The 576716-nt window shown below is 33.7% G+C and overlaps 2 protein-coding genes across 2 annotated transcripts; one reads left to right on the forward strand and one right to left on the reverse strand.

Annotated features, from left to right (window-relative positions):
• The first annotated feature begins 211939 nt into the window (after positions 1-211939).
• LOC149423637 (neurotrimin-like) lies at positions 211940-442814 on the forward strand. The gene is made up of 9 exons (XM_089631694.1): positions 211940-212245; positions 212374-212485; positions 223550-224270; positions 344496-344743; positions 383432-383560; positions 393776-393869; positions 436376-436503; positions 441323-441491; positions 442280-442814. The coding sequence occupies exons 3-9, from the start codon at positions 224198-224200 to the stop codon at positions 442381-442383; spliced, it is 945 nt and encodes a 314-aa protein (XP_089487820.1). The 5' UTR covers positions 211940-212245; positions 212374-212485; positions 223550-224197; the 3' UTR covers positions 442384-442814.
• Positions 442815-483857: 41043 nt separating this feature from the next.
• LOC149423638 (uncharacterized) lies at positions 483858-485970 on the reverse strand. The gene is made up of 5 exons (XM_089632273.1): positions 485800-485970; positions 485453-485654; positions 485283-485363; positions 485032-485106; positions 483858-484222 (listed from the first exon to the last, which is right to left on the reverse strand). Exons 1-5 carry the CDS (start codon positions 485968-485970, stop codon positions 483858-483860), a joined length of 894 nt encoding a protein of 297 aa, XP_089488399.1.
• Between the last annotated feature and the right edge of the window lie 90746 nt (positions 485971-576716).

Genomic DNA, 576716 nt, shown 5'->3' on the forward strand with positions numbered 1-576716 from the left:
ATTGCAGATATAACACTTTTTATTTCGAATATTGACGGTTTTTTTGTAGAGTTAAGATAACGCTCATATCGTAAGAACAAATAATGTTTAATCACTTCTGAGACAGTAGGTAACACTTGAGAGTTCATTTCAGTTGGTGCCCCGAATATTGGACATAAAATTTTGCTTCTCGTGTAATTTGCATTCATTTTCACAACAATTATATGTGTTAAAATTTAATCGGAGAAGGATTCTAACACGTCTACGGTCAGCGGTAGCCGAAACGAAACAATAGGAGCAAGTCGCATCTAGTTTCTGCGACGAAACAATAGGAGCGAAATTATCCCCCCCACCTCCACAGCGCTCACAAACTCACTAGTTTAACAGCAATTTATGCATTTTTTTTTATGAAACATGTAATGTTCAATAAGGAAAATGCAATTGAAAGTAATAGATATTATTTTATATTTTTGAGACTGTACTCAGATTTTGGGAAAAAAAGGCTAAATTTACGTTTTTTACGTTACGAAATCGCTAGGTTGTTGAATGAAGACATAAGTTTAGATTTTTTTAAGTATTTTTACGAGAATATGAATGACATGAAGCATCTTTTGGCAGCTATTACAATACCGAGATTTGATTTTTGCAATGTCGCTCCATGCTAATGGGCAAGGCCTGAAAAATATTCCTCCAGCTACCCTGAACGGTGTGAACTTGAAGGTGACCGAAGGAACTAAATACCTTGGGCACATAATCACCAGTAATCTGATGGACGATGATGATATTGATAGACAAAGGAGAGCTCTCAGCGTTAAAGCAAACATGCTCAGCAGAAGATTTCGCCTTTGTAGTACCGCAGTAAAAAGGACGCTCTTCCTTTCCTTCTGCGCAACGTTGTACACGTGTGAACTATGGGTAAACTACAAAAAGAGTAGTATAGAAAGACTACGGGTCCAGTACAACAACGCCTTCCGCACAATGTTTTGTCTCCCCAGATACTGCAGCGCTTCCCGTATGTTCACGGAGGGGCGAGTTCCCGGATATGCAGCCCTTATTAGATCCAGGGTGGCAGGAATGAGGGAAAGGATAAGAAGCTCTGGAAATATCCTCACTATGGAAGCCCGCCTCACTCCATCCTCCAGCATTGACGCACACTGGAGAAAAATACTAGCGCCTAACATAGTCACGGCTCCCTAAAGGCTTCAACTTTCTATTATTCTATTATTTTATCATTTTATTCTATTTTATTCTCAATTTATTCTGTTTTCTTTTCTTTGATTTTCTGTTCTATCTTTTTGTTTTTGATTATATATTTTATTGTATCTCTATATGGAATGTGTGGGACTGCACTAACCTCCCCACATACCGGAATAAACACTTTATTATTATTATTATTATGAAAAAATTCAACTAAGTCTTAAATACAATAAATAAATAATAAATAACTTTCTGTAATCCATAAACGTGATATTCTTAAGGCAATTTGCTATATTTTGGCAAACAAACTCGAAACGCCGCTTTTTTTTCCAACTGCCAATTTTTTAGTCCTATTTTAAGTGTGGAGATTGATATGATGTTCGGATTCGGCCTTAAATGGAGTTTTTCCATTTTTCCATGGATGAAAGTTATAAAATAACCATGAAAAGAACAGCTGACTTTCACTAAGCTGTGATTATTAATTTTTGGTTTACTGTGCAACAACTCGCATCCTCTTTATTTAACCAACGTTTGGGTATCAGTTTTAACAGTATTATTTTTTTAATAAGAAATTAATGTTTATAAGACAAGGTTTTTAGGCATAGCACAAGGGTTAATATGTGGTCCAGAGCTCCAGCTTTTGTAAAGCTCAGTGGTCCAGACCATCTGACCGGAAATCAGAAGGTGCGGGTCCAATTCCCGTCGGCGGCATTTATTTTTACTATGGAGATATTTTCATTTTGTATGGATATTTCAGGCGAGTAATTAATGCTTATAATAATTTCTTAGTTTTAACATTATTCACCATCAGGGCATAATATGTTTGTGATTGATAATGTATATTATAACGCCGTCTGAAACGTTGGCTAAAGAAAAACGAAGTGTAAAATTTAAAATTATACCGGTGACCCATTACTTATTTAATTTAATATAAGAAAAAGGTACTGAGGGGATAGAAAAAATTGATAAAACAATAAAAGTTTTGATTGGTGTCGCGAATTTTTCCATTCCACTGTACTAGTTGGCGATTGAAGGTGTTGCTGGTATAAGATCTTTGCAACACACTCGAATGACCAGTCATAAAACTATGTCAAATGTTATTATAATATATGGGATAAATAATAATCAGTGCTTCTGGAACATAAGACAAACCCAGATTGGAATATAGAAGAAGTTGGGTCCACCAAGTACGTCAACAATCTGCTTCACTGGTAAGATTAATGTAAAGAATACTGAATTCACAAATTGTATTCCGCGGTCTCCTTTATATAACACATCAATTCGTCCCCGCCGAAGTATCACTTTTCACTGATTTATTGAAAAGCAATTTATGACATCTTCTCGTAACAATTATTCCGGTCATGGTGACATTTTAAGGGTGGGTACATTGGGTAGGTAGGACAATTACAGGACTTAATACTGGGGCTTCTTATCCATCAAGTCTTTGAATATACACGTCTACACAGTCCTATACGTACTGAGCGAAAATAAATAATAATATAATAACAGTAATTCCAAAAATAATAAGAAAAACAACGGAAAATTATGTCACTATGGAAGAAAATATTAGCGATACTTATACCAAAATTTGAAAGAGAAAAATCAGAAAGAGGTACGGTCACATCTAGGATTTGAACTCAGGACCCTTGCCTTGCCAGGGTGCTCTACTAACTTAGCTTATGGGGCCCTATCTCCTTCATTCATATTTGACTTCGAATAAGAACTACCAAAACTATCTTCATTTTCTCACCGCATATTTTTCAAAAATTAAATATTACAATTTGAGGTTTTACTCACTATTCCCAAAATAAACTAAATTATTATTATTTGACATCTCCGTTCAGTCATTTTGATTTTGGGAAGATTTGTAATTCTGGGCGTTTGTAGGCCTAGTGAAAAGTCTTGAGATGTGACGTTGCACAATAACAGAGTCAAAGACATTATAGTCACTATTTTATACACTAAACTACCTGGTGTTACGTAATTCGATAGTACCCTTAGTGTACTGTATCAGTCTATGTATCTGGGTATAAACTTGCTTGTACATCATATTATCAGTTTGCCTGATCGGTCCCACGTGGCACTTTACAGATTTATGTCAAAAAGTTCGACATAAAGCCTCTATAGGTAGAGCGTAGAGCCTTCCACAACCACCTGTTCTGCCGCCCTTAAGGATTCGACATTTTTATTCCTGCCATAAAAGTCTAGGAGGTGTTTTACGGTTTTCATCGGGCACAACCCTTAACCACTTTTTTACTTAAGCGGCAACTTTATACCAGGGTCCTGATATAAATTACCGATCTCCTTTACGTTAACTTTAGAGGAGCAATGAAGAATCTATTTTGGGTACGTTTTTATTTCACCTAATGAGGTAACTTACAACTTGTTTTTTCCTTGTAATTTTATTTTATTCACTTAAACAAATTATTTGTAGCCAAATTTATAAATAAAAAGATGGATGAAAGATGCAACTTTTATCATTTATAAAGAATTTACTCGTAGGTTTTAAACATATACTATTACTTCTTTAAATATGGCAAACTTATTAAGGAAACAATGTTGATAAATAATTGACATATTTCCAGGTTAATTTTCAAGTTCTACAAATGTTCTATTGTAGTTCCGTTATTATATCTTTATGGGCCAGTTGCTTCACAAAACTTGAATAAAACTTTCAGAGAACTTTTCAGAGAATCTTCAAATTCTGTGAATCAACTGGCCATTAAATTTATCCACTTTTATTATTGAAAAACAACCAACCCCCCACCATTCTTCCTACCCTCACCAGCTCATCCTCCTCCTACTATATTCTCAGGGCTATATATGTAATTTAGTTTAAAGTGAACCACGAAAAAGTAAGCATTACTTACGAAATTGGTTATTTTGAAACAATAAAGTATTGGATAAAACTTAGTTTTTATTATTTTTTATATTTTATGATTATGTGTTTTGTAAGAAATCACGCTTATGCGTCCGAAAGGGATAATAACTGATTTTTGTTCAAGATGGAGTCAAATATACAAATATAACGTGCACATATTTTCAAATAATTGATCCTCATATTTTTGAATTATCGGAAACGAAATATGTGGAAATCTAACAAGCATGGACTTTTAATTCAATTTAGAAAATCGTCTAAAATGAGCATTTTCGAGTAAGCTCATCCAACGAAAAATAGCAACAGCAAGTTATTTTGTTATTAAACGCAAGGCAAAATTGTGAACAAAAAGTGAAAATGATTATTGTCTTCATTTTGTACGTAGGGAAGAAATTCAAGGAAAGGGAGAAAATGATAGGTACCTGGAATTGGTCTACAAGTGAAATAAAACAACAATGATTTATTTAAATTATTCCAATCGACCGGTTTCGCTGAACAGAAGCATCATCGGAGTAAAAAATAAACCTAAACAGTTTAATTTTGTACACATCAATTTTCACACATCAATCGAAACCCATCTGTCGTAAGAAATTAAAAGAACTCGTGGTTATAAACAATGTTATTATTTCTTTAATAATTGTGTAATAAATTTGCGGCATTTTAATTATATGAAAATAAAATACTTTGCATTCAACACTATTTAATCATCATGTTTCGAAACCAATCGTTCCTTATTTATTATTATTTAATAATTGTTTTCAATAAACCCTTAAAAAATGTCCAAGTTCTCCTTATCACCATGTCAGTTGATGCTTTGTTTCTCCAGATATGTTATTATAATCCATTAGTCTACATAATTATCTTTCGATTTTTCCCATGTCTTTTGTACTTGTGTAAATGTATTTTATGATTTCTCTGTGTTTGTTATATATATCATGTTGTCTCCCTTTTTTTTATAAGCTCACACTTTGTACTTCTTGTCTAGTAATAATTTGTACCCAAAATATATTTGAGTAAAGCGAAACCAGTCGGTTCTAAAAATTATTAAAATCTCGTGGTTTTAAAACAAAAAGTATTTTATTTTATTTTATTAAATATGTCAAACAACAAAGTGATTGCTTTCTACAAAAATATTATTGTCTTATTTCATTAATATGCTAAACCACAAAGGGACTGCTTTCCACCAAGATATGGTAAGTGCATAAGTAGTCAAATTGTTTTTTTAAACCCAAGCAAAAAGCACAATTCATGCTTTTGGTCATGTGACGTCACTTAGTGTGCCAATGATATTTCAGAGTGCTACACATAGAAGTTTTCTAGAAGATATTAGATTTAAAACGTTTTCATATAAAATCTTCCAGAGAAGAAAACCCTAGAATCAAATTTTATTCATTCCTTTTCTCCAGTTTTTCAGGCAACATGGTTCCCGGAGTCACGTTGATATATAATCGCAGTTATCTCTGCACTCCAACAAAGGAGTCATATCTTTGGAAGTGCATAAAACTAGATGTTCTCTACTTCAATTTTTCAGTCAGAACTTTACCCGGAGAGTATCATAACCGAGGGGTAACAGTCGCCTTGCGGATTCCGCAAGATGGGCTGTTGATAAACATGCGATATTTGAAAAACTTTCACAACTTTTGCGATGAGATAAATCTATTAAATCGATATTTTTTATCGAAACTGCTATCATTTTCCAGCATGATAACTCTTCACTTATCAACAGAAATATTAATGCCGACGATTTTATTGATGTCAATAAATATTGAAAAACTGTTTGAAGTTATTTATTTGTTAATGATATTATGTAATTTTAATGGTAACTAAAGTTTTTGGCATCAAAAATGTTTATCTTACCTTTTATTGACTTTTACGGGTTGTTTCATAGAATTTGAAGAATTTACTTCAAAGATAAAGTTCTGTGAAAGTCTTATTTAAGTTCTGGTATTATCAAGAACTGTAAAACAACAAGCCAATGTTGAAATAATAATAGAACTTGAATAGAATTTGAATTTTTTTTTCAAATTTCGTGAATTGTTCAAATTCTGTGAAACAACCCCTCCAAAGAGTTTATTTACTTGCGTCAACAAGCTTTTTGGAAAATTAATTTGATTTGAAAGTATATTTTTTAATGTAAAGAACGAACATGTCTAAATAGTTTAAAAGAAAATCGCTATTCGGCGTCTATCTGTTTGTTCGCTTAGTTCTTCTGAACTACGCAACGGATTTTGGCAGGGTTTTCACAATCGTTTAAAGAATTCTTTCTAAAAGGTTTATATTTGCAAAACATGCGTTTTATATTTGTAGAAAGTAGAGAAAAGTCGATGTTGGTAATCAAGTCGTAAACCAATATTTTCTAAAGCTGACAAAGCCTTATGATATACATCAAAATAATAGACTACTGAATTGTATATCTTAAAAAGGCCCACAGAACAGTTCGTTATGGTATATGTCTATCTCCTAAGGATAACCCCCAGCCATGCCAGGTGTATATCAGCTTGTATTTTATAAACATTTATTGTTCAGTGACAGTAGTTAAAATTGTATGACGAGGAATCCATTTATTTATTTTTTTAAAAACTCTTTCACGGGTCTGTGCTAGTACTAAGTGAACAATTTATTGCCACTGCAAAAACCCGTCAATGCATTTAGACCGACTTTTTTCACATTGGATTGGTGGAAATTTATTAGAGATTTATATTGGAGATCAAAAAAAGAATTTTAGTTCAAAATAAATTCGGCCAAACGGAGCGGACTGCTCCATTTACACCTGCACATGGCCGGCCCTGAGACATAGTCACAATCGAAATTAATACTTTTTAATTATTACTAGTCCTGTCATAACCAATACAATGGCTGGTTTCATAATAATAACTATGGAACTTAACTTTTTGATGGACGTAATATGCATGTTACCCAATTACCGTCTCTTTAATTAACCAGTATTACACAGACAATAATTGCCAAAATGCGAAAACAATAGACTGCAATATCAATATTTCGCTTCGTGCGCGAAGTGACCCACTTTTCGACCGTTTTATTTCATTAAAATAGATGCAGCAGTCGAGCATTGTAAGGCCAATGATAATGGTGCATTTACAAGCTGTGTCTCGGCCATTGTACCGCGGAAAGCATAGCCGCATGTCTTTACAGTCTTCTCGGTCCCGCCTATTTTATTGCTATGGCAATATCGCTAACAAAAGACTCCAACTTTACTTCCACCCTTTGCTGAGCTAGCAGCCTACTTTTACTCGGTTGATGAGAACCCTATTTTTAAGAGCATTTATAAAATGTCAGCTCTGGCTAGGTAATTCAACAATTCAATTCAATTAATTTTCTCTTTCATGATAAAATGTTAACTTAAAACTAACAACTTAACTAACCATCACGCCGTTTCCACGCAAGGGATGGCAGAGAGGACACACACTCGTTGCCTCATTCACAATCATACATCCTCTCATACATAGTCTTCTATTATTCTGACTCTTGACATAGCCCGACTCAAGTATCTGATTCACTTGGTCGTGCCCGACTTCTGGTACCATTCATATTTGCATCATATATTCTCCTTACACTCCTTTCTTCGCTCATTTATTCTACATACCCAAACCATCTAAGCGTCCCTTTCTTGATCTTAATCATTACGCTTCCATAAGCTTGCACTCTTTGCTTGATCTCCACATTTCTCACAAGATCATACATGGTTTTACCACACATGCGCCTCAGGGATCTCATTTCTACAGCATTCAGTCTACTTTAATTCATTCTCTGGCAGTTCCATGCCTTACTTCCATACATCAGGGTAGGTACGAGCACTCCGTCTGGACTGCTAACTTTGCTTCTTTAAAAAATTTTTGGACACCTTATTCCGCATGGGCTGGAACAACAATATATTTTTTTAAATATTAATTTTGTTATTATTTTTATAATATACTAATTAATCGATATATTAACCATCCATTAATTGTACAAAGTTTCTCATTTAAATATTCTACACATTTAGGAATGTAGATGTACAAAAAAGTCACCATCCTCTTAATAAACGCCTTCCATAGGATAACATAATTTTTTTTGATTGACGATATTACGATTTATTTATTTCCAAGTTCAAGTTTACTATTCGGTACTCGACTCTATGCATAATAAAATTTGATTTTTTATACGTGAGGTATGATATACTTCGGCGTAATCTCGTAGGTTTAATTTATATTTTTAGATTCTGTTAGATTTTATTTTATTTTTCGCCTTTGTTGTTTACTTTTTCGTTCACTTTTTTTTTTTGGTTAAATTGTATTACTTTTTGACCTCCGTGGTCTAGGGGTAAGGCTCTCGACTAGCAAGTTGGATGTCACGAGTGCGAATCATTTGTGTTATTTCACAAATAGGTCAGTTTAAAATAATGTTAATTAATATCCATAGTGGAAGATACTCGCAGTATTGCCCTAGTGTAAGACCACAATTCAGAATTGAAACGTGGCTTGATATGGCTTTGGCCGTGATTGGTGACCACATCTAAATAGCCAGGTGATTCCCCACCTTCCTCACCGTATCTCCTTTCCCTCCCTACTATCTTCAGCCTCACATACCCCAATCGGGGTTACCATAGTCTCACTGGCTCCAGACGGTTGGTAGCAGTTCGCACTCATGTGAGTCTCATTTAAAAAAAGTATTTACAATAGTTCAGTGACACAAAAACTTTAAAATAATGTAAAAGTCTGCATGTAGGCCGTATAAAATTATGTAGGGCATGTAATAAATAAATAAATATTGGCTATATAAATATATCGTGCCTCGAAGCGATTTTATCATGAAAACTGCCCTAAGGAAATAATTCAAACATCATTATCGGATATATTTACTGATAAAATTTTTAATGGTCGTGCATTATTATTAAAAAATGTTTGTTTTTGGAATAAATATTTGGATGACAATTTTGTATATGGAACAATACTAATCAAGTGGTGATGATTACAACGGCAGAAATTATAAGCACTTGATGTCATTCAAATAAGTTTAAATTTAGAAACCACGCAATCCATCGTCTTCCTTAGCTAATTGCTGATTATTTCCTATATATTCCTGGATTATCTTTTTGATAATCTTGTATTTATTGTTCTTCGTTACTTCTTTTCATACTATGTAGAACTTTGCATTTTATAAGTTAATTAATTGATTAACGGTTTTGCAATCCGGACCCAACACCTTCAAGATGAAGTCAACCGTCTTCAACAAAGAATTTTTTTCGATTGCATTGGGAATATGTACTTTTTTTAATGTAATAAGTCATGTATTTGAATTTTTTAAATAAATTTAACACCTAAAAGCTGGATGAATTAAATAAGTATAGTAATTTTAATGCAGAAGGAAAAAAATCATACCTACAGCTTTGTCACTCGACACTCCACACAACGCAGATGCGCTGTTGCCAATTAGCAAGTAAGTTAATAAATAATTTAACATTGATAGGAAGGCCCATTTGATTTCATACACTTAATTTTGCTCTTTTGACAGCCTAACAATTTATTTGTCTGGTCAATAGATCCCAATGGAAAGTTACAGTTACCACCTAAGATATACGGTATGACGCGAAGAAAGAAGGAACAGATAAAATATAGACGGTGTAATAAGTATAAGTACAGTTGTTGGTAGTGATCAAAAAAGAAAGAGACACTCGTACACACAAAAGGGCCATTTACATCCTACGTTCGTGTCGTAAATACATCAGACACAAGCGTTCACTATTTCTATTTTATTTTATTTAAACGCCCAAAGAGATTATAAATACAATGCAAAAAAAAATAGATAATATATAAGAGTTAAATAAATGGTTCCATGATAACTCAACACAGTGACAATTCAACAAACTTTTAAAAAGTGATATAAAGTGATAATAAACTATGAAAAATATTTTTTTTATCCTAACCTAACCAACTTAACCCAGTTAATAAAGTTTTTGTTTCATCACTTTCGATGACATTATATAACTTTTTAATGATGTGATGATTTATCCGATCACCAAATAAATAAAGGTAATGAAAATTATAAATTCAGGGGCATATGATCACAAGGGCATAGCTACAAATAATGGTGTTTTGGGTTAAGCTTGGTTTTGGTAATGCCAAAATCATATTTATTAGAGACAAGAAACTCTATATTGTATATAAAGCCGTTTAAGAGATAAATTTGGTCTTATTTGTGTTTATCTCAAAACCATATTTTTGTAGGCCCCCTTCTTCCTAATCCCTCGAATAGGTAAGTTATATGAAAATAGAAAACCTGCCAACATCCTTCAAATCCACTATAATATTAATAAAACCTATAAAATTGTTGTTAACAATAATTTATACTAGTTAAAAACATTTCGCACATACGGCGCGCATTTGAAGTTTGTCAAGTTCAAATTAGCTGACGTTTACCTGGCGTTGCCCGGAGACTTTTCTCTACTTTCTGTAAATATAATATGCCTACAATAAAATATAAATAAACCGTCTGGAAGAAATTTTGGAGTTTGTAGTGACAAACGCCCAAATACTTCAAACAAATTACTATGGTTAATTCGTTAAAGATGCTCACAATTCACACATTGACAGAACCGCGAAAATGGAGCATTACAAGATGACAACAAATATAAAATGCGTTAAAAATCTAATAAATAATACGGTAGGTATTATTTCAAGACTCAACTTCTTTTTCGCTGAATTCAGTTCCTACTATATATTGTTACTATCAACCGGGTGTCCACTGTCCATAGTGTCCATGGTCACCACGTCCTTAGAAAGAAATTAATGCTGAATAAATAACACACACTTTGTCATCTAGGGATCTCATTTCAAAATAATTAAGAATTTTAAATTAAATTTTATCTTTCAAAACAATTAAATAATTATAATTAGTACTTTTAAAAGTGCTTAGGTACTTTGATCCATTTGCTAAAAATATATCTTGAAAATGAATCTCGGAAAATAATAAACTCCTTTCAGCAGATGTTAATGTTTTCAATATATTAACTTCTTGAGAATTTGCAATGTTTTTCGCAGTTTATTTCAGTTTTTAATTTCCCTATTTCAGTTCCTTCATCTAATGATGAACGGAACTTATAAGTCGAGAAGATGGAACGAATCCTATACTGGAATTCACATCCTATGATATGTATATTCTGAACCAGAATGATAATATATCGGGATCTCTAACAACGATGCATATTTGTTATGCGTTGTCATACAATATGAATATGAAACGAGGACGGGACAGACATGTTTTGCCAGAGAAAATTGCGTGTTTTATTTTTCCTTTATTTATATTGTTCGATAGCAAACTCACTTTTGTGTATCATATTAATAACATTATCAATAAGGCTCTTAAGACTCTTGGATTTGTTTTGAGAATTTCAAAAGACTTCAATAATTTAGGCACATTTATCATGTTGTACAAAACCCTTGTTAGATGCCAACTAGAGTATAACTCTACATTATGGTCTCCCTTTTACAATATTCATTCCGATAATATTGAAAAGATTCAACATAAGTTCTTGAAGTATATAAACTATAAATTGCATATTCCTGTAGAAAACATTGATTATAACTACTTACTAGATAAATTGTCCCTATTAAAACTTTCTGAAAGAAGAATAAACACAGATTTAATAGTACTACATAAAATACTTCATTACAAAATTGATTGTCCTGAGTTACTCCAATTAATCAGCATCCACATACCCAAGAGATCTTGCCGAAATTTACTACCCTTTTATTTTTACAACACCAGGACACTGTCTTATTAAAATTCCCCAATTCCAAGACTTCACAGTCTCGGAAATAAATACTCTGATCTGGGAGATATATTTCATCTTAAAAATAATCAATATAAATATTGTTTATTTCAATTCTTTTATAGATCTATTTTTTTATTTTTATTTTGAATATCTATTTATGTGAGACTTGTGATGTTTTGAATATTCACAAAAATAAACGATAAATAATAAACGAACGTGCTCAAAAAAATTCTTTGTTTAGACAACGACGGAAGATTTATTGACAGACAGGCCTGGAGTAAACAGATTCCCACGGGAAAGGAGAGACCGGAGGGACAGTCGAGTTTTGAACTTGGGTGCATTGACAGCCCCGAGAAAGGGATACAAATCAGAAGTGTTGTTTGAAATTACAGTTAATTATTGAATTCAAATGGTATTAGAGAATATTGTGGAATATTGAATTAAAGTGAAAGATTATTGATCCGGTGTTTGTGTGAAGTGAAAGTGGTTCGACTCAGTGAGAGAACAATTAATAATAATGACAATAATAATAATTGGATAATTTGTAGAGCGCCGTTTTGTAAAAACCCACCTCAGGGGCGCCAGGTGTTGTGCAATCGCGATTGTGTTATAAAGTTGTGTTGATTTAAACGTGATTTCGTATACAGTTCGAACTATATTTCTTGTCTTAAAAACATGAAAATAATAAAATAATGATTGCGTTTTTAAAACAGAGTGACCGTATATAAAGGCAGCAAGTTTTTAATCGGGCTAGGTTATTGATTTGGCGAGATGGCATTCTATCCACGGAGACCGAAAACCAGAGAATCAAATAGATTATTAACTGTGGGTTCGAATCCTAACAGATTAGGGAGGTACAATTTTATTTACAGGAATATTTAATTACCCTTTTATAAGCGTAGGGAGGAGGTCGAAAATTAAAGTGATTTAGCTATATAGTGTAACCAGGTAAGCTTCACGCTGAGAATGAGAGGTGCTTAACTGGGTGAGTTTTTTATATTATTTATTAAATTTCAGAGGACCTTTTTAAAAGACGGATACAACCGAGGTACAGGAACTAAGTTTACGACACCTGCCGCCCAAATAATGTTATCATTAACAGGGAGGTGCTAGGCGAACCGTCAATCAGCTGTGAGCGAGAGACGAGTCAACGACCTTTTCATATATAGGACAAGGCGCGGTGTACAGTCAGTCAAAGGGGAAGTTTTGCTAGCGTATGCCGTCCCAAATTGAAAGCGATCGGATGCAACCAGACGGAACAAAATGAAAACTTTTCTTCTGTTATTTGACTTTCTAATTTAATACTTTTCATCTATTGTTTGACTTTCTAAGTTACGAATTGGGATGCACAAAAACAAATCTAAAGTCAAAAGAGGGAGATGGTAATCTCCGAAATAAAACTACCAACCGAACAACTTTTCTCAACAGGTACCTTTCGAGAGGTAGGCAGCCTCTTTAAATTAAATGCAAAAATCAAACCAATTATCCGTTTATACCTACCTGAGAGGATAGGTATTCAGTAGGAGTTACCCATACCTAATACACGAGGATGCTAGTAACCTCATAAAATAATTACTAGAACCGAATATTAAAATACAGACAGTCCTCATCCTAAATTTGGCATTTCGAGTAGACCTTACATATATCTCACATGATAATTGGCTGAATGGGTAGGCACACAACCTATCGTTAAAAAGCGGGCTAAATGTCGACAAGATCGTCGTGTGTTATCTATGTATTGACCTAGAAAGGGATGTAAATCCCCGACGGCGTGGGAGTTACAACGTTTTCTAGAGGTGGCACGTAACTTAGGACCTTGCGTGTCACATTTTCGCGACTAGATTCGTGACAAGGGATGTCATGGTTTTCCCCTTCTACACTCAGTAAAGTAGATTTTCCTGGAGGTGTTTGAGATTGGGGCAATTCTGAAATTGGTGATGAGACCTGGTTTTCTTTATTCTGGCGTGAAGGTTGCCGATTTGGAACAAGGGGAGACCCGGCCGGTTGTGATATCCAGACACGCAGATATCGATCGCCTTGCTCAAATTATCATCCATCAGTTTTGTTTGGTAAGAGGAGGAGTCAATCTTAGCTTGAAAAAAAATTCATTTCCTTTCCTCTCCTTCCCCTCCCAAAATATATACATGGATGGCGCCGACAACTAACACCATAAACTTATCGTATGTATATCACATATATAAAATCTAACACTTTATTATATTCACATTACCCTACGATAGGTAGAATCGAGTAGCTAGTGGGGGGGGGAGCAGGCGACTTAGAAGATAAGGTTTATAAAATGGTTTTAAAACACAGCGGTAATGGATTCAACTCACTCTATCTCAAAAGAACCAAGGGATACCACACATACATAAATAACTAGGTTTCTAAACCGAGAAACAAAAAACCAACACAACGTTCGGTGAAGCCTTTTTATACTGAACCGTCACGTGAAATGAGTACGTTCAAGGTCGTACGTCACGTAGACAAACTAGGATGTACACTCTTGAAGGGGTGTGTAATAAAGAAAAGACGGCAGGGAGGACCTTCCCTCCCCGGATATATATATAACCAAAGCCTTATGGAAAAGTTACCTACGGGACTTAAGGAAAATTATCGTAGAAAGAAGAGAAGGAAAAGTTTGAAGTAGAAAGGGCAGATCATTACAGACTTCTTATCATTTTTACTAATGTATCTTATTTTATTATATGCTTTTGTTGTAACATTTAATATTTTTTCTTTTTTCGTTGTATTATATTTCCTTTATTGTTTTAATTTTGTAGAATCTATAATAACTGTGATACTCTACTATTAAACTTTGTAGTGTGTAAAAGCCCATTAGGGCGTGTAATAATAATAAATAAAAACTAGGATGACAAACGCGTTTCATACATTTTTGGTGTCATTGTTATTGTGTATTAATGCTTGAAACGTTCGTAAAAAACCGTGTAACAAAAACGGATCAATAATGTTCTCTAGATATGAATACGTTAAAAATGGAAAATAATTCGATACGATATCTTGTAAAATTTTCGTATTGAAACAGATGTGGCTTCAATTTTGAATCCCCCCAAATTATAACATATATATCCGTGACACAACAAAGCGAAAAAAATAAAATTCTTTTCATATTTTCTTAGAGGCTGGCTAACAGAACATCACGTTTATAGTCGAAACATTCCAAAACTATTATGGATTACGACATATTTTTAACATCTGTTGTAACATATTTTTAATCTGATGTTTTTATTTATAAAATAATTTTCCAAATAGCTTTCAATTGTTATTTATAAATCATAATCTCCAGTAAATTATGTGAAGTAATTTGATAGAATTAAAATAAGTTGTTTGTTTATTTTCAATATTTGAAAAACAATAAAGGTTTTTCATTTTTATTTTTTTTAATACTTCCAAAATATAAAAGTTTTTTACTCATAGATGAATAAAATTTATATAAATTTATCATAAGCGATGTAATTGATAAATACAACTGACATAAACGCATAAAAAAACGTGTACCTACGAAAAAAAAATCGAATAATAGAGGTACATAATATAAGTAATGTAAAAATGACAATATAATTTTACGGTGACCGGATAAATCATCAAAATGATAACTCATTACATCTTTAAAAAGTTATATAAAGTCATAGAAAGTGATGAAACAAAAACTTTTTTAACTGGGTTAAGTAGGTTAGGTTAGGTTAGGTTGAATTTTTTTTTATTCGTTTTTAATGACTTTATATCATTTTTTAAATGTGTGTTGAATTATCATGGAACCCAACTTTACACCTTCAGACATCGAACCAACTCTCATTAGCACATACAGAGACATTTTCACCAAGCAAGTCAGATCTACTAGATGAACAAAATAAATAAGTTATTTTATTAAATATTGCAAAATTGATGCACTAAATCTATAAACAACATAGTAGTATTATTTGCATCCAAAAAAATTAAATCTCTTTTAGTCTGAGATTTGAATAAATAATAAATAAACGAATAAATAAAGACATCCAATAATAAAGGAGCACTTTAAAGGACAAATGTCCTCTTCGAATATATTATCCATTTTCTCGAAATGATCATATTACCGAAAAGTGTACAACGAAAACGCAAAACCGTCCGATTGAGCATATTATGTAGGTAGTTAACAAATTTATGAATTGGCAAAAGGTATTTTCAGGGTACAATACCCTTTGGCAACGGTCCCGTAGATCCGATCCAGGAAATATATATCCGGAAGGTGACACTGTATTGTCTTGGGTGGAAAAAGTAGCCCTCTTCGACCGGGAATAAAATGTAATTCACGCCCAGTGAGGGGGTGAAACAACCCTTATTTAACGCACCGGTTCACAGGCAAGTATAAATGGCTTTTCGAAACCTACCACACAATATTGCTTTCTCAATTTTTCGGATACTTCTCTACGATATTCGTTTTTTTCAAATAATTATTGATTTCTCTTTACGAGAACAGATATATACAAGTACCTTATGCTCTTAACTCCGTTGCCACCATTGATTTAGTTTATTTTCAAATGGAGTTAGGTCACACGACTAAATTTTCTTGTATATTAAATGGGTTTGTTTGCTTTCGCAATTAAACATAAATTAAATATTTTTATTTAGGCCAAAACACTTTAAAAACAATTACTTGACTAGAGATAGACACAAGATTTTATAATTCGTATAGATACAATGTCCAACTCAACATAAATATTTTGAAAACAAATTAATAATGAAAGTACCAGCATCACCAATAGAGATGTGTTTTATGCTGTTAACTTGAGTTTCGTAAAATAACAAAATTATAAAATTTGATTTATTTAATTTAAAATGAAATAAAGGTATGTGAATTCAATACAATAATAATAAAAAGAAGGTATATCATATAAAATGTGATTAAATTTCTTGCCTTTGTACTAAAAAGACAGGACAAGATTTGCTACGATTCGTTCACTACGTACGGTACCAACTATTTAGAAACAGATGTTCATAATCAGTTAATCATTCACCCATTGTTTCTATCGATGAATTTATACGAATAACCTGATAATAATCTCGTACTACCATTCATAGCAAGCGGAAATTATTGCTTGTATCATGATGGAGGACTGAGCCAGCCGAGGAATCAAACTCACAACTCCTGGGTGGGACACAGACGCGATACCAAATAAGCCACTGACCGGCGAACATTTTACCTGGATAAACACAAGCCGCGTGTAATCAAAACGAGTGCCCCACAAAAACAAAGCAGATTATTTAGTTATGTATTCACGCTAAAGTACCTTTAAATAAAGTATAAAACATTTCTACAAACAAATGATTACAAAACACTTGTTCAGTGTAAACATACTAATTAGATAACTTTATTATGGTACTGAAATGTGCCTGATTATACATTACATTAGAGTATCGTTAGATTGAGTATAGCTATATGATCATGCATTGGTTTTTTGAGTAGGTACTATATATTGAGTACGTTTTACGAATACCATATTATGAGTACCGTCATATGAGTATGTAACATGAGTACCATGTTATGACTAGGTACTTATTATGAGAACCATATTATTATTTTTTTTTAAATTGCCGACAACCCGGGCGTTTATTGAAATAACATAATCATGTACAAACAAGTAAGTAACCCGCCTCACTAGAAGATTTCTGTTCTGAGGCGGGTACATATATATGCTTACACATACACATACATACATACGTACGCATATATTTATATGTTATGATTACGAATTATAAGTACCGTATTATGAGTAGGTAATCTGAGTGCCATATAATGAGTACATATTATTATGAATACTATATTATGAGTACGTATTGTGAGTACCGTATTATGAGTACGTGTTATGAGTACCATATTATAAGTACGTATTATGAGTATCATATTGTGAGTACGTATTATGAGTATCGTTTTATGAGTACCATATTATGATTACGTATTGTGAGTACCGTATTATGAGCACGTATTATGAGTACCATAGCGCTGTGCAGTACCTACTTTGCAGTGAGCAACGCTTTATTATTATTTGTCGAAGGTCGCACCCGCGGCTGAACCCCTCTTAAGTTACCTAATCGCTGGTGGCAATGAAACATTAAAGAACTGCAATACTTCCGTGGTTTGAGTTTCTTGTGGCACGAATATACCAATTAAAAGGAAATGGCGTTTCAAATGAGTTTAAAAGAGAGTTATGAGTTGTGACAAATAACGTTGCACACGAACCAATAATTTATTATAGTATCAGTATTTTCTAAAAGTTTTTCACTAGGTGTTAATTATTTTGATATAATGACATAATATTTATTATTTACGCCCGTCGGATTTTTATAGTAGTTTTATTGCAAAATAATATAAAAAATATGAGAGGAATAAAATGAAATAACGTTAAACATAATACAAAAAAAAATAGAGAAAAGTGTATTATTACTTGCCCGGATTAAATAACAAAAATTGATATAGAAGAAAATGTTAGTTGTAAGTTAAATATTTACATAAAAAAGTAAGTTACAGATTATATAATATAATAAAGTTGGCAAAACATATGTAGTATACACACCCTTTAAGGTTATAAAGGCTGTAAAAAAAAATCCTTTTCAAAAATACAATTAAGCATCACAGAATAATATCACGTTATTTGTTAAAAAAAAAAACAACCTAAAAAAAAAAATATATATATTTTTTTTTTAAATTTATTTACATAATACATAATATAAGTATTTGATGTACCCCCATAAATAAGCAGGGCTTGTGTTTATGGGGGGTGTTGTTATATTGGTTTATATTTGATATGATTCAGTTCAACTGTTCGGAATACTTTTTAAGGTGGCTTTTGAATTCGTTTATATTTGTATTCATGTTTCTAATTTTTTCTGGTAATGAGTTAAAAAATTTAACTCCGAGATATTCATGGTTGAATATAATTAATTATTAACTAATATAATTCCGTAATTTTGTTCGTACGCTAACCTCGTGCGCCACGCAATTTTTTTGATTATTTTTATGACTGTAACATAGGGGTATAAAATATAAGTACATATATAATTTTTTTTAAATCAAAAATATAATAATAACTGTGCAACAGTGTCGGTGTTCGGTATTATATATATATATATATATATATATATATATATATTAATTTTTGCTGGATTTCTTATTCTTTCAGTTAATATCAAAGAACATAAAACAGTCCAGTGGCTCACTTGTAACTCATGAGCCTCCAACAAAAACGACAATGACATAAATAGGCTGTCCTTCAGAAGGAAATGAGCCATACATTTCAGAGAGAGTTTTGGTAATCTGAAAGCGGATGGAATTCGGAGACAACAGAACATTGAATTGTAATATACTAGCTTGGTACTTATATTATTACAAAATAAGTTTTCATATCGTGTAATGTAACACCTTTTGAAATGATATGTATAATGTATATTGAACACATCTTGGAAAAAGCCCGCAAAAAAATTCTACGCATCACAAAACCATTTAATAAACCTTGTACACTTGAACTACTATACATGTTTATAATCTCGAATTAGCATATGTCATTTGGAATCCTTTAATTTAATATATATATTATATTAAATTAATACCAGTGTCACAAATTGATGACTTTGGTGTAATATTCAATAGTAACTTGACATTTGTTGCATACATTAACGATATAACTAATAAGGATTCAAATAATTGGCTTCCTTTGTAAAATTTAAATTGATGTTAAGTTCTTAGATTATATGAGATCCCTCTATACATTCTTCATTAGTCAGAAGTCAAGTGGAATATAATTCAACTATTGGTACTCTTTGTATAGAGTTTAGTACAAATTTCTTAGGTAAATTTTCAAATTTTTTCGGTCATAAATTTTAAGCTTAAAATTCCAATTAAATACATTAATTGTGTCAGTTTGATGAATCAATTGCATCTAATAACGCTGTCTCACGGGAGAATTTTGTCAGACCTTATACAGAGCCATTAACAACTTAATTGATAACCCCTCCATCATCGCCACTATTATATACCATATGCCGACTAGAAACACAAGAAAAAATATAGTATTCGTCTGCAATACATACACAACCAATTCACTAACCAATAGGATACTTGATCTGGGCAACAAGTTTAAGTGTAATATTGACATATTTATTGACTTCATTTATAGAACTAAGCGTAATCTATACCAGCACTTTGGTGAATCTTACAGATTATAGCCTTTTTAATGTAGTTTTAGTGAATTATCTTATATGAAACATCGTTCTTGGTTCTATATTATTTTATGTTACTCTCACATGTTTTACTAATATTGTTTCATATTCAGTTTATCAGTTTAATGTTATTTCATGGTTTAAAAATTCTTGTAAAAACTTTGTGTACAATTTTCGACAGCACACAAGGTATATTGTGTTCTTAAAATCCATATTAAAGCCCGGCTGGGCGTAAAACCAAATAAAATAAAATGAATTACTGCTTATCATATCGGTGAAAATTTTTTGCCTTAGTTACGCTTCAATAAAACTCTTAGGTATATTTAAAAAAAGTTACAAAAAACATGTAACTGTGCAAACTATAATTCTGTTGGGTTATTCTAGTGAATTTCATATCAATGCAACACAGCATCTGTTTTGTGTCTGGACCTTCCAATAAATTGGTTCCTTCCTTTTCCTGGGAGCCGCCGAGATAATGCGACGTCATTTAAAGTTTGGATAAGAGATGAGAATCTTGTTTGCTTCTTCTAGTTAAAGCTTATCGTATTAATTCGCTAGTCGCTAGCCTCCGTCTGAAAAATTAACCACTCTCTGGTTTTGCTGCGTAAAAGTGGATAAGAAAAACGGTTTGTTATTTATATTTTTAATTGGTTACCTGATAGCGGTGAGCCACATAGTAAACACTCTGTTAGAAAACCAAAAGAAGAAATAATTTTTTTTATAAACCGGGGACATTATTTACTTTTATTTTTTTTTGTAGTTCCACAGCCGAGCTGTTGAACTTAAGAACGAATCGTAGAAGCGACCCGTTCTCATGTGACAAATGTCAACTGTGTACAAATGTTGGGCGCGCGTTTGGCGTGTATCCCGACTACGCACCGGTGCCGAAGGGATCATTGACGCTAGTTCCTCAGAGCATCTTCCATTGTAATACCGATAGAACAAGGACAGCATACCTACCTGACGCCTGTGCTCTAAAGATTGCAGTCCGTTTGTTAAGATTGGGGAATCTATCAAACGGACCGCCCGTTTTTGCACAGAGTCAAGGGTTTTTTTCAGGTATTTAGGGGCTCCGGACCAGAGATGGCTGCCAAATTCGACAGTAGGGCGCACTTGCGATTTGTACAGGGTCAGCAGTTGTGTATTATTAAAGTATCTGCGGGCCCTGTACAGTACGCCCAGCTTCTGAGAGGCCAACTTTACTCTGGCTTCGATGGAGCCCCCGTACCTGAGCTGGTCACTTATAGTTTTTTTTTTTTTTTTTTTTTTTTATTACATTTATTATATAAGTACATTTTTGTGTGTTTGTTACAATATAAGATAAAATATTTCAGGACCCCTCTTCCATAGAAGCATTAGCTTGTGGCTGGAAGAGGAGTGTACATTGTTTTATTGCAATAACTAAGTAATTAAAAATCATTTAATTTTTTAAACTTATTTAAATGAAGTGAGTTATTTTTCATGAAGTGAGTTATTCTAAAGATTAATTCAATTGGAAACATTTTTATTTTTTGTGAGTTTGTCTTTAAAATATTTTTTTACAGTGTTTATTATTTTGATGTTATCATTAATGTTTCTAATTTCTTCAGGTAGTCGATTGAAAAAAATTCTTGCCCGGTAAGTGTAATAATTTTGTGCAAAGGAAGTGTTTAATTTTGGGCATGGAAAAATATATTTAAGTCTAGTACGGTTTTCAGTTAGAAATTGATACTTGTCTTTTTCTTTTATGATTTGAATTAGTGCATTTTTAATATAAAGATCTTTAAATGAAGGCACTTGAAATTCTTCGAATAATCGATCCGTTGGGTAATCGGAAGGTTTTCGTAATATTATTTCAATTATTAACCTTTGTACCACTTCTATTGGAGTAAGGTTAGTTTTGTATGTGGATCCCCAACTAATGATACCATATTGTAGCGTTGATTGGACCAAGGCATAATATATTAAATATAGGTTTTTTAAAGACAAAAAATTTCTGATTCTTAAAAATACATATATCAGTTTTCTGATTTTTTTTACAATTTGACATATTTGTTCCTTCCAATTCAAATTTTTATCGATAATTACTCCTAGATATTTGATTGTGTTTGTGTTTTTTAGTATTGTGCAGTTTTGGAGACAGTAATTTTTATTATGTATTTTGGAATTGTCATGAATGATAATGTTAAAATTTTTAGGGATGTCTTTTGTGTGTATTGCAAATGGAATTACATATGTTTTATCGCTATTTAGTGATAGCAAATTAATGTCGAAGAAATTCTTAAGAGTATTTATGTCTTCAGTGGCTTTAAGTATTACGTTTTCCCAAGTTTTTTCGCTTATTATTAGAACTGTGTCGTCGGCATACGAAGTAATTTGGCCATGTAGTGGTTGAAAGAAAATGTCGTTAACATATATGGTGAAAAGAATTGGTCCAAGCACTGTACCTTGCGGGATTCCAAAGTCAGAATGTTCTTTATCGCTATTGACATTATTTATTTTTACGACTTGTGGTCGATTTTTTAGGTAGTTTGAAATCCATTTAATCGCATTGTCTTTTATGCCTATATTATTCATTTTTTTTAGTAGAATCTTATGCGATATGCTATCAAAGGCTTTCCTTAGATCAATAAATATACCTGCACATTTTTTACTTTTATCTAAAGATTCGTAAATGTATGAAGTTACGTTAGCAATAGCATCTTGTGTGCTGAGAGATTTTATAAATCCAAACTGGTTTTTGTGTAGTATTTTATTATTATCTAGGAAATTGACTAATTGTTTTTTTACTATTTTTTCAAAGATTTTTCCTATATTTGAAATTAAACAGATTGGTCGATAATTTGTTACTTGATGTGGATCTCCAGATTTGTAAATAGGTGAGATTATTGTATTTTTGTAGTTCGTTGGAAATATTCCTTTTGTTAAACTTAGGTTTATTAAATGAGTGATTGGTTTTATTAAATAAGGTTTCATAGATTTTAACATATGTGCCGTAATAGAATCAAAACCGGGAGACGAACCTACTTTCATATTATCTATTATTTTTATGATTTCACATTCTGTTGTCGTTTCAAACGTTGAGAGTATATTACGTTCCTGTAAGTTTTCATTATTATGATTTTCCGGGATAAAAGATTTTTGGATATTTTTCGCAAGATTTTTTCCGACATTAGCAAAAAAAGAGTTAAATATGTTTGCACATTGTTTAGGTTGCATATTGGCATCTATAATTTTGTTATCATGCTCAATATATTTTACGTTTTGTGTTTTTTTTGTATTGTCAATAGCCAAATTAACTGCTTTCCACATTTGTTTTTGGTTATTTTCTGAGGATAATATTTTATTTTTAAAAAAATCTTCTTTACTTTTTTTAATATAGGCTGTTAATTTATTTTTATATTTTTTATATAAAATATATGCATTTTCATTTTGGGGATTTTTTAAAGTTGTCTTGTAAAGTTTTTCTTTGTTTCTAATAGATATTATAAGTCCTTGTGTAATCCAAGGCTTTAAACATCTTAATTTAGATTTTATGTGTGTTGTTGTTTCATTTGTTGAATTTTTAATGTGTTGCGACAGGGTATTTTCAAAGTTAGTCGAACATGTTTCAGTGTCATTACTGTTTAAAACATTGTTCCAATCCTCTTTTTTTAGCTTTTCAGTGAGAATGGTCATATTAATGGTGGATTTTTTAGTTATTATATTATGTTTTTTTTGTTTAATATTGTTATTATATAGAAGTAAGCATGAATGATGGTCAGTTATGTTCGTTTTCCAAACAATTGATTTTAGTTTGTGAAGATTTTTAATATTTACGTTTGTCCAGATATGATCTAAGCAGGATGGAGTATGTTCTTTTATTTCTCTTGTGTTTTTATTTATGCAAGATATGAAGTTTTGTTCAGTCATACAGTTAATGTATTCATTTTTGCAACCATTTTCAATTTTGTCATTAATGTTTAAGTTAAAATCACCTACAATGAAACAAAGCTTATTTTTAAATTTCGATAATATGCATTTAAGGTCATTAATAAACGTAATTATATTCGAGCCGTGCGTTCTATAGATAGCTATTAGATGGTACATTGATTTGCCGAGTGTTGAGAAATGTATTTCGATGCAGTTAACTAAATGTATTGGGTGTTCAATTATTTTAATAATACTAAATTTATTACTTGCAAATATTACTATTCCACTATTTTTATTGATATCAATTTTGGTAGAAATATAATTGTATTCGGGTAAGCAATAAGAAGGTGACTCAGCATTTGTAAATGTTTCGGATAATACTATGAAGTCCGGTTTTTTTATTAAATTATTTATTTTTAGAGTTAGCTCTTCAAAATTTTTTTGAACACTACGAATATTTAGGTGCATAATAATTATATCACTGTTGTTTTTAGAAATAATTTTGTTACATGAATCAGTGGATATGCATTCATATTCTTGAATTTTAATATTTTTTTCTAATTCATTATTTATGAAATCATCTGAAATCATCATGAAATATTGTGTTACAGATGAATGAGTGTGCAAATAAATATGTTCGGAAGTATATTTTGTTAGTAATTAAGAACTCGTTTCTATTAATAACGTCATAGTTGGGCGGAACAATAATAATCATATACTTATAAATAATAATGTAACTCGACTGTGAGTTGTTAGTACTTAAGTAGATACTGCAAATTTGAACAGGCGCTATTAAACAGGGTGTCGACATTGATATGCTGTAAACAAAGTATAGTTGAGATATTAATTTCTTACTTGTTTTTTTTAATGAATATAGCATTTTAATTATAGTCAATTTTCTGGTAAGCAGATTCTGTCATTTTCTTGACGTAGTGGCACTTGCTGTCATTCGCTCGATGGTTAGAATTTATTTTCCCATTTCTTTTTTTATTAAAGGCTAGACAATTGTAGCACTTTGGTGTTTGATTTTTATTTGGGCAGTTCGCTAGAATGTGTTCTTCGGCGCAGTGGAGACATTTGGGTTTTTCTGTTTTCTTTCGGCACTTGTTGGCAGTATGTTCGAACCACAGGCAGTGGTAGCATTGGGACAATGGGTTGGAGTCCTCTACGTGAACCCGCATAAATCCCAGGTTTATTCTTCCTTTTTCGATTAATAGTTTTCTCATTTGACCGGTTGTTTCTAGGATGTAGTTGGATAGTTGATCGCTTCTTTTGTTTTTTATTTTTGCCATTATTTTGGGCATGTGTTTGCTGTCTTCTTTGGTAAGTTGATAAATGTCTTCATTTTGTTCTATAAAATCTTCGTTAAAATCTTGAATGTTGTAGTCTTTATGTATTCCTTTGATGATAACGTTCGGTTTACGTTTTTTTATTTCTGATGCAGATATGCTGTTATTTTCTTTTTTGTTTATTTCTTTCATAATTTTATCAGCGTCTTCTTTTTTGGGGCAAGTGATGATAACATTGTTATTAATTGTTTTTTTTATTCCAGAAACTTCAACTCCCAATTTCCCGACTCTAATTTGTTTTTGTATGTTTATTTTTATTTGGTCAGTGTTTTCATTATTATTCGAAATTATCTTAATTGTATGCAGCTCTTCTTTTGGCAAGTTTGATTTTCCTTTTTCAATTACGCTAGCGTACGTTTTTTTGTCGTCCGCCGTTGATTGTTGCGGGGGTTGAGAGACAATTTTTTCATATGTCATTTATTTACCCTCAATTATTCCAACCTTGGTACCAACGTCAATCATTTTGCTTGAAAGGGTAGATAATTTTGTCAAAAGTTTAGCCATTTGGTCTTTAGTAATTTTGAGAGATGGATCCGTAATGGCATTATGGATGCCGTCAATGAGTTCTTTTGCTTCATTAATAGATATGAGGGCGTTGTCGTTAGTATTCATGTTGTTGTGTGTGACAGCCCTGCTTGAGTACACAATGTAATTTATTTGATGCGGTAGTATATTTGCATTATGTTGTGCGCACCGTTACACCGATACATGCGAGGTAGGTACTGTGAACTGTGATTGTATGTATCCAAAATGAAATGTTATTATCACTTGTTCTGTCACTGTCACTGAAGATTTTAATTTCACTTTAAAATATTTAAATATTGTTCGGTTTTAACCAACTATTAATCTTGTTTATTAGTTGTCCCTCAAGGGACTACTTTCGATTTAAATATATGCTTTAAGCGGACTTTTTACCGGGTTTAGTACAAATTTAACACGAAGCAAAGACAACGTGTGTCTTCCGATCATCCGATTCCGATTGTGAATTGAAAATGATTGAGATTGTGAAAGTTATACCAAGCAATGATTGTGAAAGTTATACCAAACAATGATTGTGAAAGTTATACCAAGCACATCAATGGAAGGCCTGTTTGGAAGATTGCTTCCGTTGAAGGAGACTAGATTATCATTTGGATCCCTTTTAGACGTAATCAGACAGGATTGGTTCTTTGAAACATTAAATTCGACGAGATTATTTTTACCCCAGGAGGAAATACTCTCGAGATAACCGTCCATTCTCTGCTTCAAAGCCCTCCGAGCCGTTGGAGTTAGTTGCGCGAGTTGTTTGCGCGCGTTTGGCGTTTTTTCCCCTCTGTGCACTGTCGTCGAAGCGATCAATAATGCTAATTCTTTAGAGCATCTTCAATTGAAATAACAGTAAATCAAGGACTGAATTCCCACCTTTCAACATGAGATTACTGGGTTAGTCTTACTTTCTGCTGCTTTCTTATCTCATCCTCTTTTAACGTCGTTCCTTCACGCAAGGTCAAATATATAGATAAATAATACATTTTAATAAATGAAAAGTATTTTTTTAATACATGTTAATTAAAAACTTAACGCATTCCTGCTCAAAACAGTTCAATTAAAATATAATATTAATAAAGCTGTCCGACCATATCATGTCTTTGTGTCCGACAGAAGATTGGTTATCGGATGAATTTTTTTATTTTTAAAATCATTAATTTCCTTATTGACAGCCCCGCACTACTGCAAATGATTTCATTTCATGTTCCTAATAGAGTCACGCGAACTAAAAATATTTTTTCTGCAATAATAATTCCAATAACAATTCGTTTACAAACTCTCCTATACACCACACATAGATAGAACAAAGCTTTCGTAACCAATATGCAGGCAGAAGTAATAAATAATTTTAATTTCACCGATAAACTTACAAAAAAGCACGTGAAATGTAGTAATAATATAGTGATAAACAGTTATTTGTTTACATTTTGTTTTCTATGGCCGAATTTTTATTTCTTTATTTGGATAGCCTCATGTACATAATTTAAATAGCACCGATAATATATATAAATAAGCCTTACAGACGCTTATTTAAACAGCTTACATTTTGTTTTATATGTCCTCATGAATAATATATCAATGAGCCTCATAGGTATTTTTATAACAGCACCGAAAGGACATACAAAAAAGCATGTCACATGCTTTTTAGATTATTATTTATTCATTAATTATTATTTAGTTTTCTATAGCCTCTTTTTTAAATTTTATATATATAAATATATATATTATAAAAAACATCTCATATTTAAAAAAAAAGTGATTAATTAAATGCATTTTGTTTTCCACAGCCTCATCGTAATTTTATTTTATTTGAGTGATGTTATATGTCATGTCATGAATATGTTACGCTTTACAATTATGTTTTATTTATAGAAAAAGGTTTATTCTGTGTATTCAAAGGACTTGTACCGTAAAATAAATAAATAAAAATCAGCTTTGCAACACAACAATACTAATACTAATGTGACAACTAATTACATTGCCTGTTCTACAAAGGTTGTTAAAAATCAATTAACATCATGTCATAATGCATAAAAGGTGTTTTTTGTAACAAAAATTTTTTGGCGTAGAATAAATTATTGATATAACGACAATATTCAATAAACAGGATGTTCGGGGGTAAAGTGCGCTAACTTTGAGGGGTGATTGTAGAAGTACAAAAATTAAAAAAAAAAATTCAAAATTCCAATGTTTTTAAGTATTTTTAGATAAAAAAGTGGTTCTGTTTTATATGGAAAAATAAATATTCTTCTATGGAAAAAAAATGTACCAGAAAATAACATTGGAATTACGAAAAAAGCTATTTATCTGTTTTACTTTTACCATAATTTCACCTTTAAGTTAGTACACTTTACCCCCGGACACCCTGTATTATGTTGATACTGAGTAGGTACCTAGACGTTGACCAACTCAATTATACGAAAAGCTGAAACAGCATCATTAACGGTATAGTGCGTACGAAAAATACTGTGTTGTTGTTATCAATTCGAATATCCGTGGATGCTTTCTAACAAACATCCATTTTAATTTGACGAGTTTTTCTTCGGAGTTGAATCATTGCGATAGTTTGGCACAAATTTAGTTCACATTCCAAGTGGCGGTAATAATCATGCCGGGGAGTCGTGCGCGGCGGGAATGTGAAAAATCGTAAGTGGTATGTATTTAGATCGCAGGTGTGAGTTGAAAGCAAAGTGAGGTTTTGACTCCCGATTCAGTCTCAGACAGCTGCTGCTAATTTGAAAAAGCCAGAGTGACAGTGGTTCCATAATTATTAATCTAATTTATAACATCTACTTCCTCGCATCTTTTTCGCCAAATACTTCCAAAGTTCCAAAATTTTGTTATTTATTGTGACTGAAGAGATATACAATAGAAAGTTATTATGGACTTATGCGTATGCCCGAACTGTGAATAATTATACTTCAGGTAACATTTCTTTTTTTTTTTTCTTTAAATTATAACTTTGTCACTAATACAATGGCGTTACAAAATAGTGAATTTTTTTAATTTTTTATTTCAACTCCTATGAAGAAAACTAGCTCTTGATTTTGGTGTCGAACTAAATAATATCAAATGGCATTAAAATATAGATATTGTTTGGAATGTAGTTAGTTACTGCTTTTTGTTGATGCAGAAGGTTTCCCTTGCTAAGAGATCGCTGAAAATTGTTCAGCATCCGTGTTTTATATAGTGCTTACCTTCTTATTTCACGAAATGTGCGTAACTTCTACCGTTTAGCCGGAATTTGCAATTATTATAGCATTTTAAACCGATTAATTTTTAAAAGTGAAGCTAGAACGAAGATTTCTCAATGCAGTCGAAGATTTTATACCTGACTCAAGTGTCAAGTGGTGTTGGGATTTACGGGACCTTTTCAACCGAGGATGTCTGCATGGAGGACAGATAAGCCATATTTTGTTTAAAGTTTTTGTCTTTGTTTTTATTTTCTGTTTTTGTTTATGTATTTTGTTACAGATGACACTCATAAACTTCACTTTGACTTTGGTTCAAGATTTTGCTTATGATAGCCTGCGATAAGCGAGCCCTAAGGGTCTGAGACAGAGGTGTGAAATCGTCGGATCACGACAATAGAAAGAATGTATTGGAGCCAGGAAGGAGTCTGAAAGGGTCGAGAGGATGCACTAGGTGGCATGAAAGGCTGGGAGGTGACTGGAGAGACTAAGGTAAACTAGGATGAGGTGATTTTGCACAGCGGTGCTGCCAAGGTCTGTTATCTATGTGAGGATATTGTGTCGGCGCTCTTTATTGGCAGCAGACACATGTCAGCGCTATATTAGCGGCGGACACATGCCTGAACGGATGACGAGCCTCGTGCTGGCACAGTTGGTGGACGGGGTAGTCTCTCTCCCTGCAGCAGCTGGTACAGTTCCTTCGCTACCTAGGACTCTTGCAGCAGAGTCTCCATCTTCTGTCTTCGTCGAGCGTCACAGCGGTGCTGCCAAGGTTTGTTGTCTATGTGAGGATGTTGTGTCAGCGCTCTTTATTGGCAGCAGATACATGTCAGCGCTATATTGGCGGCAGACACATGCCTGAACGGATGACGAACCTCGTGCTGGCACAGTTGGTCTAAATAACAAATGTAGATCCTAGGAAATAAATTGTACAGCGCCCTTGAGGTGATTTTTCACAAAAACGGCGCTATACAAATGATCCAATTATTATTATTATTATACCAACTCTGTATTAGAGACTCTTATATTATAAGACTACTGTTTTATTTAAAATCTATCATTGAAAAAGAAAATAATACTAACAAATCTAACGAAACACGAAACAGAACAAGACACGATAACGTGTCGATAACGGTCACATCAAAGAATCAAACCGAGGATCCCTTGTCTTACCGGGACAGCGTCTTAACCACTCGACCATTGGGACCTAGTTATTAAATCACATATTTCAAATTCAGAATTAACAATATTATCTGGCAACAATTTTTTTCTCAAATTTTAGGAAGTACCTTTTTGAATGATCACAACCTTATAATAAATTGATTTCTAATCTAGATAGTGTCTCACATAAACATATCTGATTTTTATTTATATAGAAAAATATTAAAAAAATATATATTTTTTATTGTCTTTTCATTTTCTGTGTCTTGTTCTGTTTCATGTTTCGTTTAGATTTGTTAGTATTATCTTATTCTTCAATGATATACGACATTGATGGGTATAACCTTCAACATTTAAAGAAAATTTGTTCAAATAAAAATTAAACATTAAAAATTTCGTTAAAAATGGGACTGCAGGGCGGACGCTTCCTGATAAACTTTTAATAAATACTGTTATCGTGTACCTGCTTTTGACTAAAAAATACAACTGCGAAATGCTAAATTGTTATAATTTTTATGAATACTTGTTCCCATTTAGAGAGAATTTATTGGCAATTTACTTGAAGTTCGTCAGGAAACCTATCAATTCATTCCTAACAGCCTACAATCCCGTTTATAACCGCATAACGAAAAATAGGAAGAGATTCTCGATAAATAATCTTTATTTTTACCATACTAATTTTTTTAATATTTAACATAAAAGATATGTATATATTATATAAAAAAAATAAAATACTCTATTATCTTTGGTAAGTTTTCTCCGTGTGTTATGTGGAAATTATCGGAATTTTGATGAATATATATACAATATTTGGATATATACCTTAAAAAAAACGTCTGCGCGGCTTTCTCCATAATGAACATTAATTTGATTTTTTTTAATATAGTAGAGCTACTTTATTTATTTGGTTTTTAAATTGGAAAATAAAGCCCATTAGAGAATTTAATTTTCCACGATTTTAGAGAGTTTTTTTTTGTGAGAAAAAGTAGTTTTTTGTTTCAGAATTTATAATTAATATCCGACTTATTTGTGATCCAACGTGAATCAGTCGCTTGAAACCCAATAAAATAGAATTTTAATAACGTATAGTTCATTATATTTTCATTGTAAAAAAGCTAAATTATTTTTATAGTAATTATCATTAAATCACAAATAATTGCTAAACTTGCCTCTCAATATTTAAAAAATTGATTTCTTCAATTGCCCATAATTTATAATTTGAAACGCAAATAAAATAAAGTAGCACATATCCGTAGTATATTTTGACTACACCCTTTGATTTAAAAAGTATATAAATCAGTTTGGTTCGTATTTTGGCGTCAAATCAATATTTAAGTTTTGTATGATAAAGGCCGCGAAACCGTACCCCTTAATGTACACAGGTGTACCCTAATGAGACAGATGTATCCTAGTGAGACAGATGTCGATAAATACAAGTAATAAACTTTATATTAATAGATAAATAAATAAATTAAGTATTTTGTTTTAATGTATTTTCATTTGTTGGCCGGTCTAGGGCCCATGAGTCAAAAGGTCTAACACGAATTTCCTTAATCGGTTGTGTTCTTCTTGAAATGATTAAATCAGTGTAACATAATACGTTGATTATTTTAAACTGGTTACAGATAATGTATGGGGATATGGATTTTAAATTAGTTAAAATTATTAAATACTTTTGTATTGAAAAAGTACACTCGAATTAGACGATAGCTAATTTAAATAAGGATTGTTCCTAAGCGGAAGCTTAGCAAAAGATTTCTCATTTCCAATACACCCTTTTTGGAACACTTATTTGGCGCTATGCCAAAATATTAGGAAAAATGCGGTGGAAGTAAAACCCTAAATATTAGGTAAATACAAAGAAATTATTTCCGGTAAACAAGTATCTACTTTTTGTAATAACTTATTTTTTAATATTCATTTAGATATTCGTTTTGTGGTTAAGATCTACATTTTTATTAAAATATATCTATTTAAATTTCACTTAAGTTTTGAGAGTGAATTTATTGAAATCTTAGAACCGGAAATTAACTCGGTTTCCGACATCCGATTGAGCTGAAACTCAAATGTTAGACTCACTGTCGATGAAAGTAAAATCTATCACTTTTGGTGATTATCACAAACACACACACGGACATGTACCTTTCTGTAATGATTTCAGAGAAATCGGATGACCTTACTGCGGTTAATATACGAAATAAACGTCAGTCCTAAACGTTCGGCATTTAGCGAGGTTATTAGTGCGTTTGACTCCAGTCCATGGAAAGGAAGGAACAAATCTCATTCAAACCAATTTTTTAGTTTAAAAGGACATATTAAAATAGGCGTAAAGAACTGCTTTTTTAACGGGTTGATTAGTTGACCATAAGGTTATCTTCTATATTGTTAGGTTAAAAAAACAAATTTCCAGTTCACTCGAGTTTTTCATTCTATTTCCTTCTTCTACACACTGTCAAACTTTCGAAAGACATGGATTCTGCACTACGTTTTTAAGTTTTCCAATGAATAGTTTACCGAAGAACGTGTCTCTTTGTTAGAAAGAGTTCCGCTAACTCAAAGTTCCACATATTACTTGAAGAAACGTCACCCACAAAAGCGAAGGCATTTACGAACAATATTGACATCCACAAGGGATACATTATTCTATCTAAGTCTAAATTATGAGTGCGTGACGTTAAGGAATCCTTCTAAAAAAATTATGCACTTAAATCAAGTTTAATTATGAACTTTTTTTTCAAGAGTGATAAAAAAACCGTTCGTTTTGTGAAACAATAAATATTTGTAATTAAAAAAACCGTTTATGTGGTGAAACAATATTAGATGTACATCGCTCTTAAAATATTCAAGACCAATTTCCAATTGAAGTAACAACATTCACAAGGACCTCTTTCGTGATAAACATGATTGCTCATTCTTATTTTTTTATTAAAAATTTCAGTCCATTCGTCGATAACCAATCTATATAGATAATCTCCATTCGATATTTAATTTGAAATCAAGTTTTGCTTTTTAACGTTTGCATGCAGTGGAATTCGAAAAGTTCACAAAATATTTACATCGATTCCACAAAAAAGTTACCTGTATAAAAATATTGTTTGAATTACCAACACAATTTTTAATGGATTCAAAAAACAGGATGGTTTATTTACGCTTCAGTGAGGGACCATCATTATTTGATAAAAATGAATATGTATTAATTAACAAATTTTGTAAATGTTAAAATCAAAGAATAAAGAAGAACAAAAGAAATGTATTTTGGACGTTCGTGATTCAAGTATTTGCCAATTCATGGAGATCTACCATGTCAGGCGAGTGTCAGTAAGACAGAGCACTGGGTAATTGGGCTATACGCAACATGTGTTTCCAAAATTATTTGAAAATCGTATTTTTTTTAAATTATGAAAAGCACTTCTACTTTTCCTATTTATTCCATGGTTAAAAATGATTAATTAAATTGCCTCATGAGAATTCAGTACGTTTCTTCGAAGTACCATCCTCCACTCAGTTGGTAATTATATTGACATCTTGCATGGGCGCCGAGGCAGCCGTTTTAATTAACGTTTAATTGAAACTATCAATATACGGGCGTATATTACGATTTGTATAAACATGAATTCCACAAATTGGAGACTGCGCATGACGTATAGAACTTGTATAAAACTTGACCATGGAATATTAAGAAATATGTCAGCTCTGAATAAATCATAATTATTTCACGACCTTTTTTGAAAGTCCACATATTAATATCGATAATGTATTACGTGGTTGTCTATAAAAACACCATTTTTTTCATTTTAATACCGCACAAGAGTTCCAACTGCTCCCAACCGTATAGAGCCAGTGAAGCCATGGCATCCCCAATTGGTAGTGAGGAAGGGAAAGAGATGGGAAAGATGAAGTTGGAAGAGTACCTGGCTATTTAGATCCGGTCACCAAACACGGCTTAAGCCATTTCAAGCAACGTTACAATTCTGAATGATACTGAGAGTATACGCCACTCTGGTACGTGTCGCAAATATCTTATATATTTTTTAATTGAATAAATTGTGAAATGACACAAATGAATTAAATAAAATTTACTTTGGCATGCCGGGATTTGAACTCGCGGCCTTCGGCTTTGGCTAGATAGTCTTACCTCTCGACAACGGAAGCCGTCAAATGGAAAACTTTAGATATAATAAGTTTCATTTTCCCCTAACATGAATTTATGAATAAAACGTAAAAACAATTAATAATCGTATCTATTTGGTGAATATTCTGTAATTAAGGATGAGTGTGCAATTTTAAAAAATTTTTAAACAATAAAAAAATATAGTTTTTCCATAATTATTCGTTTTTAGCTATATTTTTTAATTTTTTTTTGCTATCTGAAAGCTCATAATCTTATGAAGAAAATATTGAAGAATTTGTCACGAAAATCAAAATAAAAAACTTCTTTAAGAAAGAATTATCGTGATCGTCATCTCCCTTGATGATGGACCCTGTAACGCTGTCCGAATTTTCGGCTAAAAAAATAATTGTGATAGCAAGAATACTGATAAGAGTCCTACGATGTAAAAAAGTTACCATTAAGTGTCAATAAGGCGTTTAAATAAAACGGAAATTGGCAACAACAATACCTTCACTTTCTTGTCAAAAGATGATGTGCTCTATCGATGAAATGACAAGGTGGTTAAATCACCAATATGCTCATACCAAAAGCATACCATTTTCATATTTAGATTGTAGAATTATCTTCGTCTAGAATCAAATTGGATGCAGTCTTTATTGTCTTATTCCTTTTCATTACGAATTAATTAATATTAATAATCGTTTCGTATAAATTCTTGTCCTCGGCCCCCATGATTCTGTGGCGGTACACTTTGACAAATTATACATAATATTAGAGGCGTAGGAGTATGTAGTCTTGGAAGAATTATATAACAAAATTAATATGTGTGACTAACTCCATCTATGATGTATCTATAAACTAAATAAACGTCAGTCGATTTCCACCAACCTTGGAGTTTTATTAGGTTATAGGCCCAGAGCGATAACTCGCGTTAAATCAGCGTTAAATCAAAGTTTTCCTGCGTAAAATACTATTTAGTTGGACAATCAGTGACCAGTATATCATATACTCTATAAAAACAGTGTAAATCGCCGCAATAATAACTGTTTTTGTGATCGACAATCTGTTACCGCGTTCTCGGTGTGCGTTTATTTCAACATGGCGGGAAGTTACATAGTGAATGTACCTAAATTGAAGGGACGTGAAAATTATGATGAGTGGGCTTTTGCAGCTGAACATTTTTTGATGTTGGATGGTGTGGATATTCACAAGCCAGAATCATCTGATTGTACAAGTCTGGATGATAAAAAGGCAAAATCTAAACTTATTATGACGATTGATTCTTCAATTTATGTTCACATCAAAAATAAGCAAACAGTACAAGATGTATGGAAGCGTTTGAAGGCCCTATATGATGATTGTGGCTTCACTCGTCGCATCAGTCTACTTCGTCAGCTAATATCTATTCGACTAGAAGACTCCGAGTCAATGGGTGCCTATGTAACGCAAATGGTTGATACCGCACAGAAACTTAAAGGTACCGGCTTCCAGATCACTGATGAGTGGATCGGGTCATTATTACTGGCGGGGCTAACAGACAGGTTTGCTCCTTTAGTAATGGCCATAGAGCATAGTGGATTGCACATCAGCACGGATGTTATAAAGTCGAAATTGTTGGACATGAGTTCGGAAGTTGGCAGCTCTGGAACAAATAGTGCTTTTTTGTCAAAAGGTTGGCAGCTCCGAAATAGCAAGAAAAATGGCAACACTGCTTATACATCAAAGTCGAAAGAGTCACCGCCGCCATCTTTGAATTCTGTCAAAACAATACGCTGTTACAAATGTAAGAAACTCGGACATTATATGAATAAGTGCTATAATAATTCACAGCATAAAAGTGAAAGTAATGCATTTAGTGCGATATTTTTGAATGGAACATTCAAAGATTCCGATTGGTACGTAGATTCGGGTGCAAGTTCACACATGATTACTGATAAGAATTGTTTACAAAATGTGTCGTACAGACACAAAGTAAAAGAAATAGTAGTTGCAAATCAAAACAAAATACCAGTTATATGCTCAGGAAACACGATGATTACGACCGTAGTGGACAGTTCGGAGTTTGATATCCCTGTAAAACATGTTTTATGTGTGCCTAACCTGTCAACTAATTTGTTATCAGTAAGTCAGCTGATTCAAAGTGGAAACAAGGTTAACTTTGAATCGGAAGTTTGCTATATACGCAATCGACAGAATGTGCTGGTAGGAAAAGCAAATCTAGTAAATGGAGTGTACAGATTAAATATTAAGTCAGAAAATTTGTTTGCGTGCTCAGCGACAAATGTGACAAGTGAAATATGGCATCGACGGTTGGGACACATTAACAGTAAAACTTTAAATGCTATGAAGGATGGCGCTGTGGAAGGAATTTTATACCCGGATAAGGCTGACTTTGATAAGTTTAACTGCATCACATGTTGTGAAGGGAAGCAGTCGAGATTGCCATTTTCACCCAAAGGGTCAAGGTGTGAAAATGCATCAGGATTACAAAAAACACCTTATGAGCTATGGAGTGGTAAAAAACCAGATCTCGGTCATATTCGGATATTCGGCAGTCCTGTGATGGTCCACGTTCCGAAAGCAAAGAGGACTAAATGGGACAGAAAGGCTGAAGAACATATCCTGATTGGTTACCCAGAGAACATTAAGGGTTACAGGCTTTACAACCCGAAGACCAATCGTATTATGACCAGCAGAGATGTTGTAGTGATGGAAAATATTAATGACAGTTCATCAACAAATATTTTCGTAGAAGAAAAACAGCAACCAGATTACACAGGAGACAGTCAGTTGAATAGCACATATATCAAAGAAGATGATGTGAATGATGTTACATATGTTCCTGCTGAATCGACAAGTGAGTCAGATGACAGTCTTTATGAGACTTTGTCCCCGGTGTGGTTTAGTGGTTATGACGCCTGATTAGTGATAATGACACTTGGGAGCTAGTGGACAGGCCAAAGGACGGCACAGTGGTAAAAAAAAAAAATAATAATAAGTGGGTTCTTAAAAAGAAATATAACAGTGATGGTGAAGTGCGTTTCAGAGCAAGACTTGTTGCAAAAGGTTTTTCTCAGAAGAAGGGTATAGATTTTACCGAAACCTTCTCACCAGTGTTAAGATATTCCACTCTTAGATTATTGTTTGCCTTGAGTGTACTGTAACTTGATCCCAATATGAACCACCTTGATGTACCAACAGCATTCTTAAATGGTTTTCTTAAGGAAAATGTTTTTACAGAAATACCAGAATACTCTCATTTTGTTGATTGTAAAAATAAAGTATTGAAATTAAAAAGAGCCATTTATGGTCTCAAACAGTCTGCTAGGAGTTGGAATATTAGAGTAGAAGAATGTTTATTGAACTTAGGATATAAAAAATCCAAATATGAACCTTGTCTTTTCATAAAAGGTAATAATAATGTTAAAATATTTGTTGCATTATTTGTGGATGATTTCTTTGTATTTTATAATTCAGAAAATTATTATGAACAGTTAAAGAATGAACTTATCGATAAATTTAAGATAAAAGATTTAGGTGAGATTAAACAGTGTCTAGGAATGAGAGTGAATGCTCAAAAAGATTGTATTACTGTTGATCAAGAGCTTTTTGTAAACAATATTTTAAATAAGTTCAATATGTCAGATTGTCATACTTCAGATACCCCTATGGAAGTTAATTTAAAGTTAGAGAAAGATGTAAATAAAAGTGATGATATTATAAAATATCCATACCAACAGTTAATAGGGAGTCTTATGTACTTATCTGTGTTGACAAGACCAGACATTGCTTACAGCGTAAGTTATCTAAGTCAGTATAATAGCTGTTATAATGAAACTCATTGGAAACATTTAAAAAGATTGTTAAAATATCTACAAAAAACCAAAAGCTATGCTTTAGTTTATAAGAAAAGTGATTATTCTTTACATGGTTTTGTAGATGCTGATTGGGCATCATGTACCTTAGATAGAAGGTCATATACTGGGTTCTGTTTCATAATGTCAGGATGTGTTATATCTTATGAATCTAGAAAGCAAAGAACAGTTGCCTTGTCTAGTACAGAAGCAGAATATATGGCTCTATCCGAAGCTTGCAAAGAGGCTATTTACTTAAATAACTTATTATCTGATATGATAGAAAAACATAAAAATACACCGGTATGTTTATATAGTGACAGTCAAAGTTCTATTAATTTGTCTGTTAATCCACTGTTTCATAAACGCACCAAGCACATTGATGCACGACATCACTTTGTCAGAGAATGTGTATTTGATAATAAAGTTAAGCTTGAATATGTGTCAACTTCCAATATGCCAGCTGACTTGTTAACAAAAGTCTTTGTTCGAATAAACATCAAAAATTTTTAAGTTCAATGGGCATATCGGAAATTTAAATCCATTTTCATAATATTGTTTTGTTAGAATGGTATTTAGTTTATTTTGTTACGAGAGGGTGTTAGAATTATATAACAAAATTAATATGTGTGACTAACTCCATCTATGATGTATCTATAAACTAAATAAACGTCAGTCGATTTCCACCAACCTTGGAGTTTTATTAGAATTTATGCGCAACAAAGTTGGACAATTAATGTCTAATTGATTAACTGTCTAACTGACTGCCTACTAAAAGGTACATTATCATTAATTATAATAATATAAAAATGCAGCATCTACCAGCGTGCATCAGAAGAATTTGAGCAAATGATAGGTTAAGATGAAACATCATGAATGTAATTTTTTGATGCGAAATTGGAGTATAAAAAACGTAAGGTGAAGGGATGGGTAAAAAATGTTCGCTAAAATAATTTTGCTCAACGAAAACATATTAAGTATTGTGTAATTGTAATTACACAAATTGTAACTGTTCCATTTTTGATCATGTTCCTGGTAAAGTTTTCTAAACACATCTCTTATACTTGTGCTTCTCTTTGTGTTACCTATTTTCACTGCTTAAATTTGATAATAATGTATTTGACGAAGAAAAGTTTCTCCCGAAACCCGTTGATAGTTATTTGTAAATAAATGGTTAAAATAAACCATTACATCATTTAAAATAAAAAGAAGGGTAATACTTAATTAAAAAGGTGAATTTTTGTAAGCCCAGCTTTATAAAAATACACCTGACGCGTGTTTTATAAAGCTGGAAAAATTTATTCACTGAGTTTTAATGCTGCTACTCTACTAACCCAATATAATATCAGATAACCATGCGAAAGGTTGCAGTACACAATACAATTACCAGATATTATATTTTTTATAAAATTTTTTCTCCTGCTTAGAATGGAAAAGCTCTTTTTTCGGCTCAACGTATATACTGCTTAAATTCTCAGTTGAGTGCCGTTTGAATCATTTTACAATAATTCTAGTTGAGGAGACAAAGCCATCCAGAAGTAGCGGCGGCAGTTTCACAGGATATTGAAGGTGTAATCGTCCGATTAACAGCTCTTTTGCGGATCAATTTGAATATTTTTGATATCGATCCTCAGGATGAACCTTTATGGCCATATTCTTTAAGGCTTTTATTCGAAGGATCTAAACGGCAAGGGAACTTGCACGATTTAAAATTCATATTCATTGTTTCTCAGTTGGTTCGACTAACATTTGTTTTAAATTGTAAATTCTAGTTTCTTTTGTTTTATTTATTTTACAAAGCATTGTTTCGAGCTTTATTTACTTCCCGTAATTTAGTTAAAAGCATTTTGTTTGCGCTCCGCTTAAATCGAAGTAGGAAAAATTATTCATAAGTTTTAATCAATATCATGTTCCCATAGAAACCACTTCTAACTGGGTGGTAGGTATATTTTAGAATATATATTAAATGTAATTTTACCTTGATCTAGGTTAAATTAATATTTTTTCACTTAAAATGTGTTTAGTAGTTTTACTTAGTAAAGATGGTAAAATCACAATTTTCCCCCTTTATACAATACCTTGAAATAAGAAGCATTTGAAAGCTTCCGTACCGGGGGATTAACTGGTTATATGTTTTTTCAAGTCCCAATACAAGTATTATAAATTTTCCCTTGCTTCTATAGAAAAAATATGTTTTAAGGTGATAGTGATGTCAATTTACTGATATTACCATTTAAATTTCCGAAAACACTAAACACAATAATTTAATTTAACATCAGATGGGTGAAATTTTACATTTCCAGGAAAAAGTTAATTGATCCTAATACATTTGGCGCCTGGAAGTAATTTAGCCCTTTGTTCTACAATTTAAATTGAATTCAATAAATTCGTTAAACTGTTACAATTCCAGGACGCCACTTGAATAATTATCACGGAATTTAGTACGATTGCTTCTAAATTCAAACATTAATTTTAGTAAATCTAATTTACGATACTTTACTGAAATTGTGATTGAACTTATTGTGTTTAAATTTTTGTCAGGATTCGTTGGGACGTGATTTTACATTTTCCAAAATATATGATTATATTTAGCTGAATCATTTAATCAAGCTAGATTTTTTAGTCACGATACTGTGAAGCAGTGAGCTAATTACATAATATGTTAGTAATTTACCTAATTCATTTATTTAATGGTTAATATTAATTTCAATCTTTTTTTACATATATTGCAAAATATTTGAACTAAAAATGAACAAAAAGCCAACACAAAGCCTTTGTGTATACGAAGTGTTACGTTGATGCATTTGCCAACGTGAAATTTAATTAAAAACTATTTTTTGAAAATATTGCTTTTGGTAAAAAGTGTGAATTACATTTATAAACAAAAGATAAATATTCTCTTTGTTTGAACTGCACTCTATAAATATTCTGAATTATTTGGAAAAAAAGTCTATGAAAAAAATGGGGTTAAGTAAGGGCCAATAGCAATAAGTATAAGATATATTAATTTTCTCAGTAAAAAAATAGAGTTTCACAAAATAAACAAAACGATTAGTTTAAGATAATAGGTAGGTAACTGACTAATCAAATCTAGAGACAATAATAACTCGTATGTAAACCTTAAGCTAGATGAAATCATACTCGTGGATACATAAACATAAATTGATAGACTTGCCCCGAAATCCGGGTGTCATTTTAACGAGCAGGAAGCAAATCACGTGACCGTATTTTTGGCACCAGGCGGGTTCGAGAAAGCTTTGAATAATCTATGACATCAGTCGTACATTCAACGCTGAAGAGTGCACATTGAAATAACCAGACCCTGCGCATCAAACTTAAGTTTGCTAAATGAATGGAAAGGCATGCAGCGCAGTCCATTCTGGGACTTTTCTGCGCAGAATAGGAATGTTCTTGAAAACGGTGAGGGGGTAATTTATAATACATTTATCTCTAATCAAATAGTGCAACAAAATATCCAGTTTTTGAAAAAAGCAGATGTATTGCTTATCCAATTTTGGATTTGTAGTTAAGATTTATATGCAGTCAAGTAAAAACGACTAGTAATTCGTAAGCAGAGTGTTATTTTCATGGACCAAATTGTGAAATTACAATGCGAGTTGCCTGTATACTGTCAGATTCATTCACATAAAGGGAGACGGTCACGCCCACTCCACGTTCCTCGCATCTTGGTTTATTCCACTGTTTTTAATGGACTATTCTATCAATATGGTAGTCTATGGGTGTGTAGTATAATATACGGCCATATACCTGATAATTTAAATCAAACATTAGTAAAAAAAATTCGTCAAGAACTCATTCTTTTTAAATTTCGTTGAGACAAAATAAGTTTAAAATTTTGCCCTCCAATCGCAGCGATGCACAGTGTTTCGTTTCATACAAGCTAGACGGCAAAAACTCTTTTATAATTTTAAAGTGTTTGGAACCCTCTTGTGGGGAGTATTTAATCTGAATGTATTGAAAATTTGGGTTGAAAATGATTAATTTAATTTTTTTCTTAAAAAAAAAAAAAACTCGGAAAAAAATCTTTTAAATAATTAATAACAGTATTAATACCGTATTTGAGGTTTTTAAAGAAAACAAATTTAAAAAGTTAAGAATATGTCTATTTTGAGAATAATAAAAATGTAAAAGCACAGTCAAAAAATATAATACAAATCACGAAACAATTGCGAAAGTATAAATAAATGATAAAAAATAGCCAAAAAATAATCAAAACAATCATTATTACTAATCTAGGAAAACAATTTTAGTCATATTTAGCAACAGAACTTAATAAAAACAAGCATTAGTTGCAGAAAGTACAGTCAGAAAATAAAATAATAATATCAAAAGTTATGTAAGAACAGTAACGAAACAAAAAATGATTACTTATCTAATAAAGTGCTATTTGAGTCATTTGCGGCGAGAGAAATTAACTGCACATAAACATCTTTAATTTTTTTAAGACAGAGTACAGAACCAATAGATTTGTGAGAAAGTGCTTAAACATAATGCTTATTGAAAGTAGATGCTATCTGAGTTATGTTCAGAGGAATCATCAGAATAATGTTCAGAGGAGTCATCAGATCGCAAACATTGTGTTCTTGACTCGGAATTGGGTGGAACAAGTAAATTTAATACTTCAGAGGGAAGTGAGCTCGATTTTTTTCTTGGAACCTCTCTAAAACTATTTATTATTGGATCTGATGTAATTAAACATGGTTAACATATCTCTGTTTGTTGATGTTCGGTCGATTTTTCTGGTGTGCAATTACCTAAATCTTCTACAGTCTTTATTTCGCGCCTCTTGCGCCTCTTCTGACAGCTGCCCAATAGGTACAATGCACGAACTAATCGCATCAAATGAATGGTATAATAGTTTATGAACAGTTGGTGGCATGGTATACTAATCATATAGGTTAAGATATAACTCCTTAGCGTCATGCACATACTGTTCAAAATGTTCGATGTTAATGCTATACCCAGAAGCTATTGTACTCAAAATTATGCAAAACCTCTTGATGAGCCCCGCATCTACACCCGTTATCTCGGCACTCTTTTCGTGCTCTCGAAAAAACCAGTGTTTGTGTTGCCAAACCCAGGTTTTGGCTTATCTACAATTAATCTCATTTCACTTTAAAACCGTTCCTGTAATTTTTTTCTAGTACTTAAAATTAGTTTATTTGCATCCCCTCTGACTTGCCAGAGTTGTATTCGGTAAGCGATATGCAAAAAACATTCAAAAGTTTTTATCCAGGCATGCAATGTAGATAAGCCGAAGGAATAAAATTATTGTCGTGGAACTCTATTGATAACCGTAGTATTCATTTCACTGGGTTTGGCACCACAAATATAACACGACATAGTCGACTTGTTTCCAGTCATTACATTGCAAATTTTGCCATCTACCCTAGTTAATAACATTTTAAATTTTACATTCAAATCTACATCTACAATGTTAATTCTAAAATTTATCAAATCCGAGAATCTGCGAGCCACTTTTTGGTTATATTCAAAGATATTAACTGTACTTGGCTTTTCAAATTTTTTTCACTGCTTGCACTGAGATTTTGACGTTCAAATTTACTTAAAATATGATTATATATTCCCTGAAACCTTGCTTTCTTGGGTAAACTTCTCCGCGTCTCGAACAATTCCTGCCTGGAAATCTGGTATGTGGTGCCTGTGAAATGACAAATTATGGTTGGTGAGCATTAATGAGCAAAAATATCGAAACTGATTTGAATAGAAAATTAATTGTTCAATCTACAAAAAAAAAATCACGGAACCTTATTGATACTTTATCCGAAAAAAATTCTCGAGAAATTAGAAATTCAATATTTTTAAACCAAAAAAAAATACACAAGTTCAAAATTATTTTTTTAAATAACTGTAATGTTTTATATTAAAATTTTACAATAATAAAATACTACATACCTTCCAAAGTAGTTTCCATTTTTTTTAGAACCAAAACACATTATTTTAAGCACATAAACAACCTTACAGCTCGCGCGACAAGATGCGAATAAAAGCAACTGATAATTCATTAATTAATTTACCTAACTTTGGGGCTTTGGTATGAGTCAATCCGTGCATTAATTACCCCAATTAAAAAAGAATTTGTCCCATTAACTACCTGTTAATACCCCCATGACGTAATTTTTCAAGAATTCCAAAGTGACTTTTTTCCGTCTAGCTGTATGAAACGAAACACAGTGCGATGTGCCGTATACTTTTCATATTTTCACATCTTCTGAGCATAAAGTTGTCAAAGTGACGTCCGCATAGTATTTTACAATTTAGCCCGTCGTCCCACGGGTTAGTAAGCAAACGACATAAACCAAATGCTGTAAGACCCTGCGCAGAAAAATTACAAACTGAACTGCTCTCCAGACAGTTGTTTTACTTTAACGAACTTACTTTTTTGCTCAGGGTCTTACAGCACTCGGTTTATTTGATTGCTTACCAACCCGTGGAACGTCGGCCCAAGTCGCAATGACAACGAAGTCTAAACCATTAGTTTGTTTGTGAAAGCGCGATTAAAAAGTTCATGAATTTAGCTTTAGCATTCTAGGATGATTAGCAAATATATTTTAATTTTAATTTTATTAATTTCAACGCCCTGGTGGGCTTTTACATAACAGTTTTTTACAAAACATAACATACAGAAACATTTTTAAATGGAAAAACATAGACTATAAAAATAAAAATAAAAGTAAACATAATATTAAAGGTAGGTAGGTGAATAGATAAGTTAAGGTAGAGTTAATTCATTGCAATAAAAGAGAAATAAACTAGTAGATATGTTAACAATTACAAAATTACATGTGAATAGCTAAATGTGATACATGACAAAATTTATTTATTTATTTGTTTGTTTGTTCACGCCTTGACGGCTTTTACATGCAAGATAAATCATACAGGAGCATTATAACAAGTATATAGCATCATAAGAAGTATAACATAGTAAATAAAATAATAAGCTGAGCATGAAAGACATAAGCAGGCACAACACAGGTAGGTGTTAGTATACGATAAGTAAATTGTATATTGTATAAAGGAGTTCAACCCGCAAATACTTATTTGGGCTCAGGCTACAGTACATTCAGCAATTATAATTGTCACAATATTACACAAAACATAATCACAAACATACTCGAAGCAAACCGGTTGGCAATTAAAAATTAATATTAAAGTTTTTTGGCATTGTGCTGTGAAAAATCTTCCAATTATTCTTCTGCTTAGTAATATTATAATACGAAAAAAACAAATAACTTCCTATTCTATTCTATATTATTACAAATTCCTATGTAACATGTTAAAACACATGCAACATTTTTTTATAACTCGGTCACGGTCAATGTATTTCGATTATTTGATTTATATTTTTACAAAATCGGATTGATTTAAAGCTTTGTTTTATTATAATTTTAAATAAACCGTGAAATACTAAAAATCGGCAATAAGAGCCTAGTTTATTTTCACTACCCTAAAATGAATGCCTCGTGTATAATTTTGGAGGCAGGTATGGGTACTGCCGCCCCGGTAACCATTTATTGGATAACCGTTTATACGTTTTGTGACTTAACTGGGGTGACCGGGTTTATGAGGTGAGGTTTGTCTAGGTCTTGGCGGTGGATGCATTTGCCCACTTACTGCGTGGCAGGATAGATCGAAAGAGACGAGAGAAGAGGAAAACTTTTGACATCTCCAGCATAATTGATTATTGATATTGATAACATTGATTGTAACTACTTACTAGATAAATTGTCCCTGTTAAAACTTTCTGAAAGAAGAATAAACACAGACTTAATAGTATTACATAAAATACTTCATTACAAAATTGACTGTCCTGAGTTACTCCAATTAATCAGCATCCACATACCCAAAAGATCTTGCCGAAATTTACTACCCTTTTATTTTTACAACATCAGGACACTGTCTTATCAAAATTCCCCGATTCCAAGACTTCACAGTCTCGGAAATAAATACTCTAATCTGGGAGATATATTTCACCTTAAAAATAATCAATATAAATATTGTTTATTTCAATTCTTTTATATATCCAGATACAAATAGACATCTATAATTTCCGCAATATATATTTTTATTTTTTTGGATATCTATTTATGTGAGACTTCTTATCATTTTTACTAATGTATCTTATTTTATTATATGCTTTTGTTGTAACGTTAAATATTTTTTCTTTTTTCGTTGTATTATGTTTCCTTTATTGTTTTAATTTTGTAGAATTTATAATAACTGTGATACTCAACTATTAAACACTGTAGTATGTAAAAGCCCATTAGGGCGTGTAATAAATAAATAAATAAATAACTCTCTCGACTCATCTCGAGTCAAAATGACACGCTATAAAATGATGAAGAGGTCGCATCGATTGCACAAAGCGCAAAAAAAAATTATGCTAAAGCATTTAAAAACCGCAAAAAATATTAATTTGTACACCCTGTTCTTCGCTCATGCCGTGAAAATTAGGCGGGTGGTTATTCAAAATAATCTAAGACAAAATGCTAATAAAGTATTAAAAACCAATTCTAATGACCAAAGTAAAATTGTAAAAAGAATTGTCCAGTGTAATTATAGCTTTGCCTTTGCGAACAATTCACGTATTCGAATAATAAAATGGACACACTTTCAATCTTAAAGCGATGCACTACGTCGTGTAATATTTTAAATTGAGCCGCTATCAATAACAACCCTTACGTAGATGGCGATAAGGTTTAAATTCCCGCTTAACACCATCCACCTGTTTTGATTATTGCAAGAAAAAAACATGGTCAAAAAGTGCCTTTTATTTAATTTTGGTGGAAGTTCAGGAATAAATATTTAAAAAAATTTTGATCATTTTATAAATAACATAATTTGCCACATTATACAATAAAATCATTATCAAAAACAATGATGGTTTCGTAAGAAGGAGATTTTGAACTTTAAAGCAGTTTTTATAGACCTTATACATTATTTTTTTCTGGGCTTATAAAAAGACTTATCTAAAAAATACTCGATTATTTAAAAAGCCAAGATCTATTCTATTCGCAGTATTTAATTAAAACATCTTAAACATTTCTAGACGACCAAATTTTCAAACCAAAAGCACATGATTTTGCATTACTACGTATGGTATCGCCGTAAATAGAACCGCTGACCGAGTGGGAAGAAATAATAATTATAAAGTGGTGTTCATTGGAACGCTTTGTTAACCAGACAAAAATGGGAAATTTATCGTTATATTTTCATTTGGGCACTAATGAAAAAAAAATTCAACAATTTTTTTTTCTCATGAATTACGTTTACAACTAAAAGTTTCACGGTATGAGCGTGGAACACGTTATAGATCAAAGGTTTAAATATTATAGAATTCACTCTTTATTTCGACTAACCTAGAAAAAAAAACTCCTACAACGAAATTTTAAAAGATTAGATTTTTCACAAATGTGTCATCAGTATGCCGACGACAGAACTTTCAGAATTTTTATAAAATAATATATTCTCCTAGTATTTTAAAAAACATGTTTACCTGTGTCATGACTATGCTGACGACAGAACTTTTAGAATTTTTATAAAATAGTATAAAATAATATATTCTCCTGGTATTTCAAAAAACATGTTTACCTGGGTAGGTACTTCAAAAGCGTAATTCATGAAGTACCTACCCAGCTAAACATGTTCTTTGAAATATGTTTACATGTGTAGGTACAACAAAAGCGAATAAACAACTTAATATCTGTGTACACTTTAACACATTTTTACTTTTTTGTTAAGAGTGACAAGAAAAAGAAGATTTCAGAGCCTCTTATTTCGGACAATCCTTATGTCATCTCATGTGGTAGGTACCGCTTAAGAATAAATTATCTGCCTGGAGATGACTTTTGTAGTAGGCATAACTATCGCAAGGTAAATATATTAATTAAAACTGCTAGATTCGTTCTATTTGTATTTCTCGGTAGTACACGCTTCACCATTCGCTAGCTTTAACAAAGGGATTTCCTCGACTAATGAATTTCTGTAAATCTGAGGATAATTTCAGGATTAAATCGCTGGGCTGAAAATCTTCTGACCGGTGGTCCTCTGAGGGGTGGGGAGTGGGCCAGGGTGGGTGGGTTGGGTGAGGAGCGATAGGGTGGTTTGTGGGCGGCTTGTTTAATGGGCGGATTGTTCCGCCCTGGCCGGTCAACCGTGCAATTAGCGATGGGCGGCGAGGGCGGGCCGGCACAGAGAGGATAATAGATATACGGGATGTTTTTCAAACGAGAGCATGATCAGAATCTGCAACTGAGTTCAATTTTCTCACGTTCCTGAGAATTAACTGGACTGCATTCCAGGACCATTCATTTCTGAGTGTGAACACTCCGATGACTCCAACATCCACGTTAATATTAAACGGAATTTAAAAAATATATCTTTACTAGATATTTATTACATATTTGATCAAATGAATTGGACGAATAAATATTTGTTTCATGTTTATGTGTTGTATACTTAGTTCCACATACAACATATCTAAATATTTAGAATCTTCATTGTAAATGTCGGCGTTGTGCTGACTTTACAAGTTGTGTCCTACCTACCACGTTTTTATTATGTTTTATATTGTGATTAAATTAATTAAGTAGAACAACAACAAAGGCACGTTTTTGTTGAAACCGGTTGGTATTTTCAATAAGTGCTAAATGTTACGGTGTTTCATATCAAGAACATTTACTTTTCTGTGTTAAATAATATCTAGGTAAGCGCTAATTTTATAAACACTATCATATCATTTAAATGAAATAATAAAGTCCTCCATATATTTATAATTTTAATTTATTCTATAAGAAAGAAATAAAACCTATTTTTAAATTAATTACCTATAATGAAAACGAAGTCGTGCCATCGAAGTGATCATATCTCAAAAGGGCGCGTCATAAATTGACCATGTATAGATATTTTTAATTTATACATTTATTTCTAATAATTGCTTAATACTAAAGCTTTGCCCGAATTATATGAACAACCAATTATTTTGACCGACCATATTGTAAAGGCCCAAGATAACGAGAATATATTTCATAAAAATGAATTTCGTAAAATAAAAACCGCAAAAGGAATTTACGACTAACTAAATTTGCTCATTTAAAATTTGAAAAAGAAAAAAAAATCAAATTAATTTTCAATCTTCCTGTAGGTACATAAAATCAGTGCCTTAATATCGTATAGGTACCAGATGTTTTTAAGAGGAATCGAAAGAGAGAAAATTGTAAAAACTCCGCAAGGGTAGAAAAGACACAACGATTTAATTGGGGAACCTAGGGGTGAATTGATGATCTAATGAACTAATTTTATCGGTAGCGAAGGGATCACAGATTCAATCAACCATTTTATATTAATCTACATCTAGTAGGCTTTCTTGAAATAATCGCCAGGTTTTCTTTATTTTATGCGTTTGGTTGGAAAAAAGTACAAATCACTGCAGAAAGAAAAAGCACTTCGTCCATCATTGGTAATAAGATACATGAAGCTTAATATTGTTTGGCTACACACTATTATCAAGATTTAGTCAACTCTTGTTACAGAATAAAGGAAACAATAAAAAAAATACAGACCGAACGAATTAATGGCAGAAAGTCAGTCATTTTAATTTGAGTTATTACACAACAAGAATAACGAATGAAGGTTTGGATTGAATAATTTCAAGTTAACCAAATAAGCAGAGCAGTCTTGATCTAATTCCGACAAGGTTATTAAAACATTGTTCATTTTCTAAGCTCCGTTCATATTTCACTTTTTCAATATATCTCTTAGCACTGATGACTTCCCTGAACCACTCGTCAAATCAATAAGACTGTAAGCACTGTTTTATTCGCCTAAGATAACTCAAGTCTGTCCTAAAAAACCTTCCTACAGAGGGAACAAGATTTCTGAAACGGAATTTATGCCAGCCTTAATGCAGTGGCGCGGCTCATAACCGTGGTCTCTAAAGTTTCTCTCGGAACACCTTTGTAACCATCACTGCCTCAAGTGCCCTGAACGAATCCATTACAAATTATACTGGATGGTGTTTAAATCTATCATGAAATGACCACAACTTACATATCTGAACCACGCGTCCCGGATAACACTGGCCTGAAACAGTCAACTCTTAGATGAGCAACTTTATCTCCTATACACTATCTCCTATCCTATCCTCCTATCACCCGCCATAACACAGGGACATCCCTAGCATGGCGGTTGAATTATCAAAAATATGTATAAATGTTCAACAAGTTCTTATAATAAATAAATAAAAATAAATAAATAAAAAAATTTAGGCAGACTGATGAAGCCTAAGCGCAAGTCAAATACTAAATTTAGAGATCGCGCTTTTGAAATAACGTATCGAGTGTAGTATTGCGGGCCGAAGGCTTGGAATAAACTCCTCCGGAACTAAAATGCACAACAAGCCCAACAGAATTCAGGTCAACATTAAAATTTTATTTTTTTAGGCTTACCCTTAAATTAAGCATATCTGCCTGAGTGAAGCATTCTTGAATTACTAATCACACTTTTCTTATTGGATTTACATTATTCGGAGCCTTGCTCCTTAATCGGTATCATACCGAGGAAAGAATTTTATTTAGGAAGATAACTTGTACTGTTGTACCGCCCTACATAAAATTTGCTTTTCCTCTCACAAGCACTAAAAAAAAAACATTAATATATATATTTATAATAAATACCGGAAATATATGTAATAAGTACAATGCATTTGATCAATGAACCCGATGCTGCGGTAGAATGTACGTGTATTGTAATTAATTTATATTTTGTACAAGCCGATAATATACAGGACCACCTAACTTAACCTAACCAAACCTAACCTAACCTAACCTAACCTAACCGAACCTAACCTAACCTAACCTAACCTAACATAACCTAACCTAACCTAACCTTACAATGGTTACTGTTTTCCACGGTCCGAAATCAACGGAAAGCGTGGGAGTTTCGAAATAGGCACCATCCTGAACTATTACATAAAAATGCCTTGCCAGACAATATTAGGGAAATAAGCCTGTTTCCCGACACATTTGGAGGGCAGAACTGGAACTTAATATTAAATTACTTTAGGCCGTACAACACTTTGAGCACATCCGCATAGTTAAGCAGAAATTTCTCGAATCTGGTCACATGCATATGGAAGCAGATTCAATGCATAGTAGCATAGAAAATGTTAAGAAAAACTCTGCTGTGTATACTAAGAATGAACGAGCAAGATCAGAAAAAAACGCAGAATTGACCAGTTGCCGTTAGCCCATCAAAAGTTAAAGAGAAAAATGTTCAAACTTTACGAATTCATCGATGTGAAAGACCTCGCTAGCAAATTTATGATATATAGAACAAAGGACGACCAAGGTAACCAAGTTAAATGGTTTAAAATAAAAAAGTATACCCCAACTCAGTTGGGCAGTGTTGTGAGGCGGGTAAGAAAGGAGCTATAGGAAGAGATTTATAAATGTGGGTCTTGAACAGGTCCGGATTACATAAAGGAGGAAAAACAGATGCCATTAGCTCGTTCAACATACGAGCCGACTTACAAAAAAAAGAGTGGAAGAAACGGTCCGTTCTCATGAATCCAACATCAACTGTGAACTCGTGTCTGTCGAGTTGAAGCACGTGAACCGATGCACAGGGGATCAATACTGCTAGCTCCTTAGAGTATGCTTTATGAAAATACCTGTATAACAGACTCAGCATGCCCACATTACATCTTTGAATTACAGTTGATATTCAATCATATGGACCGCCCTCCTTTGCACAGAATCAAGTAGGTTTATCAAGTATTGTAAAGCTCCAGCCCAGCGGTGGCTGCAAAATTCAATTATTGGGCCTACTGTAGATTTGTATAGCTAGCCTTATACAAGATGCCCAGTTTCTTGGAAGCCAGATTAATAAATTGCTGAAAACGGTTTCATCTTATTGTGCAATCCTTTTTTCCGAGACCTTTCTTCAATATCGTCTTAAAACTTTATGGAATTGAAGTCAGGACAGTTTTCTGGACATTTCTATACATTATTAAGCTGGATTATATGTACTATTATAGTTGCGCTGAGCATTCACATGTACTTTATTTTTTAGGTTATAATCATCGTTAATAGGTACGTACCTAATTGAAATGAATTACATTGTTATTTTCGACGATAAATGGTTATACCTGAAGTCTTGTTAGCACGCCGGTAGTAGTTGTTGTTACGTGAAGTACCCGTCCACGTCAAAGGGAAGATTAATAAAACTGTCAGCGGAACTCGAGTAGTGAGCCGCCGCGCCCGGAGTGCAGAAGCTTACGCTGCGCTGATTTGAACTTAAGTGCGAGGATATTTTGACGCGGATAAACCGTCCCGACACCTCCACTTGACGGGGGTGTTTTGGTACGTCGAAATGTAGCCTTATTTGAAACGGGCCGTATCTGGTAATTTTGGAAAACTGTTTTCGTATTATTATCCTGAATATTGCAACAAAAAACCTACCCAAAATTCAGCCTAAATTGGATTACATACATATTTTAAATCAGCTCTTCTTAAATAAATGCAATAATCACGTAATACCATCGCCATACTAAAATTAAAAATGATTTATCGGCGTATTGTTTGATGTTGTATTTTCGTGTCATTGATGCCAGCCCTCTATTAATTAGGCTTTAGTTGCTACAAATCTATGGATGAACACGATAAATCTGAGGATAATTGCCGCAAATCTATGGGCAAGTACCACAACTCTATGGATGAAATCCACAAATCAATGGATGAATGCCACAATCCTATGGATCGATGCAATAAATCTATTGATGAGTGCCACAAATATTAAGAAATGAAGTAAAATATTAACAGGTAAAAAGATTCAATGGCGAAAAGTCAGTCATTTCAATTTGTGACGTGTGTTAAAATAATGGGGCTTTTATTGTGTTATACCTCTAGGGATGACAGTATTTGAATTGTTTCAAGTCTTAAGATGCCAAAATGTGGTTTTCAGCTAAAAATAACTAATTTAAAAATTAAAATAGAATCTGGTTTCTTTGAGATTTGCTGATTTTCAAGGAACAAGGTTCTATCTTGTTTTTTTTTTAATTTGAAATGAATGAAGCACGAAAGTAAAATCTAAATGTTTTTTTTTGTATTTGATTGGGTCCCTGCTAAAGCTTGCTATATTTTTAAAATTATACCAACTCAGCAACATTTACGACACTGATCTTCTGTATTAGACTAGGTGTTTTCAATATCAGATTTGTGTGTATTTCTGGCAGAAAAACTATCACGTGCATATTTCACTCAAGTTAAAAGGTACTGGATGACTGGAAAATTTACAAAGAAAAGGATGAACATCAAGAGAGTTTGAATTATTGTACGTACTTCTGCAGAAATGATAAGAAAATATGATTGTGAAAGTTATCCTGATGAGTAATAATTTAGTTCATTAAGCCTTGAATCTATTTACTTGAACAATAGTAACAAAGAGATTGAACGATAATGGACCTGATGAAATTGACCACGCTTTAATAACATCTACCGGATCTAGGTCTTTTTTGTCATCAAGGCAATTCATATGAAGAGACAAGTTTGTTTTTATATCTACAAAGAATGTACAGATCTAAACATTTACTGGAAAGGTTGTCGTCATTGGATATATATATATATAACATCTTGAAGGTGACAAATATCAAAGATCTCTCACATGAGAGTTGGGCCTCCTACATTGAAGATATCGTATTCACACAATTGTTTGACAATGCTGATGTTAACGTAAAAATAGTAGGTGGCCTAAACACATTTCATGCCATGGAAAGAACTAAGTGCATGGTGCATCACTCCACCTTACAAAGTTAAAACAACTTTAAACGTAGCTCATCCGCGGTGTGAACGTTTTGGGAATCAAAAAACATCTGATGACGATGCTACGTGAGTGGTTTGAAAAATATAACTATATATTTATAATATTGTAAAAATATTCTGTCAAATTACCCATCTTGTAACTCATCAAATACATATTTTTTTCTTTCTTTTTGAAATATTTTGTGTGCATGGAGTATTACTTTATGTTTGCGATTACTCTATGTTTCTTTCCCTCAAATGTAAATCGTTAACCTCGATACAAGCTTAGTCCTAGTGAGATTGATTTTTATGAGAAAAACATGACTTATAATAATAACATTTGGCTAATTTATATAGCACCGTTTTCGTGAGAAATCACTTCAAAGGCGCTGTACAAATATATTTCTTAAATAGTTAATACTAGAACTACTGACTTATCTGTAAGAATTATATCTAGTGACTTACGACTAAGGCGTATAACTACAATCTTAACGTATGTTTATATAAGTCTTGTTAAATCTGATATAAGTCAGCAATGTTACACATCGTTTTAAAGCTCATTACATTTGACAAGAGTTTTGAATAAAATATTTTATCATTTTCCTTCGGACAAAAAAAATATAACATTCTCATATTATCGAACTATTGGAGATAGCAAAAAGTTTTATACGAAATGTTTTTGGTCGTTTTATAAACAGTTCATAATGAAGTTTTTTTTTTCTTATTTATTTTTTAGCTTAGGAGATATAATGGCTTTAGTAGAACCCTACAATATCAATATTTGAGGGGGCAAAGGGTGGAAGCAAGCGGGAACTTTTGTGAAAATACCCCCTGCATTTTATATACACCACATTTTTTAACTTTTCTGTATAGAAAGCGGTCTGTGCAAATGCATTCAAAATGGTTGAGTTAAATTCTAACAAATTACTTATCTTAATATACGAAAATTCAGTCTGCTTATGTTCGTGCTCACAAAACTCGAGAAGTAGTTCACCGATATCGCTGAAAATTTAGAAGTTTGATATTATTAGTGCCAGGTGATGTTAGATGATATTTATTTAGAGATGTTCAAATGGTATAAGAAGTCGGTGATGGTGACGCCCGGGGCAATATTTCTGTACCGTAATGAGATACGGAGTTAAAACATTGTGGTATACAGTAGTGAACGGTGGAAGAAGTCGGTGATGGTGACGCCCGGGGCAATATCTCTGCACCGTAATGAGATACGGAGTTAAAACACTGTGGTATACAGTAGTGAACGGTGGAAGAAGTCGGTGATGGTGACGCCCGGGGCAATATCTCTGCACCGTAATGAGATACGGAGTTAAAACATTGTGGTATACAGTAGTGAACGGTGGAAGAAGTCGGTGATGGTGACGCCCGGGGCAATATCTCTGCACCGTAATGAGATACGGAGTTAAAACATTGTGGTATACAGTAGTGAACGGTGGAAGAAGTCGGTGATGGTGACGCCCGGGGCAATATCTCTGCACCGTAATGAGATACGGAGTTAAAACATTGTGGTATACAGTAGTGAACGGTGGAAGAAATCGGTGATGGTGACGCCCGGGGCAATATATCTGCACCGTAATGAGATACGGAGTTAAAACATTGTGGTATACAGTAGTGAACGGTGGAAGAAGTCGGTGATGGTGACGCCCGGGGCAATATCTCTGCACCGTAATGAGATACGGAGTTAAAACATTGTGGTATACAGTAGTGAACGGTGGAAGAAGTCGGTGATGGTGACGCCCGGGGCAATATCTCTGCACCGTAATGAGATACGGAGTTAAAACATTGTGGTATACAGTAGTGAACGGTGGAAGAAGCCGGTGATGGTGACGCCCGGGGCAATATCTCTGCACCGTAATGAGATACGGAGTTAAAACATTGTGGTATACAGTAGTGAACGGTGGAAAAAGTCGGTGATGGTGACGCCCGGGCAATATCTCTGCACCGTAATGAGATACGGAGTTAAAACATTGTGGTATACAGTAGTGAACGGTGGAAGAAGTCGGTGATGGTGACGCCCAGGGCAATATCTCTGCACCGTAATGAGATACGGAGTTAAAACACTGTGGTATACAGTAGTGAACGGTGGAAGAAGTCGGCGATGGTGACGCCCGGGGCAATATCTCTGCACCGTAATGAGATACGGAGTTAAAACATTGTGGTATACAGTAGTGAACGGTGGAAGAAGTCGGTGATGGTGACGCCCGGGGCAATATCTCTGCACCGTAATGAGATACGGAGTTAAAACATTGTGGTATACAGTAGTGAACGGTGGAAGAAATCGGTGATGGTGACGCCCGGGGCAATATATCTGCACCGTAATGAGATACGGAGTTAAAACATTGTGGTATACAGTAGTGAACGGTGGAAGAAGTCGGTGATGGTGACGCCCGGGGCAATATCTCTGCACCGTAATGAGATACGGAGTTAAAACATTGTGGTATACAGTAGTGAACGGTGGAAGAAGTCGGTGATGGTGACGCCCGGGGCAATATCTCTGCACCGTAATGAGATACGGAGTTAAAACATTGTGGTATACAGTAGTGAACGGTGGAAGAAGCCGGTGATGGTGACGCCCGGGGCAATATCTCTGCACCGTAATGAGATACGGAGTTAAAACATTGTGGTATACAGTAGTGAACGGTGGAAAAAGTCGGTGATGGTGACGCCCGGGCAATATCTCTGCACCGTAATGAGATACGGAGTTAAAACATTGTGGTATACAGTAGTGAACGGTGGAAGAAGTCGGTGATGGTGACGCCCAGGGCAATATCTCTGCACCGTAATGAGATACGGAGTTAAAACACTGTGGTATACAGTAGTGAACGGTGGAAGAAGTCGGCGATGGTGACGCCCGGGGCAATATCTCTGCACCGTAATGAGATACGGAGTTAAAACATTGTGGTATACAGTAGTGAACGGTGGAAGAAGTCGGTGATGGTGACGCCCGGGGCAATATCTCTGCACCGTAATGAGATACGGAGTTAAAACATTGTGGTATACAGTAGTGAACGGTGGAAGAAGTCGGTGATGGTGACGCCCGGGGCAATATCTCTGCACCGTAATGAGATACGGAGTTAAAACATTGTGCTATACAGTAGTGAACGGTGGAAGAAGTCGGTGATGGTGACGCCCGGGGCAATATCTCTGCACCGTAATGAGATACGGAGTTAAAACATTGTGGTATACAGTAGTGAACGGTGGAAGAAGTCGGTGATGGTGACGCCCGGGGCAATATCTCTGCACCGTAATGAGATACGGAGTTAAAACATTGTGGTATACAGTAGTGAACGGTGGAAGAAATCGGTGATGGTGACGCCCGGGGCAATATATCTGCACCGTAATGAGATACGGAGTTAAAACATTGTGGTATACAGTAGTGAACGGTGGAAGAAGTCGGTGATGGTGACGCCCGGGGCAATATCTCTGCACCGTAATGAGATACGGAGTTAAAACATTGTTCTATACAGTAGTGAACGGTGGAAGAAGTCGGTGATGGTGACGCCCGGGGCAATATCTCTGCACCGTAATGAGATACGGAGTTAAAACATTGTGGTATACAGTAGTGAACGGTGGAAGAAGCCGGTGATGGTGACGCCCGGGGCAATATCTCTGCACCGTAATGAGATACGGAGTTAAAACATTGTGGTATACAGTAGTGAACGGTGGAAAAAGTCGGTGATGGTGACGCCCGGGCAATATCTCTGCACCGTAATGAGATACGGAGTTAAAACATTGTGGTATACAGTAGTGAACGGTGGAAGAAGTCGGTGATGGTGACGCCCAGGGCAATATCTCTGCACCGTAATGAGATACGGAGTTAAAACACTGTGGTATACAGTAGTGAACGGTGGAAGAAGTCGGCGATGGTGACGCCCGGGGCAATATCTCTGCACCGTAATGAGATACGGAGTTAAAACATTGTGGTATACAGTAGTGAACGGTGGAAGAAGTCGGTGATGGTGACGCCCGGGGCAATATCTCTGCACCGTAATGAGATACGGAGTTAAAACATTGTGGTATACAGTAGTGAACGGTGGAAGAAGTCGGTGATGGTGACGCCCGGGGCAATATCTCTGCACCGTAATGAGATACGGAGTTAAAACATTGTGGTATACAGTAGTGAACGGTGGAAGAAGTCGGTGATGGTGACGCCCGGGGCAATATCTCTGCACCGTAATGAGATACGGAGTTAAAACATTGTGGTATACAGTAGTGAACGGTGGAAGAAGTCGGTGATGGTGACGCCCGGGGCAATATCTCTGCACCGTAATGAGATACGGAGTTAAAACATTGTTCTATACAGTAGTGAACGGTGGAAGAAGTCGGTGATGGTGACGCCCGGGGCAATATCTCTGCACCGTAATGAGATACGGAGTTAAAACATTGTGGTATACAGTAGTGAACGGTGGAAGAAGTCGGTGATGGTGACGCCCGGGGCAATATCTCTGCACCGTAATGAGATACGGAGTTAAAACATTGTGGTATACAGTAGTGAACGGTGGAAGAAGTCGGTGATGGTGACGCCCGGGGCAATATCTCTGCACCGTAATGAGATACGGAGTTAAAACATTGTGGTATACAGTAGTGAACGGTGGAAGAAGTCGGTGATGGTGACGCCCGGGGCAATATCTCTGCACCGTAATGAGATACGGAGTTAAAACATTGTGGTATACAGTAGTGAACGGTGGAAGAAGTCGGTGATGGTGACGCCCGGGGCAATATCTCTGCACCGTAATGAGATACGGAGTTAAAACATTGTGGTATACAGTAGTGAACGGTGGAAGAAGTCGGTGATGGTGACGCTCGGGGCAATATCTCTGCACCGTAATGAGATACGGAGTTAAAACATTGTGGTATACAGTAGTGAACGGTGGAAGAAGTCGGCGGTGCCCGAGATAGACGTTAGCGATAGCGTATTATTGCGAGGGATCCTCTATAATATATGCATATGTATTTCTTGACATAATACCGAATTATAAGGATAAAAACTAAATGATTATGTTTTTCTGATTTCTGAAATAAATAAATATTGTAATATAGTAAACGCCCAGTTTAATCCCAGTAATTATTTTATCTCGGCCATTTGTACATCAAAGTTTACAAATGTCCAACTTATATTTTCTTTTGATTAATATGGCTCCTTCAATCCAGTTTGAATCTACTAATTTCCGGCAGCGAAATATATAGTTAACAATTCTCGAATGTGTAAATTCTCCCACAAAATGAACTAGTCAATTGGAAGGCTCTAAAATCCGATGGTGGTTCGTTAGCGTTGTGGGATGAATTTATGGAGGACTTGAATATTGTTTTGTGGAAAACAATATCCCCGGCGGGGTTCATTTGATCAGAATACCTAAAGAGATTGGCGCAGAATTGGCGGCAAATGACGCATATCAATCAAGTTACTGGCTTCTACTAAATCATTCTCTCGGGAAGATGCCTCGGTTACTGTTGGAAATTAAAAAAAATACTAGTTCTCAAAATACATTTTTTTATGTTCACAATTTTTTCTCAGTGCTTGCATTTTATTATAAACGCTATTTTATTAAAAAGGATCGATGTGTTTCAAAATTTCAATTTTTTTCTTCAGGATAAACGTATAGTGAAAATTAAAAAATTAAAAATGTACAAACAAGTAAAGACAAATAAGTACTAGACAAAAATATTACAATAAGCTTAAGATATTATTATGAAACCATCAAATTAGAAAAACTACAACATTTTTTTATAATCAATAAGGTAATATACTGTGAACATTTTTGTTACTATTCTGAAACCATAAGCTTAATAAATATAAAATGAAAGTAAAACATATTTCACATGCTTAAAAAGTGCGTATTTTGTCACTGGAAACTTGCTGTGGATGGTCAATTAATTATTTACAATGAGCCCCTACATTATATTTCAGCCATTACAAACTGGTGAAGTAAAGCTATTAACATCAAATATTTAAACGACAACACTGTGATGTATAATACATATACTAGATGAACCCTCACAAACAAATAATGTTCCAATTAGACCAATAGAGGTATTTTTCACGCCAACATAGAATTTTGTTGAATTCTGCTGCAAACTTATTTTGTGCAATTATGTATACTCGGCGCATTAACAGAAAGTGATGTTTATGAAAAACTATCAGTAAAGAACATCAAATTAAGATGGTTAAAGACATAATGTTCGAGTGTCTAGGTCTAGAACAGTGGAAAAGAACCTGCGGCCCGCGAGGCTTTTTAGTGCGGCCTGCGAGCATTTTCGGTGCGGCCTGCTGACCACCAAAAAATAATATTAAAAAAAAAACATCAGAATGCGAGAGCCGTTTTCTTTAATTTAGTTTTAGATGCAATTTAAAAACATTACAAAATCCAGAGAAAGGTGTAACATAACTAACAGGTACTTATGTCTTCATCAACCTTACTCGAAAGCAGTTTAAACACAAATAACAAGGCTTTTTAAGCTATTATTATTTTACTAATAATAAATTAAATATGTACTACGTTTAAAAACTCTAATTAAAGACTATGTGCCGTTGAAATTGGAGGAAACAATTTGTGTATTATGGGAATAGTTTTAATAATTATAGGACGTGCACAAAGATTTGTATTTAAATTAAAACTAGATTTGTGTTCAGAATGTAAAGATAAAATAACAGTTGTGTGACTCTATCTGCAGACGCATTTTGAAAAAAACCACTGTCGTGTTCAAAGTGCAATTAAAACCTTGATGCAGACTATGTGCTACAATAATAAGAGGAAACCATCTTCGCGTTCTGAGTGTAGATTATATTAAAGTTAAAGTTGGGAACTCGCACTAACTCCTTAGTTAAAACCAGTTTTGTGATCAGAATGTGACACAAAACTCCAGTTGTGGATTACCTGCTGACGGATTTTGAAGAAAAAAATGATCGTGTTCGAACACAGTTGAAAATTTATTTCAAAAATTGGAGGAAAGTTTTTTGTGTGCTGGGTGTACTTTTAAATAAAATTGGGAACTCGCACACGGTAACTATTACGCAGAAATATTTTTTTTAAGTCCCCTGCCAACAAAATCTAAATGCGGTCCACGAGTGACACTACGAACATTCAAATCGACCCCGGCGGTGAAAAGTATAGACTGCCAAAAGGGTTTTCTCGAAAAACGTCAGTAGAATCCTATTATGGAACCAAAATAAATTTATTGCGTACTAATGCTAATTAGTTACGTTGCTTTTATTTTTATGAGACAAAAAAACCTCAGTCGTTACGGTTTAAAAGGAGAAATATAAATATAATATTATTATAACGACACGTGAGGCGCACTAAGGAAGGTGTTTTTATAAATATTTTGTAAACTGATGCCGGTCATGAAGAGGCCTGCAATAACTAAACGAACAAAACGAATGCATTTTTATAGAGCACTAACTCACCGCCTCTGCATTACGGAAAATAGTGTTTTTCCGAAAAGTATTTTAATGTTCAAAATCTGTCAACGTTAGAGGACCAAAACACATTATTTTATTAATACTGTTTACTCCGATGCCCGAAACAGATATTTTTTATTTTATTCTATATTGTTTCCTTGAGTTGGTTTTGCTTTTGATTTGGTGTTATCATAATTGGCAATAAAATTGTTTTTTCTTCAGTATCAGTTTCTTGGTTACGTGTCCATCGCCAAATATTTTCATTTAAAGAGTATTTTATTGGATATTTCTATTTTAAGTATGTGAAATTAATTTTTTAATTTTTATTTTAGTTACATGAAAGTAGTTTTGCATTTAAGAAGAAGAATTTTCTTCTTTAGTTTATATATGTTTATTCTTGTTTGGCTATCTTAAAATAATATGATAATTTCGACTATTTCTCGTTACGTAACGGGTCTCGTAACGTGTTCATGCATCGAACATCCTTGCGAACAACATAGCGAACATAACAGGTAATAGATAACAGGTAACATATAGCAGGTAATAGATAACAGGCAACAGATAACAGGTAACAGATAGCAGGTAACAGATAACAGGTAACAGATAACAGGTATCAGGTAACAGATAACTACGTAACACTTTCAACAAACAAACCGTAATCTGATTTTTCTGGAAATCTAGGTTAATAAATTTCGTATATATTTATTTTTCCCGGTAGGAATTCATCGACACTAGAACCTTCTAAAGTTGGTACCGGGAAAGACTAAATGACAGAGTAGGTTATTCTAAAACTTGAGCCAATCCTTAAATCTTTTCGTAATCCTATACTTAACCATATTAATTATTATAATTCGCTAGGCTTCTGAGATGGAAACTCCTTTCCGAGAAAATTGTAATTTTAAAGCCTTCCGTTTCAGGGTAGTGTTATTATAAAAATAAAGTATGAATTAAAACCATTCTGTTTTTAACTCATTTTTTTCTCACAATATAAAATAAATTTAAATAAATATCTTGAACACCACTCCAGGTGTATCCATTTCAGTGGCACTCTCCAAACACTTCTGTTCGCTAACACATAAAAAGCAGTGAACCATCACGAAACATGGATAAATGAAAAAATAGAGACATCATAAGAAAATACGACGTATAAGACGTCTCAGGATATTATAAGCTTCTACATCACCAAGTCAGAAGCTTTCTCTTTTCTTATGAATATTGGATTAGGGAAAATTTATGCTAATTGCTTAATCCTACTTGGTCCATAATAAATAGCCTGCTAAAACAACGCGGTGTGTGGGTGTCTCTTAACAAGTATGTGCAAACGAACATAGGAAGAGCGCACGTAATATAATAGGCAGTGTATTCGGATTTCGAAATACATTTCGGTTTAGCTTCACAAATAATAATACAATTTAATTTTTTCTTTTGGTACTTGTAAGACATTAGAAAATATGGTATTTCTGAATTTTCTAATAAACTAATAAAAAAACAAAACACATAGAGGGTTAAAATAATATAAGACATTAATAAAATAATTAAAACACTTTGTTTTTACCACGATAATCTTTATTTTATATATAAAGTCAACATGTTTCGAGAACGATGTTCTCTTCATCAGGACAATTAATGTACTAAAAACTAAATTGTCAAGTATATAGAGACAGGTGTGGGTAGAAAAGGAAGTAGTGTGGGGGGGGGTTGAGGGGAGGTGTGAGAGGTGGAAAGCAGAGGCGGTTCCTTGGTACGTGCATTTGTGCATTGCACTGCTTGTCTTCAATCTCCTCATAACAAATTACAACGACATCTGTGCCCCAGTGATCGATGTAAGAAATTTGTAATTCCCGTCAGGTCATTATTTGAGCTATCTTCTAGTAAAAAAATCCCGCGCAAGAGCAAGCGGTCGTGCATACCCCGATATGCACAGAACCAACTTTTACCATACTACTAAAACAGCATCGGGCGGTATCAAGACAGCCCGAAGTAGCCGAAACGGTGACATGAGCGAGGCAGATTACACTCTTAACGTCAAATTACGTATTAGAGCAGTGCAGATACATAACCCATCCGTGCATTATCGAAGTGCTTTGACGGCGAATGAATTTTGCATCACTTTGATCATGCGTAATACAATGCGTTTGGAATGGATTCGCTTAGAAATACTAATGTTCAATGTTAACGCAACAACATTAACACATTGGAACTCGTTTGCGGTGAAATCAAACGGTTTCGCTATATTTCCAACGATGAATTGAGTGTCCTTTATTTTCAAGATAATTTTGTATTATTTAATCAGTTATTTTACAAATATAACTTAGAAGATAAAATGAATTGCAGTAGGTGTTCCCATTTATTAATTTGCTCCACCTAAATTACAGACTAGGTACATTTTAAAAGTGAAATGCACTGCTGGTAATTATAGTAACGGGCCGCGTCTGGTGGAAAGGGGAGGTGCTTAGAAGATCAAAGACAAAAAATTACAATGGAAATATGTTTAAGACAGGGTTATTCACAAAATTAGTTTGATTATTAATAATATTTAAATTTCTATTGACATTTTTCCTAATTTCTGATATTTCTAAAAGGTTTAAATGAATACCACTAACATTAGTGTGTAAAATTTTAAAACCAGTATTTATGTCAAATGAATGGTTCAATTCAATTAGATGGTTAGCAAATTCCGAATAATTATTGCTATTTAGACATCTCAAATGTTCCTTAATCCTTGTTTCAAAATTTCTGCAAGTTTTACCTATGTAAAAATGGTTACAATCATTGCAATTCAATTGGTAAACTCCGGATTTTTTCATTTTTAAGTTTTTTTCCTTGTTATTTAGAATATAATTTTTCAATTTATTATTCGTATAACATTCGTATAATAATGACTTTAAATAAAAAATAAAGATTATCGTGGTAAAAACAAAGTGTTTTATTTATTTTATTAATAAAATGGTGCCACAAAGTGAATTTGCAAAATTTGAAGAAGTAATATAAGATAATTAAAAAAATAAGGAACTTCAGTGAAAAACATTCTTTCTTTTAAAAAATAAATTCATGTTGATCAACAAATATTGATTCCGAATTACATATTTTTATACGTATAATTTATGTATCGTTATTTAAAAACTAATAAAATATAATCACATTAAAACAAACTGTTTGATTGGCATGTCAGAGGCCAAGAATACATGTCCGATTTTGCTTTCCAAATATCTGATCAGACTCTCGGATCGGATGAACCAACAACACGTCCAATTCTCGTGTCAATTTTTTTTTAATCTCAAGGGTTTCCGATATATCCAGCAAAATACTACAATCATCACAAAATACAATCTATGGCGAAACTTGTTTATTTATTCATTTAAAAGTCACTCATAGGCCAAGTCCTATGTTTACCACTCATGGTACTTCTTTAACCTTACGTTACACAGTCATTGATTCTTATTTAATAAACAAAATTAATTTTTCACGGCCTCCGTGGTCGAGGTAAGGCTCGAGGAAAAAAAAATAGTTTATTAAATTGTGTTATTTTACAACTTACTTACATAGGTACGTATAAAAATACATTTGCGGCACGTTCCAGTGGAAGATACTCTTAGTATGGTCCTGCCCACCATTAAGAATTGTAAATTTGCTTGAAATGGCTTTGGCGGTGTTTGGTGACCAGATCTGAATAGCATGCAACTTCGTAAATTTTAATCTTTTTAGTTAAAATTTGTAATAAATCAGTCGTTAGTGTTAATATCATTTTTTTATACCTGGCTGTAAAGCTTTTTGTTACTCTTTTAGTTTCCAAACATAATTAAAAAAATGGAAATGCTCATAACAAAACAAAAAGTTTTATGAGTTCTCTACTTGATGTAGATTCATCAATTTCCTGTGTGTACTGTTAGTATCCGAACACCGTGTATAAATGACTAGTTATTTGAGTCCTCCTTTGATTTAATTTAATTTTAAGGAATTTAAGTTTTCTATGAGGTTTTGTTATTTTTTAAGTCGTCTGCTGTAGAACCATTAAGCTAACTTGTATTTTGTACCCACTCAATCAAATCTTTCATTTTATTCAAATCTGGAGAGTACTGAAAAGTTTTGCTTCAAAATATTTGTTATTTCTTTGACAAAAGTTGGATTAAATGTAGACTTGTTTGGTTAGTCTGGTATCTCCTTTTAGATATCTCTTGTGTAATGAATGCCGGGTTTATTAGGGGTTTGATGTTTTTGAACTGTTTTATGAGAATATTCTTAGAATAACTTTGTTCTGAGAATATTCGAAACGTCAAAACATTTGAAGATCCTTTTTGAGGACATTCTTAAGAATACTTTTTTGTTTGGTCTTTGTAATGCCTTTTTAGGTTATATTTAACTGCCTTATTAAATTTGTTGTGACAGATGCCCGTCTGAAAATTTCATATTACAGACGAAAATGTCTTAATCGGATGACATATATTTTTTTTTAAATAAGACTTTTGTAAGTTTTTTACACAGGCTATTTATGTGTAAGACATTCAATATTTCAATCCATTTTTTCTCTGAGACATTAAAAGCATTCTATTTTTGTTTTAGTGTGAAAATTAGATCAACATTTCTTTGGCCTATTCAGTTTATTACAAATGTGATAAAGATATGATTGGTTTATCAATAATTATTTTTATTTTTATTTATATGCTAGTCACACCTCAAGACTACTTGAATTTTTTTGTCAGCTTCTTTATCAACAATTTAACAGTACATACCAATCATTAGTAAACCCAACTGAAAATGTAATTTGTCGTACAAGATCGTACAAGAGAGCCGTATATGGAAGAAAATTGAAACATAATATAATGGGTACGTCAATATTTTTTTTTTATAAAATTCATTATATTATATGCAAGGAAGCTTTTGACTGTCACCCTAGGAAGGTTTCCTGTTTTAGGATAGTCAAATTCACAGGATTCAAATTATCCTAGAGGAATAAAAGATTTAAGAATAGAGAAAATAAGTATGTTAAAGCAAAGATACAACTAGGCGTTCGTGATAAATAATTATCAGATGGCATTTTTTAGGTATATTTCGGAATCAGTCCTGCCTAGATCTAGTAACCATTTTGTTATTTTTGGACCGCAGGATGATAATTCACACAGTTTCAGTTGTGAGGGGATTTTTTATATATTTTAGGACCGAGATATGAGAATAGTTTTTGATAGTCACTCTGTTACTTGTTGGAACGAAAAGGTCATTTCTTCCCTTACTTCTACTTTGGTGTTTGTGTTCTGCTGTTTTCATTTTGTTTTTATTTTTATGAAAATGGATAACTTTTTTTGTAACACTGTCGGACATCTAGTACATTAAATTCCTCGAAGAGAGCGTCGCTTGAATATCTGAAAGGTTTTTTTTTTTTTTTTTTTTTTTTTTTCCTTTATTTTTTCCCAATTTACATATTTCACAATACAAGTTTTTTAATAATATGAAAGGGAACCCACTAAGGCGCAGCCTGTGCGTGGGTAATATAATTTAATACATTAGATTTTTGTACCTAAAAATATATAACAGTAAAAATAAAATAAAAAACAGTAAGCATAATAAAGAAAAACGGTAGGATTATAATTAAAGTTATTCTAAAAGATTGTGCAAGAGGAGCATATTAAAAATAAATCAAAGTAAAAATAAAGATTGTAAGATAATATATATGAATTAAAAGAACACAAAATAAAATAATAATAACTATACAGAAACAAAATAGAAAAAATTAAATGAATAATGCTTCAACATTTGCATTGTACAGCCACAACTTTAATTCTTTTTGGTATTGCGCTAGTTTAGTTGTTATTTGAATTTTTTTTGGTAGTAGATTAAAAGTGCGAGGTCCAATAAAGCTACTGTGAGTTTGCATTAGTTTGGTATTGGTTTGTGGGGTATAAAATACATGATTTCTTCTAAAGTTGATTTTGGTTTCATATTTTTGAAATTTATTTTGGTTTTTCATGACGTATTTCAGGCTTTGAAGTAAAAATAGTTTACGGAGATTGAATAGTTGAGATTCCTTGTACAATTGATCAGTCGAAAATGTCCTCTTTTTATTATATATAACCTTGATAATATGATTTTGTACTATTTGTAGTGGTTTTATAAATGTATCTAGTGCGCCACCCCATCCTAATATACCGTACATAATTGAGGATTGCACTAGAGAAAAATAAATCATTTTCAATTTGTCAACATTGAGTACTTCCTTAAGTCTATAAAATATGTACGTCAGATATCTTAATTTAGAAACGGTGTTATTAATTTGTGGTTGCCAGTTTAAATTTGTGTCAATATATATACCCAAATATTTGATCTTTTCAATTTTTCCAATTTCAAAGCAAGAGGTGCATGTTACTTTATTACAGTTAGCATTATGTAGTCTAATTTTAAGGTTATTGGGAGGTTTGTTTTTACTGTTTTTATAAAAAGTTAGGTAAAATGTTTTACTATAGTTTAAGAAAAGTCTATTACAAGTTAGCCATGATAAGACATATGAAATACATTTTGTTGCATTTAAAAAAGTTTCAGGCCAGGATTTTCCATTTACTATTATTGCTGTATCATCAGCGTAAGATACAATTTTACCAGGGATTACAACATTACATAAATCATTAATATATATTAGAAACAGAATTGGGCCAAGCACAGTCCCCTGTGGTACTCCATTTTTTATCACTGTTTCTGTGCTATAAAAGTTCCCTATTTTTGTTTTTTGTAATCTGTCTTTGAGATAGTGAGTGAGAATTTTTAGTGCATCTTTTTTGAAACCTATTTGATTAATTTTCTTTATGAGTAGATTGTGATTTACAGTATCAAACTCTTTTCTTAAGTCTAAAAATATAGCTAGACTTTTTTTATTTTGATCAACAGATGTGTATAAATTTTTTGTCAGATCGAATATTGCATCTTCAGTGCTTAATTTACTTCTGAAGCCATATTGATTTTCGGACAGAATATTGTTTTGTTCTAGGTATTTCATAACTCTATTTTTGATACATTTTTCAAATATTTTTGAAAGGTTTGAAACTAAGGAGATAGGTCTGTAATTGTCTAATATGTGCGTGTCACCCGATTTGTGAACTGGTATTATAGTGGAGATTTTAAATTGTTCTGGGAAATACCCTTCTTTTAGGGATATATTATAAATATGTTGCAAAGGAGTTAAAATATATTGTTTTATTTTTTTTAGTGTATTACCTGATAAATTATCAATTCCTGAAGAATTTGTTGGTTTTAGGCTGTCAATGTGTTTTTCAATTTCATTAGTTGTGATAGGTGTAAAATAATCTAATGAGTTAATTGAATTGTTTGTTGGTACCAAAAGCAGAGATGAGTCAACGGGCGCTGTATTAGCAATATTACTGGATGATTCAAGTACTTGGTCTACGACATTTGTGAAGAAGTTGTTAAAGTTATTTGCAATGTCAGATTTGTCAGTTATAATATTGTTATTTATTTTAATCTCCTTAACCTCAGTTGATGCTATTCTTTTTTTATTCGTTATTTCGTTAATAATATTCCACGTTTTTTTGGTATCATTATTTGCATTATCAATTTGTTCACCATAGTATTTTTTTTACAACTTCTTATTAACCTATTTAGTAAATTTCTATACAGTAAATATTTTGTTTTCATGAAGGAAATTGTTCTGACATTGTTTTTTTGACAGGCTCTTTGATAATTTAGCATCTCTCTATATAGTTTATCTCTTTGTTTAATGGAGACTATTATTCCTACAGTTATCCAAGGTTTAATTTTTTTATATTTTCTCTTAGATATAACAATTTTATTAGTACTTTTTGAAATATATTCTTGGAGAGTTTTATAAAACGATTCTAATGCTGAATATGGGTTTGAAATTGATAGAATTTGATCCCAATTTTCCAAAAGAAGTAGATTATTTAATGTGAGGTAATTAATATTATTTTTTTCAACTGTTTCAGAATTTTTTTTTGAATTTGCAGTTAAGATGTTGTGTCCGTAAAATGTTGGGTAATGATCAGTAATGTTTGTTATTAGAGTTGAAGATGTTGTTTTAAAGTGTTTGTGTGATTTAACAAATATGTGATCTAGAGTCGTGGAGTTATTCAAATTTTCTCTAGTTGGTGAGTTTATGTAAGACTGATATCCAGCACACGACAAACAATCTAAGTACTCATTTATACAGTTTGTTCTTTTGTTATTTTCATTTATATTTATATTGATATCACCGGTTAATATTGCGAAGTTGAAGTTATTTCTGTGAGTCATTTTTAAAAGCGAATTAAGTTCGTTATTGAAGAGAGTTTCATTTAGTGAAGGTGATCTATAGATAGCTATTAGCAAATAATTATAATTGTTATGGTTAAATGTTAATTTAATAGCATTTGCTGTTTTAAAATCTAAAATCTCGAAAGCAGTTTTCATGAGACAATTATTCATAAATACCGTGACTCCATCGTGTCCAGTATGTTTGCATTTAGATGAAATGGTTATATATCCTGGCAGGTTATAGGGTATTACCTCTTTCATCTGTGTCTCTGTTAATATAATAATACTAGGAGAAAAATCTAGACTTTCGATTAGGACACAGAGTTCATCAAAGTGCTTTCTTAAACTCCGTATGTTCATATTTAGAACTGAAAAATTAACATTTTTAAAATGATTATTAAGTTCACTTGTGTTTTTACATATAAAGTTTTCATGCAAAAAATTTTCATCAGACATTTTGAACAATGATGAAGTATTTATACATGTATTATGGTCACTTGTTTGTTTATTCGGAGGGAATATCTTCCGGCTGCCTTATGTGGATGATCGGGGCTAATTCATCTTTTCTCATCATTATGTTACCATTTTTTGCCCAGATAAACTTGTAGCCTAGTCTTGATGATTTCGCCAGAAATAGGAGGTGTTTATTATTTTGTGACAATTGTTCATTAATGTAAACAATGTTTTTATAATCTTCAGAAAAATTTATATTTTTTGGGTACAAAGTACCATATTTTCTTTTCTGGGTTATAATATTGTCCTTACTTTCTTTGTTTTGAAAGGAAACTACTATCCCTGGATTTTTACTTAATGGGTTTCTGTTTTTAATTCTATATGTGTTTGTTATTTTAGGTAATTCAGTTTCGCATTTTATTGTTTCCAATATATTGTGAACTATTTTAGGTAAGTTTTCATTCTCTTTGAAAGGAACACCTTGTATTTCAATATTTTTTTGTTTTTGAAATTGTTCCATTTTGTTCAATTGCATTTTGATTTCCTTATTATCTGATTGTAATTGTTTAATTAAATTATCTTTGATTTTATTTTTTTCTTCGTATTCGTCAATTTTATTACAACAGAATTCCACAGACTTTTTAAGTTCTCTGAGTTCATTTTTCAGTTGTTCGTTAAAAGATTTCATTAACTGTTCTGATAAGTCCTCAAATTTTTTTTCCATAAATTTCATCATTTTGTTAGTGTGATAGTCTTCTTCCGAATCGCTAGATGGCGCCTTTTTTGTGGTTTTCTTTTGCCTGTTCATCTTAATGTGTTTTTGGCGTATTGCACCTAGATGGCGTTGTAATTTATGTAGAAGGTTGGTGTCCTAAAATCGACTTATTTTAAAATAAAAAAGCCGTTAGGTTACGGGAGGGAGCGAACTCTGTTCCCTTGGGACTGCGCTTGAAGCAAGTGACGTTTGCCGCTCTAAACCGCTTAGCCACCACCGATATAGCGGGAGCTGCGATTATACTGTTATATTAGTGCTGTGAGTCTTAGAAATGTTAGGTATTCTGATTTTGAGTGGTTATTACAGGCAACAACACTGTACAAGCTCACTTCACAGATTTTAAAATCACTTAAAAATGTATATAACGATGCCGTTATTATTTAAATAAAGTAAAGAAGTTCACTACTGTTACACAGTTATGCGATTATCAATGTCTTTTTTATTAAATTCGATGTATAAACTATTAATTTTGAATATTATTTGCGGAGCGATTTTTGGCGTGCACACTTGGGTATTAGGTACGTTGGTTTCTTCTCAATAACACGTAAAATAGATTTTTGTGCCTTCAATAACGGGTTTAATGTTGTTATTCCTGTACCTCCTCACCCAATGCAATCGTAGGTTATGATTGAGTTACACAGCCCGTAGTATAATTTTTTTTATCTTGTATTTTTAAAATTTACCGTAATGAAATAAATATGTGGATCAGTGTGCGCACTTTTTTAGCAAAATATTCAATCTGGTTCTTATTTGGGGAAATTATTAACGGTAACGCCTAAATACTTAATAAATGTAACACACTCGAAGGCTTCACACTTACATGGAGAGTTATTATTTCTAAAGTTACAGTTTATTTTATGTATCCTAAGGTGGTGAGGTGTTTGGGGTTGCTCTGCAACAGTAGAACTGAATTTTAGGTATTTGGTTGTTGATACGTTAAATGTAAGCAAATTGCTGTCCAGCCATTGTTTCACTCTGTTTATACCAGTGTTAGCAGAGTGGTGTGTTCCTTCCGATCGTCTCCTTAAAACAATATAACAGTATCATCTGCGAACTTAATAATTTTCCCACCTATATGTTGTTTACACAGTTCGTTAATATATATAACGAAGAGAAGAGGACCTAGCGTACTTCCTTGTGGCACTGCAAAATTATTTTCTAGTGAAGTGCTAATAGCCACATTAATTCTAGTTTGTTGAATCGTTTAGAAATATTACTCAGTATCCATTGAAAAGCTTTTCCCGTTATTTCTATATTTCTCAGTCTTTGTGGGACTATTTTATAAGATATTGTGTCGTTTTATGTTTAGATGTAACAAGGCCGTTACTAATACATGGAGTGAGTTTTACTTTATTGTGTGAAATGTGTTTTATTATTGTGTGTTTCGTTATGTATGTATTGATTTCATCAATCAAATGGCTAAGCGCATAGTTAACTTCAGTTTCTTTATAAATATGTTCCAAATTTTTTGTAATTCAAATTTCAAATGCATCATAATCGAAAATTAATTTGTATTTTATTTTCTGTTTTTTAGGTGCTGAGTTTATACTGGTTGCAATGGTGTAGTGGTCAGTAATTATAGTTTGAATTACAAAGGCTTTTGAACTTTTTATGTTGCTGTTATATATATATGATACAGACACGAGATTAAATTACCTGGTACCCTTGTTGGATAATTAATATTGGAAATAAAGTTACTTTCCGCTATAAAATATAAATAGTCATCACACTGTCTATGTATTACTTCTCCGATTGTATTTATATTCATGTTCCCAATTAGCACGTAATGTGGATAGTCCTTAGATTTTTAGTCTCTACAATGATATGTTGCAGAAAGCTAGGATACCTTAATACTCATTTATGCTGATTTTTAAAAAATTATATTGATTTATGTGTATTTCTTGAACTACGTAATTGAATGTTGTCACATAATGGGTTTCCACGGAATCGAACCGCGTAAGGAAATGAAATATACAATTTTTTAAGATTACCGAGCTAGGTAAAGCAGGTTCCGTGTCTATAGTTCGTTTGTATGAAGAGAGAACAGCATGTGTGAAAATAGGACAAAGGGGTTTCTTGGAAATAAAACAATATTATTATGGTGCAACAAAATGCCTTCAAGAAGACCTATATTACAGCACTTGAATCTACGCGTAGGAAAAGTTTAAATATTTTTGTGGACGGTTAAAAGAATGAAAAGTGTTGTTAAATTTATGAGAAGAGATCAAAGATAGAAATAAATAGAATAAAACATGGAACGATACCGCAGGGCGAGGATTTTGTAGACATACAGGGTGGCGGCAGAGGAAAAAATGATTTGAAATATACTAGTACTTAATTTTTGGTGGCAAGCACTATCAAAACACTGTTTTGCAAAGCAAATCTCGAATTCCAAGAGGAGAAGCGAAACAACCTATCCTCGCGAAAGCTAAAAACCAAGAGAGCCTCTGCCCTCCGTCGGAGCTGGGGACTGGGGCCTCGCCCCGCCTCCCCTAATAATGGTCAACGCCCCCAGGGAGTTACCATATGAAAATATTTAAATATACAAAGTATATAATATAAATTTATTAAATATACAACTTGATTTTAAGAAAATATTGCGGGATTGAATGTTTTAATTGTAAGAAAGTTCATTTCATAACAATGTGTTTTCGATAAAACTACCACGCAGCTATCTTAATTAATATGTGATGTTGTATGGTATTCATAATAGCCTGAAATTTGTTTGGCGATATAGGATTCACTTAATCTGCATTCAGTGAATATAAGTGCATAAAACTTTTAACAGATTTTATTTCATCTAAAAAATTAAGAAAATGATCAAAACTTTCCATAGTTCTAATTTTCTGATGAACAATATTTTTGTTATTTAGTCCCCAATCAAATTGCTTAGTTTTATTATTATCTTCAAAGATGATTTCATTACTCGGCTTTATAATAATATCGATTTCATCATGTTCGTTTATTACCACTAGAATTAGAGTTTATAATTAGTTATTTACTGGATAAAGTTTTAAAATATAGAGATGTATAGATTACAACAATACATGAGTTGTTATTCAGTATGATTTCCTGAAAATTTGATTGCAGTATTTCTGATTCTTTCTTCGCTCATTCGCTCTACATGCCCAAACCATCTATGCGTACCTTTCTTGATTTTACTCATTATGCTTACATCCGCCTTGCACTTTTTGCAGATCTCCACATTCCTCACACGATCATAAATGGTTTTACCATACATACGCCTCAGGGATCTCATTTCAACAGCATTCAATCTACTTTCATCCTTTCTTTGCCAGTTCCATGCCTTATTTCCATACATCAGGGTAGGTACCAGCACTCCATCGTGGACTGCTAACTTCGCTTCTTTGGGATAATTTTTTGTAAGCGCCAACTGTGTTCAGTCCTCCATTAATGGAGTTACCTGCATTTAAAATATAAGCCATTTATAAGATGATATAATGATAGAAGTTGGTTTTCCGTACATTTAGAATAGAAGTATACAACGTAACTTTGATTTATTGTTAAATGGATGTTATTTATATTGTTACTAGTGTTATGACACATATAAAAACAGGCGATGATAAAAATAAATACAAAATTATCTACTATTTTCTTCAAGGATATTACATAAACAAAATAGATAAGATCAAGTTTATCGCTGCATGTTAAAACAAAATAAACAATTATAACAATACGTGTAATATTAAAATTTGTATTAATTTTTTTTCCAAATTTTATATTTTGAGATAATTGTATCAAGTGTTATCCTTAGATGAAAATTAAGCAGCAGATGTTGTAAATAGTTTGTGAGTTGGACATACCTTGTATCATTAGTCATATTGTACCCGACTAAATGTCGTGGGCACACAGACTGTAAAAATAGGGGTTAGTCACACGCCGCAAACGACTTTGTAAATGCAAATAAATAGACGGCTATATAGACGACTTTTGTGCAAAATGCAAAATCAGTGAAAGATCGCCTTTAAAAAGGCGGTTAAGTATTTTTTTTTTTTTAACAAATTCAATTTATTCAATAAATAAATTTACAATGTGAAATTTATTGAAGAAATTTGTTCCTAAGTATTTGTAGTTTTGCTGACCCAAAGTTTTTTTACAAATCGGAATTGGTAACATGTATTTTTGCCTGAGATTTGCTATGTTTTTGAATGGTACGGTTTTGTTTAGGATATCATCTTTGTAAACTTGTAAGGTTGCGTGATACAGGAAAAGAGTATTTAATTTTCTGATTTTAAATTCTTTGAAAATGAGTTCAGATGAATATAAAAATGATTTCTTTAATATTATTTTAATTATTAGTTTTTGCGCAATGTAAAGAGGTTGTGTGTGAGTTTTATAGGCGCCCCCCCATCCTATTATACTATATTGGATTATGGATTGACAGAATGCGAAGTACGTCATTCTCAGTAGTTCTTTATTTAGAATATGTCTCAAGCAGCTAAAAATTAAGGTTAATTTTCGTACTCTGTTTTTGAGAATGGTTATATGTGGTATCCATTTTAGGCATTGGTCAATAGTGATCCCTAGATATTTGGTTGAAGTTTTAATTTCAATATTAGTACATAGTAAGTTACAGTGGTGTTGTTGAGTGCTTGGTGCAGAGTGAATTCGAATGTTTATTTCATGCGGCGTATTTGGTTTGTTTATGAAAAATGGTACGTAGTGTGTTTTTTTAGAGTTTAACGTTAGTAGGTTATTGTCAAACCATGTTTTCAATTCATTGATGTCTGAATTAGCCTTTTTGTTCAGTTCTAACCATGTGTTTGCTTTTAGAAGAAGCACTGTGTCATCTGCATATGAGACAATTTCCCCGTATTTAGCAACTTCAAATATATCATTTACATATAATATGAACAAAAGTGGTCCTAAAACTGTGCCTTGTGGTATCGAGAAGTTATTACTTTCGGAATCACTTAATTCATTTAACAATTTTACTTGCTGTGGTCTATTTTCCAAAAAAGCTTATAATCCAGGATAGGACCGTTCCATTTATTCCTATTAATTTTATTTTTTTTATTAAGTTAGTGTGTGAAATACTATCAAATGCTTTTTTAAGGTCAATAAATATTCCAATGCATTTTTCATTTGAGTCTAGGGCGGTATATATAAAATTAGTTATTTTTGCAATAGCATCGTGGGTGCTGGTATTTTTTTTGAACCCATACTGTTTAGAATTAATAATTTTATGTTGTTCTAGGAAGGACCAGATTTGATTTTTTACAATTTTTTCGAATATTTTTGATATATTTGATAAAAGGGATATAGGGCGGTAATTTTGTGGGTCGTTTGGACAGTCAGCTTTATAAATCGGTGTTATTATTGTTCTTTTGTAGTTATCAGGAAATACACCTTTTATAAGGCTTGTATTTATTATATGCGTTAGGGGGTAAATTAGATATTGTTTCATTGTTTTTAATACGTTTACATCTACGAGTATGTTGTCATAACCGGGTGTGGAACCCCCCCTTAAATCATCGATAATTTTTCCGACATCAGTTTCTGTTATTTTGTTGAAATTATTATATTGGTGTTGGGAAGCGTGGGGATTCTTTTTATTACTGTTGGGACATGTTTTGATGGCGTTAGCCAGATTTTTTCCGACATTTGCAAAATAGTTGCTTAGAATATTACAGCATTTTTTGGTGTCAAGTTGGACATTATACGTTTTTTTCCCATCTGAAATTTCGGATACACAACTGTTGTTGCGGCGTGATTGGACTGTAATTGCGGTATTTGTGATATTGTTTGATTGACTTACCAATATCTCCAAACTGTCGGCACCTTCCACTTTGCTCTGCTTTAATCACCGGTGGGGTAATTGTTAGTATTGGAGGAGGTCAAGGAAAGGGAATAGTGATATTGGATTTTCGAAATGGTTCAATGCGTTATATATTGCTATTTTTATGCACTATTCACGGCGTTCTTTGCGGTATAACAGCGCGGCGCGGTGGTTTTAATAACTCAAGATAGGTTATGCGGAAAGCGGTTGTACTTGCGGGCGGCGCGATATTTTAACAACTGACTCATGTAGGTGAAAGGCGCGGAACGCGGGTGGGAAACAACTCGAACCAAATACTATGCAACAATAACTGGCCCGAGCATGCCCCCCGCCTTGACCAATGGTCAAAGTAACTAATACAACAAAGAAAAAAAATGAAAAACAAAAACACGTTATGAAAGGATTCAATAAACAATACTGAACCCGCGGTAGAACTAAATTCTAAATTAACTAAATCTAAGATAACGTTAAAGTTATTGTGTAGGCAGGGGACAGAGTTTAACGACTGCCCTGCGATATGTTCCGGAGTTAGTCTTAACGTCCGCAACGCGGATCACCCCATCTACGCCGGGGTGGACGTTTACCACTACGCCAATAGGCCATTGTAGTGGTGCGATATTGTCACTCTTAATTATTACCACGGTGCCTTTCGTTATTGGATTCGAATTTGTATTCCATTTCTGACGCGATTGCAGCGTGTTCAGATACTCCATTCGCCATCGATTCCAGAAAGTCTGGACGAGACGATCGACAAGATGTTTTCGTTGCAGCAAATTTACTGGCGCATCTGACAAATCAGCAGCGGGTAAAGATTGTAATGGAGTGAGCGTTAAAAAATGCGCGGGTGTTAAAGGCAATGGAGCCGAAACATCGGTAACGCTGAGCACTGATAATGGGCGTGAATTTAGAATAGCTTCAATCTGATGAAGAACCGTTTGCATCTCTTCGTACGTGAGAAGAGATGTACCCACAACTTTATTTAAGTAACATTTAATGCACTTAATGTTACTCTCCCAGATCCCACCGAAGTGGGGTGCTTGTGGAGGATTCATCTTCCACTCGATACGGTTTTCCAACAAATTTTCTGAGAATTCTTTCTTGTAGTCCGGTGACTCTAAAAGTTCGAATAAAGCCTTCAAATGCGATTTAGCTCCTACGAAATTTGTCCCATTATCAGAATACATTACATTTACAGGCCCCCGACGGGATAGAAAACGTTTGAACGCGTTGAGAAAGACTTCAGTCGAGAGGTCTGAAGCGAGTTCAATGTGAACCGCGCGGGTCACCAGACAGATAAATAAGCAAATGTATGCCTTTTGGCTTCTAACACCCCGACGTCTATGCGGGATTATTTGAAGCGGCCCAGCGTAGTCGACCCCCGTGTGCAGAAAGGCCTTAGCTTCGCGGACACGGCAAGCGGGTAAATCTCCCATTATTGGGAATTGCGGTTTGGGATTGACTTTAAAGCATGTATTGCACTGATGCACGCGTTTCCGAATCAAATTGCGCGAAGAAAGTATCCAAAACCTTTGCCTCAACAGAGACATAAGTAAGGTGGGTCCCGTATGCAAGTTCTTAGTGTGGTAATAATCTACTATTAAATCAACTATATGATCATGAGCGGGTAATAAAATAGGATGACGACTATCAAATTCGAGTTCGGCGTTTCTCAATCTGCCTCCTACTCTTAGGAGACCGTCCTGAATAAATGGATTTAATTTAGCAAGAACTTGCCGTACTTTCTTGCCGTCGTTCACTGACTTCATATCATCGGAAAAATGTACTTGCTGAACTGCCTTTATAATAGCGATTTCTGCAATGTCAATATGGCTTAACTCAAATTTACGCGGCAATTTCCTAATGAAGCGAAACACGTAAATGACAATTCAAATCAATTTCGACCACGAATGAATGCGAGAAGCCAATGTGCATAATAAAGGTGACACGATTGTCTTGAGGCGATTATCGGTTTTAGGTTTCATTTCGGGTGGATCAGCTACACGAGAGCACAAGCCAAAAGTAGTTGGCTGTTCATACTGATTGGGTTTCAATTCCGGTAACTGTTCTGAATTTGCGTGCTCAAATGGTGAAATAGGCCACTCGAAATGCGGCTGGCAAAGCCATTTTGGACCATTCCACCAAATGTCATTTGCTATCAATTGCGATGGTAGCATACCTCTTGACAGGCAGTCGCTAGGGTTATCAGCACCTGCGACATGATAAAAATGACTACTGTTTAAATTTTCGTGTATTTTTGCTACACGATTGGCAACAAAGGTTTGCCAGCGGTGAGGTGATGAATGAATCCAACTTAAAGTTACAGTCGAATCAGAAAAGGCAAATGTTGAATGAATAGTAAACCTAGCGGAGTAATTATCAATTACCCTTTTTAACAGGTGCGATAACAATAATGCAGCGCATAATTCTAGGCGTGCTAAGGAGACGATTTTTAGCGGCGCTACCTTTGATTTTGCGCAAACTAATTGAACCTTAATTCGGTTATCAGGAGTGGTCACATGAGCGTATACCACTCCTCCATATGCTTTTTCGCTGGCATCCGCAAATCCAACAAGTATTAACGTGCATCCTTCCGTGACTCCTATATGACGTGGAATACGAATCGACGATATTGACGGCAATTCCGCGTTGAACTGCTGCCACTGTTGTGATATCCTTGCGGGTGGGATTTCGTCCCAATCGATTTTCAAATTCCACAGATCCTTTATTAGAAGCTTGGCTTGTACAATTATAGGTGCTACCAGACCCATCACGTCAAAGAGTCTAGCGACAGATGATAAAATATTGCGTTTCGTACAAGTTCGATTGTCTGGAGTAACTTCAAATGCGAAAATGTCATCCGAAGGATGCCATCGTAGCCCAAGGATTTTTAGCGATGCATCATTATCGAAAGTTACACTTTGCGACAGGCGAAGTTCCAATGGAACGTTTTCTAAAACTGTGCTGGAATTGGATGCCCACTTAGCGAGTTGAAAACCTCCTGACTGGAAGAGCTCAATCAACTCTTCAGCCGCGCGGATAGCTTCTTGCTCATTTAAAGCAGAGCTAGCGATGTCGTCTACATAAACATCTCTATTAATAATATCCTTTGCAAGAGGGAAGCGAGCGCCTTCATCTAACATTAATTGTTTGATTGCTCGAAGGGCTAAGAACGGACTACATTTAAGACCGAATGTTACGCGATTGTATTGGTAAGCCTGAAGCGGCTTTTGCGGATCGAATCTATATAAAATTCGTTGATAACGACGATCTTCTTTGCGAACATTTATACATAAATACATTTGACGAACGTCTGCAGATATTGCGATAGGAAAAAGGCGTAAATTCAGAAGAATGCAAAATAAATCATTCTGTAGGCTTGGTCCCGCGTGTAAAATATCGTTCAAAGATAAACCAGTTTTTGTCTTTGTGCTTGCGTCCAGAACCACTCTCACATTTGTTGTCATTTTATCTTCACGCCTAACTGCGTGATGCGGGATGTAGTATGCGTTTTCTGACGGTAAGGCTTCCACCTGGGACAGATAACCTTTATGAATATGTTCTCTTATCACTTCATCATAAAGCGGTTTTAGTTCTGGCAGATGATTAAATTTTCTTTCTAGTGCATAAAACCGATTTTGCGCAGCTTGCAATGAATCACCTAAGTCACAAGGGTTGCTTTTGAATGGCAAAGCCACTTCATAAGAACCGTCCTCGAGGCGAGTTGTGGTGCCTTTAAAAATGTCTTCAGCTTCTTTTTCTTCGAGGCTGTGAACTGGTTCCGAACCAATATCTTCGATTTCCCAGAATTTTTGCATTAAGTTCTCAATTTCGTTCGTAGCGCAGAAAGTGAATGCGGTGTTTGGTTGAGAATTTACTGGGGCGTCACCCATAAAAACATAACCTAATGTGGTTTGAATCGCGACTGGAAAACCGGGGGTGATTATCTTATTTGGTAGCAACAGGTGAGAGAACAGACTGACGCCAATTAGCAAATCGATTGGGCCTGGCATTGCCCAGGTGTCGTCTGCCAGCGGAACATTTATAAATTTATATGACGTCAAGTCCACCTTGCAAGTAGGTAAATGAGCGGTAATTTTTTCTAAAACTAGAGCGGTTATGGAGTATTTGAAGTAGGGATCAATCCTAGATTGAATTGTCAATGTGACACTTCCTCTTATTGATTGCGTTTTGCCACCTAAACCCTGGACTGCGAAGCGCGTTCCTGAACTGACTGTCAGGCCTAATTTTTCACAACATTGTGAAGTTATATAATGCTTTTGTGAGCCTGGGTCTAGAAGACAGCGGACGGTATTCTCTTCACCGTTTCGATCAACAGTGTTAACTTTGGCGGTAGCAAGAACTTCAGTGGTTGCCCCTTGTCGCGTGGTTGCTGACATAGTACATATCGGCGGTTCTGCATCGTTAGGTTGAGTTTCTCCATTGGATGTGGAGGCGTTTGCTTGACTGGGTTTATCAAAATGAAGAAAAGTATGGTGCTTGCCATGACACTTATGACAAGTGCCTTTTGATTTACATTTTGTAGATGTATGTTGCGGGCTCAAGCAATTAAAACACAAAGATTTTTCCTTTGCGAAGGAAAACCTTTCCTTTGGTGATAATTTTAAAAATTGTGTACAAGTGTACAGTTGCGTGTGGTTCTCATTTTGACAATAAAGGCATTTTGATTGCGTACTCGTGTAAGTATGATGTGTGCGGAGTTGAGCTGTGCGACCAGTTCCACCGGAACTGGTTGAATGTGTGTTGGCGGTGTTAGGTCCACGAGTTGTTGAAGTTCGTTGCAGAATTTTGACCTGATCTTGCACAAACGACACCAATTGCTTGCAGGTGGGAATCTCAATTTCTCGAACTGAGAGCTCAAATGCTTGTGCAGTTTGCGACTCTAACTTCTGCAAAGCGCATTGTAGTAATATAAAATCCGAAAGGTCTTCTATTCCCAATTGTTTTAGTGCGGCGATAGATGCTGAATATTTTTCTATAAAAATTGTCAGATTGTTTGCGTTGTGAGCTACGGTTTTTGAATGAAATATGTTATTCAGATAATAAGTGGCAAGAGATCGCTTATCTTGATATTTATTGACTAGCGTATCCCAGATTATTTTATATGTGTCTCCAGTTGGCACTAAACCTGACGTAACATTTTTCGCGGTTCCAGTTAATTTTCCAATTAAATATTGTACGCGTTGCGAATCAGATAGTTGTGAATTTAAATGAACATTTGTTTTGAATGTTTCATAAAATATGTGCCAATTTTCCATCCGTCCATCAAACGTAGGTAATTCTATAGCGGGTAACTTAATAAAATTATTATTATTAGTCGTAGCAGCACACGCAGATGTAGATGTTTGCGGTTTTGTAGCTAAATTTGGTTTTAAATTATTTCGTGCGCGAATAATACGTGTGTATAATTCTTCAAACTGTTCCCAGCTTGAATAATCTGGTTCAGAATTCGGGTCTGACGTAAGAGTATTCTCGTTAATTTGATCAATAATTAATTCAAATTTATTTTTAATTTCTAAAATACTTTCAGATTCAGACATAAATGAGCGTGACGCGTCGAAATTGATTGGCAAATTATTTGCAAGCAAAACTAAATTTTGAACCCTTTTTAGAATAATATCTCTTTTACCTTTTAGTAAAACTAATTGTCTTTTTAGTTTGTCTTCCATTTTTAGAATTATTTGCAAACTAAAAGTTTGATTATTTATAAAATAATGCGCAAGAAACACAAGTGTACTGGGCGACAATTTGTAGCGACGAATTATAGTGGAGAAGTAATTTATCAAATAATTAAATATATTGGCCGATACCTCAAAGCGATGTTTACGTACGTACTTAGGTTGGCATTAATACACATAGACGAATATATATTACGCTGTAATATCTTTGCGATTTGCACTGAATAAATTTGCTACAACAACATCGATAAATAATTTAATTACCCAAAATATCAAAGAGTACCTATACCTAGGCATGTAATTTCAAATAGCGGACGAGTGTTGCTAACTGAATCCTTGCACAAATGAATGCGATTGAATAGGAACAAAACTACATTTAAATAATGCGGCTCAAATGACCAAATGTAATTGTCTATTTAAATAATGCGGCTCGAAGTGACCAAATGTTGCGGCGTGATTGGACTGTAATTGCGGTATTTGTGATATTGTTTGATTGACTTACCAATATCTCCAAACTGTCGGCACCTTCCACTTTGCTCTGCTTTAATCACCGGTGGGGTAATTGTTAGTATTGGAGGAGGTCAAGGAAAGGGAATAGTGATATTGGATTTTCGAAATGGTTCAATGCGTTATATATTGCTATTTTTATGCACTTTTCACGGCGTTCTTTGCGGTATAACAGCGCGGCGCGGTGGTTTTAATAACTCAAGATAGGTTATGCGGAAAGCGGTTGTACTTGCGGGCGGCGCGATATTTTAACAACTGACTCATGTAGGTGAAAGGCGCGGAACGCGGGTGGGAAACAACTCGAACCAAATACTATGCAACAATAACTTGCCCGAGCAACTGTTCTTTCTATTCTTATTTATTATTTCGTTTATTAGTCCATATTTTTTTATTATTGTTTTTAGCATCTAGAATTAATTGGGAGAAGTACCTGTTTTTCGTTTTTCGAATTAAAGTTGTTAATATGTTTTTATATTTTTTATAATAAGAAATAATTGATTTTTTAGCAGTCGGTTGATTAGCTAATTTGTAAAGTTTGTTTTTTTTTCTAACTGCTTTCACTAATCCGATAGTGATCCAGGGTTTTATTTTCTTTGTTTTAGAGTTTTGATGCAGATTTTTAATTTCAGAGGCATTTAAAATGTGTTCTGATAATTTTTTTTCAAATAATGATGCACATTGATTGGCGCACTTACTGTTTATTATTTCAGTCCATTTTTCGGTTATGAGTGATTTTTCTAATAGTTGGTAGTTCAATGTGGTTTTAGTGGTACTTGATTTAGGTAGGTTTTTTGGTTTATTTTTTGTTTCATAGTTAAAAAGGGTTGCGTGATGATCAGTTATATTTATCTTCCAGGTTGAGGATTTGATATTTTTTATATAATTTAGGTTTACATTACACCAAATATGGTCTAGACAAGATGGCGTTTGATTTGGTACTTCACGGGTATAGTTGTTGATGCACGATTTGAAGTTAAGATGAGTCATCATGTTCAAGAAGTTATTTTTTTCTATAGAATTATGGTTATTAGAAATATTTATGTTAAAATCACCACATATAATCGTAAAAATCTTTGTTAAATTATTCAGGTATAGATAAAGTTCGTTTGTAAAATTCGTTATGTTTGATTTGTGTGTGCGGTATATTGTAATGATTCTATAAATAGAATTTTTAAATTTAATATCTATTTTTAAACAGTTGACAAATTCAATATTTACTTCTTCTGTGTTTATCACTTCACAATCGTCACGTACAAACATAATTATTCCACTATTTTTGTTTATAGATTTTTTAGTTGCTATTCCTCGGTAGTTGGGTAGCGCACTTATGTATTGATCGCTGTTGGAGTGTGTTTCAGTTAACCCTATGCACACCGGTGATGTATTTAAATTATTAATATTTATTAATAATTCATCTAGATTTCTTGAGATACTTCTTATATTCATATTCAGCACTAAAAAAGTAGAATCCCTATTTTGACACCATTTGTTAATTTCGGTAACGTTTTCGCATATTTCTTCTGTAATGTTGTAGTTTTGGTCAATTCTTTTTGCAATGTAATCATCCATGTTAGTTGTAGTTGATTCGTTCCTTTGCAAATTGTAACATTTTTATGCGTTTTTTGCATTCTTCATTGTTTGCTTTATGATTTGTTGGAAAAGAACTTTTTTTCAAAAGATTGTTATTTGTGCAGTTTATGCACTTTGGGACTTCATTTTTGTTTTTACAGTCTCTAATGCCGTGATATCCAGCGCAATGAGGGCAAATAGGTTTTTCATTTATTCTTAGACAGCGCGTGGCTGTGTGGCCGTATTTTTGGCAGTGGAAACACTGCATTAGTGGGTTGCAGTCTTCCACCTTTATTTGGGAGAAACCCAGGTTTACTTTTTGTTTTTTTATTAGTAAATTTCTAATGTCTCCAGTGCATTCGATAATAATGTTTTTTTGTTTATATTTTTTTATGTTGATTGTTCCTTTAATTTTAATTTTTTCTTCCATATATATTGTTTTTATGTCTTCGTTTTGTAGGATTAAGTCATTCATAAATTCTCCATTATTATAATTCTCGTCGATTCCTTTGAAAATCATACAAGGACTTTTCTTTTTTAAATCGCCCACGTTTATTCCTTCTAGGTTCATTTTTTCTATTTCGTTTTTTGTCTTGATCCTATCTTCTTCTTTATTAAGGTTAATTATAAGTTGGTTTTTCGATGTTTTTCTGATGCTAGCAATACCAACGCCAGTGTTTGATATCTTTACGTTCTTAGTTATTATTTCCTTGATGTCTTCTTTTTCGTTTATTGAGCTTATAATAATGGGATATAAAACCGGAGATTTGTGTTGCGCGCTAACTTCAGCGTATGTTTTTACATTTTGATTTGTTGTGATTATTTTTTCTAATTTTTGACTGTAATTTTCATTATTAATAATTATTTGGTCTTGCAATTGAATTATTTTATTTTGTAGTTTTAATTGTTCACATTTTATTGCTTCTTCCAGCTTTTTAATATTGTTTTCCAAACTTTGTTTTATTTTCGAGTCTTTTACAGTTGTTATTTTATTAATATCGATTCTTATGTTTTCTATTAATTCCTCCATATTTATATTTTTATTAAATTAACACTGTAGTAACATCTATTGGCTTACTTCTAGTTTTTGAAAGATATTGCTCGGTAGATGACTGATTACGCTTGGTCCATTTGTCGATGGATGGTGTAGTACGACAGTATTTAAATAATTATTTTAATTTATTACGAATGATTTATGAATTTTCTAAGTTTCGCTTTTTTATATTGTTGTTGAATGTATCAGAATATAATTTAAAATCACATGAATTTGCCTTGAGAATCACTTTTTGCGTCTATTTAATATATGAAACACTATTTGACACTAGATAATGTTCTTGATCAGTTTTACGTAGTTAGATAAAGTTTTTAATTGATATTTTATTTTATTTATGTTGAATTTATCAGGGAAACACTGTTTTGTTCACTTCTACTGTTGTTTTTTTGTTTTTGCACTATTTTAAACTGAAATAATGGTGTTGATGTATGTCAGGGTCGTAAGCCTCGTGGTTCCCGCTGGAGTCTAGTCGATGCAGGATACTTCAGTAAATGTTGGAGAAAGGCCAATAAAATCAGAACTTGGCAGAAAGGGGCTGCGGCAGGTAGCTGGTAGATGCGAAGGTCCGAGGCGATGGCGACCCAATGGAGAAAGAGACTTTAAAATTTAAAATTGCTGCTTTTTGTCAAAGTTGCGACTCGACAACGGCACATAAAAAAAGGTCGGCCAAGGTCCGGCGGCCCGTTTATGGCTTCTCATTGGTCTTATTTCCATAGCCTTTGGAGCGTACGAGCCAGCCTCGGACTACCCACACTTTATAATCGCTACCCGCCATCCAATTGTTTATTGTTTATTTTTTACAAGTTAGATTTTTTTACATTTAAGGAATTTGTCAATCTTAAAGCAAGGTACACAATGCAGGATTCCGTGAATGTGGACAATTTCAAATAGTTTATTAATGTCACATCCACGGATTAACATTATACACAAAACAATATTTATTTATTTCTTCAAATATAAAATAGTAGCGACAGATATAAAAAAAAAAACAATATAAAACTGATTCGTAAATTATAATGCACAAGCGTCCGATATACATATTAATTGACGTTTTTCTCGATCGAGATCCAGGACATTGGTTTTTGTAATAATTTTGGAGGTATCAGTTTGTCTCAGTAACATGCGACCTGAAGTCGACCAGGCGTGTTTTAAATTGTTAACTCTTGCATTTTTGTTTGTTTGAGATAATAGAAATTTTCCTTTTGGTGTAAATGTTCGGATACATAAATTCTTCTGGCTTCTTACGCTAGCCCAAGGTCAACTGTGTTTAGTTTATTAGTATTGATTGTAGTAGATTTCTTGTTATTCTTTATTTTGTCCAGGAATATATCGCGAGCTTCAATGCTGTTGAACGTCGCTATAATGGACCTGAGATTTTTTTCTGAAAATGTTGGTGCCAATCTGTAGATTTTTGTTATTTCAGACTTTAATGTAATGGTGTGGCGGCACCTTCGTAGTTCATAGTTTAGGATATTTTTTCCAGTACTTCCATATTATTTTCAGTGTTGCATATTTGACTTTAGTACTCTAGTCGATCAATTTTCTCATCTTATTAAAAATAGTGTTTTGTAGGACAGAATTATACCTATTTATTTCCATTATATCAGTATTGACTCGTTTCTGTGAAGTTTCAATATCGACTATGCGCTTTTTTAATTCATCGTGTTGATCCGATAAAAATTGAATTTATGATTTATTTGTTTTGCGAGATGATTGATTCATATTTTTGGGTTTATGAGTAAAGATTTTGTTCCACAAATTCTATTACAGCTGTTTTAAAATAAGAAAGTTCCTTTATAAATAATTCAGAAGAGAGAAGAACTTGTTTTTGATTTACGCCATCTGTGGTTGAAGTTGGAGATTTTTCAGTGTCGCTTGACTGAGAGTAGTTACAAAAATAGTTACAAAGCAAATTCTTTGGAAGCAGCACGGTATATTGAAGCACTTAGAAGCAAGAATAGATTTCTTTACAATCAAACGAAATTTTTAAATAAAAAATATATATCTTACATTTGTTAAAAGTACTTCGGGACGATCAAAACATATTTAATATAAACTTTTTAATCATATTTTGCCTGTGAGGCGTAAGAATGAACATTTTTCTATATTACAAGTAACAAAACATATGAAATAACAATAACTAGGTACCTTTTGAGTTTATGGTAACAAAGTGGTCGTATTGCAGAATTCCAAGAGGCCTGAAAACCTCTCTTAACATTTCACGGCGTTCGTGTATTTTTTAAATTTCTCTGGGTAGAAAGGGGTATCGAACATTTTTATCATTTTTACCTACACTCTCTACCATCTACATTGAATACATTTTCACCAAAATTTTGCCTTGAACTAAACCTAAATTCCAATTTTTGCAAACTCTTTCAAATTTCCTAAGCATCTCTGACAAAAAATGTTGACGATACCCCTAATGCAACGCTTGTCCACAGGGCCTATATCATCTATCAAAATAAAATAATTATGTAATGATGGGGAATGGGGGATTAGGGTTGAAACTAAGGTAACAAAGGTTTGTTCTCCGTATGCACTTAACCACGTGAACAATAAAATGATCTAAAAGATGTAACTTTTACTTTTTTTTTTAAATATATAAAAATACGTCGAAAGGACTTTAGTAGGTAATCAATAAGAATCTGTTATTTTCGTTGTGATGTTTCGTCGTAATGAAATACGCAGAATCGGTTATTTAGTGCATATTAGGGAGGCACTGCGTTTGCTGTTTAAGCCCCTGAATACCCAATTTCTCCCGATATTTAAGTTAACTTATTAACTCTTCATTTGAAATTGAAAAAAAAACGCAAAGTAAGCTCCGGAAATTATTGAGAACACGTTTTGTTCTTGTAACGTATGCAATTTTAGGTAGGTACATTCCAATGTTTAAAAGGAAACGGTAGAGCTGAGATCTCATCTCAAGATTGTGGGAATAATTTCCTGTCAAGTAAGTTAGGTGATCATAAATAAAAAAGTGAATTCTTAATGGAAAATATATTGAAACATCAAAAGTTATAACTAAGGAGTACAGATAATAAACATGTAACCATAGAAATAAATATAGGCACATACCCGATGGACTCTTGAATTAAACTAAACTAACTTAACGTGAAACGAAAGAACGAAAACGGATGGCGAACGAAGACTTGCTCTCGGCAGCGGGGAACGGACCCGAGTCGAAAGCCAGGACATCCTTCTCTTGGTGGCAGCGGGAGGACAGCAACTCCCTCAATGGACGCCTGCAGGGGCATCAGGCCTGCAGCACGTGGTAGTCGACCAGACTCTTCAACGGAGCCAAGACAGCAATCCGTTTTCTTAGTGGCAGCGGGAGGACAGCAACTCCCTCAATGGACGCCTGCAGGGGCATCAGGCCTGCAACACGTGGTAGTCGACCAGGCTCTTCAACGGAGCCAAGACAGCAATCCGTTTTCTTAGTGGCAGCGGGACACTCCGCCGAGAACAACCAGCCACAGCCAAGACCAAACCAATCTCGGTTTCAAGTCCGAAACACGAGCACTCCGACATGACCATCGGCCAACACTCAATAAAAGCGGGATTCCATATTCCCCACTAAAATAATAACAAACACGAACTGTACGTGAATGGATAAACACCCCGCGCCTTTTTTAAAAGAAATTATAACTCCTATTCACATGATTAACTCAGATTCAAGCCCCTTTAAAGGAGAGTCACTGGATCCACCGACCCATCGGCCTAATGGGCCGAGGAGGAAGTGACCATAAACAAAACTGTCCTTCCTTCCTTCAAAATATTGCCAAAGTTCGAAAAAAATACCCATAGACAAAATAAACCCAATTAAGCAAGAACTTCTCTTGTCACAAATATTTATGTGACAATTCCCCCCTTCCCACAAAATGTTTGCCCTCAAACATGAACAACTAAGACCACTAATAAACTAAACTATGAGTCCATCAGGTATCTAGAAAAATGAAAACATAAACAATAATTAGTAGTTAAAATAACAACTTAGAATTAAGTTTCTTAAAAACTAAATTTCTTAAAAATAAATTTCTTAATAATAAAGAAAAAAAAACAAGATCACTTTTCCTTGCACAGGATGTGACATTCTGTTATTTAATACGTTTTAGGCATGAAAAAAATCACCATGAATCTTTAAATGTAACTAAAGCGTTTGTTTTTAGCATTTGAGATTTTTCCTCTATTTCAAACGAGTCTTGTTTTATTAAATATTTTCATCATATTCGCTAAATTATTATCGTTTTTTGAAATTTGCGCGCTCTTTCTAACATTCGTATTTACATATCTCCCCTTTAAACCATCTTTGAACGCTTACTACGGGGCCTTAAGTACCTATTCCGAAAACTGTTATATTTCTACATTAATTAATAAAAATTCTATACCGTCGCGTCATCTAGGTAAAATGAAAAAATAAATCAAGGTAACTAAAATTAAAAAAAATTAAATCAAACACTATCCAGTATTATTATAATTTTTAAAGCTTTATGATTTGAAAACAAAATGGTTACTACCTGACATTATTTGCATTGGATATCGACTGAATTTCCAAATACAACTAATTTTTTTTTTTTGTGGAATGTGGTGCTACTTCTGCGCAAATTTTATATTACTTGATAGTCACCCAGTTATTTCAGCTTAATTTTCTTTCCCATACATTTTACCTGCATTGGCCCGCATTTAACAATATTGAAGGTGAATTATCATGCAACGAAAATAACAGATTCTTATTGATTACCTACTAAAGTCCTTTAGACGTATTTTTTTTATATTTAAAAAAAAGAGTAAAAGTTACATCTTTTACATCATTTTAATGTTTGCGTGGTTAAGTGCATACAGAGAACAAAACAAAATAATTAAAAATTTAGATAACAATGAAAAACATAAAAAATGGACGTAATAGGTGGTAGTTATCCATTTAATCGTAAAGTATAATTAAGAGAAAGATTATTAAATTAATTAATAAAATATATTTAATTTAAATTAAATATTCACGGCAGTTTTCAAAAATACATAATAATAAAATATGTAAGTAGATTATACGCGTGAACAATTATGGTACTGAGGACGCTTTTTTAACTATCCACATATTACTCAAGAATCAGCAAAACAGATATAGAATGACAACATCATGTGGAAGATAACCATTTGAAATTGAATCGTTGTCTGATATGGCTTTAGTCATTTTTGGTGATCAGAACTGAATCACCACCTTCCTCTCCCAACCTTTTTACCTTCCCAATGTTATGTTTGCACAAAGCTTGCAAGAGCTAACTGCAAAGTTAAGTATATGCTCACGCGTTGCCGGAATTCGATCATACACCCAGAGCGTGTAAACACACTAGTATATACGCATCTCGGCATGTCTACAATCGGGTGAACACCAATACATACACGTACATCCGCGATGTCTCCGACCTGATATTGGTCACGTAGGCCTATAAGTACCTACAACCAATCATATGGCTAAGATGCAAAACGTGTCCTTATAAGGGCATGGGGCACGCGCCAAAGAGTGGGACAAGCCCCCCCCCGCGAGCGACCAACGCAGGTCAAGTACTCGCGGCCAGCTACCCACGCTTCAGTTCCCTGGGAAGCGCGTGGATTGCAACATGCTGTGTTGGTTCCGAGTTAACTTTTGCCGCTCAAATCTGTGACGCCGTAAAAATGGACCGGCGGAATTGTTTCACCTTGCGTGTCGCCTCTCGAGTACCAGTTCTCCACTTCAAAGGGATCCCCAGAATCACCAGCACCATTACATTATAGAGCTGTGTCCTGTCTCCATCGGCCGCTGGCCACCAGCCCCATACGTTGTAGAGCTGTGTCATGTCTCCCTCTGCCTGAGGCCCACCAGCACGTAACATTATATAATTGGGTCATGTCTCCTCCGTCCGGGCCACATGCTGTCTACGGCCCAGACACCTCTGCTCACCACAGCCGGGTCGTGAAGTACCCCTTTGGCGAACCGACCCGTGCTCCAGCTCTTCCTCGCCTGTTGATGCCGGCCGCCCTTCCTACCGTCCACGCCAGGCTGAGAACAGTGAACTCATAGACCCCTGCCTCAGTCCTGGGCGTCTGCCGCTCCAGCCTGTTTGTGTGGAGCCCCTTGGCCCTCCAATCAGTGCCCCCGCCCTGCTCCATCGTCTCTGCGCCTCCAGCCGCCGCTCTGGCGTCCTTTGTCGTCCAGCGTGGCGTGCCCACGTGGCAACCCTTCGGCTTCCATCCAGCACCCTGCCATGGCACCAGCCCTGGCACCTGCTGACCGTCTCACCGCATCCACCGTAAAGTACACGTGAGCTAATATTATACCTTTGTCAATCAGAGCCCTTAGAGTCAATAGATTGCTAGAAACAAGTCAGGCCTTAAAGAGCTATGTACCTTTTGTAGATCTGTTTGATAACCTGTATTACCTGTATTACCTGTACAATAAAAACTCATATCAAGAGACTTGTTTCATTTGGGAAATTGACTATATATAATCCACACCCTGGAGATTGGAGTACAAGCTCAGCTTGTGTACTCGCCCATAGCATATTACTTGGCTTAAATGCTAATGTAACAACTTATAACTATAAGTTACGTTAATAAGCTCTAATGTAACACTGGCGCCACAACTGGATAGTCAATTACCCGATGGAATGTGTCTTTTCTTGTAATGTGTTACTGTAATATTCTTGTCTATTAATGTTTTTTTCCACAGCTGTGTGTTATAATTCATTTCTGATTCGGGAGTGTTTGTTCCGTCGACCGGTACACATACGTAGTAATACGCGCTTTGTCCGCCGGGTTACGCATGTACGTAATGCGCAGTTCCAATTTCTAAATACGCAATAAACAAATACGAGAAATTACGGCGTAATAAACATTAAATGTGGTTGTTTCCAAGAGATAGAGGTGTTATTTCAATTTTGAAATGCAATTTAATTGTTTCATATAGAAATGATTCTTTTTGTCAGGTTAAGCTTTGCTTATCTGTTTCATTATAATAAGTTGAAATAATTCAAATACTATAAAGAACTTCCAAGTGTCAATTTGCGATAGGATTAAATACAGTTATTGTTTATTTCACATTCTTTAATAAATATCGTATTGGTTGTTTTTAAATTAAGATCCATAGACTTTACCGGTCGTTCCCATTATTAAACCATGGATCCTCACAATATTGGTAGAATTTTAAATTTTGAAAAAGCGACGGCGTCATCAATAAAAAAATGGTTAATAGAAAGAGGGATTGTTCCAAAAAGGGCCGTGTCATCTCTAAGAGAACAATGTGTGGCATATAATGCATCTCTTAATTTGAACACAGAAACTCCAATTATTTCCTTAAGTTCGCCAGAAGTTAGTACGACACCTAAAACAAGCAGTTCCGGTTCCCACGATGTGATAAACCCGATTGTGGTGCACCATAACGTTGATAGAACCAATTTAAGATACGTCGAGAAGAAAATCAGTAATTTAACGAACTGGAAAATTTCTTTTGATGGCAATACGGACGTTCGTGTTTTTTTGGATAGAGTTACTGAGTTACAATATGCCAGAGGCGTGGATTGGGAAGACCTAGCTAGAGGGTTCATTGACTTGCTGACCGGTTCCGCTTTATTATTTTACAGGAAAATTTTTAAGACTAACCTGAAATGGGAAGAAATTAAGATAGCTTTTTTAAAAAGATTTGAAAACCCGTCATTCCAAATAACTGAGAAGTCGAAGTTATTTAATTTAAGTCAGAAAGTTCATGAGAGGGCGTCAGACTACATTTTGGAGGCATTAGCGATAAATTCTAAACTAAATATACCTCTTCCGGAATCGGAACTTCTATCATTAATCACAAAAGGTCTCCTGCCGGTATATGCGCAATTAAAAATCGGTCGTGAAATCTCTAATGTTACGGAATTGCAGTCGTTATGTGACGAGATGGACAAGATTAAATTCAATTCCGTCTCGAGTTATGTTGAGACCGATACTGCCTCGGGCTCTAAAATTCTCGAAGGTGATTCCAGAATTAAATCTAAATTACACCAGTACAAACAGTTATATAATGTATCTGTTAGACAATATGTAAATTTAATGTCGTCTTTGAATAATAAATTAACATCTCCATTGTCCGAGGAAGACTTGGCTTTAACAGTTAAAAATGGTTTATTACACAAATATAATAAACTTTTCTCGTACAATGCACCTAGCTCTTGTAACGATTTAGTTAAAAGTTGTGAGCTCATGGATGAAACTCATCATGATAATTCTCAACTACGTAACAAAAATAGATTGTTTGGCCAGAATAAAAACTCTCAGTTAGCAATGATTACACAAAGGTCGACTGACTTAGCTAACCGTGCTTGTTTCAGATGCAATCAAAATGGCCATTTTGCAAAATATTGTAATGCAGTTAGCAATAGTAGTGTCCCGCGCCGTAGCCCGCGATGGAAAAAGCCGGATGACAACAGAGCAAATGTTATGCCGGATTTGTCAAAACCACCCCCGTTTCAATGTAATAGGAATCAAAAAAACTGGTAGACGGTCATTCTAATTCAAAGCCATCTTTAAACACTAGGAAAAAAGAATGGAATGACTGGCTAAATTATGTAAAATTATTTTCGTATACTGATTCCCTAGAAGCGTGGAATGTAACTTGCAGCGGTGATGGTCGCCCGCATGTAACATTTTATGTCAATAATCGGGTGTTATCAGGTTTATTAGATTCGGGAGCATCATTGTCTTGTATTGGAGGCGATTTACACAAACATTTCTCTTCTTATACGTTGTCACCCTGCAACTTGTTAATTACAACGGCAGATAACAAGAGACAGGAAGTGTTGGGAAAAATATCACTTCCAATAACTTATAATGGTATATCACAAACTATAGAGTTCGTAATAATTCCCTCACTGGGTCAAAAAATCATTTTAGGTATCGATTTCTGGAAGAAATTTAACATTGCTCCGAATTTATTCACGTCGGAACAAAATATTTCGTACACTTCTATCTCAGAGGTTAATGTTGTAAAATCTAAAAACGATCTTACACCGGAACAAATGAAATCACTTAGTGATGTAATGGAGGAATTTCAATCCATATCTTTTGCTAAACGCGGTTTGGGTAAAACGAATTTAATCGAACATGTTATTGAAACCGAAGGTTTACCAATTAAACAACGCTATTACCCCTTATCTCCTGTGAGGTTGAAGCAGCTAGAAAACGAAGTTGACAAAATGTTAGAATTAGGCGTGATCGTAAAAAGTAAATCTCCTTGGTCAAATCCAGTGATACTGGTACCCAAGAAGGATGGAACTGCAAGGTTTTGCCTTGATAGTAGACGTCTTAATATGGCTACCAAAGCCCAGGTTTACCCACTTCCAAATGTGCATCGTATTTTGGACAATCTTCGTCATGCAAATTTCATAACATCGCTAGACTTACTTAAAGCCTTCTGGCAGATTCCATTACACATGTCGTCACGCGAAAAAACCAGTTTTGTAGTACCAGGTAGAGGTACATTTATGTTTGTAAGACTTCCTTTTGGTTTACGAAATGCTCCAAGTGAGTTACAACGTCTGGTAGACACTCTTTTCGGTCCAGAATTTGAACCAAACCTTTTTGCATATTTAGATGACTTAATTATTATTTCGCAAACTTTTGAAGAACACATTGAACTTCTTAAAAAAGTATGTGGTATACTTAAGAATGCGGGATTAACATTAAATATAGAGAAATCTGAATTTTGTAAATCAAGACTAAAATACTTAGGTTTTGTTATAGACAGGGAAGGTCTCCGCACAGACCCGGCGAAAATTGAAACTATTAAGAATTTTCCCCGTCCTCAGAATACAAAACAGGTGAAATCATTCTTAGGTTTATGTAGTTATTACAGACGTTTTATTGACAATTTTTCAAACATTGCCGCACCTTTAACTCATATAACTGGGGGTAAGAAGAACCTACCTAATTATACATGGAATGATGAAGTAGAAAAGTCATTTTCCACCTTGAAGAATGCATTGATCTCGGCACCGGTATTAAGTTGTCCTGATTTTAAATTACCTTTTATAATACAATGCGATAGCTCAAATTTTGCAATCGGAGCATGTCTCTCTCAACAGTTCGAAGACGCAGAACACCCTGTAGCATATTACTCGAGAGTATTATCAAAAGCGGAAAAAAATTATAGCACCACAGAGCGCGAATTATTAGCCATTCTTGACGCCGTGTACAACTTTCGTTCATACGTCGAAGGGTCGAAGTTCACAGTAGTCACAGACCACTCGAGTTTAAGGTGGTTGATGTCACTAGAAAATCCTTCAGGAAGACTTGCCAGATGGGCAACTCGTTTGTCTCAATTCGATTTTAATATTATTCACCGTAAAGGTTCTCTGCATATAGTACCGGACGCACTTTCACGTATAGAAATTACTCAGCTAGACTCATTATTAAGCGCGCCTAATACTAAAGACAAATGGTACACAGAACTTTATAAAAAATGCGTTGATACCCCACAAAATTGTCCTAACTTCCTGATAGAAGAAAATAAGTTGTTTAAACATTGCAAAGCTGATTTTTCTTTACAAGAAGATTACGAATGGAAATTAGTGTCCCCTGTAGAAGACCGGCAAGCTATAATATCGGATTGTCATGATTCTTCCACGTCAATACATCCAGGCGTGTTTAAAACCTTTAAAAAATTATCATTAAGAAATTTTTGGCCCGGTATGTATAATGATGTGAAGAAGTTAGTGTCTCATTGTAATACTTGTAAGGCTTATAAACATTCAACGAAACCAGCTTTAGGGTACATGTCGCATCCCAAGAACGTCGACCGACCAATGCAGAGTTTAAGCATAGATTTGATAGGTCCATACCCGAAGGGTTATGACGGTAACTTTCACATTCTAAGTGTGGTAGACGTTTTCACTAAATACTGTTGGTTATTCCCACTACGCCATGCTACGGCTAAAGCCATAATAGAAGTTTTAGAATATAATATTTTCTTACCAATCTCTGTCCCTAGAACACTGATAATGGACAACGGTCGACAGTTCATATCAAACACCTTTAAAGCCTTCTTATCTCAGTACGGCGTCCCAGATATTTATTACAACACATTCTATACGCCTATGAATAATGTAGTGGAACGCTATAACCAAACAATCGGTACTACATTGGCTATTCTAGTAGGCAATGATCACCGTCAGTGGTCAAAACACGTCAAAACGGTTCAAGCGGCGATAAACAATACTGTCAATCTTACGACTGGTTTCACCCCATTTTTTCTTATGCACGGGTTCGAGAAGACAGTACACGGAACTTCACATTGGCGTATCTCGTCTGGTAGTCGAAATGACGAACAACCAGATACAGTAACAGAATACGCGGAAAAATTACAAGAACTAATAGCTATTTATGACAAAGTGAGTGATTCTATGGCGGAAGCATATAAACAGAGTGCCGCTCGGTACAATACAAGACACAAGTTGGCTTCTTACGGAATTGGTGACATCGTATGGAGACGTAACTTTGCACAATCGAAAGCTGGGACGTACTTCTCAAATAAACTAGCGCCTCGTTTTGTAGAAAATCGGGTGAAACAAAAAATCTCTAGCACGGTGTACCAGCTAGAAGATTTAAACGGAAAAACTGTAGGAAGGTTTCACATTAAAGACATAATAAAACTAGGTAACAATGTCACTTAATACGTGTCACTAATCGGGTTGAATTTGTTGTTATATTACAAAAAATAAAATCATTGAACAGAATAAAAACTCGCAACAAAAAATATCACACAGAAAATAAATTGTTGGTAGAAAATATAAAACACGCTACGAGCAGTAACTAGAGATATCTTAATAAGTCACGTCTATTAAAAATACCGACAAAGGATCCATTCCCGCGTCGCAATGAACGATATTTACGCATAATAATAATAAATATGAATTCGTCAAAGGTCGCCGCTTTCATGTTGATACGTATATTTCATTCTCGCACCCAGTTTAATGCGATATATTATGTAAACTATAATACATATTTCGTGCATTTTTAATAATATTATTTGAATAAACAAGGGGCTATGTGTCATTCAATGTTTATAACTCAAAGACGTCATGAATCTTTGAGTACATTTATTTTGGCTGACATAGTAGCCACTCTGTTTATTTTATTATGTTTCTGTGAGATTCTGACTAGCTAGCAGACATCTTATAGAAATACAATATAAATTTTTTTTTTCTCTCTCTTTTCACCTCTCTCTTCCATAACTATAACTCGTTTTAAAGTAATAATAACAATAAATCGAAACTCAGACACCTTTATCACAGTAAGTGAGTATTGTGTTATAGAAGATATAAGTTGTAGTTATGAAGTATCTACATAAGTTATATAAAATTATATTTAAAAATATACATTTTTGTATATATTTCGTTACGAAACACGACACGTTACATTGATTGAGGGTTAAATTCAAGAACCTTAAGTTTTAGTGGAATTTTTTTTATTATAGTAAGGAAAAAACCGCCTTAAGCATTCAATATCCTGCCCGGGACCGAAAAATAAACTTAATTTATATTTCGTGGAATTATTGTACTAAGAATATATACCAATTTTTAGTACAAATTAAGGTTATATTTGTATATATAATCTTCTTTTCGTTGACAGGAAACGGCGTAAGAAATGTCCTGTACTTTTGAAGTGATGATTTCGTTCTTCATCACTTAAAGTTATCAGTGGTAGATTAGGAACCCATTTTGTAAATATAACTCAAATATCTTGTGTTATAAATTGTATAGTTCAAATGAGAAACCCCGTATGTGGTTTTTGTTCAGACATTCTCTTATATAGAAAATTATGTCAAATGTTTTTGTATTTAATTGGTTACATACCAATTATTTGTTTTTTTTTCTGGAATTTTTTTTCTTTTCTCCTTCTTGCGCAGTGAATACGTGTCGTTATTTTTAAGGAAGTCAATCTCTAGAAATCGGATTATGTAGTTCTCGATTTTTAAATTAAAAAGACTCGAATAAGTCTTATATAACAGAGATTGAATTATCACACACAGTAGTTGTTGAGTGGTATGTAATATGTTTGTAAATTATAATTGTGTAAATTGTTCCCTAACTAATTATTAATTGGTTATGGGTTGTGTATTGTAATTTCTTGTAAACACGTAATTGATTGCCTCGGTATCAATATGGTAAAAAACCAGCGTGTAAAGTCCTTCATAAAGATGAGACGAAATAAATTGTGTTTTTGTATTATATGCTACACCATGTCAATTATGGTGTGAATTTTTTTTGTTGTAAACACGTATTTGATTACCTCGGTATCAATAAAAAGAAATAACGTGTAAAGTCCTTCATAAAGTTGAGACGAAATAAAATTGTGTAATTGTATTATATGTTATGCCATGTCAATTATGGTGTAAATTTTTTTAGTTGTAAACACGTATTTGATTGCCTCGGTATCAATAAAAAAAAACCAGCGTGTAAAGTCCTTCATAAAGTTGAGACGAAATAAAATTGTGTAATTGTAATATGTGTTACGCCATGTCAAGTGTGGTGTGTATGTTCTCATAGGAAGATGAATTATAATATATACCCGGTAAGAAGAAATAGTTTTTGTAAAGATAACGTAATTATGTCTTAGATTTGGAAATCTAAAATTGTTGGTCATTAAGGACAAATGGTGGTTGCATATTTATGTCATTTTGGGACATTATTGAATCTTAACCAATGAATTGGGTTAATAATTGCACTTAAGGTCATTTTGGGTTTTGTCTGGTCATTTGGTGAGAACACTTTATGAGTGTTCTGAAAATTTTGTCGAACGTTTTCGTTACGACGTGCTGGTGTTTCTTGTTAACACCTGGTACAGCGCTGTACGGTTTATAGGAAATAAATCGTTAAATGTCATAGGATAATATTAGCCTTATAATTAATTACATGGTAGGTCTTGGTAGCGTTGACCTGTATAATCAATATGCGATACGAGAGGATTGGTCTATATGCCTAAGAATTATTAGCAACCAGACAAACCATGACTAAATGAGAATATATTGTTAAAATCTTGAGTAGAATTTTTGTTGTTTTCCGTTTTTCAAAATTATCAATGGATAATAAGAAATAACATAACATGTGTATTGATACTTGTGTTGTATAGTGTCAAGAATTTCATTGTTAAAGACGCAAATATGGGTTGATTTCGATCAATCGCATGATATAATCAGCGTACACATTCCATAACAGGAATTTTGTGTATAAAAAAAACATGTCTAGTTTAAGAATTTCATTGTAAAAAACGCGAAATATGGGTTGATTTTGGTCAATCGCATAAGCGTATAATATTCTCTAACCAGAATATCATTTTGTATAACATTGTACAATTGTGAACATTGTTAATTGTTCTTCTTTTGTGGTTTGATGGAAAGGTAGGCCTGGTGGTAAATTGTGTACATCCATTCGGTAATACCACATTGTATGCTACATTGGTTGTTTTGGTATTGTCTTTTTTTTAAGAAAAAAAAAAGGAAGCCAGGTGTATTCTTTTTGTTTGGAAAGAAGGTGATGTGTAGTCTTTTCTGTTTGGAAAAATCGTATGTATTCTTTTCTGTTTGGGAAGAAGGCCATGTGTTTTCTTTTGTTTGGAAAAAAGTTGTGTATGTAAATCATAGCGTGTTTTGTATCGCGCCTTGGAGATCATTTCTGCAATTATTTTTGAAAGAGGTTTGGCAACCCTTGTTCAGTGTACTTGTTATGATTGTTCAACTTGGCTCTCAGGTAGTTAAATTTTTGTTTTGGCTCGTTAGGGAGTGTTTAAATCTTTGTGAAATGAGGTAGCTTTGTACCTCTCGTACGGCAAACAAGAGGACGTTGCCCTGCTTCAGCCACGTTGCCTGGGATCTTGTTTCATCGACAAGGAGGGTAGTGTTATGTTTGCACAAAGCTTGCAAGAGCTAACTGCAAAGTTAAGTATATGCTCACGCGTTGCCGGAATTCGATCATACACCCAGAGCGTGTAAACACACTAGTATATACGCATCTCGGCATGTCTACAATCGGGTGAACACCAATACATACACGTACATCCGCGATGTCTCCGACCTGATATTGGTCACGTAGGCCTATAAGTACCTACAACCAATCATATGGCTAAGATGCAAAACGTGTCCTTATAAGGGCATGGGGCACGCGCCAAAGAGTGGGACAAGCCCCCCCCCGCGAGCGACCAACGCAGGTCAAGTACTCGCGGCCAGCTACCCACGCTTCAGTTCCCTGGGAAGCGCGTGGATTGCAACATGCTGTGTTGGTTCCGAGTTAACTTTTGCCGCTCAAATCTGTGACGCCGTAAAAATGGACCGGCGGAATTGTTTCACCTTGCGTGTCGCCTCTCGAGTACCAGTTCTCCACTTCAAAGGGATCCCCAGAATCACCAGCACCATTACATTATAGAGCTGTGTCCTGTCTCCATCGGCCGCTGGCCACCAGCCCCATACGTTGTAGAGCTGTGTCATGTCTCCCTCTGCCTGAGGCCCACCAGCACGTAACATTATATAATTGGGTCATGTCTCCTCCGTCCGGGCCACATGCTGTCTACGGCCCAGACACCTCTGCTCACCACAGCCGGGTCGTGAAGTACCCCTTTGGCGAACCGACCCGTGCTCCAGCTCTTCCTCGCCTGTTGATGCCGGCCGCCCTTCCTACCGTCCACGCCAGGCTGAGAACAGTGAACTCATAGACCCCTGCCTCAGTCCTGGGCGTCTGCCGCTCCAGCCTGTTTGTGTGGAGCCCCTTGGCCCTCCAATCAGTGCCCCCGCCCTGCTCCATCGTCTCTGCGCCTCCAGCCGCCGCTCTGGCGTCCTTTGTCGTCCAGCGTGGCGTGCCCACGTGGCAACCCTTCGGCTTCCATCCAGCACCCTGCCATGGCACCAGCCCTGGCACCTGCTGACCGTCTCACCGCATCCACCGTAAAGTACACGTGAGCTAATATTATACCTTTGTCAATCAGAGCCCTTAGAGTCAATAGATTGCTAGAAACAAGTCAGGCCTTAAAGAGCTATGTACCTTTTGTAGATCTGTTTGATAACCTGTATTACCTGTATTACCTGTACAATAAAAACTCATATCAAGAGACTTGTTTCATTTGGGAAATTGACTATATATAATCCACACCCTGGAGATTGGAGTACAAGCTCAGCTTGTGTACTCGCCCATAGCATATTACTTGGCTTAAATGCTAATGTAACAACTTATAACTATAAGTTACGTTAATAAGCTCTAATGTAACACCAACTACCATAAACCCAATAAAATACCTTAATTTGGGATGTCATAGTTTCTCCAGAACCTGATGGTCGGGAGCGGTTGGGATTCTTGTGTGGTAATTACCTTAAAAATTCAGAAATAAAATCATATATTTTTTATTAAACTTTAATTTTACATCTTGATTAATCGCCTTAATTTATAATACGATATACATTTAATATAGTATTATAGTTTGAATTTACAGCTCTAAAGATGCCCAAAGCTCATATTTCATAGACTTCATGCTATTTTGATTCACAAATGAATGAAATATGTTTAACATGTTTAAATATGTTTATATGTTGTTGGAATTTTAATTTTCTTAACCCACAACCTTTGGACTCAGCCTTGCAACATACCCCAATTGGAGATGCCGTAGTCTCACTGGCTCCAAACGGTTGGGAACAGTTGGAACTTTTGTGCGGTATTCAGATGTTTTAAAATTTATGAGACGATATATGAATGTCAATGAACTAAGGAGTTTGTGCCAAGACAGAGTGTTTTGGTGGTTTATCCGCTCTGCTTACCTCTGCGGGAAACGACATAATTGTTAGTTACTCAGTTAGTTTATTATTCATGAAAACAAAATCGGACGGCACATGGATGGATGGATTAAAAATAAAATGATCCACAAGTCTCAACTAAATAAACAATGATTATTAAGGGGGTTGGGAGGGTGAAAGGGGATAAGCGAGGTGAATGTGTTGTAAACGTAAGCCCCTCTTGTTACCAAACTATTTAATAATGAAGCTTTACGGTCCCAGAAATATTAGGCCCAGTCGTAAAGCAGAGGCGGCCCGAACTCGGAAATCAATTAAGAGGGACTTTTTCATTACGCAGGTGAGCCGGCCGTAAAGTTGGTAATGGCCGGCTGACTTAGCCGTTAATGGCCGCGCAAGTATCAAAGTCGCTTTAATATCTGATCTGCATAATCAACGGTAATTATTATGTGGTAGGGCGGACACGCGAGAATTGGAAGTCAGTCATTTACTTTCACACTGAATTTTATTTTGCTTCTGAACGATGTATGATGTAAAAACAATAATTGCTATAAGACAACATAGATATTAACAGAGGATAAAATTTTAGATAAAAATATAGATAAAAACATACAAGTTTTTTTAAATGTTTTCACAACATTTTTTTTTATAACTGCATGGAGAAAACTAAGTATTGCTAATTTATTAAAAGTCTCTTCAAATCACAGGTTATCCCGTCAAATGCAAATAGTTTCATTGACCTAGACCTGTTCAAATTTAACGAGAATGCAGACCCTAATAAACTTTTAGTAAATTACTAATAATATCGAAACATGTGTTTCGATATTATTAGTAATTATAATTGTAATTATATATTTGCAACTGCGTTTGTCATGATAATATGTAGTGACGAAATGCGAAAATGTCAACATTTTTATGAACACGTGGCAATATACTTGTATTTTAGTAAAAGATTATCAGGAAACATATAAATTCGTTAGTTAAGGGCCTGCAATCCCGTTTTTAACCGGATTACGAATAATTTTAAGAGATTCTTAATAATTTTGTAATATTTTTTATCAATAAGTTTTCTCCGTGTGCTCTCCTCTTACTGCAAATGTTATTTGCCATTGATATGCCGAAATGTTGTCTTTCACTAGTGTGGCGCTGGCGGCACGGTACATATCTCTATGTAACGTGTCAAAATTAAAGCAAACATATATTTTGATAGATAGATAGATAGAGAGAGGGATATAGATCGGTTTTTGTGGTTTGTGACACAACCACACAAGCGTTTTTGTCTGGCTTGTGTACTCAGCCAGGCCCCGCTACTTTTGCCGGCCGGAGGAATCCCGCCGGCCCACTGAGCAGGCGCTCGCGCCCCCAACTGCCTTTCTCAAGGCAACACTTTTCACGCAAAGTATTACTCAACATAAAAATCCACGCTGGCCCCTACAAACCGCCCGCAAGCACCCGAGACGTGCTCTCTTTTTAAGAGGAGACACAGACTTCCGCATGTCAAGATGTTCCCGACGAGGATGCTACCTGAAGACCACGAGGACTCCCCGGTCGTGGTACCGCCCGGCGCTCATCAAATCGCGCTGCGTAAGAAGACCGGGACCGTGCGCTATACGGTCCCCGCACCACAGCCCCGCCCCAAGGACCCAAGGACCCGGAGACCATCCACCACCACGACTGCCACCACGCCCGATGAAACGGAGATGACGGAGCCCGCAGCAGGCCCCTCTTGGGCAGCAGGACCCAGTTCTGCCCCCACGCGCCCCCCGATAGGCCCAGCGTCGGCCTACGTGGCGCCCCCGAGACCGCAGCAGCCGATGGAGACGGCTGCCCCCCAGGATGGAGGCTGGACGAGGCCGTCTAACCCCGTGAAGAGGCCCATGTCCCCACGGGAACCACAACCGCTCCAGTGTGGCAACCGATTTGATGAGTTGCCCGAGGTAAGCGAAGGCGCCGGCGCGCCGCGTATAAAGCGTGCCAATACTAATAATACTTTCTCTCCCGCAGGTACCGGCAGGAGAGACCGCGTTCCCCCGGTTGTGATGACCCTGGGGAACATGACACACGCGCAGATCACAGCTGCGGTGCAAGGACATCTGGGGGCTGGTAAGCTCTTCACTTTCAGGTATAACAGGGGCGGCACGGCCAACATCTTCGTGCGCACGATGGAGGACCATCGCGCCCTCACCAATGGACTGCGGGCGGAGGCTCGCGGCTTCCACACATTCACGGCCGAAGCAGAAAAGATGAAAAAGGCCGTCATCAAGGGCCTGCCGCTCGTAGAAGTGGAAGATATCAAGGCAGACCTGGAATCGCAGGGATTCCCAGCAGTGAAGGTGGTCAAGATGACCGCCTCAATCGAGTATCCCTTATACTTAGCGCACTTCAATAAGGAAGTCAACATGGGACAGCTGCGCGCGGCCGTCAAATACCTGTGCCACTGCCGCATTCAGCACAGGAGCAACCATTTACAGCACGGCACCCAGTGCTACAGGTGCCAAGACTTCGGGCATGGGTCCCGAAACTGCTCGCACACAGCAAGGTGCGTAAAATGCTTACTGGAGCATGCTTCGGCAGAATGCCCCAAGAAGACGAGAGATGAGCCCGCCGCATGCTGCAACTGCTCAGGCCCGCATCCCGCCAATTACCGAGGCTGCCCCAAGCGGGTAGCGTACGTCGCCTCAATACAGCAGCGACCTGCCAGAAGGGCCCAACGACCAACGGCAGAACAGAACCCGAGCAGGCCACCTCCTCAGCCGAGGACGGATGGACGCACATGGGCCAACGTAGCCGGAGGCACAGCCTCCGCCCAAGAGAAGCGCGAGACCGCGCCGCCCCCACAACCACGCCCACAGCAGGAGCCCGTGCGCGCGTCCACCTCTTCAGAAGACAACCTGGACTTGATGGCCCTGCTCCAAGGCCTCCTGAGGATGCGATCACAGCTCGCCCGCTGCGCAACAAGAGCAGACAAGCTCGTCATCCTGATTGAGCTCCTAGACACCCTCGATGCCTAATACCGAGACGGTGAAAGTCCTCGTATGGAACGCATTTAGCGTGCGCAACAAGACAGACGAACTGCTCGCTTTGGCAAACGAATTACACACCGACATTATTCTCCTATCAGAATCTCACTTGAATCCAAGCGTACCGCTGAGAGTGCAAGGTTTCGAGATTTATCGTGACGATCGACAAGGAAGATCAGGCGGAGGAACCGCAATATTCGTTCGGCAATCTATGACGTCCACAAGAATCCCTACTCCGAAGTTGAAGTACGCCGAAGCCACGATTATCGAAGTCACCATAGAGGGTAGAGCGCACACCATCATCTCCGTATACTGCACCCAACATAACCTAGTGAGAGAAGATCTCAATAAATTGCTCAATCTGGGACCGATTGTTGTGATGGGAGGCGACTTGAACGCCAAACACAACTATTGGAATAACTACAGAGGAAATGCGAACGGAAATACGCTCTTTACACACATGCAGACAAATACCTATTCGATAATGGCGCCCGACAGACCTACGTACTACTCGCAACTATCTAGATATCCGAGTACACTGGACATAGTACTCGAGAAAAATGTCAAGACAATATCTCCACTGCGCACACTAGACGAACTGTCTTCGGACCACCTGCCCGTGAGCTTTACTATAGACGGCACAACTTCAAGGACCCCCAGAAAACAGCGCAATTACAAGGATGCGAACTGGGAAGGATTCAAAAAAGAAGTCAACGAACGAATTCATCTCACTTCGGGAACTCTGCGCTCGCCACAAGAAATCGACGCAGCTACAAGCACTCTCACAGAGATTCTTCAAACAGCACAAGATACACACATTCCTCTCAAAGAAATACACCCATACACGATCAAGCTTCCCGAGTACGTTCTATCGCTCATCAAGGAGAAAAATCGCCTGCGACGCATGTTTCACCGCACACGCGACGAATATTTCAAGACAGCGTATAACTGCCTGCAGAGGGAAATCAAGACCGAAATCGCAGAACTCAAGCGCGAACTTTGGGACAAAAAAGTCGCATCACTCACGCCGAAGGATAATTCCCTATGGAAAATGGCAAGCGCGCTGCGACATAAAGACTTCACAATCCCCCCGCTACAGAAATTGAACGACCCGGGACGGCGCTTTCGCTACAAGAAAAAGCTGAAACACTCGCCGACGGATTCGAGAGAGCCTACGCCGCTACAGACGGCCTTTCCGACCCGGCTACGGACCGGATCGTAGCTGACTCTCTACGAGACTTGAGGGAAGCGGAGCAGACAAACGCTGAAGATATTCACTTTGCTACGCCAAGCGAGATTGCTGTCACAATCAGGCGATTGAGAACAAACAAGGCGCCGGGAAGCGATCAAATTCACAACATTTTACTCAAACATCTCCCTCAAAAAGCCATCATCTACACAACAAAATTGTTCAATGCCTGCCTCATGACCGGGCATTTCCCCCAGATTTGGAAATCGGCGACCGTGCTGCCTTTCGCAAAGCCGAATAAAGATAGAACGCAGCCGACAAGTTACCGGCCGATTAGCCTATTATCTACGCTGAGCAAGGTATTTGAACAAATTATACTCAACAGGCTTGTACCACACCACGACGACAACAAAACGTTGCCAGACGAGCAGTTCGGCTTCAGAAAGAGGCACTCCACGACCCATCAACTCACCAGAGTAGCGGAATACATCGCAAGAAAATTTAACGAACATCGCTTCACCGCCGCTGCGCTCATCGACCTAGAGAAGGCATTCGACACCGTATGGATAGACGGGCTCGTGCATAAACTGCACCGCACTAACACGCCCATATACCTAACGAGACTGATACAGGAATACCTAAAGAATAGATCGTTCAGAGTGTTCATAAGGAACGTGCTATCTTCAATGCGTGAGATTCCAAAAGGCGTGCCGCAAGGAAGTTTACTTGGACCATTTCTCTTCATTCTGTTTACCTTCGACATCCCCCGAGACGAGAGATGCAATCTGTCTATCTACGCAGATGACGTCAAACTATACGTTTCCTCGCTGAAAGCGAATATGGCCGCTATTTACCTACAGAGGGCGCTCGACGCGCTCGTAGAATACTACAAAAAATGGCGCCTGAAACTGAACGAGGCGAAAACTGAAGCCATCATGTTCACGAGAAAACGTGTAAACAGAACACCTGACTTTAACATCGAAATGGGAGGACACAGCATAGAATGGAAAGATGAAGTGACATATCTGGGCCTGACCATGGACTCCCGCCTCAACTGGAAATCTCACCAAGCGAAGATGCACACGCGCACGCGACAAGCGATCGGCATGATGAAGCCAATTTTCAATAGACGGAGTCCGCTACTTCCCAAAACCAAACTCCTCGTCTACTACTCGCTCATTCGTCCAGTACTCTCGTATGCGATTCCCGTATGGAGCAGCATCTCACACTCAGACCACAAGAATCTACAGACACTTCAAAATCTCTGCATTAAAATCACATACAACACGAGACTCAGAACAAACTTGAAGAGATTACACGAACGAGAACAAATTCCAACTCTATACGAATTCACACACAGACTGACTGAACGCTTTTACAAATCACTCACACTTAGTAAAAATCAACTAATACGAGACATAGGACAATACAATGCTCCGAGCGACCTGACATTCAGATACACACATAGACTACCAAAACACATCCTCATGGACCATGACCACATATGGCACATACCAGAACTAGACGCGGACGAATAGCGAGCAGTAGGTATTTCCTAAACTCCCGACCCTCTTCCCAAATATATAATGTTTATATATCTATTTATATATTTATATAATATTTTATAATTTGTATGTATATGTATGTTTATTTTCTATCTTCCCATAAGTATATATTAACATAAAAACAGACACACACACACATCTCAAAAATGCAGGACATCATATACCGATGTTACTGAAGGCCGCATACGTTTCAAGTTGACGTTCGGCCGCTCCTTCCTGGGTAAGGTTTTCTGCGATTTTCCTTACTCCCAACGGCAAATGCGGAAGGACTCCAACAAAAGGGCGCAGCCAAAATTTCCTCCCCATTCCCAACACAACACAAACAGACACGTATGTAGTATATGGCCGCTGTAGGTCGCCGCTGGTGCTGATGCTGGATGATGATACATGCAATTTTAGTAGGGTTTTTAGGTAACAAATTTTTTCCCTACCGAGAAAATACAAGGCCTCTAAGTCTATAAAAGCCAGGTAATATTTGAATAAACCCATATGAGGTAAAAATTGTGAGGCGCATATGACGCCGTTCTATTTGTATAAAGAACATTAACTTTAAATTCAGTAAATTTAAATGATTCACCACTTCATGGAATATAAGAATCTAGAAAATAAAAAAATAAAAAAAAAAACATATATTTTAAACGGGGCATTAGAGAATGTTACACTCTAACATAAAAAGTTAGTATTTCTATTTTTAGTTAAAACTATACATGAACAATACCAGTGGTCATCTATGATTTGTAAGTGTAAAAACTATGCCACATTAACTATCAAATCTATGCCATATTCATTTATATTCCGGTTATTTTGTGTGTGGGTAAGTCGCCAAGTACAACAAAACGGTCAATTTATTTATCTTACACACAGTTTACTGGTAAAAAAATAAAAAAGTTCAAGTAATACAAACAATGTTCCTCATATAAAGTATGGAAATAGAAAATAAAATATCCAACAACACCTCATTGAGATAACCTGTCCTAAAGTGTTCGCATATTTTATAAAAAAAATCATGTATTCTGGTTAGTAGTAGTTAAAAAATTAAACAAAAGAAAATAAAAAATTTTCTACATGATGTGAACTTGAAAAACCAAAAAATATGTTGTTAGATATTGATGTCTTTTTAAAAAATAATCTTTTATAATCAATTACACTCTTTACACACTTAGTTATATTCTTTAATCTTTGGCTTGGGGTTTATTAAGAAATGTAGCTATGCTACTAGAATATTTACGTACTACTTACCAAACCCGGCTCTGCACGGACTACGAATTATCATGGACTCCTCGGGATCACATCAGCGCCCTGGACCCAGCTATCATCCCTAGCCTGCGCTCCTCACGCGCCTAGACCCTGCGACACCTTCGCCGGTCTGCGCCTCAGCCCCGTGACATCGTCGCCGGCTTGCATCTCCCGCACATCTGCCGACCAGGTTCATCACACCTTCGGCTACCTTGTTCACATTGGAGTACCCGGAAGACTCCACTCAAATGTTTTGGTTTATTAATCTTCATCTTCACCAGTGCTGAACACATCCACGAGTCCGGTCTTCACCAACGCGGTGTCGACTCACTGACTACCACCTCAATCACTCCACCGCCGTCATCGCCGTTTACACTTGGTATCGTCGTCATGGTCCGGAGTCATCTAACAACTGCGCAACTCTACTGAATTCAAAATAAACGCTGTGACACAACAACCACTATCTTTCATAGTCTCACTACCAGATCCCCAAAGAGATCTGACGTAAACTAAGATATATCACAAAATATTTCTTAGACCTTCAATTTTTTAACCCTTTAAATATCAGGAACCCAAATTCGTATGATGTTTGGGGCCAAATTTGGTCTCCTTAATTAAAGGGAATTTAATTAAAGGGTTTTAATTAAAGGGTTTTAAATGAAAAGGGTTTTAATTAAAGGGTTTTAAATTAAAGGGTTTTAAATGAAAAATAAAAAACTTTTAAAACGCCGCAAATCCTTCAACTCCTATATTACCTGTACTTTTCCTAGATAGAGAATTATTGAAAGAAATATTCCTAGAAATCTTTTTCGTTTTCATACAAGACGTGTGAGAAGGAAGAGAACAATCGTCGATAACGCACGTACTCTGGGACTTCTGAAACAAGTGTACATAATTGGAAAAGACTGGGTTTCACTGCATAGTATCCTGAACCGAGAACCAATACTACTGCAGGATCATTTATTTCCTTCGGTGTTGGCAGTTTTTACAATGGCCGATTTTATAGTCTCCAGGAGCACCTACCAGGAAGTCACTAACTTCCACGTTTTGCAATACCCGCGTTTTACGACGATGCTAATAACTATTTCGATCGATAACACCAGCGACAAATTGTGTACTCTTGCCCGCACTGAAAGCGGAAGACTTGTAATTTATTAAATTCATGTAACATCATATTTGTATGTAGGCATTTAGCAGTGGATTGTCATGATCTTTTAACAGTTTTTGGAAGCCATTATTTTACTAGAATTGAGTATACATTACGACATGTTTCTACGTAAGTCTTAGTTAAATGACAATATTACCGACGACGAGCTAGATTTTTACTTGCTCATGTTCAGAAAATCGTTATCTTTTATTTGTAAACAACCAAGGAGTGAGATCTTCTAAAAAAATGTACTTAAGGCGATGCACTACGTTGTGTAATATTTTGAATCGAGCCGCAATCAATAACACACCTTACGTATATGGCGATAAGGCTTAAATTCCCGCTTAACACCATCCACCTGTTGTGATTTATGAAAGAAAAAAACATGGCCAAAAAGTGCCTTTTATTTTATTTTGTGGATGTTCAGGCACAAATATTTAAATGTTTTTCGATCATTTTATAAATTACTTATTTTGCCACATTATACAATAAAGCTATAACCGAAAATGGGTTCGTCAGTAGGAGATTTTGAACTTTAAAGCAGTTTTCATAGGCCTATACATTATTTTTTTCTGAGCTTATAAAAAGACTTATCTAAAAAATACTCGATTATTTCAAAAGCCAAGATGTATTTTACTCGCAGTATTTAATTTAAGTATCTGAAATATTTCTAGGCGACCAAATTTTCAAACCAAAAACACATGATTTAGCATTACTACGTAGTGCATCGCCTTAAAAAATACTAAAAAGTATCAGTAACCGACGTAACGTAAAGTCGTGATTTATTAATTATATGCAAAAAGTTTACTTTTCTCCAGCGGATGTGGTTAGCACAGCTTTAGCCTTCGGCAATATTACTTTATTACAGTTACTTTATTCATACCCCACGTAATACTTTAGCAGCAGCTGCATTCGAATTAAAATTAATTGCAAGTATTCTGAAGTTTAAAATTAGAGCAGTTCAGAAGAAGTTATTACTGTCTCTATCTTCACAAGTATCCCATAAATTGAAATATAGTATCCAGTCGGAACTTTAAACTTTATTTCTGCTCTACATGCTAATAATACGGAGCGCACCTGCTTAGGGACTACAAGGTGTTTCATGTTTGTACATAAACTGCACTGCCTTATTAACTTCTGTACTTTGTTCTGGGAAATACTTTCATTTAGGTTTCGACTTAAACAATATTATGAAAATTTTCAACTTTGTTGCAATTTCTTCTGGAATATTACTACAAAGTATCATTTTGGAACATTATTACAAAGTACATATATGTTCACACTAGCCCCATTGGTAAGAGCAATGAGAACTTGATCAACTTCTAGTCACGGGCTAATAAACAATGCTTAAGTAAACATTACTGTTAATATTTAAAGCAAATACTAGTCCGTTTGTCATTTCACCAGTATATTTCGGTGGAGCCAATCTCGAAATCTGCAACGAAATAAAATATTTGTTGCATGTCGTTATTGTTGACCTAAATTATAAAACTAACATAAAACGCCAAAGATGAGTACTGAGAGTGCGAGCCAATATAATTGTCGGGACATTCACCAAGAGCAGTTTTCAGGTAAATAAGCAACTATTCTAACTTTTACACTAGCGAATTATGGAAAAGAACAACAAAAGGCATTATGAACACACTCGAGTACAGTGTAATCACGCATACAGGGCGCTGTTCGGCCTACCTTGGCGATGCTGCGCCTCACAGATGTTCGCAGAGGGTAGGGTGCATGGTTTTGCCGACTTGATGCGCCACAAAACACGAGCCAGCGCTACCGGAGATCGAAAAACACTCTTGTCCAGGCCGTCGTCCAGTGGCAGGGTGCGCTCCTACGCCATAGACGGAGAATTTTCCCCTAAGCCACCGTAGTGCAAATGCTAAAAAAAAAATATTTTATTTTATTTTCTACTAATAATATGTTATCTATGCTTTTAAATAGAAGACAGAATATTGCACTCACTGCTCTGTTCAGCTGAAATAAAAAAACATTATTGTTATTATTATTCCGTACACGAAAAATGTTTGCGTGTTGTATTTTTCGTGACTCGACATTCCATTACCTTTAGCTAACAACTAACGAACTAAAATGATATTTTCATTATGACAACGTTACCGCATTTAAAAAACATTACTAAAAGTAAATATTTAACTTATTTATATGGCGCCATTGGCATTGTTGTGACATCACTTGAAGGATGATCAACCAAAAAAAAATAACAAACATCACGCCGTTTTCTCAGCAAAGAGGATGCACCGCCAGATTTGAACGTTTCATACATACTCTTATGTTATTCTTGGTTTTAACATAAGCCGACTTTTCCGTCACGTTACCCTCTCCATTTGAGTCTCTCATAGTCCCACTGGCTCTAGAAGATTGAGAGTAGTTGAGACCGCAAGCAGTAATATTAATCATGCCAAGACAATGCAAAAAAATCTAAGAATACCTCGTTGCATTATTTACATAAAACTTTCGCAACATATACCATAATATGGTATGTACTGCGTAAGCAAAAGTTTAGTAAAACAATAATTAAATATACAGTTTTATACAGCATACCAAAATTCATTTTTGACTAAATCGTCGCTTACGCCCTTTTGCCTTTCCGGCGTCGATATTTGATGTGTATAATAATCTACATATTTATTCCGACACTGCATACTTGACATTCAAAACTATTGTACGGTTAGGTTAGGTTAGGTTGATGGGTATACTAATCTACATGTTTATTCCGATACTGCATACGTGACATTCAAAACTATTGACAGATTACTTTCTACACGAGTTTTCTAAAAATCACCCACACCCCATTTTTCCACTCCTTAAACCATAATATTGAAACTTCTTGATGAAATTTGCACACTTTCAAGTTGCAATTCTATTTGCACGGTTCAAAATAAGAGTAAAATTACTATCTACTTCGGATTTCAAAAAACTTTGCGTGAAGGCCGGGCAACGCCGGGACTTCAGGCAGTCATTAATAAAAGGAGCCTATCAGAAATAAAATAAATGAATAACACCAACATCTATCTCAAATATATTTGCTACTACCTTCTTCCCTCGATGGTTCGATATTTTCTCCTCGTGTACAGATAAAATAGGGGATAATTATTTATCACAAAAATAGATTCCCGTAGATTCTGATAATAAAAGAATACGGAGGAAAATATTTAAGGGTGCGATTTTTTCCAATACAAAGGAGATAAGATAAAAACCAATATTAACAAGATTTATTCTCGCCGCAGCTTGCTTATAAATTTCCTGATAAAACCAAGCGGTTGTGGGGTATGAGATAAAATGTATTGGAGCCAACGGAAGACTTATAAATCTTTGAAATTGCAAAATGATAAGCTTATTTATTACGGGAATAAAAATTAACTTGAAATATATTACAAAATTTGGAAATAACTACTTATGTTTGTGTACTGTTTTTTGACCGCTAACAGATTTATTGTTTACACACTTTTTCATGGTAGTAACAAAATGTTTCATTGTAAGCATAGTGGTCAGTTAAAAGAACTTTGAACAAACGAAGAAAAGACAATTTCCATATCCAACAAATACTTAAATGATTGACGTTGTTGAATGGTTGTTGTTGTCATTTCAATAATACAGAAAACTTTTAAATATTTTATTTATATTTTCATTGATATTTCAAAATACCTGGTGTCCGTGAGAGGGGGGGGGGTAAAGTGCAATAACCTCATGATTTTTTTCCGATATTTCGGATTTTTAACTATACCTACTAAAAGACATACTTACCAAAGCATATGTATTGTAAGGTACAAACTCACCCGATAGTGTCGCTGGGAGCTTACCAAAAGCGAGTATGGCAACGTTGCATATTTAAGATTGGAATTTGATCCATGGAAACCGTATGAAAACAATAACATAAGACCGAAAGTCTTACGTTTAAAATGTGCTACAAAACCGTATCCTTTAAACCAATTTCAAAAAGAAAACAGCACTAAAATAACAAATTGTAGTTACCGTTTTAGTTCCTGGCGCGGCGCATGCATTTCCAAGGGAGTGGGGAAGAGAAGAAAATTGGTAGAAGAAGGTTGAGAAGTACCTGTCTCTACTGATCTGGTACTTAAATACGGCTAAAGCAAAGCCTCGATTATGAAGTATCTATCGCACTGAATTAACTGATAGATCTTTATATGAATTATTTCTTACATAAAAAGAACAGGCTTAGTTACATTTTGATAGGCGTGAAAAAAACAAACAATTTGGACATGTTCTTAAAATGCCTATAGGTACGTACATTGATTGTTTAGTGATAAGACTGATAAAATCTGAAGAGGCAGATATCACTTTATTTCCCCTTATTATTTCCTTCTTAACCTCCTTCCTCCTACCAACATTCTATCTAGGATGTCTTAGTACCACTACCTCCAGGTAGTCGGGAATTAAAACCGTAAAGAATCTTAAATATTCAAATTTGTACAATTTCCAAGAACAACTACGTGATTCACGTTAGCTCATACATAATACCTCCATACTAAAAATGGACGTGGTTATACATAAGCCATCCAACACACACCTTGCAAAATTTTACCTTGAGTGAATCCTGCTTCATCAATGGTGATATTTTGTTTTAAAAGCTCAACACAATCTTTTTTAGAGAATTTTGTTCTAACTCACAACCAATAAAAAATAGAGGTTTTAACTTTCTGGATTTTATTAATTAAAATTATTATCATACAAAAAACTATTACAGAAAAATCCATTTGTTTTGAATATGTTCGATTATGAACAAAAGAAGAAAAAATATTCAGAATAAATAATACCAGTTTCGTCAGTTGGTTGTAGCGCCAGGTTTGTTTCACAAACTCTGTAAATAAATAAAACTGCGGGACAACAAAACACTTTGTACTTGTTGACTTGGTGACAACGAACTCTCATAGTTTATTTAGCAGGCGGTAGCAATTATTCTGGGCCTTGACCTTGAGGTTGCAAAGGTATTAATTATAGTCAATCCCTGCATTATCGAAATCTATGTGTCATCTTTGGGTAACTTCTTAAACTACAATATAGTGCCATCTATTAGTAACCTCTTAAACTACTCTCTAGGATATCACAGCTGAAACCACCCAAAATTAATATTTAACATAAAAAAATGACATGAATTACATACTTTAAATATTGATCTAACATTTGCCTCCAAATATCAGTGTTCTTTGTAAAGTTACTTATGTAACACGTATTTTTCAAATAAACAAAGTTTTGTTATTTCTAATTTGTCTTTCATTTTTTTGGAAATTTTAACCCTATTGACAAAATAATTCTTTTAATTTGACACACAATAATCAATGTTACTATTTCAAATCTCAAAATTATCCAACTTGTGTTATTTAAAACTGTGATAGAATCTTTTTTTAAACTCCGCAAACATTCAAATGCTTTCATCTTAGCTTGACCATTTGTGGTTTGGGTGATATATGCATAATTACGTCAGAATATGTCAACAAACATACCTCGGACTATACATACATAGGTCACCTTGCTGGCTTCTTCTTCCGATCTTCCAGAGGCACGTTCCTCTGAAAGTTTCACCAACAATATTTTTATGGCGGCATTAAAACACCAGCATCAAACCTCTCTACGCCACTGAATAGATGGTCTCTAGAAGTGTGATCTATACAAATTTGAAATAAAACGAAAATTTTCATTAGGATATCAACATCTCTAACGAAGCCAGAGTAAAGTTAGCCTCTCAGAAGCACTATACAGGGTACGCAGATACTGCAGACAAACTGCTGACCCTGTAAAAATCACAAGTACACCGCACTGTTGAATTTGGCACCACTTCTGGTCTTGAACCCCAAAATTCTTGAAAAGAACGGTAGATTTCTACGTTTCTTTCTTCAGTTCCACATCTCAGCTTTTATAATAATATATTAGACCTATATCAAGGTTGAGGTGTTTTAAGGACCATCAAATAGACGATCAGTGCCATTTTAATTTTTTTAAGTGGCTAGTAATTGGATATCGAGAATAACATCATGTTAACACATTTGAAACGGACAGAGAATCGGTGCTTAACGGACACCGTTAAAAAAAATTTAAATCAAAATCGTCGAGTAAATCATGATAGGCCAATGAAATTGATTTTCTGTTCAATAAATAAATTTGATATAATTTTAAAATATTTGATCCAGCCATTCAACAGAAGTAAGGAAAAAATTAGCTTACTTCCGCTTAAAGACAAGCACACAATTCAATTCTTCTGTCGACTAATTTCTTCGGTGTCTACACGTAACGTAGACAGCCGCAATTTAGGAGGCGATCGAGACCTTCTTCAAACATAATCAAATATTAATATACAGCCGTTCACGGCACGTGATCAAATAATAATAACAGAACTGTTGTTTTGCCGACGGAATGAGCGATAGCTGAATACATGTAATACGTATTACGCACGTTGCGAGTTTCCCTATCCATACAGGTACCTTATATCGTTAACGCGCGAGAAACTATAGGGTGGGTTTGGACCAAGTAAATACTTGACTAACTTGGTATTATTTTCGTATTGTGTCCAGTTTACCAAGAAGATTACAATTAGATATAAACAAAATTTTATGGAATTTACTATCAAAATGGATGCAATTTAATAGAACATAATTATTAACTATTAAAAATGCGTACTTATGTGCCGGGGGGAATGCAACGAAAAAAACGGTTGAACGAAAATGTAAGTAATTAACTCTTTTTTTATAGATTTAATGAAAATCATTTTCCTTCTTTCCTGTGGTATGTACAAAAACTTTACAGCTTATGTGTACTGTACGACCATAGTGTTTAAGTATTTAATACATATAAGTATTTAATACATGCCACCTCTGTGATAGATTCAAAGAATTCAATTAAGAGTACCCATCAGACAAACCAGACAAAATCACACATTAAACATCCCTCAATGTAACACTAACTCAAAACAAAATGCTTTTATTCACCGTGCTTCATACAATTTTAATACTTCATACAGTGAATTAGACTTATTTAACTCAGCACCCCACAATTTCAAACCTAAAATCAATAAATAATTATATGATCATTATTATTTTTGTAATACACATACGTGCTACACATTACACAGACTAGATCCATCCCATACCCCTCCCTTCCGCCTTCCCATCTCTATAGGCTAATGTAACTTTTTTCTTACATAAATATTATATATATATTCACTAAATAATTAAAATACCTAAGTGAAAACCTATTAATGGTTAAATAATTAACACTTACTACACCATACCTTTTAATAATTATAACTGCTGGTTTTCCAAATAAAATAAAATAACATATTATATTATGCCTCTGTCGCAATCTTTTTTTGTCATTTGAAGATTGTTGACATTCTTTTTAGAACCATCTATCAAAGGGATAAGGTTCCACAGCCGCATTTCCAAAATGATGCAAAGCTTGACCTTAAAAGGGTCAGCAATGTGTAAATGAGGTACAATGCAGACCAACACAGAACATGTGGTTAACGAATGCCCAAATAGCTGACGTACCGTCACGAGGGGTCGGATATTTACCGAGCGCCGAGTCGTGCCGAAATATTCCGAATGATAACGCGTCGGGCATTTACGAATACACTGTCACTTAACGAATACACTGTCACTTAACGAATACACTGTCACTCACTTCCTTCCCCACAGGGATTGATGAGGACCACAAGGCAAACTTAGATGGTCATTGCTTATTTATTCCCCCCCCCCCCCTTCCCATTCGAAATTATGAAGAAGAATACATGAGTGAACCTCTGGAAATTACACTATATATCCAAATACCAGTAGACAATTCGTAAATAGTCACACATCTCCTCATAATACTCCTCTATAACATTTACCTTTACCATATAATCTGCAGGCCTCTGGAACGATCTGTCGTCTGATGAGCAGGGTGCCCTCCAAAACCAAGAGTTAAACCATTAAAATAAAATAAGTTTCATATTTAATTAAAAACTAAAAATTAGTTAGATCATATTTCCCAAACCACTTTAACCCCACTTGAAGACAAATTACAGTTATTCATAAAAACGTTCACAGTATGCTCCATAGTAACTTATTTATCATATTGTTTCTATTTTGGTTCTGGGTGGGTTAAAATAAATGACCATCTTTAAAATACGTTTATTGAACCGCAAATACGATATTTTTAATATATATATAATATATATATATATATATATATATATATATATATATATATATATATTTGTATAAAGCATACTTTGAGCCACATTATATACACTTTTTTTTTAATGCCATTTTGTTTAATCAACCCTTAAAAACTACCCCCTCACAGCTATATACGTCTATGATGTACCGTTTAATATATATATCGATACATACATCTAGAGCATACTTTGAAGACATATTTTTATTCTGTACAGACGATAGTTTGAAGACAGTCCTCAATGTATGCGTTATATATAATTTCCCGTCGTGGTCTCAAACAATGCTTTTCACAGAGAGGTGTTTCGTGTACATAAAGCATACTTTCGACCTATGGTAAGTAGGAAACTTCCATTGGAATAATGTGTAATTATTAATATTTTTGACGCCAGATGGCACAAATAATAATATCAAATATGTAGATATTTACGCGCTGTGAATTTGGTACATTATGATAAAGTAATGTTTCGTCTTCAAGTCCAATCCTTTATGAAACTTTTTCGTTGAGTTTTTCGAAAGGTAAGAGTGAAAAATTTCATCCATCTCGAAAAAAAACATTTTTAATACTTATTGTTAATTTTAGCTTTTTTATAGGTACCAACAAACTTTTACCCATAGATAATAGAAACAAAGCGGATATGGCATGGAAGCGTGCCAACTGTCATCGAGCTTAGACCATACTGCACGGGTTGTACGTTTGGTGACTATGTAGGAGTGTAGATGCAGGGCATTGTAAGTTTATATGATGTTGGCGACACTACACACAAACTAAAAACAATTAATGGCCTATCTTCCCTGTTCCGGTACACATTTTAACTTATGTGTTAGGTAGGTACCTAGATGGTTTTACCCATAGATAATAGAAACAAAGCGGATATGGCATGGAAGTTTGCCAACTGTCATCGAGCTTAGACCATACTGCACGGGTTGTACGTTTGGTGACTATGTAGGAGTGTAGATGCAGGGCATTGTTAGGTTAAATGATGTTGGCGACACTACACACAAACTAACAACGATTAATGGCCTATCTTCCTTGTTCCGTTACAAATTTAAATTTTTGTGTTAGGTAGGCACCTACATGGTTTTACCCATAGATAATAGAAACAAAGCAGATATGGCATTGTATTATTTCACAATTTATCTTTAAAAATAATATAAGGTATATTTGCGATACGTTCCAGATTGGAGGGTACTCTCAGTATTGCCCTGGTGTAATACCATCATCCAGAATTGAAAATTTGATTGAAATGGCTTTAGCCGTGTTTGGTGAACAGGTACTTCCCCACCTTTCTCTTCCACATCTCCTTCCTCTCTCCAATACTTTTAGCTTAACAACGAGCAATTTTGAGCTACCGGCATCTGTTTTTCCTCCCTCCTATAATCCGAGCCTCTTCAAGGCCTGCATTAATAAATCCCTTCCTACAGCCCCTACCTTAATCCGCCTCACAACGCCGCCCAACCGGGTGGTGACATAGTTCCCCTGTCGGTACACTGCACAGGCAGGGACGCTCTTGTGAGGTGTCACATATATGTATATAAAAACATACCCCAATTGTGTGGGGAGTAAAACTTGGTCTGTGATTGTGTGAGTTCTTTCGTATAACACTATTGGCCGAAGCCTTGAATGAGTGAGTGCATATTTGATGCAAAAGTATAATATATGGAGTTCGCAAAGTAATTTTTTTGCGTAAATCTTTTTCATGATGAAACTTGTGCGTGGTAATCCTTCGCAAACCAAAAAAGGATTTACTAAAGAAGTGGAAACGTTTATGAATTGAAAATATATATTTTTATGATTTCGACAAAAAATGTGTAATTCGACTAAACATTCAGAAAAAAATTAAGCATTTACCTTCAGCAACAAAAACACATTAAATTTTAAATGTGTAACATTTAGATGAATAATTTTTATCACAATTCTCCATTAGGAGATATAAAGTTAATTTCTCACTTCCTTTATTTCTCAAAATGTCCTTGCACACTTATTACGTTTATTAAATATTAAGTCAATACATTTGAAAATAAATATATCTACGGCCCTACTCATAAATATTCCCTAAAACGACGCTTCAACATCGTACTAGCTATTCTGGGGAGGGGACTGATCCTGCCGGATTGTAAATTTTTTACAAGAAGATTTGACGAATTATATTGGTGACGATTTTTTTAGCGTGGCAATACTCATTAGCATTTAACATTTTCGGCGTGTTGTCAACTTCACGTTAGTTTATTTACGTCAATATTTAGACAAAAGTGGCCGTCATGTTATAGTAATCAGATTATACCTCAAATATGATTTAAGATTTTCACGGCCAAAAGTATTTTTGTTATTTGCTTTTGGGGTGTTATGCCGTGTTGCGCTAACTCCTTCTTTAGCCAACGTTTCGGACAGCATTGTAGTGTCCATCATCAGGGCAGATGTGTTATTTATTGCCCTTGATTCTTGGTTCTGCCCTGATGATGGACACTGCAATGCTGTCCGAAACGTTGGCTAAAGAATGAGTTAGCGCAACACGGCATAGCACCCCAAAAACAAATAACAAAAAAGATTTTACCTCTATTCCCATAATTACTTTTTAATTTTGATGAATACCTATTTATACCAATTTTATTTTCAAAATACTTAAGTTTTTTTACCGAGTTGCATCTCTTTACCTAACCTTAGTAACACCATTAAATAAAATAAAAACACTTTGTTTACCTTTTATAATAGAACTGCATATACTACATCTCATTTTCATAAATGATACAGAAATATTCCTGGTTTTAAATTAATAAAACAACATTTAGTATTCGATTAAAACTGATTTCTTTTATTGTTCCACAAAATGATACAATTAACGCAGTTTGCCAATAGTAACTGTCTTAATTAAAGCAGGAAACATCGAACGGAAGACATGCTTTCAGTATTTATCGATTAAGCTTACATTACTCCGACACACACTAGCTTAATTAACGATCTTAATTAATCACAGGCAAATAAAAAAAATAATAATAATTGGATAATTTGTAGAGCGCCGTTTTTGTGAAAGATCACCTCAAGGGCGCTAAATGGTTCTAATAATGGGTTCAAGGAAGCAGTTTCCGAAAGAAATCCGAAATAGTAGTACCTAAATATTTTAATATTGTTGAGCGACGAAAATCCGAAATAGTAGTACCTAAATATTTTAATATTGTTGAGCGACGAACGAACTTTGAAACAGCCTGTAGGTAACATTCGATTCACGCGTGCCAAGTCCATGCGCGTTGACTACCATCGAGAACGATAAATGCGAAGCCTTTATTATATGCACTCACTTCTAATAATAATAACAAATTAAATAAAAACAAATCACTTTGTTTACACCACTTACACCGCTTTCTTAGTAATTTAAAAATCACCTAAAATAATAAAGTATTTTACCTTGAATTCACGGCAACAAGCTCGAAAAAAAAACTGTCCCGACGAAAAGTGAATGCTACGCCCAGACACTTGCCACTTGACACTTGTGGCAACGCAAGCCTAGGTAAGCGTAGGCAAGCCAAACGTTGGCATCTACGCTCTTGGCGGACGTCGAGGCAACTACATCAGCTGTGTCAGATGTCATTTTTCCTATTTCTATTTAAAAGCTAAACGAAGAAATTGCCCAAAAAAAAGACAAATTAATTTTATTAATAATTTGAGAAGAAATTTGAAAATAATGTAAAAAGATTGCTGCCAAAACTATGGGAAAAAATAGTTGAAGATAATATTGTTAATTTTGAAATTTGAAATCGTCAGAAACAACTTAAAAATAAGTGCTCTCGCTAGCAGAAAAGTTGCTTGAAATGGCTGTAGCCGTGATTAGTGATCAGATCTAAATAGCTATGTACTTCCCTACCTTCCTCTTCCTCATTTATTTCCCCTCCTCCATTACCTCCAGCATCACAACATACCCCAATTGGGGATGCCATAGTCTCACTGGCTCCAGATGGCTTGGAGCTGTTGAGACTCTTGTGCGGTATTCACACACAAAAAGAGTGGTATAATGCATTCGTCCCGGATATACGAGAGACCCAGTTTCAACCGTTACTTTATTTATTTTTCTGTGACTTGTTCCTTTTCATATAAAAATTAACTAATTTACTTGAATTAATTATATATGTTTTTAAATTAATAAATCCATACATAGGACCCTGCTTGATATAATTTAAAAAAAATGATTATCGTTTGTCCAGTTATACATTTTTACGATATTTACTATAAACAGCTCGGAGTTGCACTCTTCTCAGGGTTAATTGCCATATACAAGGCGCAAGTTAGCAACGCTTGCCGCGCCTTGTGGACAGAATACCAACCGGACCCCGGCCTGATCGGCAGCAAGCTATCGCAAGCCTATTCAAGCCAAGCCAAACGCTTGCGGACGCTTGCCGAGCCGAGACAAGTATGTGGGCGCCCCTTAAAACACTTTTTATGGTTTGTAGAAATATCACAATATCATAAATATCGAAATGTTACAATCGATATGATATTATAAGAATGTTCGTATATTTCGGTAACAAAACCGAATTCCGAAACCGGAACTTTTCGTAGGGCAACATAATATATTTTTTTAATGTAGAAACGGACTTCAAAATGTCCAAAACCCAATAAAATGCTTTATTATATTATAGCTTAAAAGAAAATATATTTATTTGTGATAACTATTTGTGATTTTGATAACTCCATGCCACACCAATTTAATTTGTATGGAAGGTAAAAAACAGTTTCTCAAGAAAACTTTAAAAAAAATAACTGGCTATTCAGATCTTGTTACTAAATATAGCTAAAACTATTTAAAGCAACGTTTCAATTTTGAGCGGTGGTTTTACTCAGAGCGCCTTTCACTATGCGATGCGCCGCAAGTGCACAACAGATTATTTAAATGAATTGATTGTGAAATAAGACAAATTAATTGAATAAAATTTACTCGCAACTCCGGATTGCTAGTTGAGAGCCTTACCCCTCGACCAAACCTTACCACAAACATTATTAATTTTCTCCATCAGGAGTGTTGAAAATTTTGAAGTGTTGCATATAAATCGAACTCACATGGAATAGCACTATTATATATCCCTACGCGATAGTGTGACATAACACATAACACCACTAACCAATGATAGCTAAAATGTATCACGCCACAAGAAAGATACAGCGGCAAGGGCTACACAAAACAAACAATTTAGTTTCATGCTTGATATCGATAGTTAAATCAAATCTTGATGTTTTAGACTTCGGTAGGCAGGTACCTACCTAGGTCACTACTTACTTGGACTTTACGATAATTTATGAAAAGATATGTACAAAGTAGGTAGGAATATAATTATGTTGCATTCTGTAAATTGATTCGAATTCGTAAGATCAAAGAAGATAGACCGCATACCTACCACAGTTCTTACAATACAATTAGGTTCGCTATTTCGCCTTTCGGAAAAATCTCTGGTGTATTTTGTTTATCTAGGTACCTACCAAATCAGAATCCAGTCGGTGTCCCGAAACGAACGATTACTCGTACTAGGTACTGTAGGTACGAAGAGAAGGAAATGGAGCGGTAAAGGTTCCTGACTAGGTATTTATATCTGGTCACCAAGCAAGACTAAAGTTATTATAATGAACACGATAAAGAAGTGGACGCTTTATATGGATTAGGCATATTGCACGGATTAATGGAGAAAAGAGTGTAAAGAGAATACAATCGAATCCTAGCTGTTCAAACCTAGTTAATTACTGTGTAAACGTCCTAATTAAAACCTCTTCAAATCTAACAACTGAATAAATATTAACTATTTTATTCGATACTTAAATAAGTGAGATAAGGAATTAATATGTATTTATTTGTAAGAAACAAACAGCTTACAGTATACATAATATATAATACAGAGATAAATACCTACAATACGACTGCAATCCATTCACACAAGTGAATTGCAGTCAAGCCAAAAAAGTTTCTTATGCTAATATTGGTTTGGAGATGGAGTTTTATTATATCTTAAAATTAATGTTTGGTTAGAGAAAAAGGAGAGGAATATAGGATAAGGATATAAGATGCTCCCGATACATTTCATACTTTCGTATTAATTTATCGTACGCGTTTCTTCTATTCGATATTTCTGAAGATTTTTTTAAAAATGTCTATGCTGTGAATTTTTTTGTTATATTGCGTACATATTCCAGGAATTGGGATTTTTTTTTCTAATGTTTGTTCTACATGTGGGCAAATGGAATAAATTGGATTGGCGGGTTGATCTTGATGGAATTGGAATTTTTATTAAATTGGTAAGCTCTGGCGAGTCTCGGCCATTATTTAGAATTTTATAATACAGGATTTGATAAAAAATTAAACACTAGTAATTATTACGGTTTTGATAAGGATAACATTTTCATTTTAAAACTGGTTTATGCCTGTTGATTTCCGTAAAATACAACAAATAGAAATGATGGTTCACAGAATGATAATACCGATAATCTTATATGGCCACTAACTGAAAATAATATTAAAAATGTATTTTAATTATCATTGGTTGTGACAACCCTTTCCTAAAAGAAATATATTTGTTCAATGTAATCCGATAGCTGTCTGGGATATATCCGGTCGAGAATATGTGGAAAGGGTTCAATCAAATTACGGAACAAACTGTTGGGTAGCTGTCTCTTTTCTGCGCGGTGGCAGGAGCACGTCAGTAACACGTGTTAATATGTTCACGTGATCGCGGAGTGAATTCGTAGCTAATCGTTTGAGAACTTTGTTATGAATTAAGTTTTGAACTTATTAACCACCTACCTATGATGTTTTTCAATTAAATTAAAATTAATCTTGTAACCGACCAATATTTAGCCCAGTTACCTAGGTACCTAGGTACATATCTATGAACAATAAGTTTTCTGAAAAATGTAATCAATTTATTTAGACAAAATTAATGAAATTAAAAGTTTTTCGATTTTAAAGAGGTCTAGGATTTTAATGTTCTGAGCCGGGTAGCAGTATCTACCATTACATCAACACCACTACCATCACTCAAGAGTCTGCTCCTAACCGTCTGGCGACAGTGAAAGTACACATTTACAAATGTTCCGAAAGTGCCAATGCAAAGTGAAAGTGCCGAAAATATACTATAGTATAGGTACCAACGTATTAAGTAAACTTAATAAACTGTTAATTACACCTATTTATCAAATATTTTTTTTATTTTACAAGCAATAATTATTCGCCTGAAACACTCATCCACATTGAAAAATCTCCTGATAAAAGATACATGACGCAAGATATAAGATATACAAGATAGTTTACCAAAAAAATAATAAATATTTTTTTCTTGCGCACGCCGTAATTTGAACCCGCGACCTCCGAATTCATAGCCAAGAATCGTAATCTCAATCTCAACGGCGAAACAATGAACAACTATTTTCTAGTTATTTAAAATATTGCATTATTCACGTAACATGGCGATACTGAAAGTACCTATCTACCATTCTTGAACTTGCCGCAAATATACCATATAGGTACGAACGAATTATTTGGTATAATTTATCAAATAAAATTTACTTGCGCACGCCCTAATTTGAACCTGCGACCTCCTAATTCGTAGTCAAGGATCGTCATCTCAATCTCAACGGCGAAAAATTTAACAACTATTTTGTAGTTATTTAAAATATTGCATTTTTTACGTAACATGGCGATACTGAAAGTACCTATCTACCATTCTTGAAATTGCCGCAAATATACCATATAGGTAGTAACGTATTATTTAAACAAATAAATATTGTGAAATTATACAAATTTATCAAATAAAATTTACTTGCGCACGACGTAATTTGAACCCGCGACCTCCGAATTCATAGCCAAGGATCGTAATCTCAATCTCAACGGCGAAACAATGAACAACTATTTTGTAGTTATTTGTAGTTATTAACTATTTTCTAGTTATTAAAAATATTGCATTATTCAAGTAACAGGGCGATACTGAAAGTACCCATCCACCATTCTTGAAATTGCCGCAAATATACCATGTAGGTACTAACGTATTATTTAAACAAATGAATGTTGTGAAATTATACAAATTTATCAGATAAAATTTACTTGCGCACAACGTAATTTGAACCCGCGACCTGCGAATTCGTAGCCAAGGATCGTAATCTCAATCTCAACGGCGAAAAATTTAACAACTATTTTGTAGTTATTTAAAATATTGCATTATTCACGTAACATGGCGATACTGAAAGTACCTATCTACCATTCTTGAACTTGCCGCAAATATACCATATAGGTACGAACGAATTATTTAAAACTAATAAGTATTGTGAAATTATAGAAATTTATCAAATAAAATTTACTTGCGCACGACGTAATATGAACCCGCGACCTCCGAATTCATAGCCAAGGATCGTAATCTCAATCTCAACGGCGAAACAATGAACAACTATTTTGTAGTTATTTAAAATATTGCATTATTCACGCAACATAGCGATACTGAAAGTACCTATCCACCATTCTTAAACTTGCCGCAAATATACCATATAGGTACGAACGAATTATTTAAAACTAATAAGTATTGTGAAATTATACAAATTCATCAAATAAAATTTACTTGCGCACAACGTAATTTGAACCCGCGACCTCCGAATTCGTAGCCAAGGATCGTAATCTCAATCTCAACGGCGAAACAATGAACAACTATTTTGTAGTTATTTGTAGTTATTAACTATTTTCTAGTTATTAAAAATATTGCATTATTCAAGTAACAGGGCGATACTGAAAGTACCTATCCACCATTCTTGAAATTGCCGCAAATATACCATGTAGGTAGGTACTAACGGATTATTTAAACAAATAAATATTGTGAAATTATACAAATTTATCAGATAAAATTTACTTGCGCACAACGTAATTTGTACCCGCGACCTGCGAATTCGTAGCCAAGGATCGTAATCTCAATCTCCACGGCGAAAAATTTAACAACTATTTTGTAGTTATTTAAAATATTGCATTATTCACGTAACATGGCGATACTGAAAGTACCTATCTACCATTCTTGAACTTGCCGCAAATATACCATATAGGTACGAACGAATTATTTAAAACTAATAAGTATTGTGAAATTATAGAAATTTATCAAATAAAATTTACTTGCGCACGACGTAATTTGAACCCGCGACCTCCGAATTCGTAGCCAAGGATCGTAATCTCAATCTCAACGGCGAAACAATGAACAACTATTTTGTAGTTATTTAAAATATTGCATTATTCAAGTAACATGGCGATACTGAAAGTACCTATCTACCATTCTTGAATTTGCCGCAAATACCTATACCATATAGGTAGGTACTAACGTATTATTTCAACAAATAAATATTGTGAAATTATGCAAATTGCACGCCGTAATTTGAACCCGCGATTTCTGAATTCTTTTTTTATAGTTATATTATTATTGCATTATTCACGTAACATGAGAGTAGGAAGTATGTACCTCTCATTATTATTTTTCATACATTTATACTTTTGAATAGGTACCTAGAAGAAAAAAAACTATAAAAATAAAAAGTATAAAACTCAGTACGGGTAGTGAAGCCCACATTGTCAAAGTATGAAAATAAATTTATTTTGAAAATACAGGTATCTGTAATATGATTAAAAATTATGGAAGTATTTTTTTTTTCACAAAGCACTCTTTTCAGGGTGGAATGCCTAAAACCAAAAAAAAAACTTTTTTTTTTAATGTTTGCACAAACGTAATATGTGTAATTATTTTTATTAGATTATTTTAAAATCAGTTTTTAATACACCATCAAATTATGTACGAGCATATTAATTTTATTATTATCTAATGAGAAAAAATAATACCAACAATGCGGACACCGGGTTTAAAAATGCGACATTCTCCGACAAAAGCAAGCGAAAAAGAATACAAACATAAATTAGGTAAATAGGTACCGAGCCTTTGCTAATTCGAAAATTCACAATAGAAAATTTCAAAAATCTGAGAACGATACGATAGTGGCATCTATGGATATTTTAGTAATGTATGGCTCAAAGCATGCCTTCTGCATAATTTTAAAATTGGCTTCAATCTATGCGTTGCGTATATAATGCAAAGTGTTAGTTTGGGGACAGATACTTTGGGCCTGTCCCCAAACTATACAAATGTCCCCGAAGTATGGGCGCGCTCGAAAAACTGTCCTCATTCTATGCTTCCCACATATATATATATATATATATATATATATATATATATGTTATGGTTAAGGTTTTCACGGGTGTAAGATGTAGAATAATGTTCTCGGTTTACCCGCGTAAAGTAGTCCTTAAAAGGACTTTTTAATTTCTGACGTTTCGGACAGATCTCACTGTCCATCTTCAGAGGCCTTATGTCCTGAATTTCGTCTCAAACTGAACGCTTTCGCGTGTCTGTTCGGTCCGGAAGTCAAGATACAAGTGGGTGCTTATCAATTCTTATGTCTAGGACGAAGTATGCGTGTATCTTGACTTCCGGACCGAACAGACACGCGAAAGCGTTCAGTTTGAGACGAAATTCAGGACATAAGGCCTCTGAAGATGGACAGTGAGATCTGTCCGAAACGTCAGAAATTAAAAAGTCCTTTTAAGGACTACTTTACGCGGGTAAACCGAGAACATTATTCTACATATATATATATATATATATATATATATATATATATATATATATATATATATATATAAACATATTACGAGGATACATAATAATATATGTGTAATTATAACTTATCAATATGGTATTAATTAGTAGATAGTGTCTGTTTCTGAATCTATCGGCATTTTTCTATTTTAGCGATTTTCCAATTCTATTTTGAACATTTGTTTTGGAACGATTCTTTCTCAGAATACTTTCCCTATACCGAAATGGTTAGGATTGGTACAGCATTCTAATCGAGTATAAAACGATCAAGCTAAAGCACGTGTTCCTAAAAATCGTAAAAAATCCACGTGACCTCAAAAAAGAAAATGGGTCACAGAAAATGTGGAAAATATTGGTTCTTTGCAAACAAAACAAACGCATGTAGAAAAGTTCCACTGTATTTAAAAAGCGTTAGTGAAACAACTTAGCCCTAGACAGACTAAATCCCGTCTAATAAACCTGGCAAATAAAAACAGGCAAACGGATAAATTAAACTCTTGATTTTTGTATGTTGGGATTTCCCTTGTCAGGATTTCAACTGTGGGGATTTTAACTGCTTCGCCGGGATTTTTGCTGTTTAATTTCTGGATACCAGCGTTAGGTTATATGAATTAATGTATGTTTATTACAGAATGAATGCGACAATATCTATTGTAAATAATGAAGTCATAATATCCATTTTCCACCATTTTTAAGTGTATTAAAAAGTATTTTTCATTGTAAAATGTATGTTTAAGTGTTGGTTTGTTAGCATTGACCAATACTCCCAAGTCCCTATTTTTCGAAGCCCTTGATTATTTTTATTTTTATTTTAAAATATTCTATAATTTTCTTGCATTCAGCTTTAAAAAAGAATCTGAATTTATGGCCAAGTGTGGGTGTAATAATTGCAACGGTAATATTTTAAACCAGTAATAAATAATAAAAATTCAAATGCATTCGTAGGATACACTGTGAATATATTATGTCTACTGTTCGTGTCACGTCCCTTTGAAATTAATGTTATTTTAAGAAAAATGTATTTCATACGCAAGCCAAGGCGTGGGAGAAAATAGCCTTATTAAAGTCAATTTTTTAATGTTTTTTTTGTGTTTGTTAGTTTAAAAGAGCAAATACCCCGAGTATCGAGCGTCAGTCTTTGAGAGTAGTCCGTGACAGTAGTCTGTCAGAAGTGGTAGGTAGGGATTACCTACTGATTAAGGAAAAAATATACCCTTTTATCTAAGTCTGTGAACTTAAAGATCACAGAGAAGTATATTAGAGCTAATAGGTATAGAATTACCTACCATATTTTATTGAAATAAATTGATTTAAAGAAAAATCGAACAAAGTGTATTCCTGCCTACCTTTGGATGTTTTTGTATCACGATAGTAGAAAGACCTTCTGATTTTTGGACACCAGCATTTGGTTTTATAAATTCCTGTCTAATTTCTGGATAACAGCATTTGGTTATTATGAATTACAGTATTTTTTCTGGATACTAGCATTTGGTTATATAAATTACTGTCTAAGTTCCGAATACCAGCGTTTGGTTATATTTGTTTTTTTAATCTTTATTAAGATGTACGCAGTTTTTTTCATACATCTAGTAGAAAAATACAAAAAATACAATTACATTATAAGAGAAAAAGATAAGCACAAGCACTTACAATGCCTTTCTCATATAAAATAAAGTTGGTTGTTTTCAGGTGAAAAAGTGTAACAAGCAGTAATTGTTGAATGAAACACTAGTATATATTGAATTATTTTGCGGATAAGAGATAAGCCGCCATAGCTCAGTGGTCAGAGCTGTCGACCGGAAATCGAAGGGACACGGGTTCGAGTCCCGTTGGCGTCATGTATCTTTTATCAGGAGATTTTTCAATGTGGATGAGTGTTTCAGGCGAATAATTATTGCTTGTAAAAATAATTGTTACCCTTTGTGCTATGCATAAAAAAATCTTCTCTTAAAAAAACATTAGTTTACCAAAAAATAACCATTAAATCTATTCATATTAGTTAGCTGCTATTTTAACTCCGGAAATAAAATAAAAATAATTAAAGGTTTTATATATACATATTACCTTACCATTTTAAAAAGGTAATGTAAGGTTAGGTATAGTTAGGTGACGTATGGTAAGGTTGGGTTAGGTTAGGTTATGTTAGGTTCGATTAGGTTAGGTTTTCTTACATAAAAAAAATATTTGAATAATCTTTCCTACATACACTTGTTAAATTTTAATTTATGATTATAAAAATAGTGCCTACCTTTTATGAATTAATTAATCGGTATTAACGTAGCTTCTAGCTTCTCGTGGAATGTCAGGAATACCAACATAAGAAAACATTGATTACAGAAATTATATTGGAAATGGCCGTCATCACACACAACAAAAGCTTATTTTCATTGTATTTAATAAAAATTTTAAATATAAAAAAATTTACAAATGCAGAAAGTGCCTTTTTATAGTAAATAAGGTGGATCAAAAGGTTTTATTAAAAAAAAAAACGAACTAAACGTGGTCAACGATCCTGATTATTTACCTTATTATTTTATCAAATGGTTGTTATTTATATTTTCCTTTTGTATATGGAGGCCGAGAAAAGAAAAATGATATGGTTTTATAATGTTAACATCAATTTAGTTAGTACATAAGTAGGTAATATTGAAATATATTTCATGTTATGTAGGTAATAATACCAATTTTGAAGAAATAAAATACTTCTTAAGAATTATGTACATAAAAAAACAGAAAAATGATTGGAGATAAGATACATAAGCTAAAGATTTTAAAAGGTGTGGGTTGTTGGACAATCTTTCATTCTTACCCGAGTTAACGAGATGAAAGTTTAACCTATTTTTAAATCCGTGAATTAAAATCTTCTTTGTTTATAATTGTTTCAGTTGAGAACACACTCATTGAGTATTACGATGCGTCACATGTAATTAAATTACTTTGCTTTAACATGTTATGTATTCCTGGGAATACAATTTAAAAAATACTGTTTTACGCACTTCAAATATCATATTCAAACAACGCCGGTGATATTTAATACTGATTTTTAAGTCGACCATTCGTGATTTTAATTAACACCTCACGCCTATGCCGGCACGATTTTAAATTTAAAAGTAGCATTCTCCATAAAAATTGCCTCTTTTGTGAGGAAATGTTCAAATATAGGCTGAATTTGTAGGTAACTGGCATTCTATATTAATTTCCGAGTGAATTTTTTTGATAATTTGAAGTTATTTTGAAACTGGCAGACTTTATGAATAACAGAGCTTGAAGGGTTGTTATGAATCTAAACATGTTTATTCTGCTTGATACAAACCTAGCCTAGAGATATTTTGGCCAACATGTTAACATGTTTATATTCAAATCCAATGTTGTTTTCGTCCAAATCAATTTACATACTCTTCGTAATAAACTCTATCTATATAAAAAAAATAGGCAATGTCCGTATGTGTGTATCCGATAGATTCAAAACTACTGGAACGATTTCGCTGAAAATTTCAAAATTTGTTTTTGATGGTGCTAGGAGTGTTTATAAAGTTTGTTTTGGTTTGAATGATAGAAAATGTCCGGGTTGCCCGAGGAAGACTTAACTCTTTATCTCTGCATTCGATTGAGATAATTAATAAAATAAAACTGGACATATAATACTTTCTAAAATGATGGTGAATTTTAGAAAAAGTCGGGGGCGCTCTAGGAAGACATGCCAGTATAAAATTAATCAAATATTTATGCATGGTAAAATATGGCATATGTGATGAAGATCGTAGTGAGAATAAAAGAGGAGGGGGAGTGATTCTTGCGTTAAAGAAACACCTTACAGTTGTAGAGCGGAAGGATTGGGAATCGAATGCTGAAAACTTATGGGTGACAGTTATTACTAAAAATCTCAAAAGGATCAATTTGTGTTGCGTTTTATTCCACCTGGAGCCAATCACTCCCGTAACACTTATGACTTTATGGATAAATTATGTGAACTGCGAGCGCTTCATCGTGATGATAATTTTCTTATAGCGGGTGACTTCAATTTACCTTTAATAAACTGGTCAATAAGTAATGATAATAATATTAAAATTACAAATAGTCATCAATCTGAAATTATTTCTAAAATCTCAGACACTCTTAGTTTTAATGAGCTTTCACAATATTGTACTTTTCAGAACAACAATCACAAATTCTTAGACCTAGTTTTTAGCTCTTTCCCTGTAATCGTGTCACATACCTCCCAACATCTTATACCTGAATGTTAATATCATAAATCAATCATTATTGATATCAGTACAGAGATAGAAATCCCCATGGTAAGTAAGAAAAGAACAATAAATCTCTTTAAAAAGGCGAATTATGAAAATATAAACAATGTCCTCAACAATGTTGATTGAGATGCTGAATTTTCTAATCTAACAACCGAAGTAGCTATTAACCGTTTTTACGATATATTGGATGAAATCATTCACTGTAACGTTCCATCAAAAAAAGTTCAGGATAAACAGCACATATCCATATTGGTATAACCCGGCTTTAATAAAATTAACAAAAGAAAAATACAGAATATTTAAAAAGTGGAAAAAATTGTCAAATCCTTTAGATTATCGTGAATTCTGTGTTCTGCGAACGAGACAAAAAAAAGTTTCGAACGAATGTCATAGACAATTCACAATAAATGCAGAAGTCAAAATATCGCATGACCCAAAGAATTTCTGGTCCTATGTTAGAAGTAAAAGAAATAGTACGGGGTTACCCAACACTATGAAACTAATGAATGTAACTGCTAACGATCCTTTAGCTATATGTAATATGTTTTCAAATCATTTTGCATCCACTTATAATCATAATGTTACTCCAAAGGCTTTCGCTAATAATCCCCAAACTGATAATCCTATAAATATTTCTACTATTTCAATTTCCAAGGAACAGATAGAAAAAATAATTAATGATATCTCATGGTCGTTGGGAGAAGGATATGACAAAATACCATCTTACTTTATAAAAATGTGCAGCAAGCAATTATCTAAGCCTCTCCTACTACTTTTTCAATCATCACTGAAAGAAGGCATCTTCCCAGACCGATGGAAATGTGCTCTCATTACACCAGTATTCAAATCCAGCTCTAAAAACGACGTCCAGAACTATCGGCCAATTTCAAAACTACCTATCTTCAGTAAGATTCTTGAAAAGATTGTTCATGAGCAACTCTATGACTGCGTTAAGTCTGTTATAACTGATAATCAACACGGCTTTGTGAAAAAAAGATCAACTGTATCCAATCTTGCAGTATTCACCGAACATATTTCAAAATCAATGGAAAAACGAATCCAAGTGGATGCTATATATACAGATTTCTCCAAAGCATTCGATAAAATCGACCACAGCCTATTATTGTCTAAACTTTTAGCTTTAGGAATACACGGTAATTTGTACCGATGGCTAGTTTCATACCTAAACGGACGCTCCCAGATAATAGCAGTAAACGGTTTCAATTCTGAGATTGTCAATGTACCTTCAAGTGTCCCTCAAGGATCTCACCTGGGACCGTTGCTTTTTACTATATTTATCAATGACATTGTAAAATGCTTTAAGCATGCTAAAGTTTTACTTTTTGCTGATGACATGAAAATATTTCTTTCTATTAACTCTATTACTGAATGTTATAAACTGCAACAAGATCTTAATAGGCTTAATGATTATTGTACTGTCAACTATCTCCACATGAATACTGCCAAATGTTATGTAATAACCTTTACAAAAAATAAAAATAAAATTGAATATAATTACCATATTACAAACAGTCAACCACTCAAAAAAGTCAATCAAATTCGAGATCTCGGTGTACTGATTGACGACAAACTTTCATTCAAGGCACATGTGGATAAGATTGTCAAGAAATCATTGAGCATGTTAGGATTTTTATTCCGTATTGGAAAGGAATTCAACAATATCCATACACTCAAAATTTTGTATTACTCCTACGTCCGTAGTCATCTTGAGTACGCTTCTGCCATATGGAATCCTTTTTATTACATTCACACAAAACGCATTGAAGCTGTTCAAAGAATATTTGTACATCACTTGAACTTCAGGAGACAATTACGTTATTACGATATGGAAAGCTCTATCAAGCACTACGGACTTAAAACATTAAAAAGCAGGAGAGACACTGCGGACATGATTTATTTACACAAAGTCTTGAGTGGTCATATTGACTGTCCAGCCCTTTTTTCATCAATCAATATTAGAGTCCCAAGTAAGAAAACTAGAGACAAATCATTGTTTCATATCGAAATTGCTTCAACGAGTCTCAGACAAAAATTTTTCTTACTAAGAACTTGCAATCATTATAATAAAACTTATTTTGATGCTGATATCCTGTCGTGTACCTTAGGACCTTTAAAAAAATTGTTAACAGAGTATTGTAATAATTAACCCTTTTCTAAATTTAATACATTACATTCATCATTTATTCATTATCACTCTTACATATTATTTGTATTTAATATCAAATGTACGTGTGTGTATGTATGTATGTATGCATGTATGTGTGCGTATGTATGTATGCAACTATGTATATGTATGTGTGTACGTATGTATATATATATGTATATATGCATGTGTATGTATATATATGTATGTATGTGTTTATACGTGTATATATATATATATATATATATACATTTTCTCTTATTATTTCCTTGTTTTTAACATTTCTTTGTTTGTTTATTGCTTTTTAACCTTCTTTATGTTTATTGCATGATGAACATTGGTTATTGGGTTGTAACCTAATTCTTTTACCTATTTTTTCTCTCTCTCTATGCATGTTATGTTATAAACCTGTTAATGTTCCTAATAAAAAAAAATAAAAAAAATAAAAAAAATTTAAAAAAAGTAGAATGAAGAAAGTTGTATAAGTTGAATATATGACGTGGAAGTGAATGATACAAGAAGTCGAGGACTCCCGAGGAAGACGTGCAATAAATACTTAAAAAGTAAACCCTTTCACTTTTTTAGCACAATATAATTGCCACCATAAAAATACTCTCACGTTTTAGGTACACTAGAATTAACAACTATAAAACTTAACTCCAAAACCATTTATAGCCCCGAGCAAAGCCGGGTACTAGTCAGCTGGTACATGAAATAGATTCTAGGATATTAAGAAAGCTAGGCCATATTACTGAGGTAAGAATGCTTTTAAATCTTTCTCCATACCTAATACCTATGCAGTGTAAGCAATGTAAAGAGTTCTAGTTATGATAACTAAAACTAAATTTGCCTGTAGATGTAGGATAAGCTATTTTACTGTCGAGTTAGTTACCCGGTATTTCCTAGAAGAACAACATTGGTCGCGTTCAACAATAATTTTAGAATATCTATATTAGTTTCCCAAAATACAAACAAAATTAGTTTAAAGCATTGTTATTATACGTATATGGCAGCCATAGCCACCGATATGACTGAAGGAAGATACAAAAGAATGCTGTCGGAAACGGGGCACATTGATTCATTACACAAAGTTAATCAACTCATAATTAACATTTAAACTTTATGGATGGGAAATCGATACCCTTAATGATGATACCCTTGAACGTAATAACGGAATTATATTTTAAAAATTCAAAACGCAAAAAAATAATCATAAAATATCTAATTGATAAAATAACCGAGTTTTCCACCGTCAGAAATATTTAGTTTTATAAAAAATAACTGTGAATCTATCAAACACAACAATTGAAACGGTTGGTAATAATTTATTAGATAAAGGTTTTGAATATAAAATCACTAGCAAAGTAACACGCAAACAAATAGAGTCATTAGCTATTGACATCAAATATGTCTCAGCACAAAGTGGAAAATAATAACTTAACAAAACACGTCATTTTAGAGAAAACACTAAAATCGATGAATACTAAAATTAATACTCTAGAAGTACAGAAATCCAAATGTTAAATGAAATCAGTAATAAAATTAAAAATAATAATCTAACTATAACAAAGTCGACAAAATAGCTCACTCGTATTTTTGGTGGAATAGATTACGTTAGTAAACTTCTTGAATATTTTTAAATTTTAACTAAATTTTAAATTTTAAAATTTACAAAAAGTTAACCTCCTTATAAACAGTTGTAACACCATATTTCCCACCAAATGGTCCAATAAAAACGTCAGGGTTAAGAACCCAAGAGCTCTGTATGGCCAACCTAAATCCACGAAGAAAATATTCACATGAGGCACTGTGTATCTTTTATTAATGCTCCTACAACAAACATCACGAAAATACTTAACTTCATTTTTCACCGCGTGTCAACAACTCAATAGAACTATCGGTCATTGCATATCTGTAATTTATCCGTCAAATATCTGTAAAACTAGCAAAATATATATTTTTGATGTTGTTAATATATGTATAGCTTTTGGAACCAATAATAACATAGGAACAAGTGTTAAAAACTCAAATATTAGAAATCCTAAATTTAATAATTGTGGCATAATATATGATTTAAAATTTAACCACGCCGACTGTAACACTTCTAACAACGGACAGACGAGAAGGGCTAAATCAACTAGATTCAATGAAAATATAAGATGTAATAATAATAAAAGTACATAAAAATATAATTTAAAATTTATTCATAAAATGAAAATTATTTATTCACCACTTCTACAATCTGTTCTCAAGCCTTAATATCACATTGTCAAGAAAAAAATACTATTAATGTGGAGAAAACAGATTTCAAATACCACATCGAATAGACAATCTATTGGCACGATTACTTTCTCATTAAATCAGTTTAACCGGTAATAAATTATTTTAGACGTCATACAAATTGAAATTGGGGGAGGGGGTAAATAGAATCATATAAATAAGTCAAATAGATAAATGGAGTCTGCGAATTAAACAAGAAAACAACAAGTAAATTATAAAACAAGCATTCTATTCAGTACGGCGTACAGTATAATAACGTAAAAAATACACTTCCTGGATGTTTAATTGTATTACTAATAATATTCAATACGGTGAACCAACAGCTTGATTGGCACTTACCTACTTTCAACCAAAACCTGAAAATAAATGCATATATTTTAGCTATCTAATAGTATTATTGTCTCAGCGTCTGGACGATGTAGGCCCTGTGATTGGTCAAATTCAAATTGTGTTTAAATAAGACTTTAAAGATTAAGACACGATTTCATACTGAAATAGAATCGCCACATGTAATACGATATTTCTTCAAAAATATCGTTTCTGCTCATACAATTTTTGGATAATATCGAAGAAAATATGTTTTAGAAAGTTCATGATCCATTGGATTAATTAAATTACAGTGAAAATTATCCACAATTACGTGATTACGTTTGACGTTTGACGAAAAAAGCACGCGTTCATTCAACATGGCCGATACGCACCGCGTCAATAGATAGCCGACAGAGCGCTCCTCTGGCGGTGAAAGAACGAACCAAGGGGCTGGCGCGAATATTTAAATATGCAAAATAAAAAGATTTCTTCTGGAAGTTTATTTAAACTTTGCAATGGTATCTATAATATTATTATGCGATCGTCTGGACGGTCTGGGCCCTCTGATTTTTCGAATTCAAATAATTTGTTTTGGTTAAATTCCGCTAACTTGAAAATTAAGACCCAATTTCATACTAAAATAGGATCACCAGATTTCTTCAAAAACATCGTTTCTGCTCATATAATTTTTGGATAATATCGAAGAAAATATGTTTTAGAAAGTTCACAATCCATTGGATTAATTACGTCACAGTAAAAATTATCAATATTTACATTTTATATATTTGAAGAATCAAACATTCCAAGGTTCCTTAAAAGTGTCAATCCCTCCTTTACCGGCCGCTGGGGTAGTTTCTATATTGGCCGACAGAGCGCATAAGAGCGATATACAAATACGTACAACTTCATTTATTGAAACAACGGTAATTATTTACGTGAAACTACCGTTTTAATACGCATTTACAAATAAAACAAACATTTGATTCAATTTAATGACAATAAACAACAACTCTTTGCATGTACGATTTTGAAAAATATTGATATTTAATATTATTTACGTAAATTATAATTTCGCATTATTTTGACAGAACACCGATATGATATATGCGAAAGTATAGGCACTGCCAACCCAATAAAATAACATGAAAGACAATCGGAAGATAGAAACGCTTTGTTGATTGTAAAATTAGCCAACAAATCTCTAATCTGACATGTACTTATATGTATAATAAAACAATCATTTTGCCAGGTATAAATATTTATATAATATATATTAAGGTATTATTCGGAAACGCTGGACAAGGATAATACGAAATATTTTAAAGTAAAACCTTCGGATTTACCTTAATTAATAAAGAAGGAATCTGAATGCATTCGGGAATTTTTGAATTTTAGCATTTTAATTTTTAATTACGTAAAATTAAAATTTGCTTTCGTTGTATTGGATGACAGCCGGAATAATTTCTATTGATGACATTTTCTTTTTTTGGTATTCCTGATATGAGTGTCTAGAATTTTTACCATAATTTACTCTATGCAAATATTATTTTGGTATTTTGGTTTCTTTTATAAGTAAGGAAATATTAAAAAAAAAGGTTATTATAGGTTAGGATAGGTTAGGTTGGGTGATGCTAGGTTAGGTTAGGTTGGATTAGTATAGTTCAAGTTAGTTTATAGGTTAGGTTAGATTAAGTTGGATTATTATAGGTTAGGATAAGTCAGGTTATGTTAGGTTAGGTAAAGTTAGTTTGGGTTATTATGGGTTAGGTTAGATTGGGTTATTATAGGTTAGGTTGGATTTGTATAGGTTAGTTTAGGTTAGGATAGGTTAGGTTAGGATTGGTTCGGTTAGGTTAGGTTGGGTTAGATTGGATTATTATAGGTTAGGTTAGGATATAGGTTAGGTTAGGTTGGATTATTATAGGTGAGGTTAGGTTAGGTCAGGTTAGATTATTATAGGTTAGGATAGGATATAGGTTAGGTTGGATTATTATAGGTTAGGTTAGGACATAGGTTAGGTTGGATTATTATGGGTTAGGCTGGATTATTATAGGTTGGTTTAGGTAATTATTCTTCTTCTTCAAAGGCGCTACAGCCCATTTCGAGCCTTGGCCTCCAAGGCTCCTCTTTCGTTTGCCTCCCAGGTGTCCTGTTAGTACCTTCTTTGGTACACGTGTGCTTGGCATTCGGTGCACATGTCCGGCCCATCTTAGTCTTTGGAGCCGTAAATGAGTAGAGAGTCTGGGAGCTTGGTAGATGTCATATAGGTAATTGTAGGTGAGGTTAAATAAAATAATAATGATAATAATAGCCAAATAAATCATTTGTGCTTTTTAAGTAGGCACTATTTTGCCGGAATATTGTATTACATTATATTTTTTTAATTTACGTTTTTCAATTGTCTTTAGCCGCTCATTTCAGGAATACCGACAAAAGAAAATGTTATCAACAGAAATTATTCAGGCTGTCATCCCATACAGCGAAAGCGAATTTTCATTTTACGTAATTAAAAATTAAAAAGCTAAAATTAAAAATTTCCCAAATGCTGTTCGATTCCTTTTATAGTAATTAAGGTAAATCAGAAGGTATTATTTAAAAATATTTCGTATTTTCCGTTTCCAGCGATTCCGAATATTTACCTATATTAATTTACATTTAGCCATTTAGGGCAATTATTCGGGAAAGGTTAAAGTTTTACCCGAACAACTGTCATTCTTCATATGCATAAACTCCTTCCTGTTACATGTTTTAACAATATAATATACTCACCCTCTCTCTGTGAATGACCTAATATCTACCTATTAAATGTAACTGTTGTTAGTATCACTTAAACTTGGCAAAGCCCAACCAAGTGCCGCCCGAAGGGCCTAGCAGAAAAAAACCCGCGGAGCGGGTTTTTAACTGCTAGTCTGATAGTATTATTGTCCTAGCGTCTGGACGATGTAGGCCCTCTGTAAGTGCCGCCCGCAGGGCCAAACAGCAAAAACCCGCGGAGCGGGTTTTTAACTGCTAGTTGTAATATATTATATCATGTATCTATAATATCATATATTTCAATCAATACTAATCTAATCTAGTCTACCTATAAGTTTTGCATGTACTTGTATCTCCAACTTTTTCTATCCATCTAGAGTTTATGTTAATTGTATATTTTCTGATGTCACTGTTTATAATTTATTATATATAGTATATTTTATACCGTTAATATTAAAATAAATAAATTACTTCTTTATTTTTTACTAGAAGTTATATGTAGACAGGAATTTTCCACTTGTTTTGAACGTCAAGTGTGCAAATTTTTACCATCAATAGTATCAAAATTATGCTTAAAGGGGGGGGGGGGAAGAGTGGAGTGAAGAATTTCAAGATCAAATCTACAAAGACAGTGACCTTCTTCTTGTTAAAAGGTCGAGTTTACAAAATTCGATCAATCTCGTATAAAATTGTAGATTTGTTTAAAAAGAACCCACTGTCACTCTTCTTTGTGAATATCTCATATTATTTAGATTTCCTTAGTTCTATTAAGTAGGTTTATTGAAAAGAAAATTTCTAGAAGTATGATCTGTATCAATTATAATAAAAAAATATTACTAATTTGTATGCTCTGCAATTCGAAATCTGCCCAAGAAAGAATTTACAAGTTTAATCAATTTTACTACAAGTACAAAAGAAAATTACTGTAAATGAAAATTCAGCTAACTTCTGGCATATCCAAAAACTCTAAACTTATAACTCAAAACTCTATCAAAATTATGATCGAAAAATCGAAGTTCTTGCGCTTGAATCACCTGACAATTTCAAAAGGGACGACGAGATTTTTTGTTGTTGTTGTAGTGCAGTTGCATAAATAATAATCCCTTAATTACTGTGAATGTGTCGACGAATATGTAACAATTTCTAAGTAGGTCAAAATACACCCCTGAAAAAAAAATACATTTTCACCTATCCCACCTCACCTACTCAACCTCGTATTTCAGTGAAAATGTGTACAAAAGGGACCCAGTTAACTATCGGTATAAAGAATAATTACGCTGTAAGGGGATAAAGTTAGCCCTGATTAAAAATAAAGTGTAACAAAGAGCAGTTAGTTATGTTAAGAGCAGGTTGAAGATAAGATAAGGTATGCTGTAACGGGGTTGTTACGGTTTATGGTCGATACTTCACCATCGGCAGACAGAGGTCGCTATTTTGTTCTGAGAATGGTTCCACATTTTATGCTAAACGTCTAACGTACATCGACTTATTTTGCGGAAAACCACGCATTACGACTGTAAATGAACGAACATTCATTCATTCATATTATTCATTTTTAATTAATACACTAAATTTATCACTCGCATCAAATGAGCTAGTTATCATGTTGTATATGGCGAAGACCAAATCAAAAAAATAATTTTTTTCGATCTCGGCAGACATCCGGATTTTTTTTTCCAAAATTTTAAATCTTTTTTTCATTTTTGTTAAGTTGACCCCGGAGGACTAATTTTTCCGAAAAGAATGAGCAATACTCTTTTAATTTAGTCGAAATTTTCTAAAATTTTGGTGCCTGTGGCCCAGCTTTTGAAACTCACCTAAAATGACAATTTTACCAGTTTTTACTTGGAATTCCATGAAATTCGTACCGAGTGTTCAAAAAAGTTATAAATCCAAACTTGGTCTCAAACCCCCCCCCCCCGGATCATTGATTTTTAAAATTGCGAAACGAGTGCCAAAAATATGCTTTATGTGGGGTGTTCCAAAAGTCAATATTATTCTTTAGAGGGCTAAATGACCAAATCATAATTGCCCTGGGTTGGGACCGAATTTAAAACCGTGGGTTTTTTTACACCAAAACATTTGTTCCAATTTCGGAGTTCAGTTTTTTTCTTTAAATCATGATTTGTATTTTTTTTTTCAAATCTTGAAAAAGAATTAGTTTCTTTGCCATTCGGTGTAATATTTTCGCCTGGGGATGAAATAAAAATAAGAGGAAAGCGTATCTCAAATTTGACATGACAAATATCGATTGCTTGTCAAATATTCATGTGAATTCATATCACTCTCGGGCTATTTGGCTGGCTGGCTGGCTGCCTATCTCACTCACTATCTGTGAAATATTATATCCCTTGAAAAATATTACGGAGTAATTTCCTTAAAGACGCGTATAAATAATATTTCGTTCCTTCTTGAATAATGTGTAAAATGTGCGGTGTTGCGTTAAATTTTGATGGATAGTGCCGATTCGTTTTTAATACGTTATTATTTGCTCACGTATCTTAGAAAAACATTCGCAAAAAGTTGTATTGCGAAACAAAATTACATGTTAAATCAGAGTTGATTTAAATCGTGTTTAATCTTATTTAGGTTGTCGTTTTATCAACGAATAAAAGGATACGAATTTTTGGATTGCGTTGATTTTTTTGTTTCTCTGCATTATTTGTGAATTAACATATATACCATAACGTATGTATCGGAAAAAAACACAATAATAATTGGCTTCAATGGGAAAACCGGAGATTTTATCAATTAAATCCTTTCCTACAGTTGTCAAATACAACCAAACATTGGAAGGCGGTGCGGTTTATTTTAAGCGCAGTGTATTTATTATTATATTTTGCTCAAGTGACTATTTAAACATTGTACAAACGAAATATTATATTAAATATATGTATAGTAAATTTTATTTCTTAGTCTTCCTCACTAGGGTGACCTGTGCTGAGGCGGACTAAAGTTATTCATTTCTGTTTTATTAGTTTTCTATGTCGTTTTTAATGTTTTTTTTAGAGTTTTTTCATAAATCCCTTTCAGTCGATTTTTTTTTCTTTATTTGTAATCATTAAAAAAAATTATTCGCTTTATATCAGGGGGAAGGAGAGTGGAGTTTCATCCCAAAATAAATATAATTTCTTTATCTGAATGTGGTTTTATGACCTGAAATATTCTTTATTTCATTGTGATTTTATCTAGTTTGATGAATACGCATGTTTGATGAAATGTGGAGGATTCAGTGTTTTTGAATAATTTCAATAGTATATTTTTAGTATTTATTTGTTGTACATTTGGTACATCGAAATTATTTAAAATTTTAATCGATGGCGTTATGCTGTTATCTTGAATGAATGAATAAATGTATGAATGAATGAGGTGGAATCTTGGAAATGGAAATTAACCCACTTTTAAACATCCAATCGGGCTGAAACTCAGTACATAAACTCGTTGTTGATGACGATGCATTGTATCAACTGTTAGTGGCACTCACAAAAACACACGCGCATACTCACACATTTCTCTGAAATTCGATGACATTATAAAAATTTATAACAGTTAATATACGAAATAAATCATGGTACCATCCAACCGAAATATGGCTGGTCAACTCCAGTCCCTGTAGAGGAAGGATCAATCATCAGTTGAGCCATTTCTTTAAAGTTTTATAAGACATTTTAAAAGTTCGCTGAAGTGAAGAGCCAGTCCCTAGGGAGGAAGGTTCTATCCCTAGTAAAAAAAAATATTTTTTATCTGTTTTATTTTTGAATGCATCTATTAATAAAATGGATGTAGGTAATTTAGAAAGAAAACATTTTTACGGGTTGATTTTTTACAGATTTTGGCTGTCTAGCTGTGTCATAAATAGCCACCCATCTGATCAACAAATAACAACTTTAGAATATATCGGCGTCTGGTGAGAAAAATGTGTGTTTTACTAACGGTATTTCAACAAAAAGTGCTTTTAAAGATCTTATCTTTACATAAATTGCCGCACGGCTTACATTTACCGCATGAATTATAAATTTGAGACAAAGATGCAGAAAGGAGTTTGTAACAATACAGGTTTGTGTGTCGATCAATCCTACCTGTCTATCCCTGCAGATAAAATTACGTGATGGTTTGTTAGTTTTAGTAACTTTAACAGTAACTCAATGCTACAATTCTAATTCGAGTTTTCCTGGTATAACATTATTTCAAACGTTTCAGCCCTTTAATAATATTTCCACATATAGGTACAGAGAATATTTTATATTTGATAAGACATTATTTGAAAAAAATTAGTGCAAATTTTTGTATGTTTAATTGTTTAGATGTTTTCTAATTAGCTATGTTTAGGTATCAAATGGTCATTTTTTGTTATTAAGGTAAAAACTAATATACAAACAATCGTTTTATATCTCATATAATCATTTACAGTGTAACATGAACAAATTAAAGTATACAACTTAAATAATAATCCATTCCAGACCAAGCAACATCGCCAAAATGGAAGCCGTCACTATATTTTTCGCGTGAATAAGAATTGCAATCGAGCAGAAAAAAGACTTATCTATCATAAAACTTCACTTTGGTAAATGTGTATAGTTACGGGTAAAAATCATAAAGTTCGTGATAATTCGAATTAACCTGGGGGATCAAAGGAGAACTCTAAGTTGAGTGATAAAATTAACTTGGTGGCTCAAAGGGTGAGAACTCTCAGTTGAGTGATAAAATTAACCAAAGGGATCAAAGGCTTAGAATTCTCAGTTGAGTGATAAAATTAACATGGGGATCAAAGGGTGAGAACACTCAGTTGAGTGATAAAATTAACATGGGGATCAAAGGGTGAGAACACTCAGTTGAGCGATAAAATTAACATGGGGATCAAAGGGTGAGAACACTCAGTTGAGTGATAAAATTAACATGGGGATCAAAGGGTGAGAACACTCATTTGAGTGATAAAATTAACTTAATCTTTTTTTTAGGATTCAATTTTAAAATTATTAGCTTTCAGTATTTATTTTTTTTACAACCTCTGTACTAATAATAATATTTGGCTTATTTATATAGCGCTGTTTTCGTGAAAACTTACCTTAAGGTTCTGTACAAATATATTTATTAAATAAATAATACTCAAACTATTGACTTACAACCTAAGACTTATATCTAGTGACTTGTATAATTCCTTTTCATTTCATTCGCATACATAGTTATCTACGCATTCTTCTGAGTGACCTACTTTCATGCTTCTCCTCCCCTCAACCATTTCTTTCTCATCCTTAAAAGCTCTGTTTCTCTGATTTATAAAAGAGATGGTTCGAACACATTTTTTTCTGTGCCGCTCTGTCATATTTTATATTTTCTATGGTTGTCTGTTTTAAAGCACTTACCGCAAATTATTTCATATTACATGACCTACTTTGAATTTGGTAAACTAAAAGATGACTTTAATTCACTTCACATATAATTTTTATTTGTGATTTCCATTCAAGAGTTTCAATTGCTCCTTATAGTCACGAGCAAGTGAGACTATGGCAACACAAAACGTATTATTGTGAGCTTGAAGACGTAGAAGTGTAAGGTTTGGAAGTAACCGGTTTTTGAAATCTGGTCACCAAAAATGACAACGTTAACAAAATTGGTCGTCTGATGTCGTCATGAAGCAGAAAGTTTATTTAAACTAAATATTTACAGTTTTTGTTTTCTATAAAAACTCTCTCTCTCTCTGGTTTCAATCCTGGGATTGGTTTGCAGCAATTTCGTCTAATCTCCTCTTCCATTCTTCCCTGTCTTGTGCGGCTCTTTTGGCTTCTGCATATGATGAGCAGCGCACGTCTACCAGCAGGTCCTCCAGGTACTCTCAGCGTGGGCGTCCCCTAGAGTTGGTCCCCTCGGTCATACCCTCCATTATGACATGCAAGAGGCCTTCTTGTCGTATAACATGGCCGATCCATCTTGCACGCCTTTCGGACAAGGTCCTGAGCAGGTGCCTTCCTCCTTCGATTCTTTGGAGGACCTCCTCATTTGTAATATGGTCTCTCCAGGAAATTCCTAACAGTCTTCTATAGGACCACATCTCAAAAGCCTAATATAAACACTGTGAAACGGTAAATTTCTTGTCAGCAATGAAATCAAATGATAAACAGAAAATAACTAAATATCTTATTAACTATCAGTATACAAAGTATTTTTCTTCTGGTGCTATCATTGGGGGCAATCTATACTCTACAAACTGCATTCACAACTTAGTGGAACTGAACAAAAGTTACGAACAGTAGCGTATCCCATGAGTCTCCCTAGATTATTTGTTTGGTAATCTAGTATTTGCCACCTCTCATGATTTGACCAAGGTAAAGAGCCTTAGGACTGGCCATCTTATCTGTTAAGGTATTATGAGTTATATACCTTATCTGTGGTGAATATGATCTACCTAACAATTTTTTTTAATTTTGTATTTATATATAAACCATAGACAAAACAAATTCAGTAATTTTCTGAAAATTATGCCTCAATACAGGTTCGCTAGTGAGGCAGATTTTGTCCAATTCTTTTTTAATTGTTTTTATTAACGACTATTAAAATACCAAGGGCCTTGATAATAATGGTGTTTCAATTTTGCACAACTAATATACAACCAATGATGTATGATAAATGGTTTTTTATAAGTTGTGTAAACTTTAAAACGTGTTTATTAGTAAAGAGAATATTATAAAGTAGTGTATTATTCACAGTTTCCCTCATTAGGGATATCTCTTCCGAGGCGGACTGTAGATAATTGTGTTGGTAATTGTTGATTTCGTGATCTTCATGAGTAGGACTATGTTTGTTAATCTCCTCATCTCCATGTTTGTATACCTCACTTTCTTGTTTGTTGATTTCCTTATCTGGATGTTTGTTAACTGTAGGTGATATGTAAGTTACTTCATAACACGTACTTCGTTACTTAAATACCAAATGCTTTATTACTCTTTTAGTATATAATATTACACTTCTATGTTATTATTATTATTTAAACTTGATACTAAATTGTAAGATTTGTGGTAGATATAAAGAAATCTTATGTGTCATTAAATTTATAATTGTAATATCATTTTGCTAACCAAAAATAATATCATAATGAATTAATGCATGCAATAAAATCCTATTCATTTGATAAATAAATACCTTTAAAAAAATAAATATAATCACCTTACCAGTATTCCAAAATGATTTCATCATGAAAGAGTTTTAACACAAAAATAATAACCTTTATGACGTCCTAAAAAATGTACATAAAAATACCAATGAATAATATAAATACATTTACAATTAATTGATTCCAAAGAATCGACCACAGATAAACTTCTGTTCCACTAAGTAATTTTATTACCGAGCCATCCACTATCCATCTCGGTTGAAGTGTCTAATTAGATTATAAGACGCAAAAACAGCAAACGATCCTAGTACAACGTGATTCCTAAATCTCGGCATTAAGTTCTATATTCTCTATTCTGTTGGTTTAGTCCACACCACTGTTGTTCTGGTTTCAGTAATGTACTTTACCAATAGTCCAATCTTCTTAATGGACTAGCTGGGGATGTTTACTACGACTAAGGGTTGCCGATTTGTCTATAAAAAATATTTGACTTCGTAAATGTTCCGCAAAAAATAAACCAGTATCAGATTTATTTTTAGAGGAATCGTCTGTTGTCAATTAAGCCAAGTAGAAATAATAAATAGCTGATAAAAAGCACCGGGGAAATCGCGAAAGGAAACAAAAATTATTTCCAGCGTTTTCGTTGCGGAAAAAAACACATTTTTTGTCAATCTTGCGAAGAAATATACAAAAAAAGAGTGCTGAAAAGGTCCCATTATTATGACAAATTTCGTTCAGACGCTGTTCGATACTAAAATATGTACATACTTACATTTTAGTATACCTTATATAGAATATTACATAGGAAAGCAGTCATATGATAATATTACTAATACTCGTACAATATTGCAAAAGAAACAATTTTTTCGATCACGTAACATGAAGAAGGTAATATCGGTTTTTTTAAAGGCTGGTCCTTCAATACGTTGCGTTTTATATGATTGACATTGAATCAGGAGGTTTTGTGTTCGATTTTAAATGCAGTGTATATGAATATTTGGTTTTTCACAGCATTATTCTTCCATGCGCCATGATGTTTATTAGTAAGGCGAACCTTGATAACACTCACCTTGAAACAGATACTAAAAATAATTTTTTAAAAAAAGTTGCTGCGAAAAAAAAATTGGTATATCGAATAGTGAAAATTATTGTTAATACTAAATGTTTTTCAAACGATTAATAAATCCAAATTTTCATATTTTAGAAAATATTTAACATTATCTTTTTTTCTCATCATTTTACCATTTCTACTTAGGTAGGAGAAGTAATCACATCAGCAATGGATTGCTACATTCCCTTCTCCGTCAAATTCTCTGGAGCGGGCACAAAACCGTGGTTTGACCATCGCTGTGCTGAAGCTGTCAGACTCAAAAATACGGCTTTTAATGCACTCTGGAAGATTAGCTCCATGAATAACCTTTCGGAATACCGAAAACGGGCAAGGGATTGTAAGAGAGTTCTAAATAGAGCTAAGAGTGATCACGACCAGAGAATTGCGAAAAAGCTGGCTGACTGCCCCACTGGTAGCCGTGCTTTCTGGTCACTCGCTAGCTCGATCGGAAGAAATTTCTGCAGAACCACTTTCCCACCTCTGACCAAGCCTGATGATCGGCTGGCTAATTCGGCCCGCGAGAAAGCTGAATTATTTGGCAAAATTTTCGCGGAAAACTCAACTCTTCAAGATAACGGAGAGACTCCTCCTTCCATTCCGCACTGCGGTTTTCAAATGGAGGAACCGAAGATCCGGAACAGAGAGGTTCTCCGAGTCTTGAACGAGCTGAAAGTCGACAAAGCCAGTAGGCCGGACGGAATACCTGCCTTGGTCCTCAAGAGGTGTTCTGCAGAAATGACTCCAGTGCTCGCGAAATTATTTAGGCTCTCTCTCAAAGGTGTAAAGGTGCCAGATCTTTGGAAAAAGGCAATCGTCCACCCAATCCCAAAAAAAGGGGACCGCTCCGACCCTTCTAACTACCGCCCCATAGCCATCACTTCCATACTCTCGAAGGTATTAGAAAGGGTGGTTAACAACAAATTGCTCACATATCTCGAGAATAACAATATCCTAAGCGATCGGCAATATGGATTTCGTCGAAACCGATCGTGTGGCGATCTACTCGGATATGTGACGCATATTTGGGGGCGGTACATGGAACATTTTGGTGAAACTCAAACCGTTGGGTTGGATATCTCCAAAGCCTTTGACAGAGTCTGGCACCGGGCGCTTATCGGGAAGTTACCATCGTATGGGATCCACCCAACCCTGCATAGTTGAATTGCAGACTTTCTGAGGGGAAGAACAATTTAAACCATGGTTGACGGCTCTTCTTCCTCACCGCACCAAATCAATGCGGGGGTGCCACAAGGATCTGTGCTGTCTCCGACGCTGTTTTTATTGCACATCAACGATCTCGTTGAATGTGCACCAATTCACTGCTACGCTGATGACAGCACCGTTCACGAGGGTTATTTTTTTGACAGGCCCCCTTCCACCTATGATGTCCGAACAGCTCGGGAAGTTTTGAAGCAAAAAATTGACCACCACCTCGAGATGGTTCGTGCATGGGGTAAGGCCAACTTGGTCAGTTTCAACGCCTCAAAAACCCAAGCGTGTCTGTTTTCGGCAAAGAGGGAGATCAATGACTGTCTGGTGCAATTTGATGGGAGCACTCTCCCCAATAAAGACTCCATTGAAATGCTTGGAGTTACTTTATCAGACCAGCTCAAGTATCGGGGATCCATAGAAGCCCGAGTAAATCAATCCTCCAAAAAGTTGGGCATCTTGTACAGGGCTTGGAGATTCTTCAACAGTGACCAGCTGCTGACCCTGTACAAGTCTCAAGTCCGCCCAACTATTGAATTTGGGAGCCACCTTTGGGCTGGTGCCCCAAAATACTTGATAAACCTGCTTGAATCTGTGCAAAGGAGAGCGATCCGTCTGATTGACAATCCATTGTTAACAGACCGATTGCCTTCTCTAATGCATAGACGCAATGTAGGCATGCTGTGTCTGTTCTACAGGTATTTCAAAGGAGCCTGCTCCAATGAGCTAGCGGCATTGATTCTTGATGCACCGGTGCACGTGCGCGAAACTCGACGGACACGAGCTGAACACCCGTTCACGGTTGACGTTGGCTTCATGAGAACGGGCCGTTTTTACGACTCGTTTTTGTGTAAGTCGGCTCGTATGTGGAACGAGCTACCGGCATCTGTTTTTCCTCCCTCCTATAATCCGAGCCTCTTCAAGGCCCGCATTAGCAAATCCCTTCCTACAGCCCCTACCTTATTCCGCCTCACAACGCCGCCCAACCAGGTGGTGACATAGTTCCCCTGTCTGTACACTGCACAGGCAGGGACACTCTTGTGAGGTGTCACATAAAAAAAATAAAATAAATAAAAAATTCATCAATCCAATCAGAAAATAATATGGACAGCTTGGTGAAATTAAAGAATTTATTAATTAATTGGTTTAACTTTTCACTTTTCATAACCAAAAATACTTAGGTCACTTTAATTTAAATATAGGTACAAGACATGGAGTTAGATTATTTAAAAACACGTTATCATTTTATTTTCTTCAGAAAAACCTTTTTAAATTACTTAAAATTCTTCGCTCAAATGTTCTCTCCCTGTAAAAAAACAACATCACACGGTAGAATTTCTTTCAAAGCTTAAAACCGGTGTCTGCCTCAGACAATGAAGAAATTGGTTTCTATTTGTATATTTGTATTGGTAATTTTGTAAAATGGTGTGTTTTTATTGGTGTTCGGAAAAACATACATTCGTAAAAGTGGTTAGAAAATTTTGCGAAAAATATCGAATGACCCTTTACGAAATTGTTCTGAGAAGGAAACAGCCGCAGAAAGGGGCTGTAGAGGTTTTTTTTCATTTCATAAGTAGAAATCTGAATATTGGGGTCTTGAAATGAGCTTCCTTCTGATAAGCTCTAAAATTTACGATGTAATAACGTAATAAATTTCTTGTTCTTCTTTATCCAACTTAGAGATTTTAAATAAAAAAGACCTTTTAAAGCTCAAAAAATTTTAGCACTTTCGATGTAAGTTTGGTACCTACACGATAATGAGTACGTTACCGTGAGTAAAACAAAACAGATACTTTTAAAGGTGTGTATAGTATAAAGCTTAGTAACAACTTGTTAACTAACCACATTCCTATGACCATTACCATAAATGCATATCATTGGGCTGCATTCTTACCCACAAATATTTATGTAAATCCATGTCCCCAGGAATAAAACGACATTTTTGCTGCCGGTTCTCTCGCCTTTCATAGTCCTGGAATAGAAACTTTAAATGGTTTTATCTTGGTTTTTTGAATTACGAATAGTATCAATTGAAATGGCGCTTTCTGGTTACGTACATAACGTAGTGAAATTTAACGTAATTGGTACATAACATTTTCGTAGAAAACGTAGTTTTTTAATTTATTTTTTTTGTAAGAAAAAAAAACACTAATTGCGACCCATCAAACTAGGCATATGTAGAAATGTATGATGGCGGTAGTCTCTCTCCCTGCAGCAGCTGGTACAGTTCCTTCGCTACCTAGGACTCTTGCAGCAGAGTCTCCATCTTCTGTCTTTGTCGAGCGTCACAGCGGTGCTGCCAAGGTTTGTTGTCTATGTGAGGATGTTGTGTCGGCGCTCTTTATTGGCAGCAGACACATGTCAGCGCTATATTGGCGGCAGACACATGCCTGAACGGATGACGAACCTCGTGCTGGCACAGTTGGTCTAAATAACAAATGTAGATCCTAGGAAATAAACTGTACAGCGCCCTTGAGGTGATTTTTCACAAAAACGGCGCTCTACAAATTATCCAATTATTATTATTATTATTCCTCAGTCGAGCTGTCAAACTCAAGATGTTCAAATATTGGGCACGCGTTTGGCATGTTTCAATGTATGCAACGGTGTTCCAGACCAGAGGTAGTTGCTAAACTTAATAGTTGGGCGCACTTGCGATTTCGATTGTTGTACTGTCCCAGATACTTTAGTAGAAGGTATTCAGTTGTGTAATGAGCTTATGGCCCTGTAAAGTAGCCCAGATTTTAAAAGGCTAACTTGATTCCGGCTTAGAGAAACCAAGCATTTCAATGAAAGACTTGTTGTGGACATAACTTTAAAATAACATAAAATAAAACCTTTTTAATAAGACTTTAGGCCCTAGAAAATTATTGAAACTAATTTCTTTACTTTTAATAAATAAAATACAACCTCGATAAAAATATTATTGCTATTCCTTTTTCAAATATGTGGATATATCGGGAATCTATCTAATCATTCCAAATATTTACGAACTTAAAAAACAAATACGGTTTTACGATATAATTATTATTATGTTGGTACCTATATTTAGCTACAACAATATATCGTTTACAATCAGTTTGTTTTCAATCGTTTATTTTCAGTATTTTGAAAATAAAATGATACGATTTTCATTGTATTATGCTCATTATTTTCTATAGTAATTCATTCAGCCGTGTCTGCTAAATTGATAATCAAATTGTACGATTTCTGCATTTTGAGTAATGCTTGCTTAGTTAAAATATCGCTTTAGAAAAGTATCCATTATAAGACTTTTAACTTCAAGCAGAGCTTATCATTTATTTAAATTTAAAATGTATGTGTAGCCTAATTGCCTGTTATCTTTAAATAAGTAACGAGGCTTTTGTTATAAATCTGCTGCCAGTTGTTGTGTTTCAACTGAAGTATATAATAAGACGTAATGTACATTGAACAGATAATATCTGAGTTGTGATCAAGAAGTTTCAATTCTGCCAGGTACTCTCCCGCCTTCCTTCTCCATCTCATACCCCTACCCACTACCTTCAGCCTCACTGGCTCTAGACGGTTGAGAGCAGTTGGGACTCTTGTGCGGGGTTCAAAAAAAATCCGATTTTAAAGAAAATGGTTATCGCTAATTTCCATTATGCACCTTTAAAATCCCGAATCTTAAACTGACCAATGTAGAAGATTTTCAATTCTAGGCAGAGTTTCGATTTTTAAAATATTTGACCAATTTCAACCGAAATAAGGGAAAATGTTGCTCACTTACGGCACACGCAAATGCCTAAAACACACTTATATTTCTGTTTTTCTTGCATAAAAATGCATTGGCTTAAAATTGGTCATAAGGTCTTAAGTAAATTGCTGACATCAGTTTTTTTTTTAAATCGGAATAAACAACTTCTATGAATTTTATGTTCAGTGATGCGATTTTTTTTTCGACATAACAATTTATATACATTCTTTTGTTTGTTTAAAACTTTGCAGATTAATAATTAAAAAAAATTTAGTCAATAAAATAATAGCACCCTGTAAATCAACATTGCTAACCATGTTTTTTTACGGCTTTTCCCAGTATCCACCCTTCAAATCTCCACCCTCAATTTCTCCACGCAACAATATCTAATATTGTAAAAGCTAGTTAACGATGTGGATGTGTCAAACCGGTAGCAAAATACTAAAAAAATAAGTAACAAGTGTACATTATTTAAAAAAAAACCTTCATATACAACGATATACGAATATTCTGTAATTGATTTCGTACTAATGAATTCTCTTACGTAAGTTGTATCATCTTCTTATTTTACTGCAAAAAACAACAAAAAACATTGAATAACATTTGGCAAAATCACATAGTAACTGAAAAACTAGTTAACCCTTTCAGTACCAAAGTTCTTCCTTAGGAACACAAAGAATAAAATTAATATCTTTTCACTTTGTGAAACAAATCGCTTTATATTTTGCGTATTGCTTATGAAGAATTTTCTCCATGGCGACTATTGTTTTCTATAACGTTGCAATTGTTATTTCACCGACAAATACCGTAAATATAATCACATAATTTTACTGGGACCGGTGTCCATTTTTTGTGTTTTATTTATATTTATTCACGTTACAAAAAAAAATTAATAATTTTCTTAATTAGATAATACCTTGTGTCGTAAGTTTTGTTTTCTTAGCTAATTAAAAAAATAACCCTTTTGAGGCCAAAAAATAATAATTACAATATTTAAAAAAAAAAAAAAATGTTCAAATGAATACTAACGCTTTTATCAAGCATAAAATTTGGTCTATATTTTTGGTCTATATGGAAACAAAAGTGCGATGCTGGAAGGGTTAAATAATGTAGAATTCCATCTAGTTCTTTGTAAGTTGGTATTGTTTGTAAGCCAGCAAGTAGGTTGACACATTAATAAGGGAAATTAGCCAGTGCAGGGGTGCTTACAAAGGGCTTACTGTGACCACCACTGCATTTTCCTATTCTTTTGTTGAATGCCACATACAAAGGACATTGAGTAATTAAATTTGCAACGGTTGAGTTGGTACTTTAGCCCAAAGTGTTGCGAAGTGGGAGAGGAGAGTTTGTCATGTGCGCGGTTTCAAGGGAAAAGTTACAAGATTTTTGTGAATAGGTACTCATTAAACTTTATGTAAGAATTTTTTAAAAGAAAAAACCTGACAATTATTTTAAGCAAAATTTGATTAACCCTTCAGGCTAATGGGAACCAAATTAACTAAATTAACTCTGTTCGCTTTTGGAAACAAGTCATATGTTCTCACCTTACCTTTCTTACTGTTCTGGCGAGAAATGGTTCCATGATAACTTCTCAAAGTGACATTTCAACACACCTTTAATAGGTGATATAAAGTCATTAAAAATGATGAAAAAAAAACTTGATCAAAACACTTGTATAGGTGTGTTCAATTGTCATTTGATGAGTTATCCGGTCAACGATTTTAACAACTCTTGGTAATGTAATGCATTATTAATTGGATGGTAAATACATAATTTAAAAATAAAAACCCGGAAGCGATAATAACCATACGTGTAGGACGATAATAAAAGCTTTTCCAATATTTGATTGAATACACAATTATAACTCCTCCATTGTTAGCATAGAGCTTTTCGGCAAACAGTCAAAACCCTTAAGCAAGCTTTATTCTGGTAACAGCTATGCAGTAATTTGCCCATTCTAAAGCTGGTGTCTCTCAAAATAACTTGGAGCTTAATTCAACGCAGTATTTCCAGTGCCATTAGCTTGATATAAAGTTAAAATAATTACTTTTTACATTTCACATCAGTTAATTGAAGCGAAGTCGAATAATTTAATTAAAACAAACTTCTTGCTTTAAAGTTTAGCGCGGCATTATTCGGTTTTATCTGAAGGCATTCTCAGTTTAATGGTCAACCTTCTCCGTCAGGCGTTTCATCTTTGTGAGTACATAACTAGGAAGGCTCATTTGCTTATACTTAGACAATCCGAGATTCAGGTTCAACTATCTTTAAAGCAGGTTGCTTACAGTTTACAGTTAACACTTTCTCGCTTCATTTACTGTTGGCTGTTTATGACTCAATAGCCGCGAGCAGTAAAGCTCTCTGGCATATTAATATCAAGGTCTTATTTGGATTTATTGCTAGCCCGACGGTCTACGATTTTGACCTAAAGTTTTAAGGTTGAGAGCGAGATTCCCTTTACAACACTAAAACATTAATGATTTATATTTTTTATGTGTAAATATATTCAGACGTTTCTAATCGAAGTATTAATTTTGCTTTAAAGATTGCCGAAAGTTATTTAAAGGCTTTTCACTGGCTTGTTATAATGACTATCGATAAATTATGAATATTTAAGTCTTGCTGAATGTCATCAAATGGAATTAATCTACTTTATTTTTAATATGCACACTAAACATGTTTCGCGAACAATTTTCGCTTCATCTGGAGTACTAAATTAAAGATTAAATATTTATCAGCCTTGGAAATGGTTTGATAGAGGGAGGAGATTTATAAAGCGAAAATTGAGATGTAAACCAAATTATTTTTCTTTTTAATGAAATAAAAAAAATCATTATTTGAAGTATTTGTCGATTAACAAACCATAACATTGCTTTATGCATACTGCGTAAGACGATTGTCTAATTTTTTCTCAATAATATACTATTCAGATTATTATTCTTTAGAAACTATTTTTTAAGACAGTGATTACACCATGTAAAACATAAAGTATTTGGGTATTTCATTTAAAAAAAATTACATCGATGTCTAATGCAAATTATCGTATGTATGGGATATTTGAAATAATATGAACGTTTCATTTAGTATTTTTGTTTACGTACATCTTAGTTACTCATCGATTATTTTATGTTAAATTATAAAAGTCATCGATTTATACAAATAAATGTCTTTTTTTTTCTTTTTTAAATGCTATATAAATGAATTATTTAATGACCATTCAATTTATTTTTATAATAATAACTAATTAATCACCTTCCATTGCAACATTCTTGTCTATATGCAATTATTTGCCTATACTTATCTATTTTTGAATTCGTTAATTTTAATTATCCTGACAATAAGCCATTGACTTTGAAACATTTAGATTATTATTAATTAGAAATGGTGTAAACAAGGTATTCAATTTATATATAAATTACATTTAACCTTCAAACCATTCTTGATGACTCCATAAAATTTATTTAATAAATTGTTATTTATTATTTTTTACGGTAATTTAACATCTTGCCTAATAAGCGCGTTATCGCGTGAGACGAATTTCGAAGTAAAAAAATACTATGAAACCTGGACTATAAACACTGATTTTTTTTGTGTGACACCTCACAAGAGCGCCCCTATCCGCATAAAAATACAGGGAAACTAAGGCCACCCGTTGGTTGAGCAGCGTTTTTGGGTGGGTTAAGGCAAGGTCTGTAGGAATGGATGTATTAATGCGGACAATGCAGACGTGTGACATATATACAAGAAAAAGGAAAAAAAGATACCGGTAGCTCGTTCCTTAATCAAACCGACTTACATAAAAAGAAGTCGAAAAAACGACCCGTTCTCATGAAGCCAAAATCAACAGTGAACGGGTGTTCCATTCGTTTCCGTTGAGTTTTGCGTACGTGCACTGGCACCGAGGTGATAAATGTTGCTAGCGCTTTACAGCAAGCTCCATTGCAATACTTGAAGAACAGACTCCGAATGCCTACGTTGAATCAAGGCATTAAAGATGACAATCAATCTTTTAACAACAAATTGTGAATAAGATGGACCACCCTCGTGGGTACAAAATCAAGTATGTTTATCATCTACGTTTCGTCTTCAGCCTAGAGATGGCTTGATACTTGAACAATACCGTAAGAGTACTTTTATTTTAGGCGACAAGATGCGATTACGATATGGATGAAAAAATAAGTGTGTACCAAGAGGAAGCTATTATGATTTTCTTCCTGCCTCTGTTGGCAGATGGTTTATTAATTACTTAGAAGTTATATTCCATTTTAAATACAATTAATAACAAGTTCTTCGCGAATAACTCATTCCATTATTATCGTTAAGCTTCCCAGTCGTTTATCCTAAACTACTCAAAACTAGATCCAGGACTAAATAAAGGAGATTGGTCTTAAACGATGCTTAGTAAATAATGTGTCCGGTATCAGATCTGTCTGTCATTGTCCGTAGATCTCAAAGGATTCCGCTAATCCTTGTAGCATTAAACAACACGGAACAAAACCGGCCCAATTTTTCGACAGGAAGAAGTAGAAATTATTTTCCATTTGAGCCTGCGCAAATAACTATTCTAAACGGATCAGCGGGCGATTCCGCGACGCTGCTGGAAACGAAGCCGAATTAAATTACGGAAGCAGAAAACTAGGCGCAACATGGCAACAGTGGATACAGAGAGGAAATAAGGCAATACTGATTGTTAACAAAAACATACTGAAACATAAAAAAAACTGTACAAAAAAACGTTAACAATAGATTTTGAATTAAATCTACTAAATTCTTAACATAAAGTTCAATCTTTGTTAACATAAAGTTTTTTTACAAATATATTTCAATACCACTAACTAATTTTCAGAGTGGTAGATTGTAATTTACTCTCAGTATCACTGTGATGAGAAAACACTATTCAGAATCGAAATATTGTTGACTGAAATGACTTCAGCCGAATTTGGCAAGCAATTGTGGGAAATCAGTGTTAGATAAAGCGTTTCCGCGGACTCAAACCGCATAGGGAAATCAAATATACAATATTCACGACTACCAGGCTAGCTCAAGCGGGTTTTGTGTATTTAGTTCGTTTAAATAGAGAGATAACAAACGCCTCCTATAGTTTGATAGAATAAGGGTTTCTTGGAAATAAAACAATCTAGGTATGGTGCTACAAAAATGCCTTTATGAAGACCTATATTACAGCATTTTAATCTACGCGTAGGAAAAGCTTTAAATCTCTTTGTGGACGGTTAAAAGAATGGAAAATGATGTAAAATTTATCGAAAAAAGCAGATACAAAAGCAAACAGAATAAAATTGGAACGATACCATAGGGCGAGGCTATTGTAGACGTCCAGGCCTGCGATTCTGGAGTTAAACGATCAATCGTTTTCGTATGCGCCGTCTTCGAGTGAAAAATTACTAGTCGTCGCGACTAACTTTTTCGAATGTTTCAATTTTACGTATTCTTGAGAGTCGAACGGTCGAAGTTGGTAAAAGAGATGATTATATTGGCACCCCTGTGAATATTGTCTATGTTCCTGATGTTTTTGGGATTTCTATGGTGTGACTGTCAAACAGACAACAGTTATTCGTTATTCAAAACAGAAATGGCTGCGCGACATATTACAAATTGCCAAAAGCAACTCTTAATTGAGCAAGCTCCGATAAAGACTTAGTAAGTGGGAAATTTTCACCCACTTTTACATTTGCGGAATCCGCGCGGTAAAACAAAAATTGACAGCTAGACTAGATTTTGACAGCCAATTCCATAGAAACGCCAACAACCTACCACTCGCTACCCTGTTTCTACTGGTTATACCCAGTAGTTGTTGTGTGGAATGACTTTTGACGTTTGGCGTCGAAGTATGTACCTTCGAACAATTTCGGGAATAGCAACGACGACCAACGTACGTACTTTCGGCGGCGATTACGAGCGCCCTCGATTCAGGAATAGAGCCCCAGGGTGGCAGCAGTGGGAGCCGGCTGGCGATAGCGAAACATACTGACGCGAAATATACTAGTACTTAATTTGTTTAGAGGCAAACACTTTCAAAACTGTTTTGCAAAGCAAATCTCGAATTCCAAGCGGAGAAGCGAAACAACAACCGATTCGGTCAAAAGCTGTGAACCAATAGACCTCTGACCGCCTCCGCTGTTGGAGACCAGCGGCCTAACCCCGCCTCTCCTGGTAATGGTTAACCCCCCCGTTGAACGTGTAATGATCTGCCCTTTCTACTTCAAACTTTTTCCTTCTCTTCTTTCTACGATAATTTTTCCTTTAAGTCCAATAGGTAACTTTTCCATAAGGCTTTGGTTATGTATATATCCGGGGTAGGAAGGTCCTCCCTGCCGTCTTTCAATCCCTTACCTCTCTCTTTATTACACACCCCTTCAAGTGTGTACATCCTAGTTTGTCTACGTGACGTACGACCTTGAACGTACTCATTTCACGTGACGGATCAGTATAAAAAGGCTTCACCGAACGTTGTGTTGGTTTTTTGTTTCTCGGTTTAGAAACCTAGTTATCTATGTATGTGTGGTATCCCTTGGTTCTTTTGAGATAGAGTGAGTTGAATTCATTACCGCTGTGTTTTAAAGCCATCTCATAAACCTGATTTTTCTGAGTCGCCTGCTCTTCAAACTAGCTACGTGAGTCTACCTGTCATAGGATTATGTGAGTATAATAAAGTGTTAGATTTTATATATGTGATATACATACGATAAATTTATGGTGTTAGTTGTCGGCGCCATCCATGTATATATTTTGGGAGGGGAAGGAGAGGAAAGGGAATGATTTTTTTTTCAAGCTAAGATTGACTCCTCCTCTTACCAAACAAAACTGATGGATGATAATTTGAGCAAGGCGATCGATATCTGCGTGTCTGGATATCACAACCGGCCGGGTCTCCCCTTGTTCCAAATCGGCAACCTTCACGCCAGAATAAAGAAAACCAGGTCTCATCACCAATTTCAGAATTGCCCCAATCTCAAACACCTCCAGGATAACCTACTTTACTGAGTGTAGAAGGGGAAAGCCATGACATCCCTTGTCACGAATCTAGTCGCGAAAATGTGACACGTAAGGTCCTAAGTTACGAGCCACCTCTAGAAAACATTGTAACTCCCACGCCGTCGGGGATTTACATCCCTTTCTAGGTCAATACATAGATAACACACGACGATCTTGTCGACATTTAGCCTGCTTTTTAACGATAGGTTGTGTGCCTACCCATTCAGCCAATTATCATGTGAGATATATGTAAGGTCTACTCGAAATGCCAAATTTAGGATGAGGACTGTCTGTATTTCAATATTCGGTTCTAGTAATTATTTTATGAGGTTACTAGCATCCTCGTGTATTAGGTATGGGTAACTCCTACTGAATACCTATCCTCTCAGGTAGGTATAACCGGATAATTGGTTTGATTTTTGCATTTAATTTAAAGAGGCTGCCTACCTCTCGAAAGGTACCTGTTGAGAAAAGTTGTTCGGTTGGTAGTTTTATTTCGGAGATTACCATCTCCCTCTTTTGACTTTAGATTTGTTTTTGTGCATCCCAATTCGTAACTTAGAAAGTCAAACAATAGATGAAAAGTATTAAATTAGAAAGTCAAATAACAGAAGAAAAGTTTTCATTTTGTTCCGTCTGGTTGCATCCGATCGCTTTCAATTTGGGACGGCATACGCTAGCAAAACTTCCCCTTTGACTGACTGTACACCGCGCCTCTCGGCCTATATATGAAAAGGTCATTGGCCTGTCTCTCACTCACAGCTGATTGACAATCCGTCTAGGGTATTCCTTTTAATGATAACATTATTTGGGCGGCAGGTGTCGTAAACTTAGTTCCTGTACCTCGGTTGTATCCGTCTTTTAAGAGGGGTCCTCTGGAATTTAATAAATAATATAAAAAACTCACCCAGTTAGTCACCTCTCATTCTCAGCGTGAAGCTTACCTGGTTACACTATATAGCTAAATCACTTTAATTTTCGACCTCCTCCCTACGCTTATAAAAGGGTAATTAAATATTCCTGTAAATAAAATTGTACCTCCCTAATCTGTCAGGATTCGAACCCACAGTTAATAATCTATTTGATTCTCTGGTTTTCGGTCTCCGTGGACAGAATGCCATCTCGCCAAATCAATAACCTAGCCCGATTAAACACTTCCTGCATTTATATGTTCACTCTGTTTTAAAAACGCAATCATTATTTTTATCATTTCCATGTTTTTAGACAAGTCACTTAGTTTGAACTACATATTTACGAAATCACGTTTAATCTAACACACTTTCACTTCACACAAACACCGGATCAATAATCTTTATCTTTAAAATTAACTGTAATTTCACATATCACTTCTGACTTGTATTGATTTCTTGGAGCTGTCAACGTATCTAAATTCAAGACTCGACTGTCTCTCCGATCTCTCCTTTCCCGTGGGAACATGGCACTTCTAGCCCGCCTGTCAACAAATCCCATCTGTTAGCCCAAACAAAATTTTTTTTGAGCACGTTCGTTTATTATTTATCGTTTATTTATGTGGATGTTCAAAACATCACAAACGCAACCACGGGGTTATCATATGAAAATAATTAAATATACAAAAATATTGCGGGGTTGAATGTTTTCATTTTGAGAAAGTTCATTTCATAACATCAGGTACTTCCAAACCTTACTCCTTAGCATCTCCTTCCCATCCCACTCACAACATTACCCAAATAGTCACACTAGCATCGAGCAGTTCGAACTTTTATGCAATATTCACAACAATAAAATCGAGTTTCGAAGTCTTGATTTTACTCTCCTGAAATTTAAAATAACTGATATTTTTAAAATTGACAAAAGTTCGACTCTGTATCAGCACTTTTAATCTGTCGGGCGATCATGGTAGCTGAATGCGCTCGCTTAATTTCATTTCCAAATTTGGAATGGATTTAAGAGTTTTTATCTTTAATCGGTGGAGCTTCGACAACGCAGCGGTAGATGTCATGTGTGAATTATTATCATAATATTTATACCCCTTCACAAACGGGCACGTAAAATACTAACAATGTAAAAATGTTTTCCGGTTTGCACCATATCGTATTGAGAATGATGTTCTGATCATTGCTTTTATTTCCTTTGCCTTCTACAACGTAACAAGTATCACAACAATTGAAGTACGGAAACGAAAGCAAGTTAAATAAAAATAAAAGCTGTTTATATCGTAAAATTTATTCAAAAACAACAAAATAAATACACGTGTATTCCCTATCCTCAATATGATATTTCACTTACTCCGTGATGCCTACTCTCTAGCAGTGGAGGCTCGAGATTTTGATTAATAATGTTTGTTTTATCAGAAAGTGATTTTTTTTATTTTTTTTTTAAATTTTGTTTTTGTATGAAGAATTTCAGGAAATTTCAATTTGATACAACAAAACCAAAAATGTCGAATTTGTCAAACTTAGCACCGCATCACACTCAGAAGTCACGAGCCGCCACTGCCTCTAGTCCCTTTTCCCTAGAGCTCATTCTCCAGCTTTCATTCCCCAAATTCCCCTAGATTTGTTTAGGTATAGGTAAACAGTGTAAACAAGTAACGAATGAATTTATTTTGGCGGACAAGATGGAAAACGAGAATTGCTTAATTCATTATAATTATATCGATTTGTTACGTATCGCTGTTAATATGTTTACGTAATCAACTTATTTTTTAATGTTTTTTTTATGTGAAACCGCACAAGAGTTCCAACTGCTCCAAACCGTTTGGAGCCAGTGACACTATGGCATCCCGACTTGGGGTACGTTGTGAGGCTAAGATAGTAAGGAGGGGAAGGAGATGGGCAAAAGAAAGATGCAAAACGTCCTGGCTTATTAGATCTGCTCACCAAATATAGCCTAAGCCATTTCAAGCAACCTTTCGATTCTCAATGATGGTGTTGAACGTGATGCAATCATAATTTTTATTATTTTTAAAAATTTACTTGCACACGCCGGGATTCTTCGAAACTGCTACCTCCAGATTCATAGTTAACGATCATATCCACTCTACTACTGTGATGTGATGATGGATAAAATTATTATTTTCAATTTTTAAAACATCTCGTAGTTAAAGCTAGTAACGGATTATGAAAGTGAATGAGCTGAAAATGAAAATAAATCTTTGTCATTATTGCATAAGCTAACTACAAGTAACCAACTGACTAACTACCAAGATGTTTCCCCCAGGGATGGACCGCTGTACAAGAATATCTTGGCAGACATTCCTTACTTCTGTTATTCTGACTCTTGACATTGCTCGGCTCAGGTATTTAATTTACTTGAACGTGTCACGTTTTCCTTAAGCATCCCTGACTTTGTCTACCATTCACATTCACATTTACATAACCAAGGGGTTATTTTTCTTATTGCATTGCTTAAGATTTTTTATTATGTCTTACAATTTAGTTATTATAATCGGTTAAATTCTAAAAACAACATAAAATTAGTGTCGACAACCTTCATTTAACAGTAATTCATTACAAGCTTATTGTCGTATGTACCAAAAAGGAACTACAATACGGAAAACTCTTATAAATTATAAACCGTCGATGTTCAGATTGTTGCTTTGCAAAGGGCAAATTATGATATTATTTGTCATAAATTTAAAGCAAAGAAATATGCATTTCAAATATAGAATTTTAAATTAATAATTTATAAAATAAAACACATTTGCACTTTTTTTCGGTTGTCTGAATCGATCCCACAATCAATTACAATTTTCTCAAAGTCAAAGCAAATCGCCGCTATAGAGTTCATTAAACCCGAGTTCAACATCGAAATTTTTAATTAATTTGCCATCACGAATAAACTTTAAAAAAAAAACTTTTTTCATAAAAATTAAAAATTTACATGACGTGCTTATTTTTTAACCAACTAGCCATCATACATTGTCTCATACAAATCTTTGTATTATTGTCACTTATTACTTGCTGTGTACCGATCGATTGGTACTCGACGAATGGACTGAAATTTTGACGAGAAAATAAGATAATAATCTTGTTTATCCAAAAGAAAATAGGAGTGGGAAAAGGAGGCCCTTAACTTGTGAAGGTTGTTGCTTTATTTAGAATTTCTGATGTTGGTCTTCAATGTTCTTTTGGCACTATAGTTTATAGATGTACATCTAGTATTGTTTCACAACACGAACGGTTTTTGTACCATACACGACAAGAGTTTAGTATTTATGACGATTGGGGCTGATATGTACTGTTACGATAATTATTACGATGGGGCAACGAATATTACGCTTGCTTTGGGCTTTTATTTTTCAAATTTTCTTGCTTGCTTTTTTCGTAAGACCTAAGAAAGGTAAGGAAATGGAGCAAAACAAGGGAAAAGGCAATTTAGGTTGGTACCGGATTATAAATAGACACAGATTACCCTTAGAAACAATAACAACATATTTTATAGTATCACTGAAAAGAAGTATAATATTATGTTTCTCAATGCAAAGGAAATATTTCAAATTCTTTCCGGAATTTACATAAAAAACATTTTTATTAAAATATTCTCATGTACAAGTATTAAGTGCAGATATTTAAAAACACTGCCCGATACAAAAGATTGTCAATAAAAAATGCAGTGCTGAACGCCAGGAATCTAATAGGGGATTTTTGAAAGACTTCGGGAGAATTCCTCGCATCAGTTTCCATCCGATTCCCACACTCCTCTAGGAAGTGCATTTCCGTGTCTCAATCTCAAATGCATTCTACTGCAGCTTTGGACAAATTACTGTCACATTGCCGCTTAAATTTGAGAAAAAGCTGCGTACTTCGGCGCGGAGATTTAAGTATTGCATATTTCATCTTGGTTTGAATGCAGAATTCAATTAATGAAATTTAGAGTTGATTCGTAATTTGAAGATTTATGAATGAACAATATATAATTTTGAAAGAAGATGTACAATTATATACACATCCATCTGCAACACACCTGTAGTTGTACCGTCCACCTCCACCAGAGTTTCAGAACTTTTATCTCATTTTGGTCTATAAATGTTAGCGTGATAAAAAGGCCTTATTTAAAAACTAATGAAGCTATTTGAAAACGTAAAAATTAATGAAATTAGTTTACATTATCAGCCGACTGAAAGGTCTTGAAGTTTTGAAAAAAATTGCACCAGCCTTCCAAGTCTCTTTTCCATTCTTGAAATAATATCAGTTTTCCTGCCAGTGTTTGCAGTTTGCACCACACTCCACTGCAACAATTTTCTCGATTTGACGATTTAAATCACCCGAAAGGGAACATACAGTATTTTAACTGACTTAGTGGTCCCGGATGATATCATAGTGTGTCCGAGATACACTGATCCTGGCTCCTGTACGAGCGTTTTATGTTTTTCCGACAAACCTGTATATCATTATAAGAAGTGGGAGGGATTCATTAACAGGAGAATAGGGTGGCGGAGCAGACAAACAGGAAGGAGAGTTGTTAATTTGAGTCGTTTTATATAATCCCGACAAGTTGAAATTGAATCAAAGTGGTGACGGTTAAGTTTTTATGGAATTTTACCGATTTTTTGTTAATTTTTCATTTATTTTAGTCTCACTTGTTTATACTCGTACATGAAATAAATTGTTTGCTTTTGACAACTATATTAGTTTTAAATAGTAACCAAACGTTAAGAGGTTAAATTATTGGAAACAACATATTAATAAACACAATTTAATTGGACGTAAAAGCAAAATGCGCTATTGTTTTTCTATCTGCGCAGACAGACTGAACCACAGCAACGCGTGGCGGGGTACAGCTAGTCTTACATAAAAAGTTAAATGTCCCCACACTGTTAAAAAGCCAAACTGTCTGTTTTCCAGATTCAACCTTTACCTTAAAGCAGTGGCTCCCAATTTGGTGTGCATGCCCCCAGGGGTACGTGAGTTTGCTTGAAGGGGTATGCACGTGCAAATATTGTAATGTATTTTATTTAAATAAATTTAAATGCAGTTATTTTCTTTGCAAGACGAAATTTTTTAGATATCCTTGGTTTTATGATTTGAAAAGTTGAAAAAATTAACACACGTAACAATTAAATATATGCAATCATGACAAAATTTCCTCAACTATACTAAAAACAGTTGAACCCTTTATAATCCATCCATTAGTACATATCATCAACCTCAGTCTCACTAAAGGTGAATTCCCAAACAAACTCAAACTTGCCCTAGTTCAACCAATATTTAAGTCCGGAAATCCTACTGACATAACAAACTACAGACCAATTTCTATATTATCATCACTATCAAAAATTATTGAAAAAATAGTAAAAAAAAGACTTGTCGACCATCTTACAAAATATAACATACTCTCGTCAAACCAGTATGGCTTTAGAGAAGGACTCAATACAGATTCAGCTATTTTAGAACTAACATCACATATAACACAAGCCTTAGACAAAGGTGATAAATGTCTGGCAATATTTCTGGATTTAGCTAAGGCATTTTATACAGTATCTCATCCAATCCTTCTAGCCAAGATCGAAAAAATCGGAATAAAGAATAAGGCATTTGATTGGTTCAAATCGTACCTCACAGACAGAAAGCAATGTGTTAAGCTACCATCGCATAAACCATCCCATTCAACTAGCATTAACTTTGGTGTGCCACAGGGCAGTGTACTCGGTCCCACACTTTTTCTCATTTATATCAATGACTTATGTAAACTATCTATTATTGATGGCAATATAATCACTTTCGCCGATGACACTGCCCTAGTACTAAAAAGTAAGACATGGGAAGAAACATTTCACAGAGCGGATCTAACATTGCAAATTATTAAACAGTGGTTGGATGATAATCTACTCACCTTAAACATAACTAAAACGAAATATATAACATTTAGCCTTAATATTCCGAGTCAGCCTTCAATCAATCATACACTAAAAATACATTCTTGTAGAGATAACTCTAGTTGTCTGTGCAATCCACTAGAACGAGTAGATTCCATTAAATATTTGGGTGTAATAATTGACAATAAACTACGATGGGAAGATCACGTAATAAATGTTACAAACCGTATACGGAAACTGGCATATATCTTCAGGTCATTACGAAATATTCTAAATAAAAATACACTAAAAACGGTATACTTTTCTTTATGTCAATCAATTATATCTTACGGTATAATAGTCTGGGGAGGATGCTCTAACACGATATTAGATCCATTAATTAAAGCTCAAAAATTGACAATGCGGACTATTTACAAAGTACACTATATTCACCCCACGAAGGACTTATTTAACGACTTCAAAGTACTCAACATAAAATCCTTATACGTCAAAAACATATCCTCCTACTATAAATTCAAACATACGAAAAAAAATATTTTTGAATCGACCCATAATACAAGATATTCCAATAAATCGAATTATATTATTCCCCCAATAAAAACCTCAATGGCACAAAGACAATTTAACTTTCTTGCTCCAAAGATATTCAATAATTTTACGTTAGAAATAAAATCAATAGCCAAATACGACAGTTTCAGGAAAGCGCTCGGGGATTTTTTGATGTGTGATTGTTATAGTGTAAGTAGCCTATTCCAAGTACTCAGATAGAGGTGTATATATTGTTTATATGCGTGAGGATGCGTCATATGGGTGTATGTATACATGTGCTGTTATATGTATATAGGTATGTCTGCTGCTATATACACATGTGTGCTTGCATGCACACATATTAAAAATTATATATATAATTATGTACATTTTTACAATCTAATGCTAATTTACTTCTTTCTCCTTTCTAATTTCTATCTTCTACTTTTTATTACAATTTTTCCAAAATTTTAGCTTCATCTATAGTTACTAATTTCATATGTTTACACTAGATTTCATATTTCATACAAATTAATTACACTCAATTGGTCACCATGAAACAGGCAGCCGCCTCGTACGGTGATTCATTATATCTACTTTATGTAAATTTCATAATAATGTAACATGTATTAAATAAATAAATAAATAAATAAATAAAATATATGTATTATTATTTTTTGTTTATTTTGACTGAGGATTGAAACTTCCTCTCCAGATACTGACTCTTAACAGCTATACACTTTTAAAGTGTCTTTAAAAAAATGGTTGATTGAGGATTAAACTTCCTCCTCAGGGACTGAAGTCAACAACGCTAATACCTAAGCCAAATTCTAATTGAACAGTACTGCAATTTGTTTCGTATGTTAACTGTTGCAAATAGTAAATTATGGCGGAATTATGCTACGGTAATATTATCAAAGGACTAAACATCACATATTAAAAAGTGATTAATTTCGACTATGGCTCTAAAACTACTGTTTGATGATGTTGATGTTTATTCTTTAACCTTTGCTTTGAATAATTATGTCATCGTTTTCAAAATTTTTGTTTGGAGAATTTAGACAAGTGCTACGGTACCTACTTGTAATATAGTATTTTTAACAGAAAATTATTTTACCTTCCACTTCAAAATTTTAACTGATTTGTCGAGAATTCAGACTCTCTCCTTTAATATATTATATTTCGACTCTTATGCCCTTTTGCTTTGTGTAGAGACACAAAACAAAATAAATGGTTCCACTTTTTTACCTTCAATTAGTTCAATTTGACCATAGAATAAAGAAGAAAGCTAAAACAACCTTCCATATAAGCCTGATTGGAAACAAATGCAATACTGACTTAGTACCTTTTGGTTGTAGAGCATTTAGCACGCGGTTTGTCTTTCTTACACTTGCCTGAAATTTTTGTTGTTTGTTTTTGGGGTGTTATGCCGTGTTGCGCTAACTTCTTCTTTAGCCGACGTTTCGGACAGCGTTGTAGTGTCCATCATCAGGGCAGATCCGGTAGATCCGAAGATGTGAAAAAACAAACAACAAAAATGCTTTTGGCCGTGAGAATCTAAAAAACTTACCTTGCCTGAAATTGTATATCACCATCTCATTAAAATTTCATAATCATGTTGAAAGACAGCTTGTATGGAAACTTAGGCCAAAATTGGGCTTTTATTTTTATCACAAAACACGCCAACAAGGCGCTTTATGAATTATTCGTTATTCTATGAATTTGACCTCCAACGCTTCCAACGCTCTAACGCCAAACCATAGGAAACTACCATATCCGGTCTCCGCACACAACTACTTGCTACGTCACGTGATGATAATGGAACATATTTCGACGAGATAAAAGCATGCAATAGCGCCTCAATGATATCCCGTGATTTTTCTGTGGATTTATTTTTATGTTTTTAAATTCATTGTTGAGGTTAATTGTTTTTTAATGCTGCATTATTGCTATGTTTTTAGTTTTCTGACTTCAAATTAATCATCCTGATGTTTGTTCATGACATAATGCCCTATATGTGAGTAAAATAGTTCCAACTCGGCGGTGTACGGAGAAACGTAAAAGTGGTGTCAGGAAGTAAAAGAAACAGAGCGCCGAGCGTTGTGAGTGGAGAGGGATAAACAAGGAACATAACTCACACACGGCCGGTGAGATGAAGTCGGCACAATTTCCTGTTTGGCTCACGTGCCAAGGGGACAAAGTTACCCTACCTGACTACACCCGCTGATATGCAGGGCCGGCGCAAGAAGAAAGATATTATTTATCATTGGAAAAAATCAGTCCATTATTTCGTTCTGACATTATGTATATTTTTGTCAACTGTTTATGTGTATACAGAACTGGGATATAAGTACCTTGAAATATTTTTAAAACTAGGGAAATAATTATAATGGTTGCTTAGGTTGAAAGAGATGGTTAACATTAAATGATCTAAATGCTTAAAAATTATTGTTTCTTTGTGTGCGCCCTATAGACTCAAAAATTATTGAACCGATTTAACTGAAAATTTCAAATTTTGTTCTTATTAGTGCTGAGGGTGGTTATAATGGCAAAATAAGTCGGGGACGCCAAATGAAGACTTTAAACACTATCTCCGCACTGATATGAGATACGGAGTCCAATAAAAGTTGATATAATGTAATTCAGGCGACTAATTATTGCTTTTAATCATTTTATTTTATAATAGTGACAATGAGGTGTAACATCCTAACAGCACCTCTACAAAAACTTAACTTGAAAAATATTAGATCAATGTTCTCTCTTACTCAGTTAAAATAGAATATTTAAAAACATATTTTTCTTACTTTACAACTGTTTATAAATTATCATTTTCCAATAAATCATAAATTTAACTCCAAATGCTTTTCAACTGTGACCACAGATAAAAAACAGTTCTTTCTTTTCGTGTGTGACCATACAAAATATTTTTTTAGAACACATTTTAACCTACATCACCATATTTATATATATTTTAAAATTTCTAAATAACGAAGTCATATTATTTTTTAAACTACGTAAGCCATTGTACCTTGTGAGTAATTTATTGTATTAAAAAACGTGTATTTGAAAAAAATAAAAATGTTGCGTACTATACAGTATTTTTTTTTTTTTTTTTTTTATTCATAATTTTCTTTTGTTACATGCATAAAAATATAATTACAAAAATCAAGTTTTACAAAAACAAGTATAACATTATTAAAATTATTATAGTATTACAAAAAGCATTTCATTCACAGGTAAAGAAGGTACTATAAAAAATAAAAAAAGGTAGCTTTAAGATAAGAAAAATAAAATGATACAATTAAATAATAAAAATATAATAGAATAGTATGCATATATACCAAAAAAAATCCCACATAGGCATCGCCAGTTCGTGGGTATACTTATTTTGTTTAGTGCAGTTTATAAAAAAAAAAATCCGTTTTTACAAAATTATAATTTAGAAAAAAAGGTTAAAAAATAAAAAAATTAAGGATTTGTAAATTTACAAAAGGTAGGATGTTATAGCAGGTAAGTATTTGTGTCAATGGTAGTGATCCAAGCCATTATTACATTTTTGTATATGCTGCAAGACGATATATTTTTAGATCTAATTTCTATAGTCTGATAGAGTGCATTGTAGATTTTTGGGGCAATGAAAAAAGCATGTCTCTGCGCAAGCCTAGTTTTGCATAGTGGAACCTCATATGCATTATTTACTCTACTGCTAGAACGATTTTCATTTTTTGTAAAATGTACATTTCGTGAAAATATATATTTCAGACATTGCATAAAGTAAATTTTTCTTATATCTAAGAGTTTAGCTTCTTGAAATAATTGCAAGGAGGGGTAGGTAACATCTTTTTGCAATATTATTTTTAGTATTAATTTTTGAGCTATTTCTAGCGGCTTAAGGTGGTTATTATAGATACCTTCCCATCCAATTATTCCATAAGATATTGATGATTGCACCAATGCATGATAAACCAGTTTCATTCTTTTGATCTCAACTATGTTATTTAATCGTTTAAAAATGTAAGTTAAATACCCAAGTTTATTTACAAGCTTTTCTACGTGATTTGTCCATTTTAGTTGGCTGTCTATAGTAATTCCTAGGTATTTAACTGTGTTCCCCGAATTCATTTCTACACATTTAGAACACGAAACAGGGTTGCAAGTATTGTTATGAAACCTTATATTTAGGTGAGTTAAGGGTGCCGTCCTTTTGGTATTATAAAATGAAAAATTAATAGTTTTTTCACAGTTCATGGTTAGAAGGTTTTGGTTTAGCCATTCTTTGACAATGGATGTGCACTTATTTGCATTTTCAGAGACTTCTTTCCAAAATTTACCATTGACTGTGATTGCAGTATCATCAGCATACGAGAATAGTTTTCCCAGAATACTGATATTACACAGATCATTGATATAGATTAGGGACAATAACGGACCGATAACTGTTCCTTGTGGAACCCCATGTCTCACAGATTCTGGTTTACTACTAATATCACCAATTTTTGTACATTGTCTGCGATCAAGTAAATAATTTGTTAAAAGTGACAGACAATTATTTTTAATTGCTATATTATTGAGTTTTCTAATCAGTTTATTATGATTAACTGTATCAAATGCTTTTTTCAGGTCTAAAAAGATTGTTAAACTTTTCATATTTAAGTCAAGATTGGTGTATATATTTTTTGTTAGATTAAATAAAGCATCATCTGTACTAAGACCTGTTCTGAAACCATATTGATTCGTGGACAAAAGTGCATTTGATTCTAAAAACTCTAGTACTTGTATTTTAATATTTTTTTCTAATATCTTTGCTAGTTGGGATATTAGCGATATTGGTCTGTAATTGTCTAGTTTAGAGATTGATCTAGATTTATGTATTGGTACAATATTGGAGAATTTAAATGCGTCTGGGAAAACGTTTTTTTCAAAGCAAGAATTAAACATGTGTTGCAAGGGCTTCGAAATGTATTGTTTAGTAGACTTGATAGCGATGGCGCTCAATTCATCTGGACCATTGGCTGTATTTGTGTTAAGATTGTCAATGTGTTTTATTATTTCAGATTCGGTAACACGTTTAAATTGAGATAATTTAGGAAAATTTTCAGAATGTTCGTCCATTTGAGTGGGTTGATGTATATGGTTTTGAAATGCGGGGTTGTTATTTATTATATCTGAGGCAACATTTGTAAAAAAATCATTGAATTTATTTGCAATATTTCTTATATCCGTTATGTCTATTTTATCATCTGTAACAATTTTTTCAGGGAATGTTTTTACTTTATGTTTTCTATTTGTTATTTCATTTATTACTTGCAAGGTTTTTTTAGAATAATTATCAGCTTTTTGTAATTGTTTAATATAGTACTCATATTTACATTTTTTATAAGAATATTGAAAAAATTTCTATAAGTGATGTATTGTTGTCGTAAATTTCCATTAGGTGGAATATTTTTTTGCTATGCTACTTGATAATTAAAATAAATAATTAATTTGGTCATATTCAATTTTTCTCTTTGAAAACGTAAACAATAAAAAACAAACAAGCATTTTTGATTTCTGTTCATAATACTAAAATCTTTCGCCACCAACGGTCGTCCCTGATGCTCCGTTCTGTAAGATTGTGTAAAAAAAAAGGTTTGGCCAAAATATATTCTTTAGAAGGAATCATTTGAAACCATTAAATTTTTCGGGTAATTTGAAAGAAACAGGTCAAAAGGATTCTCTGGTGTCCCTGTACCTTTCGCATGTTGCCTTAAATGCAGCGCAAGCGGTAGCCTTTGCCAGGGACCCTAATGTGAATACAGTAATCACTTGTTTTTACGAATCAATTTTTAATTACTTTTATGTTTATTTTTACGCATGCTATCTTTAAACAATATTTTAATACAATCATTGAAATCAATTGCTGATTATTAGCTAAATCCTGTTAATTATACGCGTGACGGCAACACTTATTTATAAAGAGATGACTTTGGTAGGCAGAACGGCCATTACTATAAAGACCTTAATTTAAAGACGTCATAAGAAATACCACAATATGTAAGGATGTTAAAAACAGAAATCTTTACAGTTATAAAAAATATATATATTTAAAAAGTTAGTTATATATTCTCGTATTTTTATATTAAAAACCTATAATTTGATTTTGATATAATTTTGAAATGATTTAGAATCATTTAAGTAAAAATTATAAAAATTAACCATTTATTTGCACAGCCCTTTTCCATTTCACAAAGCCCGGCAATTGCTTATTTCAAATAACAATAATATTTATAATGAACTGACAACCCAGATAACTGCGCGATACTGATTTGACACGATAATAATTATATTTGGATTATTTTTACAGCCCTTTTAGTGAAAAATCACCTCAAGGGCGCTGGTCCATGGGTAAAGTGTGCATACTTTGGGAGGTGATTCTACAATTTCTACATGATGGTAGAAGTAAAAATCACCTCAAGGGCGCTGGTCCATGGGTAAAGTGTGCATACTTTGGGAGGTGATTCTAAAATTTCTACATGATGGTAGAAGTAAAAATCACCTCAAGGGCGCTGGTCCATGGGTAAAGTGTGCATACTTTGGGAGGTGATTCTTCATGATGGTAGAAGTAAAAATCACCTCAAGGGCGCTGGTCCATGGGTAAAGTGTGCATACTTTGGGAGGTGATTCTACATGATGGTAGAAGTAAAAATCACCTCAAAGGCGCTGGTCCATGGGTAAAGTGTGCATACTTTGGGAGGTGATTCTACATGATGGTAGAAATAAAAAGATAAATTACTGTTTTCGAAATTTCAATGTTAATAAAAATTTATAAGTATATGCAAATTGAACGAATTTTGGTTTTCAAAGTGAATTTTGAAATTTTCAATAAACGGGATTTGAACCCGCAACCTCTAGGATCGCACCCGAGAACCTCAAACTTTGACCAAAGAGGCCATCAACACACCATCACACAATAAATAAATAAATTCCCATAATTCTATAAAGGAATATTCTTAAAATTTGTTTGCAAAATGAAAGTAACAATACCGAAATTTGGATGGATCTTAAATGTGTATTTATGTGTACGCCAAAAAAGTATTTTCAATAAAGGTGATAAATTAAATCATATGTATGCAGTGGAAATTGGAGAATATCTATATTTTATAGGAAATAATAATTGTAAAAATAAAATCTTATAATGTTATTTAATAATAATGTACTGAGATGTTAGTTTTGTATTTTTTCTTCACATTAAGTAAACCCGTTTTTTACTATGTCTTCTTACGGTAAAAGTCTTTAATAAGTTTTAAAATGATTAAATGTATTTTTCAATGGTGTTTTTTTTATTTCAGTTATCTGACAGCCCTATACCTAAACTCGCCGGGCTTGCAAACTTGCACGTGTTTTTTGTCAATGGAACTAAGTGTTGTCAGACCATTCCTTGTGTTTATGGAAAATATAATTATTATCACAATCTTATAATTATTCAGAGAACATAAGTGTTTTACCCCATATAAATCTCACAATTCACGTCTAAAATCAAAATATTTGAATCGTTGATGTCCGTCTGTTCTAAAACTGTTCATAATATAATATTTCCAAAAAATGGGGAAAGTAAAGGGAAATTTCCCTACATGAAAAGGAAAGAGAATGAATACGCCATTGTTAATTTGTATAAGGGAATGTTCGTCGTAACTTCAGATTTAACGATGGGATGCTCGTACTAGGATCAAATCCATTTCAAGTGAATCTTTTGGTGGAATTGTCTTTGAAGTGCGATGAGGGCGAAATAAGCGACAATTTTATAAAACTAATTTAGCCAATCCAGAAAATATCGATAGTTCTTTTACACTTTTAACTACCTTTATATTTAAACCCCTTTTATTAAGCTTATGTACCTATCTCGTATACCTAATTGATACAAATTTTGACTATCTTAAAACGGGAACTACTCCTAGTTGGATAATAGGAACATTTTATAAATGTATACACGTGTATTTTAACCTGTACTAAACAAATAACAAGAAATCAATATCCTAATATTACAGTGTTTAAATTTACAAGTAGAAACAAGGACAAATTTGTGTTATTCCACAATTTATTCATTGATAATAATAAATTTTATGAATATTTTAGAGCAATGGTTACTTTCAGTATTGCCCTGATAAAAACTACCGTTCAGAATTAAAACTTTAGCGGTGTTTGGTGACTTGATATGAATAATCAGATGCTTTCCGATCCCTCTTTCCCATCTTTTTTCCTCCCCCACTTACTTCAGCCTCACAACATATCACATTTGGAGATGCTATATTCCTAACGGCATTTGGATGCAGTTAGGTCTATTGGAACTCATTTAAAAAATATTATATTTATAATATTTTTTATTTATTTCCGCTGAGCAGAGCGATGAATGCAATACTCTGTCTGTCCTTTAAAAACGTTCATTTTAATAAATAAATTAATTGCATGATATTAAGTTAAAAAATAAAATAAAACGTATTTAGCACTTGTACTACGGCAGTTTGAGGGAAATTCTATTTAATATCTTTGGTGTAGGGGCGCACCCTTCTACTGGGCGTTGGCTGGACAAAAGTGTTTTCCGATCTCCGGCACCGCCTACTCTGTGGCGCATCAAGAGAGCAAAACAATGCACCCTTCACTCTGCAAACATCTGTGAGGCGCTGCATCGTCAAGGGAGGCCGAACAGTGCCTTGTATGTGTGGTTATACTGTACTCGGAGTGTGCTCATGACGCCTTGTGTGTACCTTGTCCATAGTTTGCCAGTGTGAAAGCTTTTTTTGTTATTTTTTTTGGGTGTTATGCCGTGTTGCGCTAACTCCTTCTTTAACCAACGTTTCGGACAGCATTGCAGTGTCCGTCATCAGGAAGAAACACTTTTGCTTAAATCTAGAAAGCATATATACACCGTGGTTTTTTCTGGCTTTGTAGTATTCGATTCTGTTTCATGCTATATATGGCTGTATCAGTGAAGCATCCAGCTTTGAAGCCCATTTGTGAGTTTTTTGCACTGAATTTGTCTTACGTTAAATTTAATATCAACTTTTCGAAGATTTTAGGCCTGTAGTTAACGAATGATGTCAGTTTCAGTTGTCGGCTTTTTGGAATTGATATTATTATGGTTTTGGACAGTTCTTTACGAATGTGTTCAAGCCTGATCGTGGCAGTGAAGAGAGAGACTAGCAGTGTTTTTAAATATTCCCCCCGCATGCTTTACATGTTCTGTAAATCATGTTCTATGACAAGTCCATTGTGCCTTTCAGATTTTCCTCCTGCCATATTGCGTATTACTCGCTGGATCATCTCAAGTAAGATGACACTGGACAGCTGTTGTTCTGATTGATGCGTTGGTGTATTAATCTGCTTATCCATTGTTTGCGGTTGAACTGGTGCGGAGCAAAAATTATTCCTGAAAACTTCAGTTGTATCCCTAATTTTTAGATTTTCCCTCAATATGGCTATGCGTGGTATGTCTTGATTTTAATACAGCATTGTTTTTTTCCAGAAAAAATGAAAAGTTCTTGCGTTGAAGGCTGTTTGCTATTATATCAATTTTATTCGGTTCAAAGTTTACACCTCTTATACTCTTTCTTAAAAAGGAGTGAAATTTATTTTAGAGTTTTCATGAAAGACTATCAGTAGGTAGTTCATTTTGCAGCCATTTTATTTGTGCCTTTCTTAACGTTTTATAGTGTAAGGCAACATTCTCATTTCAACAATATGTAGCCTTCCATTTTTGCCCATTTGTAGGCCTTATTCTTATATTTAACGCGAAAATTGCTGAAGTATGTAATACTTGTACAATATTTTTTTTGTTTATAGATCATCGACTTGCAATTGGTTGCGTTTATTAAGGTGCTCCCATCAGCGTTGTCTTCAAATTATCTCAAGTTGACATATTGATAATTGGGCATATCTGGAGTAGGATTGTACTTGTGCTTGATTTTTGGGCAATCGCATCGACTTGGATCCCTATTATTGTACAACTAGTATTATATATAACTAGCCGTATAGTTCCTAGAGTGGTATGCATTGGTCTGTGATTAGACTAGTACTAGACTTAGTAGTCAATAGACATTTCTTTAATTGGATTATGCACTGCCTGAGTTAGGAGATAATGGTCGAGCCACTTAATTGTATTATGTCCATCGCTTACATATGTATACGAGAAGGGTGGAAGTATGTCAATATCCGCAATCCGAAAAATGCAGAATCCGCAAAATCTGAAGAATAATTTTGGCTCAGAAAAATTCATATTGGCATTAAAGTCTCCGCGAATTATACAATTAGTGTTGTCTTTTTCCTCGATTAACGTGTGTAATTTTGATAGACACGATAAATATTCTTGGAAATTATCTTTTTTGTCCACATATAACAGTTAATTTTGCAGTGTCTAGTGTGATTTCAATTGATATTATTACCGTCTTGAATGATTTCCTCCGTAGCATCGCTAATCCACCATACGGTTGTCCTCTTCATTGACCATTAGAGATGTCTACCGTTGAACTGCCATAGCTCATGAAATCAGGGTGAATTTTTCTGAGAAAATCTAGATCAGTTGGTATAAGCCATATTTCTTGCAATAGAATAATGTTGTTTGTCGTTCACAGAACGAAAATAAATTTTCTACTCTTTTTTCAGTTCGGCAATTGATAAAAGTGATATTTATCTTTTTCATTAAGCTTTGTTTCTTTCGTAGTTCGCTTGACAACTTCTCTGAATCTTCTGAACTTGATGACTTGGGGCCAGAAATCTTGGTATATTACAATTTTAATGTCGGTTTGCTGGATCATAATCTTAAATGTCGTAAATGGGGTTTCTTTAAAAGGTTTTAGGATTTTAATATTGACGAATGGCATTTAGTTAACATTTCAAAAGAGCGATTTTCAATGCCATAGGTTCCAGAGATCCATAGAGAAATTATAGTCATTAAAAATGAAAAATTATCAGGTCGTTCATCATATGTGTAAAATTGACAATTAAATTTATGACAACGGCTTAATCTTACTAGCTTAGGTACTAGTTACAAAAAAACATGTAAATAAATATTAAATTTAACTGTCCGTTGCACAATGCGCATGAATTATTGCCAAATATATTACAAACAAAACCGTTCTGATAAACCATTACCAATCCTTGTTTCGTACCGTATTCGTAAACACAACATCTTGGCCGAGCAACCTGACCGAGCATTCAAACCTCGTTTTCCACCGAATAATATCCAAGTCTTTCCTGTTCACACATAGCGCTCGCATAGGAGACACAGACATTAGCAATCTATTTCCCCTTTCGAAATAGGAATGCGACAAGCTTTCATTTTCCGGCCATAGAGTGACTTAAAAACAAATATCCGCTGCCGGGAAGAGCGGGACGGGTATCTGGATAAAATAAAAAAAATATTATCGGCTGCGTTACTGCAATATGAATGCATGGCGGGTAATTAATAAAAAAATACTCGGATTATAGAAAACTTAAGGTTATTATTAAACGCGAACAATGATTACGGATACGTGATGTCTAACTGAGAGCTGGGATGTGAGAGACTAAGATGAAGCTAATACATTTGCTTATATACAGTATTTCTATCTCGCTCTACACTATATTATTCTACAACCAGGAAACACGCCAGTAAGAAAAAAATATTCATGTTGGTGACAAATTAAAGAGAAGACAGTTTATTTATTTACCTTTTGAATGACCACCGTTGGTAAACTTATGAAAAATAAAAATAATTGTGAAAATTTTAAACAAAAAAAATATAAATTAAAAATTAGAATATTCAATAAATAAAATAATGTTGTTACCTGCTTTTTCGCTTTTTTCAATCGTTCGTTCCAATTATGAAAACTAAAAATTCTTAGAACTTGAATAATTTATTTAACCCTTTCCATCAAATTACGCGGGCACATTTTACATCACGCACATCATCACAGAAAACCGTCATTAGTATGTTTGTCGATGATTATATGTAGAATTAATATTTCTTTATATACTAAAGATTTGATCGGCAGATTTTGACAGAACCTCACGGGTTGGTCGGCCACGTTCGTCGGCGATGGCAATGTGGGCATTTTTGTGTGGAAAAGTGGACTTTTACCGAGTTACCACTACTGTGGTATATAAATTATTTTTAAATTTTGTCTGATGTTTTTTTTTAATTTTTGCCAATTACTTATTTCAGAATTTGTTGATTTCCTACCCGCATGAGAATAGCCTTAATGTTAAACAGATAAATCTCAGGTACGTATGACGACGCGCGTACCTCACTAGATTTCGATCGTTAACATAAAAGATGCTTATATATATAAATTTAATATCGGAATACTTGTATTTGACAAATCGAGTGGAGTTCCTGGTTACAGTGTAAATCTTAAAATCTGGGCATTTTATTTATAGGTGAAAGTTTTCATGATTAAGTTTTTTCTGTAAATAACCAACAACAGCCACAACTGCTCTCAGCTGTTCCCCGTCCCTAATTGAGACATTTTAAGTTGACTGAGAGAGTGGGGAGAATGTAGAGAAGAGAAATGTGGGGAATTACCTGTTAATTCAGCTCCGGTTATCAAATACGGTTAGAGCCATTTCCATCAAAACTTTTATTCTTCAAGGTGGTCTTTCATCAGGGGACCATACTGATGGTATCTACCATGCTATGAGAAATAATACATATTTATTTATTTATTTATTTACGTCCTAATGGGCTTTTACAAAAGGAGTTAACAAGTAATACAGTTGTGTTACATAGTTTACAATAAATTATGATTTTTGATTAAATTAAGGTTAATTCAAATTAATAGTGTGGATTACGGAAAGCTTAGTATGTATTAAGGAACATATACATATAAAAACAAAAGTGTATTCACTACAGAGTTGTGAATTCATACATCTCAGTAAAATGATCAAAAAGATTTCGTTTTATAACTAATACGGAATCTTCAAGCATGTCTACAATATTCCCAAAATTTATTGCCAAAATTATATAGTCTATTTATAGGTGTATGAGCTTCATAGTTGGTTTTAAAATTGTCACAGAAAAATGTAGCACTTTGCCTCGTATTTCTAGTCGGTACGTAAAATTTTATTTTGGCGGGAATTTCAGGGTTATCAATGGATAATAATAATAATAATAATTTTATTTAAAAGTACAAGGTCAGAGATGATCTGATAGCGTTATTAAGTTAAGTTGTTTTATCAAAAGAAAATAGTTAATACTTTGTTTTAATAGTTTACCCTTTCAATATTGTCAGAATGCGTTTTATACAATGAGTTATTGATTAAACTACGTCCATTTTCATGCCGCGTTGAATTTAAAATTACACTAAGCGATTTATCTAGGTACCTAAACACAACGTATAAATAACTACAAATTACCTGTGGCCTACTGATAAGTATAAATAACTCAAAATATTACTGTTTTATCATGTAACAAATTCCAACTTCATACATTCTGAAGCACATTACTTTAGATAACACACAAAATGGTTTCTTACTACATTGACGACTTCTGTGTATCCCAACATGTTATTATTTGAACATTTAAGGCGTATATGCTTTAACGAGTATATACTCGTAGCAGCAATCGATCTTCTGTGCTGGGCCCGCGAGCACGCAAGAACGTCGTTACCTACGTTGTTTTCCATCACCGCTTGCATTATTCTGTTAAGTGGAAGGCTTAGTCATGTGTCTTTACCTTTCCAAAAGAACATTAAGGAACCCCTAAAATGTGTACAAGAAAGGTAGCAGTTTGTTACTCGTAAACTTCCCAGTAAAGTGTAGGGGACATGCCATCGAACTCGATATATTCGGTAATATCTTCGAGGTAAAAAATTAAGGATAAAGGATATTAAGTATGTGATGCTTTGGTCTGGAGCAAGGATACAATTGAAACACTTTCCATATCGAGGAAGCAACAACTTAGATAAAAATTAACATTAACGTATTTTAAAAAGCTTTTTCTGACCATTCCAAGCATCAACCTCTAAAAATAACGCTGCGCTGCCTTTTCAAACAAATATTATTTATTTTACAAGCAATAATTATTCGCCTGAAACACTCATCCACATTGAAAAATCTCCTGATAAAAGATACATGACGCCAACGGGACGGGCCAACGGTCCCGTTGGCGTCATGTATCTTTTATCAGGAGATTTTTCAATGTGGATGAGTGTCTCAGGCGAATAATTATTGCTTGTAAAATAATTGTTACCCTTTGTGCTATGCATAAAAAAATCTTGTCTTAAAAACATTAGTTTACCAAAAAATAATAAATCTTATTTTATGATTTGAGGTCAAAATACTTACTGAATATTATTTTATTAAAAGCAAAAGTTGTAGTTAATATCTTGTACTGATGTGAGTTTTTTTTTATTTATTTACTTAATAAATTGTAAAATGAAAGCAATTAAAAATTTCTCATGATTTAATTGGGAAATTTCTGTTAATGATCTGTAAAAATAATTTTGCCCTTCCTACTATGTAAATATTATGACTAATAAACTAAATAAATATAAAATAGTGAATATTAAAATTAAGAATGACCGATCAAACGTGTAGTTAAAATTCGCACCAAAATTTTTTATATTGATATGGTAGGTATATATTTGTATTTTATAATTTAAAACACAATAAATAAAATTGCTTATATATATATAGATACATATACATATATATATAATAATAATAATAATAAGACAATATTTTAAAATCTCCTACTATCACCACAGTTAGCAGACAATGTTGCTTGTGTTGTGATGGAGGACGCGATTTCAACTCAGCCACCGACCGCGACGGGTCAAATAATAATAAATTTAATACTTATTGAATTTAATTTAATACTTTTTTTAGTTTTTTTGAGTATTTCACTGATTGAAAATATTATCCAAACTCATATTAATATTGATGAGCTTCAAAGAAATGATAAAATTGTTTTACAGTTTTTAGAATCGACTATTGGGTAAAAAGTTTAATTCTTTACCGAAAGGTTGTTATTACAAAACCCGTACAGAACTTATACCAAACCTGTAGATATTTTTTGCGTTTAAAGAGTAACCGATGCACCTTCCCTGTTGTATTTGTAAGTAACTTCAAAGTACAAGTTTAATTATTATAAAATTCCGCAGAGAAATAACTCAAGTGTCTAGCCCTGGCGTATCGCCGGCTTTTTACAATTCTTCCAACTTCGCGAAAGAATTACTTCAGACAAGGAGAATGCCTCGGTGCTTCTTAAAGACCTGATCCACCAACTTCAAGATGTGTACGAACAATTCTCGGAAGTTAAACGAAAGGACACCGTTAAACTGTTTTATTTTTTAAATTTCCTCGAACAAATTTAACATTTTTTCTCGGGGGGTTTTCAAAAATGACTTTTGTTGTGTTTGTTTCGGGAGACTTTTGTCTCATCGCACATTGCCCTCGAGCGTTTTTTGTTTTCTATAAAATATTTACGTTCAAGAAAACACTTATTTTACACCGTAAAAATATTTCCTGAATGTACCTACTACTAGTCGAGGAGCTTACTGTTAACCTCTAGCCGCGTGGTTTTTTTTTTGTAGCTATGTATTTAAACAAAAATCATTTACCTGACATCTTTTTCAGGGTAAATAACATTGAATTACACATTTCATATGTATAAAGAATACAGGAATAATTTTGCATTAATAAGGTGACTTTTGAGCAATAACTATTAGCCTGAAACACAAATATAAATTGAAAAATTCTTCTAAGAAAAAATAAATGCTGCCGACGGAAATTGATCCCGTACCTTCTGATTGCAGGCAAAGTGCACGGAACCACTGTGCTACGTCGGCTTATCTTTATCCGCTAAATAATTAAATAAACACTATTTCCAATTTCATTCATCAATAATTGTTTTTATTTTTATTTTAGGTAATAATTATTGCTTATAATAATTTGTTATTCTTTGTGATTTGCATAAAAACCTTGTCTTGTAAACATAAGTTTACCTTTAAGGCGATGCACTACGTCATGTTATATTTTAAATTGAGCCGTTATCAACAACACCCCTCACGTAGATGGCGATAAGGTTTAAATTCCCGCTTAACACAATCCGCCTGTTTTGATTTATGCAAGAAAAACACCTGTCCAAAAAGTGCCTTTTATTTTATTTTGTGGATTTTCAGACATTTTTTTCCGATCATTTTATAAATAACTTAATTTGCCACATTATACAGAAAAATAATAACCGAAAATGGGTTCATAAGTAGGAGATTTTTAACTTTAAAGCAGTTTTCATAGGCCTTATACATTATTTTTTCTGGGTTTATAAAAGGACTTATCTAAAAAATACTCTTATTTTTATAAGCAATAATTGTTCGCCTGAAACACTCATCCACATTGAAAAAATCTCCTGATAAAAAATACATGACGCCAACGGGACTCGAACCCGTGTCCATTCGATTTCCGGTCGAAAGCTCTGACCACTGAGCTATGGGGGCTTATTTCTTACCCGAGAAAATATTCAATATATGCTAGTGTTTCATTCAACAATTACTGCTTTTTACATTTTTTGTTGAATGAAACACTAGCATATATTGAATATTTTCTCGGGTAAGAAATAAGCCCCCATAGCTCAGTGGTCAGAGCTTTCGACCGGAAATCGAATGGACACGGGTTCGAGTCCCGTTGGCGTCATGTATTTTTTATCAGGAGATTTTTTCAATGTGGATGAGTGTTTCAGGCGAACAATTATTGCTTATAAAAATAATTGTTATCCTTTGTGCTATGCATAAATAAAATCTTGTCTTTAAAACATTAATTTATCAAAAAAATAATAATTAAAAAATACTCTATTATTTCATAGACCAAGATGTATTCTACTCGCAGTATTTAATTAAAGCATCTGAAACATTTGTAGGCGACCAAATTTTCAAATCAAAATAATCGCCTTAATAAAAATAACATAACTTTTGGGTTGGCTTGGCGTGAGATATAACTAGATTGGATTTTTTTTACATCATCTCCACACAAGAAGCCCTGACGAAATATATGTCTCAGGGTATATTTCATCTTTAGGGATGCTGTGTGGAGGTTATTTTTAGGGAAAGGAAGAAAAAGAAGATCTGGAAAGGAAAATGTATGAGAGGTGGGTAGGAATCTGGGGGTCAATGTCTCCAGGACTTTAAAATAAATCTATGACACTGCGATGCAAGGCGACACAAGTCTCTCACGATCTGGCCCACCAGGCAGCAGGTGGGCAAACTCATTTGCCGCCAGACGAATCTTACCCTATGAACCCAGGCACCCCTGCTAAGTTACCAAACGTAGAAAACTACCCGGGGTGACCTATGGCAAGGGTTTTGGTTATCCAATATATGGTTCCAGGGGAAGCTGTACCGTAACGACTACGAACGAAGAAGAAAATAAACACTATTCATTTGATTTATTTGGACATTTACAGTACATTTTACGACAAGTTATATAGTTCTAAATTAAAATATGCGTAGTTAATATACATATTACATACGTCCTTAAAATGTCTTGTCATTTCTTTTGGGGTGAAAATTGTAATTCTTAATTCCTTTTAAAGATGTAGATATAGAAAGAAGGTGTATGGAGAGATGAGTTTTTTTAAAATCAATAAGCAAACGAAACTCACAACGGTAATAGTCTATTAATATAAGTTTTGGAAATTTAAGTTCAAATGAGTTTGAAATGATTAAAACTTTCTCAAAAATTAATAAATTAGTTTAACTAATATGTAATTTATTTAACTTGTATATATTCGACTACGCCAAAAGAAGCAACCGAACACTGGTGAAAGAGAAATATACACAAGCAACCCAAAAAGGACCCTTTAATATGACTGAAAAAAAATTAATATGACATAAAAAAATAAGTAATCACTGCAACACTTTGTATAAAAGCTCCTTGTTCTTTAAAAACGAGATCAAATTGAATAACGGATTATTAAGATTTGTACTTGAGTTTAAATTAATGTGTTAATTTCGACATTTGATGGATTATCACGGTTGTTTAAAATAACCCGTCCTAAGAGTAGCTATTTAAGCTCCCACTGACGTATTCTATTGTAGGTCCACTAGCACTTTATCGTTTCGATCAGCATCAATTTAGCACAATTAAATTATGTCAGACGCAATGCCACATGAAATGAATTAATAGCTATGTGTGATCATGAATCATAAAAACAAACAAACGTAAAATACGAAATTGATGTTACACCATAAATTTTATTCACTTCTCGTTTCAACGTCAAATAGACAACAGTAATAATTAAGCTATATAGGGCACCAAATGAGCTGTAATTTCAATGTACTTAATTAACGCTATAACTGTTAAAATAACTGCTATAATTATTACGTCATCAAAATTACACAATAATAATTTTCACGCTACCAAAAGCGTAAACATGTTTTGCTTGATATTTTGGCACGTCCGTATATATGATCTTCACCCTCAAACATCAATAAGGTTCCGCGGCAAACTTCCATAATATCATGAGATCAGTATAAATAAACCGCGGCGACACAGCACTAACCGACTCAGTTACTTTATCGTCAAGTACCTACCGAGTTTACTCGCGTACAATTAATTCAGTCACTTAACACCAAGCTTAATGATCGGATCAGTCCTGGTATTAATCATGCTCATTATCCTAGTAACACGGCGGAGATGTGTTTTGGTTAGAACACTGAACTTATAAGTAAATTACTACTAAGCTGCCGTTTTACTAGAATTCAAAAAAGGAACGACATTATTTCAATACCATCATTTTTTTTACATTAACACAACACAGGAAGCCCTGAGGAAAATAATTAAATGTCATCTTTGGGATGCTGTGTGGAGGGTTTTTGTAAGGATGGGAAAGAAAGAAAGTTCTGGGAATGAAAAGGGTATGAGGAATGTGCAAGGCAATGGGTCAAGAGAGACCAGTTGGATGTGTCAAAGAGTCTCTCCAAACCGGTATCTCCCGATCCAGCATGCCTTGCAGCTGGTGGGCAGGCGCATCCTGAACACACCTCACCCAATGAACCCGGGCACCCCTGCTAAATCACCAAACATATCGAGCCACTCGGGGTGACCTATGGTAGAGGTGTTGGTTATCCAATAAATGGTTCCCGGGACGGCGGTACCCAAACCCGCCTCCCAATTTATCAATTAATTACTAAAAAAAATTAATAAGGTTACAGCTCGCGGGTCCGGCAGGATAGTCTGTATTCTTAACATATCAGTTCCCATTTTGAAAATTAAAAGAAAAATCACAATAAATGTTTATAACAATATTTTATTATAGACAGATTACATTATTGCTTATCTAAATTCTGGAGACATATGTCAGTATCAATTTTGAAAATGACAACTAAATTTTTAAAAAATCCGAGTTCATTGAACCGAGGTAGTAATCACATACAGACAATCGAAATAAGTATGTTTGATGTATCTTTGTCAAAGCATTTTAATTTATGGCATATCGGCATGGGGTAGAGTCGCAGACACATACATTAAGTTACTTAACACAGCTCATAAATCACTTATTGGAACTATGTTCAAAAAACCATATCTTCATCCCACTGAAAATCTTTTAATTAAAAATAAAATACTTGATGTCATGAAGCTATTTATTAAAAAAAATTATCCATGTAAATTGCATAAAATCGTCAGCTTCCCACCTATCTCACTCGAGCTAAATCTAACAATCATTTAAAAGTGCCAAAAAAAAAAAAAATTATTTATCAATATAAAGTTTTATTGCATAAATTTTTCTACATCTGTCTCACTAGGGTACACCTGTGTCGAGACAGACGTATTCAGGTACTTATAGATTATTTACAAAGGGGCTATTATAAAATTATTGAATCTATTATTTTATTTTGTATGTGAATCGTTGTTACTCTTTGCGTGTAATTTGGTTTACATACTCAAAAAAAAAGTAACCTACCGTCATTGATTACACAGATAGTGAATACGCTCCACATTAAAACTTCCAAAACATTAGAAAATTGCAAGTAAACACAACATAAAGTGTCGAAGTAGTTAAATCACTTCATCTTCGAAATATTCAATCAGTTAGATTTTTAAATTATCGTGTGTGCTGTGCAGTGCTGTGTTTTAAAAATATTAAAATAACAATTTTCAACTGGTAAACATACCAAACGCGCAGGCGCATTATCAGTCCGTCATTACTATCGCCATTGGTCGAAAGTGTCGTCACTTTTGAATAGTGCTAAACAGTTTGCGGGAAACAGGCGTTTGTGTATAAACTAATTACGAATAAAGTTAACATATTTTTAACTCTTTTTAAATAAATTTTAATATGGATTTAAACGAGAACTCTCTTAACTATATGACCAAGGCCAAGGATCTACTCTGTTCGCTGATAAAAATTATTAATGACCCCGGCAACAAATTTACGAAGGAGCAAATGGGTAAAATTACCCCGATAACAACGGATCTGTTAGGAACCACAGGATTGATGGCTGTTCGAATGGGAATGTTGGAAGGAGAATTGTCAACATTAAAAAGTGTAACGGATACTCAGTCTATTGTTACTAACCCGACAAATACTTCATCTTCAATAAATGATTTGCTCGCAGAGGCCGAGGAAAGAAAAACCCGGTCAAAGAACATTATTTTATTTAATGTTCCCGAAAGTATTTCAGAATCAACAACAACAATTATTAAAATGGACAGCGATAAAGTAGTTTCAGCGATTAGTGATATAAATAATGATTTAATACCGAGTGTGGTTAAGTCGTACAGACTTGGTGTAAAAAAGTCCAACAAAATTAGACCGATTAAGGTCGAATTCAATGACTCTGTCTCGGCTCGCGAGGTTTTGACCAGGAACGCAAAACTGAAAAACGGTATAAAGGCCAGTAACGACCAAACACCATTGCAGAGGACTCAACTTCTAGATTTACGCCAACAACTCGAGACGAGGAAGAACAACGGTGAAACCAATATAACTATCAAATATGTGAACTCTGTACCTAAAATTATTGAATGTGCGCCAAAAAACTGAAACAACAAAAAATAAAATGCTACTACCAAAATGTGAGAGGGATCCGCACTAAACTTCCCATGTTGCTGACTTCGGCGGCAACTATCAGCAGTGATATCTTCATTTTAACCGAAACATGGCTCGACTCAGGAATCAATTCTGCCGAATTAGGCTTCCCTAATTTCAACATCTACCGTATGGATAGGAATTCTAAAACAAGTGCCAAAACGAGAGGAGGTGGTGTAGCCATTGCTATCTCAAAATATCTCAGTTCTTCAAAAATATCCACAAAAAACACATCCATCGAGCAACTATTTGTCAATGTGAACACTTCTAGAGGTAAAATAATAGTGGGATGTGCATACTTACCTCCGAATTCTGATGTCCAAAGCTACAGCAATCACTGCGACGAGGTTGAATCAATTTGTGCTAAATATCCTAATACTAAACTACTTCTAGTTGGTGATTACAATCTGCCACATTATGATTGGTGTAATATGAATTCTGTCAATTCTTGTTCTAATGTTAATATTCGTGTTATTAGAGATATGGCACTGTTCTTAGGTCTAACACAGTGTAATAATGTTCATAATATAGGAGGTCGTACGTTGGATTTGGCACTGTCAAATGTGTCTGACATCTGTGTTGTGAGAAGTACCGAAATTCTATTACCTGTCGATGTTTACCATCCACCACTAGAAATTTGCATGTCTAATCTTAAACCAATTCCTATCGTAAAAAAGGTAGTAGAAACTCGAAATTTCAAAAAAGCTGACTATGTTAAAATTTCAAATTTCCTTAAACAGACTGACTGGTCATTCTTTGATAGCGACGATGATATTAATGTACACCTTAAAAAATTTTACTTCATCGTTAATTCTGCAATTGAACAATTTGTTCCTTTAACGACTTACAGAGAAACTCCATACCCAAAATGGTTCTCAAAAGACCTGATAGACTTAATTTACCTTAAAAAATTATCTCATAAGAGATTCAAACAAAGTCGCCTGGCCATCGATTATACTGCGTTTCAAAAATTGAGGGCAGAGTGCAATAAGCTCTCCGCAAAATGTTACAAAAATTACATTAGTGATGTCGAAGGCTCTATCATGGACGACTCAAATTTCTTTTGGAAATATGTTAAATCCCAAAAAGAAAATGGTACTTACATACCTAGTAGTGTGTCATTCGATTCTAAATTATCCCTAAATCTTCAGGAAACTGTTAATCTTTTTGCTGATTTTTTTAGCGGCGTTTACATTAATGCAAGTGAAGACAGCAATATTTCGTGCTTTGATTTGGTTGAAACTCTTGATATATCTGTCTGTAATGTAACCATAGACGATATTATATCTAAGCTGAAGAGTCTTGATTCCCGAAAATCCGCAGGACCTGATAATGTTCCGCCCAGGTTTTTAGTAAATTGTATGCATACATTGTCATATCCTATTCATAAGTTATTTACAAAGTCACTCTCATCAGGTGTATTCCCGGACCTTTGGAAGTTTAGTCTTTTAACGCCCATTTTCAAAAAAGGTAATAAGAGCGAAGTAACAAATTATAGGCCAATATGTATAATGTCTACTTTACCCAAACTTTTTGAAAGCCTAGTACTAGATAAGTTGATATCCCGAATCAATCGAACCATCTCTCCCCTTCAACATGGATTCATTAAAGGTAGATCTACTCTTACCAATTTGATATTGTACACGAATGATATTGTTAATGCCCTTAATGCATCACATCAAACTGATTCCATATATACTGACTTCAGTAAGGCATTTGATAAAGTAAACCACAAAATATTATTACGTAAACTAAAATTGTTGGGAATAAGAGGGAGTATGTTGGAATGGTTTAAGAGTTATCTATTAGGAAGGTACTTAGCAGTCAAGATAGATTCGTTTACTTCTTATACATTTGCTGCCTCGAGCGGAGTACCACAGGGATCTCACTTGGGCCCAATATTATTTTGTTTGTTTATCAATGATATTGTTAATATTTTTACTAATGTTAAAGTCCTGTTATTTGCCGACGATCTGAAGATATACAGAATAATCAAAGACGATGACGATCGCGCAATTTTGCAGTTGAACCTTAATAAACTATGTGCGTGGTGTTCTGTCAATGATTTGCAACTAAATTTAGGTAAATGCCAGATTATCAGTTTTTACAAAGGCAAAAATCCACTTAATTTTTCCTACTTTATGAATGGTGCTAATCTTCTTCGTGTATCACAGATTCGTGATCTTGGTGTTATATTCCACGAGAGTCTACAGTTTAACGAACACATCGATGAAATAACAAGCGATGCGATGAGAATACTAGGTTTTATTTTGAGAATGGGAGCAAATTTTAAAAGTATGTCAACATTAAAACATCTGTATTGCTCGTTAGTACGAAGCAAATTAGAATACAATTCCACCGTATGGTCACCGTACTACAAGGTCCATTCTCAATCATTAGAAAAGGTACAAAATAAATTCCTTCGGTACATTAATTTTAAAATGAAAATTCCAATCGAATTTATAAATTACAATAACTTGCTTGCTGAAACTAAACTTCTTAAATTATCTGATAGAAGAGTGTTAATTGATTTGCTATTTTTATTCAAAATTATTAAATCTTTAATTGACAGCCCTAATTTGTTGGAACTTATTTGCATTAATGTTCCTGCTAGGCAAACTCGCAGTAAAGATACTTTTAAATTTAACAAGAACCTCAACACTAATTATTCTATTTTTTCACCAATTCCTAGAATTCACAACCTTGCGAATAAATACTGTGAACTTATAGATATATTTGGTTTTGACAATTTTGTGAGCTTTAAAAGGCAACTTATTTCGATTCTATCGGCTAATAATTAACTTTTATAGCTTTAATAATTTTATTACATCTTCTCCCATTCGAAACCTTTCAAGTAAATTATATCCATATTTGTTTGTTTTTTATTTGCTCTACTATACACTTATAATTGTATGCATATACCTACTAACTACTTTTTATACATAACACTATGTTCCATCTCAGATCTTATTATTTCTTATTCATGTCGATATTGCTAAATTCTATTAGTTTTTGCTTTTTACAGGTGCAACTCTTATTTTGTTATTTTTTTTTTTTTTAAATCTCTGTTATAATGTTCTTTACCTCACGAGTAAGTTACACTCTAATTTATATTGGTTTATCGATTTGTTAAACACACAATTAATACTGGGTTTAAACACACCCACTTACTTACTTTTTATGTTGAACTTTCTTTTACTTACTATTTCATGCTTGGGTATATTTTATATTGAATCCATCTTATTAGTGTTTTGCTAATTTGCACAAAATTTTATTATATGTGTTGCTTTCTTACAATTAACTCCATTTATCTTCTTATGTTCAATTATTGTAATCAATGTAAATGTATATTTTCATGTAAAAGCCCATTAGGGCGTAAATAAAATAATAAATAAATAAATAAATAAATAAATAAATATGTTTGTGATAGTGGGACGCCCAATACTTGTTATCCATTTCTTTATTTCATGTTTGAATTTGGTCACTGACTCTGTTCGTCTAATAGTGTCTGGTAGTATATTGTATAGTTTGCAAGCTATGTATATTAAATGTCTTTGCCCAAAGGTGGTTTTAGCAAAAGGGGTTTGAAGAAGTTTTTTTGTTTTTGGCTCGGGTATTGTGTATCGTTTGAGTTGGTTTGTATAGTGTTTTGCTGTTTTGGTGTAAATTAATCAAGATAAATCTTGCAAAAAGCTGTTTTATGTCCATAACGTTGATAGTATTGAAGATAGTATCAGTGCTGGTAGAAAGAGGAAATTTGAGAATTATTTTTATGATTAATTTTTGTGCTTTAATAATGGGGTCGAGGGCAGTAGAAGAAGTATTACCCCAAGCTAAAATTCCGTATTCTATGTGTGATTGGCATAGTGAGAAATACACTGATTTTAAAAGTTTGGGGTCAAGGAAATTACGTGTTTGTTTGAAAAAGTAAATAGATTTGCGAATTTTGTTTGTAATGTTATAGATATGTAATTTCCAGTTTAGGTGTGTGTCAAGGGTTAGTCCTAGATATTTGATATTGATTGCTTGTTCTAGGCATGGGCAGTCACTGGTGTCGCGAAGCTGCGACTCCACTATATATTTTAGAGGTGGTGTGATATGCCACACGCCCAAAGGACCAGTCCCAAACTACTCCGAATGATAGGTATGGGACGATATATGCATCCGACAAACCCGATGGACAGTGCAATAATCAAAGGTATAAATCTGGGCTTCTGGAGCACAAGATAAGCCCAGATTGGAATGCAGGAAAGATGGACTCACCCGTTGATGACTATCACACGTCTTCAGGAGTATTAGTTGATTTCACTTCACAATTTATATGTATATTCGCCCTGTCTGATATTAATTATCACTCCGAACTCTGATAAGCAACTGACACCACTTGTCAGATTTTACATGTGTTGCAACAATATTTTTAATATGGTGACATTTTGGGATGGGTAAGAGGGTAGGTAGGACATTTGCAGGATTTGGTATTGACATTACACTTGTCCTTTAAGCCTGTGGATGCATACCTAACAATCCCATATATATTGCGCGAACATTCTCCCGGCGTTGAAAGTACCTTCCGAAATTTTAAGTACTTTCAAATAAAGTAAAAAGTTAAATGTAAAACGAAAGATGAAATATAAATATTCTTATCAATACGCTATTAATATTGCAAAGTTAAAACGAAAATTTATAAAATAATGAAATAAAGAAATAATAATTATTGTGTAGGCAAAGGACACAATTTTACGACTGGTCGTTTAAAGTTCCCGGAAGGGGTCCTTACGCGTGCGACACGAACCACTCCGTCTTTACCAGGGAACACCTCCTCAACAACGCCCACCGGCCAATAAAGTGGAGGCGCATCCTCTTGATGCACCAATACTATGGTACCTACTAGAATGTTATTCGCGGGACTATTCCATTTTTTTCTCATCTGCAGAGAGTGAAGATACTCTATATGCCACTTCTTCCAATAAGATTGAACGAGGTGGTCCAAAAGCTCTTTCCTTTTCAGTAGACTAATGCGTTCATTAGTCAAATCATAAGCAGGTAGATGCTGAATCGGGGTAGACATCAGAAAATGAGCCGGAGTAAGAGCTTCTGGATAATGAGAACTGCTTAATAAACATAATGGCCGTGAATTAAGTACAGCCTCTATTTGTGTCAGAACTGTGAGAAGCTCTTCATAACATAAAAGTTGAGTACCCACAACCCTATACAGATGCGATTTAATGCATTTAATATTTGACTCCCATAATCCTCCAAAGTGAGGAGCGCGGGGTGGAATCGTCTTCCATTCAATTCTCCGAATGTTAAATTCATTGCGAAGAACTTCTTTAGTTGAATTTGCCTCTAAAAAATTATACAAGTCATCCAGACAATTCTTTGCGCCTATGAAATTTGTCGCATTGTCACTGTACATACACGAAACCGGTCCGCGTCTGGATAGAAAACGCTTAAATGCGTTTAAAAAATTGTCCGTGCTTAGATCTGATACCACTTCCATATGTATAGCCTTCGTTGTTAAACAAATAAATAGACATATATATGCCTTTTGACTTTTTACCCCACGACGCCTAGAAAGGGTTATATTTATTGGTCCGGCAAAATCTACACCCGTATGTGTAAATGCCTTTGCTTCCTGAACTCTAGCTGTAGGTAAATCTGCCATTAGCGGTATAATATTAGAAGGTGCAGTTTTAAAACAGAAATTACAAGCATGTACTCTTTTGCGTATTAGATTTCTCCCCGATAAGATCCAATAACGCTGTCTAATTATTGACATAAGGAGATGTGCACCAGTATGACAATTCACACGATGGTGAAAGTCTATAATTATATCGACAATATGATCCTGTCTTGGCAAAAGTACTGGATGTTTGTTTTCAAAAGGTATATTCGCGTTTGTTAATCTACCACCTATACGTAACAAGCCATTATGATCTAAGAACGGGTTTAGTTTTCGGATTGAAGGTAAGCATAATTTATCCCTCTGTATTAATTGTATATCGGCACTAAAATACCTATTCTGTAAAGCTTTTAATACATTCATTTCAGCAATGTTTAATTCCGTGGAATTTATAACTGTTGAGCGTGATAACTTTCGCATAAATCGTAAAATATATACCACAATTCTCAGCAGTTTTGGCCATGAGGAAATTTTTAAAGCGAGATTATATATCGGAGAATTTTCCTCTATTGACGTTATCGTAAATGTATGCGATTTTTTCAATTCCAAAGTATTCTCCTCCTCTCGTGAGGGGGAAAATCTTTCGACAGGCCACTCGGATACTGGGTTCGCAGCCCAGGGCGGACCGTGCCACCAAAGAGAATGATCGACTAGCTGTGCAGGCAGTAGTCCTCGTGATAAACAATCACTAGGATTGGTAACGCCATCTATGTGATAAAAATGTTTCGCGGGTAAATTTTCCTGAATTTCACTAACTCGATTAGCTACAAAAGTTTGCCACCGGTGCGGGGACGAGTGAATCCAAGAAAGTGCTATTTTTGAATCTGAAAAAGCAAATATATCGTTTATCGAAACGCGATTTCTATAAGTATCTATAATAGATCTAACGAGTCTAGATAAAATAAGCGCAGCGCATAATTCCAATCGAGCGAGCGACACTGTTTTCAGAGGGGCCACCTTGGATTTAGAACATATCAAATTCATTGTAGTGTTGCCACCCTTATCCGTGACATGAAGATATATTACACAACCGTACGCTTTCAAACTCGCATCTGCGAAGGCGATAATATTTATCGTGCAGTCCTCCTTTACTCCCAAATATCGAGGTAAATTTAAATTAGAAAGCATCGGTAATTCTTCCTTGAATTTGACATATCTATTAACAATACTTTGGGGTAGTTCCTCGTCCCATCCTACTTTCTCTAACCACAGCTCTTGTAAAAGTAATTTGGCATATAAAATTACCGGAGCAACCAAACCTAATACATCGAATAAACGAGCTATTGTGGAAAGAATTGATCTTTTACATATAGTTTTTTCCTCCGTCGGACATATCATAAATCGAAAACAATCAGATATCGGATCCCATTTTAATCCTAAAATGCTACATTTATCCGAAAAATCCATTGTCGCGCGGTGCGACTCTGGTAATTGGGCCAGTAAATGAGGAGAATTACTCGACCATTTGACTAATTCAAATCCTCCACACTTGAACATCGCCATTAAATCTGTAGCCAAAGTGATGCCTTCACTTATAGTATTTACAGAATATACAAAATCGTCCATATATAAATCATTAATTGCAACTTCCGCCGCTTTCGGATAACGATTTCTTTCATCGCTCGCTAGCTGCCGTATAGTTCGCATTGCTAGAAATGGTGAACAGTTCAAACCAAACGCGAGTGAATTAAATTGATAAACTCGAATTTGTTCATCTTTGTGAAATCTATAAAGAATTTTTTGATATTTTCGATGGCTTTCCGTTACCATTATACGTAGATACATTTGCTTAACATCTGCGGTTAATGCTACAGCGAATAAGCGAAATTTAATTAAAAGTGTAAATAAATTAGATTGCAAATTTGGACCTGTATACAAAATATCATTAAGTGACAACCCTGAACTGGTCTTTGTACTTGCATCTAATACAACACGAGTTTTAGTTGTTGATTTATCTTTACGAATTACTGCGTGATGAGGAATGAAATATCCCTCATCAATATTAGATGAAGACGGAACTTCAACCCTCATATATCCCTTTTCCAGATATTCAGAAACTACTTCATTATAACTGCAATGCAATTCTGGCGAAGTATTAAATTTCCGTTCTAAATATTCATATCGACGCTGCGCGACACGGCGCGAATCACCTAAATTATTAGGATCTATCTTAAACGGTAAAGATACAATATACCTTCCCGATTCATCCCGTTGGACTGACTCGAGGTACATTTTCTCACATTCTGCATCTTCAGCACTCATCAACGACTTAATAGGCATGTCTTCCATTGTCCAAAACTTGGATAACGCATTATATAAATCTACATTGGTTATGGGGCCGAGCGTCCACGAAACCTCCGGTGTACACGTAGGTATTTCACCCATTACAATATACCCGAATACTGTCTGTAAAGCCGGTGGTGCATTCGTATTATGTTTAGATAAAACCTTATTCCCCAGCAGAATATATGGAAATAACTGTGCACCTAATAAGATATCAACATCGGATGGAACGTTCCAGGATTCATCCGCTAAGTTTAAACCCACTAAATGCTCACATGACTTTGTGTCAACATGTTGTGTAGGAAGCTTATCAGTTATTTTATCGACAACTAATAGACTAATTTTATAAGTATCTTCTGAAACGCGGGATTTAATTTTTAACGCAACGTGTCCCAATATTGGTGTCTCTACTGAACCAACACTTTTAACTACTGAATTATTTAAAGGAATTATTTTAAGATTTAATTCATTACAAGTGTTTAAACTGATTAAATTTTGTTGCGAGGCGCAATCAATTAAACACCTTACGGTTACTTGATTATTTTTATTGTCATAAGCAAATAACTGCGCGGTTGACAGTAGTACATTCGTAGCTATATTACCCGCAGAAAAATTATTATGATGTTTATGACTACGCGCTATTAATGTAATGGCTTCGTTTTTCGATTGACTTTCAGTATTCATCGTGCTCTCAAAATGCAGAGCGGTGTGATGTCGTTTTTTACAAATTCTACAATCCGATTTAGATGGACATTTCACAGTTTTATGTTTATCGCTTAAGCAGTTTACACATAAATTATTTAATTTCACAAACTGAAAGCGAGCATTTGGTCTTAATTCGTTAAATTGTTCACATTTAAACAATTCAACATGATCAGAATGATTACATTTCCGACACCTGTTACGATTATTATTACTTAACTTCGGTTCGACCACAGCGAATGAATGCGTAACTTTGTTTTTATTATTAACAACTTTATTATCATTTTGCCCAGTTCGTTCTAGGATTTTAACATGCGACCGAATGTATTCTATTAAATCGGTATATGTAGGTATAGCTTTCTCCCGTATAGACATTTCAAAATTTTGCACCAACTGTATATCTAATTTTTTCAGTGCAATATGTAATATTATAAAATCGGTTAGGTCATCAATACCTAATTCCTTGAGTGCAGCTATGGAAGACGCAAACCTTTCGATAAAATTATTTAACTCATTTGGGTTACTAGGTGCCAATAATTTTAAATTCAAAATATTGTTCAGATAAAAGGTACCTAGCACGCGTTTGTCCTGATATTTCTTTTCGAGAGCTTCCCAAATTAAAAAATAATTTTGTTCGTTCGGAAGTATTCCCGCAAAAACTGATAACGCCTTTCCTTGGAGTTTCCCTATCAGATATTGCATCTTTTGCGACGTATTCAAATTTTCATTTGAGTGAATGTTTAATTTAAAAGCTTCATAAAATATCGACCAATTCTCTTGATTACCATCGAACGATGGCATCTCGATCGGTGGGAGCTTAATTAATGGTGAATTATTTAACTTCTGTCGATCGCGTGATGAATCTTGCTTTGCTATAATGCTTTCGCGTATAGAAACTACAAAACAGTACTTATTTTCGAATTTACTCCATAAATCGAAATTCATATTGTAATTTGAATCCTTTTTCAACTGAAGTGTATGAAATTCATCACAAAATGTGTTAAATTGTGCATAATATGTAGCTATATTAACCGTTTGTTTAAGAAAATCCTCCGAACTTCTCGTCTCCCTGTCCGCAATACTTTTCGCTTTCTCGTATAATTCATTAACACGATTATGCATCAAATTAATCTTCGATTCTACTAACTTGATTTTAATATCCTGAGTACTATCGCTAGTCGCCATGATTAATTGTATGTAGGAATTTAAACACAACAATAATTACAAATGCAACCTAGTACATACAAATTAACAAAGTATAAAGAGGAAATAATATTTATTTATAACTTTAAATATGTTAATTTTAAATACCCCGTTGGTAATCCGGCTCGAAGGACCAAAAATGGTGTCGCGAAGCTGCGACTCCACTATATATTTTAGAGGTGGTGTGATATGCCACACGCCCAAAGGACCAGTCCCAAACTACTCCGAATGATAGGTATGGGACGATATATGCATCCGACAAACCCGATGGACAGTGCAATAATCAAAGGTATAAATCTGGGCTTCTGGAGCACAAGATAAGCCCAGATTGGAATGCAGGAAAGATGGACTCACCCGTTGATGACTATCACACGTCTTCAGGAGTATTAGTTGATTTCACTTCACAATTTATATGTATATTCGCCCTGTCTGATATTAATTATCACTCCGAACTCTGATAAGCAACTGACACCACTTGTCAGATTTTACATGTGTTGCAACAATATTTTTAATATGGTGACATTTTGGGATGGGTAAGAGGGTAGGTAGGACATTTGCAGGATTTGGTATTGACATTACACTTGTCCTTTAAGCCTGTGGATGCATACCTAACAATCCCATATATATTGCGCGAACAGTCACAATTCCGGTCAAGGGAAGAATTTTAACAAACGTGTATTTTTAAAGTTAGGTTTGATTTTGGGATATTAGTGAGGCTAAACAGTAAGTATTTTTGTTTAAGTTACATTTAGAGTTAGTGAATTAGAGTCGAGCCACTGTTTTACCTTCTGAATTCCTTCCTCCGCTTTGGCGTATACGGTAGGCCAGTCTTTCGATTGGAATAGTAGGACTGTATCATCGGCGAAACTGACAATAGTGGCATCGATATCTAGGTTACATAACTCATTAATATATATCAGGAAGAGGGTTGGACCTAAAACACTGCCTTGTGGGACACCGTAACTAATAGGCAGAATATGACTCTTTGTGGTTCTGATTTTAACGCATTGTGATCTGCCAGATAAGAAGCTAGAGAGAAGGTCTTATTCCTTATTTCTAATACCTATATTGAACATTTTGCGTTCTAATTTGATGTGTGAGATTGTATCAAACGCTTTACAAAGGTCGAGGAATATCGACAGACATTTCGAGCCCTTATCAAGGTGGCCAGAGATAAAGTCGGTAACCGTGGCTATGGCATCGTTAGTGCTTTTGTGTCTTTTGAAGCCAAATTGACGGTTCGATAGTAGTTTGTTGTTTTCCAAGTATTCAATCCAACTAGTATTAACGATCTTTTCAAACACTTTCGAAAGGGAATTTAGCAAAGTAATAAGGAGATAATTACTGACGTCGAGTTTGGAGCCTGTTTTGAAAATATAGATAATAAGACCTTGTTTTAGAATAGTGGGGAAAAGGCCTTGGCGGATGCTGATATTAAGAAGATGAGTTAGTGGTTGAATTATACCGTAGGCAATTTTTTTTAGAACAGTATTGGGTATTTCATCTATGCCGGAAGATGAGGAATTTTTGAGAGACTTTATTACTATCGAAACTTAATTTTCTGTAACTGTTTTAAGAACGAGGCGTGTTGGGAATTCTTCCTTGGTTACGGGGTTGCTAGGACCAAGTGTATGATTATTTGTTTTGATTTTATTTGCTAGTTCTGAACCTATATTTGCAAAATAATGGTTGATATGATTGACAATTGTGTTAGGTTTCGATTTAAAGTCTACAGCGTTTTCATTGATTTTTGGAGAGTTTAAGACGTCGGTGGCTTTGTACGAGTTGGTAGCTTCCTTGAGGACTTTTCTTATTTTTTTAGGGTCATTGTTGCATTCGGAGATTTTTTTATTGTAATATAAATTTTTGGATTTCCTAATGACTTGTGGGCAAATATTTCTGTATCTTTTGTAGAAATTGTGGAGTGTGATATCGTATGGATTTGTGGCACATTTTTTGTGTATGGAGTTGCGTTTCCGAATTCAGTTGTTAATAGTATGGTTTATCCATGGTTTAAGAGGTTTGATCGCTCCAGGAGTGTTTATGGTGATGATTTTGGTGTTCTGGTTAAGATTTTCTTATAGGTAGGTAGAGAAGTAATTCCAGGCATCCTCTGTGTTTGTTATATTGTGCAGTATGTCCCAGGATTTAGAGTTAATCGTTTTTTTGAGGTTGTCATCATCAATTGTTTTCTTTGTTATTGCAGTTGGTGCTTGGTTTCGTTCGTATTTGGAACCCATTGTGAAAAAAGTGGGGTAGTGATCTGTAATTGATGACATATGAATTTCAGAGGTGTGACAGTTTGTCGATTTTACCATAATATGGTCGATGCAGGAGGATGAGTATTGCGTGCATCGTGTTGGTGAATTTATTGTTTTTACCATTCCATGAAACATTACAGTATTAAGGTAGTCTTGGCACTGGGGATGTTCGTTGTTTTTTAGAATGTTGATGTAATGTCTCCAAATAAAACTAGGTTCTTTATTTTGTTTAGCTCAGAAAGACAGTAATTTAAGTCTTGCAAAAATGGGGAGATATTTGGTTTAGAAAGGGAACGGTAGAGTGCAATGATACATGTGTTAACGTTGTGTGTTATTTGAAGACAGTTTGAATAAGTAATGGTAATTTCTTTGACGTTATACGAGTTATAAGTTTTGTTTAATGTGTATACCACAATGCCGTCATTTTGTCTGATTTGATTTGTGGTTTGGTGGTGGGTGTAATTGGGGATGTATTTGGGAGTATAAGAAGGTGTTAGCCAGCATTCTGTCAGTATAATTATGTCATATTTGATTTTCGTAATATCGAGTTGGATGAGAAATTGGTCAAAGTTTTTGTTTATTGATCTTATGTTTTGATGGTAGATTGATAGGTTAGATTTGTTAGTTATATTAGTCATTTAAGTTTGTTTCCCCATTTTTTTCAGGTCATTTCGTGTTTTATTTGGATGATTTTATCCCCAGTTGCTTTGCGGACATGCAGTTTATTTGATTTAAACCACACATATTGGTATTGGGTTTCTTCAGCCGTCTGCTTAGTTTTCCACAGAAGTTCCTTAAAGTACGGTGACAGCACCTCGCTGATGAAAATGGAAGAATTTGAGTCTATGGTTTTGGCCACATTTTTTTTGAGAGCATAGATTCTCTTGTATTTTGATTATAGAAGGTGATGTGACGTTTGTCCGAAATTAAATCCACTCTTGCTAAAAAAACATGAATCTTACCTCGCTCCTGCCATATTCAACATTTTCTTAAAAGAAATACAACATATAACTCAAACCAACAGAAAATATACAAATAAAAACTTTTATATATGGTTAATGAACAAAAACAGAAATTGCATTAACAAGTTACATGCAAACATAATTTTAAGTAAATGTAATTTTTATACCGAAAATGGTTTCTAATGTGTATCCTATATATTGAATACTCTTTTTCAATCTATATTTTTTCTTTTTCCATTATTGAATTTTTCTTTCCTTCTTGCATTGTATTTATTATGGGTACGTCATTTATGTGAAGCAATTGAGCGTGTTATTATTTCATTTCAATTTATTTTTTAGACACACACAGACAATTATACTGTTTCTAATTTTTTTAAATGCAATTGCAGGATAAATGATTTTTAAAATTAAAATAACAGGTACTAGCCTCTTGCATAAAAATAGTATAGGTATTAGGTTAGACAATTTAGAATCGTTAGAAATCAGGAAATCTATAAACAGTAACTTGTCAGACCATTTGTTAAATAAACAAATTAATTTATCTAATAAAAAAAACACATTCTATAGTCCTATATTTAACTTGTTTCCCACAATCCATTCCACTCCTTAATAATATGTTTATGTTTTCTTTTGTCTTTAAAATGTATTATTATATGTATAATTCATGTAAAAATGTTTTTTGTAATTTGTTATTATATATCTTTAATTCACTATGCCTATGTAATATTTGACTCCTCCCACTTTTATAATGTGTTATATTCTGTCTCCCTCTGCTTTCCTATAAATATGCATGACCTCTGTCTTAGTTTTAAGTTATATTTTACATTCTGATGAAGCTCGACTGAAGTGAAATCGGTAGATGTAATAATAAAAAATCGTGGTTAATAAACAAAGTGTTTTGTTTGATTTAATATATAATGTCTAACCACAAAGTGATTGCTTCCTACGAAATTTTTTTTTTTAATGTTTACCTTAGAATTGTGTTAACAAACATATAAGGTTATTGTAATTTTCAGCTTTACAAATCCTACAATTATAATTCCCCGTGAATTTTCAAGGGTCCGCTATAAAATATGTTGATATTATAAAAATGGTATCATCACTTGAATATTGATGTGTCAAAAATTAACATTAATTCAATAGCTTTCCTTTTACACATAGATTTTGTTTCACGACACCTTACAATAGTTCAAGTTTTTGCTGGTTCTACAATAGGCTCCAATTTCAGACCAAGATTACAAATCTTAAAAAAAGAAAATAAAAAAATCTTCCATCGTTCGTTTTAAGTCTTGAATTTTCCATTGTTCTCTCTACTTTACTAGCTAACGAATATGGGTTCATTGTAATGAAATTTTTTTTTGTAATATATTCTCACGCGTCTTGTATGAAATCTAAAAAGGCAGCAGATACTAGAAAATGACGTCATGTACGACCTCTCGCTGGGAACTAGTATAATCGACCTAAAGTATACGAACATAATAAATGGTATGTTAAGATCTATTCGAATAGAGAACTCGCAATATAATCATGATTTTAAAAAATCTGGTACAATTATACGATGGCAACGCTAATCACTTTATTTTATTGAAATATTAAATAAGATATTGTTTATTAAGACATCGGTAATGTGAAAGCAACTACGTCACAGGTTTTAAATTAAACCTTTGTTAATAATAAGGCCATGCCTTTTCTGTACGATATTGACTGCACCATTTTAACGAGGGGTGATGCTCTCGACTAGCAAGCTGGATGTCGCGGGTTCAAATCCCTGTGTGCTTGAGCAAAATTTATTTAATTAATTTGTGTTAATTCACATATTACTCCTTTAAAATAATATTTATTATATTTTCGGCATGTTATAGAGTGGAATATACTCTCAGTATCTCCCTGGTGTAAGACTACCATTCAGAATTGAAACTTTGCTTGGAATGGCCTTGGACGTGTTTGGCTACCAGATCTGAACACCTTTGTCTTCCCCATTTCATTCCCCTCCCCACTACCTTCAGCCTCACAACATTCCTCAATTGGAGATGCCATAGTCTCACTCGCTCTAGACGGCTTGTAGCAGTCGGGACTTTTATGCGATTTCCATATATATATATATATATATATATATATATATATATATATATATATGCGGTTTATATATAAATGAAATGGCCTATTCCAAAGGTATTTCTATTTGGGAGGCGGTTTTGGGTACGCTGCCCCGGGAACCATTTATTGAATAGCCAACACCTCTGCCATAGGTCACTCCAAGTGATTCGCTACGTTTGGCGTCTTATCAGAGGTGCCCGGCTTCATCAGGTGAGATATGTTCAGGATGCGCCTGGCCACCAGCTGCGTGCTTGCCAGATCGGGAGAGGCTGATTTGGGGGGTCCCTTTGACCTCTCCAACTGGTCTCTCTTGACCCATCACTTTGCGCTACAGCGAGGGGGATAGATTCATACGTCTGTCACTTTTGGACACACTAATCCCTAGATTCCTACCCTCCCTTCATAGTTTTTTCCTTGCCAGAACTTCCTCTCCTTAAAGAAACCCTCCACACTGAATTCCCAAAGATGAAATAGTTGCTGAGGAATTTTTTATTCTTCGGGACATACGTCTTCACTCATATATACATACATCTTCCTGTCGCGTGGGGTAATGTAAAAAAAGTAATTTTAAGGCCCCGCAGTAAGTGTTCAAAGATTGTTTGAAAGGGAGATATGTAAATACGAATGTTAGGGGGAGCGCGCTTATATTAAAAAATATCATCTTCAAACATAACCTTTTTATTGGAACTTAAAAACTTATAGATTTAACGAGAAACTTGTTATAAATCGGTAGAAATTATGTATGCGGGGGCTTTAGACGACTCGAAAAAAACGTGGGCTTGCCTGAGGATCACATTTTAATTAATTCCGACGACTTGGTAACTATAATATTTTATTTCAGACTGCTACCAGCGAATATAAATTATTTATATTTAAGGTTAATAAAAACAATACTTTACTCACTGTGGTGATTAGTGACTTCACTTTGTAATGGACTGTTATTATGGATTATATAAGATTCTTCTTTTAGAGATTCAGTGGATTGTCTCGTGTATTATAATGATGGGTACACTTGGAATAATACTGCTGGAGGATAGGTACTCTATTTACACGTTTATTGATGTACTACTTGTACATGTTACTTAAAATTAAGCAAATGGTATAAAACGCTACAAGACACTACAGAAGACTCATTTAAACCAGTCGGCCTATTTCATACATTATTCATTACACTTACCATCAAAATATTGTACGTAAAACATTTTTCAATTATAAAATTAGCAGATAACACTACATATTAGCTCCATAGATGATTGCGACCAATTACAAGAAGACCTTGGTAAAATTGAGGAATATTGCAAAAACAATCAACTATATCTAAACATAGATAAATGTAATGTTATTACTTTTACACGAAAAAAACATTCAATTTATTATACTTACAAACTTAACCATGTACTCCTACAACGAGTAGAAACAATAAGAGATCTTGGAATAATACTAGATTCTAAAATGTTATTTAGGGTTCATATTGATAATATTCTAAAAAAAGCTTATAAGCAATTGGGTTTCGTTATTCGCATTACAAAGCCTTTTACGGGAGCACACACGCTAATTCTGTTATATATGTCATATGTACGGTCACAACTAAAATTTGCCTCAGTAATTTGGAATCCTCAATATCAAACATATATTGATCGCATTGAAAATATTCAGAACAAATTTATGAAACACCCATCGTATCGTTTCAGTGACCATCGATTTGTCCCTGTCACTTTATATAAACGCAGAAAAATCTCTGATGCATTATTCTTACACAAAATCGTGAACTGCCTTGTTGATTCATCATATCTGTTAGAAAGGATTGCATTTCGTTGCCCTAAGCAAAACACCAGATCGAACGATTTATTTAGAATACCACATTGTAAATCCAAATACGCGCAAAACTCTGTAATAGTACGTATCTGTGAAACTCACAATTCCTCTAGAGATGTAGACATTTTCAACCATAACTTGATATCATATAAAATTCAGCTTAATAAATTAAAATACTTTTATTTTATTCGATTTTAATGTTTTGAAAATTACATTTTATCTGCCGTAGTGAATAGTATAGCTATGCGAAAAGTTGTATTTTTTCTATTTGTTTTTAATTTTATGTATTTCTTAATTATGTTTATTCTTTTGCCATTTAATATGTTGTGTACGTAAAAATACGAAATCAACATTTAACTCAATGGAACTTAATTGGTCTAGAACATATGAATGTTTATTGTTATAATTTTTTACTGTACGACTGTTTGCTTCCTAAATAAAAAGAAATAAATAAAAAAATAAAGAAATATATATATATATGTATTATTTTCTATACAGGTATTTAATTCAAAACATCGAAGGTTTTAGTAATACGTTTATCAGAATGAATTATGATAAACCCCACGGAAAGATCGATTTTCTAGACCTGCAAGGGCAAATTCGACCGCAGGTCCTTCCAATATGCCGCACCGAATATGTTAGTAAGCTACTTCTTCAGGTACGTCGCGCGCCGTTAAGATTCCCAATTTATTTTACAGTATTTGCTAGGGTAAATTCGACCGTAGGTCCGTTCAATACACCAGGGTCTCCATCGCATATGTTTGTAGACGCCTTCTTCACTTACGTCGCCGAGATCATTTTTCAAAATTCAAAATTCTAAAAAATATTTATTTCACAAAAAGAGTACAAAGGGCAAAGCTTATAGGTTACATCTTAATTCTTCCCGCTAACCCATCAAATACACATTATATTACATAACCCAACAATTACATGTTAACAAATGCATGTAAATAAAAATTAAAAAAAACAGAGGTATTTAATTTATGTAAGGTATTCATTTAAGGTGTAGTGACATTTGTTTAAAAGAAATGTTTTTAGTGTTAATTTAAATTTAAGTATGTCGGTTATTTGTTTGATGCTACGTGGAAGGTTGTTATATACTTTAATGGCCATGTAGTGTGGTCCTTTTTAAAAAATAGTTTTGTTTGCTTTTGGGAATAATAAGTTTTCTGTGAACCTTGTAGCGTGTTTGTGTGTTGAGTTTTTTTGTGGGAACTTTTCTGGAGATGATCGTACTAACAGGAATAACTCCATTATATATATATATATATATATATATATATATGTCCGTCACTGTCAGAAGTTTAAGATTTTTAAAAATTGGTCTATATGAATCCCGGTGATCAGAGTTTGTAATTTTTCGTAGGCACCTCTTTTGGATGATAAAAACATCTTAGGCGTTTACTAAGTTACCCCAATTAACTATTCCGTATTTTATTATTGATTATACGTATCCATAGCATTCGGTGATTACTGACTCGATGTTTAAGATATTTTTAAGGGTCCCTAGAACAAAAGAAAAGCTACTGATTTTTGCAACAACTTTAGATACATGTTCTTTCCATTTTATATTTGCATCTAGTTGTATTCCCAGCAGTGAACAAGTTTTTGAAGGTTCGATATGATTGTTATTAAAGTTAACATTTATGTTTATAGGTGTAGCTTGTACTGGACAAAATTTTAGAAGTTCAGTTTTGTTTGTCAGATTTTGTGATAACAGCTAATTTGCTATCGATTGACAAGTCTCGTTAACATGTTTATCAAACTTAGGATATTGTGTCGTCTTAAGCTGTCTCACGTTACGCTAATCAAAAATCGCTCGGGATTTCATGTTTGCAGCGTACAGTAATTAAACTTATCTCTTTAATTTTAATTATAAATTATTCATACTGGAAACACCGTGAATTAATTAAATCATTAAGATCAGTGTTGATGAATCCCAGCAGACATATTATTTATGTTCGAATTAGGAGTTAATCCGGAAATAGCTGTACCGTAAAACAAGTGAAGCGGAACACCGACCGGAAGAAGGGGAAAGTTTGGACGTTTATTGAATTATTATTTTGATCAAGCTTTATTATTTCCTTGTGGTCAAATTGCCATTTGGTGCTATAATTGTTATTGTTCGCGTTGACAGACATATCTAATATAAAATAATGTAATTATGCCTGGTGATATTTATAAAGCGTGTAGCTTGAGCGATATAGACGCTCTCATAGTAAGCTAGTTCTTGTTTCACCTATTGGTTACTACGCCAAGTGGTTTAACGAGTATTAATGAGTATTATTTTCAGCTTAATTGAAGTACTAGAAATTGGAATATTGTTAGGTTTTTCCTAACCTTGGAATTTTTGTCTTCCGTCTTTAAAGATAAATGTAGACAAGAAAAAACTTACATTCAAATTATTCAACAAATAATTAATTTAGTGTTTGATATGATAGTGAAAAATTGTTTGGATTTGAGTGCTTTGCTTCAAATATGCTCATGATACTAGCAGAACATAGCTTTAAGATAAAGTTGGTCACTGCAGACCAAACTGTGAAAGCAAACCAGATACTGTAACAGATATTTCCCTTAAGTTCTAAAAATTTAGGTCGATTTAAAAAGGGGTTTTTTCAACTTTTCAATGCGTTGACAGTATTTGCCATGTTAGTTGCTGTCGCTATTCAACACCCAACGTAATCAAATTGCAGCCGTTTCAAAATTAAAATAAAATCCCTTTGGTTATCAGGCCAGAAAGGGCGGCGGAGTATTCCCTCTAATGATGGCGACTGAGCTCAAAGATTTTTTCTTCTGTCTTTCTACCATTTGCAAAGAAACAGCCTGAACAGGAGCGCATAATAACGAAGCTGGTATACTGAACAAAAGGCGCTCTTTTGAAAGGAGACTCCTTGAAAACTTCGCCTTTGACACTGCTAAAATATAGACACTACAACTAAAAGCATCCTTGAAAAACATTAAAAAAAAATTTAATCAAACAAATTGTTGAGTTTTTTTACTCAGAGTCTATTTTGGTGGTATTTTTTGTAGGTTGAAGGTATGGTAAGGCGCAGAGCAGGGCGATATGGTTTTTAACGCCTTTTTGTGTCCTTCGCTATCCGGAGATTTCTCTGAAACTTTGTACGAGCCAGGTAGCTACTACGTCTACGGCGAGTGCCTCGAATGAAGGGCGATATTTTAATAAGACATTTCTTTAAATTTCGTCATTGATATAAACCGAGAGGCTGTTATTCCGCAAGACGGAGTTTTGCTAACTCATTTATCTGGCGAAAAATCCTTACAGTTATTCTTTTGTATACACAAAAAGAATAACTGTAAGGATTATAATTGGGTGTTTTGTTTCTGTGGAAACTGAATAATTGAAAAAAATCTTTAATTATTATTTAAATTACTCGCTTGAAAAATCAAACGAATTGAACGTATTAACGCTTTCATAATAACTAAATATAAAAGTTTATTAAGAGGAATCGAACTATTTAATTAATGTGTTCAATTAAATAAACTAATTTAATGTTTATAAGTTTAAAAATGAATTACAATTTCTTGGAATAATAAACAATCTTTTTATTTGTACAAATCAAACCCTGGAGAATGTCAAGAAATTATTTTCATTTATTGTTATATTAATTATAAATAAGTGAGTTTTAATAAATAGAACATATATTACATACTTTAAATATTAATTACCTTTTTGTGGCATTGAGGTATTTGATTTAATATTGAGCATTGACCAAATATTTTGTATTCAGATATCTGAACATAATATACAATACTTAATAAGAGGTTTACATTCAACATATTTTTATTATTTTTAAGGTCATTTTGTGGGCTTAGCAATATTACAATCAATATTCAATTCGGGGTTTGAAATAGTAAGATTTATAACAATAGTATGTTTTGTGCTTCTGTGCTTCTGTGGTCTTCGTCGCTTGTTCAAATCTTTGTGTGCACAGGTAAATTTTGTTTTATTAATTTATGTTCTCTCATAACACTTATTCATTTAAAACAATATATAGCATTTTAGCGATGCTTAATAGTTGAAAATACTCTCGGTATCGCCCTGGTGAAAACTCACCTCTCAGAATTTAAATGATGCATGATTATTATTTGTTAGCCGTGTTTCGTGACCATACATAGTCAGATGCTTATCCTCGTTCCTCCCTCACCTCTTTACTACATTCAGCTTCACAACAATTCCAAATTGGGGATGCTATAGTCTTACTGGCTCCAGACGGTTAGGAGCAGTTGTGGTTCTGGTGCGAAATTCACAATAAGCAAAAAAATTTATTGAAATAATAATTTTAGTCATTTTCCTCTCAAACAGAACTGATGTCATTTTTATTTAAAGTATAACAGTGAATGAAGTCCAAACTTGGAAAATGAATCGTTGCTTGAGGTTTTAGCTATTTGTTGAATAAACGACCATTTGACGACCTCCGTATTGGAAAAGTTATTTTGGCCCTGAACATAAAGTAGTCAAATGAAATCCTAGATACTTCTGAACCATCTTATGATTGATTTCCCGCTCCCGTTTTGCCCACTATTTCAAAACTAATTTACAATTGGGGGGAGAATAGATAGATCCAGTGGCTTCGAGCAAAATTGAAATATTTTTTTAATAAAATTATTTTCAAATTATTTTTTTCTCACGACGTTCTCTAACGTATTTGAACATTCTCTACTCAAAATATTATCATATCAACGTTTTTTATTTATTTTTATTTTGGGTAAATATACATAGTACTCGAGTACAGCCGGGTAGTTATCACCTACCACATACATAGTACTCGAGTACAGCTAGGTAATTACTACCCACTATACACATAGTACTCGAGTGTAGCCGGGTAGTTACTTCCTACTATATACATAGTACCCGATTACATCCGGGTAGTTACTACCCACTATATACAAATAAGATTTCCAATGTCAAAAATTATGAAAATCAATACCGAACTTCGAAAATACTCTATTTTAACTGTGTTGGAAATTATCAGGGTTTGCAATCAATCAACACCATACACATTTTCGTGGGAAAACTCATTATTAGTTATATGCCAATATTCACCCCAAATCCCATGGATTCACTCGATATTATTGTTATTAATTAACGTCGTGGCCGCAAATTAAAATCAAGCACTCATTAGTGAAAACATGATGTGTTCCAATATGTACATCTACACCCGCACATATCCTGTATTTAAACATTCCCAGCAGTTAACGATATAACTTAATCCCAGATTCGTTAGAGCCTCTTTCGATCGTTCTGAACGGATATATTCAGGCTTTCAGCTGGCGGGGAGAGGGGGGAAGGGAGAGGGGATGCCCAAAGCTGGTGGGGAGAGCTTTCGTGGCTCCACGGGAAGGGTCGCGAGGGGGAGGGGTATGGAACTCGGCAGTCTCTTTCAAACCTCTAACGAGCGAGCACGTAACCCCAATCTCCATACATTTTGCATGGAAAAAATGTAGCTCAAATTTAAGAAAAAGTTGTGTAAAATATAATCGGACAAGCCAGCATTGTGAATCTTTCTAATTAATTGAAAACGCGGTTAGCTTAACGAAGTTATTTCTATCGTTCCCTGGATTTTTCATTGATTGACTTATTACTCTCGACTAAACGATTAACCATTCATAATATTATAGTGCGATTTGATGTGCTTAATTTTTGTGGAGTGAAAACATAATACATATTTTATTAAATATTTATTCAAATCAACTAGGCGTAACAATTATTTGGCGTTTTACTTTGTAGTATTGATGTGAACATTTATTCGTAAAATAGCAATTCTAATTTAACAGTAATCCTTATCTCGGAGTGAATAATAAATTTTAATAATTTCCAATAAAAAGTAGGTCTACGGTTGGTGTTCTAGAAAATATTTAAATTTCGTATTATTAGCATAGGTTGTGACTTTAAATATCTTGTGCGTGCGAACGAGCTGTTGGATTATTTCAAACCGAGGTAAATATTTTTTATATTTCTATTTATCGAATTAATGGATAGTTTGTTGCTTAAATGTTTTATTTTGGATACTAAAAACTTAAAGCGTTCAATTATTTTATGCGAATTTACCTACGATTTATCGGCTGTTATTTTAAAATAATACAAACAGGGAATTTCGCTTGAATGCATTTGTGATTAAAACGTATTAAACCCAATTTTTTTATAAAACGAATATCCGTTAGCATTGAACATGGTGAATTTTATTTAATTAATTTTTCTTCTTTTTAGTTGGTACATATTAAATTGTGATATAAAAACGTTGAAATAAGTATAATATTACTAAAAAATCAATTAAATTATCTTCTTGCAAACAGCTTGCTCGAGAAAATTAAGACAATTATCATAGATTCTAATTAAAATGCTCCAAAATTTTGTGAATAAAAGTTTTTTTTATTTTTAAAATAAATAAAAAATGGTAAGTATAGTATTTGAAAAAAAGATTTACGAAAAGCTTTGTGTACGTATTATTGATACGAAATTCCTTTAGTAATATAAAACAACTATTTTTGAAGAACTTCCATTGCTTGACATAAAATATTACATTTTCTTTCGTGTGTGACTTTTTCACCCGCAATGGCGTTTCCGTACCATTTCTGTCAATCATTATTTCCTACGTAGATAACTACTCTTTAAAAAACATGTTTCTGGTTCCAAGGCATCAACCCGAACCCTTATAAACCTTTTAACGACGTGTGACAAAAATAACTTGTCATCTTTTTCTACCGAAGAACTTATACTACGAGTACCTACGTCTAAAATGATTTGTGCGATCTTTCACTACGCGTAAAGTAATATTAAATCATAAAATGTAGATTTTTTTAAATCTGAGTACCACACAAAAGTCCCAACCGTCTGGAACAGGTGAGATTACGGCATCCCCAGTAATTGGGATATTGCGTAGTTATATATTACACGAAAAGACGCCTCTACGTCTTCAACGAAAATCAAAAACGGCTATTCAACGATATCCAAAGAAGATATTAAATGATCAAGTGAATAAAATAATTAGTATCAGATAAATAATATGTACTGGAAATGGTCCAAATTGAAGAAATGAAAACTGAACTACTTTGGTGAATTCGGATGAAGAACAGCGGTTTCAATACGAAAAGTATTCTTCTTATCAGCTCACTTCATGTATTTGTGAAGATCGCCTTCCTCTGCATCAAGGACATGTTCCTAATAACGGCGTTAAAACACATCAGCTCTAAAACCCTCGAGAAAATGCCGCCGCCGCTCTCTTAGCTCTAGTTTATTACGCCTACGGCTGCAAAAGCTTGGGTCTTTGAACACTCCTCCGTTCTGCAGGTTCATTACAGAGAAATGACTTTTGCTGTCCATTTTCTACCGTTTTCCATTCAGCAGAGCCATTCCTCATTTATAGTACATATTATAATTGACGCTGCTTATACAATAGGTATAACTTTTGCACCTACTCCGCCAGACTTCATTTTCTTGGATTACTCTAAAAGGATTCGTCGTAAGATTTTCCACTCATAAATCTTTGATGGGCGGACATAACAGTATAACTGCATTTTTTACCATTTAACGATTTATATGATAAAATGTGCCTTGTGTATGACGGCATCAATGGTATTAACAGTATAGTTACACCAGTACTCAAACCATATTATATTTTAAGTACTGGTGTAACTATACTGTTAATACCATTGATGCCGGCATACACAAGACACATTTTCTCATATAAATCGTAAAATGGTCAAAAATGCAGTTATACTGTTATGTCCGCCCATCAAAGAAATATCCCGAACCCCCTCGCTGTTCATCATGAGGGTTATTTTACTATTTAGTACTTATATAAACTTTGTAAGAATTAAGACTAGTAACACCAACAAATGAAAGAAAAGGTTTTTTATGTGAGTGCCGCACAAAAATTCTAACTGCTCCCAATCATTTGGAGCCAGTGAGACTATGTCATCCCGAATTGGGGTATGTTATGAGGCTCAAGCTAGTGGAAATGGGATAGAGATGGGAAAGAAGAAGGTGGGTAAGTATTTAACTATTCGGATCTGGTCACCAAACACGGCTTAAATATTTCAAGTAATGATTTGATACTGAATGGTGTTCTTCCACTAGTGAATATGCCGCAAATATACAATTGTAAATTGATATATTGTAAAATAGTACAAATTAACCTCATTAAATTATATTCGGCGATTTCGAATTCTTATTCGGGGATAGTAATCACTCAACTACGGAGGAAGTCAATTACCGCTGCGACGGAAATCGAACTTATCGCTTACCGAAATAAAGTCAAATGCATAAACCAGTTCGCTATGGAGCGAGGTACCTTCGCGTCTTTATTTTCAGGATTCATTTGCGAAGTCTTTGACATATATTATTGAACGGTGTTAATTGCAGAAAATCCTGTCTTCAAAACATAGTTCGCCTCAACACAGGATCTTCTAGTGAGGAGGAATTATAAAATATTATTTTTTCATATATTTATTTTACGTATATTCTTGAATTGTCTAAATTATATAACAGTAATAAACAAAAAATTCAAAAAATAAATATTTTCTGTCTTTTCCACGTCTTTCATATTCTCTGTATTTTTCATTCCATAATCCTGTGTTACAATACGTAGGGCGGTAAGAATTTACATGAAAGGTAATTAGCTTAAGGATTTTCCTCCCAGGGGTAGGTAGATGTTACGAGCAACATTAAATTCTCTCTCCTTGCTGCAATGATCTTTAGAACACACATTATAAAACTTCATAAAAATATTGTCTGAAATATTTGACTCCTGATAACATAAGAACATATTTTTCATGTTAAATTTTCACTAGCTTCCATTATTAGAGCAAATGAACGGGTGTCACGAGAATATATGTTTTAGAAGTTCATGTCAAGAGTCAGAATAACAGAAGAGTATGTATGAAATGAAAGAGTGTGTGTCGAGACAGAGTTTTGCAGCGGTCTATCTATGCTGTCAATCATCTATGCCTATCCCTTTTGGGAAATGGTGTAGTGTTGATTGGTTTAAGTATTCATAAAACCACATAAATTAACATGAATATAATATTTTTAAAAACATTGTTACTTCGCTGTAAATTACTTTACTTACTCAATTTTAGTTTTTAATAGAATTTTATTTAGAGAAAATTAGTTGAAAATGTTTAATGCCGATTTCTTTCAGAGTAGAATAATTTTACTGATTTTTTTGTTTCATCGGTTTTAGTTTTGAGTGATATTTCAACTTCCGTCTTAAAATCTATTTTCAGTCCAATATTTTGAATTTTAAACTTTCTCCCGCATCCCACTTCTTTTTGGCTGAAGCTTTTTTATTTCATCAATTAAATCTTGAAATAAAACTTTTGTCCTGATTTAAAAAAATATTCAATAACATTTTAACTAAGATCTGAAAAACTATTTTCATTAATTCGTCCTTCGTCATTTATTTTGATTATACTTACATTTATTGGGCAAGAAGCTTTTCCATTTTCAATGCCTAACGCCTTTGCGTACAGGCTTAAAAATGTATTTAGGTAAAGCTATTTGATTTCGACACCTTCTCGCCATTTCAGTTTAATAACATTAACATTAAAGTTAATTCACCTTCACTACTGATTTTGTTTGCTCAAAGACATTGCAAATAGTATAGGCAAAGCTTTTTAATACAGTTGTCACTTGCAACATCGGTTCCATGATAACTCAACATAATAGCAGTTCAACACACCTTTAGTGATAAAAAGCGATGAAAAAAAACAAACCTTCAAACCTAACATGCATAACCTATTTAACATGGTTTTCGTTTCATCACTTTTTGTTACTTTGTGTCTGTTTTTGAAGGTGTGTTTAATTGTCTTTTTGATGAGATATCCGATCATCAACATTTGCTACTACCATAATGTAGAATCACCTCCCTAAGTTATTGCACCCTCGACGCTTTTATAACATATTTTATTTTAAACCAGGACAAACCTACAAACATGTAAGCTTGCTTATTCCATTATTTTAAGAATAAACAAAGGCAATATATCCACTGTGGATATAAAAAAGATCGCAGTATTTCTTCCCGAAAGTCGTAATGGCTAAAGTTTTGCGTAAAACTTTATTTTATTTTTATTTTTGAGGGAAAATCTTCGCCTTCTCAAATCACCTTTGAAGGTTCTATCCAAACCCTTTTAGTTACACGAACCCATTTTTCTAGAGATGTTGCGGAGTTTTTTGTTACTTTATTCCACTAACCTAACTCCTTTTTATGCGGGCTTCTAAGATAATTTATATCTGTACACGTGTAGTAGTGTAAATAGGATACAACATCATCTTTATTTATTATGAATGTTAATGAAGTATTTAAAATTAGTAATTAAAAGTATGATAATATTATGTTAAAAATACTCCAGGAGAAAACATTCTTCACAATATGTGAGGTGGGTATGGGTACCGCCACCCCAAGAACCTTTTATTGGATAAACAACACCTCAGCCATTAGTCATTTCAAGTGGTTCGTTTGGTGAATTAGCAGGGGTGCCCGGAATTGTGGAGTGAGGTTTGTTCATAACTCGGCGGTGGACGCGCTTGTCTACCAACTGCGTAGCGGGCCGAATCGGGATATACCGGTTGAGAGAGATCCTTACACCTGTCTACCTAGGCACTCTCAAATCATAGCCTAGCACCGCAGTGACAGGTGTGGATTCGTACATCCGTCATTCCTGGACATACTGACCTCCCGATTCCTACCCATACCCTTTTCCTTCCTTTTCAGGACTTTCTCTCCTTTTTTTCCTTAAAAAGTGCCTCCGCACAGCATGCCCAAAGATTTTATAGGCCCTGAGTGATAATTATTCTGCTCATGGGCTCCTGTGTTAAGTTAATGAAAAAATATTTATATCAAAGATAGCTATTGTGCTATTGAATTGTGTTTTCTCCAGAGATTTCGTCCCAATCATCCGTTTAACTATTGCCTTCCCTTCCCCATTTCCCTTTGCTTCTAAATATTCCTCAAATTGGAGATAGTACAACTTGTTCCACGTGATTGATTAGGTTATGTCGTAGATTTTTTATCAGTTTTTAGTTCCTTTTTAAAAAATATGAACTATTTGACCGACACGTTATGAAAACTGTACCATGTTCGAAAATAATTACGCACCAGCAGAACAAATAACGTAACAAAAAATACATATCTTATGGTTTACTGAGATATGAAAAACAAACCCATTAGCACATAAGTAATGGTTGAAAGAAATATTTCCAAATAACCGCAAAGCAAGCTTTGCTATTGGATATCCTTCTATATTCAACAACAAAAAACTTGCCCTTTAAGGGCTGAGTTCGAAACGCTGTACCCAAGTCAACATAGGGTAACAAAACGGTATTTCAGTCGATTATTATATGTTACAAATATTTGATACATTTAAAAAGCTTACAATTAGGGGCGTACTCCAAAAACCAAATTGAATTTGATTATACTTTTTATATAGGTGGAGTTTTCTTTGACGTTTCACGTCGGAGAAGCGAAAACACACGGTGGCGTAAAAAAGCAAAAATAATTTTCCAACCCATTAATTTCGTTACGTTATTTTATATTCGAAAAGTGCTCGGCTTTTCCCATATTTAATTCACAATCTGGATTTGTTTTCACCGATTTTGACAGGCCTAACAAATTGCTTCAATTTGCGCCCTCTGTTTGTGGTGATACTATCTTCAAAGCAAATTGGACGGCTTAGCACATTTTTAAAGAATTTAAATTTTTCTGATAACAAAATAATTATCATTATAAAGACACAACAGTTTAAAAGGACCTCAATTATGTGGAATTCGAATTATAATTTTAATGAGAAATTAAACAGTTCAATTCATCGAGAAACAATTTATGTTACATAAAATTTATCAATTCATTATGAATAGGATAACTCTCAAGCAGTTATGCAATCGTAGCACATCTAATAAATATTCAATATAATACATATCGAAATAGATCGATTGAGTACTCACGCCCAGAATGAGTTCTGATTTTCTTCTGGGAGTGCTGTTTGTACTAAAGATACAGCTAAGATATATAATTATACACATCTACATAAATCGATTGAGTACTCACACCCAGATTGAGTTCTGATTTTCTCCTAGGAGTATAGTTTGTACTAAAGATACAGTTAAAATATCAATATAATACATTTTGACATAGATCGATTGAGTACTCACACCCAGATTTAGTTTTGATTTACTTCTGGAATACAATTTGTACTAAAGATACAGCTAAGATATGAATATAATATAGCTACACATTTTTTCAGTTACTTAACATACGCTTAAATTGGCCTAGTCTTTAATGCAGAGCGTTTTAGAAAACTTAAACTGCTTTACCAACAACCTGATACTCTATGCGTTTTCCGTATAAGATTTACCCCCGATGTAAAAGGTTTTCGGATCAAGGCTGATGTATTCATTCCATTGAATAAGTTTTGTTATTGCTAAAATTTATTGTTATGTATTCAAAGAAAATCATTGATTTATTTTATTTTATAACAACATTGAATTTAATCATAACGTTGTGTTTGTTTATTATTGTAAAATCTGTTTTTTTACTCAAAATATTTCCATTACCATTTATTGTTAACAATTTATTGAGAAAATCCATAGAAATGTAATTTCGAAACTGATATATTGTAATAATGTGAAACCACGTTTTCTTAGCAAGACAAACACTAGAAACCTAAATGTTTCTTTACTATAGTTTATGATTTTTCATAAAAAATTTCCTTAAAGGGGATAAATAAGTAATATTATGAATGTATAAATCATTCTGTCTGCCTTTTTTCGCGATACATTTATCATAAAGGGGTTTTTTAGTAATAGTTTTTTATGCATTTAATTTTCCCATATTTTTGTACCACGCGACTTGTGGAAACTAAAAAACTAAGTCTGGAACATTTAGAAATATTCAGGTACTCCGAAGGCCTTTCAACCGAGATGTTGAAGGCGTCCCTGTGCTTAAATTTTTAAAGCCAAGCCCAAAACTAACATTTTCCCTCTTTTTATTTTCTTTAAGAAAATAAAACGTGAGCTTGCGAGTAATTTAAAAAGAGACTTATTGATTACATTTGATATTCTGAGAAAAAAACTGTAGTTTTGCTACAAATTCAATGAATATTATAATAACAATGTTCTCGAAACCCGAGTGTCAAATATTAGCTAGCGCGAGTATTTCTATAATTTTATTACAAACCAATTCGATTTGAACAACTTTTTAAAAATTAGTAAAGATATTTTTTTAAGATCACAATTTAACCACCAAATTAACGTAATCTGATAGTATTATTACGTTATCGTCTGGTCGGTTTTGGCCTTTTGATTGGTCGAATTCAAATCGTATGTTTCGGGTAAATTCCGCATAGCCTTCGCGCAAAAAAATTAAATCCGGAGTCTAAAGGCAAAAACCGACCACTCTGCCCCTCAATTTTAATCGACCGCAAGGTTCATTTCAGTTTGCAGGCGACCGGACCCAAAAAACTATTACTGAAATACCGTTACAAAACTGGAACCTCTCATAACTCGACGAAGAAATTCCGCCGTAGTTATATTTCCAAGCTTCAGGTTCGCCAGTAAAAAACGGAGGTTTTGAAAATGAAACTTTCGTGCCAAAAATCAATTAAATATTTATTTTGCCTTTGCGCCGTTAGAAAATGTACTATTTTTGAGATCCCCTCATGTAATCCCAGATTTCTTCAAAAACATCGTTTCTGCTCAAATAATTTTTTTGATAACATCGAAGAAAATATGTTTTAAAAAGTTAATAATCCATTGGATTAATTATATTACAGTAAAAATTATACACAATTACGTATTAAATATTTGACGATTGGAAAGGATCACGCGTTCTGAGGTTCCTTGAAAATGGTCCAGTCAATCCCTCCTTTACCGGCAGTAGTTTCTTCCTTTATTGGAGTAGTTTCCTTGTTGGCCGACAGAGCGCACCTCTGGCGGCATAAGAGCGAACCAAATGTTTGAGGCTCCAATATTTAAATATTCAGCTAACAATACACATATTTTTTTATTAATATCGTTCATTATGCAAAATTACTTGACCATTTACAAGCGTTTAGTAAGATTATATTATTTTCTATTTCGGTTGTATATCAATGCATATGTACGCAATAAAATGTCAACATTATATTGTAATAATCCACTATTTCAGTCTACTTTGTTATAACTTTTAACTTTATTAGATACAGTAACAGTTGATATCAGTTGAGTAAAATTTACTTACAACTACCGTTTTTAAAACGTATTAAAAAATAACATTTGATTTAACTTAATGACAATAAACAACAACTTTTTGCATTTACGATTTTTGAAAATAATGATACGAGAAATAATAATTTGCTCGAAAATTTTCCAACTGACGCACTACTTTGACAGAATACCGATATGAAGTTCGCGTATAATTCACGTGTGTTTGTAGGCTGTTAAGATACTGCTAACCTAACAGTAAAAAAAAATTAATTCAATCGGAAGCTAGAAAAGCAAAGAAAAAAATGAAAAGTCGTTGATGTGCGTAGCAAAAAAAAAAATTAAAAAAAAACTCAAATTAAGAAAACACATGTATAATATATACTATAAAATGTTTTTTTATCAATATTACATGTGTATAAGGATTGCATTAGGACAGTACCTCAGTTATAGAGTTAAAATACAACAAGTAAAGAAACAATATATCTACCTTTTTTATTATTTTATTGGAATGGGAGTTGTTTATTCCAGTGATAATATAATTATTTACTCTTTTGTGTTCATTAAACGTATTCAAATAAAAGAAACCATTGAATCACGAAAATTAATGATACCTGACCTCATACCTGAACCAAACAATTTTTGAAACCTTTGGGACTATTTAACTGACCTCATTTTTTATAAACGCTTATTATCTGGGCGTTCTTGAATAAATTTAAGATAAGGTCGAATTAAAACGGCTTTTAAAATAGCTTCAATGTATTTACTGATGCTTTCAACATGATAAATATTAAAATATATTATTGTTTTACTGTACTATTTTTTGCACCTCTGCTTATTCCTCCTCTAAATATAATATTTTTTAATCCATTTTACTATTTTCTGTTGGCTCCATATTATCTTAGTTTATTTTATTTTAGTTCTTATTTTATTATTATTTTGATTTTTTTTATTTTATTTGGTTTTTCGCCCAGCCGGGCTTTTTAGTGGATTTTAAAAACAAATCTAGTGAGCTATCGAAAACTATGCAAAAAAAATTAACATGATTTAACAGTAAGCTGATAAATTGAATATATAAAACAATATTACTAAAACATTTAACAGAAACATAAAATAATATAGAAACTAGAACAATACAACATATAAGATTACTACACTTAAACTTAATTACCAACGCTACACTAATTTGTAGGATTCCATGAAGTCTTGGTAAAGATTACGCTTAGATCTATAAATGGAGTCAATAAATACATAATTAGTACCCTCAAACTCGGCGCCCAGATCAAGCATCGGTTAATGAATGTATTAGGATTATTATGAAGTACATTATTTTTTAGTTTTCATTCCGTCAGGGACGGCAGGATTGAGTAGATGGTACAGTATCTACACAATATGCCCTTTATAAGAGCCATATATTGTCAATATCGATAAAGTGTTAATAACAGCAATAGAAAAATATTTGTGATTTAGCTACGATGGCGTCGCATTTTTTTACTGTAAATTCTTATAAAAAATTAAAGATACCTAAATACAGAAACTTTTAAGTAGATTTTTTATGACCATGCCATAATTTTTTGCTCTATGGGTCATTCATAAATTTGTATTTTGTGGGATATGATTTGAGAGTTTTTTACAGCCAAAAGTGATTTCGTGGTTATTTTTTGGGTTTGCCAGGTTGGACTTCTTCCTTCTGTTGATCATCAAAGCATTTTTTTGTGTTTTTGTAATGTGTGTTGAAGTGATACCATGTTTCAACCGTTAATCCTCTTAATGTGGTTTTTTGCATTTAGTTTTCATGTAGCCGTCCAATAAAATTTAGTTTTTTTTTGTATTTCAATCACCTCCGCAATAAGCCATGTTTGGTGCGTTTTGGCCTTTCCAGCACGTTGACGCTGGCTAAAGATGGAGGAAGCGCAAAACGTCATAATAACGAATTAATCACGATAAAGTATTTTGTGGTTTTACTTCACATAGATCGGGTTTATGCTTAAAAATTATACGATTTCTTTTAATCATAGGTTGGTACATTTTAAAAGTATTTGAGGAAAAAGATATCTCAACGAGATACACTTTATGTTATGAGTATTAAATATACATAACCCCAGAAGACGAAAATCATGAAAATCATTACAAAATTTTCACTTCAAGACATTTCTAGTGTGTGGATATTAAATATTAAGTGAATCAAAATCACTTACTTAGAGTTTGGAACATTTAAATTTCCAATTAGACTATGTTCTAATGTAAATTATGTGAGTTTTATTTTTTTAACAATATGAAAAACTAATTCAAACAAAATGGCTTTATCAAACAACTTATAGCAACAGCATCAAATGATGTGTGTCAACTCCGCAGAGTTAATCCTGAACTACTATTCACTCATACGAGCTCAATGAAAATATTGACACTTTTTAACAGTTTAATTTGCCTGCTTTTTTATTTAATTTTCCAGCTTATTAAGTACAACAAAAAAACATAAACATCACCATGCAAAATCAACAAATTTCTTCAATTATACCACATAATTCAAAGGTGATTCGAATTAATACTTTTTAATTTTAAGTTAATTATGATAACATCCAAAATGTGTCTGTTGTTACTTTGTTAATTAATGTTTTATTACAACGTTTTTTATTTGTATTTCTGCCCTTTCGTAGTTGGTTGTAATTATATTCTACAACGATCAAAATAAATATTTATTCTCATTGACTACAGAGCGATTAATTCAAATTGTGTGCGTGTGATTTGACATGAACATTGAACACGCCTCCGCACATAATTGGTATAAGTTATATTGATATTAATTATTCTGTTGTTTTGTTTCAGATCCCCGATGGGTGTAAAACGGAAAAGCGATTGAGTCGGCCCCAAACCTGCACTCGTTTCACACGCAATTCTCAACAGGCAGTTATTCCGTATATAGTTAATGATTTGAACAATAATAATTGGAGTAGTTAACCTGACGTGCATCACGTTATTTTCGTGCAACTAATATACAATTACTCGCTGTCAAACACTTCAAAGCTTCTTGTGTTGTGATCAATAGGAACTCTCTCCCAGCAACTTGTGCTTTTTAAAAGCTTGATAAAGGTTGACTGAAGTGATATAATTTTGTGTTCGTTTAGCTTGCTGCATAATTAAGAAATAACACACCCGTTGTATACTTACTCTGTAATCCGAGAGCATTACTAAACTTGATACATAAATCTCAGTGTTTGTGAGTGTTTTCCGTGAAAGAAACGATAAATTCAATCGTGACTGCTCAACAGTGAGAGACGAAAAGTACAGTATTTCCGTCAATAAAGATAATAAACGCTAAAGCAAATATTATTTCGAACCCTTGTGTATTTTGTATTTTTTTCCAAGGGGTAGCTGTGGGAGTATAAGTACTGGTTGGCGTGTGCTCACAGCGAGCTGTAAATAAGTGGAATGGGGGCAGTGTTTTAATTTAGGGGTGTTCAAGGGGGAGGAAAGATGAACACTCTGGTTTTTCCCGCCAGGGTGGCTGGCCTACTCCTGCTGATATCCTTCTTCCACCCCAGTTACGGTAAGTTAATTTTTAGCTACCCTTATTTGCGTTCTCTTGTTCCAACCACTGTAATGCCCCATTCCCGTCGCTGATTTTTATCCCTTTTTTCGTTTAATAATAAGGAAATTGTATTTTATGAATGATTAATGATATCAAAGTATCAAAATTGTTGTTGTTTCATATTATTTTACAGAAGTTAAAAAATGTTGTCTTTGGAATAATATTTTTTGATAACCTTTCATTCATTCTGTGTTTTTTTAATGTCTATTAGAATCATCATTCTAACATTTTTACTAATCAGATCGCATCGTACATCATTGTCAAATTGAACAACCTCATTCAATGAACAATTTGAATTGTTCTATCTAGAATGTAATCAAGTGCTATCAGATCCGAACTTATTTTGGTGACACATAGCAAATTGTTTCATGTTTACATTACTCTATGCATAGAAATTACAGGACAAGAGTTTTCGTAATTTCCACAAAATTTTAATTATTTATCTCCAACAATGCGTATGAAATTAGTTGATTCTTTTGAAAACCGGAACAAACGGATTTAGCGATAAATTTTTTGTGATTTAATTCATTTGTAAATCTGCGTAACTTCTGTCTCATTAATTACTATACAAACTATTTGATTTCAACCATGGGCATTATTTCATTCAAAAATATTTTTATCCAAAAAGGTTATCTATATTTATATAGAGAAGAGTGTCTGTAGCAGGCAGCGTGGATTTGATCTTTATACAAATCTACAGTTTTTTACCGAAATTAGTGAAATTTTGCAAACTTGATCCTTAAAACAAGCGGAAGTTGTCATGAGGAACCTTCTATATGAGATTTCTAAAAACCACCCCTATCTCTTTTCTCACCCCTTAAAGCAGAGTTTTGGTGCTTCTTGGTGAAATTTTGCCCACTTAAGGTTCATGTGAGGAAAATTACTACCACAAAATGTCTACATCTAACTTTGAAAAACTGTGTGTAAAATACTCAGACTAGTTCATAATAATTTTACAAAAAAATTCTGTCAATATTGTCTTGGTGGTGCTTTATCAATATCTGTAATTCTGAACCTTTAATATTTTCTCACGTGGAATAATATAATATGCTAAATTGGACACTGATAAATTATTTTCCCACTTGGCAACGAACCTTTAATGAAAAACGTTGAAGGGATTCCTTCCCCGAAAATTATACTCGCTTTATTTATTAAGCCATCGCTAGATAATTTAAGGGAAAATTCAGTTGTAAGTAAGAATAAATAATTTTATTAGGTATGTTAATATTTGCCAACGACTCAAGTTTGATATTGAATATTCGATAATGTTATCGCTAAATTCGAACTTAAAATTGGTAAAATTTTCCATACAGCGGGGTGGGTTTTCGTCGAAATTAATTGAACAGTTTTTTTCATACGCCTGAAATGATTGGACTATTCAAACATTGAAAAAACGATTAATTTAAAAAGTTTGCATAAGAAGTATTTTTTTTTATGAGTTTATTACTTTAATTTCAGTGCAAATAGTTTTTGAACAGAAATTAGTTTGGAATTGTTTATTTTAAAGAGGTTTGGAAAAAATTAATAATTTACCATGGTAACATGCGAATATTAATGAATGTGCATTTGGTTATTTATCTACAGGAATATTTTTCTACTTTTGCATTAGATTATAGCTATATCTCGTGTACGGTTGGAAGTTTAGGATCATTTTAACACTTTTATGAAAAGCTTGACAAACTATCAGTAAAGCACGAATATATGAATATATGGAACAGGTGTTTTTCAAAATAATAATATTTTCGCATCTCATTATATTTATTCAAATAAGGCCACCTGCTTTGAACACGTGTTCAGACATTCTGAATGACTAATATTTTAATAGGAAATGGTCATGCAGTCACATTTTGAACAGTATCTTGTTAAAAAATCGGTACTAATTTTTCTTCTAAATATAAGTAAACATAAGAAAGACGATGTTATCTCAGTTAAAAGCATAATTATAACTTTTTAATTGTTCGACAAATTATTGATTCAAGAATTCGTAATTACACGATATCGTTTTGATCTGTAGCGCTTCCGTTATTATAATTATTTGTGTAAATATCCATACCAGGAAAATTCTGATAAATTAAAAGAATTACAGGTTGGAAATATGAATAATAATCTTAAAATAGCAATGTTTACTTCATCTTGCATTGTTATATTACAATACATGACACACGTTCGTCTATCATTATAATATACAATACATGACACACGTTCGTCTATCATTGTAATATACAATTCATGACACACGTTCATCTATCATTTGTAATATACAATATATGACACACGTTTGTGTATTTTTTGTAAAAATAAAAAAAATGGGACCTATATCTCTAATAATACCCCTTTTTACAAAAACATATTTTATTAATTAGTTAAAATAGTTAAAATTAGTGAAAAGCCACATTATGTTGGTTTTTTTTTTACTATTTCGTTTAGAAATATTAAAAATTAAGTTAGTCCTTACTTTTGTAAGATAGGAAGATTAATGGATTAAATTAAGTGGGAAAGCAAGCTTCAAATATTATCTAATTTCTTTATTATTCAGATTTGTACCTACACAATAATATGTAGTATTAAAAATGTTTTATCATGGGTGTCTTTTAGAACATCTGCTTTTAGGATGTGTTGTCCAAAGAGTGCCACATTACTCACCGAGTCCTGCAATATCCTTGTTATCAATGTAAGAGCTCACCCATAGGTGGCAATAGTTGTAGTCTATTAGGTAAACCATGAATGATATTAGCTGTCAAATATTTTAGAAACTGAGTGGATAATGAACAGTGGGTACACTTGGTTATATTTTTCATTCCTTTTTATCATCTAGAAACATGTATTTTTTTTCCAAACACACAACGAAAAGGAATAGTTTTAAAAAACAAATCTTAAAAGTAACTAAGCTCGAGGATTTTAACTCAACTTTCTGATTTGTCAAGTCGCCGGTAAGCAGACGCCAGGTTGTCTGAATAACGTGGACAGTTCAAGTGACATCATGCATTTTTAACTCGTTCCACACTTCAACTTTGTTTAAGAAATGCTTTCTTTGGATTAGATCAAAGTTACATTGATAACGACTAAGGCCTAGTTGTTTTACAAAAATTCAAATGCAACGTTGTCAAAATAGCGATTTAGGGCTATTTTTTTATATATATTTCAAAGGTCCCCGTTAAAAGCCGATTTTAGGTGCGTTTAAATTGCTATTAGCTGACATTAACAACATGATTGATGTCTTCCTCTGCTAACCAATTGTTCAAAAGTTTAAACGGACTTAAAAACGGCATTTAACAGGAACCTTTCAACCTCTAAAAAAATATTAAGTGTAATTTTGTGGAAAAACTGGGCCTTAGACTCACATATCTGTATTAAGAAGAAAAACAATGAAGTTTTGTCTATAATTTGGTTCATAGTGGCATAAAAATAAAATTATTTGAAAAAAGTTATTTGTCTTTTAATTAAATAAATAATGTCTTCACTAAGTAAAAAATGATTTAGAAGAACGAATTGAAAAATAAAAAAATTATGAAGTATGTACCTACAACGGTACGAAATATTATGCGCCTATAATAATAATGCGCCATTGAGGTGATTTCTCACGAAAACGGCGCTATATAAATTAGCCACATATTATTTAATATTAATAAGAAATATTAGTATCTACCTCTGTAACGTACGTACGTTTCCTGAAGTCTTGAAGCAATTCGAAGTATAAACTCCATCTCATTGTTCAAACAAAAATACTCCAAAGAGATTAGAAACTCAAGTGTAAGATTTTGGAGGAGGAGCAAATTGAAAGGGTATCGTGCACCCCTTTGAGATGCCTTCAGTTAAAGGCATGTTGAAGTAAAAACCACCCACAGCACAAGGGAAGTTTATTTAGGGGTCGGTGAGTTGTTTGGGTTCCCAAAACATTGAGTAAAGATTGCTTTTAGAGTGTAAATAATATATGCCGAAGTACTTCAACTCGAGGGTAGCTACAGGATGCTGCAGAATTATGATCACATTGATGTGAAAAGGTATACACGTGTTCCACTAGAACCGCAGAAGGTATATCATTTGATGGTGCCTATTTTTGTTGATCAAGCTATTATATGTATCATAAGCACTCAGTTTTGATTTATTTAACCACCTTGGCCATGTAGAGCTTTATTTTTCACGATGCATCTAAAATCAGTTGAACAGCGCAATGCTTTTATTTCCTTCACCAAATGATACGTCCTCGGAAAATTCATTCTATCTATATTTATACTAAGATCAAATGGTTTTTTAGGCTATAAACAGTTTAACCAATCTTTTTTTTACCTTACCGAATAATTTTACCACCAAACCGTTCACACGGTCAAGGTTTGCCAATTTTGTTTACAAATTATTTTAATGTAAAACTAAAAGAAGGATGTTGCAATAATCATTATGAGACGTTTGTTTAAATAAATTTGTTTTTTAGTTTCAAATTTAATGATTAATAAAGTTTACCAGAAAAAAACATCGGTGAGCGATTTTAAAAAGTTAATTTGTAATCTTTTTAATTGTAAATTATGTTAATTGTTGTATAAAAATATGAAAGACACTTTTATCTGTTTTCAAAAGTAGTATTTCATTTTGAGGTATGTTCAAGAATGTTTGCAATGGCTCTGTGAGTAAACTAATTGTTTAACCCCCTTAGCCGCACACGTCGGAACTCATTTGGTCAAGTTCTAAACAGTATTTGGCTACTAAAATTTATCCTCCGAAGCCATGGAATATTTGAAACTATCTCCTTATTCAATAACGAAATCTAGTTACCTGAGCCATCTTCACATCAAGATGAGACTTTGATACCATATATAAATAAATATGTCTTCATTATCACATTTCCTTCTCCTATTCGTTCCATTTAGTTCCAACAGCTACATTTAACTAATGAAGTTGCATAATCTTAATTTGATTGGGCGCTTTTACTTTTCAACGCTTTTATAAGTAGCGCCATATTATTTTCTCACATGAAAATAGCCAAATTTTAATATAATCAGAAATACCTCAAATGATTATTTGGACTAAAAAAATATGTTCTCATTTCGTCTTTCCTGTGAAGTACACTGTATCCACGCTTTTTGGGTTTACAGCCAACCATTTTAATTTCGCAGCAGGTATTCCTAGAGTGTGTTGGTTGATTGATTTATAACAACAACAGCACATCAATTGAACAAGAAAATTGAGCAATTGAATTCAAATTTGACATTGGCGGGTAATCTAAAAGAACTTTAATACTAAACTAGCTGAAGTGAGCCCGGTATTACTCGAGGTTGCGAATAATTTGGAGTAAAGATTTTTGAAGTTGTGAATATCATTAAACTGGGCGTAGTTTTAATGTGGAAATAATAATATTGTCAACAATTGAAAAAAGTTTGTTGTTTAAGGTATTTGATTCACTTTATCGTACCACGTCTTCTTCAGGCGTTCCTAACTTCTTCTACCCATCACTTCCTCGTTATATAATCTTTCTTACGTTTATTTGCTCTCCAAGTACAAACAACCTAAGCATCGCTCTCTAAGCAAGCGTACCTATATATGCCTCCTTTTACTGAAGATAAGTATTTATTTCATGGCTTTCTCGGAGTGACCTCGACTGCTTCTACCACTCACTTCCACTTCATACGTTTTGCTGACACCCCTTTCTTTGTAAATTACATGCGCCTCATTTTGCCATATATAATTATTTCATTCACTTATCGTGCCATGTCTTCCTCGGCCGTCCCCACCTTTTTCTACCATATACTTCCACTTCATAATTCAATATTCTATTATATCAGCTAAATGGACGGTGCAATTCCAACATGAGTAAAATTATGTTCAATTAAATTTCGAGAAAAATATTAAAAATAAATTAATTGAAGAATGAAAAAATAATTGGTAATGATTATAATAAAGGAAATAATTGAAATTGGAAGTATTTGGATCGTCCCTTAGGGTGATCATCTGCATTCTTCGCTCATTAAGTAAAGAACTGAATCACGACAATGAGGTTGGTTAACGTTTTTCTTTGAGCTTTAAGCTTTACTGAGTTTTCTGCTTTTAGTCTTTGGGTTTTAAGCCTGCGACAGACTGCGCTATATTTTCATGGCTTGACATATTTCAGCATAACGCTCGCCATACGTTTAGCGCAATGTGACACATACCTTAAGAATTTGCGTTTTATCAACTAAAACTTTCAAGACGCATATTTGGTACATGTCAAAGTCCCCGGCGTTGCCAGTACTTTAAGCAGAGTTTTTCGAATCCAGACGATTTTCCTATTTTGAACGTCGAGTGTGCAAAGTTCATCACGATATTTGAAAATTTGGCTTTAAAGTGGAAAACGGAATGGATATAGCTATTTCAAACCTTACGTAAAAATTGATCGCCCTCTTGTTTTAAAGGTCAAGTTGGCAGATTTCATCAATCTCTTTGCATACAAATCTGATTCACGCCGCCCATATTTATGGAGTCATTGACGCCGCCCTTTGTATACTGGAAGAAGATAGAAAAGAGAATAATTGATTTGGCAATTCTGAAAAACAACATAAATACATAGAAAACACGTAACCACCTAAAATAGTTTAATTCAAAACACTTTCTTTAAAGAACGATTTTTTAGCATTATCTTCTATCTGTTTACAGAAAAATTTGAGCCAAGTATGACTCAACTTTTTGTCGTAACTGAAAACACACAATAGTTTTTTGGCACCTTATTAAAATGCTTTTCTGACGAATTGTAAATCTGCTTCTGGTCGTTTTAATATAATTATCTTTCCACTTCGGGCTCGAGATTTACTGACTCAACCCCTAATCCCAGAATTAGAGTGAAGGGTGAGTGGGGAACCTACCCGATGACCCGGCGACCTTTCAGTTTTCTTGAAATTCCTGTTTTACGTCAATAGGAACCCTTCGGTACTATTAGACGTCAGGTAATTAATCAACATGAAAGAGGGTCTTAGAATATATAAATAAATTCTTACAATTATTTATTCATGCGTGTACCTAGTAGAGTAAGTATTTCACTATACAATTATCTAGAAATTCTCTTATTTAATAAATCAAAAAAAAAAATCTTTAAAATAGTAAGATATATAAGTAAGTAGTCAAATACCTTCCTACTTCATTGTGAACCATAATGGTACTGTCACACTACGCTATACTTTGGGTGCCCGGATTCACCGGGTAAGGTGTGTTCAGGATTCGCGTACCAGATCGGGAGAGGCTAGTTTGGGGAGACGCTTTGACCTCTTCAACTGGCCTTTCAACCGGGAGTGTGAGGGATATATTATTATGACCGTAACTCTTGAACAAACTGATTAGATTCATACCCTAGATTACTACACAACACTCATACCTTTTAGCTTCCCAGAACTTATTCTCCCTCCTTCCTTAAAAAAAGACAACCAATACAGCATCCCAAAAGGGCCTTCTGTATGGTCTTAATGTAAAAAAAAAAAATACGCATCAAGCGTTTTTTGGGCGTGGCCTATATCACCGTGTCGCTCGCCATATTATGATCTCATATGGTCATTTTGTTACTAATATATGACGTCTAAAAACTACCGTACCGTTATGCTATGTTTTCTTTTTTGTTGCATGTGTTTGTGGCGTCATACATTAAGGTATTAAAACCAAACTCAGACTAGCAAAGATAACGTTTTGTCGAATGCGCAATATCCATTCAGACGCTATAAATCCGTTCACATTTTTGCCAATTTAATACCGAGATATGGTTGTGCGTGTCGGTTCTTTTTATTATTTTCCTGATTAAGTAACAAAGTTTTGATATACAAGCTTAGTATTAACCAGTTGGTAAACAACTTGGGTTTGACATTATTTTTATCAGCTAAGAATTATGATAAAACTTTATTTACCGAGCAATAACCCAACCGAGTGTAAAAAAACTTTAATTCTTTTTGAGAAAATTACACTTCTTTCTCAATTCAAATAGTCATAGGGGCTTTGTCTTATCTTCTGAACTTATTGTTATTTATATATATTACTTTTTAAGATTTCTAAGTTGCAAATATAAATTATAGTTCAATAATAATAAGATTTTATACCAGAATGTATGAAGGGGTAGTGGAATGCAATACATTCCATATTTGAATAATATACATAATTAGACTAAGAAAATTAATAATAAAACAGGTGATTCCGACAGTTACAAAAAAGCGGAATTTAAGTGAAAAAGGTAAAATTTAAACATAGAAATGAGTGTAAACAGCCGTTTATGGAGGATATTTGCACATCTCAGAGGGCGATCAGAGGGGACTCCATCCAGGCAACCATGGCAGTGATGATTTTGTTACTTGATTGGCGTAGTCTACGCCATAGCTTCCCATGTGATGGCGGATAAACGCTCTAAAAGAGTGTACTCGTCCCTCCAGGAACATTTCCGTGACGCTGCAATATCTCGGTAGGCGGAATAGTTGGCGATAAGCATTATTGTAAGCGTCTTTTAGCTTAGCCATTGTTCTGACGTGTACAACGAAGTGCAAAATGCGTTGAAAAGTATATTTTTCGCGTTTGTACTGCAAAAGTGAAAACTCCTTGACAGCATACCTGCTCTAACGGATATCGCTCTTTTTTGCCTTTCCATATATATTCTCGATGTCTTTCAGGTCGTCTATGATAATATATGTCCCAGGTATTTGACGCTACGACTAACATACATTTTCCTTCCATCTAGCCATACTGAAGGTGTTAGCATGTTTTCGTTTTTGCATTTGAAAACCATAACTATTGATTGGGACGTATTATTATAAGGTTATGATTTTTTGCAAAATCTTCGCATATTTGGAGTAGTTTCATTAATGCGCTAAGTGACGTTGCTAGAAGAACCATATCATCTGCGTAATTAATATTGTTTACACATACTCCTTGAACACGGCAACCTATTTTAGTGTTATTAAGTCTTTGAATTAGTTTATCAGTGTATATATTAAATAGTGCTGGAGAAATGCTTCCTCATTGCCTTAAAATCATCATAATAATCAATGATGATTCAACACAATATCAATTCAACAAACCTTTAAAAAGTGATATAAATTCATTAAAAGCAATGAAAAAACTAACCTATAAACCTTACCTGTAATACCTATTTAATCACTTTTCATTTCTCACTTTTTAAAGGTGTATTGAATTGTTATTTTCAGAAGTTATCTGGTCACCATAAATTTAACATTACGAAAACTACTTTATGAAAAACAATATAGGATTTATTTATTTATCTGGACTGCTGTTTTTTATGTTTACCTACAATTATTAGGAGGAGTGTAATGTGTAATTTTATATTTTATATTTTGACTTGTTTAGCGTAAGCATATTTGTTTGTGAGGACGAGCCGGCAGGTCCCAGCGTGAATGATGTTTTTAATAATTCATGTAAAAATAATGTTCGATGTGAACCATGAAGAATTAGCTTAAAAAATGAATTTTGATCAACTTCAAATACGTATCATTCAAGGATTTTTGAAATTTATACATAGACGATTATTGCAGCGGTATCAAAATCATAATATTGGAATGATTATCTTTATTGTTAGATAAGAAAACTGCAGGAAAATACTCTGTAATGCAATAATTAAAATATTTATATTTATACGAGCTTTGATTTTCTAGGTAGCTTATTTCTGGTATCTTGTGGAATCTTCTGGTATTTGGAAACATTGTATAATCTTGTCAATCTTTCTCAATAATTGTTTTCTATTCCGGGAAAAAACAACAAAAAAACTAAAAGCAAATTTTGATGAACTAATTGACAGACTTCGAATGTAGAAAATAAGGCCCTTGATGTGGATCCAATCATTTAACTACCATGGTTATCTCCCCATCAAAAGACGTGGACCTCACTTAACCGCATCCGGTGCACTCACAGCAGTTGTGCGTATATGACGCATCAATGGTGTCTAAAGATTTCTGAATTGTGTGAATATGGACATATTTAAATAACAGAACTCATCGTAGAAAAATGTCCCTTTCATCAGTTCCCCGGAGGCATATTTGTGCTGAACCAAGTGACTCCCAATACTTTCGCGTCGACTGGCTGAATAATTTCAGCATCCCTCGACCCCATCATCTATCCCCAGCCATATTAAGAAGAAAAATAATTCAGAGGAAAATACAGGCAGATGTATAAACTAACTAATATTCAGTTCCCGAAGGGTTAGGCAGGTAGGACATACACAACTGTATTTTGGCACAATTTCTTTGCTATAATCACATAAATTCATTGCTTTCTCGATAATTTTCAATTATTCTGACCTTGACACCGAGTATTTGATCAACTTAAACGTTACAAATTATATTTCTTTGGTATACCCGTCTTACTACACATATCAGAGGTGTTTGTGCTCTTCAGGCGTCCCAACTTAATATTAGAATCAGAGGTCACCCCATAATAATTGACACAGTGTAAATTTATAAATAATATCCGGACAAAGACATTAAGATACTCGCTTCTACCTAAATTTAATATAATTGGTAATACTTTCGAAGAAACAGATGTTTTAAACTGCACGGAATTTAGTTACAAGAAGGATTTGGTGTACCTTCCTCTTAAAGAATAACTAAATTATCTTATTCTTCATTTCTACTATTGGTTTTCCTACATATTCGTATTAGCTCAATTTACTCCATGATTACTCCTGTTGAACCATAATGTTATATCATAAATATGTAAAAGCCCTTATGGGAATATAATATAAAAAATAAAGAAAAAAATAAACGACATATATAAGGTAAGTTCAGTTTACATAAATATTTGTACATTTCTTAATGTATACAGCGTAGGTCTATAGGAGTAATATTTAAGTTGAGAACATGACCATTTATTATGACTCGCGTAACGTAGATACGGTAATATTAGAGCAAGCTTACCTACCCCATCCCTCCCCCTTTCCTCCCCCAACGACCCCGTGCCCACCGACCCTCCCTCTTCACCTCTTTCACGGCACATATAAATAATCTATGTCTGTGTAAACTTGTTTAATATGTTATTCTCAAAGGGCTCACCGGGTAAGGTCAACTTGGGGGAGATCTTAACCGAGTGCCGGGAGATATAAATGCTATTAGGATTAGTTTTTCCGCTTGTATTGGAGTATTTTTTCGATATCCTGTTAACTCGTTGAGGTTTTTTTTTTGTATTTTCCTTTGCCGAAGGAAAAGTACATTATTTTTTTTTTACTTCTTGACTCGACATTAACTAAAAATTATTTTTTTTGCAATTACTTATTTACTATATATATTATTTATTCATAGTTTAAAAATGCAATTATAATAAAAGTTCATAGGAATAGGTTTTTAATATGATCACCTAAGTATTGATTTCCCAGTGTAAAACCTCTGTATCAGAGAATTAGCAACTTAGTTGCGCTTCTTCACACTGCGGTGGAACCAAAGATATTTCTAATATCTTAGGGTGGAACAGAGAATTGTGTCTTGTTGTTCTAGTGGGAATTTTTAAGTTTATAAGTTGCATGAGTTCGGAACAGTTTAGCTTAGATTTTTAAATATTTTATGTATTAAATTTATCAATTTAAATATTTTTATTTATCATATTGTTTTTATCCTTCATTACATTATATTGTGAATTTAACATTGTATATTGTTAAGTATTTATGATTTGTACTGTAAATGATTTATATAATATTATAGTATTTCGCGACAACTCACTAGGATAATCTGCGATGAGATGTTCACTTTTTTTATGTTGAGGAATATTTTAAAATATTGTAAAAAAAGGTAATATTTTTAATTACTGTTAACGTTATTGCTTTATGTTGATACGGTGTTATTAAGTAATTACTAAATTACGGACCTTTTTCTAAACCGGACTAAAATAGTATTTTTGATTATATAAATTAGTGTATTCTGTGTGGAATTATGAAGGCATGCTATTATAGAGTTTAATTGCCTAGTACCTACTTTAAATATCTTTCTGGCGTAGTACGTTAAATGATTGCTTATTCAAACTGTACTAAAATTTGGAAATAGGATTTTAAAAAAATTATACTTAATTAAAATTTAATCATGCTATGTGACTTAGATTTATACGTTTAGTTGTGTTAGTAAAAATAATATTGTTTATGGGTAAAATAAACATATGTATTTAAAAAAAAAAATTAAATTGATCTGGAAAATTTTAAATGTTTTAACTTTCAACTATCTTTGAAATTCAACATTTTTAATGGCGCAATTGTATCAGATCTGCCCACAATTGTTTTTCTGTCTACAATACATATTATTCACATAATTAGTAACAAAAATACAGCATATATCTCAATAATTATTGTCCCTGTGATTAATAATCTTCTGTAAATCACGGTATCAAAAAAATAGCAAAAAAAATTGTGTCTCGAAAAGTACAAAAAATCGCGCAACATACATGGGGGTGATTTGGGTACCCCTAAGGGTGATCTACCTCTAGACTTCTGCTTGACACTATTTTTAGGATACCCTGTATGTAAATCATAGGTAATGTATAGCTTATTAAAAAAATAAAGTTCGTGAAGAAAGCTAGAAAAGTTGAACAAATTAAAAATTTTCAATTTACTAATTAGTTACTCACCGTTGTCTTATTAGCATATTGGTTTGTAACGACTGCATTGTTTTATTTTAACAATTTTTGTTTTTTTTTTTAATTAAACAATAACTTTGTAAACATCACTTATAGGTAAATATTTAATGCCGACCGGGTTTCGCTACAACCGTAGCTTCATCAGGGCAGTATTATACTGCCTACGGTTGTAGCAAAACCCGGTCGGCATTAAGTATTTACCTATAAGTGATGTTTACAAAGTTATTGTTTAATTTTAAATTATAATGTCACATCACAAAGTAACCGCTTCATATGAAGAAATTTATTTATTAATTAATTGCACAATTTTGCATAAAGAGGTCTGTGATTTTAATCAAAGTATCACAATCAAAGTTATAAAATTAAGTTAGCCAGTGAAGTGAAAATCAAGTGAAAACTCATATTTTATAAATGTGGCCTGAATTAAAAAAAAAAAAAAAATTCGTTTTGAATTAGTTCGTACTCTTTTTCAATGGAATTAATTAGAGGTTTTTTTTTTATTTCCATAATCTATTTTTGGCTGAAATCGATTCAGTAACTTCTTTAGCATGGAGCGAACAATTATTATCCAGATTACACATTTCATACCAGTTTAACAGCTGCTTGAAGTAGAAATATCTCGAACAAAATAATGTTAATGCCAGCTGTAGCGGCTCTCGCAAAAACTGATATATAGCTATCGGGTATAATTGGAAATAGTTTGGTAATCGTTGGCAAAATACAGTGTTTTTTTCTGAGAATTTCTTTACGAAAGAAGAGACATTTTGTTTCCTTTTTATTTCTAGGCAGAAAACCAAATTAATGAAGTTAATTTTGCTTCAGATTAACCAAACGCTTTATTTTATTAACTTTGCTTCTGATGTATAAAAACGCTGTATTTTTTTAAATTTGCTTCTGATGTATTAAACGCTTTATTTTGTTAACTTTTGCTTCTGATGCATTCAACGCTTTAATTTATTAACTTTTATTCTGATGTATTAAACGCTTTATTTCGTTACCTTTGCTTCTAATGTATTAAACGCTTTATTTTGTTAAATTTAATTCTGATGTATTAAGAGCTTTATTTCGTTGAATTTGATACTGATGTACTAAACGCTTTATTTTGACTTATGGCAGAGAAAAGAGCTTTGCTCTCGGTTTTTTAAGGCGGTCAAATGCTATTTTAATACAAAACGTTTCTTAATATTACCTTACTCATTCAAGAAACTACAAGACTCAAATATCTATACAGGGACATTTACTAAGCGTAATATTCCCGAATAATGAAAAATATAGAATCACCAGCTCCGGTTTTGGGAATCTTGTGTTGTTTAACATTTCACATTGAATTTCACAAAACTACAGAAAAAGCTGCACGATAAGCACTTCCTTTGGTACACACTTTTGCGATCTGCAACCGGCGAAAAGTTTACTCCTACGTTATAAATATTATATGAGGACCAGAGTTGTTTTTTGTAGACGTTTCTTTAAAACAGGAACGTGCCATAACTTTTTCAGCTTTCCAGAGTTAGTTAGTTGGAATTTCTGGTAGTTGGAACTATAACATACTTATTGGTTCCCTCACAAACTTAAACTTCTTTAAGAACTTAGAAAAATACACAACAATTTTTTTATTTAAATTATTGTACGACAGATTGATCATCCATTTGCAGTACTAGATTTATTATTTTAACATTTGGAAAGAAAGATATACAACATCTATCATCAACCTCTAAACATGACATGCTGTGATAGAATATCTGTTCTGCCGTTTGATATCTTGAACAAGCCGTGTTGACGACCACGCCAGAAGTTTTCATAATATAATATCACATAAGCTTAAAAATCACCACGCAGTTCCAACCTTTTCCATAACAACCCCGACCCAAAATACACACCACTTTAAATTTATTTTCAAACTTCCACGGAGAAAAATGCTATGCCCAATTTTATTCTCGTTACAAAACTGGGTTGGTTGGAAAAAAAATGCAGCCAGGCAACAAGGCCCACCATTTGAGCAATAAATGTACGTAAATAAAGTAGCAATAAATAATAAATATAAAACTTTTTGTTTTGACGAAGCCGTTTATGACGGTTATTGTTATCGATGAAAACAATTATATATTCCAAGAATTGAAAGCTCTCTTGGTTTTGAAGTAAGAATGACATAAAAAGAAATCAAGAAGCTATGCCGTTAAAAAATAATAAAATGGTCCTACTTGAAAAAGCTTTTTGAATTCGTCGTGTACTAAAATTTTATATCAGTTCCTGACGTGACCTTTACGAAGGTAATACCAAATAAAACCGAGATTTTTTTATTAAAACAACCCAAGAACATTTTTTATGGAGCGCCGGTTATATTTTTAACGTCAGTAAATACTTGTTCCAAATTGCCATTAGTAATTGAATATTTTATCCAAGATAAAAGTTTTGAGTTTGCTTCCCAGAAGTGAAGAGATTCGATTGTATTTAATGGGAGAGCAAACAACAGCTGGACCACATGACAATTAAAAAACTCAATTTAGCAATGGTCAAAATAAATACTTTCCGAATAAAAATAAAATGACAGCAGAGAGCCCAAGATTATTTGTCTTTTAGGGATCTTAAAAATTGAAATTATCCTGCCTAGACAAATGTAGGCAAACAAACAAAAAATTAAGCCAGAAAGCCAACAATTACTTGTCTTTTACGGGATTTTAAAGCTTTGAACTATCTTGACTGGACAAATGTCGGCAAACAAATACGTCCTGGAATATTTTTGTTATTATAGGACGTGTGAATGCATACTCCAGTGGAGTGTGATCTATATTTCATATTGTTTACAATAAAAAATATTTTTTGAAATGGCACAAATATCTATCTATTTATATTAAGGGGGGGGCTAGGGTTTTAATTTTTTTTTTTTTGCATTTTTAAATTTTTTTTTTAAATAAATGTTTAATATGTTAAGAATATTGTGTTCAAATTTCAAGTTGATTGGAGCAAAATTGACGAAGTTACGAGTATTTTTATACGTGTCGGATTTTAATCCCTACCCGACCATACGTAATAAGCCGAGCAGAGCAGGAAGCTGAGAGACAAACTAAAGAAGGCAGGATTCGTCGTAGACAGGAGCAAAAAGGTGCTTTAGACATCATGAATGATAGCAACATCCTTTATGGACCTGGCATTGATGATTCAGTGTGAGGTAAGCCGATAAAATTTGCTTATAAACGTTTAATACCAGATTTTTTAGTGTTCAAAACTTTATAGCGTTTTTCCCACAACTCACGTTTTCAAAGTCGGTGCCCGTCATAACTTCAAAACTACTGCACCGATCCTTTTGAAATTTTGAAAACTATTTTTGTACATAATTTACGAGGTAATGCTGGAGAGTTTTTTCAAATTTGTTAATAATTATTATTTTACAATAACAAATTAGCCGATTTTTTTCACTAAAAATAGCGTTTTTCCCTTCAAAGTTTTCCAAAAAAGTGAAAAATTAAAATTTCGAAAAACCCTCCTAGTTTTACCTAAGAAAAACTATTATCTAACAAATGAACTTTGATTTTTTGATTTCAGATGACTCAGCACCGAGTTATGAGGGGCACCGCCATTCTACTTTTTTTTTAGACACGTCCGAATAATTGCTTCCATTGCCGTGTCTTTTAATATATTTCCGTGAAAATTTTATACAACATTCTTAAAATTTCATATTTTACTGTCTTATTAGATTTAATAAAGAAATTTTAACTGTGTTGTCACAAAAAATTCACAAAAAAACTTTTTTCGTACGAATTAACCCTAGCCCCCCCTTAAAAAGAGCGTCTATGGCTGGTCTACAGTTTCCTATGTTAATTTGTAAATTTTAAAAATTTGGATATCATTGTTTACACCAGATTTTAAAAAACTACCCACTTATTCCAACCCCTTAAGCCGAATTTTAATAATTCTTGATGAAATTTTGCAAACTTGACGCTCAATGTAAGATGAAAATTTTTTTTTTTTTTCGGAATAACTTTATTGAGTAAAACCTCAAATTGTAATATTTAATTATTGAATACAATATTAGCGATTTCTTAACAAAAATCTAAAACAGAAAAATCAGCAAAGGATACGGTCACATCTAGGACTCGAACCCAGGACCCTTGTCTTTCCGGGACACCGCTCTACCAACTGAGCTAATGGGACCCTATCCCCCTCGGTCACTTTTAACTGTATCATACTTCGAATAAGAACTACCAACATTGTCTTCATTTGTCCCGAAAAGACAAGGGTCCTGGGTTCGAGTCCTAGATGTGACCGTTTCCTTTTCTGATTTTTCTGTTTCAGATTTTTGTTTATAAATCGCTAATATTGTCTTCAATAATTAAATATAAAAATTATTGTCTACATATGATTTCTAAAAAGCTTTGCGTTAAGACCGGGCAACGCCGGCAGAGCTACAAATGATTAAGATAAAGAATAAATATTATAGAGAACAGACATTATTTCAAAAAAATATATTAGCAAGTATAACGTCTTTTAAAACATATTTATTTAAAGTAATGTTTTTCATTTTCCTTCCTCGAGGAAACAAATTTATTTCGTTGTGCTTTTTCCTGAATCAACGGGAAAATTGATGACTGAAACCAATCAACATAGCAAACAAACACGCAAAAGTTAATATGGGCCCCTAATGGTAAATCATTAAGAAAAATACATTACACCTATTCTTGTAGAATGGTCACTCACGTGGAATCTTAAATAGATTATTGTTGTATAATTATTTGGTCATATTTTTAAATACTTGCATAAATTACATCTATTTTTGTTTTGCTTTTTTTTCGTCTTAACGGGATCATTATTTGCACTTTGTTTAGCATACTTTTCTTTATTCAAAATTATTACTACATTGTGTCCATGTAATATTCACTTTCACTGCACCTAACCAAATACACAATACTACCGCTGTAGGTGAAACCATTGTATCCTCCTTGATAACCTCAAGGACTATGCTATACTTTCACCGATTATGGCATAATAACATTTTATCCAAATGAAGAGAACACCTCCGCATAACTTTTTCTAGTGAGGTGTTCACAAATAACTACTACTACTAACCCATGCGGTTATTGGTTACTAACATTATTTCGCATAACTGTAATTATTATGTAAACTGTATGAAAGAGAATAGAAAAAAATAAAAATTTAATAATGTAAAAAAATGTATGCATTTATTTTCTAGCAATAATTTCACGGTGGTTGATAAAAAATCACTTTTAACGAATGAATTTTTTTGTAGTAATGACGTAAAATATAATATATTATTTCTAAGGTCAAAATATGGCTTAGAAAAAATTTATATTAATTGAAAACAAACTTTTTAGAAAAGGCTACCTTACACAATTACCAATGCAGATCCTAAATAAGGTAATTGAACTGTTGGTAACGGTAAGTGTCGCCAAGCGCAAGAGTGTGTTAGTACTAGTAGCGCAAATAAACCACTCACATAATCTATAAGCCTGTAGCGATGCTACTAGAATATACGAAAATGTTCGCCCATGCAAAACGCATCATAGGTAAAACTTTCTAGATACGATACTAGCATTTGGCGCATCTACCTACACGCCCGAAATTACTTAATCAGTCATTGATCAGCAGTTAGTGCGAGTGCTTGCTGCCTACTGAGCAGTAGGGTGTATCGATTTTTAACTTTTTTTTTGTTTTCAAATTCCAAGTTGAAATAAAGTTGCTACTAGGTACCACAACTTACCACAATTTTTTTTGGATTTTTAAAAAAAATGTTTAGGTCTCCCGCACAAGGCCTAAAGTTTTAATTTTTTTCAAAAAATATCAATTTTTTTTTTAATTTAAAAAAATAAATTCATAACTTTTTTGTTTATTCCAAGTTAAAAAACAGTAATATTAGGGCATAAAAATAAGTACGAAACGGTTTTTTTTAATAAAATATGGTATTTTGGTCTCCCGCACAAGCCCTAAAGTTTGTTAATTTTGATGAAATTTTGTAATTTTGTGTACATATATGAACCATGTTTTTTTTAAGTTTAAGCCACCGGAATTAATTGTACTTTTCTTACAGAAGGCATAAAATGAGACAATATATATATACATAATTCTTATATACATACAGTAAAAATATATACCACATATATACTATATATATATATAATATGTTTTATACCTGAAAAAAGATAGTTGGACGGTGTAAATTGTATGAGAAAGGTGTTGAAAGAAACTAATGTTATTTGCTATTACTGTTGTTTATTACAAAAGTATAAAAGGTTATAACATGTCATAAAATGTAGTATAAAAACTAAGTACAAAATGTTGCTGATTACTTTCCATACGACATGAGTGGCAGTTTTCTTGTTCTACTGCAAATTTACTGACTTGTTTAAGTATTCGTCCTTTCATCTTGGCTTCAAAACCTTAAATCAAAATTATGTATAGTTTTTACATAGGCCTAGTGAAAATTTTATAAATGTTATTACAGTTCCCAAATGAAATTTCAATTTAATATAGAAGACAGTATGATAAAGACGTTATTTAGAAACATTATAACTACAAAATAGTCGAAAAAACTTACTTAAATTCTAATCCTTTGCAGAGGTTTTGTACTGGCTCTTGGTCTCGAACGTTGGTAGCTCTTTACGGTCTTCCAGTCTGGCACGGATAAAACCATCTCTTTCGATCAGCCCACATACTCGCTTTAAAGCTTCTGTGACTTTCTTGACAATTCGTTCCACCGCTTGAGTGTGAGAAGGAATTCTAAATTCAACCCTTCCACTTTTGCCAGTTTCCGCAATTGACTCCAACTCTTCTAGGCTCATATCAGTAACAAGAAGGGGTTCGGTTACTGAAGTGGATCGCCAGTCAATCATATCTATATAGTCTTCGGCATCAAAATTGATCTGAGGGGGTTTAAATACCCTTACCCCTTTCCTTTCGGTTGCGCGAGCTTTCTGGATTCCCTTATAAGCCAAGGCTCTGATATGTTTTCGTTCATCGAACAGCATAGCTATCAAAACATGCTCTGGGTGAGCCATGAAAGCATTTCTCTGTAACGTTGCATGGGCGACTTTTCTTAGCTCATCTTCCAAGTAATTGCGGAAAAGAATCCTTTTTAAAAAATGAATGGAAGCTTGCGGGATTTGGGGATTGCACTTAATTGAGAACCATGATGGTATGTAGACCTTCATTATGAACTCTGCAAGCTTTCTTAGCTGAGGGGTCGGATCATCGGTGGCTACATACAAACGAAGGACTCGATTTGCCAGAGTAAGCCACCTGGCGTGCGAGATGTTGCCGGGGTTTCGTTTGGCCAACTCTTCAGCAATAGAATTGTCTTCCATATTAAATTGAAATTTCATTTGGGAACTGTAATAACATTTATAAAATTTTCACTAGGCCTATGTAAATACTATACATAACTTTGATTTAAGGTTTTGAAGCCAAGATGAAAGGACGAATACTTAAACAAGTCAGTAAATTTGCAGTAGAACAAGAAAACTGCCACTCATGTCGTATGGAAAGTAATCAGCAACATTTTGTACTTAGTTTTTATACTACATTTTATGACATGTTATAACCTTTTATACTTTTGTAATAAACAACAGTAATAGCAAATAACATTAGTTTCTTTCAACACCTTTCTCATACAATTTACACCGTCCAACTATCTTTTTTCAGGTATAAAACATATTATATATATATAGTATATATGTGATATATATTTTTACTGTATGTATATAAGAATTATGTATATATATATTGTCTCATTTTATGCCTTCTGTAAGAAAAGTACAATTAATTCCGGTGGCTTAAACTTAAAAAAAACATGGTTTATATATGTACACAAAATTACAATATTTCATCAAAATTAACAAACTTTAGGGCTTGTGCGGGAGACCAAAATACCATATTTTATTAAAAAAAACCGTTTCGTACTTATTTTTATGCCCTAATATTACTGTTTTTTAACTTGGAATAAACAAAAAAGTTATGAATTTATTTTTTTAAATTAAAAAAAAAATTGATATTTTTTGAAAAAAATTAAAACTTTAGGCCTTGTGCGGGAGACCTAAACATTTTTTTAAAAATCCAAAAAAAATTGTGGTAAGTTGTGGTACCTAGTAGCAACTTTATTTCAACTTGGAATTTGAAAACAAAAAAAAAGTTAAAAATCGATACACCCTACTGCTCAGTAGGCAGCAAGCACTCGCACTAACTGCTGATCAATGACTGATTAAGTAATTTCGGGCGTGTAGGTAGATGCGCCAAATGCTAGTATCGTATCTAGAAAGTTTTACCTATGATGCGTTTTGCATGGGCGAACATTTTCGTATATTCTAGTAGCATCGCTACAGGCTTATAGATTATGTGAGTGGTTTATTTGCGCTACTAGTACTAACACACTCTTGCGCTTGGCGACACTTACCGTTACCAACAGTTCAATTACCTTATTTAGGATCTGCATTGGTAATTGTGTAAGGTAGCCTTTTCTAAAAAGTTTGTTTTCAATTAATATAAATTTTTTCTAAGCCATATTTTGACCTTAGAAATAATATATTATATTTTACGTCATTACTACAAAAAAATTCATTCGTTAAAAGTGATTTTTTATCAACCACCGTGAAATTATTGCTAGAAAATAAATGCATACATTTTTTTACATTATTAAATTTTTATTTTTTTCTATTCTCTTTCATACAGTTTACATAATAATTACAGTTATGCGAAATAATGTTAGTAACCAATAACCGCATGGGTTAGTAGTAGTAGTTATTTGTGAACACCTCACTAGAAAAAGTTATGCGGAGGTGTTCTCTTCATTTGGATAAAATGTTATTATGCCATAATCGGTGAAAGTATAGCATAGTCCTTGAGGTTATCAAGGAGGATACAATGGTTTCACCTACAGCGGTAGTATTGTGTATAATCGATACACCCTACTGAGCAGCCGGCAACTTGGCAGGCCCCTCGCGTCGCGTCCACCCGCCGTATCGATACAGGCCACGGACCTACTTACTACGCCCGGCTTTGCACGGACCTTATAAGAGAGGCTACTGATGAACTCCGCGGGATTACATCGGCAACCTGGCCCAGGGTATCATCCCTGGCCTGCGCTCTCCACGCGCCTAGACCCTGCGACACCTTCGCCGGTCTGCGCCTCGGCCCTGCATCATCTTTGCCGGCTTGAATCTCCCGCACATTTTCCAACCAGGTCAATTATGCCTTTGACCATATTCACATCGGAGTATCAGGAAGACTCCACGTCTTCGCCAGTACTAAACACATCCACAAGTACGGACTCCACCAACGCGTTGTCGAGCCACTGACTTTATTGCCTCGACCACTCCACCGCCGTCTTTGCCGCTTACACCTGGTGTCATCGTTACCGGTCCAGAGTCATATGACAACTGTGCTACTGACTCAAAATAAACGCTATGACCTCACAACCAACATCTTTCATTGTTTTCTTACCACAGCCCCATATTCTAACCTTAGTAACCTAGTTTTTGTTTCATCATCTTTTAAATGTGTGTTAAATTGACATGTTGATGAATTATCCGGTCACCAACCTGACTAGAAGATGGACTAGCTGGCCGCAGACGAGGCGTTTAAATAAGCGCAAGTCTTCACGGTTCTAGAAGCTGTGGGAATGTCGGCGTGTTCTCATAGCCAATATCGAAGATTCCCGAGCTTTTTTTATTTATTTGTATTATTTCCATTATTCTCCTCGCCTTCAATATCTTCCGCTTAAAAACACTTTAAAAATATGGTGCCATTACCAGCTATACGCAGTGGGGACTCGATAAATATCGACTAAATCGATATTCTAATTACTTAGTGAGTATTACTTCCATCTTTTAGTGTGTATGTACAACTGGCAAGCAGACCATAAAACTGCATTGCCTTCCTTAAGAAAAAGGAGCCATTAAATAAATTTTAAAGTGTGGCAAATCGGGTGTCACAATGCACAGTAATTAAAATCTACAATCTTAATAAAAAACTACACACAACCTACCTTTGACAATAGAACAAAACTCAAGTCAGGACCTTGAATGTTTTGGTTTAAGTCTTAATGATTTATGTCAGTCATTACGCAAGTAATATTTTGTATTGTTGTGGCAGAAGTCCCAAACTCAATCAAAACCTTGTTTCTGTCTTGGCTAAACATTATTTTTATTGTTCGTGTTCCCTATTTTGTTACTACTCTACTTTTTGTTAATTATCTTGTATTCTAAAATTTCTCCTTGTATTAACTTCGTGTCATATGTAATGTGTTGTAATTGGACTTGGTCCTTCGGAAAGCTTTCCGAATGAAATCATTGTCTGACTAGAGATGACAAAATCGCTGTGGAAATATGAAGAAAAGATAATGACCATCATTCCGTCTTAACCCTGTTATTGTATAAATATAATTATTATTTTAGTTTTGTATTCTTATTTGTTTTACAATATTATTGTTAATATTAATTTATTTTAACACCATAATACGGGCACCTGCCTAGGTTGGGGCATTTTTAATAAATAAATAATCTCGTGTATACTTCATTCGATGGTTAGTCTAGTGTCCTAATATTAACTTGAGCTTAATCTCCCAAATCAATGTTTAGTCATCATAAAATCACTCAAGGGTTTCAAATCGGCCCATGAATATTTAAACTGCTCGACAACATCTGAATTAGGGACTAATAGTTACCACCCCAATTTAAATGGATGCAGTCAAATGCCTAAAGTTATGTAAATAGCGCGTATCCATTAAATAACGCTTATCTTACTACAATCGCGTGTCCCTAGTCATCAGGAGAAAGTAGAGCCATCGATATGGAATCAACTAGATAAGCTTTTGCCAGAACGCTATTGCGTTTATGTTTAAAGTTAGAAAATGTGTAGTAAGAAGTATGGTATGAAAAAATAAACTGAAGCGTGAAGCGTTCGAAGTCTTTGTGGATGATTGTTGACTGGCCCATCGTCGTATTTTGATCAACTTTCGTTCTGGCATTGGTTTTGCGGTAACCCATGATAGCGCAATTATTTTTTCCGTCGTAATTAATTTTGATGTCGTAATCGATGTTACTGTTGCAAATAATGTTGATGAAATTAGTTAGGCTGTCGCAGATTGTGTTGTTGAAGCAATAAATATCGCAGTGATTTGCTCATAGATATATCATAATTATACTGCACTATGCTTAACGAGTGGAAGACGTTTTCGCAATACAAACCTAGCTTGAAATGTCTAAAAGTTATTAATATCCTTGTACATGTACATCCATTGATATTTGAAAGAGCCGAGCTTTTCTTTTTTAAAGATTACAACAATTTAGAATCACTTTTCAAAAATTTCGTAATTTTTTTTTTTTTAATTTCAATATATTTAGCTTTTCTTTTTTACTAGTCGGTATTTCTTGGCAGCTCTTCACCGCTATATACAGTTGTACTGAGACGTCGACTTCTTACAAAAGGGAGGTCTAATTGAGTATTTTTTGAGTATGTTTATTACATTTTTAATTGAAATATCTATTTTTATAATTCAGTCTACTTCTATTTTTTATTTTTGTTATGATGTATACATGTTTTTTTAAATACATGTTAATTTATTGTTTTTAAATTTGTTATTCTTGAAATATAGTCCATATACGACTGCCTTGATACGGAAATCATTAAGGCGGTCGAGATAATTCAAATGAATTGAATGTGAAATTTAATTGAAATAATAATGAAAATAAACATACAGTTCACGAGTTTAGCACTAATGAATACTTGTGATCAGTCTTATAAAATGCACATTTGTCTTTATACAATAATATTTTATTAATCAAAGTGAGAAACTTCGTTAATTATTTTGAATTGGTTATTCGCAGATTAGGAAGATTTCTTAAGTTGACTTAATTGCCCCACATGGTCAATTATTCAAATCACATTTGAAAAATTGACCATGGAGGGATATTTTTAAGAGAGGGGTCAAGTCCACATTGTATTTTTCTGAATGCTTACTAGTTTTTCAGATCACATTATACTGGAAAAGTATATGTGGGTACAATATTATTTTACATATAATTAGACGGGGAGAAAACGGTCTTTAAAATATCCAGATTTCGTTTATTTCGGTTCGTTGTATTACTTTTGTGAGAAGGCAGAAGGGAAGTGAACCTACAAAGGATCCTTGGGGTACTCCCAAAAATGGGTTTGTATAGTTTGAAAGTAGAGGTTGATCGGGCACGGCTCATAATTCCCTCGTATCGATTCTCACATTTTCGTCTTGACTAGATGAACTAAATAAAATTATTGGCGAAGAAAGAATTGTGTAGGTTAAGATATATAGTCTTATGTTTTGACCATCAGTTTTTAAGTAAATGCAAAAGATTTAAAGAAATTCGATTATAATTTTATATATATAAAGAACTCGTGTTATCAGATTAGGCACGATTTTCATTATTCGATTCTCGCCTCAGCAAGTTACGGAACGTGGAATATTTAATGCTCATTGGTCTAGCATTCACTAGATGGGCCATTGCTGTTAACGAAATCAAACAATCTTTTAGAATCAAACAATCTTAAACGATTGTTTGATTTCGCAAACGGCAATGGCCCATCTAGTGAATGCTAGACCAACGAGCATTAAACATTCCAAGTTCCGTAACTTGCTGAGGCGAGAACCGATTAATGACAATCGTGTCTAATCTGATAACACGAGTTTTTTACTTACAAAATATTATTTTATATAAATTAAAAGTAAGCTTTTTCTCCCTGCTATTTTCATCAAACAATAATTACAGTACATTACACAACATTTTCTACGAACGTTTTAGAAATTTCAACAACCAAATTCAATATAAAAAGAAACAGTTTTGTTGAGATTTTTATGTATTTTATGATTTTCAACTACTTCAAATTAATTGTGTAAATAAATATATATCAATATTGTTTTCAAAAATTACTTGCAAATGACCTTAGGCTGAAGTTTACAGGATCCGTTCCAAAAATAGTCATTTGAATTGAAGTTGGCTCTAACCAACCAATCTGCGTAGAGCGGATTCCCGTTATTTATGGAATTTTCACTTTGATCTGTTCCATCGAAATTTTAACCCGATGAAACAGTCAACATTGATTTGCAAATAATCATTATTTGCATACCGTCTCACTGGTAAGTTTCATTATCCTTCATAAATTTGTTATATTATTCGTCAAGCGTAGTTTCATCTGTACTAAGAAAAGCTTCATAATCTAAGAATTATGTACAAGTTATATGTATTTAGTAGTTCACAGTGGTAAATGGAATTATTTGAGATTCAGGAGTTGCAGATTATTTCTTCTGCAAAACTAAATTGCTTATTATAAATATTTGATAAAGATAACTTATGAATTTCTCTTTTAAAATATGGTGCCGCTATGTGTGATGCTATGAAGTGGATTGCATAATAGATCGCATTATTATCACGGGCATAGTAAGGAACATTGAAACAAAATATTATGTAAAAAAAACCACTCTATAAACCACCATTTGACATATTATTTATTTATCGCCCACTGATTTTGTACTACAATAGGTTATCTAAATTTTAGATAATTTGTAAAAGGTAAGGAATTCCCATAGTATTAAATGGTTGGAGTTAACAAATTCGTCAAAAAACGGGTTTCATACAAAATGAATGCATTTATTTTTTTAATTGCGAAGTACTTCTTTCCATGAAAAAGTAATACTAATGCAAACCAATATTGTATGCATCTGAATATTTCGAGGGATTTATTAATGAAAATCTCCAAAACTATTAGTCTCTGCCTGCATTTGGCTATCATCCAAAATATTACCGAGATGGGGGAAAAAAAGTCAACCTTATGGTCTCTGCCGCCCGAAATTGACCTGAATTTTGACCAAAAATTAATCGATACATTTATTCAACGGTCGTTACAATATCGGACTAGAAACACATACCACCCATTTAAAGTCTCAAACTGCAGGCGATATTACAAACAGTGCAAACCAGTGATAGCTAAACTATTTTGCTAAATGGTAAAAAATATAATATTAAATGTGGTTTCTCTAATGTAGTTTATCAAGAAAAACTCCACGAAACAACTTTTCTTTGACACATGCTTGTAATTATTGTAAACAAGAACATATTTTTTGTCGGTAACTACTAAAATAATTTAATTATTTTTACTCATCAAGTCGCCAATAAGCTACGATTGGTGATTTTGTTGTGCCCTATACTTATAAATAAATTCAAATACTGATTTGGGTATCTAATTTTTTTTTTGTTCTGCGTCGTAAAATAATCCTTTTTTGATATCTGCTTTCTTCTGCGAATATACTTTTTCAAATAGTACCTCAAGAAAATTTCGATCAAAAACCAGCTTTGGCGTGAAAAAATGTTCTTTTACAGCATCAAACTTTTCGAGATCATACAAAATCTGTCTTTTTTTATATATATTATAATATTTAGTTCCCTCGGGGCCTGTCATATTTAGTAACACTGTGTGGAGGGTCTTTTTTAGTAAAGGAAGAAGAGGATGTTTAGGAAGGAAAAATGTATTAAGGGTGGGTAAGAATCTGTGAGAGGTGACGTATTAAACTATCCCTTGGGTTGGGCGAGAGGATTTCCGGCCTCTCCCGATTTGGCCAGCCAAGTAGCCGATGGGCAGATCATGCATCCTCCAGCAAGACCTCGACAAACATCACCCCATAAACCAAGGCACTCCTGCTTAGTTACCAAACGCGAAAAACTTGGGGTGGCCCGTGGCAGAAGTGTTGGTTATCCAATGATTGTTTCTCTGGGCGGCGGTACCTGTAGCCGCTTCCCGAATTCAGTATGTACATAAATTCAATAATTCACCTTCATGCTATTTTATTATTTTTGCTCTCAACGATATAATAACTAGTGGCAAATAGAAATATTCGATGTGTTCAACTGTAGGGCTATAATAGCACACCCCTTAAGTAATTACTTATGTAAACCTAACCCTTTTTCATACGTGATTTCTTGTTTTTATTTTCTTATTGTTATTTTATTGATATTTTCTTGCTATCATCATTCAAAATAGTTTATTACTTATATAACCTTATGATTTGATCATGAATACCGTTACCAATCACCAGAGACTGTTGTCTCTTCATGGTAAGAAAAGATATCTGTCTTGTATTTGGTGTCTAAATGGGTAGGTACTGCAAAAACATTTAATGAAATAATTAATATTTCTTGAATATATATTCTATTGGTGTTAATCAAAAAAGAGATTTATGAGTATTTATTTATTTATGAGTACACCAAATGATTTGTTCAGGTTTTCCACTCTTGGTCCCGATTCTCGACGAAGTCATTCCACTCAAACAACGAGTGGGTCAAACTACTAGTTGTTCGAGTTTAATGACGAATTGACGTTTGGCGTATGTAAGTATGTACCTACGACGAGACTCAAAAATAATAACGTCGACCAATGTATGTACTTTCGACGGCGTTTTCTAGCTCCTGGATAGGAGAATCGATATAGACGATAAAGGTGGCATTATTATGAACTACCTTCTGTTAAACTTTGGATGATTATTTCTGCATGGCGGAAAACCTATTCAAAGACACATACTGAACTATTACAGTCTACCCGGAATTAAAATATTAACGACTGGTTTTTTATTTAACTGGCAATAGATTTAATGATACAATTGGTATATTAATGTGGGCGTTGTTACCGGTACATACCTCTCCCGTACCTTTAGGTGATTACAAACTTTGCCCGTACCCCCTCCTCCCCCCTTTCACTTCCAAGGGAAGGTACCACCCGTTTTGGGAACCACTGCTCAATTCCAACTCTGGCGCAACTCCAAACATCGTCCGGCGAATTGAAAGTTCAACTGCGTCGCGGTTTTGCCGGTTTTTGGCGTATAAAAGGTCGAAAATCGCTGAACCAGACCAGGTCGTTTGAAAATCGTACACGTAATGCCTTACGAAGGGATATACTCTACTATGTAGGAAAATTGCAGTGGCGTGAGGCCAGAAAATCAGTGGGTACTCACAACGCCGATTTTTAACAAAAACAGCGATATATAAATAGTCCAATTATTATTAATTTGGGATTCTGTAGCAAGTACTGAAGCGTTCCAACGCATTCCAAATATATTATATTAAACAAAACATTAATGATTACTATATATATGTTAAGTTGTTAGTAACCTAAACAGTCTATTTTGTCTATATTAATTAATACACTTAATTTTCTGAATAAGTTGTGAAAGCTGATTATGCAGAGAAACACCATTCAATTTAATGTACCTTTATTGTACGCATGCAATTTATTGGCTGCAAGGGAGACAATTTACATACTAGTTGCCTTCCAGACTGCTTTGCCTTTGTATTAAAAAAGTATGTGAGTTTAAATACATTTTTTAAAAATCCTTGGGAAACTAAATGTTAAAAATGATTTAAATGAGGAAGTGTGTATTTATTTAGGTAACCATTGAATTGTAATTTAGTAATTAAGGTATTGATTTCAAGTTCTATTCCAAATTGCCCAAAATCCCTTGATTATTGAAGTTACCTACATTACATTAGGCCATCATACCTCGAAGTGAAATTTGGAGAGTAATTTCAATAATATATGTATTAAATAAATTAATTAATGTGTTTCCACTACTTTAACACCGCGCGCCACTGAATTATAGGGATATACGGGAGAATGTACAGACTTGGCCTTTGTACTCGTCCACGGATGTGACTGGAATACACAAAATGTCCGATTTATTAGAAAAAGGCGTCCGTTTTGCTGTGCAATTAATCCTCATCTGACGGCCACCGTTGTTTGAGGACGCGTTTGATTTACAATTAGAGGGCCCTGATTTCAATTCGAATTATAAAGAGTTTTGAGTCGCAGCGGATGTACAGAGATATTTGCACGGTTACAAAAAGTTTGGCGGAAGAGGAAGTGGGTTTTTCGTACTAATTGGGAGTTTCAGCCCCAGTTTTACATTTTATCAAAGTAAAAACAAGTGTTTTCTGATAATTTCTGCAATAACCTTTTAAATAAAAATTTTAACTGATTTACAAATCAGAAAAAAATATTTGATGTCTATTTTGTGGTTAAAGGGAAATAATCATTTTAACATACAAGTGCGGTTATTTTAAAAATTAAATTGTCAAAATGTACCTACATCAGAATAGTAGATACTCAAAATATATTTGTTGTTTTACATAATTTTAACAGTTGAAAAAAAATTATGTTAATATTACATGTACTGTGCATGTCCCATTCAAGTTGTCTGTTATCCAAGTGCTATGAAACTCCGATCCGTGATGAAATAATAACAGAACTTGAATAAAACTTTTACAGAACGTGAATTTGAACTGTGAAATTTGATGAATAATTAAAATATGTGAAACAACCCATCATAAGTATCGCCTACATATATGAATTGTGTAAATTTAATATTATAGTTGGTATATTTGCAATCATTTTTAGAATGGAAATATAATAGCGAAAGACCATCATCCAGAATCCAAAGATTTCTTGAAATTACTTTTAATGGTCAAGTAAGCACTTCTCTTCCTTCATCTTTCCCTTCCTATTAATCCTAATAATATGATGAAATTAAAGAATTTATTCAGTTCGATGTTTGGAGAGTTTTTAATGTGTGATCTCTAAGTTATGAAACAGTCCAACTATAAACAGAAACCTTTGGTATTAATTCTGAAACAAATCTTCGAACAATTTTAAATTCTCTAATTGTTTTCAAGACGATGATCTCAATAATATTAACAATAGAAAAAGTGAAACAGTGGTTGCAAGATACTAAGAAAATAACTAACCTGCAGATGAAGAAGTGAGATAAAAATTTTAATTTAAAAAAAATTTGAAAGCTTGTCGCCTAAATATCACACGTCCCTCAGACGTAAGGATACAGCTATGTGATATTTTTTTTTTAATACTTTTGAAGTTTCTGTGTTCCTGAAAACGGTGATTTTATGACATCAAGAAATCAACAAACCTGCAGATGAAAAAGCAACAGATAATCGTAAATAATAAAATGACGATGAACTAAAATAGCTGATTGTCTAAATACAGAACAATCCTATGAGATTAATTTTTATTTATTTATTTTATAATCTAAATAAGAATACTTCTTTTTGTAGTATTCAATGTTAAAATTATAATTATTCTTAAAAAAACATCTCTTCTACAGGTGTTGGCACCTAGCATGGTGCTACCTACACCTTTTCTTTTGATTCTCCTTTGTAAAATTATTGTTGCCCATCGACCCAACTCCTATCTCCTATGCCGACTTAGTTGAACTTTAGTTGAGTTGAAAAAATCGTCCTGTCTACAACGTTTGATTACGGAGCCCCCCTTATCGACCGTGTCGAAAATTAAAGCCATCGTGAGCTCGCGCATTGTGGTGAAATTTTGTGATTTGTTTATGAACCAGCGCAAAGGAAAGAAAACCGTGGAATAATAGAAAAGGTAAGTCGGCATATCCGAACTTTTCCACTCCTGTCATTTCCGCGGTGCGACGGTGCTTTTCCGTCCCCAACAACAGAGTTTTCCAATAAGAGGTGTTATTTTGAATATTGATTAAAGAATTAATGATTTTTTATGGCCGAAATTGAATGGTATTGATCTGGACAACGTTTACTTTCAACAAGACGGCGCTACGTGCCACACAAGCAACAAAACCATTGATCTTTTACGGGAAAAGTTTCCGGATCGTGTTATTTCTCGAAGAGGTGATCACTATTGGCCACCGAGATCTTGTGATTTAACACCTTTCCTTTGGGGCTACGTGAAAAAGAAGGTCTACGCCAACAGCCCAGCGTCAATTTAAGACCTCAAAGATGGAATTCGTGAGGCCATCGAGGACATAAGGCAGCCACTTTGCGATTTGGTTATGGAAAATTTCATGAAAAGGATATGGTCCTGTAGGCGTGGTTGTGGTGGTCATTTGACTGATGTTATTTTTCACTATTAACGGCATCCCTTATTCTTTATAATTAAATAAACATTCGATAATTTATATTACAAAATAGCATTTTTCTTTGAATATAAAAATAACACCTCTTATTGGAAAACCCTGTACAATAACAATACCTAATAAATTGTTTTGTTGAATCTGAAAAGGGATATGGTACTGAACGTTTTTTCATAATGTTGTATTTATACAAGTCAGACACACATTTCTTATAAAATATTGATCATTACGTTACATGTAAGAGTTTTCACATAATATTATTAAGGTCGCACGGGAATACACGTATGTTTCGTAAGGAATATTCTGTTTTTAGTTCATGCGCCGCGTCTTACCTTTTCGCAAAGATTTGAGTCACAACTGTCATAAAAAGCGAATGAGTTATCATCAGGTATCATGTGAGGCTGGGGTAGTTTGGAACTGAGTCACTGAAACATTTTATGTTGTAATTAGTTATAATAAGTTTTTATTATAATAACGTGGCGTTTGTAACTCATATTACGCATTTGCCAACATGCTGAATGTATATTACGTATTTATAAACGTAAGACTTAAAAGCTTTCTTTAAGTAGAGGTTGGCAAGAGAAGTTAGTTTTGGGTTCTGTCAATATTTCTTCGGGTGAATAATTTTACAACAATTTGTACATTGGGCCTGATTTCCCAAGTATGTCTTTGCGTTCCAAAACATTTAGTATTGTTTTAAAACATGTTTCTTCTGCTACCTCCTCCAACACGAGTCTCTTCAAGATCCAGTTTCACTACTTTATTTCCTCAAAAATACCCTCCAAACAACACCCCAAGGGTGACATAAGCCCTGAGTGATAGTATTTCAACATAAGTGTGGATATAATAGAAAAATAAAAACTTATCGGTTATGACAAATATCAAAACCTTTTTACTACTTCATTTATTTATATACAGGGTTTTCCAATAAGAGGTGTTATTTTGATATTCAATCGTGAAAGATCAATGGTTTTGTTGCTTGTGTGGCACGTAGCGCCGTTTTATTGAAATCAAACGTTGTCCAGATCAATAACATCCAATTCCGGCCATCAAATCATTAATCATCTCCCATCTCTCGATAGCGTAATCTATTCACCGTAACTGTTGCTCCAGCCTCATTTTCGAAAAAGTAAGGTCCAATGACTCCGCAGGACCATAAACCGCACCAAACAGTCACACGTTGAGAATAAAGGTTTTTGAACAATAATTCTTGGGTTTTCCGAGCCCCAGATACGACAATTTTGCTTGTTGACGAAGCCACCGAGGTGGAAATGGGCCTCATCAATCAAAATGATTTGCATTTGATTCACTCAAGTGAATTTTAATAATTTCAATGCGTTGTCGAAGCGTGTATTGTTCCATTTTTATTAATAACGTGGTTTTTACTTGTCAAGTGTCAAAAAATGACAGCTTTAAAAGTAACATCTACCGAAATAGCTGGCTATTCAAAATAACACATCTTATTGGAAAACCCTGTATTACTTCAAGTAGTTCGCCACGTTTCGGCAGAGATTCCTGGGTTCACGGAGTGAGGTTTGTCCAGGTCTTGGCCGCGGATGCGTCTATCCACAAACCGCGTGGCGGGCCTAACCTGTAGAACAGAACCCTTTCACCTCTCCAGCCGGACTCTCTAAAACCATCGCCTTTACCGCAGTAGGAGGGTTGGATTGATACGTATGTCACTCCTCGACATACTCACCTTAGAATCCAACCCACCTCTCATACCTTTTTCCTTCCCAGAACCCCGACTCCTTCATGTTTTTAAAAGACCCTGTACATAGCATCCCCAAAAATGACATAGGCCATAGGGAAAATTATTTTTCCAGGGCCACCTGATGAATGAAGTACGGAGCCAATGTGAAAAAAACGTTGCATTTTATAAATTTGAATAATTAGTTAAATAATTCAACACTATAATTTATTAATTTACACTTTCTCATATTATGCATTTGAGAACCTTCAAAACCGATTTAAAAATTGAACAAGTGTCTATCCTATTTTAACTTAACAAATACCAGAATACGAATAACTACGGTATTTTTTGTATTTACCAGCAAGTAAACATTCTGCCAATAAAAACCCCCCATAACCAGCCAGTCGACTGGAACGGATTAGTTATGTATGCCTGTAGAGAACGACATACGTATCGCTAGTTAGAAGCCTAATAGAACATAATTCAATTGTGTGGTCGCATTTATAGAAAATTCATTTTGAAAAATAATTGCTTGCTTTCATTTAACGATGACTTTGAAAAATTGTATGGATAGACTATTCTACTAATATTTCAAAAATGTTACTAAAAAAATTGAGATAGTAAACAAATCCCGTTTTTTAGCTCGTGACGTATATGTTTAAAAATGTCCGGTTTTTAATTTCACACAGATTTTTTTTAATAGCAATACTGATACTTCCGTTGAATTTGACGTTTTTCATTTGACATATTTCACTTATGTGACCTCGCCTGCAATCGTTATTGCGCAAAATTATAAAGTCATCTTATGATTTTAAAAATGGTTAAAATTGATTTTGTTCAGGGCCAGTATGGCTTACATGACAATCTTAGAATTTTCATTTTCATCAAAATCATTTTTTTTGACAGCTTTAATTTCCGGTAAAACAAAAAATATTTTACCTGTAGTATTGTAGCAAATGTATTTTTGCATAAATAAACTATATAATACCAATAGTTATTGTTACGATCTCTGATCCAACGGTAATGAATGTTTAATCAAAAAAACACAACACAGATTGCACTCCTTGCTCAGAACATGCCTATTTTTTAAAACTAACTCTCGGATTATTTTTCTTATCCTTAAAAATTATGTGCTGTCCTGTTTTTATTTTTTTAATTGACCACTAGTCATTAATTAAAATTATATATATTCCAACTTTATAAACCAGAATAACTTAACAACAAAAATAAAGGACCAAACCTTTTCATTAAAAATGATAATCTCTAAATTCGATTGTTCTGAACACCTGCATTTAATCAATCTACATATACCTTGTGATGAAAGGCTTTAAATCACAGTGAAAGAAAAAACAGATAAACCATAGCTGCAAGAAAATATGCAAATTATTTATGAAAACGGACATGCTAACGACATCTGGCGGAGAAAGAATTGATCCAGCTTGCTTGCAGTAGACTCCTGTAATAGTTGAAATTAAATCAAGGTTCCGGGACGAGAGCAGAGATGTCGTAAAATCGTCTAGGACGACTGGTACTTCCCCTTTTCCTAGGCCTATAAATAAATATTGAATTTTGTCAACCAATAGATCTGAACAAAGAGCTATAAAATTTTGAGTAACCAATCAGTGAACGAAGGGGGGTGTGTCTACGAAAGACAAAGGATTGAACCTTGGACCCGACATTAAAAAAGATAATTAATGGCTTCTTCTTTCCCACAGAAATTAGAGGTGAACGCACTTTAGGGTCAACGTCGACTTTCAAGGTGACAAACTCCTGGAAATGTTTACAATAACTGAGGCATTTAGGTGATGGCGAACCATTGAAATCGAGTGCTTTGAAGATTTTACAAGTTGAAAAACACACACACGAAAATGCAATGGAAAAACTATAAACGTGATAGTATAAAAAAGGACGGGAAAAGCGAAGGAAAATCACTGGCAGAATTTTCAACTGTAGTACAATTATTTATGATAGAAGGAGGGTGTCATGTTCGATAAAAATCGTACTAAAGAGAGGTGAGAGTTGTGGAAACAATGGAAATTAATCGTTATCAATTTAAGATGAAACGGACATATTGGTAAATCAATTTTGAATGAAAAATCTCGCAAAAAAAATACACTTTTAGAAAAGTGCGGCGATCGAATGGAAGGATAGTACAGGGATTTTGGACTGCTACGAAGGTCCTAGGGACGTGAAAATCGAGTATCAGAAGAAAACAGTAAAACTAAACATAATAGCGATAGTTTAGATTCAGGAAAAGTAGACATTTTCATGATTATTAGGTTAGATATATATTAGAGTTACCCAATATTACGGAGGGATCGAAACAAGACAAAAGGTTGGCGGTCTCATGTATATTTTGAAGGGTAAACAATCGAAATCCGAACATGATTTTTATTTACGTTAAGGTAATAAACGATTAGAAAAGCGATTAACTTTAACGTGGACCTTATGGAAGTATTTAGATTAGTCAAAAGAGATTAAAACTAATAGGTTTGAAATTAAACTAAATTTACGAGTCTAGTACCAAAATTTTAAACATAAACAGATGTCAATGCATATGTTTTATGTGAATCCTGGTATGAGAAAGATAGAAAATTGGGCGGAGATTGGGTCAGGCAATAAAAATGACAGATATCCCAGAGTCTAATTAGGTATATCTCCCATAGAAGTGTGGAAAACTATATATTAATTAATAATAAATGAAGTATGAAATTTCCCAGGAGACCACACACATCGGGAAAAGTGAAGAAAAGATAAAAGGAAGGGTAAAGAACGGAGATAGGAAATGATCCATGTGGAGAAAAGCGATACAATTCGAATTTATCCGTGAAATTAATAAATACGACTTGGAAAATGAGTAATTATAAGAGTTATGAGAAATGACATAAGAATCAAGAAGAAATTGTGCAAGAAAACGTCGCGGATAAAAGAAAATCCAAGAAGATAAGGAAAAATTCAAATCTGCGGCATTAAGAGAGAATGTACTGGTGAAAATGGAAAAGCCCATATAAGGGACAATAAAATTGAGTAGAATTCAGACGAATCGAAATTCAAAAATGCGTAGTAAAGATTTCAGCATGGATTTAAACAATTTCGCACGAGATGCATAAAATTGAGATCTATATATATGTTATTGAGGACGGACCTATCGCGAATTGAGAAAAAAAGGAACGCAAAATCATGAGATTTTAACTACATTTTTGTATGAACAGAGGACAAAGGGAGCTTGGGCGATTAACACAGACTTACCCGATTCGGACCCTATCGACTTAGATTTGTGAGATAAAAACTAACTACCGCCCAGAGCCGGAAAGCAGAACATCTTATGGGAGGACAATCGAGATTGATGGAAGGGGTGTTTGGATTTACGAGTTGATAGGAGATAGAATTAAGCATCAAGAGAAATTCAGATACGTCTTTTGGAACCTGAGAGGGGTATAAAAGATGGAACTCATCAGTCAGGAGGTCAGTCGCGCCGAGGGTTTGAAAAGTTGTTACATGGCAGTACTACGTCTATTGGTAAAATTCTAGTGAAATAATCTAAGTGTTAAATTCTGAACAAGTACCTGGACTTAGAAAGTTTTGTAAAAAGTCTTAAATTCAGTTTCTAAATTCTGAAAACCCCACCAGTGAAGTTTTGTTAAATCAGTTTAATTTGGTTAAACAGTGAAAATAAATATAATTTAAACTCAGTGCTTAAAAGTGTTAAGTGAAGTGCAAAAAGTGAATTGTGAATTAATTAAAAATTTAAAAATAATTATTTCATTCAAAGTGAAAACATTCAAATTAAATTTAAGAGTTTGTTATCGTTAATCTAAAGTGAACGTGATCGCGTATTGATATTTAAAAATAGATTATAATTTAACGTCAATTTGGTTAAAAAATAATAATAATAGTAATAAATACTTCATCTTAGGTTAAAAGAAACACAAAAACAAAAAAAAAGGATTCGATAATAATAAACGTTTAAACCTTTGTTCTAAAATTAATAGTAAGAGGAAAAAAATTTAATTTATTAAGAAGTTAATTAAAAGTTTGCACAATTCGGAATAAATTTTCTTATCAATTTATATAAAAAGAAATTTAGAATTAATAAATTGTTCAATTAAAATCCATCGTGCGTATAGCGACAGTGTTAAAAGTGTTTGTCGTTTTAACCGGAATTTTAATCATCAGTCTATCATTTCGAAAAAGAATTTGAAACAGCTATCATTCAAAAGCCTAAACTAGAAAGGTGTTATTAAATCAACGGGTTTTCTGAATTAGGATTTCGTTCGGAAGAAAAATTAAATATCAGCTAATTTATACGATTCAAGCGAGAATAAAATATTAAATAGGAATAAATAGTCGAAAAGATTTATTTTGAAATTAGTTGAAAAATACAATTAATTAGGTAGGATTTCTTCATCAAGGTTGTTGTGTACTACCCGACCGGAAATACCTTGACGTGGGTGAGTTTTCCTTTTATAAATAATTTTCAGGTCCCAGGAGACACAGAAGGGCTGTGAAGTGGAAGTATATCAATTGAATATTAAATTAAAACAACAAAACAAAGAATTACACATTAATATATGTATATTGTATATTTGTATATATATTTATAAATATAAAGTAAAATATTGTATATAAAGAATATATATATGAGTAATGTAATTATATATATGTATTTTATTTATTAATCGAAACATCGAAATGGTAGCGATTTTTAATACCTACCCGAGGACATATCTATATTATTGAAAAAGAAAATATGTATTTATTAATATTCAAGACCATGTAGAATCATATATTTTATATTTATTTATTAATATATGTACTCTTAGTTAACATATTTTGATAATCGAGATATGTGTACTTATATATGTATATTTATTCTTCAATTAAACCTAGTAAGTTTACTAAATTCGGAGAATGAAATAAATAGTTTAACTTCAATAAAAGATTTAAAAATATTTTAAATAAATAGTGCGCAATAAAAGTAAAGAGGCACAAATGACTTCTAAGGAATTTTAAAATAAACAAATCTCACATTTAGGTTAGTGTGTCAGGAGATGTTTATATTATTTGTTTACAAAACAAAGGATCACTGGAGAATTGGGTCAACCGCATAGTTTGAAAACGACCTTGGCCGTAATTAGTTAGTCACAAAGGATTTTATTAATTACCCGAAACAGCTGGAAGATGCGTGTTCTCAAATACTTATCAATCACAAACGACAATTGAAAAATCACGGGTTAGCCAGATTTATATCAAAAAATTACATGAAACATTTGAATACTATTGATTAGATAATCGCACAGTTTTATTGGTTATCTGAACCAGCTGGAAGCTGCGTGCGCTCAAATACCTATCAATCACAAACGACAATTGAAAAATCACGGGTTAGGAAGATTTATATCGAATAATTATACGAAACATTTGAATTTTATTGATTGGGTGCTCATACAAAACCCCATCAGTTGCCTGAGATATTTGAGGGTCGAGTACCCTCTAATGTGGCAATCAACCACTTGAAACAATTGGAAAATCACGGGATAGGATGAACAAAAATTAATGTTGAACCCAGGAGGTAAAATTTAAAACAAATACAGTTCATCAATAGGAGGCAGTGGTCGCTCCTACAACAAGACCATTAACCAAACCAAATAGAGATGACGATTCTCTTAAATAAAAACGTCAAAACCAAACAAACAAAAGCTTGGAGTTCGATAGCTCTCCAAAACAAACTATCAAATATGACCTTATTCTACTAGTATTTATTAGTATCACCTTATTAGTACGTATATATTCGGTTACCAGACCTAGAGCTTCGCAGAGTTCTTGGCGCGAGATCCGAGCTCGGGATGCGAGGTAGATAGCCTCGTATTGCGAGTTATAAGCCTTTCCCAAACTGTATGTATACATATATTTATTCGTATGTACTGTTTACTGGAGGATGCGGACCTGCATACAGCTTGCATTTTAGGTCTAATAGACCACTATCGCATCTTCTCTTAAACGTGGAATGAGGATTCACGACCCGTAAGTCCACACCAACCGTGAGTATATGATTGTATATAGGACGAAACCGGTTCGCCCTAAGTAAATTGTAGTCCAAGGAGGGGTCGGAATTTGGGGGTATCGGGACCCGGGGGGAAACTTGAATGCAGTACATGATGACGTGGAAGGCTTTTTGGTACACGATAACTTAGGTATCAATCAAGGAGCCGTGTCAAAGGATTGTGCAAATTTCTAGTCCACTCCCGATCATCTCGTTTACTTGATGGAGGATTGGAGCCAAATTATGCCAGCAAATGGGCTATTCCGAGTTCGTCAAATATGCAATTAACTAATTACATTAACCTACTAAATCAATCTTTACATGTACCTTATAGCAGCAGAATCATAAAGGAGTGGTGCCACACGGACACAAAAGTTCACCAAAATCAAATTTACTAACAATTAACCATTTGAGTTATATTAAATTACCTGTCCAAATAAACATGTATAATATCTTTTATCAGCGTTTAACTACGATTTTGTTAGGGTGCAGGGAATCAGAATAATTACAATAGGAAAGTTAGCTCATTCAGAAAATTCATTTAAGTCTAGGTTTGCAATAGAAAGACTAATTCAACTTTGAACTCAACACCTCGATCAGAACCAAGAGGGTTACCACAAAAATGAAAGTAATTAAAATCCTATATCATAAATCAAAAAAAATACACAACGTTTGATGGAATTTAATTACAATATAAATACGGGTATATTTGCGTTCAAGATCGTAAATAACGTATTAATTAGTTAAGTACATATGTCTATAAAGATATATAGTACAAGAGAGCTTTAAGTAGCTTTCTGTAGATATCAAAGAAGAGGGTCCAATTTTCATGGAGGCTTATGTGTTGTAGGGGAGGAATTTTCCATCCCTGCGAACACATATGCAAAGCCTTAGAAAAAAAAAATTAAACATCAGTCATAGCCCAGAGAGAAGAAAATTCTATATTGTTTGAAACAAAATAAAAGAATGGCGAAAAGGCGAGAACATTACAACTGGTGCCGTGACCAGGAGGTTCAGGTTTTATAAGTCTTTGAGAGAAAAAAAACAAAGTTATTGGCCAACCTATTGCAAAAACGGAGAAAATAATAATAATAAATAGGACGAAATTAATTAAAGAATTAACAAAAAAAAAATTTTATCAGAAAAGTGCGACATTACATAAATATACAGTAAAATTTAAAAATAATAATAGATTAACGTAAACAAACAATAAATCCAAAAAGAAAGTGTAAACGAATAAATCTTATAATACAAAAAGTGTCCTTATAAATAAAAAATGTGTTAATTCAAATGACCGTGAACTTTAGAGTCAATAAAAATTCTTTTCATACGATAATATAAACAATAAGAAAGGATATGTGGGTTAATGATGTCATTCACTCGAGAGGAATGCGTTCCGTAAACAAAAACATTGTTTATGTTTTGGATTCACCGAACAAATCGGAATGTTGATATGAAGCAAGTTTAATAAACAAGACTAACACGAAAAACATCGAACGTATTGTGACAGCAAAGAACATCGAAAAATTGATAAGATAAACATCGGGCGTAAACACATCGATGTTTTTAAAAAAAGGTCGGAAACATCGTTAAATAATACGTATCACTCTGAAGAACAAAAATTAAATAACAAACGTCGAGATTAAATAAACAATGACCCAAAAACGAGATAAAAATAAACATTGCATTTGGATATCGTGGAGTATTAACGTAAACAATTATTGTTTATCTTAGATCCGAAAATACAGACCAGCGGCGGTCTGTGGAAATTTAACAAATTATTCACAAAGTCAGGAAAAGAAATTATTATTTTTATCGCTAGACATTCGACAGAATTATTAGAAGATGAGAAAGGTTTAGAGAAATTAAATTGATTAATGTTTTGCAACACCCAATGTACCTTACTAGATATCATTGGTTTTGCAAAAATGGTAATTGCGAAGAGTATAAAATTGATTAATATCAATTGATTAACAAAAAAAAAAAAATATATTTTTTTTTTTTGATTTACATTAATATCATTATAAAACAAAAGAAAAACAATTATTTTGAGATGTTGGGGTGTAATCTATTATGATCATGTTATAACATAATAAATAGCGGAAATATTACACCCATATCATGTGATAGATAGATCTATAATAACAATAATATCAAAATAGAAAAGTGTAATTGTATTACATCATAGTTAATCATTAGGACCACGTGTTAGATTCAAATGGTCGCGCTACGTGCCAACAATGTAGATACTTGTTGTCAGGATCACAAATCTCGATAATCGGCAGAGACATTAATGAGGGTGAAACATTTGATGTTTTGTTTTGTGAGGTAAGATTAATCTTACATAATATAATTTACCATATAAACGGGTAAGTTGAAATAACGTAAGATTTACTCATGATAATTTTGTTGACATTCGGATCAGGTTGTTGACTAATAAAACATATTTTAAGACACAGAGAACCCAGTCAATGGATTCGATAAAGAATTCAAGTATAGGCCAAACAAATAAACGTTGTTTTGAAAAGACAAAGTGTTAGTTGAGAATTCGAGTTTCAATTTCAAAGAAAAAAAAAACAATTCAGAGTTGGCTCGAGATTTTAATGTCGTTGACGAATGTTTATGATGGGATATATATATATGTGTATATATATACCTATTGAAAAGAAATTCATGTTAGGTATTGAAAAAAAAATCATGTTAGGTATTTCAAAAAAATCATAATAGAATTTGCAAATTTTGCAAATTGAATATAGATTTGAACTCAACAATAAATAAATATGGCAGAGAAAAGAAAACTCGATGACGCGAAGGTAAGCCCCGAAACAGTTCCTTTAGGTGATGAACTGAGAGAAATATTCAAACGATCGCGAAAAAGTTCGTTACAAGTTGAAAATCTTAAGGCACCTGAAAATATGAGGCAGTCAGAGGGGGAGGCTAGAACATATTCGGATATCAAACAAGACGAGGGTATACAAGAGAGTGATGTGAAAATCATAAACGAACTTGAAATTTTAAAGGAACAGCCAGGTGACAAAACACAGAAAAAAATCTAGAAAAACAAAAAAAAAAAAAAAACAAAAAAAATAAGAAAAACGAGAAAATTAGAAAAAAAAAAATAGAATAAGAAAGGCAACATATATATAAATAATTAAGGAAGTTAAAATAGGAATATTAAGGTTGTCGCTTAGTAAGGAAAAAATATAGATACATAAGCCGGTAACACTCGGAAGAGCTAAGAAAATGGCGGGAAAACGTGGAATGGGGAGGCAAACAGAAGCTTTAGTGACGGCAATCGAGGAAAATGCTACAGCTGGGACGTCAGCAGTGAACATCGGAGATATTACTACAATAATTCAAGCAGCTTTAGCACCGCTTGTTGATAAAATGCAGGCACTTGAGAAACAATTAGGAAGACCAACAACAGTGGCGGTGACAGGAGAGGATAGTGCGCCGAAAAACGTTCTCCAAGTAGTGGAAATGCTACCGCAGCAAGAACGACCTTCATTTTCCGGTGGAAATCAAAACCCCATAAGTTTCTTAGAAGATATAAAAGAATACACTAGAAAAGTGAAACGTACAGATCCATTAATTGTCGTACGGGAAAATTTGAAGGGAGAAGCAAAAACGTGGGCCAAGTTATACAACAAGCGATGGGAAACAATGTTGGATTTCGAAAGAGATTTTTTAGCTACCTATTGGGGAGACATAAAGAAGAATGAGGTTCGCCGTCGTCTTGCAGAAGGGGTATATGATGCCAAGAGAGATATATCCATGCTCACTCATTTCGCGAATTATTGGGATTTAGCGAAAGCATTAAAAATCACAGAAGCACCGTTAAGTGTAGTTGACGAAATTATGAGACATTACCCTAAAGAAGTTCAATCGCTATGGTTTTCAGGGCAGTCAGGAGATGAGATTGTCGCTGCTGAGTTTCTTCGAAAACTAGATACAATGGTTTGCACACCGGAAGAACGGAATACAAAGAAAAGGAGTGGGGAGGAGTTCGCCAAGAAGGACAAATACCGTGACCGTTACCACGCTATAAAGAAGAGAATTCACGCAATAGAGAGTGTGGAAGGAGGCGCTAGCTGCAGCAAGTGTGCCGAAACTACGACATCTTCAAAGGGAGGTTCTACAATAACTACAAGCGGCAAGGAGCTAGTCATCGCAAACAATTCGGGAAACGGCCGAGGGTTGATTCATTAGCCCTCATGAATACGACTCACACAGGGAGAGGGACGCCGGCACCAAAACACAACACTGCATTGAAGATTATGATGAAATGGGGGTGGAATCCAATGAAAGGACTGGGAAAAAATGAACAAGGTATGATTGCCCCAATAAAAGCAGAAAGGAATGTGAGAAGACGAAAAGATGGAGCGGAAGAAACGAGAACGGAAGCGGAAATAGATGTGGAAGTATGTGTCAATTCTTTACAACAAATAACGGATGAATGGAATCAATTGAAAGTGAACGAAGAGAAAACAAGCAGGGAAATTAGTGGGTTCAACAACATTTTCGAAGACAGAGATTATGAGGAAGTAGAAAAGGGTAGCACTTTACCGTTATTACCGGAAGCCAAAGCACAGATAGATAACACGGAAGTTCACTGTTTAATAGATACCGGAAGTCAAATCACGTGCGTTTCTCAAGAGTTTTATGAAAATTATTTAAATGATCAAACAATTTATCCTATTATGCCTGTAACGACTATACAGATTAAAGTAGCGATAGGACACAAAAGTCAGAGAATATCTAGGTTGGTTCTAGTACCATTGCGATTTGGAGATGTTATAATAAATACGCCGTGTTTAATAATACCAAAGTTAATTAGGCCAATTATATTGGGTATCAACTGGTTAGACGAATATACAGCTGAATTTAAATGTGGAGAAAACAGAAAGTTAAAAATAAAAACAGGAAATGGGAAGAAGGAAATAGAGTTAGTAAATTCAACCGTAATTCATAGGAAACCTAAACAGGAGGTTAGAAATCAAAATTTCACAAGTGGAAAAATAATTAGTATTGAATTAAACCCTGAAATAAATAATACGGCGTGCCTCGAGCGTAGAATAACGACCTTTGTGTCCGAGTTAAATTTAGATTCAAAAGGAAAAGAAGGGTTAGAAAAGATTTTAATTAAACATAAGAATGTATTTATAGACAAACCGGGCCTAACTACTTTGTACACTCACGAAATAAGAATGACGGACGAGACGCCTTTCGTTAAGCGATCCTACCCAGTACCATTTGCTTACAGAGATAAGATTGATGAAAAAATTAGAGAATTGGAGTCATTAGGAATCATCAGTAGAGAGGCCACGCAGTTTTCTAGTCCTCTAACATTTACCTTGAAAAAAGATGGGACGGTTAGGATACTCTTAGATGCTAGATTCTTAAACACCAGAATGCAGGCGGAAGTAGAAAAACCACCATTAACTTCAGAAATTATACAGCGTTTTCATGGTGTAAAATTCATAACCACAATAGATCTAAATTCAGCTTACTTTCAAATACCTATCAGTCCAGAAAGTCGCAAGTATACTGGGTTTGTATACAATGGAAAATCTTACGTATACAAGGTATTACCGCAGGGGTTAAAAACATCAGTAGGGAGTTTTTCAAGAGGAATGGACAAAATTCTAGGACCAGGGGTGAGGGAATTCTGCGCTAATTACTTAGATGATTTAATAATATATACGTGTGGTAGTCAAGAAGATCATTTTGAACATGTAAACGCAGTGCTTGAGAGGTTAAAGGAAGCAAACATGACTTGTAAACTCGAAAAATGTCAATTTTTATTCACAGAAGTACGTATGTTAGGACATATTATAACGCCTTTGAGAGTACAAATGGATCCGGAAAAGATTGACGCCATAAAAAATTTTCCGGTACCCAAGAAAATAAAACAAGTTAGAGCCTTTCTTGGACTTTGTAATTATTACCGTAGATTCGCGAATAAATATGGGGAAACAACACGGGTTTTGTGCGATTTACTTCAGAAAAATAGAACCTGGCGATGGGGTGACTCAGAACAGCGCGCATTTGAGAGAGTGAAAACATTATTTTTAGAGACAGTTATTTTACATCATCATGACCCAAATAGTACTTATTATTTACAGACAGATAGTTCGGGGTTCGCCATAGGAGGAGAATTATATCAGTTGGATGAGGAAGGGAATCACCACGTTATTGGATTTATTAGCAAAGCTTTAAGAGGACCGGAGTTGAAATGGACCACGTCAGAACAAGAGTTATGGGCGATAATATATGCTTTACATAAATTTGAGACATATTTAAGAGGAGTACACTTAATAATTAGGACGGATCATCAAGCATTGACATTTTTAAAGAGCTGGAAGATGTACAGTGGCCGACTAACACGGTGGATTTTGTATTTAAATCAATTTAACTTCACTGTAGAGTACGTCAAAGGGAAAGAAAATATAGGGCCTGATAGTTTATCTCGTTATTCTTGTGATGCAAAAAATGTACAGGAGGAGAAAAACACGTGCCCAGAGATAGCAGCTTTTGCAGTGAAAGGTAGACAACAGATTCGAAAACACTTAGAAAATATAACTGAACTACAAAAACAAGACACATTTTTGGGAGAAATTTCCGGATATTTGCGCAAGGGAAAATTTGGGCCGCCGACAAAAGATGTTAATAGGTATTTGAAAAATTACAAAAAAATAGGCAAGACTTTATATTACACAACAGGACTAAACAAAACGGTGTTAGCAGTACCACAAGAGTTGACTGAAGAACTAATAAAAATGATACATTTAGAAATTGGACACGGAGGAGTTTTTAAAACAGGGACAGCTTTGGGAGATAGGTATTATTGGCCAGGCATGCACCGAGATATAAAACGCATAGTGAGAGGGTGTCACCTATGTCAGCTGGCGAAGCGCGAAATTCGACCAACTGTAGGGCCGAGTAGATCCATAATTACCAAAGAAGTAGGACAATTAGCTATGGCAGATTTATACGGACCTTTACCGAGAGGAATAGGGGGGGTTAAATTCATTTTCGTGATCCAAGATTCATTCAGTAGATTTGTAAAATTATATAAATTGAGGATAGCAAGTACTAAGACCGTGTTAAATTGTGTAGAGGATTTTAATAAAACAATACAAATAGATGCTTTGTTAACTGACAACGGATCTCAATTTACATCGAAGAAATGGGAAAACAACTTAAATAGGATGGGCATACGAATCGTACATACTTCAATACGAAATCCCGGACCGAACATAACAGAGCGCGTGAATAAAGAATTAGGTAGAATTTTCCGTATTTATTGTCACGAAAAACATACCAAGTGGGCGGCTTTCCTTAAAGAAATAGAACAAACCTACAATAATTCGATACACTGTTCAACAGGATTCTCACCTAATGAAATAGCTTTTGGGAAATCACCAACTTATAGTTTAGACAGGTATACTCAAGGCTGCGGAAAATCTACGAAAACAATAAATGAAATAAGATTAGCAGCACGGAAAAATTTAGAGAAAAGCGCTGCAAATCGACAGAAATACTATAATCTCAATAAAAGATTAATAACTTATGAGATTGGGACTCTGGTCAAGTTGAAAAAATTTACACAATCAAACCTACTCAAAAAAGAAATAAAAAAATTCAATCTGCTTTACGATGGACCTTATGTAATTGGGTCAGAAGTTTATAGTAACACGTATACGCTAATTGATCCGGTAACTCGGGAAATAAAAGGAGATTATAGCGCAATTCATCTAGCGAAATATTATACATGTAATAAGGAACAAAAACCGAGTTTAGAGATAGTGGAAATCAACGAATAAAATGCGAAATTTACAAATATTTGAAACTTTAAATAAACAAACGATTGAGAAATACAAATAAGAATCTGTTAGAATACGATGTGAATTTAAGGAGGGAGGGAGAAAGAAAATTACTAAAATATTAGACTATCAGTTTGTTTGCGAGGGGCGGGTCGTCCTTAAGTCTTTAAGGTTGAGTGAACAAATTTCTTAATAAGCGACAATCATATTCTAATTTACTAATAGAGTAAGAGAAAATTTTTTCGATAATATTGATTTTCTAGTTTAGAAAAATTTTTGTGTGTTAGTGTGTAGGGAAATTTTGTTAGAAAAGTAAGAACACAGAAGGAAAACGTATAGGAGCTATATACCCACAAAAGGAACAAAAAAATATATATATTATAAATAGGATAGGGTACGTTTTATAAAACAAGATTTTAAATTGACAGTGCATAGAGTTAGAATTTTTTTTGGAAACTTGAAATAAGGTTATCAATAGATTTAGAGTAGACATTAGGTAAAGATAAAAAGGGAACATTAGAAATTACGATATCGATAGGTTAAATTTTCAAAAAAAAAAAATTTTAAAGGGAAACAGGAACGATGAGAAAATTGGAGGTTAGTTAAGAACAGTTATGAAATTAAAAAATTAGGATGGACAACACCTAGGCTAGAACAACTTGTTTGAATGATCTATGAAAAGACAATTAGAAATTACACAAAAAAATTTTAGCGAATAAGAAAGAAAAAAAAAAAAAAAAAAAAATGCTGGAAAAGTTTAAATGAAACATGTATACCACTGATTGTCGGATTGGGTGAGGTCGTGCAAAGATATACATTTCACAAAAATATAATACTTACAAAACCAAAACAAACGATTATTTGCACACCAAGAGACCACCCGCCCTTCAGTTGGTCAATAGACCGCGAGATTGCAAACAATCTTTATATGAATCATTGTGAGGGAGGTCTTAGTCCAACCAGGTTGAGGACCACCTAAACACGCGAGTCGAGGGGCGTGTTTTTTTTCCCAGAAAAAAAAAAAAAAGATTAATTTTGAGTTTATCAAAATTAGAGAAAATTCCATAAAATAAAATCTACGCGAAAAAAAAAATAGAAAATACAATGTGATTCAAAGTCAAGGTTGTTAACAATCCAAACAGAATGGAAAGAGAGATAGGGAATAACAGAATGAGGGGGGGGGAGAAAGGAAATAACAGAATGGAGAGAGAGATAGGGAATGATAGAGTGAGGTAGAGAAAGGAAATAACAGGAAGTGATGTAGGAAAAGGAATAACAGAACGAGGGGGGGGAGAAAAACTAGACTACATTTTGAACACAATTTCGATGTCTAAAGTAGTATACAACGTTAGCCACAGCAAATTGAGTTCAGAGGGGGGAACTGTGATGAAAGGCTTTAAATCACAGTGAAAGAAAAAACAGATAAACCATAGCTGCAAGAAAATATGCAAATTATTTATGAAAACGGACATGCTAACGACATCTGGCGGAGAAAGAATTGATCCAGCTTGCTTGCAGTAGACTCCTGTAATAGTTGAAATTAAATCAAGGTTCCGGGACGAGAGCAGAGATGTCGTAAAATCGTCTAGGACGACTGGTACTTCCCCTTTTCCTAGGCCTATAAATAAATATTGAATTTTGTCAACCAATAGATCTGAACAAAGAGCTATAAAATTTTGAGTAACCAATCAGTGAACGAAGGGGGGTGTGTCTACGAAAGACAAAGGATTGAACCTTGGACCCGACATTAAAAAAGATAATTAATGGCTTCTTCTTTCCCACAGAAATTAGAGGTGAACGCACTTTAGGGTCAACGTCGACTTTCAAGGTGACAAACTCCTGGAAATGTTTACAATAACTGAGGCATTTAGGTGATGGCGAACCATTGAAATCGAGTGCTTTGAAGATTTTACAAGTTGAAAAACACACACACGAAAATGCAATGGAAAAACTATAAACGTGATAGTATAAAAAAGGACGGGAAAAGCGAAGGAAAATCACTGGCAGAATTTTCAACTGTAGTACAATTATTTATGATAGAAGGAGGGTGTCATGTTCGATAAAAATCGTACTAAAGAGAGGTGAGAGTTGTGGAAACAATGGAAATTAATCGTTATCAATTTAAGATGAAACGGACATATTGGTAAATCAATTTTGAATGAAAAATCTCGCAAAAAAAATACACTTTTAGAAAAGTGCGGCGATCGAATGGAAGGATAGTACAGGGATTTTGGACTGCTACGAAGGTCCTAGGGACGTGAAAATCGAGTATCAGAAGAAAACAGTAAAACTAAACATAATAGCGATAGTTTAGATTCAGGAAAAGTAGACATTTTCATGATTATTAGGTTAGATATATATTAGAGTTACCCAATATTACGGAGGGATCGAAACAAGACAAAAGGTTGGCGGTCTCATGTATATTTTGAAGGGTAAACAATCGAAATCCGAACATGATTTTTATTTACGTTAAGGTAATAAACGATTAGAAAAGCGATTAACTTTAACGTGGACCTTATGGAAGTATTTAGATTAGTCAAAAGAGATTAAAACTAATAGGTTTGAAATTAAACTAAATTTACGAGTCTAGTACCAAAATTTTAAACATAAACAGATGTCAATACATATGTTTTATGTGAATCCTGGTATGAGAAAGATAGAAAATTGGGCGGAGATTGGGTCAGGCAATAAAAATGACAGATATCCCAGAGTCTAATTAGGTATATCTCCCATAGAAGTGTGGAAAACTATATATTAATTAATAATAAATGAAGTATGAAATTTCCCAGGAGACCACACACATCGGGAAAAGTGAAGAAAAGATAAAAGGAAGGGTAAAGAACGGAGATAGGAAATGATCCATGTGGAGAAAAGCGATACAATTCGAATTTATCCGTGAAATTAATAAATACGACTTGGAAAATGAGTAATTATAAGAGTTATGAGAAATGACATAAAAATCAAGAAGAAATTGTGCAAGAAAACGTCGCGGATAAAAGAAAATCCAAGAAGATAAGGAAAAATTCAAATCTGCGGCATTAAGAGAGAATGTACTGGTGAAAATGGAAAAGCCCATATAAGGGACAATAAAATTGAGTAGAATTCAGACGAATCGAAATTCAAAAATGCGTAGTAAAGATTTCAGCATGGATTTAAACAATTTCGCACGAGATGCATAAAATTGAGATCTATATATATGTTATTGAGGACGGACCTATCGCGAATTGAGAAAAAAAGGAACGCAAAATCATGAGATTTTAACTACATTTTTGTATGAACAGAGGACAAAGGGAGCTTGGGCGATTAACACAGACTTACCCGATTCGGACCCTATCGACTTAGATTTGTGAGATAAAAACTAACTACCGCCCAGAGCCGGAAAGCAGAACATCTTATGGGAGGACAATCGAGATTGATGGAAGGGGTGTTTGGATTTACGAGTTGATAGGAGATAGAATTAAGCATCAAGAGAAATTCAGATACGTCTTTTGGAACCTGAGAGGGGTATAAAAGATGGAACTCATCAGTCAGGAGGTCAGTCGCGCCGAGGGTTTGAAAAGTTGTTACATGGCAGTACTACGTCTATTGGTAAAATTCTAGTGAAATAATCTAAGTGTTAAATTCTGAACAAGTACCTGGACTTAGAAAGTTTTGTAAAAAGTCTTAAATTCAGTTTCTAAATTCTGAAAACCCCACCAGTGAAGTTTTGTTAAATCAGTTTAATTTGGTTAAACAGTGAAAATAAATATAATTTAAACTCAGTGCTTAAAAGTGTTAAGTGAAGTGCAAAAAGTGAATTGTGAATTAATTAAAAATTTAAAAATAATTATTTCATTCAAAGTGAAAACATTCAAATTAAATTTAAGAGTTTGTTATCGTTAATCTAAAGTGAACGTGATCGCGTATTGATATTTAAAAATAGATTATAATTTAACGTCAATTTGGTTAAAAAATAATAATAATAGTAATAAATACTTCATCTTAGGTTAAAAGAAACACAAAAACAAAAAAAAAGGATTCGATAATAATAAACGTTTAAACCTTTGTTCTAAAATTAATAGTAAGAGGAAAAAAATTTAATTTATTAAGAAGTTAATTAAAAGTTTGCACAATTCGGAATAAATTTTCTTATCAATTTATATAAAAAGAAATTTAGAATTAATAAATTGTTCAATTAAAATCCATCGTGCGTATAGCGACAGTGTTAAAAGTGTTTGTCGTTTTAACCGGAATTTTAATCATCAGTCTATCATTTCAAAAAAGAATTTGAAACAGCTATCATTCAAAAGCCTAAACTAGAAAGGTGTTATTAAATCAACGGGTTTTCTGAATTAGGATTTCGTTCGGAAGAAAAATTAAATATCAGCTAATTTATACGATTCAAGCGAGAATAAAATATTAAATAGGAATAAATAGTCGAAAAGATTTATTTTGAAATTAGTTGAAAAATACAATTAATTAGGTAGGATTTCTTCATCAAGGTTGTTGTGTACTACCCGACCGGAAATACCTTGACGTGGGTGAGTTTTCCTTTTATAAATAATTTTCAGGTCCCAGGAGACACAGAAGGGCTGTGAAGTGGAAGTATATCAATTGAATATTAAATTAAAACAACAAAACAAAGAATTACACATTAATATATGTATATTGTATATTTGTATATATATTTATAAATATAAAGTAAAATATTGTATATAAAGAATATATATATGAGTAATGTAATTATATATATGTATTTTATTTATTAATCGAAACATCGAAATGGTAGCGATTTTTAATACCTACCCGAGGACATATCTATATTATTGAAAAAGAAAATATGTATTTATTAATATTCAAGACCATGTAGAATCATATATTTTATATTTATTTATTAATATATGTACTCTTAGTTAACATATTTTGATAATCGAGATATGTGTACTTATATATGTATATTTATTCTTCAATTAAACCTAGTAAGTTTACTAAATTCGGAGAATGAAATAAATAGTTTAACTTCAATAAAAGATTTAAAAATATTTTAAATAAATAGTGCGCAATAAAAGTAAAGAGGCACAAATGACTTCTAAGGAATTTTAAAATAAACAAATCTCACATTTAGGTTAGTGTGTCAGGAGATGTTTATATTATTTGTTTACAAAACAAAGGATCACTGGAGAATTGGGTCAACCGCATAGTTTGAAAACGACCTTGGCCGTAATTAGTTAGTCACAAAGGATTTTATTAATTACCCGAAACAGCTGGAAGATGCGTGTTCTCAAATACTTATCAATCACAAACGACAATTGAAAAATCACGGGTTAGCCAGATTTATATCAAAAAATTACATGAAACATTTGAATACTATTGATTAGATAATCGCACAGTTTTATTGGTTATCTGAACCAGCTGGAAGCTGCGTGCGCTCAAATACCTATCAATCACAAACGACAATTGAAAAATCACGGGTTAGGAAGATTTATATCGAATAATTATACGAAACATTTGAATTTTATTGATTGGGTGCTCATACAAAACCCCATCAGTTGCCTGAGATATTTGAGGGTCGAGTACCCTCTAATGTGGCAATCAACCACTTGAAACAATTGGAAAATCACGGGATAGGATGAACAAAAATTAATGTTGAACCCAGGAGGTAAAATTTAAAACAAATACAGTTCATCAATAGGAGGCAGTGGTCGCTCCTACAACAAGACCATTAACCAAACCAAATAGAGATGACGATTCTCTTAAATAAAAACGTCAAAACCAAACAAACAAAAGCTTGGAGTTCGATAGCTCTCCAAAACAAACTATCAAATATGACCTTATTCTACTAGTATTTATTAGTATCACCTTATTAGTACGTATATATTCGGTTACCAGACCTAGAGCTTCGCAGAGTTCTTGGCGCGAGATCCGAGCTCGGGATGCGAGGTAGATAGCCTCGTATTGCGAGTTATAAGCCTTTCCCAAACTGTATGTATACATATATTTATTCGTATGTACTGTTTACTGGAGGATGCGGACCTGCATACAGCTTGCATTTTAGGTCTAATAGACCACTATCGCATCTTCTCTTAAACGTGGAATGAGGATTCACGACCCGTAAGTCCACACCAACCGTGAGTATATGATTGTATATAGGACGAAACCGGTTCGCCCTAAGTAAATTGTAGTCCAAGGAGGGGTCGGAATTTGGGGGTATCGGGACCCGGGGGGAAACTTGAATGCAGTACATGATGACGTGGAAGGCTTTTTGGTACACGATAACTTAGGTATCAATCAAGGAGCCGTGTCAAAGGATTGTGCAAATTTCTAGTCCACTCCCGATCATCTCGTTTACTTGATGGAGGATTGGAGCCAAATTATGCCAGCAAATGGGCTATTCCGAGTTCGTCAAATATGCAATTAACTAATTACATTAACCTACTAAATCAATCTTTACATGTACCTTATAGCAGCAGAATCATAAAGGAGTGGTGCCACACGGACACAAAAGTTCACCAAAATCAAATTTACTAACAATTAACCATTTGAGTTATATTAAATTACCTGTCCAAATAAACATGTATAATATCTTTTATCAGCGTTTAACTACGATTTTGTTAGGGTGCAGGGAATCAGAATAATTACAATAGGAAAGTTAGCTCATTCAGAAAATTCATTTAAGTCTAGGTTTGCAATAGAAAGACTAATTCAACTTTGAACTCAACACCTCGATCAGAACCAAGAGGGTTACCACAAAAATGAAAGTAATTAAAATCCTATATCATAAATCAAAAAAATTACACAACGTTTGATGGAATTTAATTACAATATAAATACGGGTATATTTGCGTTCAAGATCGTAAATAACGTATTAATTAGTTAAGTACATATGTCTATAAAGATATATAGTACAAGAGAGCTTTAAGTAGCTTTCTGTAGATATCAAAGAAGAGGGTCCAATTTTCATGGAGGCTTATGTGTTGTAGGGGAGGAATTTTCCATCCCTGCGAACACATATGCAAAGCCTTAGAAAAAAAAAATTAAACATCAGTCATAGCCCAGAGAGAAGAAAATTCTATATTGTTTGAAACAAAATAAAAGAATGGCGAAAAGGCGAGAACATTACAACCTTAACGAATCATTAGACATACCTGCACATTTTAAACAAGCATATTTCATTCCAATTATGGTTTGCATTGCCAATTCAACATTTACAAATTCTTGTTGACAAATATTTAAACAATATGGATGTATCTGACAATAATTTAAAATTTTCAAGAGACATCTTCCTAGTTAATAAATTAATTATTGTTTACGTCCATTTTATTTGTATGGTTATTAACATTGATTTTGTGAATATTGGCAAATAACTCTTTTAACAATGATTATATTTCCTGTACTTTACTTTTGTGGATATTGATTATTATTTCGCATTGTGATTTCTCAAAAAACATGAACTATAAAATATGTTAAAACCCTGTGGGCTTTAGATGAAAAAAATAATGTAGACACGAAGCCACGCCATCGACATATTACCAGGGTATCGATTCTCTAATCCAGGCCGCTCGCAATCGCTGTCGAAAGTACATTCATTGGTCGACATTCTTATTCTTGAGTCTCGACAAAGGTACAAACGTCAAAAGTCATTCTTTGGAATTTCCTCGATTCTCGACCAAGTCATTCCAAGGAATGAAAAAGAATCGAGGCCCAGGACATTAAGCAGACTAAGACAGCTCAACGAAGACCACGTACTAGTCTACCTAACGTACTAGTCTAACTCACAAACCCACTCCGGGATACTTTATTATCTATTTTAGTATAAAATTATGTTAATTATCAACCTTAACTGATAATAATCTTCGATCTAAGCGTTAAGCGACGTTTCCTAAATTTAGTTGGACGATTACAATTTATTCATAACAGCATAATTATAAAACCTTCAAATATATAATGAAAGATGAAATATGGGTGGATTAATTGACTTTAAAATATTCAGATGTATAATTTTTCTAATGAGAATCCCGGAGGTCTCCATCGCTCAAGGCGTTTATTTTATAAATACCATCGCTCGTGTGGTTATAAACATCAAGAAACGTCATATTTTGTCCTCATTTTATTCTCGTTACTTTACACGAGTAACTATTCACCTAAGTACGTTTTAAGAACAACTAAAAATGTCTCCCTGATAAAATTTATCTTAAAGCTAGCTGCTCCAAGTGTGTCATATTTCACGGTACTAAAGCGTTGTAACAACTCGCTACTGGTATACAAAAAACCCCAGTGCAAAATGTCTTTTTTTGTGGCCAAACTAATAAACTTTCTTGATAATACTTGTAAAAGACCAAATAAATGACATCTCCCAAGATGTTCCACAAGAACAGTCCCGGTTAGAAGCAGTCTTCAAATCCGAGCGTGGTGAAATGTAAGGGTGGTTCATGGACTGAACGTATAGTTTTTGTGGTAATGCTCAGAAAAAAAAATAATATAATTTTGTTTTACAGATATTTACTCAAAAGTAGCATGGAATGTTAGTGTGTGTTTTTTGAAGTGAAACTTCTTTACGCGCGTCATGCAATTTCGAGGACCGGAGTAAAACCGACTCATGACCGAAACGAAAATGCGGGTACCCCCACCACCGATTAAAGTTCATTTGATCTAGTCAAAGTTTTGAAGTAACATATAAATGCTTCTTAGCTCATCCCGACAACTGGCGTTGGTGGTGTAATGGTCAGCATAGTTGCCTTCCAAGCAGTTGATCCGAGTTCGATTCTCGGCCATCGCACATTATTTTTTTGTTTTTAACGCCTTTTTCATTCAATATCTTATTTTTTAGTAGGTCAGAACATTTTTTAAAAGAAAATAATATTGCAAAATAATAAAAACACTTATCTCACTGTGATAAAACATTACTCCGCTAGAGCGCGCTTTGCGTTATTGTGTTGGATTAAAATTATTATCTAATCCGTATATTATGATAATTGTATTACATTTATTTAATTAATTTATTTATTTTGATAATATGTAATAATTTACAGAAAAAAAAATTAAAACTATCTCCCTCTGATAAAATATCCGTTCGCTAGAGCGCACTACGCGATCTTGTGTGGGATTCTATTTCTGTACATTGTACATTATTTTTAAAAATATATTATATTTTGGGTGTGATGTAGGTAACATTATAAAACATAACAAGCTCTCATATTTTCAGAACCTACATAATATAATCAATTTATGCGGCTTTGCTTACAGTTGGTGCTCAGCGTGGTTGGCTTTCAATCAGTTAAGCGAGGTTCGATTCTCGGCTGTGGCATTTTTGAAGTGAAACCTTGTTGAGGTGGGGGAGCCGCTCACGAACGTTCTCTCTCTTCTCTTCTTTCCTCTCTCTCAGACACCAGCGAACTGCGCCACGCCAAGCATCAGCTGAAACTAGAAGTTTCACTTCTGTCTTGCGTAGGCTTGACACACCCACTTTTTTTTTTTAAATAACATACGGGTGTAAGAGTATAACCTATTGGATCTAGTGTTAGGCGTACGAGAGGTAAACTATTTACGTTTGCGGAAATTGAAAATAAGACGTTTGAATTTAAATTTCGTAAGCGTTAATATATTCTATTTTCGGTCACGATTCGTGTATAAGGAATGAGTCACAATAGTAAAACTTTACCAAAGTAAATAATGAAGATCAATCATGGGGAATAAATAACTGAACACCCCAAGGGTTGGTGCAATCTTATTCCCACTCCATCAATCTGGTTGAAACACGAAAATCCTTTTGGCAAAAAGGCAATTTCGTTTTGTTTGCGGAATCAAGATGTCGTCAAGAGAGACAGATAGCTGCGGCGGCTAGTTTCTTCCGGTAAGAGATACAAATAGCTGGAGAGAGGCTAGTTTCTCTCTTACATGAGCCAGGGGCGGGCTGGTGAAATGGAAATTCCCCACTGATCGGGCGTTGATATAAACCAAGCAAGTTTTACCTTTAAAGTCTGCTGTACGTAGTTAACACGATTGTTATGTATGCATTTATTTCTAGAGTGGAAGACACACAGATAATAGAAACAATGAAATGGACCATAAACCAATATTCACCCTTACTACTGCAAACCCCATCTAAGCACAAGAACACCCGAAATGTATTTCTACCAATATACCGAGATAATTGACACTAGCAGTTAAAAACTCGCTCCGCGGATTTTCTGCTAAGCCCTGCGGGCGGCACTTGGTTGGGCTTCACCCAGTTTAAGTGATACTAACAACAGTTACATTTAATAGGTAGATATTAGGTCATTCACAGAGAGAGGGTGAGTATATATTGTTAAAATACGGAACAGGAAGGAGTTAATGGATAATAAAATGCTCAATTTAGGCAAAATAAGAATGACAGTTGTTTGAATTAATTAAATTTTACGTATTTGTGATGGATTATTTCAAATGAAACACTATTTTTCACTACATGTCTACAACTGATATTAACTGTTACCGTATCTAATATAATTTGTTGATAGGAGACTTGCAGTGCTTAAATATGAGTTACAATCGTCAATGTCTATAAGGTAAATCAATATCGTATAGTTTGTCACAACAATTAAAGATAGTTATAACAAAGTTGACTGAAATAATAGATTATTACATATTGATTAATTCTACCCGTGTTTATGAATAAAAAGAGCGTAATTGTGCGATGAGATTAGCAGTCGGTTTACTTAAAATGTGTTAATTTTACTCCAACTTATGGTATTTCTTAACCTACAACTGTTACTGTGTCTAGTAAAGTTTAAATTTATAACAAAGAAGAATAAAATAATAGATTAATAAAATATAATATTTACTTTTTATTGCGTACATATGCATTGATATACAACGGAAGTAGATAAAATAATTTAATCCTCTTAAACTTTATTTATTAAAACACAAATAACTTTGGTCTTAAAATACTTCACACGGGATATAAAGCATCGCAAATAAATAATTTTGAAATTTTAGAAATAAAAAAAAACATGTCAATATAAAATCAGAAATAATTAATAAGCAAAAAAAAAATATAAACCCTCTTTTAAATATTTTCCCATTCACTTGGTCTTTCCCGTCTAACGATATTGTAATAACTAATTCTGATAAACTCCACCCACTCTTACCCCTCCCCCCTCCTTCCACTTCTTCATTCCAATTGTAATCTTTATTTAATTTTTGACTTCAGTGTATACTTACTCCTCATGAGGTGAACTTCGTTCATGAAATACGTGGAGGTTGTATATAATAAAGTGATATAAAAGAAGTTATTTGTGTTAAATAATGCCATCACAAAGTGCTAAACTTCCAGAAGAAATCTTCTTATTAAACTCTTGTTAATGGTCAAGTAATTTTGCATAACTATTTGTATTGTTAGATGCATATTTAAATATTAGTGCCTGTCGTTTGGTTCGTTCTTATACCGCCAGAGGTGCGCTCTGTCGGCCATCTATAGCCGCCGTACTTATTGGCCATTTTGAAGGAACGCGTGATTTTTTTACAAACGTCAAACATAATCACGTAAATGTGAATAATTTTCATTGTAATGTAATTAATCCGATGAATTATGCACTTTCTAAAACATATTTTCTTCGATATTATCCAAAAATTATATGAGCTGAAACGATGTTTTTGAAGAAATCTCGTATTATTCATGAATTGATCCTATTTCAGTATGAAATGTATGGGGGTCTTAATTTTAAAGACTTATTTTTTTGGATCCGGTCGCCTGCAAACCGAAATGAACCTTACGGTTGGTTAAAATATGGGGCAAAGTGTTTGAATTTTTCCTGCAAACCCCCTACGCGGAATTTACCCGAAACATACGATTTGAATTCGACCAATCAGAGGGCCTAGACCGTCCAGACGCTAGCGTAATAATATTATAGATTCTTAATTTTGCTTTTCAGCATTTTAACTACGTAATATAGGTATACATAATATTTGACTTTGATACAAGAGCCCAATACTTCTCAATTATCGTCTTCCCATTTTCCATCAACTAGCAAGTATTCATCCCGCACAACTATATTGCCCACTGTTTTCGTACTCTCTCTTTTAAACACCATGACTTTAGAATAAATTCATTCAATATCATCATTGACTCATTCTTCATACATACTTCTTTCATCCTAAATACGGGAGACTGTAGATCTGCCATACTTAATCAGCACGGCAGCATCAGCATACAACAGATAACATGTTTTCAGGTTACTGAAATTCGCGTTAAATCCCACCTCTCTCAATTCTTGCATACAATTACCCATTTATAGATTCAATAACTGCGGTGAAGTTACGCAGCCTTGCTTAACACCTTTTGTGATCTCAAACCACAAGTGTAAGAACACCGTTCACCCTAATCCATGCAACGCTTCCCTCATACAGAGACGCAATTGTCTGTGTGAGATTCGTATTCTCTCCATAGTTAGACAACACCTTTAATAGTGTTCTTCCTGTCGACTCGGTCGTATGCTTTTTGTAGATCATTTGAGGCAAATAACCAGAAATATCTGGTTATTTTTGCCATTGAGAAAAATCTGGTCCATGCACTTACTTCCAATTATAAAAGCACCTTGCAATATTACTACTTTTTTTAAATTAAAGATTTTAACCGGTTAACTGCTTGAACATGTGACACAAAATATAATTCTTACTCTTAATCATATTCCAGGCCCGAATTCATTGCCAGTTCGCCACTGTACGAGAAAATAGTAAGCCACGAGTACGGTGGCTATTTTCTTTCTTTCGCTAGTTTTTGTCGCTTCCCGTAAGCATCATTTCACACATTTAATAATCCCAATAAAACCTTGGGATTCTCCATTGATGGATGTGGCGACGCTAGAGATAAAATGTATTACAAGTATTTTGGTGAGTTTCTTTCTGTGCCGGGTAATTACAAAGGGTGAAATAGGGGGAAATGTTTCGAAAACTTTTTGTGTTTGCTTTACGGCCTTTATGAAATAATATTGTGGTCTTTTGTTGGAAACGTACATATCTTTTTGGCAGAAAACTCCAAAAAATATCAGGATATAAAACTGTTAAATTGTACCCTACAAGTATTTTATTTTGAGTAGCCTCGTAATCACTATCGGATGTAGATATTTTTTGTACAATTTATTTATTGAAAAAAAAAAGTTTTATAAAAATATTTTTAAAAGTATTAAGTATTCTAGTACTAAGACACATGTTGATATTCTGCTTTTCTAAAATATTCCTGGACTTTAAAGAACAAAAATTAATCAAAAAATGAAAGGCTCTTCAAATAATAAACATGCGTACCTTAAGATTCCAAAATTAAACTGAAATATAATTTTCTTAAGTTTTTAAGCTCTAAAAAATGTATATTATTTTTTAATATAATCTCCATTCAGATGCCGAATTGAAAAGGTAAACATATGAAATTCCGTCGAAAGAAAATATTCGCAGTGTGCTCCGAAAATTATTATGAAATACTTTTAGAACATTCGCTTCCGTCTATTAATTATAATTTATTTTATTCAAATTAGCGTACTCATTCTTACATTTGTATTTATGTACCTCCCTTTCAAACATTCTTAATCTTCAGTAATCTTACAGTAGGCTTACTTTGGATCCTTAACTCTAATCAAAATGCAAAAAACCTTTATCATAATTAAAGTTTATTTAAAGTTCAATTATTGGGATACTATGCCGTGTTGCTTCACGTTATTATTTAACCAACGTTACGGACATCATTACAGTAGCCATCATCAGGGCAGATGTGTAATCAACAAAGAACTTATTTATAAAAAAAATCGCATTATTTATAAAAAAAAATTTTCAACATTTCATCTATGTTATTTTAAATTATTATAAAATTTGTTATTTCACATGGTCACCCTACATGTTTGCCGCTTTATTGAAATAGGTTCCGTCAGCTTAGTAAATACGCATTATTTATATTACTTTGTGTTATTTTTATTATTTTCTAATAACTTAACTTTGACATAGGCTAGTCCTAGAGGTTAGTAATTAAAATGTAAACAGTGATGAATCAATAAATAAATCTGAAGAAGACAATAACGTATAATTATATCTAGATTATGTGTTGTAGTAATGTATGAGCATTTATCTAACTTTGCAAATTTTGTCTCATTGTTTTGCAATTCAAAGATTTCGCTCAAAGGTTTTCTTTCGGAAAGTGCTTAATACGAGAAATGGTATGATTCAACGGGTTCTCCTCTATTGTGCCTCACCTTCCCTTCTATTTAACTTGACACTTATTGCGCGAGATATAAATCATCAAAATGTTCATTGTAAATCAAAGTAGATGTTATCCATTCGCATTACCTTTTGTAATTTGCTCCCTTCCATTCGTCCTAAGCAAAACATTGGCAATCATCATAAAAAGGCTTTAAATAAATATGGCAGAAGGGGAGAAAGATAGAAGCGGAGATTCTGGGCTAAAATGAAATAAAGATTAACACGAGGGTAGTGGGAATGGCGGGCGTGGCAAAGGTAGGATCATTTATTTTTAAAATGGCTTCAGATAAGAGGTCTTTGGCGATATGTTAATTATCATCAGGACGCATTTTAAGGGGGGCTGTTAAAATAAGGGACCATCAAGGCATTACGGAGACCATAAAAATCCAATGAATTCCGGATTTCGACCATTAGGGTAACTTATCTTCTGTGTGTGGAATTCGGTGTACATTATTCTTTATACGTGTTTAAATTCTATATGATAGACTATTGCAAAGTTTATTTGGGGAATCCCGTGTGTATTTCCAAAAAGATTGCCGTTTTTTATTGAATACCTTACACGAGTCCCAAATGCTCCCAACCGTCCGGAGCCAGTGAGACTTTGGCATCTTCATGGGATTTATTGAGATACTGAAGATAGCGGAGAGTTAATAAAGATAGGGATGATGGAGGTGGGGAAGTACCTGGTCACCAAACACGATTTATGCCACAACAAGCAACGTTTCAATTCTGGATGATGATCTTTCACCGGGCGATACTGAGAGTATCTTTCACTCTGGAATATGCCGTACACATATAATTACATATTGTGTATTGTGTTATTGTGTATGTATGCGTTTGTATTATTATCTAGAGTGAAAAGCTTCTCCATTCTTTATCAATGAATCTCTGTCTCAATTCCCATGAATGCTACATTTTCATATAGGTGAATGTACTTTTATGGGACCTTTCGAGATATTCTACATATCACTGTTCAAATTCGGGATCTCTTCAAGACCAAGGTTCACTTCATACCCCTCTTATAATTATCCTCCTCATGACATTCCTTAAGATGACTTAGGCATCCCCGTAGTCAAGGGGTAAAACTCTCGGCTAACAAACCAGCGGTCATGGATTCAAATCTCGGCTTGCGGAAGTAAATCTTATTAAATTGATTTGTGTTGTTTCACAATTTAAAAAATAATATCTAACATAAGTGGGGCACACTTTTTATACTCTCAGTATTGCCCGGTGAAAGACCACCATTCCGAATCGAAACGTTGCTAAAAATGGTTTTAACCGTGTTTTCTCTCCCATCTCCGTCCCGACGGATGAGAACTGTTGGGACTTTTCTGCGCTATTAACATAAAAATAAGTTTGTCTTGTGTGGAGAAAAATAAAATATACGTTTAAATTTCACCTACAAGAGTTTATATTACCATTTCAAGTTGTATTGATCATATCAAAATCTAAATTTGAACCACAGAGAGCTGTATTCACTACTAATATAACAAATCATGGTGCAATATTGCTGATATTTATAAGCTTTAGATTAAAGAAAATAGCCGATGATAATGAAAAAATAAACACCATCACAGATAACAATCAAGTCCTTTAATCACTAAATATTAATTTTGATACTAAAATAAATGATAAAATGTTTAAAAATGAGCGTGGAAAGTTGTTCGTAGTAGTTATGTTAAAATATTTTATTTCTAATTCTTGTCCTAAATTAATCTAATAATATATTAACATTTTTTTCTTGTACATTTCATCTTCGTTCTTTTAAATTATTAGCAAAAATGTTATTTCAAATGGTCACCCTACATGTTTACTACTTTATTGAAATAGGTTTCTTCAGCTTAGTAGATACCAGTTATTCGTGCAATAATATTGTTCTTCCAATATAAATTTAACCTTGTGTTATTCTTATTATCTTTTAAAGGCTAGATAAAGGCTAGTCCTTAGCAAGTTTGATAATTTAAATTTAAACAGTGATACCACATCCAAAGAAACAATTAATAAAATAATGTTGTAATGGGTGGGGGTACAGGAAAAATAATATTAAACCCATTATTGGAGGCACAGAAATCTATTTAACTTGTTATTATGAAGAAACCTTTCAGATGTTTGAGTGACACTCTCTTCAAGGAAATCAATTTACTTGATGTTCGACAGTTTGTTATAAAAAAGATAATAATGTATCTTCATAAAAATAAAAACAACATGAAAAACGTCGAATCAGACTTGAAGAAAGGGTAGAGATGACCTTTCTGTTCCAACGAGCAACACAGCGACATATCAAAAAGTATTCTCGTTCCTTGGACCAAAAATATATTTATAATAAAATACCTACACATTTGAAACTCTGAGAATTGTCTTCCTTCGCTCCGAAACTATAAAAAAGTTATTGGATTTAGGCAGGATAGATTGGAAAATATTATTGAAAAAAAAATCATCTGACGATACATTACGTGCGCCTATTTTTACCTTCAAATTTTATTCTTATTTTCCTAAACGTTCTTCAAATATTCTTCTTCTATCCACGTTTAGTAAACTACCTACACAAGTGAATTAATTTAATATATTTTTACAATTTTAAATTAGAAAACAACAAAAATATTAAAGATTAATTTCTTATAACAGGCATTGCCTATGTAGTTAGAAACTAATATTGACTACTTAGATTAGTTAGAGTAGCTTATCCTAGACGTACATTGTACGAGGTAACGGATGACGCCGCGTATTTTGCACTTGGCGCGAGATTGGATTGACATTTTTAACAAAACGTGTTGTCGCGTCGACATTTCTCAACGTACTGACCTTGAACTGAACTCGTTGCGGAGGGGAAGAGTCAGGCTACACGTAAGTGTAGCCAACATATCGAAAATAAAATTCATTCAGTCGTGAGAGCCTCAGTACACTTACTTTCTGGATACGCCTCGAACTTGTCATTTTATTACAAATCATGGTGCATATATCCAATATCCATGTATCTGATAGTATTATTACGCGATCGTCTGGACAATGTAGGCCCTCTGATTGGTCAAATTCAAATTGTGTGTTTCGGGTAAATTCCGCGTAGAGGTCTGCAGGCAAAAAATACCACTCTGGCCCTCAATTTTAACCAACCGTAAGGTTCATTTCGGTTTTAATATGGCCGATAAGCATGGCGGAGATGACCGACAGAGCACACCTCTGGCGGTATAAAGAACGAACCAAATCACTGCCGCGAATATTTAAATATGCAGTACACATAGTTATGCAAAATTACTTGACCATTAACAAGCGTTTAATAAGAAGATTTCTTCTGGAAGCTTATCACTTTTTTTCACCTCATTCGAAATTCACCTCATCAGGAGTATACACTGAAGTCAAAAACTAAATACAGATTACAATTGGAAAGAAGAAGTGGTAGGAGGGGTTGGGTAAGAGTGGGCGGAGTTTATCATAATTAAGAATTACAATATCGTTACCGGGAAAGACCAGTTGAGTGGGAAAATATTTAAATTGGGTTTATAATTTTTTTTTACTTTTAATTATATCTGATTTTATATTGACATGTTTTCTAATTTCTAAAATTTCAAATTTATTTATTTGCGATGCTTTATATCCTGAGTAAAGTATTTTAAGACCCACAATTGTATTGTGTATTTAATTTTTGACTTAGGTGTATAAATAAACATGTATTGGTATATAAAAAACTGATGTTAACAAAGTTATTAGTTTTTTAATAAAATAAAGTTTAGTCGGATAACATTATTTTATCTATTTCCGTTGTATATCAATGCATATGTACACAATAAAATGTAAACATTATATTTATTTATTTATTGGACAATTTGCATAGCGCCGCTTTTGTGAGTTGTCAGCTCAGGGACGGTATATTGCAATAATCTACCTTTATATATAGATTTTTACTCTCCCGATGAATGTGTGTATATATAATCTAACTTTAAACTTTATTAGATACAGTAACAGTTGTAGGTAAAGAATTATCATCAGTTGGAGTAAAATTAACACCTTTTAATTAAACCGACTGCTAATCTCATCGCACAATTATCCTCTAATCAATATCAATAACTGTCAATTCTTATTATGCCTAAATTGACCATGTTATTATTCATTAACTCCTTCCTATTTCGTGTTTTAACAATATATACCCACCCTCTCTCTGAATGGCCTAATATCTACCTATTAAATGTAATTGTTGTTGGTAACACATAAACTGGACGAAGCCCAACTAAGTGCCGCAGGGCCTAGCAGCAAAAAACCCGCGGAGCGGGTTTGTACCTGCTAGTTCATTATTTATTATGTATATCTAATATGTAAAAAAAATCTACATAAAATGTACAATAATAAAAATATGAATTATATTATAAATTTTAAAATATTTATAACAATTTAACTCAACATTTCAATGGGTTTCATGTCATGAGGCACGGAGTTTTGTAGAAAATACAGAGTTTAGTAGAAAACGAAAAGTAGAGTGAGAGGCAGGTCTGAAATTGGCTGGAGGTAAGAGTAATTGTTGTGGAAATGATGTAATAAGAGTAATTTGTGGAAAATAAATAAAAGACGAAGAGAATACGTGGAATTATTAGTTTAATCAAAACAACCTTGTGCTTTACACACGCAACAATATTATTTAAGTACACACCCAACTTGTATAGTACGTGCACACGTACAGAGGGTTTTTGGGCTTTAAGTCCGCACGTGCGTGTTCCGTGCGCTGGTGGTATCGATCATCTCGATTAATTATGGTAGGTTGTATAATTTAAAGGCTTCAATTGATTCAATACCCGAGTGGTTCATCTGTGTCCTATTTGCTAGGTTAATCGGAAACAGTCGCCTACTCATTATTTGAAAACGATTATGATCAATGTAACATTGCTCAAATAAAAGACTGTTATTTTTTTTAATACCGAACGAAGAAAGAAGCGCCAAGAAAATATGTCATGACGCAAAAAATAATAGTAAATAATAGGGGAAGTCACAACACGACACCCGAATCATAAAACAAGAGTCAAATCATACAGATAATGCATGAATGTGGATGAATAGGAGCTAGGATCGTGTGCCAAAATAATGTTGTGTGGCGGTCAACATTCACTGCCTACCCCTTCGTGGAAATGGAGTAATGATTTTTGTCTGTTTCTTCGTGCACGACTAAATCTACATGGCAGTATTATAATTGCACTAAATTAGCATGTACAGATGATGGTGAAGACTAAGAATGGGTTGTTTCGGAGAATTCGAACAATTCTTCAAATTTTAAAGTAAAATTCCAAGTTCTGTGAGAGATTTATTCAAGTTCTGTTATTATTTCAGTTCTGTCAAGCAACTAGCCCATAATGACATAATATCAGAACTCAAATAAAACTTTCACAGAACCCGAAAATGAACGTTAAAGTTTGATGAATTGTTCAAACTTTCCTGCTTTTTCATTTCCGTTGTTGCTTTGTCTAGCACTGACCCCAAAGTCCTATTAATTGCACGTATATATTGTGCTCGCAATATTGTGTACTATATATTTAACAAACGCTGAATAACAACAATTCAAGTTTCAACATCACACCGAAAGAATGACATGGCAAGCTGAAGCCGATGACGAACATTTTTCAATCACAAAAAAAGTGAAAATTTCATGACCCAGAGCTTAAAATGTTTTATATTTTTATATATCAGATTTGAGATGGTCAGGTTGTACCGAAATCTATTTTAATGTTTATAAATAAAGTTACAATTAAAAAAATGCTGCATCACAAAGCTTCAAAATGAAATAATGATTTAAGATCAATAAGTACCACCTTACACAGTATACACGCATCTTAATCGCTCCGAACAAAAATAAAAAATATATGATTTTTAACCCATGAAATACAAAGTAAAAAGTTTTTTCGGTGTTTGAAGTGTTTACAGTGAAGGATTTCAATTCAATTCAATTCAAAAGTGACTTGTGTACTGAGAAACATTAATAAATATTTGTGATCCAATGATATAGTGAAGTGACAATCAAAAAGTGACAGTTCAATGTCTGCTACCAGCTACGATTTAAAATTGTCTTGCGAAATACATCAAATTCTATTGATATAAAATTAGCTAACAATAATTAAATTATCATACGAAGTGTTTTGAATCCGTGAAATAGGAATCATCTCTCTAAAAAAAATTAACAGCAATCAATGAACACAACAATAAACAACTATTTTTATTTCTCTACTGCTCGGATTCTATTATAATCTGATAAATTCACATATCACCTTGCGACGTTCGTGGGTCAGTGGTATAAACAGCCGGTCGAGTTTATGCAGACATTCCGGTGAAATTGGATCGAATCCTACTGAAGCCAAAAGAAAAAAAAAATTATTTAAATTCGTACATCATCGCACTTTTCTTCAAAATGAATAAGCAAAAGAAACCTCAAAAAAGGCGCCATCTAGCGACTCAGAAGAAGAAGACACAATGACTAATAAAATGATCAAATGCATTGAAAAAAAAATTAATGAATTAACCAGTCAACTAATGAAATCTTTTAATGAACAAATAAAAGAACTTAAGAAGTCCGTCGAATTTTGTTGTGAGAAACTAGACGAATATGAAGAAAAAAACAAAAATAAAGAAATATTGACTAAACAACTTCAAGCAGAAAATAAAGAAATAAAACTACATATTAATAAAATGGAGCAAAATGAAAAACAAAATAACGTCGAAATACAGGGTGTTCCTTTGAAGGAAAATGAAAATATCACAAAAGTATTTAATAATATATTGGAAACACTCAAATGTGATAAAGAAACTATAAAAGTGGCAAATATTTTCAGAAGCAAAAATAAAAACCCGAACAAAAATCCTCCCATAGTAGTTTGTCTACAAAACAAAGATAGTTAAGACGTAATCATAACACATAAAAATAAATATGGTATTTTATATGCAAAAAACATAAATTTTGAAGAAAACAACACAATATATATCAAAGAACAACTGACCCAACACAATAAACACCTACTTTACCTATCTAAATCATCAAGGCTTGGGTACAAACTTATTTGGGCAAAGAACGGAAAAATTTGGATGAGAAAAAATGAAAAATCTCCAATCATACAAATAAGAAGCTCAGAAGATATCCCCTCCGAATAAATAATAATAACACCACCTAGCAAACACCAATCAACCTTTAACATGGCTGAAGAAAACCATATACATGAAAATTATAAATGTACCAACCCATATGAACTAAATCTACTTTTTTTAAATGTTAATTTCACGATATTAAACATGAATATTAGAAGTTTAAGGAAACACTTCGATGAGCTCTGTATCCTTATTAATAACCTAGATTTTTCTTCAAGTGTAATTGTTTTGACTGAAACTCAAATGAAAGATGTTATTCCTTATAACTTATCAGAATATACCACAATTTCCTCTGCCTGTAAGCATACTGGTCATGATGGAGTCACTGTCTTCTTTCATAATACTCTGAAAAATGTTGCCACTGAATTTATTGAATTTAAGTCAGCCAATGCAATAAAATTAACCTTTTTTCCAAAACAACTATAAATATCATGTACTAGCCATTTACAGATCCCCATCATTAAATGATTTTTTATTTGAAAAAGAACTAAAATTTTATGTTAGAAATCTTGACAGAAACAATTTTACTTTTTCCATTTTGACAGGTGACATTAATATAAATATTAATGATAACAATATAAATGTAAATTGTCAAAAGGAGTATCTAAATTGTTTATCAAGCTCTGGATATATGTCATATATAAGCTCACCAACAAGAGTAACCTTAAGTAACTCTGCATGTTTAGACCAAATATTTGTCAAGTCGCACAAAGCGGCCAATATTATCTCTTCAATTCTTGAAACTCATATCACAGATCATTACCCGACCTTTTATGGACACCATTTCAAAAATACACCTTTAAACAGAAATTCCGTAACTCTTGAAAAAGTAGACATTGATTATAAAACTCTAAACTCTTTACTTCAGTCAGAAAACTGGGAAAATGTAATATCAATAGAAAATCCACATTTAGCATTAGAGAATTTCTATAATACTATAAGAGATTATATTCTAAAAAGTGAAAGTAAAATAGTTGTCACTAACAGAAAATATAAAAAAATTAAACCTTGGATTATAGTTGGATTAATTATATCAATTAAACAAAGGGATAAATTGTATAGAGAAATGTTAAAATATCAAATGGATTGCCAAAATAATAATCTCAGAACAATGCCTTATCTGAAAACAAAATATCTAATGTACCGAAACTTACTAAATAGACTGGTACGAAACTGCAAAAAGAAATACTATTGTGAACAAATTGAAAATGCTAAAAATAATACTAAAAAAACTTGGAATATTATAAATGAAATTGCCAACAAAAAAATTATGTCTTCAAATGTTGTAAATGAGGTTAAAATAAATAATTAAATAATAACTAACAAATCGACCATTGCAGAAGATTTTAATAACTTCTTTACAAATATAGTAGACGAGGTACTTAAATCTTCCGGCATTAATGTTAACTAGCAGTTAAAAACCCGCTCCTATGATATTAACAACAGTTACATTTAATAGATTAGATATTAGGACATTCACAGAGAGAGGGTGAGTATATATATTGTTAAAACACGGAACAGGAAGGAGTTAATTAATAATAACATGCTAAATTTACGCATAATAAGAATGACAGTTGTTTGAATAAATGAAATTTTACGTATTTGTGGTGGATTATTTCAAATTAAACACTATTATTGACTACATGTCTACAACTGATATTAACTGTTATCTTAGGTACCTAATATAATTAGCTCATAGGAGACTTGCAGTGCTTAAATATGTGTGACAACCGTCAATGTCTATAAATTGAATCAATATTGTTTAGTTTGTTACAATTAAAGATAGTTATAACAAAGTTGACTAAAATAATAGATTATTACATATGTTACCAGAGTGGAAGATACTACCAGTATCGCCGTGGTGTAAGACCACCATTCAGAATTGAAACGTTGCTCCAAATGGCTTTAGCCGTGTTTAGTGACTAGATCTGAATAGCCAGGTACTTCCCCACCTTCCTCTTTCTCTTCCCCACTTACCTTCAGCCTCACAACATCCCCCAATTGGGGATGCCATAGTCTCACTGGCTCCAGACGGGAGCAGTTGGGACTCTTGTGAGGTATTCACTATAAAAAAATAAAAATAAATATTGATTAATTGTACCCGTGTTTATGAATAAAAGGAGGGTAATTGTGCGATGAGATTATCAGTCGGTTTAGTTAAAAGGTGTTAATTTTACTCCAACTGGTGGTAATTCTTTACCTACAACTGTTACTGTATCTAATAAAGTTTAAAGTTAGATTATATACACAACATCATCAGGAGAGTAAAAATCTATATATAAAAGTAGATTATTACAATATAGCGCCCCCGAGGTGATATCTCACAAAAGCGGCGCTATGCAAATTGTCCAATAAATAAATAAATATAATGTTTACATTTTATTGTGTATACACCGAAGTCAAAAATTAAATATAGATTGCAATTGGGAAAAAAGAAGTGGAAGGAGGAGGGAGGGGTAAGAGTAGGCTGGGTTTATAATAATTAGGAATTACAATATCGTTAGACGGGAAAGACCAGTTGAGTGGGAAAATATTTCAAAGAAAGTTTATAAAAAAATTCTTGTTAATTATATCTGCTTTTATATTAACATGTTTCCTCATTTCTAAAATTTCAAAACTATTTATAGTGAAGTATTTTAAGACCTGAAAAAAACAAATAGCATATAACCATAAAACAATATATTCATAAGACAAATAGCATTTAATAACGGTTATTCTAATAAATTGATAGTTGAAATACTAAATAAAAAAAAACATACTCTCGTCAAACAGTCTTTCTAAAGATAGAAATAAACAATGGCGTAGAATTCTGTATGTGGATAACGATACTTCTAAAATTATATATAAAAACAATCCTGGTACTATTCAACTGGCGTTTTACACTAATAACAATGAAGAAATATATTTTTAATTATAAAGATAGCAAAATTCAAACAAAAAAATCAGGCGTTTAAAAACTCAATTGGGATGATTTTAATTTATTTTACAAAGGTAGAACCAATAGAAACTTTGAAGTCAGAACTAAAATATATCGCAGGATTCTAAATGGAAATATTGAATCTGAGTTTGAATAATGATCACACTTTCGATAAAAAATTCAGGTCTTAAAATACTTCACTCAGGATATAAAGCATCGCAAATAAATAATTTTGAAATTTTATAAATTAGAAAACATGTCAATATAAAATCAAATATAATTAATAAACAAAAAAATATATAAATCATAGTGAAAAATGCCATTACAAAGTGATAAGCTTCCAGAAGAAATCTTCTTATTAAACGCTTGTTAATCGTAAGTGGTCAAATATTGTGAGCTGCATATTTAAATATTCGCGCCATTCATTTGGTTGGTTTTTATACCGCCAGAGGTGCGCTCTGTTGGCCATCTAATCTATATACGTGCGTATCGGCCATTGAAGGAACGCGTGATTTTTTTATAAACGTCAAACATAATCACGTAACTGTGGATAATTTTCACTGTAATGTAATTAATCCAATGGATTATGAACTTTCTAAAACATATTTTCTTCGATATTATCCAAAAATGATATGAGCAGAAACGATGCTTTTGAAGAAATCTCGTATTATTATGAGGCGATCCTATTTTAGTATGAAATCGTGTCTTAATTTTCAAGTTAGCTGAATTTACCCGAAACAGACAATTTTAATTTGACCAATCAGAGGGCCTACATCGTCCAGACGCTAGGACAATAATACAATCAGATGATGATTATATGGAGACATCTCCTCAATTAGATTCTAATAACGATTTAATTAACTCAATAGAATATTTTTCTCCTATTACATTTAATGAAATAAAAAAATATATTGATAGCCTAAAACCATCCAACTCTAAGGGAAATGATGGACTATCATGTGATATATTAAAAAAAATAAAACAACATATCTTAACTCGATTACAACATATTTTTAATATATGCCTCAAAGATGGTCATTTTCCAGAACAATTTAAAATCTCCACTATAATACCTATTCATAAATCTGGGGATACGTATAAATTAGACAATTACAGACCAATATCCCTTATTTCAAACCTATCAAAAATATTCGAAAAATGCATCAAATTTAGAGTCATTGAACACTTAGAAAAATATAAAATTCTATCGAAAAACCAATACGGCTTTCGTAAAGATCTAATCACTGAGGATGCCATATATGAATTGACAAAAAACATTTACACATCTATCGATAAAAAAAAGAAGTGTCTTGCCATATTCCTAGATTTAAGAAAAGCTTTCGACACCGTTAATCATAATTTACTCATTAAAAAAATAACTCGACTGGGCTTCAAAAAAGACACACTAAAACTACTATCAAACTATCTTAAAGACAGAATACAAAAAACAAAAATTGGGAATAATTATAGTTCAGAGACACAGATAAAAAACGGTGTTCCGCAGGGAACTGTGCTTGGCCCAATTTTATTCTTAATTTATATAAATGATTTATGTAATTTTTTAATCCTTGGTGAAATTGTTTCTTACGCCGATGACACGGCAATAATAGTGGATGGTAATAATTTGACAGAAACTTTTTCGAAAGCAACTGTATGTATTTCACTTGTTTCAAAATGGTTAAAATACAACAAACTTGTCTTAAACTACAGCAAAACATTTTACTTGCCTTTTTACAAAAACATAAAAAACAAACCAAAAGACAACCTTAAAATTAGAATCCATAATGCAGCTTGCAATCAAGACATGTGCTTCCTGTGCAACGAACTCGCTAATGTCAAAAATATAAAATATTTAGGAGTATCAATAGATATTAATCTTAATTGGAAATCACATATTAATTAAACCACCTCTAAACTGAGATATCTTACCTACACATTTTATAGACTCAAGGAAATTTTAAACGCTGAAAAATTGAAAATGATCTACTTCTCCCTGGTGCAATCTGCAATCACTTATGGCATAATAGGATGGGGTGGTGCACCTTATACATTTATTAAGCCCCTACAAATAATTCAAAAACACATAATTAAAGTCATATATAACAAAAATAAAACATTCTCGACCGACCTATTATACAAAGAATCTAAATTATTTAACATTCGTAAATTATTTATATTACAAACTATGAAATATTTATTTAAAAACAAAAATAATTTCAAAATAAATGAAAACGGAATGAGCAAAATAACAAATTATATATTTTACACCCCCCAAACAAATACTAAATTAATGCAGACACATAGCAGTTTCATTGGTCCTCGTACATTTAACCTTCTACCACTACAAACTCAAATGATATATAAAACAATAGAATATGTTAAGGAGGTAAAATTATGGCTGAATGACGCAGATATTGAAACGCTTTTTATATAAATTTATTGATCCTTTCTACAACTCACTTGCTGAAACTTTATAAACTATTGTACATAATGTTTTCTCTTTACTTTTATAATAACTATAAACAAAAAAAAACATTTTCTACCTATATATATTATACTTAGGTACTTGAAATATAGTAATGGTTTTATATTACCCACACTCAGGCAGTGCCTTAGTGGGTTTTCATTTCTTGTGTATACAATTTGGTAATATATATTATGTTATTATTTACTGTCTATTATTATGTATAATATATGTAAAGAAATGAAAATAAATAAATTTAAAAAAAAAAAATTTTAAAATAAAAATTTACTTTCACATATTTTTTGGTTTCTTGGAACGGGCCATTTGTCTAGTTAGGAACCAATAATTTCGACCTGATAAGGTACAATAATCAATAATCACAAAATATTTTAATTATAACTTGTATCATATTGTACTGTGTGTAAATCTAAATGAAATGAATAAATGAATAAAATTCGTTTCTTCGGATGCGGATCACATAAATAATGCAATTAATTTAACCCCTCAGTCTAATTTGTTCATTTTTGTGAACATCTCACAGTCTCGTATAAGTTGTTGTATCTCCCTTAATGTCATGGCGTGAAATATTATCTAAATGGTGTTAGAAAGAGGACGCTTTATATTTCAACCCAAAAGTTAACTATAGAATAATTAAAATATACATATCCTAAGGTTTGAAATATTGTTAAAAATTTGTCTAATTAAATGTGTGCGTTTGTTTTGTCGGTCATTTTAGCTCCAAAGAATCCAAGGAAAATCATTTACAGAATAAATAATAAATAAAAAAAAATATATATATATATATATATATATTTTTTTTTTTTTTATTAACAAAATTTTTGATACATATACAATTCAGGTACATACATAGTAATATAGAATGAAAGAGTAACAAAAAAATCCCACAAAGGCGAAGCCTGAGCGTGGGTATTATAGTGTAAGGATAAAACAGTGGTGTTTAAAATATATATTTTTTTAAACTTGTTAAATGTATCTATAGAGATCGATGTGATTGGTTTTTTTTAGAGAAGTTTTTATTTTTTCTTCTTTTTTTTAAATTTACAAACATATACACACACACACAGACACACAGACACACGCACACATATTTATATCAATATTTAATGATATTTTCCTTGTGATTTGAACGACACAGTCAATTAAAACACAATTGAGTTTCTCTGTAAGGAAAGAAACGACATTTAATGTTATTAATTGTTATGTCAATTCCTTAATCACAATCACGATAGCAATTACCAATTATTGAAATTATTCCCATCAATCTGCCTTGTCACAACCCATAGATTAGTTTTAATATGTCTTAAACCATAGATTACGAAAAAACGAGTCGTCTGTGTAGGTTTTATGGCGCACATCCAGCCAGTGACAGTCCACAACACACACAGCCACAATGACGAGACAAGCTCGGCATTGCCTAGAATTAAAGAAAATTATATTTCTCTTTACATATATATATTTATATATCATATAAAAAAACCGAATTTCGAATGTAAATATATATATATATATATATATATATATATATATATATATATATATATATATATATATATATATGTATGTTGTCGGTTACGTTAAGAAATATTCCATATATTCCATGGATTTATTGCGAAGCAAAAATACTCTGACCTTCTGACAAAATATGCCCAAGAACTGAGAGGTTAACATGATATCGATACTGAGGAAATACAAGATAGCGCAATACCTTTGCACGGTGATGTCTCTCACTCTGCATTCTACCTGAAGTTCGGAAAACCATTCTGGTTAGAAGAGGATAAAAGCCTCCGACTACCTCTCATTTCAGAGATTGAGATAGTTTTCCAACATGATGCATGTGGGCAAATTTTATGAAAATATCCGCATGGGAACAAGTACAAAAATTAATATATGTACTTAATAAATAACTTATTAGACATAAATAAACTGTTCATAAAGAAGATCATCTACAAAAACTGCATAAAAAAATTACCACATCACATAACTCACTCGCAAAACACGAGAGCAATTACACACAAACAATTACAAGTACCGTATATCAAATCAAATTTCGCTAAAAGACATGAATCTTACCTGGCTCCTCACATATTCAACATGTTCCTAACCCAAACTAAAACTTACGTCTTACCAAATAATTTGAATTGGGTGTTCAAAAGATTTGTAAACTGGTTGATGGTAAAAGAAAGAACAGATATTAGAAATATTCTAAACATCTAATGCATTTTACAAACCATACTGCACACAAATTCTAACAAAATTACAAAATTTTACAATTAATTATAATACGAAATACTCATTTCTAATTTTTTACATAATTTTTCAACACATATAGTATTACACTTATTTTTCTATTTTTATGTTACTCATTTTTTTACTACTATTTTTCATATTCTTTTTATTTTACTATTTTTTAATAAACATTTGGTTTATATATAAATTGTCAATTACAAGCCTCAGAACAGACTTTGTCTAGTGAGGAGGGTAATGAAAAAAAAAACATCTGTCCAGAACCAACCTTAAATAAACGCCCGGGTTGCCGGCTCTGAAACTGAACTGAACTGAATGGAAAGGAGAATTATTGGTCCTCGACCAGATTCCATTTTGGGCGAAAAAATTATCACATTAAGTAACGTATGAGTATGATCAAGTTAATTAAATTTGGATAAATTCATTGATTTATGTATAAACATAAAAAAATTGTCGATATTGTTGTTTTGGGTTTACTTAGGTAACAGAAGGATGTCCAATTGACGTCATATTTCAAAATTTATCGCAGACATTAAACAAGAAATTAATTACATGAACATTGTTTACGTCAAGAAGATGCCTGTTTCTTGTTCACGCGTTGAAAATTTACATAAAATTGTTTTCATCGCAAAGTTAATTATATTTTCTGATTTTCCTCAAGTTTTAATATAAGTGTTGGGTGTCGACATGGCAATAAAATTCAAAATAAAAACAGTTCAATAACCTTAGACAAAAATGATTTACAAGACATAATAAAATGATTGATGTAAGAACCTAACTTCGTAAAGAAACGTCTTTAAAGTATGCACAAGTACAAGAAAGTTATCTTTACGAATTTTAAATTATGCTATTAAACTTTTGCGAATAAGCATATTTTTAGTTGTTTTGTATATATTTTCGTTCAAGGGTAAATCACACTTGAGCACCTTATGACTAAAATGTACAGTAAACAATAGTGTAAGCTTAGGTAGTTAAAAATGTTTTCACGAAACTTTCCCTTGGAACACAAAATTTATATTTTAACGACCAAATTGTCAAGTCCTCGGCTATCCCGCTCAGCTGCGGAAATTATGAAAATAGTCAGAACTAGAATAATAACAACAAAAATCTCTTGAAATTTGAACATTTTAAGTTAGTTTAAAAGATTTCGAAGCATTACAGTAACTTATTTTTGGGGTATTATGCCGTGTTGTGCTTCCTCCTTCTTGAGCCAAATTTTCGGACTGCGTTAAGTGTAACATCTGCTCTGATGATAGACACTGAAACACTGTCCAAAACGTCGGTTAAAGAAGAAAGAAGCGCAACCCGGCATAGTACTCTAAAATACATAACGATAAAACTAATGTACATAATTTAAATTCAACTTTTTGTAAAGCGCAACTGCATTGCCAATTCGCGATCCAGCGGTTTCACACCACGGGAAATCAATACTTTTATTTATTGGTGAATTTTGTGGATCATATTAAAAATCAATTCCAACCCTATTCGTGAACCTTTGGTTATCTCTTTATAAATCTATCAGAACACTGTATAATTTTTAAAAATGCTTTTTTATGTATTTATTATTACTTTCAATCGTCATTTTATTTTTATTTTTTCTTTCTCCAGTCATAAATTATTCATCATCTCAAAATTGTAATGCGTAAAATGAATATTTAACATTTTTCAGATTTATATTATTTTAATAATGTAATATAATTTTTTTTTTAAAAGTATGTCTTTTCGTACAGCACAAAAAACCGATAGACTTCAAAGGTTTTATTGTAGAGATTTCATAATTCTAGTTTAGATACCTATAAGCGAAATCGTAACACATCGATATATCGATGGCTTACACAAAGCTTTTTTTTAAACTTTATTTCAGACAAACACCGTGCCACAAAGTGATTACTTTAGCTTTTTTGGATCTAAAATAACCACAAATTTTCACACATTTTAACTCTTATATAAAAATGTTCAAGTGGCAATATATTCTGGGAGAAATTTCAAGTCCCGCTTTAAAAGCAAAAGGGCGCTTTTCTCGCCAGCAAACAATAAGTTGTGTTTACCCTTTCGCCGGGATATTGTTGTGTCGTGTTGTGTTTTGCCATTGTCCTCTAAATGAATTACTCTGCCAAGCCATTTCCCCTTTGTTTACGACACATTAGGCCGCCTTGCAGCCAGCTCTCTCGGATCTCTATTGCTCCTTTATACCCGGCCTGCTAATGTGTCGCACAGCAAGTCGGTTCATCTCACAATATTTAAGTGATGTTATGATTGTTGTCGTTTTAAAAAAATCATAACAGCAAATGTAATTATTAAAGCGTAAAATAGCGGTATTAAATATTTGTAGTTTTTTGTAGATAGCCATATCACAACTCGATGGAAAATTGTAGAATCACCTCTCTTAGTCTCTTTTTACCATGCAAAACATGAAATAATTTTTTCGCTTGATATGCCCTGTTATGGTTTGACCTTTGGAACGCTGAGCTTCCTCAACCGAATATTTATTGATTTTTTGCTGTTGTAACTATTACTTGTTTTATCAAAATGACGTTTTTGTGGACTGTATCGTCTTACAATATACTTTGGATGGGACCCCACCACTTTCCCAACGGCGTTAAAAGGAAACATGGTTTCCTCTTTTACGACACGTCAAGACTATTTTTTTGATGAACGAAGCTACATATATTTTCAACTCCTCTAGACCCTCTAAAAACTGTGCATAAGGGGTTAGTGATCAGTATGCAAAAACTTACATTAACTTACACAAAGAAGAAACGTTTAAACGGCATCCCATCCAAGAAACTGTTATAAATTTACAAACAATTTTTATTTATATCGTAGAAGTATACTATCAACCGTATGCAACTGCTGACACAATTGAATTTGGCAGCCAGCTCTGGTCTGGAGCCCCAAAATACTTGAAAAAACTATGACTGCAAAAACGGGCGGTCCATTTGGTAGATTCCCCTATTTTAACAAACGGATGTCAATATTTAGAGAACATGCGTCAGATAGAAATAATGTCCTTGTCCTTTTTATTTTTATTTTCTACAGGTATAACAATGAAAGATGCTCCGAGGAACTAGCGTCATTGAACCCTTCGACACCGGTGCACAACATTTCTGCATGGTAACATTTTTCACATGAGAACGGGTCGTTTCTACAGCTCGGATGTGAAACGATTAGCCGGCTTCTACCATTCCTCCCTCCTACAACATGGGTTGTGTTCTCTCGTTCCTTTGCTAAAAAAAAACTCTACACAGCATCCCCAAAGATATCATTGACCCTGAGGAAAATTATTTAAAAAATATATATAAACAATTTCCCCGGAATAGCTTCTTATATTCAAAGATTGATTTGTCTCTCATGTTTTATATTTTAAACATAACAAACTAAATGACACATTCCCTATACGAACAAGCCTATCTTTTCTATGGTGGTACATCTTATGTTTAAAACAAGGTGAAATAATAACTATTTTATTTTGTAATTTATGTAATATTATTTTTTGGAATAAACTTATTTTTAAAGTAGTTATTTGACAATAATAAGACCTATGCAAGATTGATGACGCTTCCACAATGGCAGCGCACTTGTTCACAGATAATATAATATGTGATAAGTCAAAACGACGCGATAGAAAAAGAAAAAGATTATTTATTATTTCCTGACCAAGTGAATAAAATATATATTAATGCCTGCGCTAGGAGCATTTTTAAGGCACAAAGTCCCAAAGTAAGAAAGTTTGTTTTTACTCCCCGATATGCAAGACTGGCGTTCAACTGACGATAGAATTTTACATTGATGATGAGCAATTCTGGCGATGAAGTACTGAAGGTTTAATGAATCAAAAAATATCCTAAAATAATTTTTAATCATATTGCTATTAAAAATGCCTTTGTTTAGCTATAAAGTGCAAAATCAGCATACAATTTTTAGGTTTGGGGAAATGAAAATGGTTAGGTTGAACCTTGAAAAAGATCTCCTCATAAAACCCTCTGTTTCTCCATTTTACGGTCAAGGGTCAATATCACCTCCTCTGCGAATAATAAAACGTCTGATCGGGTATTTGATAATCAGAGACTTAAAATTGGCGATGCATTCAGCGGGAATCACAAAATGTAAACTATCCGTTCTTTATGCAAACTTATTCATAGGAAATTTAGCATTTTTAAATTTTTTTCTTAGCTTTTAATCACTTTTTAAAGGTGTGTTGAATTGTCATTGCGTTGAGTTATCGTGGATTCTAATATTTTTTTTCGTTAGAAATGATCTTACATCAGACCGTTTTCAACGAGGGTTATATAGATTTCATTCAAATCGGTACTTGCCATAAACTTACGGTCTTACTAAAAAACGCCGTAAAAATTTTATTCAACAGATAAACCACCGTGTATGTGAAAACCTAACTAATTGAAATGAAAATTAGAAACTGGCAAAAAATAGTTCAAGGAAAGATATTCACAAGTCAAAATATTTCACCAACAAATGTAGATATAATATGCCTCGACGCCATCTAGTGGTAAATTTAGCACTAACATAGCCTTTCCTACAGAAATAAAGTTGGTTGTTTACAGGTGAAAAAAAAATAATAAACAGTAATTGTCGATTGATGTACTAGTACATATTGAATTATTTGGCGTGTTGGAATAAGCCGAAGTAGCTCAGTGGTACAGAGCACCTGACCGGACATCAGAAGGTGCGGGTTCGATTCCCGTCGGCGGCATTTATTTTTACTCGGGAGATATTGAGATATTTTCAATTTGTATTGATATTTCAGGGGACTAATTATTGCTAATAATAATTTGTTAAAATATCACATGTTTTGGCTACATTTCATCTTCAATATAAACATAGTTTTTAACTTTTTATTGATTAAGTTATTGAACAACATCACTTTCGTGGAAGTTTTATTAAATTCATTTGGTAAAAGACAATTAAAAATAATTAGTAGGAAATAACCTCGCCTTTCCCGTCAAGATGGAACTTATTATTCACAATATGACATTATTAATGGATTAAAACTGACACAAATAATGGTATATATATACACCATTATTTGTGTCAGTTTTAATTGAATTTGAATATATTAATAATATATTAATATAAATATCACTATTACATTAATATAAATATTGAATTATATTAATATAATAGTGAATTGGTCCGTAGAATGGAAATTATTATTAAAAACATGATTTTAATCACTCATAACAAACCGACACAGTCATTCGTGGGGAAACTGACGTGCATTGCGCGCATACGCACAAAGGATTCATTTTTATTGGTAATAATTCTAAAAATAAACTGCACTGTCTTTGTACGATGTGTAGCAAAAATACCGTTTAACAGTGATTTTTTCATTAGTAAATCATCAAATTTCAAAGTTAATATTCAAGTTCTGTCCGATTTCTATTCCAGTTGTGTTATTATTTCAGTTCAAATAGTTATTCTTTCAGTTTGAAATTTGATGAATTGTTCAAATTCTGTGAAACAACCCTTCCTTAATGTTTAATTAATAATACGGGCATTTTCCTAGTTTAGGGTAAGAAAAAAAAAATAAGTAAATGTTTTTTCATACATTTTGTTCATGTATCAAAGGTACTACAAAAAAAATAACATGTAAAAAAATATTTTCCAAAAACGCACGGTCCTTCGGTCTTCAAATAAAATTCTTTAAGGGCTTAGAACTGTCAGGGAACGAAAATATTTTAAGGACTTCTAGTAAAATAGATCTTTACGGAAATAGATAAATACAAAATTATATTTTCCGGCCTTTTAAAACCGTTGAAGAAAAAAGAAATTCTGCTTAAACGTTATTTTTATTAAATGGTATATTTAAAAAAAAATCTTTGTTAGTATCTACAATTCAGAATTAATTAAAATGTAAGATTCCAAACGTGTAGGTTGTGGGAAATAATCTCCCATACACTTTTATTCAAACTTATTTAACATTTGAAAGCCTGATAACATTATTTTTATGTACAAATTGTATGCTCAAAAAAATAATTGTACACGTATAATAACTAAATAACGTATTTATATAATTATAATTCCCGGTTTACACTCTGGGTTCGGAAGAAGTATTATTTCATCAAGAAAAAAAAGTTATGCTAACAAAAAACTGAGAGATAAATTTTATTTGTTCGAGTATTGATTGAATGTTATCATCAAGTAGTAGATACTATCAGTATCGCTTTGGTAAAATACCACTATTCAGAACAGAAACGTTGCTTGAAATGAATTGGTAGCGCTTAGTGAACAGATCTGAACAGCCAGATGCTTCACAACCTTCTCCCTTTTCTTCTTCCCCTCCGTACTCCATTAGCATCACTATGAATTAAGGATGCCATAGATATAAATACGTTTATATTTTTTATAGATTAGCTCCACAAAAAAATCCCTCAGGGCATATGTCATCTTGGGGATGCTATGTGGATAGTCTTTTAAGGAACAAGAAGGAGAAGAAATTCTGGGAAGGGCGGGTAGGAATCTGTGATCAATCTATCAAAGGGTTACGGACGTAAGAATCCATCCCTCCTGCTGAAGTGCAAGGTGATGGCGATGGGTGGAGAAAGAGTCCGGCTGGAGAGGTCGAAAGGTCTCCCTCAACCTGTTTATCCCGATCCAACCCGCCACGCATTACATGAGCAAACGCGTCCGTCGTCAAGGCTTAGACCAATCTCACCCGATGAATCCGGGTACCTCTGTTCAGTCACTAAACGTAGTGAAACACTTGGTGTGACCTATTACCTATTGCAGGGGTGATGGTTATCCAATAAATGGTTCTCGGGCGGCGATACCCATAACCGCCTCCCAAATTGATATGTGTTGGCCCGTTGCTTCAATAATCTTTTAACTTTTATGATCTTTTTTTAAAAATTAACGCCTAATACACGAAATCCAAAGGGAAATAAATAAATAAATTTTTTCAAGACCAAAGTCTTGGAGATGCCGTGTGAAAGGTTTTGTGAGTAAAGGAAGCAGTGAACATAGAGAACGAGATGTACATTTTTCCAAGATAAAGTCATGCTTATGAGTATTCAATTAAAATATTACAAAAACTGCCTTCGTACGTTTTGAAATAGAATTTTAATATTTAACTATTTTTTAAATATTTTTAATTATGCTCGTTTACACAAATCCGTAGAATTCGTCGAAAATCAAATCCTCGTTTACTATTATTACTTGTTTTGTACATGTCCGATTTTATTTATTTGTTCATATGAGCATAAAATGATTATTTCTGAGTAATTTTATTTTAGTAACATTATGGTAACCTTTAACCTGTAACCTGTAACCTGTAACCTTTGAAAAGTAATGCGTGGGCTATAAACCGTGTTTCTTATTTATTTGATGACCAATTAAAATATACTAGCAGATAAAAACCCACTTCCGCGGTTCGATAACATCAAAGGTTCTTTTTGAAAACAACAGAGAACGTCACATCCGTTTATAACAATTCAATCTGTACAGTCATCAAAGTAATAATACTGTCAGATAGCTCCAATATTCAACCTGCGTACAACAAATTATATTATATATTAAAAAGTTGATAATAGACCTCCGAGGCCGAGAGGTAAAAATCCTCGACTACGAATCCAGAGGTGGCCGGTTCGGAATCCAACATGTGCATTGTGCAAATAAATTATTATTATTTTACTTTAAAAACCAAAAACGTAAAATCTTGTAGTTTGGTAGTTACTCTGAGTATCGTCCTGTTGAAAGACCACCATTCGGATTTTTTTTTTTTTTTTTTAATTTTCTTTATTCATAAAAATATATTTGGATACAGGTTTTTTACATGCTTTTCGACTACCACACTAGACACATGTCCGTATTATGGTAGTCGTAATGTATAAAATGAAAATGATATTGACGATGACGATGTATAAAATGCTCATCAATGACGATGTATAAAATGCTGGGCTTTTACCATGTTCGGTGACCAGATCTGAATAAACAAACTCCCTCAAAACATACCCAAATGTAACGATATCCTAGTCCACGGGCTCCAGGTATTTGGAACTCTTGTACGGTATTGTTTTTTTTATTTATTTTTGTAATAAATTTTAACTGTTTATTTCAACATCGTTTTTCGATGTCAGGAATCGATCGACCCACTCTTCTTAAGACTAGACAATACCATAAAATGAAGTCGGAATCTTAATGACTTGAGTGAAGATGCGACCTGAAGACAAAAAATGCGACACGCAATCCTAGTGTATTGGACAGACCTACGTTTGAATTTGCAATAGCTAATCTCTAAAATAAAGTAGAAATCTTAACGTGACATAGTCGTGTAAAAACAATATTCGGCGTGTGGCCTTGCGTAATAGACGGACCCACAGTTGAATTTGCCTTAGCAGGCATAGAAAATTGTTGTTTTTTTCCGTGGGATTTATTTAAGTTATTTTTAATGGACGTATTACTAAAATCTCAGATGTTTCTATAGGGATCCTTCGGGAGGTTACTAATTCATCGTCTATGAAAATAAAATCTTGTGCTTATCGCTAATTTTGTTGTTAATGGCAAAGTACTGTTCTTATTAATCTGAAATATAAATAACTAACTAACCCCCCTTATTATAGTCTTATATTGTCTTAACAAGGCAATAAGCCAAAATATACTTTATGTTTGTATATGTTTGAATACATCTTTTGAACAGTGAAATACTTAATTTCATGCCACAAAACTATATAATTCTCCAACAAATCGAAAAAAAAAAACATTAGAAAGGAAAATATTCAAAACTATAGTAAAAACATATCTGAAAGAACAGACTATTAATCAATTTGCAAACATCGTGAAACAATGTAAAGACAACTAACCATAAACAAAATAATGTTTGTTAAACCACATGCCGCCTCAGAACAGAAAACTTCAGTGAGGAATGAGAAAAATGTTACATTAATTTTATATTACGCTTTATACTTACATCGTGTACAAACTTTGCCATATAATCTAATTAAAAATTAAAAATAAAATTTGTGTAGCATATCTCTTTTTGCTACCTAATGTTAATACCTCCGTGGCAGAACGTGAAGTCTCCTGGCTCTGAGCCCAGAGAACGCGGGTTCAAAAGCCAACGTAGTGCAAATAAAATAAAGAGTCTTGGCTTTAGTCCCAGAGATCGCTGGCCGTCTCAAAAGCCAATCTTCCTATTGTACCTTATCTTTTCTTTGAAAAATGTTATCGTAAAACGTTTGAAGTCACACGATAAATCACACGACCGAGATTTGAAATGAGTAACCTGCATAATCATTGTTGAAAATCTTGTATACCCACCGTAAATAAATAACTCTCATATTGCTTTATAAAAAAACGGTCTCTAGAAGAATCACAATTATATATTTCTAATGAGAAAAGTTTCAACTGGATAGAAAACAGATTGGATAAAAATCAATTGGAGAACTTAAACACGATACTAAGTAAAATAATTATTCTGGGAGATCTCAATTGAAACCTTGAGGTAAAGTGGAATGTATTCAAAGAATAAGACGAAATTGATAGTTTAAACAAAATATGACATAAACTAACTAAAGAACTAACTAACCATCACCGTTTCTCCGCAGGGATAGACAGAGAAGATGGACCGCCAAAAAACTCGGTCTTGGCGCACACTTCTTGCCTCATTTACATTCATACATCGTCTCATACTCTTCTTTTATTCTGACTCTTGACATAGCCCGACTCATCTAAGCGTCTCTTTCTTAAGGTGATGCACTACGTCGTGTAATATTTTAAATTGAGCCGCTATCAATAACAACCCTTACCGTAGATGGCGATAAGGTTTAAATTCCCGCTTAACACCATCCGCCTGTTTTTATTTATGCAAGAAAAAAACATAGCCAAAAAGTGCCTTTTATTTTATTTTGTGGATGTTCAGGCATAAATGTTTAATTTTTTTCCCGACCATTTTATAAATAACTTAATTTGCCACACTATACAATAAAATCATAACCAAAAATGAGTTCGTAAGTAGGAGATTTTGAACCTTAAAACAGTTTTCATAGGCCTATACATTATTTTTTATAGGTTTATAAAAAAACTTATATAAAAAATACTCGATTATTTCAAAGGCCAAGATGTATTCTACTCGCAGTATTTAATTAAGGCATCTGAAAAATTTCTAGGCGACCAAATTTTCAAACCAAAAACACATGATTTTGCATTACTACGTATGGCATCGCCTTAATCTTACTCATTTCGCTTACATCAGGATTGTACTATTTGCGGATCTCCACATTCATCACACAATCATGCATGTACAATTATAAATATGACACAAAAAATTTAAAAAAAGGGTCGCAACTTGGGTTCAAATCTACGAGCTATTAATTTATTTATTAATTTTCGGGAAATCGACAGTTTACATTTATTTCAGTTTATACATAAGTATTATGTAGCCAAAATAAAACCAGTTATGGATTTCCTCCATGTGACTACTGAGACAGCATAGTAAGGATTAAGTAATTTAAATATGTAAGAAAGGAATATGAAATCAAAAATTTATACAAAACAAAAGATTATACAAAAAGAAAAATTTAGAAAACAAAACATTTATCAATACATTTATAGTCACGGAGAGAGGTTGAAGATATAAATCAAATCATAATAGAAATATAAACAATAGAGACATAAAATTATTCACAAACCATCAAAGAAATATTCTTTTATGGACCTCTTGTATTCGGTAAGTTTGCAATTGAAAATATCCACCTTGGATAAAACGCTATTATAATTATTGCATAGTCTGTTCATGCAAGAATTCTGCTTAGAGTTCGATTTGCACTGATCCGCCCTGAACAGGACAGAAGAGCATGTTGAACGCGCAGATACATTGAATTGAATCTTATTTAGCAACTCGGGCATTGAATATTATTGTTAACTATACAGATATATACAATAAATTAAACTTTTTTTAATAAATGTTTATAATAAGAACAGAATAATGATAGTTATAGCGTTGTCGCGGTAAGACATAGGTCCTGGACAGTGACCTTTGCTATGTTGTATTCTCTGTTTCATGTTTATTTCAGATTTATTAATATTTCATACTTTACAATGATTACATATTAAATTGATGTGTATAACCTTTAAAAGTTATTCCAATAAATAATACATACACGCGTGTATTCAGTTCTCTGGAAACATATAATGCAACAAGAAATGAAAATATTTTATTTGGTATGTGTGGTATTTACTCTTCTACCCCACGGCGCATGATGCTTGTTGTTTGTCCTCGTTTTCTTTATAAATTCAGACACAATTTGTTTGGTTCAGACCCTCTCCGTACGCCTGGCATCCGTTTGATACGTTAAAGAATCATACACTTTTAAAATATGTAGGGAATTTATCTCCGGGGCAAATTCTTCGCCTGGGACCGGTCCAGACGACATTCCGACCCGAAAAAGCGCAGAAAGGGTTGCTGCTCGTTCATCAAGAACTATTTTAGCTGTCACACTTTGTTAAATACTTTGCTTTCCACATTTTTCGGGCAATTTTCAACTCTTTCTGTGAAAAGAATTTTTACGGAACATTCTGAGATATCAATACTTTTTAAACTTTTGAAGATTTCTAATGTTACAAAGCGAGCGTACCATTAACATGTATAAATGATGATGATGAAGACTAAGAACGGGTTGTTTCCCAGAATTTGAACTATTCATCAAATTTCAATGTTGAAGGTTCTGTGAAGGTTCTATTCAAGTTCTGTTATTATATCATTACTGGCCAGTTGTTGCCAACTCTGAAATTTGATGAATTATTCAAATTCTGTGAAACAACCTGTCCTAAGATTATGTTGTGATTTAATATTTCTAATGAGTTCTCCGATGTAACTTATTTTTTTAAAAATTCAACAGCTTTCTCTTTTATATAAATGAACACCGCACAAGAGTCCCAACTGCTCCCAACGGTTTGGAGCCAGTGAAACTATGGCATCCTCAATTGGAGTATGTTGTGAGGCTGAAGGTTAAGAGTAAGTTGTGGGAGTACCTCGTTATTCAGATCTGTTTAATAAACACGGCTAAAGCGATTTTCTAGATACATTTGTATAATTTTCACCTTAAATATATTATAAACCTCCCTCCAGCATGCCTTCTCGGAATTTTAAAAGTCACGTGGATACTTGATTCTTCTTATATTACTGGCATTGTGACAATACATTTATTTGTCCATCCTTAATCAATTTATCGAGCTTTAAGCAAGCCCTATCTCAAATTGTATCTCCCAACACAATATTGTTATACTACATAACAATAATCTCGCTTAAATAACATTTCATTTGACTGAACAATTTAATCTTTTGTGTTTTAATCTGTAACCATACCATTCAATGACTCATTTAAATTTCATTTAAGAATAAAAACGTTAGTTGTTTGTTGGTTTGAGTTTCCCTAAGGCTTTATTATTTTTCATTATTTGTAAAACTGATCGACAAATATCTAACAAGGTTGTGTTCTAGATCAAAAAGAAAAGTAAGGAAAAAGATAAAACATTTACTTTATCGAGGCACGGAACTACTCTCTTGTATTTAGGGCAGATATTTATATATTTACCCACAATTTTTAAAGATTTACTTTTGGCATGCACGCGCTCTATAGATTTTAGATGAATTGGTAAATGTTTATCGAAAAATATCAGTAAAAATGGTTGATACATTTTACATATTGTAATAATTATCTGGTTTTTGTAAATCTGTATATTTTTAGTAAGAATAGCATTACGCATTTGCTTTAATGAAAGTTTTCCATATCAATATTATTTTACTTATTTTTGTTATCCTTAATAAAACCTTTCTTTCGGGACCTATTAATGAAAAGTCTAACAAAAATTTTATCTTAATGTTTTTTAGTAACGCTGACCGTCATGCCAAAACAAATAACTAGATATTTTGATAAAACCACTATTTTTCTTACCAGCGTGAATGTTTTAATATGTACGTATGTTAGCAAGTCAGATGAACATTAAAGTACGGAAACACGCCTACTTTTCGCTAAAAATACAGGTTTTTTTCAAGAACCTTCCTATATAATAAGGGACCTTGGAATAACCTTCGACTCTAAACTACTATTTACCAATCACATTGATATAATAACGGGTAAAGCAATGAAAATTCTGGGCTTCATTGTAAGAATTTGTAAAGATTTTAAAAATATCCAAACATTTAAAATACTATATACAACTCTGGTTAGGAGTCATTTAGAATACAATTCCCCCATATGGAACCCTTTCTACAAAAGCCATGCAAACTCCATTGAAAGAATCCAACGCAAATTTCTCAGATCAATTAATTTCAAATTAGGTATTCCTGCGGTTGACATAAACTATGAATCTTTATTACAAAAAATGAGACTCTTATCGTTAAAAGATAGAAGAATACTCAATGATCTTATTTTTTTTATTTAAAATAAACAATAACTGGTTTGACTCCCCTGAATTGGTCTCATTAATAAATTACCATGTACCTAGTAGACCGACTCGACTCAAAACACCTTTCCACTGTGACAATACTATGACGAACGCAGAACAAAACTCAACCATAAATCGCTTGCATATTTTAGGCAATGAATATGCTAATATTGATCACGCTGCCGGTAATCTGTCTTCATACAAAAGATGCGTTAAACTAAATTTGTTTGCTAGTACCACGTAAATACATCATGTAAACATAATATGCCTACCAGTACTTCTAAAACTATTAATGCACTTGAAATCATAAGTACTTGTAAAATTTATCATATCGGTTAACATAATCCAGGATTTATTACTTTTTATATTTAAATCATTGTCGGTACCTAGAGATAGGTATCTTATTGGTACATTTTATTGTTTTATTTCAATTTTTAAATTTTTATTTTTATTTTTACTTTTTCCTAATAAATTATGGTTTGTACTTTAATACTTTATATTTTAAACTATTCACTTTACAATTTACTTTTATACATTATAGTTTTTATACACTACTTATTACCTTACTTTTTACCTATTTTCTTAAATTTCACTAACATTTATACTGTTATTCTTCATGTTGTTGTACTATTATAAGTATGTCAATTATGTTAATGGCACGTGTTGTGCCGTATATGTGTAAATAAATAAATAAAAATAAATAAATAAATAAAAGAAAATAAATGGACGATTCAGTCGGTTTTTATATAATCTTTTGTTTTTTATATTGTTCTTTACATGCCGCTGTGTACCAACGCAGGTCAAAATATGTATTGGAGATAACCAACATTTGGGACTTAGGCAATACGAAATAAAAATTGCATTCATTCAAATTATATTAAATTGTTTTTCTCATTATCAGTTGTTTAAGGCATCCAAAACTGGCAGGAACTAATGTAATTAGGTCATATTCGTGTATTTTGACATAAATTGTAATGAACTTGTTTTATTACTTTGAATCCAACATTAATGTATAACTTATTGGTCAGTTATAAAGGTATCAATTCATTCAATGTTATTCTAAAATTTTGATGTAAAACTGACTTATTATCAATAATTAACATCTTCTTGCATGGCTTTGAATGGCTTTGGCCGTGTGTTGTGACCAGATCTGAAAAGCATCGTACTTTCCAAGTTTTCTGTTCCATGTCTCCTTACCTTTTCCACTATATTCAGCCTCACAGCATACCCCGATTAAGGACAGTCTACGGCCAGTTGGGAGCAGTAAGAACTCTCGTGCGGCATTCACAAAAAAGCCACCCCTATGCTCTGAAACGTTTTCTCACAATAATAAAATAATATTTCACATTTATTTTACCAACGCGGCGTTTTCTGTACGTACCACTCTAAATTCTGTGGTTTCCTTTATTTTGACGACCTTGTTTGGGCGTGAATGTCTTTTGCAAAAGCTTTGAAAAAATAATTATTCATTTCCAGTGACTAAGAGCATTTCACCTCTCGGGGGAAGATTTGTCTAAGTAGGGTAGATTGTATGGTTACAAATAAAACTCTAACCACTTTCCCTAAATTTATTTACGACGGAAATTCTCAAGTGGATTCTGATACATTAAAATAAATCTAGTATTTATTTTTTCTGTTCATAATACTGTGGTGTTGAGAGAACAATCCAGAATTGTCTTATTAATAATAAACAGCTCGACCTACTTAGGTACTTAATTTTATTTATTTATAATTACTTAGGCAAATTACTACCGAAAACGAATCGTAAACAACGCGACCTACCTACGATAATACGTTGCAAGTCGATCTGGCACATTACACCAACTCGCTAGAAGGTTTTAGCCTATCTCATATGCGTAATTGCAGCGCCGCCGAAAGTTCCCGAAAGGCCCAGACTGAGCGAGTGCCTCCAATTTATTTGCGAATTCACCTACCTACTGTTGCCGTCGGCTGTACAGTATAAATAAGCCCGACGCAGCGAGCAGTCAGTCAGTCATCAATCTGCCGCCAACATTTACAAGTCCCGCGAGTGATAATCCGCGCACCTTTGCGCGAAGGGCAATATTCCCGGCTCCGCCCGGTTTCAACTATGGATTCCCTTGGGACATCATCTTAGTACCTTGGCCACCGTCCCTGGCCAGCATTACAACGGATTACAGCGCCCTGGTTCCAGCGCCTCTGACCAGCGCTTCATCCATGCACCATGACCACCACGAGGACACGCAGCATCATCATTGGTCTACGCAGCTCCCGCTCAACCGCCTACAAGGTCTACCGCACCTTCGGCCTTCCCGTCAGCACTGGAGTACTGATTCTCAAGATCGCTAGTGCCTGACAGTCAACGAATTCCGGTCACCAGCGCCCGGCGTCGACTCCCTGACCCGCGCTTGACCAGCCATCACTGCCAGCATCCGGAGAATACAACATCAGTCCTGCGTCATCTCTCATCACGGCAGACTGACTCAATAAACACTGTGACCTTCACGACACGTCTTTCATTTTGTGCCTCTCACCTAGATCCCCAAAATACTAAATGTACGATTCCCAGGTCAATTAGAAATGTAGTATAAAATGTTATAAATTTTCACATGTAGCAAGCACTTTGAGGATAAAGTAAATATAATTATTACAAAAAAATGTATTTATTTTTAATGGCACTTTATTGTATATATGTTTTATTTAAGATCGAGGAAGAGAAATGATTAATTTTGTTGGGGGGGGAAGGAGGCAAGGAAGAGAGAGGGGTAAAAGTAGGTGTGGGTTAGGAGAATATGTCCGATTCTTAATTTAATAAAAATAATAAAAAATCCAGAGCTTCTAGATTGTTCAAACGTAAACCTATCCCATTTATATGAGTTATCTTGCTGTTAGGTGTTGCGAATTTTGTATTTCATTAGACAAATATTATTATCTTTTGGAACCTTTGGTTTTATAGAGGTGTACATTTTAATTATTCTGTGGTTAACCACTTTATTTAAATATAAAGCGTGTGGTTTTTTTCTTCCTAACACTGTTTAGATCGCATTTCTCACTAATACGATTTTTATGAGACCATAATAATATGAGCTGTGTTGAGGGGTTAATTTTTCTCTATTACATGTTCCCATTTTTAGTGCAATGTACAACTGTCAAATTCAATCACGGGCTGCCTCTACATATTACATATATTTGCGACATTTCCCAGGCTGCAAGATGCTCTCATAATTGACCTTTTAAAAGACCACCATTCAGAATTGAAACCTAGCTTTAATTGGCTTTAGCCATGTTTGGTGAAAAGATCTGGATAACCAGGTACTTTCCCACCATCCTCTTCATCATCTTCTTCCCTTTCTCACTGCATTAAGCCTGGCATACTCCACTTGGCGCTGCCATAGTTTTTCTGGTTCCAGAGAGTTGAGGAGGATTTCAAAATTACTTTCCAATAACATTGACATAAATGCACAAACGCGTTTCGTTAAAATATATGGCACGTTCCTGTTTGAAGATTGAAAAGAAAAGAATAGCCATAAAGAATATGTTTGAATGAATAAAGCTACAAGTAACATCATTCATAGCTAAATGGAAAGAAAAGCATTAGAAAGAGATAGTCATTCAAATAATATGTGTATTTTGGCAAGCATGAGGTCACCTGCGAACGACGAGAATTTTCGTACTAATTTCGTATTAATTTTCTCTGATCTTTAAATCGCATGAAGTCATGCCCAAAGTGCTGTCAGTGGGCCGATTTTCCGACGAACAAACGAGGGAATACAGTAGTAGAATGGTAGGAGAACGACGTACGTACTATCACAAGGTTGTCCTTCATACGCTTTTGTGTTTTGCATTCGTTGTCTCACTTTGTTTTATTTGACGTTTAACGTTTTTGTGTGGCAAAAAGCTTTTTTGAATAATTGTATATATTAAAATAGTAAGTGATTTTTTAGTACATGCAAATGGATTTATTTTTTGTTCAATAATGATTTGTGCTCATCTCAAAAACACAGGAAAACTTTTTTGACGTGGTTGTGGTAGCCGGTGACAGCTTGTCTGACCGACGGACTTATGTGTGATGCTAAACGCAGTAAATCACAAGTTTTTCTACTGGATTCAATTCAGTAAAACCACGAATGTTGTCTCAGTAACCTATATTCTCTTTTAATTCATCTGAGTCCAACAAGCGGATATTTTTAGAACAACGAAATAAATGACAATAATTTATTTTCTCCGTTAATGAGTCGTGATATTAGGCTTTTTCTCAATATTTTCTCCCAGAATTTAGGAACGATCAAAGCTTAATTAAACAACTCCCGTTAAAGTTTACTTATAATCCTGTGTATTTATCTCAGAGGTCATACATTTCCTACCCGCCCATAGCTGGATTCGCTGACTATGCCAACTTGTTTATACTAGATCTGCGGAACCTACAATTATTACACATTACTTGCTTTCCCGTATTAACGAGGTAAACGGCCTGCCTAATCGGACTACCGCCAACCCATTCTAATGAATTGGAGGAAAAATTTGAAGGATATTCTGCTCATGTTATCCTTAAGATCTTTGTTGAGTTATGATTTTTAAAAGTGCTAAATTTCTTCATTGAAGTAAGATACTTAAATATAAGTACACAACTGCTAACCTTGCACAAATCGCGCCTTTTAGCAGCCACCTCTGGTCTGAACTCCTTAAATACAAAAAAAACTTGACTTTGAGTTTCTGTATTAACATACGTATTGAAATCTTTAGAGCACAGGCATCGAGTAGGAATGCTGTCATTGTTCTACATGTATATCAATTGAAGATGGAGGAACTAGCGTCATTGATCTCTTCGGCACCGGTTCACAGTCAGGAAACAAGACAAACGCGTCTCTAACATGTGTACATAATTGAATAGAACGGTTCGTTTCTACAACTCGTTCGTGAGTTCAGTAACTCAACTGTGGAATAATTGGCCGTCCTCTGTGTTTCCTCCCTTCTATACCATGGGTCTCTTTAAAATCTAGGTTCTCCTTCTTTTCCTTAAAAAAAAAACTCCCACGCAACATGCCCAAAGATTACATAGACCCTTAGCTTAGACATAAGAAACATATCTATGACCATGAGGCAATTTTTTTCCTCAAGCCAACCGTATGAAATTCATAAAAAAAGAAAGATGGTGGTATGATATTGTTTTTCAGGGTTGTGTTATTTATTTTAACTAACTTAGATTCTTATTCGCATAATCAAGTCAGTGACACCGAGCAAGGACGGTTTTCAAATTGAGGCAAATGTTGCTGATACTGGTGTGTACACTGATTTACTTGTAAGAAAAAGTTTATAATTATATACGAAGGTATTTATTTTATTTTTTAACTTATTTTGTAAAAAAACGTCACTGTAATTCTCGAACTAAATCTTATTTTTATTTTATTTTTTACTTTTTTGTACTAGATGTATGAAAAAAATAACATACATTTAAATAAATATTCAAAAAAAACAAACTGATTTGTGTATTGTTGTATCGCGAGCATTTTAAATTAACAGTGTGACTCGGCTATTTTAAAAAGTGAAGTTTGCTTAGCGACATCACTGACTTCTTTATTTAGACGTACATGAGGTGTATTACAAAGAAGCCTTTTGTGGACGGCTTTGTTGCTTTTTACTCCGTGTCCTGCACAGCAAATTCGCCCCAGTTTGATAAATCCTGATTAAAATATCAAATAGCTGTCATGTGCATATTTTCTGAAACAAAAACAATTTTAGGAATATTACTTAATAAAATTAAATTATTCGTGGAATCTACGAAAAATCGATATAAAATTGAAATTGTAAAGTTTGAATTGCTAAGGATCAATTACTCTAAGTCTGCTGAAATAAACTTAAACATAATTACTATGCCTCTCCCTTCATAAGTATAATGAGTTTCTTAATTATCAAAGTTGTCTTTTTATTTTGCGATTTCTTCCCAACTGTTAAGTTTTACTTCGCATTCTAGAAGAAAACTTTTCGGGAACTAAGGAATTTCTATTTAAGAAATGAACGATGACAACAATAATAAATAATTTTCACATTTTACAAGTTGTTTAATTAATTTTATTGTGTGAATTGATTTATTTATCACTTTAAAAAAAAAAACACAAACACCTATTTTTTACATAATAATGTTTACCTCGCTAGCCAGCATTGAAGTTAACACTTTACACATTTGAGTTAATCCATATAAACTAACATCATTACAAATATAAACACAAAATATTACAAAGTGATACGATTAAGAAAAATATGTTATACGAGTAGCCAGTTGAGTACTTTGAGAATGCATTGTAACAATATCAAACCATAAATAAATCATTATTCCCAAGAACTAAAAAGTACATAAGCACAAAAACAACTAGGATGTTTAACACATTTGTGTTAAACATCCTGAGGGAAATTATTTTCTTCAGGGCCTCCTGTGTGGAGTAAATATAAAAAAAAAAAAAAAAAAAAAAAAGCACATGGAACTTTTGTAGGATTAAGTTGGAAAAATATTTTGGCAATCCTCTGTCAACACAAACACCTTAAAAGTCATTTAAAATTCAACTAACGACGTGGAAGACTAAATTTAATTGGTAAGAACAATAACATAAGTTGAGCCTGATACAAATAGTTTCTTTGACCAAAAGATGTTTTAATATGTACCGCCACAAAGCTCAGTGTAGAGCCAATTCTGAAGGTACGGATTTATATTATATTTGCAAATTTAATGATGATAAAAAATCAACGAAATATTTTAGTGGTACACAGCTGTTTTATACACATAACGTTACATTTCTTATGAAGTAGATTCGATGGATAACGGTTTTTTTATAACATGGCTATGGAATCAATTTGTGGGCAATGTTTTGTGGCTCTACATTAGACTTTAGACAGGATCCCTAGCATACTTTGTTATAAGAAAGTCGAGATTGGACTAAGGAAAAATAGACCATTTTTAATTTATGTTTATCCAATATACAACTTAACTTTTTAAAAATATAGAAAAACCTCCTAATTCTCTTTGTTAGCTATGAATTAACATGACCGAAATGGTTGTTCCATCGCAATTTTTTTTAAATCTTCACTCTTAAATGCTTCATACAGTGTACATTTTCTAAGGGGTAGTAATTACAATTTTGCAGACAATTATGTATAATCAGGTTATGAGTGTTGGAAGGCTGACTTTTTGAAGACGTACTAAATGTAAGGTTTTTTTTTTTTCAAAAACTAAATATATTACCTACAACTCTGCCGTACTTTTAATCCCAAATTACATTTGTCAAAAGCATCCCTCCCGGTTTTACCCTAAAATATTTAAGCAGTATCATCTGTAAATCTAACGATGTTAACTGGAATTACACTTATGATTAATGTATATTAAAAACAATATTGTTTGAAACACACTACCTCATGGAACAATGGAACCCTAAATTTTACTTTCGCTGAAATAATTATTTATCTCTACTTGTAGTTTTCTATTACTGAGATAGAATAAAAACACATTACATACCTTTAATAGATCTCAAAACTTAGAAGCTTTGTTAAATGGTCCAGTGCATTAGTGACTAAATATTACCATCAACATTTCATAACTAGTTCCTTTATTCTCTCTGAAACCTAACGGATTTCTAGAGAGAATTGTATATGTTTTGGAAAGAGTGTTGAGTAAGGATATAGGTTTGTAAATATTGACATCTAGATGATCTCCACCTTAAAAAAAGAGGAGTCACATTAGCTTTCTTACAGTAAGCAGTGAATATTCCACTATTGAAGTTAATATTTATAATATAAGACTTTGGACCAGCTAATTTGGATACATGTAGTTTATACACCATAACTTTTATTGCATCAATACCACATGGAAAAGATATTTTTTAAATCATTTATATAATTATATGTCACTTCAGTTGTTAGCCAGTTGGCTTAATTTTTAAAATTGTCCCCTTAAACGTAAAGTTCAGATTTAAAATCATTCAAAAGACACATCTCCCTTGTTTTATTTCCACTACACAAATTTGTGGCAATTCCATTGAAAGAGATATGCTTAGTAATCATATTTAGATTCTTTCACATTGAAGTACTAATATTGTATGTTTCTTTTACATTGTTTATGGTTGTTTGTTCCTTTTGTAGGTTTAAGACCTCCTTTATAATCTTCCATTCTTGTTTAATGTTACCATAGGGCATTGACTTCATCTTATTTTCTTGTGTAATATGCTTGTTTTTTTGTTCGTATTATCTTTGCACACCAGCTTCGATATCCATCAGTTTTAAGTTGTAGATTTCTCTTCTATATTTATTGAGCAATTTATCAAATATTTGTGTGTCTATTTACGCTTTTGGCAGCGTTATCCTTTTGACGCGTTACTGCGAAACAGTTTTTTGTCTTGCTGAAGCATACTTATTATTATTATCGATAACGGGACAGCAAGTGTGTACGTTTAACGAATTGAAATGGCTGGCTACGTCCTACATCACGACACAAGCGATATATTAATAAAATATTTAATTTCAAAACTAATTTTATTTTTACTTTAATTTTTCTTTCTGAAGTCGAATAACAAATTTAGAACATGCTATATGAAGGCAATACATCTATGTAAGTATTTTCTGCGTTCTCATTAACATTTTCCGTAAATGGTAAAATATACGAATTAAATTGGTATTTTTTTCCAGTGTTGCTTTCAGTTACATTGCGATTGTGTTTGGGTAATATATTTATCAAGCATTCGAGTTGTCTTTAATGAAAAACTGTACGAAGGTAACAAATTGCATAGTATGATAGTTGCATAGAAATCATATTATTTTCGTATAATTATATAAATTATTGCACATAAACCAAATTATTTTAAAACACAAAATAAATAAACGTTCCTTTTTATTGCGTACAACAAAATGTAACGACGATCGTTAAAATTTCATACTTTTTATTTGTTTTTCTGAATTGCACATTTCGTTCGAGTGAACAAAGTACTTCACAAAAATTGATGTAATTTAAGCCTGACCATTGCATTTTATTAGTAACCACCAGAAACCAGAGGGATGAGTTTTATCTTTTTTGAAACCTCAGGAGTACGAAACTACCTAATTTAATGTTAACGTTTAGAGAATTTCAGTTTATTGGGTAACTTATAAATCTATCTAAAAAAGTAATAAGTATTAAATGGCCGATTTTTATTGGAATTGTTCTCTTTTATGAATAGGTATTTAATTATAATGGTAAAAATAAAAATCTTTTGTTTAAATGTTTTGCGATGAAAATTTACTCTAAAATCTCTGATCTCTAAATTTTTTAAACATATATACTGTTTGTCATCGCTTTAACAACGTTTTTGTTAAAGTGTTTGCTGTTTTTTGTTAAAAGTATTAACAAATATAATAATCAAAAGGTTATTTATCTCTGAGGCTAGAAACACCCAGATTCCATCACACATCAGGCTCCCCGTAACATGTGAATTGGGCCACTACTTTTCATGGGGTGAAAAAACACCCTTCGGAAGGGCAGCCAATGGGGCGAGCCTTGATATCCCACGCCCTCACCCCTCGAATGTCTGGACCCTGAAGGGTCTCGTGATGTTTATCGTCGGAGGATATAAAAAACTCTCTTCTGATATCTCGATGACAGGGAAATAATTCAAGGCTAGGCTATTTTATTTCAAAATATTATGTACCTTTTCCGAAAAATATTACGGAGATGGCTGGTTATTCATCTTGGAATCTTCGGTTTTTGAATCTGTTCTATTTTTTTAAACTTACGTTTATACAGTAAAACTTTTATTTGGTCAAATTGTTATTATCTTCGAAGGTAAAATGAAGGCTATCTTATTACCTAGAAAAATTTCGTAAGCTCAGAATCACCCTGTTAAAATGCAAATATCTTAATCGAAACAAAATCTAAATACGGTTTAGTTTTATTTGTTGGGTGGATCTAAATTGCAAGGCATCAACCAATCAACCATTTTCTTTCTCTTTTTTCATTTTTTTCAACTTTTTAATATCTCTCAAAATGTGGACTCACATTTATACTGGCTCTAGACAGAACTCTTGCACATTACGTGTAAAAAATCACAAAGATTCTATTCGGTAACATTTACCGAATAACTTGGAAAAATAAATTATAATTTATACATTACTTTTGGTTACATAAAATATGCGTCGGATACAAAATAATAATCAAAAATTTTAAAATACTAACAAATCAATAGAACATGGCTCACATTTTTTTATACATAAACAAACTTGCTACAAATTCCCAAAATTTTCGACAAATTCTCGGATTACAAATAACCTTACAATATTTGAATATATCCTACTACCACCATAATAAAAAAAATTCCTTGTGATAAAGGACTTAGCCTCGTTTAGGACTCACGACGCCAGGGACCCAAACGCGATTCCAAGTCGGTCATTGACCGGTCAATATCATTGTATATTAAATAAAATTAATAAAATGTATATTAATAAAATTTTCATATGGGAATTAATCTAAATACATCAAAATGATGTCAAAAAAGACAGAAAAGTAATATAAACACAGAACTTGTACTTCAAACGCTAATATTGGTATACCTTAAAACTTAGGCTATTAATTGAGTACACAATACTCATTGTGCGCAATCATCGATTAAAGGTTGTTCAACTTCTTCCGTCTAATATTTATGGAGGTAGTTTATTTGTTATTGGCCACTTCACATGTTGTGCTCCATCATCGTTATGGCTTCCAACAAAAAGATTAGGGAAGGGAAAAAAAAACAACATCATAACAACGATATTTCTTAGAAAACTAATATACTTTCCCTCGCAAATAGCGGTGCGATAAAGTTGGCACGATAAAAATAGGATTTCTTTAATGGCCCCTTGTGCATCCAAACCCCATACGATACCATAAACCTCCCACTTAACCATTTCTTGTACAATAATAGCAAACATTAAAAACAACAGGAAATAAAGAGAGTTCGTTCCGGTATACAAAATAAATTTATGGGATAGTAATACAATTGTAAACGGGAAAAAGACGCGGTCAACCTAACGTCTATTAACGGTTTAAGAAGTAATTATAGACGATGGTTTTCAAATAATCTTAAATATTGAAGTATGTTTTTGTCGTGTTTGGTAACAAGGCTTTCTTCTTATTCTTCTCCATTATTTTTCCTCTTCTATTTTCTTGCGTCTCAGTCTTCCAAATTTCGGTACAAACCAAATAAGTACAAAGTAACCTTAGAACGGAATACCCTCATACTAAATTAAAGGCAATAACTTATTTGTGTTTGCATTGCAGTGGAACTAAATATATATTTATGGCGCAGACCTGTGAAAAATCACGGGATATTACATATTTTGGATTTGGAAACCTGAAAGATTTACAAAAAAAATTGCCTCAGGATCATTGCTTTCAAAACACGATCAGAAATTAATATTTCAAATGTACTTCGTTAGTAAACTTGAAAAATTACATTTACAAAAATTTAAACAAAAGAATTACACATTTAAAATATTCAATTACTAATTAATAATAATTTCAACTTGAAATATGTATTAACGACCGATCAGTGACTGAGTTGGCATCACGTCTGGGTCCGATCTAGGCGTCGTGGATTCAATTCCTTGGCGGGATAAGTCTTCCGTCACGACACAAGCAATATAATCAGTTTTCTGTGGTGATAGTAAATTTTTTAAATCATTATCGGGTTTTTTGTAAAAAAGAAAATTGGACATTTTTGTACCTACTTTAACGCTTGTATGAATCGTTCAAACAATCAGTTGCAGATGCACATCCCGGTTCTAGACGTCATTGCATTGGAATTACAAATACTATCGATATTATTATTTTAATAATTTCATACAAAGACCGCTTGTTGGTAAATCTCCATTCCTTGACAATTGTGATAACCTACATTCCCGATTTGTAGATATATACAGTACATATGTTCAATGACCCCTAGCGTAAATTTTATTAATTAATTCAATACAGAATTTATTTTTCAGATACGATAAACAACATAATTGTTTAAAAGCTACATTCAGAAACCAGATATGGATCAGGCAGATGTTTTCTAATATTCCTCTTAAACTTCCCACACATTTACAAAGAAACACTTACTTCGGGGAATCGGAGTGCGATATTATTTGTATTTGTAAAAACCAATAACTTTGTGGCTCGTCATGATGTACAATAAAAAAAACATAAATTTGTTATTCACCACTAAAATTTTATTTACACTTCACCGGTTTCGTAAGAACGCTTTCTTCATCGGGAGAATATTAAAAAATAATCTACGATACAAAATATTGACAGATTCATCCAAAAATCTTTTAGATTTTTGAGGGAGAGGTGGACAAAGTGAAAGAGGTAATTACGGGATTTCCAGGAAGAACACATTATTTGGTATAAATATATATTTTTATTTTATTTTATATTATAGAAACAAACAGTACATGATTTACAGAGATGAAACAATATACAGGAACAAGATATTTCATGTTGGGCACCAATGATATGTTTCCTTGTAATGTCTGCTAAGTAGTATGTTTATTCCTTAATTACCAGGTGACGTGTGTAGTTTATAGGTGTGTGTGTGTGACGTGTGTAATGTATGTGTGAATGTTTGTTTGTGTGTGTCTGTATGTATGCGCATTGAATAGTTTAAATTATTGACATGATGCCACGTTTGAATTTGGGCAGTGAATCCGAAAAAATGTCAATGTTAGAGTTAAGACAAATATTATTTAGAGTATGAAAAACTCGGTTGATTGTCGAATAAGATGCTGCATTTGTATTATAATTAATCGTGTGGAATAGCACTATGTGTCGTGTACGTCCCAAAGGTATGTTAAAGTTAATAAGGGACAGAAGTTCAGTACAGTCAATGTTATTGTTTAAAATTCTGTGTATAAATATTGAGTCTGCTACTGCTTGTCTTTGCTGCAAAGTTTCAAATGTACACTCAAAGTTATTGTAAGTTTTTATATTCTCACGGCCAAAAGCATTTTTGTTGTTTGTTTTTGGGGTATTATGCCGTGTTGCGCTAACTCCTTCTTTAGCCGACGTTTCGGACAGCGTTGCAGTCCAATGATGGACACTGCAACGCTGTCCGAAACGTCGGCTAAAGAAGGAGTTAGCGCAACACGGCATAATACCCCAAAAACAAACAAAAAAAAAACAAAAACAAAAAAAACTCAAAGTTATTGTTGAATATTTTACTTACACGTAGCACGAAACCAAATATTTTATACGACCTATTAACGATTGAGTCAATGTGCTTATTTATTATAAGTTTACTATCAAGGTAAACGCCGAGGTCTTTACATTCCGTTTTCGAGATGACAGGTTCATTGTTGAGTGAATATGAGTATTTAATTACGTGTTTATTTCTGGTGAATGTCATAGTGTGACATTTAGAAACCCTTATATCTAGACAGTTAACTTTGCAATACTTGCAAAGTCTATCTAGGTCACTCTGTAACGCTTCGCAGTCAGAAAGAGAACAAATAACTTTGAATATTTTCATGTCATCGGCATAAAGTTCATATTTGGAATTTTGAAAACATGATCCAATGTCATTTATATAAAAAATAGCGGACCTAGGTGGGGCCCTTGGGGAACACCAGATTTTAACTCAATAGATTTTGAGAAGACACCGTTGATTAAGATTACTTGATTACGGTTACTAATGTAAGATTTGATCCATCTAAACAGGTCACCGTGTATACCAAGTAGGACGAGCTTTTTCAAAAGAATTGAGTGTATTACGCGATCGTAAGTCTTAGAGAAGTCTGTATACATAGTATCAACTTGCTCTTTGTCATTCATCTTGCTATGCAAGAAGTTAATAAAAAGGGCCAGGTTAGATGTCGTAGACCGACCTCTCGTGCATCCGTGCTGATTTGGTGTAATGCTTGTGGAAATAGCCGAGTATAATTGATCAAACACAATTTTTTCTAGAACTTTGATTAAAATAAGAAGTTGGGAAATCGGAAGGTAGTTTTTAACGTCATGTTTATTACCGGTTTTATAAATGGGTGTGATAACGGTTGATTTCTACTTGAGGGGAAACGTTCCTTCTGTCAGTGATTCTATGTAGATGGCGCAAACCGGAAGACTTATATACTTACTACAGTTGCGTATAAAAACTCCCGGTAGCCTATCAATTCCTGGACCTTTTTTAATATCTATGCTTGAAGAGTATTTCAAGGAGATTTTTTCATTTATTTTAATTGAGGATATTAATGTGTTGTTCAGAGGATTTTCCTTATTATTAAAATTGAGTTTTGGAAATGCATTTCTAGAGACCGTTGAGAATTAATCAGTGAACAAGTCTGTAACTTTTTTGCTGTCGTGTGCCGTCGTCGAATGATAGGTTATATTTTCTGGTATAGTAGGAAATTTTCTTTGCGTCTTAACATAATTCCATATTTTGAATTTCTGATTCCAATCGAGCAATGTAGGCGTTATGAGTATGACTAGAAATTTTCTTTTGAGAAAGATTGGTAATCTAGAGGATTCTTGTACTGTTTCCAGGCACGAAAAAACTTTATTCTTTCTTTAGTTATGTTAATATTTTTTTTTTGGAATACCATATTGGGAATTTGGTTGTTTTGGTTACTTTCTTTGGAACCAGATCATCTATCAGGGCATCAATAATACCATAAAAATGATGTACCGCAGTACCTACGTCCTGTGCATTAACGACAGAGGACCAATCATTGTTTCTGAGAGCATCATTAACTACCTCGTAGTTAACTTTATTGAACATTTTTACTATCTGGGGTTTTAGGATGGTAGCAGGGAGAGGAATATTAAGTTCAACTATAATAGATTTATGATGTGAATCTTCGATTACTAGTGGCGAGTCAGCCGTGGAGAGGATGACTGTAGTATTACAAAGCACAAGATCTAAAATTCATTCGTGAGTATTATAAATTTCGTTACACTGTGTTAGATTGGAAAACTAAAGGCAGCTAAGGAGGGTAGAAGCACAGAAGTTGATACTACGTGGCTGATACGTACAGTTCCAGCTCAAATTTGGCATATTATAATCGCCTATTACTATAAAAAAATCATTTGGAAATTCAGTAGTTAAGTTAGATATGACAACTGTATGACTATTGATAATAGAGAAACGCTGTGCATTAGACAACTTAGGACTAACTCCTGGTAAGTAAGAGCAACCAATATGAATATTTGAAACGCAATGTTTTAAATGTCTTAGTAATAGTGAGATCCATATATCCTCGGCGTCTGATGTTCATGACTTTTGAGATCGAAAAGTCTTTTTTATGCCTATAACAACGCCACCCCCTTTTGTTTCACCCGTTCGATTAGTATCTCTGTCATTTCTATTGACGTTATACCGGCAATCAACAACTTATCATTGGATATGCTGTCAACTAACCACGTCTCGCTAATTAATATTATGTCGAATTCGTTGATCAGGAGATTTTGATAGAATTCTTTCGTCTTGGATCGGATGCCACGTGCGTTTTGATAAAAAATTATGATGGTGTTATGCATCATGTAAGAGAGAAACTATTATCCAATTTAGATTCTAAGTAAAAAGAATAATATGTAAAAAAAACATATTATTATGTTTACTCTTTTGACGGCCGGCATAGTCCAGTGGTAACGCATTGGACTGCCATTCCGAAGGTCGCGGGTTCGAACCCGGCGTGCGCAAATAAATTTTATTTGATTGATTTGTGTTATTTCACAATTAATTAATTAAAATAATATATAGTATATTTGCGGCACGTTCCAGAGTGGAAGATACTACCAGTATCGCCCTGGTGTAAGACCACCATTCAGAATTGAAACGTTGCTCCAAATGGCTTTAGCCGTGTTTAGTGACTAGATCTGAATAGCCAGGTACTTCCCCACCTTCCTCTTTTTTTTTTTTTTTTTTTATTTATTAAAAGTATACAATACAGAATATAGTATATTATATAAAGCATTGTACTCCCAGGAGTTAATAAACTTTCCCTTCCCCACTTACCTTCAGCCTCACAACATCCCCCAATTGGGGATGCCATAGTCTCACTGGCTCCAGACGGGAGCAGTTGGGACTCTTGTGAGGTATTCACTGTAAAAAAAATAAAAAAAACTCAGCAGCCAAAAGTCCACTGGGGTGAGCATGGTTTTCAATCTGCGCAGATGTGAGTATATTTTGTTGTTGTGTGTTGATTAAGTTGAGTAGTGTGTATAGAATTAGAGTTGAGTACAAAAGTGGTATAAGTTGAAAGCAAAAATTAAATAAAATCAAATCAAAATTAAGTTTAGGAGAAATCATTGAGTTAAGTTGTTCAATACGGTTTGACCAGAGACGAGGATAGCAGGAGAGGTAACATTCTTTCTTATATAAATTTTTGAGTTTCGTACCCATAAAAAATCATATTTGTTTATATTTTTAAATTCTTTAGCTGATCTTAGTATCAATTTGTTTTTTCTGGTGAGGTGATCGTTTATAAAAATTTTACCTACTGCAACACCTACGCTCTTGCAGTCGACCCCCATCTTCTTTTTAATGACCGCAAGCAGTTCGTTCTTCTTCCTTTTGGAGATGAATTAAGCCACCACGTTTCGAGGGCGGGCGTCACGGGGAGCTGCTGCTATTCCGTCTTGAGAATGTTGGCGAGGTTTGGCTCGACTAATGAATTCAATGTCCTCTTCTTTAATGATTTGTCCAACGTTAGATGCAATTTTTATTAGACTGTCTGCTAGGTTTTAGGAGGCTTAGGAGTCTTAGGCTAGGAGACCAAAGATTTCAATGTTATTGAGGAGCAGCTGCTGTTCTCTTTCGTTTTTTGTTTTATCCAGATAAGTTACGATTTTTTTTAATTCGATTACTTCAGCTTCAAGCTTATCCATTTTTTTAGATTTTCTTCTAAAACCAAAATTTTGTTCGTGTAGTCTTTGATTGTGATATTATTATAAACGATTGTCTGTTCAAAGGAAGCTAGTTTTTAATTCATTTATTGCAGCTGGGAGGAAAGTTTCTTGATTTCGCCAAGAAGAATTGAAGAGTCGAAAGATTTGAGATTGCTGGAGAGCGGTGATTGTCCTGTTTTGCATTTAGCGCACGTTCATGACTGCTTGTTCTCCTATGACATCTTCTTAAAATTTGCAGATGTGATTTTGGCACAGCTGAAATGCATTTGGTTTTTACAACTTATACACCTCATACAGTCAGACGTTTGTCTTGCCTTATTACATTGGTTGCCGGTAGAACTCATAGTAGGTAAATTGATGGCAACAATGTTATCACTGTGAAGACTATTTACTTCAAAATCGATTTCTGCAATGTAATGTCACTAAATCCACTCAACTTAGTTACTTTTAAATTTGTTAAATTTCTTCCAAGCAAACAGAAAGCGTCGTATTATTCGACATTATTGATTGTCATTTGTATCAAGAAAGCAATATTGTTCACAATTTAACACATTTGGTCAAATATAATAAATAGTGCAGTTTAGTGACTTAATCGTCAAAGTGAAGTTTTGTGTTGTTTTTTTTAAACGTTATAACTTTAAAAAAATGTTTTTTTAACGCTTTCAAACATTAAACCTATTAATATAAGGTATTTACTCCATGTTCGTTTTCCAACATGATTATTTTTTATGTGAATACCGCACAAAAGTCCCAACAGCACCCAACCGTCTGGAGCCAGTGAGACTATGGCATCCCCAATTGTGATATGTTGCGAAGGTAGTGGGGACGGGAAAGAGATGAGAAGGTGGAAAGGGAGGAAGTTTTTGGCTATTCAGATCTGGTTTCCAAACACAGCTAAAGCCATTTCAATCAACGTTTTAATATTAAATGGTTGTCTTACACCAGGGCGATACTGAAAATATCTTCCACTCTGGAACGTATGTCTGTGGCCTGCTTTAGCTTTGACTCCAAAGTAGTCCTAAATGGATCATTTTTGAATGTATGATAAAACGTTTTCCATTAAAATTTAAGGCGAGAATCATTAATACCCTTTTGATAATAAACAACCTTATAATATCTTGAAGATAGCTAAGTTAGAAATTGAACGGAAGTTAGAATTGATTATGCACTGTCATTTTCCGAAAACCTCTTGCATCGCCAGAGGGTGTCTAGTTCTAATTATATCATTCAGTTTTATGAGCTTCCTTTATCGGATAAGTAGACGTAAAATTTCACTGAGAAGAGAAAGTTTTATCTGAAACTAACAACTCCTCCTTATCGTTGGCGTAGTTGCGCTAATGAAGGATCATTACTGAGTTCAACATGCACTTGTTTGTTCCTTATGTCGGCTTCAAGAAACTAGTCAGTGCTGCTCAAGTATTTGCAGTGATAACAAGTTATTTTGTATTATAAAATACATGTTTACTTCTTCAATATGTCATACAAAATTAAGGTTGTACGGCTCTCAACTGGCAATCTATATGTCGCTGGTTCAAATCAAGTAAATTTTATTTGATTAATGTGCGTTATTTCAGGATTAAATCATTTTAAACAATGTCAGGTATATTTGCAGTATGTTCCAGAGTGTAATATATTCTCAGTATCGCACTGGTGTAAGACGACTATTTAGTATTGAAACGTTGCTTAACATGGCTTAAGCCGTGTTTGGTAACTAGATCTAAATAGCTAGGAACTTCCAAACCTTCCACCTCCCCATCTCCTTCCCCTCCCTACTACTTTCACAACATACCACAATTGGGAATGTTTAGTCTCACTAGCTCCACACGGTTGGGAGCAGTTGGGATTTTTGTGCGGTATTCACAAAAAAAAAATTTCACCATAAATAGGAATGGTGGAATGATACTAAATAGACTGTTCCCAGAGAGAGGTCGCACGTGGCTTCATCATTCAACGTATTTTATTACCAGGAATAAGAAGAATGTGATGAAGAAATAGACTTTGGAGAACTGTTCACATTATTTTATCGATCTTTCTTATCGCTCTATCATACCGTCTATTCGTTTCAGAGAACTACCGCGCGGTCATTACAACACATTATTTTTGTTTAAATAGTAAAACCTCAATTTGTAATATTAATTTTTGAAGATAAATTAGCTATTCTCAAACGAAAATCTGGTAAAAATACGAATAAATAAATAATTAATTAACATCTTTGTTATTATTTGGAGGTGGATCACGGGACAAGGGGGATATAACTTCACACACAACGTCTAGCATGTTGGGTTATTATCAGAATTCCATTGTGGACTACAAACGTGGTTTCCTAAAAGATTAAGTATTTCTAGTAATTCAATTCGTCGGTAAATCTTCCTTAACATTGACCTTTATTGGCAGGAGTTATACTCAAAATCTTCTTGCTGGCATGTTGCCCCTTACTACGAGAGAACCACTCTGTCCCTCAATGTCTGCGTCATCAGTTAAATAGGTCCTCAGTTGTGACACGAGTTTGTATGTAATTCTACACTCTTGGCTGAGTATTCTTTCTCTGTTCAAGCCTTCTTTAACCATCTGGTTGGTACTTTACCGTGAAGAAATGTCATGATCAAGATTGTCTTCCATTTATTTTTCCGTGTTCAGAGGCGCAATCCTTACAAACCTTTATCTATCTTCTCAGGTCTTTAACTGAGAGGGGCAACTACACCATTTCATTACAATGAAAAAAACACTGTTAACATAATAGAAATCTGATACTTGACCAAGTCATCATTTTTGACCAAAATCTCTGGTTTGTATCTCATATCTTTCTTATATACGAAAATAACTTTGTACATTAAATTAATATTAAGACTGTTAATGTTCCTTAAAATAAATAAATAAATATAACAGGGCTATGAAAATGATGGTTTTTATAGTAAGGATTTATATTTTTTCTGTATACAATTCTCGTTGAAATTGGCATTCTAGAATATACGTCTAGAGTTTGGTCACCTGTCTTTAATACTTGTATTAATATCATTGAGAGAGTCAATTAATATAATTTTAGACTTTTTTTTTTTAGAATCAATAGATTACGAATTTTTATTACATTCATTCGAAGTTGTTGAAGTGAAGTGACAGAAGAAAATTTTATTGATCTTATATTTTTATATAAAATTGTAAATTATCAGTTGGAGCCCTGATATATTAATTTTAATTCATTTCATGTTCCTAATATTAGAACAAGGTACCCTAGTATGTATTATTGTAACAATCATACTACGGTTTCAGGCTACAATTCTGCTATAAATCATTTGTTTTGATTACACATCACTGGTAACTCGTATACAATTTTCGGTTATATATTTTAATACGCCTCTATCGAAATTTAAATCTGTGCTGATTAAACATGGTACCAGTGTATATATTAATGAGATCACTGCCTTGGTTTTTTGTTTTACTTTTTGTTTCTTCTTTATTTCTTTTAATAACTTTGTACTAGTGTGTATTATTTTTTTCTTGTTAACTTATATAATCTTTTCCATATTTTCCACATTTTAATATGACTGTCAATTACTTTTATGTAAGTAAATGGCACTTCTCTCATTAATTCTAAATAAATAAATAAAATTTTCTCATTTTTCTGTTATTTTTTTCTGATTTGAGTGTTATTGAAAATATTGAAAAGTGGTGTTATTTTTATATTACAGCTGATATTTAAATTATGAGACATGTAAGAAAAGTTGCATTGTTAGAACGTATAATTTAACCCATACGTACATTCGTTGAAAATATCGTGTATTCCACGGGTCATGATGTTTTTCGATTTGATATCAACGATCATTTAATATATTTTATGACTTCTGAAGTCCACAAAATAGCACACAATATCTGAATAAATGAACCTAAAAAGCCCTAGACAAAGCTATTCGAGAAAAAATTGAAGCCACGTGGTTAGGGGGAAGATGTATGAAAAAAGTCTTGGTGTAATTATTTTTTTAAGTGAAATCATTTCCTGTTTTATCAAATACCATAAAAAAATCAAAAGCCGTTATAATTGCATTAAAAATATATAAACAAGATTAAAATAGTTGATTTTATACCAAATCTTTTCAAAAAGTTGTTATACAAGATGGCTGCAAAGCGATTTTCTCTCACCCTAGATTTGACTTCAATGTCATTTATATAAAATCGTACCAATGCTCTAACTAGGGTTTTTTAGTTTAATAATGCAATTGGTCGAAATATTGTGGTATAATTTGACTTACTGTCGTTTAATTAGGTGAATAGGTGAAATCCTTTGTCTTAAATGATCATAACTTGTTTTCAATTTCGGACTACAGAGAAGGTCTGATCTAAAATAAATTAGTGTAATTATATTTTTTGTATTGACAGACGATTCTATTAATATTTTTTCATCTTTGTCCTTTCTTAAATAATATGATTTTATTAAAGTCCCATTTGCTAAAAACTGAATGTCACCCTAGCTGTCTTTATTATCTTCTTTGCTTCTTCTTTTAAATAATGATTAATGATTAGCTATGGTTCAAATATTGTTACAATATACTGTCAAATTACCCATCTGATAACACATCTTGTACTTATTTTTTCTTTGATTTTGAAATATTTTTTTGTATGTAGATTTACTTTATGTTTATGATTACTCTTATGTTTGCTTCACTCAAATGTAAATTGTTAACCTCGATACAGGCTTAGTCCTAGTGAGGTTGATTTTTATGTGAAAAAACGTGTTTTATGTATTGTGAGATGCAATGAATAAATAAATAAATAAATATATTGATAACGTAAGAAAAAAGAATTGTAAAATATCTTCTCCAAAAATATCTTGGTAATCAATACCTCCTCCCAGCAACAAACCCGCAAAGCATCCATAATATGTAATATATGCTATGTTTGCTCGTGTGTATAGCGTTGTGTAAATTGTCATATAAAATATTAAATTACTATGTGTCTACGCAGACAGTTTGAGAGCTCCGGCCATATCCCATTCCGTTTCATATTCCCTTTGCAAGATCTGCGTCGGTTTAATGAAGTTAGTTCCCATACCCTTATATACCATATTCCACTCGGTTGGACAGTAAGTAGCTACCCAGTTATGTAATGTTTTTTCAATGGCGTAAAACACTTACATTTCCTTGCCTATAACCACATTGGTTTATGAATATTGTAATGAAATAAGCAGTAATCTCTCCTCGGTAGCAAAAGTTTTTCTGGGTTTATATTAGTTTACAGAATAAAATTTTCTTCCTCGGGTAGAAAGTTGATTAAATGTTTATTTATGAGTGTAAAACATTTCAGTGTGGCGTAGAAAATTTTCATTACGTTTCTGATTTTCTTTTTCAGATTACTTAAATAATTGAATCGTTTTTTATACTTTAATATTTTAGTAGGTGTTTTGAATTTACAATTGTATCTTTATATCATAAGGTTGAACATTTTAAAAGCAGATTTTTTACACCATTTAATTAAAATGGATGTATCAATGTGTTTATTTCTCATGTTTAAGTTTTTAAAAGGAATTTACATTAAATGATGTATTTTTGAAAAAAAATTATTTTGTAACGTACCCACAAACATCTGTTGATCCAGTGGTAGGGTTATTTTAAAATTGAATTAAATTTGAATTTACTAGAAACCTCTTTATTTTTGATTTTATGGATTTTGCTATTAATTATTTTATTTTTGCCTGAATTTAATAACTTTCATGTTCCTCAAAAGGGGATAATATCCCTAAAGCACCTCTTTATCTACATGCAAAGTACCCCACGCCTTCCCAGCCCCACACCTACTTTGATCTACTACCCTTTCAGTGAATAAAACTCAAATAAAAACCATTTTTCTTTTTCCTGAAATTTGTGACAGTTGGTTATCAAGTCCACCTAGTTAGAAAAATTATGGTTAACTTATTTGTTATCTTTCTCAGAAATAACAATTTCGTGTTGACATTTCGTGGTAAATTTGATATCAAAAAGTTATCTCGAAAAGGTAATATTCTTTTCACTTAAGTCGCGTGGGTACTGCGTAATCTTAAAACGACAAGTTCCGCCCGGAGCGGTAACATTCCCGGGCTTATCGGCCTTCAGGAAGTCCTTTCAGGAGTTACTGAGCCTGTTGTCACCTCTACCCTGAGGGTTATTACAGCCTTTGTTTTGTTCTCATTTCCTCGTCGTATTCAAATTTCAAAAAGGTGCTTTCATTGTTTTATTCCGTTTTATTAAGCCGAAAAACGGTTTCAAAAGTTCTTTTCGTTATTTATTCAAATCGCCCGCAGCCTTCAAAAGGATTTTTTTTCTACGATACTCCCGCAAAATTCCCTTTCTCTGAGGCTTTAAGAAACCATCACATGCAAATGTCCTACTCATTTTTGTATCTCATTTGAAATTTCATCAACTAAGTGATGTTGATTTCATTTCCTCCGTTATAACAGAAAGCGAAATAAAATAGTCATAAAGGAGATCGGGAGTATAGCAGAACTTCAAAGGTTAAACACGAGGCTGTGTGGCTGCAAAAAATAAACTACATTTCTACCATTGCCGGATAATACGTCTGTATCGATATCATTTTCTTATTTATACCCACGGCATTTACTGAAACAAATTCAATTAAGTCAAAATGGAAATTGGTTTGGAAAAGCCGAAAAATACTCACGGCGTCACAAAAATCGCACTTATTCGAAAATAAATTTCAAGCGTAAGTTTGCTCGGGCCATCCAACCCAAATAGTATTTATGTACAGTTAGAGTACATTTAACGACACTTATCAGACAATAGTGTTATTTTATAAACGATACGAATTTTCCGAGAACGGTACGTTAAAAAAATGTTGTGTCATCTTTCTAGGCTGTAAAAGAAGCAGTTTAAGTCAACCACTCATTCACTATCCAAAAATTGAAGACGATACACATGAATACTTAGCGCTAGAAAAAAAATCCCTTAAAATGGACAACACTTTTTACAAAGTCGCTTAAGTTGTGGCACTACTGCAATCAGAGATACAATAGTGTGATGTTGCTCGGCAGCCGAGGGCACTCACCAATTTTTCAAACCATTTTAAGGACCAGATGGGTGCCGCTATCGGTTTTCACGTCAAGACTCGATGTTGCTCGCACACTAAACTTAAGCAATTTCGCCTTTTGGTGGGTTTTACAACGGTTTCAAGAGACTGGTGGCTTCATCCAGAGGTGTAGATCAGGACGACGACGCTGCACATTTGAAAGACAAGATCGCTTTATTTTCTTATTAGATTTTGCAATAAGTGCGATTTTTGTGACGCCGAGTGTAGTACACTAACTATTTGATAGAATTACAAAATCAATAAAAAATAAATCCAATTCGAAGTAGCTCTTTGCCACTGTTATTCGATCACATTATTCAACCTGGCTTAAAAACAAATTTTGTATGATTGGTTTCAAAAAACTTAAATAAAAACTAGATACAAAACATAGTGAGAAATAGAAAATATGCTGACATTAAATACAACCTGAAACCGAAATCACTCAGCTGCACTAAAAAACACAAAGTATAATTATTTCATAAAAACACTAATATAGTATAGTATACTTCAATTTGTTATATTATAATTACTACTTATTATTATTACTACAAAATTTTAGTTTATTTTATTTTTTATGGTTTTACGCCCAGCTGAGCTTTTACATGGATTATAAGAACAGAATATACCTAGTGAGCTATCGAAAATTATACAAAAAAATTTTAAAGCATGAAATAATTTTAAACTGATAAACTAAATACATATGATATAATACAGTAAAACATGTAACTGTAACATACACTAAAATACAAACTGAAACAATACTATATATAAGACTTGCGAGTTAAGAGCGAACATATTCTTTTTAGCCTCTAGATCTAAAATTCCCACCACACTTAACAAACTTAAATAATATGTACTATAAACAAGTCTAAAATCAGTTAAAATAATAAATCTTGCACATATATTATCACACATCATAGAAACAATGAAAAAATTAAGATACCTAACTTATCTCTTATATTGTAAACATGAAAGTAATTTCCACAATGTTATGAATTTAATGCCATGTAAAAAGGTTATTTCTCCAATGATCTGAATTTATATTTATGTATTTGTGTTACATTACCTACTTCATATGAACTAAACTTATCAATGTGATTGTCCTAAAACGGAAAACCTTCCCAGTTGGACAAACAAAGATTCCTTATCCTGTAATTGTATTTTTTAGTATCTTATAAATAAATAAAGATAAATCACAAAAACTACATGATTGACACTTCTTTAATTTGTAATAGTACCAATTTTCTCACTCTTACTCAGATCTTTGTAATATTTAATTTGGAATGTGCATCCAGTTTTTCACCGTTTTTCGTAAAAATGATTTTTTAACGCGATTATTGCAACTTTGACATTGTGGAAGTTTCATTTACCCCTGTTAATTGTAGGGGCACATGGCTTGATGCAGCTTTATTTAATGCTAACTATTAAGACGAAATTAAAAGTGTAATTTATGATATATCACACACGAAGTTTTTCAGATTTTCAAACAGATAATTATCGTCGAAATTCATAATTTGCTCTTGGAAAAATATTAAAAATACTTAGTTAACTTTTAAAAACTAATAAAAAATAAAGCATAATTTAAATTAAAGGTTTCAATGTTTGTTCTCCTTTTTAGAAGTTGCCTTCGCTAAAACTCAGAATTTCATATAACAAATTAATTACATTAGAAAAATGAGTTAAGAATCAATATAAATCTTAATTATTTTGGCAAATTCGGGGTATTTCATGCATTTTACTTTTTTTTCTAAGCCCTTTCATTTTTTGTCCGGGTTTGGGGTATTTAAATACTCTTTTTTCCTTGCATTTTTTCTACTCTTACGAAAAATTAATGAATATATAAACAAGTGGTTTTTATCGTCCGAACGCGTATTGCGTCTATTTTGCCGGAATTTCAATTATAGATGCTCCAAAAAATTGGCAACAACAACCCATCAACAACAGATAAAAAAACTACCTTTTAAAACAAGAAGGTTGAAATCTATATATTCTTCAATTTATTCCCTCATAATACACTACACCATATGCTATTATATTAAAATTGTAATTTTCAACAAAACTAAGGTAGCTGAAAATAATATCATTATTTATCCAGGTCCGGAAAGGCCAAAGGTTTAGATAAAAAGTTCATAATATCATATGGCGTTAATAAAAAGTACTTAGATTGTAAAATAACAAAAACAAATTGTTATTATCTCATTTGTTAAGTAAGGCATGAAAAAAATGACACACATAAATTAGCTTATGCGTATCGTAGTGAAAAAAACTGGTATTTATAATATTTTTTATATATGCGTTACACCCCAAAACCCTTCCAGTAGGGGGTTAAGCTTATAACCCTCGGATAACAATGAAATATATTGCTCCATAAAAAAAACTTAACGGCACAGTGTAAAAACTTTACATTTAACATAAAGGGTGAAATTTTCTTTACTCGGAACGGGCCTTTTCCTCCCTTAATGTCTGCTTGAACCAAGATATGATTTTATGTCAGTAATAGAAATAATGCGGCACTTATAATTTTACTTTCTGCACTGAAAAAACATTTGCTTTCGTGAACCACGATAACAGGATATATCTAAACGTTTACAGCTAAATAAATAAACAAATATATATTTAACAGTGTATACAACTACGACCACATTAAATTTAGTACTGATAACATCATTAAACACAAATGGCTTCAAAATTAACGATTACTTTATACATTTGTGTTTATTTTATAGAAAACTTTGGCAATTTTGTGAGTTATTGAAAACATTTTTTATCATTTTTCGATTGTTTTTTAAAATTCTACCAAAATATGTTTATACTAGACTTAAATTCAAACTAACTATTCCTCCATTGGTCACCGTGAAACAGGCAATTGCCTAGTATGGTGATCTAATGTATCTTCTCTAAATAAATCTATTAATCATGTAACATGTGCTTATAAATAAATAAATAACTTAACTTTAAAAATTACCTGTTTCACTTTGCTACCAATGCAACGGAAAACCTTTAAAGTTCAACATATGTGTGATTTAGCTGTACAATTTAAGACCAAAAAGACTTACTTACCTTAAAGCAAATCTTTACTACTTTGTAACAGAGCTTCAAATTAAAAAAACAAAATAACTGAAGGTCTAATATTCCCAACGGCGAAAAGTGCAAAAGTTTTTAATTTTTCCATATATAAAATTGAAATTATGCGCAGTCAGATTTCGTATAATCCGCATTTCCAAACTAGGTGATCTAAAGTACATGCGTTTTGTGTGCTTTACATTAATAATTTATCCTAATTAACTCAATTAACTCTTGACAGGCCAAGATGCCAAACAAAACTTCTGTAACCAAGTGGGTCTTCTGACGACCCCATGAATTTATTTTTCTGTCTTATTGGCTTTTAAACTATAGGAATCCAAATTATTTAGTCAATTATTAATGGTAACTTATTTATTTGCGCACGAATACGTAAAATGCTAAAATGTTTAGTATTTAAGCTAATATAAGGAAGATAGTAATTTTTGGTACTGCCTACTCCCCCACTTGGCTGCGGGATAGGGTTTGTAAATTGTTGCTGCGCTTCTAAGGGGATTTCATTAGATATTGTAAGTGCAGGTCGTCTGCGAAAATAATCTGCGTTCTGTTCTTAATAGTTTCGACATTACCGTTATATAAATACTACTCAACTTTGAACCCATAATTGACCTCCGCTTGACAAATCTCAAATTCATCTCATCTCATTTAAAAGTGTTGCATTAATTATTCTATTTGATCATTTATTCGAATTCTATTGATTTTTGGGTGACTCATATTTTAAATTTTATTCATTATATCGCCTAAACATATATCTATATGCCTCAATGATTATAGTACCTCACAGATTAGTTAAAGTAGCAGAAAGTAACAAATAATATCCAACAGAAAAATACACCATAGAAACATATAAGGTACTCACATAACTTGATTATAACCTAATCTCATTCCCTTAATTTTATTCATCGACCGCGGAAAAAATCTTAACCACTACTATAAAACTAATTCAACAATATGAAGATGAAGGGATTGTATTAACCTTAAAAATATTAAATGAATGAAAATATTACATGTATAGTATTGATAAATCAGTACTACAACAATATTTCTAAATAACTGATTTTAAGTGTTTACAAAATAAGTTTTTTTAAACTGTGGCATATATTAATGATATTTAGCAACTAGAATTAATGTATATAGTTATAAGTACAGCAGTTTCAGGATATTTGACAAAATTTCTGGAACAATCGGGGTATAATTATGCTGGTGATTTTATAAGTAAAGTTATCGTTTGATTCATTCGAACAGCGACCAATCATTAAAGTTGTTTTAAAATTAGAAATTAAATAATTTTTAAACATATCTAATCTGGTTTAAAAGATATATTCTCTATGATCTACAAAAACACAGAAAGAAATTTTAACTCGATACGAAAAAAGCTTTTAGCAGAATTCTGTTTTGTCGAACCACGCTTATAAATAGAATGATTTGACGCTATAAAATATTTGAATATCGATAAAAATAATGATCTTCAGTTTGAAGTAAGATGAGAGCTATTAATGAGACGGAAAATATAAGAGTTTTCAAATAACAAAAGCACCAAACAATGAAATCATTATTCTCAACGATCTCAGACATCATTAAAATAAACATTGGCAGAATCTTATGTCTTCTCTTGGGAGAAAAATTAATTGTTATGAAAAATTTTAATGTTCATTCAAATTTAAATCAGTTTCGTTATTCTTCTCTCAAAATAAATATCAAATATCAGACCGTGGGTGAATATTTTGAAAGGGGGTTTTTTTTATACAAGTATGGTTTATCCAAAAATAGTATAAATAAATTTATGACAATGTTCGCTTTCTTGATTAATAATATTATAATGGAGTTTTCTGCGTTGCGCGGGCGGTCTGAGCAGCGAGTGAAACGCTCGTTACGAAGCGTTCGAAGCCTAATGTCACAATTTGAATTCAACTCCCAAATCAAATATAAAACTAAATGGATCATTTGCTTCTTTACATAAATAATATATTTTGCTATGTTATAGTTTAATTAAGCCCCATTATCACCCATCTGTAAACCCAGGAGATTCTCTCGTCTATCAGCCTAATTAGTTCAAAGAAAACTAAATACAGAATCGGCAATCTTAGATCTGACTGACAACTTACCGCCTGGACAAAGGAGACTCCTGCTGTATGTGTATACTTAGCCAAAGCATTCGAAACGGTTTCCCACCCCATACTATCAAATAGTTATCCAGTATAGAACCCTACACTGGTAATCATAATACTTAACTGGCAGATCACTACTGTGAAAATAAAAAATATAGTTGTAAGTAATCTGTACCGGACATCAGATGGATGTACCTTAATAACTAGGGAAATGAATATTTATCTGTTATCACACATTTTACGATGCCGAATCCTTTGAGGCTTATCTCGCACGATGAGTCATCTTGATAAGATTTTAAATCACCGTGTGCGTGTCATATCGTCATTTCGGGGATGAATTACTCGCGCAACAATTCTGTGGGACCTTAATAATTAATTCTCGGCACTATGACGCATCATCATATTCCTGCTTAGATATAAAAATAATTGCTCCGCATTAACACGTGTTGAATTTTAACCCAATAAATACGCAAACAACTGGCAAAATCAGTCAATTGTCCGACGACTTTCGTGAAGTTGTGTTTCATTGCAAATCCTTCCCCAAGGTACCCCCGAGAGGTAACCGGCATTTTACAGTCGATGTCACTGGCGTAGATGTTCAGTACATAACCCTTTATTAATTCATTTCGGAGTCCCTCAAGGAAGTGTCCTAGGCCCTCTTCTAATCCTCACATATATCAATAGTCTCTGAAACCTACCCATAACTGAAAACAAATATATTTTCCAGAGGATACGGCTCTTATATGATAATATAAACTTGGCGTAAACCTTCAGTTAAACCTTCTTTCAGTTAAATCTCCTTTTTAGGCTTCAGTCTGTCAGCTGCAACCCAACCTATTGGCAATAAAAAAATAATAATTCACTCCTGTCCTGATTCTTCCTGTAATTGTCCAAACATAGAATAAGTCGCCAATAAAATATCTGGGGGTCTTGGTTGATTAACATCTACGTTAGGATCAGCACTTAGCCAGCCTTACTTTCCGAATTTGCAAGCTACCTCATGTTTTTCGGACTCCTAGAAATATCTTTACTCCTACAACACTTAAATCAGTAATCTATAGTCTCTGCCAATCCTTATAAGCATACGGCATCATCATTTGGGGTAACTGTACTCAAACTTTTATTGATACTCTACAAAAAGCACAAAAAGTGGTTATGCGTGTTATCAATAAGCGACCGACAGGATATGCCTCCATTCGACTCTTCATTGAGCATAATATCTTAAATATACGTCAAATCCTTCTAAAATTTATGCTTACATATTTCTTGTACAAATACGCTCTCACAACACAATCACATTACCAGCAAAATTATCATACAAAATATTTATAATTAAATCTGAACTGTATAATTTAAATATATTTTGAAAAATAACAATCTTTTTGAAAATATTTCAAAAAAATTCACCCGCCACAACAGAGGGGCATCCCTAGCATGGCGGGTGAAATAACACCAAAAATGTATCAACTGCAATTTTTTTCTTGAAATGAATTAAATAAATAAGCATGTATTTACATTCCACTCAAGAGAGTCAACATACCACAGACGACTGTATGCATATTGCATATCTACATGAAAATATTGAAAGTCTGATCTTTGGGATAATAAACTTGTCTGATAAACAGTTAAGAGTGTACATAGAATGATTAATTATTTATAATATTATTTATAAAATTATTGTTCTTTACTTTCAGTTCTCTCGGCCCAGAGGTCCAGAGGTAAGGAGGGCGGAGATGCGCCCCCCGGCGAGGGCAAGACCTCGGGCCCCCTGGACAACTCCCTGGGTGGGGATGGATCACGGGGCCCAGGGGCAGGCGTGGCTCCCGCAGGGGGCTCTAGGGCGGGCCCCTACTTTGACCTTAACGCCTCTAAGAACGTCACCGCCCTGCTAGGGAAGACAGCCTATCTCAACTGCCGGATCAAGAACCTCGGCAACAAAACGGTAAGAATTTTATCATTGATCGTATAAAGCGGATAGGCCTTAAAGAGAGTATCTGGAGCAATGTAACATGGTTACCAGAATCTTGATCCCCCGATATTTGACCCTCAGGACAATTGATCCCCGGAACAGTTGATCCCCCAGAGAGTTGATAATTCTGCCAGTTAATCTCTCAAACATAAGTATATCGTATTTTGTTAGTTGGTAGTATATACTCTCTGAATACTCATATATAATAAGTGACATTATTGTCAGCAAAAAATATGTTAGCGTGTTCACTCTAGACCTAGACGCCTGCAGATATAATTATATCGAGTTTTGCTGTACGGCGATATATTCTTTCTGCATACGTTATTTATTTATTTATTTATTTATTTATTTCACGCCTATTAAGGCTTTTACATACATATATATAAAAAATATTTACGAAATTATACATGAAAATAGTGCAGGAAACGACTATTAAAACAATTGCAGAAAAATAAATATAAAGTCAAAATATCACTCAACTTGATTTGATCTACACAGTATGCAGGCACAACATATAAAAAATCCAAAATATTTTTTTCTATTTCAGTTGACAAAATTATTATATGTTAGTCAAATCAAATTAAATACCTTTATTCAAATATTCCACTACTCGATGAAAAAAAAAACTTCAATAGGGTATGCTTATATATTGAAATTGATGTACTAAATATATCAACAACATCTGAGTATTTGTTTCCTAGCTGTTGAATCCGTCGCATAGGAGTATGATATTGGGACGTTGACATAGAATTACTACAATAATATGGTAGGTACTGTCTTGAAACCGACCTGCTTGGAGTATGAAAAGAGATTACATATAATAAATCAGGGGTATCAAACATTGAATTAATGATTTTATACAAACAGGTTAAATCGGAAATAATTCTGCGATCAGATAATTTTATTAAATTTAATGAACAAAGTAAGTTATCGTAATTTAGGTTTTCTCTAGGAATGCCCATTTTGAAATTTACATATCTTAAAAATTTATTTTGGATTCTTTCAATCGCATGTGAATGAATCTCATAATTTGGGGACCAAACCGTGGAATTGTATTCTACATGACTCCTTACTAGACATATATAATGTTTTTACAGTATTTACGTTATTGAAATCACTAGATACCCTTAAAATAAATCCCAACATTTTCAAAGCTTTATTGGTTATTATTTCAATATGCTTGATAAAGTTAAGTTTCGTGTCAAACCAAATACCTAAGTCATTAATTTCCGAGACAGATACTAACGACATGTTGTTAATGGAATAATCAAAAAATATTGGATACTTTATTCGATGAAACCTCATAATTTGACATTTGCTTATGTTAAGTTGCAAGCGGTTATCACGACACCATATAATTAATCTTGACAAGTTATTTGACAATATATGGCAATCGTTAATGTTTCTGATTGCTTTGAATAATTTCAGGTCGTCTGCAAACATTAACACTTGAACATCATTGAAAATATACAATACATCATTGACAAATAATAAAAACAGGATTGGTCCTAAGTGTGATCCCTGGGGAACACCACTCGTAGCAGTGAATTTGTATGAAAATAAATAAAGGGATCAGGGAGGATTATCAGGGAGCAAGTAAAACAGAAATAACCCTTTGGGGATCAAGTGCCTGAGGTCTCCATTTTCCGGGGGATCAATTGACCGGGGCATCAACTGTCCGTGAGATCAATTGTCAAAGCGTTATGGAATCCTGGAGTATGTATGACCTATCGTCGATAGAAGTAAATATTTAGTTATGACCTATCATCGATAGCTGTAGAAACTTTGGCAAGTCATCAATATCAAGTAAATGAGATACTTTCAAGTCTGAAGAGTATGCAGTTAGTTCATTGTTTCCATAAGTAAGGAATATCTTCAGAAAAACAAAAAACATTCAAAAGCCTGATAGGACTGATTATGATCATTCGGAAATATTTTTTGTTACAAACCTCGATCAAAAACGGTGTGACGATACATTACGATAAAAGTTGTTACTCATAACTCATAATCATAACACACCCGATACCCAGATGAATGAAACATAAATTAGGTAGGTACTAATACACCATGTAAGAATCGAAATATGTTTTAGGTTTTTCGACCGATCAGTGAATAAGTTGGCATCGCGTCTGGTTCCCCATTAAGGTGTTGTGAATTAAACTCCTCGGCTGGCTATGAACTCCATCTCGACACGAGGAACATTTTTCGCTTTCTGTGATAATAGTAGGAGATTTTAAAATATTGTCACGTCATTCGTAATCTTTAAAAAAACTTTTATTTTTTACTAAGTACCTAAAGCATAAAAGAAATATGAATACCTATGTAAAAAAATAAATGTACATATATTATAATATGTAGGTAAGTTTAATGTAAGAACCATATTATATATATTATATAACAGCACATAATACATGTGCCTTTTTTTTAAAAGAAAGGCAAACATTCCCGGGTTGCGAATAACCTGACAATATTTGAAAACCTCCTACTACCACCACTGGTGTTGTGATGGAGGCCTTAGCCAGTCGAGGAATTGAACACACTAAGCCTGGTTGGGATCCAAACGCGATGTCAACTCAGCCACCGACCGGTCAAAAACTATATACCTATAACCGGTATTACAATGAAAGATGCTACGAGGATCTAGCATCATTGATCCCTTCGACACCGGTGCATGATCAGGAAACACGCCAAACGCGCGTTCAACATATGTACACGGTTGAAATTTGGCATGTGAGAACGAGTCGCTTTTACAAAGTTCTTGAATTAAACAGCTCGGCTGTGAAACGATTTGTCGGACTGTTGGTGTATTTCCTCCCTCCTACAACATGGGTCTTCTCAAGACCCATGTTTACTTCTTCCTCTTCTCAAAAATAACCTCCACACAGCATCCCTAGAGATGACATAGGCCCCGAGGGAAATTATTTTTTTGAGTACTATATTACTATGTACTTTATTTATTTCATTAATATATATATATATATATATATATATATATATATATTTTAAAGAACTAATTTAAAATAGGTTTTATTATTGCTCGAGAGTGAATAAAATGTTTCGTTAACCCTAAAAGAAACCCATTCCCGCGTAAGTAGCTTTCTAATTGATAAGAAATGAACATCGAACAGCTTTATCAAAAAAACTCAGATTAAATTAAATAATTAAATCTAAAATGTTTCCAACACCATTGAATATCTCTTCAAATCAACGTTAACTTGAAGAATGAATTAAAACTCGACTAGTTTTTTTCATCTCATTTAAAATATTGTTACCATTTTAACCGATGTTTTTTTTATGAATCTATATTATCAAAGATTCTAATGATCAATTTCAAATAAACGGTATTTAAAAAATATTTATGCTGCTGAGATATTAAAAGTTGATTAGGTACCCTACAAGTTAGTGTTAAAATAAAAATTACGAAATGGTTTCCATTAATATTAAATTTGAGTAAAATTATTATCAATGTCACTGAACAAATGAATTAGATTTACCTGAATAAATTTAATTTCATACAAAATGATAAGAAGATCTCAGAATTGGATTGGTGAATAATAACCCTTTCAATCTTCATATTTCATATCATTTGAGTAAAATAGTACATTGTTAATTAAGAACAATTCTAAGATTTCTATTCCGATTTCTAACATTGTTATTCAGTGGTAAGATTCTAACTCGCTTCGCTGATTAAACCGGTTCAATGATTTATTTTATGACAGTGTTGAGGATGGTCGTAACTGTCAGAAGTGCTCTGTTATCTCCAGGGTAGTCTGGTGGCAGGAAACGCGATGATGAATGTGATACTGATTCTTCTTCTTCGATAACCTCAACGTTTTAATGGAATTATCAAAATATTATATTGTTTATAAGCAACACATTATTCCCTAAGACAGCGTAAATTGCGAGGAATCTTAACGAACAACATATGCTTATTAAAGTATTATTAGCATAGAATGAAGAATAATACAAGATAAATTATAGACCCATTTCCAAGCTTTGCATTTTTTCAAAGGTGTTCGAAAATATAGTCTATGACCAGTTATTCCCTGTGGTAAAGAATTCGATCAACGAATTTCAGCATGGATTCTTTGCAGGTCGCTCTGTTGTTACCAAATATATTAGAAGAACGAGATATGCTATGTTGGCCGCCGGACCGTAGCCGGAGTACTACCTAATTAGGGTACTTTGAACGGTATCGGGACGTGTACGCACAGAAATCTGTTCTATGTATTAGTGCGGATACCTTAGCGCAAGCGAAGGTGTGCAGTAGTATTGGTGAACAAAACCGGCGACACTCGGCAAAACAATTCCACTCAGTACGAACTGCGCGTAGCACATCTCGTTCTTCTAATATCTTTGGTTGTTACTAATCTTATAACTTTTACAAACTTCTTGTCTGCCTCCATGGATAAACGTGTGCAAGTTGATACAATCTATACCGACTATAGCAAGGCTTTTGACAAGATCAACCACAACATTCTGCTTAGAAAACTTGCTAATCATGTTATTCATGGAGACTAGCAGTTAAAAACCCGCTCCGCGGGTTTTTTTCTGCTAGGCCCTGCGGGCGGCTCTTGTTTGGGCTTCGCCCATTTTAAGTGATATTAACAACAGTTACATTTAATAGATAGATATTAGGACATTCACAGAGAGAGGGTGAGTATATATATTGTTAAAACACGGTACAGGAAGGAGTTAATTAATAATAACATGCTAAATTTATGCATAATAAGAATGACAGTTGTTTGAATAAATTAAATTTTACGTATTTGTGATGGATTATTTCAAATGAAACACTATTATTGACTACATGTCTACAACTGATATTAACTGTTATCTTAGGTACCTAATATAATTAGCTCATAGGAGACTTGCAGTGCTTAAATATGTGTTACAACCGTCATGTCTATAAGTTGAATCAATATCGTTTAGTTTGTCACAATTAAAGATAGTTATAACAAAGTTGACTTAAATAATAGATTATTACATATTGATTAATTGTACCCGTGTTTATGAATAAAAGGAGGGTAACTGTGCGATGAGATTAGCAGTCGGTTTAATTAAAAGGTGTTAATTTTACTCCAACGGGTGGTAATTCTTTACCTACAACTGTTACTGTATCTAAGAAAGTTTAAAGTTGGATTATATATACAACATCATCAGGAGAGTAAAAATCTATATATAAAGGTAGATTATTACAATATAGCGCCCCTGAGGTGATATCTCACAAAAACGGCGCTATGCAAATTGTCCAATAAATAAATAAATATAATGTTTACATTTTATTGTGTATACACCGAAGTCAAAAATTAAATATAGATTGCAATTGGGAAAGAAGAAGTGGAAGGAGGGGGGAGGGGTAAGAGTAGGCTGGGTTTATAATAATTAGGAATTACAATATCGTTAGACGGGAAAGACCAGTTGAGTGGGAAAATATTTAAAAGAGATTATATAAAAAAAATTCTCGTAAATTATATCTGCTTTTATATTAAAATGTTTCCTCGTTTCTAAAATTTCAAAATTATTTATAGTGAAGTATTTTAAGACCTGAAAAAAACAAATAGCATACAACCATAAAACAATATATTCATAAGACAAATAGCATTTAATAACGGTTATTCTAATAAATTGATAGTTGAAATACTAAATAAAAAAATTAAACATATTCTCTTCAAACGGTCTTTTTAAAGATAGAAATAAACAATGGCGTAGAATTCTGTTTGTGGATAACGATACTTCTAAAATTATATATAAAAACAATCCTGGTACTATTCAACTGGCGTTTTACACTATTAACAATGAAGAAATATATTCTTAATAATAAAGATTCGAACAAAAAAATCAGGAGTTGAAAAACTTTTTTTTTTATTTTTATAGTGAATACCTCACAAGAGTCCCAACTGCTCCCGTCTGGAGCCAGTGAGACTATGGCATCCCCAATTGGGGGATGTTGTGAGGCTGAAAGTAAGTGGGGAAGGGAAAGAGGAAGGTGGGGAAGTACCTGGCTATTCAGATCTAGTCACTAAACACGGCTAAAGCCATTTGGAGCAACGTTTCAATTCTGAATGGTGGTCTTACACCAGGGCGATACTGGTAGTATCTTCCACTCTGGAACGTGCCGCAAATATACTATATATTATTTTAATTAATTAATTGTGAAATAACACAAATTAATCAAATAAAATTTATTTGCGCACGCCGGGTTCGAACCCGCGACCTTCGGAATGGCAGTCCAATGCGTTACCACTGGACTATGCCGGCCGTCAACTGGGATGATTGTAATTTCTTTTACAAAGGTAGAACCAATAGAAAATTTGAAGTCAGAACTAAAGAATATCGCAGGGCTCTAAATGGAAATAGTGAATCTGAGTTGGCAAATCATCTTTTGAATAATGATCACACTTTCGATAAAAAATTCAGGTCTTAAAATACTTCACTCAGGATATAGAGCATCGCAAATAAATAATTTTGAAATTTTAGAAATTAGAAAACATGTCAATATAAAATCAGATATAATTAATAAACAACAAAAAAAAATAATAATAATGAAAAATGCCATTACAAAGTGATAAGCTTCCAGAAGAAATCTTCTTATTAAACGCTTGTTAATCGTAAGAGGTCAAATATTGTGAGCTGCATATTTAAATATTCGCGGCATTCATTTGGTTCGTTTTTAGACCGCCAGAGGTACGCTCTGTCGGCGAACTAATCTATAGCCGTGCGTATCGGCCATTGAAGGAACGCGTGATTTTTTTATAAACGTCAAACAAATCACGTAACTGTGGATAATTTTCACTGTAATGTAATTAATCCAATGGATTATGAACTTTCTAAAACATATTTTCTTTGATATTATCCAAAAATTATATGAGCAGAAACGATGGTTTTGAAGAAATCTCGTATTATTATGAGGCGATCCTATTTTAGTATGAAATCGTGTCTTAATTTTCAAGTTAGCGGAATTCAACCGAAACAGACAATTTAAATTTGACCAATCAGAGGGCCTACATCGTCCAGACGCTGGAGTATTAATACTATCAGATCTCCTTCGTTGGTTATCCTCATACGTAACGAACAGGTCCCAGGCTGATTGACGGCCGGCATAGTCCAGTGGTAACGCATTGGACTGCCATTCCGAAGGTCGCGGGTTCGAACCCGGCGTGCGCAAATAAATTTTATTTGATTAATTTGTTTTATTTCACAATTAATTAATTAAAAATTAATTAAAATAATATATAGTATATTTGCGGCACGTTCCAGGGTGGAAGATACTACCAGTATCGCCCTGGTGTAAGACCACCATTCAGAATTGAAACGTTGCTCCAAATGGCTTTAGCCGTGTTTAGTGACTAGATCTGAATAGCCAGGTACTTCCCCACCTTCCTCTTTCCCTTCCCCACTTACCTTCAGCCTCACAACATCCCCCAATTGGGGATGCCATAGTCTCACTGGCTCCAGACGGGAGCAGTTGGGACTCTTGTGAGGTATTCACTATAAAATTTTAAAAAAAAAGCTGTGACAGTGGGTGGATTTTCCTCCGTCTGGAAAATCATTACTTCCGGTGTGCCTCAGGGGTCCATTTTGGGTCCTTTGCTTTTCTCTATCTATATTAATGATATCACGACATGTTTTCACAACGCTCAAATTTTATTATTTGCTGACGATATGAAGATATACCTTCCTATAAGCTCCCCGGACTGTTCTGCGCGTTTACAAGCAGATCTTGATCGACTGACGGATTACTGTCTCAGAAATAAGCTTTTTATCAATATTTCTAAATGTTGCAAAGTCACATTCACACGTAACCGTGTGAAAATACTGCATGATTACACCATTTCTGGATCGATTTTAACAAATAAAGACTATGTGCGTGATCTCGGGGTTTTCTTGGACTATAAACTTACCTTTGATAAACACGTTGATAACATTGTCACCAAAGCATCAAAAAGTCTTGGTTTTGTACTGAGAACATGCAAATTTTTCAAAAATACTAAGACATATCTGACTCTCTACAATTCACATGTTTGTCCTTACCTGGAGTACTGTTCACCGGTTTGGAACCCGCGCTATATTGTTTATGTTAACAGGTTAGAAAGAGTTCAGGAACGATTTCTCAAATTCCTCAATTTTAAATCATTTAACATATACAACTCTTACGACGAAATCGAGAAACATTTTCGAATCACGAAACTTCTCAACAGGAGGATTGTCGCTAATCAGATGCTCTTGTATAAAATTATTAACTCAAAAGTTGACTGCCCGGAGTTGCTGAACAAAATAAATTTCCATGCGCCAATTCGATACAGCAGACAAAATACCCTTTTCTACATTGATAGATGCAATACCAATTCCAACGAAAATGAATTTATGCAAAGGGCATGTAACTACCATAATAATAAATTTGCAAATATAGACACTCGTGCTGACATATTCACTGCTAGTTACTATCACTACAGAATTTCATTGGATCACATTCTAACTCATATTGATATCACATTTTAACTCATATTGACTGTTAAATTGATTTTTTTTTTTTTTAAAGAAAGACAAACATTCCCGGGTTACGAATAACCCAACAATGTTTGAAAATCTTCGACTACCACCACAGAAAGCCGAAAATGTTGCTTGTGTTGTGATGGAGGACTTAGCCAGCCGAGGAATCGAACACGCGACGCTCGGGTGAGACCCAAGCGCTATGCCCACTCAACCACTGACCGGTCTGTGACACTGATTGTACCAAATATTTTAATATTACTTGCGTGGCAACTTTTCCTTATCCTTCTCCTCCCCTTTCCCGTTCCAACCCAAGTCTATTTAAGTATAGATATTATGGCAGCGTGGAGTCGCCAGTATGATAGCGATGTGTGGAGTGTAATTTACGATGGCTGCCGGTATCGTAAATCTGTGTTCAAGGAATTCGGATGATTGAAAGATAAAGGTCTGCGATCTTTGTTGAATTTATTTGCGAAAATGAATTTACAAGTTATGCGAACGCAGAGACGGTGGTAGTGGAGAGTGGTGGTTTGGTCGAAAGTTGAAACTAGAATGACGGAGAGCCGTCTTCCCGTCCGCGCTTAGCTCCTCCGGGGCTTCAGGCGGCGGAGTAATTATTTTAGTGTTATCATATGTGGGATGAGTTAAAGTAGTCCCACATGCCTCCCCTCCAGCGTCTCTACGCGATACAAAGACATATAGTACATGTTTACAACAATGAATATTTTACAATGTCAATAATAATTTACAAAAACACAAGTCCATTTATAATCTAAGGTACATAATGTTGTGATAATATTGCGCTCGGTTAGCGACAGGAAAGTAATAACAAAGTAATAATAATAGTGGCTCCATGCCGCCGTTGCATAGTAACTGTGGCCGTACGAATTTTTATTCGCCGTAGTAAATAGGTACATAAATGATATACAGGTAACATAATTATTGATAAACGGCGAGCGCTAGTCGCAATGTACTTAGCGTAGTAGTGAGCTACCTGTGTAAACTATGATTGTTTACGATGATTTAAAATAGCTTGTTATGACAGTTCTATTGTTGTTTTTACTAATGCACTTTTGTCAGAGTACATAGTATTGTGAATATTTACATAATAAAGATTTTATTGTAGGATGCTTATATATGTGTATTATTGATAGTAAATTTTATATTGTTTTTTTTGTTTGTTTTAGTAACAGTAATTTATTAAATTGGCTGACATTTGCGATATGATAGTTACAAATAATTTATGAAATTTATGGATACGTCAATATTAGGTTTTTGGTTAGTTTATTTTGCTAATTACTGTGCCTTAATTGTGGTATTGCCAAATTATTACTGCGCTTGATATCTGTCCGGGAAATGAACATGTCTTCCGGATCGAGTTGTCATTTTTGTTATTGGAGGCTGTGTGACGGTTCCTCTTGATGGAATTTCTTCTGTGCTTTGAAAGAATGCAGGTTTCAACTTGTCTATTAGCTTAAGGGTGATATGCGGTAGTCGTGATGAGAGATGATGTGTGACGGATATTGAATGCGGGTTCGATGCCCGGATGCCCGGATGCGGGCGGTGGTTTGCTGGTCGTGCGTGAGTCGGTGGGTCGACGTCGGACGCTGTTGACCGGACTCGATGATGGTCAGGCGCTGGGGAAGAACGTGGTTCTTCACTACGGTGCTGACAGGAGGCCGAAGGTACGGTGGACCTTGTAGGCGGTTGAGCGGGAGGTGTTTAGACCAGTGAGGATGTCGCGTATCCTCGTGGTGGTCGTGGTGCTTGGATGAAGCGCTGGTCCGATTGCAGGAGCCAGGGCGTTCAGATCCGATGTAGCGCTGGCCTGGCACGACGGCCGGGGCCGGGGCGCTACAGTGATGTCCCGATGAGTCCATGAATATCGTCCTTCGCGCGATGAAGCTGCGCGGGTTTTTATTTGTGTTTCTCTCAGATTGTTGACGCTTAAGTTGAAGAAGTGTAAGAAGTCTGCTCCCGTATGTTTTTATATGTTTCCCACTAGCACTGTATAATGTGGTGGGGCATTGTCGTTTTCCGACTTGTTATTAATAAAATTACATGGTTTAATGCAATTATGTGATTTGTTACCGAATTTTGCGTGGTAACTGCAGTAGCCGTGTGAAGTGTTATTCGTGTTTAACTGGCTACCGCGTGACCTAGAACGAGGTCGGTGCGCGGAATTTGGGTATGATGTCGATGGATGACGCCATTCGCGGCGGGTGCTGGTATTTCGGTTTTCGAAATTAATGTTTGCCTGTCCATGATCATCTCTCCGAGTTGTTTTAAGTCGATTGACTTCTAGAGTGAGTGCCGAAATTTGTTCTTGTAAATTTTGTAATATAGCACTGATGTTTGGATTCGAGTTCGGGATGCCATTATGATGATTATTGTCCATAGTTTCACATTCAGATTTTTGATAAACTTCCGAGATTTTATCTGCTGCAGATGCTAGTTGTAACAGATTGTCGTCGGGTAGTGCGGTAAGTATGGCCTGAATGTGTTGCGGGAGTCTTTGTAGCCAAAGTACGCGTAAGATTGGGCTCTCCGATAGCCCGGGACCAGCGAGTTCATGGATGAGTCGAAGCAGTCCAGAAGGTTTCCTGTCCTCGAGCTGTAGTCCGGTTAGAAGACGAGTGAGTCGCTTTTCTTCAGAATCTTGTAATCTCTCGATGAGTGCTGATTTGAGATGAGTATACTTGTCTGCTGCAGGAGGATTGATGACGATGTCGCTTACGGTCCTGAGGGTCTCCATATCCAAAGCGGCAACAATAATGTTGTACTTGGTGAGGTCATCCTTTAGTCTTGAGTTGGAAATTTGGCTTTCAGCTTGTGCGAACCAAAGTGCAATGTTGTCGCGCCAGCACGCGGGTAGTTTAACCGAGACAGAGTTTATTGTTGTGTCCATTGTGGAATTATTACCGTGGATTTCGTTCGATGTCTGGTTATTCTCGAATGACATATTGTTTTGATAATACGGCAAGCAATAGGCAGTATAAAATAGGCAGATTTATGTGTAAAAATAGCAAGGAAACAAAAGCAATGACGACAGTAAATTTAGATTTAGAAAAAAAAAATTTAAAAATGTTAGATTGATGGTATCCATAAATTTCAAAAATCCTTTAATCTAGAGTGCATACAATGTAGATAATGTGAATGTACTGTGACGAGTTCAACTTGTCTGGTCACTTAATTTAATAAACATGTAACAATATTGTACACTTGCAAAAAAAAAATTTTTTAAAGTTATTTTAGAATGTTCGTATTCGGAAATTTAACTGTAAAATCACTGTATGTAGGATTAATTATGGTTCGTTACTTGGTGTTGATTACTGGGCATTGATTTGTGATGGATGTTACGAGGTCCGGAATTGAAGTTCTGCCTGCGTAGTAAATCCGGTAGATCCTTGATCTGCGATGAAATTGATGTTGGTCTGCAGAAATTGTTGCGTTCTGCGGTGAATTTGATGCTTGGTCTGCAGCTGCTGGTGCGGTGTTTCACTGAAATTGAGATTTTTCGGCACTATACTATTCGAATATACGAGTTTTTTGGTTCAGATTAGTGGGTATATTTGATATACTTAAGTATTAGAATTGGTGGGACAATAATGTTTTTTTTTTAAATGTGCTTTATGATTCGACAATCAGACTCTAATAAATATACTGGACTTGAAAATGTTGAAAATGAGATTGAAAGTAATGAGATTGGAAGTTACTTACTCGATTGTCCAGGATTCCAGCTTCAACGTTCGACCTACCGTGTCCACTAAATATTATTATCACCAGAAATGTCGAGGGTCACCAGTATGGCGCTCGAACAGGGGTCACCAGTATGGCAGCGTGAACGTCGGGATCACCAGTATGGCAGCGTGGAGTCGCCATTATGATAGCGATGTGTGGAGTGTAATTTACGATGGCTGCCGGTATCGTAAATCTGTGTTCAAGGAATTCGGATGATTGAAAGATAAAGGTCTGCGATCTTTATTGAATTTATTTGCGAAAATGAATTTACAAGTTATGCGAACGCAGAGACGGTAGTAGTGGAGAGTGGTGGTCTGGTCGAAAGTTGAAACTAGAATGACGGAGAGCCGTCTTCCCGTCTGCGCTTAGCTCCTCCGGGGCTTCAGGCGGCGGAGTAATTATTTTAGTGTTATCATATGTGGGATGAGTTAAAGTAGTCCCACAATATAATCACTTTTATTTATTGCTGTATATGGTAGGCATATTATAGGTTTATCGTTTACAGGTTAGTTTTATGTTTCTGAATATATATATGTGAACATTAATAATTGGTCTGTTTTTTGTTATCCTCTTATGTATATTGTATTACTAAGACTGTTTATGTTCCTCATATAAATAAATAAATAAAAATAAAACAAAATTGATAAATTTATCTTAAATTTCAAACGCAGAATTGTGTTTCACTATTATTATGAAATTCAAATGTAATGTGTAAGAGAGATAAAAAAATATGCTAGAACTAAAAGCTACAAAACAGTGGCGACATTAATTTTGGTAACATTGGTTCCATTAATGGAGGACTGAAGCAGTTGGCGCTAACAAAAAATTGTCCAAAGAAGCGAAGAAAATGGAGTGCTGGTATCTACCCTGATGTACGACAGTAAGGCATGGAGCTGGCAGAGGAAGGATGAAAGTAGACTGAATGCTGTATAAATGAGGTCCCTGAGGCGTATGGGTGGTAAAACCATGTATAAAACAATTGAAATGTGGAGATCCGCAAAGAATACAAGGCTGATGTAAGCGTTATGAATAAGATTAAGAAAGGGACGCTTAGATGGTTTGGGCATGTAGAGCAAATGAGCGAAGTAAGAAGAACATATGGTAGCAGAAGTCGGGGCGCTAGAGGAAGACATTGCACGATCAAGTGAATCAGATACTTGAGTCGGGCCATTTCAAGACTCATAATAGTAGAAGAGTATGTTTGAGACGATGTAGGAATGTAAATGAGGCAAAGCGTGTTTTTCAAGACCGAGTTGTTTGGCGGTTCATCCTCTCTGCCTACCCTGAATAGAAACGGCGTGAAGGTTAGTTAGTTAATTTAGTTTATGAATTAAGTAAAGCTGGGAAAATATGAAAACGACGAATACATATTTTTCAAGCAGATTGAAAAATGCTGCACGATTTTATTCGAATAGCCAATGTTTTCCGCGGATTTAAAAGGTTAACAATGTATGCAATATTTTTTAGGGGAGAAATGATGTCCGGGGGGATGGGGTGACACTACTCTCTTTAGGGTTCCAAAGTGCAACGGAGCAAATTTTGGAATTCGTCTATCGGCCTGAGAGTGTAAAATAGGGATAATTCAGCTTACCACAGGGTAACTTTGATGTATTTTATTTGATGGTTTAAATCTCGGCGTGCACAAGTAAATTTTAATTGATTAAATTGTGCTATTTTGCAAAATAAATTGCAATGCTTTAATCATTTAAAATAAATTGCAATACTTTAATCATTTAAAATAATTTATAATATTTTTGCAGCATCTTTCGGAGGGGGATTTATTCTTAGTTTCCGATCTTCCTTCTGTAAGGACCATTATTCAGAATTAAAACGTTGCTTGACCTCATTTTAGCCTTGTTTGATGACCAGATCTGAATGGCCAGGTACTTACCCTCCCACCACGTTCGGCCTATCAATATACCCTAATCGGAGATGACCTAGTCTCACTCGCTCCAGACGGTTGGGAGCAGTTGGGACTCCTGTGGGGTATTTTCATCAAAAATAAATAAAAAGATTTAACTAGAATAAAATTAACAGGTTGACGTATATTTTATCTAACATTCATTCTTTTGCTATTATCGATACTTTAAAAAGCATCGCTGCGATAAGTAAATTAAAACATCTCGCTGTGCAACGGACTTAGTCTTACACACGTTTGACTCTGAGAAGATATTTTGTGGATCGGATTTCATCTTAAAACTCAACAGCATTAGTTTAATAACAATAATAACATGAATTAATCATTACATTATTGCTGCTGGGTATTTATTTCCATGTTTAATAAGGCTTACAGCATTGGCTTTATAGCTGAAATAAGGACCACTGATAAACAAAAAATGTCGTAAATCTTCACCTCTGAACGTTTTTTTGTGTGTAAGGGTATGGTGACAACAAAGGAGTAATAAGCCGTGAATTTCCACTAGAACAATGCTTTACAGTAATATAAATTCGTGTTACAGTTCTAGCGGTGTAGTGGTGTGGGCCGTAAGTCTCCAGTACCGCTCAGATTTATTATAATTTACTTTGCTTCTCGAACCCTCGTAAATCTCAAAGGATGTCCTTTAGCACAACTCTTATGTTTTATGATCCAAGGGTCTTATATTTCTTCAGCATAACTACTACCCTTTAAACTTACCCCTCCACTTGCCATGCTCTTTATTCTTCTTGCGATTATCCATTCAAACGTACATGAATCCGTTGATCTTACTAACAGGAAGGGACGTATTCATTCGTATAATCTTAAGAGCAATACATTCGCTATCTTCATTTCTGTATTCCAACTGAAAATGTTTCAAAATACGGCTTTTGTTACCCTTCATCATCAATAATGTGGAAGAAAAAAAAATTTAATATTTGAGAGTGGAACTTCAAAATTTTGGACTAGGATTTCACGAAATTAATAATTTTTCTGAATCTTTGAGAAAAAAATTTCCCAAACATTATTTTGAATTAAATATTTTATAAAAAAAACAACGGCCATATAAAATGGTAAAATATTCACAAAAAAACCATCTGACACGTTTTACATATATCACAAATGGTAAACATGGATTCAGAAATCCACTAATGGCATCAACGTAGAAACATTTTCGAGAAGATGTAAACAATTCTGTTATACGTAATATACCTTTTAACGAAGTGTGTATTAAAATTTGGTTGTTTCAATATTCTTAAATAAATGAAAATTTTATCCCGTTCGTTTTGGAAAACTTATACGGTTAATTTTATTTTAATCAACACTAATTTAACACCTTGAATATGATCAGGGTCATTGATACAATTAACAAAATATGTAGTGTTTTGAGAATACTAAAGATTATGTATATAACGTAAGAAAAAAATGATGTGGCAACCTTTAAATTCAGTAAAAATTGATCAAACATATATAATACTGCGATCTTTTGTTTCATAAATCAAATGCTGATAGAAAACCAAACCAATTCGATAGGGAAATTCATCAGTTGATTTCAATGGAATTGTTTGATGTATTGTTCATTTCAATTTCAATGTAAACCGCAATGTGTTAAATGTGATATCGATTAATAATATAATTCCGTCAATAATATAAAGCTCGCCAGCTATTTGCTAGCAAGCGGTTCACTGGCATTTACAGTCCGAAGCTTCTAGTACAAATATTTGAACTACTTAGTTGAGTTGTTTCAAGGTTCAATCCAATCTTTTGCTTACGTAATCGTTGAATTTATAAGGGAAATGAAAAGACATTGCGATATTATGGATGGTTTTATATTTTATGTGAATGCCGCGCTAGAAATCTAACTACAAGAAGTCAATGATATTACGTCATCCCTATTATGAGGTAATTTATGAGCCTGAAGGGAGTGGGAAGTGAAAAGAGATGGTGAATAGTTAATAACTTTAGCTGAAAGTATCGAAGTCGAAAGAGAAGAAACAGTTTTCATTTTTATGTGACACCACCTGTATCTTCACCTGGTGAGACCAAAAAGTTAATCAGGTTAAGGATGTGGCTGTTGGAGGGGGGAAAGACGAATACAAATTAGAATGTTAACATCAATAATAATAATATGGGTTTATGAATATCATAATAATTGTCATTTTCGTCCTGTATGTTTTTTTTCAATAACACACAAGTAAGATTCTTTTGGGAATGAAAGCTCATACTTTCAAATATTTTCGTAAGCTTGGCTCAAGACTAGAACTAATTAACTAATAGAGATTTGCAGTTGAAATTTAGTTAAATATATTTTTAAATTGCTCATCGGCTTACCATTGAAATACCTTTGTCAGCCATATTTAACACACTGCTGAATAAAATCTGAGCTTTAGGCGCTTCATGTTTGAAGAGTTATCTTTTCAGAATAACGATTTTATACTGGAATAACATTTTATACCGTAAACCAGCACGCGTCTCTTTAAAATACCATAACACGCATATTGCATTAAAATCCGATTTTTTCCATAAAACAATTAAAAACGCAATTTAGTTTGATCATTTGGCAGTTGATTACTTAGGCATGGAAAAACTGGCCAGTTTTACAAACAAACAGCGTTTTTCTAGGGCTAATGATGAAATTTCATGTGCAACATCTGGAGTAAAAACTCCGCCGGTCCTGATTTATGAATATTCATTACAGGAACGAACTGGCGCTAATGTTTACCCGACTTCAAGAAAGGTTCTTGTATAATTGAGGAGCTCACCGAAATACGGGCATATAGCTCAAAAAATCCGACTGAGAAATGAGACTAAAAGGCCCTTCTACACCATCCGACTTTTAAAACCCAACATGTAGAGCTGCCAACCGAATTATTATTATTCTGACATAAATAAATTTAAATGTTACAATGGTTCTTTGAATTTTATCTGTCGCTAAATTAAGTTATTTACCAAAAAATATTATAGTGTTTGATAAAAACACACAATTGCAAGAAGAAAAATATTTACTCACTTTTTTAAAATGTTAAATCGCACAAGAGTCCCTGCTGCTCCCAACCATTTGGAACTAGTGAGACCAATTTAATTTATTAATAATTTAATTTTATCTGTCGCTAAATTAAGTTATTTACCAAAAAAATTTATAGTGTTTGATAAAAATACACAATTGCAAGAAGAAAAATATTTACTCACTTTTTTTAAATGTTAAATCGCACAAGAGTCCCTGCTGCTCCCAACCATTTGGAACTAGTGAGACCATGGCATCCCTAATTAAGGAATACTGTGAGGCTGAAGGAGAAGGTAGTTGGGAAGGGGAAAAGATGGGTTAAGGTAAGTTTGGGAAGTACCACACTTACATTATGCGTAACATAATCTTATTAAATTGTCTTTAGATGCATGTGGAACATAATTTCTCCTGACCCCTGGATATCAAAATTTTATTTTATTTGTTCCTAAGGGCAAACAATATACTGTACTATGGGTGACCAAATAAAATAGGACACTGAAAAAATAAAATCTTTTAAGTTATGTTAGGTTAGGATTTGTTTGTTTTCTTCTTAGATTTTCTTCTCTATATTTTGTTTTATTGTGTATTTATATACATAATTACCAAAGAATAAAGAAAAAAACTAAAAGTTCATTCCATACATTTGTTGTGTATTTGTTTAAAAAGAATGTAAGATATTATAATACGAAATAAATAATGTTCCACTTAGCCGAACAGCCCAGCACTCCATCTCACTTACTCTTGCCTTACGTCGTAGATTTCCATCCCAATTGAATTTTGCTTTTATATTGGTTATTTAAGCATTGATTATGCAAATATCATGAAACACGCGCACAAGGCACTTCTTGTGTTATTATTTATTCCATGATATTTACCGAGATTGCGTAAAAGCCCATAGGTCCCTCTTCCTGCACAGTTGTAAGCTCAGCAGCGGTTGGAAAACAAGCTTTCAGGCCAAGAAGCGACTTTCCTCCCCGCCATGTTCAAGAAAACACACGACATTTTGCAAAGTACAGCATTTGGCAGAGTGTTTATAATTACGGTTTTCTGAAACGTAATGGATGCTTTATACTTATTCTAAAAGGTTTGGACTTCCATTGAAGTGCAAATGAGTTACAAATAAATTCATTTTGATTTTTTTTTATAGAAGCATAACATTTTTACTCAACACCAATCTAATGAAAAACCTTATTTATTACCTGCTTAAGTTGGTAGGTGCTCAAGTTATTTTTTCTAAATAAAAAAGGTTTTCTTTTGTCATGTTAACTATTTTTTAATTTAATACAAGCTTCATCTTCGTTTTTTACCTTTTTTACTCTTTTTTACATTCAGGTTCAAATCACTTCAAATCTCAAACTATTTAAATTTACTGCCTTAACGTGGTATAATTTTTTGACAGTTGATAAACAACCGGGTAGATTTTTGAAAAAATCTTACTAAAAAACTAAAATTGACTAAACTGATATTTAATAGCGATAAAAAGTTGAACACATCGTTTATACAGCGGAAGAGAGAAGTTTATTTGTTGTGTTAACTTGAATTTTCTCATCGAATATTGGAATATTTCTAAGCTTTCGAATTATTTTTAAATGTGTAAATATTTTTTTCTTTTTTAATGCAGCATAAAAATAAGTATAGTTTTAGAAACATCACTTTTAAATTTACAAATTAGAATATTTAATTTTTAAACATGAAGAAAGTTGAAAAGAACCCCTTATATGTCTAATCCAAAAGTCGAAAAATTGTCCAGAATATGAAATTGAAATTTTGTAAACACATTCCTTTTAATTGTGGAAACTGCCAGAAAATTCTCACTCCACTTTTTATGTCGTTGATAAAATAAAGAATTATAAAGAAATGTTATAATAATTCCCCAAAAATTACCAAAAAAAAATCCGATTTGTTGTTTGCAATACATAAACGTTGATTTCTTAGAAATATATTTTCATGTGTAGGTCTAAGATATTTTCGGCAAATGGAAGAAACTGAATATTATCGAAAATTAAATAGATGTCAGTAATAAATAATAGAAACAGATTTTTTCGGAACCTTGTGGGACCCCAATTAAGGCGAAAAAAGTGTAAGATTATGTGGACGTAATTTTTACAAAGAGTATCCAATTAGATAAATAACTTCTAAACCATTCGAGAAAGTTACCGTGTATTTCCAAACTTTCTATCTTTTCCATTAAATACTACGAGAAACAGTATCAAAGGCTTTATAAAATGTAAAGCTAGGCAACTTGGTGAACCTTAGACAGAGCATTAGAAAAAAAAATTTCCAAGCAATAAGATAGTTATCGTAGACCTACCTTGCATAAAATCATGTTGATACAATGTTGGTGGTTTAATTTACGCACGATTTTACTCAATATATTATATTTCAAAGCTTTAGGTAGTGTTGACATAAAACATATGGGTATATAATTTTCTATTAGACTCAATTTTTATTTTTTTTTTCATGTTTCGCTAACTCATTTTTTCAGATATTAGGAGAGCAATCGGTAGACAAATTAAAAATTATAATAATAGGAAGAGCTAACACAAGAACACACATTTTAAAAATATTGACGGGACTATATCTTGCCCAGAATTCGACATAATAGTTACATAGTTTATAGGCTAATGTGAACGACAATTTCACACTTTTTTATTCAATTGATTTGGAGGATATTTGGAGATCATCTATTTTTATTTCACTTACTTAAATTTCATGTTACCTACGTTTCGTTAACTCTCATGTTTCATGTTATCTATATTTTGTTAACCTATGCATTGTTAAATCTTATATTTTTGGTAATCTGTATATTCTTATATATTAAGTAAACTCTTTATTTTTATTGTATTAAAATAATTTCATTGTATGTAAAAGCTCTATCGGCGTTTAAATAAAATAAATAAATAAAGTAATATGCAGCTGGTTGATAAAGGTTAGAAGACTATTTACTTCCACAAGTATGTTATGCAAGTTGGGTAAGTTATCAGTGAAATTTGACTTTTTCAAATATATTGCTGTCTTCAACCTATATGCTCATAAAGAAATCAGCAAATAAATTTGAAATATGGCTCTTGTCATGACCTACTTTGTTCCCATGAAACATTGTACAGGGAAAGTAGGAGTATTTTTCCGAAAGGGGTTAGCTAGAGTTGTAGCAGTCTCGCCCGTTAAAGTACCTACCGGACTGACATTCAGCATTCTCAAGTTACTGTCTTGTTTGGCGTTCGAGTCTGAAGTGCGCATCGTTTGGATTTGGTTGGTCAGTTGTGGCTCGAGTCCCGGAGGCACGAGACGTTCTGAATTACTTGCTGACCTTGGCGGACCCTGAATTTACGTAAGAGGCCCTTTAAATTGAGATTAATATATTTTTAGTTTCTTAGGGATTACACTGATAGTTTATAAATTTGTTCAGAATTATCTAATTCTGAGCTGGCGCCCATTTATTTCTTATAGCATCATTTATTCCTTGTAAAATCTTCAACTGACATGACTTGCATTTTAACTATCGAGCATTTTTGTCTCGACACGCTTTGAGATATAACCTTTATATTGAGTCTCTTGTTTCTTTTATTATTTCCTAGAGCTATGTGTTTAGAAACCGCATTTTATAAAATAAATCTTATATTTGTTATAAGAGTTTTATTACTGGTGCAAGCATTTAATCTACCCACATATATCTTGAGTTCCGTTTTGAGAAGAATTCAATACAGGTAAGATTAACTGTTACAGGGTGTAATTATATGGCTCTTGTTATGGCCTAATTTTTTCCCATAAAACATTGTATAGGGAAATTAAGAGTATTTTTTCCGAAAAGGGTTAGGACGAGTGTAATTATATAGCTCTTTTCATGACCTACTTCTTTGTTATTTGTTTTTGGGGTGTTACAAATAACAAAAATACTTTTGGCCGTGAAAATCTTAAATCATATATGACCTACTTTGTTCCCATAAAACATTGTACAGGGAAATTCAGAGTATTTTTCCGAAAGGGGTTAAGACGAGTGTAATTATATAGCTCTTGTCATGATCTACTTTGTTCCCATAAAACATTGAACGGGGAAATTCAGAGTATTTTTCCGAAAGGGGTTAAGACGAGTGTAATTATATAGCTCTTGTCATGATCTACTTTGTTCCCATAAAACATTGAACAGGGAAAATCAGAGTATTTTTTTAGTAGGAGTGTAATTCCAAAATGTATTAATATCTGATACAATTGAATGTTCAACATCGATCTAGTATTTAAAATATTTTTTTCGATTTACTAGTACAATCATTACGCAAATTGGTGAATGCGCTATAATCATCTATCTTTCTGTTCGTATTAAAACTTTTATGGGCAGTTTTTAATCATAATTTAGATTAGTAACTTCAATATCGAACCATTTAGGGAATTTAGAATTGAAATATTTTTGTAAGGGTACAAAGCGATCGATTGCTTCATAAATTATATTGTAAAAGTATTCGATGGCCTCATTAACTCTCGTTATTTTACAAATTAGATCAAACGGCCAATTATTAATTAGTAGGTGAAAATCGTCTAATATTAGGGTAATCTGCGTCAAAATTGCCTTTAGATAAGTATTGAGGTAATTGATTATTAGGAGGGTGGTACTAGTATTTATCGATTGGAAGAATAATTTCATCAGAGGAATATACATTAACTCTAGAAGAATTTGAAAAAACAAGATGATAAAGACGAGAATTGATTTTGTTTGCATAGTTTTTTTGTGTTTTAATATTATAAAAAGTAATGAGCAATTTTAGTCGTTAAAATGTTATTACATACCTATTATTTTTTTATTCTAAGTACGGAGAGTAAGTTATTTTTCTTAAACTCGGTTGAATGTAATACTTATCTTGATAAAAAGGAGATCAAAATATGAAACAACCATATCGTGAACCAAGGTTGTATGGTTGTCACCAACTGAAAGCAGAGATCTTATGCAGCTGTCAGCCTGTTGGCATCTTGTTGATCGCTAAGTGGATCGCTATGCTGATCGATATTCAGTGATTTTCGATAAAGACTTTAAGTCAATATTATCAATGTCCAAATTCAAAAATAAAGTTTTTTTAAGTTCATTTTCATATTTAAATTAATTCTAAAAGTTTTAATTTCTTTAAGCCCGTCAAAACAACCATAACCCGAGCGGTAAGAGGTAGATGGGTACGTGACGTTATCTGTGCTCTGCACATCTACCGTGGGTAGTACTGGGTAGGAATTTCTATCGAAATTTTCTTTATTCTTCATTAAAGAATTCCAGTATTTTTATTAATGTTAACCTTCTAAAAGAATTAAAGTTATTTTTTCGTTTCAAAATTTCATACTTTTATTCATTTTTAACGTAAAAATATATTCTTATTCGCGCCAAAACATCGCGGGACATTGGGGTTCACACGGTATTATCCATGTACATACGTAGCTTACAAGGTAACATGTTGATGCAGATCGAGGTGTACTTGCCAGCGGGATTAGACCATCGCTCTTACGTAAATTTGAAATGAGCTTCTACTTATTCATTTCTACAAAAAAGGTTAATTTTAGGAGTAGGTGATATTAGTTTATGTTGTGTTGTCAATCTTCAATATGACCGCTTGAAATTGAACAAAACCTTATTAAATGTCAGAAGGTTATGGTAATTATTATTTGTACCGATGTTTACAAAATACAAGCGTTACAAATGTTACTATGCAATTCATCGATGTTCCAGGAAATTTTTAAGCAAAAAACGGTAGATGCAATCTGTTCTCTGATAAATTATTATGTAAAATTACATTATATTAACATGTTTTACAACGGTTGTATGTATTAATAGATACTAAGGTACTAAATAATAATACTAAAAACACAAGCAATCAAAAATATCTCAGAACCTCATATCGTGCAAATACAAAATACAAAACTACACAATACAAAATTGTATAGCAAACTTTGTCGCATATTTGCAAAGTACGCCATAAAACAGAAAGGGATATACAGAGATGTCTAGTTACTAAATTATACAAACTTATCCCGGGTGTCAGGGAGTACATTTGACGTCAGATTTCAGACCAATCATGGTAGCGTTTTTAGAGTATAGCTTTTAAAGACCTTTTCAAGAACGATTTATTACTTCTGAGAGTAAAAAATATCGCATTATATATGTAGATATATTCAGAGTCCATGTTTTTTGGTCAACATGAATATATATTTTTTAAAAGGCAAAATTATTTTTTACTTCTTTATTGTAACGAATATCGATCTAATTCGTTTCAAGATATAGCCATATATTATATTCATACATATGCGTGTGAACGTACTTTAAATTAGAGTTTTCTCTGGGTTTGAACATAAACTCTAGAAGAGTAACTAATATAAATATTTTATGTCGCGTGATTTCCCTTGACTTTCCAAGGGTACTTACAAGCTATTTATTAAATAATAATTAATTATGATATATAATAATAATAATTTGTAAATAATGAACAGCTATCGTTAAAGGGCGTGTTATGAAGTAAAACAATGAATTTAGTTGTGTAAGGAATCACTTTTGTCGGCTGTCAAAAGATGTCACTAGTGGTAGCACGCTGTGTGAATAATGGTCTCGCCTGTGAATTGGCACATTGCTTGGCAATAGCACGAATTTTCTCGTGAAAGCTTGGAAAATCATTTTGAAACTTTTGTGTGGTTTGTTTTCAAAAACATAATAAAAGTTAAAGAGCATTAGAATATTTTGAACGCTTACTGTAGATAAATGATTGTGTGTTCTAAAGCAGTGAAAACTATCGAATTGAGTCATCAAATAAAGGGTAAAGTTAATAATTATCGTGAACTTATAGGTCACTTGAACTCTCTAGAACTCTTGTCAGCTAATAATTTTATATCCACGTGAGCTATGGAGCTTAAACAGGTAACGAAGGTGGACCGCCAAACAACTTGATCTTGGCATACACTTCTTGCTTTATTCAAATTCGCGTATCATCTTGTACATACCCTTTTGTGATTCTGACTCTTGACATGACCCGACTCAACTGTTCGGTTTACTTGACCTTGTTTGTATCCCCCGTGCGTCCCCGACTTTCCATATCATTCACATTCACTTCATTTATTTTCCTTACACTCCTTTCTTCGTTAATTTGCTCTACGTGCCCAAAACATCTAAGCGTCCTTAATACTGCCACGGTAGGATTACAATTAGGTACATCAGCCTTGCATTCCTTGCAAACTCTACATTTCTCATAAGATCCTACAGGTAATTTTACACAAAAACGGCGCAATATAAATTATCCAGTTATTACTACTATTTACTACTAAGAATCTTATGTCTGATCAATGCAACCGCTTAAATTTCGTAACATTATTTCAATCACGATTTTAAAATATTGAAATAAACGCCGCCCGCCCGTCACATACACTATCTGTAAATAGTATATAATAAAGTCGCTATCTATATTTTTAAAAAAATCAGCCTTCTTATGTTTGCGGTCACAAATCTCAAAAAGTAGTCTACCGATATCGTTGAAAATTTCCAAGTTTGTTTTGATTAGTGCCAGGAGTGTTGAGAATATTTAAAAATGAATGACTGAATTTCGGAATGAGATAAAGATTCAAATCAAAGTCGATGTAATGTAGTTTTTTAACGGTAACATTGTATTATGGGGTGTGCCAGTCGGCCTTAAAAATGTTGGGGTTTGTTCTCCGAACCGTCAGAGTATTTCGGGATACCCGTGCTCTGAAGATTTTATACTTCTCCCTGGTCCGCAGTAGGCTGGAGAGTGGTTCGCTTATCTGGAATCCTCATGAGGCGGGGTGCTCCCTCATGTTGGAGAGGGTTCAAAAAAAGTTTCTAAGATTTCTTTACATGAGGGAGTACGGCCACTATCCATGGCTCTACCCGACGAACTTTCTTCTGGGCATGCTGGGACTTCACTCCCTGCAGCTCACAAGGGAGGTGTATGCCGCTACCCACTTATTCAGACTGCTGCGAGGCTATATTGAGAACTCAGCCATTTTGGAGCGCGTGAGTCTCTATGTTCCAGATGACTATCTTAGACAACGTCATCATAGATTATTCTATCTTCCTGCCTGCAGAACTAACCTGCCAATGGTTCTCCCGGTAGGGAGGAGTATATTGCTCCTGAACCAAATCTCCTCCGAGATTGATATATTTGGCGTCAGTGAGGAGAGATTCAGAAGGGAAATTCTTCTGATTCTTGAAAGAGTCTCTCCACATTGACGAGATCTTTCACCACTGCCTGAATTATTTTTTTTGGAAATTCCACATTTCTTGAAATTTCTTTTTCTATGTATAAATACTTAAAACAATCTTTTGTAAAATTTATATAACCTAATTTCTTATATGTATTAAATTCTTATTAGTAATTGTGTAAGAAATTAATAAAAAAATTATTATTATTATTATACAGTAGTGAATGGTGGGAAAAGTCGGAGACGTCCGAAAAACACATTAGCAATAGCGAATCATTGCGGGGTCCACCTTTATATAAATAGATAGATAGATGAACTCTGCTACTAGATGTCTCATAGTTTTATAGTTCTTTCGCACAAACGAAATATTGAATTCTGTAAGTCTAAACTTGAACTTTAGGGCGCACAGTTTACACGGGTTCCCTACAGAGCATCGGACCATCCCCAATGTCATACCTACTACTCTTACGAGGGATACAATTGTATTAGATAGTATGTAGTAGGTAGTATGTCAACCTTTATTAGAGTATAAAATAATTCGATGGGGAAGTGCAAATAACGCCACTTAAAATCCCCTAATTATGCAAAAAGCCATCTTAAAAATACCACCAAAAGTACCAATCAGAACCTGCTCTGACGTATATTTAAGAATCTAAACATCATGTCACTTAAACAACTCTATGCTAAAACCATACTTATTTATACTCAGAAAAAATACACTTGATCTATTAACCAAAAAATATTAATCTAAATACATCCAACAAGTAAAAATGAAAACTACTTGTTCGAGGAACGAACAAGGGTTGGGATAGCCGTACTTTAAATGGCTATTCCACACAGATGAAGTATGAATGAAGCCTATGGCTTATGACAGGCGAATGCGAATACACAATTCGTAAGGTTAATTCACAATCAACTTACCGGGTGGCGAATGAAATCTGCATCTCGAGAATCATCTGTCAGCACTGGAACGTTGATTGTTGTACGGTAGCACTCGTTATTTTGAATTGGTTGCGATAAAATACGTATTAAGGGATTGTTCCGATAAATAACCGGCGATTGGGTACACATTGGTTTTGACAGGACGAACGTTTTTTGTGCGATTGTCCGGCTCACGGCACTCCGTGGTTATAGCTGTCGTGTGTGAATTTAAACTACACAGTTCAAATTCTGACCATACTATTGGTTAGCACACGGCCTGTCAAAAGCAAACGACGTGACGGAACACCACTTTTGGAAAAAGAAATTTCATATACTACGGCATAAAATTTTACAAGAAACTACCACTCTCCTACAAAAAATAAACAAATGTCAATACATTCAAAGCATTCATAAAAATGGATCTGGGACACAAGGAGACACGAAATTGATAGAAAATTCAAACCAAACACATACTCATTGAAGTGAGATAGATAAATAGATTACATTAAATTAGATTGTATTAAAATTTAAATTTAATAAAATACTGAAAATGTTAAATGTCTTCACCAGCACGGGAAATCCCAGTAGGAAAAACATTATGAAATACAATTATGTTGTAAAAATTAAAAAATATATAAGAGATACTTATAAACTCACAAATAATGTAAACATCTAAACTTGTAATTGAAGCTTGTCTAAACCTACGCATAACTGTATATTGTGAAAGTAAATTTCTAGTCTTCGACCATCAAAATACTGATCACATGTAAATATTATCGAAAAAATATTAAAACAAATTTACACAACATCATTTTACTGGAAGTAATTTTAATTTGTAATGTACATTTTCGGATAATTAGACTGTATGTAAAGGTGATGATTTTCATGTTATAAAGCTCTAATTTTATTAAAGATATTATATTATTACATGAAATAAACACTCAGTTTTATATGAACCATTTATTTCATCAGGACGTATTATTTTACATACCTATCGCTAATATGAAAATAGGCGCTCCAATAAAACGATGTTTGTTAGTGACAATGTATCAAAAGTTATTAGTGTAATTGAGTGTTTATTTCGTAGCTTAACGGTACGAGATATTATAATGTTTATACGTTTTATAGAAGTGATATTATTTTACCGATTGTTTCCTTGAAAAGAAAGTCCACTGTATTAATGACTCTACATGAGTCACGAAGTTAACCGAATCACTCAAGCACAGCATAAATTATTCATTTACGCTCACCATAAATTATCTGAAAGTTCGTTTGAAATTTCCGTGAACCTGTAAAATTTATAACCACGTTAATGAAAGCATATTTTATATGGCATTACATTTAGCTTTGCCTGAAATATGTATGGAGGGTGGAGGAGGTTTTCGGAGACCGAAGCTTAACTGAAAAGTTTACCGTTATTTTATTACATAATACACACGTTAACAGCATCTATGAACTTTACGCGAAGAGGTTGGATAATAATGGAAGAAAAGAAGGTCATTTCAAATTACATTTATTCATTAAAAAAAAAAGTAAATTAGAATATTCCTGTATCGAGATGTATAGCTTTAGAATTATAGTTAACCCATGGATTTCTATAATTCTTATTATGTGTGTGTAATGTCTTTCTCGAACTTTATCTGATTTCATCCACCATTCACTACTTTATACCAGATTTTTACTGTTTAAAAACTACATTACATCGACTTTTATTTGACTCCTTATCTCCTTACTAATTATTCATTTAAACATCCCTAAGCACTCCTGGCAAATAACATCAAACTTTGAAAATTTCAGCGATATAATTCGACTTTTTTTCGAGTTTTGAGAACACAAACATACGCAAGCTGATGTCCTGCCATAGATAGCCTTCGATGTAGGGAAAAAAATGTGGTTAGATGTATTTTTCGATAAGAAATCCAAATTTTAAAAAAAAAATTTAAAAAAATGTTTTATCCAAATTAATTTTAGGTCCAAAACTATCCCATATTTCAAGCTGGAACCAAACACACAAATTAAGAAAATTTAATTGAAATCGGTGGGGCGGTTTCGGATATTAGCGTGTATGAACAAAATGACACGTGATATTATTATATTTAAAAAAAATACACGAGGACTAGTATATGTAAACCTACAAAATTATTACGAAAATAAATACCACAGTTATAGTGATTTATTTTTGGGGTATTATGCCGTGTTGCGCTACCTCCTTCTTTAGCCAACTGTGTCCATCGTCATTACAGCTGTGCTTATACTATTAAATACTACAATTATTCAAGCTAAAATTACAGCTAGGCAGCACGTTTGAATTTGGCAACAATAACTTTCTACTGACTAAATAAGTATTACAAATTACAAGTGTTGACTAATCATCCACCATCAAAGGGTATACAAAACAATACTGACAATGACAACAGGGATAGTATGAATGATTATTAATAAAAAATAACGATAAACAAACGAAAATAAATATGTTTAATAATAAGTAAATAAATATAGTATTTACTTAAAAAATGTGATTAATGGTAAAAAAATACAATAAATAAAAGTAAATCAGTTTTGTTAATGCATTAGGCAGACTGACAAGTCGGAAACGATATTGTAGCGCCCTTCATGGCAGCCGGACGCGTTCTCGCGTCCTCCAACCGCTTTGTGTTTTATAAAATATTTTCAAGGAAAATGAGGCAACATCCCTTCAAAATTATTTTTAAAATCAGTCAATCGACATTTTAAATTCACTTAACAATTAGTAATCCAAACTTTTTATTAATGTGATTAGAGTGCAGTGTGTTAAAAATGCTGCTAAAAAATATTCGAAATTCGATGAAGTTGAACTTGTGACGAGGATCGGTAACTTGGGTACGCCAGATGTTTTCAATAGAATTCTTGGGAACTAGGCCCTCAGGCCCTAAGAAATGTTTCGCTAAGCCCAGGGTTATTCTTTTATCCCGATCGTCACCTTTTATTGCGGGCACAATGCACCACTAACACAATCACCAGGAACAAGATTACATGGAGATTAATGATGGAATTGCGGAACGTCACAGCGGTGCTGCCAAGGTCTGTTATCTAAGTGAGGATACTGTGCCAGCGCTTAATTAGCAGCAGACACATACCTGGACGGATGACGAACCTCGTGCTGGCACTGTTGGTGGGCGCGGTGCACTCTTTCGCTGCAGCAGCTGGTCCAGTTTCCTCACCACCTAGGAATCTTGCTGCAGAGTCTCCATCTTCTATCTTCTTATCACCTGTTCCTGTACTTCATCACCTGTTCATGTACTTCATTTTATTTAACTTAATTTCACTTATTTTTGTAAGATTTATATTTTTGTAATACCTGCATCAACTGTAAAGCGCCCTTGAGGTGATATCTCACAAAAGCGGCGCTATACAAATTGTCCAATAAATAAAATAATAAAATAAATACTCTTTAGGGTCCGCTCAGTTTACTCACGGTAAAACAATCAAAACACAAGCTACTAAAAAGACAATTTTATTGTACAACTTCCAACGTACTACACGGCGATCCTGTTAAAAAAGTGACAGCATGCGAACTTCCTGATAAAATATTGGTAATTTAGAATATATCGAGAAACGTGTTCTTTTCCTAATTGATATCAGGACGGAATGTTACAATATAAGTATGTCAGTATTAATATCAGAATTTGTATGAATACATGTTCCTCCATCCTCATAAAACATTTGCTTTTGACTGATATATTTGTAAGGAACTCTTTCAATTTATTTATTATATACCCGCAGTCCAATTTTTAACAGGACAACGAATAATTTGATCAGTTTTTTAATGATTAACAGTATTTCATAACATTTTTTTCGTGTAGCTGAAGTACCCAGCGTTGCCCGTGCTTTGAGGGGAGGAAAAAACCACTCTTCCAACCACTCTTCTTTATATGAATAGACAGAAGATTTATATAGCAGCCATTTCTAATTATTTATCCCATATTTCGTTGGCACTTTCTTCGTTCCTACATCGAAAATATTTCTTAAATATTAGTTTAGTTAATGTACGATATTAAGTTCACAACTTTCCGAGAATTCACTCAATTATATAATGACTCAATTTTCCTTTTGTTAGGCGGAAACTTTGAGGATTCATTTCGTATTTAATTATTCCGATGTGACAACTCTGCCAGTTGTGACATTTTGCATGAGTCGTTATTACCTAGGCATATAAAATTATATAATAATTATACAGAAAACTTATGTAATTACTTACGTTTGAGGAAACGCTGATTCCGTAATCTAAATAATGGAATGATACGCAAACCAGAATACATATTATGATGAGAACGAACAAAGTAAGCTAATTTTCCCATTTACAACCATACGATGTTTGTCATAATGTGGTTTCATATTATGTACCATCATAAATTTTGTAGGATGTCTGTGCTGAAACATGTAAAAATAATGTGGCAATATACCCACACATATATTCTTATACAAATAGACAATTTGAATGTATTAATAATTTTGAAAGTATTCCTTTATAATTTTTCAAAAAACATGTATTTGAATTTCGATTTTGTTTTCTTGATATGAACGAATGAATGAAGTGGAATCTTAGAAATGGAAATTAACCTACTTCCCGGCATCCGAGCTGAAACTAGGCAGATCGACTCGTTGTCAATGACGATGCATTCTGTCAACGTTTACTGTAAACACGCGCGAACACATGCGCACACACACGCACTTCTCTGAAATTGAATAACATAATTCAAATTTACAGCTATAAATATCGATAACATTCAATCAGAATTTGACTTTAGTGAAAGCGCGGTTTACTCATTTTAGTCGGTTCCCGGGGAGGAACGTTTAATTTTCAGTCAAACCAAATTTTTTAAATTTTTTTTATATAAATACGTGATATTTGACAGAGATATTTACAGGACATTCATATATATTAAATCACCACGCTAGGCGGCTGCCTGTTTCATGGTGACCAATGGAACATAGTTATTTTGTATGAAGTCTAGTGTCAACATATGAATTAAATATATATACATTACGAAAATTGGAAGACATATAGAAAGTAGAAACTAGAAAATATAAAAAGACATGCATAAGTATTAGATTACATACATAAGCATATATATGTACACACACGTAAATATATATGTTCACACACATACATATATATGTTCGCACACATGCATATACACACATCTATACACACACACACACACATATGTATACGTCATACATACATGCACACGCATATGTGATGTTATGTTTGCACAAAGCTTGCAAGAGCTAACTGCAAAGTTAAGTATATGCTCACGCGTTGCCGGAAATCAAACATGCACCTAGAGCGTGTAAACACACTAATATATACGCATCTCGGCATGTCTACAATCGGGTGAACACCAATACATACACGTACATCCGCGATGTCTCCGACCTGATAGTGGTCACGTAGGCCTATAAGTACCTACAACCAATCATATGGCTAAGATGCAAAACGTGTCCTTATAAGGGCATGAGGCACGCGCCAAAGAGTGGGACAAGCCCCCCCCCGCGAGCGACCAAAGCAGGTCAAGTACTCGCGGCCAGCTACCCACGCGTCAGTTCCCTGGGAAGCGCGTGGATTGCAACATGCTGTGTTGGTTCCGAGTTAACTTTTGCCGCTCAAATCTGTGACGCCGTAAGTATGGTTCGGGAGTGTTGTTTCATCTCGCGGGCCGCTGCTCGAGTACAAGTTTTCAGCTTCAAAAGGACCCCCGAAACCACAGCCCACTTGTTATAGAGCTGTGTCCTGTCTCCATCTGCCGATGGCCACCAGCCCGTTACATTATAATAACTGGGTCATGTCTCGGTCCACGTCGGATCCGCCCCATGCAGTCTACGGCCCAGACACCGCGGCCCACCACAGCCGGGTCGTGAAGAGCCCCTTGGCCCTCCAATCAGTGCCCCCGCCCTGCTCCATCGTCTCTGCGCCTCCCGCCGCCGCCCTGGCGTCCCCTTTGTCGTCCAGCGTGGCGTGCCCACGTGGCAGTCCTTCGGCTTCCGTCCTGCACCCTGCCTAGGCCCCTGCCTATGGCCCCTGCCGACCGTCTCACCGCATCCGCCGTAATCTACACGTGAGCTATTATTATACCTTTGCCAATCAGAGCCCTTAGAGTCAATAGATTGCCTAAGTATCACGTTAGGCCTTAAACAGCCATGTACCTTTGTAGAACTGTTTGATAACCTGTATTACCTGTAATACCTGTAAAATAAACACTCATACCAAGAGACTTGTTTCATTTGGGAAATTGACTATATATAATCCACACCCTGGAGATTGGAGTACCAGCTCAGCTGTGTACTCACCCGTAGCATATTACATGGCTGGAATGCTAATGTAACAACATATAACTATAAGTTACGTTATCAGGAGCTAATGTAACACTGGCGCCACAACTGGATAGTCAATTACCCGATGGAATGTGTCTTTTCTTATAATGTGTTACTGTAATATTCTTGTCTATTAATGTTTTTATCCACAGCTGTGTGTAATAATTCATTTCTGATCCGGGAGTGTTTGTTCCGTCGACCGGTACACATACGTAGTAATACGCGCTTTGTCCGCCGGGTTACGCATGTACGTAATGCGCAGTTCCAATTTCTAAATACGCAATAAACAAATACGAGAAATTACGGCGTAATAAACATTAAATGTGGTTGTTTCCAAGAGATAGAGGTGTTATTTCAATTTTGAAATGCAATTTAATTGTTTCATATAGAAATGATTCTTTTTGTCAGGTTAAGCTTTGCTTATCTGTTTCATTATAATAAGTTGAAATAATTCAAATACTATAAAGAACTTCCAAGTGTCAATTTGCGATAGGATTAAATTCAGTTATTTTAATTCACATTCCTTAATAAATATCGTATTGGTTGTTTTTAAATTAAGATCCATAGACTTTACCGGTCGTTCCCATTATTAAACCATGGATCCTCCCAATATTGGTAGAATTTTAAATTTTGAAAAGGCAACGGCGGTCATTACAATTACAATCACTTTGCTCATCCGGTCTGAGAATAAATATCGTTAACAATTTCACGGTTAATAATATACCGACAAGGAATTATTATTATTAACTTGCCGCAAAAGTAATATAACAAAAATAAATCATGGATCAGAATAAAACTCGCAACAGAAAAATATTACACAGAAAATAAATGTTTGGTCAAAAATAAAACACGCTACGAGCAGTAACTTGATATATCTTAATAATTCACGACTATTAAAAATACCGACAAAGGATCCATTCCCGCGTCGCAACAGACAATATTTACGCATAATAATAATAAATATGAATTCGTCAAAGGTCGCCGCTTTCATGTTGTTACATATATTTGTTTATTCTCGCACCCAGTTTAAGGCGATATAATACGTAAACTATAATACATATTTCGTGCATTTCTAATAATATTATTTAAATAAACGAGGTGCTATGTGTCATCCAATGTTTATAACTCAAAGACGTCATGAATCTTTGAGTGCATTTATTTTGGCTGACATAGTAGCCACTCTGTTTATTCTATTATGTTTCTGTGAGATTCTGACTAGCTAGCAGACATCTTATAGAAATACAATATAAATTTTTTTTTTTCTCTCTCTTTTCACCTCTCTCTTCCATAACTATAACTCGTTTTAAAGTAATAATAACAATAAATCGAAACTCAGACACCTTTATCACAGTAAGTGAGTATTGTGTTATAGAAGATATAAGTTGTAGTTATGAAGTAACTACATAAGTTATATAAAATTATATTTAAAAATATACATTTTTGAATATATTTCGTTACGAAACACGACACGTTACATTGATTAAGGGTTAAATTCAAGAACCTTAAGTTTTAGTGGAATTTTTTTTATTATAGTAAGGAAAAAACCGCCTTAAGCATTCAATATCCAGCCCGGGACCGAAAAATAAACTTAATTTATATTTCGTGGAATTATTGTACTAAGAATATATACCAATTTTTAGTACAAATTAAGGTTATATTTGTATATTTAATCTTCTTTTCGTTGACAGGAAACGGCGTAAGAAATGTCCTGTACTTTTGAAGTGATGATTTCGTTCTTCATCACTTAAAGTTATCAGTGGTAGATTAGGAACCCATTTTGTAAATATAACTCAAATATCTTGTGTTATAAATTGTATAGTTCAAATGAGAAACCCCGTATGTGGTTTTTGTTCAGACATTCTCTTATATAGAAAATTTTGTCAAATGTTTTTGTATTTAATTGGTTACATACCAATTATTTGTTTTTTTCTGGAATTTTTTTTCTCTTCTCCTTCTTGCGTAGTGAATACGTGTCGTTATTTTTAAGGAAGTCAATCTCTAGAAATCGGATTATGTAGTTCTCGATTTTTAAATTAAAAAGACTCGAATAAGTCTTATATAACAGAGATTGAATTATCACACACAGTAGTTGTTGAGTGGTATGTAATATGTTTGTAAATTATAATTGTGTAAATTGTTCCCTAACTAATTATTAATTAGTTATGGGTTGTGTATTGTAATTTCTTGTAAACACGTAATTGATTGCCTCGGTATCAATATGGTAAAAAACCAGCGTGTAAAGTCCTTCATAAAGTTGAGACGAAATAAATTGTGTTTTTGTATTATATGTTATGCCATGTCAATTATGGTGTAAATTTTTTTTTAATTGTAAACACGTATTTGATTGCCTCGGTATCAATAAAAAAAACCAGCGTGTAAAGTCCTTCATAAAGTTGAGACGAAATAAAATTGTGTAATTGTAATATGTGTTACGCCATGTCAAGTGTGGTGTGTATGTTCTCATAGGAAGATGAATTATAATATATACCCGGTAAGAAGAAATAGTTTTTGTAAAGATAACGTAATTATGTCTTAGATTTGGAAATCTAAAATTGTTGGTCATTAAGGACAAATGGTGGTTGCATATTTATGTCATTTTGGGACATTATTGAATCTTAACCAATGAATTGGGTTAATAATTGCACTTAAGGTCATTTTGGGTTTTGTCTGGTCATTTGGTGAGAACACTTTATGAGTGTTCTGAAAATTTTGTCGAACGTTTTCGTTACGACGTGCTGGTGTTTCTTGTTAACACCTGGTACAGCGCTGTACGGTTTATAGGAAATAAATCGTTAAATGTCATAGGATAATATTAGCCTTATAATTAATTACATGGTAGGTCTTGGTAGCGTTGACCTGTATAATCAATATGCGATACGAGAGGATTGGTCTATATGCCTAAGAATTATTAGCAACCAGACAAACCATGACTAAATGAGAATATATTGTTAAAATCTTGAGTGGAATTTTTGTTATTTTCCGTTTTTCAAAATTATCAATGGATAATAAGAAATAACATAACATGTGTATTGATACTTGTGTTGTATAGTGTCAAGAATTTCATTGTTAAAGACGCAAATATGGGTTGATTTCGATCAATCGCATGATATAATCAGCGTACACATTCCATAACAGGAATTTTGTGTATATAAAAAAAAAACATGTCTAGTTTAAGAATTTCATTGTAAAAAACGCGAAATATGGGTTGATTTTGGTCAATCGCATAAGCGTATAATATTCTCTAACCAGAATATCATTTTGTATAACATTGTACAATTGTGAACATTGTTAATTGTTCTTCTTTTGTGGTTTGATGGAAAGTGTAGGCCTGGTGGTAAATTGTGTACATCCATTCGGTAATACCACATTGTATGCTACATTGGTTGTTTTGGTATTGTCTTTTTTTAAGAAAAAAAAAGGAAGCCAGGTGTATTCTTTTTGTTTGGAAAGAAGGTGATGTGTAGTCTTTTCTGTTTGGAAAAATCGTATGTATTCTTTTCTGTTTGGGAAGAAGGCCATGTGTTTTCTTTTGTTTGGAAAAAAGTTGTGTATGTAAATCATAGCGTGTTTTGTATCGCGCCTTGGAGATCATTTCTGCAATTATTTTTGAAAGAGGTTTGGCAACCCTTGTTCAGTGTACTTGTTAGGATTGTTCAACTTGGCTCTCAGGTAGTTAAATTTTTGTTTTGGCTCGTTAGGGAGTGTTTAAATCTTTGTGAAATAAGGTAGCTTTGTACCTCTCGTACGGCAAACAAGAGGACGTTGCCCTGCTTCAGCCACGTTGCCTGGGATCTTGTTTCATCGACAAGGAGGGTAGTGTTATGTTTGCACAAAGCTTGCAAGAGCTAACTGCAAAGTTAAGTATATGCTCACGCGTTGCCGGAAATCAAACATGCACCTAGAGCGTGTAAACACACTAATATATACGCATCTCGGCATGTCTACAATCGGGTGAACACCAATACATACACGTACATCCGCGATGTCTCCGACCTGATAGTGGTCACGTAGGCCTATAAGTACCTACAACCAATCATATGGCTAAGATGCAAAACGTGTCCTTATAAGGGCATGAGGCACGCGCCAAAGAGTGGGACAAGCCCCCCCCCGCGAGCGACCAAAGCAGGTCAAGTACTCGCGGCCAGCTACCCACGCGTCAGTTCCCTGGGAAGCGCGTGGATTGCAACATGCTGTGTTGGTTCCGAGTTAACTTTTGCCGCTCAAATCTGTGACGCCGTAAGTATGGTTCGGGAGTGTTGTTTCATCTCGCGGGCCGCTGCTCGAGTACAAGTTCTCAGCTTCAAAAGGACCCCCGAAACCACAGCCCACTTGTTATAGAGCTGTGTCCTGTCTCCATCTGCCGATGGCCACCAGCCCGTTACATTATAATAACTGGGTCATGTCTCGGTCCACGTCGGATCCGCCCCATGCAGTCTACGGCCCAGACACCGCGGCCCACCACAGCCGGGTCGTGAAGAGCCCCTTGGCCCTCCAATCAGTGCCCCCGCCCTGCTCCATCGTCTCTGCGCCTCCCGCCGCCGCCCTGGCGTCCCCTTTGTCGTCCAGCGTGGCGTGCCCACGTGGCAGTCCTTCGGCTTCCGTCCTGCACCCTGCCTAGGCCCCTGCCTATGGCCCCTGCCGACCGTCTCACCGCATCCGCCGTAATCTACACGTGAGCTATTATTATACCTTTGCCAATCAGAGCCCTTAGAGTCAATAGATTGCCTAAGTATCACGTTAGGCCTTAAACAGCCATGTACCTTTGTAGAACTGTTTGATAACCTGTATTACCTGTAATACCTGTAAAATAAACACTCATACCAAGAGACTTGTTTCATTTGGGAAATTGACTATATATAATCCACACCCTGGAGATTGGAGTACCAGCTCAGCTGTGTACTCACCCGTAGCATATTACATGGCTGGAATGCTAATGTAACAACATATAACTATAAGTTACGTTAATAAGCTCTAATGTAACAGTGAGTACATGGACACGTAAATGCATATCTACACATACACGCATACATATATCCATATACATATATACCTCTACTTAGGTACGAGAAACTGGCTACTAACACCATCACATTCACTCATCAGAAAGTCCCCAAGCGCCTTCCTGAATCCATGGTATTTGGCTATTGATTTTATTCCAATTGACAAATTATTGAAGATTTTTGGAGCAAGATAATTAAACTGCGACTGGGCTATTGAAGTTTTGGTTTTTGGAATAATATACTTGAATTGGTTGGAATATCTTGTATTATAGTTCGATTCAGTAAAACATGTTCTATAAATTTGAATTTTAAATAGGAGGATATGTATTTGACATAACGTTTTTATATGTACTTTGAAGTCCTTTAATAAGTATTTTGTTGGGACAATATAATTTACTTTGATAATAGTTCGTATTATAATTTTTTTAGCTTTTATTAATGGATCTAGTATCATTTTAGAGCATCCTCCCCTGACAATAATACCGAAAGGTATAATTGGTTATATGTATTTTCACACACATTTATAATTTATATATATATTTTTTTTTTACTTTTAAAATACATTTTGTAAGTTCATAGCAGTTTAAAGCCAGTCCCTGTAGAAAAAGGTTCAATCAAACCAAAACTGAAGGTGAACCTGGTTTGGTCATTTCGAAACCTTATTCCGGGTATTTTCAGACTGGTTTTCAGAATTAGTCTGAAGATGCGCGTTATAAGGCAAAACCGGTCCGGACATTATTTAACAAGAAAAAATAAATAAAAAATATTATATGATGGAATGAAAAGGGTTTTTTATTGGAATTTTTTACTTTGATATTGTTAATTGAATAGTATTAAATAATGTTTAAATGACAATAAACAGGAGGAAAGATTATGCGCCACATTATTGTACGTACTCCCGGTGTGGCCAAGCGGTAAAAATTGCGCATTACTAAAATTTCGTACAGATTTGCAACCGGTCAAACCTATAGATCTTTTTAGACAGTTAGTAAGTTTCTTAGAGCCTTGTAAAAAGTGAATACTCCATTCAATATACTTTCATTTATTTCCAGATGCTGCTTCAAGTATCGTGGGTGAGGCATCGCGATATCCATTTGCTGACAGTGGGCAGGTACACCTACACATCGGACCAGCGCTTCAGGGCCATTCATAACCCTCATTCAGAAGACTGGACTCTACAGGTAACTACTTTTTCTATTGAACCCATATCCTTTGTTTGCTTAAGGGAAAAAAAAGTCAATACAGTCAGTAATTACCTAAACAATATAAAAATATTATCTGGAGAATTTCCCTGCATACTAACCATTTCTTTCAGACTAACACGAACAGCGATGAAAACAAAAATTTAAATTGACAAATTAAAATGGAGAAAAAATACATTTAAAAAAATTTTGAAATTATTAAATGAGTGAAAACTGTCTACAAAAATTTGCAGCATATAATAAACCGTAAACAATATTTTTTGTAAAAAAATAAAATTAAAATAGAATAATTTTACAAAATTAAATGATTACAATGGTGTCGCACAGAACATGATGTAAAGTATGCAATGTTTAATATTTGTACTATATGTAGAAGTTGTTTTTTTTTAGGAAAAGGTTTTTAATTTTCTACCAAATATACTGAAAGAAATCAAAATTCCTTCAGAGTTTTCAGTAGAATTATAATTAATGAAGAAAATACACTCGAGGGGGTATTTTTAAATAATACTCGTTATGATTTCCCGATGGGAGCCGAGATTAGGAATTTTTTTTTTCAATTAAGATAATTTTGTCAAAAAAATGTTTGTATTTTATTATTAAGATTTATAAAAAAAATATTGATTTTAATGAAAAGATTTTCTTTATTTTATTTTATTTATTTTTTTTTTTTAATATTTACTCCACACAGGAGGCCCTGAAGAAAATAATTTCCCTCAGGGCCTATGTCATCTTTGGGGATGCTGTGTGGAGGGTTTTTTTGTGGAGAGGAAGGAGTGAACATGGGTCTTGAAGAGTCCCATGTTGTAGGAGGGAGGAAACACAGAGGCCGGCAGTTCGTTCCACAGCCGATCTGTTGAACTTAAGAACGAATCGTAGAAGCGACCCGTTCTCATGTGACAAGTGTCAACTGTGTAAAAATGTTGGGCGCGCGTTTGGCGTGTATCCCGACTACGCACCGGTGCCGAAGGGATCAATGACGCTAGTTCCTCAGAGCATCTTCCATTGTAATACCGATAAAACAAGGACAGCATACCTACCTGACGCCTGTGCTCTAAAGATTGCAGTCCGTTTGTTAAGATTGGGGAATCTATCAAACGGACCGCCCGTTTCTGCACAGAGTCAAGGGTTTTTTTCAGGTATTTTGGGGCTCCAGACCAGAGATGGCTGCCAAATTCGACAGTAGGGCGCACTTGCGATTTGTACAGGGTGAGCAGTTGTGTACTATTAAAGTATCTGCGGGCCCTGTACAGTACGCCCAGCTTCTGAGAGGCCAACTTTACTCTGGCTTCGATGGAGCCCCCGTACCTGAGCTGGTCACTTATAGTTACACCAAGCATATCAATGGAAGGCCTGTTCGGAAGATTGCTTCCGTTGAAGGAGACTAGATTATCATTTGGATCCCTTTTAGACGTAATCAGACAGGATTGGGTCTTTGAAACATTAAATTCGACGAGATTATTTTTACCCCAAGAGGAAATACTCTCGAGATAACCGTCCATTCTCTGCTTCAAAGCCCTCCGAGCCGTTGGAGTTTGTGTGCCCTTTGGGGGCTTATCAAACAAAAAGCTATCATGAACTGTACTGTCATCCGCGTAGCAATGAATCGGTGCACATGTCAAAAGGAAATTGATGTGCAACAAAAACAAAGTCGGAGACAGAACCGATCCCTGTGGGACGCCAGCATTTATGGAGTGCGAGGAAGAGGTGAAACCGTCAGCAACCGCCTGAATCGACCTATCCCTTAAAAAGTCAGCAATCCACGTACACAGGGATGCGGGAAGTCCGTAAGAATGCAATTTGTTGACAAGTCCTCGGTGCCAGACCCGGTCAAAGGCCTTGGATATGTCTAGTGCGACCGTTTGGGTCTCACCGTGACGTTTCAGGTACCGCCCCCAAACATGCGTCACATACGCGAGAAGATCACCGCATGAGCGGTTCCGCCGGAATCCGTTTTGACGGTCGTTGATAATTTTGTTCTTCTCGAGGTATGTGAGCAGTTTGTCGTTGATCACACGTTCCATCACTTTGGACAGAACTGATGTGATCGCTATGGGGTGGTAGTTGGCCGGGTTGGAGCGGTCACCTTTCTTGGGAATAGGGTGAATTACCGCTTTTTTCCAACCAGAGGGCACAGTGCCACACTTCAGGGACATTTTGAAGAGCTTTGTCAAAACCGGAACTATTTCCGCAGCACACCTCTGCAATACCAGGGCAGGTATTCCATCAGGTCCACTAGCTTTGTTAACATCGAGCCCCCGTATGACGTGGAGTACATCCCGATGCCGGATCCTCAGCTTTTTCATATAGAAGCCGCAGTGAGGAACCGACGGCGGAACAGCACCCCCGTCATCGAGGGTCGAGTTTTCCGCAAACATTTTCCCTAATAGGTTAGCCTTTTCGGTGGCGGTGTTTGCTAGTGAGCCGTCAGGTCTGGTAAGAGGTGGCAAACTGGGTTTGCAAAAATTTCGACCTATTGAGCCCGCAAGCGACCAGAATGCTCTGCTGCCATGCGGGCAGGCAGCCAGCTTTTTGCTGATCTGCAGGTCGTGTTCAAATTTTGACCTATTAATGATTCTTTTGCATTCCTTTGCCGATTTGTTGTATGCTGATCTGCTTTCGGGCGTTCGAGATGTGTTGTAGGCTCGGTAAGCCGCGTTTTTTCGTCGAACTGCTTCGGAACATTGTCGACTGAACCACGGCTTTGAGCCCACACCAGTTTATTTAGTAGTCGATTGTATGAAGCCATCCATCGCCGATTTGATGACTTCACCAATCTCCTGGGCACATCTTGAAGGGTCCGAAGTCCGAAAACAAACAGCTGACCACGGAAAAGCGTTGAAATGGGCCCGCATACCGAACCAATCTGCTGACCTATAGTGCCACACTTTTCTCCTCAGTCTCTCATTGGTTGGTCTGAGGCTAACGGGGATTGATGTCGTCACTAGGCAATGGTCAGATGATCCCAGAGACGCTGTGACGTCAATCTTATAACCGTGTGGCACAGTAGTTAAGAATAGGTCTAACAGATTGGAGCGGTGAGTCTTGACATCAGGAACCCTTGTAGGCTCCTGAACTAATTGCTCTAATCCGTAGCAAATGGCAAAGGATTCCGCCTGTCGGCCAGCCGAGTCCGTTGGGCCTGAAAACTTCAACCATGGTTCATTATGAACATTGAAGTCCCCCAGAACAACAAACTCGGCCGAAGGGTAGCGGGGCAAGAGATCATCAATAGTATCGCTCAAATGTTTGAAGAGCTCGGAAGTGTCTGATTCGCTATGGTTCGGTGAGCGGTATAGACATGCGTAGAATCTTGCCGTACTGGCAAGATTGACGCGCACCCACATTACGTCGAATCTGGAGTTTTCCAGACTCAATAGTCGGACACAGTTGACGTCAGCTCGACTATAGAGGCAGACTCCTCCTTTGAGTCGGAATTTGCTTGCGAGGGTAAAGCCCGGGCAGTCCAGATAGGAGGAGTCTGGCGGCTCGGCTATCTGAGTTTCGGATAGGAAAAGAAGGTTGGGACGTTGGGACAAAAGATGGTGATGGACGGAATTTAAATTTGTGTGCAGGCCGCGAATGTTGGCAAAATTTACCAACAGTTTTGGCCCGCACCGGGGACGCCTGCTACTCGCCGCTGTAATGATGTTAAAATTGTTATGTTGTATGTTCATGAATTTAAAGTTTTTTTTTTTTTGTAAGGGTAGGAGGTGAAAGGAAAGGTCTGGAAAGGAAAGGTATGAGGGGTGGGTAGGAATCTGGGGTTCAGGCTGTCTAGGAGTGATGAGCGTTTGGTTCCAGCCCACCCACTGCGGTGCTAGGCGATAGGCTGGGAGAGTCCGGCTGGAGAGGGCATCCAATGCGCCCCAAACGCTGCTGCTGGGTCCCCTCCGGTCACGAACCGGCACAACAGCAGTGGCGGTGTTTTTTCACTCGCTGATGGGGCAGCCCACCCTTAGTCGTGAGCCTGAGGGTCGGGCCCCTGTACTATCGAGCGGCCCGGACAGCGGTAACTGGTTGCAAAGGGTCTCCCTCAACCAGCGTCTCCCAACCGACCCGCCACGCAGAAGGTGGGCCGTCGCACCCGCCACCAAAACCCGGGCAAACCTTAACCCATGAACCCGGGCACCCTGCTAAGTCACCGAACGTAGCGAACCACTTGGGGTGACCTGTGGCAGAGGTGTTGGTCATCCAATAAATGGTTCCCAGGGCGGCGGTACCCATTCCCGCCTACCAAATTGAAAATTTATTTTTAATTTATTATAATAATTTATAATAATAATTTATATTATAATAATTTTTATTATAATATTCTATTTATTTATTTTATTTAATAATTTTTTAATTTATTAATCTTAATAATAAAATAAACCATTCTTCTGAGAAAAAATGTTACTAATCTTTGCTCCCACCGGGATATCATTACGAGTATCATTTAAAAATACTCCTTCCAGTGTATTTTCTTCATCAATCATAATTTGGCAAATTAACCAAAATAAGACTACGTATTTATTTTGTGTAAGTTCTCAGATAAAACGATTGCTCAAGAATAATTGAGATCTCTTACGAACACCGAGTGAATTAATTATTAATACAAATTAATGGAGTTCCGCTGAATGAAAATAGCAGGCATATTCAGCATTTAAGGCACGAGCAAATGGGTATTTATGGCGGACCTGGGTTATATTAGGTTACATGACGAAGTACCAAGAGTAGGGAGCTTGACACAATACACAATCCATTACATCATGCCGCATCCATCATCTCAATTCACTATGCAAATTGATGCCATTGTAGGCTACGTGGGGGGGAGGGGGTAAATAAATGGAAAGTTCTAGAACTATTAGATATTTTATATACTAGCTATTTCGACTTTACGCCCACAATCTGGTGGGATGAGCTGGAAAATTAATGAACTGAGTTTAGAAGGTTACGTAATGTTTATAATTCTCAACACTGATAAAAGCAATTATAAAGATAATGAAGAACAAAATACATTTTAAAATACTTCTTATAGTAGATACATCTTTAGCAGCGAAATTTACAGGGTGTTTCAAGACGTATCTGATTTACAATAACAGGTGCCGGTTTTTTTTTTTTTTTAAACTAAAACACGTTAAAAAAAATCTGTTACAAGTCACTGATCACTCAATCTGATCACCCCGACCCTTACTGTTCAATACCTTCTGAATTTTTTTATTTAAAAAAAAATCCAGAAAAAAGTATGATTTAATCATTGAAAAAAATATTAACGGCCCTCGAACGAAACATCGCCAAATGCATACGAATCTTTTCTGTCTCGTCTGTTTCACTTTTAACGTTTGAGAGTACTTAATATTGTCTTCGATGATTAAATATTAAGAATTGAAATTTTACGAAACACTAAAAAAATATTGAACATAATATAAGATTCATGGATATTACATATAGATTCTATACGACATCATTATTTGCAACTGAAAATTCGAAGGATCTTTACTTCCATGTACAGGCATCAGTCTAGTGTGGTGGTTAAAATAACTCAAATAATATGTAAAATTAAATTTATCTAAAGGTTTTTTTTCCATCCATTAATTTAATTTAACAAAAAAAAATACATTTATGAAGCCACTCGCCAAGCTTTATAGTAGTCATATTTCTGGGCGCCGTATGGAGATACTGAGTAAACTTTAACATTTTATCAATAGTCCTACAGTATCTTCTATTTCTCTCCGAGAATTATAGGGATTGTTACTTTTGTGACCAGTGAAGACTTCTGGAAAAAGTTTCCAGTTACATTGTCAAATCCTAATTTCGGGTCACTGTCTAAATTGTTTTGACATTTTCCACTATCCAATAGTAATACTACCTCTCCACATTTAATATTTCATAATAACAATATCTATACTGCCAGGTTATGTCCAAAACAGAGTCTTGACGTCATGGTTTTGACATATGAAATCAATAGTCTCATAAATAGTCAGTCTAGAGTCTACTCTAGACTATTGTTCAAACTAAAGCTCAATTTATCTGATTCACTGAATACGCAGAATTATATTTACGAACAAATTATTGATAATTTCTAATATCTCTCCAAAGTATCAGTCCGTAAAAGGTTTGTACTTAACGATCAATAATCAAAGCGATTCAGAAAAAAAATCAATGCGCTACTACGTAAAAGATTTTTTTTTTTAATTTTAAAATAAAATTACCTCAATGGCGCAGGTTAGTGTACTTTACCCAGGACATCCTGGAAACTAATATTCTAAAGCCTAACTTGCAAAAAGTGTATTTTCATAAAATAATTAAATTAACGCCATCTATGACTGCTTAGATTATAACATGCGTTTATCCAATGTAAAAAGGTTATTGACCGTTCACCATACCATTCCACTTATACAATAACCAACGTATCTCCTTTGAAAAAACTGATTTATTGGGAAAACACTGTTATAAATCTTGTCGTTTTATTTTGGCACACATTGAAATTTATTATTGTTTGTTTTCACAATTTCTTCGAAAATCAAATGGGAAGCTTCTGTTTCAATGCATCAAGAAAACCCTTCTTTCTTTGAGAATTTCTGAGAAATCTTATATTATGCACATATTCATCAGAGAGATGCGCACCACAACAGCAAGGTACCAGGAAGCAAGGAGTGTGAGATACATATCTCTTTGTTCAGTATGCGGTATCTTGCTCTGTTCTGGCGCCCCGGTATGAAATCAATTTCCACTTGTCTTTTGCATAGAAATATCCAAAATTTCCTTCACTTTAAAATTTTTATCAGAAGGACCTTCAGTTTGCATTTTATTTTGTTTCTAAGAGCAACGGTGGATGCATGCGCGGCCTTTTTCGTACAATACTTATATTGATATTCAGAATTAAACTAAATAATTATTAATTATTGAAGACAATATTAGCGATTCAACGATAATTTGAAACAGAAAAATCAGAAAAAGATACGGTCGCATATAGAACTTGAACCCAGGACTATCGCCTTGTCGGGCGCCGATCATTTTTGACATGTTTAACTGTATCATAATTCAAATAAGAACTACCAAAATTAACTTCATTTTCTCACCGAACATTTTTATTGGCTGCTATCTTTATGATTTAACTCGAACTAAATGCATTCTAGACAGTGTCCTAGATAAAAATATCCTATTTTAAGTCTAGGATGAATATTTATTTTTTTTAATAACTTCGTGAGTAAAACCTCAAATTGTAATATTCAATTATTTAAGACAAATATTATGTTTTTATTAGCAATTCTTAAACTTATCGTGGAATCCCGCCAGAGTTCCTACTCAAGCATCGCTAAACACTGGAGAAGGGTTGTTGGCCTCCTCCAAGTAATGTTTAATGTCTTAAAAAATTAGTTCCTATTATTGTATATAATCGTTATACTATTGTAATGTTATTGTAATATTTTTGTATTATTATTGTGTATTTTTTATGGGATGTGTGGGGTTGCACACCCCCCCCCCCCCACATATTTTGGCATATACTCGTTATTATTATTATTATTCAACGAAAATTTGAAACAGTAAAAGGTACAATCGCATCTAGGACTTAAACCCAAGACCGTTGCATTCTGTTACTGTTGTTCATTTTGAATTCAAAAAAATATATACTACTATTAACATATATATATAGTAAAAATTTGTGCTCCAACGTAAATCGATCGTTTGTTATTTAAATTTACGCCTGTCAAAATGGTTTTTATAATCCTTATTTGTAATATCATCATACAGTAAAAAGAGATTTTTTTTTAAATAATTACCATTAACTAACAAATAATTCTGCTGCCTGTACAATCATGGATAATGGAATCTTTCAATGGTATATGTTATAAAATTTTAAACACAAACTAATAAACAACCACATATTCGTACTAAGTAATTGGTATTTCTTAAGATTAAAAGGTAATTATTTGCTTTAGTTGTTCAGCCGTTTCTCCGTGTACTACTTATGTCCAGATGTACTTAATGTTTACATACATTATGTATAAACTGATTGTAGTGGTAAAAAACTATTGAACAGATTGTAAATATTATGTTTCATTAAGAATTATTCATTTTTCAAACAATATGTGACTTATTTGCGGCACAATTAGAAAATATTTTCAGTACCGCCCTCTTAAATGAAAGGTAGCTTGAAATGTTTGTTGACCAGATTCGAATAGCCAGGTACTTCTTCACCTCACTCTACTCTATCTTCGAACCCTCTCCACTACCTTCACCCTCACAACATACCCTAATTGGGAATGCCATAGACTTGCTAGCTCCAGAAGGTTGGGACTCTTCTGCGGTATTCACATAAAAATGATTATTACAACTCACAACGTTTATCTTGTTACTATACATGTAAGTTAATCCCGTTCAATTTTCAAAAGGGTGCTCCATGGAAAATTGGGCGTTTAACACCGGGCAAACTAAAGTTACACAATCAGAGACCACACTGGAATCACCGGGCAAATTAAAGTTACGCAATCAGTGAGACCACACTGGAATCAACGGGCAAATTAAAGTTACACAATCAGTGAGACCACACTGGAATCACCGGGAAAATTAAAGTTACGCAATCAGTGAGACCACACTGGAATTAACGGGCAAATTGTAGTTACACAATCAGTGAGACCACACTGGAATCAAAATGAGAAAAATCAATGAGTTGTTGCTCAATTATGATTCTATGGTACCTTTGACAACAAGACAAATGTTTAAAGCCATCTAATATTCTACTCATATATATATATATACAACACGACGTATCATAATTTTTCATGACTCATCAACTGTAACCGAGTAATTTTAGTGGATTCCTGCATTTGAATATGTAAATAACTTTTACTGTATGTAAATCAACTCTCATTGACTTTCAATTCCACGAAATCGATAAAGAAAGCCACCCCCAGACGAAAGAATGTGAAAAAACTACCATCGCAACGTTGACGATATTTGACCGATTTATATTGCGAAAGAAAGCAGTTGGAAACCAATTTAAGAAATCGGTGAGTTGAAAATCGAAAATTTATTCAAAAATATGAAACCGTGAGTTATATTTACAAAGAACACATACAATACATTAAAAGATAATATTTTAGCAATAAGCGGGTGGAAAATACATGATTGTTATTGCCTGTCGAAATTAACTTCAATGTTATAATTTTATATAAACTGATACAATACTTTTTAAATTGCATTTTGATAAACAATCCATCAATCAAACAGTTTTAAATAGTTGCGATTTTTGTTTCCGAATACCGTCTACTCAGTGCATATGATTTATTTTAGTTCAGCAAATTTAAATTTCAGAGTTTCATTGTTTCAGTTTTGTTTTGCGACAAGTTTATACAGCGCAGCGATACCTCGAAATTCCCAGAACAATGTTTGATAATGACGGCATGTCAAACTGTCAATAAAGTTCTCGATGGGCATTGGAAATTATAAGCGACGCAAAACAATTACTTTGAAATCGGATTTTTTCCGCTGTTTCTAGGTGGTCTTGGAATTATTGTGTCAAACCTGTCAATATATAAATTTAAACAATGATTTCCTTTCACTGATAAACACCAGACTTTTTTTTTGCGAGTTAAAAATTTTATCAAATAAACTTTTGCCTGGCGTAAAATGATTTATTTTTAATTATAATCATCGCAAAGGGTTCTTGGTAAAAGATACCAAGTACCATCCATTTTCAAAGAAGATGAATAAATTTCTAAAGAATCAGACATGTTTGTTTGTGGAGCTCAATATTTTATTTTCTATTTAAATCATATAATTTCTCTTTAATAAAATGTACAACCGCTTAATTGAAATTATACTTGAGGATTGTGTTTAGGAATGCCTTTGAATGATAAAATAATACTTTTAAATTTTGAAAAAACTTGGGTACTTACCATGGAATAAAGAATAACGCGTACTTACAGACAGACTCATGAACAGAACACACTCTTACACAATTATCTTTGCTTGCAATTAATTTAATTATGTTCACCTTTTTGGGTGTATTTAATTAAGTCAGTGTTTGAATTAGCTGTTTTGTGGGAGAAAAAATTGCATTAAGGCATATATTTGTTATAATTATTATTGCGTAGGTATCAGGATACGATGTGTTGGAGACATCGCACCGCTCGCTCTTCAAATCTAAAATTTTCAGAAATGCTAATGTCATGTCCTTTCACAGTTTTAAAGTATTTCTTTCCTTTTCAGATCAAGTACCCACAGCACAGGGACTCTGGGATCTACGAGTGCCAGATATCCACCACGCCTCACATGAGTCATTTCGTTCACCTCGGTGTAGTCGGTAAGCAGAATAATTTATTTTTATGGAAAAGGACTCACTGCACTTCACTGGCGTGCTATTGAATTTTCAGAATTCAGGCGAAAGATTTATTTCCTCAACATTTTATCTTACACCCATTCCTCATCTTATTTCGCTCTTTCATTTCGTGCATTTCACCAACAAGCCGTGAATTCATCAATATTGATTCTGAAAGAACCATTTATCCAGAAAACAAAATGCTACATGACAAAATAAGATCAGAACATAGTGTGATAGTACCAAAAATGATTACATCGTTAGACAAAGAGTTCATATATATTCTTAGCTCTTAGGGCATGTAATGGATTTAATCAGTAACGCTGTACGCATAAAACAGATCCCTTTACAAAATTTAAGAAATAATAACTACGCTTGAACCAATCACTGAAAAATAATCATTTACTCCGTCTCTATTCTTAACATCGACATCCTGAGAGGATGAGTCATCTCCCCTGCAGAGACCGATGGAGAAGAGCTCCTCATACATACACCGGATAGTGATATAGTGAAGATTACGAATATAGGAAGAGGACTGGACAAAAAAGCAGATTACCTGGATTCAGTTGTTATCCAACATTACATCTCTGGACTTGCCTGCGAACATCCAGGCACACAAATCCGTCAACTGCCGATAATTGGACAGCTGCACAAATAATGGAACGAACATCTTAATAATTATTTTCATATTTATATTAATTTTGCAGTTACTATTTTTATTATTAGTTATTCTGGTATTTTTATCACAAAATTTTATTAATATTTTTTTTTGTATTACCACCATGATACTGACAAGTTTAGAGGGTGTATTTTTAAATAAATAAATTAATTACTATTTTATGTAGTTATATAAAAATGTAGATGTGTTTACATATTTGGAATCGGACAACTAACGTAGGTATTCCTCGAAATCGCGATGAGGCACGGAATTATACAAAAAAAAAAACATTCTTGGAATACATTTATTTTAAACTATCGAATTTCAGGAATTTTAAACAGTCTGCTATTAAATTTATAATGGGAACGTCTTGTGAAGAGGCGGGATAGTGATTGGAATATAAGTATTTTCATTTTATAAAATTTCAACTAAATTTAATTTTACCCAGCTTGTAGCAATTCTGTGAAATGTTGTTCGTACATATGGTCTTATTCACTATTCACATATTTGGCAACACAATTATTTTTTTTTAATGTTAATCGATATTTTTTATCAAAAGTAAAAAAAGTTTTTTTCTTTGACCGGCAATCATTGAAATTGACGGGCAAATGCTCTACCTACTAAGTTAAAATGCCACAATTAGGTATATTGTATTTCTCCAATACTTGCATACAATTCTTGAAAATTGAAAAAATAATGCAACTTTTACTCGCTAGATTTATGTGCATTTGTTTCGTAAGGGTTCAAAATTTACCTAATCACCAATAGATTATGTCATTCGTGCTAAAAATTTAAACAGCTGTCACCATTAGTAACATACAAATTTTTAAAATTATTAATTACTTAATTAATGCTTAGTTGGCAAGGGACGCCACTGGTGCAGTTCCTGCAATGATGGCCGCTCCGGTGGCATGCTAAGTAAATAGTGGATTTCTGGAATTCGGGCGCGGGAATTTTCAGTTCGCGATGGAATTTAAAAATATATAAAAATGCTCTTAAGCCGTTAAATTCATGCAGGTCAGGAATATCTGATTCTACCTTTTGAATGGAAATGCGGACTACGACATCATAATACTGCTCCAATGTTTTAATGCACTCTACAACAGAAGCGGTTCGGTGGCTCGAACTTTCCCTTATACAAAGAACAAAGAAAATCACATATTTAAAATTTTAAAATCCTCGTAAATAAGCCAACAGGATGTTAACATTACGCTTTCGCGTATAGAGCATTTATCGTGCTAGTAGATTGTATCCGACTTCATATTGACTATATATCCGATTTTCACAAAACAATTACTTTTTCGAGTTAACCGAAAAGGCTAACTTATTAGGGAAAATGTTTGCGGAAAACTCGACCCTCGACAACGGGGGTGCCGTTCCGCCGTCGGTTCCTCACTGCGGCTTCTATATGAAAAAGCTGAGGATCCGGCATCGGGATGTACTCCACGTCATACGGGGGCTCGATGTTAACAAAGCTAGTGGACCTGATGGAATACCTGCCCTGGTATTGCAGAGGTGTGCTGCGGAAATAGTTCCGGTTTTGACAAAGCTCTTCAAAATGTCCCTGAAGTGTGGCACTGTGCCCTCTGGTTGGAAAAAAGCGGTAATTCACCCTATTCCCAAGAAAGGTGACCGCTCCAACCCGGCCAACTACCGCCCCATAGCGATCACATCAGTTCTGTCCAAAGTGATGGAACGTGTGATCAACGACAAACTGCTCACATACCTCGAGAAGAACAAAATTATCAACGACCGTCAATACGGATTCCGGCGGAACCGCTCGTGCAGTGATCTTCTCGCGTATGTGACGCATGTTTGGGGGCGGTGCCTGGAACGTCACGGTGAGACCCAAACGGTCGCACTAAACATATCCAAGGCCTTTGACCGGGTCTGGCACCGAGGACTTGTCAACAAATTGCATTCTTACGGACTTCCCGCATCCCTGTGTACGTGGATTGCTAACTTTTTAAGGGATAGGTCGATTCAGGCGGTTGCTGACGGTTTCACCTCTTCCTCGCACTCCATAAATGCTGGCGTCCCACAGGGATCGGTTCTGTCTCCGACTTTGTTTTTGTTGCACATCAATGACCTTTTGACATGTGCACCGATTCATTGTTACGCGGATGACAGTACAGTTCATGATAGCTTTTTGTTTGATAAGCCCCCAAAGGGCACACAAACTCCAACGGCTCGGAGGGCTTTGAAGCAGAGAATGGACGGTTATCTCGAGAGTATTTCCTCCTGGGGTAAAAATAATCTCGTCGAATTTAATGTTTCAAAGACCCAATCCTGTCTGATTACGTCTAAAAGGGATCCAAATGATAATCTAGTCTCCTTCAACGGAAGCAATCTTCCGAACAGGCCTTCCATTGATATGCTTGGTGTAACTATAAGTGACCAGCTCAGGTACGGGGGCTCCATCGAAGCCAGAGTAAAGTTGGCCTCTCAGAAGCTGGGCGTACTGTACAGGGCCCGCAGATACTTTAATAGTACACAACTGCTCACCCTGTACAAATCGCAAGTGCGCCCTACGGTCGAATTTGGCAGCCATCTCTGGTCTGGAGCCCCTAAATACCTGAAAAAAACCCTTGACTCTGTGCAGAAACGGGCGGTCCGTTTGATAGATTCCCCAATCTTAACAAACGGACTGCAATCTTTAGAGCACAGGCGTCAGGTAGGTATGCTGTCCTTGTTCTATCGGTATTACAATGGAAGATGCTCTGAGGAACTAGCGTCATTGATCCCTTCGGCACCGGTGCGTAGTCGGGATACACGCCAAACGCGCGCCCAACATTTGTACACAGTTGACACTTGTCACATGAGAACGGGTCGCTTCTACGATTCGTTCTTAAGTTCAACAGCTCGGCTGTGGAACGAACTGCCGGCCTCTGTGTTTCCTCCCTCCTACAACATGGGACTCTTCAAGACCCATGTTCACTCCTTCCTCTCCACAAAAAGACCCTCCACACAGCATCCCCAAAGATGACATAGGCCCTGAGGGAAATTATTTTCTTCAGGGCCTCCTGTGTGGAGTAAATATAAAAAAAAAAAAAAAAAAAAAAAAAAAACGAAAGACATGATATCCTTAAGATGAATTACTTGAACTATGACAACTTGTCTCACTTTTGACGGTTGAATTGATATTTAAGAGCAATGAATCTCATTATAGAAATGACTTTTAGAATTGAAAATATGTGCAGTGACTGAAAAATTCAAAAAATATAAAAATTTCTAAACGTTCCTGAATAAACCTTACTTTGCCAGTCTGATGATTTTTAAGACTTCAGGTAAAAATATTTGTTATATTATAATATCTGAAAATAAAAAAAATGTGGGTACTTACAAATATAATTATGACTGTGAGCAGGTGGAAGGGGTTGTAAATTAAGTGATTAAAAATAATATTGTGTTAAAGAAAAATTGTGAATTTTTGAGAGTTGCTTTTATAAAAAAACTTTTCCATAGTGTTATCAGAAGACTCTTTTAACTTCATTTTTAAAACATACATACATCCGCTAAATCAGTATTTTTACTACTTTTGTTATATTAACTATACTTGCTGTAAATATCTTAGTATTTATTAATTATCTGTAATTTTGTTTGGGTTCTGAAAATAAAAGTTCAGTTTTGATGGACAAAACCTTAATTGTAACACATTATCGAAGAATTGCAACTCACCACCAACTCTTAATATAAGGTTACGAAAGGGTAATCAAGGGGTAACGTTACTCTCATTTAGATTCCAAGCTCATGTAATGAATTCGAAACACAATAGCTGTCTCAAACAAATAATAGTTTACGCCATCTCAATATACTTATGTATTTATTTTCAAATGTTTGGTACACACAATATAAGTATGAACAGTGAAAGTACACAAACATAAAGAACGTACGAAGAAACAAGTGGTAAGTATCAAAAGTAAAAAGAATAAAATAACGAAAAAGGTATAAAAAGTACAAAAGTAGGGGCAAATGAGAAATCAATTAAGGTTACTACTTAGAGAATCGTATGTAATAATAATAATAATGATTGGATTATTTATATAGCGCCGTTTTCGTGAGAAAATCACCTCAAGGGCGCTTAACAAAATAATTTATGCATTGATCACTTAGACTTAATTACTTTTGGTTTATAACTAAGTTTCATAGATAGAGAGAGACTTATAACTAAGACTAATGTCGAGTGATTTACAACTAAGACTTTTAACTTATGACTTAAGCTATACATATTTTTATGACCAAGTGGGCATTTTTACACAATACCGCTACAAAACGACTTACAACTACGGCTTAAACTAGAGATTTACGACTAACATACATATTTAATTTATATTTACAAATACCGATTGTTATGATTTCTGCGCGTGGTGTCAGTTATAAAATATTTAAAAAAAATTGTTTACGCGTAAAAAACGGTTAATAACGGTGAAAAAAAAAGTCAAATAGAAAATCCCCTGGACTGAGCAATGAAATACTACTGATGAATAAAACAATAAAAAAGGTCATCATTCTGGATACGACAAGTTGAAAAGGTGAGTCTTTAGTTGTGCTCTGAACTCAGATGAGCTGTCGATCTTTCGCAAATATGAAGGGAGTTTGTTCCAAGCTGTTGGGCCTGCTACTGCAAAAGCTCGGTCTCCAAAATTGGTATTGTGATTGCGCATAGGTACTGAAAGTCTACCTATGGCTGTTGAAGATGCTGATCGAAGCGTTGCTTGCCTAGCATTAACATCGTTTGGAATGCAGAGTTCCGACAAGTAGGCTGGCGCCATATCATGTACGGCTTTAAAAACCATCCAGCAGAGTTTGAATTGGATTCTCTCAGGGCACTTAAGCCAATGAAGGTTCCGCAAATGTTGTGAGATGTGGGAATATTTGGGAACACCAGTTATCTGCCTTGCTGCAGCATTGAAAACTGACTGAAGTCTGTCAGTGTATATTTTAGGGAGACTTGCGTATATGCCATTGCAATAGTCGAGTCGTGATACAACGTAGGAGTTTACTAACATCTTTGTGGCCCTAGCCGGAATATTTCTTTTTATAGATTTGATTTGACGCAGGTGAAAGAAATCTGCGCTTACTGTTTTGTTAATTTGGGATTTGAGTGAGAAATCTTCATCTAGATGAACACCTAGGAGTTTAATGCCATTTTTAGGGATGATGTTGCAGCCAGAAGTAATGAGAGAAGTTTTGTCTTAACATTGACTGGCGCTTTTTTGTTGCTGTCCAGAGAAATTCTGTTTTGGATGGATTTAGTCTAAGTTTGTTCGAAGACATCCACTCTGTTATGGCACCAATGCATTTAACAGTAATATCTTTTAATTTGTCTTTCTCATTCGGTGCACAGAAGAAATAGATTTGCTGATCGTCAGCATAGCAATGGGAAAGAAGTCCGAATGAATCTATAATTTTGGCAACATCGTTGATGAACAGAATGAAAAGTAGGGGCCCCAAGACTGAACCCTGGGGGACTCCAGAAGTCAGGGTCACGTAGGGAGAGTTTTTAACGCCCGCTTGTACAGATTGGGTTCGGCCACAGAGGTATGATTTTATCCACTGTAATATTGTACTGTAATATCCAATGTAATATTATAGAATAGTGACAACTAAATGAGAATTAATACATTATTGGTATTCCTAATGGATTGATATTAGCGTGTCCCTGGGGGTCTAACACAGTGAAATCGATAATTTAATAATGTCAAATTAATAAGCGGAAGTACCGATGATTTTATACCGATCTATGAAGCTTTATGTCAATACGATATTGACATAATCCATCATCTATGGTCGGTTTACGATGTTCGCGAGCACAGTCATAATATGAATCCGACAGTCAGTAGACAAAATCGGCTGCTTTTACATAGCTAAGCCTCCAAGGCGTCGAATAAGCTGTGAATATTCACGACTTTTTGGTTAATGTCGTTCGTTATGCAAAATAACTGGCTAATCAATGAATGGATTTGAACTAACTAAGCACTTAAGTTGAAAAAAATCGTATACACGATCCACGGACGATGGAAATGCGATCAATTGATTCCGTTCCAACTTCGAGGAACAAAAGTTGTTAGTCATAACTAAAGACATTTTAGTGTCAAAAAGTACACGCCGACTGCCAATGCATATTTAACTTATTATTTTATTTATTTTATTATATCTGTTACAATATTTATTACATTTTAAGTTTTCCAGTAATGTAGGCCTCACTGGGTGGCTTGCCCGTGCTAAGGCCTTCATTTTATAATATGAAAATGTAAACTACATAATACATTTAAAGAGAAAATAATGCATTTAAAATTAAAAATACATAATACATAATAATATAGTTAAAATTAAAAAATAATACATTGAAAATAATCTTGTGTGTTTGTGAGTGATGTGTGTTTATATTGGTTTTGTGTGTTACGTGTAGGTTTTATTTTTATTTTATGCTATGACATTTTGGTAATTTTGTCTTTTTTGTTCTTTAATCCATTTTGTAATTTTGTGTGTGAATTTATTTTTATTTTCCTCAATTTTAATTTCAAATTTTACACTGTTGAAAGCTTTTATAGCATGGTATTGGTAGTGTATTTGTCCAAAGCTTGAATTTACTGTCGGAGTTTTTATGTTTTAGATATTTTATTGTATTTTATTTCTAGATCAAATTAATTGATATCTTTACTTTAACGTAGCCGTCTGACGTTAATTCATTTGCCAGCTGCCAATATTGCCAGTGTACCGATTTGCATTTCTAATTTCGGTCGGCGCATCAATTGTTTGAACGTGCTAGCTAAATCGCTACAAAATCGTCGATAGTTCCGCCTATCGATCCAATATTATAAAGTTATTTATATATACTGGCAGCACTAGAGTAATTTAACATTCCGTATCAGAATATTCATACCTAAGCAGTGAAAGCGACCAATAATTTTATTTTATTATGAACTCAAATGGCGAATAAATCTTGAGATTTCAATATTATTTAAAATAAAATTTATTAACATTAGGTAAATATTGCTTACTCCACGTTTTTCAACTGTTTTCGAATGATTAAATTAAAAAATTAATGAACACCATCAAGACTAAATAATGTAACTTGCTTTAGTACCACTATTGATGTTTGAACAAATCGATCTCATCAATCAGGCGCCATCTCCGATCGACTCGTATAACTAATTATTGTTGACCCCCTTCACCCATCAACCCACCCCTCCTGAGTACCAACAGCCAGCTAGTACCTACTGGGAACTGGCCCGCTATCTGATTTAGTAATGAACATTGGAATTACCTCTAGTTAGATCTGGTCGCGGATATAAGATATACAAGCCAAGTCATTTATTAGCCAGACAGTCGGTAATCGAATGGAATTGGCTAACAAAATGTATCTATCGGGTAACCTTTGGGAACCTAACCGATTCGAATAAACCTTATTTATCCATACCTTACGTGTCGAAATCTAATCTAATGTTTTCGGAATTGAAATGGTTACCAAAAATAGTCAGTAATTATTATAGTGATTTATTTTACGGGGTTGTTGCGCTCCTCCTTCTTTAGCCAACGTTTCAGACAACAGTACAATGTCCATCATCACAGATTCATCATCAGGGCAGATGTCACACATCTTGCAGATCACACATCTCCCTGATGATAGACACTATAAAGATTTCCGAAACTTTGGCTAAAGAAGGTAACGCAACACGGCACAATACCCCAAAAATAAATCACTATAATACTGTTGGTCTTGAAAATCTCAAATAGTATCAGTCAGTAATTATTATTGAAATCAGGCTCTAACGAACCTAGCTCAAACAAGTAAATCTTATCTATCTAAACCTTATTTGTCAAAATTTTCTCTGACCCTGTTTCACATCGGATATAAGTTATACAGGGTATCCGGGGGTAAAGTGCGCTAACTTCGAAATTTGACTCTACATGATGGTAGAAGTAAAAGAGATAAATAAATTTTTCGAAATTACAATATTTTTATCCTACACTAAAATTTTGTACCATAAAAGAATATTTATAATACAACACAAAAAAATCAACTTTTTTACCTTAAAACTTTGGAATTTCGAAAAAAAATTTAAAACTTATTTTTTCTTGTTCTATCATGTAGAATCAACTTCTGAAGTTATCGCACTTTACCCCCGGACACCCTAATCAGGTTGAGGATGATTTCGTAGATTAGGGCAGTGATTGGGTGGAATTGGGCTCATGTATATCTATCGGATAACTTCGAAACCTATTGGAACATTTCTACTCAAACCATACGTATCAAAATCTAACATAAGCTATCATAACTTATTTAATCTATACCAACTCTTGATATTCTCCACAACATAGGTAAAAACCTTTAGTCTGGAAGAAATATTAAAAAAAAACTTACACTCTTTTACTTCCGTAATGGTTTTTGGTTGTGGCATTAGGTAATGTGTAATCGAGCGGAATACTGACCACGATAATCATCTCTTAGAATTAATTAAAGTAACCTCTCCTTGTGTACCTTTGTACATACAAATCACAAATTTAAGTAGATACCTTTTTTACATTAATCCCACACAGATGTCTGTGTCATCTTTTGGTATGCTGTGTGGGGGTCTTTCTTAAGGAAGCGAGGAAGTTCTGGGAAAGTAAAGGGTATGGGGGTTTGGTAGGAATCCACGGATCAGTGTACCCCTGCTATACACCAAACGTAGCAAACCACTTGGGGTGACCTAAGGCAGATGTGTTGGTTTTCTAACAAATGGTTCCCGGGGCGGCGGTACCTTAACCCACCTCCAAAATTAAAACCTAATCAATCCTCTCTTATTCGAAGAAGAATAATTGTTACCGGTATTTTATGACGATAATCTAATATTAATTTATCATTAATATTAATTGGCAATACGGGACAAACCAAGGACTATAATCTACAAGCTCGTAATTATTAAAAAACGATACAATCGGTTTAATATTACGTGATTCCACCGAAACCGTATTGGTCCAAAACAGATGTTTCGATAACCTCAGTTCGTTTGCTTTTTGTTAGTTGCGCTTCTGAAGCTTTAGCGATGGAAAGATAATGGCACGAAAAACACTGTTGTCAAAGTTAGATAGAACAATTTATGCATGTCATAACTAATTTATAAATACAGTACAAGCACGAAGGTTTCTCACTGGACGTATTTTTTAAGGCATTTAAAGCAGGCAAACAAGAAAAACAAGGTATTCAAAAATTTGTTCAATGTTAAATATAAGTTGGATGGTGAATGATTGCTTAGGGAACTGATGCTCTAGAAACAATCCGGATTTATCTGCTATATTGAATTAAGCTGAGATATTGAGGTTCAAAATTTGAATTCCGAATAAAATACTGAAACATAAAAATAATAAAAATTTAATATGCAGAATGTATTGTAAGTGAATTATATTTGGATTGTAAGCAAAAAAAAACACGTTTTATTTTGTCAAACAACTAACCACAGTAAAAAAATAAAAACAGATAAAACTTTAAAGCAACTTTAAGAGCAACGGAGTTCTATCTGACAATTTTAATTAGTTATTTTTTTGTTAAATACCACGTTTTTTCATAATTCAATTACTATACGTTATACATACTCAGTTTTTCATAAATTTAATTTGACTAGAATTTTGTCGGTTTCACGCCATTGCTAGATGCAACATTGTTGTTCTAAGCAAATAAGCTATCACAACGCAACCGGAACCATTTTGCTCCAAAATATTTTATATCAGATATAAATAAGTTGCCTGTAAAATTTAAAACATGGAACATCGTTCAAAAAATAAAATAAAGTTTTTTTTAGATAGGACTAAGTTGCTCATTGCAAAATGGAACCTTGTCGTTCCAAATAATAAGTAGGGGATGTAAAATTTAAAGCATCCAAGTATTTATCGATGGTTTAAAGTAAAATATATTCTAGAAAACTTGATGTCAAAGTCAATTTTGGTCAAATTATCAGATAGATTCTCGTTTTCCCAAGGTACAATAATATTATGTATTTTCAAACATTATATGATAATGTGGACCTCATGGAGTATTTTTCCAGGGCTGAAGCCGCCATTTTACAATTTAATAAAATAAAATTTAAAGATAAGATGAAATAATCAATTTAAATAAAGCTGAGATGAAAAGGCGGTATTTTTTATGTAAAACTGCACAAGAGTCCCAACCTCTCAACCATCTGGAACCAGTGAGACTATGGCATCCCCAATTGGGGTTTTTGTGAGGCTGAAAGTATTGGGGAAGGAAATGAGGTGGAGGAGAGGTACAGATCTGAATTGGTGAAACACGGTGATAACTATTTCAAGCAACGTTTCAATTCTGAATTATGGTCTTAAACCAGGGCGATACTGAGAGTATCTTCCACTCTGGAACGTGCTGCAAGTATACTATAAAATGAATCAAGATGAAGATTTTCTTGTCTACGCCGGTATTTGAATACGTGACTTCCAGTTTGGTATTTGAGAGACTTACCCCTCGACCTCGGAGGCCGTCGTAATGAAATAAAATAAAAAATAGTCAATAAAATCTCAAAATGTAATCGGACCGTTTTGTGTAATTAAGTGTACATTGTAATGGTAAAGATTTTGTATTACATATGTTATGTTTCATTCTTTTAAATTATATATTTCTTATATTAATGCCTTTTTTGTTCCTTAATTAAATAAGATCCAAAATCTATCCAGTCTAATCATAATATGGAGAGTCGATATGCACTTAGATTGCCGGCCCTTTAAATTCTATATCAATGGATCCAGCACGTCCAGTAGGATCTGATGAGTTGTAGCGGTGTATCAAGTTCATTAACAAAATGATTAACTAACATCCCTGAGGGGAAATTATATTTGAAGTCTGGGATAGTAATAGTTAGCCAGGTGATTGGGAATGAATAACATCGTATAACGTAGTACTTAAACTCAAATCCCAATACTCGGTATCCATGGTATAATACTTATTGGGTTATTGATCTGCTGTACAAAATGAAAAGCTATGTTCAATTACTGGGAATGCTAATGAGGTTTGTTAAATTTAATTTAAACAATTCATTTAATTTCATAGTTATAATTCCAGGTCTCTAAAATTTCAAAAGTTCTTTAATTATTTTATCATGGGCCGGTTGTTTTACAGTTGTTGAATAGTAACAGAACTTCAGTAGGAACTTTTCACAGAACTTGATATTAACTTTTAAATTTAAGGAATTGTTCAAAATCTGTTAAATAATTCGTCCTTATAGTGGTTTAATATTTATTATGTTTCATAAAATCCGGGGTCCACGGCCACGTCAAGGGTATAAATGTAAAAAAGTAGTTTGTACATTCGTCATTAAAATTTATTTAACTTTTAATGTTTTGCATTTCAACGGTCTGTAAATTTATTCATGCGTTCTGTTTCCGTTTGGAAATGGTTGCCATTTGAATGTATGTAAGTCCATCCGCTCATCTGAATAAAAAAAAACAGTTGGCAACTCATGTTGCTATCCTGTGTATTTCAATGGCGGTCCGCACACGGTGCAACCAGTTTTCAATGGCGACGCAACCAGTTTATTCCATCCAATCACGGGGAAACTGAAACTGAACTGAAACTGCTTGGCAATCGATCTTCTCTCACGGCGCAACTCAAGATTACGATTTCACAAATTATCTAAGCTTGTTTAACCATAGAATGAATAAAAACACTTCAGCTGTCATCTGTCACTATCATATTGCTTTAGAAAATGTCTGCAGAATCAAGTGATGTTGAAGCCGCTATTGTTGTTTTTTCTTTGCTTGCATAATCAGGAAGCCTATATTCATATAATTCAATACAAGAGAATTTTTCAACCTCTTGAACAAATTTATGTGTTTCTGCTCCGAAATAAGGTGATCTGACAGCTTTTTCTTCATTCTATATAATATAATATGCTTAGATAATTTGTGAAATCGTATTCTCGAGTTGCCCCGTGAGAGAAGCTCGACAACCAGTTTGCAACGTGCAGTTTCAGTTGCCCCGTGAGGAGATGGACTAAAGATTATGTTTTCAATTGTGAATTTGTCGTGTTAATTTGAGCTTTCAAATTTGCATTTACCAACCCAAAAAACTATTAAAAAATTAATTGTCAATGTGACATTTCTTTGGACAAATAGTTTCCTTATTTGAAATTTAAAAGCCGTTACGTGGTTTATAATTAAACAGGAAGGTATTTAAATACCTACTTATAAATCTAACGATTCCAGAGGAAATTTTTGTTTTGATTTATTAAATGAAAGAAAATTTCTATTCACAAAATTACTAGTAAACACTGTTTATAAAGATGTAAATATGTAATTTAAATCTTGTAACTTATGGGACTTCAAAGAAAAAAATAATAATGTTATTTACATAAAAGAAAAAATTTTGGATAAGGAAATAAAAAATTACTATTATAAAATAATATTTATTTATTTATTTATTAAGACGCCGTAAAAGGCTTTTACAATATACACGATTTATGTTTACAGTGGTTCACAGGAGCGAAACAGTATTATGTTAAACAGAATAATTACTGAGAAATTATGTTGAAAATTAAACAAAAGTAACATCTGGTATACATAGGTACATTAGCATTTTTATTTTCAATCCGTACAGTAGTTTAGTATTGAGGTTATTGTTACCTTCAATATTGAAATTGGTTGAATTTGCTGAGAACTAAGAGTTAGCTCTATTGAATCAGGGCTGTCAGTAAGACATCTCATAACAACTTTGGGAAAAATTTTAGTTTTGATTAAGTATATAAAATTATTAGATAACACTCTAACTACATTGATAATTACGACAGAGGTATGTTATTATAACCTTCTTATAGCTATATTCCGTGCAGTTGAACACATCTACTACTTCTGAGAAAGCATTGCCAACTGCATGCAATCTAGGTATAAGGGAGTTTCTAAATGACGCAGTCCTGATATTGTTATTAAAATTAAAAAGAATTTTGGATCGAGTGGTTCTAGTGGGTATATGGAAGGTAATTAGGCTTAATATATCAGGGCTGTCTATAATACCATTGACAATTTTAAAAATAAAAGTCAAATCGGAAATAAGTCTTCTATCTGAGAGTTTAAGTAGGTTTAATTCTTTCATCAAGTGATTGCAATTTATTGATTCTATAGGTAGACCGAGTTTATAGTTAATGTATCTTAGGAATTTATGCTGAATTTTTTCAATAGAATCGGAGTGGATTTTAAAGTAAGGACACCAAATGGGAGAATCGTATTCGATTTGACTTCGAACAAGTGAGGAATATAAGATTTTTAGTGTTGAAATATTTTCAAAGTCTCTGCCATTTCGGAGAATGAAGCCGAGCATTTTTAATCCTTTGTTGGTGACTGTTTCTACATGTGAAAGAAAGTTAAATTTTGAATCGAAAATAATGCCGAGATCGTTAATTTCACTTACAGAGGCGAGAGAAACATTGTTAATTTTGTATTGATAGTTAAGGGGTTGTTTTGTTCTGAAAAATCTTATAATGTGGCATTTACTAATATTGAGATAAAGTTTGTTAGATTTTCACCAATCTTGAAGTTTAATTAAATTTATTTGAATGTGAATACAGTCATTTATTGTTTTTATAATTTTAAATAGTTTAAGGTCATCGGCAAAAAGTAGCACTTCAACATTTTTATCAAATACAGTAACAATATCGTTTATGAAAAGGAGAAACAGTATTGGGTCTAAATGTGACCCTTGGGGTACACCGCTAGTAGCTATGAATTTGTGTGAAAGGTTAGAAATATTTTTTACTTGAAGATTTCTATTTGTTAAGTAGCTATTTATCCATTCCAATAGTTTACCCTCAATTCCGATTTGACTAAGTTTATTGAGAAGAATTTTGTGGTTAACTTTGTCAAACGCTTTTACAAAGTCTGTATATATTGAGTCGACTTGGGTTTTGTTTTCGAGTGAACATGCTATAAAATTTTCATATAAGGAGAGATTTGTTAGTGTGGATCTGCCTGGCATAAATCCATGTTGATTAGTTACAATGATGTTGTTAATATGTATGGAGATTTTATCGAGGATAAGTTTTTCAAACAGTTTGGGGATAGTTGAGAGCATGCAAATGGGTCGGTAATTAGTGACATCATGAATATCGCCTTTTTTAAATACAGGTGTTAGATAGCAATTTTTCCATAGGTCGGGTAAGCAGCCAGAATTTAATGATTGGTTAAATATATGACATAGTGGATTGGCTATTATTGATGCACAGTTAATTAGAAAGGCAGGACTAATTTTTTCAGGACCCGCTTTTTTCTTTAAGTCGAGTGTTTTTATTTTGCGTATAACATCAGGAACATTTATATGTAAATCGGGAATGTGGACCGATTTCTTTGGATGAAAGGGTGGAAGTTGAACATTTGGGATATCATTATCGTAAACATTTTTGAAGAAGTCGGCAAACAAATTAACGATGTCATTAGTATCACTACTACTTTTCCCTTCGAAATACATGTATGTTGGTAGGCTAGGTTTGTTTTTTCTTAGTGAGTTTACATGTGTAAAAAAGTTTTTGGTATTTGAAGGAATAGACTTTTCTGTATTGAGTATGTATGATTGATATAATTTTTTGGAGAGCTTTTTACAGTCAGTTCTATATTTATGAAATATTTTGTAGTCTGAGATAGAGTTGCTCTCTTTGAAATTTTCGTGCCAGATTTTTTTGTTAATTATTAAGTGTTTTAAGTCATTATTAAACCATTTGGGGAACTTTGATGGTTTGAATTGAATTAAGGGAACATATTTTTCAATAGCCGTGTTGATGATGGAGTAGAAAGATTCAAGATTTTGGTTAACATTTGTGTTTTTGTCTAAAAAGGACCAGTCTGTACTTTATAAGTATTTTGTTATCAGTGGATAATCTGCCCTTGCAAAATTGTATGAATATTTAGGAACACTATTAGAGTAAAAATGTTTAGGAAGTTGTTAGTAATGGTGATGTTTAAGGGAGGATGGTGGGAATCTTCGGGAAGAAGGGGGTCTATGGATTTACATAATTTTACTGAAGGATCGCTACTAAATGCAAGATCTAGTAAGTGGTGATTAGAATTGTATACGTTATTAATTTGTTTAAGACCTAGGAAATTTGACATATTTATAATTTCACGAGCATTAGCAGATGTATTAAAATGAGTTGTTGAGTTATCACTATGGGTAATCCAGTCTATATTGGGAGTATTGTAGTCGCCGATTAGCAGCATTCTAGCTTCCGGATATTTGAGCTTAAGGACCTCTACATCTTCAATGTGGTTTACGTAAATTTGTGTAATTGATCCGGGAGGAATATAAACACATCCAAGAATGATTTTTCCTAGGTTCGTCTTGAGTAGTAGGAAAATTTGTTCTATATTTTTGTGTTTGCATTTTAGCCTGGATGAAGTTATAGATTTGGTGACTGATATTAATACACCTCCTCCTCTTGATTTGGTGCTGGTGGCGGTACTTCTATCTAAGCGGTAGGTGTTGTGTGAAGTGAAGCCTAGTTCTTCTGTGTTAAAGGACGGATCCAACCAAGTTTCAGTCAGGAAATATATATGAAAGGGATGGATTGAAATCGATGATCTTAGCTCATTAAGTTTTGTGCGGCAGCCTCTGATATTCTGATAGTAAGCCATGATAGGTTTTAGTTTTTTGGGTTACTATTTACAATAACAGGTTTATTATTTTTGTATTTTATAAAATTTCCTACATTTATATTTAATAATATAAATGTAGGAAGTTTAATTTGTTTCTAAAAGCAAAGGAACCGAGTAAATTAGTTGTGTTTGAAGAAGATAGAAATGAAAGGGGAAGTTTGTTGAACATAATAAGACCGCAATATTTTCAAAACACGTATAAGGAGCAAGTGAATAGACTTTTATTTATTTTTAGAAACATTTGACCAAACGCGTAATGCATATGTATAATATATAATAATTATGTATGTAGTAAAGTAGTTATGATAGATGAGGCCTCAAAAGTAGAGACCTTAATACAAAAGCTGTCAAATTTGTTGCCACAATCGATACTTTTCCAGTTAGCGACTAAAACTCCAAAGTGTCAAATAAATAGAATTCAGACGGAAAATGATGAAGATCAATGAGTCGTTGGGCATTGAATGTGAATTTTTACCTCAGATTATCTAGAAATTTTTGTAGTAAGGTCTGCTCAAATAGCTAAATTGGAAATAGCCCTCGTTTCCAAGGGCTCTTCAAGGTTCTCTGAGACGAGGGAGACAGAAAGAAGATAAAGGGATCCCTTGTATTTTTTTTAAACACTATCATCTGCCCATACAAAAAATCCAAATCTACTCGGAAATGTAATGAAATAAATAAATTTTAATTTTTTTCCTGAACAATAGATTTGTTATTCTAATCAAAAGAAAAAAAATGTAACGAACAATCAAATATATTTACGAAAATAGGAATTCGATTACACCATTTTTCTCTTGAATTCGGGAAATAATCTGCTGGTTTCCAAAGCTTTCTGAGATAATGTTACAAAACATGAACGTAACTTTTAATTAACAGTGAAATAAATTTGATTCGTTACAAATGTTTTGTAAAGAGTTTTATAAATGAAAAATAATGCAGTCCTGAACGTAGCAATGTACAGTGTTACCAGGGGTAAAGTGCACTAACTTCGGAAGGTGATTCTACATGACGCTAGAGGTAAAAAATTTTTTTTTCTAAAATCCATTTTTACCGTACAAAAACATTTTTCCAGGAAAGTTATTTTTTTTAGGAATTTCTATAAAAGTCATCAATCTTTTTTACTTGTATTATCATGTAGAATCACCCCCCGAAGTTAGTGGACACGTGCCCCCGGACACCTTGTATACATATATCTGAAATCTTGCAAAACAGTCAAACTGAATACATATATGATTATTTCCTTCAAGGACGGTAATAATTAAACCACGAAGCATTTAAACAAAGAACAACAAAAGCAACAAAAAACAGCAATTACAACTTTTAATTGCTTTCTTTGACTGCTGCTCTATAATAACCCTCGGCACCGGGCGGGAAATTTAATTGCCATACAAAAATTTCGTGCGTCACCTAGGGACTATTCGAGGCAATTTCCAGCGAAAACGGAAGACAGCCGTGTTCCTTAATTTAAATCTCGTATGGTAAAAATGATAACAGAACATTCTTCTTTCAAACATTCGCGAGTTGGAGACGACCTTTCATTTCTTACTAAAACATATTATTGAAAAGCGGTTTCTGCAAATGCAAAGGCCACATGCCTACTCGTAGGCTGGTACTTGCTAAGTGTACGTTTTTAAATTTGATATAAATGTTGTTTTTTAATTTCACAATTTAAGAGGCGGGTATCGGTATCGCTGCCTCGGGAACCGTTTGTTGGATAACCAACACCCCTGCCACATGTCGGATTCAGATACAGGTCAGATTCGGACCGGGAGAGACTGGTTGAGGCAGGCATTTCAACCTCTCCAGCCGGACTCTCTCGACCCATCGCCTCGCAACGTCCGTCACTCCTGCTAACATTGAACCCCAGATTCCTACCCACTCCTCATACTTTTTTCTTTCCCAGAACTTTCTCTCCTCCATTTTCCCAAAAAGACCCTCCAAACAACATTCTCAAAGATGACATTGGCCCTTTTTTATTATTTTTTTTATATTTATTTTTTATTTCTTCCGGATTTTTTTTGCTCGGGGCCTCCAGTTTGAGTTTGACGTTCTTTTTTATTTTTAAAATTGCTTACTTACCTTCCTTGTGTATACGTTTAATGTTATGTATTTATTTATTTTTTTTGTTTTCACTGTAAGTATATTTTTCTCTTAACTACACGCACTAGCACCAGCACCATTACAAATTAGGAAAAATTATAACACTTCACAAAATTGTAAAAAAAAAATACAAGATACCAAACAAAGAAAAATAAGTTGCGCTTAAGTAATACTGAAAGGTTTCCTTTGGATTACTCTGAAACAGTTTTGATTGTGGGCCCAGAGGTAGTTGGTTCGAATCCTGTTAAAGTACATAATATTATGTAGAGAAAAAAACTTAAAATTTGCATATTTTGACGTTTTTGAAATGCCCTGCCCTGCTCATTTAATGCCCTTTAAAAATCTGAATGGTTTATATTATGTAACTATATCTGAATAGCCAGATGCAAATGCACCTTACATTGAATTTTAGAACATTAAATTTATCTTACAATATTGGGGTTGTCACAACAAATCCGTAGTGGTTTCGAGTTCAAACTAATTAAAAGTTCGTTAAAAAATCCCTCAAAATTTTTTTTTTCAAAACCTCCTTGGTGGTAATATTTTAACTCTATACTCGCCTGTTATTGTTTACGTATATATTATGCGTGTTTAGGAAGTTTTGAGTTTTTTCTTTGTTTGAAGATAAGGCTGACTTCGCTAAAAAAAATCACCCATCCTTGTAATACTCTTCTACGAATTTTGCGATAGTGATTTACTTTTCCTGTGCTAAAATTTTTAAAAATTTTAAAATAATTAAAAAATATTTTTTTCTTCGAAGGTTAATAAATAAGGAAAGCGTGGTGTTTCTAGCCTGGTTTATCTCGAGATTTCAGTCGACCCTCGCCGGGTTTAGCCGAAACCGAAAGTTTTTCTCCGCCAGGATTGATGTGCCGAACCGGCAAACTTTTCCTCTGTTTATCTTGTTTATATAAATTTTATCCTCTTTCGCCTGAAAAGTAAAAGAAAAACTATTACTCGGAGCTCATTTATTTTTTCTTTACTTCATGTTTGAAACAGGGTATCCGTAGCCTCAAACGAAAATCAAGAACTTTGTTAAAGAAATTGAATTTGAGTATGGGATTTTTTTTTTGCCACTTATACTCGAGTTTGGGTTTCCACGCTCGATTGCGTAAACTAACTCTAAAAGTTTAATGTTTCCCAGAAAAATAACATACAAAAGCTAAACGAAACATATTTAACTTTAATTTTTAACCATTTGCTATAAACAATAATATCAAAGTGATTGATACATTTTTTATGACATCAATCCCCAAATACGGAATGCTCCATTAATGTAGTGTTATTATTATGATGCTGAAATCGAAAATTTTACTTAATGAACGGAAAGAAAAAAAAATCTTTCCAAAAATGTATCTGCAATCTATACGGGGTAGCAAGTAAAAAGAATTCCAACGTTTAAGGCAGTTTTTAGGGAAAAAAGTTGAATTTATTATATGGGAAAATAAATATTCTTCTATGGAAAAATATTTTTGCATGGGAAAATAAACCTAGGAATATCTAAAAAAAGTTGTTTAACTTTTTTACTTCTACCATCATGTAGAATCACTTTTTACCCCCGGACACCCTATATAAATAAAAATGTAAATGTTCGTTCGTTAAAAATCTTAAGCCTCCGAAAGTTTTTCACCAACTGCTTTAAAATTTTGACACAACTCTGCATTCGAATACGTTTGTGTTTTTATACACCTCTATTATATAGTTTTCACATGTGACAGGTAAAAACATAATTATTTTTTAAACAACGCCATCTATTGGACAATCATGCATTTTTTTAAAAACAGCGCCAACTTTTTCTCTATCTGCATAGACAAACTGAGCCAAAGCAATTCGTGACGGGGTACAGCTGATATTTAAAAAAAATGTTTAAACGTTTACTCTTCTAGTCTTATCTAGTCAAATGAGTATAAGATTGAAAGAAATCAAAATTAATATTTTCTTAGAAGTTTGTTTTTCCAATTAAAATCTGAACGTGGTAATTTCAGCAGATCAAGAGCAAATAACTGACAACTTTCTTCATATTTTTTATCCTTTCATCCACCATCTATCTGTTTTTTTGCAAATTATTAAAACTAAATAGAAACTTAAATTGGCATATATATCTTACATCGAGAAAAGCAAATCTCAAATATATTGAACAACTGTCCGTGAAACTTTTTCTAATATCAAAAATACAATTTTCCTTTGCCTCGTCTAAAATATTTGCAAAATTTTAACTTGATGCGCTAAACACATAATCTCAGAAAAAATCAGCAAAGATAATTTACTTGGGAATCCTTAAAAAAATAATTTAAAAACATTCCAATAATGAACTAGGTATTTCTTGTTGTTTGGTAAGGCCAAGGATCAAAACCCCGAATGGAGAACAATGGTTTAGCTACGAACATGATTACGATACCCTAGAAAGCTGCAATAGAGCGTTATGAATACATTTCACATTGCCAATGTTGTGGGATAAACAAATATTCAGCCTAGAATTTAATTATAGATATTTGATGAAAGTATTTGACAGCTATAAGCCCGTCGGCATTGTACAAATATCTCAAAGCCCTCAATTATATCTATCATAACTTTATATCGGTAATATTTCGATACTGCACAAATGAAAGTTTCGTAATTTTACTTTATTGCCAAGATGTCTGAAGGTTGCCTGAATAACAAAACTTCTTAAAATTACAAGCACCGATCGTGAATGGAAAGGATATTAAATCATGCGAAGAAAAATACAATTTCTGTGATAAAATTAAATACGCTCTCAGCGAAGGATTACAGGAAAGATTTTAGTTAATTGTTGAATCGTAATATTGTCGACATCTTTCGTTTTTGTTTACATTTTTTTATGTTTTTTTGTTACTAAACGTAAGTGCGCGAGGATAATAAAAACATAAAGCAATTAATAAATTTTGATATTATGCTTTGTGACAAATTTTGAAAAACTTGGTTACAAAGATCGTTCGGTTATGCAATCATACATCGTAACGACTTCTCCTAAACAATGGTTCTTCACTATCGACCAAATTATTAAATTTATACATATATTTAATAGTTATTACCGTAATCCGGGGTGAAGTTTTCAAATTTTATTATTTTTAATTTTAACGAGTCCCTAAGGAAAATAATTTCCCTAATGTCATCTATGTGAGTTTTGTGATAATCTTGTTTTTTGCATGCTAGACGTTTTTTTCGATTATTCTTTCAATTTTTGTTCTTTTTTGCCTAGTTAAAATAAAATAAATCGATATAGACTCATTTCAGTTTAAAAAAAACAGTTTATTAAACGTTTTTACAAAATTTTAGTTCCATATGCGGATTGGTTATCGAGATATTGTTGAAACCAATTTGTAAAACAAAGATTACAGAAAACTGCGTTTGTAGTTTGTTCACCAATTGTAGAGGTTTGAGTGGAATTAATGTTGCCTTCCAGAGCATTCTAAAACTTTTTTTCCTACACAAAAATACCGTCTTAAAGAGATTCATAAAAAAAGTATTGAAATCAATCAAAAGTATCAATGAAAAAAGCGAAAAAAGGCACAAAAATTGTGGCAACTTTCATCTTTCAAATAAGGTACCAATTTTTTTTTTCTCGCAGTAATGAAATATTAAAGTGTGATCGCCACTAACGTAGGGAAATTTTCTTCCTCTTGAGATTTAAATTAGTTTTATTTGTTAAAAAATAAAAGTTATGAATTAAACATATTTTTAAATTTTTATTGTTACTAATACTCATCTTTACTGGTCGCATTTCCTGTGATGCTTTTTTAAGAAATTTCAATTTATAATTATTACGCTACCCTCGAAAGCCCGGCTGTTTTTTGTATACTCTGGGACGACTCGTCAAAATTGTAAATGCAAATCGAGATGATGTAGGTTTTGTTACGAAACCGAACTTTGGGTATTGTTAAAATCTCGCCAGATAATAGTTTAAGCATATGGATAAATGCATATCTTTATTAATATGATCTCTGCATTAGTTTTTTGGGAGCAAAACTCATACTCTGAGTTTTTTTTTTGTTTTATTAAACTATGATTTTTGCTCCCAACAAACTAATGTTCCTAATACCCAAAGTTCGGTTTCGTCACAAAACCTACATCATTTCGATATACATTTACAATTTTGAGGAGTCGTCTAAGAGTAAACGGGTTCAATTCCCGTCAGCAGCATTTATTTTTAAACTGTTTTTTTTTTTGTTTTATCTACCATTTATACTTTATTGGGTATCAACCATACTTAAAACTTAAATCTGCAAAAAAATTTAAATAAAAAATAAAATTTGGAAGTAGTTGTACAGTGCAAAAATGTGCATTTTACCACTCCACCCCACCCGAACGACTTCACCATATTTTTCCACTAAACCGAAAATTATTTAAATGCATTGTAAAGAATTACTTCTAGCTAATCATTCTTACGCTGTAAGACAAATGTTATTAACAGACGTCAGTTTTCGTTGTATATTATAAAGAAGGCTGTACGTAAAAAAAGACTTCGACCGAAAAATTTCGATAAAATAATCAAATATTTTGACTTCAATACATTTATTACACCCCTGAACATCACATTTTATAACGCGATAAAATACAGTTTTCAAAACAAAATACTAATTGTGATCACCAATTTCCGTTGAATGCATATTTCCACAAGCAAAACCTCCGCTGATCCCTGCGTAATAAATTATTTTAACATTCGGAGTTAAACCAGAATAATTATTCAATTAATAGTGATTCAGTTCACCTCGGTGATTGGTGGAATACTGGAATACTAGAATACTGCACAATCTCTCCTTACATACATTATTACTTCTATCTACAAGCTTCATATTGTATCAGTGGTTGTTATGTACCTACACTAATTTCACCTCTACTTACACCCATTGATTTGCTTCTCTAATTCTAATATTATGCCCGATTTGATGGCGTTGTTCAATTCCCTAAGCACTGTAAGGTCGGTCGTTTTCGTTAATAACCAATCTCCCGTAATATTGAAACAGTGCTATTTTAATACATTTCAGTTATAACCATGATTTTGCATGGTTATAACATAACTAACTTTTATTCAAGTTATTCTCTGATAATTGAAGCTTGCTGAATGCCTTTGACCGGCTTTTAGGAATTCATAAGGTAAACATTGGTGTGTGGAATGTGTTGAGTCAGCGGCCAGACCGACTGCCGACTCAGCATTTTTGGATATTTAAAATTACAACACGTCTGTTTGTTGAATAGTTTTTTTTTTTTTTTTACTTGTTCGGTTCAAGTTTAATGTGTTTTTTTATATAGTAAATCTCTATGTATATTGGTGTTCATTTTTTTTAAATAACTACTAAGAAAAGATTACATAATTTAAATTAAACTCTACTTAGCGGCTCGTCGCATGTGCGACGAGATAAGATGTTAATATACATTTATATCTCACGATATAACAAAACGCTTTCAGATAAAGGGACAATGGTAGGTAATGAAAGAGCTTTCATTTAAATGTGAGTTTCAAATTCATGTGAAAATAATTTTCAAGACTCTTGAAGTATAAAAGCCAGCACCGTTAAAGGAAGATTAGTAAACGACCTATCTAGTGGAGAGGAATGCTATTTGGTTCTTGGAACAGAGAGGTCGGGTGTTCAAAACCCAATAGGGACAAATTCGTGCTAATTTCACCACAAATAGTACTTTAGTATGTTTAAACTTAAACTTGAAGTATGTCTGAGCATCGCCCTGATGAAAGACTACTACTAGCTCTGTCCATACTCTCCAAACAACGCACGTGATACGTTCCCAACCAGCAAGTAAGTTTAATATTTGAACATTGATGGGAAGGCCCGAATACAATGTTATTGTCAGAATTGATTTTATATTCTTTATATTGCCCTTTTGAGTGCTTGATTATTTATTTGTTAATCGGAACTACTTGCGTACATTGTGTGGTTTGTCTTGACAAAGCGCTGAATATATAACACACAATTGAAATGACATACGTGTAGATTTGAATGGAAACGAATGTAGCCACTGATTTGCACCAGTTGGTTCTAACCCATTTAGCACGCGCTCATTCTCTCTTAATTGACATCGTATATCGTCAACTCTGTTTAATTTCCATAATAATGGCGAAAAACAGTTTTGCATTGGATATTTGTATTGGATTAGCGAGACTTTTTAATCACCAAACACGCCCACATCACATATTGTGTTCTTTATGGGACGATGCTATTGAGAATCAAAACGTGTGATGCTTGCTTGAGTTTATTTTTTTTTTCTACTATTCTACTAATCAAGATTCTACAAGACAAGCACAGAGCGGTAAACAATAAAGTAATCAATATTGTAAATGATGCCAGCAAAATGCTGCAAACTCGAACAAAAGGAGAGCAGGACAGGTATGAACATAAAATAAAGAAGTTCAAACTCAATAATATGAAAGTTTGTTTGTGGGGGTGGACTGGGAACATAAAGATACAAGGTTTCTATTCATCCCCTATCTCGTTTTAAACTGTTGAATCCTTTCAAATTTTGTTAAGCATAGTTATGCTAGCAGATTTGCGGCTGCCTCGACTTCCCTAAAACCCAATCCGAAAATCCTTTCAAAGAAGATATTATTATTTCACTTAATGCCGATGAATTTGAAACTTTTGAAGCCACTAAGCCGAGTTTATTCGACGTAAGTTTAAACTCAAATCTCAGTGTTTATTCTACAGACTGGGGCTTAACTTACGTCGCGGTTAGCGTTAATATCACAATTCTCAGGCGGGATGTATCGTTAATAATATACTCGTACGTCGCTTATTTCAAAATGCAGTATAAACACTTTGAAGGAAAAATTAGCACCCCTAATTAATTTATTTATTTATTTTAATATCAACGGTATAAAATATACCATATACAGTAAATTATAAACAGTGACATCAGAAAATATACAATTAACAGAAATTCTAAATGGATATAAAAAGTTAGAGATACAAGTACCTACACGCAAAGCTTATAGGTAGACTAGGTTAGATAAGTATTGATTGAAATATATGATACTATATTAATATGATAGTATATTATTAAAATGTATGCATTTATATAAAAGGTTTTGGTTGAAAGTAGTTAAAGTGCCAATCAAGCTGTTGGTTCACCTTATTGACTATTTTTATTGACCTAGGTTTCCTCAGTTGCCCCAGGCAGTTCATTTTATATGCATATTTATTTGAATTTTTACGTAAGTATGAGTAGACTTACATTTTATTGACCATGATTTAAAAGATACGATATTAAAGATTTTTTGTACCTAGCTTCTGTGCAGTTAAACAGATTCGCTACATCTGCGTACCTATTACTAATTTCATGTAATCTAGGTACAAGCGAGTGTTTGAAATGTTCAGTCTTAGAATTGTTACAATTAAAGAGGGTTTTAGAACGAGTAGCTCTTATGGATACATGAAATTCAATGAGGTTAATTAAATCAAGGCTGTCTACACTACCATTTACAATTTTGAACATAAATATTAAGTCGGATATAATTCTTCGATCTGAGAGTTTTAGTAAATTTAATTTTTTCATTAAGTAATTGTAGTTTATACTTTCAATGGGAAAACCGAGTTTAAAGTTAATGTGTCTTAGTAATTTGTGTTGATTTTTTTCTATTGAATCTGAATGTATTTTATAATGTGGGTACCAGATATAAAATAGAATAGAGCAAACATCTCTTGACAAATGCTATAGTTGCATTTAAAGATACACTGTGATTTTTTTGATTTTTTTTTCTATCGAAAGAATTTCATATATTTAACGTTCCGGCATAACAAACGCATTGATATTATCTTCAAATTAGCATTTTTTTATAATTAAAAACTTAAAGAGGTAACTAAAAACTTGTATAAATCATAAATATACAAGTTAAAATATATAATACATAAATCGGTAGAAATTGGTTATGCAATTGTATGGTTGAAGACTCAGTACAAAAATGTAAACCCTACAAACCACCTCCGAACAGCAAACTAATAATTACTACATAATGCTTATACTTTATACTTACATGGTGAAAATATTTTCAAAATGCAAAGTACGACTATTTTCCGATGATACACTAATATATATAATTGGAGAAAACTATGAAGAACTAATACATATTTTAAATAATGAACTAGATAATGTATCAAGATGACTAAAAATAAATAAGCTTAAATTAAATACAAAAAAATAAAATGTATTGTAATTGGTTATAAGAAGACATCCAGTGAAAGCAAAATCGAAATTGATGGTGAAATTATTGAAAATATTACCGATATAAAATACTTAGGAGTTATAATAGATTCCAAACTCAACTTTAACAAACATGCTAAATATACCCAGAATATAATTGAAAAAAGATATCTTTTTTGAGAAGAATTCGCCAAAAACTGTCCGAAAAAACTGCAATCACCATTTATAACTCCATTATTGCTCCACATTTTAATTACTGCTCAACTATCCTTTTCTTGTGTAACGACCGAGAGCAAAATTAATTTTAAATTCTCCAAAATAGGGCAATGAGAACAATACTCAGACGAAATAGATATTCAAAAGTAAATAAAATGTTAAACGAACTAAATTGGCTAACGGTGAAACAGATGTTGACCTTGAACACGATGATATTTGTACACAAAATAGTAAACAACCTGCTACTCAAATATTTTTTAAATAAAATTGTATACAACAAGGACATACACAAACATAAAACAAGGACTTGCAATGAAATCAGGCTACCAAAAAAGGACAAGGCGAATACTCAGAATAGTATACTATATAAAGGGATGAAATACTATGACGCGCTGCCTGAAAACCTAAAGTCTGCCCCAATTGGAAAGTTCAAGATATTGTGTAAGAGCCACATCAAGCAAGAAAAAACATAGTTTATTTATGTGTTACAAATCAATTAGTCATTTGTAAACTTAAATGTACAAATTACTAAAATAAAATTAATAAATAAAATAAAATAGTCCATAATTTGTTCTATTCAACATTCAACTTACTGTGATTATAACTTAAGTCGTAATCATAAAAAAATTGCTTAAAAATAGAAATCTGTAAAAAATAAAAATAATTTGTCGGGAAATCTACACTAGTTTGTAATGATCTGCCCTTTCTACTTCAAACTTTTCCTTCTCTTCTTTCTACGATAAATTTTCCTTAAGTCCCGTAGGTAACTTTTCCATAAGGCTTTGGTTATATATATATCCGGGGTAGGAAGGTCCTCCCTGCCGTCTTTTCTTTATTTCACACCCCTTCAAGTGTGTACATCCTAGTTTGTCTACGTGACGTACGACCTTGAACGTACTCATTTCACGTGACGGTTCAGTATAAAAAGGCTTCACCGAACGTTGTGTTGGTTTTTTGTTTCTCGGTTTAGAAACCTAGTTATCTATATATGTGTGGTATCCCTTGGTTCTTTTGAGATAGAGTGAGTTGAATCCATTACCGCTGTGTTTTAAAACCATTTTATAAACCTTATCTTCTAAGTCGCCTGCTCCCCCCCCCACTAGCTACTCGATTCTACCTATCGTAGGGTAATGTGAATATAATAAAGTGTTAGATTTATATATGTGATATACATACGATAAATTTATGGTGTTAGTTGTCGGCGCCATCCATGTATATATTTTAGGAGGGGAAGGAGAGGAAAGGAAATGAATTTTTTTCAAGCTAAGATTGACTCCTCCTCTTACCAAACAAAACTGATGGATGATAATTTGAGCAAGGCGATCGATATCTGCGTGTCTGGATATCACAACCGGCCGGGTCTCCCCTTGTTCCAAATCGGCAACCTTCACGCCAGAATAAAGAAAACCAGGTCTCATCACCAATTTCAGAATTGCCCCAATCTCAAACACCTCCAGGATAACCTACTTTACTGAGTGTAGAAGGGGAAAGCCATGACATCCCTTGTCACGAATCTAGTCGCGAAAATGTGACACGTAAGGTCCTAAGTTACGTGCCACCTCTAGAAAACATTGTAACTCCCACGCCGTCGGGGATTTACATCCCTTTCTAGGTCAATACATAGATAACACACGACGATCTTGTCGACATTTAGCCTGCTTTTTAACGATAGGTTGTGTGCCTACCCATTCAGCCAATTATCATGTGAGATATATGTAAGGTCTACTCGAAATGCCAAATTTAGGATGAGGACTGTCTGTATTTTAATATTCGGTTCTAGTAATTATTTTATGAGGTTACTAGCATCCTCGTGTATTAGGTATGGGTAACTCCTACTGAATACCTATCCTCTCAGGTAGGTATAACCGGATAATTGGTTTGATTTTTGCATTTAATTTAAAGAGGCTGCCTACCTCTCGAAAGGTACCTGTTGAGAAAAGTTGTTCGGTTGGTAGTTTTATTTCGGAGATTACCATCTCCCTCTTTCGACTTTAGATTTGTTTTTGTGCATCCCAATTCGTAACTTAGAAAGTCAAACAATAGATGAAAAGTATTAAATTAGAAAGTCAAATAACAGAAGAAAAGTTTTCATTCTGTTTTGTCTGGTTGCATCCGATCGCTTTCTATTTGGGCGGTCATACGCTAGCAAAACTTCCCTTTTGACTGACTGTACCTGCGTCTTGTCCTATATATGAAAAGGTCGTTGACTCGTCTCTCGCTCACAGCTGATTGACGGTTCGCCTAGCACATCCCTGTTAATGATAACATTATTTGGGCGGCAGGTGTCGTAAACTTAGTTCCTGTACCTCGGTTGTATCCGTCTTTTAAAAAGGTCCTCTGAAATTTAATAAATAATATAAAAACTCACCCAGTTAGTCACCTCTCATTCTCAGCGTGAAGCTTACCTGGTTACACTATATAGCTAAATCACTTTAATTTTCGACCTCCTCCCTACGCTTATAAAAGGGTAATTAAATATTCCTGTAAATAAAATTGTACCTCCCTAATCTGTCAGGATTCGAACCCACAGTTAATAATCTATTTGATTCTCTGGTTTTCGGTCTCCGTGGATAGAATGCCATCTCGCCAAATCAATAACCTAGCCCGATTAAACACTTCCCGCCTTTAAGTACATTCACTCTGTTTTAAAAACGCAATCATTATTTTTATTATTTTCATGTTTTTAAGACAAGCAATCTAGTTCGAACTGTATACGAAATCACGTTTAAATCAACACAACTTTATAACACAATCGCGATTGCACAACACCTGGCGCCCCTGAGGTGGGTTTTTACAAAACGGCGCTCTACAAATTATCCAATTATTATTATTGTCATTATTATTAATTGTTTTCTCACTGAGTCGAACCACTTTCACTTCACACAAACACCGGATCAATAATCTTTCACTTTAATTCAATATTCCGCAATATTCTCTAATACCATTTGAATTCAATAATTAACTGTAATTTCAAACAACACTTCTGATTTGTATCCATTTCTCGGGGCTGTCAATGCACCCAAGTTCCAGACTCGACTGTCCCTCCGGTCTCTCCTTTCCCGTGGGAATCTGTTTACTCCAGGCCTGTCTGTCAATAAATCTTCCGTCGTTGTCTAAACAAAAAATTTTTTTGAGCACGTTCGTTTATTATTTATCGTTTATTTTATGTGAGTGTCCAAAACATCACAGCCTCCCTTTAGTTCTAAGCCCAGCGGGTAATCTCGCTTCCTCGTGTTAGTCGATGGGATTAGAAATAACTATAGGTAATTTACGTTTCTCGAATACCTCTGTATTTATTTTTTATTTTTATTTTAAATTTTATTTTAATTCTTCCAAAATGTTGAGCGCCCCTGTTCTTCGGTTTTTTCTTCGCAACCTACCATCTGTTTATTTTTTGGTTCCCGTGATTATCGGCTTGTTCTACTGGTGAGTTTTTTTCCGCCCTCAGCTTTTTCAAGTGTTTCGTGTCTCTATGGGTAGAAATTCAATATGTCATGTCACACTTGTTTATTTTAGAATTTTAAACTCTGAGTTAATTGTTTAAACAGTGTTGTTTCATCTCAATACGTTATTTGTATTATGTTCGAGTGTTATTTATTTCCATGTTGATTTGTTTTTATTTTGTGTCCTCGGCTGTGATCCGATGGTTTTTTGTCCGTCTGTGTTATTTATGACTTAAACATTCTCTGCCTTTTAGATCTGGAATAAACAATAATTGTTTACAGTTATTCTAATATCAACGGTATAAAATATGCCATATACTTCACGATATCCGAATGCAATGTTTATTTTAGATTTGTCCCAGCTATCTTATTCTTGTGTTATAATTAATCCGATTTCGATGTTTGTTTATCCTTTGGCTTCGTTGTTTATGAACATTTTAGATGTTTTTTGTCGTCACAATGAATTCAATGTTTTCCGGGTCTGTCTGTTTATTCTATTTTGCCTTTGAAGTACGATGTCTCTGTTATCATTTTTGACGATAGGTACCATTTCTTTTGCTGTTAATGTGAATTAATAAGGTTTATGAAATCCATTTTTTTTCTCAACAACAGTAATGAACTCAAGCCAGCTTTTAAATCTATCTCTCCTGGTTTGCGGCATCAGATGTAATGATCTGCCCTTTCTACTTCAAACTTTTCCTTCTCTTCTTTCTACGATAAATTTTCCTTAAGTCCCGTAGGTAACTTTTCCATAAGGCTTTGGTTATATATATATCCGGGGTAGGAAGGTCCTCCCTGCCGTCTTTTCTTTATTTCACACCCCTTCAAGTGTGTACATCCTAGTTTGTCTACGTGACGTACGACCTTGAACGTACTCATTTCACGTGACGGTTCAGTATAAAAAGGCTTCACCGAACGTTGTGTTGGGTTTTTGTTTCTCGGTTTAGAAACCTAGTTATCTATATATGTGTGGTATCCCTTGGTTTTTTTGAGATAGAGTGAGTTGAATCCATTACCGCTGTGTTTTAAAACCATTTTATAAACCTTATCTTCTAAGTCGCCTGCTCCCCCCCCCACTAGCTACTCGATTCTACCTATCGTAGGGTAATGTGAATATAATAAAGTGTTAGATTTATATATGTGATATACATACGATAAATCTATGGTGTTAGTTGTCGGCGCCATCCATGTATATATTTTAGGAGGGGAAGGAGAGGAAAGGAAATGAATTTTTTTCAAGCTAAGATTGACTCCTCCTCTTACCAAACAAAACTGATGGATGATAATTTGAGCAAGGCGATCGATATCTGCGTGTCTGGATATCACAACCGGCCGGGTCTCCCCTTGTTCCAAATCGGCAACCTTCACGCCAGAATAAAGAAAACCAGGTCTCATCACCAATTTCAGAATTGCCCCAATCTCAAACACCTCCAGGATAACCTACTTTACTGAGTGTAGAAGGGGAAAGCCATGACATCCCTTGTCACGAATCTAGTCGCGAAAATGTGACACGTAAGGTCCTAAGTTACGTGCCACCTCTAGAAAACATTGTAACTCCCACGCCGTCGGGGATTTACATCCCTTTCTAGGTCAATACATAGATAACACACGACGATCTTGTCGACATTTAGCCTGCTTTTTAACGATAGGTTGTGTGCCTACCCATTCAGCCAATTATCATGTGAGATATATGTAAGGTCTACTCGAAATGCCAAATTTAGGATGAGGACTGTCTGTATTTTAATATTCGGTTCTAGTAATTATTTTATGAGGTTACTAGCATCCTCGTGTATTAGGTATGGGTAACTCCTACTGAATACCTATCCTCTCAGGTAGGTATAACCGGATAATTGGTTTGATTTTTGCATTTAATTTAAAGAGGCTGCCTACCTCTCGAAAGGTACCTGTTGAGAAAAGTTGTTCGGTTGGTAGTTTTATTTCGGAGATTACCATCTCCCTCTTTCGACTTTAGATTTGTTTTTGTGCATCCCAATTCGTAACTTAGAAAGTCAAACAATAGATGAAAAGTATTAAATTAGAAAGTCAAATAACAGAAGAAAAGTTTTCATTCTGTTTTGTCTGGTTGCATCCGATCGCTTTCTATTTGGGCGGTCATACGCTAGCAAAACTTCCCCTTTGACTGACTGTACCTGCGTCTTGTCCTATATATGAAAAGGTCGTTGACTCGTCTCTCGCTCACAGCTGATTGACGGTTCGCCTAGCACATCCCTGTTAATGATAACATTATTTGGGCGGCAGGTGTCGTAAACTTAGTTCCTGTACCTCGGTTGTATCCGTCTTTTAAAAAGGTCCTCTGAAATTTAATAAATAATATAAAAACTCACCCAGTTAGTCACCTCTCATTCTCAGCGTGAAGCTTACCTGGTTACACTATATAGCTAAATCACTTTAATTTTCGACCTCCTCCCTACGCTTATAAAAGGGTAATTAAATATTCCTGTAAATAAAATTGTACCTCCCTAATCTGTCAGGATTCGAACCCACAGTTAATAATCTATTTGATTCTCTGGTTTTCGGTCTCCGTGGATAGAATGCCATCTCGCCAAATCAATAACCTAGCCCGATTAAACACTTCCCGCCTTTAAGTACATTCACTCTGTTTTAAAAACGCAATCATTATTTTTATTATTTTCATGTTTTTAAGACAAGCAATCTAGTTCGAACTGTATACGAAATCACGTTTAAATCAACACAACTTTATAACACAATCGCGATTGCACAACACCTGGCGCCCCTGAGGTGGGTTTTTACAAAACGGCGCTCTACAAATTATCCAATTATTATTATTGTCATTATTATTAATTGTTTTCTCACTGAGTCGAACCACTTTCACTTCACACAAACACCGGATCAATAATCTTTCACTTTAATTCAATATTCCGCAATATTCTCTAATACCATTTGAATTCAATAATTAACTGTAATTTCAAACAACCAGAGGCGGATTAACTGTTGAGAGCGCCCTAGGCAAGCACCTCATCGGCGCCCCTCTAGCGACCACATATTATAAATTTTAACAAGTACCTAAAGTAGCCGAATTTGTAGTTAGGTGGGTTTTACGTGAAAATAAAAATTTGTCCCGAAAAAAAAAATGCATGGGGGGGGGGGTGGCTAGAGAATTGTTTAAAATTGATGTTTTTACGTGAAAATTATGTTTTTAACTTGACTCTGAAGTAGCCCGACCAGTCGCCTTTTAGATTTTTTCAGCGCCGATTCTCGTTCTGAGTAGCCTAAATGGCGATATATCGCCCTCGTTGGCAACACTGCCAGCTATCTTTTTTTTACATACCAAGTTTCATCACAATCGGTTCAGTAGTTTTTTTGCATGAAGAAGTAACATATACCTATACAAACACACACATATACACTTTCGCAGTTATAATATTAATAGGGATAATTAATAAAACATAAAAAATTTCAATGATCAATTATTTATGTAAAGGAATAAGTACTCACTAATAAGTACCTACCTAGAAATGCATAGGATCCCTTTGTGTTTAAATTACGAATTTTATTTTATGCACTTTTCAAATGTCACTTATGTGTTGTCTTGGTTACACTTAAACAGCATTTATTTATGAACAGCATTGTGTACTCGCTATGTGGCTGACTGAGTGACTAATAAAAATAATGTAATTTTTTAATATAAAAAAGGACGACAAATAAACTTTAAATGTCGTTTCTTTGTACTTCAGAGCAACGCATTGTTTTATTTGTCTTATAAAACGATATTTTTAGTGAATAAAAATGGAAAAGTTACGATTCACATTTACAGTGTTAGCAGCATTGGGTGGAAAAACCGGTGTGAACTGCATAACTTCAATCGAGTCACCCGATGAACATTTATTTGATATTCCTGATGATTTGAAACTTGCAAGAAAACACACCGCAATAACAACTACGGACGTTTTTACTAAAATTCAGAATTCTCTAAAGAAAAAACATCAAACACGGAAAATATTTATTAACCGGTATTTCAATGGAAGATGCTCCAAGGAACTAGCATCATTGATCCCCTCGGCACCGGTGCATAGTCGGGAAACACACCAAACGCGCGCCCAACATATGTACACGGTTGACATTTGTCATGTGACAAATGTCAAACGGGTTGCTTCTACGACTCGTTATTGTGTTCAACAGCTCGGCTGTGGAACGATTTGCCGGGCTCTGTGTTTCCTCCTTCCTACAACATGGGTCTCTTCAAGACCCACGTTCACTCCTTCCTCTCCTCAAAAAGACCCTCCACACAGCATCTTCAAAAATGACAGAGGCCCTGAGGGAAATTATTTTCCTCAGAGCCTCTTGTGTTGGGTTAATGTAAAAAAAATTTAGGAATTACCTTAACTTTTGAGTTTTAACTTTAAGTTTTAATTTTAACTAAATTTGAGGAAAATTTACTTAGATGAAGGTGGGAATTTACAATTTGGTGAACAATACCTGGACGAAATTAAACATGATACGAGACTTTCTGAAAATAATAATAGTAAGGGTAGTGAAAATAAAAATCTAGGAAAAACAGCAGAAAGATTTTTACTCGAAAAGTTTTCAGGAAAAACATCAAGTGTTAACCAATGGATCAATGATTTATTTATTTATTGTTTGAAACACTTACAGAGTGTTAACTTATTAAATTATTACATTAATATTATTGCGTGGGAATGTGCACAGATATTAACACTCCAATTAAAAATGTTCACAGCATGCGTAAACAAGGTTCAGTTGTTACTAGGCGAAGATGCTAGTAGTGAGAAAAAACAGAAATAATAATAATCAAAAAGAAATATAAAACATGAATATAAAACACGAATATAAAACATGAAATATAAAATATAGTGAGTGTACAGAGAAAGATGAGGAAGAAAAAAAGGAGAATAATAAAGCTAATAACTGTTATTAACAAATTATAACTGTTCTCCATGACATATTATGGTAGAAGATTGTTAATTTGTTTTTTAAAATGTGCGAGACTGTTTGCGAATATATTTATAAGGTCGCATTCAACTGTGTTGTACAGACGACACATTCGAGACAGTGGATTGAAGTATGCAATATTGTTATTCATTATTTCAATATGGGACTCCTTAAATTAGGTATGTCTATTAGGAACTTTAATATGTATATATATGTATATATTTTTTTAACCTTACTTATTCACATTTATTTGTACATATAATGTATAATAGAAAATAGTATATAATAACATAATATAAAATAACAAATTGTATGTAATAAGTGTAATAACATAATAAGAAAACAAGAAATGAAAACCCACTAAGGCACTGCCTGAGTGTGGGTAATATTAAAACAAAATATTATATTTCCAAGTACTCAAAGTATAAAATAGACTTAAAAAAACATAGTATAAAAAGTTAGTATTACAAAGGTAGAATAAGTGAAAAAGGTTTTTTCAGCTATTATAAAAATATGACAGACAGAAAACAGACAGATTTTGAGTTTTTTTTTTTTTTTTTTAGTTATTATAAAAAATAAATAAACAGAAAACATATTGTACTACAGTATAGAAAGTTACAGAAAGTGAGTTGTAGAAGGATGGATAAATTTATAGAAAAAGCGTTTCAATATCTACATTATGCAACCATAATTTTACCTCTTTTACATATTTTATCATTTTATTTGTCATTTGAGTTTGTAGTGGTAGAAGGTTAAATGTACGAGGACCAATGAAACTGCTATGTGTCTGCAATAATTTAGTATTGGTTTGTGGGGTGTAAAATATATTATTTATTCTTTTGCTCATTCTGTTTTCATTTATTTCGAAATTATTTTTGTTTTTAAAGACATATTTCAAAGTTTGTAATATAAATAATTTACGTATATTAAGTATTTTAGTTTCTTTGTATAATAAGTTGGTCGAGAATGTTTTATTTTTGTTAAATATTACTTTATTTATGTGTTTTTGAATTATATTGCTGAGACAATTAGTGGTAAGAAGTTTATTAAGAATCCTTACTAATATTATAAACGCAAAAGTTTGTATGGATGGATATATGTATGTTTGTTACTCATTATTTGGGTAATGAACTAAAACGCAATGTACTAATTAATTCACACAAATACCGCTGCGAGTACGTAATCAATAGAAGCGCGCGTAACCGGCGACATCCAAGCTGAAAGTGTGACTGTCACCCCGTCATCCGTTCGGAAGTCCGGTGCCGGCCGCTTAGCCCCTGCCCCCGCTGCGCCCTTTGCCCTGCAATCTAGCAACGCCCGCGAACGAATCCACGAGCGAGCGGTCTTCTATTAAAAAATCATGCGATGGAGGCATGGAGGAATAATCAAGAAGGCAAGTATGCTTTGGAAGCTCTGCATCTCTACAGAAGTAAATAATCTTTTATATTGTGTAAGCAGGTGCATACTTACTTACAAAATTAAGTTTATATATATATTTTTTTTTAATTCTAGGGGCGCCCGCCGGCGCCCCTTTGTAACTGGCGCCCCTAGGCACGTGCCTACTTTGCCTTAGGGTTAATCCGCCACTGCAAACAACACTTCTGATTTGTATCCATTTCTCGGGGCTGTCAATGCACCCAAGTTCCAGACTCGACTGTCCCTCCGGTCTCTCCTTTCCCGTGGGAATCTGTTTACTCCAGGCCTGTCTGTCAATAAATCTTCCGTCGTTGTCTAAACAAAAAATTTTTTTGAGCACGTTCGTTTATTATTTATCGTTTATTTTATGTGAGTGTCCAAAACATCACAAGTTGTAATGGTCAAATCAAAAGATCGTATTGGTAAAAAAACTGTAATTTTCGTTTACGTATGTAAGCAATAAACTAAAGCACTATAATTTTTGTATATTTATTGGTTACCTCCCTAGAATTATCGACTTCTACTATAACATAGAATGCTTTTCTTCTTTATATTCGGCTTCGTAGAATTTCATCACAGGATTTATTTACCATCCAAAGCTATTAGTAGAAAAGCTAATTCCATTGGCGTGGTGAAGTTTGTATCCCTTCATGTGAGTCAATTATCCGGCTAATAGTGTTTAAGAATCGTTCTGCTAGGCTGACAACTTCTGCGAACTCAAAAAACATTTCATCTAACTCGTCTAGACGTTTCAAATTTGTGTACATTGACGCCGTATAGGGTTTTATTTATTTTCTTGTTTAAAGTCTGCTATATATTTTGCTCAGTGAGAAAAATGAGTAATGCGAATTTGTGAAAAATATTTTAAAATTATTGATAATCCGGTTAAAAACAAGAGTGCAGGCCGTTTCCTGAGTTCCTAATATAAAAAACTAACTAATAATTTTAGTTAATTCGAATTAATATTCATACAACACATGTTTATGCACCTGCACTCTATCTTGAAAATATACAATGACGAATTACGAAAATGTTACAATTTTTTTGCATCGTGACAATGCGTTGGTATTTTACTAAAAGTTTATCACGAAACCTATCAATTCATTCATTAAGGGCGTGCAATCCATTTTCTAACTGGATTACGAATAATTTGAAGATATTCTTAATAACTTAGATTTTTTTAATACAACTATGTCACTTAAAGTCTGCTGAATGCTGTGTGTGGGGGTTATTCTAAACTAGATCATATAGTCTAAGTTTACGCAATGGTTGATAGACCTCGGCTTGGAGTTTCGTGTAGAACATTAGCGTAGGATGAAGAAAATTATATTCGTGTGGCAGCAATAATGTGACAGGGTGAATCATTAGTCACGTATGCTGACTTACGGCACACATCTGTAATCCTACAACAATCACATTTTTGAAATTCCCTTCAAAGTCGTGTACTATGAAACGATTGCTGCCAATCAACGTTAACCACATAATTGCCCTGCTGAGCGCCTGCTTTCAACACTTGTGTTCCTAGCGAAACAGGAATAGTATATTAACCATGAACTAATGTCATGTACTTTATAAAGATGAAAAAACTAAACAAAAATCAATTGATACTTAAAATCTTATGAAATCAAAGTATCGTAAAATACTTGCTTAGAATACTCGTACAGTCATCAGTTTATCTACCTTTTTATTATTTAATGGAAATACCACATTATAGTCTCACTATGCTGCCCTGATCCAGTGGGACTAAGGCATCCCCAATCGGTCGACTTGTAAATTTTACGTTTGCGATAGCGCGAATGTTTACGCGAAATTCGTCATTTGTACTAGAAAAATTGTGTAATTTCAAGGCGAATAATACATTTCCGCCATTTAGCAACATTCTAAAAAGTTAATAAAATCACTTTTGTTGCGTATCGTATCATCGCTTTTGCTGTGAGTTCCGCCGCTTTTCTCAAAATGACGTAACATGGCAAAAAAAAAAAACACTAATTTGTCAAAACAAACTTTTTGAGGTTACTTCCAATTCTTGATGTTTTTTATGGCCGCAGTATCAGGGAGGAGAAAGAATGAGATAGTAGACGAAGATAGTTGTCACCAAACATGGCTAAAGCCATTTCAATTTAGTTCTGTGATCTTCCACTAGGATACTGAGAATATCAACACTCTTTTCAAAAACTGTATTGTTTTCCACTATAATGAACCAATCAATTACATTTATCATACAATTTGAGCAGCTACATAATACTTACTGCAAAGGCATATCATAATATTTAAAACGGAATAAGAATAAGAATGAATTTATTTAAGAATAGAACATATTTATGAAAGTAATTTTTCTGATAGTTATTACGATAAAAAGTTATTAGTAGTTTCGTGATCAAGTTGAATTTCTCGGAATTTTATTCTTGCTTTTCGCTTTTCCGATATTTGCTCCGAACAAAAAGATAATAACGACTTATTTTACTTACCGATCCTTTGTAAGCGCTCTAAATTTAACCGACCATTATTATTTTTATTTTCGGTCCTTGAGGTTATCTCTCGAAAGGAAGAAATTAAAAAAAAAAATTAATTGAGAATACTATAGCGAGTACCTATTGTAAATAAATGATTGTATTCACGAACCATGTTATTCTCTCAACGCTAGCAACCCTCGCGACCAGCGAGCCATTTCTTCATCTACCGATCTCCGATTATACGGAACTCTCCTCTCTATCTTAACTAACTAACCATCATTCCGTTTCCCCGAAGGGGTAGGCAGAGAAGACGGACCGCCAAACAACTAGCTCTTGGCACACACTCCTTGCTTCATTAAAATTCACACATCATCTCATATATACTCGTCTATTATTCTTATTAATTACGCTTACATCAGCATTGCACTATTTGCGGATCTCCACATTTCTCACACGATTGTACATGGTTTTACACACATACGCCTCAGGGATCTCATTTATACACCATTCAGTCTATTTTTATCCTTCCTCTGCCAGTTCCATTCCTCACTTCCGTACATCAGGGTAGGTACCAGCACTCCATTGTGGACTGCTAACTTTGCTTCTTTGCACAATTTCCCGCTCTCTTAAAAAAATATATGTGCATAAAGCAGGTTCATGGTGAAGTGATTTAGAGAGTAAATTTACATACATAAATAATTTTAATGCATAATGCGTAAACTTACACACTAACTTCACACTTACTACTTACTACACTGTTTTGTTCACCGTTTTCTGATCAATTTCCGCGATAGGTGAATTAATGTCGGCCGTGAGTTGCCAGAGAACGTACGTGGGACAAGGGAGCTTAATGAAAATTGAAGTATTGCTAGAGAAAATTCAAATCCCCGGTTTGAAAGATTTAAGTTGGGCCCGCTGCTTCCACGATATAATGAGTTTGAGCAGTTCAATAGGGAAATTATCCCCGAAGAACTTAAGTGCCTTGAAATTTTAGAGTTTGTAGAGCAAACAGCGCATGAGATACGAAATATGCAGTAGCTGGGGGGATTAAATACTTAAAATTACCTACCTTCAAAGGACGAAGGAAGAAATGAGAAAAATAACATCTGAAAGTTTTTGTAAAGTCTGACTGTCATATTTTATTACTTTTGTATTCTGGTGTGAAGATGTAATGTGTCTAAAGGCATGAAATGAAATTAAATTTCGCTACAGCCTCCAGAAACATCTGCTTCAGGCAATTTGTCAAATTCTCTGAATCCAGCTATAGTTTTGTGTGGGGTGACGTCTATATGTCGAAGCGTCAATCATACAGCTTCTACAAAAAATAATTAATTATGTTTAATAATGTTATAAAACTTTCCATATTCCTTTCCAAATGACCAACTTAACCTTCTCTCAACCTCTCATGCAAATATAAAATTCACATGGTGACAAGATTCCTGATATACTTTTAGCCCCAAGAAATTTTTTTTTGAAACTTTATTGTCTCTTATTTTTTTCACATACTTTTTGTTTTTACGTGTTGTTGTACACTGTTATGAGACTATCGTTATTTGTTTATGTGGTAAAAAAATCTCTGTCTGTTGTGTATATTTAAAATTCAATTTAAAAAATCAACCTACAAGAAAAAATTTTAACTATAGTAAATGTATTAAGAAAAATAGTATTTTTTTTCTTTTTTGTTTGAGGAGGTTACCCTTCCTTCCCAGGGACTGGAGTCAGCCGCGCTAACAACTGAGCCAAATCCCGATTGGGTAGGACCGACATTTATTTCGTATGTTAACTGCTGTAATGTCATAAAATTACAAAGAAATGTGTAAATATCGTTAATTAAATGTGTTAATTTACGATAACATAATTAAGGAGACTTTTTTGTTTATGTGCTGTCTACTTTCTAAAAGATATTTAAATAACAATATATATATTGTAGTAATTTTGTAAGTGTATGTTTAAATTGATAAGTATTTCGTATAACTTTAAATGGGGATTAATAGTAGGGTACTGCATATGTCAATGCTTTGATAGGGATCCAATTTAACGTTTGTAGTAATCTTCAGAGTATTCAATAAAAGTGAGATTTACTGTTTACCATTGAAGGTATAAAATGGAAATCGCTGTATTATATTCAGCGCCTTTTCGAACATAATCGATTCAACCATATTTTTGTATTCATAAATATATTAATCCGACACTAAATCCATTTAGTGCCAAGGTATAAAGTTTGACGAATTTAACGCTCTTACATTGAAAGCGATTGACGGAATATCGTGAAAATTTAATCGGTTCGTAAAAAGCTTATTATGCCTTTTTTACCGTCGTGTTTTCAGCATCTTTCATGACTTTAATTTTAGAATTTTCATACTAAATTTTAATGTTAAAGTTTGTTATTTCACGAAGAAATAAAAATTGCTTTTGTAATTTGCTTAACTTTATCATTTGACAGTTTTCTCATTCATTATTATTAAATTTCATACAAACGGGACATAATATCTAAGTATCAATAATAATTTCAAGATATAATGTTTTTGTATTAATTTTAATCATAGATTTTCATCACCCGTGTAGCTATAACTATATGTACATAGTGCTGTGTTTTTCACGAAACATCGAACACCGTTCAGTCACGTTTTGCTATGTCACCTACTGACACGTCTTCACATCCTTAACAAGTTTAGAAAGAGAGCACACCAAGCTTTCTCTTTGCATTTAAAAGTTAACCATAACATATAGGTTTCAAATTTAGTTTCAAACGTGAATATTTCAAAATAAATAAATATCTGATTAAGTTTTGAAAAGGCCGCAAAGCCGTTCCTCTTAATGGAGTCAATCTTCTATAAGGTTGACCAATTTTAGTTAATCAATTAAGATAGATTAAAATTTTTAGATAGATTAAAATTTTGGTAATTCAATATTGATTACAGAGTATTTCGAATGGACTGTTTTTTTTAATATCATCGCTTTAAAACTGGATTTGGTACCTACATACATCACATTATAGTTCTTGCAGAGTTAATCTTTAAACTTTGTTGTTACTTCTTCTGCCTTGCGCTTTTTCAGGAACCATAAGTTTCCAGAGTTTAGAAGTAGTAGTTAAATAGTTTGCATCCTTTGGGGACACCTGGATCTTCAATAATCGTTCTATGGGATAGCCTGACTGTATAATCTTCTATCGTCTAAATGTAGCTGTTAATATTTCTACATCATACGGAAATGAGCTCGAATTAGTCTCACCTGTGAAGTCATCAATATGAATAATCTATCATACTCATTGTTATTACAACCTACTGCTTCATGCATATCCTTACATTTAACATTGTTACAGTGAAAGTCATTAGAATCTAATAAACTTCGAACCACATCCAATTATTCGAGATGTTCATTCTTTCATTGCAATCCCATTCGCAAACTGCGTGGCGGAAAAAAAAATGCTGTTCGCACAAGGCAGGTTGATTAATGAAGGTATTTCTCTTGTTGCAGAGCCTACAACTGACATAATAGGCGGCCCCGAGCTATTCATAGATAGAGGGAGCACCATCAACCTGACGTGTGTTGTCCTCTTCTCCCCGGAGCCACCGGCCTACATCTTCTGGAATCACAATGACGCAGTAAGTGGATTAAGAATATTTTTGCAATAGACTTTGTGGAATTAATGACGCGCTTTGTTGTGTGTGTTCTGTGTTCGTTGTTCATAGTCAATAATGTCTCTTCTGAGAAAACTTTCTCCGATTTTTTATAATAGAAATGTAAAAGTTGCAATTAATTTCTTTAGTTAATTTTTGAAATTTTCAATTTATAAAACTAAATATCTAAATGACTTAACCTTTTTATAAAAAACTGTTAACCTCTAAATTCGACTGTTCTAAACTCCTGCATCCAATCAATCTACACGGACCTTAAAGAACTAGACATACATAAACATTTTTCATGTGAGTTATATATATGTCATTCAAACTATAGTCTTGATTCCCACGAATTACGAATTTCCGCGAAACAACTGTTTCTAAGAGCGGTCTAAGCTTTACCTTTAACTTTATAATGACTCTTTTTTAACTTTGTTAATCAGACGTAACTACAAAACCAATATTCTGTTGAGGTATTGTATTCAGATACCTGGAAGACAATCCGTGCCGCTGAATTTACATAATGGAGTTTTAGAATTTAGCGATATTGCGCTGCAATTCAATCCCACGAAATCACCACAAAGTTTTAATAAGCAAATTCCTGTTTCAATTTCAAAACCACATAACAAAATTTCAATCACTCAAAAGTAATGTCTTTTCAAGGAACTTTTCACAGTTAAACCCTGTTAAGCTCGCTAATTATCTTTTCACGGAAATAGTGAAATTGAGGTAACAGACAAAAATGTATCTCTCAACGAATTTAAGTGAGGCATTAGCAGTGGCACTCATTCCAACTTATCTGCTTATGAGAAATCACCAAACTGGGGAACACCCAAAGTGGGGAACATCCAAAGTAGGGAACAGCTGGGTCCTCGTTTCCCCTCAACTCATAACTCATCTTAGCCGAAATATTATAACTCATCTCCCGCACTTTCCTCGGCGGTTTTCCATTGTTAAAAATGAGATTTAAAGTCGGTTTAAAGCAAAAAATGAAAGAAGCGCTACAACGCGTTTGGGCGAACCCCGTTATTGCGTTTTTCGGTTCATAATGAAGTTTTTTTCAATGCGAAGTGTAAAGAGATTCCCGCAGTGGTTAATAATAAATAATATAGCAATATATTATTACTGAACCGTTTTGAAACTCACAGGTGACATTTTAAAAATGAAGTATTGGTACTCTGGAAATCTGACAAAACTAGAGTACAAAAAAGAGCTCTATATTTTTATGAACGCTTATTTATTTGTATAAAAATAAAATACTTTGTTAACATGACTATTTTAAGTAGTGATGTGTTTACAGATAGTATATTATTTTATATAAATAAAATTATGCCACAAAGTTATTTGGAAATTATCGACGAAGCTTATTTATTTTATTTTAGGGAAATCAACTCAAAAACACTTTCCAATTAGTACTTATGTATTTAATAACTAAACAGTATATGTATGCAATTGACAGTAAACTATAATTAAAATAGGAGATACTCCATAGTATATGTTATAACATAAAATGTTATTTTATGTACATAGTTTAGTTTAGTTGGGATATGAATACATTTTTAAAACACTTTATAATACGTTTTTAATACAGATTTAATATTTATTTTCATTGCTTTTAAAGATATACATCAGAGAGAATTTTATTATATGCTGAACACATTCAAATAAGGCAGGCAATTTGGTTTGAATAAGTTTTACATTGTTTTCCAATAAAAAGATTGAACGAACATGTGAAAGATAATAGAGTGCAAATGGGCAGTAAAGGTACTTTCAAATCCATTATCTTTAATAATTCATATGCTGCTTATGATTTTATATGACAACAACGCATCCACAAATTGTCTACGTCGACTCAACGAATCAGTTTTATATCACAACACCGCATATACAAATTGTCTACGTCAACTCAACGAATCAGTTTTATATCACAACATCGCATATACAAATTGTCTACGTCAACTCAACGAATCAGTTTTATATCACAACATCGCATATACAAATTGTCTACGTCAACTCAATGAATCAGTTTTACATCACAACATTGCATATACAAATTGTCTACGTCAACTCAATGAATCAGTTTTATATCACAACATCGCATATACAAATTGTCTACGTCAACTCAATGAATCAGTTTTATATCACAACATCGCATATACAAATTGTCTACGTCAACTCAATGAATCAGTTTTATATCACAACATCGCATATACAAATTGTCTACGTCAACTCAATGAATCAGTTTTATATCACAACATCGCATATACAAATTGTCTACGTCAACTCAATGAATGAGTTTTGAATCAGTTCGACTGCGCGATTTGCAAGAAAAGTATTAAATGATTTTTTTCTAAATCGATTCAATTATGTTAGTCATAAAATGTAAATATGATATAATAAACGTTCGTCTTCGTATATTTTCATTAATGAAGGGTTCAATATATTAAAATCAGTTTATTCAACCCTATCCAAAAATCTCTTTGAAAATACCTCTTTTTATTTTCCCCTAAGATCCCCGGCCTGTTGTATGTAGTATTAAATCCTAATTGAGACATGTCATGTAACATGTAGTTACTAGTCACTAGTCATGTAAAACTTCAGTCTTTAGATTCTGGGAAAGCGATATATTTCATTCAAACTTTCCAATAGAGTACTTAGCACTCATTGGTAAATCTTTCCTAATTAATATTTCAATGTTAGCTTTGAGTATGAAAGGTCAAAACAAAATGTTATGAAACTCTAACAAACGATCGTCCTGGGAGCATCTTTAAGAGAAATAGTACTACTGCCGTCATTAAATATTTGGTAATCATAGTTTTATTCCGTGGTGATTGTGTGCCGTTTAGTGTGCACAATACACAATCATCCAATAAAAGATCAAAAATAAAAATATTAATTGCCACTGAGTTAGGAATAATGGTTTTTGTTCTATATTTTACAATCATATATTTTTAATTGGTTTTCTACGCTTTGAGATTTTAAAGCAAAATAGTTGACCTATTTTCATTTTTTATTATTATTTATACTGTTATTGGGTTTTCACTATAATGGATGAAATTAATTTTTGTTATGCAGACCATAAGCACTAAATTGTTATAGTAATCTAATAAAAATATTTACAAACTGATACGGTTAAGGATTACTGCATATCTGCATGTACAATATGTACATATTCTTTAACGGGAAACCATGTTCTATCGTTAAATATGTCAACAGAGCAAGTTTCATTCCCCACACGATGCAATCTCAGAAAACAAGAATTGTACTTAAAATTAGTGCGAGAAGCCACCACATCAAATGGAGTCTAGTGTTGTATTTATTAGGTACATGATAATTAATCACACTTAGTTCAGGGCCACCTGGTCAAAATACGCCTGGTCATGGTAAATCAGGCCTTAAAATCCTCAGAACCTAATGGCACGAAGTTTGACCGCTGAGCTTGATGTCTCTAACGAGAAATATCCTCTACATTTTAACAGCTTTTGCTAATATAGGCCTACCTCATGTGAGTGGATGATCTTAGCTAGTCTTTACTAATTGCATAAACATCTAAAGACAAAAAAATGTTTAAAGTCATCCCACGTTCTCTGAATGGTTCCGCTTGAGCTGAGAGTTTGTAAATAGGCACGGAATTCAATACTGATATATAATAATGACAAAAACATTCAATTATACCTAATAATCACATATTTTAATAAGCAAATCGTTATTTATGATGTTACATTAAATAATAGTGTTATCCGAAATCCAATAATTAGAAAAACGAAAAATGATCATTGCGAAGCTTATGAAGTTGACAATTCCGTAGAATAATTCACTATTATATGAAAGAGGATTTTAGTTACGTTCCGAGAAACAATCAACTACTCATATTAATTTATTCACTAGAAATGATTTATTTTTGTTAGTAAAATAAATAGATTTATTTCCGAGATGCAATAAATATGTTGTGAGAAATACTGATCTGTAATATAATATTTGCAGAGTGTGTTTCTGTGAAGAAGATATCATATTCGACGTTATATCGGGGTTTCACGTCGCTGCGGAATACCGTCTGTATCTGAGAATACGAGTAATTTAAATGCAGCATGATAAATTGAGGAACTTTTTAACTTTTCCCCATTCAAAAACGTTTCCCTGTCTTGCTTTTTAAACTGCCGGGAAATCTGCTTTTTTTCCTCCGGTTAGAATTAAGATCTGGGTCAAAGTTTTTTTTTCTTATTATTCGTAATCTTAAAGAAAGGAGGCGTTGAAAAAGAGATTATGCGATTAGTTTGAGGGGTTCTTATTAGGTGTCACGACTCCCCGGTTGTTTAGACTAACAGAAAAAAAGGTGATAATTAAAATTATTTTAAGGAATTTAACCCTCCAAAGCTCATATTTACAGGAGACAAATAAAAATAAAAAATAAACTTTATGGATTTCACAGCTCCATGGGTACAACTATATCTTGCCTAATATATTACAGAATTTAAATTTTCAAATATATTAAAACTATTTAACAAAACTTAAATGAAATCTCCATTCTCGAACTGAAAGTTTTGAACGTGAGTGCTGCTGTAGTTTACCAACTAGTTCATTGCGTGAAAACTAGTTTGGTTCTTCCGTAAAACTCGAAAATTATTTTTTTTCCATATTATGAACATTAGTCTGACATGTTTGACTTTTGATCATAAAGGATCATACACTCTTTCAAATCCACAATTTTGTGCGTGGCGCCCAAGCGTACCATCTTATGGGAGGAAGGAAGAAGTGTGCAGAAATTATAAATACGTTATTTGATTTTGTTTTTGTTTCTAAATAGATAATCAGTTACGAGTCTCCTCGCGGCGGGGTGAGTGTGATAACGGAGAAGGGGGACACCACCACCTCTTTCCTGCTGATCCAGAACGCACGCCCCTCGGACTCCGGCCAGTACCAATGCAACCCCAGCAACGCGCAGTCCAAGACCATCTCTGTGCACGTGCTAAATGGTAAGGGAACAATACATGCATACACTTATTGGGCTCAATAGTAAGAAGTCATTGCAAATACTTATTGTGCTCAGTAGTAAGAACTCATTGCAAATACTTATTGTGCTCAGTAGTAAGAGGTTATTACAAACACTTATTGTGCTCAGTAGTAAGAGGTCATTGAAAACACTTATTGTGCTCAGTAGTAAGAGGTCATTGCAAACACGTATTGTGCTCAGTAGTAAGAGGTCATTGCAAACACTTATTGTGCTCAGTAGTATGAGGTTATTACAAGAACTTATTGTGCTCAGTAGTAAGAGGTCATTGCAAATACTTATTGTGCTTAGTAATAAGCAAATACGGTAGGTACTTCGTTACCTTATTGCTAAAATGTTTATTAAATTTCACTACATTTCGATTTCAAACATTCGCAAAGCGCATTTTATTTTTAGAAGACGGTTGAACAATTTGAATTCCTACTAATAAAATTATTTTATGCGCAGTTGGAGATATCAAAGAAACTCGCATATTCAATTTAAATGCCTTTGCCAAAGAAACATTCCAATACACTGTTTGCCGAAGTATGAAAGCTCTTGTATTTCAATACAAAACCATTGAAAACTATTCCGATAAGAATGTGTGCCCGATCTGAAAACCATATTTCAACATAACATGTTGTCCGATGAAACGATATAGTGCCGCCGGGAATACAAAACCAATAGCTTCTCTCGTATCGTTCCACGTGTAATGTTTATTTATTGAAATTAAATTTAATGCTCCGAACTAACATAATATTTTTCCCTTCCCAGGAGAGTACCCGGCGGCCATGCAGCGAGGGGGGCAAGCATTGCTGCTTTCTTCCCAGGCCAACAGCGTTCTGCTTGTCGCCTCCTTACTGCTTCTGCTTTCCTGATACTTACTGCACCAGAATCCGCAGTAATTCCGTGCGCATCATTTCGCAGCGCTTACTGCGGCGTCAAACCAATAAACCACGCAAACTGCCATCTCCTATCTTTGCTGTTCTCCCAATAATTGTGAAACCTCGTGGTACTTCTGCGTTCCATGGAAACTTGAAAATTCACTTTAAAATATTGTGTTTCTCAAATTTCGTGTAAATAAGTGTGCTATTAATATTATATATATATATATGACTACTGTTTCTATCGTGATAATTTTATTTTTCATAAAGCTTAAAGTTTTCCGTGAGAATAATATAAATTCTATCTACGAACACAAGTATCCAAGTGAACGTTAATTACATAAGATTAACTATAAACTATTATAAAATACATGTCAAATGTTGTAAATAATACGTCTGCTAAAATAATATAATATTTTAGTGATTCAGAAAATAGAAGTATATAAAAGTAACGTAATTCCAAATATATTGTTGTTAATATTTACTATAAATTAATAGATAATGATAATTTAATAATATTTAGCATCCCGTAATACATCATTCAATTTTTGTTATTTTATTTTCACTAAACATAGTCAAAAATACATGTTATAAAGAATTTAAATAAATTCAATTTATTTTTACTTTAAAAGATGTGCTTATTGAATTAAGATTTTTCTTTTAAAATACCTACATATAAAATAATAGAGTTCTACGTATTTGAAACCGTGAAAATTATGTGTGACGTAAGTATAAATTTAACATAGGAAAACGATCGTTTTAAACCATCTAATGGAGTAAAATGTTAAAAATAAATTAAAAGTTTATTAAATTGTTTAAATTGAAAAAGGTATTGGACAAGAAAATAAGACGATTCCCTGTGATACTATATGTTATGAATAAATCTATGTATGTAAATATTTCATTAAATAAATAAATATAACAGTACCCATATTAAAAATGTCTCAATTATTTTAAACGTATTTAGCCTTACTAATAAACGTGTTTTAAATTTCACACAACTGACAAATAACCATTAATATAGAGCAAATAGTTATTTATCAGCTATGTAAAAATTGAAACACGTTTATTAGTAAGGGGGTTTGTATGTTTAACTTGAGTAACTTTCACAGAAACTTAAAACTTTCTAATGGTTAGCAATTTATTTGAACCGTCAGTTTGAGGACTATTTTTTTTGTAATAATAATATTTTTTTAAACAGACTGTTAAAACTTATTCAACTTGTTTATTTTATGTCCGAAAATTTTTCACCGATTGCTTTGTAATTTTGACACAATGTTACATTCGAATACGCGTGTGTTTTTATAGACCACTACGTGACAGGTAAAACATATTTTTTGTTGGACAAACATGTTTTTTTAATTGCGCCATCTGTTGGACGTAAAAGCAAGACGCATTATTGTTTCTTTAACTGCACAAACAGACTGAGCCACGGCATCGCATGGCGGGGTAAAGCTAGAATGAAATAAAAATCACTAACGCATGCTGGAATTCGAGCCCGCGATCTCCGGATTCGCAACCACGGATTGTATCCACTTAATCCCAGAGGCCGTCAAAATCAAATATGGAAGAATAAAAAATACCACAGTTTTTTTCTAAAAAAGCGTCAAAAACTTTTGAATACGTTTTACTATCGATTAAACCAATAAAAAACTTTCCGTACAAAATTCAAAGAGTTGTCACTCGGAAAAAGTAATTTCATTACAAACTCATTGGTAGGCAACACAGAACTTTTTACAGCTTTTGGTCAATTTTGTTTTCCATCGCCTCGTTTGTTTGCCTAGCTCAAATTTATTCTGTTAAGTGGACACTAGCAGATTTGTTCTTACTCGTGAATCAATTAGTTCGGACTTACCGCGTCGGGAGAATTCAATCATTCCGTTCAATGATTCGGTTATTTTGATTACATTTAGTTTTTGTGTATTCCATTATTTAATTTGTTCATCAAAATTATTTTATTTTATTCGATTGCTTTGTGTCGTTAATACTCGTGTTTATTAAGTATGGGTTGTTTCATAGAATTTGAACAATTTCGAATACAGACTAAATAATAAATGCTTAATAACTGTTCAATCTATTAAAGACCTTGGTGTCTCTCTTGACAACAAGCTTTCTTTTCGGGAACATATAAATTTGATTGTTAATAAATCTCTCAAACTACTTGGCTTCATCACTAGAATCACTTCTGACTTAAAAAATATAAAAACCCTTAGAACTCTTTATTGCTCCTTGGTCCGCCCCCATCTTGAATATGCTTGTGTTACATGGTCTCCTTTTTATGCTATCCATATTCGTCATATTGAGTTCTTTCAACATTGGTTCCTAAAAGGGGTTGCTAGGAGGCTAGGATTAGAAAGAGGCAATCATCACTTTATTTTTAGCAAGGTCTTGACTTGACTTGACGGTTCTATTTCATTTCTATTTTCTTATGTTTTCCCTGTTTGTCTTTGCTTTTATATACCATCCTTTACTCTTGCATTGTACATTGTCCCAAATCTCGTGTCGCTTTGTTATATATTGAACGTTTATTAATTAATAAATAAATTTCAGCGTTCATTTGTAAGTTCTGTGAACGCCTTATTCAAGTTCAGTTTTTATATCATTATCGGCCAGTTACTTGAAAGAACTGAAATAATAACGGAACTTGAAAAGTACCTACTTGAAAATTAACTTTGAAATTTGAAGAATTGTTCAAATTTTCTGAAACATCCCATCCTTAGTCTTAAGATATTTGAAGAAGAAGATAGTACTTTTAAATCTAAAAGAAACAGATCAAGTCACTGAAAAATAAAAATATAACGTTCGAAACTAGGAATCGAATTCAGGATCTCCTGTTTTACCGGGACGGGCGTCTTAAACCTCTCGACCATTGGGACATTTTTATTAAGAGTCATATTTGTCGTTATATACGTTAATCAAATAAAGTTTCCTTTTTCATGCCAGTATTTGAACCCTCGACCACCGGATTACTCACAGACTACGAATACCGTCACAATCACAATCGCAATCGCCGTCGCAGTGACCGCTTGACAATTTTAGGATCTGCGTTTTATTTATTGTAATCGCGATAAATTAATAAATGTGTCATTTTCTCAATGAATTAAGGTATTCAATATAATAATATATTATGTAACATGTAAAATTATTTCAAGATCAGGTATGTGGCTACAAAAAAGAATAATGAATAACGTATTCGTTCGCAAAACATATTTTATTAAAATACAATACAATATTAATTTTATGGGTAAATTTGTAAAATAGACCACCACTTTATCTCACGAGAACAGTTTTTTCCAGCACCATAAAATTTATAAATCTCTTAACTTTTTCAGAAAACAACATAATTTCAACATCCATACAACTGCAAAAAATAAAACGAAACCCATCTTGTTTTGTCCATATTTTCTATCGTTAAATACTAAAAATTTAAAAAATATATATTTTTTAAATATCTTAAAAAGGGATAGTGGGATTTTTATGTTGCAGTTATATTAATATTACCTTTATGAGAAGAAGAAATAACATCGTATATAGAGTTAACTCTTTTTCATGTCAAAAAACATACCTAATAATTTCGGTTGTCTTTTCGAGTGTTAATTATGTATCATTTTCATAAAAGATGGATTAAAGAATTCAGACAGGTGATAAAGTACTCACCTTTTATTTAATTACCTTTGACAGAATTTATTTGCCATTTCAAAACTAAACTAATTTGTCGAGAATTCTGATTATCCCGTATTTTTTCTCGGGCCGGCGCTAGTTAAAGGTAAAGATATTTTTTAATAACTGATAACTGTTTTTATATAGAAATACGTTCATGCAGGGTTACGATTTCTTTAAACATATATATAAAGAAATATATATATATATATATTATTACTGTTATAAATAAACATATTTTTGGCAAGTTTAATGTGATCTATGAACTCTCCTATACCCGAGGATCTTAAAATCGTGCGTAAGGAGAAGGGAGCTCGCAGTGTTTTATTGATATATTAATAAAAGTTATTTGATAAAATTCACCTGACCAGAAATTTCATGTAAAAGTTTTAAAATCATTCACCGTTAGCAGTCGACTGCAGCAGTCACCATTTACGGAGAAAACGATGTTGAAGTATTATTATTGGAGAATAAAACTATGTCAAGTCTTTCCGAAGGCACCACGGACATGGTGTTTATTTCATGGTGCGGAAGTTATGACTCTTAAGCAGGCATGTTATTGCACAAACGCTTGCCGTAAGCCGACAGAAGTGCATAGAACATTTTATAGCGGAGGTTATCCTAAACTTTTAGCATGGCTTAGTCGAGTTTCAAAGTTTTGATTCTACATTGTAAATTGTTTTGCATCATTTTTACTACATGTGCATTACTTGAAAGCCTATTTTGTTATGATTAAAATAAAAATGTGTTTTATTTATAAAGTTGTCATTTCAATCATTGTGGCAGGGTTTGTTGGCGTTGTCATCGCAGTTTTTGGTAGACTAATAATGAATGTAAATGTCATTTTGAGTACTTATGTAATTAATTGTAATATCATAGACCTTAGGGAAATGATATCAACCTTACTTATTTTTTTTTTAAAGAAAATAAGATAAACTAGAATAGTTACTTAAATCACAATGCAATGATAACATTATATTTAGATTGCGATTCATCATATTAAATCACTTAAATTATTTTTTACAATTGGTTTCACAAGCAATATTGTTTTGCCATATACTTATTTGTTTTTATTATCGTCTAGAAGGCAATTACATAATTTTTTGTATGTACCTTATCATGTTGTCGTGTAAAGTGTGCTTTCCGAAATGTTCCGAGCTGATAACGTTGTGAATATGGTGCATTTTTGGGTTTAAATATACCTGAATACATACGAAAAGAAGCAGGCTACGAGGTGCTTATTAATCTTACCCATACCCATTATTAATTACCGCATTTTCAAATAAAAAAACTTTAATATCAGGAGTACATTTAATTTAATGTTTGTATTTTTTTACAATGAATATACATTTTTTGTGAATATGTTTGGTGTTCACCTTTGTAATTTCGGTGGTGTTCTGATATCTTGCTGATATATGAAATTGTAAATAATTTAAGTGATTTTCTTTAAAACATTGTGGTATTGTTGTACATAGAGATAGTAGGTACTCGACCTTCGTTGAGTTTGACAAATAAATAATGTGAAAAACACTTTGGGCATGGAGGGTGCGCGCGCCGAACGTGTTTTTCATGTCAGATGTTTTGTGCAAAGCGGCAATTTCGTTCCCAAAAGGAAGACATATTTATTTGTTTTCCGGGAACGCCAGGAAAACAGACGACAATGTTTTAGAAGCGCGAACTCGAATTCGCTGCGACCACTTGATTTATAGAGGCAATTGTTCCGTGTATTCAATCCGGACCTAACAACACTAAATTAAATGTAACAACAGCAAAAACTTGTTAGCACTGAATATTTGTCCACGATTATGTTATTTATTAGCTTAGTTTTGTTTGATTAATCCGTTATTGGACTGTTAACTCTCCGCGTAAACTAATGACATTTTCACAATAAATTCTAATTGGCAGACCGCCAATTCAATGATTTTAATTATGCACGCTGGTGGCTAAACATTTCAGAATTTATGTTTAGTTGCTATTTCTATAAGACCCCCACACATGGATTGGTTTTGTTCCCATGGAATTCGAATTTTCAGCGCTAAATAATGCCCGCTGTTGCAACATTATGTATAAATAATCAACACATGACCCCGAAGATAAATACCACCTATGGACAAAGACATTTTCATAATCTGGCCCCAAAAATTTTCAATTTAATGGAAAAAGATATTAAAAACCTGGCAAAAAGTGTAAATATAAGACACAAAATCCACACGTGGATAGTCAACAAATGCATTGTATACTGGGGACAGATAACATTTACAATACCATAAATTATAGCACACTCCACGCCTGAATTTTTCTCATTTGTTCTCATTCATTTATTTGTATTTTCATTATTTCTTATGTTTTTCTTTTTAAAATTTTCATCTATCTAATTATTTATCTTTTTTTTATTTATATTTTCCATGTATCTTTTTATTTATATCTTTGATTCTATGTAAATTCGCATTATCTAAAATCAGATCAAACTCCCGCCACCTCGGAACAGGCTCAGCCTAGTGAGGTGGATTATACCAAAAACAAAATGTATGTTAATTTATTGGTAAGTAAATAATAAAAAATATAAAAAATTACATTTTTTATTATATGTGGTTTAATTTTTTTTGTTTAGACGCCCATTAGGCTTCTACAAGATATACCTTTCACTTCGCACCTACCTACTTACGAAGACTTTATATAAGCATATCTTTCTGCACCAGATTTTGAATAAAATTTATGACGATTGTACAGTTTTAAACCAAGTCCAGTAAAATTAAAAAGTCATAAAAAAGCACATTAATTATAATGAATCATTTTTTGGACATTATGCCATGTTCATCTACCTCCTTTTTTAGCGTTACATTATCCAACATCAGGGTGGATGTGTAATTATCCAACATCAGGGTGGATGTGTAATTATCCAACATCAGGGTGGATGCATAATTACACATCTGCCCTGATGATGGGCACTGTAATGTTGACTAAAGAAGGAGGTAGCGCAACACGGTTTATCCCAAAAATGAATTATAATAATACCGTTGGCCGTGCAATTCTCAAATCATTTCCAAGTACATTATAATTTTTAATAGATTTCTGTCTCCATGGATAAAAACAACACTGTTTCAATTCTAATTATTATTTTTTTAAATTTTCAATCGAAAATTTGCACATTTCTTTAAAATGAAACAAACACACCTAAAAGACTTTAAATAATTTTATCTGCTTCAGCCTGTATGTTATTCGTGTCACATCCCGACGATGAGGAAATTTCTAGCGTTTCTAAGGGAGAATCGAATTTTCGTTCTTTGGCGATAAAAATGCGTTTGCATCTTTTTGCGAGTTCGTTTTGTCAATTTAAAAGCAAGAAGGAAAACGGTTACCACATTACATACGTCAGCCGTTGGCTTTTTTTGTACCAAACAACTAAGGACGAAAAAAATATTATCAATTCTTTTAGTCTAAAAACATATTTTTTAAATCTTATGCGGCATTAACAAGTACCTTACAAAATATACATTAATATATATATATATATATTTTTTTTTTGTATGTACTCGTATTTATATATGTATATATACTCGTATTTATACATACACACTTCCAGGTTATGAATTACCTGATAATAATTTGAAAAACTTCTACTACCACCACAACAAGCGGAAAATGTTGTTTGTATTGTGGTGAAGAATTTAGCCAGCCGAGGAATTGAATCGGAGGATTGAACCCCAAACGCGAAGTTAACTCAATCACTGACCGGTAGGAATATTGTTTTCAAGATTGATAAGTGGTTTGTTTAATTTTTGTTATTTGTTTTTGGGGTATTATGCCGTGTTGCGCTAACTCCTTCTTTAGCCTAACTCCTTCTTTGGCTAAAGAAGGAGTTAGCGCAACACGGCATAATACCCCAAAAACAAATAACAAAAATACTTTTGGCCGTGAAAATCTTAAATCATATTTGGTTTGTTTAATGTTTAGTTCGTGATAAATACTTTGAGGGATGATAAAATTATCTATTTTTAGGAATTAAGTACTTTTACGAAAAAAATCAAAAACCTTGTTATCAAAAGCAAATAATAAGTATATTTGCAATGAAGAGATCAAGAAAACATTTCTGCAATCAGATGTTTACCCAATAATGACCAAGATAGCATAGATTCGGACCGGTTCCGCCATCTCTGTTAGACCTGCGGTAGCTGCCGGAAGATTGGCCGGAACTTCCGCCTCTGCCTGCTTCCGCTGTACGGGTCACATCCGGTTCAGTTCCGCCCACATTCCCTGTAGGCTCAAGCCTTTGGCATGACGCACATCTGGGCAGGGAACAGCCTATAACACCGGTAAACCGGTTTGGGAAGACGCCCTGATTTGCTTGTCAGGATAATGTTGTATGGGGATGGTAAATAGTTCGTCTTGAGGAAACATTAATGTGCCAAATTGAATAGCTGTAGGGAACATGCAGAGAGCTTGTATTGATATTCTTGATTGAGTGTATATTGTTAAGCTACATCAATATATTACAGATAATATATTACTAATAATATATTATAGATTCAGAATACAGTAAATGATAAATGGTCAAAAATATACCGTACACAGCTCGTTTATTACAAAAATACTTACAAAACATTTGATTTAAAATAATTCATTATTATTCTGACCCCCTCACATTTACCAACCATTTACCATACTTCAATGGTTGTTTATCAGTTATGTAAAATTTAAAACATGTATATTAGTAAGACCTTAAAGTGTGTAAATGTTGTCATGTTGATAGAAAATACAACAAAGTAAAAGTATTAAATGGTCATGTTTAAAATAAATACAACAAAATAGAAGAATGAAAAGGTCATGTTGAAAGGAAATACAAGAAAGTAGAAGTATATAAAGGTCGTGTAAAATCATGTTGATAGGAAATTATTTTGTAGCATGCCTTTTTTTATCTACATAATATATTATGTTAGTTTTATATTTATATCAAAGAATATAATATATTACATACGAACATTATCAATGGAAACTATAATAATAGTTTTATTCAATAAATATTAATATTATCATTGTTTCCAATATAATGTAATTGTTAGAAACTTTAATAATATTACTAAATAATTATTGTGTCAATTTATTATTAATGTTTTATTTTTTCCAACTTTATGTCCGGGTTAAATCTTCACCACAGGAAAAACTAAACCCTTCCACATACTTTTCCACAAATTATCATCTAGTCAATCCACATTATGCAAGTGCCTTTTATAAGCAAAATAAATACAACACAATACAAGTACAACACGTCAACCCACCAGAGATCAAATGGGAAAATAATTCACTGACTCCAGATATTTTCATATCAGAGGGTTAGGCTTGGTAGAACTTCAAATTGGACCTATAAATCCTACTGATCCCTCAGTATAATTTTTTTTAATCTTTCGTAATCCTACATGTATTTAAAATGACTGATTTTTGAATTTTTATATATAAATTCTTTGATAGATCTAATACGCCTAAATTTTGAATGAGAGAGCTAGGTATAATGCCAGTAGCTGAAATAACAAATGGTAATATTTGTATAGTTTGAGAATGCCAAATACTTTTAATCTCATTTCCTACATCTGTGTATTTTCTTATTTTTTCTAAATATTACGCATTTTGAAATTATATTTTTGCATTTTTATATATAAATTCTTTGACAGATCTAATAAGCCCAAATTTTGAATGAAAGAGCTAGGTTTAATGCCAGTAGCTGAAATAACAAATGGTAATATTTTTATAGTTTGAGAACGCCAAATACTTTTAATCTCATTTCCTACATCTGTGTATTTTTTTTATTTTTTGTAGAAACAGATTTTTAAATATAACGTATTTTGAAATTATATTTTTATTTTTATATATAAATTCTTTGACAGATCTAAGACGCCTACATTTTCAATGAAAGAGCTAGGTATAATACCTGTAGCCGAAATAACAAACGGTAATATTTTTATAGTCAGAGAATGCCAAATATTTTTAATCTCATTTCCTAAATCTGTGTATTTTCTTATTTTTTCAGAAACAGATTTTTGAAAATTACATGAATTAAGAATAGCGATATCAATGAAATAAGTTTTTTAATTTCATTTTTATAATATAATATACTTATTACATGATATTATAATTATAGTATCCAATAATAATGTTCCCAATGTAATGGAGGTGGATGATTAGAAACACTCTTTAGATAAGTATTCACACGATTATCAGAAGGATTACAATAAATTACTAAGAATTACAATAAAGGAGAGCTGTTGGCTTGAGCGGCGTCCAGAAGCGAGTGCAATGAGGATCAAGCGAGCAAATTTCGGGGGCACACATTGGTTCGTTGATGCCCACGCAACGATCGGTAACATTATATATATTTAATAAACAAAAAAATTGTTCTTTAAACCTCGTTTTTATATTAATTTACTGACCGACTGGTTTCGTTTAACTCAAACCACATCAGGGTGCAAATTAATGATGATGTTTGAGCTATACGAAACCGGTCGCCAATAAATTAATATAAAATCGTAAAAAACACAAAACTTTCCTACAATAACATTATTTATATATTTGTTTATTTCTTATGATAGCTTATTTATCTATTTAAAGTGCAATTTTTTTTTTGAACATTCGTATTTTTAGAAAGAAAGGCACACAATTTTTTGTTAAGGTTATTTAAAGAGAATTTATTGTTTTATATCGTATTGATTCAATATCACCATTCCTATTGTCATGCTGTGCTGTGATAGAAAATCTGTTCTACCGAATTAGTATCTTAAACAAGCCTTGGTAACGACTATGGCTGAAGTTTTAAAGTATGTATAAGCCATAGCTTTCCAAGAGGAATGGGATATAAATAAAGTTATACACTATATTCAAACTGAGATTCCAACTTCGCAAAAGGAACCGCCACAATATAATATTGTGGACTGCGGAAAAAACGCTGGCAAAATAATAGTAACCAATGAGAAACATCATCCATTGCTACAAATATATAATATTTCGCTAATGAAAAGTAAAATAAAATCACCTGTTTTGCCTTGTCGAAATAATTCCAAACCTTAGTGCAATTTTGGTATTTTAGGTAGGTTTGTTTCCAGTTCTGTGAATGGCGTAGATGATTAATGCAATGACAAAGTTTATTGAGATTAATATTATGTGTTCATTATTCTGCGCATGTTGTTAAAACGATGAATTGCACTGATGAACTGGAAGTAACTTATATCAATATTTTGTATTATCAAGACTTTTAAGCGTTTCACTCCCTCTCAATAAATACCGGAGTCCCAACTGTTCCCAACCGTCTGGTGCCAGTCGAAGATTGTCATAGAAGAATGGAGGGGGAAACAAGATAAGGAAGAGAAAGTTTAAAAGAAACTGGCTATATAGATATGGCAAATAAACATAACAAACGCCATCTCAAACAAAGTTTTGAAAATGATTGGCTCTCACGAGGGCGAAATAAGTTTTTTTAATTCTGGAACGGGGTGAAAAATTAGTGAAAAAAATATATAAACATTTATACAAAAATTCATTTTTTTCTCTATTCGGGTTATTAACCCCTAAACTCTGGGTTCAGAAGTCAACGATAATGAAAAGAAAGAATCCGAAATGAAACGAAAAACCTCAGCCACCAACAAATTGTACTACGTAATAACATGTTCTTACAAATAAAATAAATGTTATACAGATTGCCCAAAGCATTACGAACACAACAAAATTTTAAATCATCAAGTGCTTTAGCTCGAAAATTGCCCGAACCCGAATACATAATGATAATTAAACCTGTGGGTAATCTGGAAGGCTGAAATAACTGAGATTTTTCCGTTGTACTTAACTAACCCCGGGTTTCCTTTTCCTAACGTGTTCTGGAATTATTCCGGCATCTCCCTGGCGGCCTTTTCATTAGAAGAAACCTCCATAAAACGTTTCGGCAGCTTCCACGCCTAGGGACCATCAATGTGCTATTTGAATGTCCCTCTGCTAATTTAATATTTAATTAATGATGGGTTTGACTTACTTGTACATGATGGGTAAACATAATTTGGCTAAATACCTACTAATTCAGTAGTTATTCACTCATTAATTATTTAGGTAAGTAAAAACATAGTAATTTTCATAAATTGATCAATCAAAAGTGTCGTGTGTGAACTTTCTCCTGGTTACGAAAGAAAACTTTTATTTCATATTTTTTCATACTGTTTGTTTAGGCTCTTATTTTCAAATTAATTTTTATTTTTGCTTAAATAAATATTTTTTTAACCCTTTTTTACAAAAAAATTGATAAAGTTTTTAAATAATTGTATAATAATGTTATCATAATTCTTCAAGTAAAAAAGGAAAATGTTTTATTTTTATAATTGAATAAACTCTCGTACATTTACTGTACACAGAACGCTGTTTTTTTTTGCGGGAAGAGCTTTGTTTCATCCCTTTTTTAGCGGAAAGAACTTTGTGTTGTTCTTTTTTTGTAGGAAAGCTGTGCTTTGTCCGGATCAATGGGTTCCGGGAACTAATGCATCTACCACGAAACAGCACGATCGTAACTTTACGTTGAAACAACACGACCGTTACGTTACGTTATAACAACGAACTTACAGACGATAACGATGAACGTATTAGCAGGTGACCCTTTATAATAAGCCACTTTTCGTTACAGTGTTAATGATATAATTTTTCTCTTAAGGCTGCGAAATGAAGGATTACATTACTTTTAAGCGGGAACCTGTTAAATCTACATCGCGTAGAGAACACAAAGAAACTTATTTTTTCAATTCAAACATATTTATTTTTTGGGTCGGGCCGCTTGGGCGCATTTCAAAGTATTAAACTCAGGTATTAAAATCACCTGACTTGACCGAATTTTTTCCGAAATAGTTCCAACTTCCGACTCGATTTACTCAAAACAAATAAAAAATTATTACAAAATTAACTCCAAACGTGATGAAGATTTACCACTTTCCCACTTTTACCACTAGTTTCCGGACACCGTGTACATGTTTCATAAATACTGTTGTTTCGCTTAATGAAGTATTAATCTCCGTAATTCGATATTACTCTTTAGTAGATCTGTTATCTCGAATTGGCGTCTTTGAAGTAATAATCCTATAATATTTAACATCATGAAGTGATATTACACTCCTTTCTATGTATGTAAAACGTTGAAAACTCTAGTTCTAATTAGTTCCACATGTTTGCATATGTAAAATTGCAGCGCTGTAATCTTTTCAAATAAACAAAGACATTTAATAATCATTATAACATTTTTAAAACTAAATATAATTATTATTAATTTTTTATATCATTGAAGAAGAAGACAATGCCAACAAATCTAAACAAAACGTGAAACAGAACAGGACACAGAAAATAAAAAGATAACGGTCACAACTAGGAATCGAACTCGGGATCTCCGCGTCTTAACCACTTGACCATTGGGACCTAGTTATTAAACGTCATATTTGTCGATCTCATATTTCAAATTAAGAATTTTAAAATTAACATCTTAACTAATTTTTCCCATATTTTTGGCAGCTACCTTTTTCAATAGTCACAAATTTCTAATGAATTGGTTTGTAACCTAGATAATGTCTCGGATTAATATATCCGATTTTTATTTATTGTAGCTGTTTGCTATAGCAAAACTCATATATCATGTATAATTTTTGTTTTGAGCGTCTAATGTGCGAAATTCATCAAGAAACAATATTCCGCTTGGGGTGGTAAAAGGGGTGGTTCGTAGAAATTTCATGCAGACAGTCGTCTTCCTCTTATTTTGAAGGTACGCCGTCATATACACTATTATTTATTTACATAAAGATATAGATTGCAATACTCTCCAACACTTGTTATATAAAGATATATATTACAATATTCACCAACACTTGTTATATAAAGATATAGATTACAATATTCACCAACACTTGTTATATAAAGATATAGATTACAATATTCACCAACACTTGTTATATAAAGATATATATTACAATATTCACCAACACTTGTTAGATAAAGATATAGATTACAATATTCACCAAACAAGTGTTTACTTATTAAGATTTCAGTAAAGTCTTGAGAATATTACTTTTAAAATGTTTAACCTTTGTAAATCGTTTAGGTAACGACTTTTAGATTTGAACAGGCAACAGATAACGTCAAATTTATTATTACTTAAGTGCCATCCTCATGTTATCTAAACTATTTAGCCGTTTAATAATTTCGTAGCTACAGGGCTTAGTTTTGTATTAAAATAATACATTCTTAATTTTATTTCATTTATGTGACCAGAGTTTTAGATAAAATTGTACTAGAACAGTCTAGCACAAATTTTAAAGCTTTCTACCAGGGGATTCAATGAAAACTTCGTCGAATGTTGACTTAACGAAACACGAAAATACGAAAGTGGGGCATAATTACTGAGGGCTTTTCCACATCTGAACGTCGGCACAGCAAGGTGAGCTTTTATTTCAAGAGAATGGCTGACCCGAGTCGGGTTCTAGCCTACAGATTAAGTTTCATTTTGTTTACGGCTCCGAAAGGGGTTGAATGGCCCTTCCGTTGTCTGTGAAGGGCAGAAACGAATACTGCTACGCTTTCGAGATAATCTGATATCATCGTAGAGGTGAATTCTTCTATAGTATACATACACGTGTTTAACTTTTCATCAAGTAATAATCTACCATATAATTAGAAAATTAAACGACTGCGATAGTGGTAATTATTTAAAAGGTTGGCGCGTTGTTTTGAATGTTAAGAAAATAATATCCGCAATGTGTAGTTGTTAGTTGGTTAACAGTACAATCATTCCATGGACAATAGCCCCCGGAAGATGGCTTATGTTTTATTAAATTTGTTGTTTTGTTGTTGTAGATTTAATTTTACATGGGAGTTATTACATATTATTTGATGAAAACTTCCATAAATTTTTGATCTTTGTCCGTAGTATTGATTGGAGAGTCAGTTAATAGTTTTTTTGGTGTATTAAATGGTTGTAAAAGAGTGAATTGTGAACATAGTTTATAGTGGTTATTTTATAATATTAAAATCTAGGTTATGCCTTAGTTTATAGTTATGTGTGTTGAATGAATCAGTCAGTTTGACGCATTAACACAATGAATCATTGTAAAACCTCTGTACAGAATAAATTGTTTGTAAAGGAATATAAAAATAGCATTTGAGTCTAGTCATTGTAAAACAAACAATCATGAATGCTGTCAAAAGATTACATCCGACATCTAACAATACCTACTGCCTATATGAGTAACTATTATTAAAAAAATTACAACATCATTCATTATCGGTAACTGCGTTTTTTATAAAGACATAATTTATAAAGCCTTTCAAAATATATAGACTTCAAAAAAAAATATTTTAAATCACAGTTTGTCTATTTTTCTTTGGTGAAAAACTACGTTATTGCCCAGTCTCGCGGTCACCGATTACATTTGACTTTTAAATTCGTGAAAGTGCTTTCATTATGTTTAGAGTTGTATGCAAATAATAAATCAACATTTTACAAGCTACGATTTCTTTCAGGAGTCTAGTTCAACGCTAGACTTTCCAGATCATTTCTATAGCCCTGGTTAAGTGGATATTTTTGTATGAATTAGAAGGTTACCAAAAAATCATATTACTCAACCGAAAAAAAACTAGTACATTTCAGTTACATTGGGAGAGGTTTTCAGAAATCCACAAATAATGTTTTGCGTCATGACTGCGCAGAATTTAAAATGATAGTTTTTAAAGTTTTATTCATAAATGACAGCAAATTTTTTTTTTCATGTTTGCTTTCATAGTATTAAACCCATGGCTGTATTTGAATATTTTAAGCGATGACTTTTGAGTAAAGAAGAATATTTGAAGAACTGAGGAGAACCCAAAGCTGGGCGGTATGTCTTCCCAAAATAGAAACTATATACAAAGAGAATAAAAGCTGGAAAGGTCATCCTTGTTCGACGTAGCCTATAAAATATCATGGGTGGAGGAGAGGAGTGCACAAATTCAGAGACTAAAAATTAAAACAGTTTTCGATGAAAAAATTGTCTAAACAGTAGGTACTTTTGAATATGTTGAGATTTAAAAAAATGCATAGGTACTAGAATTGAGGTGACTAGAATTTTGTTAAATGAAATAACTTAAATGATTACATAAAATGAATTCAGTCGGAAAATCAAATCAGAGTTTTCCAAAATAAAAATCTTCCGAAAGATTCAAGGTATCAAAGGCTTTTTCCACTCTCGAAAACGATGCGGGGTACATTTCTCGGCATTACCGTGAATATTTTGTATAGTCTTGTCATATTTAAAAATCTTAGGTACATTGCGGGGTACATTTCTTCGCATTACCGTGAATATTTTGTAAAGTCTTGTCATATTTAAAAATCTTAGGTACATTGCGGGGTACATTTCTGCGCATTACCGTGAATATTTTGTAAAGTCTTGTCATATTTAAAAATCTTAGGTACATTGCGGGGTACATTTCTGCGCATTACCGTGAATATTTTGTAAAGTCTTGTCATATTTAAAAATCTTATCAGGTGACAGTTTCATGAATTATGATATAATATATGACTTTAAATTGTTCGTAATTAACAATTGTGAATATATGAATGAAATATTTCCAACAAAATTTTAGTTTTCATTGTAAAACATCCATGAATTTTGTTCGTGTGTACGTGTGCGAACATAAACACAAACATGGAGATTAAAATCTTGAATGTTTTAACATACTTCACCCATTTCCTGGAAGTATTAAGCAATTATCTCTAGAAAGATGCGATCAATTATTCTTCGGCAGTGTCACTTTTTCTCGTAATAAAACCGAACGTAATTTAATTAACTAACGACTACCGTTGTGAAAGTACCAAGAGATACCATCGTATTTTTTTTATATTTTACCACTTTGTGTGGGAGTTACCTTGAACGTAGCCTTTTGATGTTTATACCGGTACCGGTTTGTGTATAAAATATTAAATTCAATTGTCTGACTCGATTCCTAGCGTGGGTGAAGAACGAATTTTATAGAGGTTCCATTCATGTTTCCGTTTTGACAGGTTACTTACATACACTTTACCTGACAAACAGAAATATTTTGGTGAAGTATCTGCTTTTATGCGTAAATAGATTAGAATGATATAGAATTGTCATTTAATGTAGGAAAATTCATATTTTTTGAGCTACTCTAACCTAAATATAGGTCATCATTATGTTTTGATAGAAGAATGTTCTCGTACTTATAGATTAAATAGTATTAATTTGGTATTTTAAACACTAATTTTCATATTTTGCAATTTCTAATATGTTTATAAAAAGAAGACTGTCTGTGGAGGACATCGGGCAGGCAGCGTGAATTTTATTTTTATGCAAACCAGTTTTATTCTGAGTTTGACGATTTTTTTTAAATTGACCTTCAAACAAAAGGAGAGTCACTGTCTAACTTTTGATTTAAAAAAACTCTGTATAAAGCCCGTCCAAAGCCGGGGAGAAGAACAATTTCAGCTAGTAATCGATAGAATTAGTAGCAATTGATTGAACAACGTCTTTGTGTTTTAAATTACAAAATATAGATTATTAAAGCAATTATTTGTTAATGAATAATAAATATATTTTATTTAATTTTGTCCAACCTATTACCATGGACTTAGAGTGAAGGTAAGCACTGCATGTTGGTGAAAAACACAAATGCAGCAATCAGTGTTGTCAAACCGTTAGTTCTTCTATAAATTAGTAAAACTTAACTAACGAAATAACTATCACATGTTTTCTTTCATATAATATGTATAATCATGTCAAAAATATGTGTAAATTTGATGTAATCTAGTATCTGTGCATAAATTAAGTGAATATTTGATATGGATTAGGCGATCCCTCCATCGACTAATTCGATATTTCCTACCCTGATTAAGAACTGTATTCACTCTATTACTCCTATACTACGTAAATATGATGATTTATTAAATAATTAAATATGCGAGTAGAACACATCTTGGATGTTAAAACAATTGAGCAAATTTTATTAAAAAAAAATTATATGTTCAAAAAAAATAATCAACTGCGTTAAACTCAAAAATCTTCTATTCATAAACCTCTTTACGGTTGTGGTTTCACTGTACAATGTGGTCAAATAATTCTTTAATAATATTAAAAAAATTTAATATTTGTGCTTGATTTTAGCAAAATAAAATAAAACACATTTTTAGGCCATGTTTTTTCTTGTATAAATCATATTTATCTCTGCAGAACTTAGATCTACGAAAGGAGTGTTATTATTAGCGGTCCGATTCCAAATGTTTTACGATGTAATACGTCGCCTTAATACCAGCTACTAATTTTAAAAAACCAACCTATAAAAAACCTTTTTTACAATTTTTTGTATGTCTTTTAAAAATTAAAAAAAAAGGTTGACTGAGGATTTAACCTTCTTACTCAGAACTGGAGTCATCAACTCTACCGACCTTGCCAAATACCGATCGGGTTGGACCGACATTTACTTCGTTTATTAACTGTTGTAATGTCATCCTATTTCATAGAAATGTGTAATGTCCGCGTGTGTTATCGCAAGTGAGTCTCTCTGCCGAGTTTCAGCTCGATCGGATGTCGGTAAGTGGGTTAGTTTCCATATCCAAGATTTGCATTTATTCATTGCCGTAAACAAAAGTGAAATTCAAATAGACAAGCACTTTTTGTAATTCTTCTTTTTTTGTATTCCTTTTACAAATATTTAAATTTGTATGATTTTTTTACCGATTTTGACTACCTTACGTTAGTAAGTCTGGGTAATCATTTGGGTCGATTATTTTACCTCTCAAGATTGGAGGGTTATTAAGAGATTTTCTCATACTGCTCGTATAAAGTACATGCTGTGGTCATTCTACAGCTGTTCCTAGAACTACTTTCAATAACCAAATGTCTGTCTTCTACAGAAAATCCAATATCAATAAACGACAAGTGGGTTTAAGGGCATTCACTGAAATAATTATAAAATTTAATATCCAAGTTTGACAAGCCCAGCACAAGTATCATATAGTAACGAATAGATTTCACGTACTGATATATATGAATCGCATCAAGAATATACTGAAAACAGTACTCAAACAAGTACTCAATTATGTTGACCTGTCTAGGGCCTAGAGGTCAAAAAGACGAATATAGGAAGACGCCTTCAGATTCTTTCAAATCGGAACAAAGCACACATTTAAAACTTGCCACGATTTTCTTCAAAGTCATCTCCAAAAACTCATTGTTTTTCATAACACAATATTTGATTAGCTCTACTAACAAAACAAAACTGTTAATATTTTATTATTATATTATTATATTTTGGCTTGTTTTAAATAAGCCTCTTTTATTGACGGCAATCTTTCATTCCGGTTACATGCCTTTCCCAGCGGAGCTGTCCCAATTTGATCAATCTTGTTATTGACGGCTTTTCAAACGATATGTATTTATAACTGGCAGTCGTATTCAAAAAGTAAAATAAATATAGACACTACGACATATTTTAAATATGCCGTCAAAAACGACATTAATGTATGTGGAAGCCTGACGATTTCTGTATCGTTAAATTAACCAATATGTGGAATATGTAAGATTGTGTGTCAAAAAACGTTATAAATAATATTTGTCCTTGATTCTATCTGGATCAATTCCGATCAATTTTTTTCATCAAATTACTTGTAATCAATCAAAATGGTGTGATATCAAAATTAGTTTTCGATGTTGAGCAAAATAGGTGATTCTATATTGTTTCAATACTAGACTGCTGAACAGAAATCCGTACCTTGGTGATAATCTATTCAATAATGTCTTCTCTCTTTGAGACAATTTTTTTACATGTAGGATATTATACAAATATTGAAGAGAAAACAATTATTTAAGATTAAAAATTATATAATATACAAAAAAATATTTGTAGAAAGTTTTACACACATTCTTCATTTTTTTCCATTTTTCTATTCACTAGTTATTTTTACATACGTAATTAACAACAAGGTAAAATATTTACATTACTTTCTCTATTTCGAAGTGTTTGTTTTGCTCTATTTTAATCGATAGCAACGTATGGCATTATAGGATGTGAAAGTTGTACAGCATCCATTCACTACCAGTAGTGACCGTTCAAAACTTGTTTAGGATATTCTTTAAATGTCCCCCTTCTTATTCATGAGAGCGAATTATCAAGAAACTCGCAGTCCTATACGTTCGGCAACTGTATATTAACATAGCAGAAATTTTAAAACCTCTAACCTTTCAGGCTAATTTGTCAGCTTTTGGGAACAACTCATATTATGGTCTCACGGAAATCTATGTAACTTACTTACTGTCGTGGTGAGAAATATGATTTAAACGGTGTTAGAAAGAAAAATTACAGTACTTTAAATTCAAATACGATACGATAAAAAAAAATAGTTAACCTTGAAAGAATTAAAATTTACCGACCGAAATAAAAAAAACTTCTTTTACTTTGTGATTTATTTATATGAAACACAAAAAATGAGATAAGCATAATGTTTTTAATACATTTTTTCAATGAAATACCTAAGTGGTTTTTTTTTTTATTTTTCTTTATCAGTAACGTTAGTTACAAAAAACGCAAAGTGAGCATTTTAAATTTTTATTTATATTTGCTGTCGAAATTTTAATATTTTAAATGTTTATAATAAAATATGACTGAGATATGTATTTTATCACCTTATGAATACTGATATTAGTTTTCAGAAATATTCCATTTGTTTGGATTGCTTGGCTAAGCGGAAATACTCTGACCGTCTGACAGAATATGGCTGAAGCCAGAGGAGTTAAAATGTGGACGTCAGGTGGAAATGCTATTTTTTTCGGTATTATAATGGACTATTATCCATGGAGCTGGTGTTTCATCCTTTCCACAATAAGAGTCTCAACTCTTCAAAACAAGTTCACAAGTTCAAAAAAAGATTCCACCCGAAATCCCTTAGATGTCATAAGCCCTGAGAGAACCCTGGTTCTCCATGTTTGCAGTTGGTACCTAATAAACGATAATAATATAAAACATATAATGTGAATTCACACTATCCGTTGTCTGCAACCCATCCGAGCTTCTAATATCCAACCCTCGAATATCATCCAGCGCCGGGTAAGCTACCGGCTATGCGCGATGGCATAGAAAGATATTTGCATTGCAAATTATGTAACCGCTCTTGACTCCCGAGTCATCACTTCTGTCCAGTATGCTTCCTAAAACAGATTAATTCCGCTTTTCATCCATCCCTCAGACTCCGGATAAGCCATCATGTGAAAATTAACTGTAAAATCAACATCTGATCTTGTTACCGGCAGAAGAAGATTAGAAAACTTTATTATTTATTCTAGCGGTTCTGTACTTTTTATAAAAGTAAGCCTTGCGTTGAAAAGGTATGTTTCTAATTTCTCTTATTTAATTAACCAAATCCAAAATTCCCTCTTAAATCATAAGATTTGTATGTGGGTACCCACAAAGTTGCTAGAAAATGTATTGTTAAATACATTGGAGTACTTCTACGTAATTATAAACTATAAATTTAAAGCAATTTTTTTAAATTTACAATTGTAAACGTCATTTTCTCAATGACACTCTTTTTTTCAAACTTTCGATAATTATTGAAAAAATACGAATATTATAGTACAAATAAAAATGACATTTGAAATACGAATATTTACTGAACATAATATTGAATCAGAAATGAAACATATAAACAAATTTACTCGAGTTAAAACAGGAGTTCATTAAGCTAGAATAATCTAATTTTAAATTATAACACAGAAATCCATAGAAAAGTTAATTTATTTTTACGTGAATCTTCTCTAACGGATGGCCATTGATGAGATTGAAAAACTGTGATAAATCCCATTTATCGTATTATTAGGGTTTTTTCGTGTTTGTCGTACAATTAAGCAATTAATCAACTAACGTAAACGTCGAGGGATAATTGAGTGTTTATTCCTCACGTTTATAGGGTGAGAAACTTGATTTATTAAAAAAAAAACAAGAATCGATCATTATTCTCATCTAATTGGGGATTTTTCCCGGAGGTTTAAGTTTAATGAGATTTTTTATGAAAAATCAAACTTTTATTAAACGAAGTTTAATATCCTCAATTAAACTAATACCTTTTTATTTGTGTCGCCTTTTAGACCCAGCGCGAGCTTAAAATTCGATTTACACAAAAAAAAGTAATGTTAAAGGTTGCTTTTAATATTTATCTTAATGGTAAAAATAAATATTTTAAAATTCCGGGTAAGGAAGATTGATTGAGTTTTTTTCAGTAAAATTGTGAAATTTGATTTCAAAATTGTATTTCAGTAAAGGGGATATTTTAATAAAAATCGAAGGAAATGGCGTTGGGTTAGATAAGTAGTAATTCCCTGGTGATTTTTCTGTTTCAAACTTTAGTTTGAGAATCGCTAATATTGTCTTCAATGATTAAATAGTACAATTTAAGGTTTTACCCAGTTATTCCAAAAAATAAAATTTTTCATATGAAAAAGCGGATATATTTATCCAAGACACTATTACGTTCTTATTTAGTTCTGGAAGTGCCTTGCGATCATACAAAAAGATAGCAGTCAAGAAAATAGCTCATTTTTCTGTTTCAATAATCATTAATATTGTCTTCAATGATTAGAGGTTTTACTCAAAAGTTATTCCAAAAAAACATTGTTTTTAATCACAGTGCATGGCAAATATCTAGTACGGATATTTGCTATTTCACTTACTTAAGGTTTAAATTATGAAACATTAGCCATTATACGGCCTCCGTGAACGAAGGGTAAAGCTCTCGACTAGCAAGCTGGAGGTCGCGGATTCAAATCCCATCGTGAGCAAGTAAATTTTATTTGATTAATTTGTGTTATTTCACAAATTTCTCATTTAAAATAATATATAGTATATTTTTGGCACGTTCCAGAATGGAAGATTCTCTCGGTATCACCCTGGTGTTCCCACCGACTACGAAACATTGCTTGAAATGGCCTTGGCCGTGTTTGGTGAACAAATCTGACTAGCCACATACTTTCCCACCTTCCTCTTTCTCATCTCCTTCTCCTCCCGAATTAGGGATGCCATAGTGTCACTGGCTCCAGATGGTTGAGAGCAGTCTTGTGAGGTTTTAGATTATTTTTTACTAATTAAATTTTTCACATTTTCTCAAGTGGCATGTGATCCTCAAATAGCATGGGTTTTATGCATGAAATTTTCTGAACCACACAAGTGTATGAACATAATATGTGATTATTAACATGCAGCCCTTAACCACTTAGGTCACGTAATCAACATGCGGTCTTTATAAAATACTTACTGAAAACTGAATGTTATTATAATATTATGATAACATATAGTTTTTAGAGAAAGAGTCCTTAAAAAGGTCGACATTCCATGAAACTTTTTCGCAAGAAGCTCTTTGAATGATGAAAACTGTGCCACGTATGAATATGCTTATGGCACAGCCCAAATGGTTGACTTTCGGTGAATGGCAGGCTTTCCTGCAATTCACACAATGCCTTGATTAAATCGTTTGGTAAAGTTTTCACAGTCAGCTGCACATTTTGGGCCTTGGGAAAATTGGCAAATTTATGGCGGTCTCTTTAACAATGTGGGAGCTCTTTTCTGCGCACGTTTTTTTTCCGATATTTGCGGAAATTTGAATCAATACAAAGGAAATAAATGGAAGAATGATGTTATTATTCCATTCGACACGTGAATGATGAAATGCTGACTCCATTATATTCTACGATGGTTTTATTATTTAAGTAGTAATTTTTGTTTTTTTATGGAATTGAATTCCATTGTAACGACGCGTAATTTTAAAATGAATAAAGTTTCGTACGTTTTTTATTCTTTGCTTTCTAATATAATAATATAAGGTTTCAATAATATCAGGTTAATACTAACATTTTCATATAAAATGATATTATCACTCATTTCAAGACAAATTATCGTAATGAGTATGGCTTATTTATAAAAACTAGGATATACACCACTACCGCGGGTTTTTTGCTGATAGGGCCTGCAGGCGGCTTTTTGATGGGCATCACCCGATTTAGTAAAATTCACTGATAACAGAGTTTTGTCCCATTTGTATGTACAGCAGCAATTATTGAAATGTGTGCAAAAATGTACCTATTCATTGTTCTATCCAAATAAAATATGTATGAATGCGTAATATACATTGAATAGAAAATAACGTAATATTTGTATGTTATATAACTGCCTACATTTGAAATACATAGGACGAATGAAAACTAATTCCTACTAAGCCCGTTATCGCACGAGTCAAACCGAGTGCTGCTAGACCCTATACAGAAAATTAAGTAACGGCATGCAGCGCAGTTCACTGTGGAACTTTTTTGCGCAGTGTCTTAAAGCATTAGTTTTATATCGATTGCTTACCGAAATTACGCATTTCGATAGCAATTTTTAACCAAATTGGTTTTTAAACTATAAAATGACAAATAAATTATTTTAGTTACATTTTTTTGTTCATAGGCAAAACTAAAATTTTAGAATTTAATAAAGCCGAAAGAAATCGATTCCAAAAATAGCCAGTTCCTTGGAAAAATAATATCGAACATCAGTGGCAGCAAACTCATCGCAACAAAAAAAACCGTGACAGGAATATCATCTTACATAAAGTTCAGTTCATATGATAGATTTTAAATATTGAAATTTTCAGTATTTGTTTGGTTTTTTTTACTGTATGTGAAGTTTGGAAATTTTCATTTTAGGATTTTAATTATTCTAAAAAAATTCTTCGGGAAAATGGGAAAATTTTTGATCGGGAAAATGGGAAAAATTTTGATCGGAAAATTGGTGGGCAAATTTTTATAAAGCATGTATTTTTGATATTATGTAAAGTTTGGAAATTATCAATGTTATAAATTATTATTTTTCTTAAAAATACTTTATAATAATAATAATAATAATAACAAATGACAGTTGTTTGAATAAATGAAATTGTACGTATTTGTTATGAATGAAACATTTTTTTTTTTTAAAAGAAAGACAAACATTCCCGGGTTACGAATAACCTGACAATATTTGAAAATCTCCTACTACTACCGAAGTAAGCTGAAAATGTTGCCTGTGTTGTGATGGAGGACTTAGCCAGCCGAGGAATTGAACACACTACGCCCGAGTGGGACCCAAGCGCGATGTCAACTCGGCCACCGACCATTAACAAACATTTACTTTAACTTTCATTAACTTTCAAACGAAACACTATTATTCACTACATGTCTACAAACTGATATTAACTGTTACTGTATCTAGTAGAATAATAAATCTTAAATAATGGCCTGGACTCACCAGAACTTACCAACATCATAAATTTTCATATTCCGTCAAGATCAACCTCAATCTGATTTATTTTATTTTGTAGAACAAATATTAGAAAAAAAATCCCCAATTCAAAGTTTCACAGCATTGACATTTTTAGTAACCTCAAGAAATATCGATATGCGGTAATACGTACGATCGATTATTAATATGAGAGTATGGAATGTATCGGGAGCATCTCCTATCCTCTTCCTATATTCCTCTTCCCCTCCCCTTCCTATAACCCAAAATTAATTCTACAATATTAAAACTTCATTTCCAATGAACATTAGCATAAGAAACTTCTGCGGCTTGACTTCGGTTCACTTGTATATTTATCATTTTATATTTTGTAAAAGCTGTACAAAAAATAAATAAAAAATCTGCTCACAGGAGACTTGCAGTGCTTAAATGCGTGTTACAACCGTCAATGTTTATAAGGTAAATCAATATCGTATAGTCACAACAATTAAAGATAGTTATAACAAAATTGACTGAAATTGTAGATTATTACATTTTGATTAATTGTACCCGTGTTTATGAATAAAAGGAGCGTAATTTTGCGATGAGATTAGAAGTCAGTTTAGTAAAAAGGTGTTAATTTTACTCGAACTGATTGTAATTCTTTAGCTACAACTACCGTTTTTAATACGCATTTTAAAAAAACATTTGATTCCAATTTTTACGTTTCTTGCTTCCGATTGTGTTTCATGTTTTTTTTATTGTTAGGTTGGCAGTGTCTACACTGCCTACAAACAAACGCAAATTATGCGCGAACTTCACATCGGTGTTCTGTCAAAATGGTGAGTGGGTTGGCAAATTTTCGCGTAAATTATTATTTACGTAAATAATATTAAATATCAATATTTATCAAAATCGTAAAATAATATTTTTCAAAATCATAAAAAGTTGTTGTTTATTGTCATTAAGTTAAATCAAATATTTTTTTTAAAAGCGTATAAAAAATTTTGTTGAAGGAAAGTTTTAAACAAATGATATCAACTGTTACTGCACCCAAAAATGTTAAAAGTTATAACAATGTAGAGTGAAAGTAGAGGATTATTTCAATATAATGTTGACATCGTATTGCGTACACATTCATTGAAATACAACGGAAATTGATAAAATAATCTAATCGTACTAAACGTTTGTCAATGGTCTTGGATTACAAAATATGTGTTTTGTTAGCTACATATTTAAATATTGGCACCAGTCATTCGCTGTTATGCCGCCCGATCACACCTCTGTCGGGCAACAGGGTAACTACTCCAGCTGTCGTGCGTTTGGGCCGGTAAAGGATTGACTGGACCATTTTCAAGTAAACTCAGAACACGTGATTCTTTACAAACGTCAAATATTTAACACGTAATTGTAGATAATTTTTACTGTAATGTAATTAATCCAATAGATTGTTAAATTTTTAAAACATATTTTCTTCGATATTATCCAAAAATTATTTGAGCAGAAGCGATGTTTTTGAAGAAACCTCGTATTACATGAGGCAATCCTATTTCAGTATGAAATCGGGTCTTAATTTTCAAGTATTATTTTTTTCAGTCCAGTCGCCTGCAAACCAAAATGAACCTTACAATTGGTTAAAATTGAGGTGCAGAGTGGTCATATTTTGTAATTTATCCGAAACATAAGATTTGAATTCGGCCAATCAGAGGGCCGAAACCGTCCAGACGATAGCGTAATAATATTATCAGATAATATTTGTATTGCACCGTTTCTGTAACAGATGTTTCATGAGAAATCTACATACTTATTTCATCAAGAGTGGATAAAATGCGAATAATCACATTAAATTTTTTACAGCGCCCTTGATGTGATTTTTGCACAAAAACGGCCCTATACAAATCATCCAAATATGATTATTAATATTCTTATAATTAACCGGGAGTATTCTTATAAATTGACTTTTCTAGTTGAAATTTACACGTGTGTGCGCTAGGCCATTGATATTGAGGTACACGCAAGATAATAAGGCTCGTTAAATCTAGATCTTACGATCTGCCATTCGCTATTTTGAGGAGATAAGTATATATTATACTTAATCGGTCATTGTGCACCTTGATTATAAATCGGCTAGTTAGATTAAGTTCATTAAAAATGCATTTAAAATAGTATCAGAGCTTCAGCTGCACTCTCTTAATTTTTATTTTGTGAATCTTATAAAATGTAGCTCTTATTGTCGAATTATACTCAAATTGCTTCACAAATTGCAATATGGTTATTAAATTGCGCATTTTTTATGTTAATGAACAAATTTTGAGTCGATATTGCCAGAATCATAACAAACCTACAAATAAATCTATAATTTGTTTGGTAAGCCTATTTATGTTCCTCGGTTTTCAACTTCCAACAGCCAGTAAGAACACGTCCATTAGTTATAAATAACGATTTGTAATAAATTGTTCTTGAAAACAAGTGAGCACTAAGTGCGCAGTAATTGTGCAAAAGCAATCAAATAAAGATTGGGGCTAGTTTGTGTCCGAATAGTTGGACTTGGCATTGTTTGAAAGTAAAGCTGAAATATTGCTTAACTTTGTCGGTGACGGGAATATTTATCAGGGCTTGTTGAACTATTATTAAGTTTGCTACTCAGTTATTCTGTCATGAAGGATGAGGATTTAATATTCAGAGATGAACTTACTCTCAATCGAAATGAGCTAATTTTGTTTTCTTCAACTACGTAACCTCATAAATTACCTTACGCCATTAATAAAGAACACTATTCAGAACTGAAGCATTGCTTGAAATGACATAAGTCGTTTTTGTTGATCAGCTCTAAATATCCATGTACTTCTCAACCTTCATCTTACCCATTCCCCTTCGCATCCAACATACCCAAATCGAGGATGCCATAGTCTCACTGGCTCCAGACGGTTGGGACCAATTCGAACTCTTGTAGTCCATGTCTATAAAATTATTTAACTTATCCGTCAAGATTTATTGTTAAAAGAACTATATTGGACTTAAAAGTCAAGCTATTTCTTGTCTTTATTGTCACATCTAATCTAATGTCATACCTGTATATTTTAATAATAATTTAAAATACTTGGTCGACCTTACACGTTCCATGACAACAAAAAAATCTAGATCAACCATTAAGACATGACATTTTCAACACTTCGATTTATTTTCTTTTATTATAAATCTTATCTTATATGTCCTAATATAAAACATTATAATAATGTCGGAGCATCCCGGCCTCTCCGTTCTCCGCTCTCCAATCTCCAGGTGGGAGTGAGAAACTGCGACACGGTAAAATCCTTCAGCGCAGAGTGGAGACCAGTGGAACTGTCGCATAACAGACTTTGGGAGTTATGAAGGGATTACCTGGACGCCCCGAGAAAGAAATAGCTAGGTGGCGTATTGCGGATATTCGGTACTTTGCATCGATTACGTTATTTCTATGCAAAACCACAATATCTTATTATTGTGACATCAGAAAGCTGTCATTTTGGCTTCATTGGATCGCGGCTTCTGATGGCAATGAACAAAATGACATAATATTGTGGATTATGTATGAAATTTTTTAGATGTCATGATATTTTGATGTTAAATATGTATCTTGACCAAATTGAAACTTAATTAACGTTGCTTAATTTAAGCTTTGTAATTGTTATTAAATATAATAAATTTGTATAAAAATATAAAATATATATAAAAAAATAAAATATAATTATATAATCAGCCTTGACTCTTTAAGGTTGGAAAAAGCTTTTAATATTTCTTCTTCACTTCCATGTACTCTGTACTTCTAATTTGTACGTTTATTTAAAAAAATTCATATTATTATTTAATAAAAATAAATTACAAATCTACAACCATCGTTCAAAATAATGATAATTTTTACTAAATATTGTTATTATTCTATTAGTTAATATTGTTAAATAGGTTGATCCAATTATTTTTTTCATGAATAAATAATGTTTATAAGGAAAGGTTTTTATGCATAGCACAAAGGTTGCATTTTTACCCGGGAGATATTTTCAATTTTTATGGATATTTCAGACGAGTAATTAATGCTTAGGTTAATCCAAGGAGGCGTCTTTAGGGATCTAGTCTGCAATAATTTTTCACAAAAACCGTGCAGTACAAATTATTCAATTATTATTATTATTACTTTTTGATTGTTAGTGTATATTTGAACCTTTTTTCATCAGCATATTTTAGCAATAATTTTTTTCGAATATAAACTGTTCAAATTAAAAAATTTCGATATTCTTGTAAAGAAAAGGAACAAATTTCAAAGCATTGGCTTAGAGAGTTTTGTAAAATTCTTATTCAAGTAATGTTACTATACAAGTACTGTGGAACAACTGGCCCATGATGAAATAATAACAGAACAATAGAAATTGATTTTCAACTTTAAAACTGATGAAATGTTCAAATTCTGTGAACCAACCCGTTCTTAGTCTTTGTAATTAAAGAGTGAAATGACATTTTTTTAAGCCTACAAACATTTTGCTGAAAATTTATTTTCGCCTCCATTAGGATAAATATAAAAATCATGAAGTAGCTCTTTCCAAAGTCACGCGATGATTGGATAATGATTGATGCTGTCAGTATCGCCGGGGTGAGAGACTACCATTCAGAATAGAGACGTTATATTCGGTAGCTAGATGATTGCCAAAATCCAGTCAACTATCCTCTTATCCTTTCATTCACGCCACTTCAACCTCAGAAAGTTTTCCATAACTTTTGGTACTTTTGAGGATGACTATTAAAATGTACTTTAATGATACAATGGACAATATAAACTAATAAATATAATGTGTTCAGAAAGATACAATTCTTTTTTATTCTATATCAGTACCTATAATCATTTTTCATAGAGGTAAACTAAATTCATAAAGTCCTAATAATAATCGCAAGACTTTGAAAATTATTTTTTTGTAATAAAGAGCTCATCCAGTGGTATTCTTATCAGCGTATGACTGATCTTGTCAGATCTGATATAAGATACGAAAAGATGAATCGAACAATCAACCAGTTTTCCATATATTTTTTATTTTTTTTTTATTTTATTTTAAATACATAAACGGCTATACTGCCTTTTATAAATAAACATATAATAGAGTACAAAGTACGAAAAATAATATCATTACATAATAGTAGTTTTAAACTTAAAAATAACATACAATTATTTTGTGTATCACAACCAAAAATATCAAAAAAAGAACAATGAGAAATATCATCATTTTATTTCAACGTGTCCATATTGCGTGTATAAAGTTACATTATGGAAAAATAATTTTTGAGTGCATGTTTATATTGCGCTAATTTTAAGAAATAAATGTCGCCGATGTTGGCATGTTCATTTCCCAAAATGTGTAATCGACTGATTGGTGAGTAATAATGTGATAATGTATGTGTGTTATTATAGTAGAACGGTAGAGTCAGTCTATTGTTAGCGCGACCAGGGCAAGGAAATCGTATAAGTTCTATTAAATCAGGGGTATCCAGGACCGAGTGAATTATTTTATATAATATTTAGATCACAGATTTTTCTGTGATCTGATAAATTTACGAGATTAGTCCAGTTCAATATCAAATTATAGTCCACGGATTCTCTTGGAATACCTAATTTAAAATTAATATACCTAAGGAATCTATGCTGGACTTTTTCAATCGCTTGAATATGGATATTGTAATGTGGAGCCCAAATCGTAGAGTTATATTCCAAAATGCTTCTAACTAGCGTTATGTATAAAATGCGAATAGTATCAATGTTACAAAATTGTTTGGTTATTCTTATAATAAATCCTAAAATCTTCATTGATCTATTAATAATATTAGTTATATGGCTAATAAATGTAAGTTTTGAGTTAAAAATAATACCTAGATCATTTATTGTTTCTACTGAGTTTAATATAATTTTGTCAAGATTGTATTCATAAATTGTCGGTTTCTTTATTTTATAAAATCTTATTATTTGACATTTACTAATGTTAAGTGCCAGTTTATTGCATATACACCAATTAAACAAGTTGTTTAAATTTTTTTGTAAAATTATGCAATCAGAAATATTTTTAATTTTTTTTATATAATTTTAAATCATCAGCAAATAACAGGATATCAACATCGGAAAAAACGTCTACAATGTCATTAATAAATAAAATAAACAGTATTGGTCCTAAATGAGAGCCCTTTGGCACACCACTAGTGGCAGAAAAGGCATCCGATATTACGTCATTTAACTTTACAAAAAGTTGCCTATTTGTTAAATAACTCTCTACCCATTTAAGAAAGTTCCCGGTTATACCCATACTCCTTAATTTATTTATCAATATTTTATGACAAACTTTATCGAACGCGTTGCTGAAGTCAGTATATATCGAATCTACTTGAAATTTATCTGCAGAGGCATTCGCTATAAAGTTTTCATATATTAGTAGACTTGTCAGAGTTGATCTATCCTTCATGAAACCGTGTTGAAACCTTGTTATAATCCCATTTAATTTAAAACTAATTTTATCCAAAATAATTTTTTCAAATAGTTTTGGAATAGTTGACTGTATACACACAGGTCTATAGTTGCGTATATCGCATTTGTCACCTTTTTTAAATATAGGTGTGATGTAACTATTTTTCCATGCAATTGGAAAATATCCCGATGACAATGATATATTAAAAATTAAATAGAGGGGATACGACAAGGCATGTATACAGTGTTTCAATAGAATTGGTGGTATTTTGTCAGGACCCGAACTTTTTTTATATCTAATTTGTTAATATGGGTTTTAATTTCATTTATATCTATGTGAATGCTAGAAATTTGTAAAATGATATTAGATGAAAAAAAAGGAATTTCACTATTATCAATTGTGTTGTCATATACATCTTTAAAAAATGAAGCAAATAAATTAACAATAGTTTCTGCATTATTTCCATTTATGCCGTTATAATGCATGCTAGCAGGTATATCTATTTCATTTCTTTTTAATGACTTTGAGTACTTCCATAAAGTGTTGATGTCATTATATATTTTCGACAAACTACCAAAATGTTTTATTTATGTCTTCATGCATAACCGAGATCATGGAATCGAGATAATCTAGATCACAAACCAAATTACGACAAATATTGTACCACTTAATATCAAACTAAATATTTTAATTATTTTGTGTTTGCTACGATAGGTGAGCAAATAAAATTATCACTTTCAATTGTTAGCGGTTTTTAACAAGATTTGTTCAGAGACCAAATTAGCTAAATAAGCAATTTCCACTTCAATTAGCTTACACAAGCAGAGAAAATTGCAAGCCCAGCAAGAACCGGGCTTTTTTTATGGAAAATGATCACTTCATTGGCAACACCTTTGTCACTTTGGAACTTTTGCTTTGTGTTATGGTATTAAAGGAAGTGAGAAAGACAAGTGGAATTTGTTTATTTATTTTGCTAAATCACTTTTTAAGCTTTTCCTTAAATGTTTATTTTAAATTACATCTCTATTTACATCTCTAAAATATTTACTTTAAAATTCTATCATGAAAACGACGTACTATGTTCGATCTCATTTAAATATATCTAATTATTTTTATTGTTTCCTTACACTGTATCTTTTTTACGTTAATTAATTCGAATAGATACTATTTTTTTACCTGAATCAGAAAGACTATTGTGTTTATTTAAAAGTAGTTAGGTGATTCTCTTTAAAACACCGGTCAATTAGACAAAACTTTTCACACGGACATTTATTTAAAAGCTACCTAAAAAGTGTTCACACCCAATACGTTTTTCTCCATATCTTTGTGGGTTAATAACCTTTATGCTGGGTTTTTATGAGGACAAGACAATACGGTCTTTTCCAGCTCCGGACCCATTGCCTAGTGGTAACAGTAGTTTTGAGGACAGGACAATGAATCAAAACATCGTCGTGTAAATGAAACACTACAATACGTCTTGGTATAAAAAAACATAATATTTTTCGCTCGTAACGCGCACCGTCGTATATCCATTTTTTACGTAAAACAAGATTCAATTCGATTGCAACAATAACATTTGGCTGTCATCAGTTGTTTTGTTTTGCTCTATCTAAAAATAATTTTATACCATTCTTTTTTGCTTTCTGGCAAAAAAAAAAGTGTAGTGTGTTGTGCCTTGAGGTTTCTTCTCCCTCCTGATCTTCCAGGAGTCACTTTTCGCTGCTGATTTCCAGATATTTATAAGCTTTTTTACTTCTGTCATTTTCCATACTATTGTTGTAGTTGTTTTCTCTTGTGAATAATGGAGGAAGATTTTCCTCCTGGACCCCCTACAAAGCCCCCAGATCCCTCTCCGGACCCCCCATACGGGGAAAATGTAGAAATTTCTGACAGTGATTCTGTCATTTTGACTTCTACCAAAAAAAGGAAATTTACTCCTTCTTCCCCAATAAAACTTGACTCGCCTTCGACTTCACAGTCCCCACCAGCACTTTCTCAACTTCCTCCAACAAACTTTTATTCTCCTCATTCCCGTGGCTCATTCATAGTATACGCCCAAAAAACTGAGCAAGGAAAAACCATCCACCCTCTTGAATTTGGCAAATTCCTATCAAATAGCAAGAATCTTTCAATCAAGCCAGGAGGTGTAAAAGCGGAGGGTCGCTTCCGAATCTCCGTCGAATTCCTCTCAGGGTCAGCTGCCAACAGTTTCATCAAAAATATCTTCATTTCATCTAATTCAAAGTTTAAGGCATATATCCCTACTTTCAATGTCACTCACATGGGCCTGGTCAGAGGTATCTCGACCGATCTGTCCATCGCAGAAATTCTGTCTTCACTTTCAACCCCCCAACACATTGGCAATCCCATAAAAGCCAGGAGGCTAAATTACAAGGACTCCTCTGAGGGTATAATTTCTTGGAAGCCCTCCCAATCTGTCGTTATCACCTTTGAAGGTCAATCTCTTCCCTCCCATATATATTTATTCTTCAACTCATTACCAGTTGAAATGTATACTTATACCACCACTCAATGCTTCAATTGCTGCCGTTTTGGTCATACCAAAGCTGCATGCAGATCTCAACCCAGATTTTTTAAATGTGGAGAAAACCATGCAGCTGACCAATGTCCTTCTTCCTCCTCACCTAAATGTTTTAACTGCTCAGGCTCACATACAGCCATCAACACTTCTTGCCCAGAACAATCTCGCCAAAAAAATATTAAAATTTCTATGGCCTCTCAGAACTTGTCTTTTCTGCAGGCTTCTAAACTATTCCCGCATGTCAAAAAATCATTTGCTGAGGCTTTATCCAGCAACTCCTTATCCATCCCTCCTCTACAACAACTTCTTCTCGTTCAACTAAATTCACATACAAAAATGCTATCTCTAAACCGGCTCCTGGATACGATCAGCAACAACACAACTCACTGCTCTTAAATCCCAATGGTTCATCTCTTTCAAATGCCACAAATGGGTGTGCAAATAATTATAATCCCTCCTCAATGAACTCTCATAAACTTTCTGAAAAACTCTCCCAAGACAATTCTTCATTTATCCAAACTCTTATTATGCTTCTAATTGACCTCATTTCTTCTCAAACTAATCTACCGTCCAACGCTGCTACTATTATTTCCACATTGAAATCATTTATTCAAAATGACTCTTCAGGATGTCAGAATACTTCAGTGGAATAGCCGAAGTGCTATTTCTAACAAATCTGATCTCCTTAACCTATTAAATTCCAACTTTATTTCTTTAGCTGCTATCTCGGAGACTTGGTTTACTCCATCCACCCACTTTAATGTGGGAGGGTATTCCTGTCTCCGCGACGACCGCCCAGAAGGTACGGGCGGCGGTGCTGCCCTTTTTATTAAAAAATCAATATCATTTTCCCCAATAAATAATATCAAACCCCCCAATGCTGACTTCCAAATGGTTGAAGCTAAAATAAAGGATACATCCTTTATTTCAGTCTATCTTCCCCCAACAGCCCACTTCAATAAACAAATTTGGTTGCAAATTGTAAGTCAACTAAGCCCTCCTTTCTTTATATTAGTCGATTTTCATGCCCATTCCTCCGTCTGGGGTTCTGCTTTCTCCGACCGAGATGGTCGAAGTGTGATGGATTTCCTAGATCAATCCAACCTTTTCCTTTTGAATGACGGATCTCCTACTAGGATCTCACGCCCCATCACAAACCCCAGTGCAGTGGATCTCTCGATATGCTCTACTAGTCTAGCTTCTCTCACCTCGTGGGTGGTGTCCCCCAACCCTTGCTCCAGTGATCATTTCCCGATCACCATTACTTATCAAACTTCTTTCCAATCAGACAAGTCTCATATTTCGACAAAGATTAAAACAAAACACACCAAATGGGATCAATTTAACTCTCATATGGACCAGTTCCTACTCAATTTACCCGCCACCGATACATTTTCCGTCAAAGATGATTATAATAACTTCAAATCAATGCTCATAACTGCAATAAATAAATCAAATCCTCCCCCTAAAACTAAATCTCTCAAAAAACTCCCTCCAACTCCCTGGTGGGATGAGGAATGTTCCAAAGTAGTAAGAATTTGGAAAGCTAAATCTTTTTCCTATCGTTACAATATGACTATGGAGAACTATCTTATATACAAAAACGCTGAATCCAATGCCAAAAGGGTATTGAGGTCAAAAAAAAGATCCGGATGGTACAACTTCTGCAGTTCAGTATCTCCGAACACTCCAATTTCGGAAGTTTGGTCTATGATCCGAAGATTTAGATCCTCCTTCAGTTCACCATCTCCTCGAGCGTCTCATTCTAAATGGATAGATGAATTCTTGGACAAAATTGCCCCCCCTTCTGTACCTAACTTAGACGAAATAACGCCCATCTATAATACTCCTATGTTTAATCATTGGATAGACTCTCAGTTCACCTTAATTGAGCTAAAAAATTGTTTATCAACAGTCAAGGACTCATCTCCAGGCAGAGATGGTATACCTTACAGCATAATCAAAAATAGTAATGATAATGTTCTAAACCACTTCTTAAGCATCTTAAATAAAATCTTCCAGACTGGTATAATGCCTGATGACTGGAGTTCTCAAATAATCATCCCTATTTTAAAAACAAACAAATCACCAAATTCTGGATCCAACTACAGGCCAATCGCTCTTTCATCCACCCTCAGTAAACTCAGTAAACCATAGCGAATCAGACACTTCCGAGCTCTTCAAACATTTGAGCGATACTATTGATGATCTCTTGCCCCGCTACCCTTCGGCCGAGTTTGTTGTTCTGGGGGACTTCAAAGTTCATAACGAACCATGGTTGAAGTTCTCAGGCCCAACGGACTCGGCTGGCCGACAGGCGGAATCCTTTGCCATTTGCTACGGATTAGAGCAATTGGTTCAGGAGCCTACAAGGGTTCCTGATGTCCAGACTCACCGCTCCAATCTGTTAGACCTATTCTTAACTACTGTGCCACACGGTTATAAGATTGACGTCACAGCGCCTCTGGGATCATCTGACCACTGCCTAGTGACGACATCAATCCCCGTTAGCCTCAGACCAACCAATGAGAGGCTGAGGAGAAAAGTGTGGCACTATAGGTCAGCAGATTGGTTCGGTATGCGGGCCCATTTCAATGCTTTTCCGTGGTCAGCTGTTTGTTTTCGGACTTCGGACCCTTCAAGATGTGCCCAGGAGATTGGTGAAGTCATCAATTCGGCGATGGATGGCTTCATACAATCGACTACTAAAGAAACTGGTGTGGGCTCAAAGCCGTGGTTCAGTCGACAATGCTCCGAAGCAGTTCGACGAAAAAACGCGGCTTACCGAGCCTACAACACATCTCGAACGCCCGAAAGCAGATCAGCATACAACAAATCGGCAAAGGAATGCAAGAGAATCATCAATAGGTCAAAATTCGAACACGACCTGCAGATCAGCAAAAAGCTGGCTGCCTGCCCGCATGGCAGCAGAGCATTCTGGTCGCTTGCGGGCTCAATAGGTCGAAATTTTTGCAAACCCAGTTTGCCACCTCTTACCAGACCTGACGGCTCACTAGCAAACACCGCCACCGAAAAGGCAAACCTTTTAGGGAAAATGTTTGCGGAAAACTCGACCCTCGACGACGGGGGTGCTGTTCCGCCGTCGGTTCCTCACTGCGGCTTCTATATGAAAAAGCTGAGGATCCGGCATCGGGATGTACTCCACGTCATACGGGGGCTCGATGTTAACAAAGCTAGTGGACCTGATGAAATACCTGCCCTGGTATTGCAGAGGTGTGCTGCGGAAATAGTTCCAGTTTTGACAAAGCTCTTCAAAATGTCCCTGAAGTGTGGCACTGTGCCCTCTGGTTGGAAAAAAGCGGTAATTCACCCTATTCCCAAGAAAGGTGACCGCTCCAACCCGGCCAACTACCGCCCCATAGCGATCACATCAGTTCTGTCCAAAGTGATGGAACGTGTGATCAACGACAAACTGCTCACATACCTCGAGAAGAACAAAATTATCAACGACCGTCAATACGGATTCCGGCGGAACCGCTCGTGCGGTGATCTTCTCGCGTATGTGACGCATGTTTGGGGGCGGTGCCTGGAACGTCACGGTGAGACCCAAACGGTCGCACTAGACATATCTAAGGCCTTTGACCGGGTCTGGCACCGAGGACTTGTCAACAAATTGCATTCTTACGGACTTCCCGCATCCCTGTGTACGTGGATTGCTGACTTTTTAAGGGATAGGTCGATTCAGGCGGTTGCTGACGGTTTCACCTCTTCCTCGCACTCCATAAATGCTGGCGTCCCACAGGGATCGGTTCTGTCTCCGACTTTGTTTTTGTTGCACATCAATGACCTTTTGACATGTGCACCGATTCATTGTTACGCGGATGACAGTACAGTTCATGATAGCTTTTTGTTTGACAAGCTCCCAAAGGGCACACAAACTCCAACGGCTCGGAGGGCTTTGAAGCAGAGAATGGACGGTTATCTCGAGAGTATTTCCTCCTGGGGTAAAAATAATCTCGTCGAATTTAATGTTTCAAAGACCCAATCCTGTCTGATTACGTCTAAAAGGGATCCAAATGATAATCTAGTCTCCTTCAACGGAAGCAATCTTCCGAACAGGCCTTCCATTGATATGCTTGGTGTAACTATAAGTGACCAGCTCAGGTACGGGGGCTCCATCGAAGCTAGAGTAAAGTTGGCCTCTCAGAAGCTGGGCGTACTGTACAGGGCCCGCAGATACTTTAATAGTACACAACTGCTCACCCTGTACAAATCGCAAGTGCGCCCTACTGTCGAATTTGGCAGCCATCTCTGGTCTGGAGCCCCAAAATACCTGAAAAAAACCCTTGACTCTGTGCAGAAACGGGCGGTCCGTTTGATAGATTCCCCAATCTTAACAAACGGACTGCAATCTTTAGAGCACAGGCGTCAGGTAGGTATGCTGTCCTTGTTCTATCGGTATTACAATGGAAGATGCTCTGAGGAACTAGCGTCATTGATCCCTTCGGCACCGGTGCGTAGTCGGGATACACGCCAAACGCGCGCCCAACATTTGTACACAGTTGACACTTGTCACATGAGAACGGGTCGCTTCTATGATTCGTTCTTAAGTTCAACAGCTCGGCTGTGGAACGAACTGCCGGCCTCTGTGTTTCCTCCCTCCTACAACATGGGACTCTTCAAGACCCATGTTCACTCCTTCCTCTCCACAAAAAGACCCTCCACACAGCATCCCCAAAGATGACATAGGCCCTGAGGGAAATTATTTTCTTCAGGGCCTCCTGTGTGGAGTAAATATAAAAAAAAAAAAAAAAAAAAAACTTTATGAAAAATTAATTAAAAACCGATTAGAATTTTTTGTTGAGAGTAAACAGTTTCTCTCTCCATCTCAATTTGGATTTAGGAAAAAAAAATCCACTCAGGATAACCTTGCCATCATCAGCACAGATATTAATTTATCAATTTCTAAACAGGAAGTTTGTCTTGCCGTCTTTATAGATATAGAAGGCGCCTTTGACAATGTTTCCATCCCAATCCTTAAAAAAAAACTTCTAGGCCTTGGCCTTCCCCCCATGTTTGTACAATCTATTATTAATCTATTTCTAGATAAAAAAATTTTCATTGAACTTCCAGATATTTCTCCTCAAAGTAGGTCTATTTGGAAGGGTTTGCCACAAGGCGATGTATTGTCCCCCTTACTGTATAATATATACACATATGATATGCATGTCGCTATTCCCCCACAAATAAAAGTTATTGAGTTCGCAGATGACATAGCTTTCTTCTTATCATCCAAAATCATCCCTCTCGCCGTCAAATATCTTAACGAAGCCATGAATGCCCTTTGCACATGGCTCACGTTAAATGGTCTTGAACTTTCAATCCAAAAGACTCACACCCGTATTCAGAGTCGATCCTTTAGTTCAAGAAACCTTCCTTTCCTTTAAAAAACACCGTTTTATATTCAGAGACACGCCTAAAGTCGGTGTGACGTCACTTAGTAAGGAAGCTACCTTTCTCAAGATTTCAAAAAATTTTGTATTCAGAGACGTCACTATGGAAGTCTCTACGACACTGCGCACGCGCATACTTGCTTACTTTGACTTTTAGCTGTCAAAACTCGAGGTTGGTGGGTAGGGTACCTTTGCCTTGCTAAGTCGGTGATTTGTTCCCAGTTGTTGCGGTTGTTGCTGTTGAAAACATAAAACAATGGAGATGCAGATTATGGAAATGGAGATCATGGAAATGGATAACGAGTTTTTGGATTACATCGTTGATCCATACAATACACGTGACGACGTTGGCACGGACAATATGGGCAGCGTGCGGCGTTATTTACGCGATTTTGAAAATACCGTGGAGTTTTATAGTGACCGGCAATTTAAGGATCGTTATCGGTTGGAGAAAACAACTGTAATGCATATATTAATTCCTCTATTATTTCCGAATTACGCTTTAGTTAATAATAGAGGCTTGCCCATACCTCCTGTTATTCAGGTAGCTATCGCGCTGCGATTCTACGCTACTGGTAATTATCAGGTAAATGCGTCTTTTTTACTAGATATCTATTGTCAAATTATGTTCTACTTTTGTGAAACGAAAATATTACATTTTGTGATGCTGAAACTTGTTATTTACATTATGTCTGTACTGATTTGAAATCGACAAAGAATGAAAGAATGCATATATTATTTAATGAAAACATGATGTCAACCTAAAATTAACCAGATGCCCTTAGATGTACAAAATATCTAGATGGAGTGTTCATCTTGTATTATTTTCAATGTTCATTAACTACCTACATATTTTTATATGATTCCAGATTGTTGCGGGAGATCTACACAAACTGAGCCAACCAACCTCCAGCAGAGTAGTGCAAAAGATTTCCTCCAGATTGGCGCAACGGATAACTGAATTTATTCATTTTCCTCAACGGCCCCAGGACTACGCTGAAAATCGGAAACTCTTCTATTCAAGAGCCCAATTTCCAGGAGTCGTCGGATGTATTGACTGTACACACATTGCCATCAAGAGCCCAAGCCGAACAATAGGGGAATCTTTTCGCAACAGGAAAGGATGGTTCTCCTTGAATGTGCAAGCTGTGTCAGGTCCACGTTTGGAATTTTTGGACATAGTTGCCAGGTGGCCTGGTTCTACCCACGATTCCAGGATATTTCAAAACAGCGCGTGCCGCCTAAAGTTTGAGGAGAAAAGGATTACAGGCATTCTTCTCGGGGACAGCGGATATGGCCAGACAAATTATATGTTCACACCAGTATTAAATCCTGCAAATGAAGGGCAAGAAAAATATAATAAGGCGCAAATTTCCACACGGAATGTAGTCGAAAGATTATTTGGTGTATGGAAGAGGAGATTTCCTTGTCTGAGGAGGAAATTAGAAAATAAACTAAGTAATACTACAAACATTATCGTTGCGTGTGCCATTTTGCATAATTTATGTATATCGTCAAACGACCAGCATTTTGGGCGGTTTGAGGGTATAAATATACCTGTCAATTCGGTGGTGCAGTCTGCTTCAGGCAGAACGATAAGAGATGCATTTATCCAAAGACATTTTACGTGATGTGTAATGAACTGTGAAAGGACACCATATATGTAATGAATAGTGACGTCAGTAATTGTGCCGTGTAATGAACTGTGAAAGGACACCATATCTAATGTATAATAATTGTGCTGTGTAATTAACTGTGAAAGGACACCATATATAATGTATAGTAATTGTGCTGTGTATTGAACTGTGAAAGGACACCATATCTAATGTTATGACTAATGAAGTCATATTTTTTAATGCATAGTAATTGTGCTGTGTAATGTCATGCTGTGAAAGGACACCTTATCTAATGTAATGAGTAGTGAAGTCATATTTTTTATAATATGTTATAATTATGCTGTGTATTGAATTATGAAAGAGCACAAGGGTTTATCTTAAATATATACCTATGTATGTATTAATAATGTCCATTATCAAAAAAATTGAAACAGAATGGAAAATAAATAAAACATTTATTGGAGATTAATATATTTTTTATTCATATTTATTTATTGGCGAGCTCTTTTTTCAATTCTGCCTTCGCTCTTCTTATTTGTAGTTCTATAAGTTCGTTCTGCAGACGAGCTCCTTTCGACTGCTCCCGAGCAGTCTCGATCTGCTCCCGGGCAATCTGCTGGGCAGTCTCCCTCTGCTCCCGGGCAGTCTCGATCTGCTCCCGGGCAATCTCCTGGGCAGTCTCCCTCTGCTTCCGGGCAGTCTCCTTCTGCTCCCGGGCAGTCTCTCTCTGCTCCCGGGCAGTCTCCATCCTTACTACGTGCATTTCTTCATCGTACTTTGTTAGATTGGTGCTTCTGAGGCAACGCACTTGGCCCTCGTCCCGAACCACCTGCCCACTAGATGGTATCAAGTCTGAAACAACACAAAATTACAAGCTGATTAGTGAAACAACACAAAATTGCAAGCTGATTAGTCATCAATGTAAATAACAGGTTTATTTGTGTAAATAACACTCTGTGCCCCATGACATAGTGCACAGTCGGGAAACACGCCAAACACGCGCCCAACATATTTATTTATTTACACAGTAAAGTAAGTAAGTGTAAAGTAAATATAAAGTGCAAACTATAAATTACAAGTAAAAATTAAAATTTAAAGTAAGAAAAAAAACAGTAAAAATGTAGAAATATAAATTATCTCTAAAAGGTACCCACAAAGATTTGAATATAAAAAGTAAGAAATCCTGGATTATGTCATCCGATTTGATAAATTTTTCAAGTACCTATGATTTCTAGTACATTAAATAGTTTTGGAGTGCAGTACTGGTAGGCATATTATGTTTACATGATGTATTATCGTGGTACCTACTAGCAAACAAATTAAGTTTAATGCATCTTTTGTATGAGGCCAGATTACCGACGAAGTGATCGATATTAGCATATTCATTGCATGTACACGGATGACATTTGTCATCAACAGCTCGGCTGTGGAACGATTTGCTGGCCTCTGTTTTTCCTCCCTCCTACAACATTGGTCTCTTCAAGACCCATTTTCACTCCTTCCTCAAAAACATTCCCCACACAGCATCTTCAACAGGGCCCCTCTTTCTTTATGGTGGAAAACGAGAGGTTAAAGTAAAGCTCTCCGAACTCCGAGCATTATTTGAACCTTTGTACGAAAATGCAAGTAATCACAGCAAATAGAGAGGTAAATATAGTCACCTTTCTTGGCTATAATGCGACGTGTCTTCGTCTTGAGCTGGGGCGTTGAACTTTCCTCCGGTGTTTTTGTTATATCTGAAAATTAAAAACACTTTTGCAATATTTCTATCTCGAAAATTATTTAAGATTTAGCATGACAACTGATAAAATTATGTAATAAGTTCCTACAGAGAAATGCGAACACTACCATCTAACAACAAATCACATTTTGAATTGATAAGAATCAATTATATTATCAAAAATTGACTTACCAAACACCGGCACTTCCGTCGACTGGTCAGTCCATGGCATGCTGAATAAAGCAGACGTGCTGGTGCTGGGCACAGCGGTATCTGAAACTTAAACAATACTTTATAAGAAATAAGGTCAAAGTTAAATAAACAAGTGGCCAAAATATTTCACATAACTTTCTTAAACTAACCGCGATCGCTGTCGTTGCTAAAGCTCAGTTCAACGTCGGTGGCCAAGTCCAGCACGCTGTCAACGGGATGATGCTCATCAGAGACAGTTGGCGACAGCCTGCCCCCTCCCGTCTTCATCCTGCTCCTCTTTTCCTCGCAGAGCTCCATCTTCCTTTTTGACTTAATGTTGTCCCAGCATTTCTTAAGCTGCGCTTGGGTCCGCTAAGAAGGAATTCAATAATACAGTATTATAATAGTATTACGGAATCGGAACAATAGAAGAGTATGTATATGAATGAAAAAAGAGTATCCCTGTGGGGAAACGGCGTGATGGCTAGTTAGTATTTCAATTACAAAAGATACAAACCTTTTGATTGCCGGCGATTGAGTTGAAATCATCTGTCAACTTGGCCCACGCATTTTTCTTCTCGCCAAGTTGCAGATGATTAGTCGAAATGCTGGCAACGGCAGGATATGTGTTTATTAAATCTAATAAACATTGCCTTTCACTCGGCGTGATTATAATACGATAATTCATTGTTTAAAAAGGAAACTTTCGAGACACTCAACTGAAGATGTAACAGAGACTTTTGACAGGCCGATGTTATTTACTTATTTACGACAGACGCTTGAACTAAATCCATAGACAACAACATAGATAAACACACAGATTGTCCCAAAACGGGGCATGTTGTTTCCGTAGAAGCAGGACATCGACAAGTTTCGGATGACGTCACACCTTTCTTTCGGCGTAGACAAAAGGTCTCTACCTGAGGAAAGGAAGCTCAAAGTGTGGACTCTGTATAGAAGCGTTAAAGGTAAGGACGGTTCTTACCTTTGCTTAGGTAAGGCTGACACTTGACTTAGACAACTTTAAGGATCGACTCTGAATACGGGTGTCAGTGTGTCACCTTCTCAAACCGCCATAAAAACCCCCCCGTTCAAATTTTATTTAAAAATTCTCCAATCTCCAACGCTTCTGAAGTAAAATTTTTGGGAGTAATATTTGATAGGAAACTTAAATGGTCTTCCCATATTAATAATTTAGTTACTAAATGCGAAAAAAATTTAAATATCATCAGATCATTATCGGGCGTTTGGTGGGGAGCTCACCCTACTTGCATTAAGTTGCTTTACAACGCACTTATTCGAAGCCATCTCGACTATGCCTGCCCACTTTTTAGTACTGCCTCAAAAAATGTACTTGATAAATTAGACAAAATTCAATCTAAATCTTTGCGAATAATAACTGGAGCGATGCAATCGTCACCCATCAATTCCCTTCAAGTGGAATGTTCTGATCCTCCTCTTTATTTAAGGCGTCAACTATTTGCTGACAAATTTGTTCTTAAATGTTTAAATTCTAAATGTCATCAGGTTATCCCCAGCGTCTCGTTGTTCATTGACTCAACCCATTCATCTACAATCAGAGCTTCAACTAAACCTCTTCCTGACATCTGTAAAAATTTTAAGTCTCTCTCAGAGCTCCACATCATCCAAAATGATCTACTTCCCTTATACAAATTAAAATATAGTCACGTCACCCTATCCCCAACAATATTAGAAGGGATCGGAATCCTTAAAAGTCATTCTAATCTCCCGGCCCGAACTGTCAATAATATGTTCAATGACATTATTTTATCTAAATGGCCCAACTTTTTTCTTTTATTTACTGATGGATCCAAATCTCCCGACTCTCCTAACTGTGGTATAGGTATTAACGTTTACAATAATAATTCTAATGACAGAATATTTCATTCAATTTCAAATCAATTTTCTATATTTTCAGCCGAGTGCATTGCAATAATAGAATCTCTCAAATATATAATCAAAAATAATTTTGAACATTCCCTCGTTCTCTCTGACTCTCTCAGTTCCCTCCAAAAACTTAAATCCAGTCCTCTTCTTCATCCGATGATCACTTTGTATGCCTTATTCGAGAGATGATAGCCTCCATTCAAAGCTCTGGTAAAACTGTAACTCTGATTTGGATTCCTGGACATGTTGGTATCATGGGTAATGATATTGCGGATGCCTTAGCAAAACAAGGAGCGTCCAACCCTGTTATTACCCTCGTAAACCACATTCCCCTATCTGACATTTTTTCCATCATCAAAGATAGATCCCGCAATGTTTGGTCGGAGTATTGGCACATTGCTAGTCAATCCAAGGGAGCCTGCTATGCCTCAATACAAAGGACTATTCCATCAAAACCGTGGTTTCAGCAATTCCCTCATTTTTCCAAAAAAGAAATTTCTTCACTCATTCGAATGAGGATCGGACATTGTTCCGTTCCTTCCCATCTTTTTAAAATTCACGTCGTTGACTCCCCAGATTGTACATTCTGTGGTCTAGAAGTGGGAACTTTAGATCACATATTTTTTGGTTGTCCCTCTCTAAACAAATATCCTCTCTTCTATCAAGCCTTATCTAAAATTGCCTCCCCTCCATTCAACATCTCATCTCTTCTAAGTCTGAACTCGACTCCAATTCTCATTATAATTTTGAAATTTGCCAATTTAAATAAAATTAATATTTAAATTCACCTTTCATATCTCAATAATTTTAAATGATGGCCAAGAACACCCTTGAAAGGTGAAAGCCAGAAATAATGGAAAAAAAAGAGATTCAATTCATTATATTAAATAATGCATTCAATTTAATATGACAATAATAAAATAAATAATAATACACAATAGTATGGAATAGATGAAAATATTGGCCTTTGGACTGCGGAATCAATAAAATAATAAATTTAAATAATTTTCACTGCGTTCCACGTTTGAACTACGGTCGATTCGTTGCATTGTCCCATTGTCTTGTCCTGCATAGTCGATGCTGTTCACGGAGCACAGGCCATGACAGTATTGTATTGTTTTCTGTGTTGTCTTCGTGTGATCTGGGCATTACATCACAAAAATGGTGTGTATCGTCACCCTTTACTACATAATATTTACATCTTGTTAGATACATTATAATATGAATATATGCAGGAGCATAAGTGGTATTGATCGACCTAACGAGATTCAGAAAGTGGGCGGCACAGGACACAAGGCCCGGTCAGTTCTCTAAAGGGCTGGCAATTAGATCGCACTGTTGATTTAGCGTTCAGTGGTGGTTGTTTATAAATTCGTTGTGGTGTTTTACCTCCCCCTCCCCTCCGGGGCCCGGTCATCAAGGCACTCCCGGGAGAACAAGGGTAGGAGTTGGAGCCTAATTGTGAGGATCTCATCTTATCCTTGATTCGCCCAAGAATAACACCGAAGTATTACGTCTACAAAATTAATACACAAGCGTGTCGCAAACTTAAATTAAAACGAACTAAATTATTACAATTTGTTGCGATGGACGGTTATTTGCTACGTCTTGGGAAACAATGGCAAATTAGCAATATATTATCATATTGAAATTTATAAAAGATGCATAAAACAAAGTTTGTTTGCAAGTAGCAATAGAAAACATACACTATATTCTTTGTTAATTGTTGGTCACGTCGACGATATCAATCTTGTATTATTATTTATATTTAATATCATTTTTACTACCCACCAACGAGTAATTGCAACCATTAGAATGTATTATTTGTCTGTTTTACTACTAATATTTTAATGGTATACCTTAAAATTAATTCTAAAGAATACACACATTAATCAACAACTTTATTATTACACGGCGCTTTTTGTTTGTATTTGTAAGTACAAAATTTGTTTACTCAGTTCACTCTTTATACTTGTGTGTTATTGGCACATATTGTGCCGTATATAGCAAGAAGAAAAAAATAAGTATTTTTATTTTCAAAGACAAAAAATTTACTATTTTTGATATTTTTTAATACACCGTTATATCTTTATCTTAAATTGACATTTTCATTAATTATCAGCAAGTAATTTATAAAAAAAACAGTTAGGGCCAGCTGTTTCACAGAATTTTAACAATTCATCAAATTACAAAGTTAATTCAAAGTTCTGTGATAGTTCTATTAATTTAAGTTAAGTTATATGAAACAACTGGTCAATAGTTATAAAATAACCGAATTTGAATAGAATTATTATGGAACTTGTAAATTAAATTTGAAATTTGATGAATAGTTCAACTTTTATTGTTCGAGTTCTGTGAAAAACTTGTCTTTATTAATTCAAGATAGGAATCCTTTTAATACGACTTTTTATTAAAAGTCATATTAAAACAATTTTTGCGATGGCAATAAAATAAATTATCAGTAAATAATTTCACTGCACCAACATTGTCAGACAGGTAGTGTCAGCAATTTTAAAACCCTTCGTTGAATGACCAAGAAATTTGAAATTGAACTAGCTATAAAAAGAAAAAAAAATTGGAAGCCTTACAGATGTCAAAGATTGAAATTGATTTTTATTGAAGGAGGTGACAAAGAAAGCATTTTTACAATGTATGTAAGTAAATATATCACAAAATAAAAATTCAATATCATTTATAATAGAAACATTGCCAATTTTAGTAAGAATATAAGCAAAAATACCCCACAGAGTTTTGGAGGCTAGGCGGAAAGATCTGATGAATCAAGAGGCTTCGATATGAAGAGTTGTTCCGTCCAAAAGCGTCGTCCCGTCTTGCCACGCTTGCTGGGCAAGAGTCATTTTTACCTTGTCCCTAGACCACTGAAGCTGTCAGAATATATTTTGATTGAGCCATAAAAAAATTTAATAATCATTAAAATGTAGGTACCGAAAGTATTACTAAGAAGTTCTGAAAGGATTATTTCTCCTCACCCCATGTAAAACCAAAGCCCATTTCATTTACTTTTTTAAAAATCGTTTGACTCACCTTTATTTTTAACGAATTACATCATCCTTTAAACTTATCACGGCCTGGTTCCTTCATAAATATTTCTGACTCTCAATAGTTTTAACATTTTATTATTCTTTGAGTATGCTGTGAGCCCACCTATAAAATAACATTTTCATCGCCGAGGTAGTTAGAGAAAAAATATATTACAGCCACGAGAATATGGCTCAAATCATATTTTCACTACACAAAGTGCTTTTGCCAGTACAAAAGGTTTTTAAAATACATATACCTCGTTCTATGACAACAATTGTCGTGCCGCTATTGTAGATGGTACTCTGGTTAGGCCAACACGGTCGTTAGCTCAAAAACTACAATAGGCACTTTTGTACTTTTCTATTTAGTGGTATTTATCACTTTAAATTATATTTATTCGTGTATTTTTAAAAGCAAAAACATTGCATACAAAGTAATTCAAGCACTTTTATTCACTTGTCTGTGGAAAAATTTGGTTAGAGAAAAACTTGGTTAAGGAAAAAGTTTAGTTTCTCGCGTCTTATTTGGGTGAAGTTTGCGTCCAGAATGAGTTAATGATGAAAATTTTAACTAAAGTCGTAGTGTTCTTACGAGAGCATACAAAACCACTCTGTAATATTGTTGTTACTGGTGATCTTTGAAGTGAATATATTTTAAAGAGATGAGAAAGATTATATTTATACAAAGTTGTAGGTAAATAATTAAACTGTTAATGAAAGACAGTGTCCTGTAGTTACTATTAAAATAAGCGAGGCTAGCAATCCACGGAGGACTTCTGAAGTATTGCAGTGATGTATTATATTGGCAAAGGAAAGACCACTAAAGAGTTTAATATATACATGAAATCCAAAACAAATTCAATTTATTATTTGTGAACAAAATAAAGAAGGTGGTGCTTAGATATTTTGGAAACGTGTAGCGGGTGGATCTAATATAATATCGACCGTGGTTTGGTCAAATCCTTTATGTCACAAAATTAAAACTTTAAAAGAGATGTTAACAACAAATAAATACAAATTCATACAACTAATAAACAATCTTGGAGTTATATCCGAGTTCCTTTTTTTATATTTTGATGTTAGTGAATTCTATTTATAATATATGCAGAGATTTTAGGGTGGAGTGATTATTTCATCTACATTTTTCTCGAAAAAATGTAAAAAATTGTTTGCATAAATATTGTTTTTTTTTGTATTAAAAATGCCTTAATATGTAAAAACCATGTTGTAATTCTAAAACTATTCTATACGAAACCACCGAAAAGTAACATTTCCAAAAAATATAGCTTGAAGGGTTTTATCAAAACAAATCTTTGCTCAGTTTTTACGTACATACAAGAAATATTGTACTATCTAGTTAAAATCGGGTCATTCACCAACTGTGAATGTAACGGTTTTTAGTGACCATTTCTACTCGAGCCCCTACATTTAAAAGACCATCGTCACATTAGGCTCCTTTACCGATGATCATACATTTCTAATCGAACCCTTACATTTAACAGACCATCGTCACATTTGGCTCCTTTACCGATGATCATACATTTCTAATCGAACCCTTACATTTAACAGACCATCGTCACATTTGGCTCCTTTATCGACCATCATACATTTCTACTCGAGCCCCTAAATTTAACAGACCATCGTCACATTTGGCTCCTTTACCGATGATCATACATTTCTACTAGAACCCCTACATTTAAAAGACCATCGTCACATTTGGCTCCTTTACCGATGATCATACATTTCTACTCGAGCCCCTACATTTAACAGACCATCGTCACATTTGGCTCTTTTACCGATGATCATACATTTCTAATCGAACCCTTACATTTAACAGACCATCGTCACATTTGGCTCCTTTATCGACCATCATACATTTCTACTCGAGCCCCTAAATTTAACAGATCATCGTCACATTTGGCTCATTTACCGATGATCATACATTTCTACTCGAGCCCCTACATCTAATAGACCATCGTCACATTTGGCTCCTTTACCGATGATCATACATTTCTACTCGAGCCCCTACATTTAACAGACCATCGTCACATTTAACTCCTTTACGGATGATCATACATTTCTACTCGAGCCCCTACATCTAATAGACCATCGTCACATTCGGCTCCTTTACCGATGATCACACATAAACTGCTTTCGACATGTCGTGTATCCCTATTCATCTATTTTTTTACATCGAACATCAATTAAAATGAGAATTCCGGCAAGGAGGCACGTGGGTATTACGAGTATTTTAAAAGCGTTATTTAAATGTTTTTAAACGTGCGTCGCATCCCTGTAAAAAATACATATTTCCATTTAATATAAACCTCCACCACATTAATTTTCTCATATTAAATTACAAGCGCCATTCTCGAAGCAAATCTCAGCAGTTGGTTTTGAAATATTTGAACAGAAATATTATGGGAAAGCATTCTTCGGGCTCGAAATGAATCTGAAGAAGTTCCATATTATTGTAAAAATACGAGCACTCTTTTCATTGAAATGTTATTGAAATACGAGACCAAAATAATTCATTTCAATGAAACCTGATTTCGCCTCACAAAACACAGAGCTTGGTTATGAAATTTTTATATTATGGAAATCATTTTCTTATTAAATTGTTGGGAGTTACCTACAAATTTCAATAAATGAGTACCTTATTTAACGTAGACATGTTCCGCAGAAATGATTGAATCTGTTGTAAAACCTTTAAGTCATTTCTAAGAAAATTCTTATGTTGTTCTCCCTTATCATCAAGTCGGGAACCTGGAACAGCGTCATGAGTTTGGTGAACTTCTATTTGGTACTACACGCACGTATCAAGTTGGGAACCTGGAACAGCGCGGCTTCGTCGCTCGTCAGTCATGAGTTTGGTGAACTTCTATTTGGTAAAACACGCACGTATCAGGTTGGGAACCTGGAACAGCGCGGCTACGTCTCTCGTCAGTCATGAGTTTGGTGAACTTCTATTTGGTAATACACGCACGTATGAAGTTGGGAACCTGGAACAGTGCGGCTTCGTCTCTCGTCAGTCATGAGTTTGGTGAACTTCTATTTGGTGCTACACACATGTATTATGATCAAGATACTGCTGTTTTTATAATTATTAATAACAAATTTAAAAAACATAGAATCTCAAAATTACTTAAGTTACTTTGGTTGGACAGGGTTCAAATTTCAATTTACCTTATTCTGAGATATAAGTTGTCAAAGCCTGTAAAAGACCCTTTCTCATAATATGTTTACCGATTTTTGATTTTGAGGTTGAATCTTGCGTTAAGTATTTTAGTGTAACATATTTTAAAGGAAAATAGTTAAATAGGAAGTACATGCAGATGGAACCATGTGGTGATGCAATCAGCTATGACATAATATTTTTTGCATAAGGTTATAACTACATTTCCCTAATGCCGTTCCATTTCACGTTCTAATGAAATATTTCCTTTAAAATGCGTTAAACTGAAACACTTTGCATAATATTGAGCATCGAAATCATAAAATGTTAAATGGCTTATGATAAATCGTCTTAGCAAAATTTGACACCTCAGAATATGTTAAAGCGAAGTTAGAACCCTATCTGACTAAAGTAACTAACTACACTACGCCTTGTAAAAACTATCAACTGTCAGATACAGACAAAATGGCAATTTCAAAAAGTTCAATGTAAAATAAATGGAAACTTGATCATACAAGTATCTATGGAAATACAACGCAGATAGCTCTGAAAGTTATTTTGGTTATGGATATTCAAAGGTGATTTTTGAAAAAAATATCTGTTAGAACCTTCCGCAACTGACAAATTTATTCACCATCTGATAAGCAAATTTTGATTACTTACATTCATCAGTAAACAGGTTTTTTAAGTTTTCTACCATTTCGTACAGTTCTCGTTTTAATAACGTTTCATGATAAAAAATAACACAAGTTCATCTCGCTTCATTCACGTTTATACATTTTCAGAAAGACCCAAATATGTATTACAGAGCATATTCTCCTTAGGCGACCCCGACAAATTTTTCCACCCACTTGCGTGATTTGCTGGTAATTTACATGAAAATGCCTCCGGGATTTCGTTTATATTTTATTCAATACTATCTGAAATCCCCGGCGTTGACTGGCCTTTAGGCGGTGTTTTTCGAAGTCAGGTTCAGAGTTTTAAGGGCAATTGTGCAAAATATTTGTTTTAAAAAAATTACCCGCAGACTCTCTTCTTTAAATAGTCTTTTCAAAATAATGACTGGAAGATTATACGCCATCAATTTAACCAACCTTATTACTTTTCGAGTACCCACGCGTAAGATAAAACAGACTGCTCTCTTTAATGTTCCAAAGTCTATAATTATATAGAAAAATAAATGCATGTAGAAAATTATTTAGTTTTTCCTCTGTCCATTCCGTACCTCGCTCTCATCCATGTCCAACTCCAACTACATAACCCCAACGTCCTTAAGAGGAAGCTACAAGCCAAAAATGTGAATATTCTTGGTGTACTTTATCGTAGGTAATAGGCATTAAAATCGCTTGACAAACGGAATCTAGAAACGTTTGATTTCAAGCAAAAAAAATTTTTTTTATTTATTTTGCAAGTAATTTAAAAAAAAATTAATTAATTTTATAAAAAATCAAAAATTTTAATCAATTGAAACTGTCACAAATAATCTTAGCTATAATACTGTATTTTGTAAAGCTGTTTCCTTTATGCGTTCATACATTTTTAGTGAAAAAATATTTTTTTAATTGTATGCATTTGTATTTTTATTAAGTAATTTTTTTTATTTTATTTGTATTCTACTCAAGCGAAGCGATAGAAAAACCTTCAATTTATCTAAATCATATTTTTTGATATTCGTAATGTACACCAATTCGTTATAAAGATTAAACAAAATAGTGATTTGGCATTAAGCTTCGCCATAAGGTGATTTTTCACAAAAACAGCGCTTTACAAGTCATCCAATTATTATAAGTTCGCTTTGACATATTTTCAGTTGCGGAAAAAATCAAATAAGTGTTCATCATTAATTTACATTGTATTCCTAATTTTCTTTGATTTTATATCCAGCGTTTCCCAGCCGATTCGTTCCAATTTGTTGGGGAAATGGCCCTCAAAAGAAAAGCGGATGTGGCATTACTTCCGTTATCCCCTTCTCCGACAATCCCTTTTTTCTCAAAGGGAAACCCATTGAGCGTGACTGGTACCTACAAGAAATGACCCTGCTCCGATACAACGGCGCATTTTCTGCCATAAATTCAGACATTTGATTATACGACGTCGAATCTGTTTGATATTCAACTGTTGTTTATTTCATGGCCATTGTTTCGGTTTTACGAGAATATTGGACGTAAGTTTAAACTTATAAAATATCTTATTGGTATACATAGGATTGTATCATCTACTGAACAAGCGTTTAGTAGAATTTCATTTCGGAATAATGGAAGTGAAGTTTATTTTCCTGTGTTTGATTGTGAGTGTTCTGTCGTTTATATTGAGGACAAGAATGATTTCTTTTGTGTTGGAATATCGTCCTTCATTTCATTATATTTTATAGAAATTCCACACAAAAGCGTATTTGACTCTGACTATGGTACCCCGATTCGAAGGAAGGTGGGAGAAAAGGCATCATATAGATCAGCGTTTTCCAAATAGTGTTCGCGACAAAATAAATAAAAAAAGTGGGTGTGTCAAGCCTACGCAAGACAGAAGTGAAACTTCTAATTTCAGCTGATGCTTGGCGTGGCGCAGTTCGCTGGTGTCTGAGAGAGAGGAAAGAAGAGAAGAGAGAGAACGTTCGTGAGCGGCTCCCCCACCTCAACAAGGTTTCACTTCAAAAATGCCACAGCCGAGAATCGAACCTCGCTTAACTGATTGAAAGCCAACCACGCTGAGCACCAACTGTAAGCAAAGCCGCATAAATTGATTATATTATGTAGGTTCTGAAAATATGAGAGCTTGTTATGTTTTATAATGTTACCTACATCACACCCAAAATATAATATATTTTTAAAAATAATGTACAATGTACAGAAATAGAATCCCACACAAGATCGCGTAGTGCGCTCTAGCGAACGGATATTTTATCAGAGGGAGATAGTTTTAATTTTTTTTTCTGTAAATTATTACATATTATCAAAATAAATAAATTAATTAAATAAATGTAATACAATTATCATAATATACGGATTAGATAATAATTTTAATCCAACACAATAACGCAAAGCGCGCTCTAGCGGAGTAATATTTTATCACAGTGAGATAAGTGTTTTTATTATTTTGCAATATTATTTTCTTTTAAAAAATGTTCTGACCTACTAAAAAATAAGATATTGAATGAAAAAGGCGTTAAAAACAAAAAAATAATGTGCGATGGCCGAGAATCGAACTCGGATCAACTGCTTGGAAGGCAACTATGCTGACCATTACACCACCAACGCCAGTTGTCGGGATGAGCTAAGAAGCATTTATATGTTACTTCAAAACTTTGACTAGATCAAATGAACTTTAATCGGTGGTGGGGGTACCCGCATTTTCGTTTCGGTCATGAGTCGGTTTTACTCCGGTCCTCGAAATTGCATGACGCGCGTAAAGAAGTTTCACTTCAAAAATCCTTAAAATATCAAGAAGCGGATATACGACGTATAATGAAGGGTAATTCGCCCTTACAAGTGACTAGTGGTGAAACAAATATATCTGAAATGTTAGCCAAATACTCTAAGAGACAACCATTTATTTTTAATAAACCACCCCTCTATTTATTAGTGTAGTGGGTATCGGATATCATAATTTTCTTACAATTATAAGGTAAAAACTTTATTTTTAATTACGTAAACAGGGTGCTCGCACTATTTCAAGGACATGAACGACGGCAAAATTTGAAATCACCTTCAGTTAAATAAATGGTTGAACCTTGAACCTTTTTTTTACCGAAGGCGGCACACGTTTATGAGATATTTCAAAGGGCTCAGTTATGTTTTCAAAAAACCCCGGTAAGGACATTTCAAGCTGGTCACTAAACATATCTTGTCACTTATTTAAATTTTGACAGCCTCTTTTCAAATCCCGGCATGCGCAAGTAAAATTTAGCTTTTACCAAGTAAAATAAAAATTTTAAACCATCAAATTCTTCACCATTCGCTAAAGCCACCATTGCGTGTAATGAACCGCTATAGTTAAAAACTAATTAAAGTGAATAAAGCTGGGTTATCATGTCGTGAGGGTTGAAGAGATGGCACAATGGAGCTACGGCGGGTAGTATCATTGTGCGGGGATTGTGGTAGGCATCTTAACATCGTCCGTTAAGGAGGGTGAACACGTTTAGCGTAGATTGCAGATGGCCCAGGCTCGCGGTGGTTTCGGCATCTTTCGTGAATTCCCCCCTACGGTAACGCGGTACAAAACAAGTGGAAAATGAGGCAACTTCTAATTTTTTCTTAAATTTGATTTATATAGCATTTTATGAGGAAAATTTTATCTCTCTTTATTTATATTTTTTTTTGTTTTACACTCAGCCGGGTTTTTGGAGCTATCGAAAGTCATACATTAAAAAAATAATGAATTGCTGTTTTATAATATAACAGTAAACTGATAAACTGAATATAAAACAATATTAGTAAAACATGTAACAGTAAGATAAAATAATATAGAAGCTAGAACAATAACTATAAAGTGCTGGTATATGTAGATTACGCTTAATTCTACAAATGGAATCAATAAATACATCAATAGTACCTACCCCCAAACTCGTTGCCCAGAACATGCATCCTATTGTTTAGGAGTGATTTTGATAGTTGGTTGGGTATGTTGTTATATTTTGTTTTGTAATACTAGTCGGCAAGTGGAATTTAATAGTGTCAATCAAATTGTTAATGACTTTGTAAGACAGCCACGTCTGATGTAATTCTATCAGATTCTATCAGACAGTATTATTAGATGCAATTGATTCATCAAACCGACATAATTAATCTATTTAATTGCAATTCTGAGCTTAAAATTTGCGTACCTAAGAAATTTGCGCTGAACTCTTTCTATATTGTTAGAGTTTTGGGGATTTGGTAAAGAGACAAATGAAAAAGGAAGGTTGTTATGTCACAGCATTTATATGAGTCAGTAGCGCACTTGTGAGATGACTCCGGACCAATGCTCACGTAGTTGGTGGACGTAGATCAATGGTGGATTCCCCGGGTTGAAGTTTGACACCGTGTTGGTGGATGTTATCAGCGGTGAATCCTCCATGTCAAAGATCACACCAGGTGTAAGCGGAAATGGTGGAGGTGGAGTGGTCGAGGCGATAAAGTCAGTGGCTCGACACCGCGTTGGTGGATGTTTTCAAGACTGGGAATGACGTTGAGTCCGGGTACTCCAGTCTGAAGCAGGATAGCCGAAGGTATTATCACTCAATTGTAACTGCTGGTTATTGACTGATTTATTACCTCTCGATGCGCCATTATATAGGCGCGCGTGCATCGTAAATCATCCGGCGAGTAAGTGGATGCACGGTACCTACGATGCTTCGCTAAAGGGTTCTAATACGATGCGTTTTGCATGGATGAACATTCCCAAATATTCTAGTACGCATCGCTACAGAGTGAACTTTATACAAAGGGTACCAAAAAGGTGAAGTGAATTGAATAGCATTGTAATACTATGTATTACTGCCCATTTAAAATTTATTTTTCAAAGGCTTTGATGTGACCAACATTTCAGAGGGTTTAAAGCATCAAGTATTGCACATTGGTATTTTTTATTTAAGCAACATTTACTGTAAAGACGTCACGTTGTGGAGAAGTGCGCGCGTTAATCCTCTCAGGTCCGGTATTTTAGTATAGTAATGAGTTAAATTATTGATGTAATGATTAAATTTTGGTTTAGCAAAGAAGGAGGAAATGCGACAGGGTGTAACCATTACCACCGGCATAACCCAAAAATAAATCACGATAATATTTTAGACTAGCAGTTAAAAACCCGCTCCGCGGGTTTTTGCTGCTAGGCCCTGCGGGCGGCACTTGCTTCGGCTGCGCCCAGTTTAAGTGATATTAACAACAGTTACATTTAATAGATAGATATTAGGCCATTCACAGAGAGAGGGTGAGTATATATTGTTAAAACACGGAACAGGAAGGAGTTAATGAATAATAACATGCTCAATTTAGGCATAATAAGAATGACAGTTGTTTGAATAAATGAAATTTTACGTATTTGTGATGGATTATTTCAAATGAAACACTATTATTGACTACATGTCTACAACTGATATTAACTGTTATGGTACCTAATATAATTTGCTCATAGGAGACTTGCAGTGCTTAAATATGTGTTACAACCGTCAATGTCTATAAGTTGAATCAATATCGTATAGTTTGTCACAACAATTAAAGATAGTTACAACAAAGTTGACTGAAATAATACATTATTACATATTGATTAATTGTACCCGTGTTTATGGATAAAAGGAGGGTAATTGTGCAATGTGATTAGCAGTCGGTTTAATTAAAAGGTGTGAATTTTACTCCAACTGGTGGTAATTCTTTTCCTAAAACTGTTACTGTATCTAATAAAGTTTAAAGTTAGATTATATATACACCTTCATCAAGAGAGTAAAAATCTATATATAAAGGTAGATTATTACAATATAGCGCCCCTGAGGTGATATCTCACAAAAGCGGCGCCATGCAAATTGTCCAATTAATAAATAAATATAATGTTTACATTTTATTATGTACGTATGCATTGATATACAATGGAAATAGATAAAATAATGTTATCCGATTAAACTTTATTTTATTAAAAAACAAATAACTTTTTTAACTTCACTTTATTATATACAACCAATACATGTTTCATGAACGAAGTTTACACCGAAGTCAAAAATTAAATATAGATTACAATTGGAAAAAAGAAGTGGAAGGAGGGGGGAGGGGTAAGAGTAGGCTGGGTTTATAAGAATTAGGAATTACAATATGAAAGACCAGTTAAGTGGGAAAATATTTAAAAGAGAGTTTATAAAAAAAAATTCTTGTTAATTACATCTACTTTTATAAACATGTTCTCTTATTTCTAAAATTTCGAAATTATTTATTTGTGATGCTTTATATCCTGTGTGAAGTATTTTAAGACCTGAAATTTTTTTTTGCATATAACCATAAAACAATATTATTCATAAGACAAATAACATTTAATAACGGTTATTCTAATAAATTGATAGTTGAAATACTAAATAAAATAATTAAACATATTATCTTCAAACGGTATTTTTACCCTAGTTCTTAAGATATAAATAAACAATGGCGTAGAATTCTGTTTGTGGATAACGACACTTCTAAAATTATATATGTATATAAACATTCCTGGTACTATTCAACCGGCGTTTTACACTAATAACAGAATGAATAAATATATTCTTAATAATTAATATAGATTAATAAGTAATATAGATATAGATATATAAGTAATATAGATTGCGAAAATCAAACAAAAAAATCAGGAGTTTATAAACTCAATTGGGCTGGATTGTAATTTATTTTACAAAGGTAGAACCAATAGAAACTTTGAAGTCAGAACTAAAAAACATCTCAGGGTTCTAAATGGAAATAGTGAATATGAGTTTGCAAATCATCTTTTGAATCACACTTTCGATAAAAATTCAGGTCTTAAAATACTTCACTCAGGATTAAAGCATCGCAAATAAATAATTTAGAAATTTTAGAAATTAGAAAACATGTCAATATAAAATCAGATGTAATTAATAAGCAAAAAAAAAATTATAAATAATAATGAAAAATGCCATTGTAAAGTAGAACTAAACTTCCAGAAGAAATCTTATTATTAAACACTTGATGTTCAAGTAATTTTGCATATTTAAATATACGCGCCAGTCATTTGATTCGTTTCTTCACCGCCAGAGGGGCGCTCTGTCGGCCACCTAGCCGCGATGCGTATTCGGGTATCGGCCATATTGAATTAACGCGTGCTTTTTTTGTCAAACGTCAAACGTAATCACGTTATTGTGGATAATTTTCACTGTAATGTAATTAATCCAATGGATTATGAACTTTCTAAGACATATTTTCTTCGATATTATCCAAAAATTGTATAAGCAGAAACGATATTTTTAAGAAATATCGTATTACATGTGGCGATTCTATTTCAGTATGAAATGGTGTCTTAATCTTTAAAGTCTTATTTAAACACAATTTGAATTTGACCAATCACAGGGCCTACACCGTCCAGACGCTGGAGTAATAATATTATCAGATGGCGAAAATACCAAATCATATCCAGTGAGATGGCTGCTCTCACTTCTAATATTCTTCGTATCAAACATACGTCGTTATGTATGTGTGCAAACCAAATATTTAATAGTCTTCTGAGCAATAGGTTTATTCACAATCCACACATTTTTACTCATATTATTTGTAAGCGGAACGCAATGCTCCGAGAGGAATGCTGGGAAGTTCCGCCAGTGGGATGGGAGCGGGCAGGAAAGGGGAGGCAAAGAAGAGGGGGCAATATATCAAATTGGATTAAATCCAGCGAAGATTTCCATAAAGGCTCAACACAAAATTCAGCCAACTGCAAACACAGTTTGCTCTGGTATGAATTTAAATATACGCAGAGGAATCCGACACAGCGGGAACGCCTTTTTTCACTTTTACCAGCCTGCAGGAGAGAAATAGATTTGAAAAATGTAAATAATGGATGCGGCAATGAGAAACATGAGGGGAATTCTACACTCCATACTGTGAGATGAGATTAGGCCTTTTTAGTATAAATGGCGGATATTACGATATTATCTCTTCACTGTAGACCGGACCGCTGATGGTGGCTTTGATGTGTATCGGCCAGCGAGCGGCCAGACGCAGAGAACTGCTAGTTGCTTTATTTTATTAATAGTTGAAGTATCCGGCGTTGCCCGGGCTGGGTGTGAAAAGGGAACAGGCGTTGTTTTTCGAAATCGCATGTAGATTTAGGTTTTAAATACTTTAGATTTTTGAAAGTGAAGTGTTAAAAATCTCTTCATTTTCGGAATAAAACTGTAGATTTTCATAATAAACAAAACAAAGATGACAAAGGCTCTGAGGAAAATTATTTTTCTCAGTGCCTCCTATATTAATATATATTAAAAAAAATTATAAGTTATAATAATAGTGACTATTATCTGTATAATCTTCGCAATAATGGAAAAAAAAAATCACAGAATTCTTTTCTGTGTAAAGGAATCCAAGTGTGTAGCTTGGTTCCAAGTGAAATTAAAAATGTACCTAGATTTAGCGAATTCAAAGAAAAATGTAACAAAATATTATGAGTAAAAATTAAAATGTTAAAATATACCTGTGTTTATATTAGGCCACAAGAGTGAATTTATTTTAAGTGTCCCAAAAATTTATAAACAATTTTTTTTTGGTATACATTGAATTTTTCTCAGATAATTTATTTCATTTTTACGTCCCATACTTCTTCAGAGTGAGAAAATGCTTTTTTCTCATTCGAACGAAGTCTCTCGTGTCTGAAAAGTATGAAGCCGGTACCTATGCATGCTCGTTTTATAATGAATATGAGTAAATCCAGAGTGATGGTATTCAAAAGAAGAAATTCGAAAACACTATGTAATATGGTGAGCGAACAGCGAACGGTGAATCCTTGGAGCGAGTGAATGAGTTTGTAATGTGTATTTAGGAGCAGTGGCGGCTAATGCTGAGGAGCGTTGGGGTTACGCACTTCCTTAATTTCTGTCAATCTAAAAATAATAATTACTAACTCATAATAATACCACCAAAAACCAAAATTCAAAGGGAATAACATCAATAAAAGTAATATTATTTTCTTTATTTATGTCATAAGTCACGTGATGTGAGCTGATTCCATGTCGCTCATCGAGAAATGTAGCCTGAGAACCTCAATTATATGTATCAACAGAACGTGAATGTTGACCATTCTATTGAAATTTGTCCCAAACATGATTAGCGCTCACCAATGCCTCGGAACTCCTCGGAAATACTCAAAAACACGATACGTTTATTTGTAGCGCCGTGATGGCACCACTTTAGTGCACAGTTTGCATACGGATAATTCCAACAGGTCAACATTCAAAAATTTTTGTATTTTTTAACTGGCGCATTTGAGTGATTACAAGCCGTCACTGCTCAGGATGTAGGAATGTTCGCGAAAGGTTGGAGAAGGCTGACAAGGACATTGCCAGAAGAACGAATGCAGGTAAAATAAATGTGAATAAAATTATCAGTGAATGCTTCTGCAGTGGTCACAAATAAAGAATTGTCCAAGAAAGGAGAGCGGTCTACCCCGGTGTATGATAGTGAGGTATAGATTTAGTAAAGGAAGGATGAACGTAAAGTGATTGTGGTAGAAAAATATAAAATAATAAATAAATAGGCGGTTTGCTCAATGTTTTTTCATACAAATCCCAGTATGGATACTATACTGAGACGCATACGAAAAATCTGGCACTATCTTCATACTTTAATTTCATACAAATTTTTGTCGTTAGATAAGAAATAATATTTTGGGACGGTACTAAATCGTCCCAACCATAGATCGCATGAAATCATATGTCATTTGCCTATGCCGTTGCCTTCAACAAATCTTGAAAAATAGACGTGAAATAATTAATTCTGAACAGTAGAGAATAATGAGCAGAAAAGAAATCGATATTTAACTGCATTGCACTTGTGGAGCGGATGGCAAAGAAAAAAGAAGCGGTCGATATCTATATTTTTAATTTCTTTTTTTCTATCTAAATTATTGTACGATGTAATCGTGATTAATTAATTAATATTCGCACAGCCTATTACATCTTATTACAATTATTTTAATATATTTTTTAAACGGTTCTGTAGTAGGTATATAATTGTCCAAGGATTTATTTATTTATTTTTATACTTCTATATAAACACCAGCTAAATTGCCAAAGCAGTTTCTCAGCATGTATTAATTGTAATAAGACTTGCTGTTATGATTTCCTCATCTTCATGATTGTAGATCACATGTTTTGCTTGTTGACTGTAGGTTGTATTTGTGTTACTTAATAATTTCAATTATTTTCTCATCTTCATGTTTACTAATCCAAATGTATAATGTTGTATTTAAACTTGTTTATCTCCTTGGTATTTCAATTTTTTTTGTTAGGGCATTACTACATTTTGTAGAATGGAAACAAAAGTATTCAATCTTAATTGTTTAATGTATTTAATTTTGGGATGTTTAGTAGATTTGAGGTTTTTGTTGTTGAGTGCAGTACATGATTTCATATTTTAATATTTCGAATACAAATTTATCGAGAGTAATTAAATATTTCTATATTATTTTAGAAATGTCATTCAACAGCACCATTCTTCTTTTCAGTGCTAAAACATTTTTTTCTGTCGTGTGGTATCTTAATAAAGAAGATATGACGACTTCGGTCCAAGTCTTCAGGCACGTATAGTTATACATAGTTTTTAGGAGGAATGGGATATCAATAGATTTATGCACTATTTTAAAATAACGTATTGCTAAATAATACAATTCAATGGAGGATACCTAATGATATAACAACCAACAAAATTGTCATTTGCTCGTATTATAGTAGTAGAAAAATTATTTTATTTTCGACTAACATGTATAGTATATGGTATATAGTGACATGACTGACTGCTCTATATAAGTCTGGTAATTATTATTTAGAAAATTTTCCAATTAAAAGGCTATATGGATTTGGTATAAGGTTAGTTCAATAGATATTTTCCGCCACCACTATCCAGTATCCAAACTAAAATTCAGTCTATTAGAATATCTAGGATGTTTTTTCATGTGCATTTTTTATCATTAAATTATTTTTTCCATGTTCTGTAAAACACCCAATCGGGCGTAATAAAGGTGGGTAATTACAAACATGCTTTACAACAAATCGTTAATGCTTATTTTTATAATTATTTTTGCAAAATTGCTTGAATTACGTTATTATATTACTATAATACACTTATCAACCTGCGTTGTACAACTTTCGATATTTCATTATATCTTTCATACTTCTTCATGTGCACCTTTTATCGCTGTATAAATACAGCTTTGTTCTGTACGTTAATCTGGCGAAATAAAGGTTTGCTAAATACAAACATGCTTTACAACAAACAGTTCATGTTTATTTTTATAAATGTCAACAAAATTACTACACATTGCTAGTAACTTTGTTGCAACTACTTTCATAGTACCTTAACTATTTATTTTGTACTATTATACAATTATCAAACTACTTTGTACAACAGAACTCTATAAGACAACTTGTATTGTACTTGCTTATATCGTTTATTATCACCTTATTATGTTATGTACTATACACTTATTATTGTGCTGAACTACTTACCTATAACAACGTATACATGTAAAACCCTTCAAGGCGTGAATAAATAAATAAATTTAGCTAAAAAATATTTTCCGTGAAATGTGGTAACAGTTGATGCATGGAAGCATTTTAAACAGCAGCATAACATACTTTAGCATTAACGGTTATATGTTTTATGTAAGCACATTGTCTGAAGGAAACCCGATGTAAACTTTTTTCAAAGGTGTTTTGTATATTTAAAAAATTGCAATATCGAAATCAACTGCCGTATATATAGAAATTTATTTGAGGACACAACAAAACGTTGTGGTTTTCCGTAGGTAGGAAATTTAGGCTTCGTGGCTTGGTGTCCTAAATACACTGTAGCTCCTACTTCTGTCTACTTTACATTATGTACGTAGGTACTATTTAACTTATTGGCACAAAATTTAAATTGACGTATATGTGTTCTTCATTATTCATACATATTAAGAGCCTTACTAATAAACACATTTTAAATTATATACAACTGATGAACAACAAATAATGTATAGTAAATGGTTGTTTATCAGATGTGTGAAATTCCTACCTCCTTACTAAAAAACTTTAAAAATGATTCGTTTATAAAAATGAATAATAATGCGATTATTATGTTAAGAAAACGACTGAAGAGGAAAGTAATGAAAATATGATCAAAACGCCATTCGACGAATAGGGTACAAACATGCCTAACACATTACCTATCGATTTATCTCTTTCGATGACAAAAAATAGAGTTTTTTTTATTTAAGCAGTTTGGTTTGAAATTAACGAAATGTTGTAATGAAGTTGTGTATCTGTTGTTTTACTTGGTTGTGTTTTCAGAAAAACCAAAAGTCAAGAGGTCAGGATTAATCAAATGATTTAAGTAGATGAAGCCGGCTTAAATCTCTTCGAGTTGCTCAAAATCCCCCAAAAAGTTAAAGTAGCTACTGTGCCATTTTGTTGAAACTGTTAATTTATTTTTATTATTCCACTGTAATAATGTCTAAGATATAGAATGCACAAGATTACCCTATCCGATTTCAAAAAAATTACAAAAAATGAGAGTTGTTATTAGTACTTTTGCCTTCATTGTTTGTAACCATCGTATGTGGCCATTATACTCCTTCATCAAGCTTAAATTCAGTTACGTTTAGTGTCTATAAATTCAACCAGTGGCGGCTCGAACCCTTCTCGATGAAAGTTATAACTGAAATATTATAACCAAATCAAAATAAATATCTTGTGTGATTTTTTTATTATTTACGCCAATTGGGCATCTACAATCTACATGGTGACAAAGGAGTATTATCAATTTATTTACAATCTATTCAGATTATTGTAAATCTGGTTAAAAACGGGATTGCAGACCGTTTCCTGATAAACTTTTTGTAAATTCTTAATATTTCGGAAAACTTGTTCATGCATCTGAATTTGTCTTGATTTTGTAAAATGACGAAATGCGAAAATATTACTATTTTTACTAACACATTTTCCAACATCGTGATAATATATTGGTATTTTACTAAAATTTTCAATTTGGGGCCGGAATGAATACCGCCGCGGCCGCCACGGGAATTTATTGGATAACCCACACCTCTGCCATAGTTCACCCCTAGTGGTTCGCTACGTTTGGTGACTTAGCAAGAGTGCTCAGATTCATTTATTTTGTCCGGGTCTTGGCGACAGATTCATGCGTCCATCTTTTTAACCTTTTCTCTCTAGTTCAACTTTTTCACCTTCCTTACTGTGTGGAGCTAATGTAAAAAAAGTCTTGATAAATTATAAACATAGCTCCGTGTATGTAAAAACATAGATGTAAGTAAATGTTTACAACTATCTTAAAAAGTTAAACAAAACATAAAGAAATATAAAAAAATATATATTATTATCTTATGGCATCCTATAGATAATTTTATCTAGAAACGTAATTTAAACAAATATTGTTTTAACAGATTAGATATTATGTTTAAGTACTCTTCTTTCACCACATCCTACCATATTATGTCTAATTCCACGATAATACTAAAAGTTTTTCTAATTAACAAAAAAACACACAAAGACTCGTGACAAAACTTTGACTAGAAACTAAGATCCCATATTTTTTGTTTATTTTTACACAATCAAGTAATATTCCCTTTGAACACAGAATGGAACGATAAAAAAAAATTATGTTGCCGATATTAAATCACAATTATTTTTATGATTAATATTCTGTTTTAACACTATTTGGAATTTCATGTGTCTTTTAATTTGTTTGTTACGTTCCGGTTCCGGTTCAAGATAGTGGCTGCGTTAGATATTACCTTTTTTATCCTACCAGAGTTCACACGATCGTATTTCTAACTATTTTTATTTGATTTTATTTACCACACAACAATCCAAACTGCTCCCAACTGTCAGTGAGACTTAGCAGAAGGAGTCAGTGAGAATATGGCATCCTTAATTGGGGTGAGGCTGAAGGTTGGAAGGGGAAAGTGATGGAGGAAAGGTAGGTGGAGAGCACCTGGCTATTTAGATCTGGTCATTAAACACGGCTAAAGCCTTTTTTATTTATTGTTTTTGTGTTTAATTCGTAGAACTCCATTTAATTTTTTTATAAATTTAATTTAGATTAAATTTGATAATATTATTATTAAGTTCTGCAAGTGTTTTAGTTTTTTATTATTGTGACAGCTGTTTCGGCTTACAAGGCCATTTTCAAACTGTACGGCTAAAGCCATTTCAAGCAACGTTTCAATTCTGAATGGTGGTCTTACACCACGGCTATAATTTACCAATAACACGGCACGGCACGGTTTTCCAATAAGAGGTGTTATTTTGATATTCAATTGTAAAAAATCAATGGTTTCGTTGCTTGTGTGGCACGTAGCGCCGTTTTATTGAAATTGAACGTTGTTCAAATCAATACCATTCAATTCCGGCCCTAAAAATCATTAATAATCTCTCGGTAGCGCAATCCATTCACCGTAACTGTTACTCCAGCCTCATTTTCAAAAAAGTAAGGTCCAATGACTCCGCCGGACCATAAAACGGACCAAACAGTCACACTTTGAGGATAAAGAGGCTTTTCAACAATAATTCTTGGGTTTTCCGAGCCAAAGATGCGACAATTTTGCTTGTTGACGAAGCCACCGAGTTGGAAATGGGCCTCATCACTCAAGATGATTTGCATTTGATTCCCTCAAGTGAATTTTAATAATTTCAATGCGTTGTTGAAGCGTGTATCGTTTCGTTTTTATTAATGACGTATTATCTACTTGTCAAATGTCAAAAAATGACAGCTTCAAAAGTAACATCTACCGAAATAGCGGGCTATTCAAAATAACATCTCTTATTGGAAAACCCTTTAGTGTCTTCTACTCTGGAACGTGCATCGGGAGAAACCCATTGCCTTGCAACGCAGTGGGAGGGATGAATTTAAACGTTCGTCACTCCTAGACACAATGACCCCCAGATTCCTACTCATCCTCATACTTTTTTCCTTTCCAAATCTTCCCCTCTTCTCCTTCCTTAAAATTCAGAGGAAATTTGGTTTTGATTTATTAAATAAGGGAACATTCGAAAAAAACCTTTTTTGGATAGGAGGTCTACTACTGTTCACAGAGTTTTATTGAAATATCTTAAATGTATACATTAGAAAAATAAGTTAACCGTAGAAATAATAACATTTTGTAAACGTGAACATTTCTTTTTAAGTATCATGAATAAATTAGAGGGCTCCCCTGTTGCAATTCATATCGATGAATAACGTTCATTGCCGGAGTGTTTCTGAAATAAAATTCAACACAAATTTAACAGCATGGCAATTTAACCCCTAAATCCACTCCTGGCAGTTAAGAAAAGGGGGGATCCCTTACGTTTTAAATTGAATTTCCTATTTAATAGGGCGCGCTTTATCCACTTTCTATTTATTCCCTTACACGTAGCAAATAAACAACGATGCGCCCTTTGCCGCTGCCCGTCCTGGCTCAGTCTGCGGGCATAATTTCAATTAGGGCTAAGCTTTGAATTAAGCTGTTCCTAATTTGATTATTTTGGAGAATTTGACGCTCATTAGAAGTATTTTTACTAATCCCGTCCGAAGGTCAATGTTAGGAAAAAGTGGCACCTGAACTGGGCGACTTGTGTCGAGGTAAAATTAATTTGACAGTCCAGAATAAATACTTCAGTGCTTTGCAAATAGCAAAGTAATTTAATTTTTTTATAACCATTTTAAACGGTTCGGATTCGGTTCATTTTAAATCGTAGCACGACCGTTAAGTTATCTTTTCTGGAAGAATTTTGAAAAAAGTTGGGCATAGTAATAAGATATAGATAAGAAAGAGAGAGAGAGAGAGAAATTTCCCGATAACTTCAGTGGCCAAGAAAATTCTTGAAAGATATTTTTTTAAATATCGAACGAAGTTATTATGAAGGAGAAGTGGAGAGGAAGATAAGGGGGTGCTTGGCTATTCAAATCCAGTCACTACATATCGTATTGTAGCTTTTGTAAACCATGCCAGAAAACAATAAAGTCGTTAAAAAACGTTTCGATTAAAAATTGTGGAGGCGAAACTGAGAGTTTACACACTATGTTACATATAAGATTTGTAACAAGGTGTGTGTGCATCACTTTACTTACATCGCATATATGGTCTTGATGTGTGGGACCTTTAAGTACCTACACATTGTCATTTTGCTTTTGGTCAAATTGACAGCCCTGGAATTCTGACTTGGAGAGTTGCCAAACCTGAGGGAGCAAGGATCTGTGATTTGCATTGGAAGCAGTCGTTATTCTTTGATCACTAGCCCAGAGCAGCGGGCATTTCCTCTTGGCTGAGATTCGAACACATTCGCTACTTTTTGTGGCAATCAGCTTTGCATATGGAGCATTCATCATTGGATTGATGGAATCGGATGGCATCTGCCGATCCTCGTTGGTTAAGTGGGACCCTTTTGGAGACCAGCAGCGTGAGGCTGTTTTGAATTCGACTACAAGATTGTTTTTTGGATAAATTGTAAACTGGGAGTTGCTGTGAAGACCGGAATCTACTACTTCGCATCAAGAACGAACTGGTATCACACCTTCATTTTACCTATGCAAGCCCTTTGCCAGACAGATTATATAGTAGGATGCTAATTAATTTCTTTTTTATTATGTCTTTTTTGTTTTAATACATTTTTAGTATTCTTAAATATTTTTTATTTCAAGATAATAAACCCATCCTTACTTTTATTTGTTGCCACTTAATCCCACGGTAACAACTACTCTAGTACTTCTAGCAAATAAACGATTGGCTTAATTTTCAAACATTCTAAGGTTGACAAATAGATAAATCCCATTAAGGCGATGCCATTCGTAGTAATGCAAAATCATGTGTTTTTGGTTTGAAATTTGGTCGCCTAAAAGTATTTCAGATGCTTTAATTAAATACTGCGAGTAGAATACATCTTGGCCTTTGAAATAATCGTATATTTTCTAGATAAGTCTTTTTATAAGCCCAGAATAAATTAATGTATAAGGCCTATGAAAACTGCTTTAAAGTTTAAAATCTCCTACTTACGAACCCATTTTCGGTTATAATTTTGTTTTATAATGTGGCAAATTACGTTATTTTTAAAATGATCGGAAAAAATTAAATATTTATGCCTGAACATCCACAAAATAAAATAAAAGGCACCTTTTGGCCATGTTTTTTTCTTGCATAAATCAAAACAGGCGGATGGTGTTAAGTGAGAATTTAAACCTTATTGCGATCTACGTAAGGGTTGCTATTGATAGCGGCTCAATTTAAAATATTACGCGACGTAGTTCATCGCCTTAAATGTTTTGTGTTTTTTTATTTAATAACGATTGCTATCCTGCAAAAATTTTCGACAAGTGATAAAAATATTTTTTACGAAAAATGATAAACCCTGATACCTGTTTAATTCCTGTATTTTCAAAATCGATGTGCTATGGCTGTACATGATATTGCTATCGATATTTCACTGTCCGTAATGTGGTACAATTCTAAAATGTGCGTTCTAGAAATCTCACGAGAGCTAAATATAGTAAATAAGTCAATGTCAAAAATAATGAAAAATTGGTCCTTACTTCAGTCTTCTCTACCCTTGGAGAAATACATCTTTAGACTTATGCTAAGATCGTGTCCGCAGTCCACGGCTATTGCTTGTGCAGGGTTACCACAAATTCTATATAATCTTCAAATTACTCAAAATTAACGAGCTCCACCATTCCTGTCTTTATTGACATAGTTCTTCAATAATCGTAAAAGTACTATTTTTTTTTATTTTGAAAAATATATATGAATTTTAATTCTGAATTTGCCAACCATCTTTACGAAGCATGGTTCACTGTAAATAACAGTTTTTCAATTTTGCATGAAAATTCCATACCATATGATTTCAGCTTTAAGATACTTACTCTAGTGATTTGTTTTTAGGGTATAATGCCGTGTTGTACCACCTCCTTATTTAGCCAATGTTTCGGACAGCATTACAGTGTATGAAATTTTAAATGACGTTTATGTATAAATAAATGTTAGAAATAGATGTGTCACACACATCTGCCCTGATGATGGACACTGTAATGCTGTCCAAACGTTAGCTAAAGAATTAGGTAGCGCAACACGGCATAAATCAATAATTAATAATTAAAAGAAAATACTACAGTTTTATTTTCTCGGAGGTTATAAGATTATGTCATTGAGAAATTATAAAATATGTTAAAATTTAAAATGGTGTTGTTAAAAATGGTTAATAACCAAATATTTTTTACATTGTCACCTAATTAGTTACCACCTCCCACTAATCCTCTCCCACCACTTACATTTATACTTGTACGTCATTTAACATTTCAGTTAATACAATATTTGTATGCTTAAAAAGAAACGATTGGTTCCGAAACATGCTGATTTATGTAATTAAAAAACAGTGAATAATATTACGTGTCTTAAAAAATATACATATATATAAAAGAGTTTTTGTAACAATCAATAGCAATATCCTCAGCACCTGAGTAACAATTGCATGTAGTGCATTCTTTTAATGATTCCACAGAACAAAAAATTATTACTCGATTCTCTACAATGCAATTCTTATGAAATGCGGTTTTCTTATTTGTAAAAAATAAATACTCAATAGTTTTCCAAGTAAAATCGTGATAATTGCAAAAAAATCATCAAAAAATCAAGTTCTAATAGCTCTTTTGGGGTATTTAACGTCATTGTTTTCTTTTATGGATAAGAAAATGCTTTTTGATATGCGAATACATTATTAAACAATTTTTTCGGATATGACTAATAATTCTTGCTTTTTGCTTCAGGATTAATTACTTTGCTCGTTTTTTTGTAGATTCTCGATTTTTTTTCTGGTGGAACATATTTTAAAAACAACGAAATCTACACGAATTTCTTTAAATTATTCGTAATCCGGTAGAAAACAGGATAACTGGCCATTTCCCGATAACCTTTTAGTACAGACCTAATTTATCGGAAAACCTGTTGCATTTGCCTTGATTTTTTAAAATGACGAAATGCGAAAATATTACTATTTTTATGAACACGTGTTCCCACATCGTGATAATACATTCGTATTTTACTAACAGTTTTTCACGAAACCCATTAATTCATTTGTTAAGGGCCTGAAATCCCGTTATTAACCGGAATACGATAATTTTCAATTTAAGGGGCGGGTATGAGTACCGCCGCCCCGGGAACTTATCGGATCACCAACACCTCTGCCATAGATCACCCCAAGTGGTTCGCTACATTTGGTGACTTAGCAAAGGTGCCCAGGTTTATTGGGTGAGGTTTGTCCGGGTCTTGGCGACAGATGCATCTTCCCACCAACTGCGTGGCAGGCTGGATCGGGAGAGGCTGGTTTAGGGAGACCTTTTGACCACTCCAGTTCGTGCACATGCATTTGGCTTGATAATATATAATGACAAAATGCACAAATATTAGGACTTTCACGAACATCGATCATCGATCATCATCGATCGATGTCGTTCCGATATCGTGTTAATATATTCGTCATTTACTAAAAGTTGATCAGGAAACCTATTAAATTGTTTTGTTAAGACCTTCAATCCAGTTTTTACCGGATTACAAATAATTTGAAGAGATTCTCATTACATTTGCAATACTCATTTATCTGCGTGTAACCACTGCCACTTTTGCATTTTGTGACATCCATAAAACACTTTGGTATTTCCTCAGGTCTTTTTTGAATCTGGTAACCCTATCGCTCTGACCTTTGAACATAACTTACCCTGAGAGCAAATATTTGTCAAGTTGCTAAGTTTGTCAAGATGTTAAATTTGTCGAGATGCTAAATTTCCGCTACCGTTTCGTTATGTTGACAATTACGAATATCAAGCCACAAAAGAATTTCATTTCCAAAATTTGTTTTTCGGGAGTTTGTCAGAGAGAAATTTGTTTCGCCCTCCGAGTACAATTATATTCTTGTCAAGCGATCGTTATTCCGTGTTCGGTGGAGAGAAAATAATGTTACAATTTGTCATATTTGGCAATGTCGTAGTTTCTTCATCTACATCATTCCCAGTTCTTATGTCTGTTTTTCATTATTTTTGCAATGTTTCATTTTTTATATCAGTACTAAAAACTAAGAAGTATTCCGTTAAACTTTTGTTTTCTCAAAAAAATCAAATCCTCATTAAGTATGTAGTACTTTTTTAGATATTATTTGTATATATTTTTTGATGAAAGACAAACATTTATGGGTTACGAATAACCTTAAAATGTTCAAAAATCTCCTACTAACACCATACTAGCACTCCTACATACTCCAGTGATAGAGGACTTAGCTAGCCGAGAAACTAAACACACTACGCCTGCGTGGAACCCAAACGCGACATCAACTCAGCCACCGACCAAAATATTTGAATGAACATCATTGGATTCAATAATGGAAGTGATAAATCAATAATTTAATTTTCTAATTTTGTGCTTACAGCACAACTCATTAAGTTTACATTTAGTTTACAACTCATTAAATAACCTATATTACTTTGACATCTTAAATTTCTAAGTCATGCTCCCTCCTTCAGGGGAAGAATTTAACTTTTTTTAAATGAGTGACGAAAAAATATGAATGCTGTTTATTTATTTTATTTTATTTATTTGCATTTTAAACAGTCTTAACACATTGATATTTCATAGTGTTTTTAATCATTGACCAATAACGACATAAAAAATTGAAAAAAAAAATGAAAAAGGCTTAAAAATACAATATGAACAGATCTCTTAAAATACATCTAAATAAAGCTACAAAACTGTTTAAAGAAATATTTCCTAGGTTTACATTTAAACATGGAATGGGAAACAATAATAACAAGAGAATGTGATGTTATTCAATTATGATTCGCTTTCAGGGAAGTTACAAATTATTTTTTGTTCTCTATAATTTTCCCGACTAATCTCAGATATAATTTCGCATACTTTTTTTGTTTCCAAGTGTGAGGAAGTAGTAGAGGTTAAAGGGGTAAACTTTTATAGAAGGAAATGCCATAAAAAGAATTAAAAATCACAAAAATAATAAGTTTTCCCTCATATTCGGTCAAATGTTATTTTTTTAAGAATGTATTGAATTTATTGACGTTACTGTTAAACAAATCGACGTCTGTGCATTATCTGTTTAGTGTTCTACAGCTTCTTCTTATAAGTAAATTTTCACTGTAATAAGTATTGCTGTTAGGAATATAAAATGTGTCCGGAGATTATTTAATTCTTAATGGAGAACAGAAATTAATATTTTATAATAAGTACAAACTTTTATCAACATTATCAATAAAATTTTGAACTGAACATCAGAAATCAATATTGTTTTAATATCAATAAAATATTGAATCATCTAACAAAGCATTCCCAAGTCTCAAATAACTTAGCATTGATCAAGAAGATCATGGAAACATATTTTTCATCATTTCGCTTGCGATATGAAACATATTTCACAACTTTTTTTGAACTCTTTCTATGTTTGATTTAAATGTAGAACAATGAGGGTTCAGCACTCTTGAAGCATACTTTAGATGGCTTCTGCCGGAGGATATGTGGAGAATCCAAAAATTTTGTGGTTTTTTGAAAACTGAACTTTTTCCATTTATCCATTATCATTCCATCGGCTCACGGGGCAACTGAAAAAAAAACAGTTGGTAACTCAAGTTGCTTTCCTGTGTACTTCAATGGCTGTCCGCACACGGTGCAACATACCACAAACCATTTTTCAACGGCCGTGATATGTCAGTTTCAAGAAATTATCCATATTCCATGCCGCAAGAGTTCTCAGATTACGATATGTCTGAGCAGGAAAACATTAAATTTTTACAGTATTTACAACTATTAATAGGCTTCCTGATTATGCAAGAAAAAAATAATGGCGGCTTCATCATCACTTAATTCTGCAGACATTTTTTAATATTATCTGATCTGAAGTGATCTTTTTCTTTATTCGATTACTAAACAAGCTTAGATAATATGTGAAATGATAATCTTGAAATGCGCTGTAGGAGGAGCTCGATTTGCCAACCAGTTTACAACTGGCAGTTGCCTACCAGTTTCAGTTTAGTTTCAGTTGCAACGTGATCGGATGGACTAAAAATCCTATCATTTTCGAAGCCTTCGACGTGCTATGCTCGACGTGAGATTGAAAAAGAAGCTTAATGTCTTACTCCGAGATCTCTAATTACATTTACCCTATTTAATGTTTGTTCTTAATTATGTAAGGATAGAATATTATGTTTTTTTCTGTTGAGAATAAGATGTGACGCTACATTTATCTGCCTTTAGGGACGAGTGTCGATATTAATTTCAGCCATATTAATGAAATTATTATATCACAATTTAATTCACAAGAAAGTTTCAAGATTTATACGAGGAGATAAATTCACATACTCCAAAAAGTCACACAAGTATTAATGTGGTAAACTAAATCTAACTAAATCTGTTCCTCGGATATATATATTTTTTACTCTTGTGTCAAAATAGGTGCAAATTAGGGTTCCATGATAAATCAACACAGTGACAATCCAACACACTTTTAAAAATTGATATAAAGTCATTAGAAACGATGAAAATTTTTTTTTTAACTTAACTTAACCTAACCTACTTAACATAGTTAAAAAAGTTTTTATTTCATCACTTTCCATGACTTTATAAAACTTTTTAAAGATGTGATGAATTATCATTGTGATGATTTATCCGGTCACCGCAAATTAGGTATTTGAAGCAGGTGTAGGAATGTTTACATATAAAACAAAGTTGTGTTTATGTATTAGATTTGTTCTTAAAATCTGCGAAAACTTTTTCAAATATTTTTACATGAATTTTATTTAAGCATTTCGCCAAATAAATTAGACTTACTTACTCGTTATAATTCCGAAGCTTCCCTCGGGGCGTGTCATTGTTGGGGGTTTTGTTTTATGAATTACAACTAGTACTAGTAGCAGATTGTAAAGAACGTAATATGTAATTAAAAGCATAGTTATAAAAAACTAAAACATTACCGGTTACAGTACAGATTCCCTGGAGAAAGATATAATAAAAATAAATCATATGCTGTAATAATTCCATAATATGTTCATATAAATCACACTAATTATAAAAAATGTATTCGTTTTAGTTTTACCCAGAGCTGAACGCCATACCTACATTCAACACATAAATGAATAATTTAATATCTCCGCGGTCGCAGGATAAGGCTGTCGACTAACTATCCGGAGGTCGCGGGTTCAAATCCTGGCGTAAGCCATACATTTGGGACTCTAGTGCGGCATATACCATACCCTGGGATTAATTGATAAAATTACTTAGGGTTAATTGAAAACAATTTTCGACGAATGAGAATTCTGTGTGGTCACTAAATACATAGATATACATGTTTAACCTAATTTTACTAGAAAGCTTTTCTTTTACCAATGTCCTGCTAGAGACAGCAGACCCATAAAAATCTGGAATAAATTTGTAGGGCCCTACCATTTCGACAAACGGGAGGTTTCCTCCGTAAAAGGAAAACACGCAGATTTCTGTTCAAGTCATCGGCCCTCTGAAATATGCGCCTCGCATAAGAACTTCCTGAAACGTGTTGAGCCTGTGAATGTAAAAAAGTGCGAACAAAATGAGCCAGTTTCTGTCTTAAGGCGATGCCATACGTAGTAATGCAAAATCATGTGTTTTTGGTTTGAAAATTCGGTCGCCTAGAAATGTTTCAGATGCTTTAATTAAATACTGCAAGTAGAATACATCTTGGCCTTTAAATTAATTGAGTATTTTTTAGATAAGTCTTTTTATGCTCCCAGAAAAAAATAATGTAAAGGCCTATGAAAACTGCTTTAAATTTCAAAATCTCCTTCTTACAAACCCATTTTGGGTTATGATTTTATTGTATAATGTGGAAAATTAAGTTATTTTAATTAAATATTTATTCCTGAACATCCACAAAATAAAATAAAAGGCACGTTTTGGCCATGTTTTTTTCTTGGATAAATCAAAACAGGCGGATGGTGTTAAGCGGGAATTTAAACCTTATCGCCATCTACGTAAGGGTTGTAATTGATAGAGGCTCAATTATAAATACTACACGACGTAGTGCATCGCCTTAAGGATGAGCAGTTTTTTGTTCGTATAATTAATCTCATGGCCGTCCTCTACTTATTTTCCTGGCAAAGCCTCTGAAATGAATTGTGTTTCAAAAAGATCAAGTGCGTACCTATTACGTTAGCGCTTCACATTTTTGTTTTTACCATCTTTTGATAATATTCATTTATATTCAAATTAGAATTTTAACGTAAAATGACGAAGTTCATTTCGGATACAAAGAGATTATTATTTTTATGTTGCTTTTCCATTATACGTTATAAATTATAAATACATTTAATCATATTCATGTCAAAAAAGGTCTTATCTTAACTTATTAGAATATTTGTATTATGTGAGAATATAATTATTGTATTAAAATATTGTACTGATAGAGTTTCTTTCTCTGTGTTATTTTTTGTGGTTATCTCGACCGCATCAATTGTTGGTGGACTGGTTCTAGTTTGAAATACTTTAGTGTGGTACTTCTGTTAGATATTTAGTTAGTTATCTTAGATAAATATTCAGGATTGGTACTTAATAATAACAGAGTATAGGTACAATATTTACATTGTTTATTGACGCACTGATTTACTCAAGTTACTTGAAGGAAGCTTCCTGGTAAAAAGACATACAAAAGCAGACACACCCATTTATACTTTGGTGTAATCATACTGTCTCTGTAATACATTAAGATATATTTTTATTTTATCTATGAAAACAGAAAAAGTACAAAAAACCTATAAAGAAATTTTTAAAGTCCTTCGACGTATTAAGCGTTTTAAATATATTACGTTTGTCAGTAGAAAAAAAAATAAAAAAAGTTATATCTTTAGTTTGAACTACTAACCATCCTGCAGTTAATAATAATTAATGTGACATAGAATATCTTAGTTATTTTTCTATCCACTGCATTGGGGTGCATTGATTTTTATGTTCGTTTTATATAAATATTTTGTTCAACAAAAAGTAGATAGATATTTGTAAAAGTAAACTTCTAACAATTAAAGCTCCCATGATTGTTTTTTAAACAAATTTTCAATATTTAAACAAATATCAAACGACATGAGATATGACCCAAAACATATTTTTTTTCTGTACAAAATGTTCGACATAAAAAATAAAAAAGTAAACAACTTTTTAAATTATTTTTCCTGGAAAATAGTAAAATTTTCTTTTTAAAAAAGTGATTGCAAGCTGGTGGATACACTTAGACGTAGACGGCGGTGAATTTCACTGTAATGATAACGAGATTTCATCCCAGTAGTAAGGTATGGATGCCCCGCAGCCAACGGTAACGAGTAACCGCGGATGTGCCGTATAACTGTTGGAGATTTGCTCCCGCTGGCAGCTGGCCCGGTCGTAAAAGTAACAGTGCAGGATGCCGCCGAGGAAACCGAGTCATTGGATAGGTCGTTCCGTTTTAAATTGCATCCACGAAATGCACTCCAAAAAAGATTTCCGAAAACAGACAGCTCGCTAATGCAGCACTTTCTTTTTCATGAGCTTTGGAGATCGTTTCGCTTCTTCAGGCTTTGGTTTGGTTTCCGTTGCGTGGCAAGTTAACTCGACTCGATGAGGTTCAATACTTTGAAGCTTTTAGCGAAAAAGTTAAGGTGCATTGTGATAATGAACAAAGAGAAAATTTTTATGGTCTCTGCACAATTAAATCGCTGTAAAGAGTTATTGTTTAGTGTAATAAACTGATAGCACTTTACAACTCTCCCACGAAGGTCGACAAATCTTCAATGCATTTACCTAATACTCATTCCATAAATTACAAAATAATGTACGCTGCTTATATTTTACCGAAATTTATACAAACGTTGATTTAAATATCGACATATGAGTAAGCCATTCAAATTAAAATGGTTTCATAACTTTTAAAAAAGGTAATAGTAAGTACTTATATGAAGCTTGTTTTTATTTACCCGTAAATCCTTCAATTCCGCGCAAAATTTGAAACGCGGAAGCCATTACTCATTTTATTATTTTACCCAAATTTATTCAAATGCGAGCATTGGTCAAATTTTACGGTAGCGAAATATGGTGGGAGGGGGTTGGTGACGAAAAAATTACACCACGTCAAATATTTCTGGCGAATTCAAATTTAAGCGGCCATTTTGATGAAAAATTATCTAACCCATTGTTAAACATGGGATTGTTTCTATTTCGGTGATTTGAATATTTGAGCGGGATTTTGGGACTATACAAAAATTTAAATAATTTTGAACACCTCACAAGAGTCTCAACTGTTGTATCCCCAATTGTTGTGAATAGTCGTCAAAGTAAAGCATAGTATTCCGAAAAAAAAATAATTTCGGATGGTGGTCTTTGAGCACGGCGATACTGAAAGTATTTACCACTCAGTGCGTGATTTTGGAGCTATATCTTGCTTCTTCTCAAAACGTTACCCGATACTAAGAAAAGTTTGATTTTTAACTAATTAACCACCATCTGTTTCTCTAGACACGCATTAACTATTTCCTTCCAATAGCTCCTACCTTGACCGGTCTTAAGATGCTGCCTAACTGGTTGTTGATATATAGTTCCCCTACCTATATACTGCACAGCCTCGGGCGCTCATGAAATGGTGTAAGTAGTCTTATGAGTCTTGTATGCAGTCTAGACTTGTGCAAATAAAATAAACATATTACTTTCTTACAAATTTAATTTACTTATTCCTTATTATGCTGTCTCAGTAGAAGTAAAGTCAAAAGGAGGAAATCCATAATTGGTTTTATTTTATCTATATAATACTTATGTACATACTGAAATAAATGTAAACTTTCGATTTCCCGAAAATAAATTAATAATATTCACATATACATTTTTGTGTAATTATGTAACCCTTACTATCTTTTACGGAATAACACATAATTATATATGATTTAAATTTGATAAGTTATCATAATATTATAATTATTATTGTACACTTACATCGTAATTACACCCCCACGTATTTATAATTTTCAACTGTTTTATGTCCCTGCAAGGCCACAACTTATTATGGTAATGTCATAAAGAAAACGTATTAAAAAAACAATATTATGTCGTTATGAAGGACGTTAAATGTCATTGGGCAAGAAGGTTTTTTTAAGCAGTTTTTCTGCGTATTATTTCGTTGCGAAAATTGTACGACAATAAATCTGATTTTTATTTTTAAAACAACGTTCCACAGAAAACTTCACCTTTTTGTTATATTCGAATACCCCATGTTGAAAATATTATAATCACAATTTGTCACTGTATCTAAAATTCACAATTCTTTTGGGGGATGATTTTACAAGAAAAATTTTACTGTACTTACAGTTTTTTTTTAATTTGGCATTCACAAACAAAAGATATGGATATTCACACTATGGATTGATTTTAGTATTTTAAATAAAATTTAGAGTGTAAGGTAACATTTTTCCTCTTCCTGTGTTAGCTGGGTAGGGGTAGAGGTGCATAAATGAGGAGATAATCTTTTCTACCCGGTGAGCGGCTGCCTATTGCCAGTACCTTTTTTGTTGTCTTTTATTTCTTCAAAATGTTTATCGCGATATATTTTTATTTTGTGCTTTTGGGATTATTTTATTTAAGCCCGCTCACTGCCTTGAGGGAGTACACAGTGGAATTTGAGCGGAGACGGAAGGGGTCGGTATGTAAGAACTAGATATCCTAAACAATTCTCCTAACATTTAAATAATTTTCTAGGGGCGTAGGATGGAAAACAAGCCTAGGTTTGTACAAATAAACCTATTTTATAAAAATAATTTCTTCAAATCTCGATGAATGCATGTCTTGTATCGCTGATACATCATCTTCAAACCGAACTCCCCTCACATTGTGAAATTTTTTGATACATCCATGGTTTAGGGGAAAAATAATAAAATCTCGTGAAGATTGGGAAAGTGAAAATAATGAGAAGCAGAGAGAGGTCACTGATTTAATCTCGTGACGGTCCGGAACATTGTTAATAGCTATTTATTTAAGGCAGAATCGGGAAGACTGAAAGAGTCTTGTTTATTAGAGTAATTAACTTTAGGGCATTGAAATTCAAATGCTGACCAGGGCGATACTGGCAGTATCTTCCATTTTAGGGTATCCATAAATGATAATGAATGTTGATATTACCTTACCAAAGTACTATTCTACAGTTTTCATATTTTTAAAGACGTTTATTAATGCACAATTTCGATCGATTTTCAGATTTTAGATTTTTCATTATTTTTCATTATTATTTATTAATATTCCTACACTATAATTTTCAATCGATTGAAATTCTTACTGATTTTCTAATCCTTCGAAATGAAGTTACTCAACATAAAATTAAAATACCTCCGCAAATGTTTTCTATGAATTCGATATACAATGTAATATTTATAATTCGTTAGCCGGTGGCATTAGCGTCATTAAATTAAACTCCGTACAAAAGCGATCTTCATTTTAGATTCGGACATTTTGGCAAGCTCAAAAACAATGAGTTTCAACTGGGTGACCACAAAGTGATTTCTAAATAGCTGCTCTAAAGATATTTAGCTGTAAGTCATCATTTTACAAGCACGTTGTAGGGTGACCATCGTTCCCTTCTTAAGCGGAACTAGCGATGAACAATTAATAACACTTTTACCTTTACGTACCTGAAGGTAAGAATTTAACTTACGATATGAAAGGGGGTCACTAGGATCCCCCATAAAAGAGCGAAGCGACTCTTGATATTCTCAGATAATTACCAGACTGACCAGATCAGATATGTACCGCCACCTCTAAAACCCTTTATTGGATAACCAACACCACCGCTATAGGTTTCCCCAAGTGGTTTTCTTCGTTTGGTGACTTGGCAGGGTTGCCGGGTTCATGTGGTGAGGTTTGTATAGGTCTTAGGCGGGCCGGGTCCAGAGAGACTGGTTGAAGAAGACTCAACCTTCCCAGCAGGACACTCTCGACCTATTACCTTATACCGAGATGGGAGGGATAGATTCGTACAACATTCAATTTGAATTTTTATGATTTATCGCGTTTTACTTTAATTTTATGTTGTATCAGTAATTTCTTGTACATTAAGTTTAAAATCAGTAAAATCACGACTATACCACTTATACTATTTTAATATAATTTACAATTTAATACACTTATATAATTTCGATATTCTCCTCATTAAAATTAAGTTAAAAAGTCAGATAATGTCTCATTCATAATGACATTTCAGTGGACGTGCATTTAAGAAAGTTGTGTAAACATTTTTAAAAATATTCCTGAAATTTTGGAAAGAATGGTTTATGTGAAAAGTTTAAACAATTGAAATTACTGTCGTCCGTTCTGTGGTATTAGTATACATATATTCATATTTTTTCATTCAGTATTTCATTTTTGTTCTATTAGAAACTTTACAGAATAAGATTTTAGGTTAGAAAAAACATTTTGGAAGTTACAGCATTCACTACATTGTTTTTTTACAGACAAACGCGTGGTAATATTTCAACCGATAGATTGTTACATTTTAATTTAAAATATTGGAAAGAACACTAAAAAAACAACTCTTATCCTACTTAGAAGACAATAAAAAATTATCAAAAACTCAGTATGGATTTAGGGAGAACTTAAGTACTAGTGACGCCATAGAAAAAATTACCGATATGATCACTAAAAGTTTAGACAGTGGAGAAAAAACTTTGGCAATCTTCATAGACTTACAAAAGGCTTTTGACACAATAGATCACAAAATACTTTTTTCAAAACTTTCAAAAATTGGTATGTCATGTACAACACTAAACTTACTAAAAAGCTATATGACGGAGCGTACACAGAGCGTCCAAATTAACAAGAGAAAAAGCAAACCTCTCCTAATCAACCATGGAGTACCACAAGGAAGCGTACTAGGTCCGATATTATTTTTAATATACATTAATGATATCTGTAACCTAGAAACAAGAGGAAAAATCATTAGTTTTGCTGATGACACAGCAATTTTATTTAAAGAAAAAGATTGGATAAATACCTACGAAGAAGCTGAACACGGACTTGGTCTCCTGCAAAACTGGCTTAAAAGAAACTCCCTGACGCTTAATGTCAATAAAACAAAATATCTGACATTTTCTAAAACAGCCAGAGGGCAGCCGTCAGAGGACCTTAATCTGAAATTACATTCATGCCAAGGAATTTATCAAAAAAATCAAGGCTTGTCATGCCTCTGTCCCACTATAGCACACTCCAAAAGCATCAAATATCTTGGAATTGAAATTGATGATAATCTCCGTTGGAACTCACATATAGATGTAATTACAAAAAAACTAACCAGATACATATACTTCTTTAGAAACATTCGCAATATCCTCAATATAAACGATATTAAAAAAGTATACTATGCTTTGTGTCAATCACAAATAGAGTACGGAATAACTGGATGGGGGTCTGCCTTGAGCACTCACACAGAGTGGCTCAATATAGCACAAAAAGGAGTATTAAAGACTATACTGAAAGTTCCGCTTAGAACTCCGACAGAAGAAATATTCAAAAACTTCAATGTTTACAATGTAGAGAAACTATATTCAAAAAATATTTTATTTAAACTGAAAAAAAACATATCCGAATACTCCACTGCCCAACATAAATACACAACCAGGGCAAAAAGCGAAAATATCCTGATTACTCCCAGTTTGAACACATCCTTTGGACAGAGAAATAATAAATTCCATGCTATAAAATTGTTCAATGCTCTACCAAATGAAACCAAAAAAATAAACGAAATGAGTATATTTAAAACAAAAGTCAAAACATGGCTTAGAGATCAAAGTAATAATCAACTTACAAACATTATGAAGACAATGTAAAGAAAATTCAAAACTAAATACAAAAATTTAAGAAAAACTACAGGCCGCCTCAGAACAGGAAACTCTAGTGAGGAGGACTATGAAAAAAATACAAAAAATATACTTATATTATACTTTAAACCTACATAATGTACAAATTTTGCTATTGATATTAATAAAAAAAAAATAAAAAATTTAAAAAAAAAATGACAAATTCATCAAATTAGTAAGTTATTTAAAACTTTTTTACCACAATACTAGCACAAAAATTTGAATCTTGCATATTGCAGTATAGTACTATTCTAAATATCTGCTAAACGCAAAGCATTCCGTGGAAATTATTCAAGAATTTCGGAGCTTTTAAACTCGGAAATGTTTAATTGTTAAAAGTTCCCACGCCAACATCGTACTACTTGGTTACCAATTTTACAGCCTTTATCGTATGGCGGTTTGGCATGACTGCTTTGTTGTAACATTACGCTTTGCGGCGTTTGAGGGTTAGTTTGGGTTTAAAGTACCTACTTAATATTAATGGTAATAATGTTTTTATATAAATATTATGCTTGTTGCAAATATCTCAATATTTTTGCTAGGCGTTTTTTTTAATATTAAATTATTAATTTCTCTCAGATGAAAGATTACTTCACCTATTGTGTGGTGCTATATTATTTCTCTGTTTTATTGTTATTGCTTAGATATAGTAGGTTATGTTAGTTTTTATTTGTGAAAGTGTGTAGTTATAAATTAGAAAATATCGAAAACACTAACAAAGGACCATTATACTAATTGAAAAATTTCTACAGCAAAATACGCATGATAGTTCATGTAAAGAGTAGGTAAATTGTAAAATCATCTTGTTTACGAACATAAAGATGGCGAAATAAGAAAACACAGTCAACCAAGTCAACAACACAACAGTCCGCCTCGGAACAGGACTCCCAACGATTGTAAATTTACTGTATATACTCATTAATAAAAATATTGAGTGGCTCCAATACTTGTTTATGAAACAATAACCAAACCATATCTATAGGTACATTGCCTTATTTATTCCAGTAATCCCATCCCAGAACAGAGTTTGTTTATTGTGTAGTGAGGCCACGAAGGAATCAAGGCAGAGTGAGAATTTTACAGAATAAATATTATATATACTTTAAAAAACAATTAGTAAATGGGTATTCTTAATTTTTGGCAAGTATTTCGAGGCACTGTACCGACCCAACCTTATAGAAAAAAGTAAATTAAGCTTCGTAATTTGTAAATAATGTATGGTTCAATTATTATTCGTAACATTAACACGTACTACAAGAAGACTTCATTGCGCCATTAATTCTACGATGTATTTATCGACGGGCGATCCTGAATTAATGTGTGGACCTTTGTAACATTCAAAGGACAAAGCTCCAATATATCATAAAAGTTGTATGCTTTCACACGCTCTTTATGTTCATACATTATTCTTTCTTTCAAACGCAAAACACGCACAAATAACCCGTCCCTTCCAAATAACACAAAAATATTGTGTATTCCATGTAATTTGCCTTGAATGGAAGCCAGTCAATAAATAAATCAACTTTTGTACTATCTTTCCATTATCCATTGTCATTTTAGGTAAATATTAAAATATAATAATGTAGGATGGTGTAAAAAATATGTTTCTTAAAACACTCACGGAAATAAAATGAATAACTTGTGTGATAACTTTTAGATTATAAACCTTGTACCATTTTCAAAAGATTTAACTTTGAAACTTCTTAAACGGTGTTAAAAAACTATGTGACTACTAACCTAACCTAACCTACTTAACCTAACTTTTACCTAACCTAACCTTACCTTGAGATATCTTAAACGGTGTTACGAAACTATGAGTCTACTTACTACTGTGGTATTACATAATTTAAATGTATTAAAATCTTATTTTCAGTTTGAAATATGCACAATAAAAGAATCTTTTTATTTATGTTGTTGACTTTTTTATGTGAATACGGTACGAGGTATTATGCATACGAGTCCCAACTGATCCCAACCATCTGGAACCAGTGAGACTATGGCATTCCCAATTGGTGTATGTTGTGAGGCTCAAGGTGATGTGGCGGGAAGAATATTGGAAAGGGGAAAGCTAGTAAAAACTTGACTAGTAAAATTTAATCACCAAACACGTTAAAATCAACTTCAAGGAACGTTTCAATTTTGAATAGTGGTCTTACCGCGGGGCGATACGGAGAATATCTTCCACTCTAGAACGTGCCACAAATATACATTATATGATTTTAAATTATTAAATTGTAAAATAACACAAACCAATCAAATAAAATTCACTTGCGCACTCCGGTATTTGCGGTCAAGAGCCTTACTCCTTAACCACGGAGGCCGTCATTGTGAATAGCGCAAACCCATGTAAATCACGGGATTCGTGAAATACAGTCGCATCGCGTCACTGGTTGCGATTTTCGCACATTACTTGGCGCGTTCAGCTTGTTTTGCCTCAGAACGCACGTCAAAAAGAGATATTGTCAATTTTCTATAAAATAGAATACTAACTATTTGTTGACAAATTATAGAGATGATCAGAAATTTAACACCATTATTAAATTTAGCTAGTATATGAAGTATTGTTTTATTTACTATTTTTTCATGTTTAGTTTATCAGTTTTATGTTATTTAAAGCTTTAAAAACTTTATGTATAATATTCGATAGCTCACTAGGTTTATTATATTCTTATAATCCATGTTAGAGTTGCTAAACAAGATTTCATTCAATGTACCTGCGCGTTCAACACGCTCTTGTGTCCTGTTCAGGGTTGATCAATGCAAAACGAATTCTAAGCAGAATTCTTGCCTGAATTAAATAAATAATTAGAATAGAATTAAATAAAAGCCCACCTGGGGGTAAAACCAAATAAAATAAAATTAAAATAAAATAACGCTTTCTTGAAGATGAAAAAGCGCAGACCCTTTACAAATTATAAAATCCAACTTTACTTGTCAAGATTAACTCTGACAAATTTAAACAAAATAAACACATTTTTTTATATATCAAATATACACAAATATTTTTTTGTTTAAAAAAAATATTATGTTTAGTAGGTACGTAATCAGTTAGAATTTTGACAATGATATGTAAATTCAAACAAGTCTGATTTCATTAAACCAGAGTTACAATCATAGACCCACAGATGAAATAAGTATTTTTGATTGTTTAAGGTTATCCTTGTCAATATACTCGTATACCCACTGTATTTTTCTCATGCCTATTGTTTTTCTTCATAATGCATATTAGTAGCATTAATATATTTTTAAGTGTTGTTCAACTGTCTATTGATAAAATTCTCACACCGGTGAGCATTAGTCACAGTTTGTAAGTTGATTCATACACAGGTTAGAGACAAATGATTATGAAATAAGCCTGTGAATTACCTTCGTGACCATTATGTAGGTGCATTTAATTACTGCAAAAAATATAAAACGTGCTTTTAAATCAAAATTTTATATCGATACAAGTAATAACACATATAATTCGTATTGATTGGTGTAGACCAGAGGTTCCCAAAGTGGTATATATGGACCCCCAGGGGTCGATACCGGCATGCTGGGGGTCTATGTCAGCGAGAAAAAAATTTGGGGGTCCACGAGATTCAAATGGGGGTACATAAGAGCGGACCCCTATTTACCTCAAGTCATCATTTAAGAGTTCTGTAAATGACACAATAGACCTAACACAAATATAATAGAATGTGAAACTTATTAGAAATTTGTATTTTTATATTTCGTAAAGTTGTTAATTGAGGTATATAAATAGAGTCTACGTTTCTTTTCTCGTCAGAATTAATATATTGAACCAAAAAATTGCACATTCGAAGCCGCGAATTTTCCTAGTTCCCCAACTTTTTTTTGAAAAACGTCCAGGGTAATAATGAAGTTCAACATTTTGATGTACTTCACACAGACTTCAAAACTAAGTTTGAGGACATTATGACTGTGAAAATGGAATGTTGAAGAATCGGACATCATATGACAAGAAGAAATGACCGGAATAAGCACTGACAAAGAACTCGCTATACAGAAAGAAATTCCCGTTGCTTATCCTGCCTCATTTTCATTTGGTGTAATACCTCACAAGGGTGCCCTTGTCTGCACAATGTAAAGACAGAGCAACTATACCGCCACCCGGTTGTTGGGCAGGCAAGGGAAGGGAATATTTTTAGTAAAAAAATAAATGATTATCACATGGGACGTTAATAGTTTTAGGAAAATTCAATATTCGGCAGGCAGGGGGTCTACGGAAAAAACATTTTTTGCAAGTCTACTGGGCAAAAAAGTTTGGGAACGTCTGGTGTAGACTGTGGTGATAACAATCAGAAGTGATTAAATAGTCATGAGGAGATGTTTATAATATACTTCTAATAAAAAGCTTCCGGCAGGATTATATAACTTTTATTTTTCATAAACCAATATATATGGTTTTAAGCATTAAGTATGTAAATTATTATAATTTTTACATAATAGTACAAATATTTATGATGTCCCTGCTGCAAACGGATTTTTAACTCTCTGTTAGTGTTACGTGACATTAAGTTTTAAAAAAGTATTTGCGAGTGTTAAACTAAATGTTTACGTAAATAAATTTAAACACTTGAGTGGACAGAGTTCCAGTAATCCCAAATCCATACATCTATATGTATTCCCAGTATCTTCAAAGTATGAACTCAAACGCGGTTTAGCTTTTTCCTAAAAATCTTTTCAACTTTTCGAATTGGCTAGATAAAATAAACAACAATCTGAAGTTCCCATCGCAAGTCGTAAAACTTAAATAGAAAAGAAAAAACAAAACGTGTTTTAATATTCATCCGGGAAAAACCTTAATCGATTTTCCCAAAATAAGCTTTCCAGTTAGCGCCAGGCGCGTATCAGGACATCAGGAGTTGTTGCGGGAACGATACGAGTATCTACCGAGCCTTATCCCGAACTGTGCGCTTAGAACCTCAAGTGGTTTAAAACAACCCTTGTCGGATTATCATGTGCGCGCGCACGGGGAGAAAGTATTTATTTCTCGTGTGTTGTGTTAGCTGTACGGTCCAGAATGAGGCCTCAGTTCCACGACTTAGGGCCGAGATAAAGTTTTAAGTGGTGATAACAATTTGAGAGTCTGGCACTGGCTGAAGTGAGATAGCTGACGGTGGAAACTTTCCTGAGTGGAATATAAGTGGTTCGAGTTTACTTATGAACCGCGCCTGCGATAGGACCTCGTTTTGCCCATTTTGTTGCTAAAAAAGCGATACTTTTACCACGCAAGAGGAATTTTAGGGGACTTTTTGTTTTCGGAAAGGTTTTACCGTCAAATATTTATGTACCCTATCTAATTATTAGAGACCTGAAACACAATCACATAGCCTGTCTACATTTTACATACTTCCTAGTGCGTATAATCTTACATAGGAAGACCCTGAGAAATACAAAGTAATATGAGATCGTCGTTGAATACTTAATACTTTTAAGTAAGGTTTGACGATAAAATAAATATTTGCGTAAGAGCCTGCTTCTCCGATACAAGCTGGTATAATTTGATTATAGAGGTGTATTGAGAATGTTATTCATCACCATAGGTAACCTAAAATAACACCAGATAAATTTAAGCCGGTACCCACAGTTAAATAATGTTTCACGAGTATTAATAAAAGGAAGATAATTATTTACTATACATTTTAACTTAAATCAGTAGAACTTCAATTACCTTGATTTAAAACAAATACTAAAAATTGATTATACAAATTTGTTATAAAAACGTTACAGACAATATGAAATCATCTATAGGATGCTTTTTTAATTCTTCTTTATAAAAGGATCACGCTTGACTACCAGAGTGGTTTTCAAGCACGTTAATTTAACGTGGATTTACAACTATTACTCACCTATATAGATGAAAAGAGGTAAAAGAATTACTTGCAGTACCTACCTATTAACAGTGTTAATAAATGCAGCACAAATAATACATGATATTACACGGCGCGTTAAAATTGCATCTAATTATAAATGAATGGCTAATTTGCTATTTTTTATTAATTATGCGTTCTGAAGAACCATTTACACTATATACTAAAAAATATAAAAGTTCTACAAATAAAAGGAAATGGTTTGTTATTACTCAACAGTGCAAAAGGCAACTTATCAATATTTTTTAAGTCAGATTGATGAAATTATTTCCAGTATAGTCGTTTCTGTCATGTGTCGCGTCTGCAGTATAACCAATAGACCAAGATTAACGGTTCTTCGGGACAACTGACTATTGCAGATAAAAATAATGAAAATCAGTTATTAGTTATTATTAGAAAAATTGATAAAAGGAATTTTGTAACACGACAGCAATGAGATTTTTGTTCTATGAACTTTTATAAAAGCATGTTCAATATGATAGAGATGAGAAAACTTATGTATTTATCTCAAAAACATGAAACTCTTGACAGGCTAAGATGCTAAACAAAACTTCTGTAACCAAGTGGATCTTCTGACGACTCCATGTATGTCTTACGGGCTTTTAAACTATAAAAATTATTCAGTCAATTATTAATGGTAACTTATGTACTTGCGCAGGAATACGTAAAATGCTAAAATGATATGTCAAGTATTTGAGCTAATATAAGGAGGATAGTAATTTTGGGTACTACCTACTCCCCCACATGGCTGCGGGATAGAAAAGGGACATTTTTTTATCTTTTTCCATGTGTCTTTTATTGAGTTTAATCGTAATTTATTGTGAGTGTGTGTTTTCGTGTTTTTTTTTTATCTCCGATTTCCGTGTTTGTTGTCCTTAAGAATCATCTTAATTATGCATACAACGACAATTTTTTTTTGATATTATTCAGGATATTTAAATTAATTAAGCAGATTTACGAATGTCTTATTATTCATTATGTTTAATAACATGATCTATTATTTTAACATTCAAATAGCTTCTTTGTAAAAATATTTTTTATTTCGTTTCTGAATTAGTTTGGGCAATAATTTTCTTCCTTTATATTTTTACGCTCGTCTTTCGTTTACTTAACATTATAGAAATATTCTAATTTCAAAATTAAGCGTAAAGTATGATTAAGGTTTATTTAAATTTGAGGCAGAAAAATTGAGTAACCTATTGTTTTGATTTTTTTGCCCGAACGTTCATTTATGATGGTAAAAACATTATACCTTAAAAGCATATGATTCATATTTGCTTTTTTTAACAAAATTGATGGAAATTAAATTGAATTTGATGAAAAATTTTAAATTCGTTTCCTAAAATCTGTATACGGAAACATTTTGTAGAATTCAATACAAATAATAATACAACCTCGAACTAATAAACATTGGGCACATCTTTCAGATACACACAACACAAATAATTTATTATGCTTCTACGTAAAACAATATTTTTTGTTGTGTATAAATTAAATACATACAATGAATTCCGAGTTCAGATGAAAGGGGGGTAGGTACCACGAATATTCTGAAAGGGGAAAAGGATTTAAGTCAAGGTATGACAGGCTCTCGGAACAAGCGATTTAATATACATATTCATTTTCACACTTATTTCACTCCGATTTAAGTAAGTGTTTTTTCGGCGAAATCAAAGTCTCTCAATTAATCCACCATATAACATAAAAAACAAGAAAGTTTATTTTTCAACTTATTTGAGTATTATGTGCGCACTTATCCCGAAATCATTAAGGACGAATATAAACTTTATTCGTTTAATTATTTTGAAAAGGTAGTTTTTACTAATTATGTTTTTTATCTCATTCCTTGAGGAATTATGAAAATACGAAAAACTTGAACACATTATATTAAGATCCTCGGCGGCGGATTTAAAGGTAGCAGTGTCAAAACTGGTTTGAATGATAATTACGATCAAATCAATGCAAGTTTAATTATTTCGTTAACTGGAATTGTACGTGAGCAGAAAATCTTTTTTTATATATTCAATTTTTTTTCTGCTCACGTATAATAAATATATTTTTATATATATCGTAGTGATATATTTTAGTAATTATTTTTGGGGTATAATGCAGTGTTGCGCTACCTCTTTCTTTAGCCAACGTTTCGAACAGCATTACAGTGTCCATTTTCAGGGCTGATGTATAATTTATAGTATTAATTTATTAATAATATAATAATATTTCACATCTGCCCCAATGATGGGCACGGCAATGCTGTAAGAACCGCTTGCTAAAGAAGGAGTATAGCGGGACGGTATAATACCCCAAAAATGAATCCTTTCAATACTTTTGGCCGTATAAATCTCAAATCATAACAGAAAATAACATTTTTTAAGTAGAAAAAAGTTTAGGGGCTTACTGGACGATGATTATTCTCAACATTTTAAAAACATATGTCTTGTCTATATTTTGTATTACTATTCTTAACATATTTCTTTTGTAATGAATGGAAATTATCTTTGACTATTTCCTTATTATAAGTTCTGAAATTGAAGAGTTTGAGAATTGTGAGGAAACCAACCGTTAACTTTTAATCCAAAATAAAATTATAACATTAACAACAATCATAATACTAACATTGAAAACGGGCAAGACAAGACACAGTTCTTTGGGGCGAGAAAGCGAACTTTGCAACCATAAACAATAATTTCAGGGAAGTTTTGACAATAGCCAATCCTTTTACTGCTCCGAGAAGTTTGCATGAGAAATGCATTCTTGGAACTGAAAGCTCTAAGTTTTCGTTTGGAGTGAATAATATCACTTACATACATAAATACTATTTCATGCATTTTCTTGATGCTTTCACAACAAAGCTTTTCACTGAATGTATTTCGATTATAATAAACATAAACAGTAAACACCTCAGAATTCAGTTTTGTTTTTGTGATTTCTTCCGTTTTTTTTCAGTATCAAAAAAGAAATGATAAAATTTCAGCATCTTCAGCAAACAAAAATAAAAAAAGCCAACAAAAAACTAGCAATTTTATGAGCAACATATTTGATTTGTTCTGGGATAAGAAAGTTATTGTTCAAATATCAACAATTTTTGTAAATTAAAAAAAAATCTAAGATACCTACAATCTACCTATGAATCAAAAATAAATCGACAGTGAAGCTATGCTACCCTTGCAAAAATATTTTTCCAAAAGAATACATAACATTTTAAAATTCATTGTTTCTCATATTTATTTTTTTTCACCAATTTATTAATTTATACTTCTTATTTTTTGTTTTACTTGTCGCATTATTATTGTCAAGTATGTCACATCACTGCTGTTGAAGATAGTAGGTAGATAAGATGTTATTATTGTATAGTTATCTGTCTAAGAAACAAGTTTATTGTTGTCTCGATTAATAAAATCAATTGTTAAAGAGTTCAATGTTTTTCAAAAATGAACAGTGTAAAGATTAAACAAAACAACTTGATACCACGTTTTGCTAATTTATAATTATTAACGTACAGGTTTTTGTGGAAGGTAACACGTTTTTTAAAAAATGGTATAGGTGCACAGACATAGGAATTAATAGACGAGAAGATAATGGCGAGGGGTAAAATCAACTGTTGAAGAACGAAGGGAGTGAAGCTGACTGTGATTCGTCAATAAATCAATCTGACAGTAAATAGGCATCTCGCATTATAATATCACCATTTACTTCTTAAAAGTAAAATCTGCTTTTGAATGAATAGACATTTTTACATTGGAGCGCAAATTACTCGCCACGTTATGAACAAATTTGTGAAGTCCAAATTCGGCAAAAAAATTCGGTTCTATTTTCAGAGTCGAATATTTCGTTTAAGTATTTAGTTAAGACACTTTTATAAATGTTCATAATTTACTTCCCAGCAACCAACCAGCTTTGTGTTTCGCGTCCAGACGTTTCTCGATGTGATAGTAACAACTGATTCATATTATACGATGTGAATATGCTTAAAATAAAGTAAAATAATGCTTATATATGGAATGTAATACGACAATTGGGTTTATTCTCTTTTTCACATCTATTTTTACAAGTTTTCATAGTACAAGTCAACATTTTGCCGTGTTATTTCGTAAAATGAACCGATGATGCCTCGACCATAGTTCGCACAAGAATGATGACGTCACGTTTTCAAATTTCACTTGAGGCCATACGCGAGCACAGCCGGCTCCAATGGAACCGGTATGGGGAGTGGGGATAATACGCTTTTAATCACTTAGGGCAGGTCTACTAATATTCATATGTCTATGTATAGGTGGCATATCTCAATTTGTGAAAAAATTGACTAACGTAAATTACTAATAACTAATGTGGCGATGTATTGAAGGCAATGAAGGAATGATTTACATTAAAAGTTTAAATCTCACTTTAGACAGACAGAGCAACAATAAAAAATCGTTTACTTTGCTTTTAGCTGTTTCAATCATGTAAACCTTTTTAGTAGTTTTATAGTTAATAAATGACATACTCTCAGAATTCAACTGGAACTACCTATACACGATATCGGATGCAAATGACGCAGTCAAGTACTTAAACAATGTTTTATTCAGTGTTTTTGAAATTTTTATCCCTACCAGAAAATATGTATGTAAAAATGTTAACTATCCACAGTGGTTCTCTAAAACAATTATAGATAAATTAAAAAGCAAAGAATCGCATCGAAGAAGGTACAAACTGCGTGGGGATCACTCAGATTACTTGTTATTTTCTGCGATGCGATCCGAGCTTAAAAAAGATATTGCAATTGCAAAACGCCAATATTTAGAAAAAGTTCAGTTTGGGATCAAAGATGATGTTAAATATTTTTGGGATTTTATTAAATCTCAAAAAGCAAATCCTCATACCCAAATAAACTTAAGTGACGGAACGGCGACTATTTCCGATCCCGAAATAGTTAGCCAAAAATTTGCTGACTATTTCAAATCAGTGTACAGCCAGACAGCCCCTCTACTAAATCTAGACTTTACTCGAACAGAGGAGCCCTGGAATATCGGAAAAATCAGTCTTGGGCTAACCTGTGCAGAGGAAGTAGATGCCTGTACTCGGACTTTAAAGCTCGATAAGGCGGCAGGCCCAGACGGAATACCCCCTAATACAATTGCTTATATCTCAAAAATCATAAGTCATCCGCTGAGTTATAGGTATATATAATCTAAGCATTTCTACTGGTTGTTTCCCTCATTCCTGGAAACTCACGCGTGTGAGCCCAATTTTCAAAGCTGGAGACAAGGCTGATATTAAGAATTACAGACCTGTTGCCATTCTGTCAACTATACCCAAAATATTTGAAATGATTATTTATAAGAAATTACATCACCAAATTATGCCGTTTCTAGGAGAAAACCAACACGGTTTCATGCCAAGAAAATCCACGGTATCAAATTTGTTAACATTTTCGCGATTGGTGGCCGTCGGACTGGACTCGAGACACCAAACCGATGTAGTGTATACGGATTTTGCTAAGGCTTTTGATCGAGTTGATCATGATATTTTATTACTTAAAATGTTTAAACTTGGCTTCGATCAACTGACACTTATCTTCTTCGCGTCATCTCTAAAATCCAGAAAACAATATGTATCAATAAATGGACAGGAATCTAAACAATTCCCCGCCTTGTCAGGTATTCCCCAAGGGTCAAACCTTGGTCCTCTGTTGTTCCTAATACTTATAGACGATATCCAGGTCTGTGTAAAATATAGCAGATGTCTTTTATTTGCGGATGATCTCAAACTTTTGATGGAAATAATATTTTACGAAGACTGCTTAAAAATGCAATCTGACCTTGATGCTATAGCAGAATGGTCAGATAAAAACAAACTAGAATTTAATATAAAAAAATGCGTAACAATGACATATACCCGCTCTCAGAAGCCCGTAGTTTTTGATTACACCATTAAAGAGAAAAAATTATGCCGAGTCAATAGCTATAAAGATCTCGGTATCGTCTTTGATCCCAAACTAACATTCTCGGACCACATATCACGACTTACTACAGCATGCTACAAACTCCTGGGATTTATCACCAGAACATGTTAATAATTTCACGACCCAGATGCAATGATAGCCATGTTTGATGGCGTCATACGAAGTAAGCTGGAGTATGCTAGTGGTGTGTGGACTCCGCGCCAAACTAAGTATATTAATATGCTGGAACAAATCCAGAAAAAATTCCTCAGGTATGTCTATATGCGGATGCGTGGAACTTATCCAAGGTTCATGCACCATGTGGACTTACTTGAGGCAACAAATAGATTTAGCTTGGAAACTAGACGTCATGCAAATCTTGCAATACTTAGTTTTAACATAATCCATAACTATATTTACAGCCCGTTCCTCTTGGAATGCTATGGTTTATACGTGCCCGAAAACTTCAGCCGTAGTCGTCGACACGACTTATTCAAAATACCATACGGCAGAACAGATATTCTAGCACAACATAGCATGACAAGAGGAATGGTGCTATTGAATGAAATCTCAGAAGCACTATATATATATATATAATTCTTCTTTAAATAGCCTAAAGTTTTTTTGTATAATAATTATCTTCATAGGTTTTAAGATTGTCAAATTGAGAATTGTACAGTGATTGGATAATCTATCTGTTGTGCAATAAATAAAAAATAAAAATAATAAAAATAAAAAATTTAAAAAAAATTAAGTAGGGATTTGTATTGATATGTGTACATTAGTTAGGTAAGAACGCATTGGCATAAAAATAATCCGATATTTTTTTCTAAAAAATATTTGCTTAGAGCACTCTCGTTAAATTAAGAAAAAGACACGTACGAAACTCTTCTTGAAACAATCTGAACAGAACTGGAGACGATATCAACAAAGAAGGTTCTGATACGCTATTATACAGTGGAAATTATAACCTTTTGGAAAGAAAGGTGTTATTTGCAATTTAGTTTCATGCATCAATCTTTCGGGTTTTTTCGTTTTATTATATTATACAATTTTTTATTTAGTTTTATATAAATTTTTTTTTTTGTTTTTACAGATGTTCTCACTTACATGAGAATAATTTAGTTGTAAAAAGTTACTAATTTACAAATATGTATATTAAATTACAAAAAAAAAACAAAGTACCCATAGAGGAAAGTGTTTGTTTATGACGGGCGGACGGCGAGGATTTGATTTGAATAAAAATCTATAGTTTTATTCCGAGGTTTATGAAATTTTGAATTTTTAATCTTCAAAACGACAGGAATTTTAGTTTTCATAAGATATCGAAAATCTACCCCCACACCCTTTTCTTCCACCCCTTACTGTATTTCGATACCATTTGATGAAGTTTTGCACACTTGACGTTCAAAATAAAAGGAACATTATTGTCTACATCTTTTTTGACTCTTCATAAATAACACCGGGGACTTCAACGTTATATTATCTACGTATATCTATATGTGTCCCGGTGTGGTTTTGATTTTAATACAAATCTACAGTTATTGAAGTGAATGATAGTGTAGAAGTGTAGTAAAATAAGGCGTATGTGATGAGCGAACTATTAAATATTATTATCGTTATAAAATATTACAAAGAAAGGCAAAAGATAAAAGAGACACAAAGAGGGATACAAGGAGTACATGATATAATTAACTCATTATTACATATTTGTCAGCACTATAAGGACATTTTTTCTGAATCGAATTATCGACAAAAATATCTGCTTTTACGCACTCCATCATATTATTATATAGTCGACACATTTGGATCAGATAGATATTTAGGAAAAAAAAATTATCAATATACATCATGATTGTATTATATTATTACACTACCAGATATTAAGTTTAATGTACAGTTTCCATTTTAAGTCTAATACAAATACAGCAAAAATACAGAGTTTAGCGAGGGGATGTTTTTGGTGGCCATCTTTAAATAAAAAAATGAGATTATTGAAAATAATTAACGTTATTGCCTATAAATGAGACGGTTTGGCATAGAATTCACGTAGATTTTTTGGAGCTATAGGTACAAAATATTTATTGGTTATCATAAACTCGACTCGATTATGCTGAGGTAAATTCATGTAAAGTAATACAATTAAAAAAATCTTATTTCGGAAGTGTACTAACTATTGTGTCCAACAACAAATCAGCGTTTATTTCAGTTGAATTTGAACAGTATTGCACGAAAAACGATATTAAAAAATTAATATCACCTAAAAATTAAATGATATTCTGAGTGGAAAATATAACTGGTGGAACAATTATTCATTCTGGGTTTGTTACTTCAGCACCCTTATTTTCATTTCTTGTGTAGAATATTATTGATGAATTTTATATTGTGCCATATTTGTTTTAAGCGTTTGACTTGTCAACAATAAAAATAATCGGTTTGAAATAATCGATTCTCCTAGGGGAAAATTACAACCGAAGAAGTTTCAGATTTTAAGAAAATTAATATCTTTTAAATCTCTTCCGATCATTAATCTTTGTTTGAAGTACATACCGTAATCCAAAAAACAAAGAAAATCTGCAATAATTTATATTGCCGGTACGTCAATAATTGCACCCCAGGGGTGTAGCCATAGCTAAACCACGTCGAGGCTTCAGTCAACTTGTTTTCCCCCAGCAAGAGATTACACACTCCTCCCCTGGGCCGCGTTTGCTTCTATCGGCTGATTTGTTATGTAAATTTGAATTAACCGCGCAAACATTGGCGCCTTTTGCGCCTTTCCTGGTTTTGCCTGGCGCCAAATTAACTGTTGGGACAGCCGCCAAACAAACTCTGTGTTTAAATTGCATTTTTCGGTAAAACAAAACAATAAAGGCGATTGAACATATTTACTTTCTATATAAAAGAATTATTTGGGGTTAGCATCGATTCTGTTGGTAACCTTGACATATGTAAAGTTTATTGCGTTACTCGAATCGATATTATCAAAGCGGCCAAGCATCTCTCATTGATATTCACATATTTTGTGGGAACGTAACCACCGTTTTCACACCCTCTGTTAGGAATTACAAATAGGTTAGGGCAACAGCTTCTCACCGGGTTTGGACATAATTTAAGGCTTCTAGTGACTGTTATCGTCATATTCTACCCGTTTATAATTTATTATCGATACTCTTCTCTTTACAAAACTCGTAGAAGGTTCTAAAACCAGTGTTCTTTATCCTTTCCTGAAAAATGTTATGTTTTGTATTATGATTGGTCTGTAGAATGTGCTGAGTCAGCGGCAGCTTGCTGGCTGCTGCCTCAGCACTTTAAGTTGTACAAATACCCTCTCAAGTGAGACAACATTTTTGTGCTTATACAGAAAATGTATAAGGGGGGAGCGCGTCATCATATATAATAATATACTAGCTTTCTTTTATAGAAAAAATTGTGCAAAAAAAGTGCCGTGGGCAAAATTTGGGATTTGAGCATTTTCAGACCTTCTTTCGTTCAACAACAGTCACCATCAAATCAACAGTCCTCTCGAAGCCGACAGTTCTTTAAAGGTTGTCAGTTCATCGCATTTGTGAGCAATCTTTCCAAATGTTACGAATTAATCACTTATCCCTGTCCTTAATTTCAGAGGGCAGACATGGGTCGCCACAAGCTAAGCTTTTGAAAACAATTTATAAGGTTTTAACTTTTATACCGTTTTATCATTTTATTTATATTTTCCCTTAAGATCAGCCATTTCAGATAGTTTTAAACCTTATTGAAGACCTTTGGATAAAAACTTAATTTGTCAAAAATGGATTTAAACTCAAGGAGAGCATTTAAACTTGATCAGTAGAACAATACCATGGTTGTACTGATCTTTTTATATTTCAAAAAAAGAAATCATAAATTCATATATTAAGCACTAAATAGGTGTAGCGAATATTATTAATTAAGTATGTTTAATTAAAGATTTGGACGTTTGCTGTTTTGTCTTCAAAATATGGAGAATTTACTACAAAAAGTAGCAATTCACAAATATCAAATGTTGAGTGACCGTAGTGCCACGTAGCGGCAAAAAAGCGAACTAATCGATAATTGCGCCAACAATTTGCAGTTTTCCAACAAATTTCGTGCAGAATTGCTGTTTTTACAATAGTGCCATATTTTTGACTGTCAATTTGAAAGACATGATTTTTTTGTAATATTTAACAAGAACCGTTGCATAGACCCATACACAAGCTACCGAAAAATAAAATTTAAAAAAATTGAAAAAATGTGAACCTGTGAGATTTTTATCCCAAGGTCTTCAATTAGATGGTACGGTTTGAAAATTAATATGCTTTGCATCAATTAACTAATATACATTGGAATAAAGACCAACTCCTCTTCTAGAAATTATTTTATAAGGAACTGCTCTCCACAAGCAAAAGCTCTTGGCAAAGGTATCAATAATGCTGTTTTCTATTTCAGGTTATGCCTGAGTTTCAAGGAATATTCTTCTCTTAGACCTGCTTTGCAAAATAAGCTTCTTACACTTCCGCGCGCTTTCATAACAACAGATTCGCCTTAGTTTTAAAATAGTGTGGGTGGTTTATATTTTAAAAACACTTCATATTTCGTATATTGTGTGCTATCTATTTTTAATGTACAAAAATGCGATTATTTGTAAACCTCTTTTGATTACAAACCGGTTTTGATTTCACCTACCCTTATTTTACACACGATCTGTATAAACCCGTATATATACGCATTTTAAAGTACTGCTTTCTCTGTGTTCCATGACAACCCTTTAAAAAGGTTATTAACTAAGTAGGCTCTAACTAACGAGCTCATAGATCAAAGGAAAGCAGATATGCCAGAGAAAAATGAACGGAACGGAGGTATTCAAGGTTAATAGATGAAGGTGACATACAGGTCCTAGGGAAGCGGTAGACAAAACACTGAAGTGAATAGTAGTTTTTCATCAGCCAGAGGGCAGGAGACGATTTGTGTTGTAGAGAGGTATACTGTTTGGGTCTAGGTTTTGGGTTTCTAAAATTACTAGTTTTAGTTTTGCATGTTTTTTTCTTGCCTTCACAGATTGGTCCGGTAATAAACTTTCCTCTTTCTGCCGCTTTCTCTTAACAGTCTCACTGGCTCCTTAAAGGTTCTTGAAAGGACTCATGTACATATATCACAATGATTCTAAAAATCCAGTTTTTATACTAGGAAGGTTAACATTTCGACCACGTGTAAAATAGAAGAGATGAAAAGAATTCACCTGCCTAGTGCCTATGGTTTTGAAATTTTGATTATAGAATTGTTGCTTCATCACTCTACGTGATTTACTAAAATATCAAAACACCTAAACAGGGATGATACAGCAATAAATCAAGCGGTGTTGGGTTGAGTTGGGATGGATTTGGAATTCATTTATTCGCAGCCTGAGTAAGGGGGCCATGTACTTTGTAGATGAGTCTAAGAAATCACTGACGCGTTATGGTTGGGATACAAGCTGATGTAAACATGTGTGAATTACTTAATAGTCTCAATTATACACTTCTTGGCACGCTGAATAGTGATCTTGTTAGTAAATTAGGCGCTCAGAGGATTCTTCGCAATGCTTCGCACAATATTAGTACACACTTAAAACCTTTTACTAGAAGCGACAATACAGTATATCACCATACTTTTTTATCATCAATTTCTCCATCATCTTCCCCTCCCCACTCTTTTCAAGTTCAGAACAATCCCCAATTGAGGATGCAAAATCTTCTCTGAGCTATTTGAACTTTTGTGCTATATTCAAGTAAATCGATAAACAACGAAAATGATTTGACTATGGATTATTAGCACACGATTGAACTCGCCATTTCTCCCCAGGAAAGCTGAACGCCGTCGAAACGCAATTGTACCTACATTCATCCACAATCATACATCGCCTTCTTCTGGTGTGTCCTCCTATCGGCGTTTGACTTTCACTGTGGCGTTTTTTACCAATAGTACAACTCTTTTTCTATGTCTTCCATCAACCTTCCCCTGGATCTTTCTAGATTTATTTTCGTACTCTTCTGTTGTTCTGACTATCGCCACTGTGTCATTGTGGCCATTTGACACATATTTACTCTAATATTGAATTTATTCGAAGGTACTCGTACCATAAATTATGCGACGTCCTCCTGTTTATTCTACATGAGCCTTCGGGCGACCAGCTTTAGACGTAGACCACCCTCAAGTTCTCACCAGCGCTTCAAGTGTCTATTCTGACGACCCTCCGTTCCTTACCTATTTGCTCACATGTCCAAAACACTAAAGATTCGCTTTCTTAATTACGATCACGTGGACAAACACTCATTTCTTGAAATCGGATGACTTTACAGTGTTAAGATACGAAATAAATGTCGGTCTTACCCGATCGGCATTTGGCAAGGTTGGGTCGGAAGATTCAATCCCTAGTCAAACCAAAAAATAAAAAATAAAACCAATTTTAAAAGATAATTAAAATAGATATATTACAGTATAAAAAACATTGTTTAATTTTTTTACCTCTTACTTCTTGGTATGCTGCCGAAAAATTTTCTCTCTTCATCTGATGCTATTTTCGTCATAACTTACTTGTCGTTTGCAAATTTTTGTGAATTGTACCATCTTACCGGATAATGTGTTACATTACATATTTATAAAAACAGTATATAATAATATATCTTCGAAAATAACTAGTGATATTGGGGAAAATATATTATAAAAAGTCAGAACGCCCGAGGAAGACATGGCACGATCAAGTGAACCAAATACTAGAGTGGGGCATGTTCAAAATCAGAATAACAAAAGGGTATGAAACTGTATACATGTAAGACAGAGGTGTTAAGCGGTCTGTCCTTTGTTTACCTTTGCGGAAAGGGCGTGATGTTTTATCTAGTTACTTTAAAGGCCTTATGGATCTCGTTTCTACCGCAATCATTCTGTCTCAGTGCTTTATATCAGGGTGTGTATCAGAACTCCATTGTGAACTGGTATAGTCTCTATCGAAGCCAGAGTCAAGCTACCCTCACAGAAGCTGGGTGTACTGTGCATGGCCCGCAGGTAATTTAATAGTACATAACTGCTAACTCTATACAAATTGCAAGTGCACCTTCACTGTTCAATTTGGCAGCCACCTCTGGTTCGGAGCCCCCAAATACCTGAAAAAATCCTTGACTCTGTGTAGCACAGGCGTCAAGTCTTTGTTCTACCGGTATTAGAATGGAAGATGCTCTGAGGAACTAGCGTCATTGATCCCTTCGGCACCAGTGCGTAATCGGGAAAGACGTAAAAGCGCACCCTTCTCCTTCCTACAACATGGGTTCAAGACCCATGTTCACTGATTCCTTCACTCAAAAAGACCCTCCACACAGCATCCCCGGAGATGACAAAGGTCCTAAGGGAAATTATTTTCTTCAGGGCCTCCTTTGTGGAGTTGGTGTAAAAAAATTGTTTATTTACCAACTATTAAATTCAGCTTTTTCGTAACTATATTTCTACTCTCGAATCGTCAACTATTTTATTTTGTAATGAGACCAGTAATAATGGTTACCCTTTCTTAGCCAGGTGTACTTGTCTCACACTGAAATAATCTTATGATGTTTAAAATTAGTTACACAAACACGAAATAAATTTTTTCACGTCTTTTTCGCTCGTATTTGATGGGTTCCTTTTAATTTCTAATGAACTGAAAAATTACAGTGTCATCGAGAAAGATTTTTACCAATTTTGTTTTGGTAACATTAAAAATGCATTTATTATACGTACAAAACATATATTAAATAATAATAGTTTTTAATCATCAGAACCATTAAATCTCTCAACCATTAATGTACCTATGCTTCATTAAATAACAATACATGTTTTAAGCAAAACGAAAAAATTCATAGAAATAATTTTTTGATAAGATAGAAGGTGTTATTGGCCGAAGTGTCATGGAGATATTTATATAACATTTATTTTATAAAAAAATATCTTTATCTACTAAAATAGTTACATTGCGCAAGCAGAGAAAATACTTCAATAAACCTTAAATAGTTCTAGTAATTTTTATCCAACAGATTTGATTATATTAGACTAACTCGATAAAAGTAATGAAACAAAATTCATTGTGTTTTCACACCTTTGCTTGCGGGGCACTTAACATTGAGCAAACACCCCATTTAAGACGACGCAATAAATACCCTAAAATAAAGCCGGAATCTTAACGACGTAAGTGAAGAAGACGTCTACAGAAATATACGACGTGCGCTTCGGTCTATTGGACGGACATACGGTCGAATTTGGTCTATATATATATAAAAATTGGGTATGCGGGGGCTAAACAACGTAATTGAAGAAGGCGTCTACAAAAATATTATGCGTGCGGCCCGGCGTAATTGACGGACTTGAATTTGCACTAGCAAGCCTAAAAAATTGTTCTTTTAACGGGATTTATTTTAATTAATTCTGAATAAAATGTTATTAAAATCTCAGATGTTTCAATATGAATACATCGGGAAGCTACTAATTCATTGTCTAGAAAAGTAAAATCTGGTGCTTATCGCTATTTTATGTTTGAAAAAAATTTCATGAATTTTTCAAACCGTTAAGTAACAGTATTTATTAATCTTAAATATATTTCGGTCTGAAAAAAGGGAGGTATTGTACCCGTTATTAGAGTCTGGTATCGCCTTAAATATGTGCGCACTCAATTTTTATGTGTCACATTACTCGTTCGAGGACCTTCTCTGAGTAAAACCATCCAAGTAGACTTAGTACAACGGTGTTTATTTTGTCCACGAAACACTTTGCGTTGTACCAAGGCAGGTTTTCACATATAATGCTTTGTACTCTGCGTGTTTTACTATGCACACGTAATTATCCCAGGAGTACTAATTATTACGCAATTACTTGGCCAAGGGTCGTGTCTTTGCGGACGTCATTTTTTTAGTCATTTTAACCTGTATATTATTACGATATTGAAATGCGAAGGGCGGCGCACTAGGGTGGCACTCGTCTAATACATTATTCATCCGCGAATATGGAAAACACCGGCTTAATATTATCGCCGGCTTGGGTAAACTCCACGCCACTGGTGGGTGGGGCTGGGTGGTTGGGGGTAGAGCGGGTGGTTTAGGGGTAGAACGAGACAAGTGGGGCAGGTGGGCTAGCAAATGAAGGGGGTTGAAGTCCCAGGTTAAGGCCAAAGGCTTATGGAACAACAGGCAGAAGTAAACAAAAATTGCCCTCGAATCAGGGAAGTTTACGTTGCTGGAATCGATCATAGCATGATAATGATTATTTTACTTCGCCCAATTTAGCACCATCAGTAAGATTTATCTCGTAAAGTATCGCCCACTTTCGCTTTGAAAATACGTTACTAAAACGAGATAGTTTTTATTATTTTGATGTTTATTTTTTAGAATCCACTTTTTTAAATATATATATATACAGGTATCCAGGGGCAAAGTGCACTAACTTTGGGGGGTAATTCTAAATGATTTTAGAAGTAGAAAAGGGGAATAACTTTTTCGAAATTCCAACCTTTAAAGGTAGTTTTTAGGTTAAAAGGTTCAATTTTTTTATGGGAAAATAATAATTCTTGTTTGGAAAAATATTTTAGTCTGGAAAAAAAAATTGAACTTTTTACTTCTACCATCATGTACAATCACCTCCCGAAATTTGTGCACTTTACCCCCGGACGCTTTGTATAAGTATGTCAATAAACTAAAAACCTGTTTTTATGTTTTGCTATACCCCGAAATGACATGAAAAAAAAACAGATTAGTTGAATCAGTAACTAAGTGGGAAACAATGTCTGTCAACTCTGTTTCAGCAAACTCGGATTTGCTTAGAATTAAGTGAAATTTTCAAAATTGGAACTGATTTATCAAGAATTCAGAATATCGCGTGATTTTCTCCAGGTCTGAGTTCATAGTATTAATCATATTAGAAAATTTATCAGAAACGAAACTAAGGAATAAAAAATAAAAAATCGTTTCTTTATCAGTACCAAGAATTGATTTAGTATATCGTCTGTCAGTGACTTTACCACAATTTTACGATGCCTTTGCGAGGCCAAACAGCTCTCAAGTGTTATTTTAACCAAATAGGAGAACTCTTCGAAAAAATGCCACGCAAAAATATCAGTTTTGGAGGATTGGCACAACAAATGACCACTGAAAATGAACACCGAAATAATGAGAGCATAAATTCAAAAATATCGCCCAAAAATAATAATGACAATACAAAAAATGCATGGATAGTAGAGCGGTTAACAAACACACGGAATACAAAAAAAAAACAACAAAGCCCGTGTTAAAATACGATATGCAAATTATTACGCTATTATGTAAAACAGCACAGTAGATACAGTACACAAAGTACTAATGGCGAAAAGTAAATAAAAAGTGGTTAATATTAAAATATGACCAGTTGAGTTATAGTTCTGTTTACACTTGATAGCCTGTTTAACATAATCTCATCGTTTCCTTCCGGCTTCCGTGGTGGAAAACGAGAAACTCCACTGCGTAAAATTACCATCAAACCAAACTCCACCATACAAAATAATGAGCTGCCTGCATTGCCCTGGCCAGTGGAATATCGTTAAGTCAAGGAGTTGAGCCAATTGCAGCTTGCAGCATTGTCCCGGGTATTACTTGTGACGTGGTCGAACCAGCAAGGCGGCTATCCAACAAACAACGATTCCGGACCTTAATGGGTCTTTAAGTGAACAGAAACACGCGATGTTTATTGTTTATATCCTCGTTTAAAAGAAGTAATAATGCAATAGTAGCTGGGAGAGAGATTACTTTTTTTGTACATATATGTTAATAACTCTCGAAATTATGTTTTTATACAAATTATGTTATTTATACAAATTTTGTTATTTACACAAATTATGTTATTTATTCAAATTATGTTATTTATAAAAAATGTTATTTATACAAATTGTGTCATTTACACAAATTATATTATTTATACAAATTCGGTTATTTATACAAATTATGTTATGTATAGAAATTATGAAGGTACTACCTTCTAAACCACGAAAAAAGCCAGTTGGGCGTTAAAGAAATAATAATAAAATTAATGAGCATTAATGGACATTTAAAAAAAAGTTTAAAATATTTTTATGTCATTTGGATCTGAGTGATTTTTTTTTTTAAATTTGCACACCGCAGAAGCTGTCTAAAGCCAGTGGAACTATGATATCCCCAATAACATACGCCAGTGACAAATATTAAGTCTTGTATTTTTGTCGTGGTACCGATGACAGTCTTAATGCTTTATTTTCTCAGTATCTTGGCAATTTTGTCAAATTGTGAACATAAGGCAAAAAAAGCACAGCCTTTTAGCAATTATTTAATTCTGTCTTCTTTTGGGGTAGATTTGGCTCTTATGATTTGCCTTATCTGTTTTGCGGGGAACCGATCCGATCTAATGCTTTGTTTAGCTTTATAAGTTCCTCGAGTCACTAACGTATGGATAAGTCCTATCTGAGTGGTGATGCGATTTAGCGTGTAGATACCGATTCATATTAGGTAGTTTTCTATACACGGTTTGCCCTACTAGGGTACAATCTTCTTTTCGCATCACCTCCACATTTAGAAAAGGCAGAATTCTATCTTAGTTTTCGAGCTCCATTGTGAATTTAATTTGGCTATGAAGTGAATTAAGATGGTACCTTGATTTGTTCACTTTCTCTGTTTAATTCACATCATTGACGTAGCGCCACTCTACTTTAGGAACAGCCAAATCTGTGTTGAGTGCCAATTCTTCAAACGTCTCTAAAAAAGAAGTTGGCTAGTTCTGGCAATAACGGACTGTCCATCGCAACTCTTTCCAATTTCTCAAAAAGTACTCCTTGAAATGCAAATTATCCCGTTTTGGGGCAGTGTTCAGTGTATATCTCACTTATCATTGTCATGGAGTCTTCTATTTGAAGAGAGGCGAGAAATTATAAGACAATACGATGAGATTGCATTTCCTAAATTATTTAATAAGCGTTTTTTCATGGTGATGAAGAGTAGATATTATGAAGGAAACGTGAAACAACATTCTTTTGAAAATACATTTTCAGTCGCAATACTTTTATGTACAGTCAATTTGATTATTTCAATGTGCATATGTAAGAAACCCCTATTTTCATATGGAATTTTATATCTATGTTATTTTTATCGCAAAGCTTATAGTTCCTTTCTATTGTAGAAATATGTCACTTGCAACGTTTGATACAAACTTTATTTTTCCAATAAGCGAAAATCCATCTCTTGCACCTTTCCGAATAACGACGGGGTTGGAAAATAATCAATTCCTTTTCCTAGAAACAAATCTGCATTGGATTATCTTTTACTCTACGTGTCGGATCGTTCCAACAAATAATGATATTGAATTTCTTTTGACAAACACAAAATGCGGATCTGCTAGAATGTGGAACGATTCCGATAAAGAGATTCGGTTACAAGAATTCGACATTGACAACACGACTAAAGGGATAATTTTCAATATCGGAAAATATGTGGCGGTTTCACGTAATCAAGATCCCTTGTAAACTTTTCAATAGTATCAAAAGAGCTTCAATATATTCCCTTTCGTGGATATTTGTTCAATTTAACAACGTTAAATCTATTTTCAAATTTAATATAACAAAGCATTGAAGAGGCCTTCAGTAACAGTAAACAGTAACTTCAGATATAATAAATAGTATAGCTCTATGAAACTTATAGTTGAAGAAGATTTCATTCATAATAGTATATTTAATTGAGTTGTGTTTGATTATTCATTCGTCTGTAGAACTACACTGACAATCTTTTCTGTTTTTTTAATACGATCTGCCCGGTTAGTCCTCGGTAATTGATTTAACTATCAATATTACGGGAACTAAAAAGTTCATTTTACCCGCCACCTCTTTTCTTCATTTGATCAATAGTTTTTAAATTAAGAACTTTACTTTGGTGGCAAACTAATGACCCCTTTACTAACGACTAACCCACCAAGTTGTGGTAAAGAAGATTTAAATTATTTATACCAACTTAACCTCAGATTTTCAACATATTCAGCACCAAGATTTACACCTCATGACTTTATCAAACTACATACATAGATAAACACGTACACAACACAATTTATGGATTCTTTTTTACTTTGGTGCTTATTTTTTACCGTTTTTTTGTCTTGTTCTTTTTCATGTGTCATTTAGATTTATTAGTAATATCTTCTTCAACGATAAAATAATTATTGCTGAATACATAACTAAATATTTCTGTCCACAATTTATGGATTCTTCTTTGCTATTGTGATTACAGCTTTGGAAGGTATTGTATTACATAACCGTAAATTCGCTTTGGAAGATATAAATAATGGTAGGTACTGGGTATATAAGCTTGCGCCATTGTGAAGTTATCTTTAATCAAAGCAAATACTTTGGTGAGGTTATTTAATATTTTAACATGGTCAGCTTAAAGTTTAATCAGGTATCTGGTTAGTATAACCCCTAACAGGGTTCTATTGTTAGTTTGTATTAACCAAGCGATCCAAAATTCTCATTTCTACCTGTCCGTGGAAACTTGCTCCTATTTCAGTTTGATTTCGAAACTGAATACGTAAATGAAATAACTTTTAGTTCAGCAGAGTTTGAGATTGTTCGGCAACAGTTTTATAGTATACTAAACACTTTTTTTTAAATCTTAGATCATAGTAATTGACTTTTTGAAAAAATATATGGACTATAATTAGAATTTTTTACAATATTCACCGTCAAACAATGGCAGTTTACCGTGCAAAGATTTTTTTTTAAAGCATTCTAAATGATATATTTTTTTTTTACACTCTTTTACTTCAGATTACGCCACATAGATCGGAATTGAACGATGAAGTCAAAGCCAAACCGGAGCGTTCATATACCTAGGTGTTTATTTTAATATTTTTTTTTTTAAAAATATCTGATACCACGACGTTTTTTTTTTTAAATTAAAAAGTATTTTTACCTTGTTTAATATTTTCTATTATTTTACCATCATTTGTTATTAAATATTTTTTTGATTAATGTCCAATAACATAACTAACAAAATTTTCTTTGGAACAACTAGTTAAAATAGCATTGTTTATAAAATATTTGGTCAATCGAATTGGAAACAATATGGAAACAATGCTTCATGTTTTATTCAAAAGCAAATAAAATGCTTGCCATAATTCATATTGAAATGCAGCAATACCACAAACATGCTAATAATATCATTGTCATTGACGTCTGTATTACGAAGGTAAAGCTTTAAATTTCACATTTAAAATGCATCTGATTTTAAAAAATGCGAAACGGAATCCATCAAACATCCCATGTACAACTGAATCAAAATATTTACGTTTCTACCAAAAATTGTATTGTATATATATTTTATAATACATTTATAATACATCTATTGTAAAGAATATGAATTATCGTGTTCCATGATAACTCAACACAGTGACAATTCAACACACCTTTAAAAAGTGATATAAAGTTATGAAAAGCGATGAAAAACTCATATAAACCTTACCAACATAACCTTGTTTTTGTTTTATCAATTTTCATGACTTTTATCAATTTTTAAATGTTTGTTGAATTGTTATTTTGATGAGTTATCCGATCACTAACTATTTGATACACTAAACATTCTCAGCGAGAGCTCGTACGGTCGTCAACGACGTTCATCCTCTTCCTTCTCACGCGTCTTGTTTGACAATGAAAAAGAAATAATAATAATAATGATTTATTGTCTTCTTTTCTTAGTAACATATAGAGATAACGATATCCTCACTGGGATCTCCCGTGCTGAGGATGTCATTTACATATTTTTATTTAATTATAAGAAATTTATATTACAACAAAGTAACATATGAATTTAATTATAAACATATACCATGTAGTATATTTTTTTTAAATAATGTTAAAATAAGTAATATAATGTTTTTTTTGTATAGTTCAGTTTAGTATATTCGGTTTTAGTCTGTGTTTGATATCAGTATATTTTCTATTTCAGATCTCCCTATATTAAGTGTCCAGCTTTTTAATTGAGATTTAAATGTTGTAATGTTGAGGTTTTTGAGTGAGAGTGGTATTTTACTGTACAGTTTAATACTATGATATAAGAAGCTTTTTTGCCAAAAAGTTGTATTAGTAGTTATTTGTTGGATGAGTTTTTGACCATGAGATCTAGTGTTTCTATTTTACGTGTCTGTTGTTATTTCTTGGGTTTTGTACTTATGAATGTAATTGAGTATAGTTTTAGAATATAGTTGTTTAATTGACATGATGTTAAGATTGGTGAAGATTTAGTCAGTACTAGTTCTTACAGGAACTTTCATTATAATTTTCATTATGGCTTTTTGAGTTGTAATTAGTGGATTTAGTATATTTTTATTTGCAATAAGATACTAGAAAGATAACATCACGTACAATCTCTCGTCTGGGAATAATATATCTTCTCAATCAAATGAGTGCTGGTGGCACAACAATAAAATAAATATATGCCTACCTACAGAGTAATGTCCCCTCAAAAAAAACCCTCTTATTCAAATCCATGCGTTATTTACTTTCATGCACTCCAATCTATCATAATGTCATAAGTTAAAACGTTATTTTCCCAATGAGAAAGTATTAATTTCACTATAACATCTTTCTTTTTTAACATATTTCAAAATATGGCTATTTTATTTCCTTTCTTCCAATAGCAAAAACCTTATATTTTGGAAAATTTTAGTCCGAAAAAAAAACTAGAACCAGAAGGCCTTGAAACAAACAATTAGGTTTGCTTTCTTAATCGCTTTTCTTATCGTTCGTTAATGCGTGTGGTGCGAATATTAACTCCGGCTCCATAATGAAGAAACGGGTTCGTTTCATAACTACGCAATTTGCGAGGTAAAAATACCTGCAGAGCGTTAAGGCAGGCATACAAAGAAAGCAGGTTACCTGATTGCCTGGTTGCCGGTAGCCTACGCTTACCTGCGCTAACCCATTAAATCAATACGGACACAGGTAGGAGCGCGTCGCATCGGGGAGAGTTATTCTCATTTCATCGTGAGCTGGAAGGATTTTCAATTTAAACTTACGAATTTCTCCACTGTTCCGGTTTTCAAACGATAGATAAAACTGTTTGAATCAGGCACTACAATATATTCAAATAGCATGTTACTAGTTCACCGCCCGACTGTGCACGAGTTTGAACATGTCTTTTTTCGACATCATTTTATGTTTAATAATGTTATTTTTAAGTTGTTAACGAGCTTTTGTTTTTATATTATTATATAGCTGTTTTGTCGTATAATGCCATTAAACTGTGATGAAATTGATAATATTTTTCAATTTACTTAATTTATTTTTAAATATTAAAAAAGTGCATTTTCTTTCTTTTACGACATAAATGAAATACGGTTCTGAAAACGCCTTAGGAGAGATATGTAATAATTTTAAAAGTAACACATACACTTTTTTTTTACTTGTAAACCAAGTCAAAGTATTTTGATGCTTCTTTATTTAAAAATTTTCGGTTAAGGTAAATCTACATATTTATATTATGATTATGGGGATTTGGGCTTTGATGTCCTCGGCAAGACGCCTGATGTGACTTTACTACTTTCGGTGTCCTCTGCAAGCCACCTGAAGTGACTTTACTACCTTCGGTGTCCTCTGCAATACGCCTGGAGTGACTTTCCTACCTTTGGTGTCCTCGACAAGACGCCTGAAGCAACTTTACTACCTTCGGTGTCTTCTGCAAGACGCCTGAAGTGACTTTACTACCTTCGGTGTCCTCGGCAAGACGCCTGATGTGACTTTACTACTTTCGGTGTCCTCTCCAATACGCCTGGAGTGACTTTACTACCTTTGGTGTCCTCGACAAGACGCTTGAAGCAACTTTACTACCTTCGGTGTCTTCTGGAAGACGCCTCAAGTGACTTCACTACCTTCGGTGTCCTCGGCAAGACGCCTGATGTGACTTTACTACTTTCGGTGTCCTCTGCAAGCCACCTGAAGTGACTTTACTACCTTCGGTGTCCTCTGCAATACGCCTGGGGTGACTTTACTACCTTTGGTGTCCTCGACAAGACGCCTGAAGCAACTTTACTACCTTTGGTGTCCTCGGCAAGACGCCTGATGTGACTTTACTACTTTCGGTGTCCTCTGCAATACGCCTGGAGTGACTTTACTACCTTTGGTGTCCTTGGCAAGACGCCTGAAGCGACTTTACCATATTCAGTGTCCTCTGCAAGCCACCTGAAGTGACTTTACTACCTTTGGACTTCCATTTATCATGATCCAAATTACAGCCTTGGATTTGATACACTTTCCAAAAATACAGGTGTGTTTTACTATCGCTAGCGAATAAACTATACTCGCTGTTTAATGAGAATGTAAAACCGGGATTAAAACACACAATAAAAAAAAAATAATAATAAAAAATGCTCAGTGCTTTTTTTACTACTCTTTGGCTCAATTTATGGCTCATAAAATTTTACGCTTTTTTTTAATTTTACGTTTTGACGAACGTAAAAAGATGGGGTTTGTAAAATTAATTGTTTTAAATATGGATTAGTTAATCTACTGCTAAGGGTAGGTTTGCCATTAAATAGCAATAAACACGAGTTCCTTTTAAATCTTATCTACCGATTAGCCATACGCGTTAATCTTCGGACCGGCCGCTTAAAGGTTTATTTTTACCCCGTGTATTCAATTAGGAAGTAAGCCTAGAAACAGATATATCTATTAGATTCCTAACTCAGGTTTCTAAAAGAGGGCTTATAATAATATATAACTGTAGTAGGACTTAGATTATTTTCTTTTAATTCAGTACACTATATTTTTTTTATCTGAAATTGAGCCCTTACCAGGATGGAATTTATTTATTTTTATTACTATTTACTGCCAGGCTTCTTCCGAGTTTTTTCATTCTCATATTATTTCGGCTTTAAAAATAATTAATATTATTGCTTTTTTATTTATTGATGGATAAATGCATATTTTTATTTATTTTTCTGTGGGGTAAATTATAGAGAGTATACACCTCCCGAAAATAATAAAAACGTTAAATCACTGTAAACTCGCGCGCAATACCAATCGCAAATTTAAATGGATTGTTGGCTGGATGATTCTGTGGTTCTCCAATCTGCAGAACCCAAGGTTGCGTTATTACTCTCGGTGTGTAAAATCAGAATTCGAATATTTTAAATTTAGTTTTTATTTTAACAAACTCACTTATAATAATTTTATGAACAAAACAGATCGCGGACGTTAGAGGGGATTTAGGGCTAAACCAGCGGCTGAGACCACTGGAGAGAGAATGAAATATTTGCCGAGTTTACAGTGATACCATTCTCACATAAATTTAGGTAAAAGTGACGTTGTTAATATTTTCGGAAGATTTAAACTCCCTATAATTTACCCAACAATTCATTAACGCCCTATCAAGCTTTTACAGAGGAAATCGAGAATGTATGTATGTAAGTGTAATATAATACGTGGATAATAGCATAACTATATACAACAAAAAAAATCAAATGCTTATACTAAGATTAACATCAAATCCAAATAATAACACCATATATTGTAAATAAAGCAAAATATAAAGTAAGTATGTACATTTCACATTCGTATAAGCATATAATTATTCACGTTTATTGCAAACCAGTAAGACTGAATACAAGAAAATAATTTACTAGTAAGGTAAATAAAAAATAATAAAATAATTTAAAAATATATTGTAATGTTTTTAGCGTCTACCCTAAGATCTTAACGCATTTATATTTTGTTACGTTTGATCTGCAACTTCTCGCGGTTTATCAACCCTTCAATCTTAACGAATTAATATGTCACGTTGTGTAAATTTTTTGTTTCGACAGTGATTAATTCATTGAAGGATCCTTTTAATTGGTTGTGGTAACTTTGGTTCTTTTTAAATGAGGCGTGTTACATTCTGTATGGTTTGAAAATAAGACAATGACCGACTACCCTGTTTTTAACTACCTTTTCCTACCTTGTTTGCTCGCCCAAACGTTTCCGGTTGCTGCAGTCGATAAAGTGCTAATATAATGAGACAGTTAATTACAAGTACATGAAATTTGCTATAGACAATTCAATTCAAGATGCACAAAATTTTATGTTAATGATTTGACTATGGATTGTTAGTTTTGTGAGTTATTTCTATGAATAGGTATTTTCGGGAATAGCTAGAGACAAAACATGTGTTGCTTTCGATTGGTCTCCGTCCAAATCCCATCCATCAACGTGACCAGCTCGAGAGCAGCCAAGTTGATGGTCCAATCCCAACACCTCCAGAAATGAATTGAATATCGCTCAGCGACAGATGAAATAATGACATGTTTTGCCTCCTGCCGGAGGGTGATGAAGGTGGGATGTGGGTCCTTGTTGGTAAATGATGATGTTGATGATGATGATGATTGAAGAAGATTCATCTTATACCGTTAGGTATAAGGAGCTGCTCCGGTCCGGTGGCATGATAGCCTGGTATCAGGAACCATTTGGGTCACGTGGGTAGCGCGAGGTTTAGGTCGCGTCAACCTCCCCCAAATCGATGATGAGTTGAGCTTTGCCAGTATGCCGAAAATTAGGAGTCCACTCTACTAACCTCAAACATAAACATATACTGAAGTGGTTTGCATCAGCAACGTCAGGAGTTCGGGAGTCCCGTGAACACCCCTCTGGTTTACGCTCATAAGAATAATGATGAATTCAGCTTCAGTTTGTTCGGCTTCGCCTCTGCAGTCACGCTACTCCAAATAGCTTCTGGCTCCAGTCTATACAGCTTCTCGTTCCAGTAGAGGTAATGACACATATTTATCATATGTACAATACAGAACATACTTCAAGTCTTTCGTCCACACTCAAAATAGTCATGTCAATATTTAATTTGAATGGGGCGTCCATCCGACATAACGAGTGTTTCCGAGACGGGAGATTTTACCCCACTTCAAAGTCATGGTCACTCGCTCTATCGTTTGTCACCCTCCGCTCGCTTCAAATATCAAAGAATGGTAGAAAGTGATATCCTCGACTTCCGGCGCTAAGGATCAGGGATACTGGAATCATCAGGTCGTGAATCTGAAATCATCCGATCTCCGTCAGCTCAAACGGTTTCAGTCGGAGTCAATTTCCAACCTAATTCTGGATGACTTCTCCTCCTATAGTGGGGTAAGTACTTATTGAATTTGACAGGAAAGACGTCAGAAAGCGCCGAAACAACTTCATATTCGTTACGATCCCTTCGTTCTGTCAGCGAGAAAATCCTCCACATACGCCAGACAAGAATAGCATAGCCCTTATCCGCTTTGTTCCTTCGTCTACCTGCTAACTCAAGTAGGAAAGCCCATTAGCAATTTTCGTTCCCTTCGATTTGAACTCCGTGAAAGCGTCCTCTCACCAGCTGAAAATACTCGAAACAGGGGTCTATTCAGGGTGACTATCTAAGGCTGGTCCGCCAACACCTTCGACAGAAACCGGAGCTTTTTACGGGAATAACTCAACCACACCTGAGCAGGGGAAAAACCGGCGCTACTCTACTGAAATAAACTTTATCTCGGCATCCAGGGTTATCGACTTTGCTAACACAAAAGTCCCTATTAGGCAAGCTAATCACAAATTTCGTTCCCTTCGCTTTTGTCGCTTTGGTAAGATAGGACAGCCTACGGAAAATTCGTACACTTCGTCCCCGCCAAACTTATGAAAAATGAAAATCTCACTTGACAGAATAGGAATGCCAGACAGATGGATTCTCTCGGCGGCTAGCTTCAATCCGCTGCGTTATCCCGATTCAAAATGGATGAAAATTATATGCTAACAGAGAAACCCCTGTAATAACTACAATACACCGTAGCCTTCACAAAGTTCGTAAAACGAACGTGAAAGTAGGTATTAGGAGTACGTAGATATACACACGTAGCCCTAATAGTTGAAACAATGGTGCACTCGCTGTACATGGCTAAGTGAGAGTGATGTTTGAATGAGTTATATTTAATTAAATATATTTTATGAATTCCGTATAACCTAATCGTTAAATATTATTACTGGAGAATTTTTAAATCATTTTAAATTGCATAAAATAGTCTGACTCATAAATAATGTTTATTGTTGAATGAACTAAAGCGGTTTCAGGGTAACCGCTCTTCGTCCTTTTTGTAATAGCCAAGACCCGGTCGCTTCAATGCAATAGGTGATTTATGGCCTCCTTCGCTAACGGGTACCTATAGTACTCAAGTTAAATACCCTTACTTCAAAATACAATTGGATTATTTGGTTTACATTAGGGAAATAAGTGTTAATAATTAGATTATAATAGACTTACCGATACATCTTAGTGTCAACAATCCAAATAATTATAAAAAAACAAACACAGTCACATGCAGTAAAATACTCATGCTGTTAGAAAACCACACCTTCTACACTAAATGACTTTAGCCGTGTTCGCGTCCCGACGATTAATTCTTGTTGACGCGCTTCCTAGTTTTTACTGACTCGACTATCTTAAAACGCTGACCGATCCTGATTATTCCTGACCGTCTCCCAGACCTTGAAACTCTGACCCCCTTGACTGTATTTGATCGTCTCCCAGCGCTTTCAAACTGACTATCTTGAACCGCTTTTTCTAACCACCGACTATCGACTTCCTTCTTCCGTTCTTCAACGCTAACTGTCCCGACCGTCTCCCCGCGCTTTCAAATCCAGACTCTCCCTTCCCAAACCAACCCCCAAATCACCATATGCGATTTCTAATTTATGTCTCCTGAATTCTCGAAATTTCGTGTATCCAAGGGCAGAAACGCACTAAAAACCCTCATCAATTATGAGCTCTAGAACCCGTCACATTAATTTAAATCGTTTCAAAACCAATAAATTGTTACTTCTCAAGTAAACTGTCCAATTCTTTGTTCAAAGGATGAAACACGACTCCCCCAGCCCAGTGGCGTGTTGGCCTACCAGTTTTTAGCCTTTTTTCAAATTACCAACCTAATTCTAGAATGTAGTAAATAATTATGATGTGATAGTTTTATTTTTTTAATCTTCTTGCGAGATTTTAATTTAATTAGGCAAATTCCAAACTCGTCCTGTTAAAATGTTATTTACCTCGCTATTCATAATTATAATTCGTCTGAATCCTTAGAAAATTACGTAACTATATTTAACGGCGTATTTCATACTTAGAAAGTCACTTAGTAGCATTGCTCAACCTAGTTGAATTGTTTCTTATTGGTTTTGTTAGGGTTTTTTTTCTTATCCCCCCCCCTACTCTGGCAAATCCATTACTACCCCACTGAATAAAATCTAAGAATTCAAACGACCATCACGGAGGTCTGTGACGATACAGTGCATGTTCCTATTTTTTTCTCTACCCTAATAAATCTAAACACTTGTTTCTAAAGCAGCTTTAAGGCCAACATCTGGTAAACCCCTACTTCGTGAAATCAACTGAAAAATTCTTTCTAACCATAATAAATCAACAATAAAAAAAAATTATCCCAGGGCGAGTCCATCACAATATATATATATATATATATATATATATATAATACACTGATATGTATTATAAAACAAATGTTTAAGAAAAGAAGAATAATTAATGTCTGTTGTATATATAGAAAAAAAAACTAATAAGTAATGGCAAAATACCAACGCCCTAATTGATATCGATTTTAAATAATAGTACTTGAAATGTTAAAGTAAATCAACATGCCTACAGTCATTAATACGCGTCTAAAAAAAAACTAAGGAGTATGTGAGTTAAATATGTATGAAATAATAACTACTTTGCTTTGCTATTGTTAAGAGTATATTTTTCTTATAATTTAAGGACTTTTGCAGCTTTTTACGTAAACCCCAATTGTCCAGAGTTAGTGGGACTATGGCATGCCCTGTTGGGTATGTTGTGAGGCTGAATGGAGTCGGTAGGGGAAGAAGATGAGTAAAGTGAAGGTTGGAAACTTGGAAAGTTTTTATGCAGGAAGTCAAAGATAGATTAAATAAATTAATTGATGATATTTCACGTCAATACTGTCAGGTATACAAAAAGACGCAATATAAACAAAATACTCTCTACAGAAATCGACTCTATAAATATAGTTATCAAGCACAATAATATAAATAAAAATTTTAAATAATTCACCAAGTCACTAAGAAAAAGTCATCAACCGCTGGTTATTAGGGAGTCGCGTTAAAAATTCTTTGCATGGACGTTTGAATCTCCACATGTTTTACGTGCCTAGTATTAAAAATAATCAGTCTACAGTTATAAATCGGAACTGAATCGATTACTCCGCTAAACGCTCAAATATACGTTTATTTTCAAAAACCCCTATCTCATTAACATAAGTAAGAATATTAGTTTAATTAACTTGTGGCATGTTTTGACATTTTACTTACAGCTAATAATAATACAGTGGGATGAACATTTAGCCAAAATAATTACAGAAATACAAATAAGGCTCATTTTCAATAAACGCAATACAGTTAAAACGTTAATTTCTTTACCTTTGACCCATAAAATGACATAATATTTTAATTGATTTAACCCACTCCGTTTCAAAGGTCATAGAACTTTGCCTCTTGACCCAGAGACTATCGGTCATTAATTAGAGGATAAACAGAGGAAGTGCCCTAATAGATTCCATGACATTTGATCTCCCGACAGCTGGCCCGCCGACCGTTGATCCCCCGTACAGTTGATCCCCCGGACAGTTGATCCCCCGTACAGTTGACCTCCCGTACATTTGATCCCCCGTACAGTTGATCCCCCGGACAGTTGATCCCCCGTACAGTTGATCCCCCGTATATTTGATCCCCGGACAGTTGATCCCCCGTACAGTTGATCCCCCGGACAGTTGATCCCCGGACAGTTGATCCCCCGGACAGTTGATCCCCCGGACAGTTGATCCCCCGTACAGTTGATCCCCCGGACAGTTTATCCCCGTACAGTTGATCCCCCGGACAGTTGATCCCCCGTACATTTGATCCCCCGGACAGTTGATCCCCCGTACAGTTGATCCCCCGTACAGTTGATCCCCCGGACAGTTGATCCCTCTGCCATTTGATCCCCTGAAGGATTATTTCTTACGTCTTGTACATTATTATTGTTGAAGTATGCAGAGAGGATATAGGTCATATAGCAAAAGTCGATATACTCATATATGAAGACTGTTAATGGGAAATACGCTACATATACTTACTGTATATTTATTTATTTTTTAGAAAATAAACAGTCATACATATAAACATAAACAGTAATTATTCATATATTTTAGACCAATACAGGTCCATTAAGTTTAGTTATTGATTTAGTATTTGTACCTACACAATATATTTATAAATGACAAAGAAATATGAAAATAAATAATACGGAATTAGAAGGAATTCCAAAATGTTATAAAACAAGTATAAACAATAAAATAAACAACAATGATGGTATTATTTCACAAAATGAAGAATAAAGCTATTAGTTAAGTAAGCTGCATTTTATATGTTTTCAAGTTACAGTTGAAAATGTCTACATCTCGTAAGGTAATCATTGTAAGGTTTACAGATACGTCCTATTAAAGGGTTTTACGCATATATGGATTTACAGTGTAGTATTCTAAATAAGTCGTTCGATCTGGTGGTGTGTTCAGGGCACCGAAATGCAATATTTTCTAACACACATGATGAATCAACAAGATTGTTCACGATTTTGTACAAGAATAGGGAATCATAATTTTTTCTGCGTTTATATAAAGCGGTAGGGTCAAACCGATGATCATCAAGGTTTATCAACTGTTAAACGTCAGTAGGTAGGTGAATAATGGTATGATATGGAAGGTGAATAATTGTATAATATGCAGTGTATTTAATGAAATACGCTACATATAATTACATATATAATTAACTATTTCAAAGATATTTATATTATAACACAGTGATAATCATGTTCATTGAAATATTAATTAAGAACCGTTGAATATTAGGAAATCACTATTCCAACTGTTGCTGAAAGTTCCTACACAAGTTGCGTTACGATTTGCTTGTTTAGTACCTTACATTTTCTTTGGTGTGTATAACGCGTTTTTGATATTAGTTCAATTTTTTATGTTTCCAAACTGTGCTCCTAGCAGCAAAAAAGGGTACTTTCAAAGCTATACGGCCTAAGGGTTGGAGTCATCCAAGAACTATTTTGAGTTCAAAACATTTTGAAGAACATTTCGAACAAAACATTGAATTTAACTCAATGGATGCATATGCATCAACATATTCATCCACGTTTGGAATTTTACTATTATTTCCTTGATATTCCACAGACTTGCCAAAAAAAAATTATACTTAAATACCTACAGAATTTTTAAAACAAAATTGATTTTATCATATGATATAGGTTATGATAAGTAAGAAATAGTTTTTGTTGCCCCCAAATATCAATAAAATATCAAGCCACTGAAAAATAACTATAGAAACGTTCTAGCGTTGCCGCCATCTTGGCAGTCATTTTTATGCCACTGTTTTAAAAAATTCTTTATTGGTATGCCAAGTGCTCTCTTATATTAAGTAATTGCTGAGTTGATGCATGAAAAGCAATTATAAAATAAATTAAACTGATATCTTACAATGTAACTTTTAACGTTCTGAACTTTGTTTAGTTACCGTGTCTGAAAAATCAGATACTTCTCTTCAGAAATGCCCGATCCCTCACCCTTCTCTTTCCTGTTTTATATAACTTCTTATAGAGCTTGTACCGGACGTTGTCGTCGAAATCGAAGACGAGGATGTTATAACTACGACCGTCTTCGTTTTCTATTTTTCCTGCCAATACAATCACTCTAGACCACATCACGGGCATGTACCTAGTTTGGTAGTCCTAACACACCCAATAATTGTAAAAAACAAAAAAAAAACACCGAATAAAGAAAAATTAATAAAAAAAAGAAAGAGTAACGTGGTAAAATCAGCAAATAAATCATTAGGTGCACCCCATGATAGGTAAAAATAGTCGATTATCATCAGACAATAATCTTCTAATCTATAAAATGACCAAATTGCCGGGCTTAACATACGCTGCACCCATTTGAAGACAGGTTTCAAAAACCAATATATAAATTACAAAACCATTCAAGTGCCCAAGTGGATCAGGGATACGGGTTGGCATAAAGCAGTTAATTACTAGATATGCGGAAAAAATTTACACCGGCCTAGCCGGACACAAAAATCCACATAGAGGGTTTTCCAATAAGAGGTGTTACTTTGAATAGCCCGCTATTTCGATAGATATTACTTTTCAAGTTATCATTTTTTGAAATTTGACAAGTAAAAAATACGTCATTAATAAAAATGGAACGATACACGCTTCAACAATGCATTGAAATTATTAAAATTCACTTGAGTGAATCAAATGCAAATCATCTTGAGTGATGAGGCCCATTTCCACCTCAGTGGCTTCGTCATCAAAATCAAAATTGTCGCAAACCCAAGAGTTATTGTTGAAAATCCTTTTTATCTTCAACGTTTGACTGTTTGGAACGGTTTATGGTCCGGCGGAGTCATTGGACTTTACTTTATAAAATAAGGCTGGAGCAACAGTTACGGTGAATGGATTGCGCTATCGAGAGATGATTAATGATTTTTTATGGCTTAAATTGGATGGTATGATGTAGAGAACGTTTACTTTCGACAAGACGGCGCTAAGTGTGACACAAGCAACGAATATCAAAAATAACACCTCTTATTGGAAAACCCTGTATTAATTATCTCTCTAAATACAGCGAGAATGACAAATTCAACTGAAAATCTAAGGTAATTCTTAGAAAGGAGTGAAATCCTGTCACAAGGAACAGTAGAGTTTATGTCTCATTTCCCAAAGCCTATAATTACAACATTACAACAATTAACATTTTCATGGAAAAGTATCACTAGAGAAATTTTGGAATCGTTCTAAAAATCATGGTCGAAAGTGAAATCAACACTTAAATCTGCATAAAGTAGCATTTGTAGAAAAATCATCATTCTTACGGACACAAATGCAAGACTTAGGTTCGAAATTCGAGATTCATTTTCTTAGGCTCCATTTCGCCGAACGGACCGAAATTTCGCAATCGTACTAAGAATAATGGATGGAAGCGAAATCAATACTAAAATCTGCAAAAAGTAGCGTTTGTGGAAAAATCATCATTCTTACTGGCACAAATGTAAGACGTGGGTTCGAACTTTTGAAGGTGTTCTCGCTGGAGCTGTATCATCGAACGGACTGAAATTTTGAAATCATCCCTAGAAAAGTGTTTTGAAGCGAGATCAAAAATAAAATTTGTATTAAGTTGTTTTTGTGGAAAAATCATAATTATTGTGGGAACAACTGGGGTTCGAACTTTAAAATGTGTTCTGGCTGGAGCTGTCTCACCGAACGGACTGAAATTTCGGAATCCTCCATTGAATTGTGTTTTGAAGCGAGAGCAATAATAAAATTTGCATTAAGTTTCATTTGTAGAAAAATCATCGTTTTTACAGCCACAAATTCAAGACTTGGGTTCGAACTTTGATGGGCGTTTTCGCTAGAGCCGACTCACAGGACGGTCTGAAATTTTGAATTTCTTCCTAGAATTGTGTTTTGAAGCGAGAGCAATAATAAATTATCAATTCATTAATTTTATAATAATAAATAGCCTTGGTAGAAAACCACCATTTAGAATTTAAACTTTGCTCGAAATGGCTTTAGCCGCGTTTGGTTACTAGATCTAGCAAGGTTATCCCCCACCTTCCTCTCCCGCATCTCTTTTTCCTCTATGCTACATTTAGACTCACAACATACCCCAATTGGGGATGCTGTAGTCTTACTGGCTCCAGACGATTGGGAACAATTGGGACTCTTGTGCGGTATTCATAAAAAAAATGTGGTCAAATGGCAAATGTAGAATAAGGTATTTTCATTAATATTTTTATTCCCGAAAAAAGTGATGGAAATATATTATGTACATATATAGTTTCTTATGTTGACGAATATTTTTTTTATAACTATTTTTGAATTGCCTCCATAACGCCTTTTCGTCCTTTTCACACGTTAACGAGTTGGCCTTTTATACTGGGGACTTTACAATATTCCTTAATTTTGTGTTTTTACGGAAAGCCTATTGGCTCCGATCAGCAGAACATCCATACTACATTTACACGTACATATAACATGTAAAGTCTATATTATTTCATTAATTTCTTAACCTACTGATTTATTAGGTTGGTTAAAGTGAATTCAAATACAGTTTTTTTCCAATGTAGAATTCAACAATTCTACACAATCATCATAAAAAAGATTATAAGATGTTTACCTTAGAGTGGGTTTATTTTAAACGAACGATATCAAAAACCCATCCAAATATTCATCTGTTTGTATCTGCACAGTGTTTTTTTATGACATTGATCCATTGTTTTCTTTACCCCCTTTTGCGTATAAACACGCGTTAAGTTATATGTATAAATTCTAACGTGTGTTTGCGAAAACAAACACATCCCAGTTTCTCGTGCTTTTCACGGAAAGGGTGGAAACTGTATACAGGGCCAGGAGCGGACTAGTTTGAGGGCTAACGGGTATATTCAAAGTAGCCTATGCTTAATTGCAGTGGAAATTTGCTCGGAACCTCTTAAATATTTTACACAATTCGATTCAGGTCGGATCTATCCAATTAGAAAAAAAAACTTTAATTATACATATATTGTTAAGCTACATAAAACATAAGCTACAAAATACACGAATTTTCAGGAGAAAATTGATGGAAAACGCCACATCTCGTTTCTTACAACATCGCTGAGTCCTTCGGGCGAAGACTGTGAGAAATTCTCTTCAAATCGACCCCTTATATTGGCAAGTTTCCGTTTGCCACGGCCATATTATGAGATAATGAAATCATCTCAAGTATCTTTCTATAGAGTCAACTATATCATAGTATTATGTCAGATGGAATTTTGTTATTCTAACGGGTCGAAGTGGGATTCACTTTCCTCATTCCAGACGACGCAAGACAATGGTCTTTTTTTCTGGTCACAATATAATTAATTGGGTTTTTTTTATTGTGGGCAATTTTTGAAGCCGATTTGTCTCTGATACTGAGGGTGGTGTGGGTTGGTTGTGTAGGGAATGGGAAAGGATGGGGTGAAGGTAGGGGTGGGTGTCCACTTACTCCGCCTGAGAAGAGGGGGAGTGTTGACACAGTGAAGGAAAGCAATTCAGATATACAATCCCTCTATCAAGTAGCGTCCCATACCCGAGCTCAGTGCGCTCACAAACCTATCGTCTATCCTCAAGGATCGTATTTGTGCAGTAAAGGGATTCTTAAAGAACATTTTTACATTCAAAACTATTAGATTCCCACAAAGTAAGAGTTTTAAATATAAATTTTACTACACAGGAACAATAAATCAATAAATAAACGTCTTTATAAAAAAATTACACAACCTTTTGATGGGTATGATAAAGAAATTGGTCGCATTATTAATAGAAAAATCAAAAACTTCGCATCATTATTCTTTTCATTATATGTTTCTGATGTGATATTCTAAGGGATCAAAATCGCCTTTGATCGGCATCAAAAACTTGAGAGCGATCATAGAAATCAAATTTAATTATTAGATATATTGTTAAGGAATTAGTTTTTTTAAATATAAATTATTCAAGCATGTTTATTACTTATAGGTAACTTAAACAGATATGAATCAATAATAATAACACACATTGTTATATAACCTAAAACGATTTGTAATAGAAATCTTGATAAGTAAAAACTTTATGGCACGCCACTGGGATCTAAAACGAGCAGGTTTTGATCATGCCTTTGAAATGAAATTATAAAATACAAACAAACATTTTCACAATATATTTTCTCCATTATTAAAGTGAAAGATTTTTAACTTCCAAATTCGGTTAAAATCAAGCCATTTTATTAATTTATTAACTCCCCAATATAGGGGTTTTTACATAGGAATAGTAAAAATTATACAGATATTATGCATAACTGATCTGCCTCAGAAACATTCTTTTATATGTATTTAGTAAAAAAATTGTAGATGCCGACTCGACATAATTATTTTCCTACATTAATATTATGGGCAGTGAGGAATCCATGTGGTAGTTAGTCAAATGGTTCGTTACGGTCATAATAAATCTTAAGAACTAAATAGTTAGCGTTTTAACCAGTAAATTAATAATACCGAGTCCAACTGATGAACTTTTAAAAAATAAACGCTCGAAATAAAATGTCTAATGAAATTATTTATTGTAGGTACATAAAATGCTTTTTTCAGTTAGAAATTTTGCTCTTTTAATGACAAAAACGTCACGTTTCAGAAACAAAATAAACACAATCGATCTCGAAAAGTATTCAGGATAAATAAAGCCATTACACACACAATTCATGTCACCAAACTATTACACTAAAGCTTCGCCAACCAGTTTATAGAATTATTTACCCTTAAATATAAGGAGTAATATATGCTGTCGTAAAATAACGTGAAATCAAATTACTTCCAATAAGTTGGGCGCTCGTGTGATATGAAAAAGACTATAAAATATGAGACAATTTTACGTTCGGCTTTTATTGTGTTTTCCTACAATTTTTGGGGAGCATAAATCTAGTATTAATGTTACAGGTCGCTACATAACTGCGCATGTTTCATGGGTAATTGTGAAAAAGAGTAACTGATGGTATTTCCTCGGGGTAACTAGCAGACCAGGAGGTGTTATGAATATTTTCTGGGGAAAACGATGATAGATAGGCGAGGTATCATCTATAGACCATCGCATCATTATTTGATTATCTCTTTTATTCTTCCAATCAAAAAGTTTCGTCGTTTAATTTCTCTTTTATCATTGGCTTGGAGATTGAGAAAGTTTTTGTTTTGTTTTCTTATTAATTACTTATAGGTATTAGTAACACAAATGGAGGTATCTACATAATATGGGCAACAAATAGAATACAGCAAAAATAAGTTAAGCTGGGCATACTGTACCGGGCCCGCAGTTACATTAATAGTACACAACTGCTTATCCTGTACAAATTGCAAGTGCCCCCGCAATTAAATTTGGCAGCCACCTCTGGTCTGGGGCCCCGACGTACCTTAAGAAAGCCTTCTACTCTTTGATAGAATCTCCTATCTTAATAAAGAGGAATGTAATCTTTTTACAATAATTACTATCATTTTTTAATATATGAGATAAAGTTAAAAAGTACAAGTATAGTTATAAGCGTACATAAAGTGTAAGAAAATATAAAAAAGAGCATTTTTTAAATTAAAGATGACGTAATATTGAAATATAATAAATTATTTTTTTATTGATGCCAATCTATACAAACAAATAAATAGCCATTATTATCAAATTACTTGTGACTTAAGTAGCATAGATATCTATTTGTTGTCAGAACAACCAGTTATTTTTTTATGGTTCAAGAAATGACAACAAATATTTGTACTATAAATGTAAGTAAATCAATAATCTGTTAAATGAGGAAATTGATAAGAGACAATATTTATGTAACACTAATCAAACAATAAATAAATCAGTTAAAATACCTGAATCAAAAACAAGAAATACAAAAGAATTCACAAACATTGCCAAATCAAAAAAATATACTTTGCATATGCATGACATCAAGAGTTTGCCTCGACTATGTGGTTTCCATTTATGGATTATTTATTATAATATAATTTAACAAAATATAATACATTACATATAACGTGAATCGAATCAGAAAATAAATTATGAAATACATTTCCTACAAGCACAATCGCTATAATAATATCTCGTTGCAACTGTGTTTTTCAAAAATTGATTCTTGGATGTACGTAAACAATTTGCAGATGTTAGTATATAAAATCGTAAACAATTTTACTTTACTGAATGTCCTGGTATTATTAAATGGAATTGACATCACTTCAAGATTCAGGTTCACCTCTTCCTTTCCTCAAAAAGTCCCTCACAGCCATCCCCAAAGATGAGTTATTTTGATGAAATAATTTTGATTTAATGGAACAAAATTTAAAACTATACCAAATTTATAATATATACAACTTTACACGATTATAGTGATTATATTGAACTTTACACGAGTATATAAAACGAGCTCAATTACTCAATTTAAAAATATAATAAAATGTGGCGGCCTACCAGAGTATTATTAATATGTCCAACTTTAAACGGGTACATACCTAAACTCTTTAATGTAAAAACATAATAAAATGTGGCGGCCTACCATGAGTATTATTAATGTGTCCAACTTTAAACGGGTATATAATCGAGCCTAATAACATAATTTAAAAACATAATAAAATGTGGCGGACTACCATGAGTATTATTAATATGTCCAACTTTAAACGGGTATATAAACGAGCTTAATAACATAATGTAAAAACATAATAAAATGTGGCGGCCTACCATGAGTATTATTAATATGTCCAACTTTAAACGGGTATATAAACGAGCTTAATAAAATAATGTAAAAACATAATTAAATGTGGCGGCCTACCATGAGTATTATTAATATGTCCAACTTTAAACGGGTATATAAACGAGCTAATAACATAGTGTAAAAACACAATAAAATGTGGCGGCCTACCATGAGTATTATAAATATGTCCAACTTTAAATGGGTATATAAACGAGCTTAATAACATAATGTAAAAACATAATAAAATTTGGAGGGCTTCCATGAGTATTATTAATATGTTCAAATTTACACGAGTATAATAAACAATCTCAATAACTCAATGTAAAAATATAATAAAATTTCTATAACATTTAAAATGCGCCTTCATGTACAAAAACCCAAAACTATTATTAAAATAATAATGACCTACCATTGACCTATAAAATAAAAGTTTCAAGTGTAATTATTGACTGCGGAATTTGTATGTTTGCTTGGCTTTTGGCAATGAAAGAAACAGTACTAAACCCGAATGCTAAAGGTAAACAATAATTAATATTTCTGCCGCTTGTGAATTATTGACCTTTCAACTATTTTAGCAATCGAGAGCCTAGATCAGCTAATTTATAACTCTTTACCTTTGAAACAGAAATAGCAAGACAGGCCCATTAGTTGAATAACTAATACTACAAATTGCTTCTCGCCATTTTCTGACAATCTCACTCTTAAATCAACCACCACCAGGGTATAAATGTTATGGTTTTTTTACATAAGCTTCATTAGGAAAAGGCCTATGTCATCTTTGGAATGATATGTGGAGAGTCTTTTCAGAGAAATGAAGGTGACGAAATTCTGGAAAGGAAAAAAACAAGATGAATACTTTTGATTTGGATACATATTAATAAAATTAAAACTGTTATTTATGAGTCGTATTGAAGATTTTCAGCATGAAGACCCTTAAGGCGTATGTTATATTTCTTAAAGATGCTGATATCTAAGAATTTGTGGGTATTTCCGTTTTTCAATAAGATGGATATTTCTGAACGTTTTCTAAAACCATAAATCTGTTTTTGAATAATTATTATAAATAAACATACAATTTTTTAATAATAAAATTCTGAAATCATACCTAATATGGGGTCAATATGTCCAGGAGTGACGGATTTATGAATTATTTCCTCCCACTGCGTTGTTAGGTGAGTGGTCGAGAGAGTCCGGCTGAAGAATTCAAAAGGTCTCCTTTAACCAGTCTCTCCCGATCCGACCCGCGACTCGGGAGATGGGCAAACGCATCCGCCGCCAACATCTAGACAAATCTCACCCCATGAACCGGCACCCCTGATAAGTCACCAAACGTAGCAAATCAGTTAAGGTGACGTATAGTAGGAGTGTTGGTTATCCAATAAATGGTTCCCGTGGTGGCGATTCCCATACCCACCTCACAAATTGTGTTTTTTTCATGCGTCACCACATTATTGTGCCAGGGGACTGCCATAACCAATTTGGGGGAAATTGTGAAGTCGAAGGAAATTAGGAACGGATAGAGAAAAGTGATATGAATTATAAAAATTGGGAAGCACCAAGAAATTTATTCCTTAAACGTAGCTAAAGGCATTTCAATCACCGCGCACCGTCTCAATTTAGGATAGTGGTTTCTTAGCAAGGTTAGAGTATTTTCCAATCTGTAAGATTTTGGTCTATCTATAAAGTAAAGAAGAGTGATTGTTCCGGTACGGGCTTTTTTTTATGAAAATCTACAGTTTTTATTACAGATTAATGACATTTTCACACTTGATTATCAAGAATAAGAAGGTCACTGTATACATAAAAAATTTAAAAACCACCATCATTTCCTTTTTCCACCCCTTTAAGCAGATTTTAATACTTTTTTGTGAAATTTTGCACAATTAACGTTCAAAATAAGAGGAAAGTTACTGTCTGCATCTGATTTCTAAAAACTTTGCCCAACGCCTGGAACTTTCTAGCTCTAAATATTTGTCATCTCAACTCTTTGTGGCTTTGTTTTATTTGTGGCTTCGAAACATACGTGATTATTTGTTAGTACCTAAGAGAATAAATAGTTCCGCATATAAAAAAGTGTAAATTATCTTGATCATAGCGGACATCCTTTTAGAGACAGAGCACCATTAGAGTCAAAATATTACAAAGAGACTTATTTATATAATAACTTCATTGATTCGTTTAAAGAGTAGAATGCGGTATAATTTCGTGTTTTAATCCAAAAGTATTTTGATTGCTCTTGAGGCTTATCTACTCTTACCCAGTCCTAGAGAACCTTCTCTGCATAAAAGCTCTGCAAATATTATTTTATACCCGTGAATTTCCCAAATAGGTCAAGAGTTGAATTTTGACAGCTTAACGATTTTCAATAACTCCCCGAATACGGAGAACATTCATGTGTCAGCATGTTCGCGATAAAAGTGCCAGCCTAGCTGAGTGTTCCGCCGTGCCGACTGATGGATCCAGTGTACTTAATACATACGTATTTAACATAATAAATCAAACGTGTTTTTAATGTACCTACTGAATTTATTACAAGCTCTGAGTAAATATACATATATATCTGTAATTATATACGAACAAACAAAAAAATATATTTTTTAAATTCCATAAATTTCAATACGTGTGCATAAATATGCATAAATATCCCTCTAATACTCATAAATATCCACATACCCATAAACGCACCCATACGCTTAAATATATCCATCATATATATCCTGAAAATTGATAAATATACGTTAAGTATCCATAAATATCCACACTTATACCCGTACATAATATATATTATATAACAATTCCATTCATATTTATATATCCATAAATATCCAAGCATATCCTCGAATTTTCCGATAACTGTTAAATTTCCATAAATATCCATACATCTCTGTGGATAACGGTAGGTAGAGACAATGAAAGATGTTAATGTGGTATTACAGCCCCTTTATTATGTTTTGGTAGTTGATAGTAGGTATCACGATGGGATTCATATCACAAAGTTCATATCACAATGGGATTTGGATTTGAGCTCGACACCGTGCGAGCTGAGGTTTCTGATGTTGTAGTCAACTGGTGGTGAAGATCTTCCTGGTCCTCCAGTGAGATGCTCGATACCGTAGGTAGAGGAGATGAACGGAAGCAAGAATGCTTGATACCGTGGGTGGTAGAGATATAAACGGTGGTGAGTTCTAGAGTGTAGTCACAGCAACAGGTTGGTAGCTCAACCCTATGCCGGCGGAGACTTGATGATGTAGTCAATTGGTGGTACGCAAGTCCTAATCTGGCGACTTCACTCGCAGTTGTAGCTGATTATGAGCACTAAACTGAAGTGGTTGGAGGTATCGCCAGGCGTAAGAATTAGCGATCGCTACTGCACTGAACTGTGTTTAAGTACTAGGTAAAACTGAACTGAGTAGCTAGACTGATCTGTGGCGCAGCGCAGCGATAAGCACGCGTCTAGGTGTTGCCGCCCGGACGGTTCCACAAGCTGCAAGAACATAGACGCACTCTCGTCGCAAGTTCTTGAATGTTCTCAGGCTATGCTCGCTGCGTGCGTTCAGTTATATTCGCAAGTCTCGAAGATTCTAGGCTATTATTGATACCTCGTATTATCATAGTAACGTGTCACTACACATCCATAAATATCCCTATGTGTTTTACTTGCACGATAACGTAATCACGTTCACGCAGTGATACATTTTAATATTCCAGGAAGAATGTTCTGCTAATGATAAATCACGGTAAATTTAAAATCTAAAAATATGAGAATTAGAGTTATCTTGAAACAACAAACATAGAAAATATTATTTGTTCACATGAAATTACTGGGTGACTTCGTAAAAATAAAAATGAAGTAAATTTTTTTGAACGAAGCGTCAAATGAACAGGAGCTTTGGTATCTCTAAAATAGCTTGGCCTTTCAGAAAATTATTGAAAGAAAGAGGAAAAGCACTTTTACACACAATAAATAATTTTTTTAGCATTAAAAGCTTCTGGCTATAACTCCATTTCTATATTATTGTTCATAGGTGGTAGAAGACCGAAGGGTTCTATTTCACGAATATATGTGATCAGGCGGCGTAGGTACTGGACGAAACTTTATTCTTTACCTACTTTTTCTTTGAATGACTAATAAGATATCACGAAAATAGCCCTACATTTTTCATGGTGACCGGATAAATCATCAAAATGATAATTCATCACATTTTTAAAAAGTTAAATAAAGTCATGGAATGTGATGAAACAAAAACTTTGTTAATTGGGTTAAGTAGGTTAGGTTTTTTTTTTTTTTCATCGTTTCTAATGATTTTATACCACTTTTTAAAGGTGTGTTGAGTTATCATGGAACCATTAGTATTGCGAAAAGAACGCAGCAAATTCGTATTACTATAATTGGCTCTAATTCGCAGCAAATTCGGACCTTATGGCAATTCACACGAAATCTTCATTTGGTCAAAGAAATTATTTGTATCACCTCTATTTGATAGCCTTCTCGATCACATTAGGTCGTCTAATTCCTTCTGTACTTTTAAAAATAATTTAAATTATTTGTGCTAGCTTAGGAGTCGCAACATTTTTTTCATCTTTATCCTTTTAAATTAATGGCATAATGTGTATATTTTTTCATCCTTGTCCTTTTATAATGTAATTTTTTTTCTCTTCTATGGTTCTCTCTTATTTTAAAAATAATAGTTTTTTGCATTCAAATATCAATGTACATAATGGTCACCCTAAATTTTTATTACATTTTACTGTAATGAATTATCTTAATAGGTACCCAATTCGGAGAAAAAATAATGTAATAATTAATTGTTCTCTCAAAACATAATCTTTGTGCTAATTTTATTATTTTATTAAATTATTAATATCACAGGCTTGTGCTAGTGAGGTTAAAAATTATAACATAAAAAAAATACAGTGTAAAAAAAATAATAAATAAAATAAAAATGTTATTATGACATTATTCCTAATATAATAAGATGCCAATCCCTCTCGTATCTAAGGGAAATTACCAAATGAATATTAATTGGTTAACTGATTATTATTTTTTGGTAAACTAATGTTTAAGACAAGATTTTTTATACATGGCACAAAGGGTAACAATTATTTTATAAGCAATAATTATTAGCCTGAAACACTCATCCACATTGAAAAATCTCCTGATAAAAGATACATGACGCCAACGGGACTTGAACCCGTGTCCTTTCGATTTGACAAGTTCTAGTATCTTCACCAAAAAATGTAGACAATTTGTTTCGACGCCATCTAGTGAGAGAGTTAGCACTTACAATGCCTTTCTCATATAAAATAAAGTTGGTCGTTTCAGGTGAAAAAATGTAACAAGCAGTAATTGTTGAATGAAACCCTAGTATACATTGAATTATTTCGCGGATAAGAGATAAGCCGCCATAGCATAGTTAACTGATTATTAACGAACCAAATAATTGCAAGCAGCCAATAATGCTGAGAGATGGCGTGACTTGCATTCACACCTGATGTACGGAGCATAGAATGCCAGTTTCATGTACCTCGGCGGAATACTGCTGATATGGAACCTGGGTTTCTCGGCCTTTTGGCCAAGATGAATCTTTTCTTATCAGCTTAAATATTATTATCAGCTTTATTATTATCAATTATTAAATAAATCATAAAATGAATGAATGGTTGGTATTTCTTAATTACAAGGAAATCCATTTAGAATATTGAGTATTCTCTTGAGGAATTTTTCGTAAAAATGGAGCTATATTAAAGGTTGGTCCTGTGAGTACAGGTATAAAAAAATACCGGTTACAAAATACTCATAAGTTTTATACCGACCTGAGGATTAGGACACCTGAGTATCTGGGGATGGAATGCAATAAATACTCAGTCCCAGTATAAAATACTTGTGAGTATTTTTAACAGGTATTTTTTGTAACTGTACTCAGATAATTGCTCACAACGATTCCCCACAATTTTTTTACTTAAAATTGATTCCCCCAATAATTATTCAAATCCATGGGGGGGGGGGTTGTTAGATGATTTCTGTGAAAGGCAATTCCCCCCAGAAATTTTCAAAGGTATGATTCCCCACAGTAATTTTTCAAATCCATGGGGGGGTTGTTAGAGAATTTCTGAAGGAAGTAATTCCCATTTTTTCGAATCCATGTGAAGGGGGGGGGAGTTGTTAGAGAACATATGTGAAAGGTAATTCGCCACAAAAATTTTCGATGTGTGATTCCCCACAGTATTTTTTTCAAATCCATGGGGGTTGCTGGGAAATTCCCCGTCGAAAAATTCCCCACATTTTCTTTCGCTTCCTCTGCTGCTTTTGCCGTTGCTTTTTTTCGTTACAATACATTATCTATGGGTAGGAAAAATACCTTTAAAAATGAACTATTAAAATACCTGTTAAAAATACTTGCTAAAAGTACCGGTTACAAAATACTCACAAATATCTTATTCCTCGGGACATCAGGATTTTTTTATCTTTCGCGTTCTAACATTTATTAGTCGGCCACATCCTTTTAATTCATTCGAAAGGCCTCCAATCCCGTTTTTAACCGCAACTACCAACAATTTGAAGAGAATTTTTAATAAATTAACGATACATTTTTCTCTCTGTACGTTCTTTTATTTTCTTATCTTTTGATCTTTTTAAAGAAAATTTGAATATGTTTCCAAATGAATAATCGCTCTTACTAGGCATGTACATTGTTTTCAATATTATCCTAACAAGTGCATTACGACTAGCAAAGGTAAAACTTTGATCACACTATAAAATTTTGATTACAATAATTTTGTTGTTTATTATAGAACTGATTTTTTTTGTAGACCTTGTTAGGTTTTTTTTCTCAGATTATCGCGAATGGCCACTTCCCGTAGTTTCGCGGTATGAGCGTCGAACACTGAGTATATTATTTTCACCCTTGACCTCTTGACTAAAGCCAAAGCTTCTAACATTCTGTCCCATAATCGAGTTATCGGTAATCGTGTAGATTAGTGGACATTCGGACATTATTGCGGATCTTGATACTGTTTAGTACAACAGTCAAGATACCCGCACTGATGTTTGTTGTTGCTGATGTTTCCTTAACAGGGCTGGATTTATTAGCACGTACAGTTTTTCAATCATTCTGGTCAGTTTTCTTTAAAGGAATTTAATCATTCCCGGGTAACGATTAAACTTACAATATTTTAAAAACTCCTATTATTACAAGTGTAAGATGTTGTTTGTGCATCGATGGAGGACTTACAGCGATATCTATATTGTGTGCGATATTGTTAATATCAGATAATTGCGAGTACATGCTTATGCGATACATAAGTTTATACTTGCATACCTATGTATCGCAAGAAAATTAATGTTGGAAAGAGAATTGATTCAATTCTTATAACTGTATTGCACATTCAGAAACAAAACTTACCGATAATATTAATTTATTATTCAATTTGTGCAATTTTTATGACATTACAAATTTAAGGTGTAAGTCACATTATAATCAAATAGATGTGTAAACATTAGAGATTTCTCACAACCGAACTGAATGCAGTTACTCATTTTTAATAAAAT

Source organism: Hesperophylax consimilis, chromosome 5 (assembly GCF_061612785.1).
Source record: "Hesperophylax consimilis isolate HC1 chromosome 5, BYU_Hcon_1.0, whole genome shotgun sequence".
NCBI classification, from domain to species: domain Eukaryota; kingdom Metazoa; phylum Arthropoda; class Insecta; order Trichoptera; family Limnephilidae; genus Hesperophylax; species Hesperophylax consimilis.

Coding starts and splice junctions, on each gene's coding strand:
- LOC149423637 (XM_089631694.1), top strand. CDS start 224,198: ATGAACACTCTGGTTTTTCCCGCCAGGGTGGCTGGCCTACTCCTGCTG. Junction 224,271..344,495: donor CTTCTTCCACCCCAGTTACG/GTAAGTTAATTT, acceptor CTTTACTTTCAG/TTCTCTCGGCCCAGAGGTCC. Junction 441,492..442,279: donor CTCTGTGCACGTGCTAAATG/GTAAGGGAACAA, acceptor TTCCCTTCCCAG/GAGAGTACCCGGCGGCCATG.
- LOC149423638 (XM_089632273.1), bottom strand. CDS start 485,970: ATGAATTATCGTATTATAATCACGCCGAGTGAAAGGCAATGTTTATTA. Junction 485,107..485,282: donor GACGGAAGTGCCGGTGTTTG/GTAAGTCAATTT, acceptor TTTAATTTTCAG/ATATAACAAAAACACCGGAG. Junction 484,223..485,031: donor TCGCATTATAGCCAAGAAAG/GTGACTATATTT, acceptor GTGTTGTTTCAG/ACTTGATACCATCTAGTGGG.